The sequence below is a fragment of the Schistocerca cancellata genome, chromosome 10 (genome assembly GCF_023864275.1).
Source record: "Schistocerca cancellata isolate TAMUIC-IGC-003103 chromosome 10, iqSchCanc2.1, whole genome shotgun sequence".
Classification (NCBI taxonomy): Eukaryota; Metazoa; Arthropoda; class Insecta; order Orthoptera; family Acrididae; genus Schistocerca; species Schistocerca cancellata.
Genome location: NC_064635.1, coordinates 133,790,629 through 134,298,938, shown reverse-complemented (window position 1 = coordinate 134,298,938; position 508,310 = coordinate 133,790,629). Strand labels below are relative to the sequence as shown.

At 41.5% G+C, this 508,310-nt stretch overlaps 4 protein-coding genes and 3 non-coding genes across 7 annotated transcripts; 5 read left to right on the top strand and 2 right to left on the bottom strand.

Annotated features, from left to right (window-relative positions):
• Window positions 1-23,649: 23,649 nt before the first annotated feature.
• Window positions 23,650-178,930, bottom strand: LOC126106596 (atypical kinase COQ8B, mitochondrial). Its single transcript, XM_049912940.1, has 12 exons — window positions 178,378-178,930; window positions 152,663-152,750; window positions 138,868-139,022; window positions 127,878-128,144; window positions 105,013-105,238; window positions 102,664-102,788; window positions 92,302-92,524; window positions 82,570-82,710; window positions 72,698-72,900; window positions 62,676-62,828; window positions 43,438-43,521; window positions 23,650-24,101 (listed from the first exon to the last, which is right to left on the bottom strand). Exons 1-12 carry the CDS (start codon window positions 178,567-178,569, stop codon window positions 23,883-23,885), a joined length of 2,076 nt encoding a protein of 691 aa, XP_049768897.1. The 5' UTR covers window positions 178,570-178,930; the 3' UTR covers window positions 23,650-23,882.
• A 661-nt stretch (window positions 178,931-179,591) lies between these two features.
• On the top strand, window positions 179,592-209,513 carry LOC126106867 (protein yippee-like 5). The gene is made up of 3 exons (XM_049913269.1): window positions 179,592-179,731; window positions 179,840-180,025; window positions 205,671-209,513. Exons 2-3 carry the CDS (start codon window positions 179,865-179,867, stop codon window positions 205,867-205,869), a joined length of 360 nt encoding a protein of 119 aa, XP_049769226.1. The 5' UTR covers window positions 179,592-179,731; window positions 179,840-179,864; the 3' UTR covers window positions 205,870-209,513.
• Window positions 192,504-192,578, top strand: Trnas-uga (transfer RNA serine (anticodon UGA)). Its single transcript has one exon. It is a non-coding gene; the product is annotated as a tRNA-Ser (tRNA).
• Window positions 208,881-362,305, bottom strand: LOC126106866 (uncharacterized). The gene is made up of 13 exons (XM_049913268.1): window positions 361,843-362,305; window positions 311,562-311,955; window positions 303,033-303,235; window positions 295,948-296,203; window positions 291,713-291,816; window positions 276,252-276,358; window positions 272,993-273,282; window positions 261,720-261,832; window positions 253,517-253,708; window positions 247,084-247,193; window positions 245,911-246,136; window positions 233,738-233,847; window positions 208,881-217,304 (listed from the first exon to the last, which is right to left on the bottom strand). Exons 2-13 carry the CDS (start codon window positions 311,938-311,940, stop codon window positions 217,259-217,261), a joined length of 2,136 nt encoding a protein of 711 aa, XP_049769225.1. The 5' UTR covers window positions 311,941-311,955; window positions 361,843-362,305; the 3' UTR covers window positions 208,881-217,258.
• A 268-nt stretch (window positions 362,306-362,573) lies between these two features.
• On the top strand, window positions 362,574-468,714 carry LOC126106567 (protein Smaug homolog 1). The gene is made up of 11 exons (XM_049912909.1): window positions 362,574-362,678; window positions 369,615-369,855; window positions 391,307-391,535; window positions 410,086-410,225; window positions 413,751-413,839; window positions 425,219-425,390; window positions 429,103-429,213; window positions 444,228-444,500; window positions 446,646-446,940; window positions 465,201-465,399; window positions 468,331-468,714. Exons 1-11 carry the CDS (start codon window positions 362,634-362,636, stop codon window positions 468,640-468,642), a joined length of 2,106 nt encoding a protein of 701 aa, XP_049768866.1. The 5' UTR covers window positions 362,574-362,633; the 3' UTR covers window positions 468,643-468,714.
• Window positions 437,322-437,448, top strand: LOC126107089 (small nucleolar RNA SNORA79). Its single transcript, XR_007523499.1, has one exon. It is a non-coding gene; the product is annotated as a small nucleolar RNA SNORA79 (small nucleolar RNA).
• LOC126107091 (small nucleolar RNA SNORA79) lies at window positions 445,225-445,350 on the top strand. Its single transcript, XR_007523501.1, has one exon. It is a non-coding gene; the product is annotated as a small nucleolar RNA SNORA79 (small nucleolar RNA).
• Window positions 468,715-508,310: the final 39,596 nt, after the last annotated feature.

The window sequence follows — 508,310 nt, the reverse complement described above, 5'->3', positions numbered from 1 at the left end:
CCATAATTTTCATCATCATTGACTCACAGGTCGCCAATGTGGCGCCAACTGAAAAGGACTTGCAATACGGTGGCCGAACTTCCCCGAATGGCGCCTCCTGGCCAACAATGCCGTACGATCATTTCATTTCAGTGAATTCTCACACATTATATGAGGACAGGTCTAACCAAACAGTACTCAATTGCTAGGGCACCAGCTGCACTTTCGCCTCTCGCTCCATGTGCAGCAGTGAATAGGACCAAAGTATGATTGTTATTGTTGTTGTGGTCTTCACTCCTGAGACTGGTTTGATGAAGCTCTCCATGCTACTCTATCCCGTACAAGCTTCTTCATCTCCCAGTACCTACTGCAACCCACATCCATCTGAATCTGCTTAGTGTATTCATCTCTTGGTTTCCCTCTACAATTTTTACCCTCCACGCTGCCCTCGAATACTAAATTGGTGATCCCTTGATGCCTCAGAACATGTCCTACCAACCGATCCCTTCTTCTAGTCAAGTAGTGCCACAAACTTCTCTTCTCCCCAATCCTATGCAATACCTCCTCATTAGTTATATGATCTACCCATCTAATCTTCAGCATTCTTCTGTAGCACCACATTTCGGAAGCTTCTATTCTCTTCTTGTCCAAACTAGTTATCGTCCATGTTTCACTTCCATACATGGCTACACTCCATGCAAATACTTTCAGAAACGACATCCTGACACTTAAATCTATACTCGATGTTAACAAATTTCTCTTCTTCATAAACGCTTTCCTTGCCATTGCCAGTCTACATTTTATATCCTCTCTACTTCGACCATCATCAGTTATTTTGCTCCCCAAATAGCAAAACTCCTTTACTACTTCAAGTGTCTCATTTCCTAATCTAATTCCCTCAGCATCACCCGACTTAATTCGACTACATTCCATTATCCTCGTTTTGCTTTTGCTGATGTTCATCTTATATCCTCCTTTCAAGACACTATCCATTCCGTTCAACTTCTCTTCTAAGTCCTTTGCTGTCTCTGACAGAATTACAATGTCATCGGCGAACCTCAAAGTTTTTATTTCTTCTCCATGGATTTTAATACCTAGTCCGAATTTTTCTTTTGTTTCCTTCACTGCTTGCTCAATATACAGAGTAAATAACATCGGGGAGACGCTACAACCCTGTCTCACTCCCTTCCCAACCACTGCTTCCATTTCATGTCCCTCGACTCTTACAACTGCCACCTGGTTTCTGTACAAATTGTAAATAGCCTTTCGCTCCCTGTATTTTACCCCTGCCACCTTCAGAATTTGAAAGAGAGTATTCCAGTCAACATTGTCAAAAGCTTTCTCTAAGTCTACAAATGCTAGAAATGTAGGTTTGCCTTTCCTTAATCTAGCTTGTAAGATAAGTCATAGGGTCAGTATTGCCTCACGTGTTCCTATATTTCTACGGAATCTACATCTACATCTACATCCATACTCCGCAAGCCACCTGACGGTGTGTGGCGGAGGGTACCTTCAGTACCTCCATCGGTTCTCCCTTCTATTCCAGTCTCGTATTGTTCGTGGAAAGAAGGATTGTCGGTATGCCTCTGTGTGGGCTCTAATCTCTCTGATTTTATCCTCATGGTCTCTTCGCGAGATATACGTAGGAGGGAGCAATATACTGCTTGACTCTTCGGTGAAGGTATGTTCTCGAAACTTTGACAAAAGCCCGTATCGAGCTACTGAGCGTCTCTCCTGCAGAGTCTTCCACTGGAGTTTGTCTATCATCTCCGTAACGCTTTCGCGATTACTAAATGATCCTGTAATGAAGCGCGCTGCTCTCCGTTGGATCTTCTCTATGTCTTGTATCAACCCTATCTGTTACGGATCACACACAGCTGAGCAGTATTCAAGCAGTGGGCGAACAAGCGTACTGTAACCTACTTCCTTTGTTTTCGGATTGCATTTCCTTAGGATTCTTCCAATGAATCTCAGTCTGGCATCTGCTTTACCGACAATCAACATTATATGATCATTCCATTTTAAATCACTCCTAATGCGTACTCCCAGATAATTTATGGTATTAACTGCTTCCAGTTGCTGACCTGCTATTTTGTAGCTAAATGATAAAGGATCTATCTTTCTGTGTATTCGCAGCACATTACACTTGTCTACATTGAGATTCAGTTGCCATTCCCTGCACCATGCGTCAATTCGCTGCAGATCCTCCTGCATTTCAGTACAATTTTCCATTGTTACAACCTCTCGATACACCACAGCATCATCTGCAAAAAGCCTCAGTGAACTTCCGATGTCATCCACCAGGTCATTTATGTATATTGTGAATAGCAACGGTCCTATGACACTCCCCTGCGGCACACCTGAAATTACTCTTACTTCGGAAGACTTCTCTCCATTGAGAATAACATGCTGCGTCCTGTTATCTAGGAACTCCTCAATCCAATCACACAATTGGTCTGATAGTCCATATGCTCTTACTTTGTTCAATAAACGACTGTGGGGAACTGTATCGAACGCCTTGCGGAAGTCAAGAAACACGGCATCTACCTGTGAACCCGTGTCTATGGCCCTCTGAGTCTCATGGACGAATAGCGCGAGCTGGGTTTCACATGACCGTCTTTTTCGAAACCCATGCTGATTCCTACAGAGTAGATTTCTAGTCTCCAGAAAAGTCATTATACTCGAACACAATACGTGTTCCAAAATTCTACAACTGATCGACGCTAGAGATATAGGTCTATAGTTCTGCACATCTGTTCGACGTCCCTTCTTGAAAATGGGGATGACCTGTGCCCTTTTCCAACCTTTGGAACGCTACGCTCTTCTAGAGACCTACGGTACACCGCTGCAAGAAGGGGGGCAAGTTCCTTCGCGTACTCTGTGTAAAAATTGAACTGGTATCCCATCAGGTCCAGAGGCCTTTCCTCTTTTGAGCGATTTTAATTGTTTCTCTATCCCTCTGTCGTCTATTTCGATATCTACCATTTTGTCATCTGTGCGACAATCTAGAGAAGGAACTGCAGTGCAATCTTCCTCTGTGAAACAACTTTGGAAAAAGACATTTAGTATTTCGGCCTTTAGTCTGTCATCCTCTGTTTCAGTATCATTTTGGTCACAGAGTGTCTGGACATTTTGTTTTGATCCACCTACCGCTTTGACGTAAGACCAAAATTTCTTAGGATTTTCTGCCAAGTCAGTACATAGAACTTTACTTTCGAATTCATTGAACGCCTCTCGCATAGCTCTCTTCACACTACATTTCGCTTCGCGTAATTTTTGTTTGTCTGCAAAGCTTTGGCTATGTTTATGTTTGCTGTGAAGTTCCCTTTGCTTCCACAGCAGTTTTCTAACTCGGTTGTTGTACCACGGTGGCTCTTTTCCATCTCTTACGATCTTGCTTGGCACATACTCATCTAACGCATATTGTACGATGGTTTTGAACTTTGTCCACTGATCCTCAACACTATCAGTACTTGAGACTAAACTTTTGTGTTGAGCCAACAGGTACTCTGAAATCTGCTTTTTGTCACTTTTTCTAAACAGAAAAATCTTCCTACCCTTTTTAATATTCGTATTTACGGCTGAAATCATCGATGCCGTAACCGCTTTATGATCGCTGATTCCCTGTTCTGCGTTAACTTTTTCAAATAGTTCGGGTCTGTTTGTCACCAGAAGGTCTAATATGTTATCGCCACGAGTCGGTTCTCTGTTTAACTGCTCAAGGTAGTTTTCAGATAAAGCACTTAAAAAAATTTCACTGGATTCTTTGTCCCTGCCACCCGTTATGAACGTCTGAGTCTCTCAGTCTATATCCGGCAAATTAAAATCTCCACCCAGAACTATAACATGGTGGGGAAATCTACTCGAAATATTTTCCAAATTATCCTTCAGGTGCTCAGCCACAACAGCTGCTGAGCCAGGGGGCCTATAGAGACATCCAATTACCATGTCTGAGCCTGCTTTAACCGCGACCTTCACCCAAATCATTTCACATTTCGGATCTCCGTCAATTTCCTTCGATACTATTGCACTTCTTATCGCTATAAACACGCCTCCCCCTTCACTGTTCAGCCTGTCTCTGCGGTATACATTCCAATCTGAGTTTAGGATTTCGTTACTGTTTACGTCTGGTTTCAGCCAACTTTCTGTCCCTAGTACTATATGGGCGTTGTGATCGTTTATTAATGAGAGCAGTTCTGGGACCTTTCTATAGACGCTCCTGCAGTTTACTATTAGCACATTAATATTGTTATTCCCTGTTGCATTTTGCCTACTCCTATCTTGCCGCGTCTCAGGAGGCGTCTTGTCGGGCCTAGGGAGGGGATTCTCTAACCTAAAAAACCCCCATGTGCACTCCACACGTACTCCGCTACCCTTGTAGCCGCTTCCGGCGTGTAGTGCACGCCTGACCTATTCAGGGGGACCCTACATTTCTCCACCCGATAGCGGAGGTCGAGAAATTTGCACCCCAGATCTCCGCAGAATCGTCTGAGCCTCTGGTTTAAGCCTTCCACTCGGCTCCAAACCAGAGGACCGCGATCGGTTCTGGGAACGATACTACAAATAGTTAGCTCTGATTCCACCCCGCGAGCGAGGCTTTCCGCCTTCACCAATTCCGCCAACCACCTGTACGAACTGAGGATGACCTCTGAACCCAGACGGCAGGAGTCATTGGTGCCGACATGAGCAACAATTTGCAGTCGGTTGCACCCAGTGCTCTCTATCGCCGCCGGTAGGGCCTCCTCCACATCTCGGATGAGACCCCCCGGCAAGCAGACAGAGTGAACACTGCCCTTCTTCCCCGACCTTCTCGCTATTTCCCTAAGGGGCTCCATCACCCGCCTAACGTTGGAGCTCCCAATAACTAATAAACCCCTCCCCCCGTGTGCCTGCTCGGACCTTGCTGAAGGAGCAGCCACATGTCCCCTCACAGGCAGAGCAGGCGATGCCACACGGCCAGCCTCCACATTGACCTTCCGCCTCGTGCGCCGCGAACGCCGCTGAACCCGCCACACCCCTCGGGGAGAGGGTGGCCCAACCGCGCCCGGTACCCGCGAAGATGTCTCGACAGCAGGGACAGTGGGTGAAGCATGTAACACCTGGGGTGTACCTTGCGACGCACCAGACTCCCCACTGCCGCTACACTCCGAGGCAGCAGCCTGAAGACGGCTGACCGCGGCCATCAACACGCTCAGCTGTTCGCGAACAGTGGCCAGCTCCTCCTGCGTCCGTACACAGCAGTCACACATCCTATCCATCCTAAGGAAACAATTTACTGAAGAGAGTTAATAACCTTTAACTGGACTGCTAATTCACTAAAGGCGGCTGCTTATTCACTAAACTGTGGTTGCTAGCCACTTCTTGTAGAAAACAATGAAAAAATAGCACTACCTGTCTCTGGACTGTATTGAAAACAAACACTAGCACTACTGGCACTATGGTTGACTACAGGGACTCTCTCTGACTGTATTCAAAACAAACACGAAATCTATGGAACACTATTAAGAGCACTCGAAAATTAAAGCTTCCTAAAAGCAAATACACACGGAAGAAGAAGTGACAAGTAAGAAAAATACAGTTAATACTTAAATTAAGGTAGCTTGCTGCACAGCAGACGTGAAGCAGAGGTCAGCTTCTACCAGTTTTTCCATTCGTCTGTAAATAATTCGCGTTAGTATTTTGCATCCGTGCCTTATTAAACTGATTGTTTGGTAATTTTCACATGTGTCAGCACCTGCTTTCTTTGGGATTGGAATTATTATAATAATGAAGGCTGCAGCCAGACGCCATTTGAGCAAAACATTCATCTTGTTAGATAAGCAGTTTGCTGACAACACTACTTGCTTTAAATTATGTTTACTTTTTGCATTATGAATACTATGGTGTCTATACAACTGTCCAAAGAATAAGTAGTAGAGAACCCACATAATTCAATGCCAATTGAAATTGCCTTACTTTTCATGTCATTTAAAGGCCATGCAAACACTTAATATACCATCACAGTATTATGGTTTGGATAAACACTTACAGGATCGTCATTACGCTACCAGCCAGGCAGACGATGTGATGTACACGTCTTGTGACTAATGACAGCAAATGCTTGCTGCACTGAGTTCGGGGTAAGTAGAATGCTGACAAAATATTTTGTGGTTAACAGCATGTATTATTTGAATTCATTAAGTGTCTTAATGCAAGGGAAGCATCATTTGATAACATATGGTGCTCAAAATTGTCATAAAAAAGGGATCCTATGGAAAAAAATAGCTTTAAGTTCTTGACATTTCCCAAAGTTCAAGGCAGTCATCTGTAGACCAGACATGACTGACTATGTGTCAGAAATTGAAACATTTCATTATGATTTTTTGAACAGCTTCTAAAACCTTGCATGACCAAAACCAAATTTTGATTTATTTGTTACATCCTTCTCGGTTTTGGCTGCTAATATACATCATTACTTCTAACTTGAGCTAACTGATGTTCACTATTACACACAACTCAATGACCTGTTTCTCCATTACAGATATTTGCAAGAGTCTTATGAAATATCACCCCAAGAGCAATATCCACGACTGCACAGACAAGCTAAAGTTATTTCAACCTTTCTTTTCCCTGTTATGAAATTGACAATGTATCACCAGCAGCGAGGTTTAATAATTTTAATCTGCATAACTCTGTGTGTCTGAATGTATTATGAATCATAGTTCTAGATATATCACATATTATAAAATCGATATGTGTATAAATTTATAAACATAGCAACTTAAGCCTGGTTTACACCATGACATTGTGTTGCTCCACTAGTTGTGCAGAATGAGTTGCACGCAGATGGTTTCATATTTGACTGTAGACATGGTGCCACCAGTATACACTAGTTTCGTCGTTTTGTGGGTCCCTGAGACGTGTCTGAAATAAAAGTTTTGGCAGCAGCACGTCGCACGAGTTGTGATGGAGTTAAAGCTTGTTGCGTGGAATCGCTGCATAAGCAAACAATAAGAAACGTGTTTCGATTCGTGACTGGATGAAGAACAGACATCAGTTCAGTGGCTCAGCATCCTTGCTGAAATAATTTATAATGGAAGACCCAAGAAGTTCTTTTGACTATCTTAGAATGTCACCAGAAATGTTCACGTTTCTTCTAAGTTAATTATGGGATAAGGAGTAAAGATACTGTAATGCACGATGCACTGTAGCCAGAATTGAAATTACATATACTGTGTGCATTAAAAGTGAGAACACTCGGCATGTTATAAGATGTGGTTTGTGACGACGCTTTTTCATTAACACCAATAGTTATTAACATTAATAGTAATAATTATTCGAAGCAGGCCACATTAAGAAGAGAATGGTTTGCAAACTACTCTCTTGAAGTTAAATTTGTATAGTGGCAATACTTCAAAATGCTAATAATTATGTGAATGGGGCGCACTGCTGCGACGTTTTAAGTAAAGAAGTTTTGAATAAATAATGCAGCTTCTTGATTTGTGTAGTTTTCCCTCCTGTCAACAATATTCCTTAACAAAGAGCCGGCCATCTCGAACGAAGGGATTTTTGTCTTGTAAAGGAGAACATTGCCACAGCTAGAATTACACTCGCTTGTATTTTTCTTAAATCAGTTGTATATGTACTCCTAACGCAATACATTTTGCCCTGCAGCTCCGATATTGTCAAACCATCTATGTTCTGATCGCACGTGGCGGTCTCAGCAGCAGCAATACGTTGCTTATTTTTGAAATCAGCATCACTTAAATCCCACAAAAACCTATTCAAAGCATAGATATTCAAAAAGCGAACATTATTCTCCGTTCCCCACTTCATATTTCAGTTTGTCTACACTCTATGAACACACATAACCCCAAAACCTATGCAACTAGTGTCGCCAAAGTTGGAACACGCCGAAAGTGTTTAGTTTCACCAACGAGTTGCGCAAACGCCCGGTGCACATGCGCAGTGGTCGGCAACTTAGTGTCGTCCTGTAAACAGGCTTTAATGTCACATGCCTGTTCGTAAAGCTTTTTGTAATTCTGTTCACTGCATTAACACTATCTAATGTACTTTAATTAATAAAAGTTATTGCTTTGGAAGAAAAAATAAAAGGTTGAGAATAGGCACACGTGTAAAATCCTATTTGTAAAGGGATGTCGCAATGTTACCCACTTACAAGTAGTTGTACTATGTTGCAAACACGTCTTCCTAAGTTTCCTGCGTCTGTGGCTTCAGCATAAAGCTGTCACTCTCATACAACTGCCCGGAATATTGCGGTGATGGGGGAAGTCGGAGCGCTGAGCAGATTCGACTGTGCTCGCAAATCTTGGCCAGGCCTGCATTAGGAAATAAAAGAAGTGTAATAACTATTTTCCTGGATGTACTGTCCCAAGACCGTCCATTATCAGCTCGACACAATGTTCTAAAGAACAAATAGAGCCTACTTTTTTTCTTTTTTGCGATGTGTTTGCAACTAATAATGGCACAGGACAGTACTGAGTGATAGCATGCTTGCTTAGTTCTTTGCGGTAAACAGTCTGCAACGATTTCTTTTATTATTATTATTATTATTATTATTATTATTATTATTATGTGGCGTATTTCTGTTTGCTAGCAATTTCTCTGTAAAAGGATTCTTCTTATCCCAATCGCAGTATTCCATGATTTTAGTTTTCCACGAACATGTATGACTCTTACGCATTTCGATTAATTCGGAAGTGAATTATCTAGAACACTGACGTATACGCCATTTCAAAATTCGCCATGCACACACAGACGACAAAGACCTGACTGAACGAACAGTTGACTCATACATATTTCAGAGCCAGATTTGCTGTGGTCTCCTGTCCACACGATGTGATTTGAGCCCACAGATTTGAGCAATTCCGCTCAAACCTCCAATTTCCAGGTTTGCCACATCTCGTATGCGTAAATCTCCTGTTCACATGCAACGCTTTGTCTGCGCAGATAGTGGACGGGTCTTACAGTACAGCCACAGTCTAACATATGTTAGACTGTGGTACAGCAACCTTGATTCCAGCCAAAATCTATTTGAATTATAACCTTTTTATTACTACTGGGAAATATACAAATGAAAATAATAACTCAAAAGAGAATTCATTTTTCAAGTAGTTTGTAATAGGGTGACATTAACCTATACGTGAGGAAAGAGAAAATTTGTAGAGTTCTTGAAGGTCAATTCACAGTAGCCTTCGTCATGTCACCGAACGGTGAACTCAATGAGTTTAAATTTTTATCTCATTGGGTGTAATTGAGGATATGAGTTATCATATGTGGTACAAAAAGTCGCCTTATAGTATCAGAATAGAGGGACTAATAACGACAAAGGTTATTGATGACCAAAGCAAACTCCCTCTAACGCATGGTTCAAATGGCTCTGAGCACTGTGGGACTTAACATCTGAGGTCATCAGTCCCCTAGAACTTAGAACTACTTAAACCTAACTAACCTAAGGACATCACACACATCCATGCCCGAGGCATGATTCGAACCTGCGACCGTAGCGGTCGCGCGGCTCCAGACTGTAGCGCCTAGAACCGCACGGCCACTTCGGCCGGCCCCTAACGCATGTTCTTGGTCACTTTTACGTGGTAAAGTGATGAGAAGTGAGACAATATTTCAAAACATCTACAGCTATTTGCTAGCGAAAACATACACACCCCAAACAGTAATTATTAGGCCGAGGGAATAGAAGCAGATTACCTTATCCATTATGTTTCTCCCTTATGTAATACATACAAACACACAGTAACTGTTAAGCCAAGGAGATAGAGCCAGTTTACCTTATCCATTATGTTTTTTCCCATCCTTAACTAGAAACATTAGAAACAACTGTATTTTTCCCCTTCGTTAGAGCTTATTTTTGAAAACTTCTTCATTAACTTATGTTCGTATTTATATCCACTTTCATTCATTATTTGTCACTTTCAGATATCCGTCTCGCTAGTGTAAGAACACTCTGTAGAAAAAACATCAAAATCTTCATGGAACATTTGTAATTTGGCACGAGAACAAAACGCAATAATAAGATAAAGATTAAGAAGAAGAAAAAGGACTAAATTCGCTATTATAACACGAGTATGGGCGGCGAAACTGATTTAACTTCCAATGTTAGCAAACAACGACGCCGTCAAAACTTTCTTACCGAGAAACTTTGACGTAACGTGACTGCCCATTGAAGGTCAGTGTGAATGCCACTATCTGAAATGCATCGTCAAACCTTGCATCGTGGGATGTGACGGCCAGTGCGAACTGATCTAGAGGACTCCGCATTCCAAAATTTTTCGGGGGAAAATGAATCGTTAACAGTTGTTTTATTCAGCTGTTGTGTTTCATCTGATTTGCTATGCATTTTTAACTTGCGAGACAGTATTGCCGACAATGACTGCTTTTTTTTTTATTACAAAAGAGTTATAAAACGACTGTACAGTATCCTAAGTAAGCATAGATTGCGGCAATTTCCCTAGCAGCCTTATTCATTTAAGATCGGAAGTGCTGACTTATCGAGCGTTACGTCATTTCGATCGTTTTATTTGTGTATGCAATCACAATGTGCTACTACATTCCCCTAGAAACCGGAAGCGATGAATCGTCTAGAAATTAAGTGAGGATATATTTATTTTACGGCCGGGCATCTTTCGCTTATTCCTGCTCTTAAATGTCACAAATCTTGGGGTCTTACTGTAGATGTATCACAACTCATCAGAAATTTTTCAGCTTGCAATTTAAAGAATTTATTATTGCACTAATTGTTGCATGGTCACAGATCATGTCGTTAAGACGGCCACTTTTGAATTTCGTGCAGTTTGATATGTCGATGCTCTCTTGTGCAGTTCTATGATGTGATGTGTTTATGATTGTAAATTCAGTGAGAATCCCATTATTCCTAACAGCATTTTGCTCATACACACGCAAACTCAAGTGAAGTCAATAACATTAAATTTTAGAATTACTTATTGTGTAACAACGAAAAGTGGCAAAGTGGATAACATGGAGCATGTAGAGGAAATACCAAGCGAATAAAATGTCAAAAACGCAACATGACGAAACCTAACGAAATTTACAGACACGGCCAGCACAGAGACTGAGGTACAGGTATATCCTCCCCCAACAGAGGCAGTTCAGCTGACATCTGTAGTAGCATTTTTTTTTTTTTGGGGGGGGGGGGGGCTTTAGGGCGCAAAACTTCTGAGGTCATAAGCACCCATTATAGAAACATAGAATGCTGGGACTGTGAGGGTAAAAAACCATTGCGAGGTCCAATACAGAAAGGAAGTAAAAATCTAAAACATCAAGACGTTACGGAAGAGTATCTAAAACATGTCGACAAGACACCGGAGTCATCAGGTAAAAATCAGATTTCTTTTGTCATATTACTGCTTTTTAAAAAACATAAAACGCGAGCCACAGCTCGCACATCTTCCACTAAAATGTCCAGCAAATCGATCGGCAGCCTGACCCTGAGATGTAAGTGGCTAAGATGGGGGCAGAGGACCAGGAAATGTCTGGCTACAGAAAGGGCAACTGGGTGCAGGGTCACCACTCAACAAGTGGCGGTGACAAAAGTGGCAGTGCCCTATTCGCAACCGAGATAACATTACTTCCTCACGGCGAGATGGGCGGGAGGAAGTCGACCAGGCTTTTGGGAGAGGTTTGGGTTCTCTCAGTTTGTTCCCATGAAGGGAGCACCAATGGTCATGCCAAAGTGATGTGATACGCCGATAGAGAAAAGTACAAATATCTTATGAGGCAACTGAGTAAGAGGCGGGCCGACCGAGATGGACTGTGGCCTTGGCTGCAGCATCATTCCCAGGAAAACCTACATGGCCAGGAACCAACATGAACGACACTTGGGCTCCTCCATTCGGGAAAAAATGGAGGCAGTCCCGGATCTGTCGAACGATGGGGTGGACTGGATCTGGATCATTCAGACTCTGAAGGGCACTGAGGGAGTCAGAGCAGATCAAACAGCGAATGAGCTGGTGCCTCGGGACGTAGTGAACAGCTTGATAGAGGGCAAAAAGCTCTGCAGTAAAAATTGTGCACTGGTCGACAAGCCGGTATTGTAACTTATCAGCCCCGACAACAAAAGCACAGCCAACACCGTGGGCAGACTTGGAACCATCAGTGTACAAAAATGTGCTATCGGAAAGTTGTGAGCGAAGTTCGAGAAATTTGCAGCGATAGGTCAGCTGAGGAGTCAAATACTTTGGGAAAGAGCTGAGGTCAAGATGAACAGAAACCTGTAACTGAAGCCAAGGTGGTGAAGGGCTCTCCCCCATTCGGAAAGTGAGAGGAAGTGTGAACTGCAGCTGCTGAAGCAAGTGACGAAAGCAGACGCCAGGAGGCCACAGAGAATAAACGTACATCGCATATTGGCGGTCAACAATGTCATAAAGAAAAGGGCCAAAGATTGGGTGACCTGGCATGGAAGAAAGCCGACACACATACCTGCTGATTAAGATGTCGCACTGGTATGACAGCGTTAGTTCACTGGCTTCTGCATTGAGGCTTTCAACTGGGCTAGTACAGAAGGCACCAGTGGCGAGACGGATCCCCAAATGGTGGATTGTATTTGGACGGCGTAAGATAGATGGTCATGCAGAGGAGTAGGCAATGCATCCATACTCCAACTTAGATCGGGCAAGAGATCGATAGAAGCGGAGGAGGACAGTACGGTCAGCTCCCCAAGAGGTACTACTCGATACACGGACCGGGTGTAGTGTGCAGCCAGATAGGACACGTGGGGAGACCAGCTGAGTTTCCTATCGAATGTAAGCCCTAAGAACTTCGCTGCATCCACGAACAGGAGAGCATTTTGTTCCAGTCGCAAGGATGGTGGAAGAAACGTCTTGTACCGCCAGAAGTTGACGCAAACGGATTTGGTAGCAGAAAAGCAGAAACCATTTGTGACACTCCACGAATAGACGGTCCAGACAACGCTGAAGACAGCACTGCAGGAGACACGTCTGCTTGGAGCTGCAATAAATAGCAAAGCAATCAATGAAAAGAGAGCCGGAAATGCCAGCTGGAAGGCAGTCTGTAATGGGGTTGATGGCTATGGCGAAGAGGACGACATTACAGAGCCCTGAGGCACCCAGTTTTCATGTGAAAAGGTGTGGGATAAGGAGGAAGCCACACATACCCGGAAAACTCGGTCTGTTAAAAATTCCAGGATGAAAGTGGGAAGATGACCACAAAGGCCCCGTGTGTGCAGAGTACGTAGAATGCCTGTCTGCCAACAGGTATCATAGGCTTTCTCCAAATCAAAGAAAACAGCCACTGTTTGTTGTTTCTGCAGAAAGTTATTCATGATGACCGTCGACAGGGTGACGAGATGATCAACCGCTGAGCGGCACTTTCGGAACCCACACTGAGCATTAGTGAGAATATGGTGTGACTCCAGCCACCACACTAATCGACCATTGATCATGCGTTCCATCATCTTACAAACGCTGCTGGTAGGGTAAATTGGAAGATAGCTGGAAGGAAGAGATTTATCTTTACCAGGATTAGGTAGGGGAACAACAATAACTTCACGCCAAAGCGTGGGAAATACACCATCAGTCCAAATACGGTTGTAGATATCAAGGAGAAAGCGTTTTCCCACAGGAGGAAGATTCTGCAGCATGAGGACGTGGATTGTATCAGGCCCAGGAGCAGAAGATCTGTATGAGGAGAGAGCACGCTCAAGCTCCCTCATGGTAGAAGGCGTATTGTAGCATTCTCGATTCAGAGAGAGAAAAGAGATTGCATTAGCCTCCTCTACCTATTCCCGAGGAAGGAAGGCAGGATGGTAGTGGGTGGACCTTGAAACCTCCGCAAAGTACTGGCCCAAAGCGTTGGAAACATCGACAGGGTCGACTACGACGTTTCCCACCAGAGTCAGACCAGGGATCGGGGACTCGGCAGTAGTACCAGAAAGCCGGCGCAGGCCACCCCAAACGAGAGAGGAAGGAGTAAATCTGTTGAACGAGCTGATAAAGGAAACCCAGCATGCTTTCTTGCTTTCCTTAATAATGCGATAGCACTGCACACATAGTTGCTTGTAGCGGATGCAGTTCGGTAACGTAGGATGACGGTGAGAGAAACGAAGCACACGCCGTTGGGCACAATCACATTGCCGCACTCCACAGTCTACCAAGGGACTGGGACCTGACGGGGAGAAGTAGTAGTACGAGAGATAGAGGATTCGGCTGCCGAGATAATAACGTCCGTGAGGTGCTTGACCTGATCATCATAGCTGGGAAATGGCCGTTCATCCAAGACTGTCAAGGGGGAATATAGCCTCCAGTCAGCAAGAGGGAATTTCCAATGAGTGGGCCGCTGTGGCGGGATATGATTGTACAGGCGAGTTACACAAGGAAAGTCGTCACTCGAGTAAGTATCAGAAAGAGCACACCACTCGAGACATCGAGCGAGCTGGGCAGAGTAGATCAATAGGTCTAAGTGGGAATAAGTGTGCATGTTATCAGAGAGAAATGCGGCTTCGCCGGTGTTAAGGCACACAAGATTAAGATGATTAAGAAGATCCGCCAAAACAGAACCTCTTGGGCAGGCGACAGGCGGGCCCCAAAGAGGATGATGGGCATTGGTGTCACCGAGGAGTAGAAGGGGTGGAGGAAGCTGAGCAACAAGCTGCATCAGGTCCGCCCTAGTGACAGCAGAAGATGAAGGGATATAAATGGTGCAGAGGGAAAAGGTAAATTTGGGAAGGAAAACACGGGCTGCAACTGCTTGCAGGTGGGTGTGCATGGGGTAGGACAATGACAATCATTATCTCGTAGAAGCAGCATGACCCCACCATGAACAGGAATCCCCGCCATAAGGGGAAGGTCTATCTGTAGCGAAGTAAAATGGGAAAGAGCAAAATGGTCTTGAGGACGTAGCTTGGTTTCTTGGAGACAGACTACAAGCAGACATTGCGATCACAGGAGCAGCTGGAGGTCCGCCTTTGTTAGGCTGAAGGCCATGGATATTCCATTGTAAAAGGGCCATAAAATTTAGAAACACTGGAAAATGCATAATAAACACGCACCTCGACGGCCGCTTAGGGCAAGCCGTTGAGGGAAGACGGCCACTGGAATCCACAGGTGGAGGCTCTTCGTCCATCAATTCAGCGGGATCAACGGAGCTTATCCGATGTCAGTCAGTTGAAAAGGACCGACGAGTCAAAGAGCGCTGACCAGTTGGAGAAGGGGGAAGACTGTTTGCCTTTGGGTGATTGGTTTGACTTTTCGCTATTGGCAGAAGAGCCAGATGGCTGCGAACTCGAGGTACGCAAGAAATCTTCCCGGGAATAAACCTTTTCGAATTGATGGTTTGCTGCCTACATTGCAACCATCTTCGCCAGCGAGGGTGAAGAACGGGGAGCAGGATCTACAGCTGATGGAGTGCCAGCTTGAAGGCAAGGTGACTTTGCCATCATTGAACTGAACTGGAAGTCACAAGTTTGCATAGCCATGTTTTTCGTGAGACGGGGAGAGGTTAATACGGTGCTGTAGCTTCCAGATGAAGGGACATTCGGTTTACGGCTTGCCAACAGTTTCCAAGCAACAGGAAAAGGTACCTTCTCCTTCACCCTTATCTCCTGAACAGACTGCTTGTCTTGATAGATGGGACAAGAACGAGAAGAAGCAGCATGTTCTCCATTACAATTGACGCAGCGGGTGGGGGGGAATGAGGTGTGCATCCCTGCTACAAGTAGTGACACATTTGGTTGCGTTTTCACATGGCGTGCTGGTATGATTGAACTGGTGGCATTTATAACACCTCAACGGATTGGGAATGTAAGGGCGCACAGAGATGACTTCATAGCCTGCCTTAATCTTGGTAGGAAGTTCAAATGGCTCTCAGAACTACTTAAACCTAACTAACCTAAGGACAGCACACAACACCCAGTCATCATGAGGCAGAGAAAATCCCTGACCCCGCCGGGAATCGAACCCGGGAGTGGGAAGCGAGAACGCTACCGCACGACCACGAGCTGCGGACTTGGTAGGAAGTGTTAAATGATGGGAAATCAGGAACAATGTGCAAGCGAGCACCAAATTGGCAGCTTCCTTCTTCATAACTCGAATAGCAGTAATGCCCTGATCTGATAGATAATTAGTTATTTCGGCCTCCGTCAAACCATCCAACAGCCGGGTGTAGATAACACCACAAGACAAGTGTTCTGTGAGCCTCCATTTTTATAGGATATTTGTGGCGGATTTGAGCCTTGAGTAATTTCTGGGCCTGGAGAGCACTATCAATTTCCAAAAGCAGAGTACCATTGTGGAGACAAGAGCATGACTTCACAGGGCCGACGATGCCAACCACACCTTTCTGTATATCAAAGGTGTTAACAGTAGCAAAAGTCTGGTTTTCGTCTAAACGTGAGACTACTAGATATCGAGGCGCAACAGGAAGAGACATTGAAGCAGGAGCCTCATTCCACTTTCTTTTATGTGAAACACTCAGAGAAAGAGAAGGAAAACCAGTCATTGGGAAGAAGTCCCCCATGATTGCCAGCATCTGTGATGGCGTGCTCCTTCCAGCCAAGGGCCCTCCAAAGGGGAGCCCCCCGCCTTTGTGATTCTCCTCACCTTAGGTCACACCTACCGGACAACAGATGGAGGGACCAATCGGCAGAGGAGGAAGGTAACATCTCTGGCAATCACCCCTCCCTGGGCCTAGCCTGTACCAGGGGGTACGTGTGTGCCCTACATTCCAACCTGGGGCTGGGAATTACCCGTTACCCAGTCTCCTGCTACGCGTCAAACAGATGGGTGGCCGTCTGGCACACACAGGGAGGAAAAGAAAATAGAAGAAGGAAAGGAAAGAAGAAAGAAAGAATGGCCTCAAATGCCGCAGTGGAGGAAAAAGAGATCAGAACGGGGAGGGGGCTAAACGGGGAGACGGCTAAACGGGGAGACGGCTAAACGGGGAGACGGCTAAACGGGGAGACGGCTAAACGGGCAGACGGCTAAACGGGCAGACGGCTAAACGGGCAGACGGCTAAACGGGCAGACGGCTAAACGGGCAGACGGCTAAACGGGCAGACGGCTAAACGGGCAGACGGCTAAACGGGCAGACGGCTAAACGGGCAGACGGCTAAACGGGGAGACGGCTAAACGGGGAGACGGCTAAACGGGGAGAGGGCTAAACAGGGAAAGAGCAAAAACAAGGAAAAAGTAGTACAGGGAAAGGGAAGTACACGAAAAGATCGGTACAGGGACAGAGCGTTACAGGGGCAGAGCGTTACAGGGGCAGAGCGTTACAGGGGCAGAGCGTTACAGGGGCAGAGCGTTACAGGGGCAGAGCGTTACAGGGGCAGAGCGTTACAGGGGCAGAGCGTTACAGGGGCAGAGCGTTACAGGGACAGAGCGTTACAGGGACAGAGCGTTACAGGGACAGAGCGTTACAGGGACAGAGCGTTACAGGGACAGAGCGTTACAGGGACAGAGCGGTACAGGGACAGAGCGGTACAGGGACAGAGCGGTACAGGGACAGAGCGGTACAGGGACAGAGCGGTACAGGGACAGAGCGGTACAGGGACAGAGCGGTACAGGGACAGAGCGGTACAGGGACAGAGCGGTACAGGGACAGAGCGGTACAGGGACAGAGCGGTACAGGGACAGAGCGGTACAGGGACAGAGCGGTACAGGGACAGAGCGGTACAGGGACAGAGCGGTACAGGGACAGAGCGGGACAGGGACAGAGCGGGACAGGGACAGAGCGGGACAGGGACAGAGCGGGACAGGGACAGAGCGGGACAGGGACAGAGCGGTACAGGGACAGAGCGGTACAGGGACAGAGTGGTACATGAGAGAATAGTCATACAAACAAACCAACGCAAATGAGCTTCAAGAGCCCATGGAGGCACGAGACATCTCCCCAAAAGAGGGGAAAAGGACAGGAGAACAGGAGACAAGCAGCACAGAAAGAGAAGCGGTGCTGCGAGGGCTGTGGCCCCGTGGTCGCCAAGCACATACTCACCAAAGAGCTGTGAGCCCCCTGGGGGGGGGGGGGGGGTGTCTGCAGTAGCAGAATATAGAATATTAGAAGCAGCAATCAAACCAAATGGAAACTAAAGTCAAACGCTTAGCAAAAATTTAGACAAACAAATGAAAGAGAATTTTAATGAAATCTTGAAAGAACAATCAGAACAGATCGAACTGACACTCGATCAGGTCGAAAAGAACAGTCAGAGCAAATTAGATTAACATTGATGGCGATGATGTCAGATAGTGACGATGCCTCAGGCAAGCAGGTGGCCCCATCCACCATGTTGAAGAGGTAGTAGCCGCCACTGGTGGAAGGTAGGGCCGATGGTGTTCATATTTAGGCGAGCGAAGCGATGCCCAATTTCTGGGATGGTGGCAACTGGAGTGTGTACATTGCAGCTGAGTTTAGGCCTCCTACATGTGAGGCAGCTGTGGACCCACATACTGCAGTCCCTCCGAACACCTTTCACATGAAATGCTGCACCACCAGAGTGGTGGGCGTGTGCAACGCCGGGGTGCACCATGATGTATAAATGGTAAATGCAGCCTTGTGGAAGGGAAGGGTTGCAGTTAGCTGTTAGATGCATCGCACCAAGATACTGTTGTCTGAGCCGGAGGCCAGCATACATTAAAGGTGGTGTCTAGGTGCACATGGGCGTGTTCAAGGGACGAAGCGAAGGCACAGGTGCTGCTGAATCGTCGACGTGGCGTATGTCAGTAGTAAACTGCTGCTGGAATTTATGTGGGGAGGACTGGTCAATGACTTTCGAGGGGACAAAGTTACAGGCTTATGGTTGGTGGAAAACCGTGATAGGATGGCCAAAAGTATTTCGTTGTCTCTTAGATAATGAAGAGCTCTCTGTCATATGTACCCATGTGTCACTGAGTGGCAGAGAACTTGACAGAGATGAAAGCAAGTGACTGCTAGTTGTCACTGATGCACTGCTGCAAGTGCTCATCTGACTGGCACTGACCACGACAGCAAGTGGGGCAGTGCGGTGATGGTGGGCAAACAGGGTATTGTCTGTAGTATTGGCATTCCTCAGACAGAGTCAGAATAAGTTTAACATGCTGAGGGAGCAGTGGAAGACCTAAAAAGTCTCTGGGCATGGGGGATTGATGACAGTTTGTAACTTACGTGGTTCTTGAAGTTTCCTTGGAGTACTGAATATTCTACAAGGTTTCAGGATTGCAGCCGGATCATGTTGACTTCTTGCCACAATATGTTGGCTGGCAACTGTCCAGCCATCTTCAGGTGAGTGTGTGCCACTGGAGACAGCTAGTTCACGGTGTCGGCTTTATAGCAAAAATTGGCGCGGAGATGAATGCGCTTTGGGGCCTGTCACAGGAGCATCCCCTATTGAAATCTGCACCCGCTGGAAATACTGTTCCATCTGTGGCACGCAGATGCATGCATAAAGGTGAAACTACATGTCTACCCTCACCAGAATGTGCACTCATGTTGCCAAAAACAAACATCAGATGTTGCAGACATGTCATTATGAATAAAATGTTTTCTCTCAGAAGAAATTAAAGACATCACCACGTCCCAGGCCTTGTCCAACTGAAAGCCGCTGTCATGATTTGTAAGATTTTGCGTTAGATGTATTTCCACAAATTCTTTAAGTACTGAATCCCAAAAGGACTTTGCCGGGGCCAAGATTTTTGTGACAGCATGCGGTAATACAACCCTCAGCTAAAGCTCAGTAACTGGGCTGTGAATGCAAGTGGGGCACTCATGTTCAACACACCTTATGTGAACTGTGTATATCTTATGACATATGTATGCTTTGCCACATTGTCAACGAATTTTGTAAATCCTGGCGGACAGTCACCTGAAGATGGCTGAATGGTTGGCAGCCAAAATATTGTGGCAAGTCAACATGATCTGGCTGCAATGCCAAAACCTCAAAAATAAGCTTCTAACTTATCAGACAGGGGACATGAGCTGGCAGTTCACTGCCAATGAATGTGCACTTTACTGTGTTGACCATAATGACAGCGCCCTGGAGAGTTCAAAACTAACGTGCAGATGCTCATGGTGTTCCTCGTATGTCACAGAGAAATGAATATGTCGTCCAAGTAGGCAAACACCAAGACAAGATTCCATCTACGAAATGCTGCCACATTTGGCATGATGATGGTGGTCATCTTATTTCCTTGGGTGCAAACTGGAATCTGGATGACAGCCTTTGCGCCATTGATCATGCTGAAGATTTTAGCCCCACCCAGCATGCTGTAGCTGTGTACGACTGTGTTCGGTACCATCAGGGATTTGAACAGCTTTTAGCTTCTGGTAATCACAGCATTGGCGCCAGGAGCCATCCTCCTCCTTAGCATGGTGAAAGGCAGATGAGTGCCCACAGACTCTTCGAAGGATGCAGCACATCAGCAGCAAGCAGCTCATCAGTTTGTACTTGACAGTCCTGAGACAGTCCAGTGGTAGGGGCAATAGCCAGCATGAAACATCTGCTAAACTTGCTGGGCAGAACAGGTAATTAGGATTGTGGAAAGGGCTAAATAAGGTTGGGGTCAATTCACCTTATTGGGGTCAATTTCACCTTATAATTGTAATTTATTGTAATTTAATAACACATTTACAACCAAAGTGGCACATAGCCGAACCTTTATCAAATGCAACCCTTTCACGGATGAAGGCCTCCAAACAAGAAATCCTAACAAAACACAAAGATAAAAATCCAATTAAAATAGCAATAAAATAATTTAAAAAAAACCACCTATCACAGCTATGTGGAAAGCCCAAAGCAAAGTAGATAGAACAAACATACGCAAGGTGCAATACAAATGACTGAAGGCCACAATTAAGTTTCAAAAAATTGTTAGAATGTATTACCATAGACTTTTAAAGGCAGAAGGCCACAATGTTTAAAAACAAGAAATATTAAAAATCAACCAGATAAAAATGCAATTAAAAAAAGCAAATAAAATAAATAAAAAAACATATATCACGGCTGTCCGCAGCTCTTGGTCTTGTGGTAGCGTTCTCATTTCCTGCGCATGGGGTCCCAGGTTCAATTCCCGGCAGGGTCAGGGATTTTTCCTGCCTCGCGATGACTGGATGTTACTGTGTGATCTTCATCATCATCATTCATCCCCATTACGGTCGGAGGAAGGCAATGGCAAACCACCTCCACTAGGACCTCGCCTAGTACAGCAGTGCGGGTCTCCCGCATCGTCCCCTACGCTCCTCGGAGTATGGGACTTCATCATCATCATTATATCATGGCTAAGTGGAAAGCCTCAAGACAAAGCAGATAGAACAAACATAGGCAAGGTTCAATACCAATGGCTGAAGGCCACAATGTTTAAGCTTGAAAGATAATTTTAAAAATAATGTTGCATGACCGAGAGCCCACAATTAATTTTGCAAAATTTTTAAGAAAAAATTAAAGAAATAACCATAAGCCTTAAATTTTAAGTAGCTGAAAACAGATAATTAAAAACCATTTTAGGTGAAACAGGTAGTGAGCGCAACTACACTTGATCCGTTGGAACCCAACCAGGGGACAGCCACGGACCGACCGACACAACAGCTTGCTTCCCGAATTTTAAAATTTTCCCGGCGAATTGACTGTTCAAACAAATTTCGGGCTTGCAGCCGGTCGTCGTTCAATACTTCGCACGATATTTCAACTGGGCACCTGCCAGTCATCTTCAGGTGAGCCATCGCAGACTGGTGAAAACGTCCTCCGTTCCGCAATATATAGCGTACTGTAACTGTTCTGCGCACGCGTCGAAAACTTGATAGTCGAACCACACTGCCCGCCGGCAGCACCCTCGCTGGTGGAATAGCGGAACTCAGTCGCCCTCTGCGTTGCTGTTTGCCACGGCCGTCGACACACTCTGTCGTCTTCGATTTGAGCAAGTCGTGGAGATGATGGGATTCCATGCACTGTCCAGCTGGTAGCCGCTGTTAAACCGTGACAGCAGCAGTCTGTGTGGAACTCAACAGCTATCTGTATTAGGGTCAGAAAGCAAGCCAAGCAGATGATGGACATCATGTGTAGGTCTATGAGGGTTCAGTGGTGGCACAGGAAGGCTTGCCAGTTCCCACACTGCTCAAACGGAAGGAAGACCCAGATGTGCTGGATCTCTGAGGATGTTAGTTGTACTACGAGACACTGCCCGAGAGTCTCATAGCGGACAGTGGCTGGGGGCGATGAGATGATGTCGCAGACCTCCATCATGTATGTTGGCAGGAGCTGCCCGATCACCATCACAACTCGGTGGTGTCCTCGCTGATGTCGCAGCCTGCGAAGATGGCATCTGCCAAGGAAAATCACAGGTGTGGGTCCCAGGGATTGAAGGCTGACAGGTGAGTTGCAAAACAGCTGGAAAGAGTGGCATTGGGAGGCAGGGGATTGGGCACCGACACTTCAAGGTTAGGGTGAATGGTGGCGATGGCAGATGCAGGGGCCAGTGCGGCAGTCAGCACTGAGTCTGATGTAGAGGGCCGGGCCACCAGTGGTCGCTTTGCCACGGTTTGCATGCACAGGTCGGCATTGCAGTGTTCCAGTTCCACGAGATGAGCAGTCAAGTCGACGATGATGTCGTGAGGTGCTGGAGTGGCGAGCGTGTCAGTAAAGTGTTGCGTCAGAGGCAAAGCCACAGTTGCAAAGCTGCGCATGGGGCGAACACACGAAACATGTGTAAGAGACGTGGCTCATGGTGTGAACTTAAGTAGTGTACATAGCACAGAAACCGAAGTTTCTGGCAGGGTGTACATATGGTAGGAGTCTGAACATGCGCCTAATGGAACGAGGTGGCCAACAACATGCTGAATTTGAAAATTGTCGCCTTTGTTTGTCATCAAGTCACCAGTGTAGGAATGTTTCCCTATCTAACTTTATGTAACAATTGTGAAACTGCAAAATCAGGCAAGGAATTGTCTCTCCTGGGAGCAATGGGGAGGGCAAGTTGCAAAGGGAAGACACACGGTTATCACACGTGTACACAGGTAGTGAACTGATTTATACACCGGGCTGTGTGGTAGGTGTAGAGATGGCATAGTGCGGCACAGACTCACCCCACCCAAGTGTTTTATAAGCCACTTCTTTCATCATCATCATCATCATCATCATCATCATCATCATCATCATCATCAAAGACACATGAGGAACCTAATTCTTGTTTCTTATCAAAGTTGCTATAAGAAAATGTGAATGTCAACTCTTTGTGTCAAGAGTATTTTATACTCACCATAATCTTCCTATAAGAGATACTATTTATTTTCTACACTGTTTGTATACTATCAACTGCACATACACAGCAGCAACTTACAATAACTCGAGAAGCAGCTGCTTTTTTTCGAAATGGTTGTTTGTTTACCAATTTACTGGGTTAATTATATAAAAAAAGGAAAATTCACTTCAGAAAATTACAATATCACGAGACGGTATCACTGCAGAGTACTTACCATCAATAGGCAAAAAATTTTGTTCTGCCGATAGACACGCATAACAGTGATGATGCTCGCCAAGCTTTCAGAACTATAGTTTTCTTCCTTAGGCTAAAGAGAGAGATTTGTTGAAGACATCACTATATATATTCTCCTCCAAGGAAAAAAAATGCATTCACAAAATATGAAGAAGCTGATTATTATGCTGCCACATTCTTCCACACACCCTCTATTCACTGGTAAAATAAAGAAAGGCAAGAATTGTCTATATTTGTAACTGACTTTATTTACAGTGCTCTCATTTTGTGATAAAGCCAAACCATTAACAGGTTATTCACAACATTGAGATAAAGCTTCAAGCTTTGTGGCAGCTTCGGTTGCCTGAGAAAAATTTACACACAACCTAAAGCCTCACACATTATAAACACACCAGACACCTTATATGACATCAAAGGACTATAAAGCTTCCATGACACACTTCATTTTTCACTTCTCTATCCATGAGATGCTGCAATACGGTCAACATCTCCATGAGTATATTTCCAATAAGCTTCCTCAAACATGGAACGGCACTCAACACGAGCCTGCAGTTTAGCACACAGAAGGAAAACTCCCGACAACTTGCGATGCAGAGAGTAGATTTGCTCCGGCGGTGGGCGCAGCCTGTGTTTCAGCATTGTCGGCACCAGCTCTGTGATGCGACGAGTAGTGTCCTGGAGGAACCAAATGTGTACATTTTAGAACCAAGTACATATTGTATGGATAAGAATCAGTACAATAACTAACTAAATTTAGAATAACTTCCCAGTGATACTACATATGGAGTGCAAGCTAATATTTGACTGGAAATAGGATGGAAGAGTATTCAAACTAACTGTCCCCAATGTTGCATAATGTGATTCAGAGAGGCTGAATTAAACCTGGGTGTACAGACTGGAATTTAAACTACATTCTACATTTTCATCCATACTGCCAAACCACTGAAGTTCCCATTTTAAGTGCATGTTGAGCACAGAAAGAATGCCGGCCGGTGTGGCTGAGCGGTTCTAGGCGCTTCAGTTTGGAACCGCGCGACCGCTACGGTCGCTGGTTCGAATCCTGTCTCAGGCATGGATGTGTGTGGTGTCCTTAGGTTAGTTAGGTGTAAGTAGTTCTAAGTTCTAGGGGACTGATAACTTCAGATGTTGAGTCCCATAGTGCACAGAGCCATTTGAACCACAGAAAGAATAGTTGTTTACAATAATTGGTGTACACTGTAATTAATTTAATCTTACTTTTGCATTCCACATGGGAGCAATACATATGAGTTTGTAGAGTTTTCCTAGATGCTTCATTTAATGCTGAGACTGGAACATTTTTAAGTAGGCTTCTACATGGTCAGTGGTCCACTTTTATTTTTGGTATACAACATGACACATATGATGCATGATCAAAAAGCATGAGAATTTTAGTTTTTCTTAAAGAATGTTTACTTATTCATCACCATTAATGTTGTCCTAATTGAAGTAATCCCCCTAAGATACAATACATGTTCCAGTGCTTTTTCCAACCTTGGAAGCACTTGCAGAGTTCACTTTTCATTATGGTGTTCAGCTCCTTCAGTGATTCTGTTTTTATCTCATCAATGGTGGCAAAACAATGCCCTTTTAGGATTCTCTTCAGCCTCAGGAAAGAAATAAATTGCAGTAGGCCATGTCCAGCGAATAGTGACTGAGGCAATGTAATGGTTTCTCTCCTCTCTCTCTAACCTTTGAGATATGAGTGGGAGAATTGTAATGATGTAATTTCCACAAGTGGTTTTGCCAAAGTTCCAGTCATTTTCTTTGGACTGCTTCATCCAAACAGTGCAATGCTTCCAGGTAGTATTTCTTACTGACTGTACAACTGTACAGTAGGAACTCATGATGCACTACCCCTTTGTAATCAAAGAAAACTGTGACAATAACCTTGACATATGGGCAAGCTTGTCAATTTTCTTTTCAGTCTTTGATCTTCAGGCAGATTCCATTGGGATGATTGGGTTTTGGTTTCAATGTCATACCTTTATATCCAGACTTTGTCACCAGTCATAATGTTTTATAGAAGTTCTGGATCATTGTTGATTTAATTCAGCAATTTCTGAGTGATGTCTATGCAATGTAGTTTTTGGTTGAAATTCAACCATTTTGGAACAAATTTGGCTACAATACGTTTCATGCCCAAAACTCGCCAAAAAAAATATGCTGACACCAGCAACCTCTCTAATAGGGGTGACTGGGTGATTTTTCAGAACATTTTCTTTACTTCTTCCACACTTATCAATAACTGATGAGCTAAGGCATACAGACTGGTGTCTTCTTAAGCCTCTTTCAAATGTCTATAGCATTCATGAACTCTTGTCTTACTCATAGCAGATTCACCAAAAGTCATTATTTCAAATGGGGTGCTGCACTTCACTCCATTTTTCATGCAAAATCATTGATCCATCCTTTTCGAAAATATTGAAAACTGGATGTATAAACACCACAGAATTAAAAAATTTCCATTTCTTTTTGATTACACCTCGTATGATAGTCACCACCCACTCTAGTAACATTTTTTTGTTCAGCAACAATTTTTTATTTTCACTTGTGGCCAAACAGATGATACAGTATAATTTGTTTACATCTAAATGTAAAAATATGTAGTGAAGAATTATTTTAAATTTGTCAATCATTGATATTGCTGTCATAGGATACTATGATTTTGGTTTTAAGAAGTGCAGAACTTTACATCTTCGAAAATTTAAAAGCGAACTGCCACATACAAGTTTGAGTTACGAAATACAAGTGAAATGTATTAACTACTGGTCATTTCATTCAGATGAATACAGTGAGTTGAGAAATATGTTATTGAGAAAAAGATCATACTTTTTTCACTGTATAGGCACTTCCCTCTCTATTTCCTAGTCACTAACAAAGAAAGCACCAACAAGAACATTCACTATATTCTTGAGATTGCATTGGTGACCTGACTCTAAAATCTCGGGACAAGACTCTTCGAGACAGAAAGGTTTGATATTGCTGGATACCACGCAATCTAAGCTATGAAAGAAAGGAACAGTAATCAAAGTTCTGAGAATATATGTTTCACAAATAATTCTAGAATGTCAAAATCAATATTCTACAATGAAGCTCAAGACAAAACATCTCTGTCAGTTTCAACACATGAAGCAGCACTCGTGCATTGGGATTTTCTCTAATAATGCTCAATCGCTAAAAGTAAATTGAACAACAACTGTGCTACACTATATGCACGCAACACCTGAAATTCTAAGGCCATAGTTGAAGCATCCAGTATCAACACCAACCCAATCACTGAAGGCATATTTTCCAATATGGACAAAAAACCTCTAGAGACAAAGCAATGACACTCACAAACCGTTTCTTTCATAGTTTCATCCTTAATGGTTTTACATTTAAATTTTATTGTTTTGTGACATCTGATTAATAATGATCCTATTATTATGCCAATTTAAGTCTGGTCTCCTTTAATCCAATGGTATTTATAGTCTACAAGAACTTTCCTACAAAAAATTTGACTTGGCCATTTTTGTTACAATTTTACAAGGGCTGTGCCATATGTAACGCAGCACAATTTATTTTCTGAAAGCATGTTTGCTTTATTCAGGATTCCAACGTTGTTGTTGTGGTCTTCAGTCCTGAGACTGGTTTGATGCAGCTCTCCATGCTACTCTATCCTGTGCAAGCTTCATCATCTCCCAATATGTACTGCAGCCTACACCCTACTGAATCTGTTTAGTGTATTCATCTCTTGGTCTCCCTCTATGATTTTTACCCTCCACGCTGCCCTCCAATACTAAATTGCTGATCCCTTGATGCCTCAGAATATGTCCTACCAACCGATCCCTTCTTCTTGTCAAGTTGTGCCACAAACTCCTCTTCTCCCCAATCCTATTCAATACCTCCTCATTAGTTACGTGATCTACCCATCTAATCTTCTGTAGCACTACATTTCAAAGGCTTCTATTCTCTTCTTGTCCAAACTATTTATCATCCATGTTTCACTTCCATACATGGCTACACTCCATACAAATACTTTCAGAAACGACTTCCTGACATTTAAATCTATACTCAATGTTAACAAATTTTTCTTCTTTAGAAACGCTTTCCTTGCTATTGCCAGTCTACATTTTATATCCTCTCTACTTCAAGCATCATCAGTTACTTTGCTCCCGAAATAGCAAAACTGCTTTACTACTTTAAGTGTCTCATTTCCTAATCTAATTCCCTCAGCATCGCCTGACTTAATTTGACTACATTCCATTATCCTCGTTTTGCTTTTGTTGTTGTTCATCTTATACCCTCCTTTCAAGACACTGTCCATTCCGTTCAACTGCTCTTCCAAGTCCTTTGCTGTCTCTGACAGAATTACAATGTCATCGGCGAACCTCAAAGTTTTTATTTCTTCTCCATGGATTTTAATATCTACTCCAAATTTTTCTTTTGTTTCGTTTACTACTTCCTCAATATACAGATTGAATAACGTCGGGTTAGTAGTTCTAATGGAATGTTGTCTACTCCTGGGGCCTTGTTTCGACTTAGGTCTTTCAGTGCTCTATCAAATTCTTCACGCAGTATCACATCTCCCATTTCATCTTTATCTACATCCTCTTCCATTTCCATAATATTGTCCCCAAGAAAATCGCCCTTGTATAGTCCCTGTATATACTCCTTCCACCTTTCTGCTTTCCCTTCTTTGCTTAGAACTGGGTTTACATCTGAGCCCTTGATATTCATACAAGTGGTTCTCCTTTCTCCAAAGGTCTCTTTAATTTTCCTGTAGGCAGTATCTATCTTACCCCTAGTGAGATAGGCCTCTACATCCTTACATTTGTCCTCTAGCCATCCCTGCTTAGCCATTTTGCACTTCCTGTCGATCTCATTTTTGAGACGTTTGTATTCCTTTTTGCCTGCTTCATTTACTGCATTTTAATATTTTCTCCTTTCATCAATTAAATTCAGTATTTCTTCTGTCACCCAAAGATTTCTACTAGCCCTCGTCTTTTTACCTACTTGATCCTCTGCTGCCTTCACCACTTCATCCCTCAAAGCTATCCATTCTTCTTCTACTGTATTTCTTTCCCTCATTCTTGTCAATTGTTCCTTTATGCTCTTCCTGAAACTCTCTACAACGTCTGGTTCTCTCAGTTTATCCAGGTCCCATCTCCTCAAATTCCCACCTTTTTGCAGTTTCTTCAGTTTTAATCTACAGTTCATAACCAATAGATTGTGGTCAGAGTCCACATCTGCCCCTGGAAATGTCTTACAATTTAAAACCTGGTTCCTAAATCTCTGTCTTCCCATTATATAATCTATCTGAAACCTGTCAGTATCTGCAGGCTTCTTCCATGTATACAACCTTCTTTTATGATTCTTGAACCAAGGATTCCAATATACCATATTATTCTCTACTTTTTTGGCTACAAAAACCTATTTTTTAACATAACATCTGTTCAATGTGACAGCATCTTACTGGGAGGACCTGCTTGCCAGTATGGTACCACTATTGGTCAATGTTGGAGCCAATGTCTTTCTGCATCAATAAAATCCCCATCATATGTGTACTGCTTCCTCTGGAGTGCACCTTTTATTGGGCCAAACATGGGGAAGATGGAAGGTGCGAGATCCAGGCTGTAGGGAAGATGAGGAAGAACAGTACAATCAAAATTTGTGAGGTCCTCAGGTGTGGAGACTTGTGAGAGGTGTAGTCGTGGTGGTGGTGGTGGTGGTGGTGGTGGTAGTAGTAGTAGTAGTAGTATATTTTTGTGGTGATGAATATGCTGAAATCATTTCTTCAATTTCCTGAGGGTAGCACAACGCAATTCGTAGTTGATCATTGCACCATGAGGAAGGACATCAAACAAAAAAGTCCCAGAAGACCTTTGCCATGACTTTTCTGGCCTAGGATGTGGATGTAAATTTTTTCTGTGAAGGACAGGTGGTGTGGCGCCACCCCATGTTTTAGTGCATGTGACAATGTTCAACAATAACTTGTCACATTCAGTCTTGTACGTGCAAGGAATTTCATATGCACACGTCAAAAAAAGTTTTGTGTCACCTCGGTTCCGAGAGTTCCAGAACTGTACAGAAAATTAGAATAGAGATCAACATAAACATCATTTCCACTCTTTTTATTGCTCATGAAAATCACACACTGCATATTGTACCACCATACAGTGAGACTTTCAGAGGTGATTGTCCAGATTGCTGTACACACCGGTACTTCTAATACCCAGTAGTTCGTCCTCTTGGATTGATGCATGCCTGTATTCGTCGTGGCATACTATCCTAAAGTTCATCAAGGCACTGTTGGTCCAGATTTTCTCACTCTTCAACGGCAATTCAGCGTAGATCCCTCAGAGTGGTTGGTGGGTCAAGTCGTCCATAAACAGCCCTTTTCAATCTACGCCAGGCATGTTCAGTAGGGTTCATGTTTGGAGAACATGTTGGCCACTATAGTCGAGCAATGTCGTTAATCTGAAGGAAGTCATTCACAAGATGTGCACAATGGGGGCGCGAATAGTCGTCCATGAAGATGAATGCCTTGCCAATATGCTGCCGATTGGTTGCACTATAGGTCGGAGGACGGCATTCATGTATTGTACAGCTGTTACGGCGCTTTCCATGACCACCAGCGGCGTACGTAGGCCCCACATAATGCCACTTCAACACATCAGGGTACCTCCACCTTGCTGCACTCGCTGGACAGTGTGTCTAAGGTGTTCGGCCTGACCACGTTGCCTCCAAACACGTCTCCGACAATTGTCTGGTTGAAGGCATATGCGACACTCATCGGTGAAGAGAATGTGTTGTCAATCCTGAGCGGTCCATTCGGCATGTTGTTGGGCCCATCTGTACTGCACTGCATGGTGTTGTGGTTGCAAAGATGGACCCCGCCATGGACGTCGGGAGAGAAGTTGTGCCTCATGCAGCCTATTCTATTGTGCACAGTTCGAGTCATAACAAAATATCCTGTGGCTGCACAAAAAGCATTATTCAATATGGTGGCATTGCTGTCAGGGTTCCTCCGAGCCATTACCCATAGGCATTGGTCATCCACTGCGGTAGTAGACCTCAGGCGGCCTGAGCGAGGCATGTCATCGACAGTTCCCGTCTCTCTGTATCTCCTCCATGTCTGAACAGCATCGCTTTGGTTCACTCCAAGATGCCTTGACACTTACCTTGTTGAGAGCCCTTCCTGGCACAAAGTAACAATGCGGACGTGATCGAACAGCGGTATTGACCGTTTAGGCATGGTTGAACTTCAGACAACACAAGCTGTGTACTTCCTTCCTGGTGGAATGACAGGAACTGATTGGCTGTCAGACCCCCTCCTTCTAATAGGCACTGCTCATGCATGGTTGTTTACATCTTTGGGTGGGTTTAGTGATGTCTCTGAACGGTCAAAGGGATTGTATCTGTGATACAAAATACACAGTCAATGTCTATCTTCAGGAGTTCTGGGAACTGGGGTTAAGCAAAACTTTTTTTGATGTGTGTAGATGGTCCTTTGTTGCTCTTTACACCCCTTGTTAGGCTACAAGGAACCTTTGAGTACCCTCAACTGGTGAACGAGTGTGTCATTGCTACCATCTGAGACATCCAAATGCACTGGGAGCTGTTTGTTTGTTAACTACCAATCATCTTGTATGAGTGTCCACACGTTTCAACATTGCAAATATCACAGTTGTGCACGGCTGGCTGGCATGCAGGAGATCTGACAGGTTTGCACAACCTTGTTGCAAGGATGAAAGAATGCGACACCCAACAACTCACTGTGCTTTTATTCGCTGCCAGGTTTCTGTAGACATAATCCAAGTCCTATGAATTCATGTGATGCTCCAGTTTCCACGAAAAGAATCCCAATGACAGCTCTCTGCTCGATATGTACCTCCGTTACAGACTTATAGCGCTGCCACCGATCAAAACTTCAGGAAACTATAGAGGCTGAAGTGGGAAATTCCCCTATGTCCCACAACAAATCCCATATTATTCCAACCAAAACTAGCTGATAAAAAGGAAATGTTACATTACTTACTGAATTCCCCTTGTATACAATGTGTTCGAAAATTCCTTTTCCAAACTTCTAGGACCTTAAAGCAGAGTGAGTACATAACATTTTAAACAGGAACTCATGTCCAGAAATATATCATTTCCTTCCTACGATAGTTTTGATTCAAATGTTAAACTCATCTCACTTCAACTTGAGGAACTTAATTAGGCATAAAGCAGTACGACTTTAGATAACAAATTGAAAGAAAACATAATGAATTGTCCATTTATCGCTTATGTACACTTAAACATTACATGTTTACATTATTCCACAACAAAAAAGAACCCAACATATGTGTGTACAGAAATATAATATTTAAGTGTTAACAAAACAAATGTGCTTCAGGGACAAATGGATGTTTTGTTATGTTTCCTTTTGAGTTGTTACCTAGTAATTGTACCTTGTCATGCCTAATTCACTTTCTCGTGCAGAACTGGATGGGTTAAGCAACTGAATAGAAATCTTCATAGAATAGAAACAATATCTTTCTGGACATAGATACCTATTCAAAATAATATATACTCATTCCCCTCTACAAGTCCAAAAAGTTTTAACAGGAATTTCCGAATATCCTGTATAATTTCTCTCTCTCTCTCTCTCTCTCTCTCTCTCTCTCTCTCTCTCCCCCTCTCTCATAAAACTGTACTGTTTGAATTACAAAATCTTGTGTAAAAAGCAATTAAATGAAAATAAAGTGACACTGTAATTACTTTTCTTTATAGCAATAAATAGAAGCATTTCAACATAATGTATCAATGACATAAAAAAACTGAGGAGAATTCTCTTGCTAAAAGTGTGTAGTTCACTTAGTTCTTGAATGCAATAGAAACAAAATTGTCTGTAAATGATCAAGGATTCTAATAGACTCATTATTATGACAGTTGCTGTTCACCCATACTGATTAATTTTGTTATTTTAGGCCTTCAATTTGCTCTCATTTAGATCACATCAACCATTTCACATTGATGCCGACTTTGGAGACCATGTTGTAACTCTCATTTCTGGTGCAAGCTCTTTCACTAGCTAACATCACCATTTTATAACACTGCAATGCCTGAAGATCTTCTCATGTTGGACCATAGTCTTTCTGCAGGAGATGTTTTATGGCTTTTGCTCTAGAGACAGGAAGAGTAATACCTTTGATTGCTGTGTGAGGTGTCATTTGAAGTAGCGATTTTTTTTTTTTACACAGACTTTGGTACTTCTGAGTTTCTGGAATTATTTTACCCACTGAAATGGCCACATTGTTATGTAATCTAACAACACAAGATTCCAGACAAAAATGCTGCAATCTGAGGACTGTTGTAGGTTCCTTGATTTGACCAGTTATGAATTCACAGGCTGCAGGGCTTGACCCATTCTGTTGCACAACCAAAAATTCAATGTTCTGTAACTGAAGACAAAACCAATTTTGAAGCATATTTTCGTTTAACCTGACAGTGATATAATTTTACTTTAAATAGATGAATTGAACTAATTTTTTAAAATTTCATTACTTGGTCAGTTTTGATACCGGATGTGCCATTTATAGAATGGACAATAACAGATTCACCAAAAGATTATTCAACATTATTAATTAACAGGAGATCAAAATCAGATAGGTAGAAGAAACTAGGGAAGATTAAGAAAATAAGAACATTACAGAAGAAAACATAATGTAAGGGAGTGCCCAAGAGGAACCAACTTTTACTATTTCAACTTACATATTTACATTTTAAGCACAAACTTCCAGTCCTCTGCAAAGTACTCTCCACTTCCAGTAATACACTTGGCTAATCTTTTACTCCATTTTTCAAAACATTGTTTGAATTCATGTTTTTGACTGTGCCTTCATAGCATAGCTGCAGTCTTTGTCACATGTGATAATTTCTTAAAAAAGTTTGTATCATTTTGGGACGCATCTTTCAAAGCACACCATGCTTCCAGGTGACCTTGTTTTTCTTCAGCAGTCAGCAGTCTTGACATGAATTTGGCAACTACCATATTCATTCTCAAATCTTCTGTCACAGTTCCCTGTACTGAACTCCAAGTCACTCCTGACAGCTCCACAATTTCTTCAATGGTCCATCGTTGATCTTTGTTGATGATTGCGCAAATGTTTCCAACACCTTCATGTGTTTGGGCCATGGAAATATGGCCAGAATGAGGCTTGGCATCAATTGACATTTCACCATTTTTGACATGGGAAAACCACCCAAAAACTTATGAAATTTCCCCATAGCTTCATCCTTGTACACTGTTTTAACATTTCAAGAGTTTTTGCTCCACTTTTTTCTAGGCAAAAAGCAGAATCTCACCACCACACACTGTTGATGAAAATGAGCCACAGCAAAAATGACTACCGTATTTACTCGAATCTAAGCCGCACTCGAATCTAAGCCGCACCTGAAAAATGAGACTCGAAATAAAGGAAAAAAAATGTCCCGAATCTAAGCCGCACCTGAAATTTGAGACTCGAAATTCAAGGGGAGAGAAAAGTTTTAGGCCGCACCTCCAAATCGAAACGAAGTTGGTCCATTGTAATATGAGACACAATTTAGGTCGAATGAATGACGATACAGCTTCTGTAGTTTGGTTCGCGTCGTAAGCTTAGCAGTTAAGCTTTACCACGTAGCCATTGCTATGCGTCAGGCGCTCCGTCCGTATTTATACGGGCACCCTTCCTTTTTCACGTGCTTCGTCTGGTTTGAATCGATTGCTTATTTTGCTTTGATCTGATAAATGCCGTTTTCTTTGTTATAGGTGTTTGCGTCACTCTTAAAGCTGAAAATGCATTACTGCACTGTGTCATGCATTGTTTGTCGCATTCTGATAGTGCAAGAGACTGCTATTTGTTGTTACTTACACTGCTGCTTTCTTTGATAATGATCAACAAGAATCAAATAATAGACTGCGTATGATAGAACATGTTCTGAACGAGAGTTAGGCGAAAATTTTTCTCCGTTTGAAAATCTTTGCGGCCGCTTCTTTATTACATCAAATTCTGCACAGAAATTAGAGTCGTCTTAGATTTAAAAATCTAGTCACTTGCCGTGCTTCCTTTCTGACTGTAAGAATAATACGAATATAAACATGACACGATACGTATATTCTTCCGCGTTTGCTGTTGTCTCACTCTAGTTTCGTAGTTTATTAGGCAGACAGGATTTAAATGAGATAGCAGCAAACACGAAAGAATACATGGCAAAATGTTTATATTCGTATTATTCTTATGGTGAAGAGAATACTTATGTGATTCATATTTCATCAGGTTCCTATTAGCAACCATCTCTTCTCACAGATAGGAAAAAATTCAGAACGTAGAGTTGGCCATATTGACAAACATCCCAAACAGTCTTGCCAGTCAGATTTTCGTAATACACTGAAATTGTGCTACATTCGAAAATGAACAATACGGAATTTGTATTTACTTCGTTGGATAATGTATGAAAATGCAGTGGTCGAAACTCGCGGCGGAGAAAATAAGCTCGTCTTCCACTTTTTTTTTTTAAATTTATTTACTGACGCAGAGGTTTTGGCGCCAGTATTTATCTTTGTGCCTACAACGCATGCCTGCGTAGCGCTACATATATTCGACGGCAGAAGTTAGTTGTGGCGGCACGTACCAACATTTTTCATAACTTCCGCTTGCTTTGCACTCGATTCTAAGCCGCAGGCGGTTTTTTGGATTACGAAAACTGGAAAAAAAGTGCGGCTTAGATTCGAGTAAATACGGTATCACACAAAACAATTGTCACTATGAACTCTACCAAAACTAGTCCTGACTTCCTTCAGTGATGGCACTCTGCTTACTGACTCTGGAATGTAACTCCATGCACTCCTAATGGCAAAACATGGTATTGCAAAAGCTCTGCCCACCAAAAAATTAGTTTGGTTTATTTATGGAACTCCTTTGTGAAACATCTAGCCTTTGGAACACTGCGTACAAAGAACTGATTTGTGCACAAGCTTATAAAGGCAACTGGCAATAAATTGTCAGAGGAACAGAAGAAAAACCAGATGGAATTTATGTCAGCTACCAACTTCAAAGACAGAGGGGTAAAATAAATAATGCTTTTCTAACAAAAGGATGATCATATGGTTTTTCCAAACCCAAGTTGTGACTGGTCTGATGATATATTGGTAAGGGGGGCACAGTAAATTACCTTGCTTGGGGAGTCAATGAATGATGTCAAAGTTAGCTTCAGTTTTGCCCCAGGAAGTGTGTTGGGACCCTTGCTGTTCCTGTTGTATATTAATTACCTGCAAACAATATTAATAGTAACTTCTGATGTTTTTACACTACACAGTTATCTGTAATGAAGTACTGTCTCAAAAAAAGATTGAGTCTTGATAAGCTTTCAAAGCAGTACAGAGAATTGCTTTAAATCAGGTATGGACAAACTGCAGTCTGTGGGCAACATGCACTGGTCTGATAGGGGCCTGTGTCTCACCATTACATTCCCAGAATTACTTTTTTCCCCATTCAATTTTCATTCCCTCCTGGGAAGGAGAGGGTGGGCTCCTGTAGAACTTAGCTGTTCTGAGCTATGTCAGTCTGACTGACACTGGAGCAGGGGTCCCAATTCAGAATATTATATTATTATTTTGCAGATTTCATTTCACAGGTAGGATACTGGGAAAATGCAATCAGTGACATATTGCTTACAAAACATTTGTGTGACATAGCATAGAATATTGAATAAGTGTATGGGATCCATAATAAACAGGACTAACAGGGGGATCTACATCTACATCTATACTCCAACAGAGGATACATCCCATTATACCAGTTCTTCCTGTTCCATTCATGCATGGAGCACGGGAACAATGATTGAATACCACTGAGCATCCAGTAATTATTCTAGTCTTATCCTCATGATCCCTATGTCAGTGATACATAGGCGATTTTAGCATATCCCTTGAGTAATCATTTAAAGCCAGTTCTTGAAACTTTATTAATAGACTTTCTTGGGATAGTTTATGCCTGTCTTCAAGAATCTGCCACTTCAGTTCCTTCAGTATCTCTGTGAAACTCTCCCAACGATTAAGCAAACTTGTAACCAATTGTACCGCTCTTCTCTGTATACATTCGATACCCCCTGTTAGTCCTATCTGGTACAGGTCCCACACACTTGAGCAATATTATTCTAGGATGAGTCACATGAGCAATTTGTAAGCAATATCTTTTGTAGACTGATTGCACTTCACAGTATTCTATCTATAAACCAAAGTCTACAACCTACTTTACCCACAACTGAGCCTATGATATCGTTCCATTTCATACCCCTACCAAGTGTTCCAAACAGGTATTTGTAAGAGTTGGCCGATTCCAACTGTGACTCATTGATGTTATAGTCATTTTTTCATTTCGTGAAGTGCAAAATCTTATATTTTTGAACATTTATTGTAAGTGGCCAATCATTGCACCACATTGAAATCTTATCAAGATCTGACTGAATATTTATGCAGCTTCTCTCAGACAGTACTTCATTACATATAACTGCATCATCTGCAAAAATCCCAATTATGCTGCTAATAATGTCTGCAAGTTCATTAATATACAACATGAAAAGCAAGAATCCTAACACACTTCCCTGGGGCACAACTGAAATTACTTCTACATCTGACAATGTCTGTCCATTCAAGATAACGTGCTGTGTCCTCCCTCCCATCACAAATTTCACTTGATACCCCACATGATCACACTTTTGACAATAAGTGTACCGTATTTACTCGAATCTAAGCCGCACTCGAATCTAAGCCGCACCTGAAAAATGAGACTCGAAATCAAGGAAAAAAAAAAATTTCCCGAATCTACGCCGCACCTGAAATTTGAGACTCGAAATTCAAGGGGAGAGAAAAGTTTTAGGCCACACTTCCAAATTGAAACAAAGTTGGTCCATTGTAATATGAGACACAATTTAGGTCGAATGAATGACAATACAGCTACAGTAGTTTGGTTCGAGTCGTAAGCTTAGCAGTTAAGCTTTACCACGTAGCCATTGCTATGCGTCAGGCGTTTCGTCCGTATTTATACGGGTACCCTTCCTTTTTCACGTGCTTCATCTGGTTTGAATCGATTGCCTATTTTGCTTTGATCTGATAAGTGCCGTTTTCTTTGTTATAGGTGTTTGCGTCACTCTTAAGCTGAAAATGCATTACTGCACTGTGTCATGCATTGTTTGTCGTATTCTGATAGTGCGTGTTTACGGCCTGTCGCGGCATGGCTTGCTTTTGTGCGCGCTACCGCCGCGTACAATTAAAACAAAAAAGAGAGGAATCGTCTCATTAGCGAAACAATGGCAAGAGACTGCTATTTGTTGTTACTTACACTGCTGCTTTCTTTGATAATGATCAACAAGAATCAAATAATAGACTGCGTATGATAGAACATGTTCTGAACGAGAGTTAGGCGAAAATTTTTCTCCGTTTGAAAATCTTTGCGGCCGCTTCTTTATTACATCAAATTCTGCACAGAAATTAGAGTCATCTTAGATTTAAAAATCTAGTCACTTGCCGTGCTTCATTTCAGACTGTATCATTATTAGGCATAAGAATAATACGAATATAAACATGACACGATACGTATATTCTTCCGCGTTTGCTGTTTTGGCGCCAGTATTTATCTTTGTGCCTACAAAGCATGCCTGTGTCGCGCTACAGAAGTTAGTTGTGGCGGCACGTACCAACATTTTTCATAACTTCCGCTTGCTTTGCACTCGATTCTAAGCCACAGGCGGTTTTTTGGATTACGAAAACCGGAAAAAAAGTGCGGCTTAGATTCGAGTAAATACGGTAGCTGCTGTACTGGGTACTGAACATGTTCAAAGAAGGGCACCTTAAATCATCACAGGTCTGTCCCACGGGGGCGACATGTAAATGCTTGAAAAACATGAACTGTAACTAGAGAGAGGGAAATTTGCAAGCTTTCAGAGCCAGTGGCTCCTTATTCTGGCAGAAGGACTGATGGGGAAGAAAAAGGAATGAAAAAAGAAGACAGGTGAGGTTTAGGAAGTAGAGAGAGTTCAGAAAAAGTACCCAGAATCCAGGGTCGTGAGATACTTACCAGATGGGATGAGAAGGAACGACTGATTGTTGGGGACTGCACTGGATAAGATTTCAAAACCTGAGAGCTTTGAGGTGGAAGATAGGCTAGTCCCAAACAGTCAGTCTTTCCTTCTATTCCAGTCTGCTAAGTCTCCCCTGAACTGTGGTTCTGTGTGACTTTTCCAAACTCTCCCTGTTTCTTAAACCTCAGTGGTCCTTTCTTTTCAACCCTCTTCTTTCCTCTTCAGTCCTTCTGCATGAAAGAGCTACTGGCTCCAAAAGCCTGCACATTTACTTAATGTTTGTATGTGTGTCTTCTTCTGCCACTGCTTGCTGTGTAGATTTTTTATCTATCCAGGTAAATTCTTCTTCTTCTTCTTCTTCTTCGTTTCACCCAACTTTGGGGTACGTTGAATCAATCACTTCTGTTTGTTCTGTGCCTTTCTTTTCGCCCAGTACTGTTTCATTCTTTCTGATCTTGCTTTTCTTTCCTCATCAGAGATGACAATCGTTCTTTTCTTTCTATTTTGGAGCTGGAATCCCTCTTTTCTGTCTTTGCTTATCATTTTTGCGGTCCTGTCTGTGAGCATTTTTTCTGTGATGTGTAGTTCTCTTAAGTCTTTCTCTGTTTGGATAAACCAATTTGGTTTGGATTTTTTATTCCTGAAGTAGTCAAACATTCTTTTTGTAAGTCTATTTGGGTTCATTCTGAGAATGTGCCCATAAAACTCAATTCTTCTTTTCCTCATTGTATCCGAAAGTTTTTCTGTGGTTTTGTAGAGTGTTTCATTTTTGGTATGAATTAGTTTGTAAATTATACTTCCAAAAATTATTATTTTCTTTGGTATAAAAACATGAACTAGCAGATGCCAACTCTCCCATGAAAGCCTACTTAAAATGTTTCGGAAAACAGTACAAAGTGAGGGATCAAGGAATACTCTACTATCCACTACGCATCTCTCCCACAGGGATGACGACAGTAAGCTTAGACTAAATACAGTGGACAAAGAAGCATCTAAGCAATCATTCATACCATACATGTGAACAGAGGAGGAAGAAACCCTGACACATTGTATACGAGGGTTGGAACTTAAATAGCGGCAATTATTTATTCACAACCAATACAGAAGAGTCACATGTTTGCACCTGTTACTGTCCTTCAAAGTAGTCACCAGCATTGTGTAGAACCCATTGCCAGCGATGTGGAAGGCATAGTATACTGTTAGCTGAGCCCGTTCTGTTGATGGTGCGAATGGACTGGTCTACTGCCTGTCGAATATCTGGAACAGTTCTGAAGTGAATGCCACAAAGTGGTTCCTTCATCTTCAGAATCAAATCAAATCAAAGTCACTATGACTTAAGTCCAGGGAGTATGGTGGATGGTACATTACTTCCCAGTCCCATCAACTGAACAGAGCAGCCACAGCTTGTGCTGTGCGCGCCTGCTCACTGTCATGCAAAATGATGGGTGGGTTGTGCAGAAAGTGTTGCCGCTTCTTTCACAAAGCTGGTCGCAGGTGATGCTCCACAAATGAACAGTAATACTATGCATTGACGGTCTGCCGTGGAGGATCGTAATGCTTTAGGATAACACCACCACAGTTGTACATGAGAATCACCATAACTTTCACCATACTGGGATTCTGACACACTTTCGATTTTCGTGGTGACCCATAATAATGCCATTCATTGGATTGGCATTTAAGTTTTGGCTTGTACAATGTGGCCCATGTCTCATCCAGTGTTATAATATGGTGTATGAAAGCCTCTCCTCCGTGTCGTAGCACTCCAAGTGCATCTGAGCAGCATCGTAATGCATCCATTTCTGCATTTCCATCAATTCATGTGAAACCCATCATGATGCAATTTTTCGCATGCCCAGGCATTCCTTCAGGATGCGAAGCACAGTTGTATACGCTAATCTGATTTTGTGGGTGAGCTTACGAATCGTATGGCATAGATCACTGTCCTCTAATGCGGCAACACCATGCACTTCTTCTTCAGAGATGGTAGGATGACCTGCCTGATGAATGTCTGCCACAGTTTGCCAACCTTTGTTGAAGGCTTTTACCCAATGTGACACTGTTCTGTACGATAAAGCCGATTCCCTGCACGCCTCTTGAAGACCTTGACGACAATGTTGTGCTGTATGACCTCTGGCACATTCAATCTTGATCCAACTCCACTGCTCCTGTTTTGAAAACATGGTGACACTGTTACATTAGACAGCTCACTCACAAGTGACGGTGTTTACCTCAATTGTGCACACGCCGGTGAGGGACGGGCAAGTCCATTTGCTCGGAGGTATGGTAGGTACGTCAACAACATGTGCTATCAGTGACAATAGTAGATTCTATTGCATAGTGTCTCCACAACAGTGTTGCCAGTATTTAACTTCCAATCTACATAATAGGAAGTACTGGCTGCTATGCGTTTCTCAGTGGTTTGCAGAATACATAATTATACAAATATATATCGATGACAAGAGCTAACCTTTGAGACAGCAAACTAATAGTAATAACCATAGATGTAACATGTGCAACTATGGGTTCCTGTGAGTACAGCAAGCAATAACAGTTTGTACTCAAAGACAGGTGAGCTACGTCAATGTCATTCTTTATAATGCACTGCCTACATCACCAAGAGGCTGGATAAGGAAATAGCTCTTAGAGCAGAGTTAAAATGATCTCTTACAGAGAACTTTTTACATCATAAATAAATATGTCTGCTTACAGAAACACTAGGCTCTCATTTATTGTAGAGTACTTTCTAATCTGTTGACTGGAGTATCATCCATGCTGTATTTGTCTTCACACCAGAATGTTTCTGCAGTTATTTCCTGTTAACTTTGTTTCAAATTCAGTGCAGTACACCTCAGAAAAGAATCTGTCGCAATAATAGTTGTTATGGATATAGTTTTGACAGATATTCGTGTTTTTATATGTTTCAGCAGTATGATATAATGTGTTCATCTGTTTACATTTTTCAGACGTGTCATATAAAAAAGTTGCCTGTTCTCATTATATTATTGATTATACTTGTTAGGCATATTGTAATCTACTTGTAGACATCCCAGCATTCATATTAGAAACTTGAGGAAGACTACGGAAAGCCCAACTCAGGATGGCTGGGCAGGGCACGAACCCCGTTCCTGCTGAATACAAATCCAGTTCATTAACACTTTCTGAATCATATATTGAGTTAGGTGGCTAACCCACTGTTAATGAACTGGATTCACTTTCAGCAGGAACGGGGTTCGTGCCCTGCCCAGCCATCCAGAGTTGGGCTTTCCATAGTCTTCCTCAAGTTTTTAAGGTGAATGCTGGGATGCCTACATTGATAAGGCCATGGCTGACTTCCTGCTTGTCCTTGCATAATTCTGAATACAATAGAACAAAAATGGGTGGCTTTGAGAAATTACATAGTGATGAGAACAGAGGAATAGCTAAAAAAGAACAAGATTTACAAAGAGTCCTTGGATAACACAGGAGATATTAAATTTTACTGACAGAAGAAGGAAATATAAAAAAGGCAGCAAATGATACATGCAAAATGGAATACCAACATCTCAAATCAAGGAGGGAGAGGCATAAAGCAGTCAGTCGCAATCTCATTAGCTTTTATTAGTGTTGCAAATCTAGATTTTTGATATAGAGACATCTTCAGCTCATTTTCATTATATTTCAACAGACTCACGCCAGTTCATGTCACCCTGTTCAGTTCATGACACTGAGGAGGCCCAGTGTCCTTCTGCCTATACACCTGTAAGAACATAAGGTGATATGAACTGCCCCGAGTCTGTTGAAATATAATGAAAATGCACTGAAGATGGCTATTTATAGTCAAAATCTAGATTTGCAACACTATGAAAGCTAATGGGATTGTGACTGGCTCCTGTGTGTCTCACCTTCCTTATAGTCTACAGTCGCTATCCACAATGGTTCCTGACATAATCAAAGCTGGTTATCTCAAATCAAATCAAGAAAAGGAGGTTGACAGGAAGTACAAAGTGGAAAAGCAGGAATGGCTACAGGAGAAATCCAAAGATGCAGAAGCGTGCATGATTATAGGAAAGACAGATATTACTTATAGAAGAATTAAAGAAAACTTTTGAGAAAATAGATGCAGTTGCATAAGTATTACTCAGAATGTTACAATTTTGATAATGGAAGAAATGCTACCCCTTAGGAAGTAGTTGTTGGATGAAAAATGGGAAAGAAGTGGTGTGGGGGAGGGTGGGTATTTTATGACAAAAAAGAAGGCTAAAGATCATGTTAATGTCTTTCAATAGCAGTGTAATTGTTCACAAACATTTTGTATCTCCAATAAAAGAGGACATTATGAATGTTGAAAATAAAAATGGTAAAAAAATTGCTTGCTTGAATCCAATGAGAATGATTTTGTCCTTATACCTCACACTTTATCCTTGTGTGTAACAACACCCCAGCTCATTCTGCTGCAAAGTATCACCAGTTCCTTTCTCAAAAACAAGTCTCAACTTCGCATCATTGATCTTATTCACAAGATTTATCTCCCACGATTATTTTTATGATTTGGCTTGATAAAGATATCCAGGAAGCCGTGACTCACTGATACCGGACAATTACGAAAGTAGGCTTCTCTAAGGGCAGATAGGTACTGAAACCTGTGCTGAGCAATGCATGATGTTAAATGTGACCTATTTTGAGTCTGTAAATAGACTAAACTCTCATGCAGTCAATTTTGAATGCTTTATTTTTTATTTTGCATGGTCTGCACAGTGTATCTATGCAGCATCATTTGAACTTTATCTACTGTGAATCAGAAGAAATTGTAGAGAAGAAAAAGATTATTTTCTTGGTTGACAATGAGTCCTCAAAACTAAGGTGGCATGTATGCTACAAGTATAAGATTGGAGTCCAATATGGAGGGAATACATATGCATACCTGTGCTCCAAAGTCAAAAGGTTCTTTACTTCTGAACACCTCACCCAGTATCATAACAGCATTGACATGAGCATCTTCCATCACCTGCAAATGGAAACAACCAGTTTATATTTAACAGCATTTGCAAAATTGTAACTTTCATATTTTATGTTTTAGATCAAAGTGAGGAACTCAAGTGGGTGGGGGAGGGGGGGAGGGGGTGGAGGACAGAGGAGCAAAGGTAAGGTGTAAGGTGAGGAGGACAAATGAGGCAGATTTATGCCTTGCGGCACAACAGGAGGAGGGTACAAAGAGGTGTACTCCTGTTTCTTTTTTTGAAATGATAAGGAGTAATTAGCAGTCTTCGAAAGGGAGATAAGAAGGAAATGACAAGTGTTTTGGATGGGTCAGGAAAACTGCTGGTGAATCCTGTTGATGCCTTGGGCAGATGGAGGGAATATTTTGAAGAGTTGTTCAATGTAGGTGAAAATACGATCAGTAATGTTTCAGATTTCGATGTACAATGGGACAGGAATGATGATGGAAATAGGATCACATTTGAGGGAGTGGAGAAAATGGTCAATAGATTGCAGTGCAGTAAAGCGGCTGGGGTGGATGAAATTAAGTCGGAACTCATCAAATACAGTGGAATGTCAGGTCTTAAATGGCTACACAGGATAATTGAAATGGCGTGGGAGTCGGGACAGGTTCCATCAGACTGGAAGAAAGCAGTAATCACACCAATCTTTAAACATGGAAACAAAAGATTGTAACAACTACAGAGGTATCTCTTTGATCAGCGTTGTGAATAAAATCTTCTCAGGTATTGTTGAAAGGAAAGTGCGAGTATTAGTTGAGGACCAATTGGATGAAAATCAGTGTGGGTTTAGGCCTCTTAGAGGTTGTCAGGACCAGATCCTTAGCTTACGGCAAATAATGGAGAAGTGTTACGAGTGGAACAGGGAATTGTATCTACGTTTTATAGATCTACATCTACATCTACATTTATACTCCGCAAGCCACCCAACGGTGTGTGGCGGAGGGCACTTTACGTGCTACTGTCATTATCTCCCTTTCCTGTTCCAGTCGCGTATGGCTCGCGGGAAGAACGACTGTCTGAAAGCCTCTGTGCGCGCTCTAATCTCTCTAATTTTACATTCGTGATCTCCTCGGGAGGTATAAGTAGGGGGAAGCAATATATTCGATACCTCATCCAGAAACGCACCCTCTCGAAACCTGGCGAGCAAGCTACACCGCGATGCAGAGCGCCTCTCTTGCAGAGTCTGCCACTTGAGTTTGTTAAACATCTCCGTAACGCTATCACGGTTACCAAATAACCCTGTGACGAAACGCGCCGCTCTTCTTTGGATCTTCTCTATCTCCTCCGTCAACCCGATCTGGTACGGATCCCACACTGATGAGCAATACTCAAGTATAGGTCGAACGAGTGTTTTGTAAGCCACCTCCTTTGTTGATGGACTACATTTTCTGAGGACTCTCCCAATGAATCTCAACCTGGTACCCGCCTTACCAACAATTAATTTTATATGATCATTCCACTTCAAATCATTCCGCACGCATACTCCCAGATATTTTACAGAAGTAACTGCTACCAGTGTTTGTTCCGCTATCATATAATCATACAATAAAGGATCCTTCTTTCTATGTATTCGCAATACATTACATTTGTCTATGTTAAGGGTCAGTTGCCACTCCCTGCACCAAGTGCCTATCCGTTGCAGATCTTCCTGCATTTCGCTACAATTTTCTAATGCTGCAACTTCTCTGTATACTACAGCATCATCCGCGAAAAGCCGCATGGAACTTCCGACACTATCTACTAGGTCATTTATATATATTGTGAAAAGCAATGGTCCCATAACACTCCCCTGTGGCACGCCAGAGGTTACTTTAACGTCTGTAGACGTCTCTCCGTTGATAACAACATGCTGTGTTCTGTCTGCTAAAAACTCTTCAATCCAGCCACACAGCTGGTCTGATATTCCGTAGGCTCTTACTTTGTTTATCAGGCGACAGTGCGGAACTGTATCGAACGCCTTCCGGAAGTCAAGAAAAATAGCATCTACCTGGGAGCCCGTATCTAATATTTTCTGGGTCTCATGAACAAATAAAGCGAGTTGGGTTTCACACGATCGCTGTTTCCGGAATCCATGTTGATTCCTACATAGTAGATTCTGAGTTTCCAAAAACGACATGATACTCGAGCAAAAGACATGTTCTAAAATTCTACAACAGATCGACGTCAGAGATATAGGTCTATAGTTTTGCGCATCTGCTCGACGACCCTTCTTGAAGACTGGGACTACCTGTGCTCTTTTCCAATCATTTGGAACCTTCTGTTCCTCTAGAGACTTGCGGTACACGGCTGTTAGAAGGGGGGCAAGTTCTTTTGCGTACTCTGTGTAGAATCGAATTGGTATCCCGTCAGGTCCAGTGGACTTTCCTCTGTTGAGTGATTCCAGTTGCTTTTCTATTCCTTGGACACTTATTTCGATGTCAGCCATTTTTTCGTTGGTGCGAGGATTTAGAGAAGGAACTGCAGTGCGGTCTTCCTCTGTGAAACAGCTTTGGAAAAAGGTGTTTAGTATTTCAGCTTTACGCTTGTCATCCTCTGTTTCAATGCCATCATCATCCCGGAGTGTCTGGACATGATGTTTCGAGCCACTTACTGATTTAACGTAAGACCAGAACTTCCTAGGATTTTCTGTCAAGTCGGTACCTAGTATTTTACTTTCGAATTCACTGAACGCTTCACGCATAGCCCTCCTTACGCTAACTTTGACATCGTTTAGCTTCTGTTTGTCTGAGAGGTTTTGGCTGCGTTTAAACTTGGAGTGAAGCTGTCTTTGCTTTCGCAGTAGTTTCCTAACTTTGTTGTTGTTGTACCCTCACAGTTTTACTCGGCACGTACCTGTCTAAAACGCATTTTACGATTGCCTTGAACTTTTTCCATAAACACTCAACATTGTCAGTGTCGGAACAGAAATTTTCGTTTTGATCTGTTAGGTAGTCTGAAATCTGCCTTCTATTACTCTTGCTAAACAGATAAACCTTCCTCCCTTTTTTTATATTCCTATTAACTTCCATATTCAGGGATGCTGCAACGGCCTTATGATCACCGATTCCCTGTTCTGCACTTACAGAGTCGAAAAGTTCGGGTCTGTTTGTTATCAGTAGGTCCAAGATGTTATCTCCACGAGTCGGTTCTCTGTTTAATTGCTCGAGGTAATTTTCGGATAGTGCACTCAGTATAATGTCACTCGATGCTCTGTCCCTACCACCCGTCCTAAACATCTGAGTGTCCCAGTCTATATCTGGTAAATTGAAATCTCCACCTAAAACCATAACATGCTGAGAAAATTTATGTGAAATGTATTCCAAATTTTCTCTCAGTTGTTCTGCCACTAATGCTGCTGAGTCGGGGGGTCGGTAAAAGGAGCCAATTATTAACCTAGCTCGGTTGTTGAGTGTAACCTCCACCCATAATAATTCACAGGAACTATCCACTTCTACTTCACTACAGGATAAACTACTACTAACAGCGACGAACACTCCACCACCGGTTGCATGCAATCTATCCTTTCTAAACACCGTCTGTGCCTTTGTAAAAATTTCGGCAGAATTTATCTCTGGCTTCAGCCAGCTTTCTGTACCTATAACGATTTCAGCTTCGGTGCTTTCTATCAGCGCTTGAAGTTCCGGTACTTTACCAACGCAGCTTCGACAGTTTACAATTACAATACCGATTGCTGCTTGGTCCCCGCATGTCCTAACTTTGCCCCGCACCCGTTGAGGCTGTTGCCCTTTCTGCACTTGCCCGAGGCCATCTAACCTAAAAAAAGGCATACGACCGGGTTCCTAGGAGGAAGTTATTATCTGTTCTATGTGATTATGGAATAGGAGGCAAACTTTTGCAAGCAATTAAAGGTCTTTACATAGATAGTCAGGCAGCAATTAGAGTTGATGGTAAATTGAGTTCATGGTTCAGAGTAGTTTCAGGGGTAAGGCAAGGCTGCAACCTGTCTCCACTGTTGTTCATATTATTTATGGATCATATGTTGAAAACAATAGACTGGCTGGGTGAGAATAAGATAGGTGAACACAAAATAAGCAGTCTCGCATATGCGGATGACTTAGTTGTGATGGCAGATTCTATTGAAAGTTTGCAAAGTAATATTTCAGAGCTAGATCAGAAATGTAATGACTATGGTACGAAGATTAGCATCTCCAAAACAAAAGTAATGTCTGTGGGAAAGAGATATAAACATATTGAGTGCCAAATAGGAGGAACAAAGTTAGAACAGGTGGACGGTTTCAAGTACTTAGGATGCATATTCTCACAGGATGGCAACATAGTGAAAGAACTGGAAGCGAGGTGTAGCGAAGCTAACGCAGTGAGCGCTCAGCTACGATCTCTCTTCTGCAAGAAGGAAGTCAGTACCAAGACTAAGTTATCTGTGCACCGTTCAATCTTTCGACCAACTTTGTTGTATGGGAGCAAAAGCTGGGTGGATTCAGGTTACCTTATCAATAAGGTTGAGGTTACGGATATGAAAGTAGCTAGGATGATTGGAGGTACTAGTAGATGGGAACAATGGCAGGAGGGTGTGCACAATGAGGAGATAAAAGAAAAACTGGGAATGAACTCTATAGATGTAGCAGTCAGGGCAAACAGGCTTAGATGGTGGGGTCATGTTACACGCATGGGAGAAGCAAGGTTACCCAAGAGACTCATGGGTTCAGCAGTAGAGGGTAGGAGGAGTCGGGGTAGACCAAGGAGAAGGTACCTGGATTCGGTTATGAATGATTTTGAAGTAATAGGCTTAACATCAGAAGAGGCACCAATGTTAGCACTGAATAGGGGATCAAGGAGGAATTTTATAAGTCTTAAATGATGATGATGAGCACAAATACTAGCTTATGTAAACAATCTATTTGTCTAAATCGAACATTATTCATAGAAATTTTGCACCATCCGCTTGTCATTAGAAGTGAGTGAGCTTATACATAGCATAAACTTCTATGCACTGCGATTAAGTACTTGTCAGAACCTTGTGAACAATTTGACATAAATACGTTTAAGCTACTTTTAGGGAAGAGAAACTCGTTTATTAACACAGGCCACAACAACTTAAGTGCTTTGCGAGCACCGGCAAAGCACCAGTGCTCTGCTGCAGTGCCGGTGAGGCGGGGAGGCAGACACAGCACTGTTGTGGCAGCACTTAGCGAGGCCAGAGCCTTGTTATTGTTTGGTGAATGGGACTGGGGAAATCAGCGTGCTTCAGGTGGCATACCAGTTTTAAAATGAATCATAATTACAATAATAATAATAATAATAATAATAATAATAATAATAATAATAATAACAATAACAATAACAATAATAATAATGCCAAGTTTGAGTACAGACAGAAATAATAGTTTTATTGTGCTCCTTATTTTGCATTCATTTACAACATTCTTTATTGATCTTTGGCATTGCTTTGAAGCCAAAAATTTTCCAATATTTGGAACAATTGTTTTGGCAGTTGCAATTAGAAGTACAGCTTCCAACAAAGCATCATACAAACTTGTCCTTGTTTTTGTTTTGTTAATATTCATAACTGAAGACATTTGTTCACAAATGAATGTTGTTCCGAAAATTTCAGGACAAGGGCATGCATGAATCCTTGGGAATTCTTGTTGATCAATGCCTTTATAAAATGAAATCAAATCCTGATTGTAATGGTAATAGTGGTCTGTCAAAATTGAACCACCCTCTGGGTGCACCAGAAAAGGAGTCATAAAAAACCGAATTGCAGTTTTGAATAAATAAAACCAGTAAAACCTACTCCAAATTCTTGATCCAATTATTGTAACATTTTTGTATACTCCCTGATGTATTCATAAGCACCTAACTTCAAGGATTTTAGAGAGGGAAAATCGTGCAAATTTCCTCTTTGAAGCTGGCTTTTAAAAAGCAAAAGATGCAATTTGAAACTTTCAATAGGTATGTTGGTTGGTTTGTTTAAAGGCGAGAGAAGGGACCAAACTACAAGGTCATCGATCCCTTGTTCCTAATAAAACAGTGCCACACGTTTGAGAATAAAACGAACGAAACAGATAACACAAAATGGAAAGAAAGGAAAAGCCACAAGAATGAAGGGAAGGCAATGAACACTAAAAGGAACAAAAGAGGACAAGAAAACAGAGATGCTAGAAACAGAAGAGAGTAAAACATGAAAGCAGATTACAGTGGCTGGCCAACTACAAGAATAAAAAGGGAAAGCCAGCCACTCTGCAACACATTAAAACCTCCACCCCAAAAAGCACTAGGGTGGTAGACACAGAGGGACAAAGGACATGCGCTAAAACTTACCTAGAAGTATAAAATCCACTCTCATGGATAAAATGTAAAACTAAAGCTGTTGTTGAGGCATTGTCACCCAACACCAAAGGTAGGATGCTGGGAAAGTTAAAAGTCTGCCGCAGAGCGGCTAAAAGTGGGCAGTCCAGCAAGAGGTGGACAACTGTCATTCGGGAGCCACAGCGACACTGAGGTGGCTCCTTGCGACGGAGTAGGTATCCATGCGTTAGCCATGTATGGCAAATGCGGAGCCGGTAGAAGACAACTGATTCCCTATGAGAGGCCCACATGGAAGACTTCCACATATTCATAGTCTCCTTAATGACACGCAGTTTGTTATACATGCTGTTATGCCGTTCTGTCTCCCAAAGCCAGAAAACCCTGTGGTGTAAGACAAAACGCAGGTCAGCTTTGGAGATGCCTATCTCCAGAAGCAGTTTCCGCATCGCCTGTTCGGCCAGCCTGTCGGCAAGTTCGTTGTCGGGGATTCTGACGTGTCCTGGGGTCCACACAAACACCACGGAGCGGCGACACTGTTCAGGGCATAGATGAACTCCTGAATGGACGCTACCAGAGGGTGGTGAGGATAGCACTGGTCGATAGATTGTAGGCTGCTCAATGAGTCAGTACACAGGTGAAATGACTCGCCAGGGCATGAGCGGATGTACTCAAGAGCACAAGATATGGGCGCCAGCTCTGCAGTGAAAACATTGCAGCCAACTGGCAAGGAGCACTCCTCAAAGTGTCCTCCATGAGCATATCTGAAGCCTACGTGACCATCAGCCATTGAGCCATCGGTGTAAACCACTTCAGAGCCCCGGAACACATCAAGAATTGAGAGGAAGTGACAGCGGAGAGCGGTGGGGTTAACGGAGTCCTTAGGGCCATGCGAAAGGTCCAGACAAAGCTGCGGCCAAGGTGTACACCATGGAGGCATATGTGAACATGCCGCAAGCAGAGGTGGTAAAGGGAAGGACTCCAGTTCGGAGAGAAGGGACCGCATGTGAACCGCAATCGTTAGCCCCGATCTGGGCTGCTGAAGCGGAAGATGGACTGCTGCAGGTGGGAAAAGCAGGTGGTTATTCAGATGCGCAGAGTAACTATGAATGTGTGCTGTGTAACTGGTGAGCAGCTGCACACGTCTGTTCTGTAGTGGAGGGACATCAGCCTCCACCAGTACATTGGCCACCGGACTCGTCCTAAAAGCTCCTGTTGCCAACTGAACCCCACAGTGGTGCACAGGGTCGAGTAAATGCAATGCTGAAGGTGCTGATGAACCATAAACCACAATCCCATAGTCAATTCAGGATTGGACAAGGGCTCTGTAGAGCTGCAGCAGCGTGCAGCTATCTGCACCCCAATTGGTGTTGCTGCCAGCACTTCTGCTTAAGCTGACGAAGATGAGGGAGCCAAGTCAATCGAGTGTCAAAAACCAGTCCTAGGAATTTGTATGTCTCTGCTACAGAGAGTGGATCGTCATTACGGTAAAGTGTGGGTTCCTGATGAACTCTACGACGCCGAAAGAAGTGCACGGCGCATGACTTTGCAGCTGAAAACTGGAAGCTGTGGGCTAGAGCCCATGACTGTGCCTTGTGGATGGCTCCCTGGAGGCACTGCTCAGCAACAACAGTACTGGAGCAGCAGTACAAAATGCAGAAGTCGTCTGCATACAGAGAAGGTGAGACAGAGGGCCTGACTGCTGCTGCTAGACTGTTAATGGCCACTAAAAACAGAGAGACACTCAATACAGAGCCCTGCGGGACTGCGTTTCCTGGATATGGATGGTACTATGGGAGTCACCAACTTGGACACAGAAAGTAAGGAGTGACAGGAAGTTTTGGATAATAATCGGGAGTAGTCCCCAGAGACCCCACTCATACAATGTGGCAAGGATATGATGTCGCCAAGTCATGTCGTATGCTTTACGTAAGTCAAAAAAGGTGGCAATCAGGTGTTGATGTCTGGAAAAGGCTGTTCAGATGGCAGACACGATGATCACAATATTATCAGTGGTAGAGCGACCCTGGCGGAAGCTGCCCTGACATGGAGCCAGCAAGCCACGTGACTCCAGGACCAAACCCAACTGCCGACATACCATATATTCCAGCAGCTGACAAAGAACATTGGTGAGGCTGATGGGCTGATAGCTATCCACATCAAGGGGATTTTTACCGGGTTTGAGCACCGGAATGATGGTGCTCTCCCTGCCATTGCGATGGAAAGACATCATCGCACCAAATCCGGTTGAAGATGACGAGAAGATGTCGCTTGTCGTCAGATGAGAGATGTTTTATCATCTGGCTGAGGATGCGATCAGGCCCAGGAGCTGTGTCGGGGCAATGTGCAAGGGCAATGAGGAGCTCCCACTCTGTAAATGGGGCGTTGTAGGATTCACTGCAGTGTGTAGTGAATGTGAGGGCGTTCCGTTCCAGCCGCCGTTAGAATGTGTGAAAGGCTGTGGGGTAATTCTCCGATGCAGAGGTTCAAGCAAAGTGCTCAGCACAGTGCTCGGTAATCACGTTTGCGTCAGTACATAACTCGCCATTTACGGTAACACCGAGGACAGCTGCTGGGGCCTGGTACCCGAAAAGACGTTTGATCTTGGCCCAGACTTGGGATGGCGACGTGTGGCACCCAATGGTGGAGACGTATCTCTCCCAACACGCCTTCTTCCGTTGTTTGATAATGTAGCGAGCACTGGCCCGGAGACATTCAAAGGCTGTGAGGCGCTCCAGGGAAGGGTGCCGCTTAGGCCACTGTAGAGCTCGCCGACGCTCCTTAATTGCTTCAGTGACTTCCTGTGACCACCAAAGGACTGCCTTACATCTTGGGCAACCTAAAGAGAGCATTTTCTGCAGCAGAAACAACCGTGCTAGTTACTTGCTCAACCATCACATCAATGTTACCATGTGGGGGAGATCCAGCGGTGACAGCAGAGGTGAAAGATCCCCAGTCCGCCTTGTTCAAAGACCATCTGGGCAGATGTCCATGTGCCTGACACTGGGGCGGTGACAGGAAGATGGGGAAGCAGTCACTACCAAACAGGAAGTCATGTGCTCTCCAGTGGATAGATGGGAGAAGTCCTGGGCTGCAAATTGATAAATCAATGGCCGAGTAACTACCGTGAGTCACACTGAAATGTGTGGTGGCCCCAATATTTAAGAAGCAGAGGTCGAATTGCATCAGTAAAGTTTCGACATTTTTGCCTCGGCCATTAAGCATGGTACTACCCCACAAGGGGTTATGGGCATTAAAATCTCCCAGAAGTAGGAAAGGTTTAGGGAGTTGATCAGTTAGTGCAGCTAATACATTCATGGGTACTGAACCATCTGGAAGAAGAAACACATTGCAGACAGTTATTTCCTGTGTCATCCTTATTCTGACAGCCACAGCTTCAAGAGGGGTTTGAAGGGGCACATGGTCACTACAAACTTAGTTTAGGACATAAATACAAACTCCACCTGACATTCTATAATAGTCGCTCCAGTTCTTGAAACATCCCTTATAGCTGTGGAAGGCAGGGGTCCGCATTGCTAGGAACCAGGTTTCCTGGAGGGCAATGCAGATAGCAGGTGTAAAGCTTAACAGTTGCCGCATCTCAGCCGCAATTCCACTGGAGGATCATATCGTGAGACTGGGAAGGCATGGAACATTCAATGAGGCAGTTTACGCCTCAGAGTCACCTGCTGCCACTGATTTATTGCCTGAGCAGTCTATATCCATTGTGTCTGAGGGTCTGGTGAGATCTAGGGCATCAGCGGATGCCAAAATCTCCACCCCATCCTCAGCCGCAGAGCTTTTAGGTAGTGGCAGTGTGGGTGCCAACGCAATTTCCTTGGTCTTAGGGGTTTTCTTTTTTGATTTCTCTCGCTGGGAGGACTTCACTGGCTCAGTCTAGGGGACTGAGGATGAACATGAAGCTGTATGCCCAGCTGCTTTTGGGCTCTTCAGTTACGAGCAGGTGTCGTCTTTCCCACTAGAAGAAACCTGGGAATAGAGTGAGCCAAGGGATCCCTTTCTAGTGAGAGAAGCCGAAGAAGACTTACGCTTCTCCGGCTTAGAAGTGGGGGCAGATGTCCCTTATGGTTGGACGGGTGGGTGGGGGGGGGGGGGGGGTGTTGCTGCCAAAGTAGGTGGTGCAGGAGCAACAGGGAGGAAAATGTCCCCCACCATCAAGGGGGCAGATGTAGTCTTCCGGCTCTGAGAGGTGAACTGGGTTGGCGGAGCTGATGGTGCCACAACAGTTGTAGCAGCAGCGTTAGATGATGTCACACACACAGGATGCAGGCGTTCAAATTTTCTCTTAACCTCAGTGTAGGTCAGTCTGTCCACGGTCTTGTACTCCATTATTTTCCTTTCTTCCAGGAGAATCCTGCAGTCAGGCGATCAAGGTGAATGGTGCTCTCCACAGATGACACAGATGGGAGGTGGGGCACATGGAATATTGGGATGTGATGGGCATCTGCAATCTCGGCATGTGACGCTTGAAGTACAGCGGGAAGACATATGGCTGAACTTCCAGCACTTAAAGCTCTGCATAGGGGGAGGAATATAGGGCTTTACATCACACCAGTAGACCATCACCTTGACCTTCTCGGGCAATGTATCACCCTCAAAGGCCAAGATGAAGGCACCGGTGGCAACCTGATTATTCTTTGGACCCCAGTGGACACGCAGGATGAAATGTACACCTCGCTGCTCTAAATTGGGGCACAGCTCATCGTTGGACTGCAAAAGGAGGTTTCTATGAAATATGATACCCTGCACCATATTTAAGCTCTTACAGAGCGTGATGGTAACAGCAACATCCCCCAGCTTGTCAGAAGCGAGTAACTCCCATGACTGGGCAGACAATGCTGTTTTGATCAAGACTGACCCAGATATCATTTTGGACAAGCCCTCCACCTGCCCGAACTTGTCCTCTAAATGCTCAACAAAAAACTGTGGCTTCATCTTCTGAAAGATTCCCCATCAGCTCTCGAACATACAAGGTACTGGGGCGAACAAGATCTGCTGCCATCCTTAGCCTGACGTTCCTCCCATGGTGTGGCCAGGGTGGGGAACGATTTGGGGTTGTACTTCTGTGCATTGAATTGAGCTCATGATCACTTTGAGACTGCTGGTGTTTCACCACCAGCAAGAGATGATGCACTACGCTTCATAGCGTGTCATCCGCCCTGATGCCACCCACTCCGACCAGGGGCCCTCCCCACGGGCGCCACCCAGCCGCAGCAAAGGCCACCTGGCAGGATGGCCTTTGCCAGGAGTCCCGATGCCCCAGGGGGATGGGCATCTACCCCTTGGCATACATGGGGAGTTAACAGTGCAGGCATCAGCAGAGCGATCACTGTGTGGTCAGGGGGCTACAACCAACAGGGTACATGGCGACCCCACCACAACGGACTGGCTACCGTGCTGGATATCAGTTGCAAAAAAATTCATGGTCATTGTCGGTGCAGAAATCGACACTGCTTAGTGCATGCGGGAAACACACCCAGGGAGGTGTCCTCGCCCAAGAGATGGAGAATGGGCAGAACTGCAATGCAACGATGAGAAAGTGGGCTAAATATGTCAATGCACAATGGACATGATGCACCTCGTAAGGCGCCCTTCCCCAATTGGCTCGCTCTTCAGGAAAATTTTAAAGAATGGAGGTCAAACCCTACAGGGGACCATCACATAAAGCCCGAAATGTGTGAAACTCCTTTTAGTCGCCTGATATGACAAGCAGGAATACCTCGGGCCTATTCTAAGCCCCGGACCCGCGGAGGGGAAAATTTCAGTAGGGTCACACTTAGTACCAATTAATTTATTTTTACCTTGCAACAAGATATTTAAATCATGTAAATACCCCATGATGTCTTTCACGAACGTGAGGTCAGTGATCCACTGCTCATCATACGAGTCTCACTGTGGAGAACATTTCATATCAGTGAATAGAGCTATTTCTTGTCTCAAATCAAAAAAGGCTGAGGGTACTTTTGAGCAACTTAACCATCATGCAGCACAATAAAAAGTAATGTCTTTGAGAATTGATTCAAGATCCTCCAAAAATCCTTTAAATTCCTGGTGATTCAAGTCTTGCTTCCTACAAAAATTGCAGGGGCCCCATCGAGTTGCAAGGCTGTATAGGAGCTTGAGTAACAACTCTTCAGCGAGGAAAATGTCTTCCCCAGTTGTGGTACTTTTCAGAGAAATAACATCCACCACTTACGAAAACTGCAAGCTGAGCTGTGCTGCGACTGTCAGTGCTCTCATCAAGGGCAATTACGTACTCCCAATAATTACAACATTGATTGCACAACTGCTCATTCAATTCCACACCAACCTCTTGCACTCTTTGAGAAATAGTATGTTCAGAGAAGCTTAACATCTCAAATTGGGGCACTACAGATGGGGATATTACCTCTGAACACTCTACAAAACACACTTTTACAAAACGGCTCTCTATAAAGGTCTTCCACTTTTTGCAATTCTCAGTGGAACAATGTAGCTTGATCTAACTGTGCTTTCTGATGCGTAATTGAGCTCAGATGTCTGTGGGACAACAACAGCAATAATTAACTTTACAATCTTACCACATAAAACAGTCTCATAATTAAGTTTAACAACAATATCTAAAGAGAAATAGCGCAAGTGTGTGTGTGTGTGTGTGTGTGTGTGTGTGTGTGTGTGTGTGTGTGTGTGTGTGTGTTTATATATATATATATATATATATATAATAGAGGGAAACATTCCACGTGGGAAAAATATATTTAAAAAGAAAGATGATGAGACTTACCCAACAAAAGCGCTGGCAGGTCGATAGACACACAAACAAACACAAACATACACACAAAATCTAGCTTTCGCAACCAACGGTTGCCTCGTCAGGAAAGAGGGAAGGAGAAGGAAAGACAAAAGGATATGGGTTTTATCCTTTTGTCTTTCCTTCCCTTCCCTCTTTCCTGACGAGGCAACCGTTGGTTGCGAAAGCTAGATTTTGTGTGTATGTTTGTGTTTGTTTGTGTGTCTATCGACCTGCCAGCGCTTTTGTTCGGTAAGTCTCATCATCTTTCTTTTTAAATAATTTTTCCCACGTGGAATGTTTCCCTCACATTTTTGCCTCTGCACTTCTGCCTCAACTGACATCTCTGCCCAAACTCTTTGTCTTTAAATATGTCTGCTTGTGTCTGTATATGTGTGGATGGATATGTGTGTGTGTGCGCGCGAGTGTGTACCCGTCCTTTTTTCCCCTAAGGTAAGTCTTTCCGCTCCCGGGACTGGAATGACTCCTTACCCTCTCCCTTAAAACCCACATCCTTTCGTCTTTCCCTCTCCTTCCCTCTTTCCTGATGAGGCAACAGTTTGTTGCGAAAGCTTGAATTTTGTGTGTATGTTTGTGTTCATTTGTGTGTCTGTCGACCTGCCAGCACTTTCATTTGGTAAGTCACATCATCTTTGTTTTTAGGTATATATATATATATATAAAACGAAAGCACTGACACGTCGATAGACACACAAACATACACACAAATTTCTAGCTTTCGCAATCAACGGTTGCTTCGTCAGGAAAGAGGGAAGGACAGGGAAAGACTAAAGGAATGAGATCCATCCTTCATGAAATCCTCCCCACTCCACCAAGAGTGTCTTTCCGCCGTCCACCTAACCTTCATAACCTCTTAGTTCATCCCTATGAAATCCCCGAACCACCTTCCCTACTCTCTGGCTCCTACCCTTGTAACTGCCCCCAGTGTAAAACCTGTCCCATGCACCCTCCCACCACCACCTACTCCAGTCCTGTAACCCGGAAGGTGTACACGATCAAAGGCAGAGCCACGTGTGAAAGCACCCACGTGATTTACCAACTGACCTGCCTACACTGTGAATCTTTCTATGTGGGAATGATCAGCAACAAACTGTCCATTCACATGAATGGACACAAGCAGACAGTGTTTGTTGGTAATGAGGATCACCCTGTGGCTAAACATGCCTTGGTGCACGGCCAGCACATCTTGGCACAGTGTTACACCGTCCAGGTTATCTGGATACTTCCCACTAACACCAACCTGTCAGAACTCTGGAGATGGGAACTTGCCCTTCAGTATATCCTCTCGTCTCGTCATCCACCAGGCCTCAAACTCCGCTAATTTATGAGTGTGTGTGCGCGAATGTATACCTGTCCTTTTTTCCCCCCCTAAGGTAAGTCTTTCCGCTCCCGGGATTGGAATGACTCCTTACCCTCTCCCTTAAAACCCACATCCTTTCGTCGTTCCCTCTGTTTCCCTCTTTCCTGATGAAGCAACCGTTGGTTGTGAAAGCTTGAATTGTGTGTGCATGTTTGTGTTTGTTTGTGTGTCTATCGACCTGCCAGCACTTTCGTTTGGTAAGTCACATCATCTTTGTTTTTAGATATATTTTTCCCACGTGGAATGTTTCCCTCTATTATATAGTACAATTACAAAAAGGTATCTTGTGTTTTTCTTTTAGAATGAACAGGATAAACAAGGCTTACCTCTTCAGATTGTTGCAATTATGATTTTAATTTAGTGATCATTTAAGTTCTCTCCGATCCCACAATCCCCCTCATGTGCTGAGGAATGTTTATTTTTGTAATGATGGTGCACTGTTGATGCTTTGATATTTATGGTAGTGTGGCATATTAATCAGTGCTTTCCCATCAGACTTTGCAAACAAATACCAGTCTTCCCATTGAGCATTAAAAAATGGCACACCTAAATTCAAATCTTTTCTGCTTGTGCTGAACACTTGCAAGACAGATTAACTGTGTCCCATTTGATAAGATTCTGAATGGATACTTCAGCGTACTGAAGACAATGCAAGAGCAAGTGCTGTCTCTGTCAACGCATGCTGCTACAGCCACTACACAGGAGAAAAGAGAAGAGGGAGGGGAAAAACGCTGCTGCCGCTCAGTGTGGCACCGGGGCACGTAAGCACTAAGTGCTCAAGTTGGCATGGCCTGGTTTAGAGACTAGGGGTGCACGAGAAAACTTTACTGTGAAATAAAAACCAAATACAGGGTAAGTCAGAAAGGACTTTACAACTTTGGAATTATACAGAAATTTATTGAGACAAATTACAGAATTGGTAGATATATCATTTTGTAGCACAGAACCTCAAGTTTGATCCACACAGTGCATCTATACCCCCATCCTGAACAGAGTGTCAGCACAGTGCAAAATGAAAATAGGTAACTTCAGTGGTGCAGAACATGCTCACTGTGCATTTTGGCTTCATGAAACAAACTCTGCAGCAACTGTTTGGTATAAATTTCCCACCGAATATGCTAAAGAATATCCAAGTAGGTCTACAATTTACTCTTTCCACAAGAACTTTCTGGAGACTGGTTGTTTGCTGCAGTGTGATAAATCACCAGGTCCCTCCACGTCGATGATTGTGTCAAACATGTGAAAGACAGCTTTGCCCACAGATCGATGAAGATGACCAAGGTGGGATAATTTACTACCAGCAAGATGATGCACCGCCTCATTTCCTCTCGGAAGTTCAAGGTTTCCTCGTTAATCACTTCCCAGCTCGACGGATTGGCTGTGAAGGGCCAATCGCAGGGCCACCTCGCTTCCCAGACTTGACGCCACTGGATTTCTTTCTCTGGGGTTTCATTAGAGACCATGCATATGTTCCTTTCTTACCAAACAATTTAGTCAAGGAGAAAAATCAAATCTATGTTGCCGTTGCACAAGTTGCACCTGATTTGCTGCAACAAATGTGGGAAGAAATTTATTACCGCTGGGATGTTTGCCACATCACAAATGGTAGTCACATCAAACCCAGAATGACACTTTTACTGATTCTGTAAGTTATCTCAATAAACTTGTATATCATTCCAAAGTTGTGAAGCCTTTTTGACTCATCCTGTAATAACCAAGTATGGTGTTGCAAATCACTTTGGAAGAGTGGCTTGTACCCCTACATATTTCTTACTGGTGAATGATACTCATGAATGAAAGAATGATAAAACAAATTATGCTGCCGGAAAGTGCAACTACAGTGTGGATTTACTGTTTTATCTCCCCACGGAGAACTGAGACAATGGATGGTTTGTGTCATCAAGATTGGATGGCAACCGCAATAACTTTGTGGGCACAATTTAGAAGCTCCATGAATGCCCAGTATGTATTGGAGAAGTGTGTCAGCTCAAGAAGAAATACAGGAAAACCTGAAATGGCTGTAGTGATACTGAAACAATGGAATTGTCAACTGATCTGTCATTCTCAATCGTGAATCCTTCATGGCATGGAAAAGGAACTTTTATGTAGTGTTTCACAGTAAAATATTATGACTGAAGTCTTTTGCTATCTGACAGACACCGTACATGTTTCAAAAAATGCATGGAGTATATACAGGGTGATTCAAATGCCTCTATTAATGTCATTTTATGTAACCTGCAATGTTATATCTGATCTTCAAAAACCAAGTGCAAGATTTTCATATTCTCTTATTCACTAAGTGCAAACTATTAGTCCTACAGAAAAAAATGAATGGGACCTTTTCTAGGAAATTTAATGTAGTTAAATTTTGTACTGAGATACGTTTTTGCTATACATTGTAGTTTTCATGTTATTCAAGAAAAACATACAAAAATGATCTTCAAATGTACCCTGACTCCCAGACTCAGCTCCCACTGGTCAGGATTTCTAGGATGTTATTCATGGCACTAAATCCTACCATTGTACACAAATTTGCAACTGCATGAATTATTCCCAACATTTGATTTTTGTTTTTGGCCTTCACTGACTGGCCTTATTAAAACATTGACTTAATTGAGCACTTATAAATAGTAAAATTGAAATTTGCTTAAATTTTACCTAACAATTTTGTGAATTTTAAAAGCATAAAATAAACAATTATATCACTGCATTCGTCAGACCTTCCAGCTACGAAACTACTGTGCTTGTAAGGGTTAAGTTTGGTTTGAATTGCCAATGTAATTAGTTATAGCATCATGTTTACAAAAAGAAGTTTTCCTTTCATCGCCCTCACAGTGTATAGGACCAATCGATAGAGACCAAAAAAGGTGTAACATCAGGACTAGTTCATGTAATTGGAAATTTTTGTACAGTGGTAAGACGGAGTGCCACAATAAACATGCTAGAGATCTCTACTGGTGAAGAATGAGTATGGGGGAGTAAGGGCATTTAAAGGTCACTTTCGTATGTTTTGCTGGAATAACTCAAAAACTGTGACCTTCAGTGAAATCATATCCCAGTACAAAATTAAACTACATCAAATTTCCTATTTAAAGGTCCCATTTCTTTTCTTTTTTTTAGGGCTTATAGTTTGCATGCAGCAGGTGAAAGAATATGAAAATCTTGCGTGTTGTTTTTGAAGGCCAGATATAACATTTCGGGTTGCATAAAACGACATCTTTAGGGGCAGTTGACTCACCCTGTATATACGAAAACTGTTAGAACAATTACTGAAGTAAAGCAGAAGTAGTTGTATTACATTTCCTTCAAACATAAACTGCACAAGCAGTTGCATCATCAGCCAAGAGGAAGAAGAGCAGAAAAATAATTAAGTTGCCAGTCAATCCAGTAAATAAAAATCCAACAGGGAATATAACAAAAGGCAGTCTGTGCAAAAGAGCACATTTTTCCATGTTTGTTGCGAAATAATATTCATTACAGTGTTGATGTACTCCACACCTTACAACATGCTCGGATCGTTCTCATTTTGCTGTCAATGAGGTGGTCAAGATCTTGCCACTCGAACCTGTTCTTGACAGGGTGCTGCTGACATCATTCATAGTGTGAGGAGGGCTCCTACAATGATAACCTGCAAGTTTCATCTCATCCCAAGGGTGCTCAGTCAGGCTGACATCAGTAGATACTGCACACCATTTGATTTAGTCAGCTCCCACTTTCTGCTGGAAGGTGTCCCTTAGGTGAGCATGCTGTGGCTGTGAATTATCATCTCAGAAGATGAACCCATTCCCCAAATGTTGATTAGAGAGTTAATCGATAAATCACAGGATCCTGTTTCAATACAGCACAGACCACAAATTATGCTAATCAGCGATGAGATGTGTCTGGCACCCATATGTGATACCAGTCTAAAACATGCCCGACTCACCTCTGTGCTGATTCCATTAATAGGACACTACACCCGCGATCTACGATCCGTTCTGTGTGTCTCGTCCTTCATTTTCTACATACCTCATGGCAATGAGGGGGATTTTGTCCTGTTGTTCACAATGGGTGTCTAAAAGCCACAGTTATCATGTGGGGAAGGTCATGTGCTCTGTTGGTACACAGAGTCCTATCAGTCACTTCCAAAAAGGAAACAACCAGTTCTGCAGGACTTCTTGAGTGGCTTGAGCCAGTTCATTGGCCACAGGTGGCCACTACGGTACAAATCAGCACTGTTTTGTGTGTCACACAAGGGCTGAATTCACTAATGACTTCACTGTGGCATATGCCAACTTGGCATGCAACATCCATGATGACACCACTTCTCAAAATAAAGTGACCCTTTAAAACTAGGCGATAGGTTGAACAAGTAAACAAGCCACACTATCACATCATTCAGGACTGGAGATGAGATGTACTCTGTGGAACTGCACCAAGAAAGCACAGGTTCTTCATTAAAGACGTAGCTGTATGTAGCCATTTCCTGTAGCCAGGACAGAACTGAGTATCAGGTTTTCAATCACGTAACCACAAACTATGGAAGTTATGAGAGTCATGCACAAAACCTTTTTGCAGCAGCTTTTATTACTCCCAGATTATTAAGAAATCAAATGGCAGTGAAGTGTCTTACCTTTCTAAAATATCACAAGCAACTACATATTTTGATTTTGTTTATTAGCTATGTGTGGCTAGCAGCTACACTAGTGTAATGCTTCAAACTGCACAGTATGTTAAGATTATACCTTTGACTCGTAGCCCGTCAGGAAGCCCATGTCCCGAGACAACACGAGAACCTTCTCACGATCGGCATCTGCTGCACCTCGAATCACTTCGATGTATTTGTCCATGAACTCTCGGTCGTACCCTCGAGATGCACCAAAGTCCAACAGAGCGAGCTGTAGGAGTAAATGAAGTTAGTAAGTCTTAAAGAACATTGCCTCCATTAGCTACAGTTGCACAAAGACTAAGAAAGTTCTGTCTGGCCATAACAGAACCTGAATCCAAACAATTACATGAATAACCTCAGCTTACAAAAAGGGCACGTAAAATATGGGAGCTTGTCATGTGTGATGCTCGTGACTCTCAAAATGAGGAATATGGGTGACATTACACTATGTGGGTCTTTGGAGCACTGGGCACAAGCCACTATTTATTAACACTGGGTTTCATTCTCTCCATCTCTCTCTATGTCTGAATCAACTACAGTAGTATGAACACTATGCTGTACTTTACACAACGTCATCACTATGTGATCATAGGAGCAACTCAGGAAAAAGTTTACTGAGAATCGTTGATCTCACAACTATCATTTACATGACAGTGGGTAACGTCCTTGGGTACTAAGATTCCTCTGCCTGACAATATCCAATTAATGAAGAATCACACACATAAACACACACAAAAGTTATGGGCAAGTCAGGGCTCTTGGTTGACTGTCTCCACAAAATGTAAAGGATTGTTATGCTATAAAATATTGCTCTACTTCATCTAAGAAGACAGCACACTCTCCTTCTGTTATGGGTAAGAATATACAAAAGCCAATCTCTCTCCATATTCTTTAAAGAGGAACCTGAGCACTGCAGACCACTCTTCAGACATCACAAAATTTTACCACTTCCAACTACATATCTGAATCCATTTGCTTCGCACAGCAAAATTTAGATAAATTACACAGAAATGAAGACCACCATGGTTGTAATACAAGAACAAAACATCAGTTACAAATAATACCACATAAATCAAAATTGTGTGCTGATAGTATCAGATATCCACACACATTATAAAGATGGACTGTCACAGGCAACAGTCGCTGGAGGGGTAAGAACCACCTACCTATCATAGTTCAGGAGACATGACACCATAAACATTGACATGTATGAAAAACTGGCACATTGTGCATGACGTTTAAAAGTATTACTCCTTGGCTACTAACTCTATTCACAACATATTTCATTGACAGTAACCACATACACTGCTGAATGTACCTACACTAATACACTGATGCACCAAAGATACAAGGATATGTAAACAAGCAGAATTCAGCTATGTGGTTAGTAACCCCTATATAAGACAACAAGTGTTTGGTGCAGTTGTTAGATGTGTTACTGCTGCTACAATGGCAGGTTATCAAGATTTAAGTGAGTTTGAACATGCTGTTATAGTCAGCACACGAGCAATGGGACATGACATCTCCGAGGTAGCGATGAAGTGGGGATTTTCCTGTACAACCATTTCACGAGTGTACTGTGAATATCAGGAATACGGTAAAACATCAAATCTCCAATATTGCTGTGGCTGGAAAAAGATCCTGCAAGAATGGAGCCAACAATGACTGAAGAGAATCATTCAGTGTGACAGAAGAGCAACCCTTTCACAAATTGCTGGGCCATCAACAAGTGTCAGCATGCAAACCACACAACGAAACATCATTGTTATGTGATTTCAGAGCCGAAGGCCCACTCATGTACCCTTGATGAGAGCATGGCACAAAGCTTTATGCCTTGCCTTGGCCTCTGAACACTGACAGTGGACTGTTGATGACTGGAAATATGCTCCTTTGTCAAAAGAGTCTCGTTTCATATTGTATTAAGCAGATGGTCATGTACAGGTATGGAGACAACCTCATGAATCCATGGACCCTGCATGTAAGCATGGGATTGTTCAAACTGGTTGGGGGGGGGGGGGGGGGGCTTATGGGTTGTTCAAACTGGTGGAGGCTCTGTAATGGTGTGGGGCATGTGCAGTTGGAGTGATTTGGGACCCCCGATATGTCTAGCTACAACTCTGACAGGTGACACATGCGTAACCATCTTGTCTGATCACCTGCATCCATTGGGCATTTCCAGTGGAACAATGTGATCTCCCAAAAGTCCAGAATTGCTACAGAGTGGCTTCAGGAACATTCTTCTGAGTTTACACTTCCACTGGCCAGCAGACTCCTCAGACGTTAACATTATTGAGCATATCTGGGATGTCTTGCAACATGCTGTTCAGAAGACATCTTCACCCCCTCGTACTCTTAGAGATTTATGGGCTCCCCTGCAGGATTCATGGTGCAAATTCTCTCCAGCACTATTTCAGTTGTTAGTCAAGCCCATGCCACATCATGTTATGTCATTTCGCCACCTGGGGGCACACGATATTAGGGCAGGTGTACCAGTTTCTTTGGCTCTTCAGTGTATATCACAGTATGATTCATAGTTCAACTGATATGATGTCATGAACACTTCCTCACCATACATTAGTTAAAATACACTCATTCTCTACTACTAAGACACTTCCTACAGTTGAGTCAACTTAAGAAAATCCCTGACACCTGTCAGTGGTTTTGACCGCTTTCAACCGTGAAGAGCAAATGGCTGTAGGCGAAAACAATAGCTGACTACATAGCTGTGAAGAGCCATTGCTATGGAGGTGTTTACGAAATCATGTTGTAGACACAAAAAACAGTTGCACCTGGCATACAGAAATTTTCAGAGATCTTGTTTCCTTGTTTGGGTACTGTACCCGTACATTATACATATTTCTTTGTATGACTGTTTCTTAATTTCAAAGGTATTTTCGCAAATTCATGGAAATGAAATTTTTTTGGTATTTTATGACAAATACAGTTATTCTCTGTAACAATTTGATATTTTAAAATATCTGGCATTTTAAATTTAATAATCTGCAGCACTTGCATGTAACTGGTCTTTTCTTCACTATGTACATCTCTAATGTTATCGTTAGTTATGGAGAAGAGAGGATATAAAATGTAGACTGGCAATGGCAAAGAATGCGTTTCTGAAGAAGAGAAATTTGTTAACATTGAGTGCAGATCTAAGTGTCAGGAAGTCGTTTTTGAAAGTATTTGCATGCAGTGTAGCCATGTACGGAAGTGAAACATGGACGATAAATAGTTCGGACAGGAGGAGAATAGAAGCTTTCGAAATGTGGTGCTACAGAAGAATGTTGAAGATTAGATGGGTAGATCACATAACTAATGAGGAGGTATTGAATAGAATTGGGGAGAAGAGGAGTTTGTGGCACAACTTGACAAGAAGAAGGGACTGGTTGGTAGGACATGTTCTGAGGCATCAAGGGATCACAAATTTAGCATTGGAGGGCAGCGTGGATGGTAAAAATCGTAGAGGGAGACCAAGAGATGAATACACTAAGCAGATTCAGAAGGATGTAGGTTGCAGTAGGTACTGGGAGATGAAGAAACTTGCACAGGATAGGGTTGCATGGAGAGCTGCATCAAGCCAGTCTCGGGACTGAGGACCAAAACAACAACAACAACAACAACAACAACAACAACAGGTATTTAGTTGAATTTACGGCTTTTAGATTAGACTGATTTATCCTGTAACCAAAGTTTAATGAGTTCCTTTTAGCATTCATGTGGATGGCCTCACACTTTTCGTTATTTAGGGTCAACTGCCACTTTTCGCACCATTCAGATATTTTTTCTAAATCGTTTTGCAGTTTGTTTTGATCTTCTGATGACTTTATTAGTCAATAAACGACAGAGTCATCTGCAAACAACCGAAGACGGCTGCTCAGATTGTCTCTCAAATTGTTTATATAGATAAGAAACAGCAAAGGGCCTATAACACTACCTTGGGGAACACCTGAAGTCAATTCTATTTTACTCGATGACTTTCTGTCAATTAGTACGAACTGTGACCTCTCTGACAGGAAATTGCAAATCCAGTCACATAACTGTGACGATATTCCACAAGCACGCAATTTTACGACGAGATGCTTATGTGGTACAGTGTCAAAAGCCTTCCAGAAATCCAAGATTACGAAATCAATCTGAAATCCCTTGTCAATAGCACTCAGCACTTCATGTGAATAAAGAGCTAGTTGTGTTTCACAGGAACGATGTTTTCTAAAACCATGTTGACTGTGTGTCAATAGACCATATCCTTCAAGATAATTCATAATGTTCGAACACAATACATGTTCTAAAATCCTGCTGCATATCGACGTTAATGACATGGGCCTGTAATTTAGTGGATTATTCCTTACCTTTCTTCAATATTGGTGTGACCTGTGCAACTTTCCAGTCTTTGGATACGGATCTTTCATTGAGCGAACAGTTGTATATGATTGTTAAGTATGGAGCTAATGCATCAGCATATTCCGAAAGGAACCTAATTGGTATACAGTCTGGACCAAAAGACTTGCTTTTATTAAGTGATTTGAGTTGCTTCACTACTCTGAGGATATTTACTTCTACGTTACTCAAGTTGGCAGCTGTTCTCAATTCAAATTCTGGAATATTTACTTAGTTTCCTTCTGTGAAGGCATTTCGGAAGGCTGTGTTTAGTAAATCTGCTTTGGCAGCACTGTCTTCGATAGTATCTCCATTGTTATCACGCAGAGAAGGAATTGATTGTTTCTTGCCGCTAACATACTTCACATACGACCAGAATCTCTTTGAAACTGTTATAGGCATCTCGCATTGAACTCCACAATAAGTTTCGAACTTCTGTAAAGGATCGCCAATCTTGGGTATTTTGCATCTGTTTAAATTTGGCATGTTTGTTTCGTTGTTTCTGCAACAGTGTTCTAACCCGTGTTGTGTACCGAGGAGGATCAGCTCCATCGTTTGTTAGTTTATTTGCTATAAACCTCTCAATTGCTGCCGATACTATTTCTTTGAATTTAAGCCACATCTGGTCTACACTTATAATATTAATTTGGAATGAGTGGAGATCGTGTCTCAGGAAGGTTTCAAGTGAATTTTTATCTGCTTTTTTGAACAGGTATATTTTTTGCTTATTTTTCGAGGATTTGGGGATTACAATATTCAATCTCGCTACAACAACCCTGTGTTCACTAATCCATGTAGCGGTTTTGACGCTGGTTATTAACTCAGGATTATTTGTTGCTAAGAGGTCAAGTGTGTTTTCACAACTGTTTACTATTCGCTGGGCTCATGAACTAACTGCTTGAAATAATTTTCAGAGAATGCGTTTAGCACAATTTCAGACGATATTTTAAGTGTACCTCCGGAATAAAAACATGTATTTTTGCCAACATATCGAGGGTAAATTAAAGTCGCCACCAACTATTATCGTATGAGTCAGGTACGTGTTTGAAATCAAATGCTTGTTTTCTTTGAACCTTTCAGCAACTGTATCATCTGAACTGGGAGGTCGGTAAAAGGAACCAATTATTATTTTATTCTGGTTGCCAACAATGACCTCTGCCTATACTAACCCACAGGAAGTATCTACTTCAATTTCACGACAAGTTAAACTACTTGTGAAAGCAACAAACACTCCAACGCCAACCGCGTTTAGCCTATCTTTTCGGAACATCGTTTGGTTCTTCGGAAAAATTTTGGCTGAGCTTATACCTTGCTTTAGCCAGCTTTCAGTGCCTATAACAATTTGAGCATCAGTGCTTTGTATTAGTGCTTGGAGCTCTGGTACTTTCCCAACACAGCTATGACAATTTACAACTGTTATACCAATGGTTCCTGTATCTACGTTTTTCCTGTGTTCAGCCTGCGCCCTTTGTGACTGAAGCCCTTCTTGTGTTTTCCCGAGACCCTCTAACCTAAAAAACTGCCCAGTCTACGCCACACAGCCCCTGCTACCCGTGTAGCCGCCTCCTGTGCATAGTGGATACCTGACCTATTCAGCAGAACCCAAAACCCAACCAACCTTTGGCGCAAGTCAAGGAATCTGCAGCCCACACAGTCGCAGAACCATCTGAGCCTCTGATTCAGATCCTCTACTCGGCTCTGTACCAGAGGTCTGCAATCAGTCCTCTTGACAATGCTGCAAATGGTCAGCTCTGCTTTCATCTTGCAAGCAAGACTGGCAGCCTTTACCACTTCTGTTAGCCGCTTGAAACCAGAGAGAATCTCTTCTGATAGAAAGCGACACACATTATTGGTACCGATGTGAGTGACCACCTGCAGTTGGCTGCACCCTGTGCTCCTCACGGCATCCGGGAGGACCCTTTCCACATCTGGAATGACTCCACTCGGTATGCACACGGAGTGCACATTGGGTTTTTTACCCTACTTGTCAGCCAGGTCCCTAAGGGGGCCCCCTAACGTGCCTAACGCTGGAGCTCCCAACTACCAATAGTCCCACCCTCTACGATTGCCCGGATCTTGCAGGCTGAGTGGTTTCCTCTGAAACAGGACAGATGACAGCATCCGGCTCAGCGACAGTGGCAGCCACAGACAGCACCTGGAATCTGTTTGTCAGACAAACTGGGGAGGTCTTACGTGCGGCCGCCTAGGAAGTCTTTTGCCACCTGCTGCGCCCTGGGGTGACCTCCTACTTGACCGCAGGTGAGGGGTCAGCCTCAGTGCAAGCAGTAACTGGGTCGCCCACCAGTGAGGACCGATTGGAGGACTCTGACGCGCTGGACATCCATTGGATCACCACGGCTGGCCCACAACAGTGATGCCCATCCACTGCAGCCTCAAGCTGTGTAACCGAAGCTATCACAGCCTGAAGCTGAGAGCGAAGTGTCACCAACTCAGCTCGCATCTGCACACAACAATCGCAGTCTCTGCCCATACCAAAGACAGTGGAAAACTAAACTATGCACATAAATGGACTATCAGCACATGCTGCGCAAATCTAATGTAGACCCTGATGAAAACGCACGAACTGTGTCTAGTAATACACAGATATTCAAGAACCTAACTACTGAAGCACTCAGGTGAAACTAAATAATTTGCCCCGATAAGGAACTTGTAATATGTCACAAAATCAGTTTACTTTGTGACACAAATGCGAGAACAGTGGCTATTAGATTTTAAATTTACCTGCAGAAACTCAAGAAGCACACAGATGATCTAATAAAATTCACTCCTGGTTAGGAACACGTAAAAGTCACAAAAGCTGTTTACTTATCTGTCACTGCGTCAGTCGCGGTCGGCTACTACTGCCTGACTGATTCTAATATCAATGAATCTAAATTAGAATTGATTAACTCACATAAATAACGGGATGTAATAATTTGTAGTTACATGAAACAGAATAATCAGGTCAGAGAGGGGCAGAATGAATGGTCACAGGATTTTTTGACCTGTGAGAGACACTGAAGAAACTGAGCTGACAGACACTTGAAGATAGATGCAAACCATTCTGAGAAAGCCTATTTACAAAGTTTTCTAGAAATAAACCAGAACCCCTTACATACTGTGCCCCCACCCCTAACCTCCTCATACGGATCACAAATATAAAGTTACAGTGTGGAGAGAGGTATTTAACCCATCATATTTCCAGCATCCCATACGTATGCTGGAGTGGTAGAATGTGAAGTACTCTCAGCCATGTACTTCACAGTAGTTTGCATTGGTTTTTCTCAGTGGTTTAATGGTCCCAATGTGCATTTTTCTAATGTTTAAGGTTCTCATTGGAACATATGTGGCAGCAAGTGGTGAGTAAAAGGTTATCACTTCACAGGATTCACCAAGAATGCAACCGCTTGCCACTGCCCATTTGGTAGAGTGGACGAGATGCTACTACTACAGAGGGATCTTGCTAGGATGTGTAACTCTCCCTTGCAAATAAGAAATCTGTAACATGTAGGTAGTTAATAAGTAATAGCCATCTTCAAACAATGGAAAATCCAGGACTGAACGTAACAACATTATGAAAAGGAAAACTGCCACTCACCATATAGTGGAAATACTGAGTCACAGATAGGCCCAACAAAAAGACTGTCACAAATAAATAAGCTTTCGGCCAGCAAGGGCTTCATCAAAAATACCCCCCCCCCCAACCCGACACACACACACACACACACACACACACACACACACACACACACACACACACAAAAATGACCTACCCCACTCTCTGGCAACTGAAGCCACACCGGCCAAAAGCTTATTGGTGACAGTCTTTTTGTAGTACCTATCTGCAACTTGGCATCTCCACTATATGGTGAGTAGCTACTTTCCTTCTGATAATACAGTTATAGCCATCTTCAATAATTAGGGCTGTTTACATCCAACTGCTGTCGGAGTTCCACTACACCAAACGGTATTTATGTTCCAAGTAAGATAGGTTTTAAATTCCCTAAGAAAAAGCTAAGAGTGGAGTAGTAGTTTTTGCATAGTTGTGAGATTCTACTATTATCAGAATAAACAGGATGGGAATGCAAGTAATTTGATGAGCTACTGGAATACTTGTAAGACTCTACAGTATACATATTACACAAAATAACTTGTTCCTCTTCTAGCTGCAGCCTATCACTCATCGCTGAAGCAATGCAAGTGTTCCGAACAACTGCAAATGCATTCAGGTCATTGTCATTTTGTAAGAATCTCACCTGACTCTACATAACAACAGACCCACATTGATGGTGTGCCTGTTGCAACATTATGAGACTTTTATGCTCACCTATTATCACTCAAAATATTCTGTGTAGGAAATGCCAAAGCATCCCCAAACAGCAGTTCTGTGAAGATTTGTTCACTCTGTTTGATGTGGAATGCAGTGGATAGTGGTGCCTACCTGTGCTGATGATATGGTCTACATTTTCACTTCATGATCAAAATTCAAGTTTACAGAAGACCAGGCTAGGTTTCTGAGTGGGTTGAGTACTTCCTAGCAGACAGCCCTCGACAGATAATCATTATTCAGGAGAGATCACCAGAAGTGAATGTGACTTTGGGCAGGAACAGGAACATTACAGTGCCATTAGTGTTAACAACACTATGTGAGAGTATCATGTCCTGTAAGTTTCATTTTTAAGTTTACTTTCAGTTTAAATAAATTTATTAAGAAGGAACATTAGCTGAATTGACCACTGACAACAATAAGTACAATAATAATAATAATAATAATAATAATAATAATAATAATAATGACAAGTGCCATCATGGTCGGGGACGACGCTTGAACCCTATGCCCGCCCACAATGGTAATGACACTGCTAGCCAACTGGAAAAGGATTTAAATCCGAATAGAGGTGTTTTGCAGGATATGCTTCCTGCAACCACCCTAGAAGGAAAACAAAGACAGAGGATGAGATGGTCAGATGAAGTTAATCGACACCTCATGTTCTGTTATTACCAAGCAACAAACCTAGGAACCAACACAACTGGATACAGATCACAAGTATACACAACATTTATTACCAGATACCCGGAATTAAAATTTTTAACAGAACAACGACTAGCTGATCAGATCCGTGTAATAATCAAAAATAACAGGATACCCCAGTCAGAATTAGAAAACATCAAACAACAAGTACAACAAATAATAATGATAATAATAAAGAAATTCCTTGGGTTCTGCAGTGAAAGATATAACACGCAGTTATTTCTCTAGTCCAGATATCTTGTACTTCCCTGTCTCTTGAAAAAAATAATGGCATCAAAGAAACTGTTTGTGCTTTACCACTGATGGACACTCTAAATGGATTTCTTAACTTTCTTCCACACCACCTCCAACTTCTTCAGTTTCCTGATCACTTATCATTCTGACATTCCACTGTGATTTTCCCTTATTATGACTTATGAGCTTTTCCCTCCCATGCAGTCATTGCTTTATTTTCTAGTTAATTACTGAACTGCCCCATTAACTTAGAACACTTCTCTTTTTTGCCAGACATCAGAATCATTAGTTTTGAAGGTTAGTCTGTCAATTTCTTACTCATCAGTAAGCCTGTCACACTACAGCAAATGGATGGCTAATTTCTGTCTACATTTGTTTAAAGATACATTACAGTCTGACTTTTATTAACAGCCTATGGAGGCACACAGTGGCATTTCATTTATCAAACTGCTTACTTTGTTGGTATTTGGGTTGAAGAAGAAATTTGACCAGTTGGGGTCTGTCTGCATGTAACGGAAGGTAAACAATTCATGCAAACAGAGTTTCATGATGAGCTGACAAATGTGGTTGCGGGTTTCCTGATCCATATGGCAGCACTTATCCACTGGAATTCCATCTACCAGTTCAGAAGTCAGTATCTTAGCAGTACTAAGTTCATCTGAAAAAAAAAAAAAAAGGGATTCATTCTTATTGGAAAAGAAACTTTACATATTATTCAAGAAAACATAAAATGTGCTGATGGTGTGAAACATTCTAATATTAGCATGCAAAAATAGTATAAAAGTTACAACAAATTCAAAGATTAGCTGCATTTTCTATGGCACCAAGTAACTTTTTAAAAAAAAACATGCAGTAATAGTACAATGACCCATGCTTCCATGCACAACAAAAACCATCTTAACGCTTTGTACTACCACTACCATTGACATGGCCACCACATCACTTGTGTTTCTCTGTATCAGCACATGCGCATGACATATTAAATTAAATACAACAGTCAATGTTCTTCAGAGAATACATCATTAGATGAAGAATGCAATCATCATCAGATTTTGCTACAGACGGTTGCCACCCCATGAGAAGCACCAGAAAAAGAGCACAACCAAATTATTCAGCAACTCGTCAGCCAGTCTGGTGTGCCAATAGAAAACATCAAAAGGAAAACTGAAGTTTTAAATTCTGTAGTTAACAAAAAATCATTCAGGTAAAATGATCATACAAACACGTCACCTTTTGACTTAGAAATAGGCTTCCCTGGCATAGTAAAGCAGTTGTAATAGTTAAAAACAAATAAGTCACCATGTCCATATGGAATCTCAAACTGGCTTTGACCCCACATTTAGCTTGCATTAATCATGAACCTGTCACACAGTGGAAAGTTGCAAGTGATTGAAAAAAAAGTGAAGATGACTCCTATATGTAAGAAAGATAAAAGAATGGACCCATAAAATAACAGATCAATATCCACATCAGTTTGCTGCCGAATTTTTGAGCATATTCTAAGTTCAAATATAATAAGTTCCCTTAAGTGGAGATGCTGAGTCGTGATAGGCACAACAAAAAGATTCACACAATTATAGCTTTCATCCACACACACACACACACACACACACACACACACACACCCTGCAGTCTCAGATAACTGAAACGGCACTGCAAGCAGCAGTGATGGGAGTGGCAACTGAGTGGCGGGTGGGGGGCGGGGGGGTGGGGGGGGGTAAGGAGGAGGCTGGGGTGAAGAGGGGGAGGGATAATATGGTGAGGGTTGCAGACAGTGAAGTGCTGCAGTTTAGATGGAGGACAGGAGACAAGGTGCGGACGGGGAAGGGGGGGGGGGGGGGGAGACTGTGTGTGGCGGTGAAATGACAGTTGTATAGTGCTGGAATGGGAACAGGGAGGAGGCTGGATGGGTGAGGACAGTGACTAACAAAGGTTGAGGCCAGGAGGGTTACGGGAACGTAGGATGCATAACTGGGCGGTCCACTTGTTTTTTGGCCACTGTTTGTCGGTGGACATTCATGCGGACAGTCAGCTTGTTGGTTATCATGCCTACATAGAATGCAGCACAGTGGTAGTAGCTTAGTTTGTAAATCACATGACTGGATTCACAGGTAACCCTGCCTTTCACGGGTAGGTGATGTTAGTGACTGGACTGGAGTAGGTGGTGGTAGAAGGATGTATGTGACAGATCTTGTATCTAGGTCTATTATAGGGGTATGAGCCATGAGGTAAGGGATTGGGAGCAAGGGTTGTGTCAGGATGGACAAGTATATTGTGTAAGTTCAGTGGATGGTGGAATACCACTGTAGAAGGGGTGGGAAGGATAATGGGCAGGATATTTCTCATTTTAGGGCATGACGAGAGAATTTAATTCAGTTGTTCCAGTCCCAGATGATACTGAGTTATGAGGGGAATACTCCTCTGTGGCCGGACTGTGGGTCTTCGGGAGGTGGTGGGAGACTGGAAAAATAAGGCACGGGAAATTTGTTTTAGTACAAGGTTGGGAGGATAATTATGGTCAGTGAAGGCTTCAGTGGATCCTCAGTATATTCTGAGAGGGACTGCTCATCACTGCAGATGCAGCGACCACGAGTAACTAGGCTGTACGGAAGGGACTTCTTGGAATGGAATGGGTGGCAGCTGTAGAAGTGGAGGTATTGCTGGCGGTTAGTAGGTTTGATATGGATGGAGGTACTGATGTAGCCATCTCTGAGCTGGAGGTCAACATCTAGGAAGGTGGCTTTTTGGGTTGAGTAGGACCAGGTGAAGCAAATGGGGGAGAAGGGAGAAGATGTAGAGAGTCTGGAGGAATGTAGATAGGGCGTCCTCCCCTTCAATCCAGATAGCAAATATGTCATCAATGAATCTGAACCAGGTGAGGGGATTAGGATTCTGGTTTTATTTTTCCTTTACACGACCCATGAATAGGTTGGCATAGGATGGTGTAATGAGGGTGCCCATAGCCGTACCCCGGATTTGTTTGTAGGTAATGCCTTCAAAGGAGAAGTAATTGTGGGTGAGGATATAGTTGGTCATGGCAACTAGGAAGGAGGTTGTTGGTTTGGAATCTACAGGGCATCTGGAAAGGTAGTGTTCAATAGCATTAAGGTCATGGGCATTAGGAACGTTCATGTACAGGGAGGTGGTATCAATAGTGACAAGCAGGGTACCTTGTGGTAAAAGGACAGGAAATGTGGAGAGTCAGTGGAGGAAATGGTTGGATTGTTTTATATAGGAGGATAGGTTCCAGGTAATAGGTTGAAGGTGTTGGTCCACAAGAGCAGAGATTCTCTCAGTGGGGGCACAGTAACCGGCCACAATGGGGCATCCTAGGTGGTTGTGTTTATGGACTTTACGAAGCACGAAGCAGGTGGGAGTGCGGGGAGTGGTAGGGGTAAGTAGAGAGATGGACTCAGGGGAGAGGTTCTGGGATGGGTCTAAGGATTTGAGTAGCGACTGGAGATCCTGCTGGAATTATCTGACAGCTGACAGAGTCATTCTGCCAGGTAATCCTTGTGGTTCAAAACAACGGTGGTGGAGCCGTTGTCTGCAGGTAGGATTATAAGGTTGGGATCAGTTTTTAGATGGTGGACTGTGGTTCTATCTGCGGATGTAAGGTTAGTTTGCATGTTGAGGGATTTGGGGAATGATTGTGAGGCAAGGTTCAAGGTTAAGAAACTCTGGAAAGTTAACAGTGGGTAGTTTGGAGGCAGTGGGGGTGGATCACGGTTGGATAGAGGAGTCAACTGAGTTAGGCAAGGTTTAATATTGGTCTTTGGTTGAGTCTGATTGGTCGGGTTTGTGGTGAAAAGGTGTTTCCACTGTAGGGACCGGAAGAAGGAGAGAAGGTCTTTAACAAGTTTTGCATGATTGAATTTGGGAGTGGGGCAAAAGGTGAGGCCTTTGGAAAGGACTGATATTTCTGTGGGACTAAGGCTTCTGGAGGAAATGTTCATGGCTGTGTTGCAGGTCTGTTTAGGTTCTGGGTTCTGTGTGGTGGTGGGAGTGAGTTTTGGAGGGTGGGGTAAGTGTTGTAGGTCAGCTACGTGGGGATGTGGGGGAGGTTCGGAGGTTGTTGTAGAGGTAGTGGACAGTGGTACTCTGTGACGGGAATAGGAAGTGAGCAGGATGGAGAGGTTTTTGAGGTGGTGTTGAGCATGTTGCTCAAGCTCCTGCTGGGTAAGAGTTTCAATGTGTACTATACTGTTACAATCCATCCTGGATTTTTCCATTGTTGGATAAGTTCCGTTACGATAGAAAAGCTTCTATTTACAAATCAACAAAGAGTTGGGATGCATTATTCATGTAAAACTCAGCTTGCCCTTTTCTTACACCTGAAAACCATGGGCAGACTCTATATACCTAGATTTCCAGAAAGCATCTGAAACAGTACCACACTGGAGACAATTAACAAAAGTCTGAGCATGCAGAATAGGTTCTTGGATGTGAAAGTGGACTGAAGTATTTTTAAATAACAGAACCCAGTATGTTGTCCTGGATGTCAACTGTTCATAGGAGACAAAATTATCATCAAGAGTGCCCTGGAAAATGTTATAGGATTGCTCTTTTCTCTACATATAGCTCAATGATGTGATAGCCAGATGGAAATGGAAATGTTGTGTGGCTAGGGCCTCCCGTCGGGTAGACCGTTTGCCTGGTGCAGGTCTTTCGATTTGACGCCACTTCGGCGACCTGTGCGTCGATGGGGATGAAATGATGATGATTAGGACAACACAACACCCAGTCCCTGAGCGGAGAAAATTTCCGACCCAGCCGGGAATCGAACCCGGGCCCTTAGGATTGACAGTCTGTCACGCTGACTACTCAGCTACCGGGGCGGACATAGCCAGATGAGCAGAACTCATTGACTGTTTTCTGACAATGCTGGAATGCATGGGGAAGTGTCACCTTTGAGTGGCTGTAGAACAATACAGGATGACTTGAATGGAATTTCTATTTGGTGTGATGAATGGCAGCTCACTCAGAATGCAGAAAAATGCAGATTAATGTAACTGAATAGGAAAAACAACCCTGTAATTATCAAATATTGTGTTTGTGATGCTTTGATTAACATAGTCACATATATTAAATACGTAGGTGTAATGTTGCAAATAAAAATGGAACAATCACATAAGATTTGTTGTAGGCAAGGTGAACAGTGGACTTGGGTTTACTTGGGGAATTCTAGAGAAATGTAGCTCATCTATAAAGGAGACTCATTCTTGAGGTCAGTTTATGGGAAGACATCAAAGCAATTCAGAAGCAAGCTGCTAGAATCGTTACTGCTAGGTTCAATCAACACACGAGTATAATGGAAATGCTATGTGAATTCAAATGGCAATCCCTGCCAGGGAGAACCCAATCCTTTCATGAAACACTGCCAACAATATACATGAAAACACTGTTTGGCCTTCTACAGTGGCATGACTACCACTATGTTATTAGTTAGGGTGAATGAACACCACATAGTCTCCTGCTGCAGAACAGGCTCTACAACACTACAGTCATGACCCTGGTGTCTGTTTCACCACATGTGCCATCTGGATTCTTCCCCCAGACACCAGTTTCTCAGAACTTTGCAGGTAGGAACAGATGTTAAAATTTGTCCCTGTTTCTCACCACCCACCCGGCCTTAATTTTCATTAATTATTTTCTTTAATTTCCTCTGGCTCAACATTTTTCCCAGTAACTATTCATTTGTTGATTCCCTTTTAAGTTTTCTATATCTTTTATTTTCTGACCTATCTATTTTTCTCCATCTCCCCACCTTGTTACATCTACCATGTATAATGCACCTAGTTTTCCACTATTATCTCATGTATGATATTTTGTCAGTAATGTCTGTCTCGCTTATTACCCTATCTTCCACCTCTATGCTCTCAGGTATTGAAATCTCATCTGGTGCAGTCCCCATCAACTAGCCTTTTGTTCTCATCCCATCCAGTAAGTCTCTCCCGACCCAGGTTTCTGGCCGACTTTTCTGAGCTTTCCTCATTTCCTAAGCCTCCCCAGTCCTTTTCATTCACCCCTCTTCCTTCCCCTTCACCTCTTCTGCCAGAAGAATGAGTCAATGACTCTGAATATCTGCACATTTCTTTAACCTTTGTATGCGATTTCTCCTCCTGCACTTGCTGAGTAGTTTTTTTTTTTTTTAAATCTCTCCAGTTATATATTCAAAAATTTATCATTTTCATTACAATATTTTCTTTGAAATATACCACTATAATCGAGTAAATATTAAGCTGCTAATAGCAGATAACCAACAGCTGCATAGGAATTCTGATGAAGCAGCAGCTTTTCCTCAAAGTAGCAGCTTTCTTACCCATTTATTCTATTACATTTAGAAGGCGTAAGTGTGAATAGCACCAAACAATGAAGTTATTGTTTATTTTTAATGCAGTATAAATATTAAGTTTCTATGATTTCATGGTCTTTTGTTAACGTATTCCTTGGCTCATTTCACAGCCCTGAAGGCTCTCAGTCTTGATGGGACCTATAGAACATGATGAATGAATGTCGAATTTGTCGTCTTAACTTGTGCAGGATCCTTAGTTGTGTCATGTAGATGTGACTGTCCTAGATGCAGTCTCACTATTTAAAAACAACCATAACTGAATAAATTCAAAATGTTAGTGACACAACTACTACATGATTTTCAAGTACCTGCCAGTTTTGTCTTGGTTGTGAAAAACAGCTACATGAAAATAATGCAGCATCTCACTATATTGACCCAAAGTGACAGTCACTGTTACCCATTCCTTGTTTCTTCAACATAAAAGAGCTTGTGAGTCAACATGGTTAAGCTACAGACTGTACCACCAAGTGCACTTCTCCAGTGCCTTGCAGTTTCTTGCTGAAGATGATCCAATTGATTCTAAGTTTCTAATTCATCAGAGTGTCCTAACCAAAATAAAACATCAGAACTTCCCCTGCACAACTTTGAAATAGTCGATACGTTTATATTTTTATTACAAGAGCACAATACCACTTTTAATTGACAGTCCTAGATTTTCGAATAGAACCTCTTAATATGTGTTTTTAGTGAGGAATGTGGTACACCATAATTTTCATTGCATTGTTGTACATTTATAATTGTATCTTGATTTACAACTTTTACTAATCATTTTTTAACATGCTCTGAAGTAATATACAGAGTGATTATAATTAAACTTTAAAACCACCGTAGAAATAACACCACATGTCAGAATGACGTCAAATTATAATGGAATATTATCGGAGAAGGGGGAAAAACGTATGCCAGAGGAAAAAATAAATAGTTACAAAATGCAGCATTAGATGGCACTGTAAGCATCATAATTTAATAGTGGTCGACTACAAATGACAAATGAATCATACAACAATGCCTAAGGTTTACGTCTGATGTTAAAGAAACTGTACCACTAGTGTGCATGGGTGTACAGTTGTGATACTGTTAGTTACGTAAGCCCATCTATCACGGCAAAGTCATATCACATAAGATGGGAAAAATTGGTTTTTAATTGTCCTGATGCCAAAAACAGCATTAAATGCATCAATCACATTAGTTTTTAATCGTCCTGAGGTAAAAAACGGCATAAAATGCATCAATTGGAATCACATCAGATTATTAAGTTCCATGTGACTGGCACGAAACATGTTCAGTATGGTGTCCATCACTTTCTGCAAAAAGTTGAAATCAAGAAACAGCATGTTCCACAACTGATCGAAGTGTTTCCGGGGCCACGTTCAGAATGTGTTGTGCAATGCATCCCTTCAGTGTAACTAAGTTTTCAATTGGATCTCTGAACACAACATCTTTCAGATAGCTCCGCAGCCAGAAGTCACACAGATTAAGATCAGATGATTGTGACATCCAGGCTGTAGGGAAATGGCGGCTGACAATTCTAGCATTTCCAAAATGGCGCTTCAGCAGCTGCTTAACTGGATTTTCAATGTGTGGAAGTGTGCCCTCTTGCATACAAATAATCCCATCCGCACATCCACGCTGTTGGAGAGCTGGAATGACGTGGTTATGTAAAAGACATTCATAGCGCTCACCACTGACGGTACAGGTAACAGGACCGGAATCACCTATCTCCTCGAAAAAATGTGGCCCTATGATAAATGATGCTGTAAACCCGCACCACACAGTGACCATTTCAGGATGAAGTGGTACTGGTTGATTTGTGAGTGGATTTTCCATTGCCCATATTTGACAATTGACATATCCTGTCACATGAAAGTGGGCTTTGTCTGAACACAAAATCTTCCACGGCCAATCTTTGTCCACTTCCATGCAAGCAAGACATTCTAAAGCAAAGGTCTCTCTTGCTGGCAGGTAGACAGGAAGCAACTTGGGCACATGGGTAATGTTGAATGGATACAAAAGGATGTTTCATAGAATTTTACACACCATGCTCATGTGTATGTCCAATGTTCAGGCAATTCTCCACACACTACAAGTTTGCACATCACCACTTTTCTCCTCTTGCATTGCTATGGCCACTGCTTCCACTGATGTCGAATCAATTCGTTTCCTCCTTCTACCAGGTTGCACATTAAAAGAACCCATCTTTTTGAATTTCTGAATCATATTCTCCACACCCACAGTAGTCATCAGACCAACGTCTTTTTTCAAACCTTTCAGTGTCCGGAGCTTCTGCAGAGCGACGTGTGCACCAACTTCAATGGGTTGTGTGCATGACATGTGTATTCATTTACATATTCCGACACATACAGTGCCATCTATTGATCAATTTTCACACTATTTTTTTCTTCTGCCATACATTTTCCCCCCCTTCTCCTATATAATATTCCCTTGCAATTTGACGCCATTCTACAGCGTTTTGAAAGTTTAACTTTAATTATAATCACCCTTTATAACCTACAACAGAAAATTATTTTAATGAAATTAATGAACATGTCTTCTATAATGACACAACTGAATGCTCAAAATGTAAACATTCAACATGTGGGTAGTCTTCTATATAACTTGAAATATTGTCTTTTGTATGCAATGATTCAATTTTAGCATTAGAGTCACTATTACTGTAGAGAACTAAAATACTCAATTCAATTTAATGACATTTAATTATCTAAACATCCACAGTCGAAACTAACTATTTTATGAAATTTGGCACAGGTAAGCTTTCCATTCTACAAAACAAATTACTTTAAATATGTTATTGCATCTATTGAATTTGTTGCCACATTTAAATCAATTTCAACAAAACTTTCTTCACTGTAAATCATAAGGAATTATAATTAGAATAATAATGTAAAAAGTGTTATGTGTTGATTGTCAATAAACTATAATAGCCTACATTAGGTTAAGAGTTCAGTTATTAAAATTAGTGGCAGTTGTTAAGGAGTCATTAAGTTGCTGTATAAAGATGATGTTATAAGTTAATAACAGTATATTATAAGCAAAAATTAATACTAAATGAAGCAAATATGAAACATGGATGCCAGCAATTATTTGAAAAATATAAATTCCATTTCCACGTCAAGAATATAAAAGGATCCAAAAATAAAGCCATGGGCTTTCTCGGTGAAGGAGAATGGTGAATGACGATAATCAAATATTGTCATCAGTATTGTTTCTGATAGTTAATACACGGAATTAATATTTCTTTTCCTCTTCTACAACTTAAAAAACTTGCAACACACTCATTTACTCATTGAGGAGAGTGCAATTTATACCAGAAATTTGAGTAAAAAAAACTGCACTTTGAGTACTAAAGGATGAAGTAGTCTGCACATCAAGATCCATTAAAAGTGCTGCCAATATCACACTGCTGCCAGCAGAGATTTTCAAAAGATTCATGTTTGTATTAATCTCTATCTTATGTTTATCCTGCACAGTCTAGACTCAATACAGGAATTAAGACAGTTTGGAAAACATTAATAGTATAAGAGGAGGAAACAAACTGTGACAAAAACAATAAATTAATTTACTTTGTAAAGGTCTCCTTTGCTGAGCACTGCACATTCCTAAGTACTGGTATTACAATCCCAATACTTAAGACTGATTCTCATCCCATAAGGTAATTCTCCCCTAACCTGCAGTTTTGGGTGACTTTACCGAAATCTACCCCTTTTCCTAGACCTCTCCAGTCCTTTTCCTTCACCCCTCTTCCTTCCCCTTCAACCCTTCTGCCTGAAGGAGGAGCCACTGACTCCGAAAGCTTGCCAATTACAACCATCTTTTTTATGTGTGTTCTACAGCTGCTAATTATATAATTTTGTTAAAAACTGATTGTTTTCATTGTTGCAGTAGATCACAATACTTAACCGTACATGACAAACAGTTCTAAACAATTTCTGCCAATATTGCAGCACAACTTACCAATTATTTTAGGCACATAGTAGTCTGGGTATGGAGTCAGTAATTTGTGGAACTTTCGAGTACATTCTGCCTCGCGAATGTAGTCTACCTCCCATGCAAGCTCTCGTTTTGCTACTTCAACTACATTGTCAATGAAGAACCCTAAAACAACAATTGTAATTAAATGAAAAACTGTGCAAAAGGAATGACATTTGCAAATGATGTCTACCAACTAAAACAGGTGGTTACTTTGAATTTAAAGATAACAGAAAAGTATCTATTGAAACATTTTAACTGACATGAAAGTATATATATCAACAGCGAAAACACACCAACAAGAAAATACTTTCTCTGTCTCATTACCATCATAGACTGGCATTTTTTAGTAACACATGTAGTTTGCCTTTTACTTATATTCACAAAGTTAATTTTCTGCTGTTGCTCTAGTGAATTGATTCTGCCTGAGTATCTCTCAGCATTATTATTTCGCTAAAGCACTTTAAAGACTCCATGAATAATTATAAATAAAGCAATACATTTTGGATGTTCTACACTATTGTTTTTTTTTTTTTTTTGTTAATTTCTTTTTGGCTTACAAGCCACCATCATAATGACTATTGTCATCTAAAATGGGTACAGCATTCACGAACAACACTAAAGATGTAACACAGAACAGAAGTCACACACTAGAAAGATACAGAAAATTTTTTAGGGTAAGTGCTGTATTAGAAATGCCATTAGATAAAGAATCAGAAATAATTTCAACTAAAGTTACTAAATACCCAGATTTTGCTATATTACACCATAACGTTCAGTCACTCACAAATAAAGCTTTCATGTTGGAAGCACTACTCCAGTAGGCACTAAACATAGACATAATTTGCATTACTGAACATTGGCTACGAAATGACGAAGTAAAATTAACCTCAATCTCAGGATATAGGTTAGCAAGTCGTTTTAGCCGAGAGTTTTCCAAACATGGTGACTCTGCTACCTTTGTGAAAGAACAAATAAAGTTATGTGATGTCAGTAAAAGTTATATTGACTCAACTGAAAAAGACTTTGAACTTTCCATTACCAACCTGCCAGAGCTTAATTCCATAGTTATTAACATATATAGAGCACCAAGTGGAAACCTGTCAGTCTTCATGAATAAACTAGAAGTTCTGCTGAACAGGATCAGTACACTAAATATGAAGATAGTGCTTTGTGGGGATTTCAGTATTGATTTTTCAAAAGACAGCAGCACCAGAGATACTTTGATAAATATGAGCAACACATTCAATATGATCCCCACAATACACTGCCCAACAAGATTAACAGAATTCACAAAATCCATTATTGACCAAATATTCATCTCAGAAACAACTTATAGGTTCACAAGCCGAGTACTGAGCATGGGTTATAGTGATCATGAGGCATAGCTGCTGTGTATAGAAATGCCAACAAGTAGTAGCAGTTCCAGAAAAGTAGTTGAAAGAAGAACCTTTTCTGAAGATAACATTAGAATTTTTAATCTCTTACTGGCGAAGGAAAACTGGGAAAGCATCGCCACTCAGAACAATGTTGATAGCATGTACATGAGTTTTCAGAGCATCTTTCTTCACTATTTTAATGTAGCATTTCCAAAAGTGGTAAAAACAGTAAAACCTAACAATAACAAGCAATGGGTAACTAAAGGCATAAAAATTTCCAGTGAGAGAAACAGATTTCTGCAGTACTCTTGTAATAAATATAGAGTAACCCAAGAATTTGCAGATTATTCAAAAGCCTACAAAAGAATCTATGGTAGAGTAGTCAAAGAGGAAAAAATTATGTGGAATGACAATTTGATAAGAAAATCATCTAACAAAATGAGATCCACGTGGAGAGTTATAAAGAAAGAAACTTGTAGTTCAGCGCCAAAGAAAAAGTATGTATCATTAACACTAGGAGGCTCAAAAGTCACAGACCCAAATTCAGTTGTGGAAAAATTCAATGAATACTTCACCTCACTAGCTGAAGACCTCATTCAAGTACACTGTCAAGGATCAGTACCAAGTTTCTCCAGCAAGTCAGTGGTCTTGACTGCTTCTATGTATGTGTATGAAACAAACCCCAATTAAATTATAAGTAAAATTAAATCATTAAGCAATAAAATGTCAAGTGGTTTTGATGAAGTACCTGATTTCATATTAAAGGATGTGCTCATCACATAGCAAACCCCTTGGCAAAAATTTTCAACCTCTCTTTACAAACTGGTGTATTTCCAGATATTTTTAAAATAGCAAAAGTTTCACCACTGCTAAAAAAAGGTTCTTCTGAAAAAATATCAAACTACTGACCTTTGTCACAGTTAAGTTCCTTCTCAAAAATTCTAGAAAAACTCTTCTATGACAGGCTTTTAATTTTCATAAATAAATATGCACCTCTTACAGTACAACAACATGTTTTTAGAAAGTCTAAATCGACACAGACAGCAATTTTCGAATTCTTAGACTGCATTTTAAAATCCCTTGATCAGCATAAATTAGCTGCAGGTACTTTTCTAGATCTATCAAAAGCCTTCGACGTCCTGGACCATATCATTCTGCTCGAAAAATTAGAAAGACAAGGAGTAAGAGGTGTAGCACATAGCTGGTTGTGTTCATACTTAAAAAACTGCAGGCAGAAAGTATCACTTCAGTATGAATTCAACAACATGAATAAAACAAGAAACAACTCCTTTCTTTCTAGGGAATTACCAATAAAATATGGTGTACCACAGGGCTCATTCTTAGGTCAACTACTCTTCTTGATTTATGTGGACAACTTAGTTGAATATATGAGTCCCACAAAAACTATCCTGTTTGCTGATGGCACCAGCACATTGCTCACTGGATCCAGTCCAGAAACTTTGTGGTCCACAGCAGAAAGTTCTATGAAAAGACTTTCTGAGTGGTTCACAAAAAACAAAGTCATTATGAATACTGAAAAAACTGTGTGTGTCGATTTTCATTTAATTCCTCCAACTAATCAAATGTCTATTCAAGCCCAATTAAAAAATGATCCCCTAGAAAACTTAAGTGTCACAAAATTCTTGGGTCTTTGTGTTCAGCAAGACTTAAAGTGGGATACACATATAAATAACTCGTGTAGAAAGCTATCATCTGTGTGCTATGGCCTAAGAATTTTAAAGGCTACAACAAGCAAAACAACAGTACTGCAAGCAGTTCCACTCACTAATCCGATATGGGATCATTTTCTGAGGATACTCAACTCAAAGTGTAAAGGTTTTTAGAATGCAAAAGAGAGCTATAAGAATAATTTGTGGCCTTAAAAATATGGAGACCTGCAAATCCCATTTTACTGGGCTTGGTGTTCTAAATGTTCCAAGTTTATTCATTTATGAAACTATCTTGTTCACTAGGGACTACCTCCTGAAAACAGGCAAACTGCTACAGAACAAAAATGTACACAACTATAGTACCAGAAGGGAATAAAATATACATCAAAAATATCACAGAACAACCACCTATCTGAGGAGCATAATTAACATTCGTGTAATACTACACAATAAGATACCAGAGGAAATAAAAAATACAACTCATTCAATATTTAAAGCTAAACTAAAGGCATTTCTAATAAAGCACTGTTTCTGTTCTGTCAGAGAATTTCTGAATAAGTAACAAAATTAATTGTAATAGGTACCTAATTTTAATTTGCCTACTATTTTGCTAATACTATGTATTATTGTTAACTTATCTTTGACCTGTCCAATATCAATTGTACAATTTGTGCTATATGATAAAACTGGACCAATAAAAAATCTATCAATCAATCAATTTAGAGGTAGGTGTGAACACAAAGTAAATGTCATCTTTGACAGTGCAGCAGCAATTCAATTAAAAATGTTGAAGTTAAACAGCAGACAAATATTAAGAGAACAAGGCAAAAAAACATTGTTGCTAATCCTTTAAACAGTGTGTAAGTACCAATTGAAATTAAATTAAATTAACAATCGCAATAAAATAAAATTGATACGAGTATTGCACAATAGCTTGATGAGGCATTGCATATGGAAGGTAATAGAGTAACAGAGGAAATAATAAGAAATGACAACCATATCTAATTTAGCATATGTATCCTGCTATAATCATCAGTTCTATCTCTATTTGGGGAATGAAACCCACTATCTTGGAGAAAGCATAAACCATTTTCATTTGTTCTTTCACTGCATGACAGTATAAGGGAAAGGGACAAAAGGTAAAAGCACCAGAGAGGTGGTTTTGATGATAAGACTGATGATGAAAGCAAGGCTTAAGGTAAATCAAGAGATGTTCATACACTGTGTCAATCTAGAAAAAACATTTGACAATGTAAAATAGTGCAAGAAGTCTGAAATTCTGAGAAAAATAGGTATAAGCTATAGGTACAGAGCCCAGAATGAATAAGAATGGAAGATCAACAGCAAAGTGCTCAGATTAGAAATGTTGTAAGGTAGGGATGAAATCTTTCACCCCTGCTGTTCAATCTGCATATCAAAGTAACAATGACAGAAATAAAAGAAATGGGAATGAAATTCAAGGTGAAAATATATCAATGATAAGATTCATTGACAACATTGCTATCCCCAATGAAGGTGAAAAAGAATTACAGGATCTGCTGAATAGAATAAACAGTCTAATAAGTACAGAAGCAGGATTAAGAGTAAACTGGAAACTGGAGAGAGACAGAAGCAATGGTGATTAGAAGAAACAAGATTAAAGAAGACGAAGGTTAGGAATTGTGCAACCTTTAAGAAAAATTTCATGACAGGCAAAGCAAGGGGGACAGAAAAGGCAGACTAGCACTGTATACGAGGGCTCTGAGAACCAAAGAAGTCTACTAGTATCAAACACAGGCCTTAATTTGAGCAGAGAGGAGGCATGAAGGGGCGAGGGGGAGTGGGAGTGGGGGAGGCAAGGAGACGGGCAGTTGTGGGGAGGAGGGGGTGCAGGGTGGAGGGCACCAGGGGGAGAGGGGGGCGGAGACCGAGAGGAGGGGGAGAGGGCGGCGGGGGGGGGAGAGGGCGGCGCGGGGGGGGGGAGAGGGCGGCGCGGGGGGGAGAGGGCGGCGCGGGGGGGAGAGGGCGGCGCGGGGGGGAGAGGGCGGCGCGGGGGGGGAGAGGGCGGCGCGGGGGGGGGGGAGAGGGCGGCGCGGGGGGGAGAGGGCGGCGCGGGGGGGGAGTGGGCGGCGCGGGGGGGGAGAGGGCGGCGCGGGGGGGGAGAGGGCGGCGCGGGGGGGGAGAGGTAGGCGCGGGGGGGGAGAGGGCGGCGCGGGGGGGGAGAGGGCGGCGCAGGGGGGGAGAGGGCGGCGCAGGGGGGGAGAGGGCGGCGCAGGGGGGGAGAGGGCGGCGCAGGGGGGGAGAGGGCGGCGCAGGGGGGGAGAGGGCGGCGCAGGGGGGGAGAGGGCGGCGCAGGGGGGGAGAGGGCGGCGCAGGGGGGGAGAGGGCGGCGCAGGGGGGGAGAGGGCGGCGCAGGGGGGGAGAGGGCGGCGCAGGGGGGGAGAGGGCGGCGCAGGGGGGGAGAGGGCGGCGCAGGGGGGGAGAGGGCGGCGCAGGGGGGGAGAGGGCGGCGCAGGGGGGGAGAGGGCGGCGCAGGGGGGGAGAGGGCGGCGCAGGGGGGGAGAGGGCGGCGCAGGGGGGGAGAGGGCGGCGCAGGGGGGGAGAGGGCGGCGCAGGGGGGGAGAGGGCGGCGCAGGGGGGGAGAGGGCGGCGCAGGGGGGGAGATGGCGGCGCAGGGGGGGAGATGGCGGCGCAGGGGGGGAGAGGGCGGCGCAGGGGGGGAGAGGGCGGCGCAGGGGGGGAGAGGGCGGCGCAGGGGGGGAGAGGGCGGCGCAGGGGGGGAGAGGGCGGCGCAGGGGGGGAGAGGGCGGCGCAGGGGGGGAGAGGGCGGCGCAGGGGGGGAGAGGGCGGCGCAGGGGGGGAGAGGGCGGCGCAGGGGGGGAGAGGGCGGCGCAGGGGGGGAGAGGGCGGCGCAGGGGGGGAGAGGGCGGCGCAGGGGGGGGAGAGGGCGGCGCAGGGGGGGAGAGGGCGGCGCAGGGGGGGGAGAGGGCGGCGCAGGGGGGGGAGAGGGCGGCGCAGGGGGGGGAGAGGGCGGCGCAGGGGGGGGAGAGGGCGGCGCAGGGGGGGAGAGGGCGGCGCAGGGGGGGGAGAGGGCGGCGCAGGGGGGGAGAGGGCGGCGCAGGGGGGGGGAGAGGGCGGCGCAGGGGGGGGGGAGAGGGCGGCGCAGGGGGGGGGGGAGAGGGCGGCGCAGGGGGGAGAGGGCGGCGCAGGGGGGGAGAGGGCGGCGCAGGGGGGGAGAGGGCGGCGCAGGGGGGGAGAGGGCGGCGCAGGGGGGGGAGAGGGCGGCGCAGGGGGGGGAGAGGGCGGCGCAGGGGGGGAGAGGGCGGCGCAGGGGGGGAGAGGGCGGCGCAGGGGGGGAGAGGGCGGCGCAGGGGGGGAGAGGGCGGCGCAGGGGGGGGAGAGGGACACGCAGGGGGGGGAGAGGGACACGCAGGGGGGGGAGAGGGACACGCAGGGGGGGGAGAGGGACACGCAGGGGGGGGAGAGGGACACGCAGGGGGGGGAGAGGGACACGCAGGGGGGAGAGGGACACGCAGGGGGGAGAGGGACACGCAGGGGGGAGAGGGACACGCAGGGGGGAGAGGGACACGCAGGGGGGAGAGGGACACGCAGGGGGGAGAGGGACACGCAGGGGGGGAGAGGGACACGCAGGGGGGAGAGGGACACGCAGGGGGGGAGAGGGACACGCAGGGGGGGAGAGGGACACGCAGGGGGGGGGAGAGGGACACGCAGGGGGGGAGAGGGACACGCAGGGGGGGGGAGAGGGACACGCAGGGGGGGGAGAGGGACACGCAGGGGGGGAGAGGGACACGCAGGGGGGGGAGAGGGACACGCAGGGGGGGAGAGGGACACGCAGGGGGGGGAGAGGGACACGCAGGGGGGGAGAGGGACACGCAGGGGGGGGGAGAGGGACACGCAGGGGGGGGAGACGGACACGCAGGGGGGGGAGAGGGACACGCAGGGGGGGGGAGAGGGACACGCAGGGGGGGGAGAGGGACACGCAGGGGGGGGAGAGGGACACGCAGGGGGGGAGAGGGACACGCAGGGGGGAGAGGGACACGCAGGGGGGAGAGGGACACGCAGGGGGGGAGAGAGGGACACGCAGGGGGGAGAGAGGGACACGCAGGGGGGAGAGAGGGACACGCAGGGGGGGGAGAGGGACACGCAGGGGGGAGAGGGACACGCAGGGGGGAGAGGGACACGCAGGGGGGAGAGGGACACGCAGGGGGGAGAGGGACACGCAGGGGGGAGAGGGACACGCAGGGGGGAGAGGGACACGCAGGGGGAGAGGGACACGCAGGGGGAGAGGGACACGCAGGGGGAGAGGGACACGCAGGGGGAGAGGGCCACGCAGGGGGGAGAGGGCCACGCAGGGGGGAGAGGGACACGCAGGGGGAGAGGGACACGGAGGGGGAGAGGGACACGGAGGGGGAGAGGGACACGGAGGGGGAGAGGGACACGGAGGGGGAGAGGGACACGGAGGGGGAGAGGGACACGGAGGGGGAGAGGGACACGGAGGGGGAGAGGGACACGGAGGGGGAGAGGGACACGGAGGGGGAGAGGGACACGGAGGGGGAGAGGGACACGGAGGGGGAGAGGGACACGGAGGGGGAGAGGGACATGGAGGGGGAGAGGGACATGGAGGGGGAGAGGGACATGGAGAGGGAGGAGAGGCATAGGGAGAGGGAGGGGGAATGCACAAAACCTTACATGCACAGAAGTGTTGTAAGAAGATTGCACTCTACCAGGATGTCAGCCCCCATCTGCAAAGGGTCTCATTACGCAAGATGAAGCAATGGGCCAAAGTGTGTCTGACATAGAAATGGTGGTCTCTGGCTGAGATGAATACGAGAAACACCACAAAGTCATGATCCGCTTGATGGCAGGCTGTTTGTCATAGGTAGGAGCAGCCCACGATCAAGTTATTTCTTGAGCTTTTCAGCACAGCAGCTCATGTGGCTGATTTCGTCTTTTCTTATAATAAAACCACACACCCTGCTATCACTTTAAAGAGATCATGGCCACTTGGCTACTGGTTGGAGTACATGACATATTTACCTGCCCTCAACAACAGAAAATGCTCAACCATGTCACAAGACTTGAAGACCACTCCATTGCTAGTACTGAAGTCCCCACACCTATGTTTATTACCTAAAGCACAACTGTATGGAGTATGAAATTAAATCTGTGACTACATTGGCAGTTTCTTGGGAGGAAGGACACAGCATGTTGTCTCAGATGGATAGTCACTGACAGAACTAACTTCAGGGAAGTGTGTTAGGACCCTACGGTCGAGACAATGTAAGAAGATCCCTGACACCTCGAAGCACAGTTGCCAGCTTTCAACTGTGAAGCACAGACAGCTGCAGGCAAAAACAATAGCTTCTATAGGGGCTGTGACAACACTCAGTTGTTGAATTAAATGAGTGACGCTGCTGTGCCCAATCCACTGCTACTGTCAGGGATCAACTTGTGCCAAGTCAACTGTAGTTGTTCATTTTGTAATTTCCTGACCTGATGCATTTATCTATTGTGGGATAATATCTGAAAAAGCTGCACAATTATTCACTGAGTTCTTGACAAGATTTCAGAGTGGTGCAAAGATTAGCAACTTGCTTTAAATGTTCAGAAAAGTAAGCTTGTAAACTTTACAAAATGAGAAAACATAGTATCATATGACTCAAGTATCAACACATCACAAATGGTATCAGTCAACTCGTATAAATATCTGGCTGTAACATTTTGTAAGGATATGAAATGGAACACTAATAGAGGCTGTCATACATGAAGCAGGGCAGATTTTAGTTCATTGGTAAGATACTAGAAAAATCCTATCAATCTACAAAGGAGATAGCTCACCTGTGTGACCCATCATAGAATACAGCTCAAGTCTGTGGTAACTGTACTATATAGAACTAACAGGAGGTATTAAATGTATACACTGAAGGGCATTGTCACAAAGATGCTGAAAAAATTCAACTGACAGACACTTGAAGATACATGCAAACTACCTATGGTAGTATTCTTACAAAGTTTCAAGAAGCAACATTAACTGAGGAATAAACTAAAGCCCCCTGCAGGGATCACAGTGACAAGATGAGGCTTATAACAGTGCACACAGAGTTCTTCAAGTAACCATTCTTGCCACACTCCACTCCAGAAAGGAATGGGAAGAAACCTGAACAACTGGTTTATTGGCAAGGCCCCCCCCCCCCCTCCACCCCTGCCATGCACTTCACAGATATTCACAGAGTATGTAGGGACTTCAGAAACATCTGAGGGAGGAGATTTTCCAATGACATGGATGCTCACACCACACTTCTTGAATGGGTCCGTAACAGAGGAGCAGATTTTTTCTGTCAAGGAATTGAACAACTGGTAGAACATTCTGATTGCTGTTTACATACACTTGTTGACTATATTGAAAGGTAGTGTCATGTACATTTGTCACTTTGAACTGTAGTGCAGTGTAGCATTCAATAGCAGTTACTTGGCGTCCCACTATAATGTGTAACTTACTTTTTGACGTCCCCTCGTACACGTAGTCAAGAGAGTTACGCATTGTCTGGGAGGGAAGGGGATGGAGGAGAGCCACCTATACAGGTGCACAGTTGTATGTACGCATTCACACACGTACAAAATACTATGAATTTTCTGACACGAGGTTTTAAAATATTCTGGTTTCTTACCTTCTGGGAATATGTTCCACACCTTCAAAACTCCAACAAGGTTATTGATGTCCGAATCTATTCCCTCTGCCACACCGGGATACTGTATTTTCATGGCAACCTCTGTCCCATCTGGCAGTCGAGCCAAGTGAACCTGTCCGATAGACGCTGCAGCAAATGGCCGTTCTTCAAATTCCTGTAGCCGAGACCGCCAGTCAGCCCCGAGTTCCCGTGACAGAACTCTCTGTGCAGAAACCAGAACAAAAGAAACTTTAACATTTTCTATATTCAAGAATAACAGATGAATTATGACAGGATGGATATGCAGACAAGGAAGAAAAAAAAAAAAAAAAAAAAAAAAATCCCGGATTTCCTGGAACTGTAAAACTTATCAATCCTTTGAACGGTTAAGGTTTTATACACCGGCATATAACCACCCAGCACTTAAGAAAACGAAACCCAGAAGAAGAAGAAGAAGAAGGGGGAAAAAATAAAAAAAATATATGTTTCCTAAAGATCTTTGACATGCAGCAACATGCACGCTGCATAATCTCATATTATGATACGCTTACATATTTTCATATGTCATGTGATCTCGACAGCCAATGACAGCAGATCAGAGCATAGGACAAGTGAAGCAGTCAGCCAGTAGCAACATTCACTGTTACAAAGCATGAACACACAAACAGGAAAAGTTTAAATTAATACACACAGTGTAGCTACAAGAAAAGCTAAATTTTCACATACAATTTTGATTTTTTTTTTTTTTTTTTTTTTTGGTGTGTTACAGTTTAAGATACATCACACAAACATGGCAATACAGTTTGAAATAATGACATAAATGTCTGATCTTCTGGGCTCAAAATTCTTCTAAGTGGCTGGTCCTCAAACTGTTAATTTTTATATGAGAGTCAAACACCTTGTGATTTAAAAATTCATTGGACATTCTTACACGTAACATAATTCATCTCACTTAAAAGGAATTGGAAGTAAAACTTTTCAAACCACCACTTGCAATATTTTCCTGTGACTTGTAATAAATAGATTCTTTTCAGCAGTTGCCAGAGAGCATTACTGCATCAGCATTAAGTGATCTTACATTATGTCACAAAAGAAACAGGACATCATAGGATACTCCACAGCATCAGAATTTCATAGACCATACGAAAATGCATAATTTGGCTCAAAGCGCACATTCATAGGTTCAGATTAACAAAGAAGTAGGCCCCAACCTAATATTAAACTTTTCAGTGTGGTTTTCGGAATGCAAACTTTCTTGTAGTACCTCACATTTGATTCTTTATTATGGCCTAATGCCATATGTGCTGGTAGATGAAAATGAGCACTCGATATTCAGTGGACAATTGAAACTAGCGACTAGTGTGGAATGAAGCACTTCATTTCAAATAAATTGTCTATTTCTGCAGAAAAGATTAACAAAAGCCAAATTTCTTTACCAAACCAACAAAAATACCTTCATTTTACTGCAAGGCGGTATATGCTTGACTGTCAAAAATGTGGAAATACAATAAAATCAGAAAATTGAAACTAATAAGATATTTTAGCCTTCTATAACTACATGAATGGACTTTAATTCACTTGATAGCTTCTGGCCACAGAAATCAGTTGTAGTTTTATGTGAGAGCTGTAAACAAAGAGGAAACAGCAGAATCACTGGCCATAAACACGAGCCACATTAGACTACATCCCCTCCCCGCTACTACTCAGAATGCTCTGCGCATGCGAAAATCTGATCGCTTGGGCATGCCTGAAAATTTTTTCTGGGTAGCATCTGGCTGCTTGATGCTACTGCTAATACAGCTAACCGCCAGAAGTGGGAGAAGGTACCGCTCATATGCAACTCAACTGTGTATGCGCGTGAGCCCGTTGGCAAGTGTTCAAATGAACCTAATGTAAACAGCTGTCATCACGTTCATCGGATTCAGTTTTGTTGTTATGAAGTATTGCATAGCCTTTGTCCTAAAGCCTTTGACACATTTTGCTGTTGGCAGACACTTGTGTGTGCACTGTGTTTTGTTGTTGTAAATGGTACATTTCCTTTGCAACTTAAGTTTTATTTTGGTTTTTTCCTCTCGTGTGTGTTTTATTGCTACAGTGTTATTCTGCAGGATGGGATACAGTACAATTACTTGTTAGAGTATCAGTTCTTACCAGTCAAAATTACAAAAATTTGACTGAAAACTAAAACAATGAAAAATTCCTGTGTTTTCGCCAGTTTTCTCCTGGACGAAAAAATTCCCACATTTTTTACAGATTTCCCGGTTCTCCTTGGGCATATACACCATGTATGAGGATCTTGACTAGAATTATGAATTTACCTTCACTGACAGTTTGCATAAAAATTCTGTCACAAATCATTCAATACTTTTTCTGTAACCCACACTTTATAGCCAAGAACTATTTACAGAGCATAAAATTAGCTTTCTATAATGACAGAGTAAATTGTCTATTAGTCCACAAAACCAAACAATAATAGTTTCCGATCGAAATTCATATGTCTCTGAATGGTTCCTTTGTTAGGTACACGCATTGTAATTTTAATACTAAACAGCCATTCAAATAAGTTTTACAGCAGTGGAACTTACACACTCACCAAATAGATGCACTACACAGAAATGTAACATCATCTCATGGAGTGAAGAAAATGGACCCAACACTCCGGTCCAGTAAGAACAGGAAAGGACAACAGCCCCTATCCAAACACTAACCCACTCCAGTCCAGGTAATCTGCAGTACAAATGGGCCATGAGGTTGTGAGGGATCTGCTTGTAACTGCAGGTAGAAAATGTAGCATCCAGAAACAGCACATAAGCAACGAAAGATGTGCAGAATGTGTTTAAAAAGAAACTGATGTCACAGTTGATGCCATGCTGAAAATCTGCAAGAAAACAACTTTCAGAAGGAAAACATTCAAGAAATGTTTGCTAGAAGCACTGTCATTTCTTCAAATGGTTCCTTGGATAGTGTGTCTTGAGAACAGGACAACTAAACAGCAATAAATAGTAGGAAATGTTATTTTTCTTATTCCTTCCCCTTCAAAAGGCTGTAAAAGGTGTTCTCTCTTTCTGGTCCTTTTTCTGTTATTTTGCCTTTCCTCTCCCTCACCACCAAACATTTATCAATACGAAGTGCAACATCTGAGAGACACACAGCCTTTTATTTATTTATTTTTTTTTTTTTTTTTGGCACAAAACTGCTATGGTCATTAGTGCCCGGACCGTGACTTAGGAAACAGTAAAATCTGAAAATGGAAACCAGCAGCAATGGGAACGAAACTCAAAAAATTGGAGAAACTAAAAGCAGAAGGAAGGCTTAAAAGTCCACTACAGAAAAGGGTTGGTTGTCCCGAAAAAAAGCTTCAAATGACTGACGTCATTTCACTGGCACTAATAAACTCGAGAACGCGATCGGCCGAGCGAGTGTCATCTGCTAAAATTGACGATTATCAGACGACAGCTGTAGACGGGCGCGTAACGGAGTAAAATAGGGGCACTCAAATAAAAGGTGTCTTACCGTCCACAGCTGAGAGCAGTGGGGACAGAGTGGGGGAGGATCGCCGCTTAAAAGATGTCGATGGCTAAAAAGACAGTGCCCTATCCAGAGTCTAGTTAAAATTACTTCCTCCCGACGACGCGTTCAGGAGGAAGAGGTCCAAGCAAAAGGAAGAGCTTTCACGTCCCGCAGTTTATTATGGGGAAGTGTCGACCAATGTGCGTGCCATAAAAGAACAACACGACGACATAAAACGCTCCGTAGATCGGCGAAGGGAATCAATTGAATAGCTGGCCGAAGAAGAGAGACTGCAGCCTTGGCCACAATATCGGCCGCCTCATTTCCACAGATACCAACGTGTCCCGGGAGCCAGAGGAATGCCACCGAGACTCCCCCCAGGTGGAGCAAGCGCAGACAGTCCTGAATCCGGTGGACCAGAGTGTGCACAGGGTAAAGAGCTTGGAGACTGAGGAGAGAGCTGAGAGAATCTGAGCAGATAATATACTGTATCCACTGATGGCGGCGGATGTAGCAGGCAGGCAGATCGGGGGACGGAGCCAAGGCGGTGCTGTACCCCAAGTTGTCAAGAAGGTTTTAGGAAAGCGGAAGGAAATAGAATGGAGCAGTTGACGGAAGCGGACTCCCAGGGTAGTAGGGAGGAGGGGCGGCCTGCATACCCTACATCAAAGGAGGCATTGAAAAAAAATGTCATGGGCTGGATTAGCAGGCATGGAAGACAGATGGCTAGCATAACGACTCAGAAGGACTGCTCGCCGATTGGACAGCGGAGGTTCAGCAGTCTCAGCATAAAGGCTTTCCACAGGGCTGGTGTAAAAAGCTCCAGACACCAAATGTAATCCACGGTGGTGGATAGAGTCGAGACGACGAAGAATAGACGGCTGAGCAGAGGAGTAAACTATGCTTCCATAGTCCAATTTCGAGCGCACTAAGGCGCGATAGAGGCAGAGAAGGACCACTCTGTCCACTCCCCAGGAGGTACTATTCAGGACACGGAGGGTGCTGAGGGTTCGCAGACAGCGAGCCGAAAGATAGGAAACGTGGGAGGACCAGTACAGTTTTCTGTCAAACATAAGACCCAAGAATTTAGCGACGTCCAAAAACGTAAGGTTGACAGGTCCTAGATGTAAGGAGGGTGGAAGAAACTCCTTACGTCGCCAAAGATTAACACGAACGGTCTTACTGGGAGAAAAACGGAAGGCGGTTTCGGTGCTCCAAGAGTAGAGGCGATCGAGACATCCTTGAAGACGTCATTCAAGAAGGCTGGTCCGTTGAGAGCTGTAGTAGATCGCAAAATCGTCCACAAAGAGGGAGCCCGAGACATCAGGAAGGAGACAATCCATAATTGGATTTATGGCAATAGCAAACAGTACAACACTTAGCACGGAGCCCTGGGGTACCCCGTTTTCTTGGGAGAAAGTACGGGAGAGAGTAGTGTTCACCCGCACTCTAAATGTGCGCTCTGCCATAAATTCGTGAAGAAAAAGGGGTAGCCGACCTCGAAAGCCCCAAGAGAACAGTGTGCGGAGGATGCCTGTCCTTCAACAGGTATCGTATGCTTTCTCCAGATCAAAAAATATTGCTACTGTTTGGCGTTTCCAGAGAAAATTGTTCATAATGTAAGTGGAGAGAGGAACAAGATGGTCAACTGCAGAACGATGCTTTCGGAAACCGCATTGGGCAGGTGTTAAAAGACTGCAGGACTCCAGCCACCAAGCTAAACGACAATTCACCATACGCTCCAAAACCTCACATACACTACTCGTGAGAGAAATGGGGCGATAGATAGAGGGGAGATGTTTGTCCTTTCCAGGTTTCGGAACAGGAACAACAATAGCTTCTAGACACTGTCTGGGAAAAGTACAGTCGGTCCAAATTCGATTATAAATGTGAAGGAGGTAACGCAGACTATGGGTTGATAAATGCAGCAATGTTTGGATGTGGATACCATACGGTCCTGGGGTGGAGGAGCGAGAAGAAGAGAGTGCATGTTGGAGTTCCCGCATGGAGAAAACAGTATTATAGCTTTTGCAATTTTGAGAAAAGAAAGCAAGAGGTTGCACTTCCGCTGCATGTTTCTTCGGGAGAAACACTGGCGGGTAATTTGAAGAGCTCGAAATCTCAGCAAAGTGTGTACCCAAGGAGTTAGAAATTGCGACGGGGTCCACTAACTTATCACACACGACAGTGAGCCCAGAGACCGGGGAGAAACTAGGCGCGCCTGATAACTGTCGAAGCCGACTCCAAACTACCAAGGAGGGAGTGAAGATGTTAAATGAGCTAATAAAGAATTTCCAGCTTGCCTTCTTGCTATCGCGGATGACGTGACGGCATCGCGCACGGAACTGCTTATAGCGGATACAGTTGGCCAAAGTAGGATGGTGGCGGAAAATGCGAAGAGCACGTCGCCGCTCATGTATTGCGTCACGACATGCCTCGTTCCACCAAGGAACTGGGGGGCACCGGGACAATTCGGAGGTGCGTGGTATTGAACGTTCCGCAGCTGTAAGAATAACATCGGTAATATGTGTGACCTCATCGTCGATGCTAGGAAAGTGACGGTCATCGAATGTCGCTAGAGACAAAAAAAGTGTCCAATCGCCTTGGGCGAACTTCCAGCGTCGCGGGAACATATAGGGCAGTTGAGGCTGCAGTCTAAGGACACACGGAAAGTGGTCATTCGAGTGTGTATCATCAAGGGCGAACCATTCGAAGCACCGAGCTAGCAGAACAGTACCGACCGAAAGGTCCAAATGAGAGAAATTTGTCGTGGAGGCAGACAAAAATGTAGGGACCCCAGTGTTGAGGCAAACTAGATCCGCTTGGTGGAAGACGTCAGCAATAGTGAGCCACGTGGACAAGGATGTGGAGATCGCCAAAGCGGGTGGTGGGCATTGAAGTCCCCAACCAGCAAATAGGGGGGTGGAAGCTGACCAAGAAGATGAAGGAGATCAGCTCGTGCCATTGGTGTGGACGATGGAATGTATACAGTACAAAGAGAGAAGGTGTATCCAGAAAGGGAAAGACGGACAGTGACAGCTTGGAAGGAAGTGTTTAAGGGGATTGGGTGATAATGGAGAGTATCATGGAGAAGAATCATGAATCCTCCATGGGCTGGAGTGCCTTCAACAGAGGGGAGATCAAATCGGACGGACTGAAAATGGGGGAGAACAAAGCGGTCATGTGGACGCAGCTTTGTTTCCTGAAGACAGAAGATGACCGGCGAGTAGGATCGTAAGAGGATCGACAATTCATCCCGATTGGCTCGAATGCCGCGGATATTCCAGTGGATAATGGACAAGGGTGAACAGAAAATGGAGGAATGTGACCAAGGTTGCCGTCAACTCAACGACTGCTCAGAGCTTGCGACTGACAGCATGGAATGGCATTCAGCCGAAGGCAGAAGATCCTGATCCATAGGTTGCTCAGGAGCAGCTCCTGCCACCAGCGATCGGCTGGTTGATTGGCCGCCAGCAGTGGGCCTCGGCGACACAGAAAACGGCAAAGGGCGATTTCCGCCAGGTGGTGCTGTAGATGAGACACGCCTTGGCGGAGAAGGAGATGAACTGGGTTTCTTATTAGCCTTCTTGGAAATATGATGTTTAGATGAAGGAGGAACCGATGGTTGTGAAGTTGGGGTACGTAAAAAATCTTCTCGAGTATGCTCTTTTTTCGAAGTCTTGGTGTCTGACTTTTGGGCTCGAGATTTAGCAGAACCCGATGAAGGGTCGAGCCGTAGAGTGGGCAGGCGAAAGTGGTGAGGTTGAACAGGCGATCTTTGCGCTGGCCGATCTGACGACCGTGGCACTAAAGGTGAGGTTGCAAGTCTGCGTGGCCGCCTCCTTTGTTGGCCGAGGAGAGGCAAGGACAGTGCTGTATTTTCCTGTCTGAGGCACAGTGGGCTGTCGACTGGCAAATAATTTTCGAGCAGCAAAGGTCAACACCTTTTCCTTCACTCTGATTTCCTGGATGAGCTTTTTGTCTTTAAAAATGGGGCAATCTCGAGAGGAAGCAGCGTGGTCACCCATACAGTTGATGCAGCGAGGGGATGGAGGTGGACAAGCACCCCCATGGGCATCCTTGCCACACATAACACATTTGGCCGGATTGGAACAGGACTGGCTGGTGTGATTGAACCGCTGACACCGACAGCAACGCGTAGGGTTTGGGATGTAAGGGCGAACGGAAATTATCTCATAGCCTGCTTTGATTTTGGATGGGAGTTGAACTGTGTCAAATGTCAAGAAGACAGTGCGGGTTGGAATGATGTTCGTGTCAACCCTTTTCATAACTCTATGAACAGCCGTTACGCCCTAGTCAGACAGGTAGTGCTGAATTTCGTCGTCAGACAATCCATCAAGGGAGCGTGTATAAACGACTCCACACGAGGAATTTAAAGTACGGTGCGGTTCCACCTGGACAGGGAAGGTGTGGAGAAGTGAAGTACGCAGCAATTTTTGTGCCTGGAGGGCACTGACTGTTTCTAACAACAAGGTGCCATTCCGTAATCTGGAACAAGACTTTGCAGGACCTGCAATTGCGTCGACACCCCTCTGAATAATGAAAGGGTTGACCGTGGAGAAGTTGTGACCTTCGTCAGACTGAGAAACAACAGGGAACTGTGGCAACGATGGAAGAACTGTCTGTGGCTGAGACTCAGTGAACTTACGCTTGTGAGCAGACATAGTGGAAGGGGAGGAAACCATTGCGGAAGAATCCCCCATGATTACCGGCGTCTCCGATGGCGCGCTCCTCCCTTGTAGGGGGCCTCTCTGAGGGCACTCCCGCCTTAGGTGACTGTTCACACCTCAGGTCACACCTCCCGACAAACGGACGGAGGGACCAATCGGCACTTTCGGAAGGTATCAGCTCGGGTAATCACCCCTCCCTGGGCCTGGCCGTTACCAGGGGGTATGTACGTGTCCTACCTGTCTACCCGGGGCTGGGAATTATGCGTTACCCCGTCACTGGCTACGCATGGAAATGCATGGGTTGGCCTTCAGACACACACAGGAAGGAAGAAAGAGAAAGGGAAAAACAAAGAAAGGGAAAGGAAAGAACAGAGGTCTCAAACGCCGCAGCGGAGAAAGGGTAAAGAGAAGAGGTAAGGAAAAGAGAAGGACAAAGGAAGGATGAAGACATACAAGCAGAGAAGGCGAAGAATGCGTTACATTTATGAGCGTCCGTCTCCGGACGTAGGCACAAACCATACTCCCAGAGGGGAAGAAAGGGAAAGAAAGAGCCAGAGGTGTGGGGAGGAGGGGGGGGGGGCGAAGAAGGGGGATAGGGAAGGATACGGAAAAGGAAGGTATGCAGCCCGGAAAGGAAGGAGGGCCGCATTAGCTCAGGGTCCCGTGTTCGCTACGCACGTATCCACAAATGGTTTGTGGACCCCCGGGAGGGGGGGGGGGGACTGCCTGTGGCGCACGTTATTTGTGGGCAGCAGAAGGCCCATTTTCTGCTGTGTACTGAAGTTATAGCTAACATACAAATCTATGGAATCCATATAGGTCCACACAATCTACTAACTCTATTTGCAATAAATTTTGCAAACAATATCCACATATGCTGCTAAACATACTTATACAACTGTATTATAGTGCCCCATGTATTTCAGGAGATATGACACCACGAACACTGAGATGTGTGAAAAAATGCCACATCCTACAGTCAAGTCAACTTAAGGAAATCCATGACCTGGCAGAACTTTTGACAGCTTTCAACTACAAAGTGCACACAGATTAAGGCTAAAACAATAGCCATCTACAGAGATACAAAGAGGTGTTGCCACAGGCATTTACAAAATCACATCATAGACACGTGATGCAAATGAACGTGTACATTTGTACATTGTGCATATTTCTTTGTAGATCTGTTTCATAATCTCAAAGATGTTGTCATGAGTATATGGAAATGATTTTTTTTATATATTATACTAAAAATTTTTTTGTTTAGATTTATAATAGAAAATTGGCAAAATGGATGACCGCACAATGCCAGGTTTTTCAGATAGTACATTAAAATGGAAAGACTGGCATTTCACTACAATGTATTCTAAAATTTTTTTTTGTCATACAGGGGCTGCTTGTGACTGTAAAATCTTTGTTGCAATGTGGTACTAGCCAATCTTGGGTATCTTATAATTTTCTAGTGAGTGCCTTACAATACAGAGTGCACACATATACCAGAGAGCATTGTCTGAAAGTTGCTACTCACCATACAGCGGAGGTGCCAAGTCAGAGACAGGAACAACAAAAAAGACTCTCACAATTAAAGCTTTTGGCCATTAAGGCCTTTGTCAACAAGAGACTCCCCCCCACACACACACACGCACAACTCACGTACGCAAAATACAGAGAGCAGGGAAGAGGAGGAGATGGACAGACAAAGGGGAGAAGAAAATGGACAGAGGGAGGGGGAGAAGAAGATGGATAAAGATAGGGAGAGGTGGGGGTGGACAGAGAAAGAGGAGAGAAGGGGATGTGTGCAACATATGTGACAGACATGTGTATAGGTGAAGCACCAGGTAAAAAGCTACTGAAGATTTAAGTTTTTCCTCCCTAACATCTCCTATACTACAGGTGACTCCTTGAATAAAAGCAGTAAATCACAAATCTGTAAATGGACAGCAATTAGCTGAATACTGATTTTTGTAATTTTATGTGTATGTACAAATGTAGGAACTAACAACCAACAACAGACAATATTTGTGGCGTGCCATCTCTGCCAGAAACTTTTGAAGTATTATTTACGAACAAAGGGGAATTACTGACTACTATACACATCCCAATATGTGATATTACCAATTGGTGGAACATTGTTACACTTTTAATCCTCTCGAGTCGCCATTACCTCTACTTGCCACGTGGGCATGAAATCTGCCGACTGCCGCACCCTCTCGAATGCAGCCTGCAGGCCAGGACTGATAGTGTTGCTGTCCTGTATGCTGAGGATCTGGCCAATCTTCAGTGCTGCTCCTGCACACACACAGTAGCCGAGGAGACCGTCAGACGATTATCATTACATATGTTAAGTGGTTGAAATGGATAAGGATGGGTGGAATTGGAAAACCGATCAAAAGAGTTAGGGCAAACAATTACAAGTGTGGTTATACGGGAGCACTAACCGACAACTGACATTTTTTTGAAGTGTCGATTGGACTAAACATTGTAAATAAGCAACATTAACAGGCAACTGCTACCACTGCAATGCACATGCTAATAACAAACTGTGACAGTTGGCTTTGTAGCTAAGTTTGTATCTGCTAAAGATACATATTAGTCACCAAACAACATAATATAAAAGAGGTTAATTATTAACATAAATGAAAATGACTGTAGCCAAATCAAATAGGGCTGTGCTGAGGAAATGAGACTGGGATATGAGATACTGAAAGTAATAGGTGAGTTCTGTTATTTGGGCAGCAAAATAACTGATGATGGCTGCAGCAGAGGGGGTGTAAAATGCAGACTTACAACAGCTAGAAAAGAATTCACAAAAGAGAAATTTCCTAACATACATTTCAGTGATAGGAAGTGATTTTGGAAGGTATTTGTATGGAGTGTAGCCTTGTACAAAAGTGAAACATGGACAACAAGTAGTTCAGACAAGAGAATAGAAGCATTGAAAATGTTGTGGTACAGGAGAATGCTGTAGATTAGATGAGAAGATGAGGTAATTAATGAGGAAGTGATTTTTACTTCATTAGGAACCACAATCATAACATACTTTTTGAATAAAATTGCCACCATTTGATCGTAAGTTTTTTTAATATTCATTTATTTCACACTATCAAAATTTTGGTTTTACAGTCAATATGATGTGCAAAGTCATTATATATCCAGTATGTCTGACTGACACATCATTGTCAAAATGTTACAACATATATTCCAGTTGTTGCACAATAAGATCTGAGTGTGAATTAGGAACAGGTATTAAAGCTGACATTACACACAGCAGACAGACCTTGTGGACTTCAGCACTGTCAGCAATGTCTTGTTCTTCCAATTTCTCTAATTTCTTCAGTTTTGATCTGCAGTTCATAACCAGTAAATTATTGTCACAGTCCACATCTACCGTAGAAAATGTTTTGGAATTTAAACTCTCATCCGAAAATCTGTGTCTTGCCATTACATAACCCTCTGGCATCTCCAGGTCTCTTGCACATGTACAATCTTCTTCCATGCCTCTTAAACCAAGTTTCCCATTCCATGTTCTCTAACTATTTTTCTTACTCTTCATTGTCCTACTATTGAATTCCAGTCTCCCATCAAAACTAAATTTTCATATCCTTTAACTATGTGAACAGTGTCTTCTATCTGACCATACACTGCTTCAGTCTCTTCAACATCTGCAGAGCTAGTACGCACATAAATTTTTACTACTATTTTCATATTCACTATTAGACCTACTCTACACACACTGTTTTTTTTATTCACAGCCCAGTACTTGCGTGACTCAAAGTCCTGTTCTTCCTGCAACTCCACTTTACTAACTCCCATTACATTTCACTTCAACCTACCCATTTCCCCTTTTAAAATATCTACCTTATCTATCCAGCTACAACATTTCCAAACTCCAACCAACAGAACACCAGTTTTGTTTTTTTCCCCCGAGGACAATATCCCCCTAAGCAGTCCCCATCTGGAGATTGGAAAAGGGGACTATTTTAGGTCCGAAATATTTTACCCAAGATGATGCCATCATCATTAAGTTATGTAGTAGAGCTGCAATCTCTAGGGAAAAATATTGGCTGTAGTTTCCAGTTTCTTTCAGATGCTCATCGTATTAATAAAAAAAGGTCATTTTGGCTAAATGTTAGAGGGCCAGATCAATCAATCATTCAGATTTTTGCCCCTGTTGCTACTGAGGACGCTGCTACCCCCTTCAAGAACTTCCCATTTATCGGGGCTCTCCACAGGTACCCCTCCACTACGTGGCACTGACAGTACAGTTATCTGTATTTTTGAGGTACACGAGCCACACCACCTAAGCAAAGCAAGGTCCACAGTTCGTACCTCATTGTATCAGTAAAGTCAGAATGTCCGTACTTGTATTATGTAAAGCATTCTGTTTAAATAACAGTACCACATGTTCATTAAAGCTTAGGTCACATTCTGCAGATTCCACAACAAAGAGAAGCACCCAGGGATAAGGAACAAGTCACAGAATGTGACTAAGTATGCTGTAGCTCATACCCACCTCTAACTTTGCACAGTGTGTTGACGATCCTCTGGGCATTGGCCTCTGACAGCAGGACATTGTCCAGCGTCCCACTCCTGTCACTGTCCGTGCCCCCGACACCCAGCGTGCGGCGCGTCACCTCGGCCACTGCCCCCATTCCCAGGCCGGCCGCCAGACTGCCGAAGCTCACCAACCGCCCCACGCGAGACGAGGGGACACGCCGAGCACGGGCCATCTCACTGAGCTGCAACAGAATTTTGTTCTGGAGAACTTTAAGCCAAAAAAGACACAAAGCTACACATAAAGTTTGCAAGTACAAGTTTCCTATAATCAGTTAGGTGTTACATTGATGATCTTTATAGTATAATTGGATAGATTAAAATATCTACTCATCAAGTGGTGGCAGGAGAAAACACATATAAAGGTACTGAAATTTGCAAGCTTTCAGAGCCAGTGGCACCTTCTTCTGGCAGAAGGGTTGAAAGAAATGGATGGGTAGGTTGTAGGTTTAGGAAATGGGGAGGGTTCGGGAAAGTCACCAGGCGGCGGGGGGGAGGGGGGGGGGGGACTTATCAGACTGTTAACAGAGGTACAAGCATATGAAACACAATATGATACAAGATGACTTAGACAAAATTTCTACTAGATGTGATGGTTGGAGGACAGGATGAAAAGGAAAGACTGATTGTTGGGAATTGATGATCTTTACCTAGACAAGGCTTAAATTCTAATACATGAGGTATGTCCACAAAGTAAGTTCCGTCTGAATTTTTTTCTGCAGCTGCATTATAATCACACTTTGATGCATGTGGCGCAGTCTCTGACTCCAGGTGAAGAAGATCACACGAGTTTTCTTTGTTATTTATGCTGTAAAGCGCACATTTAGAGCGGTGAAATATGCTGATAACACTACTGCTTGTGAGACCAGATCTGTACTTTGTTTTCTGAATGCAAAGGACACTAAACCAGTCAACATTCCATCAACAGATTTGTGAGGCTAATGAGGAAAATGCGATGAGGGATTTAGTGGTAAGGAGATGGGCCCAATGGTTTGATGAAGAACACGATTGAGTGCACAATGATGAATGATGTGGACGTTCATGTTTGATTAATGAAGAATCAGTCAGTACAGTTGAAGAACTAAAAGGAAAAATGAAAGTTTACAGTAACCAATCTTCCTAAAAACTTTCCGCAAATTTCAAGATCGCTTCTTCATGAAATTGTTGATTAAAAAACTGAATTTCTGAAAACTCTGTACTCTTTGGGCGTCAACATCTCCTGCAGAGCAACATAAAAGAACAGCATCTGGGGATTGCACTCAGCTTTCTGACATGTTTTTGTCATCAGTCTACTGACTGGTTTGATGCGGCCCGCCACGAATTCCTTTCCTGTGCTAACCTCTTCATCTCAGAGTAGCACCTGCAACCTACGTCCTCAATTATTTGCTTGACGTATTCCAATCTCTGTCTTCCTCTACAGTTTTTGCCCTCTACAGCTCCCTCTAGTACCATGGAAGTCATTCCCTCATGTCTTAGCAGATGTCCTATCATCCTGTCCCTTCTCCTTATCAGTGTTTTCCACATATTCCTTTCCTCTCCGATTCTGCGTAGAACCTCCTCATTCCTTACCTTATCAGTCCACCTAATTTTCAACATTCGTCTATAGCACCACATCTCAAATGCTTCGATTCTCTTCTGTTCCGGTTTTCCCACAGTCCATGTTTCACTACCATACAATGTTGTACTCCAGATGTACATCCTCAGAAATTTCTTCCTCAAATTAAGGCCGGTATTTGATATTAGTAGACTTCTCTTGGCCAGAAATGCCTTTTTTTTTGCCATAGCGAGTCTGCTTTTGATGTCCTCCTTGCTCCGTCCGTCATTGGTTATTTTACTGCCTAGGTAGCAGAATTCCTTAACTTCATTGACTTCGTGACCACCAATCCTGATGTTAAGTTTCTCGCTGTTCTCATTTCTACTACTTCTCATTACCTTCGTCTTTCTCCGATTTACTCTCAAACCATACTGTGTACTCAGACTGTTCATTCCGTTCAGCAGATTATTTAATTCTTCTTCACTTTCACTCATGATAGCAATGTCATCAGCGAATCGTATCATTGATATCCTTTCACCTTGTATTTTAATTCCACTCCTGAACCTTTCTTTTATTTCCATCATCGCTTCCTCAATGTACAGATTGAAGAGGCTACAGCCTTGTCTTACACCCTTCTTAATACGAGCACTTCGTTCTTGATCGTCCACTCTTATTATTCCCTCTTGGTTGTTGTACATATTGTACATGACCCATCTCTCCCTATAGTTTACCCCTACTGTTTTCAGAATCTCGAACAGCTTGCACCATTTTATACTGTCGAATGCTTTTTCCAGGTCGACAAATCCTATGAAAGTGTCTTGATTTTTCTTTAGCCTTGCTTCCATTATTAGCCGTAACGTCAGAATTGCCTCTCTCGTCCCTTTACTTTTCCTAAAGCCAAACTGATCATCACCTAGCGCATTCTCAATTTTCTTTTCCATTCTTCTGTATACTATTCTTGTAAGCAGCTTCGATGCATGAGCTGTTAAGCTGATTGTGCGATAATTCTCGCACTTGTCAGCTCTTGCCATCTTCGGCATTGTGTGGATGATGCTTTTCCGAAAGTCAGATGGTATATGGCCAGACTCATATATTCTACACACCAATGTGAATAGTCGTTTTGTTGCCACTTCCCCCAATGATTTTAGAAATTCTGATGGAATTTTATCTATCCCTTCTGCCTTATTTGACCGTAAGTCCTCCAAAGCTATTTTAAATTCCGATTCTAATACTGGATCCCCTATCTCTTCTAAATCGACTCCTGTTTCTTCTTCTCTCACATCAGAGAAATCTTCACCATCATAGAGGCTTTCAATGTATTCTTTCCACCTATCTGCTCTCTCCTCTGCATTTAACAGTGGAATTCCCATTGCACTCTTAATGTTACCACCGTTGCTTTTAATGTCACCAAAGGTTGTTTTGACTTTCCTGTATGCTGAGTCTGTCCTTCTGACAATCATATCTTTTTCGATGTCTTCACATTTTTCCTGCAGCCATTTCGTCTTAGATTTCCTGCACTTCCTATTTATTTCATTCCTCAGCGACTTGTATTTCTCTATTCCTGATTTTCCCGGAACATGTTTGTACTTCCTCCTTTCATCAATCAACTGAAGTATTTCTTCTGTTACCCATGGTTTCTTCGCAGCTACCTTCTTTATACCTATGTTTTCCTTCCCAACTTCTGTGATGGCCCTTTTTAGAGATATCCATTCCTCTTCAACTGTACTGCCTACTGCGCTATTCCTTATTGCTGTATCTATAGCGTTAGAGAACTTCAAACGTATCTCGTCATTCCTTAGTACTTCCATATCCCACTTCTTTGCGTATTGATTCTTCCTGACTAATGTCTTGAACTTCAGCCTACTCTTCATCACTACTATATTGCGATCTGAGTCTATATCTGCTCCTGGGTACGCCTTACAATCCAGTATCTGATTTCGGAATCTCTGTCTGACCATGATGTAATCTAATTGAAATCTTCCCGTATCTCCCGGCCTTTTCCAAGTATACCTCCTCCTCTTGTGATTCTTGAACAGGGTATTCGCTATTACTAGCTGGAACTTGTTACAGAAATCAATTAGTCTTTCTCCTCTTTCATTCCTTGTCCCAAGCCCATATTCTCCTGTAACCTTTTCTTCTACTCCTTCCCCTACAACTGCATTCCAGCCACCCATGACTATTAGATTTTCGTCCCCCTTTACATTCTGCATTACCCTTTAAATATCCCCATACACTTTCTCTATCTGTTTATCTTCAGCTTGCGACGTCAGCATGTATACCTGAACTATCGTTGTCGGTGTTGGTCTGCTGTCGATTCCGATTAGAACCACCCGGTCACTTAACTGTTCACAGTAACACACCCTCTGCCATACCTTCCTATTCATAATGAATCCTACACCTGTTATACCATTTTCTGCTGCTGTTGATATTACCCGATACTCATCTGACCAGAAATCCTTGTTTTCCTTCCATTTCACTTCACTGACCCCTACTATATCTAGATTGAGCCTTTGCATTTCCCTTTTCAGATTTTCTAGTTTCCCTACCACGTTCACGTTCAAGCTTCTGACATTCCACGCCCTGACTCGTAGATCGTTTTCCTTTCGTAGATTATTCAATCTTTTTCTCATGGTAACCTCCCCCTTGGCAGTCCCCTCCTAGAGATCTGAATGGGGGACTATTCCGGAATATTTTGTCAATGGAGAGATCATCATGACACTTCTTCAATTACAGGCCACATGTCCTGTGGATACACGTTACATGTCTTTAATGCAGTGGTTTCCATTGCCTTCTGCATCCTCATGTCGTTGATCATTGCTAATTCTTCTGCCTTTAGGGGCAATTTCCTACCCCTAGGACAAGAGAGTGCCCTGAACCTCTATCCACTCCTCTGCACTCTTTGACAAGGCCGTTGGGAGAATGAGGCTGACTTCTTATGCCGGAAGTCTTCGGCCGCCAATGCTGATTATTTATCAAAATTTAGGCAATGGCGGGGATCGAACCCGGGACCGAAGACGTTTTGATTATGAATCAAAGACGCTACCCCTTGACCACGGGTACATCCTTCTGACATGTTACAACAAAAATAGTGATGAGTTTTTAAGCAAAACAATGGGGATGAGACTTGGGTCACTTATGAAAATCCTCATTAGAAACAACAGTCAGTAATGACTATGCCTAAGCAAACCTTAACACCTCAATAATGTAGGTGCAAATGCATTTTTTACTGTAATCTGAAATGATGCAAATGTTTATTGTAAGACAATTATGAAAGTGTGAAGCCCAACACAGAATAAGCATCACAGAAAGCTCACAAGCAGTATTGTTTTGATTCATGACAAAGTCTGACCTCACATTGCAAACAAGACATGACAAGAAACTTCCTGGGTGATTAAAACTGTGTACCAACTCAAGACTTGAACTTGGGACCTTTGCCTTTCGCGGGCAAGTGCTCTGCTGACTAAGCTACCAAAGCACAACTCACAACCTATCCTCACAACTTTGCTTCAGCCAGTACCTCATCTCCCACCTTTCAAACTTCACAGATGCTCTCCTGTGAAACCTGGAAGAGTAGCACTCCCAGGAGAAAGGGTGTTGTGGAGACATAGCACAGCTACAGCATGGGGAATGTTTTCATAATGAAATGTTCACTCTGCAGTGGTGTGTGAGGATGGGTCATGAGTCTTGCTTGGTTAGCTCAGTTGGTAGAACACTTGCCTGCGAGAGGCAAAGGTCCCGAGTTCGAGTCTCGGTCCAGCACACAGTTTTAAGCTGCCAGGAAGTTTCTTATCACTCTCACACTCCACTGCAGAGAAAAAATTTCATTCTGAAGGCATGATAACTCTTACAGAACTCTGACTGGAGCCAGTGTGACTGCTATTCACATAGTATTAGCCTCGTTCCTATTGACTTCAGTCTCATTTTGGAGCTGTAAGCATTTGTTGGTGGTAAAATATTCAATGGCAATGATGAGCTTAAACAACATGGTAGCTCATGGTTCACAGCACTGGTGGCAACATTCTACAAGGAAATTATATAAAAACTTGTACCACAGTATAAGAAGTGCCTAGAAAATGGAGGGAGCTATGTAGAAAGATAAGTTTCCAATTGTTAGTTTTGCCCCATTGCATAATTTTTCTGTATCTGTACTTGTTCTGTTTCTGTCACCAAATGGAAAGTTCTTTCTGGACACACCTCACACATGCTACTTTTATGTGGTAAACAAGATCACATAGAATGCACCAGAAAATTTTGTAATGCTCAGAGGAAGAATTGGTGCAAGAAAGACAGTTGAGTACATGATTGGAGCTTGTTACAATTATTAAGGTAGTGTAACGACACTTGAGAGATGGGTGAGGATGCGTCATAGGAGAAGCAACAAAATTCTCTTTCAAATCAGAGTTTCTAGCAACAAAGATATTTGAACTGACTCAGAAGTCTTAATGTGAGCCAGTACTGAGACAGGTAACTGTTATTGAGATTTTGTGAAAGGAAAAGAGAAGATCGGGGTTTTAAATTTTAATGGTACCTGCTACATAAAGGGAATAACAGTGACTTTGGGACTGCCCTACACTTATCATACATCTTCCTGGTGTGCAAGCCAGACCCAGATTTCACATCCTATCAACATTTTTACAATGGCTTTGGAGGGAGTTATGCTGAAAAATTTCAGCTGATCGTGAGATGCATAAGAGAGAATGTTTAATCTATAAACTTCATGAACAGTTAATTACACAAACGAATAAGAATGTCCAGCACTATTTGGATTGCTTGAACAAGGTTGAAAGTGGGGGGAATGCATTACATAGCATGGTACATGAGGAATTTTGCTGCCACAAGGGCTATCTACAGTGCCTTCTGTCCAGCTCACTGTATCAGTGTACTGTTAGTAAACAAAATACAATGCATGGTTTTTAAATAAGTACCATTTTGAGATAAAAATAAAACAAGAACACTTTTCTTAGCAATTTCATTTTTACATGACAGCCTGTAATTTAATCTACTTTTCTACGTTCCACCAATATTCAGCATGTTTAAATATGTTTGTGAGTATTTGAAATGCCTCCTCCAACTGAGAATCCTGTGGGACTGCAAAATACGCGGTGTGGTTTTTTTTTTTTTTTTTTTTTTTTTTCCTTAGAGCTAAATGTGTGAAAGCAGCTGAAATTTGTTGCCACTTCATTGTAGGGTATGGTGAAAACATTATGAATGATGGGATGGTACAGAAACAGGTGAGAGATTTTAAAGACGACCACATGAAAGTGCACGATAAAGAACAAAGTGGACGATCTTCTGTCATCACTGACAATTTAGCCAGTGGAAAAGTGAGAGAGAAGAAACACCTTACTATTTTGGAATTATGTGACGAGTTTCCCCAAATGTCAAGAAGTGTGCTTTATGCAATTGTTACCTAACCAGGCGAGAGATTTCTGTAACGATGGTATTCAAAGCTAATTGTGTGATATGATAAGTGACTTTATATTGGTGGGATTTTTGTAGAACAGTAGATTAAAGTGCAGGCTATCATGCAAAAATTTGATTAGTAAGAAAAGGATAGATTGCTACTCACCATATAGTGGAGATGTTGAGTCACAGCAGATACCATTATTCTACTTGTTTTATTTTTTATTTCAAAATGGTACTTGCTTACAAAACATGCCTCATATTATATCTGTAGTCAGTCCCTGGCCTCCAGTATGCATCTGGTGGCTGTGCATACATGCGATCACTTCCTCCAGTCCACAACTTACCACAGAATTTCCTAAAATCTGCTTTTCCACGTACATATAAAAACTTTGTCTCTCCTTCATTCTTCACACAGGACCAGCATTACCACGATTGGCTTAGTTCATTATTTCTGCCTGCCATTCTAATAAGAGTGTCTCTCCCTTTCCTTCCTCTTTATTTTTATCAGTTTTCCTATCTTCAAGACAGGCATTCCTTTCCAAGGTTTGTAGTCACCAGTATAATTAACTGTATAAGCACCAGTTCACCACTCTCTGCATGTCGCACAATACTTTTTACTTTTAACTATATGCATGACCAAGGGGAGATCTTTTCCATCCCAAAATATGTCACAGTATGAGCACGAATCACCCACATAACGAACTGAATGTGAAAGTCTGCCATGGCCAGCAGGGCCTGATGACACTTGCAAATTTCTAATAATAGCTATCTGCAAAAGGCCTGTTTCTTATCCATATATTCTAATATTCTGTCAACAAAGAGAACATCAGAGACATAGGACAAGTTTGGATTGGGCAAAGATGGAGTATAAAATCAGCAGTGTCCTCAAAGCAACCAGCCTGGTATTTGCCGTAAGCGATTTAGGGAAATCATAGAAAACAAACTTGGAAAGCTTATGAGAATTTCAGTAGCTGTCCTCCTGATTACAGTCCAGTGTCTTTCAGGGGAGAGAGAAGGTTAAGGATGGCGAACACAGTGATCAGCCGACAACAACCCAAAACACCAAGAAACTGTAGCGGTCAAACCATTCTTCAAGTAAAATAATATATTTGTTGACCATGGTAGGCAAAGCTAGGTTTGCAGAGTAGGAAAGGTGCTGGGATTAATTGCCATGTAACTACCTTCAATTAAATATTTATCACACGTTAAAAACTCAGGCTGTGGAATACTATTTGATATTTCCTGTGAAGCTCCTTCGAACAACAATGCAGTATAATGTTGTTAAACCTCCTACTTTTCTTCTTTTTTAAAATAAAAAAATTTAAACTTTCAATTTAAAAGGAAATTTAAAACCGATTTAAATGGAATGAAGTTCTTAAAAACTCCTTAAAAGATTTCAAAAGATAAATGCCATAATGTAATCCAACACAAATGCCAAGACTTGAAATAACTCAAGTAATTAAAAATCAGTGCCACATACACAGGCAGGCACTACTTTAACACATGACGGCCCGGTTAAATTGTGACTCAACACAACCGCCGACTATCCATACCCCTGCATGACCATGACCTGCACATACTATAATGTGCTGCATTATCTTCTGTTCTCTCTTGAAAACTGGCAAACTTGGAGGATGATGTTTCATGCAGCCGACACATACAGGTGGGCATTCACAAGGAATACTTTTGTGGAGTGGTCATCCACAGTTGCATTTTGGGTCTGTCATGCAGCAGGATGACATATGCCCAAAGCATAAACATGTGAAGCACCTCATAGACAGTGGGGCATATGGTTTCACATCACACCTGTACAATATGGCCTTAAATTTCTCCAGAAGGACATTGCCTTTAAAGGCTAAGATAAAGGTGCCTGTATCTATACAATTATCCTTTGGCCGTTTTTGCACACATCTGATAAAATGTATGTCTCACCACTGGAGATTAGTCTGGAGCTCCTAATCTACTTGGAGTGTAAAATCTCTGTGGAAGATGATTCCTTCAATGACCATGCCTAAAGTTTTGTATGTGACAATGACCACAGGTATGTCAGCTAGACGATCACATGCCTGAAGAGCTGTCAGGGTGTATACGTGGACAAGGAAAAAAAATTCCCGGATTTTTCCACTTTCTCCTGGATGAAAACATACTTTTTCCATGTTATTAAGTGACAGTATATATTCCCTCGGAACTGTAAAACTTATCAATCCTTTGAATGGTTATGTTTTTATATACGGTGTAGAATTTCCCGGCACTTTAGAAAACGAAACTCAGGGAAGAAAACCCCTTTTGGAAAGATTTTTGTTGTGCAGTAACATGTACGCATATTTCATATTACGAAAGTATAAATTCGAATTCCACCGAACACCACATGTTACTTTCTGAACCATGTAATCGAGATTGCGATGCACTTTTGTAAGCCACTTGTAGCTCATGTCACGTGATCCCGCCAGCTGATGACAGCGGATATTTAGATCGCAGGACATGTGATGTAGTCAGCTAATAGCAACATCACTGTTAAGTAGCGCGGATACACATACAGGAAAAGTTAATGTTTTAAATTAATGTACATAGTGTTGCTACAAGAAAAGCAAAGCTTTCACATATAATGTTGATATTTTTTGCACTTGTTACACTTTAAGGTATATCACACAAATGTGCCATTAAAAATGTTAGACAAGTCCAGTGACCTGTCCTCAAAGTTTTCCACACATAAATTAGCTACCGCAGAGGAGAGACAGCTTCCCATCGCACTACATCAATTTGCTCATAATGACGATATGAATGTCTGATCTTCTGGGCTGGAAATACTTCTAAATGGCTCGTCATCAAACGCTCTGTGATTTAAGAAATTCATCGTACATTCTCACACATATTTCAACTTGCGAAAAAGGAAATTTACTTTGAAAGTAACGCTTTTCAAACGACCATTCGCAATATTTTCCCGCGACCTGTTAGAAATAGGTTCGTTTCAGTAGTCGTCAGAGAGTGCCAGATAACTGGCGTCACAGCGCTTTGGCAGCTACTACGACGCAGGAAGCCCGTATGTTCGTACGTGTAAAACATTAAAAGATCTTACATTATATCATAAAAGAAAAAAAGTCACAGGATACTCCAAGAGCATCGGAATTTCGTGAACCATACTAAAATGGGACATTTAAAGTGCATACTTAAAGAGCACATTCATATATTTAGATTCCCAATGAAGTAGGCCTCGACCCGATATTAAGCTTTTCAGTGTGGGTTTCGGGATGTAAATTTTCTTTGAGTACCAGAACTTTATTAACTAATTTTTGATTCTTTATTGGGACATAATGCCATACATGCTAGAAGATGAAAATGAGCACCTGAAATGCAGCGAACAGTTGAAATTTTCCAATAGTGAGGAATCAAACATTTTGTTTCGGATATATTGACTGCCTCAGCGTAAAAAGTTGATAAAAGTCAAATTTCTGCAGCAAACCGACAAAACTAACTTCACTGCTCTACAAGGCGATTAATGCACGACTGTCAGAAAAGTGGAAATAAAATAAAATATGGAACTAATAACTTGTATTAACCTTCTGTAATTACGTGACTGTATTTTAATTCACTTGATAGCTCCTGGCCACAGAAATCCATTTTGTTTTCGTTTGATGTGAGAGTAGTAAATGAAGAGGAAACAGCAAAATCACGAAATGTAAACACGGGTCACGTGGAGACTACACACTTGCCCAATGTAACTCAGACTGCTCTGTGCATCAGCCTCGGATCTACAATATTTCCGAACCGGGGCAATACTAAGATAGGAGCGCCCCACCCCCCTGCCCCTCGAGCATTTGAGACACGACGTCAAAAATTTAAATATGTTCATTTTGTAGCGCACATCTTTCTGAAGAGTCTGACACATAAAACATATATGTTCGAGGAAATGTAAGACATGTTATTTGGTCTTAAGTGTGCCAGAGTGCAGTGCCACCCCTCTTCATGCAGCATTCTTCTATCGCACGTCACTGTATTTCGCTCTGTGGAATTGAAACGTGTATATTTTGTACTGGATGCCATCAAACTATATTAAGGACAGTGGAAATTAAAATGTCCTGTGGGACCTCTCCTGCTACCAGTCGCACGGTTTGACATCCTGCCCCTTCTTTTTTTTTTTACTAGCAATTGATAGTAGATGGGATTATTTGTAACCGGGAGAACAAGAACTCTTCAGAAAATTTGCACTCTTTATTGCCTGTTAGCTAATAACTTTCTGTTTTGGGTAATATAAAATTAAATATAGGATACATAAACCAGTAAAGACAACAGACAAGCAAGACAGTACACTTTTCTTCAATCCTTAGCTCCTAGCATTGTTTGCTCTCTAATCTTGCTACAGCTTTACATGGCGTGCTTTCCTTTTTGCGAAAGAATCTGTTACCTCATCAAAGTTTGTCAAACGTTTGGCTACATGAAAAATCGAAATATCGTTGTCTAATACTGCGTAAGCCGTTAATACAAATAGTACCGAAGACTGGTGTGGTTTCTCGGTCTGATTACGTCTATTTTGTCACTGTCTTGCAGATAAAACAAAATAGGCCTTTCTAACACTGCAGAAATTGTAACACATACCAAATAAACAAGACTGTTTTGGCACAAATGGTCATTCTTATAACACAACAGAATATAATTCACCAAGACCAACATACAATGCCTATTAGGCCTACTACAAGCAAATAGCTTAATGTTAGGAAATAGTTTCACATTTCATTCATACGCTCCAGTTTCTCGAGCATGAGATCAAAAGGTAGTAGTACAAGATTTTTATATAAATTTGGAATCGTCATGTTCTTCCCTAATTGGTGTGATGTCCCCGTTTCTTCTCCTTCCTCGTTCTAACAAACAATCTGGTCATGACTAATTCTGGAACTATTCCTGCCTTTGTCAAAATTTATTTGCCGGTTAACTTCACTAACCCTGCCAGAATCACCGGTTTAGTTATCCCTGATTATTCTCTGGTTAGGCGTTGTTATGTTCATACAAACCACTTTCCGCGCTACTTCCAGAATAGAAGTTAAGCGGCTGCTAGACGGGGACTGTACAACTGGCCCTTACTAACGTATCGGCCTGGCCAAAAATTTTCTGACAAAATTTCATTTTCTTGGATACACTGAGAAGATAATAAGTAATCTATCTTGCCCGTTATTCCTGTCAGTCGTTTATTTCAATAGTAATTATAACAACGTTGATCATTCGCAAATCCAGTCAACCACATAATCAGACTGTGGTTCAGCTTTACTCCACTCAGCTCGCATAACCCGTCCCCTTTTGCCTGCAGGAAAGTTTATTTCTAGTTGCAACGAGGATTCCCCTGACAGACATCATGTACACTATGCACGCATTCAAAAATTAACTTATGAATCATTCAGAAATCAATTTACAGAGTGTGTTCAAAAACCAACAAAGATGCGTTTCAAACTCATAAGGGTAATCGATAGTCCAAAGTGCACTGGATGCTAGGAGCTTTGTGAAACAAGGTTTTTTTATTCTCAAGAATATGAATTTGCCCCCCCCCCTCCCCCGTGCAATTGTCATCTGGGTCAGATAAATCGGTTTGCCCTCCCTCCCTGCTTACTGCGCATGCGTGGATCTGGCAGCTTGGGTGCGACAGTAAAATTTTTCCCGGTAGCATCTAGCTGCTTGCTGAGACTGCTTACACAGCCAACAGCCACATTTCTGTAGCCAGAAGGGGGAGAAGGTACAACTCATATGCCACTCAACTGCGCATGCGCATGAGCCCGCTCGTAACTGCTATAAAGAATCTAATTTAAACAGTTGTGACGTCACGCTCATCTGAGGCATTTTGTTGTTATGAAGCATTGCGTAGTCTTCCTAAAGCCTTTGACACATTTTGCCGTTGGAAAACGCTTGTATGAGCACAGTGTTTTGTTGGTGTATATGGCACATTTCCTTTGCAATTTATGTTTTATTTTCATATTTTTTTCTCGTTCATGTTTTATTGTTGTAGTATTATTCTGCAGTAGTGGGATACAGTAATAGCCTTTGCTAGAATATCGATTCTTACCCGTCAAGATTACAAAAATTTAACTCAAAACTAAAACAATGAAAAATTCCCGGAATTCTAAAAAATTCCAGGGTTTTTCCCAGTTTTCTCCCAGATGAAAAAACTCCCGGGTTTTTCCCAGATCGTATACACCCTGGCTGTGGATTGGGCAGCAAAGGAAGTTTCAATTAATAATGAATAATTCCACATATTTCCCATAGACTGTACTTTCCCAGACAAAAAAGATAATGATTCTGTTGCAGTAAAAGTATCTCCACCATTCCGAGTACATACCAAGTATCGCACAAAGTGTTTCGCAACACGACGTCTGATCTGTCCCTCTTCCCATGACTTAGACAGGGAACAAAATGCTGTGGTGTTGTATCTCTGCATTATAACAATTGTTCCCAACTGAAGAGATTGTTGGGGCCTTGTGACCACAAGCAGAAGAAAGTTTAATGTGCTTCATGTGGGATTCTCCTGCCACGGTACCACCAACTCTGAACAGGGGCTCTCCCTATGGTGCTAACCAGCCACAGAGCAATGGTTACCTGACCAGAAAAACATTGCCCAGAGTTGCTGTACACCAGCCATGACAGGCACATACAGTACTCCTTGGCTTGCATGGGGGATTTCCAGCTCTAACCCCCCTCCCCCCCCCCCCCCCCTCTCCCGCAATGGAATTGCTACCATGCTGGGTTTTTGGGTGCAGCATCACAGCAGAAAGAAGGATGCAAATAGAGAAAGGAACAAAAGCTGGAATATATGCTGCACTCAATGACCTTCCCTGCATGACCCGCACTTTTGTAAAATTTTGAGAAGGGGTAGCAAGTCAAACCCAACAAGGCGACCATATGGTTAAGAATGGATAGTTGTAGAATGTCAGAAGAGAAGAAATTAAGTGTCCAAAATCACGAACCAGATTTAAGCAAAATCGACACCAGGAAGACTGTCCGCTGAAGAAGAAACAACAAAAAAAGAATATTAGAAGGATAGACTTGCACACATAGAAAGGGAAGTAGTAACTTAAGGGTTAGGACGTATGGTGGCCAAGTGCATTCTCACGAAAGAGATATGAACTACCTGGGGGTAACTTGATAAGACTTCAAACTGGTGCAAAGAGTAGCAATTTGCTTTAAATGTTCAGAAATGTAAAACTGTACTCTTCTTCAAGTGAAAAAACAGGAGAAAACTTTGGCTACCATATCAGTACGTCAATAATGTGATTAGTCAACTCATAGAAATATCTAGGGGTGAATTTGGGAAACCAAAGAAAAATTTGTAGTAGGAATCAAAATTCAGGGAGAAAAAATAAAAGCTTTGAGGTTTGTTTACGACATTGTAATTCTGTGAGAGGCAGCAAATGACTAGAGCAGTTGAACCGAATGCACAGTGTCTTGAAAGGACGATTTAAGATGAACATCAACAGTAGAAAAACAAGGATAATGGAATGTAGCCAAATTAAACCAGGTGATGCACAGGTAGTTAGATTAGGAAATGAGGCACTTAAAGTAGTAGATGAGTCTTACTATTTGGGCAGCAAAATAAATTATGATGGCAGAAGTAGAGGGGATATAAAATGTAGACTGGCAACGACAAGAGAAGCTTTTTCTGAAGAAGAGAAATCTGTTATCATCAAATACAGATGTAAGTATTAGGAAATCTTTTCTGAAGGTAATTTGTCTGGATTGGTTGGTTGATTTAAAGGGGGGGGGGGGGACCAACTGCTTGATCACTGGTCCTTGTTCCTATTAAAACAATTCCACAAGGGAAAGAAAGAAAAAAAGAAGAAAAAAGAAAGAAAAAAAAACAAGACTTACAGTACAAAACCAGGAGAAAGGAAAAACCACAAGATCGACAGAAGGACAACAAACACTAAAATGGACAAAATAGGACAAGAAAACCAGAGAGGTGTGCAAGAAACAGGTGGAAGGGATTAAAACGAGAGAGCAGATGACCATGGCTGGCTGATCATGAGACTAAAAAAGATTAGCCAGCAACTCTGCAACACATTAAAACCTCCAGCCTAAAAGTACTAGGCTAGAGAACACAGAGGGACAAGGGACATGAGCTAAAGGTTAGATAGAACGATAAAACCCAGCCTCACATATAAAATGTAAAATTATGTCAGCCGAAGAAGCGTTGTCGGCTAAAATTAACAGTAACGAGTTCGATAACTTAAGATTTTATAGCAGGGTAGCCAAAGTAGGGCAGCAAAACAGAATATGGGCCACTGTCAACTGGGTGAAGCACCAACACTGAGGTCCGACTTCACAGTAGAGGAGGTAGCTGTGGGTCACCCAAGTGTGACCAATGCAGAGCCGGCAGAGGACCACATAGTCCCTGTGAGAGGCCCGCATGGAGGACTTGCGCACATTCATAGTCTACTTAACAGCACACAGTTTGTTGTACATACCAAGGTTAAACCATTCTGTCTCCTAAAGCCAAAAAACCTTGAGGTGTAATACTGAACGCAGGTCAGTTCCAGAGAGCCGATCTCCAGAAGCGGTTTCCGCGTAGCCTGTTTGGCCAGTCTGTCTGCAAGCTCATTGCCTGGGAATCTGATGTGTCCTGGGGTCCAGGCAAGGATGTCCTCTACTAAAGGATGGTGAGGGTAGCACTGGTCAATAGTTTGTAGGCTCCTCAATGAGTCACTACAGATAAGAAATGACTTGCCAGAGCATGAATGGATGTACTCAAGAGCACGAGATTCAGCCACCAGCTCTGCAGTGAAAAAACTGCAGCCACCTGGCAAGAAGCACTGTTCAAAATGTCCTTTGTAAACATAGGCGAAGCCAACATGACCACCAGCCATTGAGCCCCAGGACACGTCAAGAATAGAGGAGAAGTGACAGCTGCGGGAAGAACTGAGTCCTTAAGGCCATGCGAAAGGTCCAGATGAAGCTGCGGCCTAGGGATACACAATGGAGGTGTATGCGAATGGAGCTGGAGGGGAGGTGGTAAAGAAAGGACTCTAGTTCACACAGAAGGGATCGGGAGCGAACTGCGATCGTAAGCCCTGACGTGGCCTGCTGATGTGGGAGATGAAATGAACTGTCATCATTGGAATAAGGAGATGGTTATTGGGATGCTCAGGAGAACTATGAGTGTGTGCGACATAAATGGTGAGCAGTTGGGCACACCTGATCTGCAATGGAGGGACTCCAGCCTCCACAAGTACGCTGGTCACCGGACTCATCCTAAAAGCTCCTGTCGCTAGTTGAACTCCACAGTGATGTACTGTGTCTAGCAACCGCAATGCCGAGGGTGCCCCTGAACCATAAGCCAGACTCTCATAGTCCTGGTGGGATCGAACAAGGGCTCTGTAGAGCTGCAGCAGTGTAGAGCGATCTGCACCCCAGTTGGTGTTGCTCAGGCAGCGGAGGGCATCGAAGGGCTGCCAGCACTTGGCCTTAAGCTGACGAAGGTGAGACAACCAAGTCATTCGGGCATCGAAAACCAGTCCTAATAACTGATACGTCTCCACTACAGTGAGTGGATTATCATCAAGGTAAAGTTATGGTTTTGGATGAATGGTATGATGCTGACAGAACTGCATGATACACGGCTTCGGAGTTGAAAACTGACTGCGCCTTGTGGATGGCTCCCTGTAGGCATTGTTCAGCTACACTAGTACTGGAGGAGCAGTAGGAAATGCAAAAGTCATCTGCATACAGAAAGGTGAGAGATGGATGGCCCTACAGCTGCTGCTAGGCCGTTAATGGCCACTAAAAATAGAGCTCTGCGGGATCCTGTTCTCCTGGATATGGGGAAACTATGAGAGGCACCAACTTGGACATGGAAAGTACAGAGAGACACGAAGTTCTGGATAAAAATTGGGAGCAGGCCCCGGAGATCCCACTCATATAATGTGGCAAGGATATGAGCACAGGAACGACAACGCTCTCCCGCCATTGCAACAGGAATACGCCATTGCTCCAGGTGCAGTTGAAGATGACGAGGATATGTCACTGGCAATCAAACAAGAGATGTTTAATCATCTGAGTGTGGATCCAATCTGGCCCAGGACCTGTGTCGGGGAAATGAGCAAGGGCACCGAGGAGCTCCCACACAGTAAATGGAGCATTACACGGTTCACTGTTGCTGTGTAGTGAACGAGAGGAATTTCCCTTCCATCCGCCGTTTGAGGGTATGAAAGGTTGGTGGGAATTCTCCGACACAGAGGCCTGAGCATAGTGTGCAGCAAAGTGCTCGGCAAGTGCATTTGTGTTGGCAGATAACACTCCATTTATATGAATGCAGGGACACCTATCGTGGTCAGTTACCCAAAGACACATCAGCCCCACTGGCGGGTGTCCTGTTTCCCGCTGGCAGAAATGTGGGAAGGGAGTGACCCAAGTGACCCCTTCCGAGTGAGAGGAGCCGAAGAAGACTGATATTTCTCCAGATGAAAAGTGGGGACTGATGTCCCTGATGGTTTGGGGGGAGGGGGGGGGGGGCATTGCTCCTGAAGTAGGTGTAGCGAGAGCAACGGGGATAGGAGTGCTGCCCACCATCAAGGGGGCAGATGTAGTCTTATGGCCCTGAGGGCCAACTATAAATGATGGAACGGATGGGGTCACGAACCGTTGCTGTAGCGGTGGCATAAGAGGATGTCATGCGCACAGGATGTAGCCTGTCAAATTTCCTCTTAGTCTCAGTGTAGGTCAGTAGGTCCAGGATCCTGTATTCCATGATTTTTTTTGTTTCTGGAGAATTCTGCAGTCCACAACTGTGACATATGACGCTGGAAATACAGTGGGAAAACATATGCCTGAACTTCTGGCACTTAAAGCACTGCATCGCAGGAGGGATATATGACTGTACATCACATCGGTGTACCATCACCTTGACCTTCTCGGGTAATGCATCACCCTCAAAGGCACAGATGAAGGCACCGGTGGCCATCTGATTATCCTTTGGTCCCCCTATGGATGCACTGGACGAAATGAACACCTCGGCGCTCTAAGTTGGCATGCAGCTCACCATCTGACTGCAAAAAAAGGTCCCTGTGAAATATAAGACCCTGGACCATATTTAAGCTCCTATGGGGCATGATGGAAATAGAAACGTCCCCCAACTTGTTACAGGTGAGTAATGCACATGACTGGGCAGAGGATGCAGTTTTTATCAAGACTGACCCAGCATTTTCAACAATCCCTTCACCTCCCCAAACTTTTTCTCCAAATGCTCCACAAAAACACTGAGGCTTCAATGACACAAGCGATTCCCCATCAGCTCTCGTACAGAAGAGGTACTGAGGTGAATAAGGTTCGCTGCCATCCTTAGCCTGGCGTTTTTCCCATGGCATGGCCAGTGAGGGGAATGATATGGGGTCATACTTCTTTGCATTAAAGTGAGACCTTGACTGCTTAGAGACTGCTGGTGTTTGACCACCAACAAGAGATGATGATGTCCACTTCATGGTGTGTCATCTGCCCGGATGCCACCCACTCTGACCAGGGGCACTCCCAACGGGTGCCACCCAGCCTCAGCAAAGGCCACCTGGCAGGATGGCCATTGCCAGGAGTCCTGATGCTCCAGGTAGATGGGCATCTACTCCTTGGCACACGTGGGGAGTTAATGGCACAGGCATCAGCAGAGTGGTACCTGTGTAGTGAGGGGGCTACAACCAATAGGGTACATGGCAGCCCCACCATAACGGACTAGCTAGGAAGGTGTCCTCACCCAACAGCTGGAGAATGAGCAAAACTGCAAAGCCACATTGATAAAAAAAAATGCTGAAGGTCTCAGTGCACGATGGACACGATGCACCATGTAAGGCACCTTTCCCAGTTGGCTTGCTCTTCGGAAGAATTTTGGAGAATGGAGGTCAAACCCTACAGGGGACCATCACAGAAGGCCAAAACGTTTGAGACTCCTTTTAGCTGCCTCTTACGACAGGCAGGAATACGTCGGGCCTATTCTAACCCCCGGACCCGCTGGGGGTTTTTGAATGGAGTGTAGACACGTACGGAAGTGAAACATGGACAATAAACATTTGATGCAAGAAGAGAATAGGACTTTTGAAATGTGGTGCTACAGAAAAATGCTGAAGTCTAAATGGTTAGATTATGTAATTAATAAGGATGTAGAATTGGGAAGGAAAGAAATTTGAGGCACACCTTGACTAAAAGAAGGGATTGATTGAGGGAACACTTTCTGAGACATCAAAGGAACACAAACTTTTCATTGGAGGGAAATATGGGAGGTAAAAATCATATAGGGAGACCAAGAGATTAATACAATAAGCAGACTCAAAAGTATGTACTTTGCAGTAGTTATTTGGAGATGATGAGGCTTGCACAGTAGAGAGTAGCATGGACAGAACAACAACAACAGTAGGAAAGTGAATGATCACACAGGCTCACTCACTCACAGTTAAAACACATGGCAGAATTCAATTCATTGGCAGGATACAGGGAAAATGCAATGAGTCCTAAAATATTGCTCAAGTGTATGGGACCCAGGCCAAATAGGGCAAACAAATGATACTGGGTGTATTCAAAGAAGTACAGCATAAATGGCCAAAGATTTGTTTGAGTCATAGGAGAATATTATGCAAATGTTGAAACATTATCCCACGAAAGCCTGTTTACATAGTTCTGAGAATCGGTATGAGGTGAAGAATCTAGAGATAGTCTTTAGTCTACTACATACAACTCATATAGGGACTATGAAGATAAGATCTGATTGATTACAGTGCACACAGATGCATTTAAACAATGATTATTTCTGTGGTCTCTACATGACTGGAATAAGAAGAAACCCAAACATATGGACATTGGTACCACACTGAGTAACCCTACCATGCCTGTCACAGTGGTTTGCAGTGTGTGGATGTAGATAGGTGAAAAAAGGAAAATCAAATGTAAGCAAGTTACATCAGGCGATACCGGACGAAGTAGCTTAGACTATGATTTTTGCATTTGAGTAGCAAAAAATAGATGATGAGTTAAGTAAAGAGTACACATTAGGTCTACCAAGGAAAGCTTTTTTGAGAAAGAGAAATACTTTAACATCTAATATAAATATGAGGAAGAGGAAGTCGCCTTTGAAAATGTGTGTCTTAAGTGTGGCCTCGTACAGAAGAGAAATGTGGATGGTAAAAAAATTACATACAAAGACAATAGAAGCTTTTGAAATGTGATGCTCCAGAAAAATTATGAAGATTGTATGGGTAGATCAAATAATTTAAAGCTACTAAATGAAATTCAGGAGCAAACAGAATTCTTTTTTTCAGTTTACATTACATACAAAGACAATAGAAGCTTTTGAAATGTGGTGCTCCAGAAAAATTATGAAGATTGTATGGGTAGATCAAATAATTTAAAGCTACTAAATCAAATTCAGGAGCAAACAGATTTTTTTTTTTCCCCCAGTTTAGGGCCATTAGAGGCCATATTAAGTTAAGTCATTTCAAGTAGACTGTTGTAGCTTAAAAGTATTTCTTTCTTTCTTTCATCACTCGTCTTCTTTCCTCTTGTCCACATGCTGTTCTGCTTCCACTCCTCACGGAAACTGTTAAAGTTGTTTATCAGTGATGTTGCTTTACACAGATGTCCTCTTGATTCAGTCTAATGTTCTTGAGGTCCTCCCTCAGTTCCTTGAACCATTTATTGCAGACTTTAGGTCTGTTGTTTGGTACATTATAAATCTGCCTTATTAGTCAGTTTGCATCCATCCTGACCAGACATTCGCATAACTTACACTGTCGTTACCTTATTGAGTATCAGCCACTTGTTATACCTTTACAACACTTCTCTTCAGTCTATATTGTCCATCTGTTATCTTACAACCCACTATTTTCCAACAGATCTTGTGCTCAAACATTTTGGCTTCTCTCAGACCAGCCTCTCCTGTCATTCAAAGGCATTCACTTACATGTAGATATTTAATTTTGATCACAGTGTTTTGCTTCGCTTTCACTGAGCTTGCCTTTGTCTTGGACAGAACACACACCCTACGAAAAGGTCTTTGTGGCAAAAATTAATTAAAAGAAGGACTTGTTCACAGAGCACATTGTAAGACATCAGAGAATCATCAGTTTAGTAATAGAGGGGAAGTGTGGAGGTGATGGGATAGGAACTGCACAGGGAGACCAAGCAAGCAGTTTCAAATGGAAGCACGATGCAGTAGTTATGTGGAATGAAGAGGGTTGCATGACGTAGACTTATGTGGAGACCTACAGTAAACCAGTCTGCAAGCTGGCAACAACAATAACAACAACAAAGCAATGAGAGGGGAAAAAATCACAAGTTTTGACACGAGAAGTTGAACCAGCCACTTTTAAGTAAATAACCACTTACTTAACATGTGGATTGCTACATGTACAATAATGGATGTTCCACTGCTCAGTTAGGACAATACACAATTTAAAAAAAATTGTCAAAATTGCAGATTATTTTATGTGTGTCCATTATTTCAGTATTTCTGGGGGAAAAAATTGAGGATATTTGCAGATGACATGTAAATTTTGCATGACATGATGCTGGCATCTGCTGCTGCTGTTGTTGCACATTAGTTGTCACACAACGAGAATTAGAAACAACAAACTTGTTGTAGTCAATAGGTAAACCTTAAACAAAGCAAAGGAAGTGACTACACAAACAATATAAAAATTTTTCAGTTGCAATGCGTTTGTGAATGACAGAAGGGGCAGATCCATTTGGTGCAGGTTTCACAGAAAACTTCAGACCTTCCACATCTTCAAGGAATCTTTGCATAACACTCCTGGTATCTGTTTCACACTTTTACATTTCTATTCTCTTCCTCTCTGTAACTGTCAGGCAAAGGTGTTTTGTAATTTCTGAACTTGGACCAGGCAATTGTGGTAACCTCTGTTGGCCACTAGAGCATGTAATAAATCTTACTTAGTAGAAATTCCAATTAAATGTGTTGCGATTTCTACCCTGAAGTTATATATTTGCACTGTTTTCCCATTTGGTTTCTTATACAGCCCTAGAGGTGTTCAATAAAAAATTCAAGCAAACATAACAGCCAAACCTATCTAAAATAACTAAGGAACTATCGTAGAACCCAAATGACTTGCAAATTGCCTAACTGATAGCTTCCAGGAGCAGCAAAAACTTCATTTTTAATATTTCATGTAATTACTTGCCAATTTTCAAAATATAAAATGTTGTCATAATCTACTCACTAACAGGTATAATTTCATGTTAAAAGTTTAACACAAAAAGACAAGAATCACAATTAGAAACTGTGTACTTGTCTCGAGGCAGCATAGCTGACAGTGCCCAAGTCCAGTATTTTAGAATGAAAGCACTTTGTGGCTCCCGACAAACTTCACACTGAATTCCAAACCTTTACAAAATATTCTCAGTGACACTCCCCACAAAAAGGAAGAAGAAAAGTTTATCACCTACTACATTTTCACTGTTCGTGCTGTAAAACTTCAGTATCAGGCATGACATTTTAATTTATTACTTATTTAATACAACCTCTATTTGCAACACACATTGTAGACAGTATCTACATACATTTCTTAATGCAGCTGCAAAATTATACCTTCGCGCAACACAGAGATCAAGAGATATGATGTCATAAACATTGAGTTGTGTGAAAATCTAGCTTTTCTTGAAAATGAAGTGCAGTTTACTCAGACTATACTCATTCAGTGTTTGATAATGAGAGCAATTAGTGGCTTCCAACAAACTTTGAAAATAGTGTCAACACTTTCTCACTTACATGCTTGGATTCAAATATTTAACACTTTAACTCATTTTTAAAGTAATCAGACATTTGAAGCTGTTTTATACATAGGAATGTGATTCTTTAAGGGTTATTGGTACTGTACTAAACAGAGTAGAACTCGTAGCTGCCGGCAGGCTGGACTCACCTCCTGCCTCTTGCGCACATGGTGTGGCATGCCAGATCCCTTTGCCGCCACTGGTGGTGGTGGGGGTGGTGGTGGTGGTGGTGGTGGCACGGCCGGAGGCGGCTGCCCAGTCTGCACAGGCTGCGCAAGGTCTTCCGGCTGTAACCTGTCCGAGGGCGCAGGCGATTTTCGTACAGGTGGCACTCGTGCCCCTGTCAATAGTTCTTCTGCAGGTAAGGATGTTACAGCCTGTTCGTCTCTGGCAATTGGCCTCAGATGCTGATATTCCTGTAATGAGACAGGTTACACACACAATACTGTACTATCTATGCTGGCAGAAACAGAGAATGTTACACTGTGAAATATTAATCGTGTAACTGGTATTAAATGCAATAAAAGCTTCATGGGTTTCCCGTAGTACAGGATCACACTTCTGGTGAACTCTCCACACATCACAATCTATCTGCTTATATGGTTCAGTCACATTAATGGGACCACCGCCTATGTAAGACATCAAGTGCAATAACCACTTATAGACGGAAGGTGTCAGCATAGCAGTGGAGGTTACATAAAATGTGTTGGGGCGATGTGGAAAAAAGTGCAGTGGGATGAGTTTACCGTACACTTCTGGTGACCAAACTCCCCGGATTTAAACCCCATCGAGAATCTGTGAGACCAATGTCATCGGGCTGTTTGTACCGTGGAGCCTCGACTGAGAAATCTAGAGTAGCTGGCCATGATACTGGAGTCAGCATGGCCCTACATCCTGGTCTGTACATATATTTCCTTGTCTGCAGGGACCTTCCAGAACCTCACTACCTCTTGTCCTGCACATTTTATGGCAGTCCATGCTGTAAATGGTGGTTATTCAAGCTTTTGACAGATGTTCCATTAATGTGACTAGACAGTGTATATATATATCACCAGTGGGTATTTAAATCTAGCTATGGCTGCTCCAAAACAGTTTAATATTGAACATGAGCTTCTCCTTTTAATTTTGAAGAGATGTCTTATCATCTAATCTGCTAAGAGTTTCCAGAAAGCATTATTAAGGTGGTAAGTGAGATACACGTGTTGACAGTTTGTTTTAACTGAGATACAGGTTTCATCCTCAGTAGAGCTTAGCAATCAGCCTGTGATGCTGTAAGACAGGAGAGACAGCCTGCCTCATTCAGGTCAGTGGCACAGACAAGTTGCCAGCTACATAAACAATCATCCAGGCCACAGTTAACACTTTGTGGACAAAGCCTGAGCATAGCTCGGACCACAACTGGCAGTTAAAAAGATCACGTCCAAGTATAGGTCAGGCCGCAGTTTTCTCAATGTGCGAGTCCTGAACTTATTGCCTGTAAGAACAGGATGTCTTGCTACCTGTCCCATGACTGGTGCTGCCTTCTGTTGTCAATTTCTAGAATTATTTCAAGAGAAACATTAGTACATGTAACAGCTGCTTTCGTGAATGCCTAGGCCAATATGATTGTATCTGATATAATTTTGGGCATGTACTTGTTACATTTCACAGGTTGCTGAAATTCTATTACAAATACACCATGTTTGTTAAGTGACCAAGAAATTTTGGAAGCTCAGAAGGAAGAAATTTCTCAATAGCTCACCTCACACTTTTTTGGAAGTGTATTTATACTTATAAACCTTGAAGATCGGTTGTTTTCTTGGGATGTGTCACTCTTGAAGATACATCAATTACATATATGCCAGTAACACTTTCGATGATGGCATAAATGGCCAGTTTCCAAGACCTGATATTCTTCTAAGCAGTTAGTCTCCAAAGTGTTAAATTGTTGTGAAGTGGCTGTTGCAAGATTTAAATGGCCACCGCCAACACGTTACAAGGAGATGGACTGTGATAAACCAGCACTTCGGCAGAAGATGGAAACAGACAGTAACCTTTCTGAGTAGTAGGGCTCATACTGTGAACTTGTGCAACAACCATGAAGATTTTATTGCACCGACATGTTGTGAAAACTTTTGAAGATAGGTATTATATGATTAAACTAACATCATGATGAGATGTGATCCCTACAGACTAGAATAAATTTTGATAATCATTGTGCCATTGAATGTCTTCTTGAGGAACTTTCCACTATGCTTGAAACACATGCTGAGTCAGTTCATGCAAACTTCAGGCTGGAGGATTTCACAAAGGTATACACAGTTCCATAGTGCTCTACAAGTGACAAATCAGGTGACCAGGTAGGCCAGTCAAGGATCTGTACATCCATATCAACATCTACATCTATATCGATATGGTTATAATAGAAGGAAACATTCCACGAAGGAAAAATATACTTAAAAACAAAGATGATGTGACTTACCAAATGAAAGTGCTGGCAGGTCGACAGACACACAAACGAACACAAACATACACACAAAATTCAAGCTTTCGCAACAAACTGTTGCCTCATCAGGCAAGAGGGAAGGAGAGGGAAAGACGAAAGGATGTGGATTTTAAGGGAGAGGGTAAGGAGTCATTCCAGTCCCGGGAGCGGAAAGACTTACCTTAGGGGGAAAAAAGGACGGGTATATACTCGCACACACACACACACACACACACACACACACACACACACACACACACACACACACACACACACACACACACACACACACACACATATCCATCCACACATATACAGACACAAGCAGACATATTTAAAGACAGAGTTTGGGCAGAGATGTCAGTCGAGGCAGAAGTGCAGAGGCAAAGATGTTGTTGAATGACAGGTGAGGTATGAGTGGCGGCAACTTGAAATTAGCGGAGATTGAGGCCTGGTGGATAACGGGAAGAGAGGATATATTGAAGAGCAAGTTCCCATCTCCGGAGTTCGGATAGGTTGGTGTTAGTAGGAAGTATCCAGATAACCCGGACGGTGTAACACTGCGCCAAGATGTGCTGGTCGTGCACCAAGGCATGTTTAGCCACAGGGTGATCCTCATTACCAACAAACACTGTCTGCCTGTGTCCATTCATGCGAATGGACAGTTTGTTGCTGGTCATTCCCACATAGAATGCATCACAGTGTAGGCAGGTCAGTTGGTAGATCACGTGGGTGCTTTCACACGTGGCTCTGCCTTTGATTGTGTACACCTTCCGGGTTACAGGACTGGAGTAGGTGGTGGTGGGAGGGTGCATGGGACAGGTTTTACACCGGGGGCGGTTACAAGGGTAGGAGCCAGAGGGTAGGGAAGGTGGTTTGGGGATTTCATAGGGATGAACTAAGAGGTTACGAAGGTTAGGTGGACGGCGGAAAGACACTCTTGGTGGAGTGGGGAGGATTTCATGAAGGATGGATCTCATTTCAGGGCAGGATTTGAGGAAGTCGTATCCCTGCTGGAGAGCCACATTCAGAATCTGATCCAGTCCCGGAAAGTATCCTGTCACAAGTGGGGCACTTTTGTGGTTCTTCTGTGGGAGGTTCTGGGTTTGAGAGGATGAGGAAGTGGCTCTGATTATTTGCTTCTGTACCAGGTCGGGAGGGTAGTTGCGGGATGCGAAAGCTGTTGTCAGGTTGTTGGTGTAATGCTTCAGGGATTCCGGACTGGAGCAGATTCGTTTGCCACGAAGACCTAGGCTGTAGGGAAGGGACCGTTTGATGTGGAATGGGTGGCAGCTGTCGTAATGGAGGTACTGTTGCTTGTTGGTGGGTTTGATGTGGACGGACGTGTGAAGCTGGCCATTGGGCAGGTGAAGGTCAACATCAAGGAAAGTGGCATGGGATTTGGAGTAGGACCAGGTGAATCTGATGGAACCAAAGGAGTTGAGGTTGGAGAGGAAATTCTGGAGTTCTTCTTCACTGTGAGTCCAGATCATGAAGATGTCATCAATAAATCTGTACCAAACTTTGGGTTGGCAGGCCTGGGTAACCAAGAAGGCTTCCTCTAAGCGACCCATAATAGGTTGGCGTACGAAGGGGCCATCCTGGTACCCATGGCTGTTCCCTTTAATTGTTGGTATGTCTGGTTTTCAAAAGTGAAGAAGTTGTGGGTCAGGATGCAGCTGGCTAAGGTAATGAGGAAAGAGGTTTTAGGTAGGGTGGCAGGTGATCGGCGGGAAAGGAAGTGCTCCATCGCAGCGAGGCCCTGGACGTGCGGGATATTTGTGTATAAGGAAGTGGCATCAATGGTTACAAGGATGGTTTCTGGGGGTAACGGATTGGGTAAGGATTCCAGGCGTTCGAGAAAGTGGTTGGTGTCTTTGATGAAGGATGGGAGACTGCATGTAATGGGTTGAAGGTGTTTACATGCAGTCTCCCATCCTTCATCAAAGACACCAACCACTTTCTCGAACGCCTGGAATCCTTACCCAATCCGTTACCCCCAGAAACCATCCTTGTAACCATTGATGCCACTTCCTTATACACAAATATCCCGCACGTCCAGGGCCTCGCTGCGATGGAGCACTTCCTTTCCCGCCGATCACCTGCCACCCTACCTAAAACCTCTTTCCTCATTACCTTAGCCAGCTTCATCCTGACCCACAACTTCTTTACTTTTGAAAACCAGACATACCAACAATTAAAGGGAACAGCCATGGGTACCAGGATGGCCCCTTCGTACGCCAACCTATTCATGGGTCGCTTAGAGGAAGCCTTCTTGGTTACCCAGGTCTGCCAACCCAAAGTTTGGTACAGATTTATTGATGACATCTTCACGATCTGGACTCACAGTGAAGAAGAACTCCAGAATTTCCTCTCCAACCTCAACTCCTTTGGTTCCATCAGATTCACCTGGTCCTACTCCAAATCCCATGCCACTTTCCTTGATGTTGACCTTCACCTGTCCAATGGCCAGCTTCACACGTCCGTCCACATCAAACCCACCAACAAGCAACAGTACCTCCATTACGACAGCTGCCACCCATTCCACATCAAACGGTCCCTTCCCTACAGCCTAGGTCTTCGTGGCAAACGAATCTGCTCCAGTCCGGAATCCCTGAAGCATTACACCAACAACCTGACAACAGCTTTCGCATCCCGCAACTACCCTCCCGACCTGGTACAGAAGCAAATAATCAGAGCCACTTCCTCATCCTCTCAAACCCAGAACCTCCCACAGAAGAACCACAAAAGTGCCCCACTTGTGACAGGATACTTTCCGGGACTGGATCAGATTCTGAATGTGGCTCTCCAGCAGGGATACGACTTCCTCAAATCCTGCCCTGAAATGAGATCCATCCTTCATGAAATCCTCCCCACTCCACCAAGAGTGTCTTTCCGCCGTCCACCTAACCTTCGTAACCTCTTAGTTCATCCCTATGAAATCCCCAAACCACCTTCCCTACCCTCTGGCTCCTACCCTTGTAACTGCCCCCGGTGTAAAACCTGTCCCATGCACCCTCCCACCACCACCTACTCCAGTCCTGTAACCCGGAAGGTGTACACAATCAAAGGCAGAGCCACGTGTGAAAGCACCCACGTGATCTACCAACTGACCTGCCTACACTGTGATGCATTCTATGTGGGAATGACCAGCAACAAACTGTCCATTCGCATGAATGGACACAGGCAGACAGTGTTTGTTGGTAATGAGGATCACCCTGTGGCTAAACATGCCTTGGTGCACGACCAGCACATCTTGGCGCAGTGTTACACCGTCCGGGTTATCTGGATACTTCCTACTAACACCAACCTATCCGAACTCCGGAGATGGGAACTTGCTCTTCAATATATCCTCTCTTCCCGTTATCCACCAGGCCTCAATCTCCGCTAATTTCAAGTTGCCGCCACTCATACCTCACCTGTCATTCAACAACATCTTTGCCTCTGCACTTCTGCCTCGACTGACATCTCTGCCCAAACTCTGTCTTTAAATATGTCTGCTTGTGTCTGTATATGTGTGGATGGATATGTGTGTGTGTGCGCGAGTATATACCCGTCCTTTTTTCCCCCTAAGGTAAGTCTTTCCGCTCCCGGGACTGGAATGACTCCTTACCCTCTCCCTTAAAATCCACATCCTTTCGTCTTTCCCTCTCCTTCCCTCTTTCCTGATGAGGCAACAGTTTGTTGCGAAAGCTTGAATTTTGTGTGTATGTTTGTGTTCGTTTGTGTGTCTGTCGACCTGCCAGCACTTTCATTTGGTAAGTCACATCATCTTTGTTTTTAAGTATATTTCTACATCTACATCTGCATACATCCCCTGCAAGCGATCGTAAAATGCAAGGTGGAGGGTATTCTGTCACTCTGCTAGCCATTTCCTTTCCTGCTCCACTCACAAATAGAGTGATGGAAAAACTGACTGTCTATATGCCCTCTTAGGGGACGATAATTTCTTGTAACTTATTTTCATGGTCCTTATGCTAATTGTATGTTGGTGACAGTAGAATCATACTGGGGTCAGTTTCAAATGCTGGTTCTCCAAACTTTCTTAATAGTGTACCTCAAAAAGAAAATCACCTTCCCTCCAGGATCCTCATTTGAGTTCCTAAAGGATCTCCGGAATATTTATGTGCTGGTCAAACCTAACAGTAACAACTCTAGCAGCCCACCTCTGAATTGCTTCAATGACTTTCTTTAATTCAACCTGGTGGGGATGCCAGAGACTCAAGCAGTATTCAAGAATGGGTTGTACTTGCATCCTATGAGTGTTAGAGCACACTTTTCTAAAATCCTCCCATTAAACTGGAGTCGACGATTCACCTTACCTGCTCATTTCATTTCATACCACTCTGCAGCATTACGCCTAGATATCTAATCGATGCAACTGTCAAGCGGCACACTACTAATGCTGTTCTCTAATATTACAGGTTTGTTTCTCCTACTCCTCTGCATTACCTTACAATTTTCTATATTTAGAGCTAGCTGTCATTCATCACACCAACTAGAATTGTTTTACAAGTCATCTCGTATCATCCTACAGTCACTCAACAATAGCACCTTCCCACAAACCATGGAATCGTCAGTGAACAGCCACAGATTGCCCCTCACTCTGTTCGTCAGATCATTTTTGTATAAAGAAAATAATAGTGGTCCAATTACACTTCCCTGAGCACTTATGATGATACCTTTGTCTCTGACAAACACTCGCTGTCAAGGACAACATACTGAGCTCTGTTACTTAATAAGTCTTCAAATATGGGGACCTATTCCATATGCCCGTATCTTCGTAAACAGTCTGAGGTGTGGCACTGTGTCAAATGCTTTACAGAAATATAGGCCTACGTAATCTACCTGTTGCCCTTCATCCGTAGTTCACAAGATACCATGTGAGAAAAGGGCAAACTTAGTCTAGCATGAGCTATGCTTTCTAAAACTGTTCTGATTCGTGGACAGAAGCTTTTTCATGTAGAGGAAATTTGTTATATTCAGACCTACAATATGTTCAAGAAATCTGCAGCAAACCAATTTAAGGATATTCTTCTGTAATTTTGCAGGTCCATTCTTTTACCCTTCTTACATACAGGAGTCACCTGAACTTGTTTCCAGACACTTGGGACTTTACATCTGTTGAGATATTCACAATAAATGCAAGCTAAGTAAGGCATTCATGTTGCAGAATACTCTTTGTAACATTGGATAGGGATTCCATCCAGACCTTAAGGTGTTTGTGATGTAAACTGCAAAGTGGGGTCTTGCATTATCTTTCTAGAATATGCTATTTGATACCCCAATCATGAAGGAACGACAACAGGGCCTGTCATTCCCGCTGCATATTGACAAGCATCCATACTCCCTTAAACAATGACCACAACAGCCTATATTCATAACAATAGCTCCCCACATCACAACTTCAGAAGCTACAGTGGCACACGTCTCGAGAATCACTGCATCCTGTGACCTTCAGCAAAGTCATCTACAGATGTAGCATCAGTCCGACTTCTGCACACACGAACTAGATTCATTGCTGACCACCACAAAATGACACTCAATATCTCAGTGGACTCTGGCTCTACACCACGCAAGTCTCTGCTGGCAGTGGTATTGTGTCTGCGACAAACGACACGTGGCAATTCTCCGTCTCAATTCGGCTACCAGTATTCTGTTCCCCGCAGTTCATTGTGACACACTGCCCGTAACAACTACCAAGATTTCAGCTGCCGCCAGAGCCCGTAAAAAAATCCTATGATCTCCCAGTGTAGGTCTTCTGGAAGGACCTGTGCCTACTCTCCTTGCCACACTGTTGTCCCGAGTCCACTCATTCTGCAGTCGTTACACTCCAACCGACTGTCTTTGCGATCTGTTGGTACGGTGCTCCCACGTCCCTCATGCCAATGACTATGTCTTTCTCAAAGTCTCAAAGATAGAGATAAGTTGGCATGTGCACAAGCACTGTGCATGCTGTGTTGTCACGTCTACCTGAAGAGTTTCAGTAATGTTAAGAAACATTCAGTATCCACCACTCTTCAACTACAGGAATAGCTTTTTCCTGTACTGAAAAATCAGCTCATATAATGACAAAATTTTAATCACCATACAACTTTCCGCAGATACGGTAATACTGCAATGTCACATTGGTGGCATTCAGTCAAAGTGTCACTTACATTCCACTTCCCATTTTTGTCAATATAGTATGTAAAAGTAATTACTGAATCACTGATTTTTATTAACACACTGGAGCCGAATGCGTGCACAGTGTAGTCAATATTAGGATACTGGGCATATTTACTATACTTTAAATTTTTTAATACTAATTTGCTAATGTTCTTATCCATTAGAAATTGTGTCGGTTTGAGCTTACCTCTTTCATCTTTAGAAATGGATACATGTGATTCACTAGTAAGGTACACATGAACTTTTTGATGTAATTCAAAGCATACTACTTTAAACAATCTCCTGTTTTTTCCTTGGATGCAAAACATTCCCATCATTCGCAATGGGGGAGGGGGGGGGGGGGTAGTTTATGGAATTGGAGGCATCTGTCACACAATGTCAAACACACCACTTAGGGATAATGTGTTTTACAGTGAAGCAGATTTTTGTCGCTTTTACAATTTAGAAAATGTTAACTGAATTTTAAACGAACAGTGGAAACTATGGGAGAGAATAACAACATGAAATGGACAGAAATGGGGAGTGGAGGCAGCTGTCTTTGGGCCTTCTCTACTTATTTCTTCCCCCCCTCCCAACAGTCTCCTGACTCTGCATCTAGCAATCTAGCAGCTCATATTGTTCCCAACACATCCTGCACACTCCCACATCATCTTCCCGACACCTACCCTGCTCTCTCCCCCCCTCCGGGCCCCTGCTACTTCCTCACCCTCACCACCCACCCCAGTAGATTGCTGCTCACATCAGACAGTCATTGTCACAGTCGTGCGCCAGCACCCGGAGATAGTGGCCTTGTGAGTGTGATTTGTGAATGTGTCCCTGTTTGTGTGTGTGTGTGTGTGTGAGAGAGAGAGAGAGAGAGAGAGAGAGAGAGAGAGAGAGAGAGAGAGAGCAGGGGGGGGGGGGGGGGGGTTCTATTTCAGAAGGATGTTTTGTCCAAAAGCTTAAATATTTAGCAATGTTTTTCATTGTGCCTGTCTGCACCTCTTCTCCTCTTTATGGTGAGTATTGATCTACTCTTTTCATACTGATATAACTAAATTTTTAGTCAGTGATTTATAGCACACAACAGTATCATTAGAAAGGAAATATGCTTTTCATTCTGCAAATATATCTGCAGAACATCAGCAAAGTACTGCCTGTTTAATACTAAAAATAGTCATTGAGGGACAAAATTTTTTGAAGCACTCAGGAACTCAAAGATCTTTGTGACATGGTCTTCAGTGTTGCCTGAAGTCTTTTTCTTGCTGCCTCTGCCACAGTCTTCTCTCATTCCCAACACACTTACTGCTTCCAGTTGGGTTTGTCTTCTTTCTGTCCGTGGCAGTTTCCCGAGAAAATGACATGCTGCGATTCTATCTGCACTTGCACCTTCAGATGCTCGACTTGCATCTTTAACTAGATAAACTTCTTTTTCACCAACTGCTTTACTAAATATCAAATAAAAACTGCTAATTGTCTTTGGAAAACTAGTCATTTTTGCCTGAGAGAGCATCCAGTTCTGGGTCACTAGTCGCGAGGCCTTCAATTTCCAAGTTTGGTAAGTTACGTCTACAAGCCATTTTACCTGAATTTCACTACCTACACAATTTCGTACAATTTTCAACGCAGAAATAATGATACACAGCACAGAACGTAAGCTCCGACAACACTTTTAGTAAGCGCACAAGTCAAATAATACTGAATACGAATAACGGAATTCTGCTGCCCCCTAAGAATAAATAGTGCGATTATGAAAAACCTAACAACTACTCTCGTAACACATAAACATATAATACACATACAAATGGCAACTAATTAAGTTGTTGAGCTGAGTTGCTGTCTCTGTTTTGTGGACAATATTTCATTGACCGATCCAATTATCTTCTTGAGGTGCTGTGAATTCTGCTGTTGTGTGTACTAGCTGCCTGGACTCCAACACTACTGAACTACTGTTGATATCACACCACACTTTTACAGTGGATTGTGAATATGATTTCCACTGCCCACTATGTCCTTTGATGCTCCTTCATATTTCACAGCCCACACTGACATTCTGTGAGGTTTCAGTTTAAACAAGGCTCACATTCTGGCATTCAATTTATTAAGATCTCACTGGCCATCATATCCATCAGAGCTGGGAAGCACTTAAAGAATGTGCATTCATGGAATATTAGTGTGGACCTCGAAAAACAAAGGGCCATCCGAGACCGCAGCAGGTGAGTGGGCGTCGAAGTTGAACTCTGCTATTAGTAGCGACGTGAGCCCGACAATTGTTGACAGTCTGGTTTGAGTTTAGGCAGTAAATAGATATAACAGCAGGACTCACAGTACCTGAAGAAGGTGATTTAATTAGGCAATGAAACATTGTGAATATCAACCACACAGGGAGAACATGTCATCAGTATCCATTATTGCAACAAACGGCTTCATGTTCACATAAGTTTGTCAAATTTGAAATTTCTAGCAATTTCTGTCATTGTGCTTGGGTTATTACTTTGACAGTTTTTATTTATTTATTTATTCCTTACCTTCTCATCAGTTAAAACTGTCTTCTTGTCATGTATTCCTGCTGCAATGGAGGACTTTGTTGCAACATCATCAAACTGCAAGATGTTTGGATCATAGAGATTCAGTTCACTTAACTCTTCTGCAGTTGCTAACGGTGGAGCTGGTGTAGAAATCTCTGTTGAAAAAAATTATACAGTAATACAGCAAAGGCAAAATCACTAAGGTTTTTATTTGAATCCAATACTAATTCACAAATACACTTGCATCTTATTGAATCAGTGTGTATATTGACCAAGTTGTGACAGAAACTAAAGAAAAAATTGGAAAGAGAAGTTCAAGGAGAAGAAACTAAAACCTTGAGGTTGTTAATGACATTTCAATTCTGCCAGAGATGGCAAAGAGTATGGAAAAACAAGTGAATGTAACGGATAGGATCTTGAAAAAGAGATTATAAAATGAACACCAACAAAGGCGAAACAAGGACAATAGAGTGTAGTCGAGTTACATCAGGTGATGTTAAAGGAATTATATTTGGAAATGAGACACTAAAAGTAAGAGGAATTTCATTCTTTGGACAGCAAAACAAGTGACAACAACTGAAGTAGGATGACATAAAATGCAGACTGGCATTAGCAAGAAAATTATTTTTAATAAAAGGGAAATTTATTAACATCAAATAAAAATGTAAGTGTTTCGAAGTATTTTCTGAAGCTATTTGTCTGGAGTGTAGCCCTGTATGGAAACGAAATGTGAATGATAAGCAGTTCAGACAAGAAGAGAACAGAAGGTTTTAAAATGTGATACTACAGAAGAATGCTGAAGGTCAGGTGGATAGACTGGAGAACTTATGAGGAGGTACTGAGTCAAACTGGAGAAAAAAGAAATGTATGGCACAGCTTGGCTACAAGAAGGGATTGGTTGATAGGGCACACCCTGAAATGTCAAGGAATCATCGTTTTGGTAATAGGAGAGAGAGTCGGGAGTACATAATTTTAGAGGGAGTCAAACACTTGACTGCGGTAAGCAGGTTCAAATGGGTGTACGGTACAGCAGTTACGCATATATGAAGAGGCTTGCACAGGGTAGGCTAGTGTGGAGAGCTGCATCAGATCAGTCTTTGGACTAAAGACTACAACAATAAATAATCAATCATAAATAATCAGTTACAACAACAGGATTCCTTATTCTGCTAAGCAATCTTGCTTCATTCTTGTAATTAATGGCTTCACAGCACAACCTTCTTACTTTATTCTCAACTGATCTCTCAAACACGGACCTCACTGCCTGAGCAGAACATGATAGGCTGTACAAACACTGACAAGAATACCCAATCATTGGTTTGCTTAGTAGGCTTTGGAGTGATTGTGAACTTCTTAGACCTGCTGGAATAATGTAAATGTTAATTTTGGGCAAGTGTCAGATGGGTTTTGCTCACTCTGAGATAGAACAGGTGAAGAAGGAAGGTTGCAAGAATCATACGTGACAAAAGCATTTTCTACAACAAGAGCCAGTAACTAACACCCAAAAGTATAAACACTGACACCAGAAAAACGTTCATGAAAAACTATGTTCAGAGTCCACCTCTGTACAAATGCAAAACTTGCACAATATGGAAGAAAAGTACGAAATGATTAGAAGCCTTTAAAATGGAGACTGTGGAAGATTAGGTGGATCGATCGAGAGAGTAAAGAAGGCGCTCTCCGACAAATCGATGAGGAAAATTACCTAAAGATGAATAAAAAGAGACAGAAAGATCGGTCACACATTGAGAAGTGAGTTATTGGTAAAAATTTCAGTTGAGGGTACAGGAGGAAGGAAATGATCATAGTGCATTGCACTAAAATCTTTCTAATTGCACAATGCCGCAATACGAAAAGGTTTAACTAAATACATGACTGATTTTCAAAATTCATTGGCTTTGTACATTTCTAAGGGATGGCCACACAACTGTCACATTATCCTGTCACTGTTCTGTTAGCTTCTTACAACTTGATTAAATTATAGGCAGGATTACAACTGACAGCATGAATAACAGTCCTTACCATTAGCTTGGTACTGTTTAGACATGAAAATGTTTACTGAATCCTTTCTTAACAGGGAATATAATGCAGACTGCATCGTGACTTCTAATAAGAATGCTCTACTGTCCGAATCTCCAAGTTGCTGTTCAAAGTTAAATATCAGAGTTGGCTGCAGATAACTTTACACAGTCCACAAACCCATGCTCAAATTTCACATATCACGACACTGCCGTTCAGAGTAATAGTCCACGAGTAGAACTGTGAAAAAAATTCTCCACATTCCCGAACTCCAGCAGTAATTCTACAATTCCCTAGACTTGTTGCCCACATAATTTTAAATATTTTAACTGAAATTGACATGCTGCTCATCAGTCCACACATCTTCATTCACCAATCTCTCAAAGTGAACTGCCCCAGAACAATATGGCCGCTGCCCTTATATAGACATCATAAAACCACAAAATTACACATACTGCAAATATTACTATAAAAACTACACATATAAACATTATGTGGTTCAAACTTGTCAGCGGATTTCTTTGAGTTGTTAAAAATACCAGTTTCATTGTCTACTCATTAAAAAAAAAAAAAAATAAAAATTAGTGTAATGTTTCTCATAGGTTGCACACAAAGTTTACAATGAATAAAACTTACATTAAACTTATTGCACCTGTAAGTATTATACATTAAGTAGGGCTAGAATTTAATCTGCATTTCCTTGGTACCATTAATTTTTTCCTAGGGTCTTCAGTTTTTGAGTTTTCTGCATCTTATTCAGTGGCACTGTATAGATTAGTTTTACTTACTACTATCTCTATTTCAATCCTAATGAGAATCAAATATCCACAGATAGTTACTGTTATATAACTTATTGTTATATAATTTATTTTGCTCTAAAATGCATTTTTAACCCTCTGAATCAACATTTCAGCTCGTTGCTCAATCTGTACTACTTTAATGAAAATTCGGAAGCTGTTTTCTTATAGTGCTGTTCAAATACTATCAGTTGACACTTATATGAAATAGAGGATGGGGAAAGAAAGGGGAAGGAATGGCGGGAATTCATGACTTCCAGCTACACAGTGCATTATGGTTATGCAATGAAGAAAGTTGAAAATTTTTGAGAGACCAGGATTCTAATCCAGATGTTTTGTTTCTCTAAAATGTTTCCCTTAACCATATCAGCCATCTGAACATGCTCTCCATCCAACTCAAATTCTCAACTTCTCACCCGCTGCAATGCAGCCTCCCTCATCCATTAAACCTCCACTCGCAATTTATTGATTCCCATAGTAGGAGTTCAGATTATACTAGTGGATCTGCACTGAAACAAATGTCAAGGAGACATTGTGCCCTTAGAGGAATGTATATACAGCCAAAACATTATGACCTCTGCTCACAGTTATGTCGGATGTTGCCCAATGGTGACGTGGGCACGTGATGCAGTAACAAATTTATTTATTTACTTTTTCTTTGCGTGGATGGCTTTTGTAAATGTCAGACTTAATACTATGGTTATTTTTACACTTATAAAATACACTATATTCTGTAGCTGTTGCTTCTTATGCCTATTTTTACATTTATCACATTACAAGTGATATGCTAATGCCTCATGTTACAATCACTATCTTAAAATTCGTTGAAAAACTATAAACATATTTCTATTAGAAAAGATTTTAATTTTGTTTTAAAAACATTTCCTGTGTACGTTCTTAGAGCGTTTGGTAGCTTGTTATACCAAATCAAACCATTGATATATGGACTTCTATCAGTCATTTTTAACATTGTTCTGTTACGGAAATAGTTACACTTTGTTCTACAACTATTTTGAAGATGTACAGAGAATATATTGTCAGATATTTGTGCTGCACAAAAACTTCATGATGAATCTCTATGTCCCATCCCATGTATATGTCTTATTGCTCTTTTCTGTAGTAGTAGTAGTAGTAGTAGTAGTAGTAGTAGTAGGTAGTAGTAGTAGTAGTAGTATTCTTTTTAAATGCACATCAGCTGCACAGCCCCATAGTTCAATTCCGCAATCCAGAACGGGGTAAAGTGTTCCATAATATACTAATTTCAGTGCTTGGCTAGGAACTATCTTTGCAAGCTGGCTGAGGAGATATATGGCACTACTGACTTTTCCGTATACGAAATTAATGTGGTATGTCCACCGCAAATTTTCATCAACATCCACACCCAGGAATTTACAGTTACCATTTTCTGTTGCAGAGATATTGCACACACTGTTCATATTGTTGTGGTGAGAACTGCCCATTTTAAATGTCAGAAGTTGAGATTTTGTGACATTCATATGCATAGCTATAACACCAGGAGAAAGGATGATCTTCACTATGCAGGGTTAAATCTGACTTTGGCACAGAAAGGGGTAAATTATGCTGCCACAAAAGTCTTTGGTCACCTACCAAACAGCATCAAAAGCCTGACAGATAGCCAAACAACATTAAAAATAAATTAAAAGAATTTCTAGATGACAACTCCTTCTACTCTTTGGCTGAATTTTTAGATATAAATTAAGGGAAGGGAAAAAAACCAACTTAAACATTAGTGTCATGCAATATTTTGTGTAATTTAATATCTTGTACAGACATCTTTTATTAACGTGACACGTTCCACATCATTATGAAGTGTCGTATTCATGATCTATGGAACAAGTATTAATCTAAACTAATCACCTTGAGTCCCTGATCATTGAAGTATTTTGTTACTTCTGTTATACCACTAGTGGCAAGAGATTCTAGCTCATTAGATTCACTCCCATGGAATAAGACTGATGTGTAATCTTCATAGCTTACAATATAGGAGTTAATTGGTTGTGCAATGTCGTTAATATACATATAAGGAAGAGAAAGGGTCCAAGGATTGAGCCCTGTAGTACACCTTGTAATACAGGTTCACTGGTGGACTGGGTGTTCACGATTTTATTATCTAGTTTGTATGACAATTGAGTGCTTAGCTTACGATTCAGCAGGTATGTGGTTAGAAGATTCATGGCTTGATCCCCAATATTATAAGATTTTAGTTTTTTAAGAAGTACCCTGTGGTTAACCATATCAAATGCTCTAGTCAGGTCTAAAAATATACCTGTAGTCTGCATCTTCTGGTCCAACAGACAGTAAACTTCATGGATGAACTGTGTTACTGCTGTGGTTGTACTTAGCTCTTTTCTGAAGCCATGCTACGAATCTACAAGCAGTTTATGTTTTGTGAAAAAGGCACTTAGCTGAGAAAGGATAATGCTTTCAAATATCTTACTAAAAGTGGGAATTAATGATATTGGTCTATAGTTGGAGACATCTTCCTTACTTCCCTTTTTATACACTGGTTTCACTACACTCATTTTTAGAACCATTGGATACATGTTTTCTCTAATACTGCAATTAATCTGGCGAGTAAGAGGTCTAGAGATTTCTTTTAAGGGCACTTTAGTAATAGCACTGGATACGCAATCCCATCCAGATGAAAATTTTCTCTTTAGCATGTATGTTGCTCTGCGAACCTCCTACTCATTCACTTCCACAAATTCAAATTCGGTACACTGGGTGAGATGGCATCGGGTCTCTACCTGTGAATCTATAATATGGGTTGATTGTTCGTCAGAAATATAGTAGTTATTAAAAATATTAAATATAGTATCTGGGTTTTTTATAATGTTACCATCATGTCTTATGCTGAGTGGTTCCATGTTCATCTTGTTGGGACCTTTTCGGTATTTGTCAATCAACTTCCAAGATGCTTTGCTTATGTTGTCAGACTGTTCTATTGTTTTGCCATTAATCTGCTTCCTTAGGTTAACAATTTCAGTTTTAAAAGTTTGCTAGGCCCTATTGTATTTTTCCTTGAAAACCTGCATAGCAGTAGCTTTATAAAGCTGGTTTGGATCATGTACTTGCTGTCTGAGCCTAATCAGATTTGGTGGGAGTTTTAGTCTAGGATTACTTCCATTTTGACAGTGTTTAACTACCTTCTGGATTTCTCTGACTGGACAACTATATTCATAATGATGCAGTAGGGTTGAGTAGAATTCATTCCATTTCTCATCCAACCCTTTTACCTGGTACACAGAATCCCATTTCTCATAGGCTAGTTTGTCTTTAAGAGCATTAATATTTGAGGTATTCAGCATTAGTTTCTATAGCACAATTTTTGTTATTTTAGGCATAACTGAATTTATGTACTCTATCACCTGACAGAAGTGGTCAGAATAAAGAAAATCTAAGTTACTGTAATTTACCTTATCTATAACATCTTTGTTGATTATAGAATAATCTATTCTGGTGGAACATGTATCCGTCACTCTGGTGTCAGAGTTCACTATATTTACAAGATTGTATAAGGTCAGTACATCACTGAGTTTCAAGTTTACTGTACTATTTGATGTATGTTAGTGGGGCAGACACAGATAGGGAATCACCCTAGCGAAGATATGGGCTGCAAATGGGGAAATACATTGAGATAAGCGACTTTGACAATGCACAGGTTATTATTGTGCAGAGCCTGTGAACGAGTATCTTGAAAATGGTGAAAGTGGTCGAATGTTCGTGTGCTACTGTCATGAGCACCTACAGAAAGGGGTAGGAGGATGGTGAAACTACCACTAGGCACTAAATATTTGGACATCCACAACTCTTCACAGAACATTGGGTTCAGTGAATTGTCTGCTCTTAAAGTAAGTTATTTGGTGATTTGTGGCATCTCTGCCAAAAGAGCACAATACTGGTACAAGCACAAGTGTTTTGGAGAATACCATCCATCGTACATTGTCGAGCAGGGAGCTCCACAGCAGACCACCCCTACGTGTTCACATGTTGACACAACAACATCGTGAATTATGGTTGCCTCGGGCACAATACCATCGGGATTTGACTGTCAGTCAATGGAAGCATGTTAGCTCTTCAGGTGAATCACATTTTTGCTACACTAGGTCAATGCTCATCTCCACAAAAGCGATCATTGAGGTGAATGGCAGCTCAAAATGTGCAGTGCGCCACTGACGCAGGCTGGTGCGAGCAGTGTTATGCTATGCAAGACATTGTTCTGCTCTTGCATGGGACCTGTGGTAGTAATCAAAGGCACGCCCCCAGCTGTGAACCACCTGCATCCCTTCATGCTTTATGTCTTTCCCAAAATGTCATCTTTCAGCAGTATAATCGCTTGTGTCTTGGAGACAGAACTGTGCTACAGTGGTTTGAGGTGAACTCATGTTGATGTCCTGGTGACCACATTCATCTGGTGTAAATCCTATAGACCCCATCTGGGTCGCTATCAGGTGCAACACCGCGAACACAAATCAGTGGCTCCTTATTTACTTGACCTGCATGTCAACATCTCATGCCCCGTACCTCCACAAACCTACCACCAAACTGATGTTTCCCTGATACGCAGGATGAGTCATGTATTTCATTCCAAAGACAGACAAACAAGCTGTTAAGGAGATGGTCATGTTCTGGCTCATCAGTGTATTCGAGTGACGTCTGTTCTGCCAGACATGTATGATAAAACAGACACCACTCAAATGTATAAATTTGACACTTAATTTGTTATGATCACTTGCGGCTTTTAGGAATTAATGATTTTTATTAATAAAATGTACATTCACATCTTTCATCATTAACATTTAGGGTACTATTATATCTACAGAGTGAGTGTTCAGACGTGCTTCCTCGTGTCGTTTCTCTCTTCCATGTGCTTATTCTGTATATTTAGTAATACAAATTTTACTTATGTGGCAGCTTTCAAATAATTTTCAGCCTCCGAGTTTGTATCATCGCAGCACCCTAACACCATTTTCCAGCCAGAAACAGACGCCCATCCAGGTAAAGCCACTCCCAGTAACCCTTCAGACTGTCTGCCATCAATATGACAGCCAGGATACTTCAGGGCACTCGTATCGCACCAATAGCAGAGGTCAACGTGTCAGCGGCTCAGCAAACAGAGAGCTGCACACACTACATCCTCACAAGTTATGCTAAAACTGTGTTGACACTCGCACCACTCAGCATAGCGTCACCTGTCGAACAGCATATGAGTAGCCGCACCTATCTGTCATCTCCCAATAGTGGAGACCTAGGCACGGGTGATAAGTCAGATTGTTGATACAGGTTGCAGCTTAAGGACAAGGATAGGTGGAAAGCAACATGAATGGAAACCCGCATCACACCACTGGTTATCGAAACAGACAGTGATGATGGCTATGATGATGATGATGATGATGATGACGACAACATATAATGAAGGCTTTCATGACTAATTGTCTTAGATGCTGGTGAATTTTCCAAGTTAAGTGTTTCTGTGATTAATATTAAGCTTTCAGGTTTCCAACAGAGTAAGTTTGTTGATACATTGTTTCCATTTTCTTAACAGTCGAATTGTGTCAGTATTTCCTTCCCATCCCATCTTACCAGTAGACATTCAAGGTGGGGGACAGGGAAAAATAGACATGTCAGAATATAAAAGATATAGAAAACTAAATGGGAACAAAGAAAGAAATAACTACTGAAAGGAAAGGTTGCGCCAGAATAAATTAACAGAAATTAGGGTCAGGTGAATGGAAAGAATGAAGAACAAGTTGTACTGCCAATTCCAACCTGTGTAGTTCTGAGGAATGGTGTCGGGAGAGTATCTACAGGGGGTGTCACGTGTTGTGAAACAGGCAACTATGTTACAACTGTCATGTTTTAGAACATGCTCTGCAACAGGATATTTATTGTGTGTTGCCAGAATACATCCTCTGTCTGTGCCCATTTATCCTAACTAATAATTATGCTACCAGCTGGGATGGAAGGAAAGACTGACTGTTGGGGACTGAACCAGGCAAGACTTGAAAATCTAGGAACTTAAAAAGGTGGAAGATAGGGAAATCAACAATACAGAGATTAGTGATAAAACATCTGGGCAACTTTTCCTAATTCTCTCTGTACCCTAAACTTCACCAGCCCTTCTGCCTGAAGAAGGAGCCACTATCTCCAAAAGCTTGCACATTTACTTAATTTACATGTGTTTTTTCCTGCCACCATTTGATGAGCAGATTTTTCATTAATTATATTATATGGTCAAACTATTGTTATATGTATCTAACAGCACTCTATATTAGAAGCAACAACTACAACACACACTGCCGCCACCACCACTACCACTACCACTACCACTACCACTACCACCACCACCACCACCACAAAACGTTACCACTTCTGCTGAACTCCCACACACCTACATGTTGACTTGTTCTGATGGAGAGCCCACCTATGGCTGAAGTCCACGGCGAGGGCACCGCCCCTAGGGTACTTTTCCTCTACAGCACAAAGGCTACCAATGTGACAATTTTGTGTATAATAGCTTCACGTAATCAAACAGAGGTGAAAAAAGAAGGAGTGCCAAAACTGAAACCATTTGATAATCTTTGCAGGGTACTCACAGTCATGTTCAGTCAATGAATGTTGCCTTACACTGCCACCATTACAGCTTCTGCAACTTTTCTGGGGTGAAGGTTTTAGTGACAGACAGGTATGTAGCATATCCCAAGATCTTTGTTAGCTCCCTCGAACTGAAAACAGTGTCGAGTAGTTGAATGAAAGCATAGGTCACACTCTTTTACAAGAAGGGTTGTAGAAATGATCCACATGTATATCGTCCAATATCCTCGACACTGACTTGTCGGAGAACCTTAGAACGTATTCTGAGCTCAAACATAATGCAAGGTATCTCGGACAGAATGACCACCTCCGTGCCAACAAGTGTAGATTCTGAAAATATCAATTGTGCAAAACCCGCTTCACATTTTTCTCACATGACATAATGAAAGCTTTGGATTGAGTCAGTCACATAGGTGCAGTACTACTTCATTTCCAAAAAGCATTCAACTCAGTACCACATCTACACTTAAAGTCAAAAGTGTGATCGTACTGGGTACAGAGTGAAATTTTTGACTGGATTGAGACCCTTACATGTTGTGTTGTATGTTAATGACCTTACAGACAATATTAAGAGTAACTTCAGACTTTTTGCAGATGATGCAACTATCTTTAATGAAATACTGTCTGAAAGAAGCTGCATAAATATTCAGTTAGACCTTAATAAGATTTCAAAGTGGTGCAAAGTTTGCAACTTGCTTTATATGTTCAGAAATGTAAAATTGTGCACTTCACAATATGTAAAAACGTAGTACCCTATGACTATAATATCACTGAGTCACTGTTGGAATTGACCCACTCATACAATTCCTAGATGTAACACACTGTACGGATATGAAATGGAATGGAATGATCACATAGGCTCAGTCATGGGTAAAACAGGCGGTAGACTCTGGTTTATCGTTTGAATACTGGGCAAATGCAATCGGTCAACAGAGGATGTCACTTACAGATCACTCGTGCGATCCATCCTACACTATTGCTCGAGTGTGAGAGACCCGTACCAAACACGACTAACTTGATATTGAACGTATACAGAGAAGGGTAGCACAAATGGTCACAGGCTTGTTTAAGCTGTGGGAGAGTGTCACAGAGACACTGAAGTAACTGAACTGACAATCTTTAACTGTTCCGAGAAAGCCTATTAACAAAGTTTTGAGAACTGGCTTTAAATGACAACACTAGGAACATATGACAACCTTCTACATATCACTCAGATGGGGATTTGAGGACAAAATAAGACTAATTTCAGCATGCACAGAGTCATTTAAACAATCTTTTTCCCATGTATGAGTGGGTCAATTCCAACAGTGACTCAGTGATATTATAGTCATAGGGTACTACGTTTTTTCATATACGCAAAGTGCACAATTTTACATTTTTAAACATACAAAGCAAGTTGCCAAACTTTGCACCACTTTGAACGGGAAGGAATTCTAATAACTGGTACAATGGGACGTACTCTCTTCTATGCACTTCACAGTGATTTGCAGAATATGGAAGCAGATATAGAAGTCCTGGCAGGGCCCTATTTATGCATACAATATCTAACCCACAGCTTAGGTGCTCATGCCACAAAAATTTAAAATACAAGAAAGGTGTCCACTTTCATACCATGGTGTGGGGCTTCTTACAATCATAAAAGATGTAGATGTAATTATTTCGTATGGAATTTTCAGTTGTATTTATTAACAGACAGCTGAGAGGAATTAAGTCGGCATACACCTTTCAAATCCAGCAATTCCTGATGTCAAATTCCTACTGGTGCTCAGTCAAACAGGTGGCACTTCACCTAGTACAGATTATAAAGGTTCTGAGGCTGAGGAAAGCCTTTCTGAGATTATGATATATTGTGAGAAATGTGAAAGATGTCTTAAGATCCACAGTGTCCGATAGCTTATCGAATAGTGACATTGTAGCGAGGTCATATGACCACCGTCAGCATTTTAGAGGGAAATTCCAAAGTAGAGTAAAAAATGCTTCTTTTTAAAATACGAGCATATTTTTATACAAATATTTTTGGCATAACCATTGTTCTACTGCCTATTGGACATAATTTCAAAAATTTATCAACATCACTATTACACCCGTTATGAAGATATTTGAAGTAGTACAAAGTACAGGCGAAAGTTAACTGTCTGTAAGGATTATTTCAGAGTTTGGTTTCAAGGCTGATGACCTGTATTTTATTTGAATTAGACATAAGTAAAATATACAAAGGCTACTAGCAAAGTTTTGCAATATGACACAACAGTAAGTCACCGGAGGCCGATTGTTGCTGTGTTCTGAGTATTGTGCTAAGTCTGGGGGTGCAGTCGTTAGCCTGAAGTGCTTGCTATGGCATCGTGGCCACGAAGTGAGATTTGTGCAGTTTTATGTACAACTTAATGTGCGGTTTAAACATAGACCAGTGCTTTGATGAAATGACTCTTGCACTCAGTGATGTATCTCCACATCGTACAACTATATTCAGGTGCTACAGAAAATTCCACAGAGGGAATTTCACGCTGGAGGATGCTGAGAGAACAGAAAGGCCACACCCATCAGTTATGGAGGAAAACATTGATGCTATGAGGAAAATGCTAGACGAAGACAGGCAAGTGACATATAAGCAGATAAAGGATAGCTTAGGCTAAATGCACCAGCAATTTGTTTGATTCTGCATGATCATTTGCGAGTAAAGAAACTTTGTTGTCTGTGGGTGCTGCATGGACTGACAGAAGAGCAGATGACATTATGTGTGACTTGGCGCCGGAAGATGTTAAAAAATGTTTTCTAAGATTCCAGAATGTGAATAACACCGTGACAGGTAACAAGACTTGGCTGTACTATTATGTTTTTTTTTTTCAAATCGAGTGGAATTGTGGAGCGTGTTGTTTTGGATACAAAGAAGACAGTCAGAGCTAAGTGGTACACTGAGCAGTGCCTGCCCGAAGCCATCCAGTCTTTGAAGAACCTGTGACTGAAGTCGAGAATGAACACTCAGTTCCTCCATCACGACAATGCTCCAGCTTGCCACAACAGAGCATGCACCGAATACTGGCAGGGTACATGAGCGAAACTTGTTGAGCACCCTCCTTACAGTCCAGACCTTGCTCCTTCTGACTTTGCACTGCTCCCGCATGTGAAAATGAAGCTGAAAGGAGTGCAGTTTTCAAGTGATGAGGACCTCCTAAGGGCTTGGGACAACGTGTGTGCCTTACTCCCTACAGAAACTTTGGAGAACAGATTTAGGGATTGGTTTCGGAGGATGGAGAGATATATTCAATGTTGCGGAAATTACTTCAAAAAAATTAAATAAATAAAGCCGTAATACAAAACTTTCCTGGTACCCTTTGTATCTGGTTGTTAGAGAGAGAGAGAGAGAGAGAGAGAGAGGAGGGGGGGGGGGTGCATTGGCGGGACAGGTGTGTGCAGGGCTGGAGTGGGAGTAAGGAACTAGCAAACATTGACATGGCTATGTGTGGGTGAGCTACCTGTGTGTGAATGTGTGTTTTGTTTTGTTGAAGGACTTAGATCAATAGCTAATAATGACTTTTTTTTACAAAATGTTGCTGTTCACAGCACCGTTAATAAATCATGTTGACTACTTAATGATTTCAATTTTTCATTTTTTAATTCCATGAACTCATTAAATTTAAAATTTTGGACACGTAAATAATGAACTTTTAATTTGAAAATTTCTCTAAAATGATATTTTTGCAGCTGAATTGTCCCAAGATTTTTCCCGGTAGTGCCTGCACCACAAGTTCAGCTTAGCAGTCTACTAATGGTAAATATGTAGGTAAGTTTCATGACATAGCGCACATAACAATGAAATTATTCAGATGGTACATTTCCAAGACAAGCACAGAGGCAAAGCTAAGAGGAAAATGAAACAGAAAGCTACCAAATTTTTCATTCTAAGAAGGCAGAGGCAAGGAAAGACAGAGGAATGAAGGAAGGAAGGCGTAGAGGCAAAAAGAAGAGTGAGGGGAGTGAGGGAGGGAGAGTATTTACATTAAGGCAACAAGCCCTCAGAAATCAATGAGCCTTGTCTCTTGCCTTAAACTGTTTGACTTGCCTAAGCACCACAATGGAAAAATCTGTCTTATTAACCTTTCTGAATGGTTTTTTACTATTCTGTCAGTCCTTTGACTTTCTTCCTTTTTACATAAACAGTAGACAAATTTAAAAGCCGACAATTTCTGTCCTTTTATTTTGCAAATTTGGAGTTCTCTTTCAGAATGTATTGGTCTGATCTGTGCATTTTCTGCTATAGAACTACCTTTCTTTAATTTTTTTCCTGATTTTCAAACAACAAGAGAAACGCATAATTGCATCTATCTAATCATAGAATAAAAGCAGACGTGATACTTGGCAAATACCTTGAGAATATTTCGCATATCCTTTCACACCTTCAAACACCATTGATGTCCTCTCAATTGTTTCAGATATCACCTTTGATAATTCATTCTGCAAAGAAAGATACATGTTTTTATAAGAAGACAAATTAGCATGGAGGATAGTTACATCTTAAAATACAAGAACACATTTTCAGTTTTGTTGTCATATTCAGGCCATTTAAGTTAATTAACGATGGCATAAGCTACAAATACAAGCTTTCTACAACTGATGAAGTACATCTAGCATTGCTATTGAGAGACAAGTTAGGCAGCAGATGAATCAGGAATTGGATGCCATGCTGTAGTTAGATTAAAATAACTTTCTTACAGTGATTTCAGTGAGTTTGGGGAGGGGGGTAGGGTCTAGAGGTCAGTCAACCTTAAATTGCGTCTCAAGTGCCACCATCCCTCCTCCCCTTGTGATAAAACTATTTAACTTCTACAACTGCATCCACCCTATGAAAACCATTATGAAGTGCAGGGCAGAGGACACATCTAAATGTACCAGTTATAGGCCTCCTTCCCATTCCATTCACAGATGGGACACGAGAAGATTGTTTAAACATTTCTGTGTGTGCTATAATTACTCTAATCTTGTACTCACGAACACTACATGAGCGATATGTTGGGGTTGTACAATGTTCCTAAATTCATCACTTAAAGTTGATTCTCAAAACTTTGTAAGCAGGCTTTCTTGGGATATTCTGTGGCTATCTTCAAGTGTCTCTCAGTTCTGTTTATTCGGCACCTCTGTGATGCTCTCCTGTGGGTCGGACAAGCTTATGACCATCTGCGATGAACTCCTCTGTATGCATCCAATATTCTCTGTTAGTCCTATCTGATAAGGGTCCACTATATTTGAGAAACTTTCCGGGATGGGTCAAAAGAGTGTTTCGTAGGCAATCTGCTTTGTAAATTGATCGCACTTTCCTATTACTTGACAATGGAACCAAAGTCTGCTGCCAGCTTTATGTGTGACCGAGAATGTGTGGTTGTTCGCTTTCACATACAGTACTACCATTCTGTGAGTTGAAAAGTGAGCAGTTTTAAATTTCTGTACACTTAAGGCATGTAGCTACAATCTGCACTAATCTGAAATCACTTCAAGATCAATCTGAATAGCTGTGCAGTATTTCATTGTAGACAATTGCATTGGCTGCAAAAAGCCTGAGGTACACCACTGCTGAGACTGCTAAGCACAGTGACTGCAGAGGGGTCAGAGCTACCATCCACGCCTCACAGCAAATGTGGACTGGCATCGGACGGCTTCCTCTGTACCTTTGACACACTGCAGCTTTTCGAACACAAGCTCCTCTCCTCAATTCATTCCTCAATACTCAATCTAAAATCCCTCATAGTTTCTCAGTTTAGCTATGCCCTGAATAGTGGAAAATTGAAAGGTTGTTAATACTAATGTTAATTGGAATTTACATCTCCGAGTCCATATACTGTGGTAAATTATACACGATCCAGTCACATTAATGTGACCACCTGTCAATAGCCTGAATAACCACCTTTCACTGCGCAGACTGCTGCGAGACATGCAGGAAGAGGGTCAATTAGGTTCTGGGAGGTATTGACAGGGATGTGGAGCCATGCTGACTCCAGTCGCGTGGCAAACTGTGCTGATTTTCTCAGCTGAGGATTCACGGTGCAAACAGCTGGACCAAGATGGTCCTATGGACTCTCAATTGGGTTTAAATCTGAGTAGTTTGGTGGCTAGGGAAGTATGGTAAACTCATACTTGTCCTCTTCGAAACACTCATGTACCCTGATAGCTGTATGACACATTCATTGTCCTGGTGGTAGATACCACTGTACCAAGGGAAAACAAATTACATGTAGGGGTGGATATGGTCTTCAAGGATAGTAACATGCTTGTGTTGATCTACTGTGCCTACCAGGATGACAAGATCATCCACGGAATGTCACAGAAACATTCCCCAGAACATAACACTCCGTCCTTGTTTGCTTTCAGATGTTTCACCCCTTACAGTCCAGTGTAAGATAAAATGCAATTCACCTGAAAAGGCTGTCCACTGCCATTCAGTGGATGTCCAGTTCAGCACTGGCACGGAAATTCCATACTTTATCACTGACAAACAGCAGCCACCACGGGTGCACGATCCAGGCACCTACTACTCAGGCCCATACTCAGCCATGTTTACTGAACAGTCATTGAGGAGACACTGTTGGTAGCACCTTGGTTTATATGGGCAGTCAGTTGCTCAACAGTTGCGGATCTATTCATCCATACACATCTCCACAGTCGTCATTCACCACTGTCGTCTATGGCCTGTGATGCACCACAGTTGCCTTGCTGCCGGTTTTGGATGGTGCCATTTTGCCACGCATAGCATAAAAAAAACCACAATGCCACGCAAACAGTTACAAACTTGGTCGCACATGTGTTTGTACAGTCTTCTTTAGAGATGAGCTACACTTCCCCAGAGTTCTCTCTATACACACAAGTCAGTGGCCACCTTAGCTGCATCTGACTTCACACGTCCATTCCATTTCACATCACTTGCAATGTTATAACTAGACACTTAATCTACATGACTGTGTCAAGTCACACATCATTAATACTGATTTTTAACATCACAGTACAGTGTTGCTACTCATCTGCTTTAATTTACATTTTGCCACATTCAGACTAGCTCCACACAGGGTCAACTTTGTAGTGCTGCTCAGTAGTTCGAGAGCAGTGCTTCCAATGACACTGGCAGTCCAACCAAGTGCAAGTGGCACTCCGAACGCACCTTAATGGTACATTTGCAGCACATTAGTGGCGCTGCAAACTCTGATCAAATTGTATAAAATTCTGACTAACAAGCGAAGGATATTTCATTAAATTTTCAACAAGTTTTGCCACAAATTACAATAGAAACTTGCTACCTTCTTCATTATTTTGTTGGGGACAGAGATGGATATAAGTTTGAGGACACACTTTATGTTACTGGACTGAAGGATGAGATGCCAGCACACAGCTATCTATATGGAAATATTGCTAAATGCATCCGAACAGCATTTGCTGATTACTTCACGAATAAAAGGGCACGGAAATGACAAACATACTTCGAATTTGAAATCGAGATAATTATGCAGCTGAGCTTGTTTGCTTAAAATACAAGTTTGCATAGCATTGTAGCTACTACAATATTTGCTGTGTTATTGTTATTTGTTGGAAATAAACATTATTTTTCTTACAGATTATGTTTTTCTCTATTATGGACAAGCTAGTGAAATTTGTTTCGAATTTGCCAACGATGGACTACCACATATTATTCTTTGCTATCTTATTGCTGTAATCGTCATGTTTCAGATCTCATATGGCAGGCCACTTTTCAGTCCCGATGGTAAAATTTCTGTACTGACGTCTGGTTGCGAGTTCCTGTATTCGACGCGATTGTCTATGACAGTGCAAACCTACTATTTCTTCTTAGCTGCAGCTATTGCACCCTTGAATTAGCAGTGCTGCATTCGTGTGCTTGAAACATTAGTGAGGCTGTGGAGCAGTCTGAATACTACCATTATTGTAGTAGCCACCAGAAAGATCGCGGGAGGCGCACATTGGCACGGCGCGTCACGAATGGTAGTCGCCGCCAGTAGAGTCCCGTCCACCAGAGGGCACGCGAGAATTCGGACGCGACCTCTGCCGGCGTAACAACAAGAACAACAACAACAACAACAACTCCGGCAGGACAGGCCGTGCGCAGTCAGTCAAGATCGGGCCTGCCTAGGACACAGTCTCGGTCTACGCTAAGTGAAGTGCGACGTAACGTGAACAGTGTTACTACACAATTGGCGACGAGTAGGGTCGTTCTTACGCGTGTTGCGTCGTTGTTCCGGTTTCGCAGTTTCTCCACGGCATGGAGGATTTGGTGCGGGTTTTGGTTGCGCAGCAGACGGAGCTCATGGCCACCATGAAACAAGTGCTTCCGGCGTTGCTCTCCACGCCGTCTGCTCCGGCGCCGTTCCCTCCTCCCTTTCCCCCGTATGACGAGACGGCGGAGGATTGGGACGCATATGAACATCGCCTTCGGCAGCATTTCCAGGCGTTTCATGTTGTCGATGCGGAGGTATGTCGTGCTCTCTTCTTGTCTTGGATATCTCCTTCGCTGTATCAAGTTTTGCGGCAGCTAGCGCCGTTGCAGGAACCCTCGTCCTTGTCTTTTGACGCATTGTGTTCATTGCTGTCTTCATATTATCGCCGCCGCACGCATGTTGTGGCGGCTAGGGTCGAGTTCTATCAATGCAAGAAACAGCCCCATCAGTCTTACCGGGCATGGGCCGCAACCCTGCACGGTCTTAGTCGCAAGTGTCATTTTGTCACGGAGCAGTCGCGGGAGTCGTATGCCAATGTTATGGTACGCGACGTCATTGTTCGTTCGGCCCCTGATAGGGAGGTCCAGCAACGGGCCCTGCAGTTAGAAGACCCTTCCCTCGAAGAAGTCCTGTCCATTGCTCAATCGTATGAAGTCTCTCACGCAGCAGGTCAACAGCTGGAAGCGTGGTGCGACGTCGCGGAGGTTCAGGGCGGCGTGGCCGCGTCCACTGTGTCCGGGGTGGACGACGTGCGGGCGGTACAATCCGGCCGTTACGGCCGCTCCCGCGCGGCGCGTAAACAGAATTCCGGCCGCCGGCCCCTGTTGCCATCCTGTGCGTCGTGCTATATACATCACGATCGGTCGAAGTGCCCCCAGCGTTGGGCCGTTTGTCGCAAATGTAATAAAAACGGCCACATTGCTAAAGTTTGCCGCTCAGCCTCAAAAGAATCGAAGGAAGCAAGTACAGAGGACGTGGACGTTGACATTCAGGAAGTTTCATCGGGCCAGGCTCCCGACGCATCGGCACGCAAACTCTTTATCGAGGTGTCAGTTCGGTCGCGCCGGTTACAACTGCAAGTAGATACGGGCGCGGCAGTTTCGTTGTTGAATGCACAAACGTATTCCGACCTTGGATCGCCCCCGTTGGCGCCCGTTTACCGGCGTCTACGCGGTTATGGTAAACAGTTCATTCCCCTACTGGGTCAATTCACTACCGACGTGACTTACAAATCAGTCACTCGGCCTATTACTTTTATTGTTGTCAGTGATGCGAGCTCCGCTAACCTTTTTGGCCTGGATGCCTTTCAAGCTTTCGGTTTTTCTATCGCTGACACCATACAGTTGGTCTCCGAAGACGTTCCCTATCACTCATTGGAATCTTTGATCTCAGACTTTCCAGATGTTTTTGAGGAGGGCCTGGGGCGTGTTTCAGATATTGAAGCTCACTTAACGTTGAAGGCGTCGGCTCGCCCGCGTTTTCTACGCGCGAGGCAGATCCCCTTGGCTCTCCGCCCTCAGGTAAAGGAAGAGCTAGACCGGCTGACAGCCCTAGGGGTCGTTCTTCCCATTTCTTCCAGTGAGTGGGCTTCACCCCTCGTTATTGTCAAGAAGCCCTCGGGAAAATTACGTCTTTGTGGCGATTTTAAGGCCACCATTAATTCCCAATTGGTGGTGGACACCTATCCTTTGCCTCGTGCTGATGAATTGTTCTCCGCCGTGGCGGGAGGCCACTATTTTTCGAAAATCGATCTGTCAGAGGCTTATCATCAGATACCACTTGATGAGGACTCCAAACGGCTGGCAGTCGTCAACACCCCGTTTGGCCTTTACCAATACCAGCGGTTGGCTTTTGGGATATCCAGTGCCCCGGCGATATTCCAGCGTTATCTTGAGCATGTCACGTCGACAATCCCTCATTGTATTAATTACCTGGATGACATCATTGTCACGGGCCGCAGCACGACGGACCACTTGCACAACCTTCGCACCCTCTTTCTCAAATTCAGGTCTGTGGGCTTGCGTTGCAACCTGCATAAGTCAACCTTCTTCCAACCGTCCATTGAGTATGTGGGCTACACCATATCTCGGCACGGCATCCAGCCACTAGGAAGTTTGGTCCAAGGTATCGTCAACCTTCCTCGGCCCACTTCGCTGAAGGAGTTACAAGCTTTTTTAGGCAAGATAGCCTATTACCACCGGTTCATTCCCAGGGCTTCCACTATAGCCCACCCCCTGTACTGCCTTCTGCACAAGGGTGTTCCTTTTGATTGGTCGCCTGCATGCGAGCGAGCGTTCACCTCGTTGAAGGGCCTCCTCACGTCAGCCCCTTGTTTGGCTACTTTTGATCCCCATAAGCCGTTGGTCCTGGCTACGGATGCTTCGCAGTATGGGGTGGGGGCGGTCCTGGCCCATCGCACCGCAGATGGTTCCGAGCAACCACTGGCGTTTGCGTCGAAAACGCTTAGTCCCGCGCAGGCCCATTACTCCCAGGTGGAAAAAGAGGCTTTGGCCATTGTCTACGCTGTTACCAAGTTTCACCCTTTCTTGTATGGCACGAAGTTTCAGTTAATCACTGACCATAAGCCGTTAATATCGTTATTTGGCCCCGCCTCTCAGATTCCGGATAGGGCAGCCCACAGACTCCAGCGCTGGGCCTTGTTCCTCTCTAAGTACCATTATGACATTCGTTTTCGCCCTACAGGCCAGCATGCCAACGCCGACGCTCTTTCCCGTCTTCCGGTGGGCCCGGACCCTACATTTGATCGAGAGGAGATTATGTGTTTTCATTTGGATGTGGCGTCCCGCCAAGCGGTTGATGGCTTCCCGATCACTAGTTCTCGAGTCGCCAGGGAAACGGCGGCTGACCCGGTTCTCCGGCAAGTAGTTCGCCTCATTCAGCAGGGGTGGTCGTCCCGCCCTCCGGGCCGGGCCTCGGACCCTCTTCGTAATTATTTTCTTCTACGAGACCGTCTCTCGGTCTTGGAAGGAGTTCTCCTTCTGACTACCGATGATACAGCTCCTCGCGTGGTTGTTCCTGCAAGTTTACGAAGGGAGGTCCTCAAGTTATTACATGCGGGGCACTGGGGTGTTTCCCGTACTAAAACCTTGGCTCGCAGACATGTGTACTGGCCCGGTATTGACAGAGAAATTGAGCACTTGGTGGCCGCCTGTTCCCAGTGTGCGAGCCAACAAGCATCTCCCAGGGCAGCGTTCTCTTCATGGCCGCCGGCAACCCAGGCATGGGAACGTGTTCACATCGATTTTGCGGGCCCGTTTCTCAATGGCTTTTGGCTCATTGTCATTGATGCTTATTCCCGATTCCCATATGTGGTTCGCTGCTCCTCAACCACTTCAGAAGTTGTAATCCAGGCACTAGCAAAAATCTTTTCTGTGGAAGGTCTGCCAATCACCCTGGTCTCGGACAATGGACCGCAGTTTCTTTCGCAGACCTTCCAGGATTTTTGTAGGCGCTTCGGTATTCGGCACGTTTGCTCTCCCCCCTTCCATCCACAATCGAATGGGGAAGCTGAGCGCATGGTGCGCACCTTTAAGACACAGATGAAAAAAGTATGTGCACGAATTTCCTGCAGAGGAAGCATTGATGTTTTTCTTGACGGCATACCGGACCACACCAATGGGAGACCGCAGCCCCGCAGAGCTCCTCCATGGGCGTCAACCTAGGACTCTGCTGCACCTCCTCCAGCCTGGTCCTCGCCAGTCTTCACAAAACGGAGTACCTGGCTTTCCACTGGGTATGTCAGTCTGGGCCCGTGGGTTTGGTCGCAATCCGCATTGGATACCGGCGGTGGTCCTGCACCGCCATGGCCGCCGGCTCTATACCTTGCAGGCGGGGGACCGGGTGGTATGTCGTCACCAAAATCAGCTCCGTCCACGTTCGGGCACCCACCCTCCGACCTCTCGGACACCGGCTTCCCCATTGCCGGCACCTGTATTGGTTTCACAGGGGACGTTACCTCCTCTCCCCGCTGTGACTCTGCCACACTGCGATGGTTCTCAGCCTTGGCAGCCTCCAGTGGCTCCAGCACCGGCATCGCCGTCATTCGAGATGCCCCAGCGAGACCTTCATTACCTATCTTTAGTGTGGCACTAAGTAAAACACTTTCTCGAAATCTGGGAATATGGATCCTGCCTCTTGCCCTTCACCCACTGTTCGTAGGGTATCGTGAGGAAATTGGTGTTTCCTCCTCCCCCCCCCCCCCCCTCCCCACCTCACCCCCTTATGAATGTTGGTTTATAAATCGGTGCTGATTTGTGGACAGAAGCTTCTCTCTCTTATGAAAGTTTATTATTTGAACTTAGCATATGCTCAAAGAATTTTGCTGCAAAACCAACATTAATTCTGCACATCTATTTTTTTATCCTTCTTATATAAAGGAGTCTCTCTCACTTTTTTCCAGTTGCTTGGGACTTTGCACTGTGCAAGAGATTCATGATAAATGCAGGCTCAGAAATGAGCTAACGGTGACGAGTGCACACCATAAAATCAAACTGAAATTCCATCGGACTTGCCAATTTATTTTTTTCAACTTTTCAGTTGCTTCTCAATGCCAAGGGATGCCTATTCTATGTCTACCATATGCAACAGTCAAATGACTGTACACCTGTATGATCCTCCTATGTGAATGATTTTTAAACATGAGACAAAAGTGCAGATTTCCCTTTTTCTGTCTTCTATTATCACGCCACACTGGTTGATGAGTGACTGAGCAGAAGCCTTCGACCTGCTTAGTGATTTTACATAAGACTACAATTTTCTATTCTCCTCACAAGATCTTCCACTATGTTTACTGCAATCTCATGATTGGTCACATACACTTGAACAAAGCACTGCAATAGTGCTAGCTTTTAGGAGAGTTTCCTTTATCTGGAGATAATAGCAGAAAAAAGGAAGAAGACTGTTGTCATTGATCATTGCATGAACCCACTGAAGCAGCCTTTTCCCTACAAATTATGTTACTGCAGTAGGGTATCATGGAAATAGTTTTCTGAGAAAGTGTGATTATGTCAGTTTTAGGAGTACAAGATTGCCTGGAAAGAAGACACCCATCTTTGTCAAAAATATCTAACACACTACTGTCTCAAGTTAAAAAGGATACTGGATGAGAGAGGAAAAAACATTAAATGTTACCCCTTAAGTAATTAAAATTATCTATAATTGAAAATAAATGCATAAAAACAAGGAATAAAAATATGAACAACTGTATGCATGACATAATGCACACTCAAGCACAAGTGAATAAGTAAGTAAGTTAGTTAGTTACTTCATGTTCCATGAATCATTTTGCACGATAAATCATCATGATGTGGAACAAGTCATTTTACATTCACATTGCAAATTAATTTGTGCATCTATTTGTACTCTAAACGTCGCCATATATATATTCCTTCCCTGAAATGAAAACAAGATATACAGATTGAATTAACAATTCCTGTCTTTCACCTTTTATACACTATGAACACAGAAATTCTTCAACAGAATAGAAGGAGTTGTCAAGAAGAAAGATTTTCAAATTATTTTAAAATTTTACCTTGCTGTCAGACATTTTATTTCACTGGGAAAGTAGTCAAAAATTTTTGTTGTAGCGCTGTGCACCCCTTTCTGTGCTAAAGACAACCTTAATGTTGAGTAATGAATGTCATTTTTTCTTCTAGTATTGAAATTATGTACCTCATTATCCTCTTGAATTGTAGTGAATTATTTACAACAAACTTTATGAGGGAATAAATATACTGAGAAGCAACAATCAGAATGCCCAACTCCTTAAACAGATGTCTACAAGATGATCGTGGGTGAGCACCACTTATTATTCTTACAGTATGTTTTTGGGCAATGAAGACCTTGTTGCTTAAAGATGAATTACCCGAGAATATTATTCCATATCACATTACTGAATGAAAATAAGCAAAATATGTCAACTTACTGATTTCTCTCTCCCCAAAATTTGCTGTGATTCTAAGTGCAAATGTGGCTGAACTAAGTTGTTTTAGGAGTTCCAAAATGTGTTTTTTTCCAATTTAAATTCTCATCCATACGGACACCTAAGAATTTTGAAGTTTCCACCCTATGTATTATTTCATCACCATGTGTTACACTGGTGCAGTACCCGTAGAGGTGCAGAACTGAATATGATATGTCTTTGAGAAATTCAGGGTGAGACCATTCGCAGAAAATCAGTCAATGATACTTTTGAGAACTTTGTTCAACATTTCTTCCGTTTCTGTATGTATACTGGGAGTGATTACAATACTGGTGTCATCTGCAAAAAGAACTATTTCTGCTTGTTGTTCATTAGATGATAGATTATTTACATATATGAAAAACAGTAGAGTATCTAAGATTGATCCTTGGGGAACCCTATACATGATTTCTCCCTAGTCAGAATTACGTCCCTGGATTCTGTTGGTTGAATTACTACTAAGTACAACTTTCTGAATTCTTTTGGTTAGATATGACATGATCTATAGGTTGGCTTTACCATAAAACCACCATTTATCTAGGAGAATTCTATGATTCACACAATCAAATGCCTTGGATAGGTCAAAGAATATACCTACCCGTGCTATTTTGTTTTTAATGCTTGTAATATCTGGGTGTGAACATGTAAATGGCATTCTCAGTAGAGGAACCCTTCTGAAACCCAAACTGTGATTTGCTGAGGATATTACAGTTGCCAAGGTGAGATATTATTCTAGAATACATCACATTCTCAAAAATTTCGGGAAATGATGTCAGCAGCGAAATAGGTCAGTAGTTACTGACATCTTTCTTATCACCTTTATTAAAGAAGGGTTTAACAATGGCATACTTTAGTCTCTCTGGGAAAATGCCTCAAGTTAGTGATGCATTTCATATTTCAGACAATGCTGGACTTTTCAAAAAATTTTAAAATTGGCAATACTGGACTTATTACATTGGAACAAATATTTAGTACTCTATTGGAAACACCATCAAAACCAGAAGAGCTTTTATTCTTGAGCGAATCTATGATCCTGTAAATTTCAGAAGTAGGAGTTGGTGGCACATTCATATGCTGTAATTTTATGAGAATTACTTCTTCAACATATTGCTGTGATCTTTCTCTTTAACTGTTGGTCCCTATGCTTTCTACTATGTTTAAGAAATGATTATTAAACAGAGCTGCTAGCTGGGACGTGTCATTTATAACCCTTCCATTCAATTCAATAGCAATGTTATCCTCTTCTGTGGGGGTCGACCGAAGCGTCTGGTCCCACCCGTCTGCTTTGACTCATGACTTAAGGCTGTTGTGGTGCGTAACGTCACAATGGCGTGGAATTTAGTTTGTGAGAGTGGCGTGTTTGTAGGTGTTGTTTTGATGTGATCAGTGGTGCTCTCTGGTGGTGTGTTATGTGATGTTTTTGGTTTAGTTTGTGTGTGTGGCGTGTTTATAGGTAGCGTATTGTTGTGGTTGGTGGTTCTCTCTGGTGATGTGTTTATGGATAGCATGCTACGTGGCGTATGGGGTTCATTTGCGTGATAACATTGCACGTGTGTGGTATCGGGACTGTGCTTTCAGCGGAATATTTTTCAGTGAGTTAACGATTTTAGTTTTGTTATTTAGACATTATTTTAGTTTTTTCTGTTCGTCGTGTGTGAATTTTGGTAAACTGCTTTTTTTATGTCTTTGGTAGGTATGGATATAACTGACTAGGTCAACAGTTTTCCGTTGCCGTCAATGATGGGGGACAGTGTGTTGTCTGTGATAAAATTTCTTCAACTATTCCGATTTTTGGACGAAGTCGTGAAGTGTTCAGTATGTCGTGAAGAAATGAGGCTTACTAAAGTTCCGGTGTCTCGGACCAGGGGCAGCTGTATGTGGAGATGACATAAGGATAACAGTCAAGGGAAGTGTTCGATTCCAATTTTGTTGGTTTGTTGTGTTTTTTGAGGTAGTGGTGATTGTGGACGTGGTTGTAGTTTTGGGTTTTATGAATTGGTATCAGTAGTTTCTGTTGACCTATATAGGTCAAAGGAAGTGTTCGATTCCAATGTGTGGTTGTGGCTGTGGGTGTTCCGGTATCGGGAGTTGCTGTTGAGCTATATAGGTCAATGGATGTGTTCGATTCCAATTTGTGGGATCAGGAGCTGCTGTTGAGCTATATAGGTCAAGGGAAGTGTCCGATTCCAGAGGATATTGTTTAGTGGAATTTGGGGAGTTTGGTGTTGTCAGTTTTTTCATCATTTTGTGTGGTTTGGTATGGTAGTGTGTGTCTAAATTTATTTATATTTACTTTGTCCCCAGCCAAAAACCCCCAATTTCCCACGCTTGTCCCGTTAGTTTCATTAGGTTTTTTGTGGAACGTGTGTGTGTTGGTTTTTCAATGTATTTTCCTGTTTATGGTCATGTTTACATGATGACGTCCTAGGCGCCATATTGGAGTCATAGTGTATGGTCGTTTCTGCCATATTTGTGACTTCATGGGTCAAAGCAGACGGATGCAATCGGATGCTTCTGTATTTCCCTTCTGTGGTTGGTTGTCCTGTCTCTTGCTTCATTATATTCCATATTGCCTTAACTCCGTTGTCAGATGTACTGATTTCTGACACTGCGTGCATGTTTCTTCATTTTTTAATAACCTTTCTTAGTAATTTTGAGTAATTTTGTAGTTCACAGCTACTGCAGGGTCTTTACTTGTTCTTGCCAAAAGATACATTTCCCTTTTCCTTTAAAACTTAGGTACAACAATGGTAGCCCAAACATAAAATATTACTTTGTGAGGTGAACATTAGTCTAATAAAAGGACTAAACCTTCCTTGCTGCACACTAACAGAGGCAAAAAAACTGTGGAAAGGAGCCAAAGGCTGTTAAAATCTGCTCTCTAATAGCTTCAAGACAAGTCCAGATTACTCAAAATTTTAAAACTAATGCTACACTCATTAAAGGTTTTAATGACGTTAATCACATACGGGCATTGAAATGAATCAATGGTAACATGTGAAAATTTATGCCGGACTGGGACTCAAAGTCGGATTTTCCACTTAACACGAGCAGTCACCTAAACTACTTCAGACATCCAAGTGCACTCCCCATCTGAGCCAAATACCCAGCCTGTTACAGCATATACACACGGCGTCACCTACTCATGAGAGAGAGAGAGAGAGAGAGAGAGAGAGAGAGAGAGAGAGAGAGAGGGGGGGGGGGGGGCGTGTGTATGTGTGTTTTTTTTTCTCTTTCAGGCATGTCCGAAAGGATAGACACCTTATTTGATCTAGCGGCTGATCAAATTCATTGTCAAAGTTTTTAATGACATTACCTGCATTTGAGCATTGATATGAATCGATGGTAACAGGTGAAAATTTGTGCTGGACTAGGACTCGAGCTCCGATATCCTGCGTAACACATGTTACGTGAAAATTCAGATTAAAGTACTGCACAAATTTTCACCCCTCATTTCAAGCCCAAATGTGGCGAACCTCAGTGAAACTTTTGGCAATGTATTTGTACGGTTGCTGGATCAAATATGGTGTCCATTCTTATAAAATCATTGTTTGAAGTAGATGGCATATTTCCAGCAAAACCATTTAATGTCCCCCAATCAGCACTCAAATAACATTCACGACACTGTTCTGTAATCACAAAAAAGCTGCTAAAACCTTAGACTAGGGAGAGTGGTTGTGTCACATAGTGAGCGAGGGGATTGGGGAAGAGGGGCTGGCAACGTGGAGGCAGGCAGTAGGAGTGAGAGATAGGAATGTGACACAAAGGTACCACAACTGGTGATGATATAGCGGGATCAGGTTGTGAGGGGGTGGCAGAATAAAGGAAGGGGAGACTACCTGGAAGGGGTGTGGATGCAGTGGGTTAGCAGAGACTCAGGCCAGGAGGACTGCAGGAATGAAGGATATGTTGCAAGGATAACTTCAATCTAGGTAGCTCAGGAAAGAGTTGTAAAGCAGCCACTGAAATCGATCATATTGTGAATAGCAGCTTGTTTTGACAATGGGTGGTCAACTCTGCTCTTAGCCACAGTTTGGCAGCATGATTTATGTGTTATATTGAGACCACAACAAAAATGAAGGTCATGTGGTTTTGTACACCACATTAAAATTCTGCAATCTGCCAGATAATGATATATAATTGAAAGTAGTTCCAGAAGAATAAAGATTTTAGCAGCTCTGTGGAACTTGCACACAAAAATGTCTTACGAGAGCTGTGGATCACGATTTAAATGAAAAACAATATTCAGCTGAAAAATGGCATTCTGTTCTATTGACACCATATGTGTTTGTTCTGAGGCTCTTTGTGATTTAAAAGGAAGTAATCAGTGAAAGGACAATGTCCTTTCAAAGCCAAGCCAAAATGACCTTGCCTTGTCTGAGTGACTGGGCAGAGTTAGACCACAGATGGCCAGAAAAAAAAAAAAAAAGCAGAACTATTCAGGCATTGTTTTTTCCATCATTATATATCAGCATGAAACCACGCATTCCAGGAAATTTCAAATTACAGGAATTGCATTTTCAGAATACAGAAGGGTGTTTTAAGAATTATATCTAGTATAAATCCACAATATCCTCCATAGGCCTTCACAGTATGTGTATATTCATTAATGCCTTGTCATTACCAATATTTCTCTCTTCACAAAAAAATAATGAAAAGCATGAATATAATACTAAAATCAAAAACAATCTCTACAAAGACCTCAAGTCATCTAACATCAGTACAAAAAGGAATCAGATACATGGATACAAGTGTATTCAACAACCTAGCAGTACATTAAACGGAGTGGAGTTTAGCACCAAATTAAAGAACTTCCTACTAGACAACTCATTCTACTTCACTGGCAAGTATCTTAACAGAAATGATTAAATTTAATGTTTTAGGTTTATGCACTTTGGTAAAGTAATGTATTTTTTTTTTCTTTATTCACTGTACTACACTCAAATTAAATTAAACATACCATCTCATTCCCACATCTCTGAGACCACTTTGTGTGGGATCCATGGAATACAAGTGACGTAATGGGGCCACGAGGTATAGTCGATACTAATCATCGGCTTTGAACAGTGACACACTGTAAGTGGCTGCTGTGACATCACCTTCTGGTGTGTATTTTCACAGACTGGTTGTTAGGTGGCAAAGCCAGCGAAATGTGAAAGCAAAAAACCTGGTTGTGGTGACACACTGATCTGTGGCTTAGCCCCAGGTCTAGGTTAGGCGACGGAGCCAACAAATAGCAAAGCAAAAACCTTAGTTATGGTGACAGACTTATCTGTAGCTTAACCAGTTTGAAGAAATGGTCACCTATATCACATTATTGTCCCCATGTTGTTTACGACATTTGTCAGTTGTTTCCTACATCACTAGTCAAAGCCTATAACTATTATCAAATATTCCTGTTTATCCGTGTAATGTAATATGGTGAGTAGCTCCATTAGTAATGAACTAGATCTAGGATTTTTGTGCAGTGAGATACATTTTGAAGCCACAGGCGTATATCTGGATCATTTAAAAATTGCTATTGTATCTCTTTATAGATCACCAGAGGGACGCCCATATTTTTAGAAAAACTTGAGACTTTACTAAATTTCTTTCTTAGTCCTCAGTGGAAGAAGTATAGTATTATGATTGGTGGTGACATCAATGCCGCATTTGATGTAAACAAAGATGTGCACACTGTAAATGAATTTAAAAACCTGTTACGACAATTCAACTTCATTTTTACGAACTGCAAACCCACAAGACAGTCCACTAGTCTCGACAACATACTTACAAATGTCAATAGAGAGTTACTGTCTTCAGATGTAGCTGTCTTCGATTTCTTGGCCCATGACTCAGTTTGGGTAAAAATAGGTACAGATAGGCCTAACATGGAGTATAAGGAGTTCAAAGAGCCTAAAATAGTCATCACAAGACCAATAACGCACGAAAAATTGTCTAATTTCATGGTCTCACTCAGTAATTATGACTGGTCACATCTGTTTAATAATAATGCTCAGGGCTCTGCCAATACATTGTTTGATAGATTTTTTCATTATTTCTTAAATATATTCGAGACCAACTGCCCTCAATACAAATGTAAAGTTATCCCTAAAAGTAACAGTAATAGACATAGGGATAAGAATCCACGGTATACCGCTCAACTAGCCAATATGAAAAGAAGGTTGTTGTTGTTGTATAGAGATTCTTACAGACTTCAGAAAACTGATATGGCTAAACAAAGGTACTCAAGAGCACAAAAGGAATATAAGTATGCTTTAAATGAGGCCAAAAAACAACATAACCTAGTCAGCATTGAGTCATCAAAAAATAAATACAGAAAAGCATGCACTACAATAAATTCAGTGGCCAAAAGCAAGTAGAAAGTTGAGGTAGTAATTTCAGCAGACGAATTTAATAACTACTGTATAAAATCTGTTAACTAAATTAGGGAAAGCATTGTGAGGCCACAAGAGACTGTTGCTGATCTCATTAAATACCATAATGTAGACTACACCCTGAATGATAAATTCCTTTTAACAGAGGTCGCACCAGATGTTTTAACTCTTGGAGATAACTTTAGACCCTCTGATAGTGAAGATATATATGGTATTTCTTGTAATATGTTAAAAAAGATAATTGGCTACATACTAAATACTATACTATACTATACTGAATGTATAAATAGATGTCTAATTGAAGGAGTATTCCCAGAAGTATTAAAATTATCTAGGGTAGTGCCCATTTACAAGAAAGGAGACAAAAATTGCCCATCTAGCTATCGCCCAATATTCCTGACACCTATTTTATCTAAAGTTTTGGAATCCATCATCAACTCCCAGTTGTGTGATTATCTGACATGTAATAACATTATTACTGCGGTACAATTTGGCTTTAGGAAGGGCAAATCCACAGTCCATGCCATTGACTCCCTGATTAAAAAAGTGCTTAATGCTTATGAAGGAAAAAATTTTGCTCAGGCTACCTTTTGTGGTCTTAGCGTGTGTGTGTGTGTGTGTGTGTGTGTGTGTGTGTGTGTGTTGGGGTTTATGGGCGCTCAACATCGAGGTCATCAGCGCCCTGACACACATTAAAAGGAACGAATGTGGAGAGACCTAATAAAACTGAAAAACACATTCAAAGAAAGCAGGAAAAGAGGGAAATTACTACATAAGAAAGTAAAACCTAAGGGAAGGGAAAACATAGCAACAAGAATGACACAGGAAAGTGTCATTGGCTGGCCACTTACATAAAAGATGGGCGAGCTTGTCACACAGTGAGCAAATTAAAATTCTCTCCCTAAAATCTTTGTAAAAACATTTGACAAGGCACAGAACTTTAAAACTTTAACCACATTCGTCCGAGTGTTGCCTAAAAGAGTTGGCAGGTCCGCTGGCAAATCAGCCGAGGCCCGCTGGTCAGAAAATAAAACACAACCCAGTAAAATGTGGCTCACAGTGACCTGGACGCCGCAAGCACCACACAATGGAGGGTCTTCTCGCCGGAGCAGGAAGCCATGCGTCATAGGGCTGTGGCCTATTCGAAGCCGAGTGAGGAGAACCTCGTCCCGTCGATGGGGCTGAAAGGAAGTACACCACACACGCGTTGTGGGCTTGACTAGACGGAGCTTATTGTCAGTCACTTCCAGCCACTCATCCTCCCACCGACACATGACTCGGGAGCTCAACAGCGAGGTGAGTGCGTGCAACGGGATAGCACACTGAGATACGTGTGGATCAAGACACGCCTCCTTGGCTGCGAGATCTGCCCTTTCATTCCCAGCAATGCCGCCATGCCCCGGAACCCAGCAGAAAGCTACAACCTTCCCCAGTCGCTGTAGTCGGAGGAGGGCATCCTGGATGGTCTGGACTACTTTATCCGCCGGATACAAATGGTGCAATGATTGAAGGGCACTGAGTGAATCGGAACAGACAAGAAATTTAAGAGAGGAAGAAAGTCTCATCGGCTCCAGTGCCCGCAAGATCGCAGACAATTCTGCATCAAAGACTAAAAGTCTGAGGCAGGCGGACCTTGAGGACACGATCCGGAAAAACAACTGAGCAACCCACGGAATCCCCTTGTTTCGACCCATCCGTAAAAACAGCTACATAGTCGTGGTGCTCAGATAAAATAGCAGAAAATGCTGCATTAAAAACGGTGGCAGGAGTGCAATCTCTCTTGTACTGCAATAAATCTAAAATCACACGTGGCCTCTTCAGTAACCAGGGTGGCAGGCGGTTAAAACCCAGGATTTGGGGTTGGACAGACTCCACACCGAGGGACTCAAGCACACGGTGCACTCTGATCCCAAATGGCAACGTAGCCCGGGGACGGCAGGAAAAAAGGCGATCCAGAAGTGGATGAGCAACAAGATGGTGAGCAGGCGAGCTGGGAGCTGCAAGAAACTTACAAGCTTGGCGCACCAGCAGGAGCTGCCGCCGGATGGTAAGTGGCGGTTCGCCAGCCTCAGCACAGAGGCTAGGTACGGGACTGGTCCGATAAGCATCCGTAGCCAGTCGAATCCCAGCATGGTGAACAGCGTCAAGGATCCGCAAATAAGACGGCCTCGCTGACCCATATACTGTGCAGCCATAGTCCAGCCGTGAGCGCACAAAAGCTCGATAAAACTGAAGGAGACGTGCCCTGTCCACTCCCCAAGACCTGTGGCTGAGGCACTTGAGGATGTTCAGTGTCTTCAGCGTTCTGGCTTTCAAGTCACATAGGTGTGGCAACCATGACAACCTGGAGTCAAAAATTAGGCCTAGAAACCGCACTGTGTCTCCAAACTGTAGGACAGTATCCCTCTTATGCAAGGCAGGCAACGTAAAAAGACAACGAGAACGATTAAAATGAACACAAACACACTTATCGGCAGAAAACCTAAAACCCGTCTTTGCAGCCCACTCCTCTAACCGCCGCACCGTTAGTTGCAATTGACGGCTCGCGGATGCAACACTAGAGGAGGAACAGAAAACAGCAAAGTTGTCCACAAACAAGGAGCACTGTACTGGACTCCTCACTGTAGATGTTATACTGTTGATGGCTATGGCAAAGAGGGTAACACTTAAAACACTGCCCTGGGGGACACCGTTCTGTTGCTCAAAGCGATCAGACAGTGTGCTACCAACGCGGGTCCGAAAAAACCGCTGAGACAGGAAAGGCCGAATGAAAATAGGGAGGCGGCCACGAAAGCCCCATTGATGCAGTTGTGCAAGAATACAGTGTCTCCAAGTAGTATCAAAGAAGATACCGATACAGTGATGCTGACGGAGGAACGCCTGCTGAATAGCCGCCTCGAGGAGGGTCAGGTTGTCGACTGTGGATCGAAATTTTCGGAATCCACACTGAAAGCGGCTAAGGAGCTGTCTGGTCTCTAGCAGCCAGACCAGACGACGGTTAACCATCCGTTCCAGGGTCTTTCCGACACAGCTTGTCAAGGCGATACTACGATAACTACTGGGACATGTGCGGTCCTTTCCTGGTTTGAGGAGAGGGATGAGGATTGCCTCCCTCCACGAGGTTGGGAACACTCCTATGTGCCATATGAGATTAAAACATTCAAGGAGGATTTCCTTTGACACCGCAGGCAGATGTCTAAGCATGGAGTACCGGATGCGGTCGTAACCTGGTGCAGTGTCAGAAGTCTCAGTAAGAGCCGACTCAAGTTCCCACATGGAGAAAAGGGAGTTGTAGGCCTCAGAACCATTCGACCGAAAGTTCAAATTCGCTCTTTCGACAGTCGCACGGTAGCGACGAAACGCTGGATCCTGGGTTGCAGTGGCAGTACTTTGTGCAAAATGCTCTGCCAGCGACTGAGCTATGGCGCTGGGCGTCGTTTGGAGGCATCCCTGGTTCAGGACTGCAGCTATTGGTAAACGGCTGCGTTTACCGGAAATCCTCTGGATGGCTTCCCATACCTTTGTGGAACAAGTGGAACGGTTGATGGAGTCCAGAAACTCCTGCCATGACCTTTTCTTGCTCTCTTTAATGACACGGCGTGCCCTGGCTCTCGCGATACGAAAGGCGGTAAGATTGACCGCTGTTTGGCGGCATTTAAATCGGCGAAGAGCTGCACGCCTGTCACGGATGGCTGAACGGCACTCTTCTGTCCACCAAGGCACAAGGCGCCGCTTAAGAGTGCCAGAAGACTGTGGTATGGACAGGTCAGCAGCATGGTGGATCACAAGCGTGATGTGATCCACCCATTCCTGTATGCTGTTGTGGCGGTCAAAGACAGCCAACCGAGTGAACAGTGGCCAGTTAGCCCTGCCAATCATCCACAATGGTGGCCGCTGCTCCAGCAGTACACCATCCAGGAGATGAATGCGGATACGGAAGTGATCGCTGGAATGTAGGTCGTCAATGACCTCCCAGTGAACGGAGTCAGTGAGGGTTGGAGAGCAGAAAGATAGGTCAATGGCTGAGAATGACCCTGTAGCACTAGAGAAATGAGTCGGAGTACCTGTGTTGAGGATGCACAACACTTGAGATGTTAGGAGGCCCTCCAAAATTCGACCTCGAGCGCAAATAGAAGTGGAGCCCCACAGGACATGATGGGCATTGAAGTCTCCCAGGAGAAGAAATGGGCGGGGGAGTTGGTCGATAAGGTTTGTGAGAGCCTCGAAGTTCACTGCATCCAGAGGGGGTAAATAAAGGGAGCAAACGGTAAGCCTCCGACCGGAATAAATTGCAACTGCAACTGCTTGCAGGTCAGTATCCAGGGGGAGAGCAGAGGAGTGGTGGTCATTATCGACAAACACGGCGACTCCGCCTTTGGCCCTGTCTCCAGTCAGGTCATCTTTGCGATACAACCTATAGCCCCTGAGTACAGGAGCATCAGATTGTTTTAGATGTGTTTCCTGTAAACACAAGCACAGGGGGCATTGCCGTGCTAGGAGGTGCAGTTCCTCCACATGTGCCCGGAATCCATTCATGTTCCACTGAATAATGGGAGCCATCTATCAGGGCGGGAGTACCTTCAGTCGCACTTTCTGTCGGGGAGGAGAACCCACAACAGGTGGAGGCTCAGTTTTGGGGCGAGACGATTGCCCCAGTCTGACATCTACCTCCATCGCCTCAGAAGAGGAGTCGAGAGAGACGTCAGAGAGAATGACATCCACATCAGCAGACTGTAGAACTTCAGTCTCCTTTAGTGGGCGAGTCTTCACCTTTGTCTTTGGCTTCGATTTTCTGGCCTGAGGTGGCATTGGAGCCAAAACCTCAGAAGCAGTAGGGGGTGTAGCAGCACTGGGCAGTACACAAGACTGGACCCGGGAAGGGGCAGGAAGTTCCATGATGTCAGCTACCACAGCCTGGTCAGAGGGCCGGGGGGGAGCAGCAGGCTTCACAGGAATGGCAGCAGCACATGTACACTGACAAACGCAGGTGCTAGTGCTGACAGTAGCAACCTCCGTTTGGGTAGCGGCATCGGTTTTCAAGACAGGCTGTTTCAGAACGGAAGAAAAGGAGGCAGCGAACGTGGGCGGCTGCATGGACTTTTAGATTTTCTTTGCCTCACCATACGGGATGCGTTTAGTGGTTTTAAGTTCCTGGATCTTCCGTTCCTCAAGGAAAGCTCTGCATTCCCTACTCCACACAGGGTGATCCCCAGAGCAGTTGACACACTTGGGAGGAGAGGAGCAATCAACTCCCTCATGAGCGGCTTTACCACATTTCCCACAAGTGGCTTCCTCTTTACAGCCGAGGGTAGTGTGGCCAAAGTGTTGGCATTTAAAACACCGCATGGGGTTGGGGTAATAAGGCCGTACACTGAGACGTAGGAAACCTGCCTTCACATGCTCTGGCAATTTGGTGCTGTTAAACGTAAGAATAAATGAGTCAGTTTTTATGAGAGCACCATCCACCCGTTTCATAACGTGTTGCACGTCGACAATTCCTTCCCGGGACCATTCAGACTTCAGTTCGTCTTGGGGAATGTCGACGAGATCTCTGCAAGTCACAACACCCTTGCTGTAGTTCAAGGTGTTGTGAAATTCAGTCTCTATCGCAAACTCCCCAAGAAATTGTGCCTTCTGAAGGTTCTGGACTTGCTGGAAGCTAGATGTTTCAACCAACAAGGTGCCATTGCGCAAGCGCTTTACAGACTTTAACGTGCCAGCAATATCCTCTAAGGCCTTCCGTATATAAAACGGCGAAACTTTTTCAAAACTCCCATCTTTTCTTTTAATTATGAGAAACACATTCTGAGAAGCAGAATGCGTTCTGTTACTAGTACCTGAATCAGGAGGACTGGCTACACGAGCCCTCTTGTTAGATTGGGTGTTAGAACCTACCAGCGGCCCACCCTTTCCGCTGGGAGGAAAAGAAGAAAAGTTAGAGGGTTCCATCTTGATCCCACGAGCAGCTAGGGAACTAAAGGTCCGCTCAAACAGAGCCCCGCATGCCTGAGTAAGCCCTATACAACTGGGGTGTGGCAGGTGCCCCAGAGGTTGCCCGCTTGCGACTGTTCCACCTCAACAGCCATGCATCTCATAGGCGCGGAGCACACCGGAAGATTGAGGGTTTTTTTATACAGGTTTGTTCCATCCTCGCGATCCGGGCGGTCAAGCCAAGATCCCCATTCCCTGAGACACACAACATTCCACCGCCGCGCCGCATGGTGGTCGCTGAAGTGTACTCAGAGCTTACGGTGACGGGGGACAGGTGGCGCTTACCAGTCCCCAGCTCAGGAACCCCGGGGTCGCCAAGCCCGTACCCAGCAAATGAATGCTGAGCCCTTGGGGGCGTGGTCTTAGCAAAGCCTTCGATTCTGTGGAGCATATTTCACTCCTCAACAAACTAGTTTATTACGGAATCACAAACAGTGAAGTTGACAACATTTTTTAATCTTTCCTCAGCAACCGTAGACAAATTGTTTGTATTGGTAAACAGAGATCACAGCTAGCTGAAGTTAAGTGCAGTGTGCCACAAGGCTCAGTATTAAGACCTGTGCTATTTATCCTAATGACAAACGATCTACCATCCTACATAAATACTCACTCCATTCTCTATGCAGATGATACCACTTTTTTCAATATCAGCTCAGACATTGATATGCTGCAAACTGTGGCAAACGACACAATATCACAGGCATCAGTCTGGTTCTGAGCTAACGGGTTCCTGCTTAATGAGAGTAAAACTCAAAAGATTGTATTTAGTTTGAGAGATCTGCCAGCAGAAGACTTCAAGAATAGTGTTAAGTTCTTAGGTATTGTTATAGATACTAAACTGACTTGGGAGCCACATATTTCATTATTGCAAGGCTGTGTAGAGTGGTGTATCTGTTAAAGAATTTAATAAACCATGTACCTGCGGCCTATGTAAGATCAGCCTACTTTGCTTTTTTTCCAAAGTATTATATCTTATGGGCTTTTAATATGGGGCAATAGCTCACACCTTCAGGACATTTTGGTACTTCAGAAGAAAGTAATTCGAATTATCACAAACAGTGATAAACTGGCCCACTGCAAACCACTGTTTATCAACTTAAAAATATTAACTGTGATAAACATGTATATTTACACTGCCCTACTGGATATAAAGAGCAACTTATCAGAATACCAGCATAGAAGAGATGTACACTCTCATGGAACCAGAAATAGTAGCAATCTTGACATACCTTACTACAGATTATCCAAGTCATTGAACAGCTACGAAGTGGTGGGTATGAAGATGTTTAATAATTTGCCATTATATTGGGCAGAAGCTCCATTTGATTTATTTAAAGACAAATTGTTCAGTTGGTTAGCTGAAAATCCATACTATTCACTTCAGGAATTTTACGACTGTAAAATATCATGGTGGTACCAATTTGGAGAGTGCAGCATAATTTCTTTAATTGAATCAGTTATGATGCAATGTTTTCATATTATTTCATTTTAAATATTGTATTTTATGTAAAACCTACGTCACATACTGATCTTTAACCCATGTATATATGCTGTATAACTTGTATATATGTAACTTGACTTTGTCAATTGCTGTAATAGCTAAACGACAATAAAATTTCATTCATTCATTACTCATTCCAATGCTTGAATTAGGCTAGTTCATTAGTTCCGTGTTCCATTGATCACTTTGCACGATAAATCGTAATGTTATCGAATGAGTATTAGGCCTCCCAGAAAATCAACTAAGACTCTGAAAAAATCCACTGCCCTTCCTTTTACATAATGCTTCACATTGAGCTTTTATGTAACTCAAGATGAAACACTATCACCTACCTTTTTACTGGTAAAGTTAAAACCTTTATCATACGAACATTAAATTGACTGGTATTTTCACTCCCAATCCAAATGTACTGACAAATTTTGAGAAAGAATTGCTAATAGGGCATTGTTTACTTTTAGTTTTGAATATTATGGCTTTTTAGGTTCTTGCTGAATGTCTACCAGTAAACTGTTTTCAAGTTCTGCATCAGAGTGTAAAATTCCATTCTGAAGTGTAGCCTGGGGCATGTAGTCCACACAGAAATTTTTACTTTTAGTATTATGGTTGTGAATTTCATAAAAATCTCAGTGAGAAGGGGGTATGAAGGGCATTCTCTTAACCTTCCTCTAAAATACCAACAGAAGCAGTCGACATGGTTTATCCTACACATGGACCAACGTTAGCACTCATTGTTGCTATTCTACATCGATGCCACCTCAACAGGGCAAGTAAGGAGGCAAGCCTTAAAAGTGTGGCATAACAATCTGATAAATTTTTGCATTTGTATAGCTGAAGATGAAGGGAAATACGGAAGCGTCCGATCCCGCCCGTCTGCTTTGACCCATGACGTCACAAATATGGCGGAAACAAAAACACACACTTTCCACAAGAAGCCTAATGACAATAACGGGACTAGCGCGGGAAATGGGGTGTTTGGGGTGGGGGGAAAACTAAATATAAATAAATTTAGATGCCTTGCGTAGCTACAACGTGTAAGTGAAGACAGCCATGCATGAATACCCACCCACCTCCCCAGGGGTCGTAACCCCTGCAACCCATAGAACATAAAGATGCTTCAGTAGCCGATTAGTGGTTTTTGTCTTTTTAAAAAAAAATCTCATGGGATAGAACGAACAGATCAGAAAGATAAATATAATAAACTAAAACAGAAATTGGAGGAAACAGACAATTAAAATAAGTAATAAGTGTTTTTAAATTAAAAAAAAAAATCCTCACGAGATAGAATGAACAGATCAGAAAAGTAAATAAAATAAGATAAAACAGAACTGGAGACAGCTACACTCAAACCAAACTCCGCACCGTCATGACGTCACACACAACACCCTTACGTCAAGGGTCAAAGCCGACGTGTGGGATCGGACGCTTCTGTCGACCCAGATAAAGATGTGTAACAATAAATATAAACAAGCAATATAAAAATGCACTGAATTAGATGATGGGATATACAACATCATCTTAGCCAGTGACACTATCACCATATGAGTGTACCCTTTAAATGGTTGCAATATGCTGTCCGTCATCTGAATTATTTTTTATTACATCCATGTGGAAATTAGAAAGAAGAAAGTAGGGTAGAAGATTAACAGTTATTGGAAAGACATGGGGCTCAAATTGGTCTCTTATCATAAGTATACCATTTCCCTATACTCTAAAAGCAGCGTTGACATTGATGAAAACATTTTTCAGCTGACACCTAAAATAAATAAAGTAGCCTATGTATTTTTAAAAAGTTTGAGCAGCAATACCTGCAGCAGCAACTACTACCGTTCTAGGCATACTTTCAAATACATAGCAAGCGTGTTGATGACTAATGGAATACTAGGTACGTCTTTTACTGAAATATCAATTTAAAATACACATGCTCCATAAAACAAAGCATTTGACCGCCTTGGCTATCTGAGCGGCCGCGACCTACTAATAAAAATATCAATTAAAAGTCGTACAGAAAACAAATGTGTACCCGAGCATCAGCTTTTGATAAAGCATCCAGGTTTCTTCCTAAGGTGTTGACTGCTTCTTCTGTTAGACCTTTTACGCTGGAGTTTTCCCAAATTAGTTTACATTCAGCTTCTTGGAGTCTGCTGGTCGCAATGATAACACTCTGCAAGCCGCGCAGGACGCCCAATAAATCCTGACTCCACACCCGAGACATGTTTGTTATATTTACGATAAATCTATTATTCTACACTAAGAACATTCATGACGCAGTGTATCGGATCATAAAATGAGAACAGCCCAGGAGTTTAGAGGTTATGTCCGATTGTATAACAACACTAAATTTAAAAAAAGGGATGTTACGTAATGCACGCAGTGGTGTTTGACAGCCAAACTGTTTCACTGATACAACTTCCCCTTAATCTCTTAACAAACACAAGCATCACTTCCACCGCGTTCTTCACTTCTAAATAATTATTCTTTACTATACTTTCTCTACTACAGCGACAACTCCCAAACCGGCACCCTGCTACCATACCACGTTACGGCATCACAGATTACAACGGTACAAGTCAACCCCTTATATTGAGTACAGCATGTTCAGTATTAGCAGCTTTAGGAACCCACACATTAAAAAAAAATCTCAAAGATTTTGCCTATTAGCAGCCTTACAATTTCAGTCCAATTTTACGGATTTCTTGCTTGGACTATGTATTCGCCAGGGACATGGTCTCGCTGCTTTCCTTAGTGTACAAAGTTTTTTCCCATGTTGTTTTGCTGATGCAAAAGCTTACAGTATTAAAATAAAGACATAAAAATCCCAAACAAGCGCATTAATTTCTCCTGACAACAGAAAACTGCTTTTCATCAAAAGTTCAATAGACATTACGAAATTGTATATCCTATATACACTGTTATCGCTTGTGTTGTGAATGTTTATTCCGTATCTAGATATATACAAGTATTTTCATAATTATGAGTGTGTTCGGAGATTTCAGTTTATACTTTACATACACAAAACTGGTGAATTAAATAGCTACTTCATTTTTGCTACTGTAATGTAAACTGCCATGTTGAATAAACAAATTACAAATAAACGCTCCAAAAGAACATATACAATTTTTACATGGAAATTAGTTTACGCTTGGCAGTTCGTTAAATATACCCTGTTCTCCTTTCTATATTAGTTGTGTCAAAGTGCCTTGTTTGTTTACTTATGCGAATGCTGTCATGTATCATACGGTCAAGTTAACTACGTCATCGTAAACAGCTGTCTTGTGTTTTGGTTTGGCATCCGAGAGGTCATTCTTGAGACACAAAGAAATCGCGTAAGCCAGTCCATTTTCTGATACACTTGTGTTGTGAACACGTCTTTTGAGGTAAAAGCTTAACAGTGGAAATGAAAACCGTTGTAGTTTATAGCGAGGAAGACTTTATTTACGTTACAATATCGAATAATAAGAACAAATATGGTGATGTGTTCGCAGAGCTTTGAGGACTTCCAGAAAAAAAATGGGTCGCATTTTTCTGGACCATATTGGAGGCTCTCGTCTTTTCTCATGCGCCTCTTGTGATACGTTCCTCACAAACAGAAGTGAGCTAATTAGCACGAGATTCACTGGTGCGACTGGTAGAGCATTCCTCTTCAATAAAGTGGTGAATCTCAACTACAGGTAACATGACACACTCGTAGTTAATGTGTAAATATGTCACTCTCTCTAATTGCAATACGGATCAAGAGTTACGAATGAGACACTTCGAATGCCCCCAAGATTCCATGAAAAACTGTAAAATTATCTTGTCACGATTTTTGGAAATTATCGGGAAACATTTTACGAAACCTAGCGACAAATTACGACCTGACATGACTTATCAGATGGTGTTGATAAAATTAAAACGATTCGTTTTAGTCGCTAAACCTTTTCGCAGTATCTCGACAGTTACAAAATTTCGTCTACGGAAGCTGTCGTGCTAACAAAATAATTGTTAAACATGAAGAACAGATGATATTTGACACTGACGAACAATCTCAGACAGCACCCTAGAATTTCTGTTGTTTCCTATAATAATGACCATTTATTAAAATAAACTTGACATATCAGAAACTGTGATGTTAAGGTCTGAGCATAGAAAAATATTAACAGCGAAGGGAAACAGGACCACAATGCACATTGCTGCATACTTGACATTTTTAAACAGTTTATTCCGTAGTTGTCAGTACTACTGCAGCAATTAATATGATTGGAAAACAAATCCTTTAGACCTGTGAAGAAAATTGTATTGACTTACAAACGTCACTTTCTTACAAAAAGTGTGATGATTGCTAGCAGAGACACATCTCCACAGAGATGAACAAAATCCGGAAGACAATGGATATGAAGTTGATGGTAGATTGATGAACAACACTAGAGAAATCTTGTGCATACTGAAAGGATATGCAGTAGCATTAAGTTTGAATACAGTCCGTTTGATCCTGGTTTTAAGAAATAGTTGTAATCATTTTAATTTCACCAGCAATGGGAATAGTAGGCACAGCAGTTTGTTATTACATGACTCATAAATATCTTGGATTAATCCTAAGTTCCTTATCTCTGTCACGAGATGCTGTTGATGATGTATCCATAACAGGGGTGCAGTTTAAGCAAGGAGTTTCCTTAATACGATTTGAGGAGATTAGGTGCTAGGATGAGGTTTTAACGTATCTGCTGCGCAATTGTTAACAATGAAATTTTGATGCTGTACATTAACCAGTGTCACCTATGATGAATATTTTACTTAACTCCATATTAAATTATGTGCAAAAGAGTGTACAATAGACTGTAATGTTGTTGGGTCTTACGCCTAGCTTCTAAACTGGTAAATATGCTCTGCATGCCTGTTAATCAGTGTATACAGTAGGCATTGTAGCTCTTTCACACACAATACAAAGTGGGCTTTAGACAATCTCTCTCTCAAAACTAATCAGGAACTGCATCATATGTACATAGTTAAGTCTTGAAATACAATGGCTGAAGTTACAACGAAGGTCTTGCAGCCATTAGGACCAATAACTTAGATTGATTTATGATATGTGGTGAACATTAAGCTATAGATTCTAAATGTAGAAGTTCTTCATCTTTCTTTCTCATTTTCTGTTTTTAGACAGGAATGTGAGGGCTTGTATCTATAAGAACAGCACTATACTCTTCTTTGGTCTTGGTTATTACGTCATATTTTGGTTCAAACCACTTGTGCAGTTAACACAAAAAAAAAAAGGAAAAAAAATAATCCCATGACTGCAACATCAATGAGTCACTGTGTAACACTTTGTAGTGACATGAAATGGAATGCTCACATGGGCTCAGTTGTTGGTAAAGCAGGTGGTAGAGTTCATTATAACTTTATGATACTGGAGAAGTGCAATCAGTCCACAAAGGAGATTGCTTACAAATCACTCATGTGACCAGTTCTATAATATTGCTGAAGTGTGTGGGACCCAAACCAAATAGGACTAATAGAGGATATGAGACTTATACAGAGAAGGGCAGCATGAATGAATGGTCACAGGTTTGTTTGATCCTTGGGAAGTGTCACAGAGATACTGGAGGAACTGAACTGGAAGACTCTTCAAGATAGATGTAAACTATCCTGAGACAGTTGATTAAGGAGGTTTGAAGAACCAGCTGTAGATGATGACTCTATAGGAATAGACTGTAATCCCTTACATATCACTCACATAATGATCATGAGGATAAGATTAGAATAATTACCACACGCACAGAGGCATTCAGACAGTCATTCTTCCAGCACTCCATATGTCAGTGGGATGGGAAAAGACCATAATAACTGGTACAGTGGGATGTACCCTGTACCATGTAGCTCATGGTGGTTTACAGAGTTTAGACATAGGTGAAGACATAAACATAGATGTAAACCATTGTGTCCAACATTTTCTTTACTCAATCATTTTTTGTCTCTCAGTAAAGAAGTTTCACGAGCTCTGCAACAGGACACTTTTGACCAGTCTAATTCCTGTGCAAGTATTTCCTTCTCTTGTGTGACATCTTCGAGTTTAGAAAGAGAATACAAATGCAAGAGGCCAAATCTTTAGCATAGTGATTCTTGTAGCAGTTCACAGTGCCAGCTGACAATTTTGGCAGCGACGGTCAGAAACATATGAGCTGCTTCAGTGTCTTTGTTGAAGGAGAACATATTTCACCAACTGAGATCAGTTACCCATCATTACATTTTGACATTAATCCTACTATGACACAGTTTCATGAAGCTCACAGTTTGCAGCATTGTCTCCAGAACTGATCATGGGCCTTTGGTTCTGAGTCAAGGGGAAGGACTGAACCAGACATTTCGAAAGTTCTGTAACAAACTAGGCTGCTACTTCCTGGACTGGTGCCATAATGTTGAGAACTGGAAGACCCCCTAAAAAGTCAGGTGTGCACTACACATCAGAGGCTGCTACTCGGGTAGCTGACTGTGTGTGGGGGTGTGCACAAGAGTTTTTTAGATTAGGTGACTCTCCATCCAGTCTAGATAACGATGGCTGTGGGAAACCCAGAAATAACAGTGAAAGATTGAAAGAAATGCCTCCCACAGGAGAGAGTATTAAAATCCTAATGGTAAACTTCCGAAGCATTCGTAACAAAGTGCCAAAGTTAGAAGCATTCCTGAAAAGCAGTGAAGCTTACAGTTTACTAGGTACAGAAAAATAATTGAAACTTGAAATTGATAGCAGTGAGATTTTTGGGGAAAATTTAAGAGTATATCAAAAGGATAGCCTATTAGGGAACAAATGTGGTTTATTTGTCACAGTAGACAAAAAATTCAAACCCACTGAGCTAGAAACTGAAGCTGCATGTGGGATAATTTGGGCAAGACTCAGTATCAGGGTTGGGCATAAAATGATAATTGAATCCTTTTATTGCTTACCAGACTCTTCTCCCAATGAAACCAAAATGACCATGACACAGTTGTTGCAATAATGATTACCAAAGTACAGAGGACAACTAAACTAAGCAGAAAGATACATTTGCTCAGTAAACTAGATGAAAAAATCAGTATTGTCGTATTTCAGTGAAGAAGTTTCAGTGCAGGTCAGGACAGTGTAGAGGAACTCTGGCTCAAGTTTAAAAGAATAGTTCACCACACACAGGGTAGATATGTACTGGTCATAATGAGAGGGAATCTCAGTGGTATACAGTCACTATTAAAGAAACTTTTAAGAAACCGAGATTGATGGATAATAGGTGTAAAACAAAATGTAGGGCTACAGGTAGAGAGATGCTGAATGAAATGTGTTTGGCTTTCAAGAGAGCAATGCACAATACCTTCAGTGACTACCATAGCAGAATATTGTCAAATGATCTTAAACAAAAGCCAACGAAATTCTGCTTGTATGTAAGGGCTGTTAGTGGCATAAAAGTAGTGTCCAGTCTGTAACGAATGAGACCGGAACTGAAATTGGGGATAGAAAAGCAGAAACTGAAACACTTAACTCTGTTTTCAAATGTTCCTTTTCGCAGGAAAACCTAGGAGAATTGCCCCAATTTAATCCGAAAAGATGAATGAAATAAATATTAGAGTCAGCGGTGTTGAGAGACGGATGAAATCATTAAAATAGAACGAAACTCCAGGGCCCCATGGAAACCTTGTCAGATTCTATACTGAATTTGAGGCTATTTGCCCCTCTTCTCACTATAATCTATCACAGAGCCCTCGTACAAAAAACTGTACCCAGTTCTTGGAAAAAGGCACAGGTCGCACCTGTCTGCAATAAGGGTAGAAGAAGTGATCCAAAAATTACCATCCAATATCCTTGACTTTGATTTATTGTAGAATCTTAGAACATACTCTGAGCTCAACTGTAATGAGGTATCTTGAGGAGAATGGCCTCCTCAATGCCAACCAGCGTGGTTTTCAAAAACATCAATCGTGTAAAACCCAACTCGCACTATTCTCACATGACATACTGAAAGCTTTATATCAAAGCAAACAGGTAGATGCAGTGTTTCTTGATTTCCAAAAAGCATTTGACTCAGTGCCGCACCTATGCTTGTTGTCAAAAGTATGATCATATGGGTATCAAGTGAAATGGAGAGTCATCGTCAGATATGGAAGTAACTTCCGGTGTGCAACAGGGAAATATGTTGGGACCCTTGCTGTTCATGTTGTATATTAATGATCATGCAGATAATATTAATAGTAAAATCAGGCTCTTTGCAGATGATACAGTTATCTATAGTGAAGCACTATCTGAGAGAAGCTGCATAAATATTCAGTCAGATCTTGACAAGATTTCAACATGGTGCAGAGATTGGCAACTTGCTCTAAATATTCAAAACTGTAAAATTGTGCACTTCACAAAATGAAGAAAATGTAGTATTGTATGCTTGGCTTGGCTTTGAAATACTCATTTGACTAAGGTTTGAAGCTCCTCTTTTTGTTCTTCCATGTTTGCGATTTAAAAACTGTGTTCTTTCAGAAATCAGCCTTACGCAAACATAATTAGTTTATTTTTATATTACCCAGTCATATCTCGACACCAATGTGTCATCTTCTGTGAGTCAAATTTTGATTTCTTAAAATTACTTCGCTAACTGAATTGTATTATTATACATCGATTTTAGTGATTCAGTTAGTTATGTAATTTTAAGAAATAAAAATTTTACTCACAGGAGATGACACATTGGTGTCGAAACATGTCTGGGCAAATGTAAAAATAAACTAATTGTGTTTGCATATGGCTGATTTCCAAAACAACCCAGTATTCTATGACTATAATACCAATGAGTCGCTGTTGGAAATAGCAAACTCGTACAAATACCTGGATGTAACACTTTGTAGAGGTATGAAATGGAATGATCACTTACGTTCAGTTGTCGGTAAATCAGGTGGTAGACTTTGGCTTATTGGAAGAATACTGGGGAACTGCAATCAATATACGAAAGAGATTGCTTACAAATCACGTGTGTAACCCATCCCAGAATATTGCTCAAGTGTGTAGGACCCATAGCAGATAGGACTAACAGGGGATATTGAATTTATGCGGAAAGGGCAATATGAATGGTCACAGGTTTGTTTAATCGAGCGGAGAATGTCACAGAGATACTGCAGTAACTGAACTGCCACTCTTGAAGACAGATGTAAACTATCCCGAGAAACACTATTAACAAAGTTTCAAGAACTGGCTTTAAGTGATTACTTTAGGGATATACTGCAACCCCCTATGTGTCACTCACACAGGGATTGTGAGGGTAAGATTAGAATAAGTACTACACACACAGAGGCAGTCAGGCAATCATTCTTCCCTGCTCCATACGTGAATGGAACAGGAAGAAACTCTAATAACTGTTACAGTGGGACATACCCTCTGCCGTGCTCCTGACGGTGGTTTGCAGAGTATAGATGTAGATGCAAATTATTCTTTTTCCATTCTTATGATATCTATAGCTTCGAAACTAGTACTGTATTTGGCTGCAAATATGAAAAATCAAAACCATTATGGAAATACATCTACACATAATTTTTTTCATTGAAATGTGATTCAGATGTTTCTGGAATGATCTAATCATTGTGGTATTCAGTCTGTGAAGGTGGGTATGCTGCAGCTCTCCATACTAGCCTATCCTGTGCAAGGCTCTACATCTTTGTGAAATTATTGCAGCCAACATCTATTTGAACTAGCTTACTGTTGTCAAGCCTTTGTCTCCCCCCACAATGTTTATTGTACACTTCCCTCTGTTATTGAACTGATGTTTTCTTTGTGCCTCAGGATGAGTGCTGTCAATTAGTCCCTTTTTTTTTAGCCATTAATTATACAATCCACCCATCTAACCTTCAGAATTCTTCTGCAGCACCAGAGACTGTTTTATTCCTTCTATCTTTCCCCTTTTCACTTCCATACAAAGGCAGAGTCCAGAAAAACACTTTCAGAAAATACAATCTAACACTTAAATGCCTTTGTCTAAATGTAATTCATTCGCCATTAGACTATCGTTTTATTGCTTCTGGGTGCACTGTCACAATGTCAACTTTGCAGCCTTTGTCAAGTGATGTGTTATTGTCCTTTCAAAATTAGTTACACTGCATATTGTAGTACAACTCGAAAGGGAGCATCGTATTCAATATTTGAACATGATTTTCTTGGCATGTGCTGTGAGATGCAGTGTAACTGATTTCAAAAGGACAATAATGAGTTACTTGATAATGGCTGCAGAGTAACCATTGAAATAGTGAATCTAGAAGCAATAAAACAGTAGTCAAATGACAAAGGTATTACCATTTAGACAGTTATACATGACTGTGGTTCAGTCCAAATGGCAAAACTCATGTAATAATCCTGTTATAATCTGATCCCTCAGCATCACTGAAGAGACTGCATCACTGTGTCACACCCTTCTCAATTTCTGTCTCCCTTTCATTCCATTCAACTCTTAACCTGTTTCTTCTCAAGTTCTACATAAACTTTCATTCACTGTATTTAATCCCTGTTACCTTCAGAGTTTCAAATATCAGTTACCAACGACTTTGCTAAAAGCATTTCTTTATATCTACAAATGCAATAAACATAGTTTTGCCTTTCTTCAGATGATCTTCTCAGATAATTCACGGGGTCAGTATTGCCTCACATGTCCCTACATTTCTCTGGATCCAATACTGATCTTCCTGAAGTGTAGTTTTTCCATTTTTTGGAGGCCTATTTATATGAGGGTTGGAACTTTAATAGCGGCTACCAGTTGTTTACAACTTATACAAAATAGACACATGTTGCAAAGTCTTACTGTCATTCAGAGCAGCCAACAGCATAGTGTGTAACCCATTGCTAGCAATGTGGAAGTTGTAGGACAGCCTTACAAATGCCAATTGTAACTAGAGTGGTCTATCAGCTGACAGATCTATGTAACTGTTCTGTAATGAATGCTGTGAAGTGCTTCCTCGATATTAAAAATCAAGTCGAAGTCCCAAGGGCTTATGTTTGGGGAGTGTGATTGATCATACAGCACGCCCCAGTCCTATCAATTGAACAGATCAGTCGCAACTCGAGCCACAAGCGATCGACCATTGTCTGTAAAATGACGGGCAGATCCTGCAGAAAGTGTCACTGTTTCTGTCTCAGGTGATCACGGGCTGTGTCCCAAAACTGTACAGCTTAGAGAAAGACGCAATGACACTTTCTGCAGGACCCACCTGTTATTTTGCAGAACAGTGCCCGGTCCTATGCAGTGCAAGTTGTGACAGATTTGTTCGCTGGGAAGTTCTGTACCACCCACCCATTCTGCAGGCTTAAACCCATGTGACTTCAACTTGATTCCCAAATTGAAGGAAGCACTTCGTGGCATTCACTTCAGAACTGTTACAGAAATCTGTCTGGCAGTAGACCACTCCACTCAGACTATCAATACAACTAGCACATCATTAGCAGTTGATTATATTAAATGCTGGTGACTGCTTCAAAAGACATCTATATTGTATAAGTTGTAAATAAATAGTTGCTACTATTAAAGTTCCAGCCCTTGTAGTATTGTCAGCTGTGAGACAGCGGGAATTATAAAACTTCAGTTCCCCATTTAAATTTTCTACGTGTATGTGAAACTATTTCAAAGAAATAAGTGCTCTGTATCAGCTATTACGCATCTCCATTTCATTTTTATTTCATATTGTATGACATTTTGGCTGTGTAGCCATTCTCAAGTAACTGAATACTCAGTTGCAAGTAATTCACTTGTGAAAACTAGAAGACAGTATTGTGGGAGGGAAAAGCAAATGGATAAAGATGATGTGGGACATACGATCCTGCGAGAAGAGTTAGACAGGGCACTGAAAGATGAAAGATCTATGTCGAAACAAGGCCCCAGGAGTAGATGACATTCTGCCGTACCTGCTGAAGCCTTTGGAGAGTCAGTCATGACAAAAGTCTTCCATCTGGCGTGCAAGATACGTGAGGCAGGCAAAATACCCTCAAACTTCAAAAAGAAAAAAAAAGAAAAAATGTTCCAATTCCAAAAAAAGCTGGTGCTGACAGGTGTTAGTATTAAGAGACTATCAGTTTAACAAGTCATGGTTGCAAAATACTGACACAAATTATTTGGAGAGGAATGGAAATAGTAGAAGCCAAGAATGGGAAAGATCAGTTATGGTTACGAAGAAATGTAGCAATTTGTGAGGCGATACTGAATCTATTATTTATCTTAGAAATTTAACTTAAGACATGAATTTTTATCAGTTGTAGTTTAAGAGAAAGATTTTGACCATCTGAACCAAACTTTCAAATAGCGGAGATAGTAGGAGTAAAGTACAGACACCAAAATGTCATTTACAACTTATACAGAAATCAGACTGCAGTTACAAGAGTTGTGGGGCATGAAAGGGAAGCAGTGGTTGAGAAGGGAGTGGGATGGGGTTGTAGTCTATCTCTGATGTTATTCAGTCTGTACATTGAGCAAGCAGTGAAGGAAACCAAGGAGAAATTGAGAAAGCAAATTAAAGTTTAGGGAGAAGACATTAAAACTTCAAGGTTTGCTGACATTGCAATTCTTTTAGTGACAATAAAGGTCTTTCAAGAGCAGCTAAATGAAATGGATAATGTCTTGAAAAGACATTATAAGGTGACTGTAAATAAAATATGGCTTATGGAATGTAGTCAGATTAAATCAGACTATACAGAGGGACGCCAACGCACCTTGTTGAGATGGGGTGGCATGCGTGCTTCAATGATACAGAAAGTGTATGGTAGGTGCAATCACAATGGAAGGGCATCTGTGGAGAGTCCAGACAAAAATGGGTTTCTTGAAGAGGGGCAGCAGCCTTTTCAGTAATTGCAGGGGCAAGAGTCTGGATGATGAACTGATCTCGCCTTGTAACATCTCGGGCAAAATGGGCTTGTTGTGCTAGTACTGTGAATGGCTAAAGGCAAGAGGAAAGTACAGCTGTTACTTTGTTCTGAAGTCATGCAGCTTTACTGTATAGTTAAATGATAGTAGCATCCTCTTGGTTAAAATATTCTGGAGGTAAAATACAAGGGCATCCTGAGAAGTGGTGCCCCCAGATTTTTTTATGTGAAAACTCTCAAAGCTCGGTAAACATAAGGGGCGATCAAAAGGTATGCATTTGAGGGCATAACAGCAGTATATATGCTGATGCGGATATATGGACACCGACATGTAGGTAAGGGATTAGCATGACATTTGCGTGTTTCCAATTTGCGTGCGGTAAATGCAGAAATGTGAACTCTGGCTATGTTATTACCAAATACATCCAAACAGGACCTGTATGCTGTTGTTTTTCTCATTATTGCTAAAGGACAGCCACAGGTAGACATCCATCAGATAATGGGGAAAGTATATGGGGCAGTATGTCTGTCAAAAACCATCATTGTGCAGTGGTGTCCTTGAGCACACTGTTGCAGGCGATGAAAGCTGGTGCCAGCACTGGGAACCAGAGTCAAAAGCATTGACAGTGCGGAGATGTCATCCATTGTCTCCTCATTTCAAGAATTTCAGGAGTGCGCCATTTGCTGGAGAGGTTATGTTCACCCTGTTATTTGATTACTGGTCCCATATCACAAATGTTGTAATGCAGAAGTTAAGCCAACTGAATGAGAGACACTCAAGCACCTGCCATAGAGTCTAGATCAGGGCTTCCCAACCTTTTCAGCTGGTGGACCCCTCCTTCAGTCGAAAATTCATGGCGGACCCCTAGTCTGTTCCCAATGACCCCCCCCCCCCCCACCCCTCAAAGTATCAATAGTCTTTGGTTTAGAGATGAATGAAAACAACTTGAAGGTCAAAAATCGACTTATGAAGTAGGTAGTGCACTGACAAAGCAAGTTTAACATTTAATGATGCCTGGGGCCGCATACGTGCCAGCAAGTGCTGTGATTGGTCGACAAAGATTGCTCCACACATGCATAAAAGGTTTCAGCGCATCTACCGCCATGAGCCAGTGCACAAACGACCCCCGTATTGTTGTGAAACAGTCGATCAGAGAAGCCACATTCTCCGGCACTAAACAGTGTATGCGTTCTCACTTAGGAACCGCAAAGGCTGCTTCGGAATATGACCTGAAGTAAAAGTACACATTTTTTCACACACACACAAAAAAAAAAAAAAAGTGATGAATTTGATTTTCACATTTTTATTCAATAATTTTACTCATTACTTTACACGATTTGATGAAGGGTGGCCACGGACCCCCTAGAAAGAGCTGGCGGACCCCTAAGGGGTTTGTGGACCACACATTGGGAAGCCCTGGTCTAGATATCTTCCTATGTGATCATCGTGGCTTTGGTCTCTTTTAAAAAAGGCCGTGAAGAGTCAACAATCCCTGTCGGACAAGGATGTACAGCAAGCAGTTACGGACTTCTTCACACACCAGGACACATTCTTTTACCAAATAGGTATCTTTGATCTGGTGTGTTGGTGGGTTGATAGCCTCAGTGCTCATGGTGATTTTGTCTGATTGGCATACTGGTTCTGGACAGTACAGCCAATAAATGGAAATGTTTTGATTGTCCTTTATAATACAAACTTCATTAGCTTTCTACATCTTTATTCTTCATGTCTACATTTTTATTTCTCAACATAGTCATCCTGTCAATGAACACTTTTTCCCCGACGAGACTTTTTTTTTTTTTTTTTTTTTTACACCAACACTGTAGAATGTTTGACTTTGTTGATGGAGCCACAACCTCACCTCTGCTTGCACCACTTGACCACTACCAAAGTGAAGTCCTCAAAGGTGTTCTTTAAGTTTTGGAAACAGATGAAAATGGGATGGGGCCAAGTCAGGGCTGTATTGTAAACTTGAGTAGTCAGATTGTTTCAGATGTTACAATGCTCGTGTGGTCTGGCATTGTCATGCAGAAGGACAGGATAATCCCATGTGTGGATAAAGTTACCTGTGGTTAGAAACTCGATTACAACACGCTGTTTCTCATGCACCAACTTAGTTACATTATACACTGACATGTTATACACTACAGCTCAGAGTCCTCTTGGGGCAGAGGTTGCAACTTAACATCAGTGAAACAGGTAAGTTGATCAAGTATGTAGGTGACATGTAATCTCTCAACTGATATTGAGGGCAGAATATAAAATTCTTACATACTTTTCAGCACGTCTCATTGTCTCCCATTTGCATCCCCAAACAAGGACTTCTCAGTAGGATGTCATCATCAGGAAAAACAAAACTGTCATTCTATGGGTTGGCATGTGAAATGTTAGATTCCATAATTGGATAGGTCAATTAGAAAATTTTAGTCAGCACAGGGGTATCAACACAAAATCAGGTAGGGGTAATGCTTATTGGATCTAATGGCAACAAACAGATTAGACCTCTTTGATGATGTCCACATTGAAACTGGTATCAGTGTTGGTTGTGGTAACAATGATTTTATCAAAGTGCAAAGGACAACTAAACCAAGCAGAAAGATATATATGTTCAGAAAACTTGATAAAAAATCAGTACTTTGTCATATCTCAATGAGGAACTTTCAGCACAGGGCAGGAACATCTAGAGGAACTCTGGTTCAAGTTTAAAAGAATAGTTGACCACTTGCTGGATAGATTTCTACCCAGTAGAACAGTTCATAATGAGAGGAAACCTCCATGGTATACAATCACTGTTAAGAACTTCTGAAGGAACAGACTACAGTATAATAGGCGTAAATCAAAGCATAGGGCTATAGAGAGAGAGATGCTGAATGAAATGTGTTTGGTTGTCAAGAGAACAATGCATAATGCCTTCAATGACTGCTGTAGTAGGATATTATCAAATGATGTTTCATAGGATCCAAAGAAATTCTGGTCTATGTAAAGGCTGTTAGTGGCACCAAAGTAAGTGTCCAATCCTTAGTGAATGAGACAGGAACTGGAACTGAGAGTAGCAAAGGAATATCTGAAATGAAACTTCCTGGCAGATTAAAACTGTGTGCCGGACCAAGACTCGAACTCGGGACCTTTGCCTTTCGCGGGCAATTGCTCTACCAACTGAGCTACCCAAGCACGACTCACGCCGCGTCCTCACAGCTTTACTTCTGCCAGTACCTCGTCTCCTACCTTCCAAACTTTACAGAAACTCTCCTGCGAACCTTGCAGAAGTTTGGAAGGTAGGAGACGAGGTACTGGCAGAAGTAAAGCTGTGGGGACGTGGCGTGAGTCGTGCTTGGGTAGCTCAGTTGGTAGAGCAGTTGCCCGTGAAAGGCAAAGGTCCCGAGTTCGAGTCTCGGTCCGGCACACAGTTTTAATCTGCCAGGAAGTTTCATATCAGCACACATTCCACTGCAGAGTGAAAATCTCATTCTGGAATATCTGAAATGCTTAACTCCATTTTCAAATGTTCCTTTACAAAGGAAAACCCAGGAGAATTGTCCCAGGTTAATCCTTGTACCACTGAACAGACAAATGATGTAAGTATTAGTGTCAGTGGTGTTGAGAAACAGTTCAAATTTTTGAAATCGAACAAAGCTTAAGGGCCTAATGGAATCCCTGTCAGGTTCTATACTGAGTTTGTAGCTGAGTTAGCCTTTCTTCTAACTATAATGTATCATAGATCCCTTGAACAAAAAATCGTATCCAGTTGTTAGAAAAAAGGACAGGTCACATCTGTCTACAAGAAAGGTTGTAGAAGTGATCCACAAAATTAGTGTCCGATATCTTTGACATAAATTTGTTGTAGAATCTTATAACGTATTTTCAACTCAAACATAATAAGATATCTCGAACAGAATGACCTCCTCGGCCAACCGGCACAGACTGTAAAAACATCGATCGTATGAAACCAAACTTGCACTTTTCTCACATGACATACTGAAAGCTTTGTATCAGGGCAGTCACATAGATGCAGTTTTTCTTGATTTCCGAAAAGTGTTTGTCTCGGTACCACATCTACACTTACTGTTAAATGTATGATCATATTTCTGTTCATGTTTTATGTTAATGACCTTAACGGACAGTGTTAACAGTAACTTCAGACTTTTTACAGATGATGCAGTTGTCTACAATGGAGTACTATCTGAAAGAAACTGCATAAATATTCAGTCTGATCTTGATAAGATTTCAAAGTGGGTGCAAAGAAATGGCCAACTCATATAAATACTTGGATGTAACACTTTCTAGGGATATGAAATGGTATGATCAGATAGGCTCAGTTGTGGGTAAAGCACATGATAGAATTTGGTTTATTGGGGAAGTGCAATCAGTCTACAAAGGAATTTGCTTACAAATCACTCATGCAACCAGTTCTATAATATTGCTCAAGTGTGTGCGATCTGTACCAAATAGGACTAATAGGGGATATTGAATGTATACACATAAGGGCAGCACGAATGGTTGCAGGTTTGTTTAATCCATGGGAGAGTGCAGAGAGATATTGAAGAAACTGAACTGGAAGACTCTTGAAGATAGACTTAAACTGTCCCAAAAACGTTTCCAGAACCGGCTTTAAATGGTGACCCGAGGAATATACTACAATCCCCTACATATTGCTCACATAGGGATTGTGAGAATAAGATTTACAATAATTACTGCATGCACAGAGGCATTCAAACGATCATTCTTGCAACATTTCATATGTAAACGGCACAGGAGGAAAACCCAATAACTTGTATATATGGGATGTACCGTCTGCCGTGCATCTCACGTGGGTAGTCTGCAAATTATAGAGGTAGATGTAGATGCAGAAGTAGCCATAATAATGAGTAAAAAATTAAGAATGTGAATAAAATACTGTGAAGAGCATAGTGAATACATTATTGTAGGCAAGACAAGCATGAAGCTAACACTCACCACTGTAGTATGAGGTCTGTTCAAAAAGTATCTAACCTTATTTTTTATTGCTGAAACCAACAATGGTATTGAAGCACATGTGCGGACTATGTTTATAGGCATTGTAGTGTGCATGCCTGATTGCAGAACAACCAGTCACTGGCTAGCCATTTATAGGTGACCACACATAATTTGTAGTTGTCAGATTTTGTGTTGTTGACAAAATGACAGAGAAGTGGAACAACCGAATTGCATCAAATTTTGTTATAAGTTTGGTGATTCTCAAATTGAAACAATCCGCAAGATTCAACAAGTGTTTGGGGACAAAGCAATAGGTACTACCCAGATAAAGGAGCAGTAAAACTGCTTCAAAGATGGCTGCTCATCGGTAAAGAGTGAAGCATATTTAGATAGGTGCTCAACATCTGCAAATGAGGTTGTTATTGATCATGTAAGCACCCTTGTTATGCAGGATAGACAAATGACAATTGGAGAATTTGTAGATGAGGCTAAAATTAATTTAGGATCCATTCATTCCATTTCAACAGAACATTCGGATGGCAGGAGAACCTCAGAAAACATTTGTCCCAAAATTGCTAATAATTGAGCAGAAGCAACTTTGTTTGGAGAAGGCACAGAACATGCTGGATAGTGTGAACAATAATTTCAACTTTCTTAATGCAGTGATAACTGGTGATACGTCCTGGGTTTATGGGTATGACCCAGGAACAAAGTTCCTGACATCACAATGGAAGTATCGATCATTCCTGAAATCCAAAAAAGTAAGGCAGTTTCATGCTGACTGCCTCCAGTAGCATGGTCCATTGTAAGTACACCCCACAAGGTACTAATGTCAATAAGGAATACTATCTACCAAGAGGTTCTGCGTTGTCTTCTTGATGCAGTGAGACGTACATAGCCGGACTTTTGGGCAATGGGCAGTTAGCACCTTCACCATGATAATGCACCCATTCTTCGTTCATAATTAATCCAGAGTTTTTTGGCCAAAGACAAAACGGGTGTGGTTTGTCAACCTCCCTGTCCACCTGACCTAGCATGAGTGACTTCTGGCTTTTCCTTAAACTGCAAAGGATTCTGAAAGGGACCCAATTTCAGAACATGGAAGACATTATGCAGAACTCAATGGAGCAGCTGCACAACATACCAAAAGAGGCTTTCCAGAGATGCTTCCTGCAGTGCCAACAGTGTTGGGAGAGTTGTGTGCAAGCTGAAGGGGACTACTTTGGGGGTGACTAGTGTCAAACAATTGTATTTCAATGGTGATTGATTTTATAAATGTAAGTCCAAAATCTTTTGAATAACCATTGTATAAGTTTATGTGCCAGTTGAAAAAAAGATTGAATGAATTTATGAAGATGTAAAGTAAATTATTTGGATAGTTAAGGGTGATAAAAATTTAATTGTGATGGGTGACTAGAATTCAACTGTAGGAAAAAGAGAAGAAGGAAAAATAGTCGGGGAAAAAAATGAAAGAGGAAGTCATTTTGTAGGATTCTGTACAGAGCATAATTTGATCATCGCTAACGCTTTAAGAATCATGAAAGAGGATTGTATTACTTGGAAAAGAACTGGGACACAGGAAGGTTTCAATTTAAGAGAGGTATTTTGAAACCAGATTTTAAAATGCAAGACACTGCCAGAAGCAGATATGGACGCAGACTATAATTTATTTGTTACGAACTGGAGATTAAAATTCAGTTAATTGCAGAATGGTAGGAAATTAAGAATATGGGACCTGTATAGACTGAAGAAACCTGATGTCATTGAGAATATCTGAGGGCGCAATAGGCAGTGTTGCAGTGAAGCAGGAGAATGGAATGTGACAGAAGACAAATGTTGTAGCTTTGAGAAATGAAATAGTGAAAACAACTGAGGATCACATAGGTAAAAAGACAATGATTAGTTACAATGAATGTAATTGATAAAAGAATAACACATAAGAATGCTTCAAACGAAGTGGGGAATAAAAGGAATGCAGACGTCTAAAAAATAAGATTGACAGAAAATGCAAAACGGCTAAAGCAGGAAGGGCTAGAGGACAAATCTACGAGTGTAGGAACTTTTATGGCTAGGGGAAAGGCAAATGCTCTTACACGATAATTAGAGACACCTTTTCAGAGAAAAGAAGCAGCTGCATGAACATTAAAAGCTGAGCTGGCAAATGAGTACTAAGCAAAGAAGGGAGAGCTGAAAGGTGGAAGGGATGAATAGAGGGCCTGAATAGAGGACAACATTATATAAAGATAAGAGCAAGTAGGTGAAGGTGAGGTGGAAGTTATGTACTGCAAGAGAAGTTGACAGAGCTCAAAAGATCTGGCTAGAAACAAGACCACTGGAGTAGATGACATTCCTTCAAAATCATTTAGATTCTTGAGACAGCCAGCCATGATAAAACTATTCCAACTGATATGTGAGTTATGGGACAGGGGAAATACCCTCAAACTTTGAGAAGAATGTAATAACGGCAATTCCAAAGAAGGCAGATGCTGACAGATGTGAATACTACTAATTCATTAGTTTAATAAAACATGGATGGAACATATGGCCAAGAGATATTTACAGAATAATGCCAAAACTTGTAGAAGCCAACTTTGGGGAGTACCTGTTAGGTTTCTGGAGAATTGTACGTACACAGAAGCTAATGCTGGCCCTGTGTTGCATCATAGAATATGGGTGGAAGAAAGGCAAACCCACATGTATTGCATTTGTAGATTTAAACAAAGCTTTTGACAGTGTTGACTGGATTACTCTCTTTGAAATTTGCTGTTGGTAGGAACAAAACACAGGGAGTGAAAGGTTATTTGGAACTAGTGCAGAAACAACTCTATAGTGGCAATTGTAGTAAGAGTCGAAGAACGTGAAAGGGAAGCTGTATTTGGGAGGTGAGTGAGAAAGGGTTGCATCCTATCCCAGACATTAGACAGTTTGTACATTGAGCACAAAGTAAAGAAAACCAAGGGCAAATTTGGAATTAAATTAATGTACAGGGAGAAGAAATAAAGGGTCACGAGTAATATTTGATACGAATTGTCGGCTTTGACCTGTGAAATAATGTTAATGAATCCTGTGACAATACATATTGGTGCATATATTAACCATTTTATTGTTAATTGATGACCCCACCAAATGCGAAAGCAGAACAACATGTCTGTGGTGACAGATTGATCTGTTGCTTAACCTGAGGTCTAAGTTAATTTGGAAGGTGACAACATGATTGCGAGTTGACAAAGACAGTGAATGTGAAACTAAAAAGACCTGGTTGTGGTGATGGGCTGATCTGTAGTTTAGCCTGTTTCAAAAAAATAAATAAATAAAATAAAAATAAAAATCACCATTGATATCTATTATAGTTGCATGTCATTAACACTGTCTGTTGCACATTTCCTTTGTCACTGATCAAAGCTGACAACTAATATGAAATATTAATTTTTATCTGAAATAAGACTTGAAGGTTGCTGATGACATGATTGTCAGAGATGGCAAAGGACTTAGAAGAGCAGTTGAACAATATGGGTAGTGCCTTGAAAAGATTCCATAAGATCAACATCAGCAAAAGTAAAGGAAGGGACACAGTGTAGATGAAATAAATTAGGTAATGCTGAAGGAATTAGATTGAAAAATGAGTTACTGAAAGCAGTGTAGGGTTTGAACACTGCTGGGTTGGAAACTCCTACAGTATTTATGATTATTTCATTTATTACTCAGAATACAAGTCTTTACTTTTTCTTCTGTGACCGTTGGTGTCAATGAAATCTGAAGAGCAATCCACTGAGTCCAACAGTGGACTCATAGCTGCTGAGGATGCTGCATCAGCTCGGAGCAGAAGTCACGAGCGCTGGTGAGGTACACACACCGTGTTGGTAGCCCTGCTTGGAGAGGGCGGTGACCATGATGTGTGTGTTTGATTCATACGCCATTTTGGGGAGTACCAATCCCTCCCAGATCACTGCCAGTGTTGTCCCCTCAGGTAGACTGCGGTGTCAGATACCATGATGATGTGCTGAATGCTGAACATGTCCCACTGGTACAGCAGGTCGTCAGACTAGTGCAATGCTTGAGGTACAGGGCAGCTTCTGCCATGTCCCAGAGCCTTGTTGGTAGTTCCCTAGACTACCCATCAGTGCTGGCTGCTGTGCCGACTTCATTACTGGATGCTGGCTTTCATTATTCATGTATATGGTTCGCTGACCTTCTTGTGAGGTAGCAGTTGTAAGACCAACACAAGAACAATCTCACACACAAGATGTCACCGTACCATAATCACAGAATTAAGTGTGACTGACATGAACGCCATCAATCCAACTGATAGAATGTTCTAGGCTAGTGGGACGGAGTATTTGTGTCATCAAGGAGAGGCTCTGCTCTACGACATCATTCGTAGTGACCGAATTGGTTCTGCTATTCTCAAGTTGTCAGCAGTCTTCTGTTCCACTACGTTTGCTTAACACATTTGTTACAGTGTCTTTATTGCTTAGTCAAACTCCTGCTAGGCAAAGTTGCGTCTTGCTTAGTGTCTCTTACATAATGTTAAAAGAGTAACAAAAGCAGTTTGGTATGTTCTCTTCTAACCATTCTGTGCTGAGCTCTCTCGTAGTCACACACAGGTGTATTGAGGTTGCTGTCTTCCTGACTGAATAGTGGTCTTAAAACATTTACACTTCCCAGCTGGCTGCTATTGATACTTTCACGTGATTAACCCCACCTGTTTGAACTTAGAAAATTTTACTCTCGCATTTCTTTACTAATTTGTTGTGTAACAGTAGTAGACGAATTTTGCTATATGGGAAGCAAAACAACTGATATGACTGAAGTAGAGATGATGTGAAATGCAGGCTAGCAATAGCAAGAAAAACATTTCATAAAGAAATAAATTTCTTGACATCTAATATAATGTAAGTGTTAAGAAGTCAGCTCTCTGGACTGTAGCCTTGTACGGACGATAAGCTGTTCAGACAAGAAAAGAATAGATCTTTTTGAAATTTGGAGCTGTCGAAAAATGCTGAGGATTAGCTGAGTGGATCAAATAACTAATGAGGAGGTACTTCATAGAATTGGGGGAAAAGGAAATTTATGCCACAGAATAACTAAAAGAAGGAATCATTTGATAGGATACATCCTGAGGCATCAAGGAATGGTAATGGAGAGAAGTGTTGTAGAGGAAGGCCTAAGCTTGAATACAGTAAGAAGGTTCAGCTAGATGTAGGATGCAGTAGTTACTCAGACAGGAAGTGGCTCACACAGGATAGATCAGCATGGAGTGCTGCATTAAACCTGTCTTCAGACTGAAGATCTCTTTGGAGAATGATATTCTTCTGTGTAAAAATGCATATGGATTTCAAATAGATTTCTTGCAAAATTCAGCTCATTCTGCACCCAGGTTGAAACAATTTTCCTTGATTTTAGGAAGGCATTTCATAAAGTTCCGCACTGTCACTTGGTAAACATTTTACGAGCTTGCAAGGAATTGCATGAGATTTGTGATTGGAGTCGGGAATTTCTTACTGATAAAACTTGACACATCATTTTTAACAGAACAAAGTCTACTGATGTACAGTAGTTTCAGGAGTGATAGAGGCATTACGGTTTACAGTTTATATTAATGATCTAACGGATAACATCAAAAGTTAGATGAGACTGTTCACAGATAGTGCAACTGATATGGTGAGGGAGCTATAACAGAAGGGCAGAGAATTGAAGACTGGTGCAAAGACTGATGACTGTCACTGAACATAAATAAATGTAATGAAAAAGCAGGTTCCAACCTGACGTTCATTGGGAGAGTCTTAATTAATTGAAATTTATCCATGGAAGAAATGGCGTACAAAATGCTTGTTAAACTGATTCTTGAGTGTTGCTGATCAGCTCAGTTAGTAGAAGAGAGAGAGAAGATCGAACAAAGAGTGGTGTGTTACATCACGGAATCATTTAGTTAGCACGAGAGTATTGCAGAGATGATCGACAAACAGATGTTACAAAGGAGACACTGTGCATCACGGAGATGTACTGTTGCAATTCTGAGAAAGTATGTTCTCAGAATATCTGGGCGGCGTACTAGTTCCTCCAACACATCTTGCAAAATGGCTACAATGGAAAAAATCAGTTAAATTAGAGCTCCTAAGGAGGTTTACCAACAGCCATTCTCTCCAGAACCATGTGCAAATGGAACAAGAAAGGGGTATCAGATAGTGGTACCAGAAGAATTCTCCACCACACATCATAGAATGATTTGCAGAGTGCGAATGTAGGTGTAGAAGGTAATACTGTTCTGGTTTAATCATGTGGTTTTCTGTTGGCCCACTGATCTTCACCATAAATAGAATGTCGAGTTTCATTCTCTTCAGTCAATTTTTCAGTTCTCGTCTGTGATTAAAGAGAATTAAAATCAGTTCTTCCTCAAGGCATATCATATAAGACTTGCCTTGGCCAAATGCCCACTCTTGGCCTCTTGGGCTGTTCTGTTACGAGCTGTTTTCGGTAACCATTCACGTGATGAATGACAGGAAATGAACATGACAAATTATGAGTTGGACGTGGTAGCCAACCAAGTTGCTCGTTCATGATGTCATATGCTTTGTAAATGAAGCTGAACTATTAGGTCCCATCCCACTCTAACCACCACCTCAGAAATTGCAACATATTCGGAAAAAAACAGCCAAATATACTGGTATGTGACAGTCACAATTAAAAATTGACAGATTCTCATTGGCTACCACATTCTGTCATCCACTGATTACGACCAATGATAACAATACACCAACAACAGCACACAACAGAAGAGCTGTGGTCACCATAAGTGCACTTTAGCTCTTGCTTTCGGATCTTGATCTGCGATGTATGCAGAGGACCTTTCCCTTTCACCAGCAAGTGCACTGTCCAATTAACTAGCCGAGCACAACTCGTGACCCATCCTCACAGCTTTACTTCAGCCAGTACCTCATCTCCTACCTTCCAGACTTCACAGAAGTCACTTCGCAGGACTACCACTTGTGGAAGGAAGGATATTGCAGAGCCACAATCTGCGGGTTGTTTCCAGAGTGAATTTCTGTGGAGTTTGGAAGGTAGGAGATGAAGAGTGCTGGTGGAAGTAAAGCTGAGAGGACAGGGTGTGAGTCATGCTGAGGCAGCTCAGTTGGTAGAGCACTTGCTCTGACAGTCTAGTCGGGCACACAGTTTTAATCTCCCGGGAAGTTTCGTATCGGTGCAAACTTCAGTGCAGAGTGAAAATCCATCTTGGATACACAGAACATGTTCCTTCCATTCCTTTCTACTACATGCAGCTTCCTGTGTAACAGTTTCCACATCAAATTTTGCCCTCTTATAGATGTTCTCGGTTTTTATCTTCTTTGCTGCAATATTTTACGGATGTGAAGAGGTAGAAATGCTGAATGAAAGACGTTTGCCTTTCAAAATGGCAGTACCTCTAATGCGAACAGCAGCAAAATCTTAAAGCAAGATCTCTCGTAAAAACCGAAAGAAACTCTGGTCGTATTTTAAGGCTGTTAGTGATTCCAAAGTTAGTGTTCAGGCAGTCCCAGATGACCCAGGAAAAAAAATTGAGGATAGCCAAAGTAAAAGCAGGAATGCCGAACACTGTTTTCAAACCTTCCATCACAAAGGAAGGTACAGATTTACGGTCCCAGTTACATTGTCATTCCACTGCAATGTTCAGTGTTGTAGATATTAGTATCAGTGACATACAAAAATAGAGGCAATCACTAAAATTAAACAAGGCTTTAGGATGTGATGGAATCTCTATCAGATGCTATACAGAATTCGAAGCTGAACTCACCTGCCTTTTAACCACTATACACCATAGATCCCTCCAATGAGAAACTGTGCCCAGTGGTTGGAAGAAAGCATAGTTACACCCGACTCGAGAAGTGTAGCAAAAGTGATCCACGGAACTACCATCCAGTATCACTGATGGCCTCCTGTTGTTGTGGGGAGGGGGGAGAGAGAGAGAGAGAGAGAGAGAGAGAGAGAGAGAAAGAGAGGGAGGGCGGGGGGGGGGGGGGGGCTAGTTGGGCAGTAAGTATGTAATTATTTGTTGTTGAGCAAAGCATTGTTATTGTTGTGTGTCTCACCATAAGTCACTGGACGCAAACATTAGTCACCCTCTCCCCCCCATGAGTATCACACTAATACTATGTCACACTGCCTCCAGTAACCAAATTGCATGGAAGCTAACTGCTACATTTCACTTAATAATCCGAACTGAAATCTTAGTGAACTAGTGGACCAGTCGAGCCACAATAGCAAGCCTGGGTGTTTGTCAAACCGGGAATGTGTGCGTGCAGCTGTGTGAAAGCAGCTGTTGCCATTACAGAAAATGGGAGTGTCCACAGCATACTCGTGCTGAAGAGGTAGAAGAAATGTTGAGACTTGGTCACTGTGAGTTTAGAAGTAAACATCCTGGTTTACATTCATGGTAACCTGAATAAGAGGGCTTAGTCACAGTGAGAAAAACGCCCTGAAAACATCACAGAACTACCTCTGACCTGAGCTGCACTATCAATACCCTGTGGGTTAATCACGTAAATGGGCTGCCAGTGTACTGGACTAGTGGTGGGAACAAGCGAATGAAAACAGTTGACTTGGTCATGTGTAGTTTACATATTGTTTTGGATTATTATTCATTTGTTCTTTTAAAATGAAACCAGTCAGCAGTTTTTCTGTCAGATGAAAACACTCTTGACCATTTTAATTGACTGAACTATTCGTTAATTCTTCTGAGTGAAGTGAACCCAGTTATGTAGCACTTTCAGAATTAGTATACTACTGGAGTAAGTGCAAACCTCCAGAGGGTAGTCCTGCCCCTGAGTGGGTACGCCAAAGTAATCCTCCTCGATTAAGCACGTGTCCTGCACAGCCAGTACGAGGTGGTGATCCACACTGTGCCAGCAGCTTCTCACACCTGCTGCAGTCCTGGCTGTGTAGTGTCAAAGGTTGCCGGTGATGGTGCTACACATCCAGCTCGAAAGGACATTGTTCGATCTGCCCCAGATGAAAAAAGGCTTAATGATCACTCAAACAGAGAGACTGAATGAAAACTTCCATATTCGGTTGTCTCACATTGATAGAAACCACTCAAACCCAGAGAATGAGCGAAAAATATTCATGTAGCTGATGTGGCCAGAGACTAGTTTCATGTGGTTGTTTCATTCAAATAAAAAAAAAAAAAAAAAAAAACTGAATTAAAAAAAAAGGCAATTACTTGATCAGTTTCTTGTCCCATCACTATTACTTGACAACTTGCATCATTTGAAAAAGGGCAAAATCACCACTCGTTGCACCACATTAAAATTGGTTATTGTCCAGATTCTGTGTTCTTTTGCCCACTGAAGATGTGCACCGAAGATGGGCAGCTGCAATATGGCCATGTCCTAGGTACTTCGGTCGAAATTCTATTGGGTGCAGTTCCCTTGCTGTTTATGTTCGTAAAATAGTTGCAATGGACCCATTCACTGGAGGGCTGCAATGCTTGTCATGTTCAAAACTGATTGTCATGAACAAGGCGTGGCACTTGTCCCAAGTCTTTGTCAGTTAGGGTCTCTCTATGACCACTGTTCTCACACCGTGTTACGTGGCCATCAGTAGTATGCCATTATTTGTATACGGGGTGTCCCAGGAGGGTGGTCGACATTCGGTGATAAGACAGGAATGCTTTTTTGATGCAAAAGACTTCATGTAGGTATATTCAGTATTCTGAATGGTTTGTGAGATAGAACACACTTAATGTAAATTTGTTTTTCGGCAAGTGGCACACGTGTGTGTCTCACCCACCTGACTTCTTTGACATTTTATTCTAGTCCCATCTGCCTTGTTGCTTTCAGCCACTTTAAACAGGATGTCTTTCTGTCATAGGAATAGGAATGGGCCCAAAATTGGAACCTTTGTGATTCTTCTCTAGTCAATAAAATTTTCTACCTTTTCAACATTGTTCGAGTTATTTAGCACAACCTTTTGTTTTCTGTTTGTTAAGTATGATTCAAACCAGTTGTGTGTAAAGCCGTCAGTTCCAGCAAGAATGTACATTAAATGTGTCTTATCTCAGAAACCATTCGGAATAGGACATACAAAGTGTTTTGTTTGAATTGAACATTCCTGTGATATCTCTGAATACTGAACATTCCTCCTGGGACTCCATCCATCCGTTCCACACTTCACAATCTGTCCCACATTTAACTTTCCATCCCTTGCCTACCCTGGTAATTGGGAATGCAGGGGTGAGTGCTACACCAGGCCACTGTTTCTGCTTTAGATTCTGCCTAGCAGAATTTTATTTTTGCTGGAACAGTCTTATTTTTCACATACATCTCCTGGTATCCTGAGAAAATCATTCGGGACACATATTTGTCTCAGTTTTTAAGTGGGAAACAAAGTGTGTTCAATACTACTTTTCATTTCATTAAATATTTGTGAAAAACAAGTTTCATAGAAGGAGAATGTTACAGAAATATATATTTTCCCCACATTTGGTTTAATTTGTCTTATAGCTACAGAAATAGTAAGAGAGATGTTGAAAAGCAGGTATTAGCTACCCCTCATCTCTAACTTGCTGACCTTCCACTTTATGGCCCTGAGACAAGAAAAAAACAAAACTAAAGGAGGTATAAAGGAGCATCAGTTAACTGAAACTATTTCTAGCGGGACTGCAGTCGTATGGAAGTTAATTTTGTCAATAACGTGAATGGTGCAGCATGTGTTAACAGTGCTTATTGAATATTGTTTGTCAATATGCGCACTTGCCGTAACAGTCTGAAATCTTAAATTTTAGTTTGAAATGTATGATTTGTGTCTGATCACTGATTAGTAATATTACATAGTTTCTTGGAGTAACAGATTGTACCAAAGTACCTAGTAAATGACTAGACATGGTAGAAAAAACATCCTGGCTATTACAATGAAAAAGTATATATCAGTCTTTTTTAAAAAAGAATTTTATTCATGTGTAATGTACTTACATTTTTCTTCCCAATTCACAAAATGAAGAAACATTCTCACTATGAGTTTTTAAGTTGCTGCATCGTTACAGGCCTACTGTCAGTTTCAAAATATTCCAATAACTGACAAGAGAGCTGAGCGTAAGTTATGAAGTTAGGTATAAAGTACAGACACAAGTGTCCCTGTATTTTGTCCCTGAAATATGATCAGCCTAGAATTTATATGGTCAGAAAACTATTGCTGTTGCTTCTTAGTATAATACGTGTCGTGTTTGCTTTATGCCACTGATAATGAACACTGTAGTAGCTAAGGAACCTCACTGTATCTAATCTAACATGAAAATTGATATTGTGTATTCTACATGCACCCTGATATGTATGCTACAGGCAGACACAGCAGAATGACACTATCGGCTGGAGCATTACAAGGCACACTAACTCTTGCTACTGCACCTTCTTATGTGCTCACCACTGTGGTGGCTGTTTAAATAAATGATAAAATGAGTGATTGTTTGTTGTATATTTCATTTGCATGCTTGTGAAATTGTGTGTGGAGCAAGTGCTGATCATTTATTGCCTGTTGTCTTCTGACTGCACAGTGAGGTGCAGGACCGCGTCATGCTGACTGGTAGACACATGGTTCGCGATGTGTCCTGCAAGAATTGTGATGCCAAGTTGGGCTGGGTGTACGAATTTGCCACTGAGGAGAATCAGCGCTACAAGGAGGGGCGCGTCATTCTCGAGCGTGCACTCGTAACGGAGAGCGATGGTATGGATGAGCACGTCGGTGACAACTGATGTGCTGTGAGGACCGTCCACTAAAAGACATCATAGCTGGTGGAAAAAGGAAATATTGGACAGTGACCGCTATGTTCACAAAAAACTAAAGATCCTTAATCACAGTAATTAGATGTCAAAATTGAAGAAATGTTCTGCCAGATGTATGATTGGCTGCACTGAACTTCCAAATAAACTGGTGTAATCTAATTCTGTGATCTGCTACCCGTTGTATTGCTGACGAAGCACTTTACAGATAGTGCCAAAAAAAATGTTTTTTAATATTTTGGATTGTCACTTGCCTCTGTGACTAAAATTAGACAATAGCTCTACACAGCTTTCACCAAATTCTTCACGCACGAAATAAGTCGTTAGAGGAGTGTAGAGAAATTTCTATGCCTCAGCTGATGGTTTACTGTTTCACTTGCCTATGCCAGTATTTGTGTTGTGTGAAATTTTGCTGATATCGCAGGAGCTTAGGAAGTCATCCAGGAAGTCTAATTACGTAATTACCAACATGATGTGCAAAACATATCAGACATTGGGACAAGTTATAAAATGAATGTTTAATTTTTAAGAGGCATTGGTAATTGGATGGAACACAAGTTGTTCTAGTATTTTCAAATGCCTTTCAAAATGTTTAAAGTGTAAATTGCAGTTTAAAAAGAGAATATATTTTTAATTTGCATTTGTTTTGATGCACAACAATTTAACATAAAAGTTGTTTACGTCCATTAAGTATTCGTGGCATTTGTTGTCACTTGAAGTCTCATTCTTCATCATTTTTACTTTACGTATTTTTTTAAAATATGTCCAACTGTCCATACAAGTCACTTTTGGATCATTCTTGTTGAAATAATTACTCCAATTATCAGTCAACAAATTAAGGTTCAATATGCAATTACTAAAAAACAAAAAAATTACACGGTGAATTGCCTTTTTGTACCACATAAGAACACTCAAGGAATAGCAAACAGATATGGCAATAAGGTATTGGCCTATGATGCAGCCACTAATACATTATGCAGTTTGACAAGTAAAGGAATTATTTGGGTTTAGGCCATAGCAAATTTAGCTGTTAATAAGAAATGTAATAGAGTGTGCATGTGCATGCCCACCCACCCATGCGCACATGCACGTCTACACACACACACACACACACACACACACACAGTGAGAGTGTTTTTGCATTTTTCTGTGCAATATACTGCATTCTGTTTCTTTTTTTGGCTTCTCTATTACCTGGATTGCGTACTTGACAAAGTTGAATTCTTTTGACTTAGGGCTTATCAACCGTATTTATGAGGTGACTGGGCACACAATTACATTTTTTATTTCCACCTGCTTGTACTTGTTTTGCCATCATCATAATGTCTGATAACATAGTTATTTCAATTAAAATGGGTTGGTTAAAGGGTAATCTATGTTCACTGAACATCCTGAAAAAACTTGACATACATTGTTTTTTTCGGAATGATTGAGTTGAAAGAAATTTGTTCCTGATTTTAGTGAAAGGGCTTATAGTTTTTCTTTTTTCTGCCATTTTTTATATCAAAGCTAGAAAAAAGACACCACCTGAGCTGTTTTTGAGGTCATGGAATGCTGCAGTTAGAATTTCTGGTCATCTTAGAAACGTTTGGCACTGTAGACTGTGAATAAGCACACAATCGCGAGTCTTTCTTTTTACATTAGTCCCATTAAGTTGCTGGACAGTACCCCATAAATGTCTGTCTGTGACTACACATACTTTCTGAGATGCTTCTTATCCTGCCTACTTCTCTTGTCTGTCATCTCCTTGTTTCTGTCACAGTTTTTGGTGTGAGAGTGAGCGATTTCTTAGTGTCTCATTTTTAAAATTGTCAATTTTCTTCCATTTTACACTGCAACAGCTGAACTTGTATGAACACCAAAACAATGACCAACTGATTTTAAATACAATTATCATTACTTTTTTTAATTTACCCTTAATTTGCATATAGAAGTGACACTTAAATTGATCTTCACATAAGGTTAAGGTCATTTCTTGTGATGTGTGTAGAAAATATCCATCCTCGCTGCATTTTCAAATGTGTGCGAGGTAAAACAGTCTTTGTTGAAAAGAAATTGTTTTTAAGAATCTTCTGTAATTTAGGACTGTGCAATGTTGTGTTGAGATTTTTTGTACATTTTATTATTAAACATGTGGACCATACAGCCACAGGAAATCTGTTGAACCATAACTTTCAAATAGTTATTACTTATATTAAAGAATTTAATATTCTTCCATATAACTGCCATAAGGTATCAGATGGCACATATTTAATTAGAATGAGTGTTCTTATGTTTAATGTGATATTAACTATAGAAATATGAATGCTGTATTTTGAGAATGACTTTCAGGTTGTGTACATAAGAAGTGACAGAAATAAAAGGGAAACCTTTTTTTTCTTTGGTGTGTTGTCTTGTCAGTCTGTGATGCATCTTTTTAAAGATTAGTATAAAGTAAGAACTCTTGTGAAGGCCTCACTTGGTACCAGTTCTCCCAGGCCTGTGTGCAAGCACGTTTATGCTATCAGAGGAGATCAAATTGCTTTTTCTCTCGCACTGCCACTGCTGAGAATATAACTGCAGGCATTTTTAATGAAGTTAGGCATCCGTGCTTTGATAAAATTTTATTTTCACACCAATTGTTATTGCAGTGTACAGAAAAGACCACTCTCAAAAGTTCTTAGTGGTAACACAATTGACCACCCATATAAACTTCCATTAAAGCCAATTATTAGGACAAGGATATTATTTAAAAAAATTTTGTGTTTACATTTGATAAACAATCCAATTATGATGTCTGAAAACTGACACCAACCAGACTGTATTGGAAATGAGTTTGCAAACAGCAAGAAAAATTTACTTCCAAACACATGTAACTTACCACATCTTTAGGGAGTTATGACTGAGTGCCCCTTTGCAAGAAGACACTTGAGTCCAAAAGCTGTTTCAGGGAGGTAATGAATGATGATTCCATAGCCACTGTGAAAATATTTTTCATCCACGTAATCAGCCTGAAGATTTTAAACCACCAGCTCAAATGTTTCAATGCTCATTTGTACATACAGCCAAAATTTGACATCAGTGTTGCTCATTATTGTATTTTAAGATTTTTTACAGTTTCACTGCAACAATACTGAGTGTTGATTTCTTTGTTGTGATCATACCTCCATTTTGTAGTTAGTATCCCACAGATACTTATTTCTCACTTTGCTAGACACTGAGAAAATGGTCTCAGTTATTCTGTGTCATTGAACTTCAGTTGGCTTGGCTATTTGCCCACAGATTTAGTTAAAGCATGGGAACACTGCAAGTGAATAAAAATATTGTGTGTCCGCAGAAATGTCATTGAAATTTCAGCAGTGGGGCCACAAAGCTATTTATTAGCACCTCATATAGAATCCAGTGCAACGGATTTCATGAACACGACAGTGACTTGCAGTTGCTACAAAAAATACCTGAACTGAAAAGTAACTGGTTCCAAGTTTGGCAGTCTTACAAAATAATAAAAATGAACAATATACATTTATGTACTTGATCTATATAGAATGTAAGTGATATTTGTAACTGTAGAGTTGTTATACTATGTACCTTGAATTTGTAAAGTACAAAAGAGATAATAAAATTTACTCAATAAAACATTTCTTTTTCCACATGTATTTACAAACACTGTGCAAATCCCATTAAAATCCACTTATGTGGTACATGTATTCTGACAGTTATAAAATAAGTGAAAGAATAGGTATAGCTCTCAGTACAGATCACAACCATCATTAGAAAGTTACAATATTATCATACAATACCTTTGGCACACTCAAAGTCCACATTTTCATAATCAAGCATGCTTAAAGCTTTAAGTAATGAAGTACACTAAGAGGTCACATATCACAATCAGTTAAATTCCTTTGGTTCAGTTCTATGATATGATTGATTTGCTTATAATGTTTGTCTGATAACACACACAGAACTATATTGTGTGACACTAATCTACATCAGTAAACTCATTCAGGTAATATTTCTTTTGAAATTTTTATGTACATCACAGAGATCTTCATTCAATTGCGAATCTGTGCTCTGTTTTTCACCTACTGCCATTCAAGTGTAAGGTATTGGAGCCTTCTTCACTCTCATGAGCCATCCCCTCACCCTCAATGGCTTGACGTAATAAACACAACCATTCAGCTTGTAGTTGGTGTGTTAAGCAGTAAGCTTAGTACACTGATTTGGACTTATTCTTTATATACAAATATCAGTGGTATACATTTAGGCACCCGTGGGGAGGTGTGGCAGCCCCGGGTCAAATCCGCCCAGCAGACTAATGATGATAGCCAGTGTGCCAGCCAGTCAAGGGTTTATTTTTGGGCAGTTTCCCCATATCCCTGCTTCACTTACACAATTCGTAAACATTTAGAAAATATTCTCATCGACAGGGGGGTACACAAATTCATTATCAGAGGTTAAGGTGGATAATGTGGAGGAGGAATACATTGAGACAAAAAACACCTTCCACATCAGATACAAAAGTGTTTTTAAGTTTTTTCTCTGAACATAAAAGAAATAGCCCATTACCCCAATATTGGATTAGCATTGCAGTGGCTAATAAGAAATAGCCTGCTCTTGTTTTCCTCCAATCTTCTTAACAGAATACCCAATCTTTGTGGAACCTGAACAATGTATGACCAGATGTCCTATCATTGTGCACTAGACAAATAGGTGTGCACATTAAAGGTGGGGGGACAGCATCATCATCATCATATAATATTCGAAATCTGCTCTTCCCTATTTATAATATGGCACATTAATGATCAAACCACACATGTGCTATAGAGAACCCAACCGAATCCAATACAATATATATAAATTAAACAGCAAAGTTTACAGTGGGAAAGAATAACCTGCAGTTAAGTAAAATCTCGTTTCATTTAACACACCTGCCCCTGGCATCACATGTAAAGCTCTCTCTAACACTACTTACTCTGTCCACTGATAAACAGACTCATCATGGTCAGTTTAGGTCTTCTTCCTTCTCCCAGTGGCATCCCTTGGAGCCATACTTCACAACACAAGTGAAAAGGCACCCATTTTGAGACCACAATGTTCACTGCATCACACAGATTAGAAAGCACCACTTTGAGAGTCTGAAGATCTATAAAATACAGCATTTGAAGAATAACCAGGTGGGCAAGTAACACGACTAATCCTCTTTGTTCGATGTTACAACTATTAGTACGGAAAGTAAGTTACTTGTATACTCCTGCCACAGGTATAAAAATTGTGACACAGTTTATCTGAAGGCTCACGATGTCACTTTCGATAAAAATTTTGAAGCATAAATTTTAAGACTTACTGTTGCAGTAAGTTTTGAGCACATAGAATTGCATCAGCTTCCACTGTAATGTAACAGAATGAAACCTACACTGCAGTGAGTGCAGTGCCAAGTTACAGTCAAACAGTACTTGTTCTTAATAGCTTGTTAAAATGGAGATCTTGTCATACCAGATGGTTTTTCTTTACCTGAATGAGTATACCACTTCTACATTTGTACTGATGCAGCTAATTACTCACTAATACTGTAAACAAAAGACACTGTGCTATACTTCAAATAATGCCTTATCATTACACTCAGGACTTATAGCAAGCACTACATTTGTCAATAAATATGCCAAAATATTTATTAGGCCCATTGTCAGTCTAATTGGGAGTGTGTTAACTTAAGGCAGCAGTGGAAGGAGTCAGCACAGACAAATGAGCTGTCGATAAGCGTATATAGCATCTGACAAATCTTTACTGCCGAGAAGTTGGCACACTGGCATTCGTGGACTGAGAAATGGTCAGTCATCACGGGAGAGAGGTGCACGAGTCCATTCTGTTTACAATTCTGTCAACACTCAGAAATATTGCATTTGCCTCTCACACAGATTATTTCTCTCGCTGTAATCTATATGATTTATCAAACAAAATATTATAACTTCAAGTTTACATAAGACACAGATTCTTGAGAACAGGAGACTTGTGAGTGGAAGAGACTCAGTAATTTCTGCATTACAACAATGCATCTGCGTGTATATGACATTATTCAAAAGCACCACAAGATATATATAAAAAAAAGGCGCATATCAGTGGATACAGCATCTCTATAACATTACAAGTGCTCAGTATGGGCGCATTTGTATGCTACAGCAAATGTAAATATGTGCATAACACTAGAACAGTAGAGGGGGTAAAGATGACCTTTTTTTCGTTTTCTCAATGTAATATCCAATTTCTTTTTAGTTTGTTCATGAAATAATACAACTTCTAATCTTTTCTCCTCCTTATGATGATGTATTAGGATCTACATAATATTTATACTTTACAACCTTGCAGCATGCTGCAGGTGAAAATAGATCCACAGCTTGTTTTATAAGTTGCATTAAATCTCCAATATCTGTCCTATGTGGTCTATTTACTATTTGTGAGTCGGCCATAGTGTCACTTTGATCATCGCTGCAGGGGTAATTTTTATACATAGGTTTTTGCCTGCATTGTCACACTTGAGATAGGGATGGTTTGAAAATGGACATAGGTGTCTGAAACTAGTCAGCATCAATAAATAAATAGGGTGCTTCTTAATGCAACTTATGACAGAGCTACAACCATTTATCTCTATATTTCCTTGGACATTTCATTCAATATAACTAGAAGTCGTCAATTTGACACCACTGTAATATCTCTTGCAAATATATGTAAATAATACAACTACAAAGTGGGAATAATCAACAACTGTGCAGAGTTGTTACTGAATGTTGTTGCATCTTGGCACATGCACATTTCAATCTGCTATAGTACATTGTGCTGTTCAGGCAACAGTTCCTGTATGACAGACATTTTCAAACAAGTCTTGTCAGCATGGACGTTCTGATGAAGAAACGTTGTATCTCTTAGAAAATTCTGATGCTGAATCAGAAACTGATGAATCAGGAAGGATGAGTGGAAGAGGATTTAGATGCTGCTCTATGTCAATCCTCACCTCCTCCACCACAGCAGGCCCAGTTGAATGCCTCTACAAAGATAGTCACTACAGATGTAACCAAGTGGAAGATTGCTAATTTTCTATTTACTGGATGAAGATTGGCTGAGAACATTCTAAAGGAGAAGAGGTCCTGACACTTGTACTCTTGCCAATGGGTGGATGCCTCTGTCATAACTGCAATCTGTCTTTCTTTTTACAAAGCAATGCTACACTCCCGTGAAGAAACACATGGAATCTAGTGCTTGAAAAGTACTTAAAAAAGAGGGGAGGGGGGTGGGGGGACTCTACTGTGTCAGTCGAGGAAGTGGAAAAATTGGTAGGTGTAAGATGCAGGTTCAGGCAATTCATGCCCAACAAACACAGTCTCACATTTTTGATTGTTGACAGTGAAGCAACCGTTTGGCGAGTACATTGTTCTACATCTCATTGAGACATTTCTAAACTGAGGAAGGTATGTGATAATAGACAACTCTGTCATGTGTTTTCAACTTGCTAAGCAGCTTAAAAAAAAAGGGAACTTCATTAGCTGGTACAATGAACATCATGAAATTCCTGCTGAGGAAGAGAAGCCAAATGCTGAAATACTTTCCACACCCATGTTGCACCAGACTGGAAACAAAGACTGTACATCAAGAAAAGGAGAAAAAATCATTCTTCTGAGTATACTGCATGTTGAAGTAGCAGTAACCAAAGAGTGAAACAAGAAGCCTGAAACCATAACATTCTACAATGCTGCAAAGCATAGAGTGGATGTAATTGATCAAATGACCTGTAAACAAACTGCAAAGGTTGCATGCAGGACTTGGCTGGTGCATGTCTTTCTACTTGTTGGGCATGGCAGCAATAAATACGAGTCATCTACAAAATTGTAATGAACAAGAAAATGAGAGGAAAAAGTTATTTTTTCAGCTAACATATGAACTCAAAGGAGAGAAAGAGCAGGAAGAAGAACAGATAAAAGAAGAGAATACGGGATCAAAATCATCTACAAAGCAGTAGTAGTGTAAAATCTGCTTCTGCAAAGTCAACAATGCCAATGACAGCTGTTAAAGTGCCACAAAGCTGTGTGCAGGAAATGTATGTGTGTAAAACAGAAATCATCTTTGCTAAGAGCATCTAGCACAGTCCAATGACTTGAGTAAAAAGTACAACGGAGCCACGGATAGAACTTTCGTGTGTATAATATGGACCAAATATGTTAAATATGCCTAGAACCTTCTACAAATTGTCAGTATATGAAAGTCAACAGTTTAGGAAACCTGGTAGCACCAGCAATGATAAATCGGTAAGATTTTCTTGTTGTTGAAATACATAAGTAATATTTTAATAATAGTGTTAAATAATCAATGATATAACTCGCAAAAAGCTAGGCATTAGTGCACAATAAAATACAGTAGTAAAGTCAACATGAAAAAAATTTATGTGGGCTCAAAATGGCCCCTTTCCACAGTTTTAGGGATGTCAGAAACTTCACCATTCTAGTATCAATTCACTGAAGTCACTGCCACCCAGGAAGGTGCAATGACAGCAGTCCACCTTGGAAATCTGTTCACTAGGTTGCCTACTTGCAGGTATGAGCTAATAAATGTGGCAGTACAGAAAGGATGACCCGTCTATATGTTCTGACACACCTGCCCCTCAGTGATGCACTCTTCAACTATACCACAGCACATATGACGAATCCAAACTTGGACTGATGCTCTATCCACTGATGTCGTTTTTCTATACATCTTGTAGTTTTTGTGCAGTCATCTTGTGATGTACCACAGGTATTTATGAGTAACCTTGTATCATTAACAATTGTTTGTGATGAATTAAAACTGTTTGCCATGCAGGGACTCTACCAAGGGGTCCTGCGCTGCATACTGTGCTATCTGATCACACCGAGGTGAGAGCAGAGGAGGAGACAGAGGCAGGTGGTGGCCAGGGGGTCATGCCTTTGCAATTCAGAAAACCGGGTACTGGTGGGAGGAATTCAGATGGGATTGGCCGTGAAGCAGTAGTTGAAGGCAGGTGTTGTTTCAATGCGCCTGTCTGACACTCGGTGACTCCTCTATGAGGTGAGCAGCAATCTATCCTATTCTATAAACCATTGTTTTCAGATTACAGGACTTTGCAGTTTTCTCTCTCAAAAGTTATAACTGTTGAAAAACTCTGTATATTACTGCCGTGAGAGTCCAAGAGTAACTGTCAAAGACAACTGCCAGCAAATCTCTGGTATTCTCGAGGAACAAACTGCAGCAAGACTGCCAGTGTCACACAACTTACAGCACTGAGATAATAGCTGTTATTGTATCTTACACATTGCGATCAGAAACATTCTGAAAAGGTTGTCAGGGTGCTGCAGAGTAGCTTGTGCTGAGAAATAATTGTTAAGAAAAAAATTCAGTACCTTGTGTGTTTTCAGAGTTACTTTGCATTGAAGTCTGTCAATCAGGCCATCATGCATTTATTTTAAATGGCCTGCCAGATATAATTAGTGTCAGTTGTTCTCATAGCATAGATGATAGTGCCCGAGACTGCTCAGCCTTCGGTTCAGGTTCGATCCTTACTATAATCCCATGTCCAATTTTTGTATCACTCTGTTGTTAAGTTTTAGCAAACTGAATAAAGAACACAATTGGTGACATAGTAGCTGGCAGATCACTTGAACTTGCGCACACTACAGCCTGCTTGACTATCTTCAATGCTGATCAGCTCAAAAGAGGTGGAACATATCTAGTTTTTTCCTTAATAATTATATCTCCGCACAACCTACCCTGCAATAACCTTACAAGGTTTTCAGACTGTTTCTGATCACACTGTAAGTTGTGAGGACAACACCATCAGCTGCATTTACTGGTTTTATTCAAACACAAATTGTTAAGGTGTTAGAGTACACCATCTTCAGGTTGTCTTTGATTTTGGGTGATCATATCAATTCTAGGACATCATTATTACACTTTCTGTAGAAAGTCCAAAACAACGATGTCCACTGAACTGAAGTTTCTTATCACCTGTGGTGTGTACAGTAGCAGTACTAACAATTTCAGTTGACCTCCAATATTAAGTTGTACAATGTGACATCATGTTCGTGTTCTACCTAGTGTACCCCCACCGATGTTTGGTCATGCCATTCTGTTGGTATGCACTGTGCATCAGTTGCAAGTATCTCAGTTGCAGTGTGAATATGTTAAGGGATTGCTGAATAACAGCTGTATCTATTTCTGCTAAAGCTTTTAAATAAACATGTTCTCCTAGTGTATGAAATTTTCTTGGTGCACTTGTCAAATTAATTTTCTATAAGAACTCTGAGCTCTTCTTCATCAGAAAGCAACTGATGAAGAAAATGGTGGATTTTGTCAAAAGCTTCAACTTTTATAGGAACTTAATGCGGCGAGTGCACCAAAAAATTTTAATAATACACATCTGTCATTAAAGATATTTTGTTTATATTCTGTGACTGTTGATGGCAGTAAGAAATCTCACTTGCTCAATAACTCTTGTACAATGACTAAGAGACAGCACACAATGAGTAGTCTCTCCATCACTGACATTCCACTATTGATGAGGCAACAAATACTACATCATCCGTAATGCAACAGCTTGCCTTCTATGCTGAACTCCTGCAGACTTCTTGCACATTTTATAAATGGAAAATATATTACTTTCCAGTGTCACTAATGTATTCTGCAAGAGAAAACCACCTCACAAAGCTGCCATTTGCTTCAGGTCACGTTTTGAAGTAGGCACAAGTTTCTTTTGTCACAAACATAGAGCTTATCCTTACTGACACATCATTATCTATACATATAAACATGCACACAGAAAAATACACAAATACTCATATAATGAGAAGTACTGTCTTATGTAAGGATTAAAATTGTTAAACAACATGGAAAACAGATAATAATAAATGTACATGATACAAACAAAGGCTGATTTGTTACATCAACTGAAAATATATCTTCCTTCAAGGATTTAGAATATTTGATACAAATGGTAACAGAACTACTGACTATTTAATCTGCAGCTAACAACAGAAGAAATTATGCAAGGTACGTAACACAGGCTGAGATAGGATTCTTCGAGGGGGGGGGGGTTTAATCACACTAAAACTCAGCTCTGATAATACTTACAGATCTTTCTGAGGCACTACAATAAGATTTACCAACTATAAGAAAAACACTTGTTTTCATAAAAGCTTATTTCATACAGTCACACACATTAATAATGACTAGAAAAACACCAATACTATAATTCTGAGACAGGTAACTACATCACGGTTGACACAGGAAACCTGAGGCTGTGTGCACCAGCACACCAACAGCACAACATATCACAGAAGATAGGACAGAAAGAGGTCAGTGCGGAACGAGCGTGTCTGTTGCCGCCTTAAAACGGAGCAATGTATACATTGGCATCTAGATGTTGCAGAAACCTGGAACATACGTAAATGTGATCACATATTGTTAACAAATTATCTCTATAATTATTATAAATATAACAATATTATTATTGTTGTTGCTGTCAATGTTGTTCTCATTGTTATTTATCATTATTATTAAGTTTCCCAATCCATGTCTCTTCATTGCTGAATGAATAATATTGATCCACTTCACTGTGTCCATACAAATAATTTGATTTTGTCTATTATAAATGGTTTTGTGAAGGCCTGCAACTGAGGGAACAATGGGTTCGTTTATAAATAACTTTTCTGCTACCAGCCACAATTTTATTTTATTTATATTTTACATGACATATTTTGGGAAATGATTCCCCTTTTCAATTCTGATTTCTCTTTGTACTATGCCATTTTTACGTAATGTTTTTAATGTATGAGATTCTGCTTTGTTTTCTTGCCTTTACTGCAATATATAAAAAATGCCCAACATTTAGTTACTCATTGATTTTTATATGTAGTTAGTGGCCAAATTTGGAAGAATTCATAATTACTGTTTTCTTATGGTCCATTTGTGCAGAGCCTTCCTCATGTTAAACATCACACACAACTGTCAGTGCACAGTATACATCGAGAGTAACTTACATAAACAAACAGATGAAAAGATGTTTTTAGATGTATTTCAAAGATTTAATGTTACAGGTCTTCTGAAGAGTATGATATGCTTTTGTTCAGAGGGTGTTTATCTCAATAATATGATAATAATTTACTTAAATCTATTTTACAATCATTCTTAGTGCTATGTGTTACTCTTTTCATTAAGTATATTGTGTCAAAGCATTTGAAGAAATTCACTGATTCACTTTCAGGTTTTTCATTTAGTATTTTGTCTTCTTCTTCTTCTTCTTCTTCTTCTTCTTATTATTATTATTATTTCCTATAGGCCAACTAAGGACCAAGATATTCAACTGTTGCATTTGGAGTGGGCTTTGATGTTTGCCCAGTAGTTACGCATCCTCTGGCTGTGTTGTTCCTTCCTCTCCTGTGTCCAGAGAGCACTAGTCTCCTTTCTTGGTAGTCTGTCCTGGAACCTCTTTTGTTTAAGTTTCTTCCTGAATACTGTCTGATCCTTCAAGTTTCCTTCTGTTATTCCTAGTTCCTGAAGATCTTTCTCCATTTCCATCAACCATGGTGACTTGATCTTCCTCTTTTGCCAGTAACAGAGAAGCTGGTTGGTCAATCTGTCATGATGCATCCTGTAAATGTGCCCATAAAACGCTAGATGCCTTTTCCTAGTTACATCTGTGATCCTTTCACAGTACTCATAGAGCTCTCGGTTGGATCACCTTTTATAGTTGTCACCTTCCTTGACTGACCCCATTATCTTCCTCATTATTTTTCTCTCCTGGATTTCAAGTTTTTCAGTAAGTCCCTTCCTATTGAGTACTAAACATTCTGAAGCATATAAGGCTTCAGGATGGATGACTGTCTGGTAGGGCTTCAATTTAGTGTTACGGGAGAGACATTCTTTATCATAAGTATTCTTGGTCAGCTGGTATGCCAGCTCTAGCTTGTTGACTCGAGTTGATAGTGCTGTTCCTTCAAATAGATTAGGTTCCAGCCATTCTCCCAAATACTTAAACCTGTTGATTTTCTTGTTCTCTCCCTGGTTTAAATGCAGTGCACTATGAGATTCATCTATGTTCGTGATGTACTGCATTTTTTCAAGTGATACATGAAGCCCAACCTTTACCGCTTGCTGTCTGAGGACTTCGAGTTGTTTCACTGAAGTTTCTATTGAATCTGGTAGAAGTGCTAGGTCATTGGCAAATCCATTGCACTTATGTCCCAAAGAGATACTATTTGCAATCCACTCTCGAGCTAACTCCTTCTGCCATTCTCTTATTACCTTTTCCAGGGCACAGTTGAAGAGGAGAGGGGACAGACCATCTCCCTGTCTTACTCTTGATTTGATTTCAAAACTTTCTGAGAGGTTTCCTCATGACCTGGTGTTACTTAAAGTGTGTTGGATAAGGCTGTGGGTCTTGTCACCTAGCCCTAGTTCTTGAAGGATGTTCTTGAGAGTAGATCTATCGACTGAGTCATATGCGTTTTTGAAGTCAACGAAGATGATGACATACTTCTTACCAGCCATTTTTACTTGTCGTAGCACTGACTTCAGGTTCAGTATTTGTTCAGTACAAGAGTGCCCTTTTCTAAATCCTGCCTGGTATTACCCTAGCTATGGGTCCAGTGCATAGAGAAAGCTTTTGACAATGTTAACTGGAATACTCTCTTTCAAATTCTGAAGGTGGCAGGGGTAAAATATAGGGAGCGAAAGGCTATTTACAATTAGTACAGAAACCAGATGGCAGTTATAAGAGTCGAGGGCATGAAAGGGAAGCAGTGGTTGGGAAGGGAGTGGGACAGGGTTGCAGCCTCTCCCCAATGTTATTCAATCTGTATATTGAGCAAGCAGTGAAGGAAACAAAAGAAAAGTTCAGAGTAGGTATTAAAATCCATGGAGATGAAACAAAAACTTTGAGGTTCGCCGATGACATTGCAGTTCTGTCAGAGACAGCAAAGGACTTGGAAGAGCAGTTGAACGGAATGGACAGTGTCTTGAAGGGAGAATATAAGATGAACATCAACAAAAGCAAAATGAGGATAATGGAATGTAGTCGAATTAAATCGGGTGATGCTGAGGGAATTAGATTAGAAAATTAGTCGCTTAAAGTAGTAAATGAGTTTTGCTATTTGGGAAGCAAAATAACTGACGATGGTCGAAATAGAGAGGATATAAAATGTAGACTAGCAATAGCAAGGAAAGTGTTCCTGAAGAAGAGAAATCTATACTCGATGTTAACAAATTTAAGTGTCAGGAAGTCATTTCTGAAAGTATTTTTATGGAGTGTAGCCACGTATGGAAGTGAAACATGGACAATAAATAGTTTGGACAAGAAGAGAATAGAAGCTTTCGAAATGTGGTGCTACAGAAGAATGCTGAAGATAAGGTGGGTAGATCACGTAACTAATGAGGAGGTACTGAATAGGAATGGGGAGAAGAGAAGTTTGTGGCACAACTTGAGTAGACGAAGGGATCGGTTGGTAGGACATGTTTTGTGCATCAAGGGATCACAAATTTAGCATTGGAGGGCAGCGTGGAGGGTAAAAAAGTTGTAGAGGGAGACCAAGAGATGAATACACTAAGCAGATTCAGAAGGATGTAGGTTGAAGTAGGTACTGGGAGATGAAGAAGCTTGCACAGGATAGAGTAGCATGGAGAGCTGCATCAAACCAGTCTCAGGACTGAAGACCACAACAACAACAACAACAACAACAACATGGGTCCAGTTGAGGTTCGGCTCTGTTTAATAAAGCGTTGGAGAAAATCTTGTATGTGACAGGTACCAATGAGATTCCTCGATAATTATTGATGTCAGTCAAGTCCCCTTTCTTGTGTAAGGGATGAATCAAGGCAGAAATCCAGTCACTAGGTAATGTTTCAGTCTCCCAAATGTTTTTTAGGATTTCCGTCAACTTGCTTACAGTCTTGTCTCCCGCCTGCTTCCATAGTTTGGCCACTTCTCCTGATACTTTGTTGTTTTCCAAGGACTGGATAATTTCTATTTCTTCTTCTTTTGTCGGTGGTTGCGAGTTTGGATGCTTGGTGTTGTCCTGGTAATCAAAGAATGTAACAGGTGACTCACAGTTCAGGAGATTATCAAAGTACATGGCCGGGAGATGGCAGTTGTCCATATCGTTGTAGGCTAGCTTCCCATCGGGTCCTCTGAAATGGAGGCTAGGTGGACTGTAGTGGATTAGGTTCCATTTAAAACTGCTGTAGAAATTCCTAGTGTTGTTTTTCTTGAAGTCGTCATCCAGTTGTGTCAATTGGTCTTTTAACTTGTCTCTGTTCTCTTGTGCCTTCTGTGAGTTCCACTTCAGCCAGGCCATCTGTTTCAGCATTACTGCTTCCTCACAGGTAGTTGTCCACCAGGCATGTTTCTTTTGTTTCAGTAATGGTGCAGTCTATGTGGCAACTTTCCCTATGCTCTTCCTCAATTCATCCCAATCTCTACTTTTTATTCCAATTTCTCTGTGAACTGGTTGCAAGTTGAAGGTTTTTCTATATCAAACTTAGTAAGCTTTAGTGACTTGGCTCGCTTAGTGTTCTTAGGCAGAAATCTCAGCTTTATTTTGGAGAAATAGTGGTCCAAATTTGCTCTTCTCAACACTTTTACATTGTGGATCTCTCTATGGGATTTCCTTAAGATGCACAACGATCAATCTGAAATTCTCCTAAGAGGTTGTTGGGTGATGTCCAGGTCCTCTGCTTTTGTCTTCGTATTTTCTGTAATGTGAATGTATCTCTAGTTCTTCTAACAAATCCAGTTCATGCCATTTATTTAGTCGGTGGAGTACTTTCACACTTTGGTCTACTTTTCCAAATGAGTGTCCTGTGTGGCTACTGCTGATGATATGTGTCTGTTGTATGTGCAGGTTTTAAGGTACTCTGAGTACGTGGTGTTGAAATTTTGGCCTACTTGTCCTAGGTAGAGCATGGAGCATTCCTGGCATGTTACTTAGTATATTCAAAGTCTGAGTATAGGTCACGATTACACTATATTATGTATTAGTTTTTGTTGTAGTTTATTTTCTGTAGAAAACTCAACTTTTACTTTGCGGTTTTTAAAAATATTTCCAATCTTCTATGATATATTGACAATGTATGGGATGCTTTACATATGCATTTGTTTTGGTTCTTATCTTCCTTTCTCCCAGATGTTCTTTTAGCTTGGTTACAATATAGAAATTGCATGGTACAAGTACTGGACTTCTCAGTCAGTACCATCAACCCATCAACATCTGCTTTGCAAATGCAATTATATAGTTCTAGAGACTTTTACTGGTCTCATACAGATGTGATTTTATGTATACAGATTGAAGTGGTGAGTGAAAATTTGTACAAAGGCTGGAAATTGAACCTGCGTCTCCTGCTTACTAGGCAGGTATGTTAGCCACTAAGCAAACCATGGTGCAGCGGTTCACAATTAGATAGATACAATCACATCCTATGCCAACATATTCATGGGCCATCTAGAGGAATCCTTCCCAAACACCCAGAATCATAAACTCCTTACCTGCTTCAGATTCACTGATTACAGCTTTGCGATCTGGATTGAGGGTGAGGACACCATGTCCACACTCCTCCAGACCCTCAACAGCCTCACCCCCTTTGCTTCACCTGGTCCAAATCAACTCAACAAACCGCCCTCCTAGATGTTGCCTCCACCTCAAAGATGGCTACATCAGTACCTCTGTCCATATCAGACCTGCTAACGACATGCAATACCTCCACTTCAACAGCTGCCACCCATTTCATACCAAGAAGTCCCTTCCATACAGCCTAGCCACCTACGGTCATCACATATGCAGTGACAAGTGGCCCCTCTCAACATATACCGAGGGTCTCACTGAGGCCTACACAGAACATAATTATCCTCCCAAACTTGCACGAAAACAAATCTCCCGTGCCTTATCTTTCTAGTCTCCCACAACCTCCCAAAGTCTCACTCTCCAGTCACAGAGGGGCATTCCCCTTGTAACTCAGTACCACCGAGGAGTGGAGAAACTGAATGACATTCTCCGACAGGGTTTCGACTATCTCTCATCGTGCCCTGAATGAGGAATGTCCTGTCATTTCTCTCATCAATCCAGCTCCTTCCCTGTTCCCCTTCCAGTACTACACAGCCCTCACTTCACCAACACAGCCAGTCTTTTCCCTCCTCTCCTTTTCTGCCCCCCCCCCCCCTTCTCCCAACCTCTCCCCTGCAGTCCATCTAATCTCCCAACTGCACCTAGCTGCCCTACCCTCTCTCCACCTTGTCCTCGTGCAGTCCCCAGTAGCACTTCACTGCTTCCACCCTCCCTTGCTACCCCTCCCCCTCCCTGCCACAGCATCCTCCTTACCTCCACGCAGTTACCACTCCCATCATGTACTGCTGCTGTTGCTCCTAGTATGGCTTCAGTTGCCAGAGGCTGCAGTCATGTGTGTGAGTTGCATTTGTTTGTTTGTGTGTGTGTGTGTGTGTGTGTGTGTGTGTGTGTGTGTGTGTGTGTGAGAGAGAGAGATATATTTTCGACACAGGCCTTGTTGGCCAAAAGCTTATATTATGGCAGTCTTTTTGTTGTGCCTATCAGCAACTCAGCATCTCTGCTATATAGTGAGTTTCAACTTCCCTTTTCATAATGTTGTTACACTCCAACCTGAATTTTCCATTGTTAGATTCTTGCCTGACGGCTTTCCTTTGATCCAAACCCAGTGCTGTTTTCCTTGTTACTATTTTCTAACACATTACTATACTCAATGTCCATCCTTCTTTCTCTTCATTCCTGTGTTTCTCTTGTCGCCTTACAAACTGCACTCTACATTCTGCTTACGAGTCACAATGTATCAACCATTTTGGCTATGCACAACAGGCAGCTACAACACCATGCTGATTGTTGGTACAGCATGTTATGTCCCACATTACTCCTGCCAATATCATTAATCCTATACCTTTAAACTGATCGCTCTCCATACATCACTCTCCCATATTTTCATGTGTTATTTCCCACATGATATTGTATCTCATCCTACGAACCCCTCCCAACCCCCCACTCTTTCCCCATTCTATCCTGGTTCGTTCCCACTAATTTAACCTCATCCAGTCACATCTGTTATCCCTCTTCTTCACACTTGTCCACCCTCTGACCTGCTACCCACAGATAAACATTTTATTATTATTATTATTATTATTATTTATATTTTTCTTTGATCTCATTGTGACTTCATGCCAATTTTAGCGAGTGCTTGCCTTTCACTATTGTCAGCGTCCTAAGGTTTCATCTTGTGTCCCCCTTTTTCATCCAAGTCTCACTTTTTGTGATTTTTATCACATATTTGCATGTATTTTTGCTAATTTTTTTGGACATAATTCTACATTACTTGCGTAATTTTTTTTGTATTTATACCACTATGGATTCTTGCTCCTTCCATCTGCACCAATACAGAAAAGCTTCCTTATCCCTAGCCAGAACCCAGACCCACATACTGTTCCTGCATTGTTGCTTGGCTCATGGAATCCCTCCAAATGGCCTTACCACTGTTGAACACTATCTTTCCCAATGCCCAACGGATTCCAAACCTACAACCTCCTTGCTAAGCACCACAACCAGCTATGTCCTCACCCACAATTACTTCCCCTTTGAAGGCATTACCTACAAACAAATCCGGGATATGGCAATGGGCATCCGCATGGCACCACCCTATCCCAACCTATTCATGGGCCATCTAGAGGAATCCTTCCTAAACAAACCAGAATCCTAAACCCCTCACCTGGTTCAGATTCACTGATGACATCTTTGCGATCTGGATTGAGGGTGAGTACCTCTGTCCATATGAAACCTACTAACAACATGCATTTCCCTCAAAACTCAGTACCACCCAGGATTGGAGCAACTGAATGACATTCCCCACCAGGGTTTGGACTACCTGTCATCATGCCCTGAAATGAGAAATGTCCTGCCTACTATCCTTCCCACCCCTCCCACAGTGGTCTTCTGCCATCCACTGAACCTGCACAATATATTCGTCTATTCCTCCACAATTGCTGCTCCCAACACCTTACCTCATGGCTCATATCCCTGTAATAGACCTAGGTGCAAGACCTGTCCCATACATCCTCCCACCACCACCTACTCCAGTCCACTCACATACATCACCTATCCCATCAAAGGTAGGGCTACTGGTGAAACCAGTCATGTGATCTACAAGCTAAGCTGCAACCATTGTGCTGCATTCTATGTGGGCATGACAACCAACAAGCTGACTGTCCACATGAATGCCCACTGCTAAACTGTGGCCAAGAAGCAAGTGGATGACCCTGATGCTGAGCATGCTACCCAACACCACATCCTTCAATCAATGACTGCTCCACAGCCTGTGCCATATGGATCCTTTCCACCAACACCAGCTTTTTTGAATTGCACTCTACCTGTAATATGTCCTACATTCCCGTAACCCCAGGCCTCTATCTTCGTTAGTAATTTGTCTCGCCCATCCAGCCACTTCCCTGTTCCCATTCCAGCACTACACAGCCCTGATTCCACGAACGCACCCAGTCTTTTTACTTCTCTCCTTTTCTGCTCCCTCCCTCCCTCCAACCTCTCCCCTGCACTAACCCCCTGACTGTACCTAGCTGCCCTACCTTCTCTCCACCTCGTCCTTGTGCAGTCCCCAGTAGCACTTCACATATGCCTCTGAATTAATGGTTAACCTTTTTGGCAACACATCCAAGAGAATAACACAATCGGTATCCCAAAAAACTGTCAGAGGGAGCTGCATCAAATTGGTTCTTTTTTGGTGATTGTGTGTGCTGTCACTTCAGTGACTGCCATTTGTTTCCAGTGATGTCTCCAGGTTTTGTGACCTGCAACAATCCACAATAGGAAGCTTCTCCATTGGTACAAACTGCTCCAATAGTTCAGATGAAATGATTTTTCTTTGAATCTTGTGTTCCGTTGTAAGCATTTGTGGAACTTACTCCTATCAACTGCATCATTACCATACACTACACACAAATGGTTAACGATGTTCACTACAGTTTCTTTTTCTGCAACCAACAATTCGATTACAGCAAATTGCTAGAAATGAGTGTCTTGTGCAGACCCATTTTGATGGTTAACTATGTCTCTGCCACCTGTCAGAATTGCTCAAGACTTCACATATGTGCCAAAGAAACAAAAACTTGGAAGCACCTAAAAGTATGTTTTCCCAAGTATACTAACAGCTTTAAAAATGTTGGAGCATTATTTATTTTAGGACCACATAGTTTACCTGAACTGCAGAGATGTTAACTGACTCTCTCACATAACCTTGCACCGTACCACCCTACTGGATTTACCATGCCCTCCTCCTTTCACATTGGATCTCTATTTCTTTTTACATTTATTTCCATCACCTCTCGTCCCACCCTCTCTTACTCCAACTGTTTTCCCCATGTCCTCTTCCACTTTCCTCCTCCTTATTAATCACACTATTCATTCTCCTTCTCAATTCTCTTCCTATTAATCCATCTTTAGTTCTCACTATGTTCTACCAATGTACTGCCTTTGACCTCCTACTCTAACAACCCCCATTTTACCTTTGTCTCCCCTCGTCATCACAACAGCGGGTTTCCTGTCAATCTCGAGTCTTGGCACCATGTAATTACCATCTTTTTCCCAAAATGAAGGATTTTGGGGCGGGAAGCAAACTGAAAGAGGGTGTTAGTGACTTGGCAGCAATCGAGTATGTATGTAGAGGGCATAGGAAAGCCTGTGGAGCACTATAACAAATATTTAAAATTGAATGTCAACTATGTAGCAAAATAACTAAGCTGTCAAAATATGCTGTAAAAGAAGTTCTCTTTAACTATCCCTAAATAAATATTTCTGGAGGAACAAACTTTTTTACTTGCAGAACATATGGAATATTATTTTTGCCACTCCCTGGCATATCCTAGTGTAGAATTTTGTTCTAGACCAAAGATCCCCATTCATAAATTGCTACACATGATGCAGCTCCCACATTTTAAATGTAAATAACACTACAATACAAAATGACACTGACAAATTCAATGCAGAGTTCGACATTTATATCACATACATTGCTATGCCACAGCTGTTCATGACAAGGCCTTGGAGAACATGTGCACCACATCGTCACAACTAGTTACTCACTAGCATGGTCTGGAGTGGAGAATATCATGATTTCATGACTGAGACTTCATTAAAAAAATGCTGAGTGTGATCACAACACAGCATTTATTTCATAAACACTTTAGGCTAGGTCAAGTTGCAATAGTTCCAGGTAGGGAAACCATTCTGGTATGGGTCATTAATTTGAGAAATCAGCATGTGAGTGTTAAAATGAAGCTGCTCTGTAGGGCCTCATAGCGTCCAAACACTAGAACAATGCATCTGTGTGGTGGAACAGCGTGCACAGCGCTCACTACCTATCACTCACTCTGCACATGTGGATGCATATGGTCGGTGGTTACCTCACTCGGTACCACACAGTCTGTACCTCCTGAGTACTTGGGAATGGGTGAGAGGTCCTGCCATGCAGCTAAGGAAAGATGGAGTCATGCAGCTTTGTTACAATGTAGCAACACTAATGGGCCTAGCAAGCATTGGAATGCATTTAGAGTTAGAATTACTTTTAGCTGTCAATTTTACAAGTTTTCTATGGAGAAAGCGTATGCTATATAACTGAGATCCACCACCAAGTATTACTACAGCAACTGAGTATAATTGTGTATAATGAAAATTACAGAAATCAGATTGGAATCTGTATGATACCCTTGTGTTCAGCGATCATTGAATATAGACAATGGAGAAGAGAACATTAGTTGATTGAAAAATCCATTGTTTTATTCTAGCAGATCTAGATTTCGACTGTTATATAGTCATCTTCAGTGCATTTAACAACACGTGAAGTTACCCCAAAGCATCACATAGTTCATGATATTGGTAGTGTACAGTGTACCGTTGTAATGAAACAATGGATTTCACACTCTATTGCTGTTCTTTTCTCCACTGAAAATCAAAGTGATAACTGATCATTGAATGTTACAGAAGGTAATTGATTTATCTGTGGAACTGTAAATTGGCATGAAAGAATAGCTGATAAAGTAATGCTTGCATTCAGTCTGCTGCAAAAATCACACTGGCTTGGATACATATTTTGGGCAGAACAAATGGAAAGGATTTATTTTGTGCAGCATGACGACAGATTGTAATTCTCAGTTTTCTTTATAATTAAAAAAAAAGCTTCAGTACATTTACACTATATTCTCTTTTGAGTAAATCGAGCAAATAAACTAATAAGACTCCTTACAGTTGATAATATTAACTACAATAAATGGAAGGAGGCAGAAACCACAAGGCGTAATGGTAAGCATAGATGAGCACTATTTGAATAAATTTCAATATGGATAATTATACCAAAAAATACCTCATTCAAACAAATTTATTCATAATTAATTATTTATAGCTTAAAGAACAAACAATGTAGAATGCCACTGTATTTTCATTACTTATAGCTTCTTATATCTCTAGCAATGAGAAAAATGGCAAGTTAGCAGTTAAATAACCAACAAAGCCCAATTCAACTTACTCTGCACTTGGACACCCTCCCCCATAACATGCAGAAATAGTCTTCATTAAGAAGCCAATGATGAGAATGCATGCAACAGAAATTCTTAAAGTGCAGCACTCCCCTCCATTGTACCAAGATCGATGACAACATTACATACAGGTGTCTTGACAAAATAATTAAGCAAATCATTTGTGTTTGTAGTGCTACAAAATAAGTGAGTAGAAGAAGTACTTGGTTTGCTAATAACTAACATCAGTATACTTTACATTTAAAGAACTCCTAGAAGATTTATTGAATGTTGCTGGACATCCACAGTCATCCAGAAGCATTTTAGGATTTACTCTGAGTAAGTTTTCAGCTAGAATATGGAACAGTTTTTTGGTCTGATGTGTATCTATGCATTCACTCAAAGTTTCAAGATTCAATAATTTAGGTAGAGACACTGGATTTGAGAATAGAATAGACTTCATAATATTGCAACACACTGGCAACCTTTTTTTTTTTTTTTTAAATCAAGGAAGTGTCAAAAGATGATTGGAAGACTTTTTTACTTCTCTACATCAACTGGCCCCCCCCATGAACCATGGACCTTGCCGTTGGTGGGGAGGCTTGCGTGCCTCAGCGATACAGATAGCCGTACCGTAGGTACAACCACAACGGAGGGGTATCTGTTGAGAGGCCAGACAAACGTGTGGTTCCTGAAGAGGGGCAGCAGCCTTTTCAGTAGTTGCAAGGGCAGCAGTCAGGATGATTGACTGATCTGGCCTTGTAACAATAACCAAAACAGCCTTGCTGTGCTGGTACTGCGAACGGCTGAAAGCAAGGGGAAACTACGGCCGTAATTTTTCCCGAGGGCATGCAGCTTTACTGTATGATTAAATGATGATGGCGTCCTCTTGGGTAAAATATTCCGGAGGTAAAATAGTCCCCCATTCGGATCTCCGGGCGGGGACTACTCAAGAGGATGTCGTTATCAGGAAAAAGAAAACTGGCGTTCTACGGATCGGAGCGTGGAATGTCAGATCCCTTAATCGGGCAGGTAGGTTAGAAAATTTGAAAAGGGAAATGGATAAGTTAAAGTTAGATATAGTGGGAATTAGTGAAGTTCGGTGGCAGGAAGAACAAGACTTCTGGTCAGGTGACTACAGGGTTATAAACACAAAGTCAAATAGGGGTAATGCAGGAGTAGGTTTAATAATGAATAGGAAAATGGGAACGCGGGTAAGCTACTACAAACAGCATAGTGAACGCATTGTTGTGGCCAAGATAGATACGAAGCCCACACCTACTACAGTAGTACAAGTTTATATGCCAACTAGCTCTGCAGATGACGAAGAAATTGAAGAAATGTATGATGAAATAAAAGAAATTATTCAGATAGTGAAGGGAGACGAAAATTTAATAGTCATGGGTGACTGGAATTCGAGTGTAGGAAAAGGGAGAGAAGGAAACGTAGTAGGTGAGTATGGATTGGGGCTAAGAAATGAAAGAGGAAGCCGCCTGATAGAATTTTGCACAGAGCACAACTTAATCATAGCTAACACTTGGTTTAAGAATCATGATAGAAGGTTGTATACATGGAAGAATCCTGGAGATACTAAAAGGTATCAGATAGATTATATAATGGTAAGACAGAGATTTAGGAACCAGGTTTTAAATTGTAAGACATTTCCAGGGGCAGATGTGGACTCTGATCACAATCTATTGGTTATGACCTGTAGATTAAAACTGAAGAAACTGCAAAAAGGTGGGAATTTAAGGAGATGGGACCTGGATAAACTGAAAGAACCAGAGGTTGTACAGAGTTTCAGGGAGAGTATAAAGGAACAATTGACAGGAATGGGGGAAAGAAATACAGTAGAAGAAGAATGGGTAGCTTTGAGGGATGAAGTAGTGAAGGCAGCAGAGGATCAAGTAGGTAAAAAGACGAGGGCTAGTAGAAATCCTTGGGTAACAGAAGAAATATTGAATTTAATTGATGAAAGGAGAAAATATAAAAATGCAGTAAATGAAGCAGGCAAAAAGGAATACAAACGTCTCAAAAATGAGATCGACAGGAAGTGCAAAATGGCTAAGCAGGGATGGCTAGAGGACAAATGTAAGGATGTAGAGGCTTATCTCACTAGGGGTAAGATAGATACTGCCTACAGGAAAATTAAAGAGACCTTTGGAGAAAAGAGAGCCACTTGTAGGATTATCAAGAGCTCAGATGAAAACCCAGTTCTAAGCAAAGAAGGGAAAGTAGAAAGGTGGAAGGAGTATATAGAGGGTCTATACAAGGGCGATGTACTTGAGGACAATATTATGGAAATGGAAGAGGATGTAGAGGAAGATGAAATGAGAGATGCGATACTGCGTGAAGAGTTTGACAGAGCACTGAAAGACCTGAGTCGAAACAAGGCCCCCGGAGTAGACAACATTCCATTGGAACTACTGACGGCCTTGGGAGAGCCAGTCCTGACAAAACTCTACCATCTGGTGAGCAAGATGTATGAAACAGGCGAAATACCCTCAGACTTCAAGAAGAATATAATAATTCCAATCCCAAAGAAAGCAGGTGTTGACAGATGTGAGAATTACCGAACAATCAGTTTAATAAGCCACAGCTGCAAAATACTAACACGAATTCTTTACAGACGAATGGAAAAACTGGTAGAAGCCGACCTCGGGGAAGATCAGTTTGGATTCCGTAGAAATACTGGAACACGTGAGGCAATACTAACCTTACGACTTATCTTAGAAGAAAGATTAAGGAAAGGCAAACCTACGTTTCTAGCATTTGTAGACTTAGAGAAAGCTTTTGACAATGTTGACTGGAATACTCTCTTTCAAATTCTAAAGGTGGCAGGGGTAAAATACAGGGAGCGAAAGGCTATTTACAATTTGTACAGAAAGCAGAGGGCAGTTATAAGAGTCGAGGGACATGAAAGGGAAGCAGTGGTTGGGAAGGGTGTAAGACAGGGTTGTAGCCTCTCCCCGATGTTATTCAATCTGTATATTGAGCAAGCAGTAAAGGAAACAAAAGAAAAATTCGGAGTAGGTATTAAAATTCATGGAGAAGAAGTAAAGACTTTGAGGTTCGCCGATGACATTGTAATTCTGTCAGAGACAGCAAAGGACTTGGAAGAGCAGTTGAACGGAATGGACAGTGTCTTGAAAGGAGGATATAAGATGAACATCAACAAAAGCAAAACGAGGATAATGGAATGTAGTCAAATTAAGTCGGGTGATGCTGAGGGAATTAGATTAGGAAATGAGACACTTAAAGTAGTAAAGGAGTTTTGCTATTTAGGGAGTAAAATAACCGATGATGGTCGAAGTAGAGAGGATATAAAATGTAGACTGGCAATGGCAAGGAAAGCGTTTCTCAAGAAGAGAAATTTGTTAACATCGAATATAGATTTATGTGTCAGGAAGTCGTTTCTGAAAGTATTTGTATGGAGTGTAGCCATGTATGGAAGTGAGACATGGACGATAACTAGTTTGGACAAGAAGAGAATAGAAGCTTTCGAAATGTGGTGCTACAGAAGAATGCTGAAGATAAGGTGGGTAGATCACGTAACTAATGAGGAGGTATTGAATAGGATTGGGGAGAAGAGAAGTTTGTGGCACAACTTGACTAGAAGAAGGGATCGGTTGGTAGGACATGTTCTGAGGCATCGAGGGATCACAAATTTAGCATTGGAGGGCAGCGTGGAGGGTAAAAATCGTAGAGGGAGACCAAGAGATCAATACACTAAGCAGATTCAGAAGGATGTAGGTTGCAGTAGGTACTGGGAGATGAAGAAGCTTGCACAGGATAGAGTAGCATGGAGAGCTGCATCAAACCAGTCTCAGGACTGAAGACAACAACAACAACAACATCAACTGGAATTATTGCAGTCATATCTTATCCACAATTTAAAAACTTACAGTTCACCTGTATTGCTGTTCATGACCGAGGGAGGCTTACAACAAATTACAGACACATAATAGCCAAAACGGGGTCAGGAGTTTCAAATAATTTTATGACATAAAAAGAAAATTATATTTTGAATGTGATTTGGGAAGTGAAGCTGACATGGAATCACAATGAATTACTTGCCAAAAACTACAATAGAACTGATTATTTCCTAATTTTTGCTGAAGAACATTGTGAGTTGAAAATCATACATCTTTATCATGAAATAAAGATAGTCTCGGGAAATATAATGCACAGATTTCCTCTCTGCATGTGTAGAATGCATTTTCTTTAGTGTCATAATGTCAAATTTTCAAAAAACGAAGTTTCCGATGAGATCTTTAAAAAATGTTCTTATAATAACTAATATAAATACAACAAAAACAATATTTGTTTGATAAATAACAAAGAATTGGAACAATAAATGTCACTGGATTTAAATTTTATCTATCGTCCATAACACCTTTTTTTAACAGATGCTGGATATATGTTTTTATGTGTGTGAGTGAACAATGTTTCAAATAATATTTGTTATTAATGAATAACAAATAATAATTTTTATCTGTATTCATTATTCGAATAAATTTTAAACAAATCTGGTCCTAAGCAAAAATATGTGCCACATGCCCACACAGTAAATTTGCAGCCTGTGCACAGCTGAATGCGAGTATGTAACATCTGCATGGACACGTACAATTGCTCCTTCGGCAGTCTTTAGGCAAGGCAGCATTAGCAACCATTGCCAAAGTATGCGACGTGCATTTGTGCACTTTCTCTCTCTCTCTCTCTCTCTCTCTCTCTCTCTCTCTCTCTCTCTCTCTCTCACACACACACACACACACACACACACACACACACACACACACACACAAATAGCTGCATGGGTGCCATGCAGATTGGGCGTGTGCTTGCAGTGCTCTGTCAAATGCCAGAGAACATCCTTGCAGTGAAATATGCCTCTATCTTTGGTGTGCAGTTGCTTCAGGACTCTCAGACAGTACTGTAAGGAGAATTTTACACACAGATATGAACCTCCTTTTGTACAAAACAGTGAGTGTGCAGGAAATTGGTGAATGTGATTGGGCCAACTGCAGTGTGTGTTTATCATGGAAGCTGTTGCAGCTGACACCAGTCTATTGCCTAGGTGATGAAATGCACTTTCATCTGTCAGGCAACATCAATAAACAAAATTTTTGGCCCTGCTCCACAAGCAATCCTTGAGAGATGTCATGTCCATAGGAAACTGTACTTGAATTCCACCATTAGTTACTTTTATTTCTGCATGATCTCTTAAATCACCCAGTGCATGAATGCTGTTTTTGCAAACATGAGATATGCTCCTCTCACCTGGGATTCAATTGCTGTACCATAGCACGTAGAACATTCGGGCCCAGAATCGATCCCAGCTGGTTCAGGCACTGGCTCGATGCACTTGAAGTTAGGGAATTCTCACACTCCTGTGCCAGTGAAAAGGCAAAACACTTACATTAGACAGCATATATTACAGAGTTTCCATCAGCAGTGTTATGTCACAAAGAAAAGCCAGTGAGACTTGGGGAGAACAGAAGAATATTATTACATGTTGACTTTTCTTATACAATTCACATTACATGGTGTGTTTCATCACATACACTTTTCAGATTATGCATACACCACATGCAAGCATAATGGTAAAAAAAAGTGACACTGAAATTTGCAAGGACAGCAATGTCTGATACATTAAAGAAAGAGCCGGAGGAATGCACCACAGGTGTATAGTTTTAAACAACTTCATTTAAAAAATACTATCCACTTTTAATGTTTTCACCATGCTCGTGAATCACAGAGATAAAACTAGTACACAATGATACTCTTAACATGTAACTGTATACCACCTCCTAGATGTCATAAGGTAGCTTTATTCAAAAAGATACTCAGACACGAACACAAAAGTATTTATAAACAACTTTTTAATTTTTTGTAATCTGTGCTCCAGTTATTCGTTAGGAAAATGTTTTAGTGTGACTGTCATGTGTCTCGGTCTTCAACAAGCACCATGTAGTTTTGAACAACTGTACAAGAGATGGGATGTCCAACTCTTCCTTGGATATCCTGTATTACAGCATTCTTTTTTTTTTTTTTTTTTTTAAAATCCTCCCGTCACCCTTACTGACTGCCTGTTTCCTTCTATATTTCGTCTGTGATCACTGTCATAAATATTAACCGCATGAAGTACTGCCGATAGTTCAAATTCCCTGACTGACAGATCTCAAAAAAATGTTTGTGTAATAATCAGTATTATTACTGACAGTCTTTTTTTTTTTGGTCGAGCTTGCCTGAAAAGAAGATAGTTTGGTTGAAGGAATGTGAATTACTTACAACAAACTTCAGTAAGGAATAAATGTACTCAGAATCACAGGTTATATATCCAATTCTTTGACTTAGATTAACATTTATTGCATTGTAAAATCTTTTGGTTTGTTGAATTACCCCAAAATATAATATCATATGACATAACAGAATAAAGCTAAAGCAAAGCATGTCAGTTTTTTTATATCTCCGTTCCAAAAAAAGGGTGTAGTTGCACAGATGAAATGGTTGGATGTTGGCCGCATCCCTTAAAACCGAGATGATATGTTGGTAGCAGTAACCAGATATAGCTGCTTTGTTGAATAGAGCGACTACTTTTTATGCCACAGCAACAGTTCAGCAAGCCACATGGATCTGGCATTGCCAGACCTAACAATTGCCCATCACTATGATAACTGAGTACACTATACACGAGATGCATGAAACCAGCTCATTTGATAACGGCCACACAGATGCTTGCATGTGCAATGCTCCAGTCCCAGAGTCCACCACTACCTCCAATGAGAGTTAACTGCCATGGGCAACTACCTCATGATAAGCAGTCACGTATGTATCTGATGTGCTTGCTTAAGTGAATGTGTGAAGTGTTTTCTTTCCTGAAGAAGACTTTGGCTGAAAGCTCAATGTGTAACCGTCTTTTCATTGTGCCTGTCTGCAACTCAATGTGTCATCTTTAGGTGAGTAGAAATCTGTCCTTTTTTCACTAAAAATTATAACGTTATTAACTATAGACGGATATGCTAAATAATTTACCACACAAGCACTTTTGTAAGATTGTTTTTGTATAAGAAAACTAACTAAAAGATTTCATGATAATGTAATATTTTGAATGACTGTTCAAAGATTATTTATACTCTTATGCTGCAGACCACACAGCTTCCTTATTGTTTAGTTTTAGTCAAGGTAAGTCAATATGTTATTATGAATGTAGAGTGTTGTGCTACAAAAAATAAATTGAGATAGATGAATTTTGCATCTTGCTAATCGAACAAAAAACCCTGTACCTCGAAATTACAAAAAGAAAGAAAAGTACGAGTGTAACTCCCTTTCTGTATTGACTGCACATGTTGTACTGGTGTCGCTTGTTATACGAATTTTATGCACCTGCAGCTTGATTTGAATATTGATTCTTTGTGAAGATTTAAATGGGGAAACCTAAATCAACATAGTCAGACAAGGATTCACACCACTATCTTACCAAATGCAAGTTCACGTCTTACCACTGTGCCCACCTCATTCGGTGTCATAATTTGGGGATTTGATGGAGATATTTTTGCATGATGGATGCAAATACAGGATAAAATGGAGACACCGATTCACATCTCACTGTGTCTCATTGGCAAACAACAGAGTAACCTACTGTCCTAGTGTGTGTATTAGCTTGCCTGTATCATCCTGCAGGTGACCTATACCATTGGCAAGACGATGCACCAATACTTCACTCGCATATTGTGTTAGGATGGCCTGAGAGACGAACTGTGGGCACTGTAACAGCCCACGTCACCTGATACCAATCCTATTCAACAGTTCTGGGACACTATCAAGAGAGATCCGTACACCTCAGATCCAGCACCAACTAGACCCCGTAAATGTCAAATGGCAGTTGGGCAAACAAGGACTGGGACAGCTGCCACTGTTTTCGGCATCTTGAGGAGTCCGTGTTGCATTGCAATGTCCAGCATCATTAGCATGAAAGGGGTTGCTATGTGCTAGTGGTTAATTAATTTATTTATTTTTATTGCAATGCATATTCCGTAGATCCAGTTCTGCGTGTTAATGCACGGATATGGAACAAGTCAAAAACATTTAGTTCATTTTTACATTAGTTTCCATAACCACAATAAAAAAACATTACTAATACAAGTTGGAAACACAATTGGTAGGATAAAATTACACTCACAAGCAGAGTTCCAGATACAGCATTCTGATTTTGTCCAAACAATTTTCAGTGTGTCTATTTACCAATAGGTGTAAAATACTAGTGGCCACATGCTATCATTCCTTATTAATAAAATTTTGGTCCTGCAGTAATATGTATTCCATATCTTCAGTAGGATTTTTCAGCCAATTTCTGGATAAGTTGAGGATTATCATTGTGGTACTGTAACAGCCTATCACTTACTTCCATAAAGACCAGTAACTCTGGAAGCTCTGTCTGGACTTGCTGGTTTTGCATTATGTTGTCACACACTACTCTTGCAGTTATACTGCCAGCTGACAACACAGAAGGCAGTGATGTTACCAACGTACTGACCAGGCCCCCACAGTCTTGGAAGTTCTACACCACTGTAAGCTGACCCCCCCCCCCCCCCCCCCATGTAATATATGGCTGTTGTGCTGTCAAAAGGGAGCACTAATCTGCTGCAGTGGCATTGGTCCACAGGACTAGGCTCTTGGACTTCGTTTTGTGTATAGATAGGCCACTGCTAGACTGGCCCTATATTGAATAAAATAATGAATAAATGTGCTGACATTGTAAATATGGTAGGAGAGTCTTTCATGAAATATAAAAAATTTAACTGTGAACTGGTTGCAAGTTGAAGGTTTTTCTATATCAAACTTAGTAAGCTTTAGTGACTTGGCTTATTCCTGTATATAAAAAAGGGGATAAAGACAATGTAAATAACTACAGACCCATCACAATTTCCTCCTGCATCTCTAAAGTACTGGAAAAAGTTATGTATGAGAAACTTATGAAATTTATAAATAAAAACAGCATCCTATGTAATGAACAACATGGATTCAGAAATAAGAGGTCAACGACAACTGCTGTCTATGAGTGCATCAATTCCATCCTAAACCTGATGGACAAAAAACAGGAAACAATAGGAGTCTTTATTGACTTGTCAAAAGCTTTTGACATGGTGGACCATAAAATTCTGCTATCAAAGCTAGAAAGATATGGTATTCGAGGTCTGTCCAACAAGTGGATCAGTTCCTTCCTGACAAATCGTATGCAGGCAGTGTGCGTCAAGCACACAAATATTGAACTAAAAACTGTATCTAATCACTTATCTGACCATAAACAAATAAAATGTGGTGTACCCCAAGGATCCGTATTGGGACCCCTTCTGTTTCTTCTGTACATAAATGATCTAAGCTTAAATATTGATGCACACAAATCAATCATATTTGCAGATGACACCACGATTCTACTAAAAGGAGACGACGATGAACAGTTACAGCAGACAGTAAACACGGTAACGAAACAACTTAGCAGCTGGGCACAGAGTAATCAGCTTGTAATAAACAGTAAGAAAACTGTTGCTCTAAAATTCCACAATGTTCCTAACAAGGACATGTTTATCCCATCAGTCTCTATCAATGACGAACCAGTTGGTAACAGTACTGAAACCAAATTCTTAGGACTTTGGCTGCAGAGTAACATCAGATGGAATAAGCATATTGAATGTCTCAATGCAGAACTGAGCAAAACATGTTATCTTCTTTGTTCATTAAAATCATGCTGTAGTGAGAAAACAGTATTGAATGCATATCATGCGTACTTTCATTCTCGTCTTAAATATGGGGTCACCTTCTGGGGAAACTCTAAAATAGCTAATAGCACTTTTAAACTACAAAAAAGGGCCATTAGAATCTTGTTTGGGTGCAAGCCTAGAGACTCTTGTAAACCCCTGTTTAAGAAATCTGGTATTCCCCCATTACCGTGTGTATACATTATGGAAACCCTTTTGTTCTTTAAATTAAATGTAATAGGCAAGGACCAGAGGCTACAAAAAAACTGTGATATACATGAGCACTTTACCAGACAAAACAGGAACTTACATATGACTCGAATCAGCACAGCACTGTGCCAAAAAGGTACTTTTCACATGGGAGTTAAGCTTTATAACAAACTTCCTGAAAACATAAAAGCTATCACTGAGGTCAATACATTTGGAAAATCTCTAAAGTCATATTTACAGCATCACTGCTTTTATTCCATTGAAGAATATTTAAATTTATGAAATGTGTTATATAAATACTTGTGTGTAAAGTGTATTATTGTAAGCTTAAATATGTATGCCTTGAAATTACTTTCAGCCTGTATATTTATAACTTGACTTGTCCAATGTCTTATGCATAAGCTGCTATGTAGACAACAGGACCAATAAAATACAATCTACAATCTACAACTCGCCAAATACCAGCCGAGTCATAGGTAGGCCACATGGAGGAGATTGAAAAATTTGCTAGTTTTTCTAGTTTTTGGAGGAATCCTCAATCAGTGACTCTATTAAATTTCAGCACATGTGTCCCCCCCCTCCCCCCCACGCACACCTACTGATCACACACTTTTACCTGGCCCCTGAAAGGAGGATGCTGGGAGCAGAAGCATGTGATAACCTCGTAACACATTGCCTGCTGAGATAAACCCTTGCTGCCTCCTTTTCAGAGCAGCCACCTTCTAGCGTATAAAAGAAATCAATGTGTAATGGACTGATGCATCGCAGAAGTTTATAGTGAATCACTAGGAGGATAGGTACAGTCCCTCCACTCATTTTTGTAAATAATATTAACGATCACTACACCAACAGCGCACACAGATCAACACTATATACATAATGCCTACTTATTGTTATGAGAGACAATACTGTAGTGTAACTAGATACCAGCAAGCGTAAACATACTGGAGCGGCACAAAGTCAGTCGAATTCCACCTATCACCCAGAGGTCAAACAAAAGTGTGTGATCAGTACATTTCCTGGCTCTAGTATGCTGGACAATGCAATTTGTGTGTGTGTGTGTGTGTGTGTGTGTGTGTGTGTGTGTGTGTAGAAGATATTGTCTAAAAGCCAGCAAAATTTTCAATCTTGTCTGACTGCTTACTGGTGACTCAGGTCCTCAACTATTCAGTTAATTAATTATTACCTTTACTCCATACATTATGTATTGCAGTTTCTGCAGTCTATGTTATTTGCTGAAATCAATGTATCAAATCTAATATCCCAGTCAGCTAAGCCTAACTGTGGGCAACACTACTGTAACTGCTGCCACACAGCATTACAGTCACAGATATCCATCAAAATTCGTTGCTGCAGAACACCATATGGCCTAGTATAAGCTGGACATTCTGATACACATTGGCCTATAGGACCCATAACAGCCCAGAAAGTACACACTTAGCAATGAAATATATGTTTGGCTGAAGAGTACAAAGCCAAAATATCAGTACAAGAAATTAAATAATGGAAAATTCAAGATGGAATAATTCCAATGAAATACAATAGAGTGCTATTTACCACGTAGACAAGGCATTGAGAGCCAGACTGGAGTATTTAAAGTACTTTTAAAAGTAGTTTAAGGTATGGGGCAAAGTCCTTCCTCAGATACAGGAAAACAAACACATTCATACATGCAAATCTTACAAACACCTGAAATTACCAACACTTGGCTGTATGATCAAAATCTCCAGTGACCAGGAAAACCAGAAAGTTCACATTAGCGTTTATGTTGAAAATTTAAAAGCTATGATAAGATCAAAGGCCTTCCACATTATTTTATACCTCCTATACAACATCACCAATGTCAGAAACATTAACCACCACAGACACCACAAAAATGACCACCACCTACAGTAACTCCCATTTCCCCACATTTGCACACCAGCACTTGCCATTTTCTGATGACAATGCACATTAATTTCTTTTGTATGTCTTCCCACTCTGGCTTCCTCTCTCAAACGCTGACTTCACAGATTCCAGTCATCACTTCCTCAGTTTTCTTCATTTTGCTTCTCCACAGAAGTACTACTCTGTTGTTCTGGTATTACTTTTTGTCACTATGTGGTCATACCAGTTAAGTCTGATATTCCCTAAAACATAAAAAAAGCAATTTTAACTCCAACTTCCACATTTCTGTCATCTTATTGCACCATGGCTTTCCAATTCATTGTCCTGATTAATCTCATTTCAGCTTCTGGAGAGTCTGTTGCTGCATATATATGTAATGAGTAGCAGAAAAGATCATCTTCCACACTGCATTCTGTTTACAAAGGCCCACACAAACACAATAGGTTCTTGTATGCATCAATGTCTCGAAGATTTGTTACATAATAGAACCCAGTACATCATCTAGGATGGCAAGTGTTCAGAGATAAAAGTATCATTAGGAGTGTCCATGGGAAGTGTGTGGTATCACTGTTGTTCTCTGTATACATAAACAATTTGACAGGGTAAGCAGTCATTCCAATCCCGGGAGCGGAAAGACTTACCTTAGGGGGAAAAGAGGACAGGTATACACTCGCACACACACACATATCCATCCGCATATACACAGACATATACACCCACATCCTTTTGTCTTTCCCTCTCCTTCCCTTTTTCCTGACGAAGCAACCGTTTGTTGCGAAAGCTTGAATTTTGTGTGTATGTTTGTGTGTCTATTGACCTGCCAGCACTTTTGTTTGGTAAGTCTCATCATCTTTGTTTTTAGATATATTTTTCCCTCTATTATATAAACAATTTGACAGATAGAGTGAGCAGCAGTCTGTGGCTGTTCACTGATAATATTGGAGTATATGGGAAAGTGGCACAGTTGAGTAACTGTAGGAGGGTGCAAGATGACTTGGAAAGAATTTCTATTTGGTGTGAATGAGTGGCAGCCTGCTCTAAATGTGAAAAAATATTAGTTAACACAGACAAGTAGGGAAATAAGTCCTGTAATGGTTGAATACAGTATTAGTGATATGCTGCCTGACTCAGTCATGGCAATTAAATGCCTAGGCATAATATTACAATGCAACAACATGAAATGGAATGAACACACAAGGTTGACTGTAGGCCAGGAGAGTTGTCTACTTCAGTATATTGGGGGAATTCTAAAAAGTATAACTCATCTATAGATGAGACCATATACAGAAGATGGGTGCGACCTGTTCCAAAGTACTGCTTGACAGTTTGGAATTCACAGCATGGGGTGAAAGATATTGAAGCAATTCAGAGCTGTGCTGCAAGATTTGTTGCCGTTAGATTATATCAACATACAAATGTTATGGAAATGATCTGTGAACTCAAATGGTAATCCCTAGAGGGAAAAAGACTTTCTTTTCCCAAAACACTATTGAGAAAGTTTAGAGAACTGGCATTTGTGAGGAACTACAGGACACTCCCACTAACACCAACAAACTTCTTGCACAAGGACGGTGAAGGTAAAATAAGTGAAATCATGGCTCACATGGAAGCACAGAGACAGTCTTTCCTCACTCCATTTATGAGTGGAACAGAAAAAGAAACCAACATGGTACCTTTTGGCAGGTGTGATATAATGTCTTGCAAAATATGTGCATACAAATAGATGTAAGCTCTTCTGACCAGTGTACTTTTTACTACTGCTAGGAGCACCCTAAATGGACCAAACTATATGGTAATTTATGCAAATTATTCAGCATCTGGTACTTGAGGTTCTTTCCCTTAAATCTGATTCTTCACAGTATCTTGGGTTTGAGACTGAGTGTAGACCAGTTTCCCCACAAAAATGTTTACATAAAAATCATTCTTCCAAATAATTATACCCTTCCATTTTAGAGCTTTTGCTAACAACATATTATCTATATGTTAACATATGCAATCAAGGATAAATCCTGAGAACTAGAACAATGCTTTCATTGTTGTATTTCACAAGGACTGGCTAGAAATAAAAATAAATAAATAAAATAAAAAAAACTACACACACATCACAGTTAGGGTCAGTGGTTTCCATGCTGAATAAGGCTGTCAGTCTGTTACTAGTGTGAACAAATTTTTGTGTGCCAGTTTGACAAACTGACTTTTTGTCCCCTTCAATTATGTCACAAAATATGTGTTCTTGGCAGTTCTGTTGCATGTAAATGTTTAGAAACCCATGAAAATTCACTTTTTAATGGTACAGAGATCTATATAGTTTCTACATACAGAATCTTGCCCTCATTTATCTCTGCCAGTCCGAAGCTCACAGATGGCTCAGGGACGCTCCACCGTCCCATTATATGGGCGTTTTTGTGCCTGCCAATTTGCTACAAGGCAGTTTAGTCTTGGGGAGCCAGCAGAGTGGGTTGCAGGTGAGCATGGCATGTGAAGCTGCACATCAGAGTGTGAAAGATATTAATTATTGACTCAAGTTAGCTTTTTTATGAAAAGCAATGGCTAACTTTAGTGAAGTTACAAAATTGTGTGAATGCTCATGTGTTAAGGATGAACTTTTGACAACATAGGGAATTTTTTTTATTAACCTAAAGTATAATAAATTCAGTGTCTACAAACTGTATCTGATTTGATTTGATTTTTATGCTATCACTGAACTGGTTATGTAGAATAGTAAAAATAAGAGTTGGACGGAGCACATGTCACTTAGGTACACAATTAAGAAATTTACTACTGTGATCTGTGTACCTTGAGAGTAAAGCTACCCATTTATTGGAAGACTCATGGTTTTACCATTTGACAATAATAATTTTATATTTCACCTAACATGAAGCTGTGAATACTTTCATGTGAGTATGTGGCATTTTATTTTCTGTGTGTTGTCATCAACATTGACATCAGTTAACAAATCTTTGACATTAACTAAACAAACACTGTTTTTAGCCTTGTTCCACAATTTATTATTAATGTTATAGCACAACCTAGATTTCAGGTTATAAGCCCATTTTCAAATACACTACTGGCCATTAAAATTGCTACACCAAGAAAAAATGCAAATGATAAACGGGTATTCATTGAACAAGTATATTATACTAGAACTGACACGTGATTACATTTTCAGGCAATTTGGGTGCATAGATCCTGAGAAATCAGTACCCAGAACAACCACCTCTGGCCTTAATAATGGCCTTGATACGCCTGGGCATTGAGTCAAACAGAGCTTGGATGGCGTGTACAGGTACAGCTGCCCATGCAGCTTCAACACGATACCACAGTTCATCAAGAGTAGTGACTGGCGTATTGTGACGAGCCAGTTGCTCGGCCACCATTGACTAGACGTTTTCAACTGGTGAGAGATCTGGACAATGTGCTGGTCAGGGCAGCAGTCAAACATTTTCTGTATCCAGAAAGGCCCATACAGGACCTGCAACATGTGGTCATGCATTATCCTGCTGAAATGTAGTGTTTTGCAGGGATCGAATTAAACATAGAGCCATGGGTTGTAACACATCTGAAATGTAACGTCCACTGTTAAAAGTGCCGTCAATGCGAACAAGAGGTGACAGAGACGTGTAACCAATGGCACCCCATACCATCACGCCAGGTGATACGCCAGTATGGCGATGCCACATACACGCTTCCAATGTGCGTTCACCGCGATGTCGCCAAACACGGATGCGACCATCATGATGCTGTAAACAGAACCTGGATTCATCTGCAAAAATGACATTTTGCCATTGTTGCACCCAGGTTCTTCATTGAGTACACCATTGCAGGCGCTCCTGTCTGTGATGCAGTGTCAAGGGTAACCACAGCCACGGTCTCTGAGCTGATAGTCCATGCTGCTGCAAACGTCGTCGGACTGTTCTTGCAAATGGCTGTTGTCTTGCAAATGTCCCCATCTGTAGACTCAGCGATCGAGACTGGCTGCACTATCCATTACAGCCATGCAAATAAGATGCCTGTCATATTGACTGCTAGTGATACGAATACGAGGCCATTGGGATCCAGCATTGTGTTCCGTATTACCCTCCTGAACCCACCGATTCCATTTTCTGCTAACAGTCATTGGATCTCAACCAACACGAGCAGCGATGTCGCGATACGATAAACCGCAATTGCGATAGGCTACAATCTGATCTTTATCAAACTCGGAAACGTGGTGGTACCCATTTCTCCTCCTTACACAAGGCATCAGAACAACGTTTCAACAGGCAACGCCAGTCAACTGCTGTTTGTGTATGAGAAATCGTTTGGAATCTTTCCTCATGTTAGCATGTTGTAGGTGTTGTGTGAATGCTCTGAGAAGCTAATCATTTGCATATCACAGCATCTTCTTCCTGTCAGTTAAATTTCGCGTCTGTAGCACGTCATCTTCGTGGTGTAGCAATTTTAATGGCCAGTAGTGTACATTACTGATTCCCAAAGATCATAATACATATGTAATCATGAAGTCAAGGCAAAGATAATCTCAACTTCTTAGGTATCAATCCATAGTTTAATGTACACTTACATCAATGACAATTTTTTTGACAAATTACATCCATTGTTACACACTCACCACTTATACTACAAAGACCGGACTAAAGTTATGTATCAGCTAATATATTTTTAACTACAATGGGCTGGGGCCCACAGTTTTGCTTCTATCCTGATCACAACCCCAGTATGAGTAATAGCATATAAACGACATGCACCGAGTGAAAATGCAGACACAAATATATGAAATTTCAAGACATCACTAACAGAGCAACATACAAGTTTTTTCTAAGCATTGTGTCATTTTTTCATTTTGAGTTCTAACTGTTTACAGTGGAACAATATGGTTTCCCTCAAATGTAGTGTTATGTTAGGATAACATACTCTGAGGCTTATAAAACCACATCTTAATTTTGGTGCTAAAACTATCTGTGAACGGAGTTAGAATGAAAAACTCACTAGCGTTTTTAAGAGAATTTTTACTTATATTTTGTGTCTTGCACTCAGAATAATCTGGTGAACAAAAGACCACATAGTTTAGGGCTTCTACTGTGCAATTATAGCTCCCAATGAACAAGGAAGTTCACCAACAATCGGAGCAGTTGTGGCAGCTGCATAATGGAACCAAATGGATAAAAGCAATGTGTCTGATCATTTTACGGACCCATTACAAAAATACAGAGGAGAGTTAGCATTTATTTGAATTATTCTAGTTCTTTGGAAAACAAGGAAAAGTAGCTGATTAGTAGTTGCAGCTATGCATAATATTACAGTGAACTACTACAATAAACTTTGAACTGAACTGACATACAATAGAATGCAAAATAGAATCCTTTTTCTAAAAGGAAAACATTGCAGCATTAATTGGAAATGAAGTTTGCAGGGTTATCCATTTAGAGTAATGTCTGAGTAATATTGGATGCTGGACACAGGAAAAGTTGAGGTTAATCCACAAAGTCTTTTCCTAGCAGTCAAATAGTAGCACTAAGGGCGTGAAGGGAAATGACCACATGAAAATCCATGACCAAGTAGTTTAACAGTATTTTTATGAAAACATTAATGAAGACCAACCAGGGCATAGAAGACAGGCTCCAGGAAGTCGGGCAGTAGTGCCTTGAAACTCTTCTTGCCAACAGCTTTTGCCAGCAGTGGGAGCTGCTTACACACGGTTTCCAGTAAGCACACGTGGCTTTCATAGTGGCGGTACTGGCACGCCTCAGCAGCCAACGGCACGGCAGCGATGACGGCAGGCACACATTCTGCTACCTGTGCCAGCTCAGTGAGGAGGTGGATGCACCTATTGGAATGGTAGAGTTGCTATAATATGGTCATGCAGAAGAAAAAATCTTGTCATTACAGTGAACAAAATAATATAGTATTAATGTGAACTGATTTTAACTTGCCACAGAACAGGTTGCATAACTTGATCAAATGTAAATATCAACTGAATATATACACAACATTCTTTAGGAGGACTGGAAAGTACTTTAGGTTGTAAGAGTGTAGCATATATTGAGTTAAGGTTTTTCTAAGTGTTATGTGTAAAGGACACCCTACAGAAAGATTATGAACTTACTACAGATATCTCAGTCAAACAACTTACTGATGACAACTGAGAGATATAGTTATTAACAGTTAAATTATTTTAACAAACTACAACTGATGTCAATAAATGTGTGTGTGTGAGGGAGAGGGGAGGGGGGTGGGGGGTGGGGAGATGGAAGCACAGGGGGCAGAGGTAGACAAATGGGGCAAGAATGGTCATATGTGGAGAGAAGTGTGAAAGCAACAGGAACTGGGGCAGACAGGGGAGGTGAGGGCAGGGCAGAGGGAGGGAGGCCGATGTGCCATACAAGGTGGACGCAAGGGCAGAGGCAGGGGGTGGGCAGAAGCGACTGAGGAAATGGTGTGGGGAGGCAGTGGAGTGTGGAAGCGGTGGTGTGTGAAGGTAGTGGGGGTCGCGAGCACCAAGGATCGGAGGCGGTGCGGTGTGGAAGCAATGAGGGCTGCAGGAGACAGGAGCAGTAGCAATAGGAGTTGTGGAGGCAACACGTTGCATAAACAACAGGTTGCAGAGGTGACTGGATGTGGGGGCACAGGATCCGGGGGGCGCAGGGTCTGGGGGCAACTAGGGTGGACGCAAAAGAGGGGGTGACTATTCCACGGTTTCAAGTATTACAACAAACTGTAAAGTGCACATTGTGATGTAAAGAAGTATAGAGAAGGGAAGATACTGGTACTGACCCATCAGCAAAGTGCCATGGCAGGGTTGGCTTGTTGAAAGGATTATCTGACCAACCCGTTGTGGAAGCACTTCGGCCAATGCGCTGAGTGTAAGATGCAGACATAAATATCTGAAATGACAAGAAATTACTGACATTCAAACATACTGTCAACATATGATGGCTTAACTTGTTGTAACATAATGTTTAGAGGTGGGGTGACTGTTATGAAGTGATTCACTTTTACACTTCAGTGACTTACATAGCCAAAAGCTTGTTTCGGCTTCTTCCTAATCTAAATGGTAATACATGCACCAAACATTCATAATGTAAACTCAGTTTTCACCACATCCTATGAGAACTCGTAAGACCTATGACACCATGTATGCTCTGTGAATCATTACAAAGTGTGTAGTGGAATATTACCGTTGGGTTCATTGTTGGAGATTACTTAACCAGGATACCAATTCCTTGAATGTGACCTGTCAGTGATATATCCGTCATATTGTTTATCTTTAAATCTTCTCTTTCTGCACTTGGGTCACTTCATGATGTTGTAGTCCTGCTAAGCAGAGCCAACTGTAGCTATTTTGAACTTCTTCACTGTCTGCAGGAAAGCACTGTGATAATGGAAAATTATGTTTGCTACCCACTAGCTATGAAATCACATAAACACTTCTTTCCAATATCCTTCTGTATTTAGCAGTCCCCATAACACTTTCAACACATCAATTAAACATTTACATTTAAGCTCTTAATAACAAAACTCATCAACAGACAGGTCATTAGTATCCCGTAAGTAAGTAAGTAAGTAAGTAAGTAATTATCTAATTCCATACAATCTTCTTTTGTTTTCTTCTTCTTCAGAACAACAACCTCTGCCGGCCCACATTCGTCTTCTTTGATATCCACACACCCCAAAATCACAATGTCAAAGTGTAAACGGCTCTCCCACCAGTAAAACATTCACTCTCCATCATGTCTCATGTCTGTACTGTGCTTACATTTGTGTTTCATTTCTATGCATAGATAAAAAATGCACACACAGTATTCCATCTTTCCTCTACCACTGCTACCATAAATTAAGGTATCTACATGACCCTCTTTCATTAGCACAGTAGAAAGGGAGTGGGGCATGTTGTTACTTTCAACAGTAGCAAGCACCACCATAATAGCAGAGGGTACTTTATAGTGTAACATATAGCAACACTTCTTTCTTTAGCATTAATTAATAACATGTGGAAAGACTGATTGGTTACAAATCTATGTGAAAAGTTATTAATTTAATCTGACATTCATGATGATATGCAGAATTGATAAATACGGGCCAAAGAATATTCCTGGCCTCCATTATGAAAGCCCATTTCAAGCAGGTTTTTGCAAGAATATACCACTTTTTCAGGTGCCTGTCAGTTAAATTTTCTCTGCATTTCCACTATACTCTCTCCTGCGGCCACTCACAAAGACCTCCTTTGCACCTGCTCAATGTCCTGTTTTACTCCAACCTGGTATGAAACCTTTCCCCTCCCCCTACTCCAGTATTGGACTGTACAAATGTATTGTCAGCTTTCGTCTCTTGAACACAAGCTAAAGTTTTCCAAGATCCTAAGGAAGATTACAAGTTTGGCTTTACCATTTGCTTTATCAACCACTAACATCATGTCATTGTTCCACACTACTTGTACTGAAAAATCACAGATGAAATGTGAACAGTGAAACACGTAAAGACAACTGCTGAGGGGTACAAGGAGGGTGCTGAGCAGTGGTTAGGCATGTAAACCTAGGTGCAACGGGCAGTATGCTTAAGAATACAAAATGGTACACACTGTATGCACATCATGGAAACATTACTGTTCACAAAGACAAGTGACATTAATAAGGAAGATATGAAAAGAAATAGGATATGACAATCACTGCACAAGACAGCAAGATGCTTTTGTGTTATGCATACAAACACCATTAGATGTCAAAAGTGAACTTGTCACATGGTGATAAAACTGTACATCAAACTTCCTAATACTATGAAATCTATCACAGACATAAAAAAAAGTCTGAGAGACAAATAAGGACATACCAGAATACCACTCCACCTAATTAGCAAGAGAATATTTTGGTAACATGTCAAAGTAATAGGCATTTAAGTTCATTATACACAAATTAAATGTGAAATTCTAGCATTTTACATAATTGCATGCATGAATTTCCTTTAACCTATGAAAGAGTGTGCAATTATCCCTGTCTGGTTTTAATCATTATGTTGATTATAACTTGTTTATTTGGTCTCACGTAAAGAAAACATTGCAACAGTTTATTGCTCACATGAGCAATGTACATCCCAATATGAAGTTCACTGCAGAAGGAAGGAAGGAAGGAAGGACAGCTACCCTTTTTAAACACCCTAGTTGAGCCACAGTTAGTCACTTGACATATCATAAATCAAGAGGTTTTCAGGAATAACAGCAATCAGTCACCTTTTGCTTGATTCAATTTTTATTTTACGATATTATACTACATAATATTAATGATATAATAAAAACTGAATCAGAGCAAATGGCAACTAGTTCAACTTATTTCCAAAAACCTTTATTCATCACAGATACAGACCCACACAGTCTGCTATCTTGATGGGCACAATTTCCATCATCCTGTCCAAAATAGAGCTGTAGTAAATATGCTGACACATACAGCTAGAAGCACACTGGAAGAGAATAATCTCTATGTTCAGACAAAATGGCTATCAGACATGTGAAACCAAGTTGGTTCTCTCCAGAAAATTCAAATCTATTCAAGCAACAGGAAAAGAACAGCTGCCAAAATAAAAAAAAAGATATAATATTCTCTAGGAAATCTGTGGTACACCACATGGATCCTCTATAATGACATTATGTACTTCAGCTCTGGTATTGGTTTACCCTGTTGTGAAATATTACACTCTGCTTGCATGAACTGTATGCACACGAGACTTGTTGACACACAGCTCGACCATACTGTGTGTCTTTCAGCTGGTACAATCAGCCCTACACCTGTTTCTGGCTATCCATACTTAGTCACATACTGATGGGAAAGTGCACTTGTACGGAAGTACAAAAAACCACAGAAAAATGTTCACCACCTTGTTCATGCAGACACTCCAACGATTACAAAGAAAGGCTTTTCTTTAGTCACCCATCTCTGGAAACTGCAAGGATGTTAGTTGACAACAGCTCTAATATTAATGACTGCTAGAGACACATATGGCAGCGTAATGTTGCTTTGGAATGAATAAGATGTCACGCATTTTGACTGAGCCTTCTGGCTTTGAACTTCCACCCAAGACTGAGATGGTTCTTAAGCGAAGGTGTGCCGGCTCCCTGTACAAGTGAAAGAAAATAACTTCCCCAAATTGTGACTGTAAAGCCAGGTGTTCATTGTGTAACTCAAGAATGTTCTCTGAGAGCTTTCCTTAGCATCCCATCAGAGTTCCTGGTGATGACTACGTTTTCGTGGCCACTGTCATAATGATTAAAATTCTTCTGGGCTTTGTTCTCCATCAACTATAAAACCAGGATTTCGACCAAATTACAGTGGTCTTCCTCAGGGCAAGACTGGTTTTGCACGAAGAAAGATGCCCCTATTTATCGCAGACAACCAGTATCAATGCATTATATTTGTGAAACTTTATTGGCCCTAGAATATAACAAGGTAGTCATGATGAGAGGGAGAGAGTAGGAAGGAAGCTATTCATGAACTACCTGGCTAGTCAACAATTGGTGACAGTCGGCAAATCAGGGCTTGGCTTTTGGTATAGAGGAACTGTCACAGCATTTCTGCACACACCAGAAATAAAACACGCCCACCAGAAACCAAGTGCTGATTTGAAGACTGTCACCAATCACTAAGTTTCAATCACTGACAAGATGGACAGTCCATGAATAGCTTCCTTCCTGCCCTCTTCCTTTTGTCCTGACAAGCCCATTGCATTCTGCAGCCAATAAAGTTTCTGGTGCCAATTGTCTGCAATAAATAGGGGTACCGTTCCTCCTGCAAACCCAGTCCTTTCTGCAAAACGCCTTTTAATATGGTCAAAACATTGGTTTTTATAGTTTATATTCAAAGTTTTTATACAATGACAGAACACAACATACAGAAGAATTTTAATCATCAAAACACAAAAAGATCAGCTAACAAAAACCCTTTAATTCTGTGGAGCAACATTGGGTAAAATTTTGGAATCCTAACAGGCATGGGATAATTTTTTTTTTTTTTTTTTGCTGCCTAAGAAAGTCAAAGAGATGATGTGCTCTGTGAAGGATATTCATGGTCTCATAGTACCAGGAGTTTACAATATGGTATGGGACAGTTTATTCAAACCATTAGACAATGCTGTACTGAACTGTGCTATATACTGAAAAATGCTATACTGGACACATAAAGTGCAGAAATCCATAAAAATATGCTGTTGCCATTAATATACTTATGAATATGGATAGTCTTGTTTGAGCAAACACTTCAAACTCCTGAGTCTTGGTCATCAAGAGTCTGTGGAAATTAAAATATGTGATAACAACCTTAATACAAGTATGGGATTCAGACTGCAGGGAGGTGCACATTTCGTACTGATACTACACAAGGGTATGTCCACTATTATAGGAAGTTCATTCAAATGAAACCTGGTCAGTGCATCTATCTTTGCCTTAAATGTAAGGTGACATCACGTAACTGCAGCTATGTGGCACCATCTATTGGTAGAGAGACTGGTGTGGGTGCACAGTGCCAGCGTGGTTTCATGCCGAAGGGAAGGTGGTCACACAAATTATCATCCACTACCAAACATGCAGGTGAGTAAGCAGGAACAATGAGGAGTGATTTGATTTTTGGTGGTGGAAGGAGTTGGAGGCCGTGAAATGTATCGACAGATGAAGGCTGTTTATGGTGAGTACAGTCTGAGTCGTTCAAGTGTTGTGGAATGGTGCCAACAATTCCTTGAGTGGTGCGAGTCACTGGAAGACAATGCTTGTCCTGGACAGGCTCGTTGTGTCATCACACTAGAAATGGCTGTGGAAGAGAATACTTTAGTCTTAGACAACTGCAGAATCACTGTGGACGAGATCCATCGGTTACAACTCACACCATAATGCATCAACACTTGAACTTTTGAAAAATCTGTGCACAGTGGGCACCCCACCAACTGATCGCTGAACAGCGCAATACTCGAATGGCACTGTCTTTGAGTCATTTGCAACATTATCACGAGGAGGAAAATGGCGTTCTGTTGTGTATTGACACAGGTGATGAAACATGGTGTCACCATTTTGAACTGGAAAGCAAGCAGTGGAAACATGTGACTTCACCACCTACAAAGAAATCAAAGGCCATGCATACCAGTTCTGATAAGGTCATGATGTCCTCCTTTTTTTACCACAAGGGCCCACTGCTTCTCGAGTTCCTGGAACGGGGAACCACCATCAACGCCCAGAGTTATCAAGCCACTTTACAGCACCTTAGACAAGCCATGAAGTCAAAACGCCAAGTCACATTGTCCAAGGGCGATATCCTTCTGCATGTTAACCCTGCCCACACATGGCCAATTCAGTGAAATCGACATTGCAGCAGTTTCGGTGGGAAATGCTGGAACATCCACCATACAGTCCCGACTTTTCACCGCGTGAGTTTCATGTGTTTGGACCACTAAAACAAGCTATTCGTGGACATTGATTCACAACGGACGATGAAGTGTGTGACTGGGTCCAGGTCTGGATCCGACAGCAGCCTACTAGCTTCTTCAGGGATGGAATCGACCAGCTAGTGTCACAATGGGATAAATGGTTCCAACAGTTTTGGTAACTATTTTTGAGTATATGCACTGTGTATAACAACATTTTTGAGTTGATAAAATCGTTACCATCACTTTACACCAGTGACCGAGGTTCATGTGAATGCCCCTTATATGTTGCAATGGAAATGACGACTCTACGAGTAATATTTCACTCCTACATCAGTTTTATCTGTGCGACTCCTTCACTTGTTTGACAGTCAGTTGCTGGTAAATATTTTTGAAAGCTAGGATTTTAACAGAGAAGTGAAATGACAAGTGCACCAAGAACTTCCAACACTGCAAATCTTATGTGAAAGACTTCGTGCTTGTATAGAATGTGCAAATGTAAATAAATACAGTATAACATTAGGTCCAAGATGTGCAGTGTCATAGGAGATGCTGTACTGTTTGTGATCCAGCAGGCAGATCATGATGATGATGATTATAATAATAATGATAACAAATTATTACATTATTATTATTAAAATAATTTTCTGTTTCAAATACTTTTAAAGCACTGCCATATAAATGATAAAATTTGTGATGTTTACAAATAAGGAACATGTGTCGTTTCTGAATAGAGTGCTAACTTTTTACATATAGTTTAGTGGACAGATGCAAGCTACAGGAGAGAACTGGTGACAGGCGTGTTACCTCTCACCTGCCTGAGGGGTCGATTGTCACCAGTGCTCTCGAGTGCCATGCCCACTCCCGCCCCCGCCCCCGCCCTCGTGGCGGGCTGCTGCTGCACACCAGCCAGGCCCTCCTCCAGCAGATGGATGGCGGCCGCCAGTGCATCCGAGCCCAGGGAGCGCACCACACACGCCAAGGCCGCTGCCGCCCCCTGCCGCACCTTTATAAAGGCACAGGTAGACATTACTTGGCTGTTATTCATAAAGAAAACATGTGGGTTTCCTGTAGTAAATAAGATAAAAAAAGGAAGAAAGATTAATTTCTTTTTACCACTTGCAGTGTCATTACTTTTTTTAGGTTACATAATTAGTTAATGGAATTTTTTGTGTTATGTTATTTTGGCTTATTTGTTTCATTTTTATTTTTATCTTATTTCACTGTTTATCAGCAGCATTGCATTGAAAATGAAAATACACCTATCATTTACACTACAGACAGATAGAGCATTCGATATTTGCTTTAAAGGGTGTTCCTACCAAAACTGCATTAGGTGCATATTTTGCATAGTGGAACTGTAATGCAGGCTTTAGTCAAAAGCAGTTAAAGATCTTATACACAGAGGAAAATGACAGATGAATGATTTCTTCTGGGCAGGAACCACAGTGTCAATAAATTTGAAGAAAAACATCATTCCATCAAGCTGTATTTCAAAGTTGTAATTTATTAAGCTGTTACCCGCAGCTGTGTTCACATACCTAATCAAATGAAGGATAACTGAAAGCCTCCCATGTCCTGCACATAAAGGTACATTGCCTCTCTGTTTGTCATAGAGAATTTAAGTGAGGCTAACATTGTGAAACTTCAAGTGATTCACAAGCTAGAAGAGACACGTGATATGCAGCGATTAGAATGTGACAGGCTTGTGACTGATATAGTATGGAAGTATGGATTAAACAACCTGAATATTGTATAAGCATTGTATTCACTATGGTGAATCATATTGTGTAGAATGTATATACCAAGAAAAGCATTTTTACATATATGATAACGTTCAAAAGTCAAAATATCTTGTATCAGTGTTCAAGCTACCTCCATACAAAATCTCATCAAAATCGGTTCAGTGATTTAGTTGTGAAAGCATAACAGACAGAGTTACTTTTGCATTTATAATATTAGTACTGATAACTAGTTTCAAGCATTGTACATTCTCAAGTGCATCTAAACACAACAACATGTTGCAATTAAACAAAAATCAAAATATAAAAGCCTACACAACTGCACTGGTTGCAGCGTCTTCTGAAGAACAGATATCACCTACAATAGTTACAGATACATCATCCTTGCCAATGATGTGTGATTGATGCATCACCTCTCATATAATAGCACCAAAAAGCCATGATCTACACCTGAATATTTCCAAGCAGGAGGCTGCTTGCACAACCAATTTCCAGAAGCATTCAGTGTAACCACAACATGTGAGATAATAGGCCAAGAAGCAGTGGCTTCTCCTAAAGTAGATCTTTTTCTCCCAATATATGGGGGTTGTTCAAAAAGTATCCAACTTTTATTTATAAAATCAATCTTTATTCAGATACAATTGTTTGACACTAGTCACCTTCAGTGTGGCCCCCTTCAGCTTCTACACACTTCTCCCAGCACTGCTGCCACTGCTGCTGGAAAGCCTCTTTTGTTAGGGTGTGCAGGTGCTCCATCAAATTCTGCACAATGTCTTCCCTGTTCTGAAATCTGATCCCTTCCAGAGTCTCTTTCAGTTTATGGAAAAGCCAGAAATAAATTCGTGCTATGTCAGAGGAATATGGAGGCTGACAAACCACAGCCGTGTTGTGTTTAGCCAAATAGTTCTGAATAAACTGAGAACAATGAGCAAGTGAGTTATCGTGGTAAAGGTGCCCACAGGTCCAGCCATTTGCCTCTCACTGTTTCAAAAGGACAAGTGCACCAAGAACTTTTAATGTAGCAATCTCTTGGTACCACTCCTTGTTGATGTTAGTACGTCCTCGGGTGCACTCACGATGGACCATACCCAGAAGTTGGTCAGCATGACATTAACATTGCTCAGGTCCTGCCTCACATTTCTGAGTCTTGGGGATGAGGGATGCTTCCTCTGCAACGAATGGGGTTCAGGATCATACTGATAACCCCAGAACTCATCACCATTGATTGCTGTGTTAAGAAAGTTAGGATTACTGTTCACACTATACAGCATGTCCTGTGCAATCTTCAAACAAATTTGCTTTTGCTCCGTCATTAGCAACTTTGGCACAAATTTTGCTAAGATCCTCCTGAGATCCAAATCTTCTGTTAAAATCGAATGAAAGGATCCGGTACTAATTTTAACCTCATCTGCAAGTTCTCTGATTGTGATTTGTCTATCCTGCACCATCAGGTTCCTTATGTCATCAATAACAACCTTATTTGTGGATACTGAGGCCTACCTGAACTCTTCACTGATGAGCACCCATCTTTAAAGTGGCAATCAAATTATTTACTACAACACTGTGGCTTAAATTTGCCCCAAAAAACTACCTAGAAAAATATTTAAAACAAGATAACCGCTTCGTGAATATGTAATTAATTCACTCAGATTATTGGTAAATGAAAGCAATTGGAAACTATAAATATTTTGTCTATAAAATTAGTATTTTATATTGAGCATGATTTACTGGTAATACATGCTGGCTTGAATATGTAAAGGGTAGTGCTATCACATGTTAAAAGCTGTTTGTCTATAATGTTTCTGAAACACTCTTCATGTCAGTCTATAATCAAAATGTTATAACATCAAGTTTAACAAATATATTTCAGAACAACACAACACATATAAGTCACAGAGTAAGTTGACAAGCAAGACATGTGTACACGTTAGCATTCGAATGAGCACTGAGTCCCAGTCTAGCGGCCGCTGCTCGGCTGGCCGCTTAGGTGGCGCAGCTGCTGCATGGCTGGCAGACAGCGCCGCACGTAGAGGACGCGCGTAATTGTGCGGCGGTGCTTTGAATGATTGGCGAGTCACAACACTCCCCCCCCCCCCCCCCTTTGAAATTGTTGCACTGGTCTTGATGGAGGTGTCCTGGAGATGGCTAATGTCCATAGGCGTTGTTTGACTCGCCGTAAAGTCTCGAGGAGGAGGCTTCCTGTACGGACGGAAATGTCCCCAATTATAACGTCTCGTAGGGGTCGAATCTGCTGGGGCCCCATGCACCAATCCACCCGTTGCGGCAAGTCCAGTTGATATGACAGGAGACATGGGTGATGTGTCGGCATCCGTTGGAGGATGAGGCGAGTAGATTTGCTCTGACAGAGGATGGTCATCCAGTTCCTGTATGGGCACGTCTCCTGGTGGCGTCCGTTCTTGTGCTGGCATCGCGATGACGGTGAGAGGGCTGCGTTGTGAGTATTGAGAGATGCTAAGATCCCGAGCATCAGGTAGAGCCAAAGGTGGTGTAGCGGCATTTGGAACAGGCATTGCTGGCACACGAGGCCGAGGCTGGTCCGAATGATGCACTGCAACACCCGTGTCTGTCTGGATTTCATACAGGCGTCTGCCACGGTGTCTTAAGATGCGGCCCGGGCTCCATTTTGGCCGCTTGCCATATCCCCGTACCTAGACGAGGTCGTTGGCGGTGAACCGGCCAAGTGAAGGCACCCGCGGCCATGAGGTGGAAGGCCGCAGAAGATGAAGTAGCGTGCAGGGCTGTCGGCCATGTAAGAGCTCAGCCGGGCTGTGGTCGCCCATGGGGGTGAAACAGTAAGACGCCAGAAACTGGAGAAGCGCATCATCAGCAGCAGAAGAAGTCAGAAGTTTCCGCATCTGAGCCTTAAATGTGCGGACCAGTCGTTCAGCCTCACCATCGGATTGTGGATGGAACGGTGGGGTCGTGACATGCATAACGCCGTGACGAGCACAAAAATCCGCAAAGTCGGAAGAGGCAAATTGCGGACCATTATCAGTAACAAGAGTAGAGGGGACGCCTTCCAAAGAAAAAATGCGGGCGAGAGCACTGGTGGTTGTAGCGGTGGTAGGCGACGTGCAACGGACAATGAAAGGAAAGTTAGAGTAGGCGTCAATTATGAGGAACCAATAAGTACCTAAAAAGGGTCCCGCAAAGTCAGCATGAATGCGTTCTCAGGGCTTCTCAGGTGAAGGCCACGGGGACAAAGATGACTTCGGGGCAGCGGCCTGTGACGCACAAGGTCCACAGGCAGCGACCATGTGTGCTATTTCAGAGTCGATGCCAGGCAAGTAAACATGACGGCGCGCCAGAGATTTTGTGCGAGACACACCCCAGTGCACTTGGTGAAGGAGGCGCAAGACCAAAGCACGCAAAGACATAGGTACCACAACACGCGGCGAAGCATTGTCAGTGGAGAGGAGGATAACACCATCCCTAACTGTGAGGTGGTAGTGCAAAGCGTAGTAGTTCCGCAACGGATCAGAAGTATTAGCAGACTGGCGATCTGGCCAACCCTTCTGAATACAGCGTAAAACCCGGGAGAGGGTAGGGTCAGAACCCGTAGCAGCTGCCAGCCTGTCCTCAGTGATGGGGAACCCGTCCACAACCCGCTGCTGGGCAACATCCAGGTGGAAACATAAAAGTTTGTCCCTATCTAATGCCTCATCAGGACCCATGGGAAGGCGAGACAGTGCATCAGCATTTGCATGTTGAGTCGTTGGCCAGAAATGAATCTCATAATTGAAACGAGACAAGTAAAGAGCCCAACGCTGGAGGCGGTTTGCAGCCTTGTCGGGAAGTGACGCTGATGGATGAAACAAGGAAACAAGTGGTTTGTGATCCGTAACAAGATGAAATTTTGAGCCATAGAGAAAAACACCAAACTTATGAAGAGCATAAATAATGGCCAAAGCTTCTTTTTCAATTTGAGAATACTTTTGTTGGGCATCCGTGAGCATTTTGGAGGCATAAGCAATGGGTTATTCCGAACCGTCAAAAAAACGGTGTGCAAGGACTGCACCGACCCCGTATTGAGAGGCGTCTGTGGCAAGAACAAGATGTTGCCCAGGTCGATAAGTAGCCAGGCACGGGGCCTGTTTCAGCATAGTCTTCAACTTCTGGAAAGCCGCATCGCATGACGCGGACCAGTGAAAAGGCACGTTTTTATGCAACAGACGATGCAACGGCTAAGCCACCGAAGCTGCAGACAGTAAAAACTTGTGATAGTATGCTATTTTCCCCAAGAAGGCCTGCAGTTCCTAAACAGATGTAGGGCAAGGAAGGGCATCGATCGCAGTGACAGTTTGCTGAAGCGGACGAATACCATCCCGAGAGAGTTGAAACCCCAAGTACGTGATAGATGCCTGAAAAAATTGCAATTTCTGAAGATTACACTTAAGACCGGCAGTCTGTAAGACATGAAAAAGTGTGCGGAGATTTTGAAGATGTTCTTCAGTGGTGGAGCCAGTGACAACAATGTCGTCCATGTAATTGATACACCCAGGGACAGGGAGCAATAATTGTTCCAAGAATCGTTGAAAGAGAGCAGGGGCGCTAGCAACCCCAAAAGGCAAGCGTTGGTATTGAGAGAGGCCGAAAGGCATGTTAAGGACCAGAAACTGCCGGGAAGCAGCGTCGAGAGGAAGTTGATGATAAGCTTCTGACAGGTCAATTTTAGAAAAATACTGGCCTCCAGCAAGTTTAGTGAACAGTTCTTCAGGACGGGGCATAGGGTAAGTGTCGATGAGGCATTGAGCATTTACAGTGGCTTTGAAATTGCCACAGAGAAGAATATGACCATTTGGCTTAGCAACGACAATGACAGGAGAGGACCACGCACTGGAAGTGACAGGACACAAGACCCCTGAAGTAGTGAGACGATCCAACTCCCGTTTTACCCGATCACAAAGGGCCACAGGAATGGGCCGAGTCCGAAAAAACTTAGGCCGAGCAGTGGGTTTGAGCGTGATATGAGCTTCAAAGTCGTTTGCACAGCCTAACCCAGGAGAAAAAAGGGACGAAAATGTCGTTGACAAGGAATCCAGTTGAGCATAAGGAATAGCATCAGAGACAATATTGACAGAGTCATCTATGGAGAACCCAAAAACGCGAAAGGCATCGAAACCAAAAAGATTTTCTGTGTTGCTCTGGTCAACCACAAATATGAGAACAGTGCGAACGATGGATTTGTAAGATGCCTCAGCATTAAACTGTCCCGAGAGAGAAATCTTCTGTTTATTGTACGTCCGTAATTGCCGAGTGACAGGTGACAGGAGTGGAGAACCCAACTGAAGATACGTCTGAGAATTAATTATAGTGGCAGCAGAACCGGTATCCACTTGCATGCGAACATCTCGACCAAGAATTTGGACAGTGAGGAATAACTTCCCTGAAAGGGAAACAGTGCAATTGACAGACAACACAGAATCAGAATCAGCGTTATGTTCATGAACATCATGTATGCAGTCGGATTTGCAAACGGAAGACACATGACCTTTCTTTTTGCAATTGTGACACACAGCCCAACGTTGGGGACAATCCTCGCGTGAATGTTTCGTAAAACACCGCGGACATGAAGGAAGTTGCCGGGGGTTTTGCTGCAGTTTCTTAGCGGGTTGTTTACAGCTAGGCCGAGGCTGCGCGTGAAAGCGCACTGCAGCCACGTCGGCCGGCGGGGACGCGCTGCACGCGTCATCAACAGCGCACAGAGGTTGTATTTCCCCGACATCACCCCACGCCTCTATTTGCGCCCCAGCGGCGTGAGAAATTTCAAAAGACTGCGCAATGGAGAGAACTTCATCTAGAGTCGGATTCGCCAACTGAAGGGCACGTTGCCGAACTTCTTTGTCTGGCGCCGACCGGATAATAGCATCCCGTACCATGAAATTGGCATAGGATTCTTTGTGAATGTCAGTAACAAATTGACACTTTCGACTGAGGCCGTGAAGTTCAGCAGCCCAAGCGCGATAGGACTGATGTGGCTGTTTTTGACAACGATAAAAGGCAACACGAGAGGCTACCACATGCGTTTGCTTTTGAAAATAGGTAGACAGAAGTGAGCACATTTCAGCAAAGGGAAAAGATGCAGGATCCTTCAAAGGAGCCAATTGCGACAACAACCGATACATTTGAGGTGAAATCCAGGAAAGAAACAGAGACTTACATGGTTGTTCGTCTGTGACATGAAATGCCAAGAAGTGCTCTCGAAGACGTTTTTCATAATCAGACCAGTCTTCCGCCGTCTCGTCGTAAGGAGGAAAAGGAGGTACAGCCAACGACGAGAAACGCCCCGCATTTGACGCTGCGACGAAATCGCGAATTGCTGCTGTTAGAAGAATTTGCTGTTCAAGGAGATTTTGCAATAGTTGCTCGACAGTAGCCATGGAACCCTGTGGGTCAATGGTGAAAAGGAAAAATCCACTACCTCATCGCCAATTGTTATAACGTCAAGTTTAACAAATATATTTCAGAACAACACAACACATATAAGTCACAGAGTAAGTTGACAAGCAAGACATGTGTACACGTTAGCATTCGAATGAGCACTGAGTCCCAGTCTAGCGGCCGCTGCTCGGCTGGCCGCTTAGGTGGCGCAGCTGCTGCATGGCTTGCAGACAGCGCCGTACGTAGAGGATGCTCGTAATTGCGTGGGGGCGCTTTGAATGATCGGTGAGTCACAACAGAAAATATGTGATAATGTGAAACAAAAGTCAGTGCTTCATTCTGTAGTTTGTATAGGTTCCTGTATCTCTTGACAAAAGGCAATAACAAGCTGAATATGTAATATAAATATTTAAAAATACCCCATACACTTCTGGTCAAAAAATAATACGTTTTTTTAATAGCACTGTTTAATTACATATTTTACTACTGGTGGCAGGGTATATAAGACAGTCCATCACTGAAACTGACCTTTCTAGATGAAATACTGTGCAGTGCAACTGCAACTGCAGTGTAACTGTTAATCTGAGAAGAACTTTTCACAGATAATGTACAATGGGGAAAACTGAAAAATTACAAATGTATGATTCTTCAAATAATACCCCAATCTCTCTTTTCTATAATTAGTACCAGACATTCAGATTTAAAGAAGAATCTACCACAGAATTAATAATATTTGGATTTCATTTCCCTTCTTGTTCCCCCATCTCTTTATAGTTCCACAAGTGTCAGAAAATACCAACCTTACCAAGCTTAACAACAAATTGTTTTTCAAGGAACAGGGAGTTCAGAGCTGACATATGAAGGATACTTTACCGTTGCAACAGAGTCTTGTAAGCTGCGTTGGAAGAGTGGCAACATCTCTGGCAGAGAACTGCGACTCTCATCTGGAAAGCAGGATACCAAACTGCCACACGCCATGCAAGCAGCTGAAAGAACACAAGTTTAATTGCATTTCATAAGCTGTGGAAACGTATCAAAACAGAAAAGTTTTAGTCACATTAGCATTTTAGAATAAAAATTCAGAAGTAGTAGTAGTAGTAGTAGTAGTAGTAGTAGAAGAAGAAGAAGAAGAAGAAGAAGATAGGGGGAGAGAGGGATAGAGGGAGGAAGAGAAATTTTCACACACGATGTTCTTGACAATGAATAATCCAAGGATGTCTCACAAACCAAGCAATAAACTTGCACTGCTGCTCTTTCTCTCTTTGCTTCCTAAATTCCAGAACTGATTCCTCACTAACCATACTTGACCACCTATCTAAATGAAAAACACAACAAAGAAAACAACTTAACCCACAAACAACATTAGGGCTGCTTTCTCGGATCCAGTTACTTTATACAAAGAATTGTTCAACTACAGACTCAAGTTGTTCCAAAGCACAGTATTAATTCATAATTAAGGCTAAACAATAGAAATTGCTGTGGAGCAAATAAATATCACTCCTTAAGAAGAAACAAAAATCTGTGGAAGTATGCAAACTTCTGCAAAAAGTAAGCATTTGTGTGCAAGTGTATATGAAGAGGAATATGCCAGGAGATACCTGTATTGCCAAAGAGGAAAAATCATGACAATGAATCTGCCTGCTATAATGCTCCTGCTCTCAATGTAGATGAAGAATAAGACAAATTTAGTTGTAATTGTGGTTTATCCTAAAAGAATGAGTTTGCTGTAATACATTTAAAATTATTCAAGAGCAGGAAATGAAATATATTTGATTTTGAATCTCATAAATCAATGCTCTCTACAACTGTTGATCATTGTCATTCATTTACTTGCAGGAAGCCCAAGTATTATTATTTTACATACACCCTGTAGCACTGGCAACTTCTGAATTAATTACAACAACAAAATTCACGAATTCTTCCATTTGTCACATTTTCTTGCACATTTAACATTAGAAACACATCTTTCCACTGTGACTGCTCAGTGACAACTTCACGTACTGCTAAGAAAAACTCCCCACTTACAATGATCTCAAATCAACAAGCACTTCAAACCAAAGATATTGTCACTCAAAGGATATGTGCTACAAAGGTTTTCATAGTTTAAAAATTAGTCATCATTCTAGTTTTTATGTTTCTTTTGTACAATCTTTACAATAACTTAAAACTATGAAAATTAATTTTGTAAAATGAACTTATTATTCTGGCACATTTTTTCATTAGAGTTGGTAAATAAAAAAATAGTAAAATACAAGAAAAATATTAATAGCTGGTTTTCCAGATGTGACAGTATTTCACACATACTGGTTATGTATGCAATCCTTACTTTAATAGTGAATCTGTAACGACTTGTCTGGATTTTGACTGTGAAAATGCCAAGCTGAACTTCTCGACACCACACCACAACTAAAATGAAGAGACTGATACCCACCGAAATGAACTTCGGTCCCAGATACATTACACAACAAATATGCTTTGCCAGTGACAAAATTAAGAAATTTAAAGTACAAACTGTTGGAATATCCACCCTATTCACTTGAGTCGCTAGTCGCCTATTTCCACGCCTAAAGAACTTTATGGCTGAGAAGTGTTGTTATTATCAGGTGGTCCAGTGAACCCTCTGCCAGGCACTTAAATGTGATTTGCAGAGTATCCATGTACATATACATGTAGATCATGCAGAGATTGTGACAGTGCTACCTATACTTACATGAATCAACGGTCAGTGCACAAACATTACTTTTATTAAGCACTACCACACTCTTCTCAAGAATACTAAAGACTCAAATTTGAAAATTTCCAAGTGCTGTTAAGATTGGAAATATTACAAAGTTCACGCATTTCAAATGAGACGTTTGCAGCTCAGTGAGTAGTGGTCTAGTTGTGGAACTGTAAAGTTGCTAGTAGCAACTGTTTTATAGTTTTATTTGTAATTTGCATTTATTATCAAATTGAATAGTTAATTAATGATGTAGGAAAAGACAGATTGCTACTTACCATAAAGAAGACCAGTCATGTTGCAGATAGTCACAATTAAAAGACTCTCACATAAAGCTTTCGGCCACAGCCTTCATCAGTAACACACACACACACACACACACACACACACACACACACACACACACACACACACACAAGACCACAAACTTCAGCATTTCAGGTCGGAATGCGACTATCATGTGGGATGCAAGAAGCAATATAGAGAAGCAGGGAAGAGGAAGGGATAGTAGTGTATGGGTGGGGGGAGAGACAAATGCTGTCTGGTGGAGTGTCCAGGGACTAGACTGCCAACAGGCACAGTGTCAGGAGGCTGTGGGGCAGGCGTTGGGCACGGAGGTAGGGAAAAAAGGAGCAAAAAAGTAGAGGAGTGGGGAAAGACGGCCAAATAAACATGGTGGGAGATGAGAATGGGAGGAGATGATGGATAGAGAGGGTGGGTGGAGTGTGTGGGGGCAGTATGTTACTGTAGGTTGAGGCCAGGATAATTACGGGAGTGGAGAAAGTGTTGTATGGATAAGTCCCATCTGCACAGTTCAGAAAAGCTGATGGGGGAGGGAGGGATCCAGATGGGTCGGGTAGTGAAGCAACCACCAAAATCAAGTGTGTTATGTCCAGCAGCTTCTTGTGCCACAGAGTGGTCTACTTTGCTCTTGGCCACATCTTGGCAGTGGCCGTTTATCCTGGTGGACAGCTTGTCGATAGTCATACTGATATAAAAATCTGTGTAGTGATCACAGCTGAGTTGGTAAATGACATCGCTTTCACAGATGGCCGAGTCCCTTATGGAGTAGGATGAACCTGCGACAGAAATGGAATAGAAAGTGCTGGGTGGGTGGACTGATCAGATTTTGCACATGGGTCTTCCACAGGGATATGATCCTTGTGGTAAGGGGGTTGGGACTGGGAGTGGGATAGGGATGGACCAAGATTATGTGGAGGTCGGGTAGGCGATGGAACGTCACTTTAGGATGGGGTGGGAAGTATCTCAGGTAGGATGTCCCTCATTTCAGGGCACCATAATAGGTTAACAAAGCCCTGCAGAAGGATATGATTCAGTTTTTCCAGCCCAAGGTGGTACTGGGCGATGAATGGGACACTCCTTTGTGGCTGGTTGTTGGAGGTGGAAAGAGGATTGGAGGTGTGAGGGGAATTGCCATGAGAGATCTGTTTGTGGACTAGGTTTGAGGGATAGTGCATGTCTGTGAAAGTCTCAGTGAGATCCTCAGCATACTGAGAAAGAGTTTTTGTCACTGCAGATACACTATCCCCGGGTGTCCAGGCTATTTGGGAAGGATTTTATGGTGTGAAAGGGATGAAGGTACTGTGGGTGGTTGGTGGTTTTAACATGGACAGAGGTGCGGAAGGAGCCACCAGAGAGGAGGAGGTCAACATCTAGGAAGGTGCCTCACTGGGTTGAGGAGGCCCATGTGAAGTGGATGGGAGAGAAGGTGTTGAGGTCCTGAAGGAATGAAGATAGGGTGTTTTGACCCTGAGTCCAGATCATGATGATATCATCAATTAACCTGAACTATAACAGGGATTTGGTGTTTTGAGAGGTTCGGAAGGTCTCCTCTAGATGGCACATAAAAAGGTTGGCATATGAGGGTGCCATGCAGGTGCCCATAGTGTCATGGATTTGTTTATACAACTTCTCTTCAAATGAGAAGTCTAGTTCCTGCACACTCCACCAGACAGCATTTGTCTCTCCCCCAGCTATACAATACTATCCCTTCCCTTCCCCACCCTAACCAGATTGCTGCTTGCATCCCATGTGATAGATGCATTCTGGCCCGAGGTGCTGGAGTTTGTGGTTGGGTGTTCATGAGGTGTGCTTGCTTGCTTGTGTGTGTGTGTGTGTGTGTGTGTGTGTGTGTGTGTGTTACTGACGAAGGCTGTAGCTGTAAGTTTTATGTGAGTGTCTTAATTACATGTCTGCAACAGGATGTAAGTAGCATCTGTCTTTCCTACACTGTTGATATTCCTACCCAGAGTTTCCATCATCTGAATAGTTAATTAACAAATACTGAATCAAAACTAAGAATAATAATGATGATAATAATAATAAGCTCTTTGTTTTTAATTTTTAATCACACGAAAATGCAATCTTCTCTATAGTGTAATGTGCAATGCACCAACTTGTGAGACAAGAGGTGTGCCAGACACGGTTCAAGTAGTACACCGACCAGCCTGTGTATGGTTTTTAGACAGTTTCCCACATGCATTTAGGCAAAAGCTGGACTGTTCCCTGCTATAGCACCTTTTCACCAGTTTCATGAACAAGAAGAGGAATGGTTCAAGTGGTTGCAACAGTTTGAAGCCCAAGTACCTGCTCACAATGTATCTTGTACTGTGAAACTTCTCTATTTCTTGTCCACAGGAGGAAGTGCAGTGTTCAGACTCATTTGGAAGCTATTCCATAACGCCACTACAAGTGGACTTTCATACGTTAAGGTTGTAAATTCGCTAACTATTATGACCAACAAACGAATGTGGTGGCAGCTAGGCATCAATTCTGTAATTGCATGACACAGTCAGAACAAACTTATCATGAGTGTGCAACAGGCTTTCAGGGTATGATGAGGAAATGCAAATGCAAATGTGCTTGTGGTGCTTTATATTCAGATATAATGTTGCGTGATGCAATCATGTACAATGTACCTAACGTCGAGCTTAGAGAACAGATTTTGAAACAGTCCAATCCATCATTTCAACATGTAGTGCAAACACTAGACCAGTACAATTCAGGTGCAGGTGTCCTGTCAGCCGGTAAGTTTGTGCAGCCACCAATTTGTCAGGTTGAGTTGATCCTTGCTAGTGACTGGCCCATCAGGCAGCAACAGCTGCATGCACCACTCTATGAAAACAGTTCTCTAAACAAGCAGTTATGCAGGTGAACAGAATTAAGTCATTCCCTTGGTGCTATTCATAACACAAACACCAAGACTGTCAGTCACGGCAAGCACAGTTCCCCACAGTCGTTTAATGAACAAAGTAAGAGCATATGGACTATCATGCCAATTGTGCGATTGGATTGAAGAGTTCCTAGACCACAGAACGCAGCATGTCATTCTCAATGGAGAGAAGTCTTCCGAAGTAAGAAAGATTTCAGGTGTGCCGCAGGGGAGTGTCGTAGGACTGCTGCTACTCACAATATACATAAATGACCTTGTGGATAACAGCGGAAGTTCACTGAGACTTTTTGCGGATGATGCTGTTGTATATCGAGAGGTTGTAACAATGGAAAATTGTACGGAAATGCAGGAGGATCTGCAACGAATTGACGCATGGTGCAGGGAATGGTAATTGAATCTCAATGTAGACAAGTGTAATGTGCTGCGAATATACAGAAAGATAGATCCTTTATCATTTAGCTACAAAATAGCAGGTCAGCAACTGGAAGCAGTTAATTCCACGAATTATCTGGGAGTAGGTATTAGGAGTGATTCAAAATGGAATGATCATATAAAGTTGATTGTCGGTAAAGCAGATGCCAGACTGAGATTCATTGGAAGAATCCTAAGGAAATGCAATCTGAAAACAAAGGAAGTAGGTTACAGTACACTTGTTTGTCCACTGCTTGAATATTGTTCACCAGTGTGGGATCCGTACCAGATAGGTTTGATGGAAGAGAGAGAGAACATCCAACAGAGAGCAGCGTGCTTTGTTACAGGATCATTTAGTAATCACGAAAGCATTATGGAGATCATAGATAAACTCCAGTGGAAGACTTTGCAGGAGAGACCCTCAGTAGCTCGGAATGGGCTTTTGTTGAAGTTTTTAGAACATACCTTCACCGAGGAGTCAAGCAGTTTATTGCTCCCTCCTACGTATATCCCATGAGGATAAAATCAGAGAGAGTAGATCCCAGACAGAAGCATACCGACAATCTTTCTTTCCACGAACAATAAGAGACTGGAATAGAAGGGAGAACCGATAGAGGTACTCAAAGTACCCTCCGCCACAAACCGTCAGGTGGCTTGCGGAGTATGGATAAGGATGTAGATGTAGATGCATGTGCCAAGCAAAGACATATACAATCTGTATGTTTCCATCGGAACGAAGGTAAGAATTCTCTAGCGATATGACAAAGCAGGTTTCCCAGGCAGCCCATATTCGACAAGTAGGCAGGGTACACCACTCCCCAAATTCCACTACAGAGAATACAATACACAAGGAATTAAAGTACAATAAAATATGGAACAAAATTTACATGATTCATACATATGCTTTGTTCCCACGTTCTTTCCTTTAGGGTATCTTGGTGACTTCTGCCATCAAGAAGGACACCATGCCACATAGTTGAATAACACAACACAATTTGCCAAACCGCGAAAAAGCAGGCCACGCACTGAACAGGAAAAACAATCACTCCAAACTATAAGTATTCACAATAATTTAAAATTTGGTCCAAAAATATGAAACACCACACAGAAAATATGATACGACATTTCACATCTTTGTCCAAAATTTTAAATTACATTTTCATGCAATTAGTACTAACAAATTAAAAGACATCATTTTTATTAAAAATTGCAAATCAATATCTGTTAATTAACACTTAAATTCGATAATAAATAGTTAAGATGACAGTTAATAACAGTTGCCACTAATCAAATCAGTGACATCATAGTTGGAGGACTAAGATACACACACTCAGCTACAGTAGGGTCTGTTAAAAGTGTTGGAAATGTTTTATTCTTAACATTGCCTGGAGTCGATTTGTTTGAGGTTTTTGAGAAATGCATCGTATTGGCTTACAAAATTTATGTTCAGGCACTGACCTTCAAATCATGTATATATGAAGAAAATCTAAGTGTGCTAATCTGTAAAGGTGCCTTATGGGTGTAATTTCAAAATTTTCTCTCTCATTGATGTCCCACAATTTCTCACGGTCTACATTCTGTGGCAAAATCATTGCATCAACAGAGATTGATTGTTCCCCAAATGTCTGACAGTGAAAATGCCCTCTACAAACAAGATGTGTGTAGCCAGCAGGAGACTTAGGGGGAGAAACTTCCTGTTTGGAGCTGCTAAGGAGAACTGGCTCAGACTGCTCGTTCTCTCTTGTACTGGCTCTGTGCTAGCGAGGTTGTGCTTCCTCCCTTCTCCTACATGGGCCTAGCTCCCAAATGCTCAGTCTGGAAACGTAAATAGCTTCTAGTTCCACCAAGACTGGTTGATGGCCTGGCAGACCACTGGAGTGTACCCTACTGTAAACTATAAAGGAATAAACCAATATTTTTGAAAGTAGCTCTTTGCCCTCTCCTTTATCCCGCCCCAATGATGTCCACTCCTAGCCCATTCTGACTACGTACACATGCTATACCTGTACACAGAACTTCTAGAATTCCCTTCCATGAGTGGAATCAACTTACTGGGGAAAATATCTAACAAGGGTACCTTATGGAGTCATTCTCTTTGATTTTATCCATACTTACAGGATTTGAACATCAGTGTCTGAACACCAGTTTCAGAAAAGAGTATGACATAACTATAAAAAAGAAAAGAAAAGAAAAAAAGCAACAAACATTTTGTACATTTTGACAGTCATCAGTAGCTGACTGCATAGCACGAAAGTCCTGTAATTCGGAAATTGATAATTCTATTCCCACTAGTAACAAAATTATTTTGTTTCATTTTTTCTGTCACACTGAAACATTATTTTACAATTATTTTATCAGAATGTTTTATGAGAAACATCATGTTTATTGTTCGTTAATATTTGTGTGAAAATCGGTTAGAATTTGATATAGACAAGCAAAGTGCCTTATCATTAAATGAAAAAATTACATACCTCAATAATACTGTTGAGTCTCTAGAGATAACAACATAATTTATTTTCTATTACAGATTTTGAAATTTTATACTAAACTTTAATTTATTGTGATACTTCAAGTTTCATGCAATTAAAACTAAAAAAAGTAAACTCAATGCTCAGTCCCTGAAAGTTATGCTGTATCAAGTGGCCACCATGTATCCTCTGCTATGTGACACATGGATTCAGTATGGAGGGGCATTGCACCAGCACTCCGCTCTCCCAGTCATTGATGGCTTTCCAGATCTTGAGGCCACTACTTCCCATTCGAGTAGCTCCTCAATCAGCATCACAAGGCTGAATGCACTCTGTTCCAGTCCCCTTGCCATGGAAAAATTCCCAGCACTACCAGGAATTGAACCCAGTTCCCCTGCACGAGAATCACATGCACTAAACACTTGGCTCTGGAGGCAGATCTTTTCAGGTGATCAGTAAGTAAAAGAAAAAAGCTATAAACTGTAATAAAAACTATGATTCAGTTTTTCTGAATTAATATCTCCATCTGTCAATAAACACAAAAAAGAGCTGTAACTTGTGAGAACTGGAACAGTGAATGCACAGTCAGCTACCAGTTATTCTGTTTAAATGCTCTAAGTGTTTTACATTTAACAGTGCCCAAAAATAATATAATCTTCAAAGCTGAACTTTTTAAAGACTGCATCATACACATTCAAATTCTGCACCTATGAAGAAAAGTGAAGACAGCTAGTCCATACCTTGCAAGAGTGTGAATGTGTGAGTGTGCGTGTGTGGTTTTTCACTACTTCTGATGAAGAATTTAGCCTCATAGCTAATAATACAGCACACAGCTATCTTTTTCAGTGGGCCTGTCTGCCACTTGACAGTTTCTCTATGTGGTGTGTAGCAATCTCTTCTCTTCAAATTTTTGTTATATATAAGGCTTGGAAGAAAAGGCATACATGTTAATCACATCTGTTGCACTAACACACACACACACACACACACACACACACACACACACACACAGAGAGAGAGAGAGAGAGAGAGAGAGAGAGAGAGAGAGAGAGAGAGAGAGATATTGAAGAGGTCTAGGTTTACTATTTTCCTGATTTTGATCTGCCAATTAGTGCTATACAATACACTGTTTCTTAAATGACACCTGTCCTACTGTAGGCAAGCAAGTGCAGTATCTGCATGTCTACAGTGTTGAGGAACCTCATTAACTTTATCTGCCATCCCACACTACAACTACAGTTTTTTAAACACTAAAAATAACAATCACTGGTCAGACATGTTAGAAATATTCAAGAGGAGGAAAACATGGAGGGTGCTGAGTGTGGAAGGCAACCACGCAATACTTAAACGCAAAATACATCTTTAAAAATTAACTAATAAACTAATTATTGTAATCTCATTTCTATGTTAATATTAAATAACTGATCATTTTGTATAACATCTGCTGCAATTGCTGTATAACGATTAAGAATCCTGATACCATATCATGCAGTCAGAGTAAAAAAAAAATTTCACCTTGGTCTAGACTTGAGCTCTCAAAGTTGAGTATTCTAATGCAAAACCCCAACCACTGCACTAACTTCTTTGATGTCCATGTTCTACCGAAAATATGTATAGGACAAAATTTTTATTTACAGGTTGTCACAGGAGAATTAGCCAATACTCAGATGTGACAGTCATCTTTGAAGCAGAAAAGCCCTAAAATGCATCTTAAGGGCTCTGAGCAGTTCTTCAACTTTGATACTGCAAAACAGATCTTTTCTACTGCAAGTTCTTTGCTTCCCATATTTTGAGAGGAGGTAGGAAGGCCCAAAACAAGAAAAAATTGGCTGATAAACCTGGGTTCTAAAATTCATATCTAAGGAGTAGTACCAGGAAAAACTTCGAAAATAGTAATGCAAAAAATAATGCAAAACTGGTGGTCTTCAGCAAAATAATTCAAAACCAGTGCTTTTTATGAAATTTCATGAAATCTGTCATTTTCTCATACAAAAAATGTTATAAAACTGAGGACAAAAAAATGGTTCAAATGGCTCTGAGCACTATGTGACTTAACTTCTGAGGTCATCAGTCGCCTAGAACTTAGAACTAATTAAACCTAACTAACCTAAGGACATCACACACATCCATGCCCGAGGCAGGATTCGAACCTGCGACCGTAGGGGTCACGCGGTTCCAGACTGAAGCGCCTTTAACTGCACGGCCACACCGGCCGGCCACTGAGGACAAGAATTTACCAATGTCCGTAACTGCTATTTATTGAACACTGAAATCACATTTTGCCTTCTATATTTCTCAAGGCCGAGGATCATCTATGATCTAAAAATGACAGTTTATTTCCGTTATAACAAACAATGACGTAAAGCAAAAAAACACTAAAATTAGAAAAAAATATGAAATTTGGCAAAAGGAACACTGAATGTGACGAAAATTGTAATATGGAATCTGGGATAACACCAAATTTGGGAAAAACAATAAATTTGGCAAAAAATAACACCGAAATTGGAAACAAATGCCAAATTTGGCAAGAAATAACACAAAAATTGGCAACAAATACACCAAATTTGGTAGAAAAAGCACCACACAATTTGGCAAAACACCAACAATGAAATTTGGAAAAAAAGTGAAATTGGCAAGAAAGTAACAGAGAAATTGGCAACAAAATAGCACTGAATTTGGCAACAAATAGCACAAAATTTGGCAAAAAATAATGCCAAAGTTGGCAAAAAAACATAGCAAAATTAGCAAAAAATAACACCAAAATTGGCAAAAAATAGCACCAAAATTGGCAAAAAATAGCACTGAATTTGGCCATAAAATAAAACACTTTTTTGTTTACTGCTTAAGAGCTATGAGCAATTGATCAGTGTACGAGATGTGTTTCACAGTAGTGAAGATGGACAAGTACTCATAGTTTTTAAAGTTTGCAGTTTAGAGCCCATGTTTGCTGAATATTTTTTTTCCTTGTTTTAGTAGGTGAAGAACTACTCATAGCTCTTAAGGTAAACATTTTAGAGCTCACGTTTACTAGACTTTTTTGCTTTGAATGACTGTTCCTCACCGTTCCTCATGGGACAGTCTGTACATATAAGCAAAGTTAACTAGAATCATTACTAATTATTTTCTGAGATAGCCGTCTTTTATAAAAAACACTCATTACCCTGCAATTTGAGGAAAGATTACTGACAAAAGAATCACTACAATTTCACTGCACTGTTGGGAGGGAGGTGACAGAAAATAAGCAACCAGGCAATGCCAAGTATTTGGCTAGTATAGACACAGAATACACAGCACATGCTGCTGGGGTGAGAACCTGGCCCTGAGAGCTACACACAGTAACAGTCAGCACACGTACCATCCCTGACTGGCCAGCAGTCATCCCTGAAGCAGGTTAGCAGCACCTTGAGCATGCGGCCCGTGTGTGGCCGCACCACACAGTGGGACAGTTTGGCCGCCACCTCCCCGAAGCACGAGCAGGAAGCCTCCCTGGCTGCGGCGTCGCCGTCTGCGTCCAGCGCCACCTTTTCGTAGTACGCGACCGCTGCCTCCAAGTGTGACTCCACCAACTCCACCCCTGCCGCTCCCGCTACCTGTCGCCACGTTTCTTGCGAATACAATCTCACACCTTCTGCTACCATGTAGTACCTGCAACAGGGTTTTACTGTACAGTGCACATGCTATTTCAAAAAGATTCATCCAGTTTCACGAATCTTTATCTCCTACGTGAATGGAGGTAGTAACTTGGTCTAAATTTTTACTTACACATCTGACTACAATGTTTTCACTCTAAAAAGAATCATCCAGTTTCATAACGGTATATCTTTTACATGCATGCACATAGAACACTAAAGTCCTCCTACAATTATGTTTAGGATCAAAGTTTTCATTTATATTTCCCAAATGTTCAGTGAGCAGTCCACACGAATCTTTAATAGCCTGAAACACAAACATTACCACAAAATGCACCTGGCAAACTGAGGAATAGCTACCTGTCAGCTGGCACAACTAGTAGAAGGTTGACGGCAAGTACGAGGGTATCGCCAGAAGTGTCCTAGGGAAGTGTGATAGGACCACTCTCATTCTCTGTACAAATAAATGATCTGATAGTGAGGGTGAGCAGCAATCTACAGATGGTTGCTGCTGATGTTATTGTGTACGGGTAGGTTGTTGAGTTTCTGTAGGAGAATACAAGGTGACAGACAGAATTACTAGTTGGTGTGACGAGTGCCAGCTCGCTTTAAATGTATAAATAATGTAAGTTAATGCAGATGAGTAGGAAAAACTAATCTCTTAATGTTTGCATACAGCATTAGTAGTGTGCTGGTCAACACAAAAGAGTGACACATAATAGAGCAAACACAGAAGGAAGGTAATAGGGAACGCGAACGGTTTACTTCAGTTTACAGGAAGAATTTCAGGGAAATGTAACTCATATATAAAAGAAAGCATGCAGAGCATTAGGGTGACTATTCTTGGATACTGATTTTTCCATTTTCCATTTTTACTCTGTTTGATAGCTAACTACTCTCCTCTTGCTCTTCTCCACAAAGCTTGGGCATTTTAGATTTATGGGTGGCCTTCCAATTTAGCAATAACTGATGTGCTATTCAGTTGTCAGTTATGTTATAATGTTCAGTGGTCTTTGTTGTATCACTGCTTAAATGTCTTAAAAGTCTCCATGCTTGATAGCTGTCTCTTCTCATATCTAAGTCCTCAATATTTCTAATCTACTGAGCCTTTTTTCTCTTTTTTATAGTAATAAGCACTTGTTTCTAGTTTCCACAGTTGCTTCACTAAATGGATTTTTGTGTAATAAATTGCGGTATTCTGAAAGTAGAGCAGCTTCACGTGTGATGAGACCACTGCTATAATATGTCTGGCAGCTGCAAGGTATAGATATTCTGGAGCATCTCTTTACAGCTGCAGTGAAGATATTATAGGGTTCTGGATTATATTCTACTGAAGATACTTTAACATCCAAAATTTCTGCAAATTTCAACCATTCTGCCTTTTCAAAATTCTGTCTTCTACAAAAGAGTACTTTCTGTGGCCTGACCACAGTAAAGCTTGGCACAGCATTAGTCTATGTTGCGAGTTAGATATTGGGGAGCAGATTTTACACTGTTAGCTGAAACTCTTGTTATTGAGTATGAGGTCAGCACTGTAAGTGTGCCTCCTACCTCTGTTGAATGATACAGGTAATTTTGCATCATTGATTAAAGTAAGATGCTTCATTTTTGCCATTCTTGCACAGATGTCACATTCTCATCTTCATGATCTTATCCCCATACATTGCTATTACTGTTGAAGTCACTTATAACAATTTTTGTATTTTTTGTCTGAAAATTGGGTGATTTATTACACAGTAAATCCAGCAGCAATTATGCTTGAAACTCATTCAGTAAGAATATAATAAAATCTGTTCCTTTCAATATGAATGAACTTTCATGTTTTTTTTTCATAATGTAATAAACTGTATCATTAGGGCTATATTTGTAAAATGAGTGAAAAATTACTATGACTTGCACTGCAATCACTAATGTTTTTTTTTCAGAGTACTGCAGACTGGAATGTCTTTCAACATAAAATAAATTTTTACACAAACAAACACTTTTTTTTTATATCGAACCAGTGTCAAAATGCAGCACTCGTGACACAGAGGACAGACACTTTCAGGGCTTGGCAGGCTAGAAACCTTAAAACATCTGGAGAGCCACCCAGAACTGCTACTGAATGACCAAACGAATTTTTCTTCCTCACTACCGAGTGAGGTGGCTCAGTGGTTAGCACAATGGACTCACATTCGGGAGGACGACAGTTCAATCCCACGTCTGGCCATCCCGATTTAGGTTTTCTGTGATTTCCCTAAATCCCTGCAGGCAAATGCTGGGATGGTTCCTTTGGAAGGGCACGGCCGACTTCCCTAATCCGATGAGACCGATGACCTTGCTGTTTGGTCTCTTCCCCCAAACAACCCAACCCAACACTTCCTCACTATTTCTGGATACTGCACAATAGCTAAAAGAAAATACTTAGCTTTGCTCCTACTCCCCCACCCACAGTGTGCTGTTAATTTTTATAACACTCCATCCCCAGATACTCTGAAAATTGCTGAAACAACCTTGGGTTCATGTTGTGTAGTAAACAGTACTCCAGTAAGAATAGTGGATTGTCAGAATTCTATAAGTAACCTGGAACCTATTTAACCCAATGCCAATACTGCATAAATATAACATCTAATCTATTAGATATTACAACACCAATGCTTGTATTGTCACTTAATTACTTTTGGTTACTGATTTTTTGCTTTATAGTATATTAGAAGACACAATTAATGCCTTTGAATTGTAACATAGATAATGGGCTTATAATACAAAACTTAGGCTGTGTGAAATACAATTTTGTGAAACATTGACAAAGTATGGAGTATTTTCTCAAGTATGTGAAAATTATACAATAACTTCATAAAATGATTTTTATAAAATTTTCAGTGATTACAATTTCTTGTCATATATCTGTAAAAAACCTGTTACTGTTAATGACCTTAGCAACAGAATACCGACTCCTGTACTGAACCACACATAGTAATCTTAGAGAGATGAAGGTTTCATTACCTGTTCAGGCACATCCTAGGCAGCAGCTGGGGATAGAAGGCATTGCGAGACTTCTCCGGCAGAGCCAGGAAAAATTTCCGCACAGCTACACATGCTGCAAGCCGCACCTGCATAAATTTAAAAAGGTCCTTTCAAAATTAGATTTAATGAGCACATAGTAGCACGCCAGCTACATTAGCAACATAAATCAGCATTAATTAAGATCTCTATAACAAAGTCTTGCCATATTACATAGACAGAAAAAAAGGAGTAAAATTCAATATAAGGGGAACACTGCAATGAATATATGTCAGATGACAGACATCTGAAAGATACTCAATAACAAAATTGAAAATCACTAACTGAAAACTGTTGTTGTGGGCTTCAGTCGAGAGATTGGTTTAATGCAGCTCTTAATGCTACTCTATCCTGTGCAAGCCTCTTCATCTCCGAATAACTACTGCAACCTACATCCTTCTGAATCTGCTTAGTGTATTCATCTCTTGATCTACCTCTACGACTTTTACCCTCCACACTGCCCTCCAACACTAAACTGGTGATCGCTTGAAGCCTCGGAATATGTCCTACCAACCGATCACTTCTTCTAGTCAAGTTGTGCCACAAACTCCTCTTCTCCCCAATTCTATTCAATACCTCCTCATTAGTTACATGATCTACCCATCTAATCTTCAGCATTATTCTGTAGCACCACATTTCGAAAGCTTCTATTCTCTTCTTGTCTAAACTATTTATCGTCCTTGTTTCACTTCCATACATGGCTACACTCCATACAAATACTTTCACAAAAGACTTCCTGACATTTAAATCTATACTCAATGTTAACAAATTTCTCTTCTTCTGAAACTCTTTCCTTGCCCTAGCCAGTCTACATTTTATATCCCCTCTACCTTGACCATCATCAGTTAGTTTGCTCCCCAAATAGCAAAACTCATTTAATGCTTTAAGTTTCTGATTTCCTAATCTAATTCCCTCAGCATCACCTGATTTAATTTGACCACATTCCATTATCCTCATTTCGCTTTTGTTGATTTTCATCTATTATCCTTCTTTTAAGACAATGTCATCGGCAGACCCCAAAGTTTTTATTTCCTTTCCATGAATTTTAATTCCTATTCCAAATTTTTCTGTCGTTTCCTTTACTGCTTGCTCAATATACAGATTGAATAACATCGGGGATTGGTCACTACCATGTCTGCCTCCATTCGCAACCACTACTTCCATTTCATGTCCTTCGATTTTTATAACTGCCATCTGGGTTCTGTACAAATTGTAAATAGCCTTTCGCTCCCTGTAGTTGACACCTGCCACCTTCAGAACTTGAAAGAGAGTATTCCAGTCAACATATCCTACCTTGTAAGTTAAGTAGTAGGGTCAGTAATGCCCCGAGTGTTCCAATATTTCTAAAGAATCCAAATTGATATTCCTCGAGGTCAGCTTTTACCAGTTTTTCCATTCATTTGTAAAGAATTTGTATTAGTATTTTGCAACAGTGGCAATGAAAGAACCTGCATTGTATATTGTAGTGACCAATACAAGATTCCGCACCTGCGATCTGAGGGCACAGCTGTGCAGCACACTATAGGAGTGGCAAGATGCTAGTACTGACAGAGGCCTCCACTTTCAGAGGCATATGAAATCTCTCCACAGTTCACTCTACTTGCCAACCAATGGGTTATAGAGTCGGGTCTGGCCAGCCTCGCCAACAGTCGTATGTTTACATTCAGCCTACATGTCTTGGAGTAGTGGGGCAGCCACTCCATAGCAAGTGTTTTCCTGTTCCAGTACTCTTGAAGTAATGAAGGGCCATGTTTGTTATTAAATGTGTGTTTTTGTAGTCAGAACTCACTGGTGATGAGTAAGGTTGTTTTTTGAATGCTTTGTTGTGTGGTTGCTTTTGTCGTTGGGTTGTGAACATTTTCTTATTGTGGCATGGAAGCTCTACTTCAAACGTTGGTGTAACAACAGACAGAACTTCTTATGGTCACGTGACTGGCTGTGCTGGCATTGCTTTCTCCCCTTCATCTCCGGCTATGTTTTCTCCTCCATTCTCACTATTTTATGAGGAAGTGGCAGATTAGGAAGCGTATGCATGGCACCGTGGGGCGGTATGTCACGCACAGTTTTTGTCTGCACTCTTTTTGTCATGTATTTCTCCCACCCTGTGTCAGGTGCTGCGGTAGTTGGCCCCATTACAGGAACTTTCTTCATTGTCTTTTGACAATTTATGCTCACTGTTGTCTTCCTATTATTGCCACCGCAGGCACGTTGTACCCACTAGGGTTGAATTCTATCAATGCAAGAAAACGTCCCATCAATCTTATCAGCCGCGATTCACCATGCCTTTAGGCACAAGTTTCATTTTGTCACATCAAAGTTAAAAGAGTCATATGTGGATGACATGTTTGAGGATGTTATAATTTGCTCTGCCTCTGATACAGAAGTCCGGCAATGGTCCCTGCAATAAGAAAACCCTTGACAAGGTGCTATCAATTGCTCAGTCCTATGAGGTCTCACACGCCACTGTTTGGCAGCTGGAAGCTGGGTGGCTCAGCTGCGTGCACTGCATCTGGGGAAGCCGACGTGTCAGTGGTACAAGCTGGCCGATCCATTGGCTTTCGTGCAGCACGTAAACAGCGCTTCAGCCACCGCTCCCTGTCGCCATCGTGTGCATCTTACTACTCCCTACATGCTAGATCAGTATTTCCCTAGCGTTGGGCTGTCTGTTGTAAGTGTCAATAAAAAGTCCACACTGTGGACAGCACAGAATGCAGTATCAGAGAACATGGACAAATACCCAGGAAGTGTCATCGTCATGACCCACTCCCGATCAGGTGTTCTCTACCTTCTTCTCCACAAGGGTGCTTCCTCCGTATGACCTACTGCGTGCGACCATGCCTTTTTCATGCTAAAGGACCACCTCATGTCAGCACTGTGTCTAGTTCCTTTTGCTCCAAACAAACCATTGGCTTTGGTTATACACATCTCGCAGTACGGCATGGGGGCAGTCCTCACCCATCAGAATGCAGATGGCTCTGAGCAGCCACTGAAATTTGCATCCAAAACTCTCAGTTCAGCACAGGTCTACTATTCTTAGGTTGAGAAGGACACTCTGGCCATTGTTTATGTGGTCACCAAATATCATGTGTTCCTGTATGGCATCAAATTCCAACTCATTACGGACCACAAGCCATGAGTTTCCTTATTCAGTGCATCTGCTCAGACAACAAATATGGTGGCCCACTGACTGCAGTGTGGGCATTGTCCCTCCCCAAATATCACCACGATATCCATTTTCACCCCACTGGGTGCCATGACAGTGCAGCCACCTTATCCAGGGTGCCCGTCGGACTAGAGCCCAAATTTGACAGAGAGAAGCTTGTGTGTTTTCATTTGGATATGGCCTCCCACCAAGAAGTAGATGGCGTTCCTATCATTAGTATCCATATCGACAAGGCTACAGCATCTGACTCCAGCCTCTAGCAGGTCATCCACATCATCCAGCTGGCTTGGTCGTTTCATCCTCTGGGCCATGCTTCCTGTCCACTTCCTAACTACTTCATTTCGGGCCATCGTCTATCAGACATGGACAGTATTCTCCTCCTCTCGACAGATGGTGCAGCTCCCAGGTTGGTCACTACCAGAAGTTTATAGTGGGAGGTCCTACACCTGTTTGAATGAAGGTCACTGGGGGCTTTTCCACACCAAAGCCTTGGCTTGCAGACATGTTTACTGGCCCACCAATGCCCGGGAGCTGCAGCATTTGGTTGTTGCATGTCCCCAGTGTACTAGTCAACAGACGGCTCCCGTGGCTTTGTTTTTCCCAGGCCTCCAGCAACCCAGCCCTGGGAAGGCCTCTATGTACATTTTGTGGATCCATTTCTGAATGCGTTGTGGCCAATTGTATTGACAAATTTTCCGTATGTAGACCGACGCTCCTTGGCCACTACCGAAGTTACTATTCAGGCCCTTGCAAAAATTTTTGCTGGGAAAGTCTCCCCACTACTCTTGTTGCTGAAAATGGACCTCAGCTCCTATCCCAGTTATTTCATGATTTCTATATACGGTAGGGCATTCACCACGTTCACTCACCTCCCTTTCTTCACCAGTCTAATAGGGAGGCCAAGTGCATGGTTCACACCTATAAAAGATGGATTAAAAAACATCTGCAGGACTTTGCCACCGAGAAGGGTTTTTATTGTTTTTTCTGACGGCCTACCAGATGACTTCTATTGGTTCCCACAGCCCTGCTGAGTTTCTCCAAAGGTATCAGTCATCAGTCCTCCATCCGGGTTCTCACCTGCCATGAAGCTCTACTGTACAGCACTTTCCACCACGGACGACAGTCTGGGCATGTGGTTTTGGTTGGCACCTGCACTAGTTACTGGCAACCATCGTGTGTCAGAATGGCCAACATATTTACACTGTCTGGACGGGAGTTCAGGAGGCCCGGCATCATCAAAATCAGCTCATCTGTCCTGGCTGCATCACAGCCTTCACTAGTATCCCCATTGCTGAGTGCCACCTATCTGCCTGTGTTCCAGCCTCAGTTTCCACCTGTGTCAGCACTGCCTGACAAGCCTACGATGTCACAGCCTCCGATAGCAGCACTGGTGCCTCCCAGCCAGTGGCATGCTCCTCACCAGTTCAGTGTCTCCCACGTGGCCTCAGCCTACGGCGGAGTCATCTCCACCTTTCCCACTGCCACCAGACATTGAAACAGATCCTGGCTCAGAATACCCATCTCATGCTCACACAGGGTGGCATCAGGGCACTCTTCGCACTGCCCTCTTTTGCCCACATTCCCAGATCTTCATCAACCAGGAGTTGTTCTCTCCTCTCACATCTAAGCCTTCCACAGATGTGAGCACCATCTCTACATTGCCCACTCTTTGCCTGAGAAATCAGTGACACTGCATCCCCAAGGAGGAGGAGGAGTGTAGTGACACACACGAGATTCGACACCCGCAAGCCGGGTGCACAGTTGTACGGCGTGCCACAGATGTCGTAATATGCTAGCAGTGGCAGAGGCCCCCGCTCTCAGATGGGAGCACAGACTCTCAATAGTTCACTCTACCCCCAGCCGACAGCTATTGGAGTCAGGCCCAGGCAGCTCACCCTAAGTCAAATGTTTACATTCTGCCTATGTGTATGAGACTAGCAGGGCAGCCACTCTGTGACAAGTGTTTTCCTGTTCCAGTACTCTTGAGGTAATGAAGTGTCATGTTCATTACTATAGGTGTGCACTCGTAGTGAGAAAATATACAGGGTGTTACAAAAAGCTACGGCCAAACTTTCAGGAAACATTCCTCACACACAAAGAAAGAAAATATGTTATGTGGACATGTGTCCGGAAATGCTTACTTTCCATGCTAGAGCTCATTTTATTACTTCTCTTCAAATCACATAAATCATGGAATGGAAACACACAGCAACAGAACGTACCAGTGTGACTTCAAACACTTTGTTACAGGAAATGTTCAAAATGTCCTCCGTTAGCGAGGATACATGTATCCACCCTCCGTCGCACGGAATCCCTGATGCACTGATGCAGCCCTGGAGAATGGCGTATTGTATCACAGCCGTCCACAATACGAGCACGAAGAGTCTCTACATTTGGTGCCGGGGTTGCGTAGACAAGAGCTTTCAAATGCCCCCATAAATGAAAGCCAAGAGGGTTGAGGTCAGGAGAGTGTGGAGGCCATGGAATTGGTCCGCCTCTACCAATCCATCGGTCACTGAATCTGTTGTTGAGAAGCGTACGAATACTTCATCTGAAATGTGCAGGAGCTCCATTGTGCATGAACCACATGTTGTGTCGTACTTGTAAAGGCACATGTTCTAGCAGCACAGGTAGAGTATCCCGTATGAAATCATGGTAACACACTTGGAAAGTAAGCATTTCCGGACACATGTCCACATAACATCTTTTCTTTATTTGTGTGTGAGGAATGTTACCTGAAAGTTTGGCCGTAACTTTTTGTAACACCCTGTATATGCAAAGGTCATTCTAAAAGTAAAAACATTGATAATACGAGCCATGCAATTTTTCATCCACCCCTGCTGCCATATCAAAGACCTTCCTACTTGATGGTGCAGGCATGATGATAACTGTGAGAAGGACTGGTTGTATACAGTTTTTTGTACAATTTTAAAATGCATCATAAAATTAGTGGTCCAGACACATGTGATGTTCTAGTGTAAAATGGTTTCTGAATGCAAAAATTTGGTGTATCAAAATTTACACACAGATAACTGAAGTTTATTGAAATGTGATGAATAAAGTTTCATTTCAAAAAGGTGCATCGTGTTCAATGCTGGATGAATGAACATTCATGTCGTAGAATGGACAGGTCGACCTTCAGTTGTGACTGAAGAATCCAACAACTGTGGATAAAATCCAGCAGGATGTACTTTCAATTTATTGCTCATAACATATAATTTTATATGCATGTGTGTTTTCAACTAAGTATAAAGTTTTTACAAGTAACATTTTTTAGTTTACATTATTTATTATTACATTGTAATTCATGATAAATTCAAGTTATAAGGACATTTTTTGATAAGCCACTGCTTAACTTCCTTCTTAAAAGTATCCCCTGTCAATATCTTAACTTCATTTGGCAACAAGTTATTAAAAACAGCTCCTTTGACAAAGGGGATTTTCGCTGTTAAAGTTAATCTTCTGTTAACCATTTAAAAATCTTTTCTATGCATTGTTTCATAGCTGTGAATATCCTTGTTTCTTTTTGTGATCTTAGTGTCTTTTTTTCACAAGCATTATAATTTCTAGTATATACATGGCATAAATTGTAAGAATCTTGTGTCTAATGATTAGGGGTTTGCAATAAGTTCCTGGTTTTACTTTTGCTATGATCCTCAAGACTCACTTCTGCAGTATGAAAACACTTTTCATATTAGTTTGGCATGTCCCATCCCATAGTACTATTCCATAAGACAAGAAAGGATACACTAATCCATAATATACAGTTCTTAGGGTTTCAGAATTAAGATACTGTGATAATCTTCTTGATACATATAGACTGGGTGTTATATTTTTACAGACATAATCAACTCGCTGCTTCCATGAAAGTCAGTCATCTATGCATAAACCCAAGAATTTACAATCTGCACAGGTTTTTGGTAAAATTTCTTCAATCACAGTATTCTGTCTGTTTGGACTACTTGGTTTAAAATGAATATTATTAGTTTTTTCTATGTTTACTTTTAGGTTCTCTCTCTCAAAGTGAGCTCTTGCACTAAAGTTATGTATCTCTTCAACTAGGCTGGGCTCATTGTCTGCATAGCAGACATCAGATGTATCATCTGCATATGTAATGATCAATTGCTTGCTTATTGACGAGACAATTTTCATTCACATAGCATATGAATAGGACTTGACCTGAAATGGAGCCCTGAGGAACACCAAAATGAATATTTCTTATACTTGACCTTGCAAGATCCCTTCACTTCTAAACTGATACCGTCATTACTCAGCATAGCCACGAGTCCATAGAGGATGGTGTATGTGATGTACAGTATAACAGGTCAGAATTTCCACCTGGAATTTGCAAGTGTAAGTCGGACCTTCCTTGATCCGCCTTGGTGGGTTGTGTTGTCAAATTTCCTCCTACCTGTGCACGGTGAAGCTCTCGTAAATGTCGTCCAGTGCAGATTCTTCATTGGTGCATTGGATGTCTCTGTCAATGGAAGCTAATTATCTCAAATTACTGTCGATCAACTTTGGGGTATCTGTTTACTCAAAATTAACATTCAGAATGCCATAATACCACTTTTATTCCTATTAGATCAATAATGAAACACTCATGTCACAAACTACTCATAACCGAGAGCATGGCTACCATTGAACAAGACAGGAAGAGCTCTTAACACCGATTTTCGCGCGCAGTCCATCTCTCTTACTAGTTTCATCACAGTACATGGATTTCCGATCAAGTTTGTACTTACTAAGATATGCATTTGTTAATGAACGGGTGTGAATTTTAACGAGGCAAAATTATGATAAATAGTTTTAAACATCCAGAGGCTCCTCCTAGTATTCATGTTGTCATAAATGACTAATTATTAAATATAAATAAACAAAATCAGTGACTTTGGCGCCAAGATGGCAGTACTTCCCGTCATGTATATTTCCCAGGCTAACGTTTGTTGCTACGGTCCAGCTCTGAGCCCCATGCCATAACGTGCGACATATGGTCGCTTCATCACCTAGACAGCCAGCATGGAAAATGCTCTACAATTCATGGCCGGCTATGGACTACAGCATTTCCTAACTATCATGAATACATCAATAAGAGACAATAATTTATTAAAACTGGTAAAAACGTCTTCCTCATGTAAAAGGCACCTTACAACCTTTTCCTCTCCCCTATTTCTCCATTAGAGTACATAATTTCCATGCAGTGTTGTCTATCCTTTAAATATATTTCTAGCGATTGCATCAGTTTTCCAGTGACACCACTCTTCACAATTTTTGATAAGAGCACATCATTATGTACTCTATCAAAAGCCCTCGAGAGGTCCAGGAATACTCCTGCCGATTGGGATTTTTCATTTATTTTTTCAGATACATGATGGACAAATTGTACTGCTACTGACATAGTACTTCAACCTCTTCTGACGCCACACTGGAAATCACTTAATATGTCAGAATTGTTGTAATGTTCCAAGATTTTTTTTAAATTATTATTTTCTCTATCAGTTTGCTGAAAGTTGAGATTAGGGCAATGGGTCTGTAGTTCTGTACACGTTTTACTTCCCCCTTTTTGTGTGCTGTTTTCACTACAGACAGTTCAAACTTGTCAGGGAACACATCGCCTTCGAGAACACAGTTTATTAGATGAACTAGTGGTTTCATTAGTTCATGTTTGCATTTCTTCAATAGATATGGGAAAATTTCATCTAACCCTGTTGATTTTTTGTTTCTGAGGTTATCAATAAATTTCAGAATGTCATATGTACTTATTGGGGTAGTGTACTGCAGTTCTGTTTGTTACAGGACTCAAATAAGTGCTGTATATCCTGTTTCATAGAGACATTTTCGACTGTATATATGAAGTAATTATTAAATGAAAGTGCTGGCAGGTCGACAGACACACAAACGAACACAAACATACGCACAAAATTCAAGCTTTCGCAACAAACTGTTGCCTCATCAGGAAAGAGGGAAGGAGAGGGAAAGACGAAAGGATGTGGGTTTTAAGGGAGAGGGTAAGGAGTCATTCCAGTCCCGGGAGCGGAAAGACTTACCTTAGGGGGAAAAAAAAGGACGGGTATACACTCGCGCGCACACACACACATATCCATCCACACATAAAACCCACATCCTTTCGTCTTTCCCTCTCCTTCCCTCTTTCCTGATGAGGCAACAGTGTTGCGAAAGCTTGAATTTTGTGTGTATGTTTGTGTTCATTTGTGTGTCTGTCGACCTGCCAGCACTTTCATTTGGTAAGTCACATCATCCTTGTTTTTAGGTATATTGAAGTAATTATTAAAAATATTTCTGACTGGAAGAGGATCCGAGATATCTTCATCACTCATATTGTAAATTATTACTTTTAGCTTCTGTTTCATTGTTTCTCACTTTATTTACAAGTGACCAGCAAGTCTTGGAAATTTTATCTGAACCTCATATATGTTGGCTGATTCTTTCTGATTTTAATCTCCTGACTTCTTTGCGGTACTTATATTTGTACTGATGTACACTCCTGGAAATTGAAATAAGAACACCGTGAATTCATTGTCCCAGGAAGGGGAAACTTTATTGACACATTCCTGGGGTCAGATACATCACATGATCACACTGACAGAACCACAGGCACATTGACACAGGCAACAGAGCATGCACAATGTCGGCACTAGTACAGTGTATATCCACCTTTCGCAGCAATGCAGGCTGCTATTCTCCCATGGAGACGATCGTAGAGATGCTGGATGTAGTCCTGTGGAACGGCTTGCCATGCCATTTCCACCTGGTGCCTCAGTTGGACCAGCGTTCGTGCTGGACGTGCAGACCGCGTGAGACGACGCTTCATCCAGTCCCAAACATGCTCAATGGGGGACAGATCCGGAGATCTTGCTGGCCAGGGTAGTTGACTTACACCTTCTAGAGCACGTTGGGTGGCACGGGATACATGCGGACGTGCATTGTCCTGTTGGAACAGCAAGTTCCCTTGCCGGTCTAGGAATGGTAGAACGATGGGTTCGATGACGGTTTGGATGTACCGTGCGCTATTCAGTGTCCCCTCGACGATCACCAGTGGTGTACGGCCAGTGTAGGAGATCGCTCCCCACACCATGATGCCGGGTGTTGGCCCTGTGTGCCTCGGTCGTATGCAGTCCTGATTGTGGCGCTCACCTGCACGGCGCCAAACATGCATACGACCATCATTGGCACCAAGGCAGAAGCGACTCTCATCGCTGAAGACGACACGTCTCCATTCGTCCCTCCATTCACACCTGTCGCGACACCACTGGAGGCGGGCTGCACGATGTTGGGGCGTGAGCGGAAGACGGCCTAACGGTGTGCGGAACCGTAGCCCAGCTTCATGGAGACGGTTGCGAATGGTCCTCGCCGATACCCCAGGAGCAACAGTGTCCCTAATTTGCTGGGAAGTGGCGGTGCGGTCCCCTACGGCACTGCGTAGGATCCTACGGTCTTGGCGTGCATCCGTGCGTCGCTGCGGTCCGGTCCCAGGTCGACGGGCACGTGCACCTTCCGCCGACCACTGGCGACAACATTGATGTACTGTGGAGACCTCACGCCGCATGTGTTGAGCAATTCGGCGGTATGTCCACCCGGCCTCCCGCATGCCCACTATACGCCCTCGCTCAAAGTCCGTCAACTGCACATACAGTTCACGTCCACGCTGTCGCGGCATGCTACCAGTGTTAAAGACTGCGATGGAGCTCCGTATGCCACGGCAAACTGGCTGACACTGATGGCGGCGGTGCACAAATGCTGCGCAGCTAGCGCCATTCGACGGCCAACACCGCGGTTCCTGGTGTGTCCGCTGTGCCGTGCGTGTGATCATTGCTTGTACAGCCCTCTCGCAGTGTCCGGAGCAAGTATGGTGGGTCTGACACACCGGTGTCAATGTGTTCTTTTTTCCATTTCCAGGAGTGTAGACTTCTTTATGTAACTCTTGGCTAATCAAGCTATACATGTTTCCCATTTTTTTCTTTCAGATCTTTTGTTTTAAAATCTAATGGCACAGATTTTGATTTTGAAGATTGATTTTTCTGGATACTCACTTATTTTAATGTCATGGCTCTTTTTATGTGCTCAGTCATAACTTCTGTGAACATGTTCTGCTTATTGTTGACCCCAATGGTAGCCATAACTGATTTCCATGATTTGTGCCTTAAGCTATGTCTTAGTGTAGCAGTGTTGTTTGCAGATAATATTCGCCTGTACTCATAAATTTTTCTTGGTCTGAATTTGGTATTAATTTTAGCACTAGTGTTTTGCCTAAATGATATGAGAGGTGACCATTTACGACTTCTTTTGTGATGCGGTCAAAATTTGTGATAACATGATCAATTGAACTACTATGTGTGTTTGCTATTCTGATGGGTAGTCCAACAAGATCTTTAGCCACATAAGACAGGATACAATTTGTACAATGTTTGCTTCCCTGACTGTCATGTAAAGTGTTGACATTCAGATCTCCCAGTACAACAAGATTTACACTTCTACAGCCTGATATTTTACTTAAAAATCCATCAAGTGATTTCAGAAAAGCATAAAAGTTTCCACAGGGAGATCTATATACACCTATGACATAGAAAGGAACAGTGCAAAATGCGATTTCAAGAACTGTAATTTCAAAATCTTTGTCAACACAGAAATTGTTTGCCCATAGCACTTTTTCTGTGGTGGTTATTAACTTAAATTTTCTTGAGTAGATCGCAAAACCATCACCTTTATTGTGTGTTCTGAAGTAGAACGTAGCTAGGTTGTAGCCCTCTAATTTGCAATATTGAATGTTGCCCATTGTTTTCTGGTACTCTGTAACTATTTCTACATATGAAGACAGTCCTGTGATAAATGATTCAAAAGCATCTATTTTCTGTACTAAACCCTGTACATTATAATGCACAAGTGATAAATTATTCTCATGTCGATTGACGTCTGTTTGAGGCACGTATGAACCACATGCACTTGCATTTGGTGTTGCGCTAGTGGAAGGTTTCATTGTCTTAAAAAGAAACAACGCTCTTGTCCTGCCGATGTATTGTTTTATTACTGACCTGGCATTTCATGGTTGATTCTCCCAAGTATTCGTTATTTTTGTTCTTGAGAGGGATGGCCTCTGTAGCACAACACTGCACATTCGATTTTCTGTTCACTTCTTCTTGGATCCATTTTATAACTAAGTCCTTCTTCCTATGCAGCTTAAGTCCACAAATATAACATTTTTGAATCTTGTGCATATATTTAGGATCTATTTATTTGCACTTCGCACTTCTTTATTTACAACGACCAGACTGGCAAATCAAGTCGATGTGGAACAGAGAAGACGATCACGTTTGAGCTTCTCAGCTCATGTAGCCTCCTTTTAAGTGAGATTACTAGGTCTTTCGCTTTGTTTTTTGCTACATAATTCGTTCCTCCTAAGACCACAAAAAAGTCATTATTTGTTGTTGCTGTTTTCATATCATACAATAACTGTTTTTAGGCCTATCGGTACTTGAATGTTGTATGGTGGCACTGTTTGTTTTGTCTTTTTTGTTCATATTAGTCGATAATCCATCTTGAGAAACACTTGATTTTGATTCACTACACTCAAGGCTGAATTGTTTTTTTTCCTACATCTACATTTATACTCCGCAAGCCACCCAACGGTGTGTGGCAGAGGGCACTTTATGTGCCACTGTCATTACTTCCCTTTCCTGTTCCAGTCGCATATGGTTCGCGGGAAGAACGACTGCCGGAAAGCCTCCGCGCGTACTCAAATGTCTCTAATTTTACATTCGTGATCTCCTCGGAAGGTATAAGCAGGGGGAAGCAATATATTTGATACCTCATCCAGAAACACACCCTCTCGAAACCTGGACAGCAAACTACACTGCGATACAGAGCGCCTCTCTTGTAGAGTCTGCCACTTGAGTTTGCTAAACATCTCCGTAATGCTATCACGCTTACCAAATAACCCTGTGACAGAAAACATCGCTCTTCTTTGGATCTTCTCTATCTCCTCTGTCAACCTGACCTAGTATGGATCCCACACTGATGAGCAATACTCAAGTACAGGTCGAACGAGTGTTTTGTAAGCCACCTCCATTGTTGATGGACTACATTTTCTAAGGACTCTCCCAATTAATCTCAACCTGGCACCCACCTTACCAACAATTAATTTTATATGATCATTCCACTTCAAATCGTTCCGTATGCATACTCCCAGATATTTTACAGAAGTAAATGCTACCAGTGTTTGTTCTGCTATCATATAATCATACAATAAAGGATCCTTCTTTCTATGTATTCGCAATACATTACATTTATCTATGTTAAGGGTCAGTTGCCACTCCCTGCACCAAGTGCCTATCCGCTGCAGATCTTCCTGCATTTCGCTGCAATTTTCTAATGCTGCAACTTCTTTGTATACTACAGCATCATCTGCGAAAAGCCGACACTATCTACTAGGTCATTTACATATATAGTGAAAAGCAATGGTCCCATAACACTTCCTGTGGCACGCCAGAGGTTACTTTAATGTCTGTAGATGTCTCTCCATTGAGAACAACATGCTGTGTTCTGTTTGCTAAAAACTCTTCAATCCAGCCACACAGCTGGTCTGATATTCTGTAGGCTCTTACTTTGTTTATCAGGCAACAGTGCAGAACTGTATCAAACGCTTTCTGGAAGTCAAGGAAAATGGCATCTACCTGGGAGCCTGTATCTAATATTTTCTGGGTCTCATGAACAAATAAAGCGAGTTGGGTCTCACACGATCGCTGTTTCCGGAATCCATGTTGATTCCTACAGAGAAGATTATGGGTTTCCAGAAACGACATGATACGCGAGCAAAAAACATGTTCTAAAATTCTACAATAGACCGATGTCAGAGATATAGGCCTATAGTTTTGCACATCTGCTCGATGACCCTTCTTGAAAACTGGGACTACCTGTGCTCTTTACCACTCATTTGGAACCTTCCGTTCCTCTAGAGACTTGTGGTACACGGCTGTTAGAAGGGGGGCAAGTTCTTTCGTGTACTCTGTGTAGAATCGAATTGGTATCCCGTCAGGTCCAGTGGACTTTCCTCTGTTGAGTGATTTCAGTTGCTTTTCTATTCCTTGTACACTTATTTCGATGTCAGCCATTTTTTCGTTCATGCGAGGATTTAGAGAAGGAACTGTGGAACAGCTTTGGAAAAAGGTGTTTAGTATTTCAGCTTTACGCGTGTCATCCTCTGTTTCAATGCCATCATCATCCCTGTGTTTCTGATGTCCTTTTTCATTCCATGTGGTTTGACGCAGCTCGTTGAGGTATCACTGTCTACAGTCGAAAGCTCGTGGAGGCCTGTGACAAATCTTTAGATTTGGTTGAAAATTATGTGGAAAAATAGCTAAGGTATAAAAATGTGTGAAATAAATTTTGTTTCATTGTCTTGAATAAAAATGTCTGAAGAAACAAATGTTCTTTACTCTGTTGTTGGAGAACAACTGATGGAGACATGCATTGCTCCCAAGAAACACACTAGTGTTGGAGGGTAGGGGCGGATGTTCACTCGGGCTTCTGTGCTACTAATCGAAGGCATCACGACAGCTGTGGCTAAATGAACACTACTGCGGACAACATGCTCAACATCCTCCCCGATGGCGATGGAATCTTCCAGCAGGATAACTGTCTGTGCCATAAGGCCAGGATTGAGCTAAAGTGGTTTGAGCAGCATGACAGTGAACTTGTGTTATTGACTAGGGCCACTACAGTCACCTGACATTAACACAATAGCACAGAACTGGGACAGTAACAAGTGCCAGCTCCGTGCTCACAAATGGGTGGCCCATAATTTAAGGAAACTGCTCGACCTGTGCGTGGAAATCTGGTCCCACATACCTCTGGAAATCTGCCAAGGACTTGTGGAATTCATGCCATGCAGAAATGCTCCTGTATTGTGTTCCAGTTTTTCAGCAAACAGACAAAATGTTTTGGCTTATCAGTGTGTAACTCATGAATAATGTCTTAAAAATAATGTTTTGTGACAAAAAAAATGATGTGCGATCAGTGATTTCACACTGTATACACTGACGCCCACTGCCAAGATGATGTTCTGCTTCAGTACAATGCAAGTACATACACATTTTGTGTTTTTTCAGTGCAGCCTGACACAATAATTATATAGGTAAGATTGCAGTTCATACAATGTTGCACCCATTTAAGGAATCTGCCACCAACTCAGTCTTTGCCTATGGCCAGCAGGCAGCACTGTTATTACCTGACTCCAGGTGTCCTCCAGACCCTTTGCCAGGTGCCCACACAGCTCGTGCCCCACTGCAAACACAGGGTTCATGTCCTCCTGCTCAAATTCTGATTCACCATCTGCAACACAATGCACGTTGTGGTAGCCAATGCCCTATGTGTATGTCTTATTGTAGATCTAATTCTAATTCCTACTGCATAATTGGAAAATGAGTAGTAGTTGTCAACTATGCCACAAACAAATTAGTGATTTAAGATATCCCAGCACAACATTACGTCAATGGCCAAAGCCAACAAGTCAAATCGAACATTCCTCTTGAGCCATAATTTTTATTATTTAATTGTGTATTTACATTCATATTTACATCTGTATCATATATTAACCATGGTTTAACACTATTTTAAGCAATTTATGACTTACAATCCTATAAAAACTGAAACTTTGTGCATACGTGCTCCCATTCTGTCATCTGAGTAACATTAAGTCCAAAAAGGTAGTGCTTTAGTCTTTAAATGCTAATTTTGTGTAAAATACTCAGAATGTTTTAATCAAATGAACTAGAATTTACTATAAAATGATGCAGTCAGATGTTGAAAAATACAAACATTTAGTATTTGTCAACGTTCAGGATGATTTTAAAGACAATATTTTGTACAAAACAATATAACTTTAACATTTCAGATGCTACAATTGAACAGATCTAAAGTACTTTATTTTTATCTTTGATATTTTATACATTAATGTTAATTGTTAAAATTAAACATTTTACAAAATTTAGTACAGGTTCCTAACAAAAATATATTTTTCAAATTTATTAATCACTTTTGCAGAATATTTTGTCATATTTAAAATGTTTTAAACCGATGTTTCTTCATTATAAATCATGATAAATTAAAATTGCAACAAGATGAAAGTATTCACCAATTTTTGTTTATCTGAATCAGTGCAAAATCTAGTACAGAAGTTTGTAAAATAGAAGTAGTTGTTTGAGAGCAAGGTGTTAGCTGTTATGGAAGTGGTTCAAAAGTTGAGAATACATGGAAAAATCATTGAATTTGGCTGTCAAAATTTATTTTAAAAGTAACCTGTTCCACATGATGTATGCAAAGTAATTAAAATCCAAGACTTTTTCCACAAAAATAAGGCTTAGTCACAATCAACAACTGCTGATAGCATTGATTCTTCAAGCTAAGTATTAAATACATATCATTTCCTGCTTTTAAATAACTTTAAAGGTATTAGAAGCAAATCAATTTATTGGAGTGAACTGCAATTGTAAATAAATTTTTGTCAGCACTGAGGGCAGGCATGTTACACACATCACTTCAACATTTACAGTCAGAAAGACACCCACTCAAAATGGCACATGCTTTGCTGCAGAATGAAAGATTCAATCTGGTAATCACCCAGTTTGTGGCTAAAGCCATCCTCATACAGGGAGTGAAAGAGGATGTGGATATGGAACTGGACAAGTTTTGTGACAGGATTTCATGCGGCAGAGCATTTTCAAATGTGAAAGGCAGAATCAGTGGAATGTGGACAGTGAGATGTAAAACAGATTTCTATGTCGTAAGCGGAGTGTAAGAGATGCCATATCGGATTACATCATTTGCAGTTATATTTGATGCATTTTATATTAAAATTTTTGTGCTATGTTGTTTCTAAACACCAGCACATTAAGTGCCTCTCTAGAACATATTTTTTTGTACATTTTTACACTAAAGTGACATATCAGTGGTTAGGGCTTTTTGTATGACATATGCTATGTAACTATGACATTTCAAACAATTGGAACATTGAAGATTTATTACTAATATATCATTTTTAAATGATTTGTTATAATCAAATGTCAGGTAATAATATACTGTATGTGTAAGCCTTAAGGATATTGTAAGATAAAAGACACTGACCCAAGTAACATCTGTCAACTGTGGTGTAGTAGATAGACAATTGGGCTATGAACTACGAGGGCTATCCACAAAGTACATTACGATTTGGAATTAAAAATAAATAAAGTATTGGAAATTTTTTAAATTATATACAGATGAAAGCCACACTTAAATACTACTTCTCTACATAGTTGCCATTTAAATTAAGGCACTTATCGTAGCGATGGACGAGGTTGGAAATTCCTTCATCGTAAAATTCGGCCGCCTGCGCCTTCAACCATGTGGTTACCTCTCTTGAAGCTGTGCGTTGTCATCAAAACGCTGCATAGCCAACCACTTCTTCATTGCTGGGAATAAGTGGAAGTCGCTCGGTGCCAGGTCGGGACTGTACGGCGGATGAGGAAACAACTCCCACTTAAAAGATTCGAGAACTTCACGAGTGGCATTTGCCGTGTGAGCCCGGGCGTTGTCGTGAATCAGCAAGATCTTTGAGCCCAACTTTCCCCTGCACTTGTTTTGTATTGCTCTTATGAGGTTGTGCAGAGTTTGGCAATACCTTTGAGAGTTTACTGTAGTGCCTCTTTCCAGGAAATCCACAAAAATCACACCTTTTCTGTCCCAAAAGAAGAGGTAACCACGTGGTTGAAGGTGCAGGCGGCCAAATTTTACGATGAAGGAATTTCTAAGCTCGTCCATCGCTATGATAAGTGCCTTAATTTAAATGGCAACTATGTAGAAAAGTAGTATTTAAGTGTGGCTTTCATCTGTATATAATAGAAAAAAATTTCCAATACTTTATTTATTTTTATTTCCAAAACGTAATGTACTTTGTGGATAGCCCTCGTATAAAGAGTCACGGGTTTGAGTCATGCTTTCTGTAATCTTTTTTATTCGTCTTTATATTTTCTAGAAGACTCTTGGGCTTTCTTGCTTAACACAAGAATGTTCTGGAATTTTCACTGTCGCATATTAATAAGAGCACTTTACATTCAGAAATGTGTTTGTTTGATTTAGTTAACATACCAGAAAGATAAACCAATGAATTACAAGGTTATTGTCTATGTCGCCAGATGATTCCCTTACAATTTAGCATTAAGTATATTGCAGACAGTAAAACATGACTAACATACAGAGTGGGAAAAAATTGTGAGTTTCAATAGAACTGACATAATTATTTTATGCATGTCTGTTTATATGTGTTTCGTGTGCTCCACATACTGCTGACAACTGCCACTGAAGAGCATTGTGATCACAGCTCACAATGAGGATCACATTCTGCATGAGGACTGCTTGAGCCATTTCTCTGTAACAACCTTTCTTCCAGGAGCATTACTCCTAAAAGGCATGCACGAGAGCTTCTGTGAGGTTTGGAAAGTAGGAGAGAAGTAACAGCATAATGAGGGCAGGAAATGCCGGAAACACAAGGTCCTGAGTTTGAGTAACTGTCAGATACACAGGGGTTGTGCTCCGTATATTCTTAAATTATCAAAACTGATACAAAAATCTGCAATATAATGTATAAACAAACTAACACAAGTTCTCAATATAAACTCTGACTGGTCTTTCGTTCTATGCCAGCCTTAGTAAAACGTGAGTCACAGCACACATTATGGGATTCCATCTATACTTAATTTTTGGATATCATTTTTTATTCTACAAGAATCACAATGGTTTTGTGACACTTAGTAGGAATCAAGTCACAGTATCTCGTATGAGCCACTATTCATTTAGTTTACAACAGTATGTATGAAAGTTATGAACTTACAGCAAACTAAATCTGTCTGTACTAATAATAAATGGAACAGCAATTCCAGTTGTAAACACTAAAATAAGAAATAAAATAAGAATGGCAACAACTGTACAACTATTAAATATGGTGTTCTAAATATTAAGTAAAAGAACAGTATTATCATGAAGGGCCCATTGGCTGGAAACTAAAATATCACGAAAATGTAGCTGAGGTAATCTGAGAAGTGCTTGACAAGTCAACTATTTGCATCTCTTTGTGCCCTGAACCTTAGCAGGTCCCTGCGAGGTACTTTGTTGGTGAGGAAAAAGGTTCTCTTCAGGCATAGCAATGTTGTTAACCCCCCCCCCCCCCCCCCCAATATCACTGTTTGAAAGATGCCGTAATACAAAATGATCTGCTTTTCTGACCTCTCCACATCTGTCTGAGCACCTTTTGCTTATTTTATGCAGATACAGGGGGATGTGGTCATTATCCCATTACGAAAAGGCTCACACCTCTACTCTGTTTTATATACAGCAGTTTCTTTCTATCAAAGATATCTGGGAACAGTTTGTAAAAACCATGCCCAGTGGCCTCGCTGTTCTAGTCAGCTCTATAGTTACTTAACTTACCCCAGATACAAGAGGACATTATTGCTGCACATGCCGCAAACCCCGCTTCCCTGACGTAGCGGTCACGGTGAGCCAGCACAGATATCACCACCAGCAGCAGTTCCCGATCTACGTGTGGCTGCAGGGCTGTGCCGCAGCCGTCCGCCATGCTACGGAGACAGCGCAACGTCGTCTCTAGGCGGCTCGCTACTGTCACAGCGCCACTTCCACCGCGTTCCCCGTCCAGTGGACGTAATCCCACCAACTCACTCCCACGCTGAATCACAAATTCACACTATACTATTAGTTCACTGTGACCTGAAAACTGGGGAACAGCAGCAATATCATAACTGTTAACTGAGCTCTACACAATTATAACAATTTATGATGCATCACACATGGTGGAATAAAAGTTCCTTAACTTAGTGAACTTCAGATAAAAATGTTAATCAGAATTGTGTTTGCTTCTGTGAGATTATGAAGCTAGCCACAACTGAAGTATATAAAAAAGAAGGAAACTGTATTTTACAAATTACTTTGGCAGTACAGCCAGTTGTCAACAATAACAATAAACTACATCTGCTTGAAGTAATTTCAAAGTCCTCAGTTTCAAAGTTGGGCGTTTTAGTAGCCTGATATCAGAATATGTAAAAAAATAATATTATTAGATGCTTCCTTTAATAGCTTCACTAACTTTTCACAAAACCAAGACAATTTTAACATCCCTGTACCAACATGATCTTTTACAAGTTGCACTCACGTGCACCCAACATGCACTACTTTGGCGGTGCAGTTGCCGAATTACTTTTACATTCTCAAAAATTATTAGTAATGCAAGCTACTGTTTACAACAGAATTTTAACCAAATCATAATTATTATGTTACTAGAACACACCATAGCATACTTAATTAAATATAAATGGAGATTCTCTAGTTATATTTACAAAATATAAATGATTTCAACTTCAGTTTCATAAGATGTGTGTTCCTAAAATTCAGAAATTATCAAATTTTAATTAAACGTATAATTACTTTTCCAATTATGTAATGAAAATTTGTGACACCTGTTTACATTGAATAGAGTTATGTAATGTCCTAACTTATCTTTGAAATTACAAAGACACCAGAAATATGACACTGTTAGTATGACAAACAAACATTCATTGTATAGAATTAAGTGATAATATTATTCTTGCATATAATATAATGAATCAACAGTTACAGTGGGTAAAAAACAAAATTTTCAATAATAAGTATTTACATGCATAATTCATGATGTATCAGCTTCTTTACTAAAAATTAGTATCTGATACTTCAGTTGGTTCACCTCAAACTGTTATATTACAGAGTCAGCTTTCTGTCTGTATGTAGTCTGTGTAACTACAAAAGATCAACAGCAATTTCATTAATTAATTAATGAATTAATTAATTCATTCATTGATTCATTGCGTTCTATACACCTCATAGGGTATGCTGCAGGGAAAGACAGTAATATACAAGATGTACAAGAACCAAGAGAATCACTGGTGTCTTTGCTAACTTCACCAAAAGTAAGAAGAATTACAGGACCTGTTGAATGGAATAAACAGTCTAATGAGTACAGAATATGGAATTAGAGTAAACTGAAGAAAGTTAAAAGTAACAAAAGTAAATATCAGAAATAAGAACAGTGAGAAACTTAAAATCAGAATTGGTGATGACAAAGTACACAAAGTTAAGGAATTCTGCAACTTAACAGCAAAATAACCTATGAAGGAGGACACAAGAAACAGACTAGCACTGGCAAAAAGGGTGTTCCTGGCCACGAGAAGTCTACTAATATCAAACACAGGCTTTATTTTAAGGAAGAAACTTCTGAGAATGTATGTTCAAAGCACAGCATTGTATTGTAGTGAAACATGGAATGTGGGAAAACCAGAACAGAGAGAACTGGAGCATTTGAGACGTGTTGCTACACATGAGTGTTGAAAATTAGGTGGACTGAGAAGGTAAAGAATTAGGAGGTTCTGCAAAGAATTGGCGAGGAAAGGAACATACAGAAAATACTGACAAAATTTAGGTACAGGATGATAGGATATTTCTGAAGACATCAGAGAATAACTTCCATGGTACTAGAGGGAGCTATAAACTGTAGGGGAACACAGAGATCAGAATACATCCATTAAATAACTGAGGATGTAAGTTGCAATATCTACTCTGAGGCAAGAAGGTTGTTACAGGAAAGAAATCTGTGATGTGCCTAATCAAACCAGTCATAAGACTGATGAAAGAAAGAAAGAAAGAAAGAAAGAAAGAAAGAAAGACCCCATCAAGAGAAAGAAACTTCAGGGATGTGGATCCAGTCAAGACATGCATTAATAAAATATGAAAAAAAATCATAGAAATATAATCGGCATGGTGTAAACAATAACTGTTTATCACATACCATGATGGTATAGGAGGACTCCTTGAAACTACTGGAGAATCATTTCAATGAAGACACAGTGGAATTATTCTGCCATGCAATCACAACCATTTATTTCCAGTCTGGGGGGCAAGTTTTATCGACAGGTAGATGGAGTCACTATGAGATCCCCACTGGTACAATGCATCGCCAGTGTACATCGAATACTTTGAGGATATCACTTTGAAAACCACGCATCTTAATTCCAAGGTCTTCTATCGGTACGCGGACAATACTTTTGCGGTCTGGCCGCACGGCAAGGACACACTAATAGAATTTCACAACCATCTGAACAGCATACACGAGACATGAGAGGTGCCTACCCTTCCCCAATATTCTAGTGAAGAAGAAAATGGATGGCACACTGGGACACTCCGTCTACCGTAAGAAAACACACACAGGCCTGTACCTCAGACCTGATAGCTGCCATCACACAGCAAAACGGAAATCCACGCTCACTAACATTGTCCACAGAGCTCGTGACGTACACGACAAGGATAGTTATCTATTGGGATTCAGCACCTGAAGAAAACTTTCTAGAAAAATGGCTACACCAAAATGCAGATAGACACAGTCAAGATGAGCAAGAAGAAGGAGGAGCTTCAGGAAGAGGAGAAAACAAGGGTCTGGCACTCCTCCCATATGCAGGGCCGCCCACGGCAAAGATTGCCGGGATACTGGAGAAAAACAAGATAAAAATCCATCTTCTGTCCTCCAATGAAAATCAGGAATATTCTGGGCTCAATGAAGGACAACTTGGGTGTAAGAGCATCGGGTGTCTGCAGCATTTCCTGTGAATGCAAAAACTGATATATCGGACAGACACAGTGTTGCATCACACGACGCATCTCTGAACACGTAAGAAGTGTTCGCCTCGGACAAAAGGAAAATCCCGCGGTAGTGGAGCACAGCCTCTGTGAAGAACACACATTTCAATTTGAGCAAACCAAGGTTCTGGGTAGAGCGAAAGGTTTCTGTGACTCTTTTACTAAAGAGACAGTGGAGATACGAGTCAGTGATAATCTGGTCAACCGGGACAGTGGCTTCCAACTCGGCTCCATGTCAAACACAACATTAGCAAGAATGCGGCGAGAGTGCACCGACGGAGGCAGGTCGGGGGCATCAGATGGAATAAACGGGCCGCACCAAGATGAGGCGCAGGGACCTGGCACCAGAGTCTCCTCCCCACCACGTGATGCCGCGCCAATTCCACTCACGTCCGATTGGCCCGACAGCGCAAAGGATGCAGAGAAGCCCGTGGTCCGGCGGCTATAAAGACCAGAACGAAACATGAACCAGACACTTTGCCTGAAGATGGCAAGTAAGAAACTCGCTGAAACACTGCTGGAGAATGACGCATTGACTCGGCTGTCAACCCGAGAAGATTGTATCAGAGTTGATGGAAAATTTAACTTTTTCTTACACATCTACCTACAGCACTTTGAAGCTTGTATTCCCCTAAAAGAAATAAGGGCGAAAATTGAGAAAGAACAACACACACTAACAATAAAAACAAAAACTATTTGGAACATTAGTAAACAATAAACAAATAAAACCACTCGTCAGTTCTTCCCTCCCGGGAAACAGTTCTGGCAGAGATGGCGAGAGTTTTCAGATCAGTGGCCACCAAATCAATTCAGAGGTGGAACAACACCATGCAAGTATTATATAGATGTATTTGGAACTCAATGGGAATCCCTAGAGGAAAGATGATGTTATTTTTGAGGAACATTATTGGGACAATATACATACAGAACTGGCATTTGAAACTTCAACAAGTAATAAACAACTAAATACACATGAACTCAAACAATGGAAAATCTAGTCCTTGTCCTTCACCCACTTATGCCCTTCCCACCTACACCTCCAAACTACACAGCCTTCTATTCCACCGATGTACCTTCAGTCACTTTCCTTTCCTTTACTTAATTTCACTCCTTCCCCAGACATTTACCCTTTGTCGATGATAAAAATCAGTTTCAACTGAACTATGATATGATATGATGAAAACGAAAATTCTGATGTGGGCTACAACTGGGCAGTGAAACGAATTCATCGGTGGTAAGTGAATATCTGAGCCGAGGCAGAACTTGAACCCAGTTTAGTGTATTCATGTCTTGGTTTCCCTATATGATTTTTACTTTCTGAGCTTCCCTCCAATGCTAAACTGATGATCCCTTGATGCCTCAGAATGTGTCCTACCAACCGATCCCTTCTTCTAGTCAACCTTCAGAAAAGACTTCCTGACACTTAAATCTATACTCGATGTTAACTGATTTCTCTTCTTCAGAAATGTTTTCCTTGCCATCGTCAGTCTACATTTTATATCCTCTCTACTTCAACCATCATCAGTTATTTTGCTCCCCAAATAGCAAAACTCTTCTACTACTTTAAGTGTCTAATTTCCTAATCTAATTCCCTCAGCATCACCCAACTTAATTCGACTACATTCCATTATCCTCGTTTTGCTTTTGTTGATGTTCATCTTATATCCTCCTTTCAAGATACTGTCCATTCTGTTCAACTGCTCTTCAGAGGTCCTTTGCTGTCTCTGACAGTATTACAATGTCATCGACAAACCTCAAAGTTTTTATTTCTTCTCCATGGATTTTCATTCCTACTCCAAATTTTTCTTTTGTTTCCTTTCCTGTTTGATCAATATACAGATTGACTAACATCAGAGATAAGCTACAACCCTGTCTCACTTCCCTCTCAATCCCCGCTTCCCTTTCATGCCCCTCGACTCTTATAACTGCCATCTGGTTTCTGTACAAATTGTAAATAGCCTTTTGCTCCCTGTAGTTGACCCCTGTCACCTTCAGAATTCGAAAGAGAGTATTCCAGTCAACATTGTCAAAAGCTTTCTCCAAGTCTACAAATGCTAGAAACGTAGGTTTGCCTTTCCTTAACCTATCTTCTAAGGTAAGTCGTAGAGTCTGTATTGCCTCATGTGTTCCAGTATTTCTATGGTATCCAAACAGATCTTCCTTGAAGTCTGTTTCTACCAGTTTTTCCATTCATCTGTAAAGAATTCATGTTAGTATTTTTCTGCTGTGAACATTCTAGACACAGAAAATCCATATGTGATTTCTTCAGAAACAGGCTAAGGTGCATGCCATAAGCTGGCTATTGACAGTACTGTAATTGTTTGTGAATGTCAAAACTATAAACTTCACACAAGTTCAGACTTGGTAGAACATGTTGTATCCAGAAAATGACAATATATTGAATTTTTCATTTAATGAGGATCTCTCATTCATAAATATGCTGGGGCAGTTGTGCCCCCAGAAGAGTTTCAGCCTGTTCAAGTTTTACATCACATTTGTTTTCAATTTTATAACAAATTTAAAAGTAAAAATGAGGATGTACAAAGTTTTGTATTTAAATGATACAACTGGAAAAAATTAAAAAAATGATCTAATGCAAATAGTTGTTCAGTTACAAATTAACAAGCAAAACACACAGGACTTAACAGTTCAACATCCCAAAAGTTAAGTACATTAATAAAAATTTATTAGTTTTTATGTTACAATTGAATTAAATTATGTCTTGGTGATGTTAATTGGCTTGCTGTCCCAATAAAGTCACTTAAAATATACAACTTAATTTTTGCAAATGTCGAATAATGATTATTATTAGTTGGAACTACCAGATGGCAACATTACAGGCTCTCAATGCTAGGTTATTACTGTATTCAAGACTTGATTCCCTCCAGTTTTTGCTTCCCCCTTTCTCCCCACTTCTCTCCATAACTAAATTGACTATTTATTGATGCGTCAGGATGTGTCCTATCAACTGATCTCTTCTGTTAGTCGATTTGTGCCATAAATTCATTTTTTCCCTGATCTGGTTCTGTACCTTCTCATTACTTACTCAAGCTAACCATGTAACATTTGGCATGCTTCTGTAGCACCTCATTTCAAAAGCATCTCTTCTCTTCTCTTGTGAACTGCTTATGTCCACGATTCACATGGACAATACACACTCCAGACAAAATACCTTCTGAAAAGATTTTCCAATGCTTATATTCATATTAGATCTTAACAAATTTTCCTTTTTCAGAAAAACTTTTTGTGCTTCTGCCAATCTGTATTTAATATTCTCAATAGTCTGGCCATTGTCAGTTATTTTGCTGCCTAAATAGCTAGTCATTTACTACTTTTAGTGTCTTATTTCCTAATCTACATCATTTAATATTCCTGGTTTAATTCACTACATTCCATTTCTGTCATTTTAATTTTGTTGACATTCATATTGGAACCTTTTTTCAAGACACTAATTCCATTCAACTGCTCTGACAAGTCTTTTGCTGTCTCTGACAGAATTACAATGTAATCTGCAAACCTCAAATTTATTTCTTTTCCATAAACTTCAATTTCCTCTCCAAATTTCTCCTTGATTTCCTTTACCACTCACTCAATGTACAAATTGAATAATATTGGGGTTAGGCTACAACCCTGTCTCACTCCTTTCTCAACGAACATCTCACTTAAATGTCCATTAACTCTTACAGCCATTCCGTCATTCCTATTTTAATCTGTCAGAAAGTTTCAAAACAGTACACACCCAACAGCAGAGTTAAAGATTAATTCTGAAAAGTCCACACAGCTGGTCTCTGTCGGCAAGTCAGAGTGTCTCACAGGGCAGTATTACGTGTGCTTACCCTGCGTGACAGTGGACCCATCTTATCTGGAACATCGAGCAGCATTGAGGACGACGGAGGTGGCGGCGGGGGTGGTGCCTCCTCCTCGTCGGCAGGTACCGGGGACTGTTCGATGCTGGACCTAATCATGTCCAGCAGCACCTCACGGCTTTCCAGGAACGTCTGTACCCCTGTCTGCCTACAAAGTGCTCCCAAAACTTCACCTGAAAAGTATGCAGCAAGACAGTGCTTTATATTGTCATCATTTGAACTTCTTCAAGCAAGATTAAAAAAATGCATTTCAAACATTCCAAAGATCATGAATAATTATATAAGATCAATAAGTAATGCAACACTTTATTTTCTCTGTCAATTTCAGCTGAAAAACTGTGGAATTTGTTGTGGTACATTGTGGAATATCCCCACTTTAGGCCCTACAGTTTCATGAAGTTCCAATATGTGGCAGTGCTATACGTAGCCTTCAAAATGGTGTCTGTAACAGAGGTGCATTCCAAGCAGAGAGCTCTCATCGAGTTTCTTTTGGCAGAAAGCCAGAGCATCACAGATGTTCATAGGCGGCTTCAAATGTCTATGGACACCTGGCAGTGAACAAAAGCATGGTGAGTTATTGGGCAAAAAGTGCCTCACTGTCACTACAAGATAATACAAACCTGTTAGATATCTCACATGCCGACCAGTTGCACAGAACAGTGATTCCTGCAATGCTGAAACGTGTGGATTCTCCCATTCGAGGTGATCAATATATCACCATCAAACACCTCACTGAACAACTCTAAGTCTCTGTTGATAACACTGACACACTTGTCTGCCAGTTGGGAAATTCAAAGGTGTGTGGCTGCATGGTTCATTGCTGCCTAACAGAAGACCATAAAGAGCAACGGAGGAGTATCTGTGTGGAATTGCTTGCATGTTATGAGGCTGCTTGTGACAGCTTTTTGTTAAACATTACCAGGCAATGAAACCGGAAACAAAACAGTAATCCACAGAGTGGCACCACACCACCTCTAATTTGAAGAAAAAGTTCAAAGCTACACCATCAGCTGGTAAAATCACGGCAATCGTCTTCTGGGACTATGGAGGGCTTATTCTATTTGATGTCCTCCCTCATGGTGCAACAATCAACTCTGAGGTGTATTGTGCTACCCACAGGAAACTGAAGAAGACTTCATTGGGTTTGTTGCCACAAAAATGCAAATAAACTACTTCTTCTCTATCAGAATGCAAGGCCTCAAGCAAGTCTGCATACCTGAGAGAAAATGCAAAACTTCACTGGACTGTTCTTTCTCATCCACCCTACAGCTCAGAACTGGCACTTTCCAACTTCCGTCTCTTTGGTCCAATGTAGGGTGCACACCACAGGAAGCAGTAAACGGATAATAGGGAGGGTATTGATGCAACAAGATGTTGCCTCCAGCATCGACCAGTAGAGTAGTACCGTACGAGCGTACAGGCCTAGCCAGTAAAGTGGCACAAGCTGTCGCATTGAATGGAGATTATGTTGAAAAATAGGTTTTTAGAGCCAAATGACTGGACAACAATATGGTGTATTATCCTGAATAAAACTAACCTGTTTTCAGAAAAAAAAAGTTTTGCACTACTTATTGAATGTGCCTCGTATGCTATGTTGTACACAGTCACATCTGCAAGTCTCAATGTGTTCTACAAACTAAATTCTGACCATTTGCTATTAATCTGTGCCACCACCATCAGACTGTGTACTTTATGCTATTCTCTATTTCTCTCTTCCTCTTCTTTTCACCAATTCTCTCTAACTTCACCCTCCCACTTCTCTGGCATCACCTCCAACATTAAGCGTACCTTAAGAAATAAGTAATAAAATGATATTCTCTACTTTAAGCTGGCATCACCTCCAACATTAAGTGTACCTTAAGAAATTAGTAATAAAACGATATTCTCTTAATTTATTTATATTTTTTATAAGCTATGTATTTTCAAATTGTTTACAAAATAACTTTATCCCCTTCAAAATATTCCCCACCAAAACTAATACAGTGCTTCCACTGTTTGAAACATTTTTTGAAGTCATCTTTAGAAATGATTGACAGTAACTCTCTCATTTTTTTCTCAACTTCCTCAATGTTGTCAAATCAGTGCCATTTTGCACCCATTTTCATGTGTGGAAATAAGAAAAAGTCACACAGAGTCAGATCAGGTGAGTAAGGTGTGTGGGGCAGTGGAAACCATGCCATTTTTAGCCAAAAACTATCTAACAGAGATGGCTGTATGTGCAGGTGCAGAGTAACAAACTTGGCAGCAACCCTTTTCATTGCCAAATCATCTGTTAAAATTTGTTAAACTGAGTTCCAAGATAATCCGCTAATCTCTGACAGTTGATCAAATGACTGTTGTCTGTGAGCACAAGCTCTCGAATTTTTTAAAATATTTTCATTGATTAAGGCAGTCGATGAACGTCCAGAACGAGGTTCACCATCAATTGCCGTGTCGCCATTTTTAAATCGAGCAAATCACTCGTGCACTCGATTTTTCCCATAGCATCATCTTGGTAAGGTTTTTTCAATATTAAAACAGTTTCAGAAGCATTTTTACTGAGTAGAAAACAACATTTCACAGCTGCACATTGTTCACTTCAACTTGCCATCATAAGAAATGAAACAAGAACAAAGCAGTGCTAGCAAAAACAGTCACTGCAGATGAACATCACAAGCCAGGTTGACTACACAGGCAGCACTGTACTGGCAACGAGTTGTGCTATGCATGCCTAGCACCAGAAATGCGTACTACAAAAGCTCTGCCCACGGTAATCTTATTCCGTTTTTTTGTGTACTCCTCTGTCAGGCTGCACAACTATTATCCCCACCCCTTTCTTTATCTTCTCTCACTCTTCCATACCTCTTTCCCATTTCTCCTCTTCCCCACTCCTGATCCAACCCCTTCCTATTCCCACTGCCTTTCCTAGCCTCCCCTTTCCTCTCCCTCTTCCCACACTTCTCTTCCTCCGCCTCCCTTTCCCCCTCCTGCAATTCACTTACCGCACTTCCCCTTACCTCTCTTTCCCATTTCCCTTAACTCCCTCTCCTCATTCTCTTCAACACTCCACTTTCTTCATTCATCCCACTGCTATGTTTTCATTGTGCTCTTTCCTTGTCCTCTCTCTCCCACTCCCCTTCCTCTTCTCTCTGATCATCCCATCTCTTCTCCACCTTTCTCTCCATCCCCTACTGTCTTCCATCAGTCACCTGTCATTCCCTCTTTGACACCCTTTCTCCCCCCCCCCCCCCCCCTCTCTCTCTCTCTCTCTCTCTCTCTCTCTCTCTCTCTCTCTCACACACACACACACACACACACACACACACACACAGAGACGTACATGTACACACAAAATACTCTTCCTCTCATTTTTCTAAATGCCACACACACTTATAAATCGTTAGTGAGCCCCAAGGAGAGTTTAATACCAAGTGTAAACAAACAAATGGAGAAAAAGGAATTAGGGTGAGAATTTCACATCTTGTCAACATCGAGGTCCCGGCAAAGAGAGTACTAGCTCAGTTGCAGAGGGATGAGATAAGTAAATGGATTCTGGCATTGTGGCAGCAAACAGTGAAAAGGCAGACTTTACAGAGACTGCATGCTCCCTGCACTGCAGAACTCTCTTATTTGAATACTTCTGATTTACAAAAAATTAGGCAATTGGACCTCTACCATAAATACTTTGTTAATGCACTTACCTTAGCATTGTTTCTGGTCCATTGTTTTCTACAAATACAGCCAGTGGCACAGTGGAATAAAATGGAAACTTCATTTCAATCCCACCTATCTACTATGAGGGGAGGAGGTGGGAGGGAGGGCATGAGGGGGTGTACCTTTGAGCTACCTTTATTATACTTTGTCAAAAACTGTCATGGAGAGAATGTGACTGTGTAAAACTACAAGTTAAAAAAGTAAAAAAACCGCAGCCAGCCACTATTCGTAAAACTATTTATTACAAGCAAACAGTGGCGTTCCTGGTTTTGAATTGGCAGGTTCATCCTCACATGGTTGTTTGTATTTATTATTTCACTTACTCATGCTGGCACACACTAAATTAAATAAATGTGAACAGTCATCTGAAGATGAACCTTTTGGTTTGAAACCAGTAAAACACTATTTGCCATTACGCTGTCCTCCCTGAAGAAGGAATGTGTTTCAATCGTTAGGAGTGCTGTGTTCTATTTTAGGTGTTTCTACGTGTGTGTGTGTGTGTGTGTGTGTGTGTGTGTGTGTGTGTGTGTGTGTGTGTGTGTTTGTGTGTTTGTGTGTTTGTTTTAAACAATGTCTTTTAATGCCATGTTATTTTCAGCAGTTCCTTTCATGACCATGGTCTTGTTATGAGAACTAACAGTCTATTCTAATGTACTCTCCTCTCTGTAAGTTTAGTTCCTCTTCCACTATTTTCTTCAGCAGGCAAAGTTTTTCTGTGATCACTGTATGATGCAATGCCACTGAATGGAGTAGCTTTATATACTGAGGTAGGTATTTTCTCTCAGAAGAATGTCTGATTATGGAAAGAGTTCATCAGGGCTGCATACTCTCTCCATTACTTTTCAAACATTTATTCTGAAAAGATTTTCCAAGAGCTCCTGATATAAAATATAAGAGAGTAGTGGTTAATGAAGCTGTCATCTGCACCATCAGATATGCTGATCAATGTCTTATTTGCAACCCTAGAGTGGAAGATCTGCAAGAACTACTAAATACTGTTACTGTAGAGAGCAATACCATGGGATTACTTTTAAACGTCAAGAAGACATATCAGGTCACTCTTGCACTCAGTAATGATAAGATCATACGGGTTCCATTGCATAAGTATTTGAGGTGTCAAATCAATTACAACAGGGATTTGGCTCAAGAAATTCATAGCAGAACTAAAGAGGCTAGAAGTTCTTTCAACAAAATGAAGGAAATTCTGGCTAACCATGGCATCAGTATTACACTCTGCACTTAGTCACTTTGATGCTGTGTATTCATTATCCCACTCTGTGCAGTTGAGTCTTGGACACTTACCACACTATTGGGTAAGGAATTGAAGCTATCTGAAATGTAGATGTATCAAAGGATATTAAGGATACCTTGCATGTATAAAGTCATAAATGTGGCAGTTCTGTTGTGCATGAACAAAGATTTAGAAATTTTCAGTACCATCCAGAGAAGAAAACTAGACTACTTGGGTCATATAATCAGAATAAAAAATGCCACTTGTTGCAACCACATTGCTGGGGGAGGAGGGAGGGGGGGGGGCTGGTGTGCAACACCTTTAATCACAGTGTTCAGTGGTATGAGGGGTACGCGTATACTAGGGGGTTGTAGTGTTAGTGATTCATTTGCCATGATCATAGGAGATAAGATGGCACACAAGAAGGCTGTCTGTGCACCCTGTGTTTTGAGTCTGCAGGTAATAATAAAGAAGGAGTTGCCAAGTTTTTGTTCCCACAGATCCGGTCGTTTGTGCAGCACAGTACCACGAAGTTGATGATGCACTACCCCAAGACAGTGGAAGAAAATTAACAACATAACCTTGATAACATTGTGGGTCTTTTAAGGTAACACGTACCAGATTAACAAAATGAACAGACTGATGCCATCTTTGTTTCGTATTATTTGATATAGTATCAAAACTATATTTGTGATATGTTTTTATGGCTGAATCACTTGACACATCTGGATCATTGCTGTTACAACATTATATTTCATTCAAGACTAATTTTTTCAACTGTAATTTTTTTCATCATATGTAAACACAATATTTTGTACTAAAAGTCCATCACACTATCCTCTCATTTCTAAAGAAATAAAAAAAAGCTACAGTAATAAATAGCCTCTAATTATACTAATTAGCTCTGGTTCATGAAAACCACCTTAGGAGTTCCTTGAGCAGAATGAGCACGGTTAAACCTACAAAAAGGTCTTCATGCCAACATTACTGTAGCAAAGTACCTGATCTTACCAAGCATATAGCACACTCTTTTTCCAGCTTGTTGATTCATGTGCTAAAATAATAGCAATTAAACAGCACTATGAATTTTCAAGTAAGTGTATGACATTTGGAAAGATGACATTATTAGTGGTTTATTGAAACAGGAATCCATATTTCAGATCCGATCTGGGAGAGTACAGAGTTTTTATAACCTGCAGTGCTCCCCTTCTGGCCATGAGGATGTTGGATATGTCCACTGTGATGACATCATCTCGGTTCCAGTGTCACACACATGAACTCACGTCTCATCACCTGTGATCACAGTATTCAGGAACTTGGTGTTACTACTTGCATTCTCCAATATGTCTTGTGCGATTTCCTGATGATGTTGCTTCTGATCCACTGACAGCAGTTTCAGTACAAATTCTGCAGACACTATCTTCATACACACATTGTTGGTCAAAATTGAATATATAGGTCCTATGTTCACCTCTGTCCCATTCCAAGTTCTCATGTACTGTGATGTAATGGTCTTCCACTATTGAAGTCTGCAGTTGCTCAATGATATTGTCATTCCGGCTTGTTGACGGTCTACCGGAACATTGTTCTCAGTCCACCAATACGCAGTCAGTCCACCAATACGCAGTCATCTTCGTAACAGTTTTACCAGTCGTTTATTGATGATTTGCTCACAGTATCATTCGCAAAATCCTGTTGAATTTAGCAAATGGTTTCCACTTGGATACTGGAAACTAGATACTGTCAAGCTTTTGATGCAATATTGCTCCTCAATTTTTTCCATCATTTTACAACTTACTGGAATTCAACAAGCACTCACTACATGTCATCATTCATAGGCCAACGAATGACTGAAGCTTTCTGCTGTTGGGAAAAAATGCACGAATGTCTCCCACCAAACGTCCACCGAAGAATGTCTCCCACATTTCATCGGCTTATGTAGAAAAGTAGAAGCTTTTACACTTTTTAAAAACACCTAATACATTACGATAGCTCCATCCATACCTCTGTCCACATTAAACCCACCAAGTACCAACAGTACCTTTGTTTTGACAGCTGTCATCCCTTCCACACAAAAAAAATCCCTCCCGTACAGCATGGCCACCTGTGGATGGCATATTTGCAGTGACAAGAACTCCTTTGCCCAGTATGATGAGGGTCTCAGCACGGCTTTCAGAGAGATGCTATCCCCCAGACTCATTCCGATAACAGATCTCCCGTGCCATTTCTCCACACACCTCCAATCCTCCCACCACCCCCCCTAGAACCAGCTACAAAGGAGTGCCCCATCATCACCCAATACCACAACAGCTGAACAAACTACTTCATCAGGGCTTTGATCACCTATCATCATGTTCTGAAATGAAGGACTTCCTACCCAAAATCCTTCCCACCCCTCCTAAAATGGTGTTCTGTTGCCCAACCAACCTCCACAACACCCTATTCCATCCCTATGCCATTCCCAATCACAGTCCATTTGCACAGGATTACATCTCTCTGGAATACACAGATGAAAGACCTGCCTAATCCAACCACCCAGCACTTCCTATTCCAGTCCTGTCACCGGCTTATCTTATGCAGAGGCCAGGCTACTTGTGAAAACAGATGAGTTGCATACCAGCTCTGATGCAACCACTGCACAGTTTTTTATGTTGGTATGACTACCAGCCAGCTGTCCACTGGGATGAACGGCCACTGCCAAACTGGCCAGGAGCAACGTAAAGCACCCTGTGGCACAACATGCACCTAAACATAACGCGCTTCATTTTAATGACTGCTTCACAATCTAGGCCATCTAGAATCTCATTTTCTTTCCAGCTTTTCTTACTTATGCAGACGAGAGTTATCCTTACAACATGTTCTCCACTCCAGAAATTATCTCTGCCTCACCTACAGTCCTCAAACCCTCCACCCAACTGTTTCCACCCTCTTTGTCCTTTTCATGTCCCCACCCTTACTGTGTGCCACCCTCTGCCATTGCATTTGCCCAACTTTCCCCTACACTGCTCCTCTTCTTTCCCACTTCTCCTTCCGCCCTGTGCCTCCCTGCCCCACCACCTCCTGATGCTGCGCCTCATGACTGTACTGTCATGCCTCCATCTGGTCCCTGCACACACTGCCAGACAGTGCTCTTCTCTCCCCTCACCCTTACCCTGCTATCCCATCCCCTTCCCTGCCTTCTGCAGATCACTGCTTTCGTTCACTTGAAAATCACATTTTCTATACAGTTAGTAGGAATCTGTATTTTTTCCTTATATTCTCATTATTGAAAAAGACATTTTAACCTACAAAAAAAATGGCTCTGAGCACTATGGGACTTAAAATCTGTGGTCACCAGTCCCCTAGAACTTAGAACTACTTAAATATAACTAACCTAATAACACCACACACATCCTACCTGAGGCAGGATTCGAACCTGCGACCATAGCGGTCACGTGGTTCCAGACTGAAGTGCCTACAACTGCAAGGCCACACCGGCCGGCTTTTAACCTACATTTTGTGTCAGTTCTGCCTCAGAGATTTGAACTGTGGGTTGTGCCCAGTATAAAACTTACATGACAAGTGTTCACACTCACCAGCTGCCACCCGCACCCTAGTTTCCGGGTCATCGAGTGTCCGGAGTGCCACATCCCGGGCCGCCTCTGCCAGCTCGGCCTCACACCGATTCTCATTTGGGTGAAGATGGGGGACGAGAACCTTGGCACCGACCAGGGCGCCCAGTCGAGCCTCGCACGGGGAGGCGACCGAGGTGGGGATGAGTGAGCCCGCGCTGGCCAGCAGCTGTGGGCCGAGGCGGAGGTGCACGCCCCCACCCCCACCGTCCCCGGGTCCGGAGTTGAGCAGGCGCTGCAGCTCGACAGCGCCTCGGTCGCGTTCCATCTTGCCCGGACCGAGAAGCAGCGACATGATGCGCCGCTCCTCGTCTTCGTCCGCACCACTCTCTGCAGATGCCATTGTCGCTCCGATTGGCTGAGCACAAGGAAATGCAAAATTTTATTAGTATCCTGGAAAGGAGTACAGTGAGGATAAGATTTTATATGTGCTAGAAACCACAACAGTTACCTGAAAGTGAGACCATTACAATTTGATCACAGATAGGGAAACATCAGTTATAATGTGTCACATTCGGAGAGTATCACAATCCTGACATTAAGTTAAAGCTGCCACTGACCTGCAGGTTAGTTTGAACAGCACAGTGCTCTACTAGACACAGTCCTGTTTGAGGTGACATGCTGCTGCCTTCCTCCAATCTTTGAACTGACTTACCCAGAGGGGACCTACAGTATAATACGGACTCTCAACCAGAATGAAACTTGCTGTTTCTCTCATTAACAAACATTGCCAGGGGGTGAAAGATGTGATAAATGACAGATAAAAATCCTAGGACTGACTATGAACTGAACCCCGGACTTTTGGATGTGCAGTCTGGCACTTTAAAACTGAATCATCAAAACAATTAGCATTTAATAAATAAGTAGTTTTTTACAACAGAAGAAAAGGGGTGTGGATGGGGGAGAAGGGAGGGGAGGGGAGGAGGGAAAAACCATAGGGTATTGCTGGGTAGCCCTATGGGTAGGTTCAGTAAAGTAATCAGAAAGGCTCTTCTTGCTACACACACAGTGGCTCCTTTCCTATGATGTATGAGAGTTGTGTTCTAATAGTATGTGTTAACTAAGGTGAATGTACTGGATGTGTGGTGTCACGTTTGTGTTATATGATGGTGAGAGAATGGAGAGGGACAAACTCCCAGGCAGCAAGCAGCCTATTCTTCTCTAATAGCAGCAAGATGATTGCCGAGCCTGGTGAGCCATCCAATGCATGATTCACTGACGGCAGTGCTGTTCGCAGTCACTCTTTGGCAACTGCATCTACAAAAGTATGTTTTACTCACTTTTTTTTCCACTGAAAGATTTTATCATTAGTAGACTGAATGTTGTTAAATAGTGGCCCCTACTAATGCGCATCATCTACATGGGCAACACTGTTCAGTCATACAGCTAACAGCAGGCCAGTGCACTGGGTATCTCTCTTAACATTTTCAGAGCTGAATTTTTTCTGGAGGAAAGAAAATTTTTATTTATAAGGTAATCTCTTAGGTGATTTTTTAATCATTTTACATACAAGATTTATCCAAAAACATGTACTCGTCTTCAAAACATACTCTGTACACTTGGCTTCACTTTGTGGGTTAAAATAACTAATTATGAAATATCCTCTATTGTGATGAACAGTAAAATGATCATTTGATAAGTACCACACAAAACAACAATAACAATATTCAATTATAATGAGGAATATAGCGACCAACCACCACCATGTATGTTGGTCATGAGCTGTTGCACACCGCTACATTGACTTGCTGATGTTTTCACAGTGGTTCCTAACAGTTGGCAACACTTGTGGATAATGAACATTCACAAATGTGTACCTCATTTTTCCATCAGGAAAAAGTACATCTGTTGCAATTAAGACACAGTCGAAGTTAACATATGCAGTTGTAGCCAGAGGGTCTGAAAGGGTTAAAAGTTGTTCAGCAGATTTTTTCTGGTGTTTTGTCAGATATATGCAGTGTAGTTTTCCAGTGTGTAGATCAATATTATAAGTGTGAAAAACATTTTAGCTGGCTGTCTCTTTAATGAAAAGCATAGTAAAGAAAAACCAGTAGATACTGTTGTGCTATGCGTGTGGAATATGAAACATGAGACCATTCTGTGAAAATGTCTGTGTTAGAACTGTAGCAATGTGGCTTATTTTTGGTCATTTTTTTATTTTTAACAATGTCTGAAAAAACAGATACTGCTGGTGATTTTGCAGCTGTACTAAATTTATGAAATTTATTCACAACTGTGGAATCTTTCTGACAGCTGCTTTAGGTATTAAGATATTACTGACTGATGAGACATGAAAATTTGTGCTGGACGTAAGTCGAACCCCAATTTTCTGCTTTTCGTGAGTGGGTGCCTTAATCACTTTGGCTATCTGAGCACGCTTTCAGGAATGACCCAAACTTCCATATGTCATACTTTCTATGACCCCATCGCTAGCAACTTTATCTGGATTCCCACCACATGGTTTCAAGGAGACACACATATTCAACATTTGTATTACTATCACCATTCTTGCCCCCTCAAGGCTTGTAATACTTAGTTTTAATGTCTAAAGAAACCCAGACATTGGTGATGATCTTGTAGGTGTACTAAATTTATAAAATTTATTTGCAAATGCAGTATCTTTTTTATATTAGCTGTATTAGATATTAAGATGTTACTTACTGGTGACCCAAAAATTTGTGCTGAAGCAGGATTCGAATCCCTATTTCTTGCTTGACATGAGTGGCTGCCTTAACCACTTCAGCTGTCCCAGCATACTTCCAGGACTAACCATAACTTGCACATGTCACACTGTTTATGATCTTATTGCTCAAAGGCTAAATGACAATCGTAATACTAATGTCCGCCCCACCCCCCATGAACCATGGACCTTGCCGTTGGTGGGGAGGCTTGCGTGCCTCAGCGATACAGATAGCCGTACTGTAGGTGCAACCAAAACAGAGGGGTATCTGTTGAGAGGCCAGACAAATGTGTGGTGCTTAAGAGGGGCTGCAGCCTTTTCAGTAGTTGCAGGGGCAACAGTCTGGATGATTGACTGATCTGGCCTTGTAATACTAACCAAAATGGCTTTGCCGTGCTGGTACTGCGAACGGCTGAAAGCAAGGGGAAACTTCAGCCGTAATTTTTCCCGAGGGCATGCAGCTTTGCTGTATGATTAAATGATGATGGTGTCCTCTTGGGTAAAATATTCCTGAGATAAAATAGTCCCCCATTCGGATCTCCGGGTGGGGACTACTCAAGAGGACGTTGTTATCAGGAGAAAGAAAACTGGTATTCTACGGATTGGAGTGTGGAATGTTATATCCCTTAATCGGGCAGGTAGGTTAGAAAATTTAAAAAGGGAAATGGATAGGTTAAAGTTAGATATAGTGGGAATTAGTGAAGTTCGGTGGCAGAAGGAACAAGACTTTTGGTCAGGTGAATACAGGGTTATAAATACAAAATCAAATAGGGGTAATGCAGGAGTAGCTTTAATAATGAATAAAAAAAATAGGAGTGTGGGTAAGCTACTACAAACAGCATAGTGAACACATTATTGTGACCAAGATAGACACGAAGCCCATGCCTACTACAGTAGTACAAGTTTATATGCCAACTAGCTCTGCAGATGACGAAGAAATTGATGAAATGTATAATGAGATAAAAGAAATTATTCAGATAGTGAAGGGGGACGAAAATTTAATAGTCATGGGTGACTGGAATTTGATAGTAGGAAGAGGGAGAGAAGGAAATGTAGTAGGTGAATATGGAATGGGATTAAGGAATGAAAGAGGAAGCCGCCTGGTAGAATTTTGCACAGAGCATAACTTAATGATAGCTAACACTTGGTTCAGGAATCATAAAAGAAGGTTGTATACATGGAAGAAGCCTGGAGATACTGGAAGGTCTCAGATAGATTATATAATGGTAAGACAGAGATTTAGGAACCAGGTTCTAAATTGTAAGACATTTCCAGGGGCAGATGTGGATTCTGACCACAATCTATTGGTTATGAACAATAGATTAAAACTGAAGAAACTGCAAAAAGATGGGAATTTAAGGAGATGGGACCTGGATAAACTGACTAAACCAGAGGTTGTACAGAGTTTCAGGGAGAGCATAAGGGAACAACTGACAGGAATGGGGGAAAGAAATACAGTAGAAGAAGAATGGGTAGCTTTGAGAGATGAAATAGTGAAGGTCGCAGAGGATCAAGTAGGTAAAAAGACGAGGGCTAGTAGAAATCCTTGGGTAACAGAAGAGAGATTGAATTTAATTGATGAAAGGAGAAAATATAAAAATGCAGTAAATAAAACAGGCAAAAAGGAATACAAACGCCTCAAAAATGAGATCGACAGGAAGTGCAAAATGGCTAAGCAGGGATGGCTAGAGGACAAATGTACGGATGTAGAGGTGCATATCACTAGGGGTAAGATGGATAATGCCTACACGAAAATCAAAGAGACCTTTGGAGAAAAGAGAACTACTTGTATGAATATCAAGAGCTCAGAGCGAAACCCAGTTCACACCAAAGAAGGGAAAGCAGAAAGGTGGAAGGAGTATATAGAGGGTCTATACAAGGACGATGTTCTTGAGGACAATAATATAGAAATGGAAGAGAATGTAGATGAAGATGAAATAGGAGATACGATACTGCGTGAAGAGTTTGACAGAGCACTGAAAGACCTAAGTCGAAACAAGGCCCCGGGAGTAGACAACATTCCATTAGAACTACCAGCTTTGGGAGAGCCTGGCCTCACAAAACTCTACTATCTAGTGAGCAAGATGTATGAGACAGGTGAAATACCCTCAGGCTTCAAGAAAAATATAATAAGTCCAGTCCCAGAGAAAGCACGTGTTGACAGATGTGAAAATTACAGAACTATCAGTTTAATAAGCCACGGTTGCAAAATACTAACATGAATTCTCTACAGACGAATGGAAAAACTGGTAGAAGCCGACCTCAGGGGAGATCAGTTTGGATTCCGTAGAAATGTTGGAACACATGAGGCAATACTGGCCCTACAACTTATCTTACAAAATAGATTAAGGAAAGGCAAACCTATGTTTCTAGCATTTGCAGACTTAGAGAAAGCTTTTGACAACATAGACTAGAATACTCTCTTTCAAATTCTGAAGGTGGCAGGGGTAAAATACATGGAGCGAAAGGCTATTTACAATTTGTACAGAAACCAGATGGCAGTTTTAAGAATCGAGGGACATGAAAAAGAAGCAGTGGTTGGGAAGGGAGCGAGCCAGGGTTGTAGCCTATCCCCAATGTTATTCAATCTGTATACTGCGCAAGCAGTAAAGGAAACAAAAGAAAAATTCGGAGTAGGAATTAAAATCCATATAGAAGAAATAAAAACTTTGAGGTTCGCCGATGACATTGTAATTCTGTCAGAGACAGCAAAGGACCTGGAAGAGCAGCTGAACAGAATGGACAGTGTCTTGAAAGGAGGATATAAGATGAACATCAACAAAAGCTTAATGAGGATAATGGAATGTAGTCAAATTAAATCGGGTGATGCTGCAGGAATTAGATTAGGAAATGAGGCGCTTAAAGTAGTAAAGGAATTTTGCTATTTGGGGAGCAAAGTAACTGATGATGGTCAAAGTAGAGAGGATATAAAATGTAGGCTGGCAATAGCAAGGAAACCGTTTCTGAAGAAGAGAAATTTGTTAACATCGAGTATAAATTTAAGTGTCAGAAAGTCATTTCTGAAAGTATTTGTGTAGAGTGTAGCCTTGTATGGAAGTGAAAGGTGGACGATAAATAGTTTAGACAAGATGAGAATAGAAGCTTTCGAAATGTGGTGCTACAGAAGAGTGCTGAAGATTAGATGGGTAGATTACATAACTGATGAGGAGGTATTGAATCGAATTGGAGAGAAGAGAAATTTGTGGCACAACTTAATGAGAAGAAGGCATCGGTTGGTATGGTATATTCTGAGACATCATGGGATCACCAATTTAGTATTGGAGGGAAGTGTGGAGGGTAAAAATTGTAGAGGGAGACCAAGAGATGAATACACTAAACAGATTCAGAAGGATGTAGGTTGCAGTAGGTACTGGGAGATTAAGAAGCTAGCACAGGATAGAGTAGCATGGAGAGCTGTATCAAACCAGTCTCTGGACTGAAGACCACAAGAACAAACAATACTAATGTTGCATACGTTTGTCTCCCTGAAACCCTGTGGTGGGAATTCAAGCAAAGTCATAAGTAATGGGCTTGTAGACAGTATAATGTAGGAAGGTTAGAATCGATCCCAGAAGTGTGCTCGAACAGTTAAAGTGGTTAATGCGACAGCTCGCAACAAGTGGGAAATCTGGTTTGAGTCTTAGTCTGGCACAAATTTTCATTTGCTCTGAAATATTCCACAGCTGATGCGAAACCATAATCACAATCTGCAAGTTCATCCTTAATTGAATGTAGCTGCTGATTGTCAATGCAGCCTCTCAGACACTACAGTGCAGTATTTCATGCCACATCAAGGCAATAATGAAAGAAAACGGTGTTTTGCCCTGTGCAGGACTCATGATAGTATAGGGAGAACAGACAGCAGAACAAATGGAGATCTGGGCTGCTGTTGGAATCGTGCCCCAGATAACTGAAGTGGTTAAGGCGACCACTCATGATAAGTGGGAAATCCAGGTTTGAGTCCCGGTCTGGCACAAATTTTCATGTGTCACCAATAGGTAATATCTTCACAACTAACTCAGCTAATGTCGGAAAGATTCCAAAATTGAAAATAAATTTAATTATTCTCAGTCAGTCTCTAACACAGTCAGGACCAGCAATAGACACCAAAACATAAGTAAACATTTGTTTGTCACATCTCCCTTGCCCAACTCACCCCTTCACTTCCTGTCTTGTATGCTGTGCTGTGTATATGGTGTACAGTCTGTTTCACTATTATAGCCACAAACGAAAGGTTCAAGTGAACAACAATGAAACAAGTAAATAATCCTGATAAACATAGGTCTGGAAACCAATGGTTTCAGTAAGTCACCTGATCCATGCCCATACATAGTCAAAGATCCCAGGCTAGTTCTGAAAGCACTGAGAACCATCCACTTTTCATTCCCGGAGTTCTCTTACACTGTCGACAGGATGGGAATAAATCAAAAGTTTTTACAAACTTCCACACAAAAAAATCCGATTGGTTGAAGTCAGTGGACCTGGGAGGACATGGTATTGAGAAACCTCTACTGATAGACTTGGTGGTGAAACACTGTTTAACAGTACTTGATCTTCCGAAATGATGATAAAAATCAAAATGAGGGCAATTTATCACATTGTAATTTATGCATCACTTGTGGCATTTTGAAATTAATGTAGCCTTACACAGTAACAGTGTTTTAACACTGGCACAGCTACACTTGTGCAAACACCATGTCGAGGTAGCTGTCGGATTCTAGACTTATGTTTATTAGGATTACTTGTTCATTTCATTTCCCTCTACTCATCACTTTTGTTTGATCCTATAATAGTAAAGCAGCCTGTATATAGCACCATGCAGCAATACTACTTAGGTGCCGCTGGTGCAATGTTTATTCTTTGTGTTTTACTGTCCTAGTTAATACACATTGTTAAACCAAATGTCACACTAGACTACTTTGCGTCCACTCCATCAGACTGGTACATACGAGGCGTGTCCGGGAAGTAAGTAACATTTTGTTCAACTGCCACCACAACACTAGTGTCACACTTTTGCTCTCGTCTCTCTGGTTCATTTTCTTTCCACTGACACCATTACAGCAAGTCTGTGTTGTGTTTCCATTTGTTAGTGATCATCCAAAATGTTAACAACAATGTCTGTGCTAGCGGGCAGTGAAATGTTTTGTACTATGGTTTTTTAACACAAAGAATGTTATGCCAGCTGAAATATATCATCAATTTGTAAAGAATTATGGTAAAAATGCAATGACTGATGGAATGGTGAGAAAGTGGATGATACAATTCAATGATGGACAAACCAATGTTCATGACAAAACATGGAATGGGTTGCCTTCTGTAGTCAACGATAATTTGGTTGAGAAAGTGAATTAGAAAGTGAAAACCAATGGTTCATAAGAAGACTGCTTTGTGATGAGTTTCCACAAATTTCAAAAGCAGTTTTGCACGAAACTGTTACAAATTAGTTAAATTTTTGCAAACTGTGTTCCTGGTGAGATCTGCAAATCCTTACAGATGTCCACAAAAGAAGCGACTTGGCAGTGCTTTGACATTTCTTACCAGATACAGTGATGAAGGAGATGAATTCTAAAAACAGAACTGTGACCAGTGACGAAACTTGGGTTTGACATGTCACTGCAGTATCAAAACAACACTCCATGGAATGGAAGCACTCACCCCCCCCCCCCCCCCCCCCTCCCAAAAGAAAGTTAATGTTGTCAGCATAAGAAATCAAGAGCACTGTGTGCTGGGACAGACAGGGCATTTTGCTTGTTGAGTTTCTTCCCAGCTTCCAAGAAGTGAAAGCATCAACGCATTATGATACTGTGAAATATTGAGAATACTAAGATGCACAATTCAAAACAAAAGGTATGGAATGCTGAGTCAAGGTATTGAGTTGACCCTTGACAATGCACATACCCGTTTTGCTGGTGCCAGTCAAAACCTTATAACAATTAATTGAGAAGTAGCTCAATCACTCACGATACAGGCCCAATCTCGCGTCTTCCGACTACCACTCGGAGGAGGTGCTTTGACAGTGATGACAATGCAAAAAATTGTGTTCAGCTGTGGCTGTCTTTAATGGTGGTCTCTTTCTATGAAATGTGTGAACAATGGTAGCAACTACATAGAAAAATGGTTTAAGAAATATATGTGCAGACCGAAGTGATGAATTAAAATTTGTACCAGGGCCAGGATTCGAAACTGGGTTTCCTGCTCACTAGACAGATGTGCTAACCACTACAGCACCCTGGCATTCTGGTTTTGAACAACTGCACCGACTGCCCTAGCACACCACTCTCCTCAATCCAAATTCTCATTCACATCTCAGACAACTTTATATTCCTCCTAAAGTAAAACAGCACTGCAGAGGCTCTCCAACTGTATTGGAATAGCATCTCAGCATTGAACAAAATGTGGGTTCTGCCTGAAACCCAGGTATATGTGCTTTAACCAAATGAAACAATACGATTCGAAAGACCTATTTGAGTCTCAGACATCTGTGATGTATATAATACGCAGACTGCTGAGGTGTTATTCCAATGCAGTTGGAGAGCCTATACAATACTTTTCAAGTTTAGGGGGAATACCAAGTGGGTTGAGGCACCAATAGGAATATAGATTGAGGAGGGAGGCATGCTGGAGTAGTCCATGCAGTTGGGCAAAGTCACTGTGCCAGAGTGGCATACTGGTTAGTACATCTGCCTAGTGAGCAAGGGACTCTGGTTCGAAAGCAGACCTTTGTACAAATTTTTTTAAGTCACTTCAGACTGTGTTTGTACATCATAGATGGTTAAGATTTGGAAAGCCCCTGGAACCATGTAGTTTCATTGGTTTAAGAAATGACCTATCCTGCAAAAATAAAAATTTGGTTTGAAAAAAGGTTGCTATGGTTTTTTTTTCTAAAATGGTATTTATTTTCCAAACGTGCTTCAGATAATCCCACTTTATGTTGACACTAGGTATGGCATGATATCATGATCAATATTTGCCTGGGCTGACTCCATCTGCACACCCCAAAATCAAAACTACAAATGCCTACTTAAAGACAGAGGAAACATGCTGCATGGTCTTAGGAGGGAGAGAGAATTACTGGATCTCATTTCTCAAGACTATACAGGGCATTTCTAAACTTTTGTAACAAACTTCAGAGAATGATTCCCAGACCTACAACAAAACAGAATGGTTCTGCGAATTAATGCCCTGCAGAGGGTTGGCAGTGAGGTACAGGCACTGCACAAAATGTTGTATGGTGGCTTCCTATTACTACATATGTTGATATGTTAATATCAAAGCTGAATTTAGGATGAACTCTGCAATTAAAAACCAAAATACTAGAAGCAAAACTAATTTCCACACAAATTATGCATTTCTATGGAAGGTTTAATACGGAATGTTATATTTTAGTGCAAAAAGTCTATAATATGAGGGGCAGTCAAATGAAAACTGAACACCTACCACAATTGGATCATAAAAGGTTCTATTCAGAAAATGGCATCATAAATTCACGTTTCATAGAATGTGGTCAGCCACTGACAGATCTACAACTAATCCACTCTTGCACTTTCCTGTTATAATGAAACCAACATCCATGCACGTCTTTCTTCATGTCACCAAATATGTGAAAACCACACAGTGAAACATCTGGGCCATACAGAGGATGCTGCAGTGTTTCACAACCAAATCACTGAAGCACAGCCTTTAGCAGATTTGCAGTGAGGGGGCAAGCATTATCATGCAACAGGATGATTCCATCTGACAGCATTCTTGGGTGTTTAAACTTTATGCCGCATCACACTTTCAGCAAAGTGTCTTTGTAGCACAGTGCACTGGTGTGATTCCATGTTTGAGGAACTCACTGCAAGATAACACCTGCCCCCACACTGTCAATCAGTTGAAGGCTAAACTTCGGCAATTTGGTTGGGAAATACTGCAACCTGTTCCGTACAGCCCAAATCTTATGTTTGGTGATTTTTTACATCTTTGGCAACCAGAGGAAAGACATGCATGGACGATGGTATCAGCCGGGCGAGGAACTGCAAGAGCGGGTGTGGTTGTCGAGCAGTCAGAGGTTGATCATGTTCTACAAAACAGAAATGGATGAATGTCTTAATATGTGTGGTGATTACTTCTGAATGGAACCATTCCACGATTCCATCATGGCAGGTGTTCGGTTGTCATTTGACTGTCCTTTATAGATTGCTGGTTGACAGCAAACAAGCCATATAAAACTGTCAGATATTGAAACAATGAGTAGCAGATTACTATTATAATTTAGCAGAATGTTTGGACTTAGAGATGTAAAACAACTGAGTAGTGTATGAGAAGGTGGTGAGAGTTTTTCCAAAGTAGTTGTTTTCCTTTTACTAAGAATATATAAACAAATTAGACAATATTATTCCAATCTGGATTTTTCATAAATTAATATAGAAGCAATTAACAGTGGATGATACTGCCAGATAAGGCATAACTTGCCTTGTTCCCCACTTTTGAAGGCTCTCTTTCATGATGGAATTCACAGAACATAATGTGTGAATGAATGGAAGCTTGAATGACTGAGATGCATGTTACAGAAGAGCTATATTGTCCCACAGGCAGTACAAGGCAAACATGTCTGAGAACACAACACACAGATGGTACCTAGAGTCTTTCATGGTAACAACACATGGTGTATGGAACAGATTACAATTCTGTGGTTCATCAACTAGGCATGACAGCCTTCAATAACAATAAAATGTGGCCAGGTGCTAACCCCAGAATATGGCAGTGACAAACAAACAAGACCAATCTGGGATTAGAGTATTGTGACACGATGCCCACATATACAGTCACTTATAATTCCCATTAAAAAATTGTGGAGGCTGATCTGGAGTACTTTGTTATAAGGAACTCACTGCTGCAGTTCATTGCATAGTAATCACATTTTGTTCCATTTCTTTCCTCCATTTATCTTTGTATCTGCGCTGTACTGAAAATATAAGAACAGCTGTGCAAATATTGGCTGCAGGTGCTGTATGTCTTGCTTGGAAAAAAAAAATTGTTCCATCCACTAATGTTGATGATCACAAACTTTATTCTTTGCCCTTAAGCCTGCTTTCATGTACTGCTCGGTCCAGTCTCGGGATTGTTTGTCTAGCAGTGATACACAGCAGACTGGCATGCACACACCTCAAACATGGGTTCATTTAATGCCACAAATGAGCACCATGGTGACAATTGGTTGGTCTGTTTCCACAGTAATGGCAACCACAAAGTGTACATGTTTTATCTGAGAGTCGTTACGTTACTCTGTGTTTCCTAGGTATTTCCCAACAGTTAGGTTCTTACCACATAAAATAAACAAAGGAAGAAGAGAATATCATCAGAAGAGGGCCAATTTAAAAAAAAAAGGTTTGAGCAGGAAGAGCAGACATACTTTAACACTTATTCAGCTCCAGTGATAGAAACTGCAAGAGATGTGTTGTGCATAGCGGAGAAGTTTGTCATATAAAACACTGGGCATAAAGGCCTACATCAGGGACGAACTGCATAGCATATTAATCCCTGCTATTCAGTGTATGTGTAAATGATCTGATTAACAACTTTGGAAGCTCTGTGTGGCTGATCATCAATGGTGCTGTTGCCTACAAGAATGTTGCTGTGGCATAAAACTATAGCGAAATGTCCAATAACCAGTAAAGGTTCAATGCAAGAGTGAAACTGTCTAACGCAAAGAAATGAAACCCCCGATTCATTAAGGAATTATACTCCCATCTATGAAAGAACATATGTGACTAGTCTACAAATGAATTAATGTTTAAATATTTGATACCAAGTATTTTTAATCTTTACTCATTACAAACAGTGAAATATCTGGACATTCAGAAACAGAATTATGTAGCCATTTACTAATACCCAGAAGTAGGTGGAAAGACACAAAGTTGTTTGATTACAGTACTGGCGATCAAACACTGGGGAAAAAAAGGCTGCAAAATATCTAGGATATCTCTTTGTATCCCCCTAAAGTGGAATGACTACACGAAATTAGTTGCAGTAAAAGATGATTCCTTGCAAGAATGTTGAGGAACTGCAAAAGAAGTGGGTTACAAAACACTTGTCATCTTGAGGTATCAGGTGTTCTCCCAGATATCAGAGTTGTCCTTGAAAAATATTTTGACAATATGACTTCTTGCCTTCATCAAGAGCTTCCTGAGACTGCTAGTTGGTTGGAATAGCTCCAACATTTATACCCATGAGCTTCCCCCTCCATGGTTGTTTCTAGGTGCTCCATCTGTGGTTCATTTCCATTAGAGGTGTCCTGTGATGTTCCGCCTTCAGTCGGTTGCATCTGGACAAGAGCTAGCATTCAGTTTTTGTCCTGGTGTTCTATTCTCTGTACAGTCCAGATGGTGCTCTGTGTGGGGTTCGTTCCCCATGACCACATTTTCAGCTCTTTTTTTCTGCAGCTGAAATGTTGTGTTTTTAGTAACTACAGTGCCAGATCCCAGGCTTTGCCGAGTTAGTACCTAGTGCCACGATCATGAGGTTATTTTCTACTACCAATATCTACATCGACTCTTACAATGATCTCCCAGTATCTGGGGATCTGTGCCAGATCCCCCATTTTTTCATATATCATGGTACAATTAAGTTACAGACAGTGTTCATCAACAGCTGATTTAATTACCTTTCTGATCTGCTTATGTCACTGATGTTCTTGGCATCTGATGGTCACTGTCCTATTTGTTTGGCCAAAATAAGACATGCCACACTGGCAAGGTTTACTACAGGAAAAAACAAGGGTTCACTCAGCAAAGCCAGAGTTCCTGCTCTGAAGTAAAATATGAAATTTTTCCAGCGAATCAACTGTTCAAAAAGATTTCGGGCTTGCAGCTGGTCGCCGTAAACTTGATTGCATGGTATTTCGGCTGGACAACTGCCAGCCATCTTCAGGTGAGCTGAACAAGGACTGACGAAGACGTTCTCCACTCCAGCTTATATAGTGCGCTGATAGTACTGCCGCGCATGCGTTGCAATTGCAGAGACAGAAGGGCCACACCGCCCAGAGGCAGCACCTTCGCTGGTGGAACTGCAGTACTCAACTGCCATCGGTATTGTTGCTGGCCGCAGCTATTGAAGTCTTCTGGCTTCTTCGACTCGAGCAAATTTTGGAGATGACGGGATTCCATGCGTTATTCAATTGGTAACCACTGTCACGGTTCATTAGATTTCCCGCAATGCGTATTTCAACTGATTCTATGATAATGGAGTCCCAAAAAGTTGTTTCAGTGGCCAAAATCGAAGTTTTGTTGTACTCCATTGAATGTCCGTTAGAAATACAATGTTTCGCAACTGCAGACTTACTGTGGGCGAGTGCAACGTTAATGTTCTGTACATTGCTCTTCCACTGTATGTGTTGTCTGTCCTATATAGGCCATACCACATTGACACAGTATTTTGTAAATTCCCGCCTTCCGCAGTAACAAATCATCCTTCACTGATCCCAGCAAATCCGAAATCTTAGAAGGCGGATGAAAAACCACTTTCACATTAAAATGATTAAGAATCCTTGCTATCTTGAAGGAGATATTTCCGACAAAGGGCAAAAAGCTAGGGACTTGGCTGGCACATCCTCCTCTTTATCCACTTCCCGGTTCCTGGCTCTAGTTGAGGAGGCCCTGTGAATTTTCCGGGTCGAGCACCCATTGTCTCTGAACACCGTCCTCAAATGTGCCAGTTCCTTAGGCAAATTCTCTGCATCCGACACTGTGTGTGCCCTGTGTACAAGGGTTTTAAGTACACTCATAGTCTGGGATGGGTGATGGCAACTTGAAGAATGCAAATACAAATCAGTGTGAGTGGGCTTGCGATAGACAGAATTTCCCACAGTGCCGTCACTCTTCCTGCTCTGAAGTTGCCAAAAATGTGAATGGTTACAGCAGCAGAACTCAACAAAAAGATGAACTGAGAACAGACGCACTGGACCAGAAACAGGTGCATCGGACAGAAGGCAGAATGCCTTACGATTATTCTACCTGGAACCAACCACAGATGGAGCACCTAGAACCGAACGTGGAGGTGGAACGCAGTAGGTATAAAGCCTAAGAGCATTATGGAGGTGCATATCAAATTCCATTGACAGACACCACTAGAGAGGGCACCTGACTGCTTTGAATGCAAGGCTTTCAGGATGTTATGTAAGGAAAGTGTTTCACATGATCGATATTTTTTGAATCCGTGCTGGCTGGCGTGGAGGTCATTCTGTTCAATCTACCTCATTATGTTTGAGTTCAGAATACATTCTGGGATTTTAACAAGTATTTTGAATCAGAAACAGGCACAATTTGTGCATCACAGTCCAACATCGACAAAATATGGTTAACGAAGAGTTTGTTGGAATTTAATAACATTCAAATTGGATTTTAGTCTAAGTCTTTGACTGTTAAAAATTAGATGATGCAGTGTCTTTTGTTTCTGTTTAGTTTATTAGAACATAAATAGGGTGACTTTCATTATAGTGCAAACTTTTCAATTTGGTACCACATTATTCTGGCAGTTTCTTAGTTCACATCTTGTTGATGAGTGGATTCAGTTCCAAATGTCCTCACCACAGAAAAGTTTGACACTACAGATGGAAACTGAACCCTAAACCCCTGGGACAGTAGGCAGTAATACTAACCACTTGAGCACATATGCGATGTATCGGAAAACAATATACAGAAATTCATCATCTACATCACCATGACTACTCTGTAATTCATAATTAAGTCCTCCGCAGTGGGTTCACAGAACCACTTTCGGACAGTTCTGATCTCAAATAGCTTGTCAGAAAGATGAACACCTAAATCTTTCTGTGCAAGCTCTGATTTCTCTTAATTTATTACTGTTTCTCTCTATGTAGGTGGGAGCCAACAAAATATTTCCGACTTTTGCAGGAGATATTTGGTGATTGAAATTTCAAGAAAAGATCTCAATGCGATGAGAAATGCTTTTGTTTTAATGACTGTCACCCCAACATGCATATCATACCTGTGACATTCCTCCCATCAATTTCATAATAACAAACAAGTTTTCTTTCTCTGAACTCTTTCGATGCCTTCTGTCAGTCCTCTTTGGTAAGAATCCTATACTGCACAGCAATACTCCTGAAGAGGACAGACACGCATAGTATAGCTAATTTCTTTATTATATTTGTTATACCTTCTAAATGTTCTGTCAACAAAATGAAGGCTTCGATTCACTTCCACATAAATTTTTTATATAATGATGCCAATTTAAGTTGTGTGAAACTCTAAACCCTACATAATTTGATGAATCAACAGACTTTAAATTTGTGTAATTGAAATTTAACAGAATTTTTTTAGTTCTCATGTGGAGGACCTCAAACTTTTTGTTGTTTAGTGTTGACTGCCACTTTTTACATCTTACAGATATCATATTATACCTAAATCATTAGGTAGTTTGTTTTGATCTGCTGATGACCTTACCAGACAGTAAATGATCGTATAATCTGCAAACAATCTAAGAGTGCTGCTCAGATCGTCTCCTGAATCATTGATTTAGATTAAGAACGTCAGAGGGCCTATAAACACTTCCTTGCAGAACCCTAGATAACACTTGTGTTTCACTAGATGACTTCCCATTAAGTACTGTGAACTGTGATCTTTCTATTGGAATTCAGGAATCCAGCTGCACAACTGAGACAATACTCTATAGGCATGCAATTTGGTTAGAAGCTGCCTTTGAGGAAAGGTGTCAAAAGCCATCTGGAAATGCAGTTCCCTTGTCAATGCCACTCACCCCTTTGCATGAACAGAGAGGCAGTTACATTTCACAAAAACAATATTTTCTGAATCTGTGCTCCCTATGTATCAACAGTTCAATTTTGTTAGGGTACAGTATTTCACGTAATGTTTTTACACAGTGTATGTTGCAAAATCCTACAGCAAATTGATATCACTGATCTTGGTCTAGAATTCAGAGAATTACTTCCGTTTTCTTTCTTGCATATTGGTGTGACCTGCATAGCTTTCCAGTCTTTAAATGCAGATCTTTTGTTGAGTGAGTGATTGTATACGATTGTTAAAAATGGAGCTGCTTCTTCAGCATGCTCCAAAAGGAGCCTAACTGGTATACTTTTAAGTTACCCATTTTGGCAGCTGTTCTTGAGTTTAATTCTTTGGTGAAGGAAATTTGGAAAATCATATTTAGTAACTCTGCTTAGGTAGCAGTGTCATTTGTAATGTTACCACTGCTTTCACACAGTGAAGGTATAAATTTTCTCTTGCCCTGTTCATCAAATTTCAACTTATGTGGCGGAAAAAGAACACACAATTGCCTGATTTGGAGCAGTAAAAATAAACTGTAATAATCAGGTTCCATGCCTGACAGGCCCAAAATTAGTATCTTTCACAATGGTTTGGTTGAACTTACAAACACAGGGTATCAGCTACCACTTCTGACAATGTCGCTGTGATGTGTGATGTCAAACAGAGATAGCACGGTACAACGAATATTTATTATCCTCGTATACAATTTACTTGGAATGTAGGTTGTGATGCCATACAGATCTGCAGTACAGGCCGAGGTGTAGGTTAGAAGGTAACAGTGGGTTTGTGAGTTGGCAAAGTCAACGAATGTGGTGTTATACAAACTGGACTTTGATGAGTTGTTTCCATATGAAATTTCGTTGCTGCAATGGGTCAAAGCCTGCAGGTGGTATTGGTAGGTTCAATATTTCCTTTGCATTTTCAGCAAGACCAAAGTTTACAGCCCATTTTTTTTGACAGATATCATTCAATGAATTAGCATATTTCGGTATATGGGAAAACTTTTTGTTCTTCAGACTAGTGGTCACGAATGCTATCCACTCAAACTGTGTACAAATATAATACCCTGTTGTAATGCGGCATTTCATCAGAAGCATATTTTCAGGATAGTGGATACATCAGGCTAAGTCTACTGCACAACTACCTTAATCTAGCTTTTCAGTTCTGGGAATATGTTGAAGGTAGTCCCAAATCTCAACTGGTACCTTATGTCACTGTGGCTGCTGGATTGTTGTTCTACAGAGCACCCCTTTGTTCAGCAATCAACATTGCTTTTCCATCAGTTGTTGATTCAAACAATCCAATAATGAAACACAATAAAAGATACAGGCATGTGTCTTTATTTGTAGCAGGTTAGGTGCATGCTGAAATGTCTGTACCTCAGTACCAGAGCACACTGCTAGCAGTGCCAAAACAAAAGGCACAGCCCAATGATAAAGAGCACTGTTGTGCAGTAACTCTTTTTTCTGCATTTGAGAGAGAAACATTGCAACACTCCACAATGAGGATAAAACCTTGAGCTTTCAATGATTACCTCCAGAGTCTTAACCTGAAGCAACTGACTGACTAAACTGCTGTTGTGGTGGCCGTATATTGCCCACAGATGGCTTGCAATTTGTCAGTAATTATGTAATACTGTCACAGACGGTCTCAACGCCTGCACTGGTGGTGCCACCACTCCCATAGTAGTGTAAACGTTGTGACAAATACCTCTGCCTCTTTAGTGCATTGAGAGCTCACTTCCATGCACTGCTAAGATTATATACACTGACACTGTTGAAATAGTTCTCACACATTCTTATATCTACAGCCTCTTTAAGTACTGAATCCCAGTAGTAGAAACCTGGGACAAAGCTTTTGTTTTGCCATACAATATTGTGTGTGTGTTTGTAAGGCTGTGCTCAGCAACTGCATTTTTCTCCAGTTTTTGATTTTTAATTTGTCTTTGATGTTCTACACAGTGTTCGGAAACAGTACGGATGGACTGACATGTAATTAATTCCACACTCACAAAGGGTGTTATAAATCCCAGGGATCATGAGCCAGAGACTGTCTTTACCAAGGCACAACATCTCCTTTATCTTCTTAGGTGGTCGAAAATAGGTCTTATACCTACACTTCTCAGTACTCTGCCTGTTTTGTTGGATGCAGAAAGGAAAGGAATACAATCGTTGGCTCATCATGTGAGTCTTCTGGCTTTTCACATACTCTTTTCTTGGAGAATGTTGACTTCATATTGCCTGAATTGCAGCACCTCTTTCAGAACATGTACTTCACATGATTAATTTTGGAATCCAAGTGATCATTGTCAGAAATTGTTTTTTCTCTGTCTACCAATGTACTTAAAACTGCTCTCTTTTAGACTGGATGATGAAAACTCTGGGCGGTAAGATATAAATCAGTGAGCATTGGGTTGTGGTACACTTAATGGTTGAGATGTCCATCCGACCTTTGTTGCACAGGGCATTTCACAATGTTTCGCCAACTTCAAATTTGAATAATGCACACTAAAAGTGGTAGTGGCACAATCTGTTAGTAGTGCAGAATGTCAGGTTTTATCCTCTATACAGGTCAGCAATCATGTCATATTATTCTATGCAACAATGTGTGTTTGTGGTGGAGTGTGATTTTCACTATGATGAACCTGCTGTGGGCGTGCAAAGTGCCTTTTATAACCATTCAAGATTCAAGCACGATATGGAATTCCTGCTCATTAAACAATATTGAATTGGGTAATCAAACAATGAAAAATCCAGGATGGAATATAACAATATAACAGAAAGGAAAGTTGCTGCACACCATATAGCAGAGATGCTGATAGGCACAACAAAAAGACTGTTATAAGCTTTCGGCCAACCAGGCCTTTGTTGAAAATGGACAACACATGCACGCATGCACACATGCACGCATACACACAACTGCAGTCTCTGGCAGATGAAGTGTGGCATCAGCTGCCAGAGGCTGCAGTCGTGTGTGTGTGGCCGAAGATTATACTGTGAGTCTTTTTGTTGTGCCTAACTGTGACTCAGCATCTCCACTATATGGTGAGTAGCAATATTCCTTTTCATAATATTATTGAATTGGGTAAGAAGCTTGTGTGCAACTGCCAGTGCATTGAACTTAAAGACAACCAGCCCACAGAAAACCATCCAAACTCCCGAGAACAGGCCTCGCTTACCTGTTTAACCGTGCCAGACTTTTACAATGGGGTTGTCTCAAGACTGAGAAGCCGAGAAGCTTGCAACAGTTAAAAGATGAAGCTCACAATGTCTCCAGAATTTCTCCAGCAGTAAAAAAATATGTCTTCAAAAACTGGGTGAAACTCCTTGATATTGTGTATCTACAAATGATTATCATTTGTCCTATGTAGTATTTCATAAGTAAATTCGAATCAATGTTGTATGTTGTGCAAAATGTTCAACTTTCTTCTGTGATTAGTTTGTGTGTTGTTCAAATTTGAAATTGTCAAAACATTGTGAAACAGCCTGTACCAAAACGTCTAAAAATAGCAGCCTTTCTTCTTTCTCTGCCTCAACAGCAAACTGCACGCTGTTCACATATACAAGGAAGTGGTCAAGGACTTCTATGCCATGTGGTCAGACCATAAACATGTTGTCAACACAGCGATAAAATGAAGATGGATGAAGGGGACCAAATTAATGCATGCTCCTCAAAATGTTCTGGAGAAGGCAGGTGTTTATTTGTAGCAGTAATGAACACTGTAGTCATATAGCTTTAATAATCAGCTCACCTAAAGGTACATGAATTCTGGCAGTAAATTTTACAAAATGTGGGACTGAATGGTTATGGGTTCTACATTGTCTCCAGCAGTGGTCAAACTTTTTATGGAACAATTTGAGGGGGTGCATTAAATTTGGCTCCCCTTTGCCGTCTTCATTTTATTGCTACAGTGATGACAAGCTTACGGCTGGCCACACAGTGTAGAAGCTCTTGAACACTTTCCTTGAACTTGTTAACAGCAAGCACCCAAACACACAGTTTGCTGTCAAGACAAAAAAAGAAGAAAGTCTCCCATTTTTAGTTGTTTCGGTGCAACGAAAGTCAATGGACATCTAAGCCCCAAAGTGTACCACAAGCCAAGGTACACTGATTTATATCTTAGCATCCAGAGTTTTTATCATCCAGTTGAAAAGAGAGCAGTTTTAAATACATTGGTAGACAGAGCAAAAACTGTTTCTGATAAGGACTACGTGGATTCCAAAATTAATTATCTGAAGTACATGTTCTGAATGAAAGGCTACAATTCATGTGATACGAAGTCAGTGTTCTCCAAGAAAAGAATATGTGAAAAGGTTGAAGATTCACATGATGAGCCACTGATTGTATTCCTTCCTTCCCGTGGTGCTATGTCCAGCAAAATAGGCAGATTCCTGGGAAGACAAGGTGTAAGACCTGTTTCTTGACCTCCTTAGAAGACAAAGGGGGTGGTACACCCTGTCATGGACAGTCTTGGACTCACAATCCCTGGGATTTATATCCCTTGTGATTCTGGATGTAATTACAGCAGTCAGTCCACCCATACCATTTCTGATTGCTGTGCAGATCGTCAACGGCATATTAAAAATCGAGAATTGGAAAAATCTTCAGTTGCTAAGCACAGTCTTACTAACAAACACAAAATATAGTTTGAAAAAACAAAAGTTTTGTCCCAGGCGTCTGGGATTAAAAAGACTGTAGAAATAAGAATGTGCAAGGGGAACTTTAACCATGACAGTGGATATAATCTTAGCTGTGCACAGAAGCCAGCTCTCTGCAAAGAAGAGGCAGAGATACTCCTTGCAATGTTTATGTTACTACGGCACCAACAGGGCAGACTCTGACACCATCTGCCACAGCACTGCATAATTACCGAACAATCACAAGCCATCAATGGTCTCTATCAGGTCACAACAGCAGCAGTTTAGACTATCAGTTGCTACTGACGAAGATGATGGAGGTAATTGTTGAAAGCTCTCTGTTTAACCCTGAATTTATACACCCATAAGTACAAGAATGTTTTACACAACAGTGCCATCACAATAAAAATGATTAATGGAAAATCTCATATAAAGATGTGAAACAAATACTAACAAAGAGATAGAGAGGCTGACCAGTACTTACCTCAGCTCAGTACAGCCGATAGATACACAAAACAGAACAGAAAATTTACATTCTTAGCTTTCAGAACTTTGTTCCTTCATCAGGGAGGAGAGAGGGGGAGAAAAAGGGAAAAAGGGAAAGTGGATTCAGTTACTCACAACCCAGGTTATGAAGCAACAGGGAAAGGTAAACAGGGAGGGTAGCAAGGATGGAGGCATGGTTGTCAGAGGGAAGCTTCCATGCCTCCATCCTTGCTACCCTCCCTGTTTACCTTTCCCTGTTGCTTCATAACCTGGGTTGTGAGTAACTGAATCCACTTTCCCTTTTTCCCTTTTTCTCCCCCTCTCTCCTCCCTGATGAAGGAACAAAGTTCTGAAAGCTAAGAATGTAAATTTTGTGTTCTGTTTTGTGTATCTATCGGCTGTACTGAGCTGAGGTAAGTACTGGCCAGCCCCTCTATCTCTTTGTTAGTATTTCCACCACAATAAAACTTCGTTCTCAATCCACAATGAGTTGGTGTAAGTGTGTGGCAAAATGCACCACAATATGGCACAGTGGTTTGCTGAAGGAGATGCTTCTAGTGTAGTCCGATAAGCCTGAGTAATGAAGAATGAAGTGTCAGGCCACCTTTCTGTGAAGAACTGGGAATTGCAAGATGATTGGAGGGAACCGTGCTGAAAGACCAGTGTATCACCATCAAGGGGATAGTATAAAAGATGAAAATCAGTCCCAGATCAGTTTAAACATGTTGCACAGCATTCTTTTAACATGACAAAGGTCACCACATACTGGGTTCCACATTCCTCACACTCATTCGAAAAGCCTGTTGAACCAAGGCGGCAATGAAAGTATTACAGATGTGTTAGGCCTGTCTGCATGTACGTCTACACTCTGCAAACCAATGTGAACTGCATGGCAAACAGTACATGCTTTTGTACCAGTTATTAGGGTTTCTTCCCATTCCATTCATGTATGGAGAATGAGAAGAAATGATTGTTTGAATGTCTCTAATCTTGTCCTCATGATCCCTATGTGAGTGATACATGGGAGTCTGTAGCATATTCCTAGAGCCATCATTTAAAGTCAGCAGGTTTTCTCACAATAGTTTGTGTATGTCTATCTTTAAGAATCTGCCAGTTCAGTTTCTGCAGCAGATCTGTGACACTGTCGAAAAGCTCAGACAAACCTGTGACAATTTGTGTTGTCCTCCTCTGTTAATGTTGAATAACCCCTGTTAGTCCTATTTGGTATGGGTCCCACACACTTGAGCAATATTTCAGAATGGGTTGCACATGTGATTTGTAAGCAATGTCCTTTGTAGACTGATGGCATTTTCCTAGTATTTTACTAAAACTGACGTCTACCACTTGCTTTACCCACGACTTGGCCTATGTGAGCATGGCTTTTCATATTGCTGCACTGTGTTACACCCACATAATTGTAGGAGTTGGCCGATTTCAACTACGACTCACTGCTATTTTAGTCATAGGAGGCTAAGTTTTTTCGAATTTATGAAGTTCAGAATTTTACATTTCTGAGCATTTAAAGCAAGTTGCTGAATTTTGCACTATTCTAAAATCTTACCAAGATCCGACTGAATATTTATGCAGCTTCTTTCAGATAGTACTTCACTATAGATAACTGCCACAACTCTGAGATTAATTAATGTCATTAATGTACAACACAAACAGCATGGGTCCCAATACACTTCCTTGGGACTCACCCAAAGTTACTTCTACATCTGACTATGACTCTCCATCCTCCCTACCAAAAAAATCCTCAATCTAGTCAAAAATTTTGCTTTATATCCCCCATGTGATTGTACTTTTGACAATAAGCATAGATGTGGTACCGAGTCAAACACTTTTGGGAAATCAAGGAATACTGCATCTAACTGACTGCCTTGACCCAAAGCTTTATGTATGTCACGTTCTATAAGTGTTATTGATTTCCATCATACATCTGTCTACAATTACCTAAGTCTGTATGTCACTTTCATTGTGACAAGTATTTGAACCTAAAACTTTGAGTAGAGCAATAGGATATGATACTTCCATGATTCATGATCTATAGTACCATATAATACCATGCATATCCGAATCTTAGCAAAGGTACAGGCAGGGATGGTCATCTGTTCTGGTAAGTGATTATAAGCCTCATTTACATTTTACGCTTACTGAAGTTGTAAACTGAGTCTCATTTTCTATCATCTCCTTATCTACCCCATTATCCTAAAAACCAGGTCTTTCTGTACGGTCTCCTACTACAGAGGCCTGAAAAGTCTCAGCTTGACCCTGTCACCTTTTGACCCCTGTACCAAGTTGCTTGTGTACCAAGGAATCAAGACCAAAAATCCCGCTTCAGCTCTGACCAGATTGTGAGCTCATAGGTAAGTATGTCACAACTCACGTCGCGTTATGACAGCAGACTGCTTTGATACATAAGAGGTAAGCATGATTTATTAAAATTTGCAAAGCATGGTTTCTGTATTAACAATATGAAAATAGATGCCACCTCTTCAATTTGACAATCTGACATTACATCCCTGTATAATCAGTTACAAAATGAAGTTATCAAAAATTCAGAAAAGTCTTTTTTTTCATATACCAAAAACATTAAAATGACCCAGAAACCTAAAAACCTGAAATGGAAAAATAACAGCAAAATTTAGAAAATTCTGTTTGTTGCAAACAAAAGTAGTCAGTAAAACTACCACTGATTAATGAGGAAGGAATTTTAAAAATGCACTTTCAATGTTGATGACATCTTAACACTTTGTTTGCTTACTAAACTTCATATGTGGTCATGTTAATGGATTTATTGCATTATTTTCATGACTTGTTTTTTATAGTTGACTGGCATAGTTCAAATTAAATAAAAAGTGTTTCAAAAGATACACTCTTTCAATCATTTAGGTAAAGTGTAATCCAGTTCACTACTCAATGAGACAAATGTGGGAAATCTCCCAAACGGTATCTAATTGGTCAATACCAATGACACTCTACAATAGAACTGCACTGAGATGCTCGTCACCTCTCCAGCTGGACAGATTATGGTGCAGCCACACCGGCTGCACTGCTGAATTCATAATTTTAAGATTGCTTATCACACTGTGTTGCATCACATGGAATTTGAGAAGGTCCTATTTCATGGAGACCTTTGTGAAAATCTAAGACTGATATCTGTAAGGGATACTGCAGCCATGTTTCAGATTTATTTTGAAAAGAGCCAGAATTCACAAGCCATCAGATTGTAATAGACCATTCTCCTGTTCAATAAGGGCTATTCGAGGAAGGGACTGAAAGTAGACTGGGGACTCTAATTTAATAATATCATGCTCTGCTACAGATGAATGCTGAAGATTAGACGGGTAGATCACATAGCTAATGAGGAGGCATTGAAGAGAATTGGGGAGAAGAGGAGTTTGTGGCACAACTTGACGAGAAGAAGGGATCGGTTGGTAGGACATGTTCTGAGTCATCAAGGGATCACCAATTTAGTATTGGAGGGCAACATGGAGGGTAAAAATCGTAGAGGGAGACCAAGAGATGAATACACTAAGCAGATTCAGAAGGACATAGGCTGCAGTAAGTACTGGGAGATGAAGCAGCTTGCACAGGTCAGAGTAGCATGGAGAGCTGCAGCAAACCAGTCTCAGGACTGAAGACCACAACAGCAACAACAAAAACAATGTAAATTTTCACATCCACAACTGCAGAACAACACTGAAAACACCAACGAGCCAAGGAAAATTCATAATTTCCTGTAAACAATGTGATAATCAAACATACCCAAATTGTTTCATGATAGTTAGTCATAATATTTCTCATCACAGTCAGCAGTACTAAATTTATGATTTTAGATTTTCTATTACAACCAAATGCGAGAAAGAAACTGCAGAGCTATGCTGTGATGTGAGAAGATGTGGATTTTGTTTTCTTTATCACAGTCTGTTTTCACTGTGACAGCATGGAATTTAAACCAATAGAAAAATTGTTTCTCCCATATATATTCTTTCTCCTTAGGTATAATTTCAAACAAAAATTGTGTACAAAACTCTGTGCCATTTCGGTTTCTTCCTAACATTCGATTTTAACAAAAGAAAGAAACGGTATATTTATGGCATGTGATTAGATTATTACTACAGATTCTGAATTACCTGAAACTTTGTAATCCTACCCATTTGTGGAATAAAATTATGCAAAATGCTGTCACTGAAGCTAATATGCTCACAGATCCAGCAGCAGGACAGGTCTCTCCTACCCTGTATACCAATGATCCCTAGCAATTTACCCATTCATTTTAAGCAACTTCAGTTCCTATGAAAGTTTCATTGGCAACAACAATAAACTAGATTCAAGGTCAGAGGGGGGTTAGGACAGAAATGGGGAGAAAATGGACATAAATAGAAGGAAGGAGATAGAAAGAGAGAGGAGGGAGGAGTAGTTGGAGATAGATAGAGAGGGGGGGGGGGGGAGAGAGAGAGAGAGGGGGGGGGGGAGTGATGGACAAACAGTGGGCAGGAGGAGGAAATGGGCAGAGAGGGGGAGGAGGAGGAAAAGCACAGAGAAGTCAGAGATTAGAATGTATACTATGTTATCAAAAGTATCCACACCCTAACAACATACGATTTTCATATTGCTGCACTGTGCTGCCACCTACTGCCAGGTGCTCCATACCTGTGAACTCAGTAGTCATTAAATATTGTGAGAGAGCAGAATGGGACGCTCCGCGGAACTCATGGACTTCGATCATGGTCAGATGATCGCGTGTCACTTGTGTCATACATCTGTATGTGAGATTTCCACACTCCTAAACATCCCCAGGTCCACTGTTTCCGATGTGATAGTGAAGTGGAAACGTGAAGGGACACGTACAGTACAAAAGCGTACAGGCCAACCTCGTCTGTTGACTGACAGAGACTGCCGACAGTTGAAGAGGGTCGTTATGTGTTACAGGCAGACATCTATCCAGACCATCACACAGGAATTCCAAACTGCATCAGGATCCACTGCAAGTACTACGATGGTTAGGCGGGAGGTGAGAAAACTTGGATTTCATGGTCAAGCAGCTGCTCCTTAGCCACACATCACGTCGGTAAATGCCAAATAATGCCTCAGTTGAACAGTGGGAAAACGTTGTGTGGAGTGACAAATTATGGTACACAATGTGGCGAACCGATGGCAGGGTGTGGGTATGGCAAATGCCTGATGAATGTCATCTGCCAGTGTATGTAGTGCCAACAGTAAAATTCAGAGGCGGTAGTGTTATGGTGTGATCATGTTTTTCATGGAGGGGCCTTACACCCCTTATTGTTTTGTGTAGTTCTGTTACAGCACAGGACTACACTGATGTTTTAAGCACCTTCTTGCTTCCCACTGTTGAAGAGCAATTTGGGAATGGTGACTGCATCTTTCAACATGATTGAGCACCTGTTCATAATGCATGGCCTGTGGCTGAGTGGTTACATGACAATAACATCCCTGTAATGGACTGGCCTGCACAGAGTCCTGACCTAAATCCTACAGAACACCTTTGGGATGTTTTCGAATGCCGACTTCGTGCCAGGCCTCATTGGCTGACATCAATAGCTTTCCTCAGTGCAACAGTCAGTGGAGAATGGGCTGCCATTCCCCAAGAAACCTTCCAGCACCTGATTGAATGCATGCCTGCGAGACTGGAAGCCATCATCAAGGCTAAGGGCCAGCAAACACCATATTGAATTCCAGCATTACCGATGGACAGCGCCATGAACTTTTAAGTCATTTTCTGCCAGCTATTTGAATACTTTTGATCACATAGTGTATATATAGCTCCCGTACATATGAAGCAATTGTGAAGCATTGCTGGATTTGATAGTAAGTTATATACACAAATTTTCCTTACAAATTGGTCTGTTAGTGAAAACCATGTCAAAATGCCAACAGTAGTTCCAGAGATTAGCTTTAGCATATGCAAAGACAGCATAGTGGGGACTTTAATCTGTAATGGATGTTAACAAATTCCTCTTTTACAAAATATTTTTCTTGGCACTGTCAGTTTGAATTTTATACCGTCTTTACTTCAGCCACCATCACTTATTTTACTGTCAAATAGCTAAACTCATCTACTACTTTTTGTGTCTCATTTCCTAATCTAGTTTCCTAAGTATTGTATGATTTAATTTGACTACATTTCATTACACTTGTTTTATTTATATTAATGTTCATCTTACATCCTTTTTTCGAGACACTATCCATTCTATTCAACTCCTCTTCCAAGTCAAGTTTTTAACTTTTCTCCATGAACTTTAATACCCTTTACAAATTTTTCCTTTACTTTCTTTATGGCTTGCTCAACAACTTGAACAACATCAACATCAGGGATAGACTGCAATCCCATCTCAATTCCTTCGCAACAACTGCTGCCCTCTAAAGTCCTTCTGCTCTTACAACTTCAGCATGGTTTCTATGAAAGCTATAAATAACTTTTTCCTCCCTGTATTGTATCCCTCCTACCTTCAAAATTCCAAAGCCTACAACACAGTCCACACTCTCAAAAGCACACTCTAAATCTACAAATACTATAAATGTATGGTTGCCTTTCTTCAATCTAGCTTCTAAGCTAAGGCATAATGTCAGTACTTACTTGCAAGTTCCCACGTCTTGGGGACGCCAAACTTATCTCCTCTAAGGTCAGCTTTTACCAGTTTTTCCATACTTCCATAAATAATTCATGTCAATATTTCACAACCATAACTTATTAGATGGATGGTTTGATAATATATATGCGTCAGTATCTACCTTCTTTGGTAGATTCTTTCTGAAGTCTGAGGGTACTTCCCTCACCTCATATATCTTACACTGCATGTGGAATAGTTTTGTGATGGCTGGCTCTCCCAAGGCTCTCAATAAATCTAAGGAAATGTCATCTACTCCACAGTCATTGTTTCAAATTAGGTATTCCAGCACTCTGCCAAATTATTCTTGCAGTATCTTATCTCCCAGTATCTTATCCCCCATCTCAAGTTCATTTATCCTATCTTCTCTTTTGTTTGTTTCCATAATTTAGACCCTCTACATATTTGGTACCATCTTTTCCTTCTTTGTTTACTACTGTCTTATCGTCTGAGCTAATGATATTCATATTGTTGTTTCTCTTTCCTTCAAACATACCTTTAATTTTCTTGTGGATAGCGCCTATTTTTCCCCTTGTCATATATGTTTCTCCAGATTGTCATTTGTCCTCTAGCCATTCCTGTTTAGCCATTTCTATTTCCTGTCAATCTCACTTTTTAAACATCTGTATTCCCTTTCATCAGATTATTTTTTATATTTTCTCTTTTTATCATTTACATTCAGAACTGGTATCTCCTTTTGTTATCCAAAGATTTCTCCTATACCTTGTATATTTACTGATGTGTTCCTTTGCTGCCTTCACTAGTTCATCTCTCAAAGCTATTCCTCTACTGTATTCCTTACCCTCCATTTCAGTCTAGCATCACCTAACACTCCCTCTGAGACTTCCAATAATCTCTGGTTCTTTCAATTTACCAATGTCCCACCTCCTTAAACTCCTACATGCTTTAACAATATTTCAGCACAAAACATACAAGCATTTAATAAAGAAAACTTCATAAATACATTGGAGCTTCTTGATAATCTATCAATGTTCATATTACGCGTTAGAAACAGCATGATCTATCCATTTCATATAATCACACACAGTTAGTCCACAGTGTTTTGATATTGTTAACTTCAGTCAAGAATTATTAATACTACAATTAAATCACAATATTTTCACTGTTGCCTAACTGCAAAGGCCATTGTCAAACGTTGTTTAGCAAATGGAAATTGAAGGGTATCTTGAGTATCTTCATTTATAGCTGCATTGCATAAACAAAAGTCTAAGGCTGTAGTTTATACACTCCAACTTGTCTTTAATATAGACTATATATGATGGGTCATAGTGAAGCAAGGAATGTTAGAGGTTAGGATCAAACTCAATTATATGAGGATGTGTTGGTTGGTTGGTTGATTTTATTTATTTATTTGGTGGGGGGATTAAGGTCATCAGCCTCTTGATCCAACAGTGGTGCATCCACCAAGAATATTTTCTAATCTAGTTTGAAATACATAAAAGTAAAAGAGAGAAGGTTAAAAACGTAATGGACATTTTTTGTACCGTTAACAATAAAATTAAGATGAAGGAGGTACAAAAGGCAGTAGCTGGGTGTCCACTGGGCTCTACATGTGACAGGAAATGTCCCACCCATAGTGGTCCCACCCCTGATCCATTACATGTCCCACCCCCGATTCATCACAGTCAAGACTATCCACTCAGAATAGAAAATTGGGTGAGGCAGAAAGGAGGCAAACATAATTTAAAAGCAATTAAAACAGAGTAAAAGAGGGATGAAAGAGTAGCCTGATCAAGGAGGTAGGTTTGGGATCCTCCAGTCCTAACACACAGCGGGAGATACCCCACTCCAACCATCTTGGCCCTGCTTTTAATGTAGATAAAAAAAAAACATAACAGAATAAAAACCACTTTCACAGAGAAAACTAAGAATCAGTTCATGTATATCTGTGAATCGTTTGTCAATATTAGAGGCAGTGACTCTGGAAGTCCACACTTAGCACAGAGAGCCGCAAGGATGGGGCATTCCACCAAGAAATGAATTACTCTCTGTATGGCACCAGAACCAAAATGTTTGGATGGCTCATTACACAAAAGAAAACTATGGAATAAATCGGTATGACTGAAGTGGAAATGACATACGGCTGTGGATTCCTTCTAGGACAATCTGAAGGAAGAGCACCATGCTGCAGTAGTCTCCTTGACCAGGTAGAGTTTATTAGATGGGGCAGTAGCCAACCAGATATTGTTCTATTTCTGAGGAAGCAGAGGTCTCGTGTGCACCTGCATATCTGCACCTGGAGTTGGTAGAGCAAACAGGTAGTGAGTAAGTGTTCCTCTGGCCAAACGGTCAACCAGTTTGTTCTCTCATATACCCACATGCCTCAGGACCTGGAGAGAGACAACTGAGCAGGCAACAAACATGAAGGTCAGTGACATGGCGATAGAACACCATCAGGAGGGCCCGTTTAATAAAAGGGAGGGCTCTGTTAATGGCTGTCAGGTCTGCTGTAAACACACTAAGTGTTCCCAGCTGCAAATGGAATTCCTCACCAGCTGGAGATGTGAAAGCACATCCCACATTTTCTACAGTTTTAGAGTCGTCAGTGTAAAAGATGGTAGCACCCTGGAACTCTTGAAGAATTGGACATAACAGTTGCTGAAAGATCATGGGGGTAACCAAAACTTTAGGATCCTTGAAGAGATCAATCCTAATCCATGGCCTGGACACCATCCAAGGGGGAGTGTGAGAAAAAACATGGGGAGTACAATCCACAGAGAGGAGATAGAGATCTTGGCAGCAAAAATCGAGGTGTATTCCAACTGGTAGTCCCACCTGACAGTCAGAATCAGGAAGATGTCACCCCTCATATGTAAAGAGAATGGGGTGGGTTGGATGGTCAGGGAATTGTTGAACAATGATGGCAAAGGAGATCAAGAGCTGGCACCGTAGAATCTGAAGAGGGAAGATCCCAGCTTTTCCAAGGAGAATGTCTACAGGACTAGTCCAAAAGGCTGGCCAGATACATGCCACATTGGTGAACAGGATCTAACCATTTTAAATCTGAAGGCGCCACCCAGCCATGAAGCAGGCAACCACAGTCCATTCAGGGTGAAACCAGGGCCCAGTAAATACACATGAGAGTAGCAAAATCCGCACACCAAGATGTGGGGGCAAGGACGCAGAGAGCATTAAGCTTCAGCATGCAACTAGTCTTCATGTAATGAAAATGGGGCACCTGGGTCAGCTTTTCATTGAAAGAAGGGCCAAGAAATGGGACTGTGCTGCAACACCAGGTCCTAGGTATCTAAGCAGAGCTCCGGGTCAGGATGGACCATAGTATGATGGCAGAAATACATGATCAGCATTTTTGTGCAAGAGAACTGGAAGCCATGGGAAAGAGCCCACGCAGAGACCCACTGGATGGTACCTTGGAGCTGGCGTTCAGCAGGAGCTGCCAAGTGGGAGATGTAACAAATGTAACAACCATTTACATACAATACAGGGGTGACCAGCAGCCTAACAGAATGTCACTACCCCCTTAACAGTGACAAATGCAAAAATTGTGGACATACAATGCAGTGGTGACCAGCGGTCCAGGAGAAGGTCACTAATCCATTAGTGGCAATGCAGAAAAGAGTGGCAATGCAGAAAAGAGTGACACTCAACACAGAGCCCCGTAGGCCATCTTTCTCTTGGACCTGCGGAAAGCTGAGTGAAATGTCAACTCCAAACCGGAACAACAGATGGGATAAGAACTGATGAATAAAAATTGGTAGGGCCCTCGAAAGCCCCAGTCACAGAGGGCAAATAAAACTTAATGAGGCCAAGTGGTGTCATACACCTTAAGCAGTTCAAACTAGATGTTGGCATTTAAAAAAAGCCTGCAGGATTGCTGTTTCCAACCTAAGCAGATGGCCAGTTGTGAATCGTTCCTTCCAGAAACGGGTAACCATCCTTTCAAGCAGCTTACATAGTACACTGGTCAGACTATAGACTATAGTCACACATTCAGTTCTTGCATGGTTTAAGGATTGGGACAACTATGCTGTCTCACAGTTGCAAGTGGAAGCCAAAAATGATTGAAGAGCTGAGGAGATGTTGCCTCTGAAGAACATTCAGGTGTTGCATCATGTGACTGCTGTGTATTGAATCAGGGCATAGGGCTGTATTGTGGAATGAGACAAGAGCCTGAAGCAGTTCCCAGTCAGTGAAGGATTCATTATAGGATTCAGCTTGATGGGAAGGGAGATATAAAGGGATACCTTCAACTTGTTGCTTCTGCAGTAGAGGTGTAGCCAGATAGGAAGAGGATGCTGATGCTCTCACAAAGGAAGCCAAGAGGTTTTCTGCAAGAACCAATGAACCAATACAAAGACCACCCCATAGGACAAGAACCAGAACAGCTGTTGATCGTTGGCAGCCCGTAAGACCCCAGAGTTTGGTTGGTTGGCTGGTTTAAAAGGGGGAGAAAGGGACCAAACTGTGAGGTCATCAGTCCCTTGTTCCCAGTAGAACAATTACCCAAGGGAAAGAAAAAAACAAAGAAGATGTACGACACAATAACAGGAGAAAGGAAGAACCAGAAGAACGACAGAAAAACAGCAAACACTACAATGGACAAAAGAGGACAAGAAAACCACAGAGAGATGCAAGAAACAGGAAGAACAGATTAAAAACAAGAAATCAGATTACCATGGCTGGCTGGCCATGAGAATAAAAAAGGAGAAGCCAGCCACTCTGCAACACATTAAAAACCTTCACCCTAAACGCCCACCCTCGTGAATAAAATGTAAAACTAAAGCTGCTGTTGAGGCATTGTCGCCCAACACTGAAAGTAGGGTGCTAGGAAAGTTAAAAGTCTGCCACAGAGTGGCTAAAAGTGGGTAGTCCAGCAAGAGGTGGACGACTGTCATTCGTGAGCCACAGCGACACCGAGGTGGGTTCTTGTGATGGAGGAGGTAACCATGTGTGAGCCACGTATGACCCATGCGGAGCCAACAAAGGACAACTGCTTCCCTGCGAGAAGCCCAAAGGGAAGACTTCCACACATCTGCAGTCTCCTTAATGACACACAATTTGTTGTGCATACTGTTATGCTACTCTGTCTCCCAAAGACGAAAAACCTTGTGGCATAAGACAGAACACAAGTCAGTTTCAGAGATGGCCAGCCTGTCAGCAAGTTCATATCCTGGGGTCCACACAAACACCACTAAATGACTGGACCATTCCAGGGCAGAAATAGACTCCTGGATGTTCGCTACCAAAGGATGGCGAGGGTAGCACTGGTCAATAGCTTGTAAGCTGCTCATGGAGTCAGAACAGAGAAGAAATGGCTGACCAGAACAAGAACGGATGTACTGAAGTGCACAAGATAAGGCCACAGGCTCTGCAAAGAATACACTGCAGCCAGCGGGCAAGGAATGCTGTTCAATATAGCCTCTGTGGACATAGGTGAAGCCAATATCACCATCAGCAATCGAGCTGTCAGTGTAAACAACTTCAGAGCCCCAGAACACCTCAAGAGTCGAGAGGAAGCGACAGCGGAGAGCAGTGGGTTTAACGGAGTCCTTAGAGCCATGCAAAAGGTCCAGACGAAGCTTCAGCCAAGGTGTACACCATAGAGGTGTATGTGAATGGACATTAAGTAGAGGTGATAAAGTGATAAAGGAAACGACTCCAGTTTGGAGAGAAGGGATCACACATGAACCACAATCATGAGCCCTGACCTGGGGCGCCAATGCGGGAGATGAACCGCCGTGGGTGGGAAAAGGAGATGGTAATTCGGATGTTGGAGATGATAATTCGAATGTGCAGGACAACCACAAACATGTGCAACATAACTGGCAAGCAGTTGTGTATGCATACCTTCAATCAAGGGACTCCAGCCTCTGCCAGGATGCTGGTCACCAGACTCGTTCTAAAAGCTCCTGCCACTAGACGAGTGCCATAGTGGTGCACTGGGTTGAGTAAATGCAATGCTGAGGGCGACGCCGAACTGTAAACCAGACTCCCATAGTCAAGGCAGGATTGAACAAGGGCTCTGTACAGCTGCAGCAGCGTAGAGCGATCTGCACTCCAGTTGGTGTTGCTCAGGCAGCGGAGAGCATCGAGGTGTTGCCAGTACTTCTGCTTGAGCTGACGAAGGTGAGGTAGCCAAGTCAATTGGTCATCAAAAACCAGTCCTAAGAATCGGTATGTCCCCACTACAGTGAGGGGATCATCATTAAGATAAAGTTCAGGTTCCAGATGAATGGCACGACACTTCACAGCTGAAAACTGGAAGCCATAGGCGAGAGCCCATGACTGCGCCTTGTGAATGGCTCGCTGTAGGTGCCACTCAGCAACACCAGTACTGGAGGAGCAATACGAAATGCGTAAGTCATCCGCATACAGAGAAGGGGAGACCAACAGCCCTAACAGCCGCTGCTAGGCCACTGAAAATAGAAAACCCTGCGGAATGCCACTTTCCTGAATATGGGGGGAACTATGGGAGGCACCTACTTGTATATGGACAGTATGGAGCAACAGGAAGTTTTGGATAAAAATCAGGAGCGGGCCCTGGAGACCCCACTCAAATAATGTGGCAAGGATATATGTTGCCAGGTCATGTAGTATGCTTTACGTAAGTCAAAAAAGGTGGCAAACTGGTGTTGGCATCTGGAAAAGGCTGTTCAGATGGCAGACTTGAGGGGCACAAGATTATCAGTGGTAGAGAGACCCTGGCGGAAGACGCCACAAAATTGCGCCAGCAGGCCACGTGACTCCAGGACCCAACCCAACTGCTGACACACCATACATTCCAGCAGCTTACAAAGAATGTTGGTGAGGCTGATGGGCCAATAGCTATCCACATCAAGTGGGTTTTTACCGGGTTTGAGCACGTGAATGATGGTGCTCTCTGCCATTGCGATGGAAAGACGCCATCACACCAGATCCAGTTGAAGATGATGAGGAGATATTGCTTATAGTCAGACAAGAGATGTTTAATCATCTGACTGTGGATCCGATATGGCCCATGAGCTGTGTTGGGGCAATGTGCCAGGGCACTGAGGAGCTCCCACTCTGTAAATGGGCGTTATAGGTTTCACTGAGGTGTGTAGTTTCCTTTCAATCGGCCGCAAAAGGCTGGGGGAGGGGGGTAGTTCTCTGATGCAGAGGCTTGAACATAGCGCTCAGCAATTGCATTTGCGTCAGTAGAGATCACACCATTAATGTTAATGCCAGGGACATCTGTTGGGGTCTGGTACCCAAAAAGACATCTGATCTTTGTCCAGGTGACATACGGCACCAAATGGTTGACATGTACCTCTCCCAACCCTCCTGTTCCCATCGTGTTATAAGCAGGCGAACTGATGGCACCACGTGGGGGAGATTCAACAGTAACAGCAGAGGTGAAGGCTACTCAGTCTGCCTCGTTTAAAGTCCATCTGGGTAGGCGGCCGTGGACATGACGCCGGGGGAGTGACAGGAAGATGGGGAACTTGTCACTACCACACAGGTCGTCATATACTCTCCAGTGGATAGATGGACTCCTCAGTCCTGGGCTGCAAATTGATAAATCAATGGCCAAGTAACTACCATGAGCCACACTGAAATGTGTGGTGGTCCAGTGTTTAAGAGGCAGAGGTCGAATTGGGAGAGTAAATTTTCATGCCACAGCCAGTAAGCATGGTGCTACACCACAAGGGGTTATGGGCATTAACAAAAAGTAGGAAAGGTTTAGGGACTTGATCAATCAGTGCTGCCAATATGTTGATGGGTACCACACCATCTAGAGGGAGATATACGTTGCAGAAAGTTATTTCCTGTATCATGCATATCCTAACAGCCACAGCTTCAAGAGGAGTTTGAAGGGGCACAGGTTCACTACATACCGAGTTCAGAAAATAAACACAAACTCCACCTGACACTCTATTATATTCACTACGGTTCTTGTAATATTCCCTGTAGCCATGGAAACCAGGTGCCCGCATTGCTGGGAACCAGGTTTCCTGCAGGGCAATGCAGGAAGCAGGTGTAAAGCTTAACAGTTGCCATAGCTCAGCCAAGTGGAGGAAAAAACCACCACTGGAGGATCACGTGATCGTGAGACTGGGTAGGCATGAAACACTCAATGTGGCAGCCTACACCACAGGGTCACCTGCTGCTACCGAAATATTTCCTGAACAGGCTATATCCATTGTGTCTGAGGGTCTGGCGAGATCTAGGTCTTCAGCAAACACCAGAATCTTCACCTCGTCCTCAGATGCAGAGCTTGTAGGCAGTGGTGATGTGGGTGCCACTGCAATTCCCTTGGTCTTGGGGTCTTCTTTCTGGATTTCTCTCTCTGATCCTTGGGTTTCTCTGGCTGGGAGGGCTTCAATGATTCAGTCTCTGGGACTGAGGATGATTGTGAAGTCCTACAATGAGATGCCTTTGGGCACATCAGCCACTGGCAGGTGTCATCTTTCCCACTAGCAGAAACCTGGGAAGGGGATGACCCAAGGGACCCCTTCCTAGTGAGAGGAGCCAAAGAAGACTTACCCTTCTCCCCCTGAGAAGCGGGAACTGGTGTCCTCGATGAATTGGTGGGTTTGGGGGGGAGGGGGGGGAGGGGGGGAGGGGCAGTGCTCCTGAGGTAGGTGGTGTGGAAGCACCAGGAGGAGAAGTGCCCCACCTCCACCACCACCACCACCACCACCACCACCACCACCACTACAAGGGGGCAGGTGTAGTCTTCTGGCTCTTACAGCCGACTGGAACTGATGGGGCTACAACTGTTCTCATAGCAGTGGCATAAGAGGAGGTCATAGTCAAAGGATGCAGGCATTCAAATTTCCTCTTGGCCTCAGTGTAGGTCCATCGGTCCAGGTTCTAGTATTCCATGATTTTCCTTTCTCGCTGTAAAATACTGCAGTCTGGTGAACAAGGGGAATGATGCTCTCTGCAGTTGACACAGATGGGAGGTGGGGCACATGGAGTATTGGGATGGGGTGGACATCCACAATCTCGACATGTGATGCTGGAAGTACAGCAGGAAGACATATACCCTAACTTCAGCACTGAAATCACCGCATTGGGGGAGGGATATATGGCTCGATGTCACAGTGGTAGACCATCACCTTGACCTTCTCGGGTAATATGTCACCCTCAAAGGCCAAGATGAAGTCACTGGTGGCAACCTGATTACCCTTCGAACCCTGACAGACATGCGAGATGAAATTAACTCCCCATCGCTCTAAGTTGGCGTGCAGCTCATCGTCAGACTGCGAAAGAAGGTCTCTGTGGAATATAATACCCTGGACCATATTTAAGCTCTTATGAGGCATGATGGTAATGAAAACATCCCTCAGCTTGTCACAAGCGAGTAATGCCCATGACTGGGCAGAGGATGCAGTTTTTATCAAGACTGACCCTGACCGCATTTTGGACAAGCCCTCCACCTCTCCAACTTGTCCTCCAAATGCACTACAAAAACCTGAGGCTACATCGAGACAAAGGAGTCTACATCAGCTCTCCTACATGTGAGGTAATGGGGTGAATAAGGTTCGCTGCTATCCTTAGCCTGGCATTCCTCCAATGGTATGGCCATGGAGGGGAATGATTCAGGATCATACTTCCTTGCATTGTATTGAGACTTGGAATGCTTAGAGACTACTGGCATTTGATCACCAGCAATTGATGACGTGGTACGCTTCATCACGAGTCATCCGCCCTGATGTCACCCACTCCGACCAGGGACCCTCCACACGGGCACCACCAAGCCGCAGCAAAGGCCACCTGGCAGGATGGCCTTTGCCGGAAGTCCCGATGCCCCAGGGTGATGGGCATCTACTCCTTGGGATATGTAGGGAGTTAACAGCGCAGGCATCAGCAGAGCGATCCCTGTTAGTCAGGGGGCTACAACCAACAGGGTACATGGCGGCCCCACCACAACGGACTGGCTACGGTGCTGGGTATCAGGTGCAAACAAGCTAAGAAGTCCATTATCGTCGACAGCACAGAAAGCGATACTGCACAGAGGATGGAGCAAAATGCACCCAGGAGGGTGACCTCGCCCAACAGCTGGAGAGTGAGCGGAAGTGCAGATTCACGTCGACGAAGGGTGCAAGAGGTCTCAGCGCATGATGGACACCAAGCATCATGTAAGGCACCCTTCCCCATCTGGCTCACTCTTTGGGAAAACTTTGAAAAATGAAGGTCAAACCCTATAGGAGACCATCACATAAAGGCCAAAAGATGAGAAACTCCTTTTAGTCACCTCTTACGACAGGCAGGAATACCTTGGGCCTATTCTAATCCCTGGGCTCGCAGGGGGGATGGAGCTTGGCCTGCACCTGAGATGAAGAGGCATATGTTCCCAGACACGAGATATGGTGCTTCCAGCATTCCTTCTAAATGCATTTCATTAAATAGTGAGTCCAAACGCTAAAAATGATAATGTTGGTCTGTGAAAGAGGTCATTTGAATCAGAGCAGGGCTCATCAGAGATCTTGAATAGCTATTGCAATTTCTTTGGTCCACCATGGCACTGACAGACGGTGGGGCAGACCTGTAGAAAGGTGAATAGCAATTCCAGTGGCGTGGGTGATCACGTCGTCAATACACCTTGCACAACCTCATAAATACAATCTGACATAGAGGCGAGAAACATAACAGCAGAGGCATACAAGGGCCAGATGGCTCCGTGAAGTGTCCAGTGTGCTAGTTGAGCTGTCTGGTGGCAGCAAGGAAATAGCAAGATCACCGGAAAATGGTGACCATCACTGTCGTGTAGTGATCAATGTAGCAAAGCTACAAGATTAGAGGAAAGAGATAATTAAGCTTACAGCTGAAAAGGTGTCAGTGTTGGTGCTGATGTGGATAGGAAAAACCCTCATAGAGGCATAGGTCATGTTCTGTGAGTAGTTTGCCAATTATAATGCCCCTACTACACAAAGTGGTACTCCCACACAGGGGGTGGTGTGTGTTGAAGTCCTCAAGCAGGAAGGGGGGGGGGGGGGGGAGTAGTTGGATTAATGCGTTAAATTCAACAGAAGTAATTAGACTGCCTGGAATAGGTAAATCATGAAGGCTGTTTGCAACTGCACTACTATAGCCTCCAAAGAGGTATCAAGGGGGATCCATTCACTGATGATCAGGAGTGAAGGAGCCAGCAGGGACAGTCACATTGCAGGATCAATGCCTTTCACCAGTGGGGATGGAATCATATCATCAAACTTCAGCTCAGAAACCAACTGCAGGGGGGGGGGGGGGGGGGGATCTGGTGCCTCTGGGGGCATCGGATGAGCCTTGTCCTGATTTTTCTTCTACTTCTTTGTAGCCTTTGGTGGCAATATTCACTCAAGGAGCTATTCGTACTGAGCGCAGGGACAGATGAAGAGTGGACAGCTGAAGGAGGAGAATGCTTCTTTGGCAGGGTGCTGGAAGTGGTTCTTGAAGAAGGTAATGCTGGAACCACAGGAGAGGGTGGTAATAGGAGATATGGCCTGGGAAAGATTGAAGTAGTAGTGGTGGTGGTGGTGGTGGTGGTGGTGGTGGTGGTGGGAGGGCCGGTGATGGTCATGATGTTTATGTAACTGATTGTCATATTCACATGATGTAGGTATTCATATTCTTCATGGCCTCAGTATATGACAGATGGTCATTAGATTTGTATTCCTGGATCTTCTGTCTTTCTTGGAAACTGGGCAAATTGGTGAGCATGGAGTGTGATGTTCCACACAGCTGACACAGAAAGGTGGATGTTCAAAAGGACTTTCTCCATGGAGTGATCATCCACAATTGCCACATTTTGGGTGTGCCATACAGCATTATGACATATGCTCAAAGTGTAACATCTGTAGCACCTAATGGGCAGTGGGACATATGTTTTTATATCACACCTGTACACCATGACAACCTTCTATGGGAGGACAATCCCCTCAAATGCTAACATAAAGGTGTCTGTATCCATACGATTGTCCTTGGGCCTTTTTTTATACATGTCTGCTAAAAAGTACATCTTGCCACTCGAGATTAGCCTGGAGCTACTCTCTCTGTTTGGAGTGTAAGATCTCTGGACGATGATTCCTTGGACCACGTTCAACATTTGTGTGGGGAAACCGTCATAGGAATGTCACTTAAGATTGTGCCGAAAGAGCTGTAGATTGGCCAGCAGAGGAAGTTTTAATTAATAATGAACCAGCTTCCCCAAATTTGTCCTCAATGCTTTCAACAAAAAATAATGGTTTTGTTGCAGTGAAAGTATGCCTATCAGTCAGTTCAGACCAAGTATTGGGTGAAGTATTTCATTCTCAGATGTCTGGCTTGCCCCTCTTCCTATGGCACAGCTGAGGAAGAAAACAACGTGGGGTCATATCTCTTTGCATTATAATAATCTTTCCCATGGGAAGAGACTGGGGCTTTGCATACACCATTGAAAGAAAGTTAAATTCAACTGATGTATGGATCTTCCAGCCACTTTGAATGGGGTCCTTCCACAATGGCACCAACCACCCACAGCAACAGGAACCTGAGCAGTAAACCACTGCCGTGTGTCTCCAGCTCAGACACCAACAGTGTGGGTGATCAAGGGGGCTACCACCATGAAAGCACTTTATGATCACACACACACAATGGAATGAGTATCGTGCTGGGTTTTGGGTTCAGTACCTTTGCAAGAAAGGAAGGGTATAAAGAAAGGAGGCGCAAGAGATGGCATATATATCATGCTGGGTAACCTTCCCTGCACGAGATCAAACCCAACAAGGAATATTATAGTTAAGAATAAAACACTGTAGAAAGCTGGAAAGGAGAAAACGAATGTTGACAATCACGAACAAGATCCAACCACAATTGGTACTATGTAGACCATCCAATGGAAAGGCAGAGAGGAAAAAAGAATAATAGAAGAATAATCTTACAACACAGAAAGGAAAGTAGTGCTGCAAGGGCTGGGGCCCAGTGGTGGCCAAGTACATATTCGAAAGAAAAGAAAGAGGTGTGCCTCCGGGGAGAGGGGGCACGAGGATTGGAAAGGAAATTAGGCACTTTATTAGTTTTGATGACAAAAAATGTGTTAAATAGAACAAACAGCAATACATACAGTACAAATATAGAAAGCAACCTGTTACTACAGCTTTTATTTCACACTCAGATTGATTAATTTTATCAACTCTCAAGGAAATTTAGATCTCTGGTTATTTTACAAATCAGTCAGTCACAAGATTTTAGCCCTCCCTCTTTTTCTTGGGAGGGGGGGGGTGGTGTCAAATACAAAAGCTAACATGGGCCAAATAAACAAGGTTCAAGTTTACGTGGATAGAAAACAAAATTTAAAAAAAGGATGACATCAAATTCAGTTGTCACAGAAACGTAAATTTATTTTAAAAAATTTATAGTGCAAAATACAAGAACAATGTTAATATTAATGTTTTCTTCCTGACACTTGATATCTCTTTTCTGCTCCTATTTTCCCTAATGGGACAAAATTTATTTGCAGTAATTACTTTCAAAACTAAAATTTTGGGTCTGAGACGACATCAATTTCCCTTCACGATTGAAAAAAAAAAAATTGGAAATTTGTGGTAAGTTCCTGTGGGACCAAACTGCTGAGGTCATCAGTCCCTAGACTTACACACTACTTAATCTAACTAACTTACGCTAAGGACAACCCCACACACCCAAGCCCGAGGGAGGATTCGAAATTCCGATGGGGGTAGCCCCACGAACCTTGGCAAGGCACCTCACACCACACAGCTATCCTGGGCAGCGTGATTGAAAGCAGCTGCTTACATCAATAAGTATTTTCATAAATGAAGTAATTTCTTCAGCTAATTTTCAGGTATCTTAAAAATTGATTACGTACTGATTCTATTCCTATTGCATGAATTGAAAAGAACAAAAGGCGTGACTGCAGTGCATTCAGAAGGGATGAGTCTATAAAACACCTGAGTGGGATCCCCTTTTTTACACTTTGGGTCTGCCATGAGGTAGTCATCTACCAAAATATTCAGTGCTAGTCGGGTTTTGCGCACCTACGCATAAGGTGGCAAAAAACCTACATGCCATTATACCTGGGCTGGGGGCATGGGAGGGGGGGGGGGGGGGGGTGCACAACTAACTTAAAGAGAGACATGGAACAAATGGACCACAAGTTTGAGACCTTTGCTGTAGTCTGCAGAAGTAGTCATACCATACACACCAGACTTAACGAAGGTCTCTGTTGATTCTTTCACACAACATTCCATAAATCCCAACATGAAGGAGAGCTTTCAGAAATGTGATGCTTATTTGGAGAATTAGCCACTGCAGTGAACTTATGTAAAATATGCTAACAATCAATTACAACTAATGCTAATCTACTCACATAGATAATAACTGGAATTACTTTATTACTACATATATTTGCAGAAAAGCAGGTATTTTGAAGGAAAGAGCCACTATCAGCTGCTGCTTTTATCAATACTTCATGCAAAGCATTTATGTAACTTTACACATAGCAGTATCAGCTTTATATAGCAAAGTTAAAGTGAAAATCAGTTTTTAACCATAATTTACATCCAACAATTCAAATATTCTGATAAAGTATAGCAGGAGAGACTAACATTTGTTTTTTAACACCCAGAGATTTTCAGTTTCCTGCCCAATGTCTACTAGCACCAGAATATTAAGCTCCGTTCCAAGGGATGCACATTCTGTCTACATTTACATAAATACTCTGCAAACCGCTGTGAACTGCACGGCGGAGGATACTTAGCATGGTAATACTCGATGGTGTTTCAGCCCATTCCAACTGTGTGCTGTGACTAGTCTCATTTTCTCTTCACTGTCTGTGCAGAGATAACACTTGTGGATGAGGAAGGAGGGGATGAAGAATATCACTAGATTCTTCACTTAATACTGGTTCCCAAAATTTCATAACTTTCATTCGTAGGATAATACATGCCTATTTTCAAGAGTCTACAAATTCAGGTTTTTAAACATTTCCATTATACTCTCTCATGAATAAAACAAAACTGTAATCATTTGCCAGTGTTATGGTTGTGAAGATAACTGTTCAACATAATTTCTCCCTCATTATTAACCACAAATATTATCAAGGAGTAAAAAGTATTTGCATGTAAGTGAAGGAGTCCCTATCAGCTGAAGTGGCTTCTGCAAGACATTCTGTTATCACCTTTACATAACAATAATAAATAAAATAGCATCAGGCTACAGTTTTGGTTTTATAATTTTTATTCCACGATGATTTTGGGACTTCATGTCTCATCTTCAGATGTACCTATGCATATAGTAAAAGCGTTTTCAAAATTACATACGTCAGTGCATACACAAGATAATATTATTTATGGCAGGGCGGAATCTGCATTTTATAGTGTGTGTTTAGTGTGATGCAATCTTCCTTCAGACACGCACGCACGTCCATAGGAACACTGCATCGAACTATATAAACATTGCCCTATTGTATTTCATGCCAAAGCAAGGCAATCTGATGTGCAAAATGATGTCTCTCCCCGAGTGGGAATCATGAGATTTGCATGCAAGCACTGTTGGGACACTGACACTATGACACATGGAAGTTTTGATTGGATTGCCAAAATAGTTAAGGCGACTGCCTGTGTTAAGCGCGAAATTTGGGTTCAAGTTCTGAACCAGCACAAATTTTCATACATTACTAGTAAATTGTATAGCCATTGTGCAATTGTACTCACAATTTGCAAATGATTATCATAATTTAATACAGCTAGCTGTCAAACATTAGCAGTGTTTGTTTCCTAGTGGGAACATCATGAAATAATGTAGAGATTATTAAATTCACAACCACTATTTTGTTTAAACTACAGTGTCATTATTCACGGAAATACGGAAGCGTCCGATCCCACCCATCGGCTTTGACCCATGACGTCACAAATATGGCGGAAACGACCATAAACGACAATTCCAATATGGCGGATATAAAATCGTTGCATACGTATCATAAAGACGAAAATACATAGAAAAACAACACACACATAGGTTTCACAAAAAGCCTAATGACTAACGGGACAAGCGTGGGAAATTGGGGGTTTTTGGGTGGGGAGAAACTAAAAATAAACAAATTTAGCCACCCACCGCCATACAAAACTACACGAGACGACGAAAAAAATCGACATCACAAAACTCACCAAATACCACAAAACACATTATTATCTGGAATCGGACACTTCCATTGACCTATATAGATCTACAGTAGCTCCCGATCCCATAAATTGGGATCGAACACTTCCCTTGACCTAAATAGCTCAACAGCAACTCCCGATCCCATCTCCCAATACAAAAATCAAAATACACCACAAAACATTACGAACAAACACTTCCCTTGACCTAAATATATCTACAACAGCTCCCGATACCATAAATTGGGATCGAACACTTCCCTTAACCTATATAGCTCAACAGCAGCTCCCGATCCCATCTCCCATTACAAAAATCAACATACTCCACCAAACATTGAGATTGAACACTTCCCTCCAACTATATAGCTCAACAGCAGCTCCCAATCCCATAACTTAGGATCGACCACTACCCTTGACCTATGTGACTCAAAAACATCTCCCAATACGAATACCAATACCAACCTCCACAGCCACAAATTTCAATGAAACACTTCCCTATACCCCAATATACAACACATACGCCAAAAACAAAAAAATGAGAACTTACCACAAGAAAGTTCCAGCCCCACAAACTAGATTGGCCACCACAATATCTCTCTCTCTCTCTCTCTCTCTCTCTCTCTCTCTCTCTCTCTCTCTCTCTCTCTCTCTCACACACACACACACACACACACACACACACACACACACACACACACACACACAAACCAACAAAAAATACTGAACCAAAAGAAAACCCCAACCCACCCACACCTCAACCCCCTCCCCCCCCCCCAACCCCACAATAAAAAACCCACAAAAACAAAAACCAAACACAACATAAGAAACATCTCAATCACACACTACAACTTAACAAAAACTTCAACAAAATAGATCCTCCACAACTAAAACAAAAAACAAACACACTCCCCCTCCCCCCCACCTTAACAAACACTATACAACAAAATAAACCACCCACACCACCCTGAACCACAGCCACCCACCCACCTACCCAGCCCACCCTAACTAACCACTTTCGGCCTATACATTTTACCCACAGCCCTCAAGAAAACCCGAACAATACAATAGCCCTCTGGGACACTCTTCCACCAACAGTACTCATCTAAATGAGACTGAAGGTTGGAAGAGCACCTCTTCCCCCTCCCAAGAACTGACTTAACCGCCCCCCACATCCATTCTATTGTATTAGTACAAGCCCCTGTCTCATAATTCTTAAACTCTAAACTATGGTTCACTACTAAATGATTGAATCCCCTCTCACCCAACCCCCTATAAGAAGAAAAAGCATCAGAAACTATTGTGGACCCCGGCTCTATATATTTCCCCCACTAATTCAGCCTTCGACCTCCCTTCCACAACCCTAAAAACACATTCGGAACCCCCACCCCCCGGAACAACAGCCCCCCACACCCAAAGACCAGCCACAGACTTCCCCCTCCCGTACTTCCTTTTCCCAAACTGTGACTCGTCCACCTCCACAACCACCCCATGCCCCCCCAACTTACCCCTGTACTTAATAAATTCCGAACACACTTCACGACAAAAGGAATACCAATCTAAAACAGTCCTCTCACTCACACCAGTCTCATGCGCGCAAAAACTCTGTGGAGATCTATAACAAAAATAATATGTAACAAGCACAATCTCACGCATGCCCAATCTAGACTTCTCGAACCAGGTACCGCGCCGTATGGAACGCCATATGTCATCTTTGCGACAGCACCACATGTAACCGTCCCTGGTCCGAGAGGCCGGAACTTTAACCAATTTCATAGGTTCACGGCACACACCGCACTTCACGACCTCGGCAATTAAGCCAAATAGCTGAAGAAATTTAATCAGCTCTAAAGCAGTCTCCCCCACCATAGCCCTCAACCGAGAACTATTAATCTGGTCTTTCATATCCATTCCTGAACAAGAAACCACAACCGAATACACTTAATAACAAACCCACCCGACGTACAGCAATCATCATTACATTAACTATCACACAAAACCATTGAGTCACTGATACAAATTCCGCTTCAAAAAGACGCACGCAGCACTCAGCACTGAGCAACAGCAAACTGAGCCCAACACACCAAACAAACGAAAACCATGAACATACCACCAGAGGGCACAACAAACAACAACACGACATCTACAAACACGCCACACACTCAAACCAAACTCCGCGTCGTAATGACATCACACACCACAACACCCTTATGTCACGGGTCAAAGCCGACGCGTGAGATCGGATGTTTCTGTTGACCCTTATTCACAATCATCATAAAATATTAGTGCATTCTCCACCTTGCATGTTATCCATCACTGGTATAAAGTAAGTGGCCACCTTTTCATTCAAAATTAAAGAACCTTTACAAAGGTAATACCACTCAATATATAACAAATTTACATAATTGTGACCAATATGATACAACTGGACAGATAACATGACAAAATAAAACACAATTATGTACCTCCTGAACTGCTTTAACATAACTTCACTTTTCAAATGGGTAGCATATGGGGTGCAAATAGTTCTCAATATACCCAATTAAAAATTTTTTATGGCCAGCACAAATGATTAAAAAATAAAAAATAAAAATAAAATAAAAATAAAAAAAATGTTAAAGAATGATTACAACAACATGATGTGACAAACGTCTAAAGACAGAAAATAATATTTGTTATGACTAATTATAATTCCTATATATTACGATTCTAGCACCAGATCCCCGCTTAATCTTACAATAGGTAGACTAGTTGGGTTGGCTTACAACATATACTTTACAAGAAATAATGTTATGCTGTATGTGCAGTGGTGGAGGCTATATAGAAAATTGTTGTTAATATGTGCACAGGAAAATCTGAGATGAGACATGAAGTCATGAAATTGATCACAGAATTAAGACCTTATGAGACCATAAACACAGCTTGAAGCTATTTTATTTATTTATTATTATTATTATTATTACTACTTTCCTTTCTCAGACGTTATGTCTGGTTATATTATTATTACTATATATGGCTGCATTCCCACCAGACACTATGATTATGATGGATAATGAAGACTACATAAAGTTTTTACCTTATGGTGTACTTGTGTAGAATAAGTAGTTTCTTGAAATTAACTGTACTGCCCCAGATAATTGTACCTCGGAACAGTATTATGTGAAACCATGCAAAGTTTGCTGCCAATCCTGCACTCAGACCAATAATACAATGACAGAGACTAATATGTGCAAAGTGGGCAGAATTGAGCATATGGGTTAATTTATCCACGTGTTGGTGCCAGTCCAGTTCATTACCCACCTTGATGCCTAAGAACTTAACATGCGGAGCCTCATCCAGTGCTTGTCCATGCATCTCTATTTTTGGTTTCTAAAAGTCATTTAGATGTGTTTGTTCGGAACCAGTTATAAGCTGTTTCACTGTTCTGGTTATGTTAGGTATGGGTACACTTGGGGACCTTTATCAGTATATGCGCCCCATCAGTAAGTATTGCAATTTTTGAAGAGTCCTCCACCGTCTTTGGGAAATCATTCAAGTACATCAGGAACATGGGCAGATAAAGTACTGAAACTTCTGAGACTCCACATTAGATGCTTCTCCACTCCCAATGCAGTTTATTCCTGTAGTATCATTTGTAAATTTTATCCCTCTCCCCAGCAACAACCTTTCCCTAGTCGAGAAATGAGTCAATCCAAGCAAGAGGAATGTCTCCCTAACTTGCTGTCTTTGTTATGTCTCCTGAATAAGAATAAATTGTAGATTCCTACCTGACCACGGGATTTTCAAGCAACTCACAAGTACATGTCTCATGTAAGTTAAACATATTTCATGCACTGTTAGATAATTCAAGTGGCAGACTATTAGCCTTGCAGTAATATTTACAGGAGCTATGTTAATTACCACCACTAAAAACAGTTCAGCATGTGTGAACATATAATATTTAGAAAAATTGTTTAATGGACATATTCCATAATATAGTTCACGAGTTCCAAAGGACAGTTTAGTCATCTGGACAGAATAACACGTGTTGATTCAATTATACTACTACTATAAATTGTTGCCTAACATTAGAGTTAATTTATCTGCATCTTCCCTAGAGAGCCTGGTGGGAATTGCAGCTAGCATGTAGACTTTGTTGAGATATGCTACTAGCTGTTCTTCATATGTGACATGTTACATTACATTAATATCTGTTCAACAGACCCAGAACACAACATTTCGTAATGATATGGAATGTGTCAGTTTAATGAAAGTTTTCTTTATGGGATGTACTCTATCTTTCCACCTTTCTTTCTTTCATTTTTAAGGACATTTTCAAAGAAGAGTTGTATACAATAATGTGCCCACATTGCTGACACCAACCTATTGCACACATTATAGAACACATATTGTGCCTCCCACTTAATTCCCTTTTTAGAAGCAGAAAATATAACTAACGAAAATCAACAAGATTCCCAAGAACTGTGATCGTGTCAAACTTGGCTTGCTGTGTTCCACTCTGTTATCTATTATGCCACTGACGATCACTCACTGGAAGCAGTGACAACTGTAAAAATAATTAGGAGTATGGTATTTGTTCACATTAATTTAAGGTGGAATAGCCACATGCAACAAGTTTAAGACAGAAATATACCAGACAGATTCATGAGGAAATGTATTTTATCTACGAAGAATGCAGCTTACAAAATTCTCATTTAATGGAACCTCGGGTAATACTTGTCACTTTAGAATACATATCAACTGTGGTCTGATTAACTGAAACATTCAATATCGCTTTGGCAACTCAATCTCCACTACAAATCAAAATGTCATCACACCTAAGATTTCGTATTCACACTTGATTGTTTTACTAATCCAGAAACAGTCAGCTTTCAACCTGACCTACCATTCAGCCCACATTCCATTAAGTAATGTAGGTACAGTCGACTTCCGAGATCAATACAGGAGAGAAGATTTAAAGGCTCCTTTCATCACCACATGAGCTGTGCTGAGATATTCACCTGCCTCAATGCTTACTATTAAAATTTGGAGAGGCTATGATCCAAGAAGTGTCTAGCAACATTGTTTCCCCCCCACATTTATCTAACTAAATGACAACAGCAAACTCAGAGTAACTGCACTTAAACAAAAGTTTTGCTTCAGTCACTTTCCTTCAGTATTCAAAAACTGTAGAGTGGATGAATAATAGCGGTATACGAATTACCTTCAGCCACACAAGAGGAAAGATGTTTGCAGGGAACAAGTGTAGATGCATACTGAAACTAAAGCCTTAATCATATAGTAGGCTGTATACCGGTTTGCGTGTTTATTTTTCCAAATGCTGTTATATACTTTCCCGAAATAAAGTCAGTCAAAATCTATTGTACAATGCAATGTTTCTTTTTCTTTAATAGTTTTCTTGGGCTGTATATTCTCCATTCTGAACTAACCACTGGTAAAAATTAAAACTAAAATTGTGAAGTGACTGCATTTTCTTTATATTTCAGATCCAAATAAATTCGGGAAAATGTTCAGTTAATGCGTTTAGGCATGGACTTACGCAATGAGAACCTTTAGTTACCGTGTTTGTGTTTTGTGTATTTACTGTTACTGTTACAAAAATATTCGTTATCTCACCGTCAGTATTATCATCATGTTTTTTATGCGTGGCGCAGAAAGCATCATATACGTGGTTTCACACTTAAAGATACCAAAAAGCTTTTCCATGCATACATCAAATCTTACGACTACGTCGAGATGCACATCACTCAACACATTTATGAAACTTACACTGTAATTTTGTAACAGAGCAATAAGTTTCTAACTGGATCGCGTAAAATTAAGTCACATATAAAGCAAAAATGATATTTCTACGTAAACAAATGTCAAAACATCACCAAAACTAATTTCGTCTGCTTAAACATCTACGTTACGCATTTATTTGACGTTTGTTCGTAGTTACCTTTAAAAATTTTATGCTGAGCTTGTAAGTGAGATATAAGCCCGTTTTTCCAAGCTGCTTACTGCTCTGTGTGTTCCTATTCTCCCAACACGATAATCTCGGCGTTTTGCCATTGTAAAATATTCTTAGCAGAAGCCAACATACTTTACTACGCAAAGCGTTGACTACATTTTGAGCAAAAGACAAAGGTTATGTAAGGGGAGATTAAATATTTACATGGTATTAATAAACTGGGAATATTTGTTGACAGCAACATATCACATTTTTGCTAAAAGTTACGCTCCAGCCGATAAATGCAAAACAAGAACTTCGCCAGGGCTTCACGTATTTTCTGCATTTATAAACAAACGGTACTAAATGGCAAAATAGAGAGACAGCTTTCCAACAACTTATAAATTATCAAACGAAATCGAGCACATATTCGGACTTAAAATTTTCTACGTCAACTGGGAAAGTGTCAAAATTAAACATGATGCACCGCGGGAGAGGCTAATAACAGGCATATCTTTGCGAGATTTCCTACCAGAGACGTGCTATGCGCATTTGGAGTAGTAAAAATGTAGTGACACATAATATTTATTTATTGAACAGTTGATGCTTTCAACAGAACTACGTATATGCTTCAAATCTGTAAGCTTCTTCAGCATACAAATATGATGTATTATTTGTCTTACATGAAATATATGTGTGGGTAAATTGGGCACGTATCCTGTGACATATGACGTCAGTCGTGGACTGCAGTGGTGGTGTTTTTGTTGACTGAAAATGTTATAAGGTACAGGGATGCACGAATGAGTGAGGCTAGTGGAGTATGTGTGCAGCGTCAGTTTGATCTGGTGAGTGATTCGTGGAGCAGATGAAACTGATGGTATGTGCTAGTGAACTTTGTTTTGTAAATATGGATCGTGTGGTTTTTGAAGTGGGCGAACCTCATATGTACCTGAATCTTGACGTCTCTGTGCAAGTTGCACTAGTTATTCGACCCAGTTCTGCTTGTGTGAAGTTTATTTTATCATAAGGAGAAATGCTAAAAGTGTATGGTATACCGAATGCGTTATCTCGGAATGTGAGATAGCAGATTAACGCAGAAGCCATGTTACCCAGTTAGAATCCACTGCAAGCTTGTTTACGATCATGGTGCTGGCTTAAGCGCCGCACAAGTTGTTATGTATCGGCAAAACACAAAGTTTTCATTTCTTATTGAAGTATTGACAGCGAGGTAAAAGTGACTTTTGGCATTTTGTGCTGCGCTCATGGCAACGCTGGAAAGAGTTGTTGACTTTGAAAAGGGTAGGAGGAGGGCGTAGTTGGAGGTCAAAATAGCAAGAAAATTTCAGCGCTTACAGTGAACATTTTAAAATGATTCACAACGTCTATGCGCGGTTGGATTTAAACGGTGCCATTTAAGTGGTTATCATTAGTTCCGCTTGGATATGTTGACACCGGCATGACAGACGTCTGTTTAAAGAGTTTTAAGCTGTGACATGATTAATAAATTTTTGACCTTGTTAAACCCACGTGCCCTTGTTGACACTGTAAACAAAGTAATACTTCTCTAACACTGTAGATACGAGTCTACTTCTGGTGGATGAACGTTACGTAAACAATCTTTTTCAAGTGAAGGCGGTGCTGAAAAACATTTCTACCAGAGAGAAAAATGAGGAGTGCGTACTGGCGCTTTAAAGAATACGCACAGGGAATTTAGCGTTAATGAAATAAACATGTACATGAAGAAAAATATAAAGGACACCAAACGGATCGAAAACAAATTCCTGACATAAATTAATCTTCATACAGCTTTAGTAATCACAGCTGGTTTTCAAGGTTTAACTGGCTGAGGGTACTGGTATTTACGTCACATATATAATAGAAGAATGCATGTTGTAGACAGTGAAGGTGGTGTCACACTGAATGAAGCTTTCCAGAAAACTTACTAATGCATGGCCTCGAGCAACAATGAATATAGGGTCACTGATATATGGCTGTGCCTGCTGAATTGGTTGCCAGTTGAGCTTTTCGTTTCTATCTGAGTGCATCAAGGCTCCCTACATAGCTAAGTAGCCAATTGCATAGCATTGCAAAGTGTTACCCATTGTATTCAATTGATTTCCAATGTTTACTCTGGTTAAAATTACTTTTTGGACAACCCTCCTCCCCCCCCCCCCCCCTCCCCAAGCCCCCATCATTCACCTGAATGTTGGCCATGGTGACAGACTGATCTGTAGTGCAGCCTGGTGTCTAGGTAGTAGGTAGGTAGGAATGTGACTGACTGTTCGGGTAAAAGTTAAATCTTGGACCCCCTTCCCCCCCCCCCCCCCCCCCCCCCCCCCCTTGGTTCCTTGGTTGCATTTCTCAGTATGGTGTAGATGGAAACATTTGGCTATAGCAACTACTCAAGGTTTCTTATCACAATCAAATTTTCTTCTTTAACATCTGTTAGCTTCGTCAATTTGCAACCAAATTGTCACCTTCCAACCTAACTACTGCGCTACAGATCAGTCAGTCATCACAAGATTTCAATGGGGGGGAGGGGGTGGGGAGTGGATCACTTTCTCATTTTCTAGGCTAATTCCCTCATCATTGCCTGATTTAGATTACATTGTTACCCATGTAGTTACTACCAAAGAAAAATAATGCAATTTGGATAAGCTGATAGAACTGAATCTTAGTAATAGAAATTGAACATATATGCTATGATTGTCTTGGTTCAGTGTTCTAATAGGTTAGAACTAGTTAAAGAAAACAGTGATAAAATAAAAACAAGTTACAGGTTACAGGTCCCTTGGGATAATTACTGTTGCACTAAATACGTGTATTTGCTGTGGTGCGACCATAGACTGAAAATGTGCAAGGCAAGTGTATAAGTAATAGTTCTGTGTGTGCCGTAATTATTCTGAACCAATCCTCGTGGGAGGAAGAAGAATCTCTCTGAATTCTCCATTAATACTAATTCTCAAAACTTTATAAGAAAGCTTTCACCAATTGACATTTATCTTAAAGCATCTGCCACTAGTGATTTTTCTCAACCTTTCCAAGGCACATTCCCCAGAGTCAAATTTAGGACCATTTGTGCTGCCCTTATTTAAGTGCATTTTAAGTCTTATTTTGTGTGGGGTCCCACACACTTCAACTGTATTGTTAGATGGGATGAAAAAGTGATTTGGAAGTGCTCTTTTGTAGGCTAACTTGCATTTTCCCAGTATCCTGCCAGTGAACCGAAATCTGCTGCCTCTATCACCTATGACTGAGCTAATGTGATCATTATATTGTCTCCCTAGAAATTGTTCCACTCAGGTGAATGAATGGACATGTTGTAATTTTGATTTAATGATGATGTCGTCATAGGCTAATAATTTTCATTTTGTGAAGGGGCCCAACTTAACATTTATGAACGTTTAAAGTTATTTACAAAATACAGTACAAAAAGTTTCTGAAATGTAATTTTAACAAACAAAAAAAGAAAAAGAAAATTGTCTGGTGGTGTTCAGTGAAGTGCGTTGGACTTAAAGAAGATGGCTTTCTTGGAGGTATAGCATTCAGAATCTTTTGCAGAAACTGAATGCTGCTATTTTCACTTTGAGAATTATCTCCACTCTCTCTGACACTGAAATGTGAAGGCTTGTTTTCTTTACTTACTTTCACTATATTATCTCAACAGCTGCATGACTATTCGCCTGTACACATCTCAGCAGCTGTCTTTCACCCGTAATCTATGGCCCGTGATGCACCACAGTTGCCTCTGCATCTGTTTTTAATAGTGTCATGTTGCCATGCACAGCCTACTTCAAACACAGTGGCATACGAACATTTTTCAAATTTAGCTGTTTCGGAAATGCTTCCACTCTTGGCATGAAAGCCGAAGATAGTGCCCTTTTGGACATTGTTTAAATCGTTCTGTTTCCACATCACGACAATGACAGAGCTGTTTTCTGTGCTGCTTCCTACACTCTGTATATAACCTCAACTGCTTGTGCCGCCACCTTCTGTATGTAATGGTTATTGCACGTTGATGTTGAACATAAACAGTGGTGTGACATTGTGAATGAACTGTATTTTATGGATCCATTGAAAAGGGACTACAGGGTCATTCCATCTCAAATCAACTAACAGTCTGAACCTTGATATCTCAGATTTGGATGGAATTTTATTTTATTTTTCTAGGTAATGTACCCACTAACACTAGTTCAAATTTGAAATTTCAAATTTTTCTGACCTTTGGTTTTTGAGTTTCAAGGGTTTAAAAATCGAAAAAACCTCCGTTTTTGATCAATCGGTGATTGTTTTAAAATGCTGTAGCTCAAAAACTATACAACCTAGAGAGCTCAAACTTGCACCATTGTTTTCCTCTATAAATTCCCTTCAATTTGATATGTGACATGACTATGCTACCTAAATATGACAATTTTAAACTATTCCAAAAAAACAGTTTTTGAAATTTCCAAAATACTTACTCTCGGATTTTTTTTATAAAAATTATGTGTGTTGACCAGTCTAAGTGACTATGCATGCAAAATTTCATGATGGGATCTCAATGGGTTCTCGTATAAAATAATATTTTACTATCGCAATACACACTAGTGAGGTGAAAAGCAGACTATTTCTACGCTTTGAATACTAAGGTAGGCCTATGTAATTCTAACAAACTTAAATTATTCTGTTAGCCTTTCTATGCAACATTACCCTCTTATTGTTTGTTAATTCATTAAATGATATTTTAATGTGAGAATAAAATATATATAAAAAAAATAATAACTTAAGAATCTTACGATTTTGTATGACATTCACTTTTTATAATAAAAAAAAGTGAGATTTTCATATAGGGTTAATATTCTAGTTTTGGCCACTACCCCACTTATGGCCACCTTGATGTAACGGGGAAGCTACACTGCATCCTTTCATCATATATTATAAATGGGAGGGAAAACTAAAACATCTGCAGTATGTCTTCATATCAGATTGCCTGAAACATAATATGCAGTCGCTTTCTATGTATTCCCGAAAAAACTACTAGAAATCATAAAGCAAAAGTTGCCTTTCGCACTTAAAAAGCTTACATACTTTTCTGATGGCAGCACTGCACAATATAAAAAATAAGAAAAACTTCCTTAATTTGTGTTTGCAAAAAACTGATTTTGATGTTGAGGCAGAGTGGGAGTTCTTTGCAACATCCCATGGCAAGAGTGCATGCGATGGCCTTGGCGGAACTGTTAAGTGGCTAGCTGCTAAAGCCAGCTTACGAAGGCCATATGACCAACGAATCTTAACACCCAAATCACTTTATGTATTTGCCATGGAAAACATAAAAAACATTGATTTTGAATATTGCACAACAGAGGACTACGAACTGCCAAAGAATACTTACTTCCTCGGTTTAGTGACTCAAAAGCGATTGTGGGAACACAAAAGTTTCACTCATATAAACCCTGCACAGAGAGAGAAATTACTGTCAAGCCTTATCATTTTAGTCTGGATGAGTCCCTTAAATATTGGACAACACTGAACCAAATAACACAGTCACATATGGAAAATATTACTGCTGGTTTTGTGACAGTAGCATATGACGACTCTTGGTGGCTAGGATGCACTGAAGAAAAATACAATGACATGTACCGAGTAAATTTTTTACACCCAAAGGGTCCAGCCCAGTCTTTTTACTATCCACAACCATGAGATATATTAGATGCCCCAGGAAACACTCTTTTACAAACAGCGAATCCATCAACAGCTATGGGAAGAACCTACACTTTTTAATTGCTAAAGAAATGAAGTTGTCTTTTCTTGCTTTGGTAAAATATCTTAAAAGATCATAAAAGAAGCACATTTAAATTATGTTACACTTACCCTCATTAAACCCTTAAGTTGTATAAATACAATGTGTATTAACTTTTCAAATACCAATTGGTATTCGAAATACAGTTGTATCCATGCAGATATCGACTAGTTAATCTTTTTCCTATGTGAAATTACTTACATGCCAATTTCTAATATAAGGAACTTGTTGTAAATGAAAACAAATAACACCTGGAAAACCAAGAAAAAGATAGTCTCTGCCATTTACAACTAAGGATGAAGGTGAGTGGCTTTATTAAAAATTTTAACTTGTAGCACGTATATTACCAATTAAAATGTTTACTTCCTTCTGATGCATAGTTACAAGAATCATGAACATTAAATTAAAACACTATATCATTTAATGAATTAACAAACAATAAGAGGGTAATGTTGCATAAAAAGGCTAACAGAATAATTTAAGTTTGTTAGAATTGCATAGGCCTACCTTAGTTTTCATAGCGTAGAAATAGTCTGCTTTTCACCTCACTAGTGTGTATTGTGATAGTAAAATATTATTTTATACAAGAACCCATTGAGATCCCATCTTGAAATTTTGCATGTATTTAGTCAGTTAGACTGGACAACACATACAATTTTTATAAAAAAATCAGAGGGTACACATTTTGGGAATTTCAAAAAATGTTTTTTTTTTTTTGGAATAGTTTAAAATTGTCATATTTAGGTAGCATAGTCATGTTACATATCAAATTGAAGGGAATTTATAGAGGAAAACAATGGTGCAAGTTTGAGCTCTCTAGGTTGTATAATTTTTGAGCTACAGCATTTTAAAACAATCATCGATTGATCAAAAACGGAGGTTTTTCGATTTTTAAACCCTTGACTCAAAAACCATAGATCAGAAAAATTTGAAATCTCAAATTTAAACTAGTGTTAGTGGGTACATGACCTGAAAAAAAAATTCGTCCAAATCGGAGAGGTCATGGTTCAAATCATGTAGTACAATTGGTTGATTTGACATGGAATGACCCTACAGCAGATACCTGATATGACCATCACAATAAGTATGTACTCCGTAGATTCTGTATTATATGCGAAATGGGATTGATGAACCTAATGTTTTCTTTTCTCTGTGACCTTAATTGGAATCTTGTAGCATATATTACTGGGACTTTTTCCCTACTCTTGTAGCTATGGTGCAATCAGACATAATCCACATCTATACGCCAGAAGTAACTTTGGTCTGTGCCTTTGGGCACTTCCAGTTGTTCTGATGGTTGGCGGATATTGTTCATTGTGGAAATGGAGCCTAACTCAACTTTCTGCTTCCTCCTGCCCACCCGTGTACATGCCAGAATTGATATCGATATTACTTTGACATAGTTTGTAAATTATCAAATAAATCTGGAGTTAATATTTTAGTAACTTTTGTTTCCATATGCGTGCAAGAGAGACTTGATGACAAAAACATGCAGCATTGTATTAAATTAAAACAAAATAATGTGACTGGTAGTAGTCTAATATAGATTTATTCATAAATCACACTGCCAGAACTTGGCAACTAACGCATCTAGTCTAGGTTTACTGTACCGCATCTGATCTGGATGTATGATGTTTCAACGGTTTAGCTTTCTCAATTGATTTTCTACACCAGTCACACATTTTCAGTATCTGATATTTCGGCATTCATGAGACTAGTTAGAGCAGGAACACTAGTAAGATCTTTTGCACTGACTATATTTCCTTTACTTGTCAGTATGGTTACTGAGTGACTGAATGTGTTATTTTGATCTGCTTATTGATTTTTATGTATGAAGAAAACACCTTAAGATTTTGGATCAAGTCTTAGAAAAATACAAAATGTTTATTTAGAACTTGTGGAGAACCAATTCTAGTATAGACTTATCAGCTCTTTCATGCACTTAAAGATCCAGATATAATATGATTAAATACTGATATGAAGGATTTGTGTATTGTTGCAGGGCCGTACTTCCCTACGGTCAGACGGTAGTGTAGGCAGTGGAGCAGTCATGTTCCGCGAGCAGGTAAACACCGTCTCAGCCTGGTTTGACCAGTGGAACGAATGCGAACGTACTGTGGCGCTCTACTCCCTGCTGAAGCGGCTCAGCCCAGCCAAGTGCCGCTTCCTGGCCCTGGCATTGGATCACAGCCTTGCTGAATGTGGCGAACTGCATCAGACTGAAATACAGGCAAACAATCCAGGTAACTTTCCCTGTTAATAAAGTGCCTGTGTCTAAATAAGACTTAATTTTAAAAAGGAATCGTAATGTTTGTAAGTACCTGTACAACTTGTCAGCTGATGAATTGATAGTTATGGGAATAGCATTTCTGTTTTAGAAGATAGCCCCTGTATTTAAACCCTACTGTTCTGTCTATGGTAGACCGTTTGGGTGATTGTAACCTAATCTCTGGATACTGGGCACAAAATGGAAAAGAAGTACCTAAAAATTTAGTTCTTGAGAAAAAAATATGATTAGTAATAGCTGTATACAACTGCATATAACTTTTTTTGATGACATTCCTAGCAGTGGCCGCTCGTACAAAATTTTACCATTGTGCTCCAATGTGGTGACCTACAGCCTTTATACTTAAAAGGATAGTAATTGTCATTAAATTGACTATATTAATTCTATGTACATAAGTTGAACTGGTTTAAGTACATGTAAATGTGGTAGTCATTTAACATTGTGAGCAGTGGAAAAAATGTTGGTAGTAGTGGGAATCGATCCAGTTGTTGGTTTGCCAGTCGGTGTGCTAGACAACTTGGCCACAGTGCCATTGAGGTAACAGTTATTCAAAAACCCCTTGTACTCTGTGCTTGCACAATAATCTATAAGCAATTTCAAAGAAAAATACGTACTTGGTGGAAAAATGCTAACCTGGTGCTGTGAGCAATGTAGCACTCGTTGTGCCAGAAGGGATGGTATCGCATCAGAAAATACACAATCAAAACCACAGCTGCATCCCTTGTCTGAGCTGACAAGAGCACAATTGACTGTCATTTCAGCAACTTTAAAATGGTTTCTAGTTTTTGCAGGGAGAGTGCTACAAAATGTGTTTTTGCTCATTTTATTTTCAAACCAGCACACAAAGAGAAATAGCTTAATTTTAGTGTGATTTCTGATTGCATTTGAAGAGAAATGGCATAATTTTAACGAGATATTATAATGTGCTGTAGCATATTAGTGCACGATAACCAGGTGCCAGGGATTACTAGTGTTGCTTTTACATATTGCATTCATATTGTGACACAGGAAAGCATTAAAGATATTTGTAGTACATAAATTTCCAACAAATTATTGTTGTTTATGGTATGCAGTTAGACAAAGGTGAACTAAGCTTTACAAATGTTTTTTCTGCCATCCAAGAAGTTCGTCACACTGTCATTGTGTGACAGGCAGAGTTTATAATGCATGCATGTAACAGTTTCTCCAGTTGTTGCACTTCTAAAAATTGGAACAATATTTTCATTTCAAAGTTTGACCATCTCCATAGATTAATTGTTAGCATCCCTTTTTTCAGTGCAGAAGGATCAGGCTTTGATTCCTGGGACCTCCTCAGGTTTAGCCTGAGGTAGGGAGGTCTGGAACAGAGTTCACTCATCCATATTCATATCAGATGAGGAGCTGCTTGAATAGAGATAGCTGTCAGTGACAGCTGGAGCAATTGGTAACGTGCTGATCGTATGTGTTAAAATTGTAGATTGTTCCTCATATTGCCTTATAGGCAGAAGTCGGCCATTTGGAACACGCCTAAGGCCTAATCATTGAGTGGTGTTTACATTTATTTTCAAATTTCTTAACGATTGCTACAGTGTAGGGAGCCATGTTCTTGACATACGTTGTTTTTGAAAGTGTTTCCAAGTTTTGCTAAAAAATGCTCCCCTTGGAGATTGTTTAAATTGCAACTGCAATATGCTGAAGTCCACAAAATGTAATCAGTATATACAGAAATAGCTAGACCATTGTGAAAAATTGCATTGCTTCATCATTCATTTATTAGTACTTGTTGGTTGCTGGCCAACAGCCCCTTTGGTTCTGTTCTAACCAAGAATTGTTTCTGGGTTTTTAACATTTCTTGCTGATTTGGCTATCACTATGCATTTTATTTGTAAGTATGACCTTTAGTTTTTCTTTGTGGTGTGGTTAATCATGTCTTTCCTGAAGAAAATTGATGCACTATGAACTTCCTTCTTGTCATTTTCTGCAGAAGTACTGGCGTGTTTTTTATTTATTTCCTAATTGTGTCACTTTGTTTGCTTTGGCAGTTACTGTCCCAAATTGTAAGAAGTAAAACAGTGCAGTGATCGTGAGTTATCCCGCCAAATCAAAATGTTTGTACTGTTTTTTAGTGTCCGGGCGAGGGGGGCGGTGCAGTCATTTTCTTAACCCTTGATGTTTTGAGAGTGTACCTGCCCATCATATTTAGGTGATACTTGTAGGAAAAGTCTTTGCTACATCTTGCCGCCTCTTTGCTGTGATCTCCCCCCTCCCCCTCCCCCCCCACTACCCAGTCACATATGGTGTATCTGGTGGAGCGGTGAGGGGGCAGACTCGCTAAAGGCTGAATGCGAAACCCAGGCCCTCGGTATCCCCATAGCTCCCATCAGGTGTGGAAGTGGGTCTCGGCCAATGTGATTTTAGTTGGCTGAGTGCTGGGTACCAAGCTTTGCTTACGGTGTAGCCACTGCCTGTTGATCAGGCCATCAGCCACTCAAATTTCAACAGCCTCCTTCAGAACACAGTCCCAAAACGATGATGTCTGTCTAAAATCTTAAGTTTCTTCATATAGTTCCCTGTAGCCAGGCAGTATTCTACAACCCCCCAGGGGGTCCACAACTCTTTCGTGGATATGTGCGTAGCGAGCACGGGACCCCGAGCTAATGTGGCCCTCCTTCCTTTCCGGGCTGCATACCTTCCTTTTCCGCATCCTTCCCTATCCCCCATCTTGCCCCCCCCCCCCCCTCCTCTCACCTATGGCTCTTTCCTTCCCTTTCTCCCCCTCTGGGAGTATGGTTTGTGCCTACGTCTGGAGACGGACGCTCATAAATGTAACGTATTCTTCGCCTTCTCTGCTTGTATGTCTTCATCCTTCTTTTGTCCTTCTCTTTTCCTTACCTCTTCTCTTTATCCTTTTCTCCGCTGCGGCGTTTGAGACCTCTTCTTTCCTTTCCCTTTCTTTGTTTTTCCCTTTCTCTTTCTTCCTCCCTGTGCTTGTCTGAAGGCCGACCCACGCATTTTCGTGCGTAGCCGGTGATAGGGGTAATGCATAATTCCCCGCCCCGGGTAGACAGGTAGGACACGTACGTACCCCCTCGTAATGGCCAGGCCCAGGGAGGGGTGATTACCCGAGCTGATACCTTCCGAAAGTGCCGATTGGTCCCTCCGTCCGTTTGTCGGGAGGTGTGACCTGAGGTGTGAACAATCACCTATGGTGGGAGTGCCCTCAGAGCGCGCCATCGGAGACGCCGGTAATCATGGGGGATTCTTCCTCAATGGTTTCCTCACCTTCCACTATGTCTGCTCACAAGCGTAAGTTCACTGAGTCTCAGCCACAGACAGTTCTTCCATCGTTGCCACAGTTCGTTGTTGTTTCTCGGTCTGATGAAGGTCACGACTTCTCCACGGTCAACCTTTTCATTATTCAGAAACGTGTCGACGCAATTGCAGGTCCTGTAAAGTCTTGTTCCAGATTACGGAATGGCACCTTGTTGTTAGAAACAGTCAGTGCCCTCCAGGCACAAAAATTGCTGCGTACTTCACTTCTCCACACCTTCCCTGTCCAGGTGGAACCGCACCGTACTTTAAATTCCTTGCGTGGAGTCGTTTATACACGCTCCCTCGATGGATTGTCTGATGACAAAATTCAGCACTACCTGTCTGACCAGGGCGTAACGGCTGTTCATAGAGTTATGAAAAGGGTTGACACGAACATCATTCCAACCCGCACTGTCTTCTTCACATTTGACAAAGTTCAATTCCCATCCAAAATCAAAGCAGGCTATGAGATAATTTCCGTTCGCCCTTACATCCCAAACCCTACGCGTTGCTATCGGTGTCAGCGGTTCAATCACACCAGCCAGTCCTGTTCCAATCCGGCCAAATTTGTTACGTGTGGCAAGGATGCCCATGAGGATGCTTGTCCACCTCCATCCCCTCGCTGCATCAACTGTATGTGTGGCCACACTGCTTCCTCTCGAGATTGCCCCATTTTTAAAGACGAAAAGCTCATCCAGGAAATCAGAGTGAAGGAAAAGGTGTCGACCTTTGCTGCTCGAAAATTTTTCGCCAGTCGACAGCCCACCATGCCTCAGACAGGAAAATACAGCACTGTCCTTGCCTCTCCTCGGCCAACAAAGGAGGCGGCCACGCAGACTTGCGACCTCACCTTTAGTGCCACGGTCGTCAGATCGGCCAGCGCAAAGATCGCCCATTCAACCTCACCACTTCCGCCTGCCCACTCTACAGCTCACCCTTCATCGGGTTCTGCTAAATCTCGAGCCAAAAAGTCAGACACCAAGACTTCGAAAAAAGAGCATACTCGAGAAGATTTTTTACGTACCCCAACTTCACAACCATCGGTTCCTCCTTCATCTAAACATCTAATTTCCAAGAAGGCTACTAAGAAACCCAGTTCATCTCCTCCGCCAAGGCGTGCCTCATCTACAGCACCACCTGGCGGAAATCGCCCTCGGCCGTCTTCTGTGTCGTCGAGGCGCACTGCTGGCGGCCAATCAACCGGCTGATCGCTGGTGGCAGGAGCTGCTCCCAAACAGCCTATGGATCAGGATCTTCTGCCTTCGGCTGAATGCCATTCCATGCTGTCGGTCGCAAGCTCTGAGCAGTCGTTGAGTTGACGGCAACCTTGGTCACACTCCTCCATTTTCTGTTCACCCTATGTCAATTATCCACTGGAATATCTGCGGCATTCGAGCCAATCGGGATGAATTGTCGATCCTCTTACGATCCTACTCGCCGGTCATCTTCTGTCTTCAGGAAACAAAGCTGCGTCCCCATGACCGCTTTGTTCTCTCCCATTTTCAGTCTGTCCGATTTGATCTCCCCTCTGTTGAAGGCACTCTAGCCCATGGAGGACTCATGATTCTTCTCCATGATACTCTCCATTATCACCCAATCCCCTTAAACACTTCCTTCCAAGCTGTCGCTGTCAGTCTTTCCCTTTCTGGATATGCCTTTTCTCTTCGTGCTGTATACATTCCATCGCCCACACCAATGGCACGAGCTGATCTCCATCATCTTGGTCAGCTTCCACCCCCCTATTTGCTGGTTGGGGACTTCAATGCCCACCACCTGCTTTGGGGATCTCCACATCCTTGTCCACGTGGCTCACTATTGCTAGACGTCTTCCACGAAGCGGATCAAGTTTGCCTCAACACTGGGGTCCCTACATTTTTGTCTGCCTCCACGACACATTTCTCTCATTTGAACCTTTCGGTCGGTACTGTTTTGCTAGCTCGGCGCACCCTTGATGATACGCACTCGAGTGACCACTTTCCATGTATCCTTAGACTGCAGCCTCAACTGCCCTATATGCGCCCGCGACGCTGGGAGTTTGGCCAAGCCGATTGGACACTTTTTTCGTCTCTAGTGACATTCGATGACCGTCACTTTCCTAGTGTCGACGATGTGGTCACACATATTACCGACGTTATTCTTACAGCTGCGGAATGTTCAGTACCACGCACCTCTGAATTGCCCTGGTGCCCCCCAGTTCCTTCGTGGAACGAGGCATGCCGTGACGCAATACGTGAGCGGTGACATGCTCCTCGCGTTTTCCGCCACCATCCTACTTTGGCCAACTGTATCCGCTATAAGCAGTTCCGTGCGCGATGCCGTCGCGTCATCCGTGATAGCAAGAAGGCAAGCTGGAAATACTTTATTAGCTCATTTAACACCTTCACTCCCTCCTTGGTAGTTTGGAGTCGGCTTCGACAGTTATCAGGCGCGCCTAGTTTCTGCCCGGTCTCTGGGCTCACTGTCACGCGTGATATGTTAGTGGACCCCGTTGCAATTTCTAACTCCTTGGGTAAACACTTTGCGGAGATTTCGAGCTCTTCAAATCACCCGGCAGCGTTTCTCCCGAAGAAACGTGCAGCGGAAGTGCAACCTCTTGCTTTCTTCTCTCAAAATCGCGAAAGCTATAATACTGTTTTCTCCATCCGGGAACTCCAACATGCACTCTATTCTTCTCGCTCCTCCGCCCCAGGACCGGATGGTATCCACATTCAAATGTTGCTGCATTTATCAACCCGTAGTCTGTGTTACCTCCTTCGCCTTTATAATCCAATTTGGACCGACAGTACTTTTCCCAGACGATGGCGGGAAGCTATCGTCGTTCCTGTTCCAAAACCTGGAAAGGACAAACATCTCCCCTCCAGCTATCGCCCCATTTCTCTCACGAGTAGTGTCTGTAAGGTTTTGGAGCGTATGGTGAATTGCTGTTTAGCTTGGTGGCTGGAGTCCCGCAGTCTTTTAACACCTGCCCAATGCGATTTCCGAAAGCATCGTTCTGCAGTTGACCATCTTGTTGCTCTCTCCACTTATATCATGAATAATTTTCTCCGGAAACGCCAAACAGTAGCAATAGTTTTTGATCTGGAGAGAGCATACGATATCTGCTGGAGAACAGGCATCCTCCGCACACTGTTCTCTTGGGGCTTTCGAGGTCGGCTGCTGCTTTTTCTTCGTGAATTTATGGCAGAGCGCACATTTAGAGTGCGGGTGAACACTACTCTCTCCCGTACTTTCTCCCAAGAAAACGGGGTACCCCAGGGCTCCGTGCTAAGTGTTGTACTGTTTGCTATTGCCATAAATCCAATTGCGGATTGTCTCCTTCCTGATGTCTCGGGCTCCCTCTTTGTGGCCGATTTTGCGATCCACTACAGCTCTCAACAGTCCAGCCTTCTTGAACGACGTCTTAAAGGATGTCTCGATCGCCTCTACTCTTGGAGTACCGAAACCGGCTTCCGTTTTTCTCCCAGTAAGACCGTTTGTGTTAATTTTTGGCAATGTAAGGAGTTTCTTCCACCCTCCTTACATCTAGGACCTGTCAACCTTCCGTTTTCTGACGTCGCTAAATTCTTGGGTCTTATGTTTGACAGAAAACTGTGCTGGTCCTCCCATGTTTCCTATCTTTCGGCTCGCTGTCTGCGATCGCTCAACACCCTCCGTGTCCTGAATGGTACCTCCTGGGGGAGCGGACCGAGTGGTCCTTCTCCGCCTCTATCGCGCCTTAGTGCGCTCGAAATTGGACTATGGAAGCATAGTTTACTCCTCTGCTCCGCCGTCTATTCTTCGTCGTCTCGACTCTATCCACCACCGTGGATTACGTTTAGTGTCTGGAGCCTTTTACACCAGCCCTGTGGAAAGCCTTTATGCTGATACTGCTGAACCTCCACTGTCCAATCGGCGAGCAGTCCTTCTGAGTCGTTATGCTAGCCATCTGTCTTCCATGCCTGCTAATCCAGCCCATGACATTTTTTTCTACGCCTCCTTTGATGTAGGGTATGCAGGCCGCCCCTCCTCCCTACTACCACCGGGAGTCCACTTCCGTCAACTGCTCCATTCTCTTTCCTTCCGCTTTCCTAAAACCTTCTTGATAACTTGGGATACAGCACCGCCTTGGCTCCGTCCCCGGATCTACCTGCTCCGTGACCTTTGTCAATTTCCCAAGGATGACACCCCTTCACTTGTTTATCGTCGGGCATTTGCTGCTCTATGTGCACAAATGAAGGAAGCCACATTTATTTACACTGATGGCTCAAAAACATTGTTAGGTGTAGGGAGTGCCTATATTGTTGGCGACACCCCAAATCGCTTTCGGCTTCCCGATCAGTGTTCGGTTTATACTGCGGAGCTTTACGCTGTTCTCCAGGCTGTCCACTACATCCGCCGCCATCAGCGGATACAGTACGTTATCTGCTCAGATTCTCTCAGCTTTCTCCTCAGTCTCCAAGCTCTTTACCCTGTCCACCCTCTGGTCCACCGGATTCAGGACTGTCTGCGTTTGCTCCACCTGGGGTAGTCTCGGTGGCGTTCCTCTGGCTCCCGGGACACGTTGGTATCTGTGGAAATGAGGCGGCCGATATTGCGGCCAAGGCTGGAGTCTCTCTTCTTCGGCCAGCTATTCAATCGATTCCCTTGGCCGATCTGTGGAGCGTTTTATGTCGTCGTGTTGTTCTTTTATGGCACGCACATTAGTCGACACTTCCCCATAATAAATTGCGGGACGTGAAAGCTCTTCCTTGTGCTTGGACGTCTTCCTCCCGAACGCGTTGTCGGGAGGAGGTAATTTTAACTAGACTCCGGATAGGGCACTGTCTTTTTAGCCATCGACATCTTTTAAGCGGCGATCCTCCCGCACTGCTCCCAGCTGTGGACGGTAAGACACCTTTTAATTGTTACGCGCCCGTCTACAGCTGTCGCCTGATATATCGTCAATTTTAGCAGATGACACGCGCTCGGCCGATCGCGTTCTCGAGTTTTAGTGCAGTGAAATGTCAGTCATTTGAAGCTTTTTTTTTTGGGGACAGCCAACCCCTTTCTGTAGTGGACTTTTAAGCCTTCCTTCTGCTTTTAGTTTCTCCAATTTTTTGAGTTTTGTTCCCATTGCTGCTGGTTTCCATTTTCGGTTTTTACTGTTTCCTAAGTCACGGACCGGGCGCTAATGACCATAGCAGTTTTGCACCCTAAAACAAAAAAACAAAAAAAAAAACGAAAAACAAAGTATTCTACAACTGCAGATTAGATTTTGCAAAAACTTGGTATTTTAATTAGTCTCAGCACCCTCTATGAGAATAAAAAATATCAGTTTTTGATATCAAACCATTTCTGAAATGTCACTGTGTAAAATTTTCAAAAACTGCCCAAAAAAGTGGGAATGGACTTTAAGTTACCTAGGAGCTGTCATAATTGAGCTAGAGCTGGGAAAGGTGCCATTGCATCATTTTGATACTCTCTCCAGTGATGTAAAATACAAGATAGGTTCTAATTAAGAAATTTCTTTCTGAACACAAATTGAAATTTGATTTAATTTTTCGTAACAAGTACATAATTTAAACTTTTGAAAATATTTCCATAAATGTTTAGTACTGTTGCAAATCGAATGGCAAAATTATTCCTGACTTATTTTCACTAAATCACTAACAGCCCCATTTTGATGAAACCTACCATTCAAAAATTGGTATTTAATTAAAATATACAGAATGATAACTAAATATAAGAAGTATCAAAATATCACCATAGAACAAAACCAAACAGCATAATCTATAATTAAATTAAATTGATTGCTTACTTTAACTTTATAAGATTTAAACTAATAGCTTATTAATTGGCAAAATAAAAATATTGAAAGTGGGATCCATAGCAACAAATTTAAATAAGGTATGAAAAAGTGTAAATATTTATGTAATAGATTTGGTCCATGTTTTTTGAATAACAGGTGTCTGTTTATAGCTAAATATAGTCCAATAGGTACTAACAGTAATTTTTAAACTACTGTCTATATAAAATAAATTAACACGAACCTGAGTGAAAATTAAGTTTAGTGTTGAAAGCAGCCCCAAAAAAAATTTCTTGGGCCTTCAGATTATGGAACATTTTAAAAAAGCCAGTTGGTTTTGGCTCGCATCAGTTTCAACAGGAGTGTGCATTGTCCCAGGTGGAGTAAATGGATTTAATTTTGTCTGAACATCCATAACTGATGCACGCAGAGCATGCAGGTGTAGGACAGGAGAATGGTGTAGATGGACCACAAGGATGAAAAATCTAACGTCACTTTACATGCTCTTCTTCTTTTTTTACACTGTGGTGCTGTAGCCTGACATGTCTTCTAACTTCAGTTTGGCTGGTGGTGTAGTTTCCTTCCTTTCCCAACCCTGCACATCGCCTGAAAAGTGTTTCAAAAATAATTTTGATGTGGTGTCGAGAATGAATGCTTGAAATTGCTGTGCTCCTTTGCTTGTAAACCCTTCTTCACTCCTATTAAAACCTGTAGGGTACTTACTCTTGACATAGAATCATGAAATTTGTCAGCAATGAAGGTTTTGCAATACAAGTAAAGGAAAAATCACAAAATTGTTAAATTTGCCAGTTCCAAGCCTGGGGCTTCATCTCGCAAGCAACAAGGAAGGAGGAGGTGGAGGAGTAACACTTCGTTAAAAAACTTGGTCCATCTGGCTCAGGAAGGTAGCACCCTGTAAGGGCCTTTGCCTAGGGTTACGAGATGAAACCTGGTCAGCGGTCCCAGAGGTAGAAGAGGAATCTGATTACCAGCGGCGGAGGGATTGGAACGGCCTAGTGGAGTTAACCATGAATTAAAAATCAAATCAAAATCCAAAAGTGACTGTTCACAAGTTGGGGTGGCCTTTGGTCAGTGTCTGTATACCTGTAAGGGGGCGGCTGTGAATAATTCTCTGGGGATAACAATCTCGGTTGGAAAAAAAGAAAAAGGTGGCTGTTGAAGTCACCCTCAGAACTCAAAGAATTATCAATCGTGGAAACGTGTGATGTGAAACTAATTACCCCAGGTGGTCAGTCCGCCGGAAATAAGTGCACAAGCAGACGTCCAGATTCTGGGGAGTCTGCAACGTCATGTAAAGACAAATCGGAGTGTCTTGCAACTTTAAACGAAATAAAATACAGGAAAGCAAACTACTTAGCAACTTTTAATGCAAATTCACTTTTGAAAGTGGGGAAACTGAAGACTCTGACACATTATATGAACATACGACTGTGCAAGAGACAAGGTTCTTGGATGAGGACAGCTTTGAAGCAGGAGGATTCAGGATACTTAAGGGGAAGATGAGGACAAGTTATAAAAAATGTTCCCCCACCTTGGGACAGCCAGGTTTCATAATTGACAAGAAAGTATTAGGCTCCATTATAAGCTCAGAGTCTAACTCTGAGACGCTATCCACACTCACTTTTAAGTCGACCAACAAAACATATACCGATGTAAGTGTTCATGCCCCTATAAACATTAACAAAAAGAGTAAGAAGGTGGAACTATTCAGGGACAGACTAGGTGATAAGATTCAAAAGATCCCTGAAAAACATAATGTCATCCTTCTAGGGGATTTTAACAGCCAAGTGGGGGGGGGGGGGGGGGGAGGGGGGGGGAGAGAGAGAGAGAGAGAGAGAGAGAGAGAGAGAGAGAGAGAGAGAGAGAGAGAGAGAGAGAGAGAGAGAGAGAGAGAGAGAGAGAGAGAGGAGGAGGAGGTAGGTTCAGGTGCTGGGGAGGTACCCGGAACATAACAGGAGGAACCAAAATGGTATCAGGCTCATCAAATTATGCCAGGTGCACAGTTTGGTTCTGAAGTCAACTAGCTTTAAGAAATTGCCAAGAAAGCAGAAGATGTGGATTTCACCTAACCCTCTCCTGGGAGAATTCCAGTTAAATCATGTTGCGATAAAGTAGAAATATCAAAAGAAAATACAACATGTTAGGGCTCTCGGAGGGGCCAGCCTTGACTCTGACCACTGCCTATCTAAAGTGAAACTGAAGATCATCCCCAAGAGTAACTTTCATAGGAAAAACCTTGCACAAAGGAGATAATGATCCAGAGAAAATAGGAGGAGGAGGAAGAGGAGGAGGAGGAATGGGGCAAGTTAACCAGTGATGTAGAAGACCAGGACTGGAAGCAGATGGAGAAGTTTTTCACCCAAGGCAGAGCAGCTTGGTCCTGTTACCAGGATGAAGCAGCACAGGTGGTGGAACGATGAGTGTGATAGGCTACTTGATATGAGGAAGAAGGTGTGGCAAATCTGGCAAACCACAACGGACGAGAGTGCCTGGCAGCACTTTCTGAAAACTAGAAACATGGTGGCTTAAGAGGTCCAGAAAGTTAAGAAGGCGCAAAACGACAAACTGCTCAGGAAGATAAATGACAACTTTATTGAGAACATCATGATAAACTATTATTGGATCTTCAGGGAGAAGCTAAACAGATATGACCCCCCTCCCCCAACTCTCCAACTTCAGGATAAAAAAAGGGTACATGACATATAGCAATAGGGGCAACTGTAACATACTAGCAGAATACTTCAAGGATCTTCTTAACTGTGAGGAACCACACCAAAAGATGGTGTTCGATGGTGGACTGAAGTTGTCCCCTAACCCAGACTCTAAACCCTCATCTTTAAGTGAGATCCAGGCAATGCTAAATCATACGGAAAATTTCAAGGCATCAGGGTAAAATCGGATAAAAGCTGAATTATGGAAGTGTGCTAGCAAAAGTGCAATTGTCTTACTCCAGAAACTTTTTTAGGAGATATGGAAGGAAGGAATCATTTCAGAGGGATGGAAAATGGCCCTGATACACCCTCTTCACAAAAAAATTCCTAAATCTGATCCCAACAACTATAGAGGGATTTCCCTAGAGGATGTGACCTACAAGATATTGTCCAGAGCAGAATCTCAGTTAGATTGCCAAATTGGGGAGTGCAAGCAGGTTTTAGGAAAGGAATATCCTGCCCTGAACAGATCTTAAACAAAACTGTATATAGTGACTTGTGTAGACTTCCAAAAAGCTTAAGATTCCATAGACAGAGTGTCATGGTTCAATATTTTAGAGGAGTTTAGCTTGGATGGGAAAACTCCAATCGTTACCAAGGAGTTGCTCAAGAGTATGTCCTCTAAAGTCAGATTCATGGGTGAACTATCGGAACCTTTTTGAGATCAGAACAGGGGTCTGACAAGGGGATGGTCTCTCACCCATGCTGTTTATCTGTGCACTTGAAAAAGTTGTGAGGGAATGGAATGCAAGAATGAGAGGGGGAATAAGACTTCGAACAAAAAAAAAAAAGGAATTGTGGTTAAGCGTTTGGCATTTGCTGACGACATGGTGCTGCTCGTGGAAATGTTAAAGGAAGCAAAAGAACCAATCAGAGTTAAAAGAGCAGGCAGGGAAAATAGGACTTAAGATTTCGTATGAAAAATGAAGATTATGTCGAATATGCTAGAGACTCCTAAGTGAATTAAAGTAGGAGCTCAAAAAATAGAGGTGGCTAGGAATTTAAAGTACCTAGGGGAATGGATTGAATGGAACAACCTTGAGGGAAAAACAATGGAAGCAAGAAGTACCAAAATGGAACTAGCTTTCCAGAAAACCAAAAACGCATACAATAAGAAAGCACTCTTTTGGAACACCAAAATAAGGCATTATAACACAGTAATTAAGCCAGAAGAACTCTATGCAGCGGACACACTAATCATGGGGAGGAAAGGGCAAATAGAGAAATTGGAAATCAAGGAGGGCAAAATTTTGAGGAAGATAGTGGGTCCTAAATTCCAAAATAACAAACAAGTTCCCTATAGAAACAGACCTCTATGCACAGTTGGAGAGACTCTTGGAAACCATGAGGAAAAGGATTGATTTCTATGGACATATACTCCAAATGAATCCTGACAGACCAACTAAACAAATCTTTGACTTCTTTTACAAAAAAAGACTAAACCCAATTGGTTTTTAGGAAGTGGAAAAGGATTTGAGGTAACTTGAGATTACCAAAGTCGTGATAAAGAATGGTACAGCCAAGGCTGTAACCAAAGACAAAACTAAGTTTCCAAGTTGAGATCAACACCAGAAAACCAATTCAGATATCGGAGGAGGAAAGAAGAGATCAGGTAGAATGAAGACCTATTTGGAGAAAAGGAGAGCTCAAGCATCTAAGAAGTAATTGATCTGACTTACCCCAAAGATAGAAGATTTGAAGTGGAGAAAAAAGTAATTACATAACACGGAAAAAATATTTCTTTTGTCATTTTATCAGACTTCAGATTTGAAATTAAAATGTTCTTTAAAGTTTTGGAATCTCTGGGAGTGATATCTTGTCAGTATCAATGTCTATAACATGCAAAAATTGTCAAGCTCCTCAATTCCTGGAATGGTTGAACTGTGTACACACACAATTTTGTACAGAACACTTAATGTGCATGTCCTACTCTCACCTGACGAAATTTTTCATAACTTACTCTAATTTGTAGGTATAGGTCCCATGTTTGATATTTTTGTCCTAGCGATTAATAGGATATTAGCTTAAATTGTATAAAATTAAACAATCGACTTAATTTAATTATAGGATATGTTGATTAGTTTTGTTTAAGATGATATTTTGATATTTCTGATATTTTTAGCTACCTTTCCATATATTTTAATTAAATTTCTATTTGTTAAAGGTAAGTCAGGTCAAAATGGCGCTATTTCTTGGAAAAAATTAAATCACCCAAAATTTCTATTTTGAAGAAAATTTCTTAATTAGAACGTATTTTGTGTTGTATGTCCCTGGAAAGAGCATTAAAAGTCGAACACATTTCTCGGCTATCTAGCTCAATTAGGAGAGCTCCTGGAGTGATTTTTAAAAAGTTTGTTCACATATTTTTGGCCAGTTTTTTAAAATTTTACATAGCTGTTTTATAGAAGTGTATTCAGATAAAAAATTTAAATTTTATGTTTTTCGTACTCTCAGCACTCACGGTGAGTGTACGAAATTTGAGTAAAATTTAAACTCGTGATGAACAATTTTTATTTAAAGTGCGTTGGTTTAACATGGAATGGCTCTTTGGTGTTCCTCAGTCGTCCTTCTCAACCAATTAAGTCTCCCGTGATCCGTGGTTATTGGTGACTTCCCAAAATCCACCCCTTTTCCTAGACCTTTCCAACCCTTTCCCTTTACCCCTCTTCATTCCCCTTCAATCCTTCTGCCTGAAGGAGCCACCACTGGCTCCGAAAGCTTGCCTGATTACAAATTTCTTTTATGTCTGGGATCTGCCGCTGCTTGGTGAGTAGATTTTGTGTCTATCTAATTATTGCCCAATGTATGCCTTCCTGTATATATGTATAATATGAAGACTACACCTGGCTGGGCATCCAACAATGGTACAAACAGTAAAGCAGTTGTCAAAAGTTACTGTCTGGCATAGTTTGCTGTTAAGACATCCGCATTTTTATCCAGTATTTTGATGGTTTACTCAGAATATCCTGTCTCAAGTTCATTGACCTTGAAAAACCCTACCAATTGCTCAAATCAAACAATGGAAGAACCAGGATGGAATGTAACAATATTAGAGAAGGAAAGTTGCTACTCACCATATAGTGGAGATGCTGAGTTGCAATAGGCACAACAAGAGTCACACAATTATAGCTTTCAGCCATTAAAGCCTTTGTCAACAACACTCTCTCTCTCTGGTCTGTGACTGCAGATGTGTAGGCTAGTTGCTGTGTGTGTGTGTGTGTGTGTGTGTGTGTGTGTGTGTGTGTGTGTGTGTGTTGCTAACAAAGGCCTTAATGGCCAAAAGCTATAATCATTAATCATGTGAATCTTTTTGTTGTGCGTGTCACGACTCAGCATCTCCACTATATGGTGAGCAGCAACTTCCCTTCTCTAATATTGATATCAATTGCTCAAATTATTTAATTGTACAGATAGAAAATCTACTCACCATACGACTGCAGAACACACACACATAAAAGGCTGTTGTGATTGGCAAGCTTTTGGAGCCAGTGGCTCCTCCTTCAGGTAGAAGGATTGAAAAGGAAGGAAGAAGGATGAAGGAAAAAGACTGGAGAGGTCCAGGAAAAGGGGTAGATTTTGGGAAAGTCCCTCAGAATGGCGGGTCAGGGGAGACTTAGCGTACGGTAATTCTGTAGGCTTATTTGATGTCCTCTATTAACCTTCTCCTTGTTTTTCCTTCTCATCCCGTATGGTAAGTCTCTCCTGATCTGCAGTTCTGAGTGACGTTCCCAAAATATACCCCTTTTCCTAGACCTCTCCAGTCCTTTACCTTCATCCTTCTTCCTTCCCCTTCCCCTTCAGCACTTCTGCCTGAAGGAGCTACTGTCTCTGAAAGCTTGCCAATCACAACAGTCCCCCCCCCCCCCCCCCTCCTGCGTGTGTGCGGTCTTCTGCCGCTTGGTATATAGATTTTTTTTATCTGTTCAATTAAATAATTTTATCAGTAATTGATTGTTTCCATTGTTTCATCTACAAATTTCTCAGTCACATCTACTCCAGCATTATATGATATGGGACTCCTTTCCACACATTTTTCCAAACTGCTACGAACTCCAGTGAGTTTCTGTAAATTTCCATTCTTCTGTAGCTCATTCCTTACCAGACTGCATAATACCTGTTCCTCATGACATTGTAACCTGTTCGGCAAGACACAAAGAAATTGACATTAGCTGCCCCAGGACATAGATTTAAATAAATTGGTTGCCCATGCTTCAATTATATAAGTGGTGTGTGTTCTTTTGCACATGTTTGTTTTCTATCAGACATGTCTGAAAAAACGCACAATGTAGCAATATCTAGGAGACTTGCCATACAATTGATGTGCTCCACCAAATAACAACAACCTGACATTGCGTTGTAATGGGACACGATCCATATTTATCTGTTGTTGGCTGCAAACTTGCTCACACTCTGTGTTCGTATTTGTAATTCAATTTGAACTTTCTCACTTACTCTGGTGATTGCAGACCTAATAATTCAAAATGCATTCATTCTTCATGTTGACTGCAGAAAGGCAGCTGTGTTGCAGCACTATTTCTTCAAAGAATATTTTTCATATTGCTGAAAAAATGTTGGTTGTAGGTCATTAGAATCCACACTTTGAGAATCATTATTCAAATGACCTGTACATTCAGAATCTGTCAGATTCAGAATCTTCTCTGTTCAGCTTGAGTCATTCATCTGTTTGTTGTGTTGAGCAGTCAGAAACCAAGAGAAATCCCAAAGGGTGAGATTGGCTTTCTGAAATTAACTATACGGTGGGCAAAAACTATACGGTGGTGTAGGTTAAGTCCCAGGTGTCACACACTGCAGCTGTTCGCCCTGGTGGACCCCTGTGTGCGAGTAACTGACAAAAAAGAATTGCAGAATCTCTTGTGATACACTAATTTTTAACAGCACTGTAATCTAGCAGTCACGTTATTTGGCTGGTATGTTGAAGTTTGAGAGTTCAAATCTCATCAGGTGCAATCTACTTTTTCTTTCGTATTTCTCTAAATGATTGCGATTTTTATTCAGTCAGTTTGTTTAAATGTAATGGTTTCTCCTTGCTAATCCTTTGTTTCATGGTTTTTATCATTGTATTAACTTCAGTTGCTTTCATTTTATCTCAATTTTATTCTTTCTTTCTTTCATTCATTCATTTGGACTATTAGTGTATGTGGTTTTTATTTATCTATCATAATATTTAAATAATTAAAATTCAAGCCTATCAGTTAAAAACAAAACAATCTATTGTAATTGGCTGTGAAGTGATGTCATTAATTTTTTTAAATTAAGAGTACTTTTTATGGTAATTGTCGCACAAACATTTAAAACCTAAATTCTGCTCACATTCTACACAAATTAATGCAGATGAAGATTTAAATGAACAGTATTAATAATACTGTGTAGTGAAATTGATGCAAAATGAACAATAGGAAGGTCTACTGTAACAGCATGGAGGAAAACATAAAATGATAAGGAAGGACCACTGCTGGCAAGTTTCAATATTACAACAGCAATACAACTTTTTGCCAACAGGATTTCATGTGAGCAATAATGCAAAAAAATTCTATTAATGACAGTACATGCATTACTGTTAGAGGTTAAACCCATTACTGTATGAAAGTGAAACATAGTGGTAAAACCTACAAAAGGTGCTGATGTCAGATGATAAAGAATTTTTTTTTGGGCTCATGACGACATGTATGTAACAATAAGCATTTAGGGCAAAAGTAGTTTTGCAATAAAACATTTTTGTCACAGACAGCTCATGTGATTATACACAAAAATGATTTTCACAAGGTTCCTCCATTTGAACAAATATGTATAATCGTCACCAGAATACCAGAGAAAATAGAAGTAGGATAAACATGTATCCAAATTGTGTAAGCTTACAGTAGTAGTTTGCAGCACGAATGTTAATAAAATGTGTAGAATAAAAATATTTTTCTCCGGCATGGCAAGACTACACCTAAGATTGAATTGTAGTGGGATTATTGTAAAATGGGTAGTTTCTTTTTGAGCCAGTCTACAGATTCATAGACAGACAATGTTCAGTGTGTGCCATTTTTCATACTTGACTTGTCTATTAATTTTTAACATTCTTTGATAGCACCATATTTCAAATGCAAGTTGGTTTCCCTTAGTATTTCTGACTGCCCATGTTTCATTTCCTTAAAATTCTGGGTTCCAGATGAAAACTTACGTCTATACCAATATATATTGGTACATATCTTTTATTGAAGAAAAATTTCTTCTCCTGGCCAGTTTAAATGAGCGTGGCGGAAATATGCAAATACCACTAGAAATTCGTGCTTGAACATACAGATGCTAGCTGAGCCTGCAGGTTGTGCTAGATAGACCATAAGTAGTGCCTCTACAGTGTCTTCAATATGTTAAGTGTCAGTCAGTCAGAACAATTTTGTGTGCAGTTGTGAGTGAATTATGTTAGAGCTAAATGGACTTGAACATGTGTAAATTGCTGGTGCTTGTCTGGTAGCAGCTTCCATAACCAAGGCAGCCGAAATATTTGATGGTTTCCAGAGGCATGTGTTGAAGATTTATACTTCATACAAATAAAGCAAGAAAATGTCATCTGCTAAATGAAAATGGGGTGGTGGGTGGTCATGCAGATCCTCATTGAAGAGGATTGTGACGAAAAATAACACACGCACAAGTCACTGAAGAACCAAATTTGCAAACCCTGCGAGCACCAAAACAATACAAAGGTAACTCCATAAGGAGGGAATTTCAGGATGATCTGGAATTCCATAACCACTCATTAATGATACAAATGCCTGTGATAAGAAAACATGGTGCTGGAGCCATAAAACCTGAATTATGGAGAACTGGAAAAAGTAATTTGCTCCAATTCTGGTACCACGCGCCGCAGAATTTGAATCTGCGCCAGACGTCATGGACGTTGAAGGCCCCCTAGAGGTCTCTTCACCATGGCGCCGTAAGCTGTGGCGGCGCGCGCCTCCTGGCCCGCTTTTAGTGCGAGGGCGCCACAGTGGAACACGGGGTTCCGGCGGCCAATAGCAGTGCCCCCGATATAGTACTTGAGCACCTGCCTGTCACTCAGCCAGCCAGTCTAATCTCGCGTACGTCTGTGGACACATCGCCTCGCGTTAGACAGCTTACGTACTTGTTCTGTGTACGAGTGGACGTGTTTGTTAGGTTTCCTTGTGACTCCATTGTTCGATCTTGTTGTTGTTCATTCTGTCCTTCATTGGTCGTGTCTGTCCTCTCCCATTGTGTTGTTCGTGGGCTGCTCCGCGGGTCCCACCACACTTTCCATCGTTTCAACCCCACGAATGTTCCGGTCGCAGTTACAACACCATTGAGTGTTGTTTTGACAGTGTTTCCAGCTTCTGGCATAGCTTACATGCCAGAGGTGAAACATGGTGGAATGGGTGATTTGGACAGCTGTATTGTGGTATTCTGTGGGCTCTGTGGTTACTCTGGAAGGTTACATTACTACTAAGCATTACACGATCATTTTTTTTGCAGACCAGATCCATCTCGTGATACAGTATTTGTTCGCCAATGGTGATGATGCATTAAAAGGTGACAGGGCTTCTGTTTACGCAAGCCACATCTTTCAGGACTTGTTTTGAGCACAATGATGAATTGTTGCATCTTCCCTGGCTGGCCACTAGTCACCTGATCTCAATATTATTTAGCCTTTGTGTTCTGCTTTGGAGAAAAGGGCATGTAATCGCTATCCATCTCATTGCTTCCTGAACTTGCCATTATTTTACAGGAGGAATGTTATAAGAGTCAATTGAAAAACACATAGGACCTGTATTTATCCATTCTGAGATGACTAAAAGCCTGTTTCAAATATTGAAAGGTTTGCTACAATGTATTAGGCCTGGTGATTGGTTGTTTTGATGTTCCCATATTTTTTGTCAAACCCCCTGGATTTCTGATATCATCCTTGCTATGGCTGTCCAGCATACTGTTGATTCCCACATAAAATTCTTTTGCTTTTTTTCCACAGCTGTGTTCTAAATTTTGATGTTGAGCAAATAGTTAATTTTAACCTCCATCCTGCTGTATTCTGCTGATGTCTAATTGACTGTTTTCTTTGCGGTGATCACATGCGTAAGGGATGTTTAACGTAGCAAACATGCTTTTTGTATGAAAGATGAGAATGTTGCCTAAAATGAAAATGCCTTTCCTTTAATATTTGTGGTGTCATCAGTTCCTCAATTTAAGTAAAGATTTATTTGAAAGGATTTATTGAATTCAAAACTGACACGCTTCCTAACAATAGTTAAACACAACCGTGCCATCCTGATTTACCAGTTTTTATTTCAACTTTCACACTGAAATTTGCCATTGTTGTATCACTTTTTCAAAATTACTCGCACACTACATAAGTTCACAGAAGCCTTAACAATAGTTAAAGTACAACTATAGCCAGCCCCCATTCTTCCAACGTATTTTATTAAGAATGACTATTCTGATTTGTTCAGATTTGGTGATTATACACACCCTTCACAAATAAAGAAAGTAATGCCTGTTACCCTGCCTGTTAATGGAAAACTTCCAAACTCGTATTTTATTATCTGCAAACTGTTCATATTTTTTGTGCAACTAGACTGCATATGGCTGTTCAATGTGAAACCTGGATGACGACTTCCTTCACCTTGTGTAAATACCACAAGAGTGGTAGGTAGCACTGAGCATTATTCAACAGCACAAGGCATTGCCCCCCTGCCTCCCCCCCCTCCCCCCCCCCCTCCTCCCTCAGCAGGTCCTCCGCTCCCTTGTCAGTTGACTTGGTCTCTCGGCCAGCACTGCTTTCATTGAAAGGGTGTTCACCTAATGGATGTATAAATGGCAGTGAAAAGTTTTTTTTCTTGATTTCTTGGAAAATAAACATTTGTGGACTCCTTATACGATGATGAAGAATGCCAAATTTTCAAACATTTGGTGATTTGTGTCATAAACTTTTGGGGCAATTTTCTCAAAAAGTAGGTGGAGGAAGGGGGTGGGGGAAGAGTGAGCCAAAATACCTTAGTCCTTCATTTTAGGTGGTATAAAAATCACGTGCCAAACATGATGTGAATTATTTGGACATGTGCTTTCTCCTTGTGAGCTTAGTCTTCCAGAGAACCAGCAATGCATAAAGAGAATCATCAACTATTTTACCATCAACAATAGTAATGCATTTCACGTACTTACCTCTCTGCTACCCGTGATAATCGTAGTCTTTGCATTGTTCATCCTAAAGTTACACTCTGTGGTCAGTATGCATTCATTCCTTTAAACACATTTTCCTAACATGTGACTGGAAAACCTATGTCACCAGTGAATGTTAGCTTTGGTATCTGCCCATCATACTTTAATTGGTTGTCATGAATTCGACTTAGCAAAAAGTTTCATTGAGAGTTCTTCAAATGTTAAGAAATGCACTTGCAGCCCAAGTAGAGTATAATTATTGTAGGATATACAATAAAGAAGTGGTCTTTAGTTTTAAAGTACAAATGGGAGAAAATATAATTTATGTAAGTATTCAGTTAGGTATTTTCATTTCTGCATTACCAAGTATAGTAACCTTTATCAACTCGGATGTTCCTTTTCATTTTTCGTCTACATGCATCTTAAGTTATGTATGTGTGCTGCAGGATACATTGGAAGCATCTTGTCCCTGGGCTGTGACGGCTCAACACTGAGGCAGTTGCTGCAGCTACTGCCCCTGCTGCGGCCTGGCAACTGCGAAGCCAAGTCTCGCTATCTTGCGGCCATCCACTCCGCGCTCAGCCATGCAGTGGAGACTGGGGCGTATGTGGAGGAAGCAAGACAGCTCCTCAGTTATGCGCTGATACATCCAGCAATCAGCAATGGTGACAGGAGGTATGGGCAGGGAAGGGGTCAAACTGTTGACACTTGTCTCAACTCTAAAGAATACTGTACTCTCTCTCTCTCTCTCTCTCTCTCTCTCTCTCTCTCTCTCTCTCTGACCAGTTTCTTCCTCATGCTCAGGTATGAGTAATCTAGCTATTCCTTTGCCCTCGGCGAGTATGTACTTAAATATGTGTGGCTATTGGCAGCACTGATATTTCTCATGAAAGTACGAACTGACCATCAGTGTTGTCTTATCAATTTAGTGTCCTCAAAAAAATTTACATTTTCATACAGTAATTGAAGTTCACGGGTTATTGACACAATAATTCTTAAGAGGAAAGACTTTGTCACTAATGAGAGAATGTCCCCAAGGATGAAATTGACTTTCTGAGATGACCTGCCATATTTACCCGATTACAAAATTAGATAGAATTTAAATGCTATCAACTTACAAACTTTTGTTGTATTTAAACAGATTTGTGATAAATTCTCATACCTTAAATCTGCACAGTATACATACATTTATTCTGCTTTTTAAGTAAAGGTAACATTCAAAGGTGAAATATTGTTCTTCAAATACATTACGTGGTTCTGAACCAAAGACAGTGTTTCATTTGGTTATGAGAAACTACAATCATTTATCAAGTAGGTTGTAAATTAGAAATTAAGTTACTGTTCACATCTTAGAATACTGTGGAAAAATGTTACCAGCTTTAGAATAAGATGGTGACAGCCAGATAAAATGAGAAAGAGAATTAATCCAGAATTAAATATTTAACAAACAAAATAAATCACATTAAACTGGCAGCAACTGTTATTGCAAGAATAAATTATGGCAGGAATACCTGTAGTGGAGATCATACCAACAGATGTCACTAGATCACAGAGTGGGCAAAACTTCAAGAATTGGACTTAATCGTGATTGCAAGCTTTTATTTGTGTATTTGTTGCTGTTGTTACATGTGACCTACACCCTAAAAGATATAGCTGTCCATGTGTCAGTGTTCAAGCACAGCTCTGCGGAACATTGGAGGAAGAACGGTGGCACCAGCTTGACTGGAAGGTAGAACTACAATGATTGTGGGGAGGGGAGTGTTGATCAGGCAGCAAATTCTGTCATACTGGCAACTGTGGGAGTCTGCCCTTCATACTTTGGCATTTTATGAACGTCAAACCTGTTCAAACTCCAGTTTGAATCCACTTGCAGTCTGAATCAGATTGACTTTAATTTTAAATGCCTACTCAACAATAGCACCTATTTCTGCAGAAGATAGTAAAAGTTTAGGTGGAGCCAGTGGCCTACTTCTGTTTCATACAGCAGTGTTGTCAAAGCTCACCTTGATGTTTGACAGGAGGGATTTGGGGTTTGTCAGCTGCTGCTTCTACACAACTAATAAGAGAGTGGCATGTGTTGGTTTGTTTTGAAGCAAGAGACATTGTAACATTCTCCTGCCAGTATAGAAGCAAAATCCACTATTCAGAAAAATAGCTACGTTCTCAACCCCATCATCACCACAACCTCAGAAATTGTAACATTTTCGAAAGAAACAGCCAAATATTTTTGACAACGAAGATGAAAGTTTGACAGCTGTCCACCGGTGGTGGTGGTGGTGGTGGTGGTGGTGGTGGTGGTGGTGGCGGCGGCGGTGATACCACAGACAAAGGCAGTGAAGATAAAAATTAATGTAAACAATTTATTTTTGTTCATTTCATCTTGTATTACCAAAATGTGGACTATCGATAAATGGAATAAGTTTAGAATGTGTGTAATGTTAACTTGTAGGCAGATATCTTACATCAATAAAAGTTTGTAATTTGGTCAGTCAGAAAATGAGAAAAATTTGTTTTTTAGCAAAGAGCCTCTGAAAGGCATCATCTTATATTCAGCATCATCGTCAAATCAGGTAGATAACGTATTCTGTGGTGTTGGTTAGTGTCTAGTGTTGTACGTTACAACCGTTTATCTCAGTGAGCCCTCGTGTGTGACTCATTGACAAAAAAGAATTTCAGAATTTCTTGTAATCCACTAGAGCCTTGAAAAGAGCATGGTTTTCGAAATGACACTATAGTGTAATGCATTAGTTACTCAACTGGAATGCCAAAGGTTGTGAATTTTAATAGCTTCATGTGCAATCTACTTTCTTTCACATCTTTACCAAAATAACTTTCATTACATTTATGCAGTTCATTGGTTAAAATATAATTTTTTTTTTTCATTCCTAATCATTTGCTGCTTAAGTTTAATCATTATATGAACCTTTTTACTCACTCTCATTTCCTTTATTCTCTTTTCATTTGAAACTGTCTTCCATGTAATTTTAATTATTTTTATATATGCTTCATAATATTTTAACAGTTGAAATTACCAGCCAGTTTGTTAAAAAAATAAAGAATACTTTTCATTAAAATATGTACTTTTGAATACTACTTGTCATACAAACACTTAAAACAACAAATTTTTGTTGCACCCAATGGGATTTTGACCCACAACCTTCAGCATGCCGGCAAATAACTTAAATGCTAGCCCTGTTTCAGGGCTGTAGTGGATAGCAGGAAGTTATGAAATTGTTTGTTGAATGGTAGTTGGGTATGTTGCCTGGAACTCTAATGTACACAAACATACTTCTGGTTTCAAAAATGTTGATCCCGCCACTGAGAACTTCCCTTGTGAGCATGTATTTCATATTCAAGGGCAGTGATAACTGTGCTGTTTAATCCCCAGAAAAAGAAATTGTCAATTTCTGCTGTCTTGCAGAACTCTCGTTCCCTATCATACCCTACTCAATTGACAATGGAGTTAAATTTTGCACCATTAATGTGTAGTTTGTTAGGACGACGGAAGTTGTTTGGTGGATGATGCAACATTATGGCTCACTTGTCATTGATAAATGATAACTCAACATTTTCAAATGACTTGATGACATTCTTGTGAACTATTTGATTTACTCATAATATTTTGCTGTTCTACCTGGGGGAATGAATTCTTTGTGAGACAGTGACTCTGTTTAGAAACAACATCATTATTTTCACCCTTTATTCATTAAATTTTTTGACTTCCCTCAAATATGTTGCTCATTCCACCCGCTCCGCCCCCCTCCCTCCCTCCCCCCACTCCATGTGCCATGCTACTTTCCTCCTGTCAGCTGCACAATTGTCATCAAACTGCCACTGGCATGGAAGGATGACTAGTGATAGCAGTGGCAGTAATTTAGCCAAATGCTGTTAACTTTTATGAACTCAAAGTACATTTTCTTATTACATTTTATAAAATATATACTGTGATCAAATGTATCCTGATACCTGGCTGAAAAGAACTTAAAAGTTCATGGTGCCCTCCATTGATAATGGTGGAATTCAATATGGTGTTGGCCCAGCCTTTGCGTTGATGATAGCTTCCACTTGCAGGTATATGTTCAGTCAGGTGCAGGAAGGTTTTTGGGAAATGGCTGTCCATTCTTCATGGAGTGCTGCACTGAGGAGAGGTATTGATGTTGGTCGGTGAGGCCTGGCATGAAGTCGGCATTCCAAAACATCTCAAAGGTGTTCTGTAGCATTCAGGTCAGGGCTCTGTGCAGGTCAGTCCATTACAGGGATGTTTTGTCTTGTAACCACTCCGCCACACGCAGTGTTTTATGAGCAGGTGGTTGATTGTGTTAAGATGCAATCGCCATCCCTGAATTGCTCTTCAACAGTAGGAAGCAAGAAGGTGCTTAAAACATCAGTGAAGGCCTTTGCTGTGATAGTGCCATGCAAAACAAGGGGTGCAAGCCTCCTCCAAGAAAAATGGGACCACACCACAACACCACCGCCTCCAAATTTCACTTTTGGCACTACACACAGTGGCAGATAACATTCGCCGGGCATTTGCCATACCCATACCTGCCATCGGACTGCCACATTGTGTACCGTATTTCGTCAATCCCCCCCCCCCCCCCCCGGGGGGGTCCACAACTCTTTTGTGGATACGTGCGTGGCGAGCACGGGGCCCCGAGCTATTGCAGCCTTCTTTCTCTCCAGGGCTGCATTTCCTTCCCCTTCCCCTCCTCGCTCCTTTCCCATCGCCCTCTCCTCTCCCTCTCTTGGTGTCCTTGCTTATGTTGGCCCTACTATCCTCCTGGTTCTGTTGGTTTTACAGTTCGGCTTTGTTGCGTAATCATCTCCTCCTCTTGACATTCTTCTGGGGTTTGACCTCCATTACAAAATTTCTCCTCCGTAGTGTGAGCCATTTTGGGAAGAGCACCTTACCTAGTGTCTCCGATGTGCGCTCTCCTAGTACATTCCACCTTTTCTTTCACGTCGTTGTCTGATGCTAGGGTGCACAGCCAGCACAGTAGCCAGCCTGTGTGGTGGGGTCGCTATGTACCCTTTTGGTTGAGCCCCCTGAACACACAGGGATCACACTTCTGATACCTGAGCTGTGACCACCTCATGCATGCCTTGGAGTGGTTGCTCGTCATCCTGGAGCATCGGAACTCCCGGCAATGGTCGCCGTGCCAGACGGCCCTTGCTGTGGCTGGGTGGCGCCCGTGAGGAGAGCCCCTGATCGGAGTGGGTGGTATCAGGGCGGACGCTATGCAAATGAAACGCATACGGGTCCAGAACTCTGGCCGTTCTTCTGCGGCCGTCTCTCTGCGTGGAACTGATTCCTCAGGTGCTGCTTCTCTTGCCCCTTCGGCCTTCCCTTCCATGGCTATCGCCTGGGAAGAGGGTCAGGCCTGTCGGCTAGGGGCGAAACCTTTCCCCCGTTATCTAGTTTGCACCCGGACTGACGGAGATACTTTCACCAATACCAAACCTTTATTCTTTGTGGAACACATTGAAGACAAGTTTGGCGAAGTGGACTCCCTGAGCAAGATGCGGTCAGGTTCGTTGCTGATCAAAACTGCAACTGTGGCCCTTCGTGCCTGTACCCATCTTGGCACAATTCCTGTGTCAGTTACCCCCCCCCCCCCCCCACCAGTCTCTAAATATGGTACAAGGTGTGATTTTTCACAGGGACTTCATCCTTCAAACTGATGAGGAACATCGGGACAATCTCGGACGCCGGGGTGTTCACTTTGTTCGGCGTGTTCAGAAGGGTCCTAAAGACAATCGCATTGATACTGGTGCCTTTATCCTGGCCTTTGAAGGGGATACCCTCCCTGAGAAAGTTAAGATTATGGTTTATCGATGTGATGTGAAGCCGTAAATCCCACCTCCTATGAGGTGTTTTAAGTGCTTGCATTTTGGACACATGTCTTCCCGCTGTTCACAGGCCCCTCTCTGTGGTGACTGTGGACGTCTACTCCATGAGGGGAGTCCCTGTGTTCCCCCTCCTGTGTGTGTAAATTGTCATGGCAGCCATTCTCCACGTTCACCAGATTGCCCAGTATATAAGAAGATACGGGAGTATAAGTCCCTCGATCGTTCAACCTACACAGAGGCCCGTAAGAAATATACACGTCTTCACCCTGTGTCCATGACATCTAGTTAAGCCTTGGTTACATCTTCACTCCTTCCACCCCCTTCCTCCCCCTTCCTTACCCCCAACCCGGACCCCTCTCCTCCCCCCCCCCCCCCCCCCCTGCGGCTCCCTCACCTTCTCCTCTGGGCACTGCTCCCCCTCCCCAGCCGGAGAAGTGTCGCACTCCTTCGGCCTCTGCCGGTCAAGGGCGCCTCTCCCAGGATGTCCCTTCCCGGCACCTTCCAGGCCAAAGGTCTGCTGCTGCACGACGACCGCAAGAGCCGCGGTCAGTCGGCCCCCAGGTCGCCCGGTCTCTTTCTGTTCCTTATCTTGCTGCAGCTGGCTGCTTTATGCCACACAGCCCTCCTCGATCTCAGGCTGAAAAGAAGAAGAAATATAAGTCCCGGGACAAAGAGCTTCTGTCACCAGAGGTCCCATCCTAGACTTCACAACCGGATTCTGACCTGTCGTTCATGGATGTCGCCCCCTCCTTGTCGGTGACGGGTGGGGACCCGGCAGTATGACTGGCTTTGGTGTGTTCAGCCCCATTTAAATATTGTTCTGTGGTTCTCCAATGGAATTGTAATGGATACTATCGTCACCTTCCGGAATTGAAATCCCTTCTTTCGTCTTTCTCTGCAGCTTGTGTGGTTCTCCAGGAATCTCATTTTACTGATTCTCACTCACCGTCCCTCCGTGGGTTCTGTGTTTTCTGTCGAAATCGGGTCGGACCCCTGCGGGCTTCTGGTGGCGTTTGTACGTTGGTCCGTACAGACATTGCTAGCACGTGGATTCCTCTTCAAACTACATTGGAAGCGGTTGCTGTTAGGGTCCACCTAGACTCTGCAGTCACAGTTTGCAATCTTTATCTCCCTCCTGACAGGACTCTTACTCCTGCTGGCTTAACTGCCCTTCTTCAGCAACTTCCTTTTCTCTTCCTACTCCTTGGCGATTTTAATGCTCATCGCCCTTGTGGGGCAGTGCCTTTCCATCTAGACGAGGTCTTCTCATAGACCAGTTTATTGCAGGCCACGACTTGAGCCTTCTTAATGATGGCTCCCCTACTCATTTCAGTGCCGGTCATGGTACCTTTTCTGCCATTGATCTTTCTCTTTCGTCTCCCTTTCTCCTCCCTTCATTACGCTGGTCGCCACACGACGACCTTTGTGATAGCGACCATTTCCCATTGATTATCTCGCTCCCTTCCCGCTCCCCGATGGACAGGTTACCTCGTTGGTCTTTCCAACGCGCCGATTGGCCTCTATACACTGCACAGGTCGTGTTTTCTCCCTCTTTGTCGGATTGTATTGATGACGTCCTACGTGACGTGTCTGACGCGATTGTTTGCACTGCTAAACTTGCTGTCCCGCACTCATCTGGACCATTTTGTCGCCGGCAAGTCCCATGGTGGAGTACGGCCATTGCCATTGCCATCGGTGATCGCCGTTAAGCTTTGCAACACTTTAAGAGGCACCCATCCGTAGCCAGCCTTACTACCTTTAAACGCCTCCGCGCTAAAGCCCGTTATTCAATCAAACAGAGCAAGCGGATATGTTGGGAACGATTCGGTTCTTCCCTTGGTTCTACTGTCCCTCTGTCACGGGTATGGGCTACACTTCGCTCTCTCCAAGGTTGTCATCGGCAGTCCACCCTCCCAGGCCTTCAACTCCCAGATGGCCTTTGTACGGACCCATTAGTTCTTGCAGAACATCTTGCGACCCATTTTGCAGTGGCATCAGCATCAGCCTCCTATCCAGCTGCTTTCCTTCACCAGAAACAGTGGGCTGAAGCTTCCACCTTATTGTAGAATGAAGGATTTCACAACCGGGTGACATGGCTGTTGATATACTTTCCGGGATGTGAGGTCGTGGTCCAAGAACTTTTCTGCTCCTTACATTTCGTCCAGGTCTGCGCTGGACTTCCTCAGAGGCGCTGCTCCGCTAAGTCTTGCCGACTGACTGGTCGGGTGTCTGAGAGCGACTTATATATTGTGAGAAAGGGGGAGTGGTTCAGGTGACACGTGATGAGCAGTGATAATCCGTAGCAAAGATAAGGTTGACTATCGATTACCACCTTGTCAAAGATAAAAAATTGTTAGCAATTTTGTAGAGCCACTGTCCGTATATCGCTAAGTGGATAGAAAAATCAGCTGTAGCAGAACATGCTCTTCAACCAGGCAACCACCAAGTGAAGTTTTCGGATACCGAAGTTTTATCTACAACGTTAAATTACTATCCACAGCTATATAGAGAAGCTATTGAAATTTATAAACATCACGATAATTTTAATAGGAAAGAGGAGGCTATGAAACTTAGTGATATATGGACAGTGGCTCTACAAAATTGCTAACAATTTTTTATCTTTGACAAGGTGGTAATGGATAGTCAACCTTATCTTTGCTATGGATTATCACTGCTCATCCCGTGTCACCTGAACCACGCCCCCCTTTCTCACAATATATAGGTCGCTCTCAGACACCCGACCAGTCAGTCGGCAAGACTCAGCGGAGCAGCGCCTCTGAGGAAGTCCAGTGCAGTCCTGGATGAAACATAAGGAGCAGAAAAGTTCTTGGACCACGACCTCACATCCTGGAAAGTATATCAACAGCCTTCCACCTTATGTTTTACCCCTTGTGAGTCAGAATCTTACAACGAACCTTTCACTGAATGGGAATTTCTTTCTGCTGTATCTTCTCATGATACGACCCCTGGCGCAGATTCCATTCATAACCAACTGCTTCAACATCTCAGTGCTCCACAACGGCAACATCATCTTCGGGTGTTTAACCGTATCTGGCTCCAGGGTGACTTCACTTCACAGTGGAGGGATAGCATCGTGGTTCCTGTCCTTAAGCCTGGTAAGTACCCCCTATCTGTTGACAGCTATCGGCCAATTAGTTTGACCAATGTTGTTTGTAAGTTACTTGAACGGATGGTAGCCAGTCAGCTCAATTGGGTCCTCGAATCTCGGGATCTATTGTCCCCTTACCAGTGTGGCTTTCGAGAGGGACGGTCTCCAATCAATCTTTTACTCCCCTTGGAATCCGCAGTCCGGCTGACTTTTTCCCAGCGCCGCCATTTGGTTGCAGTGTTTTTTGACCTTCGCAAGGCCTATGACACGGCCTGGCGCCATCACATCTTACTTACCCTTCATCAGTGGGGTCTTCGGGACCCACTCCAGATTTTTATCCGCCAGTTCCTGATCCACCGGTCATTCAGAGTTCGAGTTGGTCCTGCTTTTAGTTCTCCACGGACCCAGGAGACGGGCATCCCACAGGGTTCTGTCTTGAGTGTCATTCTTTTCCTCATTGCTATTGATGGACTTGTGGCTTCTGTCGGTCCCTTGGTCGCCCCTGCCCTGTATGTGGATGATTTCTGCATTTGGGTTAGTTCCTCCTCGATGGCATCTGCAGAACGGCAGCTCCACGTAGCTACACGGCGTGCCTCTGCATGGATCCTCTCACACGGGTTTCAATTCTCTCCTTTAAAATCGCGAGTGGTCCACTTCTGCCGCCGTACTACGATCCACCCTGATCCATCGCTCTATCTCTCTGCACGACGATTGCCTGTGGTCCCACAGTTTCGTTTCTTGGGTCTTCTTTTTGACAACAAGCTCACTTGGCTGCCCCATATCAAACATCTGGAGGTAGGATATTTCCGTAAACTCGATGTCCTTCGCTTCCTTGCCCACTCCTCTTGGGGTGCGGACCGTTCCCTCCTCCTCCGTCTTTATCGTGCTCTAGTTCTGTCTCACTTTGACTATGGTTGTCAAGTTTATGGTTCAGCTGCTCCTTCCACACTGCACGTGCTGGATCCAGTCCACCATCGTGGTATCCGTTTGGCCACTCGTGCCTTCCCTACTAGCCCTGTTGATAGTCTCCTGGTTGAAGCTGGGATCCCCCCCCTTTCTGTTTGGCGGTCCCAGCTTCTGGTGTCTTATGCACTCAGTATCCGTTCCTCTCCCACTCATCCTTCTTATTCTATCCTGTTCCCAGACCATGGACGTCGCCCACCCGACTCCCGCCCTCGGGTGGGTTTACCAGTTGGGCTGCGCCTTGTGTCTCTTTGCCGTGATTTTCAGCTTCCTTCTTTGTCCTGTCTTCCTCCCTCCCTCTCCTCCACCCCTCCTTGGTTAGCTCCTCGGCTTCGAATTTGGATGGATCTCCACCGAGGTCCGAAAGATTCCCCCGGTGGTGTTCGGTTCCTTTTTCTGCCAAATTTTATGGGAGTTTCGGGATGCTGTTGTTTTTTACACTGATGGCTCTAAATCTGCTGATCATGTTGGGTATGCCTTCACATCCTCTGTTGGAACGGAAAGTCATCTGCTGCCACCTACATGTGGGGTGTTTACTGCGGAATTGATGGCAATTTCTCAGGCCCTTAGCTTTATTAAACAGTCCCAACACAACTGCGTTTTGTTATGTACGGACTCGATGAGTGGCCTTCTTGCTATTGACCGGTGTTTTTCGCGCCATCCCTTGGTCTCTGCCATCCATGACCATCTCGCTGATATTCACCGTGCTGCTTGTTCCATTGACTTCCTTTGGGTCCCTGGCCATGTGGGTATCCCAGGCAATGAGCTCGCTGATCGTTTGGCTGGGGGAGCAGTTACTTATCTCCCCCCCCCCCCCCCCCCCCCCCCCCCGTTTTCTGTAACCCCTCCTGCAGCGGATTTACGGCTTCACATCAAATCCCACTTCGCAGTCATGGGCCAATTCTTGGGAGGCTACTCCCCTGTCTAATAAACTTCGGGCAATTAAGGTGACACCAGTCCCGTGGCGTTCTTCCTTTTGCCTCTCCCGAAGGACTCGACCACACTGTGTCATCTCCGCTTTGGCCATACCAGGCTGACCCATGGTTTTCTTTTGCATGATGAGCCACCCCCACTTTGTGGTTGTGGAGCCTTCCAGTCAGTAGTCCACATTTTGGTTGAATGCCCCCTTCTTTTGGCTCTGCGTGCTAAGTACAGACTCCCCCACACTTTAACTTTGATGTTGGCTGACGATTCCCGGATGGTCTCTCTGGTTCTCGGTTTCCTCCGGGAAAGTGGTTTTTATTCTCAGTTTTAAGGTTTTTAATCTCTCTGGTATTGGGGCAGGGCGGTGAGTGTTTGGGTGTCTCCCACTGAAAGCAGTGTTCAGAGATTCCTGATTCACTTCCCTGACCGAAATACTCTTTTCTTTTCCCCTTTACACTCTCTCTCTCTCTCTCTCTCTCTCTCTCTCTCTCTCTCCTCTCTCTCTCTCTCTCTCTCTCTCTCTCTCTCTCTGTGTGTGTGTGTGTGTGTGTGTGTGTGTGTGTGTGTGTGTGTGTGTGTGTGTGTGTGTGTGTGTGTGTGTGTGTGTGTGGTTTTTTTTTTTTTTTTTTTTTTTTTTAAAGGATTGGTTAGTCTCCTTTTCCCATACATACTTCTACATTGTAGCGGTTGTACCTTTTAAGTCACAGGTGGTCTTGCCTATGCTGCTTCAGCATAGCATTGGGTTCTTTCTCTTGCTGACTGTCCCTTGTTTTGTTTTTTACCATTGACAACATGACTGCCCCTTTACGTTTTTAGCCTTTTCCCTTTTATTGTTCTGACTTTCCTGAGATGTCACATTAGCGGAATGGACCACATTTGAAACAAGGGACTGATGACCTTGCTGTTTGGTCCCTTAAACCTCAAACAACCAACCAGTTCGTCAATCCACACAACGTTATTCCACTGTTCAGTCGTCCAATGTTTACGCTCCTTTCACCAAGCAAGGTGTCGTTTGGCATTTACCAGTGTGATGTGCAGCTTATGAGCAGCCACTCGACCATGAAATCAAAGTTTTCTCACCTCTCACCTAACTGTCACAGTAGTGCAGTGGATCCTGATGCAGTATGGAATTCCTGTGTGATGGTCCAGATAAATGTCTGCATATTACACATTACGACCCTCTTAAACTGTAAGCAGCCTGTCAGTCAACAGACAAGGTCAGCCTGTATGCTTTTGGCTGTATGTGTCCCTACATGTTTCCGCTTCACTATCACATCAAAACAGTGGAGCTAGGGATGTTTTGGAGTGTGGAAATCTCACACACAGATGTATGACACAAGTGACAGCCAATCACCTAATCAAGAGTTCGACTCCACGAGTTTCGCAGAGTGCCCCATTCTGCTCCCTTGATGTCTAATGCCCGCAGAGGTCGTTGATATGGAGTAACTGGCAGTAGGTGGCAGCACAATGCATCTAATATGAAAACCGTATGTTTTTTGGGGGTGTCCAGATAGTCTTCATCATAGTGTACATGCACAATAAACTGTGACCACTCCCCATCTACATATTGGCTTACTCTTGGTTTCAGAAAACAAAATGAACAAAATCGTAAACATCTGAATGGAATGTGCTATCAAAGACTGCCTTTCAAAATGTAACTCATTGTACTCTACACTGTAGCATTTGTGAAAAAAACGAAAGATAATTAAATGTACTGACTCAGGAATAAAATAGATTACTAACAGTCATCACTCCCCTTCCTCCTTATGCCCACCCCATAAGTGACATTTCATGTTTTTGTGTAGCTTTTAATCCTTACATTCTCACACATATTACTCAATTAATAAAATTGCAGGAATTCATCTGTAATCGAAGTCCATCTAGTATTTCAGTTGAACAGTTTACACTTGAATTTCTGCGATTTCATGGATTCTGTAGTTGTTTTGCTTGGACATCATGATTGAGCATACTCTAACATGGAAAAAAAGTGGAATACTTCTGAAGAAAAATCTGCCTGGCAAAAAATTTGAGTAAAATGTTTAATTTTCCTGTTATGGTGTTCAGTCCGAAGACTGGTCTGCTGCAGCTCTCCTTGTTTCTGTCCTCTGCAAGCCTATTTATCTCTATATAACAACAACAACAACAACAACAACAACAACATACACCCATTTTACGTGTACTTAAGCCATGGCTACCTTTAGAATTTTTATCCCTTACACTTCTTTAGATTGCCAGGTCAACAACTCTTTGATGGCACAGGATGTCTCTTATCAACTGATCCCTTCTTTTAGCAAAGTTGTCATCCCTTTCAGTATCTCAGAATGTGATATATTTATATTTCTTTCTTTCTTTATTTGTTTTCTTGCTAATACCACCTTCGGTCATCATCAATTATTTTACTGCCCAAATAGCGAAATGCATTCCCCAAAATCGCCTTATGTAATTAGATTACAATCTATTAAGCTTTGCTTACTTTTTGTTGTTTATTGTATTTCTTTTTGGAGACACTGTCCATTCTGTTAAACTATTTGTCCAAATCCTTTGGCTGTCTTCCTGCAATTGCTGCTCACATTGAACATGTGTAAGAGCAACTTTTTGAGTTGCTCATTCATTTGATGTGGTGTTTATAATTGTGAGATGAAAGTAAAAATTGCTAAAAACCCCTAAGATTGGTATGCATTTTGAAACCATCAGTATTAAGAAATTTTGTCGCGGTTGGGACTACTTTTAACATCAAACAATGGAAACTACAGGTTGGAATAATAATATAAGGAATAGGATAGACTGCCACACACCGTACAGATGATGATGATGATGATGATGATGATGATGATGATGATGAGTTGCAGACAGGCTTAACAAAATGACTGATACACATGCGGCTATCTTCAAAAACCTTCCTCAGCAGGGAAAACACACATGTTTACAATAGCACACATACCTGATGCACCCTTGGCCGCCACCACAATCGTAGTTGCAGTGAGTGGCAATCTATCCTATTCCTTATACTTTTGGTATCAACTGTATTAGTGAAAAGTGGAAATTTCTGTCAAATTGGTATTGGAACCCAGACTTCCTGCACGTCGCGAGTAGTTGCCTTAACTGTCTTGGCTACATGTGTACACTCTCATGACTGATAGTGTCTACACCCTCATTGCTCACAGCTTACATGGATTCCCACAACAGGCTTAATGAGAGAAATGTGTTAAACATTAGTATTGTTGTCGTCTTGCTCATCTAGACTGTAATACTTCGTACATTTGGAGGTTTGGATCAGTTCTGGGAACATGCACAGGTAGCTGAGATGCTTATGACAACTATTCATGATAAGATGTGGTAAAAAAATTTTGTCATCAATAGGTATGATTTCCAAGCTCATGTCCAGAATGTTCACTGTTGGAAAAAAAATTTAGTAATGCTAATAAAGTAGCATTACAAAATTAGGATGCATTGATGAGAAACATATCATATTTACTTGTCTGGTTACAAGTTTGATATCTGTTCATTCAAGGCTCACACGGGCTTCCATGTGTTTCTTATGGGGATACATTTTTAAGAGAGTGTTTAATACAACGCAGTTGCTTTGTCATGTACCCTATATGAGGTGGTCATAAATTTTATCATCAAAAATATAAAGTTGGGTGACTGTTTTTTTTTATTTATTGGTTTGCAAGTATTTTTTATTTATGTATTTATTTATTCTTCATAATTACAGCCAATTGTGTGAAAAGCTAAAATAGATAATATAAATCACATTTCCTTGGTTAGTAATAAACTTATATGTTAACTACAGTGCAACTTCAGATTCCATGTTTTGTGATTCTACACCAAAAATTCATAGCCCCTGTGAAAAGCCCATAAGATCAATGACAAAAATTCCCTGTTTTTATGTTTCTTCCTAGTAGTTACCTTTATTTTATGTTCTTACTAGACTTCTTGCTTGAATTCATCCCGATTTCATCCTGTTGACATTTGATGTGATTGAATGAGTTAAAGTGATACAAAAGACAGACAGTTCGCACAGTGGTGGCAGAGTGAAGAGAATATTTTAGGCAGTTGCATAGAGCAGAGATGTGAGAGAAAAATGCTGAAAGAATCCATTAGTGGCATTAGCAACACAACTTGAAGTGTTTAGCTTCAGCACGAAATTATGATACATCTACTGCTAGGTTATGGCAGCAATGGAAAAACAGCACAGTTGGTGCAAAGTGTTCGGACTGAGCCATTGTGTGATGAATGGCCTCATCTTTTGGCATATATTTTCAATATACTGTCTTCAGCAACATCTCTCGTTAACCTTTTAAATTTGAAACACTGAGTGTGAAAGAATATACTCGATCAGAATAGAGGAAACGTCGACCATTTATGACTACTGAGCTCGTGTTGGTTGGCGACTTGTTCAAACAGTCGACGCAGCTGCCACAACACACTAACATACGTAAAATGTGTTTCCTTCTGGGTGTGTGGCTCCTCAACCTTGGGAGAAGAGGTAGGAGTGACAGCATTTTATGAAGTGCTGAAAATATGCTTTTTGTGCAGAGATGTTACATGGAAATAGAGCAAGGGTTTTGCAATAGCACATTTTAGATACACTTTGTACTGCACACTGTAGCTCATAAAGATAGGCAGCAGTGATAGAAGGCATGAAGCAAAACTGTAGTGCACAAGCTGTCTCAAAAATGTAAATTTTATGCAATGTACGGAAATTCACTGAGCCAACTTCTAACAAGCTTGTAATGTCAATTATTTTTTTGCTCTATTTTTCGGGTTTCACCATTTTTCTCGATTCTTCATTTTCCTCAATTTTCCATTTTTTAAAGTCTGCACTGCATGAAAATGTAAAATACAGTTTTCTCTGTATTTATTTCAGATACTTAATTTTTTAAATACTATAAATACTACAAAGCTAAAATAAAACCCTTAACATGTTAGCCTACTATAATCCCTACAGAATTTGTTCTTTGTACATTTTTTGATGACTTTAACTAATAGATTGTTGTTTCCACTACTGCATCTGCCCTCATACTACCTGGTCTGCAGCCATTGTCCGCTGGATTCCTTGGGCATCGAACAGCCCATCGGCAGTGTTTCCACTATAGCAAACTATTCCACCCATCACATCTTACAGTCCACACTTCCATGATCACTTGCACCAACGCAATATATATTCTGTGGGCATTACTTCATTCGGTGATCGCCGACCTTGGTTATCTTCGCTCCATCTGCAGAGTATGTTGTCCAGCCTGGATGGAAGCATGCTGACCTAGTTTGAATGCCTTGTAAAGTCTTCCTTACCCATCCTGGGTACTGTGGCTGCAGTATAATCAAGAAGGCACTAGATCAACTTGCTTCTTTGTGCTACTTTGGGATCCAATGTCCTTTGTACCTGACGTCCATTACGCTCTATGTCTTCGTAGAGCACACAGTCCCACAGTGGGTGTTCTGGTGTGCCCACACTACTGCAGCTGCTATCATTCGTTTGTCTTTTGTTTTTGTATAAATTTCATTTTTAATCCCTCCCTGGTGTTAGAAATAAATTCGTATGTTCTCCTGTCTGTGCCTGAAGTGTCCCGTTCATTTTGCACAGTTGTAATATGCAATCTTTAGTTACCTTTTTCGATTTTGCTTCAATTCAGATCACCCATTGTACTTCCATTTGACTGCTTTTCTTTAACCAGTAAAAGACTCCCTTATTCCTAGTTCCCTAATCCAGTGTGCATATTCCTAGAATTACTAACAAATCATCATTTGGCCTAGTGCAATAGGCACCCTTTAATCTTAGTAGCACTTCTCATTGAACTAGCTACAATATGAGCCCAAATGCTCGACTGATGCTAATGTAGATGAGTGTTATACTCTGACTGTTTTCAAAGGAAGGCAAAATTGCCTATTTGCAGTGGTTACAATTTAATACATCATGTTTGTACCTTTAGTGCTGGCTTCCTTTGTATGATGTGCTAAGTTAGGATGTTCCTCCAGAAATACCCATAGATACATTTTTTACTGCACTTTTCTTAATCATTTAATTTTATTTAACGGTTTCTTGCTAGGATCCCTTTAGGCAGGACGTATGTTGTTTTTTGAGGTGCTAGTGACAATTTAACACTTAGACACCAGCCATCAAGTTCACAGAGAGCCACATCATATTTGTCTTCTTTAATTCTTCTGGAGTCACCTCAGCATGTCGTCTGCAAATGCTGCCAGTCCACATATGTTATTGCTGTCATGTAACTTTTGGAGTACATTGCTACATTCCCAAACTCGGGACCACACACTGATTCCTGCAGACAGCCTTAAGCACTCGGGCAGATGCACAGTGCTGCTGAACACTCCAAATCTCTAAGGCGGCCAAAAAGACAGCCACTATGTTATTGAAAGCACCAGCAATATTGATAGTCACTGCTAGAGCATACATAGCACGAGTATCTGGTGCTAGCAAAATTGCCTTTTAGTTGTGTCTTAAGTTGACTTCCTTATTCTGAACCCTTACTGCCGAGGGCTCATCCTGTGTGGCAGTCTACGATTTGGTAATCTTTAGCATAATGGTTTTTCAAAAATCTTGCTGAGTACATTCAAGGCCAAATTAGTCTGTAGGATATGGGTATCATTGGAGCCTTAACTTTTCCTTTGCTAATTTTTACCACATCATTGTTCTTCCATGGTGCAGGAACACTTTCTTGCAAGAGACATGCATTGTACAGTTCACATATCTATCCAGTTGGTCACGTAGGGCTGGTATTACTTTGTCAGGGATCCTGTTTGGTCCTGGAGATTTTTCTGTTTCAGTCTGAGATTTGCCAAATTTCTTCCTGTGCAAAGGGGTACACAAGCTTATTATTTCTAGAGCCTTCCCATGACACAGTTAGTAACCTGCACTGGTTGACTGTCTTCCTCCATCGGAAAGTAGTTTTTCCATAAGCAGGGCAGTTGACTGTTCTCAGGTTTCTATTATTGTTCAGTCATCTCTTTTGAGTGCGAAGAAAATCGTTTGTGACCATATTTTCTTGCAGACTATTTTGTATAGTATTCTCCAGGTATTGGTTTCTAAGTTAGTCTCCACAAACTGGTTCCATTGCTCCACTTGTTTTCCATAACTCTTCCTTAAAATGTTGTATCTATGCAGCCTTTAGATTCTTTCTTCTTGAGTCGTGCTGCTCTGGTATAGCTTCGTGGTTCTTCTTGTGGAATCTCAGTCCAGATGCAAGGTACTCATCTAGAAGGACTTCTCCTGATAGGCATTGGTGCCTCCATTGCAGTGTGTGTGGTTGCTGTCAGTTCTTGCTCTCTAACGTATGCATCACCCAGTGATGGACTTCCCTGGCACTGGTATACTCTTTAAGAGTTCTTCCCAGTTAGCGTCCTTGATGTTTTCTGTAGGTCTTGGATTTCACTTCGTGATGATGTAGTGTAGGGTATTGTGACCACTTGGTGTCATTCCACTCTCAACCTTCTAGCCTTTCACACAGTGCAGCACCCTTGCCTTTGCTAAAGTAACATCAGTGTTGTTTCTTTAACCTCTGTTTGTAGGTTGGTGGATTGTGAGGTGCATTCTGTACCTGTAGGTTGAGTTCCATAATGGCTTCTTCTAGTTGTCTTCCACAGGCATCAGTCAGGCAGCTATGCCACAATACTGACTTTGCATTGGCAAAAAGGGAGTACACAAGAGGCTTAGTTCATGTCACTAAATTGAAATAAATGGAAGCCAGGATGCAACTCTCCCTTCCAGTTAACATTTCCACACAGATGATGTATTCTGGACAGCACTGTGATACTTTTGTCACTGTTACGGCCTTATTTAATACTAGTATTGCTGCCATACGAGGTTGTTTTCTTCACAACCTTTCATATTTTATGAATATAACTAGATGTGCATACTTTAATATTGCATAATACTGTGTTTGATATTATGCATATTGTAATCTAATATAGCAATTTAACATAATCAGTGTATAATGTGAAGAGTGCTTGATTAGACTATTCTCACCTTATCGTGATAAGATATTGTGTGTGTTAAAAAATATCTTTGTTGGTTTCCTACACACGAGTGTACCTTATAGATACAAGTCAGTTGTTTCCTGATGGTGATGACCCAATAGGCCAACTAAAATAGATATCAGCAGGACAAAAAGCATTTTCCTACCTTAATTACCTAACATTAGTTGCTCATTGTAACAAAACTTTGATTACCTCTAATATGGACTAGTTTTTATTTTTACTGTAGTTGTGTATGAAGGCAGTGTCTTGTGTGTAATACCACACATCCAAAACATGAATTGGCCTGTGGTGTCCATATGCAAAGAGCTGATTAATGTTAGGATAATTTTGAAAGTTTGCATTAAGTTAATTGAGAACCTGAGGTGGCACCTGCATTTTCGACAGGTCACTCACTCAGTGGCTTCGCCACCTAGAGGACCGCATTGCCAATGGTCCGTCATCGGGAGGAGTAGCTGGAGCGATCGGTACTTGTACACCTGTGGCAGACACTCCACCGGTGTGGGGCACCAATGGCCACTTCCAGGGTTAGTTCGCACTTTGTCTGCTCAAACTATGTTATTTCAAATGTAGAGTATTTTTTTCTTTAGTAAAATAAATCTGAGTGTAGTCACTTTTGCACTGGAAACTATGAAATAAGAGCTCCTATTTCAGCTATCTCAATGATCTAGTTCAGAGTATCTAAACTGCCAGTTTCTGCTGCCAGGTCGCTTTGACTAGTGGTCTTTGTCATTTGTTTTGTGATTAACTGTCAAAGTTCATTTCTTAAAATGTTAATTCCCGATTAAGTCTTAGAGAGGAAAAATGGAGTTTCAGGTGGGGGGGGGGGGGGGGGAGGAGAAGAGAGGAGAGATGAGGGATGAAGTAAAGGAAAATTCGGTGATTCGAAGAAATGTCGTTGTTTGGACTGTACCTATAAACGCTTTGCAGCCACGGTCAGTTACAGTGGGGCAGTTAATTTCCTCTCGCATAATCTATGCTGTATGATTACTGGTGTTGCTTCCATTTGTACAGTTGGTGGCAATAGAATATGCTTCGTAAAACTTCGCTTCATTGTTAATGTTAATATCAGAAACATATGTAGGGTGACAATTATTGAACTATATGAAAAATATGTAAATTAGTTACAAACTATGGCGTGAGCATGCTGAATAAAGTATGTATTTGTGACTATGGATGTTCGGGTTTAGGTTAAGACACGTTTGACGTGCCTGCCGTCATTTGCAATGATGTGGCGCAGACGAATAGTGAAATTCTGCTAGACCCCCTGAAGAGTTGGAACATCACTGCTGTCAATGGCCTTCTGAATGGCTGTTTTCAGGTCGGCAATGGTTTTGAGGTTATTGCTGTACACCTTGTCTTTAATATAGCCCACAAAAAGGTGTTGCATGTGTTCAGATCCAGAGAATATGGCAGCCAATGCACTTCCTAAAGTTCTCCTGCAGGACATCGCTCTTCTGCTTCGATGGGGTCGAGCTCTGTCTTGCATGAACCACATCTTGCCGAAATCGGGGTCACCTTGAATAATGTGGATGAAATCGTCTACCAAAACCTTCGTGTACCAGTAGATAGTTGCAGTGCCATCAAGGAATGTCGCACCAATTATTCCATGACTGGACATTGCACACCACAGTGTCACCTATTGAGGGTGAAGAGACTTCTTGATAGCAAAATGAGGATTCTCAGTTCCCAAATGTGCCAATTTTGCTTATTGGTGAACCCATCCAAATGAAAGTGGACTTCATCGCTAAACCAAACCATACATATGCATACTAATTTCCACCATACCCTGTGGCAAACCGTGCAGTTTGAACGCTCTAACGCAAACTGATCGGCAGTTATGATTTTTATTTCATATAGTTCGGTAATTGTCACCCTGCCTTTGCCAGAAAGCATAAAATGTCAGTGGCGTGACATTGCTTTCATTGCACATAAACGCTTGTGAAAAGGATTTATGATGCAGTCTTTAAAGGAAGTGCTTGTAAAAGAGAACTGTAACCAGTTGAAGTGTGAAATGACATTTTTAGACTGGCATGTCCCACTTCCAAGCTTCCTTGATGACAAGAGCTTTTGTGATGTTTAGCAGTAGGTGTTGGGGCATCCCACTGCAGGAGATATTTTCAAGATATGTACAGTTGAGAGAACGGCTTGAATGTATGTCAGCCTGCTTAGTATAAGAGATTGTGACCTTATAAAAGAAGGTACGAATACATAAATTTTAAATTTCAGTTGTTTACACTGTTGAAGTAGTTCAGAAGACAGTCGACAATGGCTTCGCCACCTGTCCGCGTCAGAGAAGACGAAGTTGTGAAGATGGCTGGATCATTGTTGGGGGTGGAACTGACTAGTAGGTCCACACAAGTAAACTGATCTAGGTATCAGAGGATTACAGGTGACACACAGGAGATGGAATAGTTGAGTCAAACCAAAAATTACCCATGTTCCATTTCACAGTCCATTGAAATATTGCATTATGACCACTGCTTACTAATAGACTGGCTGCCACCTGATGATTTTCTAATCATGTGACACTGTAAGGAAAGTAAGTGAAGCAGAAACAAACGGGGAATAACTCCAGCTCCAATATGGGCCACAATTGTGGAAATCCACTGATACGAGCAACTTTATCTAATAGTGGATTGTTACGGCCCAACTCCTGGAAATGAGCATCTCGGAAATGGTGAAGTTGACCACTGTTAGCACACTACTGTCATGAGCTCCTGTGGAATGTGACTAAAGCAGGTGAGAAGGTGTGGGGCGTCTATGCCACTTCTTAGAATATGGAGGTTGGTGGCTTGCCTGCTCTGTAAGGCAGGATACGTGCCAGTCTGACGGAGTACATTGTTGGGGGACGTATTCTTGAACGGGGGTGTGTGCATCACGTGACCCTCTCTGTTTTCCCCTGTGATCAGACACTGCCAGTTAAGATCAAATTGGGTGTGGGACCTCGGAGAGTGGACTGTGAAGTACTGGGAAATGTCGCTCGAAAAGATGAACCGCATTTCATGGTACACAGAGGCCACAGTCTTGTCTTTATACAGTTGTCCAGGCGAAGGTTGTGTGAAATGAGCACCATGTCACAGGTGCTTGCTGCTGAGGGCAATATTGTGCTATGGGGATATCATCTGGGGTCGTCGCAGCTGGCTGTCGCCTTCGAGCGGTGACGACTTCATTCGTTCTGCTCTTGTTTAATCGGCTCCTGAAGAAGCCTAACTGGAGCTGTAAAATTGATGAGCTTCACCCTTCAGAGATGCTGGCTCAATTCCTCCACTTTGTAAACTTCCTGAATGTGTTCTGTGGTTCTGAATGCACGTGCTTCTTGTGAAACAGTATCTGGGCTTTGAGATGATGCTCGCTTCCCTCTGTACAACGTCTCTTTTTTAGAATGTTGCGAGATCACTTCGTTGACCTGACAGTCGTGGTGTGAAAATTTTGTGATATAAGCTCGCCTCGTAGCATACAGCTTTCAGAAAACAAAATAAGGAAAGAAAATTATAAGAGCAATTATTAATATAGGCTGCGGGAAACTGTCCAAACATTTTTTAAGAACCGAAAATTGTACATCTTCTTTTATTTATTTGTAGCACATAATGTATGTAAATGTGGTTGGATTAATTTTATTTTTAGATAAAGTCAGAATGATTATCAGAGTGGCAAACTTGATGTCCATTTGTGACAGCACCTCAGTCAAGATGGATGTCTATAGTGCAGGAAAATTACAGTAAAACACAGTACCTAATGGTAGAAAATTTCCTTCGGAACCACACAATGGGGAAAAAGAATGTGGCTTTCTGTATGCTCGAACACTTAGTGTACTTCTGCAGCATTTTCTACATCCAATTTTGTAAATCAGTTGTGTAATTTTGTAAATAAGTTAAAAAGTGTGCTGTACGTGGTTAAGCAGCTGTTATCACAATAATTTTCATGAGTGACTTCATTAGCTGTTAAGTTTGTAGGTTCTATACTCGGTATCTTTATCATATAGATCCTTCACTATAAATTAAAAATAGATAAATTTACATAATCACTAATGGTGTTTTGTGTGGTTTCAGCAAATGGGCAGCACCTGAAGGTGCGGCGCAGCAACAGCCTCACGCCACCAGTCACAGTGAGTCAGACGTCGGAGTTATGGAGTTCACAGGTAATACTGCATCTGGTGAAAACAAAGTGGGACTCATTATAGTGGGTGTTTCAAAATTTTTGTCAGATTTCAGAGAATTACATCTTCTGCACAAATGAAAATAAAAACTTGGGGTAAATTTTTTCCTTTTGCATAGGACTACAGTGTCTGTCTCCATAACAGAGTGGTCAGCATAGATGGTTACCGTGTGGAGGACCTGCGTTTGATTCCCAGTACTGCAAAAGATTTTTCCTTGATGGGAGGACTGGTACAGAGTGCACTGTGTGCTGACCACATTCCCCTCTGTTTGGCATGGGGCCAAATGGCAGAGGATGACATGATGGCCAGTAGACATCCCTTGGACCTTCAGGATCTGGATGACAAGCTTCTTTGTGGGACCATGAGGTTTTCATTTTCAAAAGAACAATCCAGCATATTGAGGGTATATCTTTCAAGCCACATACATGCTGCTGCTTGAGACACTTTTGTTGCTAACATGTTTCCTGCAGTGTTTGCAAGAAGCTCGGAAAAAGAATATATATTATTGTTAAGGTCTTTGTCCATATTAGTACGAAACGTTTTTCATGTTATATAGCATTGACTGCATCTTTCCTTCTCATAGTGTATCTAGAATTGCCAACTACCGTTGTAGTAGTGAGAAAACACTGTTGATATGGTGCCGCATTGTTAATGCTCAAACACTTGGGCAAATGAGGGAAAAGTGTAGGTGTTGTTGGTAGATGAAAATGTACTATTGACCGTTGTGAAAATAACCTGCTACAGGAGCTGCTCTTGTCCTTGCAAGATTGTGTTGCTTTCCACAGCACCACTAGGATCTAATCCTCAGATTTTAAAATTCTGTCTAATATGGTTATGTTTCAAAGCAAGACAGAAGGTTCAGGAAAGTAATTCCAGTTAACAAAGATCTGTGTTACTCTTTTTCTGTGGTAACTGGAATTTCTTTTTAGCACCTTGCATATCGATTTCACAATACTTGGTTCACGTATTTCATAAGGAACCACGGGACTTGGAAACCAAACCATGTTGGCTTTTAAATTGTCTCTGTACCATTGTTGGACATCCTCCTGTCTTCCACTTGTTCTTGTCAGTATTGAATGTTTAGCAGCCTTCTCTTACTGAGGATAGGCTAGTGGTGGAATGCATATCTCGGTCAGGCGAGCTCTGAAGTCACTGATGCGAAGTTAGGTCTGTACACCCCTTATGGCTGATCCATTATCGAGCCTGTGCTGCTGGTGAAAATGAAAATTTGTAGTTGTAACTGCATTTCATGTGTTGAAGCAGAGAATGCACAACCGCCTTTCCTACCACCATCCAATTTCTTTCATCAGCAATGTCTGTAAGGTGACAGAATGCACGATCAGCAGTCAGCTGGTATGGTGGATAGTCTTGGAATATGCTAACAAATGGACAATGTGGATTTTGTAAGCACCGGTCTGCAGTTGATCATCTTGTCACCTCTTGAGCCACATTACAAATGATTTTCTGTGGAAATGCCAGAATGTAGTGGTGGTTTTTTATTTGGAGAAGGCTTGCAATACCTGCTGGGGGGATGGGAATCCTTCATACAATGCACACTTGAGGCTTCAGATACCACCTGTCCCATTTTGAGAGTTTTTAAAAGACCGGCTTTGCAAGGTACTTGTGGATTCAGCTTTGTGGAATACTTTTATTCAGAATAATAAGTTGCCTCAGGGCTCTGTACTGAGCATAGCCCAACTTGCCATAGCAGTTAACCGTACATGGACTGTCTTCCGCCAGCCATCATGAGCTCTCATTTCATCACTGAATGTGTGACCTACTGCAGCTGTCAACGGACCTGCTTACTTGAGCAAGATGTTCAGCGAGATCTTTGACCGTCTTTACTCGTGGAGCATTGACAACGGCTTCCACTTTTTACACTGAAAAAACTCTTCGTCTAAACTTCTGGCTGTGTAAGAAGTTTCTTCCACCGTACTTTCATCTTGGTCCTGTTGCATTTCCATTTGTCGAAACCACAAAATTCTTGGGGCTCATGTTCAATAGCAAACTTTGTTGGTCCTTCCACATCTTTAAATGGTACTTCATGGGCAGCAGATTGACTATGGGTACCTCATTTACTTATCTACGCGACTATCTGTTTCATGCCATCCCAACACCCACCATTGAGGCATACATTTGGCCACTGAAGCTTTCCACAGTAGCCCAGTTAAAAGTATGCAGATGCTACTGAAATACCGCTGTCATACCAACATGATACTTTCCTATTTTCCTGAACATAGTTTTTGTCTCCCCCCACTTGACCGTCAATAAAGGGGTAAGTGCAACTTCTTTGCTACCTCGTGGCATTTGCTCTCGTATACTGCTTCGGAAGAGTTATCTTAAGTTACCTGCCATGTTCCTGATGGGTGGGAGCCCTTAACAGGTCCATGTTCATCTTGGACTTAGTTTGCTTTCCAAGAATACTACTCTAAGATTTGACTTACGGCTGTAAATGTGTCAAACTTTGCACGCAACTCGGAGACAGCATCTTAGTCTGTACTGATGGTTTCAAGATCAACTATGGCATCAGATGTGCCCTTGTCATTAGTAACAAACATTACAGATACTGGCTTCTAGAACGATGCTAGATTTTTAATGCAGAGCTTTCTGCCCTCTATCAAGCCACCCAGTGCATCTGACGATACAGGCTTCTCAATTGTGTGTTGTGTTATGATTCACTTAGTGAATAATACGAATATAAACATTTTTCCATGTATTCTTTCATGTTTGCTGCTATCTCATTTAAATCCTGTCTGCCTAATAAACTACGAAACTAGAGTGAGGCAACAGCAAATGCGGAAGAATATACATATCATGCCATGTTTATATTCGTATTATTCTTATGCCAAATAGTGATACAGTCAGAAATGAAGCACGACAAACTCGTCCCTAGTGGTGGAAAGGCCGGTGGCACAGTATGCGTCAACATGTCGTTATCGCTGTAGGGAAAGCCAAGGGCCGTGCTTAAAAAAGTCGGGTGCGCCAGGGGAACAGTGAGGTATGTCGAGTTAACACGTCCCCAGCAGTCAAAGGGTTAATCAAATTGGAGGATAATCTTGGACGATTTTCTTGCACCTAGAATGCAAAAATTTGATCATCGTACTGCAGTTTCTAGAATTATGGCCTCAGTTCAGACATGCAAAATGGTGATTGTCTTCCTTTAACATATTGAAATGTTGGTGGTGGTCAGTTACTATCTTGCAGTCTTGGGGCCAATGAGTACGAGCTTTCAAAAATTTGATACAATTGTACTTCTTGTTTAGGTTTTCACAAGTTTTTACTCCCACAGGGGGCTCACCACTCTTTGGCAGGTTCGTGCTTGGCTACCACGGGGCCCCAGCTTTTGCAGCATTTTTTCCCTTCCGTGCTGCATGTCTATCCTCTTGATATTCTTTTTCCCCCTCCCTTAGGGGAACACATCTAGGATGTTATTGGGAATGTTCTGCATTGTCTGTCGCTGTTGTAACAACAGTCTCACCTTTGTTTTTCACTCCCTTTTCCTTTCTTCGTTTCCCTTATCCTCTCGTTCTTCCACTTTGGCATTTGAGGTTTTACTTCTTCCTCCCTGTGTGCTCCCGAAGGCTGGCCCACGTGTCCGATGCGTAACATGTGACCGGGTAACGCATAATTTCCAGCCCTGGGTCGAAGGTAGGGTTGGCGCAGGCCGGGCTCCGGGAGGGGTGACTGCCAGAACTGCAACCTTCCCAAATTGCCGATCGGTCCCTCTGTCAGATATTCTGGAGGTGTGATGTGAGGTGTGAACAATCACTTAAGGCGGGAGCACCCCGTCGTGAAGGGGGCCCCCAGTTGGAAGGAGCGTGCCATCAGAGATATTGGCAATCATGGGGATTTTCTCGTAACGAGTCAATTGTCTTCCCAATCGACGTCTATGAAATGTAAATGTAATGAGGCTAATGATTCGAAGACCCTTCCCACTTTACCGCGGTTCCTCGTGGTCTCGCGTACTGAAGAGGATCAGTCCTTTGGCACAATAAAGCTATTCATTATTCAGAAAGGTGTTGATGTAATTGCTGGTCCTGTGAAATCCTGCTCTCGTTTACAGAATGGCACTTTGCATTTGGAGACTGCTTTTGATTCTCGAGCACAATTTGCTCACCGCATCGCTTCTCCATGGCTACCCCATTCGTGTCGATGCCCGTAGAACTCGTCCAGCGGTGTAATTCACACCGGGCTGCTCGACGGTCTAACAGAGGCCAAAATCCAATATTTTCTGTCTGATCAGGGTGTTAGTCGTCCACCGTGTAATGAAAAACATAAATACCTCCTCTGTCCCCACCTGCACTCTTCTCCTCTCCTTTGATAGAGTTGTGCTGAAGTCAGAGATCAAAGCAGGCTACGAAATTAACACAGTCCCGCCGTACGTTCCGAGCCCATTGCACTTCTACCAGTGTCATTGTTTTAGCCACACCAGAACATCTTGTTGACACCCAGCCAAATGTGTAACCTGTGGTGGGGATGCACACGAGGGCGATTGTCTGCTGCTGCCTCCTCCTCCTCCTCCTCCTCCTCCTCCTCCCCGCTATATCAACTTCAATGGCAGCCATGCTGCCGCCTCTCGGGATTATCCCGTGTATCTTGATGAGTGAACTGTCAGAGATTTGGGTAAAGAAAAAAGTGCCTTACCCAGTAGCTCGCAAGTTACAGTTTTCTGTTCTTGTTACCCCTTGCTCCATGTGGGAAGTGGCCACGCAGATGTGTGACCTAAAACTCAGCTCGAGGTTGTGAAACCGCCCAGTGCCGAGGTAACGTCGCCATTCCCCTGTCCCGTTATGCGACAAACTGTCAAACTCTTGCCTCGAGGGGCAAAGCCACCGGCTCCACAATCGGTAGGCAGGAAAAGACAGAAGGAATATTCCCATGAAGACTTCCTCTGTCCCTTTGGCCGAACACTGCCAGAGTCTTCCTCTAACTGGAAGGGCTCAAAGAAGTCCACTGAAGGCAAAGGGTTTTCTCCTTTGGCAACTCAAAGATCCTATTAGACGGTGTCGCCACGTGGTGCCTTAGCATGGCCTTCATCTGTCTCGCCAGTACGCATCGCCCACCATTTTTCGGCATTGGACTCCACGACTGACTGCACGAGCGAGCTGATGCTTCTGTGGACCTCGTGGAGCAGGATCCTACTGCTTCTGTGCTCTGTAGTAGCGACTCTACATTGGCTGTAACACGGTGGCCGCCGAGTTGACATCCCTACATCTCTTCCTCCTCTTGACTGTCCTCCAATGGAAAGCTCACAGCCACAAAGAAGATTGATGGCTGCTTTTAGCATCACAGCACCCCTCTGCCTTCGCGTAACGAAATTGTGCCCTCGTGACCGCTTTGAGCTTTCAAATTACTTACCGATTCGTTTTGACCGTCCCCCTGAGGTCGGAATGCCATCTATTGGGGGCGTCGTGCTGCTCGTACGGGATGACATTCGTAGTGGAGCCATCTCCCTGTCTACCAGTCTTCAAGCTGTTGCAGTTCGCCTTTTCTTTCCCCGCCTGACTTTTTTTTTCTCTGTACCATTTATGTCCCTCTGTCATTCGATGTCACCAGGGCAGACTTCTTTCAGTTTATTGGGCATCTACCTCCACCAATTTTGCTACTCTGTGACTTTAATATACATCATACCCTTTGGGGTTCTCCCAGGACCTGTTGGCTGACTCTTGGCTGACTTCTTAACCTCTTCTGCCTTAACACTGGAGCACCCATTTTTCTTTCTAACTCCTAGCACACCTATTCCCATTTGGACCTATCCTTTTGCACTGCCCAGCGTGCCCATTGTCTTGAGTGGTCTATTCTTTTTGACATCTACTTGAGTAACAATTTCCCATGTGCTCTCCGTTTGATGTCTCCTACCCCATCTACCCCATCCACGTGCACGCCCAAATGACAGATTCCTAAGGCTGACTGGCAGCTTTACTCCTCCATGGCAACCTTCGAAGAACAAGATTTCCCCAGTTGTAATGACCAGGTGGACTATCTCACTTATGTTATCCTGACTGCTGCAGAATGTTCCGTTCCTCGCACTTCTACTTTACTTTATCGTGTAAGAGTTCCTTGGTGGACTGAGACATACCGCAATGCAATTCGCGCACGGAGGTGTGCTCTCCGCATTTTTAACTGTCATCCTACAATGGCAAACTGCATTCATTATAAACAGATGCATGCAAAGTGTCGTTTGGTTCTTTGTGATGGCAAACGAGCTAGCTGGATTTCATTCAGTAGTTCTTTTAACAGTTCCACCCCTTCCTCTGATGTGTTGGCCAACCTCAGACGGCTCTCTGGGACCAAGATGCATTCCCCCATTTCCGGCCTCACAGTAGCTGATGATGTTATTGTGGACCCTATTGCTATCTTAGACACCTTGGGCTACCATTTTGTGGAAGTTTCGAGCTCTTCCAACTATTACCCTGCCTTCCTCCATCTGAAATAAGCGGAGGAAGCTTGGGTGATACCTTTCTCTTCTCCGAATCGTGAGTGCTACAATGCTGCCTTTACTATGAGGGAGCTCGATAATGCTCTGTTCATCCTGATTCTCTGACTCAGGGTTGGACGCCATCCATATTCAGATGTTGCAGCAACTTTCTCTTGTGGGCAAGCGCATCCTGCTTAACACACAAAACTGCATCTGGGCAGGGGTCACATTTCCTGGACGCTGGCATGAAGCCATTGTCATACCAGACACCTAAGTCCAGTAAGACAAAAACCTTCCTTCCAGCTATTGCCCCATCTATCTTGCAAGGTGATGGAATGTATGATTCATGTCCGGCTGGTATGGTATCTAGAGTCTTGGAATTTACTGACGAATGCACAGTGTGGATTTCAAGTGTGGTATTCTGTAGTTCACCATCTCGTTACTTTGTACACCCATGTCGTGAATGGTTTTCTGTGGAAATCCCAGACTGGCCATGTTTCTTGATTTGGAAAAGGCTTATGACACCTTCTGGATAACTTCCGTACCCTTTACATGTGGGGCGTCGGTGGCCGCGTGCCCTGTTTCCTTTAGGCGATTTCTATAAGCTGGAGTTTTCAAGGTGTGTGTGGTTTCTGCCTTGTCGGACACCTTTATCCAAGAAAACGGTGTGCCTCAGGGTTCCATCCTGAGTGTCGTCCTCTTTGCTATCACCATTAACCCTATCATAGCATGTCTCCCACCGGGTGTCTCCGGCTCCCCTTTTGTTGACGATTTTGCGATCTATTGCAGTTCTCCACGGACCTGTTTCACTGAGCAGCATCTTCAGTGGTGTCTTGATTGTCTTTACTCCTGGAGCATAGACAATGGCCTTCACTTTTCCACTGACAAAACCGTCTGCACGGATTTCTGGCAACGTAAGTGGTTTCTCCTACCATCTCTTCATCTTGGGCCTGTTGCCCTTCTGTTCTATGAAATTCCTGGGGCTCATGCTTGGTAGGAAACTCTCCTGGTCCTCCCATGTATCTTACCTGGCAGCCCGCTTTATGCAGTTCCTCAATGTCCTACGTGTCCTCGATGGTACTCCCTGAGGTGCCGATCGAACCACCCTCCTCTGTTTGTACTGGTCTCGTGTCTGTTCGAAACTAGACTATGGGTGCTTTGTTTATGCATCTGCATGCCCATCCCTCTTACACCATCTCATCACTATCCACCATCGTTGCATCAATTTGGCCACGAGTGTCTTTTACACCAGCCCGACTGAGAGTCTGTACGCTGAAGCTGCTGAACTACCCCTGTCTTACCACAGTGACTTTCTCCTTAGCAGGTATGCGTGCCGTTTGTCTGCCATGCGTGGCCACCCATCCTATGCCGCCTCCTTTGATGATTCCTTTGAACGTCAGTATGGGGCTCATCCCTCTTCCCTGTTACCTCCTGGAGTCTGCTTTCGGCACTTACTGCAGCAGCGTAACTTCACTCTACCTGCACCTGCACCTTCACCTTCACCACCTTGGCTTCGTGAAGTGGCCCAAGTTAACCTTGGCCTTAATTTGATTCCTAAGGACAGTACTACAGCCTCCGTCTATTGCCTTCAGTTTAAAGACGTTCGCGTGGAACTTCACAATAGTACCTTCGTATACCGTGATGGCTCTCGGACTTACCATGGGGTTGGGTGTGCCTTCATCATTGGGACCCGTGTCTTTCGCTATTGGCTTCCGGCACTCTCTGCAGTATTTACAGCTGAGCTCTTTGCCTTGTATCAGGCCATGGAGTACATCTGGCGACACAACCTTTTCAATTGTGTCCTCTGCTCCGACTCGCTCAGTGCCCTTCAAAGTCTACGTGGGCTATACACCACCCATCCCTTAGTGCAGTGTGCCCAGGAAAACAGTCAACCGCTCACTCTTGGTGGAGCTAGTGTGATGTTTCTGTGGGTTCCTGGTCATGTTGGTCTGCCAGGAAATGAGGCTGCTGACACTGCTGCAAAAGCTGCAGTCCTTGTACCGTAGCTAGCTGATCCTATATTCCCTCCGGTGATATCCATGTTGGCAGCTTTCAAGAGGTGGTGTCCCTTTGGCATTGCTAATGGTCCTCCCTTCCCGGGAATAAGCCCCGGCCTATTAAGCCTCTCCCAGTGGCTTGGTCGAGCTCCACTCTGCCCTCCCACCGGGAGGAGGTCATTTTAACTAGATTGTGTATAAGGCACTGCCTTTTTAGCCATTGTCATTTGCTAAGTGGTGCTACCCCCCACTTTGTACACATTGTTCTCAAGTTTTAACTGTCTGCCACTTCCTGATGGAATGTCCATTTTTTAACCTTTTATTTTCCTGTTTGAGTTTGCCGATTGAGTTATCAGCTGTTTTAGCAAATGATGTGCGGGCTTTCGACTGTCTTACTTTTTATCTGCCAAAGCAATATGGCAAAGGCCATTTAATTTTTAGTTTTGGACCTCTGTTTCTGTGTGGTGTCCTTTTAGCCCTTTTTCCACATGCCTGTTTTTAGCTGTCTTCTATTATGTCAAATTGGGTCTGACGTATAGTCTTTTTTTTTTTTTAACTCGTCTGTCTTAGTGTTCTATAGTTTTGACTTGGGCACATATGACCCTAGTTGTTCTTGCGCCCTAAATCAAAACAAACCAACCAACCAAACTAAAGAGTTTTTACCTTGCTTTGATTTTATTTGAAGTGTTGCTGCCATGTGTGAGAATTTAAAGAATGACATTCTTAGTGCACAAAATATTTGTACTGAATGCCATGAAGATCTACTAAAAAGTTCACTTCACTATGTCTCCTCAGATACTTCAGTTATTTTAACATAAATGACCCATGTCTGACAGATTCTGACAGATATTCCTCACAGTCCAACACATCTGAGACATATTCATCATGACGGAGAAAATTGTGAATTGCGTTACTCAATGAAACGAGCTCCTCTAAAGTGAATTCCTATCGTGTTCAAATTTTAAAACGGCTTTCTGTAATAAAGCCATCAACACCCATGCAAAATAGTGTAGGGTTAGTCCTACCCCAACTCACTTTCTTGTGGAGTGTGCTAGCTGTTTTTCTAGTTCGTCTGGCATTCCATCTTAGTAAAGGTGGCAGAACAAAATTGTTTAAGAGTCCACTAGTGAATAGATGAGATGTCTGGCAAGGAACTTGTGTGTAAATGTAAAATGAAAGAAACTTTTCTTAACAAATTAGCTGTTGGTGATCTTGGGACGAAAGTTTCTTGCTTGCAATTGCAACACAAAACAAAGTTCGTCGATCATCCCATAAACATCATTTTGAAATAAGCAATTCATACAATTGTATTATATTGAAATGGTCTTATTTGTGATACAGTCCTGTTTCCTGCAGCATGAAGTAAGCCATTAATTGTTAAAATCGCGGAGCAAATAATTATTTCTACTCAGTTTTTGGCACCAGAATATTATGGGGCAGCACTGTGATTTCAATATATCATTGATTTCCCACAACATACCTCATTGGACATAGAACATGTAAAGTAATGGATAATCAGTATTGTCAGTATGTCTATAACTAAAAGTATCAGCCCACGACATACAGATTGTTAAATTTATCTCAAGTGTATATCTTCACTGAGTACCTGGCATTGCCTGGGTATGTGTTTCCTCCAATTCTTTGTCACTCTGGAGAAAAGACAAATTGCCACCTCCTTAAGAGAACGCACACATTTGAATTTTAAATGTATAACACTGACAGTCAAGCAGTAAAAAACAGTAGAAGTTATGAAATATTTGTACCAAGCCACAAATTGTTAACAATATATTTTTTACATTTTTAAATGCCATTATTTGCAGAATAAATCAAAATAACATCAATTACACTAAAATTGCACTTTCCGCTTTTAGCACACTTTATTACAGCCTTCAGACTTACTTGACAGCAACTCTATGCTAAATTGTCAAAATGGCCAAACCAGTAAGATGTTTTTTTTCTTAAAGTAAAAGTGATATTTGGAGCAAAACTTAACCTTGTAATTAAGCTCACTACATTGCTTAGGCTTTCAGGTACTGCTGTAATTTCATGTGTTGATTCTTCTCCATTTGTCAACAGAATCACCTTCAGTTAAAATACATTCTGAATTACTCCAGTGTTTCAATAAGATTTCTTTGGATATGGTATTTAACTTGTATATATTACATAAAAATAGAAAATAGTTACTACAATTACCAAGCACGTAGTGCATAACTGATTCTAAATTTAAAAAATGTATTTCCTTTGGAAATGCGAGTAGGGTTTGTGCTTAGAGGGTGAATGGCGCACAGCTGCCACTCGTTTAGTTGGTCAGCCATCCGAGAATCTTGAGCTTAAAGACATTATGCTAATTGTTTTCATTTGTGGTTTTGTGTTTGTTAGAGATTTTTCAGCAGTCCACTATCTCTGATGCTTCATTTGTTATTGATATTGTAGTTGTAGGATACAACTCTTTTTTTTTTTAAAAAAAAAAGTCGTATGAACAAAGTGCAAATTGTAGTTGACAAGATGGATGTTTCTGGAACCCTTGCCGTTGTCGATTGTTGTGGAGATCTGCTAGAGAGATACCACTGTACTTTAGAGTTAAGTGTGTTTTCTTTGGTTTTAAGAGAGATGGATTCAAAGATACTGGACAATATTTGTGGGGAGCACTTATGCTACATGTGTTACATAAGTGTGACCTGTGGTTTCGTATAGCTACTTCGCACTTTTTTTTTTTCTTTTTTTTTCCTGGGTCAACTTTATAAGTAGTAACCATATTTAAATTTGCAGTTAGTTCAACCTCAAGGTGTGATTAGTATAGATGTAGAATGTTCTAAATACTTCGAAATATGTTGGTTTGTTTTGTATCATTTTGCAGTTAAGTCCTACAGGATATTAGTCAAATTGGTGGTCAGATTTCCCTGTCTGCTTCAGCAGAACAGAGTAAAAAGATTCTCCCCTTTGCAGGACGACCTCAGCTACAATGCGAGGAACAAGCCCCGCAGCTTCTCACTGTCCTCGGAGCACGCGCCTCCGCTGTCGCCACAGAGTTCACTGGCGTCGTCAGGCAGTGGCTCTGAATCTCAGCTGGAGGATAACATTTCCCTGCAGCAGGGACCCGACCCTGTTGGCATGAGGGGTGAGTTCTAAAGGGGGCAAGAGAAATCTTTAGATATTTTAATGCACTGTAAATTCTCCATATGGTATGGTATAAAAGTGTGAGAATGATTGATGTTTCACTGTTTTCATTTATTTTAACATTGTCCAATTTTTACTTCCCTCTCAGACTAAAATTGGGCATAGATAAATTTCCCCATATCTGCATATATGGCAACCCATCGCGCGTGCGTGTGTTTTTTCAGGTTAGTTAGATATCGTTTCGACCAAAGCTGATTTGTGGTAGTGTTTTATTTCACCAGTCTAGTTTTGGGCATTGCCATCATCAGCAGCATCTGTTTTGCACGCAGAAAAGATAAGCATTTCTTACGGTAAGTTAGTACAGTGTATATTGTAAAGTTTTATGTATCTATGATTTTTCAGATCATTGTAATTAGACTTGCCTTATATGCAATTTTCTGTATCGTATCCCAATGACAGTATTTTGTAATGTTCATGTAATAATATAATTACATGATTGATGTATACATATGTAATCAGTATAAGGAATTTTTAATGAAATCACAAAGTCTTGCCCTGATTATAAAAATTTATAACAGAATAACTATTTGACATAATAAGGTACATTTGATGCCATTACATAGTTTAGTGTATCTAGTTGTTGTGACCAATAGATGGTGCTAGTGCTCCACAACACCTTTCGTTCTGTTAGGTCACGTCAGTTGCTGGCAAAATGGCATTGAAGCAGGAGAAAGCGCAATCTGTGCTTTGGTTTCATGGAATGAAATCGCCCATCAGTGTTCAGTGTAAATTTCGAGGTTTTTATGGCCACAGCCCTCCTGACATTAAATCAATAAACCAATGGTATGCAAAGTTAACTGAATGGGCAGCATTGAAGGTCATCCTTGAAGTGGCAGGGATCTTGTGAGTGATGCAACTGTTGATCGTGTTGGGCAGTCATTTCAACGGAGTCTGTCCAAATCAACTCGTCGAGCATCACTTGAACTTAAAGTACCGCAAGCGTGTGTGATGAAGATTCTTCGTGCAAGGCGTAGGTTGCATGCTTACAAAGTGCAAATCGTGCAGTCCTTGCAACCGAATGATTTGCTGACACTTGCTGTATTTGCAGCTGAGATTATCAACAAGATTGATGATGCTAACGATTACTTAAATTGCTTATGCTTTACCGGTGAATCCACCTTTTAATGTCAGTGGAATGGTAAATAGACATAATGTCCGTATATTTGTTTCAGAATCTCCACATGCTACTGTACAGTTACAGCGAGACAGCGAATAAGTGAATGCTTGGTGCAGCCTCGTGCATAAGAAAGTTTGTGAGCTGTTTTTCGTCACAGAAAAATCCCTTACCACTAACATTTACTTAGATGTTTTGCAACAGTTCATTGCCCCACAATTAGAAGAATATCAACCATGGAACATTTCCAGCGAGATGGAGCAATCCCTCCCTCACCCCACTAGGCTTTGATAGTGCGTAATTTCCTGGATGAAACATTTCCGGATCTGTGGATTAGAAGGAACGGTCAAACACCCTGGCCACCCCGCTCTCCAGACGTTATGCCCCTTGACTTTTTTCTGGGGCTATGTCAAGGACAGAGTCTTTGTCACACTAGTTGCTGACTGCAATGAACTGAAAACTAGGATACAAGCTGCTGTGGCTACTGTCACAGAACACATGTTAAGAAACACCTGGTGGGAACTGGAATACCACCTTGACATTCTCCGAGCTACCAAGGGAGCACACGTTGAGGTTTACTAACGTAAATGGTCTTAAAAAAAAAAAAAAAAAAAAAAAAAAAAAAAAAAAAAAAAAAAAAAAAAAACTAGTAACACTAACCTATGGAACGGCTTGAAATGTAAATTATCATGTCAAATGGTTGGTTATTCTGTAATTAATTGTTATAATTAGGGCAAGACTTTGTGCTCGCCCTGTATATTTGTCATTGGCAAATGCTATGTGTGCAAAAATTACTTTTGGTGTAGATCACAGAATATACGGTATATAAAATGGTACTTCATATTTGTGTTATCTCTGATAACAGAACAAAGAAATGTGTATTCATTAAAGTTTTTAATTTTTTATTGATCTGCTTATTTAGAATAATGCCAGGATGTTTTGTAAAATATGTAAAAATTTCTGTTTGTTCCAAATATTTAGTAAAGTACCATTTTCGGCAATATATAACTCTAATAGGATTCTGCCATGTCACTGGCTGTGTGGTTTGTTCTTTCAAGCCAGATTCATGCCATATACGGTCAGATGTTTCTTAAATCTTGTTTTGAAATTTCATTCAGTTTGTCCTGTGTGAATTTTCTTTGTTATTGCATTTTAACTTATGTACAGGCAAATGTGCAAATTTACAGGATTGTTCTATGTTAAGACAAATTTGTGATAAGTGTGTTTAGTGCTCTGAAGCCTATTTTTAGGTTGCTATTCTGGAGCGCAACTCTGATTTTATCTGAAATTTTTCCCAGCGTGGTATGACAGTGAATTCTGTATATTTGCCATAATTTGCCCTTGTTGGCGTAATGCTGGGACAAATTTTTTTAAATTTGTGTGTAGTTTTCAGGTAAAAATTTGGTAATTATGGTGATGATGTAACCATTGTTTTTTGCTATTTTTTTTTTAGTGTTCAGATGATAGCCAATGGATACTTCATTGTCCTCTCTCTCTCTCCAGGTTCATAAATAAGCATTTTTGTGTGGTTTTGCATGACGAGCTGTTACGTATTATATAGTCTATTGTTGCTGTTTTTGGTATGTTGGATTTGTGTGTTGTTGCATCTCTTGTGATTTCGGGATCAAGAGAATTTGTTTCATTGTCTTATTCATGTTCAATTGTAAACATATTTTTTATATAGGTTATTTCCTTGTGAGTGGAAGGTGTCCATTGTATTTCGTATTCCTTCAAATAAAATTTTGTCATGTACGTATGTGCAGTAGTATTGAACTTTATTAGTCCATTGTGGAGGGTTAAAAAAAAATTCCCCATATAGTGGTGAAAAATATTAGTGTACCAGCAACGCAATGTCCCATTGCTAAACCATGTTCTTATTTATGTAGATGGTTGTTGATCTTAAAGTAGTTACGGAAGTGTTGAGCTGTAGAGCACCAAACATAGGACATTTTCATTCCTTCATTAACATGTGACGCAGATGCACGCGTGCACACACACACACACACACACACACACACACACACACACACACACACACACACAATGTAGAAGTAACCTCCTTTATCAACAACTGGCATTTTTAATAAAGGGAAATAAAAGTTTCAGTATAACCATAGCAGTCAGTTGAGGCTGCTTAAGCTGTTGCACATCTTATTTGGATATTTATCTGGTGTGTGTACAGTATTTGGACAATATTGTCTCACCTTCAGGTAACTATTTGGTGTGGTTCATGAATCAAATACCAGAAGTACCTTAAGTGCTGTTCCATTATGGGAGGTACATGATGTGTGTCACACTGCTGTTAAAGTGTTCACAGCATTAGTCATGAAGCGTGCGTAACAGGTGCATGAAGATGAGACAGTAGTCTTGAAATAGATTATGCATACATGAGCCAAACATAAGAATAAAATTTTAAAAACTAAAACTGTAAGTAAATTCTCTTTTGTTGGAATTATGGAATTATTAAGTAACAGCTAAAAGTCTTGTGGATGTTTGGTGCATAACCATCATCTAGAAAATGATGATTCTTTCTTTTCAGATGTACCAGCGTGGCTGAAATCCCTTCGTCTGCACAAATATGTCAGCCTTTTCTTGACACTGACATATGAGGAGATGATGGCACTGACTGAAGAGTGGCTGGCTGCAAGAGGTAAAGGCTTTTTTATTATTTAAAATCTGATGTGAAGAACTCTGATAATTTCGAAGTGGATATTATAAGTAAAGTATCTTAGTTTTACTTTAAATAAATTTCTGGGTCTGTTTTCAGTTGGAAACAACTTTAAAGCTTCTTTGTCATTGCTAAATTCAGTCATCAATTTGAACACAATTTACCAAATTATGTTTATCCTATTGTGAAATTTTATCATCAAAAGCAGTTAAGTGTCACTTCCATCAATTATTAAACCAGCTTCACTTGGATCTTTGCGAGTCTCTTCTGTTCAGGAAGAAGGGATGCAGCCATTTTCTTGAAAACAGAAAAGGGTATGTTAATAGCATGGTGACTTAATGGGTGTTGAACTACAAGCCAGTCGCTTTAGATTGAATAAAATGTTCTCAGGCTCCCATTCATGTTGGGTGGGTAAAATGCAAGGAGCTTTTGACCCAATACTCGTTGGCCACTGTCAGGTGAGATGACTGCCGTTGGGTGGCTGGTGCACCTTAATATAATCTAGCAGCTGGCTGGGACATCACTGGCACTCATATTATTGCATAGCTTCTGTAGTACAGAGACATTGATATTGTAGTTCACATGTTCCATCATTACAGCTGTGTTATCTATGTGAGCAGGAAAATGCACAGTGCTGTATTCATTGTGTAGTGTCGGAGGCTATTGCTCATAGCCCTGGAGAGTTTGGTGTGGTGTGTTTCCTTTTGTGATGTGGCTCATTGTGCAGTGTATTTTGTCTGCTGTTTCACTTGTGATCAGGCACAGAATTGCACTGTTATACAAACATTGGTAAATTCTTTAAGAATATCTGAAACAGATGATATATCCTGTCAGCTGAGTCACCTACGCAAGATCTTCAGGAACAACAGCTACAATATTGTCTGAATAAATGAAGAACCGAAATAAGACCCGACGAGGAGCAAGAAAATGAAATAGCATATTTGTCACACTGTGCCGTCATGTCAGGTAAGATACTCTGCTTGCAGAAGACACACAGAAAGTCGAACGTAACTGTCAAATATCCAGCAATTACTCAGACTGGGAAAGATGTGGCAGGTCGCAGAACACTTGATATTTACAAAATACCTTCTAAGTGCTGCAAGTCTTATGTAGCACAAACGGCATGCACTGTAGAACAGTGCAAGAAGGATCACTAAATGTTTGATTGGCTACACTACCCTGAAAAATCTGCATTAGCTGAGCACAATCTAGAAAACTGTTCCTGCATAGAATTAGACGGTGCCTTTGTTGTGGCTTGCACTAATTGCTTCTAAGACACTATAATTAAATAAGCCATTCAAATAAAACACTGACAAATGTTTTAATAGAAACTGAGATCTACATCTCTGAATGGCACAAAACTCTATCACAAAGTTGAAGTGGTTGCACTGTACTTAGAGAAAAATGTGCCCATATATGGCAGTATTGCAGGCCTCAATTTTGGCACAGACAGCAACTGACGTGTCGAAGGTTGTACCACGTGCCCCGGTTACTGCACACAAATGGCCAGTGGCCGCCCAGGTGTACCACCTGCCCCAGGTAGTCAACATGGCAATGGGCAAGGGGTGCTCGGTTAAAAGCTCGGAGCATTTCAGCAACTACATGTCACTGGAAGTCCAAGAACATTTTATTCTGCATTCTTACAGTCTGCTTACATTATTTGCCAAAATTATAGATACAGTAACATGTGCTTCTCCTTCACCTGGTAAATTATGAAATACGTAAATTGCAGTTTGGATTCCAGAAGAGCCAAACAACTGAAAGGGATTTTTGTATGTTCACTGAGCACACAAAAAAGGGGGTAAGATTCCAGATGATAGTATCATGAGCTTGTGTGCAAAACTAACATAGTTTTTAGGTTATACACATGTGCATCTGACAAATGACCTGTAGTAATAAATGTATTGAGTAAAATTTCAAAAATTCATCGGACACTGCTCGAAATGGCACACAATACAGAGAGTTGTTGATAGGATAATTCTTTAATTTGTATCTTCTTAAACCTCAAACCTGAGCTACACCTTGAGAAGCCATATAGTTAAGATACCCAACTTGGAACTGATCACTTGAAAAGGTTTTGTGGTTGTTTGTGAAGGTTTCTTTTTCATTTAAAGTTTATTGATATTTAGTGCCCCTCCACCTTTCCCTGAAACAAACGCATATATAATAAGGAAAGTTCTGGCAGAATGTAAATAACATGGGAGTAAACGAGACTGTTCACCAAATAGCAGAGGCAGTCAGTTGTTGACAGGCATGCAGAAGAGAGAAACTGTTAAGAGTTACTCTGAAAGCTTTGTAGAGCTACTATTCGCACAAAATGTGGGACACAATTAACTTTACTATTGTGCATTTTCAACTTCTCGCAGCATAATGAATAGTCCATTAAATTTCGGGCATGCAGCCACGCAGACAAAATTTCTTCCACTGATATTTCGGCTGCGTATCATCCGGCCTTCCTCAAAATGAGTCGCAAGACTGACAAGGTGCCCAGGGCGGGACCTTACTTGCTCCACCGTGGCAGTATTGCGCATGTGGGTCACAGATGCTGGTCAGCAGCAAAGAGAAACACTTACACATGCACTGCCTGTGGTGAAGGTGTACAGACATTCAATTCGCTTATCGATATATGTTTGGCGGCAGCGACACCGTGATGACTTCTCTGCAGTTTAATTACCCCCAGGAGCTGGATACCGTGTTTTTTTTTCCCCAATTAAAAACATTATCCCTCAGTATTAAATTATTATTTAATCCAATCTCTCAAGCTTCCTTGAAGAGAGAATCCCAAATGGAAGAGGTGGATGTTAAAATCTTCATCACTGTAGTAAATGGTCTGCCCTGTACCAATAAAATGTTCAGCCACAACTGACTTGTCTGGCTGTGATAAGCATGTGTATCTTAATGTTCCACACATCTCTTGAACGGTGTGTGTTGTGAGACCTATGTATGGACTTCTCACAATTTCCGAAAGAAATCTGATACACATCCACCTTACGAAGCAATAAATCGTACTTTAGAGTTGAGTAAACCTGCAGCCTTCGTGGGAGGCCAGAAGATCGCCTTTACACAGTGTTTCCCGAGAATACATCCTATCTTTGAGGAAAGAGCACCCACGTAGGGCAGAAATGCACTTGATATGAAGGAATTACTATCTTCTTACCCATCACATAACTGCATTCTAGGTTTTATGTTGGATTCTCTACGAATTTGTTGTTCCCTGTAAAAATGCTTGTGAGGTATGCGAGCTCTTCTTGCAAACTATCTTTATTGGATATACAGTGTGCCCTACACACTAAGGTCTTAAGAACACCAATGGCCTGTGAAACTTGATGGCAGCTACTGGCATGTTAATATAGATTTGTATGTGTTGGTTTACGATATATGGCATGTCCTAATGTGCCATCTGCTTTACGGCAAATGACAACATCCAAAAAGGAGGCAGCTGTCTTTTTCTGTTTCCATAGTAAATTTGATACTAGCATGGATTGAAATCAAATGCTCAAGAAACATACATAATTCATCCATGCTGTACGGCCACACTGCAAATGTGTTGTCCACGTACCCCCAGAAGATCATTGCTTTTTAAAATTTGATGAGTCCGGTGCCTTGTCCTCGAAGTCTTCTATGAATAATTTAGCTACCAGAGGGGAGAAACGGCTTCCCATAGCAACTCCTTCAAACTGCTCATAAAATTCACCATTAAACTGAAAATAAGACAACAAAAACACTTGTTCATATAAGGCCATGATGTTCTTACCAAAATGTTGGCTGATCAGAGAGAGAGAAGAGTGTGTCTTTTGAAGGTACCGTGGTATATAATGATACCATGTCAAAACTAATGAGCAAGACCATACTATTTAGTCTGACATTGCTAAGTCTCTGAATAAAATCCATATAATTATGAATGCGGTGACTACATTTTCTTAACAGTGGTTTTAACAAGGAAGTTAAATATTTGGCAGAAAAATACGTTGGTGAACCAATAGTGCTCGTTACAGGCTTCACACACACATCATCTAAACGCTCATCCTCATCCATCTTGTGAAGTATGGGGAGCCGATCAAGTCTCGGTAGTACTGCACTCATTACGATTTCCTTTGCTAGTGATGTAGCATTAAGCAAGGCAGCAGTCTTTGTCACCTTGTTGGTAGGGTCTTTGTTAATCTTCTGGAATGCACCAGAACTAAGTAGACTGCATAACTTTTCCTTATAGACTTCCTGAGGCAAAATGACAGTACCATTACTTTTATCAGCATGTAGGACGACTTTGTTAGTATCTTCAAGCAGCTTTTGTATCTCAACACTCTTCTTTGGAAACATTACTTCTTTGTGGGTGATGTTTCATAATTGCTCAGCAACTTCCATGTCTAATTTCTTCAGCTGAATCCTCTGATAGCTGTCAGACAGCTTTCTCAGCAGCACTGATGAAAGATGATATCAACAAAGTCTAAAGAGTGGGGGCAAAATTTAGCCCTTTACTTAAGACAGATAACGTAACTTCATCCAGATCCTAACCCCCACTAAATTTGACAGGACGTTGAATAACAGTCCATCTGAGAAGGCTGTTCTAACAGGCTGTACTTGGCAAACTGTCTTTTTGTAGCCACTTTCCAAGCCCAGTCACACTCGTGCACTGCTACATGCCTGAAATTTAATGGACTAGTCATTACATTGCGAGAAGTTGAAAAAACCATCGACTACCTCTTCGGGAAGGAGGTGGTTTGAGGGGGTCATAGTTTGGACGTATTGCAACACAAGAGAGCAAGACTATTGATCTCCTTGAGTTTCTTACTGAAGTGCCAGGATCGTGGAGTTGTTCCAAAATTTGCAAGGTCGGTTCATTTCGTCAAGAACACTGCAATAAATAGAATTTTACGTAGGGCTGGTTCTGCTATTGTCAGAGAAATAATTCGTTCTACTCGGCGGAATTTGGACATTGTTTCTGAACACGTGTATCATCTGCATTTGAAAATAGCAGCTGTTTTGTCTCCTGACTAATGGATTGATGATTAAACATGGGCTAAGTCTGACTGGCTTTGCGAAGTGGTTACAGAAAGGCAGGTTGCCAAGTACAGCTGATTAAACCAGCCTTCTCAGGTGGACTTTGTTATTCAACGTCCTGTCATAAATTTGATGGGTAAGAATGTAGATGAAGCCACATTATCTGTCTTAAGTAAAGGGCTAAATTTTGCTCGTGCTCTAATGACTTTACCGAGATCGTCTTTCATCTGTGCCGCTGAGGGAGCTGTCAGACTAATATCAGAGGATTCAGCAAGAGAAATCAGACGTGAAAGCTGCTGAGCAATCACTAATCATTATCCACAAAGAAGTAATTTTTCCAAGGCAGAGCAATTAGAAGTATGAAAGCTGCATGAGGATACTAACACAGTCATCCTACATCCTGATACAGGTAATGCTACTGTCATTTTGTGTCGGGAAGTCTATAAGGAAAAGTTATGTGGTCTACTTAGTTCTGGAACATACCAGAAGATTAACAAAGACCCTACCAACAAAGTGACAGGGACTGCTGCCTTGCTGAATGCTTCATCACTACAAAGGAAGTCAAAAGAAGTTTAAAAGTACAAGGTGCAGTACCACAGAGATTTTATCGGCTTCCTAAAGTTCACAAGATGAATAAGGATGAGCATGTAGAGGATTTGTCTTTAAGGCTTACAATGAGCACTGTTGATTTACCAACATATTTATGTGCCAAATATTTAGCTTCCTTATTAAAACCATTGGTAGGAAGATGTAGTCACCACATTCATAATTGTATGGAATTTTATTCAGAGACTTAGTAATGTCAGGCTAAATAGTATGGATGTGCTAGTTAGTTTTGATGTAGTATCATTGTGAATCAAGGTACCCTTAAAGGACTCTATCTTTAATCAGCTAACAGTTTGGTAAGAACATCATGGTCTTATTTGAACATGTGCTTTTGTCATCTTATTTTCAGTTTAATGGTGAATTTTATGAGCAGATTGATGTCTCCTCTCCCCTCTGGTAGCTAATTTATTCATGAAAGACTTCAAGGACAAGACATTGGAATCGGCAAGTTTTAAACCAATGATCTTCTGGAGGCACGTGGACTACACGTTAGTAGTATGGCCACAAAGGGTGGATGAATTGCATAGAGTTTTGAGCATTTGAATTCTATCCACGCTAGTTTCACATTTACTATGGAAATAGAAAAGACGGCTGCCTCCCTTTTTTGGATGTTACCATTTGCTGTAAAGTTCATAGCACTGTAGGACATGACATATATTGTAAACCATCACCCTTCACAGACCATAGGTGTCTGTAAGACCTTAGTGTGTAGGGTGCACTGTATATCTGATAAAAATAGTGTGCAAGGAGAGCGCACATACCTCATGAGCATTTTTAAAGCGAATGGGTTTTCTCCACAACAAATTCGTAGAGCTTGCAATGTAGGTATGTAATGGGGAAGAAAATAGTAATTCCGTCAGATCAAATGCGTTTTTGCCTTATGTGGGCGCTCTTTCCTCGAAGATAGGCCGTATTCTCAACAAACACTGTGTTAAGGTGATCTTCCAGTGTCCCATGAAGATTGCAGCTTTACTCTGCTTTGTAAAGAACAATTTATTGCTTCATAAGGCGGGTGTGTATCAGATTCCGTGCAGAAATTGTAAGAAGTCATACATAGGTCAAACACCACACACCATTGGTGAGAGATGTGTGGAACATCAGAGATACACACGCTTATCACAGTCAGAGTCTGTTTGGGATTCTGTCTTCAAGGGAGTTGTAGAGATTAGATTAGCTAATAATTTAATAAGTGGGGATAATGGTTTTAATTTGAACAAAGCAGGGAATCCAGCTCTTGGGGTAATTAAACTGTAGAAAAGCCGTGATGTTGTTGCTGCTGCCAAACATACATCAATAAGTGAATTGCATGTCTGTACGCCTTCGCCACAGGTGGTGCGTGTGTAAGCATTGCTGTTTGCTGCTGACCAACGTCTGTGACCCGCATGCGCAGGTCTGCCGCAGTGGAGCACATAAGGCCGCACTTGGCACCTTGTCAGTCTTGAGTCACTCTGAGGCTGGCCAGAAAATACAGCCAAAATATCGGTGGAAGAAATTTTATTTGCGTGGCTGCATGGCCAGAATTTAATATATTGCACTTGGCTATCATTTTGCATAATTTGCTAAAAGATAAGCAATTAAAATTTTATAATTTGTTTAATTTAAATCATAGTGTGCCTCATTCAAATTGCTTTAACTTCTGTAACTCTGCATGGCTCACTATTCCTCGGGGTTTCCAAACATTTCTCAGAGTACCAAACCATTTCTAGCCATGCACACCACTCTGGGAAAGTCACGACCACCTTTTTCTTTGACAGCAAGGGCCCGCTGCTCGTAGACATTTTTGGAATGTGGCACTACAATAAACTCTGTGGTGTGTGGACACTTTACAAAAATTGGAATGTGCCAGAAACATCGAAACACCCAGTAATGTTGATGGATGGCATCATTCTGTTGCACGATAATGTCCACCTACATGTTGCTACTGTTTTGAGTAAAGCGCAGAAGTTTCGCTTGGAAGCTGCTAAACATCCTCCATACAGTCCCTATCTTTCCCCGTGCAATTTTCATATTTTTGAACCCTGAAGAGACATTTGTGGCCATAGATTTGCTTCGGACGATGAGGTGCGTGCTGGGTAACAATCGTGGTTTGATATGCAACTGCAAACATTTTTCCATGAAGTTACTGATCCATGTGTCTCACAATGAGATAAACATATTAACAGCTGTGGCAATTAATTTGGAAATAATTAACAGTTTGCTTACTTTTTTTGCTTGCCTCGTTCTCATTTGACTGTCCCTTAAAATTTTTGTTATAATGTTCTGTAAAAGTGTTTGATCGGCTATCAGTACTGACGTTAATGCAGCTGCACATTATCACATCTGCTATTTGATATGAATGGGAAAATTTGTTGCTGAGTAGACATAGTTTAATTTAAAATAATAGTTAATATATGATTTGCTGTACACAGATAATAAAAATATTTTATTTTTCTTGGTCGATAACAATGCCATTGGTGGGATGATTGTATGATCATGAAGAGAGCATTCGGCAGTTGTTCCTTGTGCAGGGGCATGCAGTACCTGCACGATTTCAAACTGCCGTATAACAACTAAGGATTGCTTCACCCAGAATTGTTGTCATAACACTGTTTGGCTCTGCGGATCCATACATTTGTTATCTAATAAATTAGCTCCTACTAATCTTGCATTTGCTATAATGAACGATTTTTCTTAACATTCCATTTTGTGTGTGATAGCTCGCACAATAATTCTGCTTAAAAGCAAGATATCTAGTTGTCGTAGCTTGGTACAGAATGTTGCTAAAAAAAATGTTGATCTATTGTTTGCTTAGAAACAAAAAAAAGGAGACTTCAAACACATATGGTTCATATCTGTGTTGTTTGATGGGTTGACAAGTTTTGCTGGCTGGAACTGTGTAGATCAAAATTTCGTAATTGGAAGTAATTCATGGATAAGAATTTTTCACAATACAATTTAAAGTCTATTTCCATTTTCATTGGTGCTTACAGCTTCTTCTGAGATTGTCCCTCCAGTCCTGTGGGGTAACACTGCAATAGCTCATCATTATGCATAGTCCATATTCACAGTTAAACCTCTGTGAGTTCATAAAGAAAATCCCTAAAAAGTTGTAAACCGACAATGGCTGTTGTTTTGAGGAATGTACTAAACATAACTATTTAGCATAATGAACCCAGTTTTTCAAAGATTTTTTTTTCTATAAAATGTCTAGTACCAGTTTGGCAGACTTTCAGGCAGTGTCATTGGTAAACATAAAAATCGTCCATTAGGATACATGATCCCTTCTAACCACATATCGTGTATTTATAATTTCCAGTAAACATTCAATAAAAATAAAATACAAAAGTCCTGACTAGCATACAAATAACTAAGTTGGACTATTGCAAAGTTTATAGGCACATAAGTGAGACATCATAACTAGGATTTCAGACAATGTCCCCCTCAAAGTTGCAGCATTGGGACAATGTTTACTATCTGAGGCTGCACAGTATCACTAAGCTTAAAAATGATTTTCATTTTAAGTGAGAAGTACTTTTCTTGTTTTATTAGTTATTCGTGTTTCATGAAACATGGCTACATTTGAGCCTAAAGAAATGTGGCAATGTTTAGTATATAATACTCAAGCTGAGAATGTCATTGCAATCAATTGAAGTTAAAAAGTAAAACAAAAACTTGGCAAAAATTAAGAGATAGAAACCAGCACAGCAGGCACTGAAATTGGTCATAAAATGAATTTTTTCTGGTCCCACTGTATAGTGCATGTTTTTACCGATAGGAATGTAAAGCCTTTCTGACTAGGATTGCTACCAGAAATGTTGTAAAATATAAGAAAGTCTGAACATTGCATAACTGAAATTGGGTTCACTATGCTGAGGAAGATTCACTGCAACTGAAAAATAGCTGTTGCTGTTCATTTGCAGTATAAGTTGCTTGGACTACATTCCTGTTAAACTGCAGTTGTTAGTGTAAAACCATTGAAGAACAGTGCTCAGTGTGTTAAAAAGTTGGAAGGGTTAGATAGGAAAGTCAGTAATGTTTCTCTCTCTCTCTCTCTCTCTCTCTCTCTCTCTCTCTATCTGCATCACAGATCAGATCAACCAAACTGCTTCAGCACTAACACAGCTTGATCTCAGTGGGATTTTTGTATGTTAGTTATGTCAGTTAAGTGAATAGCACTTTTAGTGCTGATTTTAAACCATCTTATTTGTAATGCATCATCCATATGCATAAAGGAAGAAATGAGTGTAGCCATTTGCTTCCTGTGCTAGAGGCAGTAAACCTGTGGAGATAATCCTCAGAATTGGCAAACAAAAATTTTTTGAGTGAATAAAGTGTCTCAATATGACACAGTTCAGGTTAAACTGCACACTTCAGAAATGAGCAGGAATATGCATGAGTTGAAACATTAAACACAGTTCAGCATTTGCAGTTGTCCACAAATCTTTGAACTGCTGCAATGGGAGTACTCGTTGATTACCACACCAGCAGACCGACACAAATGGTGGCATTTCGAAATGTTAATATTACATTAGAGTCATTTGAAGAGGAAGGAGACTTTCTAAGTTGCATAGTAACTGTTGACAAGATGTGTGGCTCTATTAATACAAAATACGGAGTAAGTGGTAGAGCATGGTGTGATGTGTTGCCTGCAGCAAAAAAGTTCAAAAGCCAACCTTCTGCAATAATTAGTGTTTTGGGACATGGAAGGTCCGTTGCTGGTGCAGTGCTTTCCTAAAGATCAAAGAATGACTGATGAACCACTGAGATATCTGAAACACAAATTGAAAAGGAAAGGGAAGCTTTCCTAAGGTGCAATTTCATTGTACAGTTAGGAATATAATTCAGTGCTTTCAAAATCTGTTTTGAGCTTCAAAAGCTTTCACTGTGCAATCCTCAGCTAGCCCAGTGATTTTTGACTACTTTGTTTCGATGTAAGAGGACCTTCATGAAACAAATTTTGTCGGATAACGGTGTAAGAGTTGGTGCATTACATTGGTACTACGATGTAGCACTGAGAGGGCGAAATGGTGGATTATCGGAATCAAACACTCTTAACAAAGCTGTGTTTCATGAAGCTGTGAAGGGTGCAAGATGAAAAAATATGCAAGTGTGCTGTGGTACAGGAAAAACAATGTCTGGAAAGGTTCAGTACTGTAGACCACGGTTCAGACAGAAAACATACTAAGTTCATCTAATGCAAAAAAAAAAGGGTTGTATCCTTGTTTATTCTGTCTCCACCATGAGAAAATGTGCTATGTCAAATGAAAGATGGGTACAGATAAGCATCATTGCTGTGTCTCAGGGACCAAAAAACATGCTGTTTGTGTATTAATTTTGATTCATTTCTGTAACTTTTCAAAGACCACTGGAAATTTGTTTTAATAATTAATCACCATTTAGATTGCACACTTCATTCTCATGTACTATTTTCTTGTACTGTACATACTCAGTAATGGAACCAATGTTACTTGTTTTTTTTCCCCCCACAAACTTCAAACTAGTGCTTAATAAGCATAAATTTAGATCTGACTATTTGAAACATTGATGATAGTGGGACCACCACTGTACAAAAGCCAGGGAAGATTGTGGCAAAGAAGAGGGAAAAATAGCTAGCTAAGTTACCTTTGCTGAACAAGATTTTTTAGTTGCCTTATGCTGTGAAATAAATGTTAGGCAATTCCACCTCACCTTTCTTCATTTTTTTCCAAGGGTCAATATGAAAGATTGTTTTTGAGAGGTGGCCCACTGGATTCTGGACACCTCCTATCTGGTTGGATAAGAGCAACTATCTTTAAACTCTTTCTCGAGCATTTCGTTAAGTATGTTAGATGTTTTTATGGTAGTGATGCTTTTATATACTCAAGACAGCCACTTCTCTGTTGGCTTCACTTAGTTTGGCCAAATTCAATGGCATTGTACACACACACACACACACACACACACACACACACACACACACACACACACAATAAAAAAATTGCAGCCTCTGCACCAGACCACTTTCTTTATGGACCATTGAAAAGGTACAACAACATTGCAGCCGATGAATGGGCCAGCATATTTCTATCTATGATGTCGTCAAAATAATAGGTGAGACCTATCTGCTACCTTTTACAAGTGTGAATATTGGAGTTCGTATGTTACTGATAAGGAACTGACTGTCACATGTCTCTGTGGAAAGTACTGGGCTTCTTCAAATCATCAAAAAGATACTGAGAAAATTGTAACTGATGTTGGTGGGTTTGGGCCTAATGTCAGCTTAGATCTTGGGTTGTGTCCGGAGTGCTAAATAAGTGCAGCCATTGTTTTACCAGAAATAGACACATGACCCTAAAGCCTTTCCGTGTTTCATGAAAGATGGTAGGAAAAGAACTAAATCAACCATTTTACTTCTGCTCCAGAAAAGCTACACATTGAGAAGTCTCTTCTAGAAAGAGCAGACAAAAGTAAAAACAGAGAAAGCCAATGGAAAAACTTTGACCTTCACAACAACAAAAAAAAGTCAAAACTCCGCATCTCCCACAGAAATAACAAATAGTTATCAGAATCTGTTGCATACAGCCTGAAAATTCTTCAGCAAAGAGCAAGAGCTCATCCATGACAGAGTACTCAGTGGCAATGAAGATGTAGCTATGGACAGGAAGCAAAGTGTCGGTGATTCATTATTGATGAAATTTGAGGGAAAAATGAGTTTAGTGATTTGCTGTAAAAGTTATTGATTTAGAAGAGGAAGGGCTGAAAGTTAAGTTTGCAAGAAGAACTGCCGACTCTTAACCCTAGGACGCACAAGCCTTTTTTTCTAACTTGGATGCCTAAGGGGGCGTTCGGCGAGCCCACAGGTATTAAATAAGTTTACTGACGAAAATTAAAAGTTTCAAAATGGTTTATGTACTTTAACTAAGGCATCGGTTTATAAATGTTGTTAATTGTTATAAATATTGGATTGAGTGAATAAAAAATTGACATATTACAATACAAAATACAGATGTGTTCATATACAATAGACTACTATGAGTCCTCCACTTCAAGACATGAAACACATTTCACAATTTTTTCTGAATGTGTGTTACACACATGTTTGACACAGTCCACAATACTGTTTTGGTTTACTTAGATTGTTGTACTTCTGCTTCTATGTTTTACCTTTTCTTACACAAACTTGGAACCGACCTTTCCCTGCAGGAGGTTGACGTGCTTCTGTTGTCACTTCTTTGATTTTCTTTTGTAGAATAGTCTCCATTGATTGAACAATTTGGTTAGATAACCCTCTTGCATTGGCACTTGTTTCTTTTACCTGCAATTTCACTAGTTCCATCCCAGCTTGCAGAAGATCAAGTTTCCGTTTGTTGTGTTTCTCTTCATTCCATCTTGGATGTTGCTGGATGAATATGGTGGTTGCATTGACAGCACAAGTGTCGATGAGAGTAAAATACAGATAGAGGCCATCTCTTTGTTCCCCTCTTGTAGGTGTACATACGCGCTCAATGGTATCAATTCCACCTAAGGTGGAATTATAATATGCATTTATCTCGGTTTTATCCTCCAACAGTGCCTTTATCTTGGTGCATTATTGACAACATCAGTAAGTTCTTACTTGGTTTCGTTTTTGCTGTGTAGGACACCAAAGTTACTGGAGGCCTACGTGTTGGGAAATGCACTAACTCACTAAAAGTTTACAAGCAAAATAACAGCTGACTGACATCAACAATCACTCACTCTGAAAGTAAACCTATTGTTGTGAATATCAAGAATACCAACCTACAAGAAACTAACTTGCATTGTTGTGGAGATTAGAAATACGAAATCCTACTAAGGGAAATTTTCTATAGCATGGAAGCCTAAGAGGGGGGGGGGGGGGGGGGGGGGTTGTTGGACCCATACTAAGTTTATTTTTTTTTTTCTGTCAAAGGAGGAATTTTCTATAAAATATATTGACACTAATGTTTCATAAAATAGCAAACGAACAATAACTCAAAGGGAATATGTAGTATGAAAGTTACTTGGGCAAAAGCAGGGGACATAAAAAAAATTGTGGGTTCAGCGAACACCACCCCCCCCCCCCCCCCCCCCCCTTAGGCGTCGTAGGGTTGAGTTTAAAGACAGCCAACTCAGGACACCATTGTTGTGAGAACTATCAAACATGGTAAAACACCCTTTTTACCAAAAAAAAAGGTTCAAATGGCTGTGAGCACCATGGGACTTAACATCTGAGGTCATCAATCCCCTAGAACTTAGAACTACTTAAACCCAACTAACCTAAGGACATCACACTCATCTATGCCCGAGGCAGGATTCGAACCTGCGGCCGTAGCGGTCACGCAGTTCCAGACTGAAGCGCCTAGAACTGCTCGGCCACATCGGCCGGCACCCGGCCGGGGAACCGCAGAGTTCGATCAAATGCAAATTTTTGCCCCCCCCCCCCCCCCCCCCCCCCCCCCCCCCCCCCCACCCTGCAAGTTACAATGGTGTAGTGCATCACAAATTTTTGCATTAAGGTCATACAGTCAATAGGGACTATTAACTATTACCTTGACATTATGCGCCATTTGTAAGAAGCAATAAGCAGCCCGGAATTGTGGAAAAACAATTCATGGGTTTTGCATCACTACAGTGCACCTGCTCATTCATTGTTGCTTGTGAGAGATTTTTTTGGCCAAAAACATGACAATCTTGCCTCAGCTGCTACATTTGCCAAATTTGGCCCACTGTGAATTTTTCCTGTTCCCAAAACTGAAGAGACCAATGCAAGGATGAAGATTTTCAAATGGAGGAAATAAAAACCACATCACTGGATGTACTCAAGGCTGTACCAAAAAGTGCTTATGAGAAGTGCTTAGAGGATTGGAAGAAGTGTTGGCACAAGTGTATTGTATTTGAGGGGGATTACTTTGAAGGGGACAACATGAATATTTATGAGTAAATAAATATTTTTCCATAACAGTATAAAGTCACCATACTGTTTGAACACACTGTACACTTAAGTTACCCATTATAGATCCAGTATTTAAAAAAAAAAAAAAACTGCCTGTCACCCCCACTCCCACACACTCAACATTGACCTATCAGGAGCTTCTTGACACCACCTTCTTGCTCATATCTAGAATTCTCAGGGAATTTTTTTCCAAGTTTGAGTAGCCACACTAATAATGCTATCTGGTGGCTTTTCTGCCTGTCACAGAATTGCTACTTTAATTGTCTGCTGATGATGTGTAAGTGTGTGACATTATATAGACACCTGTGTGTTGTGGGTGGTGCTTCACACTCTTTTGTGTGATTGTGATATTGTTTTCCTAGTAAAAAGTATCTTTCCAGCAATTGCCTTCTCTCTCTCTCTCTCTCTCTCTCTCTCTCTCTCTCTCTCTCTCTCTCTCTCATTGACAAGTTACAAGTAAGGGTCGCCTTTTCATTTCTAGGTGTGACGAAGGGAGCAAGGCACAAGATTGTGATGTCGGTGCGGAAGCTGCGGGAGCGCGGGTCGCTCTTGCGGCAGGTGGAGCGCGAAGTGACGGAGGGGGGACCCGCTACCCTGGGCCCGGCCCTCGACGAGCTCAAGACTGTACTCTTGTCCCCCATAAAGCCACAGCCACCCACAGCTGCAGCGGAGGACGCCAGTAACACTGACGAGGAGGGTACCGATGATAGGGAGTTGGACGTGCCCACTCAGTTCACGAGGTGCATCGGGAAAGGTGAGTTCACAAATCTGTTTGTATTGATTTTGTATTATGACATAAAAATAGGTCAAAAATAACATTCCTGTAATGCTGTGTCACTTTTGGTGGTAATAGTCAGTGACGGTTGTCGGTGACGAGTATATTTGTTTTTCTTTTTTTTATATGTCGTTAAGTCTACTCGTGTCATAGATTACAACCATTGTCTCTCTTACTGCTAATAGAGTCAAAACTCAATAAAAAGTGTTAGTTTTAAACTGTTTCTGGCTGAGCGGTTCTGGGCACTTCAGTCTGGAACCGCGCGACCGCTACGGCCGCGGGTTCGAATCCTGCCTCGGGCATGGATTTGTGTGATGTCCTTAGGTTAGGTAGGTTTAAGTGGTTCTAAGTTCTAGTGTACGGATGACCTCAGCAGTTAAGTGCCATAGTGCTCAGAGCCATTTTTAACCTGTTTCTATGTCATAATATAACGTAAAATATTGGGTGTGAAAATGGCATAATCCTGAAATTATAACAGAACAATAAAGTAGTTACAGCTAAAACCAGATAGGACTTTATTTAAATGATGAGACAATGGTTAATTTGAAATGTTGGGTACAACTACTACTAGTTGCCATGTTATGTTCAACGAGCATGTACAAAAATTGATTAAATCATATATAATATGCTGTACACAGATGATGAAAATGTTTTGTTTTTTGTTGATGTCATTGGGGGCTTACGAAATGGTATGAAGTGTGCTTGGCAGTTGTTCCTCGTGCAGGACATTTAGTATCTGCAGGATTTCAAACTGCCATATAATAACTATGGATTGCTTCATCCTGAATTGTTGCCATAACACTGTTTGGCTTTGCGGATCCAAACAATCATTTGATAATGCGTATGACACCAGCCAGGCACAGTTTTGTGTAGAGTATACAAATGCTTCATTTTCTATTTGTTTAGCCACAGGATTATTCTTTTAAATGTAAGATACTTAATTGTACAACCTGAGCACTGATTTTTGCTTAGTATAAGAAAAGGTAGATTTAAAACATATATGATTCATATGTGTGTTCTTCGTTTGGGCTAATTGTTTTCAGTGGCTGTAGCTCTGTACAATAGTGTTTCTTGCCTGTCCATTTTGACATTTAAAGTACTCGGACCTCCTGAAGAAAATCAGTGAACTAGTATCCGTTGTAAATCAACAGTATGTTTTGGTTCTAGACTGTACTAAAAATTGTGTTCAGCATAGTGTACCCAATTAAACTTCAGAAAGTGCTGCATTGTTCTATAATATGTGTAGTACCAATGTGTCAGAGTTGTAGCCTCACATTGAAAGACAATGGAGTCGTTAGGATGTAAGGCAACATTAGTCTCAAATTACTATGTAGACACAAAGTCAGAGCAGTATCTTCTCTTTCATCTGGGTAACAGGTGGTGCAGGGAATTTTATGAAACACTTTCGGTCTTAAAAAGATCAGAAATTCTGCAACTAGGCATATGAAGGGGCCAATGAATAATCATAAACATTACTAATGTAAGAAGCAGTAATAGTAGAGCTTATTAATGCCAAAAATAAAATTACATAACATTAATGGAAATTCCAGGGCGGTCACCCAAATGTATTTGGGTGTCTGTGTGAAAGTCTGTGCTATTGCTGAAAAAGAACTAACGCTCAAAAGCAAAATTCACAGTTTGTTTTTCCAAAGGCAGTATGGTAAAGTTTCTACACTGCTGATAAGCGAAAGAGTAGGAAAAGAAGTTGTCAAAACACCTCAAAACAGCAAAATTTTGCTGTACAAAATATATGTGAACAGACGGATCAAACAATATTTAGAAGGTAATGGATAGCACGTTTTTTCACATTACTCAGTGTTTAATTCCCTTTCTTGCAAGGGGGCCCTCTTTGGTTTTTAAGCATTGTTAACTAAAAGTCATCTGCAGTATATTTAAGCACAAATTGGTAACTGATTGTGTAGTGTTAAAGTGTTGTGCTTCAGAAATCTTTTTTAGCTTCCCCTAGTAGCATTTTTTTACTTTTGTTTATAAGTTCTGTATTTATTACCAGATGGATTGGGCTTAATTTGTATGTGTGTATTAACAGCATAAGTGCCAAGTTATATGTGTGTAAAATAGGAAATGTTTTTTGTCCGGTTCACTTCATCTCATGGTGTGCTTCAGTGTGCTCAAAGATGCTGGGCGGCGTGGGAGGGAGGCCGGATCCCGAGTGTGCAGGCCACCTGGTGCAGCTGGTGTACCTGCTGGACCGTGCTGTTACCCACGACGCCTTCCCCCCACACCACAAGCGCCGCCTGGCCCAGTGGCGCAGCCGCGTCCAGGACGCGTGGCGCTGTGTGCCGCTGCCCCTCCCACCCCCTCCGCCACCTCTCCCTCCTTCGCCGTGCCTCTCTGGCCCCGTGGTGTCAGGTCCGGGCCAGCACCAGTCAGGAGGGCTGCGAACGAGTGGCAAAAACAGGTGAGTCAATTTGTGAGTGACATCTGTCTGTCATATGTCGCAGTGGCGACGTAAAGCGTGCATTTGTAGTACACCTACGTACTTACTCCTTAACCCACTGTACAGTGTATGGAGAGGGTGTCTTGTACCACTGATGGTCAGTCCCTTGTGTATTCCACTTGCAAATGAAGCTAGGGAAAAACTACTCTCTCTATGCCCCGAGGCCCTGAATGTGTGATGCACGTCATTGACAATAGGAATTTTCTACAGTTAGCATAGCCAATTCTCTAACCTTTCGGACAGTGTTTTGCAAAAAGATCATCATCTTTGCTCCATCTTCATTAAGCATTTCCTTAATACTGGCACGTTTGTCAAACATACCAATAACGAATGTAGCAGTGTGCCTTTGGAATTGCCTCAGTATCTTCCTTCACTCTGGACTGGTGGGGATTCAAAGCATTAGAGCAGTACTCGGTATTCTCTAGCGTGAGTGTTCTTTATGCATTCTGCTTTATAAATGAGTTACTTCCCCCATAATTTCCCCAATAAACTCAATCAACTATTTGCTTTCCCTACAACAAAAGCTTCATGCTCTTTCCATTTGACATCATTTTGCATTGTGATGCCTAGCTATGTAACAGACATGACGGTGTCAAATAGCATGCCACTAACATTACAACAAAAATAATTAATTATTAATAATATAATATAGATTAAAACTGAAGAAACTGCAAAAAGGAGGGAATTTAAGGAGATGGGATCTGGATAAACTGACAAAACCAGAGGTTGTACATAGTTTCAGGGAGAGCTTAAGGGAACAAATGGCAGGAATGGGGCAAAGAAATACAGTAGAAGAAGGATGGGTAGCTTTGAGGAATGAAGTAGTGAAGGCAGCAGAGGATAAAGTAGGTAAAAAGACGAGGGCTAGTAGAAACCCTTGGGTAACAAAAGAAATATTGAATTTAATTGATGAGATGAGAAAATATAAAAATGCAGTAAATGAAGCAGACAAAAAAGAATACAAACGTCTCAAAAATGAGGTCGACAGGAAGTGCAAAATGGCTAAGCAGGGATGGCTAGAGGACAAATGTAAGGATGTAGAGTCTTATCTCACTAGGGGTAAGGACAATATTATGGAAATGGAAGAGGATGTAGATGAAGATGAAATGGGAGGTACGATACTGCGTGAAGAGTTTGACAGAGCACTGAAAGACCTGAATCGAAACAAGGCCCCGGGAGTAGACATTATTTCATTAGAACTACTGACGGCCTTGGGAGAGCCAGTCCTGACAAAATTCTACTATCTGGTGAGCAAGATGTATGAGACAGGCGAAATACCCTCAGATTTCATGAAGAATATAATAATTCCAATCCCCAAAGAAAGCAGGTATTGACACATGTGAAAATTACCGAACTATCAGTGTAATAAGTCACAGCTGCAAAATACTAACGCAAATTCTTTACAGACAAATGGAAAAACTAGTAGAAGCTGACCTAGGGGAAGATCAGTTTGGATTCCGTAGAAATATTGGAACACGTGAGGCAATAGTGACCCTACGACTTATCTTAGAAGCTAGATTAAGGAAAGGCAAACCTATGTTTCTAGCATTTGTAGACTTGGAGAAAGCTTTTGACAATGTTGACTGAAATACTCTTTCAAATTCTGAAGGTGGAAGGGGTAAAATACAGGGAGCGAAAGGTTATTTACAATTTGTACAGAAACCAGATGGCAGTTGTGAGTCGAGGGGCATGAAAGGGAAGCAGTGGTTGGGAAGGGAGTGAGACAGGATTGTAGCGTATCCCCTATGTTATTCAATCTGTATATTGAGAAAGCAGTGAAGGAAACAAAAGCAAAATTCGGAGTAGGTATTAAAATCCATGGAGAAGAAATAAAAACTTTGAGGTTTGCCGATGACTTTGTAATTGTCAGAGACAGCAAAGGACTTGGAAGAGCAGTTGAACGGAATGGATAGTGTCTTCAAAGGAGGATATAAGATGAACATCAACAAAAACGAAACGAGGATAATGGAATGTAGTCGAATTAAGTCGGGTGATGCTGAGGGTATTAGATTAGGAAATGAGACACTTAAAGTAGTAAAGGAGTTTTGCTATTCGGGGAGCAAAATAACTGATGATGGTCGAAGTAGAGAGGATATAAAATGTAGACAGACAATGGCATGGAAAGTGTTTCTGAAGAAGAGAAATTTGTTTACATAGAGTATAGATTTAAGTGTTGGGAAGTCGTTTCTGAAAGTATTTGTATAGAGTGTAGCCATGTATGGAAGTGAAACATGGACGGTAAATAGTTTGGACAAGAATAGAATAGAAGTTTTTGAAATGTGGTGCTAGAGAAGAATGCTGAAGATTAGATGGTTAGATCACATAACTAATGAGGAGGTATTGAATAGAATTGGAGAGAAGAGAAATTTGTGGCACAACTTGACTAGAAGAAGGGATCGGGTGGTAGGACATGTTCTGAGGCATCAAGGGATCACCAATTTAGTATTGTATGGAAGTGTGGAGGGTAAAAATCGTAGAGGGAGACCAAGAGATGAACACACCAAGCAGATTCAGAAGGATGTAGGTTGCAGTAGGTACTGGGAGATGAAGAAGCTTGCACAGGATAGAGTAGCATGGAGAGCTGCATCAAACCAGTCTCAGGACTGAAGACCACAACCACAACAACAACAACCGCAACAATAATATAATATAAATGGAGAGAGCGGAAGAGTTGAAGGGGAAGGAAGAGGGGTGAAGGAGGAGGATTGGAGAGGTTTAGGGAAAAGTCACTCAGAATCCTGGGGCATGGGAGACTTACCAGGAAGGAAAGATTCCAGAAGTTTGTAAAAGTTAAAGCCTTCTCTCTCTCTCTCTCTCTCTCTCTCTCTCTCTCTCTCTCTCTCTCTCTCACACACACACACACACACACACACACACACACACACACACACACGGGAGAGAAGGAGAGGGGGAGAGAGAGAGAGAGAGAGAGAGAGAGAGAGAGAGACTGTCATACTTTCCTGGGCAAGTTTGACAATGTTCTTTGTCTCTGAGGAACACTTAACCACCTAGGACAGCATACTGGGTACTATTACTTAGGGAGCAAAAATGCAATGACTGAAATGACTTGAACCAGCAATCCAGCAGTTAAGTCACCAGCAAGACATATGACAAACTTGTTCCAGCTACTACCTGTTGCACTAAAGATTGTAGTTACTAGTGGAACTATCTACTTATAATTGTTTCATCTGAATAAAGATGGACAAACATTTTTTTAATTTATATATTCGGGCCCGACGGGGCATGTTAGAGAACATTTTTCAACTCTATTGACTTATCATAAGTTGTACCCCTCCCAACACCCCCCCTCCTCCCCCACCAATCCCCCTTTTCCAATATTTTTTCGTCATACAGTTTGTCAGATCAGTTTTTCTATTAATTGTAATACATACAGTATAGAAAGATTACACGTGGGCATCCTTGCCACCCCGAGTGACTGCTACTAATAGTGATGTATCCTATACAGTAATCTTAAGAGTTGTAGCACCTCTGGTGCCCTCTCAGCTTCGTGCACCAACTGGTGACTTGTTGCTTGTGCCTTAAGCTGCACTGTGGACCACGTAACTTCTGATTTTCCGATAATTTTTCGTTCAGAGTACCACTTCTAAATGCCTGACAGACAGAGGAGCTGTAAATGTCCAGATAAATTAGTGAACACAAATATAAGAGTTATTGCACTGCAATACATAAAGCTGTACAGCAACTCATTGGATGTGTTTGCGGACAGATACAACTAGGCAGTGGTCTCTCGAGGCGTGCATTACTGAATACAATATCGACAAGACTATGTATGTCCTGGGCACCACACTGTCAGTTACTGTAGTAACTGTAGTAACTATGTGAAGGCTATAGGAGACCCGTCTTGTAGACTGAATCTTGCTGGATAGTCTCCAGTACAAACAGTAGCTACAAACAGCAACTCTGGATTCCGTTCGTACTCAAACTGTTGTACGCCAACACGGAACGTGAATACCATTGCACTTCCCCCTTGATTGAGGTTGAAAAGGTACACTGATGATGTGACAAATGTCATTGGTTGTACAAAAGTGCTCAAATTCTTTGAACACAGTGGGATCAGAGGTCAGTTACTAGCAACTGTGGAATAGGCCAACGAATGTTCGAATACGGTCCAGCAAAGTCCAAATGAATGTGCTGTCAAGGCGCTTCCAGTTTTGGCCAATCAAAGAAATTTAGGTGAGGTGAGCTGCCTGGAGTTTCGCACAAGCATGGCACTGTGCATTCATCTGTTCTTTTTGAGCGTCCGTGCCGAACAAAGTGCAATTTCTGTGAGCTAATTGTTTTGTGTGGACCAGCTCCAGTGACCCTGGTGGAGCACGCTAAGTAAATGTCTCCGGAGAACGTTTGGGATCACCACATGTGATTGTTCTGATTCGCTGCATAGCAAAATAACACATTGAAGCACTGAAAAGTCATGACTATGTGCAGGGTATTGGGCAGATCACCAGGTTGATTATTTGTTTCACTGAGCGAGGCCAACCCGTGCAGATGTAGTGCAACAAAATCTGCAAGTCCAGGTCTGCTGCTGCTGCTGCTGCTTTTCCTGTGATAGAAAGGAAATTGGTCCAGTGTGTTCAACTCCTGTGAATTGATGAATCGATGACAACATACGATTCCGATGTGTAAAAGCCTGCCTCTGGTTCCACAGGAAGATGCAAGTGTGTGTTTGCTTGGCTTGCTTGGATGTGGGCATGTAAATTATCTCATGCTGATAATGGAAGAGAATAAGAACCTATCCTTGCAATTTGTATGCAGTGCAGTTTGGAATAAGCATGGCCGTTTGAAAATTGACTGCAGCAGTTCGTGTCAGTGACTTAAGTAGCATTGCCTTCCACACAGGTATTGGTGGAATTTATGTAGTCCATAAATGATTGCAAGAGCCTTCTTTTCTATCCGTGAGTAATTGTTCTGAGCCTTGTTGAGAAGTTTGGATGCAGAAGCCATTGGTCTGTCTGGAGAACTAATTCTGTACGAAAGTACCGCACCGATCCCATATGAGGATGCAGTGGTCAAGGCAACTGGTTTACCAGGACTGAAATGGACCAGACAATGGTCACTGAGCCAAGTCTCTTTAGATTTCTGAAATGCAGTGTCACATTTCTGGAACCACACAAAAGGTATATTTTTATATCGAAAACGATGTAGGGGTGCTAAGATTTGAGCTGCATGAGGAATGAAGTGGATATAGTAGGGCATCTTCCTTACTTCTGACAGTTCAGAGTTTTTGGAGGGTGAAGTCACGAATAGCCAGCAAGTGACTGCTTGGGATGAACACATTGGGAATGTATCACATTACCTAGGTACTCAAGTTTGTCTAGAACAACACACACACACACACACACACACACACACACACACACACACACACACACTTGTCTTGGTTTGAAGTGTTGTCAGAGGCAGGCCTCAAATGTAACAGAGTACGCAAATCACTTGCCCTTCTGCTTTGTGCCCTGGTACCATAATTTTATCCAAGTACTTTGGACTTGCAGGCACAAATGCAGTTTCTTGTTTCAGATTGTGTCGAATGATCACTGGTGCAGATGTGTTAAAGAAAGGCAAGTGAAGAAATTTGTTTAGTCCCATGTTTGTATTAATTACAAAGACTCCTGTAACTCTTCATCTAATGGAATCTGCAGGTAGACATCGTGCAGATCAATCTTGAAAAGCAACGACCCACTCCTAAGAGGTCCATAAGCTCGCCAGGTCACGGCAGTGGAATGAATCGGCTACTGCTTGCAGATTCTCTGTCACATTAGTCTGTGGAGATTCTAAATTTACCTGAAGGTTTCATCATGAAAACTGATGGGGATGCTCACAAACTGGCGGTGATGAGTGCAGTGACGCCTTTTTCCTGACACTGTGAAAGTTCCTTTGCAACATGTTCACAGGGCGCGTAGGGTACCACACGAACTCTGCAAAAGTGCAGCTGTGGATTGTCTTTTATCATCACATGGGGAACGAAACTGGTAGCTTAACCTAAGCCCACAGCAGAGAAACCTTTAAATTTGTCACACACCTGAGCAGTACTGTCTCCAGAGTCGAACAAAGTATCTGCTAGCACATTGCCTAAAACACACAGCCAAACAAGTCAGTTAAGGCTAAAAATATTAGCACTGTCCAGTGAACCCAACAAAGCCTAAAACGATACGGAGCCTACAAGCTCCTAAAACCAAAATATCCTGTTCATTATACACTGTCATTGTAGTTGTCGACATCTGTAACGTGAAGTTTGACAAGCAGGTCATAAGTAGTGCAATTTAGCAATGACACTGAAGCACCCATGTCTAACAGAAACTGAAAACTTTGGCCAGCAATAACAAGATTTCCACAAAAAGTTTGTTGGAGTGGCGTTGCACTGAAGAAACTACTGATTATTTGTATTGCACAGTTTCATTGTTAAGATCTACACTAGCTTCACAGCTTGGCTCAGAATGAACACGAACTTGAAAGTTCGGAGTTACGTGAGCGTTTGTTGCGAGTGGAAGTCACACCTGCAGCAAACAGCTCGAATGTGCCTATTCTTACCACACGCAAAATAAGTTGCGTAATGGGAAGGGCATCGGTCACATTTGTGAGATTCGAAAAAACACAGGCAAGATTTCACGCAGGTAGATTTCTGGCCAGGTCATTTGTGGCGAACTGTGGTGTACCTAGCTGGGCCACCGTGTTTGCCTTTGCAGTGGGGTGCTCGTGTTGCTGTGGAGTGTTCTCTTGGGGTGGGGCTACGGCACAAATGTTCCCTACTTGCAAACTATCAACTGTACGGATCTTGAAAGACAATCTTCAAAACCTGTTGCCACTTGGGGGTCTGTATTTTAAGATTTGTTGAGATTTTACTATCTGCCAAATTTTCAGTTATAATGAGTTATGTCACTATAGTATTTTCCACATTCACACTTAAATTTGCACTGTCATGCTTAGTTGTTTTTCGAGCCTAAAGAATTTAAATCTGGCAGCCACCACTTTGATCTTCTTACAGTAATATTTGTAGAGTGCTCGAGTGAGCTCCTCGTAGCTAACTAGTTCGGGTCCCTTAGTAGGGAATAATACACAAATGCAGTAAACGGTGACACTGACAGTGGGCAGAAAAAAGACTGCTTCAGAGTACATTGCATTTGGCAAGTGACAGTGTGTGCTTCAAATTGTGACAAACTGTTGAAATGGAGACGGCAGTGAAGGTTGTGTTGCTTGTGGCAGTGCAGTGGCAGAGTCCGTATCTCAGCTGCTGCCCTCTGCGTTTGGATGAACCCCTTCATCAGTTCTGTAATTTGATGCATTGACTGCATCTGTAACTGAAAAACTGATTTAGATTGAGGGGTGGTGTCACAGCATTAGCATTTGTGGCGCCACTAATTGTGAAGCAGGCAGATGAGGGTGTTTGGAACAGCGAGTCTGACACAGTAAAAAAAATGCCGATAAAAACACGCGAGAAATCCTAAAGCGTAACTTGTCGACTGTGGCAGCACAGCAAGTAAATAGCAAAAATGAAGAGCACGAACTTGTAACTGAAAATATCCACAAGCACTAAAAGTTAACACTTTCGAGACGAGCGACGTAGCTCCTACGTCGGCCTATTATCAGCAATGTTAACGACTCCCAGCGCATGACTTTCAAGACCAAGAAAAAATTATAGATGGCTGCGTGTGTCACTGTTGGAGGTGGTACAAGAGTATATTTTGAGTCATTTGCTTTGCCGCGCTCACGCTCGACTTACAACAGGCGCGCGGCAGTTCGAAACTTTAGATTGTTGTCAGCTGATAGCTTTGCGCTTTATTTTCGTAATGGCCTTGCGAGATGAGGAAATAGTTTTTATTGAACAATAGTGGTTCAGAATTAGATGAAGAAATTGCAGATTTTGTCATTAGTGATAGTAGGCTATTTTTTGTCCGAATTTTCCGTAATTCTGTGGTTTGATTCCTGGTCAGAAAAAAGATAATTTTTGCGAATTTTCTTATAGATGAAAACGATCCCTCGGACGGTGAACCGTCAGGAAGACCTGAAGATGAGGCTATTGACATCATTGTCACAACAAACACAACTGGCCATTGCAATTTGGCATATTCTTCTGGCCAGTGGACAGATATTGTGGAAGCTGTGACGTAGGGCTTTGTTTTCCAAAATGTTTTGCAATATTTCACACAAAAGCCAATGTAACTGTGTGATTATTAATAAAATAAAAGTTCATATTTCAACAGTCATTCATTTAAAACTAACAACTTCAGTCCTCTGTCCCTTAGAGGTCCTAAAACCTAAAAAAAAATTTTTTTCACTGTGAAAACGGCGTACTCTCAAATTAATACACAACCCTTGTCACTAAGGGAATGGATGTAGTTTTTAAATGCAAAAGAGCAATCTGTTTTCTGTGGTATAGAATCTGCTGTAGAAAATTCAGAAAAACTGTGAAATCGCTCAGTACCACCCGGTTGAGCATCCACACTCGCGCTCAGTCCTCAAAGTGTTAACGAACAAGCAGGCGAGGAACATCAAAGTGACAGAGGAAATGATACAGTGCAATGAGTTCTGAATTATCATAGCCAGATGATGATACAGGTTGTCCGGGTAGAATGGCTCACACGTGTCGTATTAAGTTTAGATGTGGAGTGAAGAACTGTGATAATGCAAACAAGTTAGTGACACACAAATATATGCTTTATTGCACAGTGATACTTAACTAAAGTTGCACAGCAACTTGTTGCATGTGTTTGTGGACAGATACAATTAAGCAGTGGCATGTCAACGTTGTTGCTGTTGACAGTGTCAACAAGACTGTCTGTCCTGGGCGCCACGTTGTCAATCCCTGTAGTGAACACTTACCCCTATGTGAAGGCTGTAAGCAGCTCCACTGGGGACTGTCTCAAAGGCTAATCTCCACTGTAAACAGCAACCGTGGAACTCTATGCTCAAACAGTTGTACACCTGAATATGAATTCCGTTACTGCCTATGGCTGCCGCCTATCACATTATGGAAGCAAAGCTCATTGGCGGCAGCACAGAGATTGCCATTTGGGCTGCACTTGGGGGTGGTGACGAACATTGAGGCACCACCCATGGTGCCATTCAGAAACTGTCTCTGGGTGACGTGTTCAAAAATTCTTACATATCCTGTTTCCATTCATACAAACCACATGGCCATAAAACATCATTCTACATTTTCTCATTGCTAAATTTAGTTGTTAAGTTTTCTTCTACTAATCTTAATTATGCCTTCCTGTATTCACTATTGTTTTACTGGCTCCAATATTTATCGCAGGCTATTCCTATTTCTTTTCCATGTTTCCTGCTTCTTCTGTCTGTCAAATCTAGATATTTGGCTGTGTATAAAAATTCTGATTTTATTACTGGAACATAGTGCTGCAATACTTGCACGAAAGGATTGTTGTTGTTGTTGTTGTTGTTGTTGTTGTTGTGGTCTTCAGTCCTGAGACTGGTTTGATGCAGCTCTCCATGCTACTCTATCCTGTGCAAGCTTCTTCATCTCCCAGTACCTACTGCAACCTACATCCTTCTGAATCTGCTTAGTGTATTCATCTCTTGGTCTCCCTATACGATTTTTACCCTCCACGCTGCCCTCCAATGCTAAATTTGTGATCCCTTGATGCCTCAAAACATGTCCTACCAACCGATCCCTTCTTCTAGTCAAGTTGTGCCACAAACTTCTCTTCTCCCCAATCCTATTCAATACCTCCTCATTAGTTACGTGATCTACCCACCTTATCTTCAGCATTCTTCTGTAGCACCGCATTTCGAAAGCTTCTATTCTCTTCTTGTCCATACTAGTTATCGTCCATGTTTCACTTCCATACATGGCTACACTCCATACAAATACTTTCAGAAACGACTTCCTGACACTTAAATCTATACTCGATGTTAACAAATTCCTCTTCTTGAGAAACAATTTCCTTGCCATTGCCAGTCTACATTTTATATCCTCTCTACTTCGACCATCATCGGTTATTTTACTCCCTAAATAGCAAAACTCCTTTACTTCTTTAAGTGTCTCATTTCCTAATCTAATTCCCTCAGCATCACCCGACTTAATTCGACTACATTCCATTATCCTTGTTTTACTTTTGTTGATGTTCATCTTATATTCTCCTTTCAAGACACTGTCCATTCCATTCAACTGTTCTTCCAAGTCCTTTGCTGTCTCTGACAGAATTACAATGTCATCGGCGAACCTCAAAGTTTTTACTTCTTCTCCATGAATTTTAATACCTACTCCGAATTTTTCTTTTGTTTCCTTTACTGTTTGCTCAATATACAGATTGAATAGCACCGGGGATAGGCTACAACCCTGTCTCACTCCTTTCCCAACCACTGCTTCCCTTTCATGCCCCTCGACTCTTATAACTGCCATCTGGTTTCTGTACAAATTGTAAATAGCCTTTCGCTCCCTGTATTTTACCCTTGCCACCTTTAGAATGTGGAAGAGAGTATTCCAGTCAACATTGTCAAAAGCTTTCTCTAAGTCTACAAATGCTAGAAACGTAGGTTTGCCTTTCCTTAATCTTTCTTCTAAGATAAGTCGTAAGGTTAGTATTGCCTCACGTGTTCCAACATTTCTACGGAATCCAAACTGATCTTCCCTGAGGTCCGCTTCTACCAGTTTTTCCATTCGTCTGTAAAGAATTCGCGTTAGTATTTTGCAGCTGTGACTTATTAAACTGATAGTTCGGTAAGTTTCACATCTGTCAACACCTGCTTTCTTTGGGATTGGAATTAGTATATTCTTCTTGAAGTCTGAGGGTATTTCACCTGTCTCATACATCTTGCTCACCAGATGGTAGAGTTTTGTCAGGACTGGCTCTCCCAAGGCCGTCAGTAGTTCTAATGGAATGTTGTCTACTCCCGTGACCTTGTTTCGACTGAGGTCTTTCAGTGCTCTGTCACTCTTCATGCAGTATCGTATCTCCCATTTCATCTTCATTTACATCCTCTTCCATTTCCATAATATTGTCCTCAAGTACATCGCCCTTGTATAAACCCTCTATATACTCCTTCCACCTTTCTGCCTTCCCTTCTTTGCTTAGAACTGGGTTGCCATCTGAGCTCTTGATATTCATACAAGTGGTTCTCTTCTCTCCAAAGGTCTCTTTAATTTTCCTGTAGGCAGTATCTATCTTACCCCTAGTGAGACAAGCCTCTACATCCTTACATTTGTCCTCTAGCCATCCCTGCTTAGCCATTTTGCACTTCCTGTCGATCTCATTTTTGAGACGTTTGTATTCCTTTTTGCCTGCTTCATTTACTGCATTTTTATATTTTCTCCTTTCATCAATTAAATTCAATATTTCTTCTGTTACCCAAGGATTTCTATTAGCCCTCGTCTTTTTACCTACTTGATCGTCTGCTGCTTTCACTACTTCATCCCTCAGAGCTACCCATTCTTCTTCTACTGTGTTTCTTTCCCCCATTCCTGTCAATTGTTCCCTAATGCTCTCCCTGAAACTCTCTACAACCTCTCGTTCTTTCAGTTTATCCAGGTCCCATCTCCTTAAATTCCCACCTTTTTGCAGTTTCTTCAGTTTCAATCTGCAGTTCATAACCAAGTGATTGTGGTCAGAGTCCACATCTGCCCCCGGAAATGTCTTACAATTTAAAACCTGGTTCCTAAATCTCTGTCTTACCATTATATAATCTATCTGATACCTTTTAGTATCTCCAGGATTCTTCCAGGTATACATCCTTCTATTATGATTCTTGAACCAAGTGTTAGCTATGATTAAGCTATGCTCTGTGCAAAATTCTACAAGGCGGCTTCCTCTTTCATTTCTTCCCCCAAATCCATATTCACCTACTATGTTTCCTTCTCTCCCTTTTCCTACTGACGAATTCCAGTCACCCATGACTATTAAATTTTCGTCTCCCTTCACTACCTGAATAATTTCTTGTATCTCGTCATACATTTCATCAATTTCTTCATCATCTGCAGAGCTAGTTGGCATGTAAACTTGTACTACTGTAGTAGGCATGGGCTTTGTGTCTATCTTGGCCACAATAATGCGTTCACTATGCTGTTTGTAGTAGCTAACCCGCACCCCTATTTTTTTATTCATTATTAAACCTACTCCTGCATTACCTCTATTTGATATCTGTATCTATTTGATATCTGTATCTTAATACAATAAGGTAGTTTCAAATTTGTCAGTCGCTTGTTAGGTTAGATTTGAATTTTCCATGATGTGAAATGGGTAAAACTTCACTCTTAAATCAACTATGTTACACACAACTAACACAGCATAACATTGCAGCAGCTCAGACAGACAGAACTGTTCTTCTTGCAGGCAAACATGTTTGCTTACTGGACAGACTTAAGAGTGAAACCTCAAGGTAGATTAAACTGTGACAACCTCGGACCTTTGCCTTTTGCAGTAAGTGCTCTATTGTCAGACCTTTACAAGAATGACCGTGACTGACTCTCACATGTTTGTCTCTGTTAGTACCTCATCTCCATCCTTCAAAACTCCACAGAAGGTGTTCTATATATCTTGCAGGACTAGCACTCTCGGAAGAAAAGATAATGCAGAGACATGGTTTAGCTACAGCCCGGAGGATTGTTTCCAGAAGAAAACTTGTGCACACTCTGCTGCCGAGTGAAAATTCGTATACTCGTCCACAATGCGGTATTTCTGACGTGTGGTTATTTAAAGGTCTAGTTTGACAAGTTTGGGACAGATGAAGACTATGGCCTCGTTGTAGAAACCACCCCGGCATTTGTCTGAAATAATTTAAGGAAACCCAGGAAACCTGAAACAGGGTAGCTGGATGGAGATATGGCCTTAAACTTCCCGGACAAATACAAGAACAGGTTGATTGAAACAGCACAGCCGTATTTTGTTTGTCCCTAATGTACAATACTGTTTCCCTTGCACATTTTTGGAAAATGAAAAGCTAGTGCTACACTGTTCATTCATTTCTAGACACCAATCACTGCACATACTATTGGCTACCCTAAAGACTTTGGCAATGAAGTTTGGTTTCTATTTTGCATACAACTTTCCATTTGCATACCTGAAAAATTTTGTTGGCACTCCTTCATGACGAGCGAGATGTTGAGCTGACAGGGAAGAGAATAGTAGTATTATCCATTGCAGAGCTTCAGTGTAAGGTTTTCCACATTGTAATGCAAAAAAGTATGTTGTGAAATAACAGGTATTGATGATATTTGTTACCACCTTTACCAAATCCTAAGCAGTGTTACCTAAGCATTACTTCATTGTGTGGAATATATTGCTTAACAGGCACTGCATTTTTAAGCCATTTTTAGTGCTATCTAAGTTCCTTGGGTAATTTGTTCTAAAATTTTATTTCTTTTAGAAAATTCTGTTCTGAGGTTAAAGTTAGTCTTCCTTGGTAAATGAAGTTGTCTAGCTCTTCTTCCATGGTTATCAACAGAGCTGTTCAGTAGAAATTCTCAGTGTTGTTTTTGATGTGCGTAGCTGGTTGGTAATTGTACTCACATTGGGTAGTTAAAATCCCCAATGTTTTGAATTTTTCTTTAGAATGAGACCATTTACCATTTTTGATTAATATCCTTATGGCCCTCATCTGCAGTTTGAAAGCTGTGCACAGATGTTGTGTGTTTGTTACCCAGAAACTTCAGTATCTAAGAGTTAAGGTTATATATGTACAGTAAATAATCAGGACACTGATTATTACGTGGTGGTGGTGGTGGTGGTGGTGGTGGTGGTGGTGGTGGTGGGACTGTATGAGCATAACATACTGCTGAAATTCTGTTTGCAAGTATCTTTGTGTGTGTGTGTGTGTGTCCTCACCACTTCTGTTAAGAATCGGTTTTCGGCCCTAAAAGATTTGTGTGTTTATTACAGTCTATATAGACAACATAGATATGTAGTAGTGTCCTTTTACCTCTTCATAATGTTCAATGGAACTTCCTTGGGGGGTATCATTTGCTTTCTAAGCAAAATGTTATGTTGCTTTCTTCAGTTGCTATAAGACTGTTGTCATCCGAAAAGAGAAATTTGGACACACAGAAAATAGCATTGAGGGCACATTGAAGATATCACTGTTGTTGAGGAGAAACAGTACAGACAAGTCTGATGGTAGAATTATAAATACACAGCCACTGCCGTAACCACCCTGGCTGCAGCCTGAATGGTCTTGTAGGCCTAAAAAATCAAATGTTCCTACAAAATTTCATCTGTCTGCTACACATTGGTAGAGGAAAATCTGTGTGAATATTAACAAAATAAAACAATGGATAATTAAAGATAGAATAACAATGTGAAGTGTATGTTCATGCCTCATTATTAAGTGTCTTATTGGTACTTCACTTCTAATTTCCAGAATTATTTGGTACGTGTTACACTCCAGATACAGAAAGTTTATGCAACACATTGCTATAGTTTTGACATTACAGTAACTTTAGAAGTGTTTAATCACTCTTAAGTTCTTATTTACATTAATGTTTCTATGTTAATGCTACACAGCAACTCTAGACATGTGGTGGTAGTGGGGTTAAAGCAAGGAAGTTAGTTTCCTCACCTGCAAAGGACTGTGACAAAGACGTAAGACATCAAACCTGATCACCAACAAAGAGAGGTGTGTTGTATCTGATAAGGATGACTCTAGCTACATGGTGCAAAAGCTGAAAGAATAATACGAAGGATGAGAACTAGCAACATACAGAAAACTGAATAGTTAGAGACGGGAGGCACAAATGTAAAAAACCTAGACATTGCATTGACAAATCATAGTATGTGATTCTTTCAGATACTTTAGAGCATTGCAGTCATCCAGTAGCAGAAGCAAAGTTAGCACAAATAACAAAATAGCCAAAAAGAGCAATAAGACAACTAGAAGATGTTTTCTAGTGTGGGGAAAATAATGAAGGACAAAGCAAGGCTACTTGCACTGGAAATGGAAAGGTGATGATAAATGCAGTGGAAACTAGACAGCTATTGTACCTTGGCCTTCTAATAAGAATTGATGAAGAAGAAAGGAAAACTGGAAATAAGAAACTGTCAGCTGTAAGTAACATTTGCAGTACGAAATTGAAGTTCCTTTTGCAGTTTAAATCCTTTGTCTATCCAGGTAAAGACTGTGAGCATCTGGCTTGTGCAACCACAATGTTGTGTGTGTGTGTGTGTGTGTGTGTGTGTGTGTGTGTGTGTGTGTGTGTGTGTGTGTGTGTGTGTGTATGCCTTTTGAGAGGCCAGACAAATGTGTGGCTCCCAAAGAGGGCAGCAGCCTTTCTGTAGTTGCAGGGGCAACAGTCTGGGTGATTGACTGATCTTACCTTGTAACATCAACCAAAACGGCCTTACGGTGCTGGTACTGCAAATGGCTGAAAGCGAGGGGAAACTACAGCAGTAATTTTTGCCGAGGACCTGCAAATTTACTGTAAGGTTAAATGATGATGGTATCCTCTTGGGTAAAACATTCCACAGGTAAAATAGTCCACCATTCAGTTCTCCAGGTGGGGACTGCCCAGGAGGACATTATCAGAAGAAACAAAAATGGCATTCTTTTGATCAGAGCATGGAATGTCAGATCCCTTAATCAGGTATATAGGTTAGAAAATTTAAAGAGAGAAATGGATAGTTGAAGTTAGATATAGTGGGAGTTGGTGAAGTTAGGTGGCAGGAGGAACAGGACTCCTGGTCAGGTGAATACAATGCTATAAATACAACGTAAAATATTGGTAATGCAGGAGTAGGTTTAATAATGAATAAAAAATATGAACACAGACAAGCTACTATGAACGGCATAGTGAACACATTATTGTAGACAAGATACACGAAGCCCACACCTACCTCAGTAGTCCAAGTTTATATGCCAGCTAGTTCTGCAGATTATGAAGAGATTGAAGAAATGTATGATGCGATAAAAGAAATTATTGAGATAGTTAAGGGGCATGAAAGTTTAATAGTCATGGAGTATTGGAATGTGTTAGTAGGAAAAGGAAAAGAAGGAAAAGTAATAGGTGAATATGGACTGGGAGTAAAGAATGAAAGATGAAGCTGCTCAGTAGAATTTCGCACAGAGCATAACTTAATCATACCTAACACTTGGAGGTTTGTATATGTGAAAGAGGCCTGGAGACACTGTAAGGTTTTTGATAGATTATGTAGTGCTAAGACAGAGATTTAGGAACCAGGTTTTAAATTGTAAAACATATCCAGCGGCAGATCTGGACTCTGACCACAATTTATTGGTTATAAATTTTAGATTAAAACTGAAGAAACTGCAAAAAGGCAGGAATTTAAGATGATGTGATCTGGATGAACTGAAAGAACCAGTGGTTTGAGAGAATTTCAGAGAGAGCATTAGGGAACGATTGACAGGAACAGGGGAAATAAATACACTAGAAGAAGAATGGGTAGCTTCAAGAGATGAAATAGTGAAGGCAACAGAGGATCAAGTAGGTAAATAGACGAGGGCTAGTAGAAATCCTTGGGTAAGAGAAGAATTATTGAATTTAACTGATGAAAGGGGAAAATATAAAAATGCAGGCAAAAAAGAATACAAACATCTCAAAAGTGAGGTCTGCAGGATCACTAGGGGGTTAAGATAGTATCTATCTATAGGAAAATTAGAGACCTTTGGAGAAAAGAGAACTACCTGTATGAATATCAAAAGAAAACCAGTCCTAATCAAAGAAGGGAAAGCAGATAAATGGAAGGAGTATATAGAGGGTCTATACGAGGGTGATGTACTTCAAGGCAATATTATGGTAATTGAAGAGGGCATAGGTGAAGATGAGATGGTAGATAAGATACTGCATGAAGAATTTGACACATCACTGAAAGACCTGAGTCGAAACAAGGCCCCTGGAGTAGACAACATTCCATTAGAACTACTGACAGCATTGAGAGAGCCAGCTGTGACAAAACTCTTCCATCTGCTGAGCAAGGTGTAAGAGAGATACCCTCAGACTTCAAGAGGAATAAAATTTCTTCAATCCAAAAGAAAGCAGTTGCTGACGTGTGTGAAAATTACCAAACTATCAGTTTAATAAGTGACGGTTGCAAAATACTAACACGAATTCTTTACAAACAAATGGAAAAACTGGTAGAAGCTGGTTATGGGGAAGATCAGTTTGGAAGCTGTAGAAACATGGGAACACGCAAGGCAATACTGACCCTATGACTTACCTTAGAAGATAGATTAAGGAAAGGTAAACCTTTGTTTCTTGCATTTCTAGATGTAGAGAAAGCTTTTGACAATGTTGACTAGAATACACTCTTTCAAACTTTAGAGGTGGTAGGGGTAAAATACAGGGAACAAAAAGCTATTTACAATTTGTAATGAAACCAGATGGCAGTTATAAGAGTCAAGGGACATGGAAGGGAAGCAGTGGTTGAGAAGGGAGTGAGACAGGGTTGTAGCCTATCTCCGATGATGTTCAATTTGTATATTGAGCAAGCAGTAAAGGAAACAAAAGAAAAATTTGGAGTAGGAAATAAAATCCACGGAGGAGGAAATAAAAACCTGGCTTGCTGATGACATTGTAATTCTGTCAGAGACAGCAGAGGACCTGGAAGAGCAGTTGAACAGAATGGACAGTGTCTTGAAAGGAGAATATAAGATGAACATCAAAAAAATGAGAATAATGGAATGTAGTCAAATTAAATCGGGTGATGCTGAGGGAATTTTTATGAAATGAGACACTTAAAGTAGTAGATGAGTTTTTCTGTACAGGAAGCAAAATAACTGATGATGGTCGAATTAGAAGGGCTATAAAATGTAGACTGGCTATGCCAAGGAAAATGTTTCTGAAGAAGAAAAAGTTATTATCATCGAGTATAGATTAAAGTGTCAGGAAGTCTTTTCTGAATGTATTTGTATGGAGTGTCACCATGTATGGAAGTAAAACGCGGATGATAAATAGCTTAGACGAGGATGGAAGTGGTGCTACAGAAGTATGGTGAAAATTAGATGGGTATATTGCACAACTGGCGAGGTACTGAATAGAATTGGGGAGAAGAGGAATTTGTGGCACAACTCTACTAGGAGTAGGAATCGGTCGGTAGGACGCATTCCGAGGGATTGACAATTTAGTATCGGAGAGAAGTGTGGAGGGTAAAAATTGTAGGGGGAGATAAGATATACACAGAGCAGGTTCAGAAAGATGTAGGTTGCAGTAGATGGCAGTGAAGCAGAATAAAAATAACACTTGGTAGTTATCAAAATGCTCTGCAGGCTGAAATTTTTATGTTGTATGTTATTTGTTGTAGGTGGCAGAACACTCAACAGCACTTTGGGTATTCGGGAGGCCACAGCAATGGCTACTCTCACGGGAACAGGTTCCAACAGCCACCTCCTTCTCACCCGCGGAAGAGTGGGGTTTTCTCACCTACGGGTCCCATCCAAATTCAGCAGAGGGTGCAGGCACCGACCAAGAGAGCAGAACACACAACACCACCAGTGCTTTCGGTGAGTTCATTTTCGTATTCAGACTGAAAATACAGTTACTAATTACTGTGTGAAGACTGGTTTGAGGCTGCTCTCCACACTAGCGTGTCATGTACACGTCTGTGTAGCTGCTGCAGCCTACAGCCATTTGAACCTTTTCGTTGTGTTTGAGACTTTGTCTCTCAGCAGATTTTACCCTCCTACATTTCCCTTCATTACAAAATTAACAGTTCCTTCATGCCTCAGTTTGTGTCCCACCAACATGCTTCTTTTTGTTAAGTGCACCACAAAATTGTTTCCCTAATTTGATTAAATTATCTGACTTGACCACCTTATCTTCAGCATTCCTCTGCAGCACTACATTTCAAAAAGCTGCTGTCCAGACAAATGTCTACAGAAGAGTCTTCCTAACACATTAAATTTGTATTAAATGTTAGCAGATTTCTCATTTTCAGAAACATTTTTCATGTTATTTCTGTTCTCCATTTTATATCTTAGTTTGTGTATTGTTATTGTGCTGCCCAATAGCGAAGACTGTTTCACCGCTTTAGTGTCTCATTTCCAGTGTAATTCTGTCGACACCTCCCGATTTAGATTACTGTCTGTTCCCTGTTTGTTTTTGTTGATTGTAAACTTCTTAATTCTTAGTTTTATAAACGTGTGATCTCGCACACATATGAAAATTATAGAGGGAGACGGAGGCTTGACTACTACAGTATGCCGGTTCAAATGGATGTGATTGCAGCAATTATGCAGATGTAAAAAAAACTTGTACAAGATGGACTAGTGTGGAGAGCTGCATCAAACCAGTCTGTGGACTGAAGATAACAATTTGTAGCAATGATCAAAAAGTTTTGTGATGGGGACCTTATGATATGGGAAGATACAAAAAGGTGCGCAGTTTGTAAAAGATTGCAAAAAATGGGAACTACTATAAATTTTTATTCCATTGTAAATATACATTACTGATAAAATTTCCTGGCAGAGTAAAACTGTGACTCAAACTCATGACCTTCACCTGTTGACTACTACCCGGTACCGTTCGGCCTTTCCAGGCCTGTTCGGACGGTGTTTAGTTTTAAGGGCATTATTGACAATTGCCTGCTGTACAAGACTCCCCCATGTATTTCTGTCGATTGCCCTGCTTGTCCATTTGATGTTGATGTTATCCTTAACTGTCTCTTCCTTTTCCTCTGGTTCCATCTATTGTACTGCAGGATGCAATTCTTGATAGTGTCATTCCATATATATTGCCTGCCAAGTCAATTCTTCTCTTCTTAGCACTTTGCTGTGATGGTGTTTGTATAGTTCTTTTAATTCTTTTTGTCCGATGCACAAAATTGAGGATATATTCATCATATATAGGTTAAAAATTTTTAATTAGTATTTTTCTTTCGAACAGTTTTCAACCTCTTCCCTTCTAAATATGAATGCTTAACATCTGTATAATGTTATCGGTACAAAAGTCAATTGACGGAAGTGAATTTTGAAGTTAATACTAGTCAGGATAGGTCCCCAGTGGTGGATCAACTTCTTCAAAATTGTCTATACAGGAATGTAGGTCAAGATGTCAAGGTTCACACTCTGAAGCCATTTATCCTGATGGGTTCTTGTTTGGGACTAATCAAAGAAAAAAATTTTCAGAATTTCGTGTGATGCTCTTCAGCTTTAAAAAAGGGGGCAATTTACAGACAGGTTGCGCAGTGTAACAGCTTAGGTACAGGCCTCATTTCCAAGAGGTTGTGGGTATGAATCTTGTCAAGTCCTTTGAAACTTATTTGTAGATCATTATCGAAATGATTTGGGGCATTATTTTTTATTCAGTCAATTGTGTTAATTGTGATATTTTAAAATTTCTATGACTTTGTTGCATCATTTCAATTGACAGATCAACTTTTTCAAATTGCTGTCATTTTTTTCGTATTATTCATTTTCGTATTGGAGTCTTTATGCATGTAATTTGATTACTGTTATGTATTAACATTGATTTAATGTCTTTCATTTTATCATCCTAGATCTTTGACCTAGATATAACGTTCATTTTTTTGCGTTACTCATTTTGTCTGAATTTAGATTTATTTATAATCTGTTCATTCGTGCAGAGTTTCGTCTGTGCCACTTGGTCCATAGTAGAATAAGAATTGTTTTAAATATTGGTACGACATTAACCATTCAAAAAATATAATCTTATAATGAAAAGTACATTTTTAATACCATTTCACAGTCAATATAAGTAGATTATTTCATTTCTTGTTTTTTAACTGATACATCAACAGTTTTAAATGTTTAATTATTATGATAGCTAAATAAAAATAATTAAATTCACTTTCACCAAGATCCTGAGTGGGAAATGAATGATATGAAGAAAAAGAAACCAACTGGAAAACGTAATATGTTGCTTAAAATGTGACAAAGGAATAGAAATTGAAAAATTACATTTAACCAATTATTTGAATAAAAATCATGACCAGTGTCATTTCGATAAACATATAAAAATCAAAAATTTCAAAGCACCATGTGAGATTCGAACACACAACCTCTTGCACGTGAGGTCTACACCTTAACTGTTAAACTGTGCATCCACTCTGTTAAATGTTCATTTTTTTAAAGCTGAAGAGCACCATGTGAGATTCAAAATATTTTTCTTTTCCTGCGAATGAGGGCTCACCAGGGTACCAGTAAATGGCAGAAGAATGTGATACTCGGGATCTTAGCATACATATTACTGTATAGCTGATTTCAAAATGTTAATTCCACTGCTGGGGACTCTCCTTAGAAGTGATCTTCAGGGCAGTCAGTAGTCTTGAAAGGAAATCCATCTGCAACTCAAGGTACATCACTTCTGATGATTTTGTTACTCAGGACAACTTTGTTACCACCACATATTTCTTATGCATAAGCTGATAGATATAATACCCACAATGAATTTTGATGAGATATCTCTTTGTCCAGGTTTCTGCAGAGTCATCCAACCTGCCAGTGCCCGTCCACGTTCCAAGCGTCAGGTGTGTTCTGCCGCCTCCACAGCAGCAGAGGCAGATGCCGGCCGCCCCGCCCCGGCCGTCTCCCGTCCCGTCAGGCCCACCGCCATCGTTCACAGGCTTGTTTACACAGCCTCCAGTGGAGCTGCAGGCACGTCAGGAAGAGTGTGCTAGAAACGTCCGCACAGACGTGGATGCGAACGACATGGAACTGGATTCCCGCCTGGAGTCGCTATGCCTCCGCATGACAGAGCATGCCCTGGGGGGCAATGGTGAGAACTAAGGTTACCTGTTGAGACCACATAAGTATCTTCCCATTTCTATTTTGAATTCTTTCTGTTCCGTGCAGCGTGTCATACCGTCTCAGTGGGACAATGCAAGTTGTAATTTCTCTGCAATTTTTAATCTCGGTGGCAGAAAGTGACTTCACAGAGATTTAGGCTGGATCCACTCCAGGACTGCATCAGTGTCGATAGTTTTTCTGTAATTGTTTCACTCGCAGATCCTGACTGGTGTCTGTAATACTGCACATATGGTCCAGTAGAGTTTGTCCTGTATTTAAGCCAGTTCACAGATACTTAATTGTTAGCTGTAGAACAGTTTTACAAATTGGGCAGAAGGAAAGCCATTATTATGCTGACAACCAAAAACATTGTAAACAAATGCCAGTAATCCTACATTAGCATTTGGTAATGATATAACAGATTGTCGAACTGGCTTAATCTATGACGGTCTCCAGTTACTCTTGTCAATACTGGATTACAATTTACATTTCCTTCCATTGGCACTAGATGTTTTGCTAACAATGTTGTTTTGTACTAGCATTACATATGTTGGTGACAAGTGCCGCAGATACTGACCCACATGAAGCAGTGTTTTTTACTTTTCGTTACAAAAGTTATGAAATGTAGCTTTGTGTGCATGGATTTTGGACAGCCACAAATCACTTGTGCTTTCAGAGGATTATTGTTAAAACAAAGGTGATGTTTGCATGTGTGTTCCCAAAGTATTTGCATGTGCTGTATAATTTTGTATGGATGTGTGGTTTAGAACATGGCAAAAAGGCTAATATTATTTCTCTTGTTTTTATTATATGAGGCTTTAAAAGTGTGACAACTAGCTCTGGTCATGTTAAATGTTACTTATAATCTGGTTGAAACTTAACCAGCAGAGCTGGTTTTGTAGACCATGCTACCTGTGGTAGCTACTATAATTTCCACAGATTATTAGAAACTAGGAATAATTTTATTTAGTGTGTGTGTGTGTGTGTGTGTGTGTGTGTGTGTGTGTGTGTGTGTGTTTCAATTTTTTTCTTCAAGTGTAATAAAAATAAGAGTGTAACTTTTCTTTCACCATGTGCAATAGCCAATAAAAATAGTAAAGTTAGTTTGCTATGCAAAAGCCAAATTATTAGCTATGGAAGTTTTAGCTGTTGTGTGTGGATGTCTTTTAAGTTAATTAACAGACAAACCTTCTAGCTGAGGGCAGAATTGATTTAATTTTGTTAAAGAGTTAAAACTTCCATTGCTTTTCAGTGTTGCTTTCTGATTACAGGCTAAGGTGGTTAAATCTTAAATGTGTTTTGTGCTATCAAACTAAAGAAGAACTGAATATGCTCCTTTACCATATTGGCTCTAATGTATAGGGGATTTGCATAACATTTTTGAAGGCATAAAGCCGTATTTGAGGGGTGTGACTTGTACTTGTGCTGTTTGATATTTCCTGATCACAACAGTACTGTTTTCATAAGACTGACTCACATCTTTTTGCAACTTAATGTTCAATTTAAATGTTAAGAGACCTATATACATGTATATTATACACCTAATGCAGTATACAAAGATAATTTACTTTGGAGAAAATAAGGTCTGTAAATCAGGTTTGCAAAAAACTAACACTATAGTACAATTATAAGTAAAGTAATGGCACATAAAGGTTTTTGTTTTCTGCTTCACTGGTAACATTAAGGGAAGCTTTGGAGCATTATATCTGTGCATAATGTGGTAGAGGCGTGTTAAATGTGGGAAAAAGATTGTACATATTAATCTGTAATAGTCAAAACTGTGTGTCTGATAAGTATAGGTGCACATGCTCTTAAAAATATGGTCATTGTCATTGCTACATATCTGCTGTTTTTACAGTATTTACATATGTTTTTCAGTAAATGTTGTGGTTTATATTTGATGGAAGGGGTCAGATAGGCAGATATTTCTTCCATTATTAGTCCTATATAAAACTCGTTACTTCCTTCATATATGACAAGTGAGGTTTAAATGCAGTGTATTAACTTTTTATTTGGTGCTTTATTTCTTATTAGGCATACTTAAATAGATGAATGTTTCAGTCATATATCCTTAATTTTGAAAGATAGATGGAGTGTCGTTATGAATTAAAGTCCATTGTCTATATTACATCCAAACGCAGGCGTCTTGGAACGACTGAAGGGGAATAGTTTTTTTTTTAAGGGGTGGGGCAGGCGGGAGGGGGAGGGAGGGAGGGAGGGAGGGAGGCAAATTATTGTTGGCTGTGGTACATAGTACTGCCACTATTGTAATATTTGGAGATGTTTGAACAGTGATTCTCAGCCCTCTAATGCTATTAGTGTTGGGACAGACCAGTTTGTCATGTAATGGTACTATTGTGATGTGCCATAGTTGTAGTGACTGTTACTTTTTAGTGTGTACTTAATTCACGATTCATTAGCAGTGTGAAAATGTAAATTTGCTTAGAATTCAAAATCTGTAAAATTGTTCAGGCTTGCGTAATTGGTGACCTAGCAGTATTTCTGCTACATACACCTGGCTGATTACATAGCTGCAGTTTCCTGTGTGATTTACTTGATATTTTTTCACTTTATTAACTATAGGTTTTATTTTTTGCTGTTTCTACATTAAACACAGAAAAGTATGAAAAAATCATTTCCTTATCTTGCGTGGATGCTTGATCTATAGGCTACAGACTTGAAGCTGTGCAAAAGTCTTTGAGTATTTGCATTAAATTTTGCGTTTGAATGTAAAAATGACATCATGAGAGGTAAAAAGCTGTAATGTGCTGTCATTCTTGTAAGAGAAATATTAACTCAAATTTCCACACTGGTGATACTGGAGTAGGTAAAAAAATGAAACATTTGAAAGTGCTTTTATTTAAATATCCAATAGAAGTTTGAAATACACACTACATGGAGTACTTCAGTTGTACATCGACCTCTTTATGTTGTGCTAGTGAATCTCGTTGGTGTACTCTGCAGTGAAGTATATTAAACTCTGAGCAGAAATTTGGAGAACAGATGCTGAGGAAGCCCATGTGGTACTAAAGTTTCTTGTGGGACCCACAGAAAAATGTAACTCGTGCAGAAATTTTGAAAAGTAACTCTCTGATTCATGGGAGCCGAAACACAATTGTAGGTAATCTATACAAAGTCTCTCATTATCCTGCTGCAGTTAGGCAAAGCAGATACTGTTACTATTATACTTAGATATGGACACATCAGTCCATGGCATGCTTTATTGCACAAACTGTAGCTCTGTGCCACATTTGATGCCAATCAGTGCAGGGGAGCATAGAAAAATAATTTATACAAGGGTCACTCAATAAGTCATCTCGCATTTCTCTTTCTAACAGTTTATTTGTTCATACAGTGTAGGCTTTCACGGCCGGTGTTGTCTTCAGTTGAAACTTCCAGGCTGAGAGGCCGTGGTCGACGTATAAAATTTCCACCTGACGTTTCGTCTCCATCTGTGGGAGACATCTTCTGAGGTCGTCCAGCTACTGCCCTCAGAAGATGTCTACCACAGATGGAGACAAAACGTCAGGTGGAAATTTTATACATCTACCATGGCCTCTCAGCCCGGAAGTTTCAACTGAAGAGTATATTTGTTCTTAAGTGATTGATATTGTCACCAGATTATACCAATATTTTTCTTGCATGTACTGTTTTTCTAAGTTTTACTGCCCTGTTGTGTAAGAGTGTGTATTTCCTTTCAGTAAGAGCTCTTATCATGTGCTCATAGCCATGTTCTCACTGCATGATTTATGCTGTCTTCATCTCTTTAGTTTGTCCAGTCTTCACATATACCTCAGAATTAATGGTTGACCTTTTTGGCAAGACATCCACGAAAATATCACCGCTATCCCAATAGTCTGTTGCCATGATTTTTCACCAGCACAGGGAGCTGCCTTGAAATTCTTTTGTTATGGGTTGTGTTGCTCTAGTGACAGACTTTTTCTTTCTGTTTCCAGATCCAATGCACCCATGTTTTCTTGCCTGTAACAATCCTTGACAGAAAGGCCTTTTAGTTGGTCTCGTAATGTTCCTACAGTTGAGATAAAATGTTTTTCCTTTTAATTTTGTGGTCTGTTGTGAGCATTCGGAGAACTCATCTGGCAGTGGCTGTAATAGGTCATCCCGAATGGGGCTGATCTTGGAAATCAGTTTCTACACTTCATGACACTTAAACTCTTTACCTGTCACAGACAATACTTGTACCATCTATATCATTACCATACAGTGTATAAAAAAGTCTATGGGTGTTCACCAGGATTGGTTTTTTGCAACCAATAATTCATTTACACGAAGTCACTTGTCATAAGTGTCTGGCACTGGCACCGGCACCATTTTTAGAGTTCACTATGATCCAACCATCTGTCCAAAATGTTAGAATCATGGCACAAGGGCAGCATGAACTTCAGACTTGAAGCACGTAAAGAGACGGTAGACATTTTCCTATGCTGTCTCTCAGCTGCTTTATACTGAGCAGTAGGTGTAGACACAATGTGTTTGATCTCAATGGCTCTTACACAAGTCACTCAAGTTTAAACTATTTCAAAATGTTATGAAGACATGTCATTATGGGCTGTCCTACTAATGTGCCATCTTCAGTCACAATATTTGTTCTTGTTTAAGTAACTCATTTCAGAGCTTCCACTCTGTTTTAAAAAACTACTTGACATTTTTGGATTTCAGTTTACTGCATTCAGGTGGTCATAAATTGCTCACGTTCTTGATTGGTGCAAAAATTTCCAGGTTTGAGCTTAAACTTCAAATTTAGTGCATTTATGCCATAGTAATTTCTAAATTATCAGTAAAAAATATTCCAAACATTTGTAAAAGATTTGAATTTTTGTGCGGTAGTGTTTACTAATGCAAAGAATTAAAAATTACGTATGTGTGTGGATGAATTGGAAGTTGGCTATCAGTTTCTGCCATTCTGCTAAGATTTTAAATTTTCTTCTGAATACTGTGGTTAATACTGACTAGGGGTAATGTATTCAGTTTGTACATAGTAACCAATGGTATGTTCTCTCCTATTGGCCTTTACTCCTGGGGTAACAGTTTCTCATGCACATATTTGTTGTGGATGCTGATGCTTTCCCAATAGTCAGTTGTTTCTAGGCATACTCTGAATACAAAGTAATTCCTTTCCAAACTTCTAATGGATCTACTTGCTTCCAGAACCTCTTCTACCAGAGAGAACTTTTGAAAGCTATTGTCAGTAAGATTGCTTTCTTTCGTTTTGTTTGTTGTTCCAACCCTCAGTAGAACTGTAAGGTTAATCTAGTAGGATCCATCCTTAATGTAAAGAAAATGAGAGAGGGGTCTTCTGAATCTAGTCAGTTAATTTTCATTGTACCTATAGAAATTTCAGTTAAAGATATTTTGGACCAATCAGAGAAATAGTGGTAATATAATACTACCTCAGTATTTTACTCTCATGAATGTCTGAATTTCTCTGTTAAAGGTTATAAAATCAGAGGCATAGATGGCTTGTTACGTGCTTTACTGAATTTCTTTAGGGCAAGATACTTGGAGCTAAATTAATGTTTACCAGCAACACTTATGTGTTGTATATGAAATTGTAGCATAAATCCATTTCAATTATTTGTGTGGTAAGTTTCTTTTGCACTGTAGTCTTGGAAAAAGAATGACATTTGTACAGTTTCAGTTCCTTCATTTATAGCCATGTTAATAGTTTGCAGCTGTGTAATCATATCCATAATAAAATGAATAAACGTCCTTGGACACTTTTCCATTGTTCTTAAAGGATGCATGGCAGGAAAAAAAAATTTATGTAGGTGTTAAGGTTGTGGATGCCTATAACATTGTAAACTGCTGTGCGTTAAGTGTGTGTGTGTGTGTGTGTGTGTGTGTGTGTGTGTGTGTGTGTGTGTGTGTGTAGGCTGGCTGCACACACTTACAGTGTGCATTTGAAATGTACATTTGACTGATGTAATTTGTAAAGTACCTTTTTCTTACAATGCAAATGTGCAACAAGTAATTGTAATTCGTAACTGTTACCCAGGGGTGGACATATTGTGGGAAGATGACTAAATTCATTTGATTGAGCTTGTAACTGTCTGACTGAACCAAATAAGCTCAAATTTTAATTTTTTTATTTCAATTGACAGCTGCAGTCCGCAGGAAAAGAATTTGCAAACTGCAAAGCTTTTTGGAGATCAATTTAGTGTTAAAAAAGTTTCTCAAATGTGTGCGACTCTTTAAATGTGTAATCTAGATGTTTCATATTGCAGTTTGTTTTAAACTGTGTGTTTCACCTATTCAGGTGTTGTCAATTATATTATCAGAATGTGTATGTATATAATGGAAGGTACCATTAATCATCTGTGTTGGCTGTTAATGTTTGCAATAGTAATAATGTTAATAATAGTGGTAGTGTTAGTAGTGGTAATAGCAAAATTACTGGCTTGCAGTTTGTCATGTGTTCAATGTCCTTCACAGATATTCACTTCAAATTTCTGAGGTAACTTCATGCTTAACTCACTCTCGAGAGAAGTGACTATTAGGCCATAGACTGCAAAATGTCTGTGCCCTGACTAGAAGACTGATTCAGAAGTGATCTGGGACAATGCTAGTAGGTTTTTTACTATGACATGGGAACATTGTTTGTAGACTGATGCCGGATGGGGAATGTTAGGTGCATCTGCAGAAGGGTGTATACTCAGTCTCATGAGCTCTGTGTCAGAGGAAGAAAAAATTGAGAGCCAATGGATGCAGGATTATTGCAGTGGATAGATACATGTCCAGCAGGGTTAATTAAATTTGTGTGCGCAATATTTTGACAACTCTGTCTCCATTAGCTACAGTGGATGTTTGTGTTGCAGTGGATTCCAACCAGACTGAAATCTCTTTGCCCCTGTGGTGCTATTTATACCAGTTTTCTTTCCGTTGCTATACCCTTCACTGCATGTTTTTTCTGGTGCTTGTGCTGGTATCAAGTGGAAGTTTCAGTTCCTTGATATTTGTCTTTTTATGTATTAGATGACAACCTTTTGACAAAGAAGATGAGGTAAATTATATAACTGTTTGAAAAAGAAAAAAAATTGTCGATAGGCTAACATTTTGTCTATTGACTGCCATTTTTATTTGAAAAATAGAAGTTTCAGGCAGTGTCACCTATCATTGGATCTGTTTAATAAAAACAAATAATCTGAGGTTCTAATTCTGTGTTTACAATATTACGAAGCTAAAAAAGTGTCAGATTACAAAACAAAAGTTTTACAACACAATATCTTGTAGTTGTTGATATATATAGTATATGTTACATATTTTAATGAAAATAATCAATTTTTGGAAATATAATGTAATTGGGTAGACAAAAACTATATTCACAAAGTGGCAGCAGATGGAACACTCGTGTAAACCCGTTTAAATTTGCAAGCTTTCGGAACTAGTGAGCCTTCATCTGGCAAGAGAGTTGAAGAAGGGTAACGAAGAGGGTTGAAGGAAAAGACTGCTGATGTTTAGGAAATGGGGAGAGTTTGGAAATATTGCCCAGAACTGTAGATCAGGGGAGACTTACCTTCATCTCTCTTCCTTTCCCTTAAACTCATCTGCCAGCAGAAGGAGCCACTGGCTCTGAAAGCTTGAAAATTTAAATAACATCTAAGTGTGTTCTCCTGCTGCCACTTGGTGACTAGATTTTTTTTATCCATCCAATTATGTTGTGTGTGTTTTGTATTACAAAATGATATAAATTTTTTTAGCTGTGTAACATTGTAAACCCAGGATTAGAATGTAATTGTACTTTACTTTTATTGTTTAACGTACCTGAAGGTGGACAACATTGCCTGAAATGTCATTTTTTAATAAAAACAGCAATGATTTCGTATCAATAATAATTGCAGGTGACTCCCAGTAGCAAATTTGTCCAATTTCGATAAAACTGGGGATGTCAACCTGACTATATATGCAGAGATAAATCGAGTAGCATTTTAAATAAATTTGCAGAAATGATTGGCAAACGAGAGATGACATAATTTAACTTAAATGTAAATCTTGTTAATTTTATTCTTTGAAGTGACAAATAAAATAAGGCTAGGATGGTCAGAACCTGGTGTGAATTTTTTTTTTTTTTTTTCTTTTTTTCTACCAAAGTCTTAACTAGAAAAGAAAGTTAACCCTCGCGCATGCCACCCCACCCCCTCTGACCTGCATTTTTGATGGAACATCAAATACTTACATCCACATTACATCTGATATTTCTTGAGACTATATACACTGATTCAGAAGAATTTTCTTAATTTTTTATTTTATTAAAGATTGTTAGTGTGATTTGAGGCTACTTGTCTGTGGACCCCATAATGCACTAATAATTTAGCCAATGACAAAATTCTCTAAAATCTTTTCTGTGTGTAAATTATGTTGGTGTGGAGTAGGTGTATGATTATCCAGGGTAGTGGGTCCTAAAACTGTTTTGTAACAGTCTCACGATAATGGATGACAAAAGTTGTTACAGAGGTCAGCACACAATGAAGCACTTTCACAAAATTACCTGTCTGACTCACACTTTATTTAACCACATAGGTAATGCACTTTGGCTGACTGCATTTAACAGATAAAAACAAAAGGGAAGAATCAGTAGTGCATCACATCAACAATATTACTTATGTGTACCATACTTAAGGCTAGGTTCTCGTTCAGATGAGCAAAAATAGGGAAAGTTTGGAAATTTTTTTGAAACAGTGAGGAGACATGCAAAGGATCTGTTTAGGGATTATGATTGATCATAGTATGAACTTTATTTTAGATTTTCAGTACAAAAACAAACTGACATCTGTAATTAAGATTTAATTTGATCAAGGATCTGAGAGTGCATGCAGTGTACCCTCTCAGGAGTTGTCTGAAATCAAAAGTGGATAACATCAGTCAATACTGCATTAAATTTATGGGAGCTTATACCTAACCACAATGAAATAACCTTAAATTTAATGATATGGTGTTACCTCAAACGTGGAGCTTATTTTTGGGGTTTTGTTTCACTCTTTATGGCTTTACAAAAAATAGTTAACATTAAACAAATTTCGTATTTGTAGGTGTAAGCTCCCAAGAAAGTGTTTACTTTTTGGGGTCAAAGACAGAAGTTAATAGGCTGAACCATTCTCATTTTATGCTGCACACAGTTTTGAAACAACATTTCTCAGAAAAAACATGTTTAAAGTTTAGGGAAAGCTTTTATATGTATTATTAGTTCAATTTGCTAAACTGCATATTGTTATAGATTTTTGATCTTGCTGAACACGCATCTGGAGTTAAATTTTCAGATTTCAAAATGGCTAATCCAGTGTGGCAGACCAAAAACTGTTTCGACCAAAATTTAACCATTTACACCTACCTACCTACCTACCTACCTACCTACCTACCTACTTACCTACTTACTTTCTTAGGTTTTGTTTGCAATTACAGGACTCTGTACCAACCATTCCTCTAACTCAAATTGTTCCTGGAGAGCAATTGCCTCCTTCTTCGTGGCAAGAAAAGTGTATCTGGGCGAGCTGGGTATGCTGTGTTTGGCAGCCTGCACACATTTGTCAGCTTTTGTGGCTCTTATGTTTGCATGCATACTCCAATATAAATAATTTTGCGAATGTTCGTCATATCACAACTTGTTTTCTACCTGTGTCTGGCATCTCCAGCTGCGAGCGTCCCACAGCAGTTGTGACACTGCTTCAAACAATTGGCTGTTGATACTTTTGTAACACACAGATTAAAAACCATTTTTGACCCAACATTCTAGACATCGTCACCTTTCAAAAAATGCAAATACAAAAACTCAAGTTTTTGCCCATTTTGAATGAGAACCTGGCCTTAGGTTACATGAACATATCGGGTTTTTCTTCTTAACATTTTTCCTATTCAGTTTAATGTGATGGTGGAAATCTCGGGCAGCTTTTATTCATATTTTTAGTTAGCAGAGAATGCGAAGATAGCCTTTTAAATGTTTTATGTATGCCAATAATAGGTCCCTCTCCATTGTTTGCCTGTTTGAGAGTTGTCAGTAAGTGTTAAGAATCCTGTTTCTCAATGTCGGCATAAGCTAGGTTTCTCTTCCTTTTTAGTGATAATTTATTGTGGACAGGTGCTTAAAAGCATGTCACAGAACGCATGTTTTATACTGAAATTAGTAATCCGTGTAATCACTATACTATAGGTTTTTGCTATAGAAACCTCCTAAAATTATTTAATAGTGTAGTCTTTGTGGTGACTGTATACAGTATGTATTTTCCTAAAGATTTCAAAAAAATAACATAATCTCCATGTGGGCTGTGTATAACCCTTTCTGCAGAGATGCAGTAAATGAATACATGTGGTGGCTATCTATAGTTATCATGTCCCTTCATTTTGTGACAATCCCTTCTCTTTCCGAATTTCAGTGCACTGATGGTCTGTTCATATAATAAGCCTGTAAGTTTTCATAATGTGGTTTTATTATTGAAAGACAGAACAACTTCCTGTCCTGTTTATAAAGTTGCTATGGAATTCTTTGCATGACTTATCTTGGTTATAATCCATTACCACTACCAAACAAGTGTTAATTTTTTTGAGTAAATAAAAATAATTCATTACAGTTATAGTTTCTACATGTGGTTCTGGAACAAGTGAAGCTTCTCACTCAAGTGTTAACGTGCTTGGGTGTTGCTCAAATACACCAACTGAAACTGTATGAATGTGTATATGTGACAAATTATGGAATAAAATTATTTTCCAGTTTACATGAAGTGAAAAGTTTAAAGGAAAAAAAGTATCTGGTCATGTTAAAGAGAAGACCCACCAATAGTTTGTCACTTAACCTTCCTCAAACATTGTGACAGTAGGTGGTTCATTTCAACTCTAATCATCGCAATATAAGACTGAAAGGTATCACATAATGGTACAGCTTTATGTTGCAACAAATACTGTAGATGATGGCAGATTTGGTTTCACTTGTTCCATAATTGCCTCACATTAAGCTAAAGTTCATTGTGACTGTAATCTCCTCTAACTAGACTTTTTTAATACATGCAACAAAGGCAGGTCCTTGAAGCAATTTTGTTCAGTACTTTTAAAATATATAAAAAAATATATATATATTATACACACACATCTAAAAGTACATTTTATTAAAGTGAAATGTGACAGATTTTAAGGTTTGTCTATGATATTGTCTCCTATATGAATATTTGTATGTAGTCAGTTTTTGTATTGTTAAATGTGAAAAATTAAAAATAAACTATTGTCAATCATGAGTGTGTGCTGAAATTTTCTCCAATTTGTCTTTTTGCTGGTTTTCCTTAGTTTCTTTCCTTTTTTATTAAATAAAACAAGGTAAACGAGACAGAAATATAAAAGTAGTTGCACTGCTTTCCATCTAAGTATAATGTGATTTACATGAAATTTTTCAATCTGGTAATGTACGTTTTTCCAAAGATAGATAGTTTTAAACATTGTTAACATGATATAGGGGCTGGAAAAAATATGGAAACATTGAAAGCGAAACACAATGCAACACAGCACTCTACCATGTCTAATATAATACAGCAAACGCAGTGGCATTCAAAATGGTTTCCAGTCATTGTGGAATGGATAAAGGTTCTGTATGGTTTTCAAGGAAATCTTCTTTCATTCTTCCTTCACAATAGTGGCAAGTTCATATAAGAGTGATGGACGTGGATGGTGATCACACACCCTTCTCTCCAAAGTAGATGACAAAGACTTGTTCTCCTCGCCAAAGTAGACGACAAAGGCTCAGTGATATTGAGATCTGCTGACAGTGGTAGACAGGAGAGGTAAGACAATCCATCCTCACTCTCACTACACCCACCTCGGTAAATGCAAGTTGTGTGAAAATGATCCTGTCATCTTGGAACCCCTCCCCCACCCACCCTGCAGGTCCAGGGGTAAGAATAGGCCAGAGGTATTTCTGCCTGTCATAAGAGGTGATTAAAAGGAGTCTCACTCATTTCGGCCTTTATGTGATAGTCCCCTGTAGGGTTTGACCTCCATTTTTCAAAATTTTCCCGAAGAGGTAGCCAATTGGGGAAGGGAACCTTACATGGTGCATTGTGCATTGAGATCTTTAGCCCACTTTCTCGTCGCATTGCAATGTCACCCATTCTCCATCTCTTGGGCGAGGACACCTTCCTGGGTGTGTTTTCCACCATGCAATATGCAGTGTCACTTTCTGTGTGGACGATGACCGTGGACTACTTTGTACCTCATATCCAGCATTGTAGCCAGTCTGTTGTGGTAGGGCTGCCATGTATCCTGTTGGTTGTAGCCCCTTGACAACACAGGGATTGCTCTGCTCATGGCTGCTCCGTTAACTCCACAGAATGCCAAGGGATAGATAGAGTAGATGCCTGTCTCCTTGGGGCATCGGGACTCCCGGCAATGTCCATCCTGCCAGGTGGCCTTTGCTGCGGCTGGGTGGCACCCGATGACACGCCACGAAGCGTAGTACATCATCTCTTGCTGGTGGTCTGCCACCAGCTGTCTCTAAGTGGGCAAAGTCTAACTTTAATGCTAAGAAATATGACCCCAAGTTGTTCCCCTCCCTGGCCACACCATGGTAGGAACACCAGGCTAAGGATGGCAGTGAAGATAATTTGCCCCAGTACCTTGTATGTACGAGAGTTTATAGGGAATCTTTCATGTCCGTGAAGTCTGTTTTTTGTGGAGCATTTGGAGGACAAGTTTGAGGAGGTGGAGGGCTTGTCCAAAATGCGCTCTGGGTCAGTTTTGATAAAATCAGCATACTCTGCCCAGTTGCGGACATTACTCGCCTGTGGCAATTTGGGGATGTTTCTGTTCCCATCATGTCTCATAAGAGCTTAAATATGGTCCAGGGTATTATCTTCCACAGGGACCATCTTTTGCATTGTGACGACGAGCTGCACGCCAATCTAGAGTGGCGAGGTGTTCATTTCATCCAGTGCGTTGCAGTGTTACGTGGCTTTATGCTTAATTACAGACTTACTATTTTATCGATTGATTTGTTTTCACCACGTAACGCCTGCTGTTTACGTCCTCCTTCGTTGCTGAGCGAAGTATCACTTTTCGTTTTGACGCCACAACTCTTCCTTTCCTATATCTTTACTACTTTTTATCGATATAAATGATGAACTATTGGTTTTGCTGTTCAACAATTTTTTAATAACTGTGGAAGTATTACAGGAATCGGGTCCCACCTAATGTCACCCGCCTATACGTTGTACATGAACCTTTCAAGACTCGATCGATCTGTTTACAAAGAGAAAGCAGAAATCTCTTCCTTTGACGATGTCCAACAACAACCTAGGAAACTCGACGCCCACGCGGCCCAAGCTCTTCCATGGCTTGCAGTAGTTTGCAGCATTTGTTTTATTCCTTGCCCACTTGCCGCTACGTCGAACTTTCGTGGTGATCGTTGGGCAACATCTTCCACGTTATCTGCAACGTAAATAAACTTTCTTCCCACAGTATTTCTGAAAACCCAGAAACAACTTGATGATGATGATGATGATGATGATGATGATGATGATGATGATATGGTCAAACCCGGTACAACATAACAGGCATGCACGGTGGATACAAGCAGAAACAGACACATACAAGATGATACTGCGGATGCCTGGAATGATAATTTTGCAACATGAAGTCACCCAAGCAATTAATTCTACTCACAATTGGAAAGCCCCTGGAAAAGATCAAATAGCAAATTTCTGCAGAATGAGATTTTCACTCTGCAGCGGAGTGTGTGCTGATATGAAACTTCCTGGCAGATTAAAACTGTGTGCCCGACCGAGGCTCGAACTCGGGACCTTTGCCTTTCGCGGGCAAGTGCTCTACCATCTGAGTTACCGAAGCACGACTCACGCCCGGTACTCACAGCTTTACTTCTGCCAGTATCTCGTCTCCTACCTTCCAAACATTACAGAAGCTCTCCTGCGAACCTTGCAGAACTAGCACTCCTGAAAGAAAGGATATAGCGGAGACATGGCTTAGCCACAGCCTGGGGGATGTTTCCAGAATGAGATTTTCACTCTGCAGCGGAGTGTGCGCTGATATGAAACTTCCTTGCAGGAGACGAGATACTGGCAGAAGTAAAGCTGTGAGTACCGGGCGTGAGTCGTGCTTCGGTAGCTCAGATGGTAGAGCACTTGCCCGCGAAAGGCAAAGGTCCCGAGTTCGAGTCTCGGTCGGGCACACAGTTTTAATTTGCCAGGAAGTAGCAAATTTCTGGCTAAAGAAGTTCACCTCAACAGATTCACATCTAACTAAATTATTTAAGTTACATTGCAGACCCATACACATTCCCTGATACACTTACACATGGAATAACTTATCTGAAACCTAAAGATCAAGCAGACACAGCAAACCCAGCTAAATATCGCCCCATAACATGCCTACCAACAATATACAATATATTAACTTCAGTCAATTCACAGAAATTAATAACACATACAACACAGAACAAAATTATAAATGAGGAACAAAAAGGCTGTTGCAAAGGAACATGAAGATGTAAAGAGCAACTGATAATAGATGCAGAGGTGACATATCAAGCTAAAACTAAACAAGGGTCGCTAAACTACGCATACATTGATTACCAAAAAGATTTTGATAGTGTACCCCACTCGTAGTTACTACAAATATTGGAAATATACAAAGTGGATCCTAAATTGATACAGTTCCTAAACATAGTAATGAAAAATTGGAAAACCACACTTAATATCCAAACAAATTCAAATATCACATCACAGCCAATACAGATTAAGCGTGGAATATACCAAGGAGACTCATAAAGTCCTTTCTGGTTCTGCCTTGCTCTGAACCCACTATCCAACATGCTAAATAATACAAATTATGGATACAATATTACTGGAACATACCAACACAAAATCACACATTTGCTATACATGGATGATCTAAAACTACTGGCAGCAACAAATCAACAACTCAACCAATTACTAAAGATAACAGAAGTATTCAGCAATGATATAAATATGGCGTTTGGAACAGACAAATGTAAGAAAAATAGCATAGTCAAGGGAAAACACACTAAACAAGAAGATTACATATTGGATAACCACAGCGTCTGCATAGAAGCGATGGAAAAAACAGATGCCTATAAATATCTAGGATACAGACAAAAAATAGGAATAGATAATACAAATATTAAAGAAGAACTAAGAAAAATATAGACAAAGACTAACAAAAATACTGAAAACAGAATTGACAGCAAGAAACAAGACAAAAGCTATAAATACTTATGCTATACCAATATTGACCTACTCATTTGTAGTGAAATGGAGTAACACAGACCTAGAAGCACTCAATACACTTACACGATCACAATGCCACAAATATAGAATACATCACATACATTCAGCAACAGAAAGATTCACATTAAGCAGAAAGGAAGGAGGAAGGGGATTTATCGATGTAAAAAACCTACATTGTGGACAGGTAGACAATTTAAGAAAATTCTTTCTAGAACAAGCAGAAACTAGCAAAATACACAAAGCAATCACTCATATAAATACATCGGCTACACCACTGCAATTTCATAACCACTTGTACAACCCTCTAGATCACATAACATCAACAGATACAAAGAAAGTAAATTGGAAAAGGAAAACACTATATGGCAAGCACCCGTATCATCTAACAGCCACACATCGATCAAGACGCATCCAACACATGGCTAAGAAAAGGCAATATATACAGTGAGACGGAAGGATTCATGATTGCAATACAGGATCAAACAATAAACACCAGATATTACAGCAAGCATATTATTAAAGATCCCAATACCACAACAGATAAATGCAAACTTTGCAAACAACAAATAGAAACAGTAGATCACATCACAAGCGGATGTACAATACTAGCAAATACAGAATACCCCAGAAGACATGACAATGTAGCAAAAATAATACATCAACAGCTTGCCTTACAACATAAACATAAAACAACACGTTCCCACATACAAGTATGCACCACAAAATGTACTGGAGAATGATGAATACAAATTATACTGGAACAGAACCATTATAACAGATAAAACACCACCACATAACAAACCTGACATCATACTCACCAATAAAAAGAAGAAAGTAACACAACTAATCGAAATATCCATACCCAATACAACAAATATACAAAAGAAAACAGGAAAAAAAATTGAAAAATACATCCAACTGGCTGAGGAAGTCAAGGACATGTGGCATCAGGATAAAGTTGACATTATGTCAATTATACTATCAACTACAGGAGTCATACCACACAATATCCACCAGTACATCAATGCAATACAGCTACATCCAAACTTATATATACAGCTACAGAAATCCGTAATTGTTGATACATGTTCAATCACCCGAAAGTCCATAAATGCAATATAACATATACCGTACAGTTAAAAGGAAGTCACACTTGATCAAGGTCCACGTCACTTTCCATTTTTGACCAGACATAACATCTGAGAAAAGAAAGAAATAATAATAATAATAACTGTTCTTACAATTATTCGTATAAGTCTTGGTCGATTTAATTAGGGGTGGGACAGGCCTAACACTTGTGACACCACAGGGTCCATTGGGGTCCATTGGTCTGAGGGATAACCAGGTTGCCACTGGTGCCTTCATCTTGGCCTTTGAGGGTGACACATTGCCCAAGTTGGTCAAGGTTATGGTCTACTGCTGTGATGTCAAGTCATATATCCCTACCCCAATGTGGTGCTTTAAGTGCTGGAAGTTTGGCCATATGTCTTCCCGCTGTACTTCCAGCCCCACCTGTCGAGATTGTGGTCATCTATGCCTCCCATCTGTATCAACTGCAGAGAGCATCATTCACCTTGCTTGCCAGACTGCAGGATTCTACAGAAAGAGAGGAAAATCGTGGAATAAAAGACCCTGGACCAACTGACGTATGCTGAGGCTAAGAGGAAATTGTAGCACTTACATCTTGTGGCTGTGAACTCCTCATGCACCAATGCTACGAGAACAGTTCTTGCCCCCCATCAGTTCCTCAAAGCCCTGTCGCCTCTCAGAACTGGGAGACTACACGTGCCCCCCTTAATAGTGGGGACACTTCCCTCCCTGTTGCTCCTGCACCACCTACTTCAGGAGCAACACCCCCCCCCCCCCCCTCCCAACTATCACAGATTTCAGTTCCCACTTCTGATCCAGAGAAGCGTAAGGTTCTTCGACTCCTCTCACTATGAAGGGGTCCCTTGGGTCACTCCCTTCCCAGGTTTCTGCTAGTGCCTGAAGAGCCAAAAAGCAGCTGGTCATAGGTCTTCACGCTCATCCTCAGTCCTGGAGAGAGATACAATAAAGTCTGCCCACCAAGGAAAACCCAAGGAACAGCACGAGAAATCGAAAAAGACCATGCCCAAGAACAAGGAACTTGCGGTGGCACCCGTCCTCCAGTGGAATTGTGGCGGTTTTTTCCACCACCTGGCTGAGCTACGGCAACTGTTGAGCTTTACACCTGCTTTCTGCATTGCCCTCCAGGAAACCTGGTTCGCGGAAATGTGGACCCCTGCCCTCCGTGCCTATAAGGGATATTACAGGAACTGTAGCGACTATAATTGAGTGTCGGTTGGAGTATGCATTTGTCCTAAACTCAGTCTGTAGTGAAACTGTGCCCCTTCAAACCCCTCTTGAAGCTGTGGCTGTCAGAAATGGACGGCAGTAAATAACTGTCTGCAATGTATATCTTCCTCCAAATGGTGCAGTACCCCTGAATGTATAAGCTGTACTGACTGATGAACTCCATAAACCTTTCCTACTTTTGGGAGATTTTAATACCTATAACCCCTTGTGGGGTGACACCGTGCTTCCTGGGCGAGGTAGAAGTGTCAAAACTTTACTGTCTCAGTTCGACCTCTGCCTCGTAAGTACTGGGGCCGCCACACATTTCAGTGTGGCGTGAGGTAGTTACTCGGCCATTTATTTATCAATTTGCAGCCCAGGACTTCTCCCATCTATTCACTGGAGAGGACATGACGACCTGTGCACTAGTGACCACTTCCCCCATCTTCCAGTCACTGCCCCAGCGTCAGGCCCACGGACGCCTACCCAGATGGGCTTTAAACAAGGCAGATTGGGAAACTTACACCTCTGATGTCACTGTTGACTCTGCCGCACATGGTAACATCGATATGATGGTTGAGCAGGTGACTATCACAATCGCTGCATCAGAAAATGCGATCCCCTTCTCTTTAGGGTGCACCTGGCGAAAGACAGTCCCTTGGTGGTCACCAGAAGTCGCTGAGGCAATTAGAGCGTCGGCGAGATCTACGGCGACACCCTTCCTTACAGCATCTGATAACCTTTAAGTGGCTCCATGCCCGTGTACACGAGCTTATAAAATGACAGAAGGAGTGTTAGGAGAGATACATGTCGACCATTGGGTGCCATACGTCACCTTCCCAAGTCTGGACGAAGATCAGATGTCTATTTGGGTACCAGATCCCAACAGGTGTCCCTGGCGTTACCATTAATGGCGTCCTACATACCGGTGCAAACAAATGCGACTGCCGAGCACTTTGCTGAGCACTTTGCTCGGACCTCTGTGCCAGAGAACTACTCCCCAGCCTTTTGCACCCACAAACGGCGGATGGAAGGGAAAATCTCCTCGTTCACTACACGCCGCAGTGAACCCTATAACGCCCCATTTACAGAGTGGGGGCTCCTCAGCACCCTTGCACATTGCCCTGACACAGCTCCTGGGCCAGATCAGATCCACAGTCAGATGATTAGACCAGAATGAGATTTTCACTCTGCAGCGGAGTGTGCGCTGATATGAAACTTCCTGGCAGATTAAAACTGTGTGCCCGACCGAGACTCGAACTCGGGACCTTTGCCTTTCGCGGGCAAGTGCTCTACCATCTGAGCTACCGAAGCATGACTCACACCCAGTACTCACAGCTTTACTTCTGCCAGTACCTCGTCTCCTACCTTCCAAACTTTACAGAAGCTCTCCTGCGAACCTTGCAGAACTAGCACTCCTGAAAGAAAGGATATTGCGGAGACATGGCTTAGCTACAGTCTGGGGGATGTTTCCAGAATAAGATTTTCACTCTAAAGCGGAGTGTACGCTGATATGAAACTTCCTGGCAGATTAAAACTGTGTGCCCGACCGAGACTCGAACTCAGGACCTTTGCCTTTCGCGGGCAAGTGCTCTACCATGTGAGCTACCGAAGCAGGACTCACGCCCGGTACTCACAGCTTTACTTCTGCCAGTACCTCGTCTCCTACCTTCCAAACTTTACAGAAGCTCTCCTGCGAACCTTGCAGAACTAGCACTCCTGAAAGAAAGGATACTGCGGAGACATGGCTTAGCCACAGCCTGGGGGATGTTTGCAGAATGAGATTTTCACTCTGCAGCGGTGTGTGCGCTGATATGAAACTTCCCAAGGAAGTCTCAGCAACACCAACTGGGGTGCAGATCGCTCTACTGTGCTGCAGCTTTACAAAGTCCTTGTTCAATCCCTCCTTAACTATGGGAGTCTGGTTTACGGTTCGGCGGCGCCCTCAGCATTGCATGTACTCGACCCAGTGCACCACTGTGACGTTAGCCTAGCGATGGGAGCTTTTAGAACGAATCTGGTGACCAGTGTCCTGGTGGAGGTCGGAGTCCCTCCATTGCAGATCTGACGTGCACAACTGCTGGCCAGTTACGTTGCACACATTTGTAGTTCTCTGAGCATCCGAATTACTGTCTCCTTTTTCCATCCGTGGCAGGTCATCTCCCACATCGGCGACCCAGGTCAAGGCTAACAATTACAGTTTGTGTGCAATCCCTTCTGTCTGAACTCTAGTCCTTCCTTTTAGTGCCTCCCATCCAGGTCCGTCTGTATACACATTCACAGTGTACACCTAGGCAGCAGATTTGTCTGGGCCTTTAGCATGACACTAAGGACTCAGTTACTCCTGCCGCTCTTCGCTGTCACTTCCTCTCGATTCTTGACGTGTTCCAGGGCTCTGAAGTGGTTTACACCAATGGCTCGATGGCTGATGGTCATACTTGCTTCACCTACGTTCACAGAGGCCATTTCGAACAGCATTCCTCGCACGAATGGCTGGAGTGTTACTACAGAGCTGGTGGCCATCTCTCGTGCACTTCAGTATATCCATTCATGCCCCGGGGAATCGTTTCTTCTGTGTACTGACTCCTTGAGCAGCCTACAAGCTATCGACCAGTGCTACACTCGCCATGCCTTGGTAGCGCCCATCCAGGATTCCATCTATGCCCTGGACCGGTCCTGTCATTCAGTGGTGTTTGTGTGGACCCCAGGACACGTCGGCATCCCAGGCAATGAACTTGCCGACAGGCTGGCCAAACAGGCTATGCAGAAACCACTTCTGGAGATGGAAGAAGAAAAATAGTTACAAAATGTAGCAATAGATGGCGCCGTAAGCATAATTTAATGTAAATGCCGTATGGCTAAGACCTCGCTTGCTGCTGTGGCTGAGCGGTTTTAGGCGCTTCAGTCTAAACTCAGATTGGAATGTATACTGCAGACAGGCTGGACAGTGAAGGGGGAGGCGTGTTTATAGCGATAAGAAGTGCAATAGTATCGAAGGAAATTGACGGAGATCCGAAATGTGAAATGATTTGGGTGAAGGTCACTGTTAAAGCAGGCTCAGACATGGTAATTGGATGTCTCTATAGGCCCCCTGGCTCAGCAGCTGTTGTGGCTGAGCACCTGAAGGATAATTTGGAAAATATTTCGAGTAGATTTTCCCACCATGTTATAGTTCTGGGTGGAGATTTTAATTTGCCGGATATAGACTGGGAGACTCAGACGTTCATAACGGGTGGCAGGGACAAAGAATCCAGTGAAATTTTTGTAAGTGCTTTATCTGAAAACTACCTTGAGCAGTTAAACAGAGAACCGACTCGTGGCGATAACATATTAGACCTTCTGGTGACAAACAGACCCGAACTATTTGAAAAAGTTAACGCAGAACAGGGAATCAGCGATCATAAAGCGGTTACGGCATCGATCATTTCAGCCGTAAATAGGAATATTAAAAAGGGTAGGAAGATTTTTCTGTTTAGAAAAAGTGACAAAAAGCAGATTTCAGAGTACCTGTTGGCTCAACACAAATGTTTTGTCTCAAGTACAGATAGTGTTGAGGATCAGTGGACAAAGTTCAAAACCGTCGTACATAATGCGTTAGATGAGTATGTGCCAAGCGAGATCGTAAGAGATGGAAAAGAGCCACCGTGGTACAACAACCGAGTTAGAAAACTGCTGCGGAAGCAAAGGGAACTTCACAGCAAACATAAACATAGCCAAAGCCTTGCAGACAAACAAAAATTACGCGAAGCGAAATTTAGTGTGAGGAGGGCCATGCGAGAGGCGTTCAATGAATTCGAAAGTAAAGTTCTATGTACTGACTTGCCAGAAAATCCTAAGAAATTTTGGTCTTATGTCAAAGCGGTAGGTGGATCAAAACAAAATGTCCAGACACTCTGTGACCAAAATGGTACTGAAACAGAGGATGACAAACTAAAGGCCGAAATACTAAATGTCTTTTTCCAAAGTTGTTTCACAGAGGAAGATTGCACTGTAGTTCCTTCTCTAGATTGTCGCACAGATGACAAAATGGTAGATATAGAAATAGACGACAGAGGGATAGAGAAACAATTAAAATCGCTCAAAAGAGGAAAGGCCTCTGGACCTGATGGGATACCAGTTCAATTTTACACAGAGTACGCGAAGGAACTTGCCCCCCTTCTTGCAGCGGTGTACCGTAGGTCTCTAGAAGAGCGTAGAGTTCCAAAGGATTGGAAAAGGGCACAGGTCATCCCCGTTTTCAAGAAGGGACGTCGAACAGATGTGCAGAACTATAGACCTATATCTCTAACGTCGATCAGTTGTAGAATTTTGGAACACGTATTGTGTTCGAGTATAATGACTTTTCTGGAGACTAGAAATCTACTCTGTAGGAATCAGCATGGGTTTCGAAAAAGACGGTCATGTGAAACCCAGCTCGCGCTATTCGTCCACGAGACTCAGAGGGCCATAGACACGGGTTCACAGGTAGATGCCGCGTTTCTTGACTTCCGCAAGGCGTTCGATACAGTTCCCCACAGTCGTTTAATGAACAAAGTAAGAGCATATGGACTATCAGACCAATTGTGTGATTGGATTGAGGAGTTCCTAGATAACAGGACTCAGCATGTCATTCTCAATGGAGAGAAGTCTTCCGAAGTAAGAGTGATTTCAGGTGGGCCGCAGGGGAGTGTCATAGGACCGTTGCTATTCACAATATACATAAATGACCTTGTGGATGACATCGGAAGTTCACTGACGCTTTTTGCAGATGATGCTGTGGTGTATCGAGAGGTTGTAACAATGGAAAATTGTACTGAAATGCAGTAGGATCTGCAGCGAATTGACGCATGGTGCAGGGAATGGCAATTGAATCTCAATGTAGACAAGTGTAATGTGCTGAGAATACACAGAAAGATAGATCCTTTACCATTTAGCTACAAAATGGCAGGTCAGCAATTGGAAGCAGTTAATACCACAAATTATCTGGGAGTACGCATTAGGAGTGATTTAAAATGGAATGATCATATAATGTTGATCGTCGGTAAAGCAGATGCCAGACTGAGATTCATTGGAAGAATCCTAAGGAAATGTAATCCGAAAACAAAGGAAGTAGGTTACAGTACGCTTGTTCGCCCACTGCTTGAATACTGCTCAGCAGTGTGGGATCCGTACCAGATAGGGTTGATAGAAGATACAGAGAAGATCCAACGGAGAGCAGCGCGCTTCGTTACAGGATCATTTAGTAATCGCGAAAGCGTTACGGAGATGATAGATAAACTCCAGTGGAAGACTCTGCAGGAGAGACGCTCAGTAGCTCGGTACGGGCTTTTGTCAAAGTTTCGAGAACATACCTTCACCGAAGAGTCAAGCAGTATATTGCTCCCTCCTACGTATATCTCGCGAAGAGACCATGAGGATAAAATCAGAGAGATTAGAGCCCACACAGAGGCATACCGACAATCCTTCTTTCCACGAACAATACGAGACTGGAATAGAAGGGAGAACCGATAGAGGTACTCAAGGTACCCTCTGCCACACACCGTCAGGTGGCTTGCGGAGTATGGATGTAGATGTAGATGGAAGCGCACTGCTGCTGTGGTCGCAGGTTCGAATCCTGCCTCGGGCATGGATGGGTGTGATGTCTTTAGGTTAGCTAGGTTTAAGTAGTTCTAAGTCTAGGGGACTGATGACCTCAGAAGTTAAGTCCTATAGTGCTTAGAGCCATTTGAGCTAGGGCCTCCTGTCGGGTAGACTGTTTGCCTGTTGCAAGTCTTTCGAGTTAACGCCACTTCGGCGACTTGCGTGTCGATGGGGATGAAGTGATGATGATTAGGACAAAACACGACCCAGTCCCTGAGCGTAGAAAATCTCCGACCCAGCCGGGAATCGAACCCGGGCCGTTAGGTATGACATCGTCACAATGACCGCTCAGCTACCAGGGGCAGGCCATAATTTAATAGTGGTGAACTACAAATGACAAATGAATCATACAACAATGCCTATGGTGTAAGTATGACGTTAAAGAAACTGTGCTATTCAGTGTGCATGGGTGTCCCGGTGTAGTTACATAAGCCTATCCACCACAGCAAGGTCATTTCACATCGGACGGGAAAAATCTGTTTTTAATTGTCCTGAGGCCAAAAACCTCATAAAAAGCATCAATCAAAATCAAATCGGATTATTAATTTCCGTGTGACTGGCGCAAAACATGCTCAACATGCTGTCCACAGCTTTATGCAGCAAGTTGAAATCGTGAAACAACATGTTCCACAACTGATCGATGTGTTTCCAGGGTCACGTTCAGAATGTCTTGCCTAATGCGTGCCTTCAGCAGCTAAGTTTGCAATCGAAACACTGAACATATCATCTTTCAGATAGCCCCACAGCCAGAAATCACACGGATTCAGATCAGGTGGTCGGGACGGCCAGGCTATAGGGAAATGGCGGCTGATAATTCTAGCATTTCTGAAACGGCGCTTCAGCAGCTACTTAACTGGATTTGCAATGAGCGGAGGTGCGCCATCTTGCTTAAAAATGATCACATCTACACATCCACGCTGTTGGAGAGCTGGAATGACGTGGTTGCGCAAAAGACACTCATTGCGCTTACCAGTGACGGTACAGGTAACGGGACCAGAAGCACCTGTCTCTTCGAAAAAATATGGCCCAATGATAAGTGACAACGTAAAACCGCACCACACACTGGCCTTTTCAGGATGAAATGGTACTGGTTGATCTGCATGTGGATTTTCCGTTGCCCATATTCGACAATTCTGTGTATTGACATATCCTGTCAGATGGAAGTGGGCTTTGTCTGTCCACAGAATCTTCCATGGCCAATCATTGTCCACTTTCATGCGAGCAAGAAATTCTAAAGCAAAGATCTCTCTTGCTGGCAGGTCAACAGGAAGCACATGGGTAACTTTAAATGGATAGCAAAGTAGGAGGTTTCATAGGATTTTACACACCGTGCTCACGGATATTTCCAATGTTCGAGCAATTCTCTGTGCACTACACGTTTGCACAACCACTCGTCTTCTCCCGTACTGCTGTGGACACTGCCCCACTGACCTATCAATTCATTTACTCCGTCTACAACGTTGCACACCAAAAGAACCCGTCTTCTCGAATTTCCGAATCATTTTCTCCAGACCCACGGCAGTTATCGGACCAACGCCTTTTTGCAAACCCTTCGGTGTCCGGAACTTCTGCAGAGCGACGTGTGCACAGTCATCATTCTTGTAATATAGCTTTGCAAGCAGAGCGCGATCCTGCATTGAAACAGTCATGGCAGACGCGAGAGGAGGAAAAGCCATTTCCCTGGTGTGTATCCCTGCCGTACACCAACTTCAATGGGTCGTGCACGTGACAGGTGTTTTCATTTAAGCATTATGACTCATACAGAGCCATCTATTTATCAATTTTCTCATTATTTTTTTCTTCTGCCATACGTGTTTCCCGTTCGCCGGTAATATTCCGTTGCAATTTTACGTCATTCTGACCAGTGGTGTTATTTCTACAGCGTTTCGAAAGTTTAATTATAATCACCCTGTACACTGAATGCTGTCGCACAGGGAATTGGATTCTTATCTGAAGGTAAGATTTTTTTTATGGCTGACGCAAAAAACAACTGTTTAAATGACTGTTATGGACACGATTCATGGGGTGTTCCCGTTGACAGAACGAAAGATCCCTGTCAGTCTAAACGTGCTAAGGGTTGCGCTTGGCAAGGGCCATGTACCACTTAAAAAACTCTCACGTAAGTTTATCTGAATGTTACTTACAGTACTTAGAAGCTGTGGATAGAAACAGTGGCTTCTTGAATTCCATAAGTTTTTAAGTAAGATGCTGTACTGAGCCGCAGGTACCATGTAGCACTGCACTTGGAAGCCAAATAATTCTAACATTTTTTAGCCTGCAGTTTTGGCCTCCCAACAGCCTCGATTCAAATCCAATGGATTGTCAGGGATGGAGTGTAATAGTGTCCCCCCCCCCCCCCCCAAACAAATATAGACATCCCGGTGTGACACAATCAAGGATCGATATTTAGGCAGCATTTGCTGACTTGACGCGGAAACATTATGTTTTGCCTGTGTGCGCTTCAAAGGTAGGCTATTATTAAATCTAAAAGGGGATAAACTGAGTACTGTGCTTTAAAGGGGTCTTTCCTGTAACATGTGGTTTTTTTTAATAGTTAAAATTTTGCTAATTAAACTGTGTTTGCATACACTTAAATTTGTTCAGATTTTGGTGATGGTGCCAATTTAATGCAGTCGCAGTTGTGATATGATTGTACATTTGGATAAAAACCCAAATCTATATTATTTATTGCTGCTGCATTTTTAACAGTTTGGAAGTATCCAAAAGCATAAAAATTCGTTTCACTCTTTAACATGTCCACTGCCATGCAGCTGCTGGTGGCCATAGCAGAACTGCATAATTGATGCCGTGTGCTTGGCCGGCTGGTTAGGCATTCATCACTAAGGATGCAGCAGTCGACGTGTTAAAACAGTTTTGTTTGCAATGTCAGCTGTTGGGTTTAAGCCAAATATAAATTGTGCTGATTTTTTAATGAAAATGTATATATATATTTAAAGCCATTTCTTCCCCATTTTCATCAATTCATATATATATATATATATATATATATATATATATATATATATATATATATATATATATATATGCCTTTAAATATTTTTGTTATTTACTCTTTCAGTACGAACTTTGTTGTAGAACCCCTTATTTATGTATAGTAATAAAAATTCATTTAGACAGAATTAAGCACATTTAAAATTACGTGAACCTTAGCAACCCTCTCATGCTGATAAATTCATACTAACTGATTAATAACATTTATGACTTTGAAAATTGTATAAATTAAATTTTTTTACGTATTTCGGCCTTGGCACACATTTTCTAAATGCAGTGGTGTTTTAAATATTTACTGAATTCTTTCCCGGCGTTAGCTATGGAACACAAGACTGTCTCTGTTAGCATAAAATGGTTAAATATTGCCAAGCCGACCTGAACGTTTAATTATCATTGACAAAACACACTTCACTATACGTGTAAGTTATTTGCTTTAGAAATTGAAAGAACCAACAGATTAAGAACTTCAACGTTAATTATCCGCCTATGAATGCACAAATGTAAAACCAGTAATAAATTCCGTCAGCCTCAGGATCGCTGTAAAAGAAAAATATTTCGTAATTCACTGCTAATTTTACCTGCTCCCGATTTACGGGTTTGGTTAATTTATAGCGAAACAATTTTTTAAATGTGCCGCCGCTGCAAATCGTTCGGTCGCGGCACAGCCCAGCAACACCAACGATAATCGCTAAAAATGCTGAAAATTCTTTAAAGAAATATTATAGATGACATGGGCAAGCTAATTTACATTAGTAATACACAATTTTGATAAATTATAATGTATTTAGACCATAACAATAATTAAAATTACACACCTTTATAATTTCTCCTCTAATGGCGGCTAAAGATAGATACAGACAAAAGAAGTCTACTCATTCCTAATATCTATGGTCGAAGACTCATTCATATAATGCTACGTCACAGGTTCCTCTCTCTCTCTCAGCTCTCGAGGAAGACGACAAAGAATGCACATTATTTAGTGCCTTTTATACTACTGCTGATTTTTAATATCTCTTTGTAATCTTACAACATTATTTTCCTCTGTGGCTATGTTTTACATTTTTTCATCGCAGATATTAACATATTTCGTAATTACATTATGAGTATAGAAATATTACAATCATAAATACATCGAGAATATTATTACAGAAAATATTACAATAATAACGAACGTGCTTTATACAAAATTAAATAATATTTTTTGTTAAACAATTACAGTACATACGAATTGCTTCATAGCGGCGTACATAGTACAATTAAATGTCATTTCATTTTATTAATAGTGTGTGTGTTGCCAGGGAACGTTACAGTTTCCATCAGTAGCTCCGCCGTGAAACTATCAAAGAAGTCCACTGCAACGAGACAATCAAACAAAATTTGTCTCAAAATGGCTATGGCAATCAACTATGCTAATGGCAAAATGTGCATAGATTACTATGGCAGACAGCCACAATCAGAGGAATTTGCGATCACGATATCTGCAAGATGAACTGAATCATAATCTCTGAAGGACCTGCATTGTGCAAGCTCAAATAAGCAATAATGACCGGAAGTAGACAACAGTAATGGCCATTCACTAAATGAAACTAAATGAAACAATATATAAAATTCCTTGGAATCGCGCCGGATAACAAGTTAAAGTGGAAGCAGTTTCAACGCAAAGCTCTGATGCTGCGGCTACCAGTGAAGACAAGGTGTTGGGCTGTGGCCACCCGGCAGTCACTGTGTTGTGTGCGTTATGCCCTCAGAGCCATCCCTGTATGTTGGTCTAAGGACATGATTATTCGTTTATTTTCCACATTTTCGCTCTCTGTTGCTTTGTGGAAATACTAACTGGGCCAGTGCAACTGAAGTAAATAAAATATTTAGTTAGTTCAAATGGCACTGAGCACTATGGGACTTAACATCTATGGTCATCAGTCCCCTAGAACTTAGGACTACTTAAACCTAACTAACCTAAGGACATCGCACAACACCCAGTCACCACGAGGCAGAGAAAATGCCTGACCCCGCCGGGAATCGAACCCGGGAACCCGGGCGTGGGAAGCGAGAACGCTACCGCACGACCACGAGCTGCGGACACATGCTGCTGTAGTTGACAGTCGTTGGCCACACCACCTCTCGGCAGCAACACCTGTGGCTCGGAACGTTCCCCATGTAAGTACACTGAAGAGCCAAAAAAAAAAAAAAAAAAACTGATATACCTACCTGATATTGTGTAGGGCCTCCACAAGCACGCAGAAGTGTGATGTTATGAGCCATATGCTAAATAAGTAAATAATAACCACAACAGGACTCCACCAACGTCTGTAGTAGTGCTGGAGGAAACTGACACCATGAATCCTGCAGTGCTGTCCATAAACCCATAGGAGTACGACGGGATGGAGATCTCTTCTGAACAGCACATTGCAAGGCATCCCACATATGTTTAATAATGTTCATGTCTGTGGAGTTTACTGGCCAGCGGAAGTGTTTAAACTCAGAAGAGTGTTCCTGGAGCCACGCTATAGCAATTACGGAGTGTGTGGGTGTCGCTTTGTTCTGCTGGGATTGTCCAAGTCCATCGGAATGCACAGTGGACATGAACTGATGCCGGTGGTCAGACAGGATGCTTCTGTACGTGTCACTTGTCAGAGTCGTATCTAGACGAATCAGGGATCGTTTTATGTATTCAAATACAGATACGTAAACAGGCTGAATCCGGCACTGCGGTCGGCAACATATATGTAAGACAAGTGTCTAGTGCAGTTGTTAGATCGGTTGCTGCTGCTACAATGGCAGGTTATCAAGATTTAAGTGAGTTCGAACGTGGTGTTACAGTCGGTGCACGAGCAATGGGACAGAGTGTCTCCGACATAGCGATGAAATGGGGATTTTCCCATACGACCATTTCATGAGTGTACCGTAAATATCAGGAATCCGCTAAGGCATCGAATCTCCGACATCGCTGTGGTCAGAGAACGATCCTCCAAGAACGGGACCAACAACGACTGAAGAGAATCGTTCAACGTGACAGAAGTGCAATCCTTCCGCAAATTGCTGCAGATTTCAATGCAGGACCATCAACAAGTGTCAGCGTGCGAACCAATCAACGAAACATCATCGACGTGGGCTTTCGGAGCCAAAGGCCCACCCGTGTACCCTTGATGACTGCACGACAAAGCTTTATGCCTCGCCTGGGCCAATCAACACCGACATTGGACTGTTGATTACTGAAAACATATTGCCTGGTCGGAAAAGTCTCGTTTCAAATTGAATCGAGCGGATGGACGGGTTCGGGTATGAAGACAACCTCATGAATCCGTGGACCCTGCATGTCATCAGAGGACTGTTCAAGCTGGTGGGGACAGGGTAATGCGACACCCCACACGTCCAAAATTGCTACAGAGGGGCTCCAGGAACACTCTTCTGAGTTTAAACACTTCCGCTGGCCATCAAACTCCCCAGACATGAACATTATAGAGCATATCTGGGATGCCTTGCAAGGTGCTGATCTCCTCCCCCTCGTACTCTTATGGATTCATGGACAGCCCTGCACTATTCTTGGTGTCAATTCCTTCCGGCACTACTTCAGACATTCAAGTCCAGGTCACATCGTTTTGCGACACTTGTGCGTGCTCTCGGGGTCTACACGATATTAGAGATGTGTACCAGTTTCTTTGGCTCTTCAGTACACTGCTTAAGGAGGACATTATGACAGAATTTTAAATTTCATATTTTTGTTGTCCCATAAAGATGGTTAGATGGACAACCCGGATATTGCACTGTGCATAGTCGTATTTGCGACAGTGTGCTGAAAAGTAATGCCCCCGAACCTTTATGTGTAAACTCTTAAAAGCCTTTCAAATATAACAGACCTCATTAACAGTCTATATCTTTATTCACGTCTACACATTTATTTCTGAACATAGTCACTCTGGCAGCGAAGACATTTCTCCCACCGAGAGACCAGGTTCTCAATACCGTCGTTGTAGTATGTTTGACTTTGTTGATGGAGCCATAATTTCAGCACTGCTTCATCACTACCAAAGTGAAGTCCTCGAAGGTGTTTTTGAAGTTTTGCAAACAGATGAAAATACGATGGGGCCATGTAGGAACTGTATGGAGAATGGTAGATGACAGTGAATTCAAGGTGTTCGACTGTTGCAGATGCCGCCGTGCTCATGTGTGGCCTGGTGTGGTCGTGCTGAAGGAGAGGGTGTTCCATTTGTGCCTTCAGTTTTTTTAATAGAGTTTCATAGTACCTTACAGAGTTTATGGTGGTGCCTTCAGGCATGAATTCCAAATGCACCAACCAAACCCTGAACGTCCCAGAACACTGTGACTTCCGCAAGGCGTTCGAAACAGTTCCCCATAGTCGTTTAATGAACAAAGTAAGAGCATATGGACTATCAGACCAATTGTGTGATTGGATTGAAGAATTCCTAGGTAACACAACGCAGCATGTCATTCTCAACGGAGAGAAGTCTTCCGAAGTAAGAGTGATTTCAGGTGTGCCGGAGGGGAGTGACGTAGGACCGTTGCTATTCACAATATACATAAATGACCTTGTGGATGACATCGGAAGTTCACTGAGGCTTTTTGCAGATGATGCTGTGGTGTATCGAGAGGTTGTAACAATGGAAAATTGTACTGAAATGCAGGAGGATCTGCAGCGAATTGACGCATGGTGCAGGGAATGGCAATTCAGTCTCAATGTAGAAAAGTGTAATGTGCTGCGAATACATAGAAAGATAGATCCCTTATCATTTAGCTACAAAATAGCAGGTCAGCAACTGGAAGCAGTTAATTCCATAAATTATCTTGGAGTACGCATTAGGAGTGATTTAAAATGGAGTGATCATATAAAGTTGATCGTCGGTAAAGCAGATGCCAGACTGATATACATTGGAAGAATCCTAAGGAAATGCAATCCGAAAACAAAGGAAGTAGATTACAGTGCGCCTGTTCGCCCACTGCTTGAATACTGTTCAGCAGTGTGGGATCCGTACCAGATAGGGTTGATAGAAGAGATAGAAAAGATCCAACGGAGAGCAGCGCGCTTCGTTACAGGATCATTTAGTAATCGCGAAAGCGTTACGGAGATGACAGATAAACTCCAGTGGAAGACCCTGCAAGAGAGACGCTCAGTAGCTCGGTACGGGCTTTTGTTAAAGTTTCGAGAACATACCTTCACCGAAGAGTCGAGCAGTATATTGCTCCCTCCTACGTATATCTCGCGAAGAGACCATGAGGATAAAATCAGAGAGATTAGAGCCCACACAGAAGCATACCGACAATCCTTCTTTCCACGAACAAGACGAGACTGGAATAGAAGGGAGAACCGATAGAGGTACTCAGGGTACCCTGCGCCACCCACCGCCAGGTGGCTTGCGGAGTATGGATGTAGATGTAGAGATGTAGACTGTGACCATGACTTTGCCGGCTGGTGGTACGGCCTTGAACTTTTTCTAGGGTTGCTGATCCTTCATGACGGAACTCCACCGATACCCTCTCGGTTTTGGAGCCCAAATGGTAAATCCAGCTTTCATCACGTGTCACAGTGTTGTAGAGGTATCTATCATCCTCACATTCAGATGCGAAAGAAGTAGTTCACAGGTGTCCAGTCTTCTCTGTTTCATGCCAGGAGTGAACATTCGAGACACCCACTGTAGTGATGATACGCCACGCCAACCTCAGAGCTGTTTCTGTGTTATCCGACGATTTTCTGCGATGAATTCATTAACCCGATTCTGATGAGTCACATCAGCTACCATATGCAGTTCTCCCCTCCGATATCTATCACAGATGTTGAAGGTAGCACCACTGTTTCCTTCATTACGAGCACGAACAACCCAACATTACCTGCACCAATACAACCATCACCATCAAAGCTCTCATTCTTCTATGGATTTCAGTTGGAGACACGTTTTCTGTAATTAGAAGCTCGATTACAGCACACTGTTTCTGACTGAACGACGTACTTTGTCACACACAGCCACGTTACACGCTACGATTCGGAGCCCTCAAACGACAGAGGATTGCAACTTGCGTCAACGAAGACGGATATTGAGAAACGAATAAAAAATTCGAAGGCATTACTTTTCAGTACACTCTCGTACAATGCCAACTGTGCCAAGATGGTATTTCTGAATGGGTTTCATAATGGAAACGCTTCTGCTGCTTGTAGATAATATGATGAATGAACTGCTAGCTGCAGAGTACCAGATTCAAGTGTGTTTAATCACATTCCACTAAATTGAATCTGACTGATGCAATGCACAGCGGTCATATTTCATCTGATTGTACAAGTCAATTGAGTGTTGATGAAGTAGAAACAATAGTGGTATTTGTCCGGCCAGCTAGCCGCTCGGTCTAACGCACTGCTTCCCGAGTGGGAAGGCGTGCCGGTCCCTGGCACGAATCTGCCTGCCGGATTAGTGTCTAGGACTGATGTGCCAGCCAGTCTGTGGATGTTTTTTAAGGCGTTTTTCCATCTACCTCGGCAAATGCAGGCTGGTTCCCCTTATTCCCTGAGTTACACTATGTCAGCAATTGCTGCACAAATACTGTCTCCACGTACGTGCACACTCTACCGTGCAGACAGTTGGGGTTACACTCGTCTGGTATGAAACGGTCCCCGGGGAAGGGAGGGGGTCTACTGGGGACCAAACCGTACAATAACCCTGGATTCGGTGTGGGGCGGCGGTAGGGTCAGTGTGGGTGGACTGCTGTGGGGTTGTGAACCACTGAGGGCTATGGCGGGACGTAACTTCTCCATCGCCTCTAGGTACCTGGATTATTACACAATACACTGGTATTCAGTTGCTCGAATGTTGTCCTTAAAAAGCATACACAGAGTTCTTATAAGTACTCCACATGCAATAATATGGCGGACATTATGAATGCAACAGCATGCGCTACGAATGCATTCGTCCGTGCATGAAAACGAGATTTTCCGGGGCTCATACCTCAGGTCCTATTGGTCATATAAAGGTAGTGTCAAGTTATTTTGGATAGTCCTTGGGCAAGGGATCATTTGTGTTCGCAACAGAAGGATCATCTTACTGACACCACCCTACAGTGCAGGGTCAAAATTCGAAGCGGTAATTTCTTCCATCAGTAAGTCAACTTAAAATATATATGTTATTCATCCAGATTTAGTGGACGGACTGCATGATCGACAACCACAGAAAAATAGAGATAAATTAATGATATCAGTGCAACCTAAAAGTAACTTTTATTAAATATATATGTGTAATAATCGAACAATTGACTTTTTGTTAAGCACCAAGTTTGCTGCAAAATCAGACATTCTAAAAATCTCCATAGACAGAGTAAGAAAAATTATCCTACATATACTATTCATTTTTGCGACTTCAGTATTTGTACATTGCATTGTAAGGTTTCAGGTCAGAGGGGTATTCTGAACACAATTTCGACACAAAGCAGCTCAATAGGCTGTGGAGTGGAAGGGGTAGGCTAGCAATAGAACAGTGCATCACCATTGCCTAGACACTCATTTATTGAACACATAAGTCAGGTATTACCCAAAAGAAACAATCGGTACAAATTACAAAATAATATTCTTATCCTTTAAGTCACTCAAACATTTAAACAGGCAAATAGCAATCATTTAACTGAAAGCCTTTTAAGAAAGCAAGACTAGAAAATTTGAATGATGAGTTAAAATCATAATTAAATAGGCTCTGACCGAGCACATATTTTAAAACGAAATACTTCCTTTAAGGAACCAGCGATCAAAATTACATAATCCTCAACAACAATATTACATCCAAGACATTTAAGATTAAACGGTAATATATAACATCAGAGCGCTGCTGTCCCAAGTTTTAAGCAGCACGTTTCAGATGGACTGCACTGCAACAGTACAATACAAGTGCCTCAGAGGATCTCCCCACACAGGAAGTTATTGCCGCAATCGACAAAATATCAACATCATTCCATGTACAGACCTAAAACAAACTAAAAGCTTTCTTATGTTTGGTACAGTTAATTCCCTTTCAACATAACATACATCACAAGACTAGCCCTAGGACGGCACCGACACCCCGCAATTTAGCACGCGAAAAACTACAGCGATGCACTCATCATGTATCCTTACACAATCCAAGAACAGAGAGCCGGCTACCCAATAGCGGAACATTTAAACACGCGCAGCGTGCGGGTTTGCGGGATGCTGAACTCCTGACATAGAAAGCCAATGTGATAGGCAAACAGACCAGCATATGATAAAGGCTTAAGCAATTGCCTTACTAGACAACCCTTATGAATAGTAGCCGTAATTATTTTTTTTTAAACATGAGCACACCCACAATCAAAAGACAAACAACGCCAATCATAAGGACAGTAGCACATAAGCAAGTAGCAATGGTAACTTCTGCTTAGATTGGCTACAAACCAGCGAGAGATTTAACACACCAGAGAACAGTCTTTACGACATAACCATCAATACAATAGCAAATTACACGTGTACTACCCCACGATTTCGATTCGCAAAGCCATAGACAAAACGTGGAGAACGTATCACTTAAACATAATGGTGCTCCCTCAGTTACCCCAAATAACTCCCTCCCTCAGTTGCACAGCAAAGAACCAGACGTAATGAAACCACCACAGTTTTCGCCTCTAAATTGTCACAGTACAAGTGAGACTCAATCACAAATGTAATTTTACATCAGTTCCCGTATAGTCAATACAAGCGTCTGATTTTCATCGGTTTATAACGGCAGGCAGCAACATCGTACGGAAAAGAGCGTAGACACAAGCTCTTACCAATTCTCTTCTCCGAAAGCAGCCACCGCAACTCTCGGGAACCACTGGGACATCCGATGCAAAAATCGTTACTCTTTCATACAAATTACAGGACGCCCACTTCCCACTGCTTACTACGGCGCCTTCCGTTCAGAGCCAACTTGTATACCTCCATGCGATAGGTCCGGTCCCACACTCGCTGCATCAAGCCGACAACCGTCTCCCACCACGTCCCGGAGCACACCCCCCACAGGACCTCGCCTCGTTACTCCTCGCGTAGGCCCCAGAGGGCGCTGCTTACCGCCCTGACCGTGGCAGGAAAGATAAACCACCAGAGTGGCACTATCGATACGAGCCGCCACGGCTCACATTGTATTTGTCTTACGCTGCAAGGAAGACTGTTCATGGCACCAATTTAGTTTCAACAAGAATCCATGCATTAATTCCAATACTGTAGTATCTCTCATTACGTAAATTTCATGCCGATTCTTACTATTTGGGTTAGCTGTTGGGCTGCCTCCCAGCATGGTTATTCCAAAACCGACCAACAGACTTAACGTATACTGTTTGCTTATTAAGCCACATTCGCTCGTGAATGTATCGGTAACGCTCCCCACTCGCAACGATAGTTCGACGAAAACTCACATGGCTTTGTGGAGAGACACCTTCAAGGACGCTACTCTATAAATGTGTAGTGTGGTATGGTATGATAGACCGGTTACCGCTTCGTTTTACAGGGCTTTGTTATCTAGACTTCCTTGAAAACAAACTTCCAGCGTAACAGGAAGAAGTTCCTTATGCTGTAAGAACGGAGTCTCTGCACACTGTAGTCGTCACGTGACACACCATCTAAACGCAACATTCCCCACAAGATGGATCCGCATAAACTGCCACGTTTCTCTGCTGATAAACAAATTTTCAACGCTCATATTGGGAGGTATTTAAGCCTGTAGTGGAAAACGATGGCAAAACCGTTAATTTTGTTAGTTTTTCGCTGTGCAGTGAAATTTACACTCATGTATGTCAAGTAGTATTTCGCATATTTCTCGCCATCCATGTATGGACAATGACAAGCGTCCTGTGACGACGAGAAACCCATTCCTCAATCTGCTCAGCGGATACACTGAAGCGCCAAAGAAAATGGTGTAGGCATGCGTATTCAAATGCAGAGATATGTAAACAGGCAGATTACGGTACTGCGGTCGGCGACGACTATATACGACAAAAAGTGACTGGTGTAGTTGTTAGATCGGTTACTGCTGCTACAATAACAGGTTATCAAGACTCACGGGAATTTGAACGTGGTGTTATAGTCGGCGCACGAGCGATGGGACACAGCTTCTCCAAGGTAGCAATGCAATGGGGATCTTCCCGTACGACCATTTCACGAGTGTACCGTGAATATTAGGAACCTGGTAAAACATCAAATCTCCGACATCGCTATGCTGGAAAAAGATCTTGCAATTACGTTCAGCGTGACAGAAGTGCAACCCTTCCCCAAATTGCTTTAGATTTCAATGCTGGGCCACCAACAAGTGTCAGCGTGCAAACCATTCAATGCAACATCATCGATATGGGGTTCTGGAGCCGAAGGCCCACTAATGTCTGGTCCCATCAACACGGATGACTGGAAACATGTTGCCTAGTCGGACGAGTCTCGTTTCAAATTGTATCCAGCGGATGGATGTTTACGGGTATGGAGACAACCTCATAAATTCATGGATCCTGCATGTCCGCAGGGGATTGTTCAAGTTGGTGGAGGCTCCACAGTGGCGCGGGGCGTGTGCAGTTGGAGTGATATGGGACCCCTGATACGTCTAGATACGACTCTGACAGGTGAAACGTACGTAAGCATCCTGTCTGATCACCTGCAGCCATTCATGTCCATTGTGAATTCTGACCGACTTGGGCAATTCCAGCAAGAAAATGCAACACTCCACATGTCCAGAACTGCTACAGAGTGGCTCCAGGAACAATCTTCTGAGTTTAAACACTTCCGCTGGCCACCAAACTCCCCAGAGATGAACATTATTGAGCACATCTGGGACGTCTTGCAACGTGCTGTTCAGAAGAGATCTCCAGCCCCTCGCACTGTTACGGGTTTGTGGACAGCCCTGCAGGATTCATGGTGTCAATTCCCTCCGGCACTACTTCAGACATTAGTCGAGTCCATGCCACGTCGTGTTACGGACTTCTGCGTGCTCGCTGAAATCTAGATCTGCCAATAAAAATTCCAAAGGACGACTGATAGCTGAAATCTATTATTTACAAATCAAAATAACTGTCGCTGCGTGCAACAGCCTCTGAACGGAGGGTAACCTGATGAATATTGTATTTTGTTTGCTGGCCACTCGGTAGACTAACGAATAAATTTCAGAAAACAACGTTAAGTAGCTGATTGTCATCACTTTCATATGATTTACACTGATGAAAGCAGTGCACCCCAAGAAAGTTGTCACGAGGCATGGGTGTTGTGTGTTCCCTGGTGAATTAACGCCTCGAGTTTACATAAGTTTACAACTTATGTAAATATTGTATGTGAATCACACGAGTATGTGTCTGTGAGTGATTCAAATGTATTGGAGGCTGAAAAAACAGGCATGAGGTGCATGTTTATGTCGTGTTACAGCACAGCTCTTCTGAAACTTAGTACGCATTGTGATGCATTGTTAAGGCTCATTGGCACAGTTCTTTGTCGTGGACTCTTTATTGCCTTCATTTTCCCCTATAGCCCTCCACCACAGAGAGTCTGGTAGGCGTCTTATCTGTGCCATATTGCACCATCTGTGACTGTACACACTGCGATTGTGGATGTGGGAGTATCCTGCAAACACTATCCCATTTGATGGGTTCCCTGACGTCATCATTGGCGTGGTTGTCCGTTGACCGAAATGCCATCTTCAGTGCAGAATACGATCGTGTGGACATCTGTTGTCATTTTGTATCATTATATCGTGTGTGAGACATGGGACTGGGAACAACAGTTTGTCGCTTTAATTTTGGACACCAGTGTGTATGGTGATGAATAAAAATCTAGATATTGTACAGCATCACTGTGTAAAATACTTTTAATTAAAAACTTAAAACTAACGTTTTGAGCATATTGCAACGAACTTCCCCAGGGTAAGACTAGTTTCTGTGGAGGAAAGGAGTCTCTATTTATTGCAGACGATCGGTGTGAATACGTTTGAAACTACTTTGCTGAAACTGCTGAGTGGGTGAAACTCCTTGCGTTTACTGAAACTGCTGGGTGAAACTGAACCTACTGTCTCGTTACTTATTTTTATCATTTCAACGCTGACCTACGCAATTTTCCGAGACAAAGACAACACAAACTTAACCCATTCATTTATTACCCGCAATACACAAGCCCAACGCAATCTGACTGCTCTAAAATGACAACATGACTTCAAATAATTAACACAAAAGAATGACCCTGAATTGGAAGAAATCCTATCAATAGCCCACACTTTTTCATTAGCCACTTACCTCACTGAAAATCTTCAAAATACGAACTACAGAAATTACAGCAAGCAGCAACTACAGCCAGCTAAATAAAAAGGGTTCTAACGACTATAGGCTCTAACTACTAGGAGGCATATGGTGAGCAAAGGAAAGATTTTGTTGAAGAGCAAACAATGCATTTAGCGGATTTTACCTTATGCGTGTTACATCCAGTTCCAAAAATTATATAGTTGTCAATAATTCCCCTACTCCAACATTACCAACTACATCCATCATCATTTTACAATGCATGTCTTACCAACACAGTCTCCACGAACGACACATGTCCGCTCGCTAACTGTTAACTGCTAGTCCGTCCAGCAACAGTCTCTTACCAAGGGCGCAGAGCGCTGCCAGCGATATTAATTACAATTTACAGTGTTGCCAACACACAAACATATAAACAGGCTACTTACACGTTGCTTCTGATACTTTATGGCCCTACAGTTCCCCTGTAGCTTTTTGTTTAGGCTGTCGCAGCCGAGTCCGTTGAGGTTTCTGCTATGTGACCGCTCGCAGCCCTTTGAACCGATATAGCCGGAAGTTTGTAGTCGTCCTCGCTATTGATATTGTCAGCCTGCTTAATAATTTCAATCGCCTGTCGAATTTTGCGTTTGCGCATCCACGACTCTTTCGCCATCACATAGGCTTCCTAGGACAAGACAGACTGTCCATAGTCGTGGTGGTATCCTACTATCGCCGATTTAGTATGCTGTGCTGCTCGCATGTAGCATTCATGTTCTGCTAATCGTGTGCCAACTTGTCTCCTCTATGTAAGCAACTCCGCACTCACAATGTAGGTCATATACTCCTGCAGTATTTAGTTTGTTGGCTGCATGTTTGGCGGATCCTGGGGCTGCTGCGGAAAATCTGTTTGAAACCTTGTCGGCAGAGGACGTTACTTAACCTTTCACTGACGTAATTCAAATGCGGTAAATCTACTAGCGGAAGCATCTCTTCCTTGCCCTCCTTCTCGTTTTATTTCAGTTGGCCTTGGTCACCTTGCCTACAGTGTTGTTGTCATAACAGTTGGTGCGGACCGTGTGGTGTAGCTTCCTGAATTCTTCTCTGACAGCAGTAGCATCAATTGTGTTTAAATATCATGAATTTTCTCGAAAAGGATGATCTATTGACACACAGTCAACTTGGATTTAGAGAACATCGCTCTTTTGAAACACAACTAGCTCTTTATAAATATGAAGTGTTGAG

Coding starts and splice junctions, on each gene's coding strand:
- LOC126106596 (XM_049912940.1), bottom strand. CDS start 178,569: ATGTCTCGGGTGTGGAGTCAGGATTTATTGGGCGTCCTGCGCGGCTTG. Junction 128,145..138,867: donor CAGTTTTAACTGATGAGAAG/GTAAGGAATAAA, acceptor GTCTCATTACAG/GAATATCAGCATCTGAGGCC. Junction 24,102..43,437: donor CTTTTGACTTTGGAGCACAG/GTATGCATATGT, acceptor TGGTTCCTCCAG/GACACTACTCGTCGCATCAC.
- LOC126106866 (XM_049913268.1), bottom strand. CDS start 311,940: ATGGCATCTGCAGAGAGTGGTGCGGACGAAGACGAGGAGCGGCGCATC. Junction 261,833..272,992: donor CTGCTGGCCAGTCAGGGATG/GTACGTGTGCTG, acceptor GTGTTCTTTCAG/CTGCTTGCATGGCGTGTGGC. Junction 253,709..261,719: donor TACAAGACTCTGTTGCAACG/GTAAAGTATCCT, acceptor GCCTTTATAAAG/GTGCGGCAGGGGGCGGCAGC.
- LOC126106867 (XM_049913269.1), top strand. CDS start 179,865: ATGGGTCGCATTTTTCTGGACCATATTGGAGGCTCTCGTCTTTTCTCA. Junction 180,026..205,670: donor GTGGTGAATCTCAACTACAG/GTAACATGACAC, acceptor CTGACTGCACAG/TGAGGTGCAGGACCGCGTCA.
- LOC126106567 (XM_049912909.1), top strand. CDS start 362,634: ATGAGTGAGGCTAGTGGAGTATGTGTGCAGCGTCAGTTTGATCTG. Junction 429,214..444,227: donor AGAGTGGCTGGCTGCAAGAG/GTAAAGGCTTTT, acceptor TTTCATTTCTAG/GTGTGACGAAGGGAGCAAGG. Junction 446,941..465,200: donor CGAACGAGTGGCAAAAACAG/GTGAGTCAATTT, acceptor TATTTGTTGTAG/GTGGCAGAACACTCAACAGC.